At 42.8% G+C, this 538,791-nt stretch overlaps 3 protein-coding genes across 3 annotated transcripts; all 3 read left to right on the top strand.

The window, feature by feature from the left end:
* The first annotated feature begins 150,343 nt into the window (after nucleotides 1-150,343).
* On the top strand, nucleotides 150,344-155,872 carry LOC143988071 (nuclear receptor subfamily 0 group B member 2-like). The gene is made up of 2 exons (XM_077487335.1): nucleotides 150,344-150,981; nucleotides 153,837-155,872. Exons 1-2 carry the CDS (start codon nucleotides 150,357-150,359, stop codon nucleotides 154,118-154,120), a joined length of 909 nt encoding a protein of 302 aa, XP_077343461.1. The 5' UTR covers nucleotides 150,344-150,356; the 3' UTR covers nucleotides 154,121-155,872.
* Nucleotides 155,873-193,854: 37,982 nt separating this feature from the next.
* Nucleotides 193,855-477,057, top strand: BCKDHB (branched chain keto acid dehydrogenase E1 subunit beta). The gene is given in 12 exon segments (XM_077487334.1): nucleotides 193,855-194,021; nucleotides 208,168-208,245; nucleotides 229,983-230,051; nucleotides 285,713-285,846; nucleotides 305,817-305,895; nucleotides 305,898-305,971; nucleotides 312,664-312,772; nucleotides 324,628-324,725; nucleotides 334,195-334,305; nucleotides 394,274-394,360; nucleotides 472,833-472,992; nucleotides 476,831-477,057. Coding segments are annotated over 11 exon segments (1,116 nt in total). The 5' UTR covers nucleotides 193,855-193,885; the 3' UTR covers nucleotides 472,974-472,992; nucleotides 476,831-477,057.
* On the top strand, nucleotides 290,058-294,332 carry LOC143988068 (uncharacterized). The gene is made up of 2 exons (XM_077487333.1): nucleotides 290,058-293,956; nucleotides 294,169-294,332. Exon 1 carries the CDS (start codon nucleotides 291,653-291,655, stop codon nucleotides 293,951-293,953), a length of 2,301 nt encoding a protein of 766 aa, XP_077343459.1. The 5' UTR covers nucleotides 290,058-291,652; the 3' UTR covers nucleotides 293,954-293,956; nucleotides 294,169-294,332.
* Nucleotides 477,058-538,791: the final 61,734 nt, after the last annotated feature.

Genomic DNA, 538,791 nt, shown 5'->3' with positions numbered 1-538,791 from the left:
GGCCTTTTCAGTCCCGAAGTTGCCCAATCCATGTTTACGGTGGTGGGGTCAGCATTACGGCCACAAAATTTGGGTCACAAAATTGTGCAAGGTTGATGTGAGTGCATTTTCAGCTGCAAGGTTTTGCATGTGGCTGTTTAAGGTTGCAACTCCTTCGTTGCTGAGCTCTAGTTGTTATGGGTAGAATTATGTTCTTGCTGTTTCCACCCCCTCCCCCCCCCCCCCACCTCCCTTTTTATTTTTATTTTTTATTTTTTTTAAACACACAGGATGTCCTGAAGGCGATGATATGTCTGTCAATGAACGAAAGAGAAAATAGGACTTTTGTACTCCACTGTAAAAATACTTTTGTCTGAAGTTCATTGACGGACACAGCACCCACCCCTCCTATTTATGTTTGTACTTCTTTTGATGAATTGAGCTGCTGGATGCAGTGTGAGGGGTTATAGCCAGTAGGACCGCCCCTGGGCAGTACTGTGCAGCTTTGCTATTTTTAACATGTTCTGCCTAGTCCTCGCCTAAAAGGGCGATATAACCCTAAGGTCAAGATGAAGATATTGTGTCCGTCAATGAACGAAAGGGATTTTTTTTTTAATGGCATACCACTCCAGAAAAAAAAAATCCATACCAGACACTTATTCAAGTATGCAGCCTGGCAGGAAAGGGAGGGGATGAGACGAGCGAGCAGCACCCCCCTCCTGAACCATAGCAGACCGCATGCCCTCAACATGGGCGGTACTGTGCAGTTTTGCTGTTTTTAAACCTACAGACTGAAGGGGCAGGTATTGGGGGGGGGGGGGGGGAGCCCGCTGACATCTGACTCCTCAGTTAAGGATGCAGCAGCCGGCTTCCTGACCTGCTCGTTCGCAGCCAGCTATCTCCAGTGAATGTAAAAGAGAAGGAAAAAAAAAAAAAAAAAACACAAAATGGCAAAATCGCAGTAGCAAATGCTCAAATGCAATATGCATATAGGGGAATTGAGCATTAGGCTGAGTTTATATTGTTACAACACGAAAGTTGTACAAATGTGGATCCGACTTTGCCCTGCCACCTGTAGTCCGACATCCGTCCATGTGTGTCTGGTATGTATCTTTAGGGGAAACTCCACGGCAAGGTAAAAAAAAAAAAAAAAAACCGGCATGGGTTCCCCCTCCATACCAGGCCTTCAGTCTAGCATGGATTTTAAATTTATACCAGACCCATATCTGAGCACACAGCCTCAGGAAAGGGGGTGGGGGGGATGAGTGACCGCCCCCCCGAACTGTACCAGGTACAATCCAAAACGCCTTGTCCCTATGATGAGCCTTTTCCCGACAACCCTGGCTGTTGGTGTCTGTGGGGAGGGGTTTATCAGATCTGAAAGCCCCCTTTATCAAGAGCCCCCATGTGAATAAATATTGGTACCCATTCACCAAAAAAAGTGTCAAAAATAAAACCGTACACAGGTTTTTAAATGAATACATTAAGGCAGCTCTGTCATTGCTTTCCGATGTCTTCTGCTTCTTCCGGTTCATTTCTACTGATGTCTTCTAGCCCTCTGGGTTTTTCTCCCTCTATCTGCTGTCGGGTCTTCTCCCTCTTTTGCTGGGTCTTCTCCACTCGATCCTTCTAGCTAAAGCGCAATTCTGCAAGAAAAAAAAAATGTATTCAGCAGCTACTGACTTTTAATAATCTGACACTTGCCTGTCCCAGGGTCCAGTAATGCAGGGGGGCAAAGCTCTGCTTGTTTCCCCTTGCTTTGTGGCACCGGCCTTGTGAGGGTTTTCCGTCTGGCTGGGGCTTCACAGCCGGGCACCCACTGCGCATGCGTGAGCCGTGACTGGCTGGGCAATCAGCTGTGACCTGTCCCAGATTATTCTCGGGAGGGGGGAGCTTGAATCCCCCCAAAACATGGCAATGTCAGGGTGGGTCACCTCCCTTAAAGTGGAAGTTCTATTTTTGGGTGGAGCTCTGGTTATGTATTCTTTTCACCTGTGGTGTTAACACACCCAAGGAGCTCTCATACACCATTTTGTGTGACCTATGGCAGCGCTAACCCATTTTGTCAGTGAGGCATTTAATGCGCAGGTGCAGATGTGTGGGCGTATCCCTGATATATTTGACGAAGCGATCGTTGGGACACTATGCACACACGTTCTGCACATGCGCAATTGAATTTTAAACGGCCCTGTATGTCCATTTTTTTTTCTTCTTGCAAGCACTATTACCGTAATTTTTATATATTTGCTTTGCAGATTTTGTACTGCAATGCCTGACTTTTAATGAAATGTCTTAAGAAGACATTCTATACGATAAAAAAATATTATGAGGCGATAGTGATATTACCGATTGGATCCATAATGTTAAGGGGAAGGACTGGGTGGAATTATAATCCAAGTTAAGCAAAAAGAAAATAGGTGAGTTAATATGGATACCGGCAAGATGTAGAGAATTAGGGCCTAATACAAGCATATTAACAAAAAATTCATTTTGGGTTTGGGACACAATAAATAAGAGACACAAATGGGAGCACAATTCACCATTAATTCCGTTATTGGATACTACGTTTTTCACACCAGGGCAAGAGGAATATATATATATTTCAATAGGTGGGCTAAGAAAGAGAATATTAGATTACAGGATGTTATGGAAGGAAATAGATTATGCACATATGAGGAAATTATAGGGAAGTGGGGACACAAGACATTAGATAAATGGAGATATGCACAATTATATTATTTCACCCAGTCTCTACCACAGCCATTACGGAGTAAGGAGCAACTCAGACCCCTGGAAAAGCTACTAGTATGCCGCCAATGCCTGGAAAAAAGGACCTCAAAAATATATAAAATCCTAATAGACGCAGTGGATCTTAATTATCCTGGTTATCTATAGAAGTGGGAAAGAGAAATTGGCCCCTTAGGTAATGATTATCAAAGAGATAGGATTATGAGACGAACCTATTCGGTAGCTATAGACTCACAAACGAGAGATGTCATATAAACTCTTAACAAGGTGGTATATAACCCCACAGCAAGGAAACAAAATGAGTAGAGAGATCCCTCAATTTGTTGGAGAGGTTGCTCGGTATTGGGAACCTTTGCACATGTGTGGTGGGAGTGTCCCAAGATACAGATATTTTGGGAGAAAATAATAGAAGCTATTTTTGAAATAACAGGAGAAAAGATCAGGAGAGACCCATGGATGTGCCTATTTCATGACTCTGAAAAAGGGGAGAGAGAGTATGGGCACTCTCTTACTCCTTGCTTACTGAATTCAGCTAAGGCACTGATCCCGCGAAGATGGAAAAGATAGGAACCTCCCTCAATGAAGGAGTGGGTAGAAAGATTAGAAAGGATACGGTATATTGAAGAGACAATATACAAGTTTAGTGATAAGTGGCGGCAATGGCTTCAATTTGGAAAAACTGAAAGTTATCTGAAGTTGCTTGAATGTTAGTAAGAAATACTACTGGAAGGATCAACTGGGGGGGGGGGGGGGGGGTTAGGGAGAGGGTGGGGCAGATAGGATGCATTTATTACAGAAATTATGATGTATTTATTGCATTTTTTGTAAATGAGTATAATATTGGAAAACTATAAAAAAAAAAAAGAATAAAAAAAAAAAAGACATTCTATAGCAGTGGTTTACGGGACCATAGCTGGTGTTCTGCTGTTGGTACTTTGTTGGATACGAAATATGGTTTAGTATAATACTTTGGGTATTTCACTTCCTGGTTGATACAGCCAGGTTGGAAAACACATAAAAACTTTGTAGCGTATCAAAATAACAATGGCTTAGCTCAAACCCCCCTGCTGTGGTGTGTGATTACAAACTTCAAAGAGACCACTGCTGCCAAGATATCTATGGAAATTTGACACAGGGCTAATAGAGATGATTCATGAAGGATGGGCAGACATTTGAAGAACTACCCCTTTGCTATATCTGTTGGATGGAAGGCAAATGGGGGTGGTTACGAGTAGGCGTGTATGTTTGAATGAAAAGAGCACACCCTCATGTTCACATCATTGGGATTCGAATGGCTGTCCATGGACCTTTATGGAGAGGAATGATGAAGTCTTCCATCGCCGAATCTTGGATTTTACTAATGGCGATGTTTGACATCCCCCCCCATAGAAGTAAGGGAGGTCGCGAGCTTTCTGCTGAGCCTTTTATCTTAATGAGGTGATGGGAAACACGTTGATGAGCAATCAATCCATGTTATATGCTGCACTGTGAAGTCACATATTTAATTTCAGCAATCTATGAACAAATTCTTCTACATTGTTGCATGGGACTGCACTAAATTAAATATTTTTCTCTTATATTCACCAACTGACACAGCTCCTCTCTTAGCCATTGGGTTGTTACGCCACCTTTAGGAGAGGACTAGACATAACATGTTATGAAAAACACTTAATTTTTAGTTCCACCTAAGGGGCGGTCTCTTAGGTAACAACCCTCCAGCCTGCCATGCAGCCTCAGTTTTATTTTGCCTAGTGAAGGAGAAGGACCTAGGAACCCTGCAGGCCCATCAGTCTATATTTTTTCTGCAAAAGCTTTGCTTTTTGTGCAAGATTAAAGATCCTGTGATCTGCTATCAACAGTCGACTGGGTGACAGGCTGGATACCCTTATCCTTGTAGTCTCCAGCCTGGCCAGTGAGCGTGTGTAGACCAGAGCTACGCGCTGGGTCGGCCACAAAGTACCTCCGCTCCAGAGGTGGTCAGTGAGCGTTAATGCTCCGGGGCACAGATCTGACCGGGCTACTGAGCGGTGTGTGTGTCATGTGCTGGGGCTCTCGTCTGGGGGGGGACTGCGCTGGCTGGCTGTGCCCTGATGTGTGTTTTTTCTCTGCCTGGTGGCTGTGGCTGGCGATTGCTGCACCGCCATTTCTCTGTCACCGTCCCTCATGGTATTCAGTGTTCGCCGGCCATCTTAGGTGAGGGCAAGGAGCTGCATGCTCTCCTGTAGCTTGGCGGCCATTTTCCCTGTGTTTTTGTCCTTTATACTGGATGCTCGGTGGCCGTTTTCTTGGAGCCTGAACACATTGTGGATCAGTTTCGGCACCATAAGCGGCAGCTCTGGATGACAGTGTGATCTCCTATACACCTGGGAGCTGACAAGGGAGACTCTTTGGATGAGAAAGGTAAGAGTACTCTACTCCCACAGGCCAGGAAGGCTAATGAGCCACGCCGTAGGCAAGGGCCCTCATTTTCCGCTCACAAACTGCTTTTTCCTCTCTTGGCCGCAAAACAGATTCTTCCCCTTCAGCATACCCATACTCCCGGCTCGCTAGAAGGCCCTTTTGGGGGCGGTAAGGGACCTGCTGAGTCGTGGGGTGATAGTACCTGTTCCGGACTCAGAATGTTTCCAGGGGTTCTACTCAAACCTGTTTTGTAGTCCTCAAGAAGGAAGGGATACGTCCAATCTTGGCTCTAAAAGCCCTCAATTACTTTGTGAAAGTACAGAGGTTCAGAATGGAATCCGTCCGCTCAGTATTCGCTGCACTCCATCAAGGGGACTCCCTGTCATCCTTAGACATCCATGATGCGTACCTGCACATACCCATATGCCTCCTGCATCAGAAGTTTCTGCATGTGAGTCCTGGGACTCATGGTGCCCTTCTTTGAGGCAGTACCGTATACCCAGTTCCACACCAGAGTCCTGCAGAAGGAGATTTTGGCAAAATGGCACAAATCTCCATTGTCCCTGAATCGGAAGATTCAGGTGAGCCAGTTAGTCAGGGATTCCCTGCTCTGGTGGCTAGGGGGTCCCCAGCACTTCTGTCCGGGAAGTCGTTCCTACCTCTGAAATAGGCTGGCGTCTGTTGTGATCACTGTCCATCAGGCTGGGGTGGAGTAATAGTCAGTCGACCCAGGGCCGATCTGCTCGAGCTGAGAGCGATCAGGCTATGCCTCTCAACATGGTCAATGAGACTGCAAGGGCATCCAATCAGGATCCAGTCAGACAATGCCACGGCTGTGGCATACATCAATCACCAAGGAGGAACAAGAAGCTCGGCTGCCGCACGGGAGGTCGCTCACATGCTTCGGTGGGCAGAGCGACATGTACCAGCTCTGTCGGCCATTTACATCCCGTGAGTGGAAAACTGGCAGGCGGACTATCTAAGTCGCCAGATGCTGGACCCAGGAGAATGGACATTGCATCTGGAAGTGTTCAGGCTACTGTGCCTGCGGTCGGGCACACCAGAAGTGGATCTTCTGGCCTCCCATCTCAATCAGAAGGTGCCGAGATTCGTGTCCAGGACAAGAGATCCGTGGGCAGATGCGTCAGACGTGCTGGTGGCTCCGTGGGATCAGTACCAGCTGATCTATGCTTTTCCTCCACTGAAACTGTTATCACGTCTGCTTCGCTGAGGGCATCCCAGTAATACTGATTGCCCCAGATTGGCCTCAGCATCCCTGGTACACAGACCTAGTGCGCCTGGTGGTAGACACTCCTTGGTGACTGCTGTTAAGAGAAGACCTTCTGTCTCAAGGTCCGATTCTCCATCCTGCTTTACCATTTCTGGTTTTAACGGCATGGCTATTGAGAGCCAGGTGTTGAGGAACCGGGGTCTTTCGGACTCAGTCATCCCAATTATGCTGAGGGCACGTAAATCTTCTTCTCGTAAGATATATCATCATACCTGGAAGGCCTACATCTCCATGTGTGAGGAGAAAGGATGGCATCCGCGCTCCTTTTCTATATCCAGGGTCCTGCTGTTTCTTCAGCAAGGAGTAGACCAGAAGTTGGCTTTGAGCACCATCAAAGGACAAATATCAGCTTTGGCTGTCTCTGGCATCTCACTCTCTAGTGAGCACTTTTGTTCAAGAGGTGCGGCATGTAGTTCCTCCGATGCTTCCACCGTTACCCCCGTGGAATCTGAACCTGGTGTTATTGGCGCTGAAAAAATCTCCATTTGAAAATATCAGAGAGATCCCGCTGTTGACTCTTTCCCAGAAAGTGGTCTTTCTAGTGGCCATTACATCGGGCAGGAGGGTTTTGGAACTGGCGGCCTTGTCCTGCAAGTCACCCTACCTGGTTATCCACAAGGATAAGGTGGTGTTGCGTCCACAACCTTCTTTTATGCCAAAGGTGGTTTCGGCATTTCGCATCAATGAAGACATTGTGTTACCATCTCTGTGTCCTAAGCCGACACATCCTAAGGAGGTGGCCCTCCATTCCCTAGATGTGGTTCAGGCTCTGAGGGTGTATTTGTCTGCCACAGCTCCCTTCTGGAAGTCAGACTCCCTGTTTGTTTCGGTGGCTGGTCCGAAGAAAGGCATGGCGGTCTCGTCGGCCACCATTTCCAGGTGGATCAGACAGATTGTAGTCCAAAATAGGAAAAATGTAAACCGCGCTAGGAAAAATAATGTGAAATTAACAAACTAACAAAATAGGCTGCAGCAATAAATGCGATATGGCACCCAACAGTAATAAAGTATATACAAAGCCGCGCCAACCCTCCACTACATATAATATAAAAATAAGATTAAACAAATAAATAAAATAAAATATGAAAATAAATACTGATACAATTATGCAAAAAGACCTCAAATAATGTGTAGATGACCAAAAAAGTCAAACATGGCATTAAAGTGAAAAAAGTCCAATTAAAGAAAAGTTCATAAGTGAATCCAAATGACGGACGTAAGTGTTCTTAAATGACAACACCACAGTGGTTCAACACTTTCCAAGGCGCGTGAGATACCCGTCACCATATGTTGAATGCGCTTACCAGACAATATATGGAATGAAGCATATACAAATGATAAGTGGATGACATCCAGGTTAACCTTCCTCAGCTGGGTCAGCACTTCATCTCTTAGCGGTGTTTCCAAGATAATAGTCTGTTCAGTGGTCTCGATATGAAGCACTCAGAGACCCCCAGAAAAGAAAGGGACTGACATAGCGTAATAACGTAGGAACAGTTTAATAAATAAAAGTAATGCACTTACAAGTACGTAGATAAAATACAGCATATAGAAGCAATGTGAAAAGCTGGCCGGCAAACAGGAGCCCGTCCTCCTCTCCTACAACGTGGTGGCGTTGGCGGTGCTTCTATATGCTGTATTTTATCTACGTATGTATTTTATCTACGTACTTGTAAGTGCATTACTTTTATTTATTAAACTGTTCCTAGGTTATTACGCTATGTCAGTCCCTTTCTTTTCTGGGGGTCTCTGAGTGCTTCATATCAAGACCACTGAACAGACTATTATCTTGGAAACACCGCTAAGAGATGGAGTGCTGACCCAGCTGAGGAAGGTTAACCTGGATGTCATCCACTTACCATTTGTATATGATTCATTCCATATATTTTCTGGTAAGCGCATTCAACATATGGTGACGGGTATCTCACGCGCCTTGGAGATTGTAGTACAAGCCTACACCTTGAAGGGGCAGGTGCCCCCCTTTCTGATCACGGCCCACTCCACAAGGTCAATTGGAATTTCTTGGACCTTCCAACAGCAAGCGTCTGTCACTCAAGTGTGTAAAGTGGCGACCTGGTCGTCTGTTCATACCTTTACAAAATTCTACAAGGTAGATGTCAGTGCATTATTTTGGCCGCAAAGTTTTGCAGGCAGCTGTATAATTGCAATTGCACCTAAAAATGTTTCCTGTTTTTTTGGATAAAAACGCAGTACCTTTAAGTTAATGCACTGTTGCATTTGTTACCGCAGTTTTGGTGCGGTTTGAGGGTAGAGTCTCTCTGTTGAGGAGCACCCTGTTTTTGGTGGTGGTTATTCCACACACTGTCGTTTTTTGTGGGTAATGTTTATACTAGTTCCCACATGCCATGGTGGATGAAGTAGCTATGCTATTTTCCCACCCCTCGTTTTGGCACTGCTTGGGGATGTCCCAATGGCTAAGAGAGGAGCTGTGTCAGTCGGTGAATATAAGAGAAAATAGGATTTTTTTTGTACTCACCGTAAAATCCTTTTCTCTGTAATTCACCGACTGACACAGCACCCGCCCCTCATATTTTTCTTTACGTTATACTGCTTGTTAACGTACTGAGGCTGCATGGTAGGCTAGGGGTTTGTTACCTAAGGGACCGCCCCTTGGGCGGAACTAAAAGTTCTGTTTTTTTCATAACATGTTATGCCTAGTGCTCTCCTAAAGGTGGCGTAACAACCCAATGGCTAAGAGATGATCTGTGTCAGTCGGTGAATTACAGAGAAAAGGATTTTCCTGTCGCATCATGGCAGCATACACTCTGGGTTGTGACTCCGCCCCCACAACCTAATAGGACCACATAGCTATAAGATGATGATACGGCCACCGCCCAGGTTTAGCTTACTTTTCCTCACCTGTTGGACCGCACGGATTATTACCCTCTTACCGCTTCGCCCCAGCCAGGCTCTAGCCTCTCCTGGGTGGAAGTCCTTGCGGGTACAGCCTCTAAAGGAAGCTAAATGGAAGGAACCTCCACTCTGGTGATCTCAGGGGTATTTTTATTTATTTTTTGCTTTTTCTCCACAGCACTTTAAAAGCCTTAATAGGCTCAAGCACTGTTACTGCAGCCGCACAAGTAAGCCTTAAACAGGCTGAAGGCATGTCAGTACCTTAACTTATAAGCCTTAAATAGGCTTGGTTATCTGCAGTGGTCTCTAGCCTTTTTTCGGTATCCCTGTGTTTTTTTCCCTCCTTTCTTGAAAGTTCGTCTGGGCCCTGTAGTCCCACAGCTCTGCCGCCACTTGCCATGCTTCCTGGCACCTCCGCACATGCGCAGTTTGGGCATCTCTCTTCTCTTTTCTCCAGCTTCCAAGATGGCGCTGGCCGTCGCGCGGCACTACTGCGCATGCGCGAGCGGGACGTAATTCTGGCGCTAAATTTAAAGGGGAGAACTGTTTCTTTCCCTGCCACTGCCTTCTCCTGTAGCAGAAACATTAGTTTTTCGCTCCATCCCCAGTTTCAGTTACTCCTGCATTTAGTAAGTGATTGTTCCTTTCTTCTCCTTCATGCTTCGTTTCTTTCCGCCTATTCTCCTCTTACTCTCATATTACCTATCTTTCTTTAGGCTTCCTCTATTCCCTATTCATGGAGATCACTGCCCCAGCAGATCACCATCAGCTTGATAGCTAAGAGGGGAGGATTGACTGGTAAGTAAGAAGATTGAAAAAGAGAGCAGGATACCACTAACGCTACCTAAATGGTTAGCCCCGGCAGGTCCTCAAGATCTTCTAGATCAAGGCGCAGAGAGTCCTCCCGTAGAAGGAGTCATTCTGGTCACAGACGCAGCCACTCACACCACGGAAGGAGTCGTTCAGGCCACAAAGGGAGCCGCAGGAGGAGTTGCTCCAGGTCACGTTCAGGACGTAGCCACTCCCACCACATAAGATCTCCTGCACACAGGCATCATTCGCCAACACAGCACTCCCGTCCATCCGGAAATGCCTGCTGGATATGCGGGGCCTTGGCTCTTCCGGACAAACTGGCTTGTCGCAGGTGCTGTGATGAAGCCACCAGAGAAAAGGAGCAAGAGTCCAGAGAGCTTGTGCATGCTTCTACCCCAGATATCCCTCCTGACACAGTATTGTCACTACCAAGTGCCTCACCTGCTCCCCTGAGTACATCCGGGGAGCAAGATTCCCCGTCGGATGATGAGGATCTGAAAGCATCAGCTGGCTTTGACTTTTCACTAATTGAGCCTTTCGTTAGATCTGTAAAGGAAGCCATAAACTGGGAGGAACCCCAGGAGGCTCAGCAGAAGCGAAGAAAATACTTTACAAATCTCAAGAAGGAACCTGAGGCCTTCCCGTTCATTGAAGAACTGGAAGAGCTAATCAAGGAGGAGTGGCTAAAGCCCGAGAAAAAAAGCAAGCCTAAACAACAGATTGGCCAAGCTTTACCCTCTTAAGGAGCCTAAAGTAAAATCTCAGGTCTCCCCACCAATAGTTGACGCATCCCTTATGCGCCTAGCCAGGCACGTGACGCTCCCTATGGAGGACGTCATGACATTCAAGGACGTCCTTGATACTTGATATGCCGTTTTCAGGTCTGTATCAATCTTCCTATCTAGCGGTAGGAGGCGCTTGCAGGCCAGCCGTAGTGCTCGCAGCAGTGGGCACAGCTATTTCCAGCTGGTCGGCGAACACAGAGAAGCTTGTTTCAGAGGGCGCAGGCCAGGATAGTATAGTTAGAGCCCTGCAGGAGTTAAGCCTTGCGGGGGATTTTGTGGCTGAGGCTTCTGTTGATGCAATTAGATCTGCATCTAGGGCCATGTTGGCTTCCGTTATGGCCAGACGAGCCCCCTGGCTAAAACCCTGGGCAGCAGACCCGGCTTCCAAATCCAACTTGTGTCGCATCCCGTTTGATGGCGAGAACCTTTTTTGGACTAAGTTGGACTCAGCCATATCTAAGGTGACTGGTGGAAAATTGGGGCTTATTCCTTGTGATAGGAAACCGAAACAGCAAAGGCTTCCTACCTTTAAGCGTAATCTCCCAGATAGGTATAGAGATGCTAAGGCCTACAGGCCTGGAAAAGAATATAGGAGATCTTGGAAGAACCCTCAAGCATCCTTCCTAAAGTTTCAGAAGCCTAGGCCCCCGGCTCCCACCGACCATAAGTCTTTTTGAAGGTACGTCTGTCCAACCAGCTATTGTGGGGGCCAGACTCCTAAAGTTTAGGCTAGTATGGGCGGAAATGATCAGGGACCCTTGGACGGTAGCCACCGTCTGATTCGGGCACAGGTGGTCATTCAGGGGATGTCCCCCGGGGGATCATTTTTGCCTTACAAACCTCCCGTCATCCTGGAGAAAGAGGTTATTACTCACCGAGTATGTCCAGGATCTAGAAAGAGGCGGTTGTGGAAGTACTCCTATCTCAAAGAGGCCGGGGGTTTTATTCCCCGCTGTTTCTAGTCAAGAAAAAAAAATCAGGAGACTTTCCCCCCAGTCCTAGACCTAAAAAATCTCAACCACTCTATCCAGGTGGAGTCTTTCAAAATGGAAAGTCTGCAGTCAATCCTCCAGGCTATAAACCTGGGGGATTGGATGCTTTCCATAGATCTCCAGGATGCCTATCTACATATCCCTATCCACGTCTCATTCCAAAAATGTTGGAACACTGTCAGTTCCGAAGTCTTCCGTTTGGGATCTCTACAGCTCCCAGAACATTTACCAAAGTCCTTTTGCTCGTAATCGCGTCCATGAGGGAGAGAGGACTGAGAGTCCACCATTACTTGGACGACATCCTCCTCCTCTGGAGCAGCCAGGAATCCCTTATCCAGCACCGGGAAATCCTAGTCTCCACTGCAAAGGCTGGGGTGGCTAATAAACTGCAGGAAGAGCAATGCTCAGCCCACCCAGAGGATGGTCTTCCTAGGAGCCGAATTGGATGGCCGCCTAAATATAATACAGCTGCCTCCAGAGAAGACTTCCCTGTTAATCCGGAAAATCAGGAGAGCGATTTCAGCAAAACTCCTACCAGCCAGGGTATGCCTCAGCCTCCTAGGCTCTCCATCAGCGACCATCCCGATGGTACAATGGGCACAATGAAACACCAGGCCTTTACAAACCTCTTTCCTTCATCAGTGGGATGTGCTGTCTATGTCCCAACCGATCCAGATCCAAGAGGAGGTCAAGCAATCATAGCGTTGGTGGACCCGCCGCTGCAACTTGAGCACTTGCAAACGTATAGTCACCCCTCCACAGGAGACAGTAACCACAGACGCCAGTCTGAGGGCATGAGGGGCACATTACCAGTCTCATGCAGTGCAGGGACGTTGGCCAAGTACAAGACTGTCTCGAAAGTGCTGGAAATGAGGGCAGCCTTCCATGCCCTCCTGGCCTTCAGCTCTCACTTAAGGGGGAAGCTAGTCCTAATAAAAATGGACAACAGAGTGGCTGTCGCTTACATCAATGGGCGGGGGGACCAGGAGCTCCTCCATGATGCAGGAAGTCCGCCCTGTAATGGAATGGGCGCAATTGAATCTTCTGGACCTAAAGGCAGCTTACATTCTGGATACCGACAACATCCTAGCCCACACTCTGAGCAGAGAATTCATTTCCAACAACGAGTGGTCCCTGAGGCCACAAGCCTTCATCCTCATCTCTCAGACCTGGGGCCCTCCGGACATAGATCTTGCTGCGACTCCAGCGAACTCGAAATGCCAGAGATTCTTGTCAAGAATTACCTTCTACTACAGATGAACACGGCAGACCCACTTCTTCTACCGCTGTCGGCCGACTTGCTCTTCCAGTGTCAGCTACTCCATCCAAATCCGGAGAAACTGCATTTGACGGCCTGGAGACTGAGAGGTCTAGGTATTTAGATCAGGTAGTAGATACATTACTCCAAGCCAGGAAGCCTACCACCAACTGCACCTATCGAAGGGTCTGGGAAAAGTTCAATTCCTTTGCCTTAGAGCAGGGCTGGGATCAATCCTCTCTATCGGCATCACAAATCCTGGAGTTCTTGCAGTCAGGCTTAGACAAAGGCCTCAGATCCAGTACTCTGAAGGTTCAGGTGTCAGCCCTATCCGCCATTACGGGGGTTAAATGGGCTCTTGACCCTCTTGTCATACAATTTCAGAGGGCCTGTCTCAAACTAAGACCTCCCAGGAAACCTTCCTTTCCGGCATGGGACCTATCAGTCGTCTTAGAAGCCCTTCTTTCCGCTTATTTCCCTCTGGGACCTGACGCTTAAGGTCGCATTCTTAGTGGGTATAACATCAGCAAAATGGGTCTCAGAAATGCAAGCCTTACTAATTAAGGAACCATACCTGGTCATTCATCCGGACAGGATAGTTCTAAGACCTTCGGATCGCTTTATCCCCAAAGTAGCATCCTCATTCCACTTTAACCAGGAAATCAACCTGCCAACTCTCGTCACGGACCAAGGCGATCCTCACCCTCTAGATGTCAAAGGCAACATACTGGAATACCTTTCAGTATCCAAATCCATTAGGAAGTCAAAAAAACACTTCATCCTTCCACACGGCTTTAGGAAAGGTCAAGCAGCATCACCTCGCACCATTGCATCATGGCTGGTGAAAACCATTAAGAAAGCCTATTCGTCAAGTGCTTTGCAAATTCCTGAGGACCTGAGGGTGCATTCCACCAGGGCGGTGGCCACCTCTTGGGCAGCCTATTGTAGGGTCTCGGCCGAAACCATCTGCAGGGCAGCCACGTGGTCCTCTAGGAACATCTCACTCATATCTCACTACAAGGTGGACTCAGCACGGCTATCAACTGGAATTTGGAAAATCCGTTATCCAAGCCAATGCTTCTATTCCTTGCTAATAAACCTTTACGTTGCATCTCCCACCTTTCTGTAATTTTCCTTTCCTGTCGCATCTTCATGGCAGCATACAATGTCCCACCCATGGAAGGTGATCATATATACAGAGAATACCTGGGTGGGGGCCGTATCGTCATCTTATAGCTATGTGGTCCTATCAAGTTGTGGGGGTGGAGTCACAACCCAGAGTGTATGCTGCCATGAAGATGCGACAGGAAAGGAAAATTACGGAAAGGGAAGTACCGTATATACTCGAGTATAAGCCGAGATTTTCAGCCTCTTTTTTGAGGCTGAAAGTGCCCCCCTCGGCTTATACTCGAGTCATCGCTGTCTGCCCGCTCGATCAGCGTGTCGAGCAGACAGACAGCGGCCATTCTATAATTCAAAAGCCGCGCCTCCGGCTCCGCCTTCGCCTGTGATAGGCGGAACACTGAATTTCCCAGCAGCCTGTGTTCCGCCTATCACGGGCATCGTCTCATCCTCGTACTACGGACGAGGATGAGACGATGCCCGTGATAGGCGGAACACAGGCTGCTGGGAAATTGAGTGTTCCGCCTATCACGGACATCCGATAGGCGGAACAGCAGTCAGTAGGAAATTGAGTGTTCCGCCTATCACCGACGGAGGCGCGGCTTTTGAATCCTAGAATGGCCGCCGACGAAGAGGAAGGACGGAGGCTCGGCTCGGGACGGGACGGGCCGGGACGGGACGGGCCGGGACGGGACGCAGGCTGGACGGGACGCAGGCTGGACGGGACGCAGGCTGGACGGGACGCAGGCTGGACGGACACAGGCAGGCTGGACACAGGTAGGCTGCACGGACACACACACACACACACACACACACACACACACACGGATGCATGGACACACACACACACACACACACACACACACGGATGCATGGACACACACACACACACACACACGGATGCATGGACACACACACAGGGATGGATGGACCCACAGGGATGGACGGACACACAGGGATGGACAGGCATGTCTCACCCTCGGCTTATACACGAGTCAATAATTTTTTCCAGTTTTTTGGGGGTAAATTGGGGGCCTCGGCTTATATTCGGGTCGGCCTATACTCGAGTATATACGGTATACAGTTTTCTGGTTTACGGTGAGTACAAAAAAAATCCTATTTTGTTGTGTGTATATAATGCAAACCATCACATTTGCACTGTATAGTTGTACTTTATATGAATTTATGCTACTCAAGATTATGGTCACAGTACATATTTATTATTGTGTTATATTTTTGTTTTTTGTGCCCAAACTTAATGTTGCACTTTACAATTTGCATATTGTTGTCACTTTTGTGCATTTTATGCGACTTTATCATCTTGCATTTGTCACATAGGATCGCACTAAAACTAAATATTTTGGTTGCGTATAATACAATTCATCACATGTGCACTGTATAGGTGCACTTTATTTGAATTCATGCTATTTAATGTTTATGGTCATATTGCACTTTAATAATACAGTGATATATTTACTTTCATATATGCTTTTTTGCACAGGATCATCTTGTGTTTATACCTAGCGCTACACTTTATTTTTTTCATTTTTATTTTGTGCCTTATATCTGGGACTACCAATGTCCTGGTCACATTGTGCCATGGCCAGCAGCCACCCCGTACTGCTCGGGAGTGGGTCTGTGATTGGATGTCCCCAGCTCGTCCGGATGGTAAGTACAGCTCTTCCTGCCTCAGCGGGATTGAGCAGCTGGGCATTCCCTGGGAAGTGGATTAGGGGGTCCCTCTCCTCCTCCTCTTCTCTCCCTGTCCCTATTCCCCCCCCCCAGCCCCCCACTTGGGGGATGCTGCATGATGGGCTGCTGAGCGGTGTGTGTACCTGGGTCAGGGGTCCTCTGGGGGGCTCTGACCTTAGATTGGGGGTTGTGCTGGGTGTCTGTGGTCTCCCCGCTGGGTGTCTGGAGGTCTGCATGTGCTGATCGCCAATAGCGCTGTTCTGCCGCCATTATCTCTGTTCATTCACTGTGTACAGTTGTTGGCCATTTTCTGTGTGCCCCAGTGGAAAGCATGGTCATGGGCCCTTTACTTTGTGATTGTCCCTTATACAGGGCGCCCCGCACCCATTTTGTTGTAGCCCAGCGCGGTTTTTATCCTCAGCGCTGGTCCCTGCTGCTCAGAACGGCGCATTTATTTTTCTCAGGACACCTGGGAGCTGATACTGGATGCAGACACCTGTAACTGAACAGCGCAGCACTCGGTCGGGGTGGTGAGTCCTGCGGTGGGAGCCCCTCAGTCTGCAGCAGCTATGAGGGTGGGATTGTGCACCTGTCCTCAAGGGTGGCAGACAGGGTGGGTCAGCATGACTTCAGAAACTGGTGTTTCTTTCCCAAACTCCCTGCAATTGCAACCGGCTCATCTGCAAACAGTGCAGTGCCTTTGGACACTTTGTCGGCGGTCCTTGAAATGTTCGTGTCAGGGTGGAGGCAATTTGTGGGTGCAAAGGTGGTAAAAAGCGGCCCCTTTTGGGGCCGTTCGTTTCGGTAGCTGGTCCGAAGAAAGATATGGCGGTCTAGTCGGTCACCATTTCCAGGTGGATCAGACAGATTGTGGTCCAGGCGTATGCCTTGAAGGGGCAGGTGCTCCCCTTTCCTGTCACGGCCCATTCCACCAGGGCAATTGAAACCTCTTGGGCTTTCCGACACCAAGCGTCAGTCGCTCAAGTGTGTAAGGCAAAGTGGATGTAAGCGCATCTTCAGATGCCTGCTTTGGCTGCAAAGTTTTTGCAGTATTTGAGTATTAATGCACTGTTGCATTTGTTGGCCGTAAGGTCTGATGCGGTTTAAGATGGTGACTCGCCTGTTAGGTAGCACCGTTGGTTGTGGGTGAAGTTTTATTGCTGTTCCCACCCCTCATTATGACACTGCTTGGGGACGTCCCTACGGTCAAGATTACTGGAGCTGTGTCCATAAATGAATGAAAGAGAAAATAGGATTTTTGTACTCACCGTATAATCCTTTTTTCTGAAATTCATTGACGGACACAGCACCCTCCCCTCCCATTGGTTTACATTATACTGCTTGTTGACGTACTGAGCTGCAGGAAGCAGTCTGAGGGGTTATTACCAGAGGGACCACCCCCTGGGCGGAACTGTAAAGTTCTGTTGTTTTCACATGTATTACATGTTCTGCCTAGTCCTCTGCTGAAGGTGGGGTAATAACCCTACAGTCAAGATTACTGGAGCTGTGTCCGTCAATGAACTTCAGAGAAAAGGATTTTACGCTGAGTACAAAAATCCTATTTTTTTTACATAGTTTAATTCATCAATCACTTAGCGCAGATATATAATTTTTATTTCCATAAGATCCCTGAATCGGCAGGCAGGGCACACCTTGAGGTGAAGTTAAAGGGCAGAGCCATGCAGACATTAACACAACACTACCAAAGCCAAATACCAGGCTTTCATTAGGACTGCATGGCGGTGCCCATTATTAATCCCACCGCAACCCAGCCTGGGTGGTGTATGTGGAATGCAGGACTGGTCAGGCCAGGGGAGATGTCTCCCCATCGACCCATTCACTTCCATGCATGACCTGTTCTTTTTTGGGTGGCTGGTCCCAGGGCCCAGGGCTTTTCTTCTCAGAGAATCCTTTTCTCTGGGTTCAGGAGAGTGTAATACACAGACTGCTGGCTTCAGGACTGCCTAATACACAGAGTGCTGGGTTCAGAAGCTGGGTTTCTGTGTTTACAAGTGAAAGAAAAATAGCTGTGACTGTGAAACGGCAGCCTGGTCCCTATATTAAGTTAGGGGCCTGGTGTTGCAGCACCAATAGTCCTACGTCAATCTGTCCCTGGGTAAGGTTCTCAGAGCTAATGAGAATTTGCTCAATTCAATATTTGATTCTTATTTGCATGTCCCAGGTCCTATATACCATTTAACCTGCAAATTACTACCTTTTGGAGATTGGAGTCTTTGTTTTTTAATTTGTGCAGGCTGGAATTTGTTCATCAGCTAAGCTGTACTCTTCATCAGATTTCAATTTTACTTCAAGACAGGTTCACTAAAGGCCTCGAAATACTATTACAGAAGCCAAACTAAGAAATAGGCTGAATTATACAAACCCATAGAAAGGGGTTTCATGTCAAGAGACTAGAATACATATCTACTTTTTGTTTCACTATCACTAGTTACAATCATGCACTTAAGTGAGGATCTACTAAGTTATAGGGAACATCTAGGAATGTTAATTGTGCATAGGCAGTTCTTTGAACGGTCTACCCCCCCCATGCCTAAGCAGCCACTTATACCTACAGCCTTATAACGGAAAATTGAATACTCACCTTTCCGTAATTTTCCTTTCCTGGTGCCTATCCATTGCAGCATACCAATGGTTGATGGCTCCGCCCTCGATCAACCCACAGGACCACGTAACTCTATAAAAAAAAAAGAGTTACTCCCCCCTCAGGCATTCTTTGTAACTAGTCTTCAGAACATTAAGGATTATTGAAGGGAGGGTGTATGCTGCCATGGGTTTGCACCGGGAAAGGAAAATTACGGAAAGGTGAGTATTCAATTTTCCATTTTCCTGGTGCCTCCATGGCAGCATACCAATGGTAAATAACTCGCTTACAGGAGGGTACTGCAATAATGATTTTTACATAATGATAATTCTAAGGTTTTTTTCCCCAAAATCTCGGGAGGTGAGGACTTCCGGATCTAGTCTATAGTGTGGCATGAAGGTGTTGAAGGATGACCAACTAGCCACTCTGAAAATTGTCTCAGGGGAGTCCCGCGCCAAGGCTGCCCAGGAAGAGGCCATTCCCTGCGTCGAATGAGCATTCACCGCAACTGGGACTGGGAGCCCACTAGCCCAATATGGCCTCTGAATTCGTTTTACGATCCAGCTGGCTAAGGTCGTCTTGGAGGCCTCCATTCCTTTCCTTGCACACTTAGGAATAATAAACATATGTTGAACCTCGCTGTGTCAACTCGAAATAATGCTTCAGGGACCTGGCCACATCCAATTCATGTAGTTTTGAAGAGGTTGGATCTTCTCCGAAGGCCGAGAGAACCCATTCTTGATTAAGGTGGTAAACTGATGGTACCTTTGGGACAAACTGATGAATAGGCTGCAGAACCACCCATCTGGAAAAAACGTGACATAGGGTTCTCTAGCTCCCAAAGCTTGAATTTCCGACGCCCTCATGTGATGGCGATCAGAAATGTCGTTTTCCAGGTAATATCTTCCAGTGTACACTCTTCAGTGGGTGCAAAGGGTGGACTGGCTAAGACGTTGAGGACCACTGTCAGATCCCACTTGGGGTAAAGAGAGTTTTTCTAGGAGGAGGCAACCTTAGTACTGCTTTTAGGAAGTGGTCTACGAGGGGCTCCAGTGCCCAGCGTGTGACTGTTAAGGCTGATAAGGCCGAAACCTGAACTTTCAGCATGTTAAGACCTAAGCCTAAGTCCAGGCCCGACTGCAAGAAGAGTAGAACATTATGAACTCCAGGATCCAGCGGATTGAAATGGCTGGATTCTGCCAGCTGGGTGAATTTTTTTCATACCCTGTAGTAGGTGGCATTGGTAGATGACTTCCTTGCTTGCATCAAAGTTTGTACAACTTCACGTGAGCACCCTAGGCTGCCCAGTCTCTTCCGCTAAATTTACAGGTCCTCAAGTCCAGGATCTCCAGATGCGGGTGGAAGAAGTCGCCTTGCGATAGGAGGTTGTCCGAGAGGGGAAGCGTAAGTGGATTGCACAAAGCCATCTTGATTAGAAGCAGAAAACCATGGTCTCCTTGGCCAGTATGGGATGACCACCAGGATAGTGACCTTCTCTGATGTCAGCCGCTGGAGGAACCTCGGTACCAGGGGAACCGGAGGAAATGCATACCCCTTCTGGAAATTCCAGGGCTGGATTAGGGCATCCACCCCGGCTGACCTCGGAGATGGGAACCTTGAAAAACTACAGAGTAGTTTTGGCATTGAGCGGGGAGGCAAAAAGATCTATCTGGGGAGTACCCCACTGTTGGCATATCCAGCGGAAAACTTGTGGACTCAGTGACCACTCGATGTTGAAAGACCTCGAGAGAGACGATCGGCTAGTTGATTCTTGGGGGCTGGGATGTAAGCAGCCCGAAGGTCGATCAAGTTGTTCTCGCCCCAAGATATAATTGGGGTTACCTCGCTGGCTAGGGACCTGCTGCATGTCCCCCCTTGGTTTTGAACATAGGCCACTGCCACTCTGTTGTCCATCTGGAGCAATATGGCCTTGCCCCTGAGCAGTGGAGCCAGATGTAAGATTGCCATCCATGCTGCCCTTAGCTCTAGGATGTTGGAAATCATCCCTTCTGCATTCAATCGCCACCTCCCTTGCACTAGCTGGTTTTGGAAATGTGCCCCCCCAGCCTAGCTGGCTTGCATCCGAAGTAAGGACTGACCATGAGATGGGTCCCAGGGAACGGTGAGCCAGAAGGTTGGGTGATCTTGTCCACCACCAGAGGCTGGACTTCATTGACAATGTGATGACTATTATTTGTCTCAGGTGCTTCCTTCTCCACTGCGCAGAAAGCCTGACTGGAAGTCTTGCAGATGCCACCTGGCCCACTTCACCACTGGTATACAGGGTGAAAGGGACCCCTAGGAGGCTCAGACAACCTGATGCTGGCATGGAGCGGCTCCCTAACGCTTGCTTCACCTTCTGGGTCAATATCGGGATCTTTTCTGGTGGGAGTGACGCGGCTTTCTCTGGGGTAATAAAGCACCCAGGTATGTCATTTTCTGGGTAGGTGTCAATTGACTCTTTGCATAGTTGATAAGCCACCCAAATCTGGTCAAAGTGTTCAGGACTAGCTGCACCTGCACCTCCAGAGTTTCTCTGTGTTAAGGCAGGATTAGTATGTCGTCCAGGTAGTGTAGGACCCTGACCCCTTTTTCCCGGAGGGGAGCTAGGGTGGCCACTAAAACTGGTGAAAGTCCTGGGAGCTGATGAGATTCCGAATGGGAGACATTGGAACTGGAGGCGCAGATTGCCCACTTTGAAACTGAGAAAAGCCTGAAAATGATGGTGGATGGGGATGTGGAGGTACGCATCCTGAAGATCTATAGAGACCATCCTGGCTGTACTGACAGAATTACTGTATTCTGGGATTCCATCTTGAAATGCTCTACCCGTATGTAACAGTTTAGCCTCTTTAGGTCCAGAACAGGCCTCCAACCTCCTGATTTCTTGAGAACTAAAAATATTGGGGAATAGAACCCCGAGTGAACTTCGGAGTCGGGAACTGGCCAAACCGCTTGTTGGTGAAGGAGTAATTGGATATATTGAAAGAGAACTTGTCTCTTTTCTCCAGAGGTCGGAATCTTGGTGGGTTGGAATGAAAAAGGTGGAGGACGGCTTTGAATCTCCAGAAATGTCCTTGCCGGACTGTGGAGACTGCCCATGGATCCGTGCAACTTTCCACCCAAACCTGGGCAAGAGACCTGAGTCTTGCTCCTACTGGACTGGTTTGGGTGGGTAAGAAGTCAAAAAGACTTCTGGCTCTCAACCGTTGAAGCTCACCCTTAGGCTTTCCCAACTTAAGGAAAGTGGCTTGTGAGCCCTTCCAACCTCTTTTGTATTCCTTACCGGGGCGGTATGATCTGGCATCCCTAAATCTTTGCTGGGTGGCTGGTCGCGAAGTGATCCTTCTTTTCCTATTCCTATCCTGAGGGATAAGGCCACTTTTGCCGCCTGTGACTTGGGTAATGGCTGTATCCATCTTTTCGCCGAACAGGGCCTTACCATCGTATGGGATGCGACACCATGACTGCTTTGTAGATGGGTCCGCCGACCATGGCTTTAGCCATAATGCTCTTCTGGCTGTGATAAAGTAAAGCATAGTCCTGGAGGAGCACCTCAGGATAACGATGGCCGCTTCTGCCATAAAATCAGAGGCCAGTTTTAATTCATCCAGAGCTTTGATGATTTTGTTTGGATACAGGCCTCGCCTGAGGTCTGTCTCGATATTGTCCGCCCATACTTTTGTAGCTCTGGAGACCGAAGACAGTGCCACTGCTGGTTTGCAGGCTCCCCCTGCCACCTGATAAACTTTTTTAAGATCTGAGTCGATCCTGGGATCCAGGGGGTCCCTGAAAGAGACTGCATCTTCTAAAGGCAGTGTTGTGTTCCTGGCTAATCGCATGACCGAAGCGTCCACAGTTGGTGCGGAGTCAAAGAGCTGGGCATCTGCCTCTGCCAGCGGGTAAAGCTTGAGAAACCAGTTGTAGGCGACGGGTCTCGCCACTCCTCCGTCACCACTTTCTTAATTTCATCCATTAGAGGGAAATTTGCAACCTTTCTGATCGGGTGAGGAAAGTATTTTTTAGTTTTGGACGGAGGCTTCGGGTTTTCTTCCCACTGAATCGCATCCTTAACTGCGGTAATAAATGGATTCACTAAGTCAAAATCAAACGCTGATGAACTTTCCTCAGCTGTACCTGATTCATCCTCTGAGTTCGCCTCCGAACTGGGTTGCTCTGGGAATTATGCCTGCTTGAGACATGTTGGGGTGATCTCCGACTGCTGCGGGAAGCATGCGCAGAAGATGAGTGCGAATGTCCAGAGCTTCTGTGACCTCTTGACCTATTGGCAGAATCTCTGTGGGAAGATCTGCGAGATGATTCTCAGTGCGGGCTGTGGAAATAAAAGAACAACAAGATATTTCCAAATGCCCCGAAAAAGCTATTTTTTTAAAACTTACCTAAATGTTGCAGCCCTTACCTAGTGAGATGTTGAGGATCTTTTTTATTATGCGGCATGATGATTTCAGGGGCAGCTAGGAATGGGAAGATAAAATAATAATAATAAAAAATAAATATATGTATGCGCACATATATACACACACATATATATATATATATATATATATATATATATATTTACACATACATACACATCAGGACACTACCTTGGCCAGGGTCCATCTAGAGAGAGAAGGTGGATAAGACACTCAGATGCCTTCCCACTGACAGCCTGGCTAAAATGATACTTCAGGCTGTTTAAATAGGAAATTTCAGCTTGGGGGTACCAAGATGGCCACTGCCTGGCTTCAGAAGGCTACTGGGCATGCTCCGAGTGTTCCACTGTAGCCCAACCCCCCCCCCCCCCCCCTGGGGGAAGCAGGAAGAGCATTGTGATGGCTGCTGGCCATCCCAGGGAGCCAGTGATGAGGAGGAAAAAAGCAGCATATTGTCCTGGCTGATTAGAAACAGGTATCTTGTGCTAAAGGCTCCTCCGCCGGGGGAATTCTGTGATAGGCAGCTGGGAGACTGAGGAGAAGACATGCTCCTGGATCTCTCTGCCCCAAAAAGATCCACAGAAAAATGGGCTCCCATACTTATCTGGTGCATTTAGCATCCCAAGTAATGAGACTCCATTCTGCAGGAGAGCATGAACCTGCAATGGTCGCACCATATGACGGTGAGGTAGGGCTGGACTGTGATCCTGCAGGGATGAGGACAGGAAAAAGAATGAGGGGGGAGTAACTCTTTTTTTTATAGAGTTACGTGGTCCTGTGGGTTGATCGAGGGTGGAGCCATCAACCATTGGTATGCTGCCATGGAGTCACCAGGAAAGTTCCATATCTGCAGTGAGAGATCGAAAGCACTGCTGCCTCTGAGTCTCAGAGTTGGTGTGCATTGTACTGTGTTGGTCAATTTTATCCTTGCTAGAGTGTAAGTGGTGCTTTATTACCTGCAGTACAAGGATCTCACTGCTTTTGTTTTATTCTATGGCTAAAAGACCCTATTCAGAGAGTAGCGTTTGATTCATACTCTGCATGGTCTAAGGTCATTAGTGGTGTGGTTTAATGATGATAAAAGTAAAGTTATGCATTTTGGGGGCTAAAGCATAAACATCTTAGGAGTACAACTGGAGGAGTCAGTGTTTGAGGAGGATCTAGGTGTTCTGGTGGATCATATAGTCTTCAATCCCAAGCTTTAGTTTCTGAAGCCAGCACAATTCTTTAACTACTTCAGCTCTGGAATATTTACCCCCCCTTCATGACCAGCCCGTTTTTTCTTATACGGCACTGTTGCTTTAACTGACAATTGCACGGTCATGCGACACGGTATCCAAATAAAATGTGTCCTTTCTTCCTCACAAATTGAGCTTTCTTTTGGTGGTGTTTGATCACCTCGGCAGTTTTAATTTTTTGAGCTATAAACAGCATTTTTAAAAAAAAAAGTATTACTTTCTGCTATAAAAACACAGCCAATAAAACATTTAAAAAAATCAAACTTCTTCATCAATTTAGGCCAATATGTATTCTACTACATATTTTTGGTAATAAAAATCCCAATAAGCATATATTGGTTGGTTTTCACAAAAGTTATAGTGTCTATAACAGAGAGGGCAATCTGTGACAAAGACCTGAAGCGCCAAACTGTATGCTGTCTACCAGGCACTCAGGTTTGGCACATCACAGATCTGGTGGACAGTTTACTGGGAGTGGCTGGAGAAGACCCAGCTGTCGTGGTGCATGTCGACCTAAAGAACAATTTTAGGGATTTAGGAGCTAAATTGAGGAAAAGGACCGCCACAGTAGTATTCTTAGGCATACTACTGGTAACTCGAGCCACACTAGAAAGGCACAGGGAGATTAGGGAAGTAAACAAGTGGCTGAGGAGCTGATGTAGTAAGGAGGGGTTGGGTTCCTGGAGATCTGGGTCGACTTCTCGGTCGGTCACCAGTTATATAGAAGGAACTGACTGCGCCTAAATGAGGAGGGTGCATATGTACTGGGAGTGAAAATGGCTGAAAAGTTAGAGAGGTTTTTAAACTAGGCAACAGAGGTGGGGGGTCCAGAGTTAGAGATAGTCAGCATGAAACATATTCCAGAGGGTAGTATTGGGGGCACTAGTGATAGGTTCACTAAAGCCCATAAACCCGAGGTAAGTATAATAACAACTCCTATTTGCAATCTCAGAACACCTGATAGGATGACAGTATGGGACCAGTCTATACTACATGGCATGTTCACCAATGCCAGTTGCCTGGCAGACAAGATGGGTGAACTAGAGATACTGTTGTACAAGGAGGATTTAGATTTTGTGGGAATTTCAGAGACCTGGTTCCACAGCTTTCATGATTGGCTGGCGGCTATTCAAGGGTATTCCCTTTATTGCAGGGATAGAGAGGGTAAAAAAGGGGGAGGGGTATGCCTACATATCAGGAATAATGAACAAGTGAATGGGAGAGATGACATCAATAAGGGTGCTAGGGAGGAGGTGCAATCTATATGGGTAGAGCTCCAAAGGGATGTATACTGGGAGTATGCTCTAGGCTCCCTAACCTAAGGGAGGAGATCCGTCTCCCCCCTCATTACAATTTGGATTAGCAGCAATGATGGGAAGTGTTATCATAATGGGGGATTTTAATTATTCAGACATAGACTGGGCGGAGTGCACCACACATTCGTCTAAGGCTCGTCAGTTCCTAAATGTCTTGCAGGACAAAAGTCCTGGCTGGCTTAACCCTAATGTAAAAATGCACATAAAAGCAAAGGAGAAGGCCTTCAAAACATACAAGGCTGAGGGATCATCATCGGCATTCAGACTTTACAAGGAATGTAAGGGTACAATTAGGGAGGCTAAGATAGAACACGAAAGACACAGAGCAGTGGAGAGAAGTTCTTTAAGTATATAAACAGTAAAAAAGGGAGGACAGACCATTTTGGCCCCATAAAGAATGAGGAAGGACATTTGGTTAGAAAGGACGAGGAGATAGAAAAGGTATTTCATTTTTTTTTTCTTCTCAGTCTTCACAAGGGAATCTGGGCTTCAGTATCCAAAACTGCAGACCAACCAAAAAAGCAACCTCATGGCTAACATAGGACAGAATTAGAAATAGACTTGGGAAAGCTAACCTTAATAAATCACCGGGACCAGATGGCTTGCACCTGAGGGTACTTGAGGAACTCAGTCAAGTAATTGCCAGACCATTTTACCTATTTTTTTCTTACAGTCTACTGACTGGAATGAGGAAAGAAAAGGATCCTGGAAGGCCGCACACCATAGAAGGCATCTTTATTAATATGAATAAATAAAATCCAAATGCAGTCACCCCATGTACAGGGAGGAAAAATATCTAACACGTTTCACGCCCTATCATGGCGCTTGTTCATAGCTCTACTGATTAGAATGGTACCATCTGATTGTGGAAAAGCCAACATAGCACCAATATTTAAAAAAGAGCCAAAATCCATCCCTGGGAATTACTGACCAGCTAGCCTTACATTAATACTATGCAAGCTCTTGGAGTGCATGATAAGGGACTATATACAGGATTTTAGTAATGAAAACCATATCATTAGCAGTGATCAGCAGGGATTCATGAAGAATCGTTCTTGCCAAACCAATCTATTAACCTTCTATGAGGTGAACTGCCATCTAGATAAAGGAAGGCCTGTAGACGTGGTATATCTGTCAAATGCTTTTGCAAAATCCAGAGTAAACGTTTACTATACAAAGTAAGGTCTGTTGGTGTGGACCATTGGGTAAGTACATGGATTGAAAAAAGACTAGAAAGCCGGGTTCAGAGGGTGGTGATAAAAGGGGAGTACTTGGAATGGTCAGGGGTGGGAAGTAGGGTACCCCAGCGTACAGTGCTGGGACCAATCCTATTTAGATTTTTCGTAAACGAATTGGAGGATGGGGTAAACAGTTCCATTTCTGTATTTGCGGACGGTACTGAGCTAAGCAGGGCAAAAAATTCTCTGCAGAATGTGGAAACCTTGCAAGAAGATCTGAACAAATGATTGGGATGGGCAACTACATGGCAAATGAGGTTTAATGTAGAAAAATGTAAAATAATGCATTTGGGTGGCAAAAATATGAACCAGTGTCCATGTCCCTACTTTGCAGGAACACCGGATTAATGCCTTCCCTACTGACAGAATGGCGGTCTGCCCTTTTTACATAGGGAGATTCTGCCTGGGTCCTGAACAATCGGCGGGTTCCCGGAAGACATCAAGTCTGCGGTACCCACAGTTGGGCTCCCCCTAGTGTGATCACAATGAGAGCGGGCCGCATGCTCCAGACCCGGAAGTGTCAGATCACATATCAGATCTCAGCTATGAGGAAAGATTAGCTAAACCAGCAGTCCCCAACCTTTTTGTCACCAGGGACTGGTTTAGTTGAAGGAGGGGTGGTATTGGAGTCAAACCTGTATTTGCAGCCAATCCCCAGCACTACCATCACCGCTTTAGCTCTACCTCCACCTTAGATCATTAGGCTTTAGATCAGTAGTTCTCAATTCCTGTCCTCAGGACCCACTAACAGGCCAGATTTTAAGTATTACCTTGAGGAGATGCAGACTAGAATGCTGCAATCACTGATCAGCAAATTATATCACCTGTGATGTATTTCAGTTATCTTGCAAACCTGGCCTGTTAGTGGGTCCTGAGGACAGGAGTTGAGAACCACTGTATCATATTCTCATAGGAGTGTACAATCTATTCTAGACCCTGTGTATGGGCAGTTTAGAGCAATGTATCTCAACTCCAGTCCTCAAGTACCCCCAACAGGTCATGTTTTCAAGATTTCCCTCAGATGAAACGGCTGTGGTCATTACTAAGCCAGTGAAACTAATCAAATAATGGAAAGCCTGAAAACATCACCTGTTGGGGGTACTTGAGGACTGGAGTTGAGAAACACTGGTTTAGAGTACGGATTTGTGCTTCTATGCGATTCTAATGCCACTGACAGGAGGTGGAGCTTAGGTGGTAATGCAAATGGCTGTATGTACAGATCAAGCCTCACTTTGCCTACTGCTCACCTCCTGCTGTGTGGCCCGGGGGTTGGGGACCTCTGCACTAAACTGATTAAAAATCATTAAAGGCGATTAATAATAAAAAAATGAAAAATAAAATACAATATTTGTGTAATATTGTGCTGTTTTCTACTCAGCCAGCAGATGGCATTTTATTTTTTTATTTTATTCATATAGTCAGTCCTTCTACCTATGTTGAAAGAAGCTATTGCTTACAGAACTCACGCATCACAGCAGTGTTTAGACAGTTCAGTAGGAGGTAAACCTGACCAAAAACTGTACCAAATACTATAGACAGCAACTATTTTAAGACCAATTATGGTGATTGCAATTATATTTTTTAATAAATGTGCATTAAAATTGAGAAATTACAATGTGTCAGCACACAAATTTTAGTTTATGTAAAAAAGAACAGAGATCTGTATTAATCTTCTAATCAGATCGTGGCATGCCAATGTGAAACCTAATGTTGAAGTAGGTTACTTGAGGGTATGATACAAAGTAACCTTAAGATGAGCCAGTGTGACACTGGATAACCTTTTCATTTCAGGGCTGTGTTTATAGTAAAATAAATTACATGTGACCATGAGAAAACAACACTTTGAAAAAAAACTTCATACACCACACCTACAGTTCCATGTCTGACCTGTAAATTATAACAAATAATTGGCTATTCTTCAAAAAGTGTACTACGCTTAAAGTGTTACTAAACCCACAACAGTAAAATCAGTCTGTATATGTAGTGAAGCATGTTTGGTATACTCACTGTGGAACCTAAGGGGTTAATCCTGTGCATTGTGTAAAAAGGCTGTTTGATCCTGTCTTCTCTGATCCTCCCCTTCTTTCAAAGTCCCCAATCCATCTCCTTATAATACAGAGCCTTGGGGGCACGCTGTACATGCTCAGTTTGATGTGTATTGCTAGAGAGTTGTTTTTTTTGGGAGGGTGCATGTGATCGGCACAGGGCCAATCAGCACTGTGCAGACAGAGGGTCAGGAGTCATGCAGCCTCATAGGACAGTCAGAGGAGAATGAAAACTCCTCCTACAAGCTTTAACCGGACATTGATGGAAGTCACAAGACTGCTATATAGTGCTGATGAGAGAAGGTATTTAGCAGCTTATAATTACTAAAATAATTGCATTTCTGTGTACTGTGGGAGACCAGATATAGTGAATGCAGGCTCCTAGGTTTAGTAACACTTTGAAAAGTAACTGCATAGTCCACAACAGCATGTTCCTTGAAAATGTTTTTATCAATTTATGAAACTCAAAAAGCCCAGAGCATATTATTGATGTGTTCTTGGATGGTTAGAATACGTTTTTTTTTTTTTTTCCACTGGTGATCTTTTTACCTGCAGCCCTAGATGTGATAAGCAGGAGCACCTATTTAGCAAAGAATTATTGTTGTCATAGGCATTAAGGGGTTAGGAGGGTATAGACCAGGATTGTCCATAAAGCACTTTATTCTTTTGGCTGGCCACAGAGACATTATAGGCTGTACTTTATGAATGGCAAAGCACAAAAGGGTGGTGAACGCACAGCACTGGTACTAGTGTACCAGCTTCTGCAGTAGTTAACATGAAAGGAGCAGAGAGCATTTACAATTAAACATAACAAAGGTACACATGAGCTACCAAAATATTAAGCTATCTGAAATATTAAAATATAGCTGCCTTGTGCTAGGCTTTAACATGTTAATGTAATTTCTAAACAAATTTCCAACCATTTTAAATCTGCAACTTTAATTATAAGAATGCCTGGTTATCCTGCCATGAAGGTCCTTGTTAAGGCACTTTCTGCTTTGGGGCAACAACAGTTTCCCAATTTTAATGCTGCATTGTTGCCATCAGTGTTGTTGACAGGGCAAGTCATTTTTTTTTGCTGGTTAGCTGGTAAGTGTGCTGGGAAAACTTTTTTGTTTGTGCTCTGCAAAGCCCACAGGCCCATAGAGGGGCACCTTACTTTAAAAGCTAGGTATAAATTGGGGTGTTTGACCCGTGAGAGCAGAGAGAGCCACTACAGACACGATGGAATGAGTGAGGACTCAAGTAAGTGTAAGGGGGAGGTGAGAGGGCAATACTGTTACTAAACATTTTTACTTTAATGCAGAAAATACATTAACCTCTTTAGGACCACCAGCATTGTACTGTGGATGGGCGGCTCCTACAGGCATAGCGATGTACCTCTATGTCACTGGCCACTTCCGGGTACAGGGCATTTGAGTACAGTCTTGCATGACTGTGCAATTACCAGTTAAAGTACTGCAGTGCTAAATAGCACAAAATGGCCTGGTCATGAATGGGGTAAAACCGTCCGGAGCAGAAGTGGTTAAGGTGAAAAATGTCTAAGCTTTAGAACCACTTTAACATACTTGCTATTATTTTCCTGGGTATGCCCTTACAGTTTTACACTCTTTTGTTTTTGTCTTATATTCACCGACTGACACAGCTCCTCTCTGTAACAAATGGGTTGTTAGCCTTATCACTAGGAGAATACTAGGCAAAGTTTTAACACAACACTCAGTACTCTTAGTTCCGCCCAGGGGGCAGTACCTCAAGCTACAACCCCTCCCATCTGCAGACAGACCTCAGTTTTATTTTGCCTAGTAAAGGAGAAGGACCTAGGAACCCTGCTGGCCCATCGGTCCATACTTTTTTCGCAGAAGCTTGGTTTTTTACACAAGATGAATGATCCTGTGATCAGCTATCAACAGCCGGCTGGGCGACAGGCTGGATACTTTTATCCTGGTAGTCTCCCCAGTCCGGCCATGGAGCGTGTGCAGGTCGCAGCTACGGCTCGGCAGGCCACGACGAAACCTCAGCTCCAGAGGTGGTCGGTGAGCTTTTACGCTCTGGGGCGTACAAATGACCGGCCTACTGATGTCTGCGTCACAGTATGCCATTGCCTGTAGCTACCCTGTACTGATCAGTGAGTAAATCTACAATGGAATGTCTCCCAGCTCTTCAGGACTGCTAAGTACAGCTCTCCCTGTCCTGGCGGGGCTGAGCAGCTGGGCATTCCCTGGGAGGTCGATTTGGGGGTCTCTCACCTCTCTCTCTTCTCTCCCCTGTCCCTATCTTCCCTCCCCTCCCTGGGGGGATGCTGCATGTGGTGCTGAGCAGTGTATGTGTAAGATCCCTGAGGGTTCTCACCTGGGATAGAGGGCTGGCTGGCTGGTGGTGTCCTGGATCCTGGGTGTTAAGCTCCTGGAAGGTGTCTGTGAGGGTCTACTGTGTTTTTCGGTGCAACGCTGTGTCTCTGGCACATTCTGTCTTCTGATACCTCATGGAGCTGGCCATTTTAGGTGTGGGCGAGGGCAGCATGTCCTTCTGGGCTTCGGGCAGCCATTTTCCGAGTGCTTTCCTATTCAGGACACTGGCGGCTATTTTCATGTTTTTCAGTGTTCTCTGGCAGCAGCTTGCATGTGCTCTCACAGCCATTTTCCCTATGTTTCCTGTCTGTTTCATGGACGCTGGGCGGCCATTTTATTGAAGCCTAAGCAAGTTTTTCATTTTCACGGCTGCCACCGACACAGCTTTTGTTGCCACCGACACAGCTTTTGCCACGACACAGCTTTTGTTTCTCTGCACCTGGGAGCACTCAGAATCTACAGGCACTGCTTGTGAACAGCGCAGAACTCCTCAGGGTGGTGAGTCCGGTGGGTTAGAGCCCCTCAGTCAGCGGCAGCAAGGAGGGTGGTACTGTCACTGTCCTAAGTCCCCTTCGGGTGGCAGACAGGGTAGGGTCAGCATGGCTTCAGAAACTGGTGTTTCTTTCCCCGAAATCCAAGCAATTGCAACCGGGTCACCTGCTGACTGTGCAGTACCCATGGACACCCTGACAGCGGCCCTCAATTTGTTTGTTGCCAAGATGGAGGCGGTGCATGGGAAGAAAGGTGCTAAAAAGTGGCCCCTCCCCCCTCCCCCCGTCCTCTGGGGAGAGCTCTGATGCAGACTCGGGTCCTGCTGAGGCTGGTGATCCCTGTTCTGTCTTGTCAGACAACGCTGACCAGGACCGTTCGGACAGTGAGGATGAGTCCGGGTCCGGGCGCGACAAAGCGATTGTTGGAGCACTTATCACAGCTGTGCGTGATACCCTGAAAATTAAGGAGCCTGCGGATCCCTCTGCTGATGTACCGGTCCCTTTTGGGTCCCACAAGCCAGCACGTTCACCTAAGGTGTTCCCGTATCTGACTTATTTTGACAAGTTCATTTACAAGGAATGGGGTCGCCTGCAACTGACCTTTTCAGTCCCCAAATACATGGTGGTGCGTTACCCCTTTGAGGAAAGCCTTCTCAAAAAATGGTTGGCTCCTCCGGTCATGGATCCCCAGTATCCAGGTTAAATAAAGTAACCACAATCCCGGTTGAGGGGACTCCTGCATTTAAGGATCCCATGGACAGGAAGGCCGAGGCAGTGGCTCGCTCCTTGTTTACGGTTGTGGGGTCAGCCATGCGACCTGTACTGGCATCCGCATTTGTGTCGCAGACACTGACTGAGTGGACAAAACTTTTGCACCACAAATTGGAAGAGCAACAGGCTTCCCCTGTCTGCGTGGAACTAGCAGACCAATTAGTGCAAGGCCTTAAGTACGTCTGTGATGCAGCCCTGAATACTCTCCCTCTGCTATCCAGGGCTTCAGTGTCAGCTGTGGGGCTGAGGTGCCTAATTTTGGCTAAAATGCTGGTCTGCTGACCAGACATCCAAAAAAGCCCTTTCTTTGCTTCCTTTCCTTGGCGACCAGCTCTTTGGAGCTTCATTAGATGACATTATTAAAAATGCCACCGGTGGTAAGAGTACCTTACTCCCACAAGCCAGGAAGGCTAAGGAGCCACGCCGTAGGAAAGGGCCCTCTTTTTCCACTCACAAATGGCTTTTTTGTCCGCCCGGAGCTTCGACAAAATGTCCCCAGCCTGACAGGACACCCACGGACGGTTAAAAACGTCCCTGGAACCGCAAGCCTAACAAGCCTGCGAATAAAAGTGCTACCACATGAAGGTTTGCCCCCACCCATGTCTCGGGTGGGGGGTTGCCTTTGGGAGTTTGCAGCCTGGCGGTCCTCCGACCAATAGGTCTGCGATCTGATTTCCACCGGCTACAAGATAGAGTTTCTCGCTTGGCCACAAAACAGATTCTTCCCCTCCAGCATACCCGTATCCCCGGTTCGCTGGGAGGACCTTTTGGGGGCGATGAGGGATTTACTGAATCGCGGGGTGATTGTACCGGTTCCGGAATCGGAATGCTTCCAGGGATTCTACTCAAATCTGTTTGGATGTACCCCTTCCTTCTTGGGAACCACAATCTTGGACTTAAAAGCCCTCAATCACTTTGTAAAAGTGCAGAGGTTAATAATGGAATCAGTTCGCTCAGTAGTCACTGCGCTCCATCAAGGGGACTCCCTGGCATCCTTAGACATCCAGGATGCGTACCTGCACATACCCATATGCCTTTGTCATCAAAAGTTTCTGTGGTTTGCAGTCGGGAAAGCCCACTACCAGTTTGTGGCTCTTCCTTTTTGGTCTGGCTTCAGCCCCCCGAGTCTTTACCAAGGTATAGGCTCCAGTTTTGGCATTGCTACGGCAACGTGGGATCGCGATCGTGGGATACCTAGACGATCTCCTCCTGAGGACACCTTCCGCCTCAGAATTAAAGGATGATGTGGCGATCACCATGCAGACCCTGCAAGATTTTGGGTGGCTGTTGAACCTAAAAAATTCAGTGATCTTACCGACCCAGCGTCTGGAGTACCTAGGCTTGCTGCTGGACTCCAGGGAAGCGAGAGTGTTTCTCCCTTCAGACAAGTTGCAGACTCTGAGATCCGTGGTAAAATGGCTGATGAACAGCAAGTGGTCATCGCTCCGCTTTTGCATGTGAGTACTGGGACTCATGGTAGCCTCCTTCGAGGCAGTACCTTATGCCCAGTTCCACACCAGAGTCCTGCAGCAGGAGATTTTGACAAAATGGGGCAAATCTCAGTTGTCCCTGGATCGACAGATCCAGGTGAGCCAGTCAGTCAGAGACTCTCTGATCTGGTGGTTGAAGTCCCCGGTGATTCAGTCCGGAAAATCATTCCTTCCTCCTAAATGGACGGTGATCACAATGGACACCAGTCTATCCGGCTGGGATGGAGTGATGGGGGTTCAGTCGGCCCAGAGACTCTGGTCGACGGAAGAATCCAAGTTGCCGATCAAGCAGCTCGAATTGAGAGCGATCAGGCTGTGCCTCTCCACATGGTCGATGAGGCTGCAAGGGCGTCCAATCAGGATCCAGTCAGGCAACGCCACGGCAGTGGCCTACGTCAATCACCAAGGGGAAACAAGAAGCTCTGCCACTGCGGGAGGTCGCTCACATACTTCGGTGGGCAGAGCAACACGTACCGGCCCTGTCGGCTGTTTACATCCCTGGAGTGGAGAACTGGCAGGTGGACTATTTGAGTCGACAGATGCTGGACCCAGGAGAATAGGCATTGCATCTGGAGACATTCAGGTTACTGTGCCTGAGGTGGGGCACACCAGATGTGGATCTTCTGGCCTCCTGTATCAATTGGAAGGTGCCAAGATTCGTGTCCAGGACAAGAGATTCATGGGCCGGCGCATCAGATGCACTGGTGGCTCCGTGGAATCAGTACCAGCTGATCTACGCTTTTCCTCCACTGAAACTGTTACCACGTCTGCTTCGCAGAGTAGAAGCCGAGGGTATCCCAGTAATATTGGTTGCCCCAGATTGGCCTCAGCATCCTTGGTATGCAGACCTGATGCGTCTGGTGGCAGACACTCCCTGGCGACTGCCGTTGCAAGAGGAACTTCTGTCTAGAGGTCCGATTCTCCACCCTGCTTTACCATCGCTGGCTTTAACGGCATGGCTATTGAGAGCCAGGTGTTGAAGAACTGGGGTCTGTCAGACTCAGTGATTCCAACCATGAGAGCACGGAAATCTTCTTCACGGAAGATATACCATCGTAAATGGAAGGCCTACAGCTCCATGTGTGAGGAGAAAGGATGGCATCCACGCTCCTTTTCCATATCCAGGATCCTGCATTTTCTCCAGCAAGGAGTTGACCAGAGATTGGCATTAAGTACCATCAAAGGGCAAATTTCAGACTTAGCTGTCTTTTTTCAACGACCCCTTGGCATGGCACTCCTTAGTGAGTACCTTCGTTCGGGGGTACGACATATAGTCCCTCCAGTGCATCCAACGTTACCCCCATGGGATTTGAACCTGGTGTTGTCGGCTCTTCAAAAACCGCCATTTGAAAATACCAGGGAGATTCCCCTGTTGGATCTTCTCATCACTCTCATCACATCGGCCAGGAGGGTTTCGGAATTGGCGGCCTTGTCCTGCAAGACGCCCTATCTGGTTATCCACAAGGATAAGGTGGTGTTGCGTCCACAACAGTCTTTTCTGCCAAAGGTGGTCTTGGCTTTTCAAATCAATGAGGACATTGTATTACCATCTCTGTGTCCTAAACCGAAGCACCCTCGTTCCCCATTGACAACGTCATTTGTGACGAAACGCATCTGGGAAGGCACGCAGTGACACCATCACATTGTACGAAGGGAGGACGGGCTCCTGAATGCCGGCCGGCTTTCTATGTTTTATTTTTCATGCTGTATCTGAATGGATGCCAATGTAAGTGCAATATTTATGTTTTAAAATAAATTTTCCAAACGGTGTTACACTATGTGGGTTTCCTCTTCCTTTTGGAGCCATTGATAGCATTATTTGGGATCGCTGAACGAGACATATATTTATGGGAACGCTGCCTTTCATTGTGGTTAGCTGATCTATGAATACAAGTTCTAAGGAGGAGGATACTGATGATTTGCATACAAGGCTTTGATTAAGCTTCCATCTAGTAAGCGCACTCACTTCTTGGTGACGGGCACCTGTGTGCAGTCTTTGAGTGGAATCACCGTGGTGTTCAGAAATGGATTGCAACTGAGGACTCCTTATGAACTTTGTTTATTCTTTCCTCTTTAGCGGATAAATCACAATTTTTTCATTGAATTTATATGGAATGTGATATTTATTCATAACCTTTCATAATTTTTTATATATTTTTTTGGGATAGTTAGTATATATACTTTTTTGTTGGCGCAGCTTTTGAAATTTTTTCTATTGTTTTTGGGTGTGCGTATCTCACTTATAGCTGCGGCCTTTATTTTAGATTATTGTGTATCTTTATTTTTCACTCAAGCGCGGTTTATTCTTCTTTACCCTAAGGAGGTGGCCCTTCACGCTCTTGATGTGGTTAGGGCTCTGAGGGTGCATTTGTCTGCCAGGGCTGTTTTTCGGAAGTCAGACTCACTGTTTGTTTCGGTGGCTGGTCCAAAGAAAGACATGGCGGACTCGTCGGCCACCATTTCCAAGTGGATCAGACAGATTGTAGTACAAGCCTACACCTTGAAGGGGCAGGTGCCCCCCTTTCCGGTCACGGCCCACTCCACAAGGGCAATCGGAACATCTTGGGCCTTCCAACACCAAGCGGCTGTCGCTCAGGTGTGTAAGGCGGCAACCTGGTCGTCTGTCCATGCGTTTACCAAGTTATACAAGGTAGACGTCAGTGCATCAGCTGATGCCTGTTTCGGCCGCAGTTTTGCAGGCGGCCGTGTAGTTGCAATTGAATATGCAATACATATTTTTCCTGTTTTTTTCGATAAAAACGCAGTAATGTTATGTTAATGCACCGTTGCATTACTTCCGCAGTTTGGTGCGGTCTTGGGTGATTACTCCTGTTGAGGATACCCTGTTTTTTTGTGGTGGTTTTCCACGCACTGCTGTTTTTTGACACAGCACTCGCCCCTCCTTTTTATCTTTACGTTATACTGCTTGTTGACGTACTGAGGTCTGTCTGCAGACGGGAGGGTTTGTAGCCTGAGGGAGCGCCCCCCTGGCCGGAACTAAGAGTTCTGAGTGTTGTGTTACAACTTTGCCTAGTATTCTCCTAGTGATAAGACTAACAACCCATTTGTTACAGAGAGGATCTGTGTCGGTCAGTGAATTACAGAGAAAAGGATTTTCCGTTGAGTACAAAAAATCCTATTTTTTCAACAATGTATCTGACTGGCCTCCTGTTTCCTGTTAACCCTTGGTATCCTCAGGCCTTCTGCCTTCCTGTTTGTTTGTTGCGAATGTTCTGTTCACACCCAGCTACATTTGTATGGTTTGTCCCTTGCACACCCCTGGCTCAGATAACCTTTTCTGCCATGAATACAGCGCTTTGCTTATCAATATGGCCTGGGAGCACCCAATTACAGTAAAAGTGCATACATTTTCTATAAATGATGGAAACTACAGGCACAAGGATTCCGCAGACCCCTTTTCTTGAGTCTTAGTTGAGTATCAGACCTGCCCTTAACCACTTTCAGACCGGACCATTTTGCTGGTAAATGACCAGAGGTCTTTTTACACTTTGGCACTGCGCTGCTTTAACTGGTAATTGCGCGGTCATGCAATGTTGTACCCAAACAAAATTTGCGTCCTTTTCTTCCCACAAATAGAGCTTTCTTTTGATGGTATTTGATTGCCTCTGCGATTTTTATTTTTTGCGATATAAACGTAAAAAGACCGCAAATTTTGAAAAAAAATGATATTTTCTACTTTTTGTTATTAGAAAAATCCAATAAACTCAATTTTAGTCATACATTTAGGCCAAAATGTATTCAGCCACATGTCTTTGGTAAAAAAAAAGTCAATAACTGTATATTTATTGGTTTGCGCAAAAGTTGTCACATCTACAAACTAAGGTACGTTTTCTGGAATTTACGCAGCTTTTAGTTTACGACTGCCTATCTCATTTCTTGAGGTGCTAAAATGGCAGGGCAGTACAAAACCCCCCCAAATGACCCCATTTTGGAAAGTAGACCCCCTAAGGAAATTGATAAGAGGCATGTTGAGCCCATTGAATATTTTATTTTTTTGCCTCAAGCGATTGAATAATGACAAAAAAAAAATTTTTTTTTTTTTTTTACACAAAGTTGTCACTAAATGATATATTGCTCACACATGCTATGGGCGTATGTGAAATGACACCCCAAAATAAATTCTGCTGCTTCTCCTGAGTACGGGGATACCACATATGTGGGACTTTTTGGGAGCCTAGCCGCGTACGGGGCCCCGAAAACCAAGCACCGCCTTCAGGCTTTCTAAGGGCGTAAATTTTTGAGTTCACTTCTCACTACCTATTACAGTTTTGAAGGCCATAAAATGCCAAGATGGCACAAAACCCCCACAAATGACCCCATTTTAGAAAGTAGACACCCCAAGCTATTTGCTGAGAGGCATGTTGAGTTCATGGAATATTTTATATTTTGCCACAAGTTGCGGGAAAATTACAAACTTTTTTTTTTTTTTTTTTTTTTTTCACAAAGTTGTCACTAAATGATATATTGCTCACACATGCCATGGGCATATGTGAAATGACACCCCAAAATAAATTCTGCTGCTTCTCCTGAGTACGGGGATACCACATATGTGGGACTTTTTGGGAGCCTAGCCGCGTACGGGGCCCCGAAAACCAAGCACCGCCTTCAGGCTTTCTAAGGGCGTAAATATTTGACTTCACTCCTCACTACCTATTACAGTTTTGAAGGCCATAAAATGCCAAGATGGCACAAAACCCCCACAAATGACCCCATTTTAGAAAGTAGACACCCCAAGCTATTTGCTGAGAGGCATGTTGAGTCCATGGAATATTTTATATTTTGCCACAAGTTGCGGGAAAATTACAAACTTTTTTTTTTTTTTTTTTTTTTCACAAAGTTGTCACTAAATGATATATTGCTCACGCATGCCATGGGCATATGTGAAATGACACCCCAAAATAAATTCTGCTGCTTCTCCTGAGTACGGGGATACCACATATGTGGGACTTTTTGGGAGCCTAGCCGCGTACGGGGCCCCGAAAACCAAGCACCGCCTTCAGGCTTTCTAAGGGCGTTACAGTTTTGAAGGCCATAAAATGCCAAGATGGCACAAACCCCCCCCAAATGACCCCATTTTGGAAAGTAGACACCCCTAAATTTAGGGGTACACTAGTGAGACTAGGTAATAAATGGCGGGTGCCCTGAAACTATAAAAAAATAACTAACCAACCAGCGTCACCTGTAACAGTTATATGGTGATCACTGGTGAAAGGGTTAACTAGGGGGCAATCAGGGGGCTTTATGCGGTAGTATATGGGGGTCCCTGGCGCTATAAAAAGCTGCGGCGAACCTAAATACCTACCTGCCTAACTAGCGTCACCTGTGACACTAATACAGCGATCAGAAAAACGATCGCTTATTAGGCTGGGTTCACACTGGAGCGATGCGGGAACGCCACGAATGCGCGGCGGGTTCCCGCATCGCATGCCTCCCGGCGGCAGTTCACACTGCCCTATGCGAACTGCTGGGAGTGTCAGTGAAATGTTACTGACACCCCCAGATCAGTTCGCATATCGCAGTGCGATCTGCAAACTCGGATCGCATGGTGTGAACACCCATGCGATCCGATTCTGCTGCGGGCCAAAAAAAGGGTCCCGTGCGAATTTGCGGCGGGTGCGGCGGGTGTGGCGGGTGCGGCGGGTGCGGCGAATGGCTGAACTCGAATCGCACAGAGATCGGATGTGATTTGCACTGCAGTGCGGTGCGAATCACATCCGTTCTCAAACCGCTGCAATCTGAACCCAGCCTTAGTGACACTGGCGACGGGGGGTGATCACGGGGTTAAACCTTTATTGGGGGGGTTAGGGGGGTACCTTAGAACTAAAGGGGGCTAACCCTAACTGCCCTAACAGTTATTAGTCACAAATGACACCCGCCGGGTGATCAGGGGGTTAAACCTTTATTAGGTAATAAATGGCGGGTGCCCTGAAACTATAAAAAAATAACTAACCAACCAGCGTCACCTGTAACAGTTATATGGTGATCACTGGTGAAAGGGTTAACTAGGGGGCAATCAGGGGGCTTTATGCGGTAGTATATGGGGGTCCCTGGCGCTATAAAAAGCTGCGGCGAACCTAAATACCTACCTGCCTAACTAGCGTCACCTGTGACACTAATACGGCGATCAGAAAAATGATCGCTTATTAGGCTGGGTTCACACTGGAGCGATGCGGAAACGCCGCGAATCCGCGGCGGGTTCCCGCATCGCATGCCTCCCGGCGGAAGTTCACACTGCCCTATGCGAACTGCTGGGAGTGTCAGTGAAATGTTACTGACACCCCCAGATCAGTTCGCATATCGCAGTGCGATCTGCAAACTCGGATCGCATGGTGTGAACACCCACGCCATCCGATTCTGCTGCGGGCCAAAAAAAGGGTCCCGTGCGAATTTGCGGCGGGTGCGGCGGGTGTGGCGGGTGCGGCGGGTGCGGCGAATGGCTGAACTCGAATCGCACAGAGATCGGATGTGATTTGCACTGCAGTGCGGTGCGAATCACATTCGTTCTCATAAACCGCTGCAATGTGAACCCAGCCTTAGTGACACTGGCGACGGGGGGTGATCACGGGGTTAAACCTTTATTGGGGGGGTTAGGGGGGTACATTAGAACTAAAGGGGGCTAACTCTAACTGCCCTAACAGTTATTACAGTCACAAATGACACCAATGCAAAAAAAAAAAATGACATTGGTGTCACTGTGACTGGGGGGCAGGGGTAATTGGGGGGGTGATCGGGGGGTAAAGGGGGGGTGTGAGTGTGCCTGGCATGTTCTACTGTGTGTGTAGAGTGTTGGTGCAACTCACCGATCCGCTCTCCTCCGTGTCGGAACGGAAAATACCGACACGGAGGAGAGAATACATCACTTCCTCTCCTGTGTTTACATTACAGGAGAGGAAGTGATGTCACGGGGGATTTCCATTCGTCGAGAGCGATCGTGAGGGGGTGGCCATGAATGAATGGCCGCCCCCTCATCCCGGATCGCTCTCGAAGGAATGCCGACCGCCGCAGGCACCGGGGGGGGGCCCGATCGGGCCCCCCACCCGCGGGCAGGCAGGGACTTATATATACGCCCATATGCCTGCCCGTGCCATTCTGCCGACGTATATCGTCGTGCGGCGGTCGGCAAGTGGTTAACACTCCTGTGTCTATCCCTGTCTAGAGTTGTCCCCCGATATCCACCCTGGCAGCTACTAATTTTCCTTGCTGCCAGACTAGTATACATTAATATTTGACTGTTCCAGTGATGTCCTCCTATGTACGTGTCTTCTGTATTTTTGCTTGTTGTCAATTGCCTGGCTTTTATAAAAGACCAAATTACCCCCTAGAAATTTGACTTTTTTAGGCTCAAAAACTGTACAAATGTATGTAGTATTAAATAGATCCAATGTTTATTAATGTATCAAATAATTGTGCGATTAAAACTTTACATACATGTCAAAGACATATTATAAAAATGGAGAATACAGTTTACCACACGGTACTAACAAGAATAACTTGTGTTATCGTTTACATATACCAGAAGGTAGGTGCTAGTAAGAGTTGTTTTACTAGGTATGTTCAGCACAGGCAAATTTAGGCAGGCCTGCAAGCTACACCTGTCTGTTTTGATTCTGGGGCTGGGAGTGGTTAGAGTAGCAATGGGTGTGACGGGCCTCCTATATATGCTGAGGGCACATGCTTCTGGGGACGAGTAGTCGACTGGGTGACGTGAGGAATGGAGTGCTAGACAGCCCTAGGTTCACACCCCCTTCTGGGGGGGGGGTCGCAGGAATAGGCCCGGGGAAAACTGTGAGGGAACATTGCCTTTACACGGTCGGTGGCAGGGAACTCCTGGAGCAGAGGGGCAGGAGAAGCTGTCGGATCGCATGGTCCGGGAAAGTTCCTCATCAAGGACTCAGGGCTGGAAGGATGGAAGATCAGTGAGTGTTACCACAGTGGATGGCTGGAGGATGCACCAGGGATTCTGTAAGGGAACTCTGCTGCTACACGGCCACTAGCAGAGTCTTCATCATGCACACGGTGGATGGTGAAGAATCCTGGATCAGAGAAGAGACTGTGGGGATGTGTGTGTCAAATCAGTGTGGCCGGGGAACACATGATTTGTAAGTTGGACTGGCTGGGAGCAGTAGTCCTTTTCCTAGAAGATAGACTTTAACCTACTAGGCCTCCAGGGAGAGGTTCTGCAGGCCTCAGGCTTAGTAGCAGCGAGTCACCAGAGCCAGTAGATGGGCTTATTCAGAGTGAGTTCTTCATACCCATTAGAAGAGAATGTGTTATACCCTAATGTAACTACAAGTTGTGCAGGAGGAAACCAAGTGTGCAAGGAGAAGCAAGTTTGGGCAGGTGGTGAAGATAACTAAGACCATTACTTTTACACAGTCAAAAGTGATGTTTCTGTTCCTCACATGGTGATGGGGGGGAGAACTCTTAGTAATAGCAGTCTGCATGGAGATGCAGGGAGCAATAGTCTGCATAGGAGATGCAGAGGGAGTAACAGTCTGCATTGAGCTGCAGGAGAATATTTCTACTTAGTCAAGTGTGCACATTCTATCTTCAGGCTCTGAACAGATCAAAGTTTATTGAATCCTGTAAATACGATGGCAATGATTAATTCTATGAGCATCCCATATCCCAATCCCTATCCAAGTTATACCCCCCCCCCCCCCCCCAAAAAAAAAAAAACAAAGCTAGCAAATGACTGTTCATTGCCTCTGGAAAGGATGCATGAGGTCTGGCAGTGGGGTGATTTGGCGGATTGTTGTCAGCAGTGCTAACACCATGGCTGCACATATTATTAAATGCATCAGCCAATCAGACACGTTTCAGAGTCATTAAACTCCTTCCTCAGGGATAGTTTAACAATTGTTGTAAATGTGGTCTATAAAATGAAGAACATATTAGAACATATATCAACATTTGTGCATAAAGCGCATCAGGGAAAATAGATTGAGGCCTCCTCAAAACAGCAGGATGGCTCGTGCCAGCATGCACTAGGATCACCTAGCATCAGTGGAATGAGACATATAATTAACTGACTGGGTATAGGTGGAGTAATGGTTAATGGCGTCTAGCAGAGTGTCATACAAGGGAAAATGGGCTGCTCTTCCCCAGGTGACACATGTGCACCTGGCCACCCACATGATGCAAAAGAAAATGTAATTCATCAAACTAGGCCATCTGCTTTTGGCTGCGGACACTGGACAGCATGGGCACCCCCTTAATCCATGTATCCAACCCCTAATCTACAAGCAGGGTGCCGGATGCATGTTTTATTACAGATTGTTTTGTTTTTTTAGAAGCACATGACTGGAGCTGGAGGTTTTAATTGGCTTCAAAACTGGTGGTGGAGCCCACCCAGTTGTGTGACGTTAGCGAATGTAATATTGATCAAGCGACAGGGAGAGCGGTGGTAGAATGAACGCGAGGGGTGGGTGGGCAGGGTTTTACTTTATCTCTTTATTAATTTATTTTCAATTTAGACATAACATACAACATTCCCATATAAAACAAGCAGAGACACAATACAGGTTTTATATAATCCTTTTACACCCTTCCGTTCCCCGCATTTACCTCATTTCCCCACTCACACAAACCCACTCCTCACACTATTTCTTGACTAGCAGCCCTTCCACTTTTAAATATAAACACCTTCATTCGTTTTCTCACACCACAACTTCCAAATCTTATCAAATTTTTTAATACCTCCCTGTCTTATGTATGCTACCCTTTCCTTAAGGATAACCCTATTCATATTCTGCACCCACTCTCCACTAGTAGGGGGTGTAGAGGACTGCCATTTCTGGGCTATAAGTTTCCTAGCTTGAAAAAGGCACCTTAGTTTTGCTAATTTACTAGCTTTAGGGTCACTACCTCCCTCGATCCAACCCAGTACACACCCCAGAGGTTCCACTTCTACTACCATCTCGAATACTTGAGTGATTATCGTCACTACCTCCCTCCAGTACCGATATAACTTAAAACATATAAAACATATGTATCATATCTCCTTCTGTCCTTCCACACCTAGGGCAAGCAGCATCACGCCTTCTACCAAACAAAAAGAGCCTCTTGGGAGTATAATATGCTCTGTACAGTAAGAATAAGTGAGAAAGCTTTTGAGGTGGAGAAAGGGACACCCAAGGTGCCAGCTCAAGGATCCTCTCCTACTGATCTTCTGAAATGCTTCCCACATCTGTTTCCCATTTTTTTCTATTTGTTTGCTCCTGCGGGATTGCAAACTGATCCCTTAGCTCTTGGAATTGTTTCAAATTGCCATTCTGGTAAATCTGGTGAATAAACTTTATGTCGCTTCTTTCCCATTCCCTTATTTGTCTTATTTTTTGTATCTCATCCAACTTATTATTAGCCCAAAGGGGGGAGTACTCCGTAAATCCCCTGTATCCCAGTATTCTTTTGGTTGTTTCCCACACCTTTGTCATCAACCCTAGAGTAGGAATACCTTGCATAGAGATCCCTGACTCTAGTGCCACTACCAACGCTCTACCGAGAAGTTGTTCAAGGGGGGTTTTCTTTTTCCGTCCACCATCCTCTAAGCCCTCTCCCGCCAGATGTTGTAACTGAGCCGCTAAAAAATTGTTAAATGGGTGTGGAAGTGCCACTCCCCCTGCATTGCTTGGAAGTTGCAAGGTCTTTAAGCTAATACGTGCTTGGCCCCCTTTCCAAATCAATTCTCTAAATATGGAGTCCTAGAATCATTTCTTATAGATCCATACTGGAGAATTATGTAAAACATAAGAAATATCATTTTAATTAAATTACATCGGCCTGCTGCCGATAAAGGTAATTTCTTCCAGATATTAATTTTATTTTTAAATTTAGATAACAATGGAACCAGGTTATTCACTATGTACTGTTTGGGGTCTTTAGTGATGCATATGCCTAGGTATTTCATTTGGCTCACTATCTGGATATGTGCAGCTTCGCAAGGTAAAGGGCTATCCAGGGGATCAATAGGCAATATACAGGATTTCTCCCAATTTATCTTTAATCCCGCGAGGTGTCCAAAGTTTTTAATTCTATACATTACTTCCAGTGGCGGCTGGTGAAATTTTTGGATGGGGGGGCGCCAGACCCCGCCCATCATTTTGGCCCCTCCCACTTCTCATAAACCACGCCCCTTATGTAATCGGAAAAAAAATTTGGCGTGGGTTCCCCCTCCGAGAGCATACCAGGCCCTTAGGTCTGGTATGGATTCCAAGGGGAACCCCCTACGCCGAAAAAACGGCATGGGGGTCCCCCCCAGATCCACACCAGACCCTTACCCGAGCACGCTACCCGGCCGGCCAGGAAAGGGGGTGGGGACGAGCGGGCGGCCCCCCCCTCCTGAGCCGTACCAGGCCGCGTGCCCTCAACATGGGGGGTGCCTTGGGGGAGGGGGGGCGTGCGGCCCCCCACCCCAAAGCACCTTGTCCCCATGTTGATGAGGACAAGGGCCTCTTCCCGACAACCCTGGCCGTTGGTTGTCGGGGTCTGCGGGCGGGGGGCTTATCGGAATCCGGGAGCCCCCTTTAATAAGGGGGCCCCGGGTACCGGCCCCCCACCCTATGTGAATGAGTATGGGGTACAATGTACCCCTACCCATTCACCTGTGAAAAAAAGTACAAAAAAAACACAACACAGGGTTAAAATATTTTATTGCACAGCTCCGGGGGTCTTCCGTCTTCGGGGGTCTTCTCGCCGGACTCCTCCGCTATCTTCTTGTAGCTCTTTTGCTAGCGGAGGAGTCCTGCTATCTTCCTCGCCGCCGGCCTCTTCTTCCGACTTCGGGGATCTTGTCCCCCTCTTCGGTTCTTCTGCCGGGCCACCGCGCCTTCTTATAGCTCTTTTACAGGCGGTGGCCCGGTCTTCTGTCGCCGCCGCCGCCCGTTCTTCTTCTTCTTCTTCTTCTTCTCCAGGAGATGTTGACTCGACGCTCTCTCCGGCCGGAATTCCAGGGACGCGCTGCGCTGCCACTTATATAGGGACAATGGGGCGGTGTCACATGGGTTGATGTCACATGGGTTGGTCACATGGGTTGATGTCAGCTTTTTTTCCATTCATTCAGCTAAATGCATGAACATTCTCAACAAAGTAGAAACTAGAAAGCCTTTATGCGGTGACTCACCTCTTGCCTCACTGTCTTGCAGCTCCGCTCGGGCTGAGGAACGGAGCTGCCGACGTCACTTCCGGGTTTCGTGAAGCAGCCGAAAGCCGGAAGTGACCTGCCTATCTAAGAATGACAATGCTACCGCCCGTAGAATCACAGTGATTTTACGGGCGGAAGCTAGTCGGCGTTCTGCAGTGCGCCACAAGGCGGGTTTTTAACCCGCAAATGAAGCGCCATGGATGCAATCTTGTGATTGCATTGACGTGGCGCTTCTCATAGTGCACTGTGACCGGCGCCACAGTACACTATGTTAAATTGTTAAATGACATTTTTTTTTTTTTTTTTAATGTCTTAAAGGGCCCGTTTTTTTTTTTTTTTAACTTTTTTTTTTTTTTTTTTTTTTTACACCTAGGGGGAGGTGGGGCGGCGCCCGGGCGCCCCCTATGGGCGGGCCGCCACTGATTACTTCCCCTATAGAAGGCTGTAAATCTCCGAGAAGCAAAAGGAGGTCGTCTGCAAATAATACTATTTTTTCTTCCTCCTCCCCTCTCCTAAATCCCTTTATCCCCATGTTTGATCTAAGGGACACGGCCAAGGGTTCAATCGCCATAGCAAACAAGAGGGGAGACAAAGAACATCCCTGCCTCGTACCTCTCTTCAGTCGAATCCCAGCCGAGCTGTCATTATTTTTCCTTATCCTTGCTTCCGGGGATCTATATAGCATTTTTACCCATTTTTTAAATACCGGACCCACATGGAATTCCTTCAAAACCCTCCACAAATAGCTCCACTCTAGAGTATCAAAGGCCTTGGCGGCATCCAAAGAGAAAACAGCTCTCTGACCATCTCCATCCGCTGGTATTTGAAGATTTAAAAAGACCCGCCTTATGTTTATACTTGTGGATCTGCCAGGAATAAAACCTGATTGATCAGGATGAAGAAGCTTTTCTATCACTCTATTTAATCTAGCCACCAAGACCTTTGCTAGGATCTTTACATCCAGAGATAGGTCTATATGATGAGGGGTTAAGGGGGTCCTTGTTTTCTTTCGGTATCACTATTATAGTTGATTCCATCATTGAAGAAGGAAGCTCCCCTGTTCTTATCGCCCAATTAAAAACTTTTAGCAGTTCCAGTATTAATACCTCGCCAAAATGGCGGTAAACCTCCACTGGGAGGCCATCTGGGCCTGGGGCTTTTTGTCCTGCCATTTCCTGCACAATGCGCTGAATCTCTTCTAGCGTTATAGGGCCATCAAGGGTATCACTATCTTCCTTAGAGAGGCAAGGAGTTGTCAGCTCACTGAAAAATGCATCCATTTCTTCCCCCTTCTCGGCCTGATTAGAATGATATAAATCCTCGTAATAGGCTCTAAATCTCTCTAGTATGTCTAACTTATTTGTGGATATCCTACCCTCTGCCATACTAATCCTTGGTACCATAGATGGTGTTGAATTTGTTTTCACCAAGTGCGCTAGCATCCGACCAACCCTTTCACCTTCCCCAAATGCTAGTTGTTTCTGAAATATATATTTATTTTCAGCTTTCTCTAGCATTATATGACGATATTCCTGCTGCGCTTTTAACCATTGTGCCTGGTTATCAGGTGTTGGGGCATTTATATACTGGATTTCTAAATTTACCACTCTCTTTGAGGCAAGTTCTTCCCTTTCCCCAGACAGTTTTTTAATTTTAGAGATCTGTTGTATCAAGAGACCTCGAAGACAGGCTTTTAATGTATCCCATACAATCCCCGGCGAAGCCGTACCTGTATTCAAATCTACATATTCTCTTAATGCATCTAGTAAGTCTTTTGGTTCTCTCATAAGCTCGAACCATGGGGGACTAAGTCTCCACCCTCGTTGCTGATTTCCCTCCCCTATATCCAAGGAGGCTATCATTGCTGAGTGGTCAGAAAGGCTTCTTGGCATATATTTTATTTTACTTACTAATGCAACTGCCTCGTCATTCCCCAAGATCATGTCTATCCTTGACAAGGTTGAGTGTGTAGTAGAGAGACACGAGAAAGACCGGGATTTTGGGTTCTGAATTCTCCAAAGGTCCTTCAGACCCATTTCTCCCATAAACTGCGATAGACGGCTTTCAGTTATACCTCCTTGTTGTATCCTCCCGTTGGGAAACCTCTCCATTATTTTATCAATAACCATGTTGAAATCCCCCGTTACTATCAACGGGACTCCTGGCTTATCCAGCACAAACTCAACCAGTGCATATAGAATATCCATAGAAAAGGGTGGTGGTATATAAATATTGGCCAAAATCTGAGTTTTTTCCTCTATTTTACCATATAGAAAAATATACCTCCCCTGCTCATCTTAGCCTGGAAACAGTTAAAGGGTGTCCCTACTTTGATCAGAATACTAACCCCCCTAGAAAAGGAGGTGTAAACTGAATGATATTGAATAGGGTACTCCCCCAAACCCAGCTGCAAAATAGAAGCATTTGTGAAGTGTGTCTCCTGTAAGCAAAGGAACGTTACCCCATGTGACCTAGCCATTGACTTAACCGCTGTCCTCTTCCTCGGATCTCCCAAACCTCTAACATTCCAAGAATATAGGGTGAAACTTTTCCCTTTTAACCCTGTAAATTCACTCATTGATAATTATAGTGCCCATACTTATTATAAAATTTGTGTAACCCACCTTTGTTATTCAGTTTTATGTGGCTATCTTTTACCCATTGTTTCATTGTGGTTAAATGTGTTTTATGTAGTGCTCTTCTAATTAGAATGTGCTTCTTCCACTCTTCTCTACATCCTACATACCAGCCAACCCTTATATACCTTTCCCTCCCTTCTCTCCAGTCATACCCACCACCCAACTCACACACTTCTCCCATTGCCTCTCTAGGCACCTCCTGGGGCCTTTTAATGTGACCTTCCCATACACACCTTATTTGTAAAACTTTCCACACCATTCTTCCTTGGGTTAATCCCTTCTTTCGCCCCCTCCACCCTCCACCCCCACCCCAAAAAAACCCCAAACACAAAATATACCCCATACAACAAACGTAGAAGGAGAGCAGCCCGCTAGCCTCCCCATAAAAAGAGGTATAATGCGTGCCATTCCCCCTCCTTCTCTATCTCCCCCTCCCCTCTCCCCCCCACCAGTAATAAAGACAACATCTTACCAATTATCCCCCCTCCCCCCCTCCACTACAACAAGATGAACCCATATTTTTCCCCCTCCCCCCCTCTCCCTCCAAAACAGGGAAAGGAGAGGGAGGGGGGAAAGACCGAAGAAGAGAACAAACATTACTATAGTCTCTGAGAATGGGACTCCAACCACTCCTCAACACCTCTAGGATTATCAAATATTATAGCCCCTTCAGGGGCATTTAACCGTAGTCTTGTTGAGTATAACAGAGCATAAGTCACATTTATCTGATGAAGTTTCCGCTTTACTTCCCCGAATTTAGCTCTCCTTTTTTGAAGATCTGGCGAAAAGTCTGGAAAAATCGATACTCGAGAGCCATTATATACAATCTTGCCCATTTCTCTAGCTTTGCGTGTGATAATCTCTTTGTCTTTATAAAACAATAATTTGGCCAAGAATGGTCTTGGGGGGGGCTCCACTTTGTGGAGGTCTTGCGGGAACTCTATGTGCCCTTTCAATAGCAAAGAGTGGTGAAAAAATATCCTGACCAAACATGTCCCCAAACCATTTCTCTAGAAAAGCTATAGTGTCTAATCCATTCGCAGTATTCTGGCAAACCCACTATCCGGATATTCTTCCTCCTCATCTTGTTCTCCATTTCATCTAATTTATTTTCCTGTTTGGTTAGCTGTTCTTGCATAGACCTGATTTCCCGTATCAGAGGAGCCAGGTTGTCCTCAACCCGACCAACCCGGCCCTCTAAGGCTGTAGTCCTTTCCTGAACTTTTTGAATATCTTGTCTAACATAGGATAGTTCCTCCTGAATGGTGATAAGTTGAGTACTCATTCCTCCTAGGGATTCTCTACATGAATTGACTGCCATCAGAACCTCTTTTAACGTTGGCTCGGGTTCAGATTCCAACACTCCTTGAGGCCCCTCCTCGAGTGGCCCAAGTGCCCCTTCCAAACTTACAGCAGTGGCCTGACCCTGGATGCTTTCCATATCTGCACCTCCCTCCGTTTAACCCGTGGCTTTTCCTAGTGCCCTTAGCACCTGATAGCCTATTAGTTTGATTTTGCTGTCCCTGTTGGATACCCTTCGGGGGGGTCTGGCTAAGCCCCTGACCAGGATTATGGGCATATTTTTCTAATTTTGCAGCTGCTTGGCTTGCTTTATCGCACGATGCGACGGCATAGTGACTTTGCCTTTGTTCAGGAATAGTATTGAAAATAAATATAGACACTTAGTTTCCTTCTCAACCCCGGGTCCGATTGGATAATATGCCAACCGTCCTTCAAACAAAAAAAAAAACGGGGGGGGGGGGAAGGAAAGGGAGAGCATATACGATAAGACAGATATCTTTTCTTCACCTTTATCTTCTCCCAAAGCAAATAGTAATTTATCTATTTGGATTCAGTTTACAAGATATCTCGTGGTAGCTTTAATAGCCTGGTGTGTTGCCCCAGAGTGGATCAAACCCTGGGGGAGGACAATGCCTCAGTAAGTTCAAGTGAGTCCAGTAAAAACAACTCCACCCAATACTATGCGCACAGACAGGCTCTTTAAAACAGGTTAGCAACTCCTCCAGAAAATACAGTTCTTAATGTTATCTCTTAAGCAAAATGCTTAGTTGTCAGGGCTGAGGCAGAGGAAATGCAACAAGCAAGCAGATATATAGGGTGGGAGTTTATAGATCTATTTAGCGTCCTTCCACAACATATAATATCTTAATCACAATTCACAGTTCAGAGTTCACTGGACGATACACACTCACCACCCTGTTTAAGGCAAAGCTATTCCACTTCACTCAGCTTTTTCTCACCACAATCTCTTGAGATCACCTGCATGCCTCTCCTGTTATGTTTCTTTAGCGGTGCATATGCAGAAAGCTCGCTCCTCCCATCGCTTCTCCAGTCTCAGCGTTCAGGTCCCGGGTCTCCTCGGCCCCCAGATCTAGCCACCCAGCAGGAGACAGGGAGAAAGCTGTCCCATCCACAATTCCACCCACTGCCGCCGAATCACGATCTCCGCCGCACAGCGGGATGGCCACACGGGGGGAGAGAGAGAGTGTCCGTTCAGCGTGGTGTCAGTTTCCTAGGCTGCTATCCACCAGTGTGAAGGCTGGGCTAACAGGGGAAGACACCGCTCATTGCGGAGGCATGGAGGGGAGAGCGAGACGCCGGCTCACTCACACACAGGCAGCCTCCTCCTCCTGCATCCGGTCACGCCCCCAATGGGTAAATTACCACTGCGGGTGGGCAGGGTTATGTGGTTGGCTGGCTGATGGGGGGAAATTCTGGCAGCGGGACGCCCCCCCGACAGAAAATTGAGCACCAACCGCCACTGCTATTGGCTAACATATAAAAAATGCAAGTTTTTGTTTTTTGGGATCTTCCTTGTGTTGATAAAGTTCAACTGAAGCAGACCTGTTTTCTGTTGCTTGTGCTAGGGAAAATGCTGCATAAGCTGTTTAGGAAAAGCAAGGCTGCAGAAATTTCTGGTGTGCATGAGGAGATGTGCAACCTGCCTACCTGGGCCAGACAGCCAATGATTGTCTGTTGCAAGCTTGCTAGTTGTGCTTCTCTTTTGAACAAACTTGGGGTGATGGAGTCTCTGATTTTTCCTCACATTTTATTCTTCAAAGTTCTGGATTCAGTAAGGGAGAGATGCAGGCAGTACCTGTGTTTGCTTTGCACTTGCTATATACTGAATCTGAAATGAGGAGAAAGGCAGAGGTGGAAGGAGTCTTGTGGAGAAAGCAGCTTGCAGTGGTGACTGAGTGTTTGCAAGACACTGCCAGCAAAGCATAGGCTATAGAACGTATGGCACTCAGTCAAACCTGCTGTGGCTTGGAAGTGTGTTCAGACCACTGTGAGCAAAGCTAAAGATTTGAATGAGCAGTGTGCTGCCCTCATGAACAAGTCTAATGATGCCCTAACAAAGGACAAATTCCCAAAGCCTGTGAGTAGAAGTAGGACATGTACCACTAACTTTCTAATATTTTCCTACATTATGCTATAAAAAATCAAGAGGTGGACTGTGATGCTATGGCTACTTTAGTGATTTTTATAGCATACTGTACATATATAGAATAGTACATTTGAGTTACCATGCATTGTTTTTGGAGCAAGGATTTTTCTATTCATTGCTAATGAACTTGTTAAACTGGTGCATGAAGTTCATGATAGGAAATTATGTAGGTAGGAAGTAAAGGGAGGGAAAAGGACTGTGCTTGAGACAAAAGAGCAGCACTGGTTGTTTTTGGCAGGACTCTGAGTATCAAGAAGTCGTCTGGAAGAGATCCTTGAAGATAACTCCACTCCATCATAAAGAAACACTGAAAATAGTAATATTGCCTGGGGATGACACTAAATCTGAAACCCAAGCTGTGTAACCTTTAGTGTATCCCTCTTTCATACATTATCCATGCTAATTTGCTGGAAAGCAAAGATAGTTTGTGCATGTGTATATTGTATGCATATTCTGTGATACTTTGAATTTCATAAATAATTTTACCTACAAGTGAGTACATCATTTTTCTTTAGTAAAGCATATTAGTATACAGAGGTGTGTATGCTTTGTTGCTTTTACCACAAATTAACCTTAAAAGACAAAACAAAACACAAGGCAAAGAAGGTCCTGAAAGAATTCATCTTAAAAAACCTAAGTTAGCCAATAAGAGGTATTATTTAAGCTACAAACGCTCAGAATTAATCAACATGGTACAAAACTACAACAGTTTGCCCTTGTGAAATTTTTAGCTGAATATCTGCTATAAGTTTTTAGATTTCTGTTGAAGCCACCACTCATTTTAACATATTCTATGGGCTTTTGGAAATCAAATGAATACATGAGCGAGAAAGACTTATACTTATATCACAAGAGTGAAGCAATCATTATCTAAAGGTCTGTACAATCTTTTTTCTTTTAACAGCTCTATAAAAGTCAGTGAGAGCATTTTAGCGCTAAAAATAGCACCTGCAAAGCACCTCTCCTGTCACTCCAGTAAAGCCCTAGTGCTCTCACGCTGCAGCTGTGCACTTGAGGGATGTAAACAAAAAAATTCCTGCAAGCAGCATCTTTGGGATGCATGGGCAGCACTTCGAGAGTGGCACTTTGCTGGTGCTTTTAACCCCTTGTTAACCCCTTTGGGGGGGGGGTTAAAAGCGCACCGCTAGCAGCGGCAAAGTGGCGCTTAAACAGCAGTAAAGCGTCACTAAAACTAGAGGCGCTTTACCGCTACCGTCCCCACTGCTTCTATGAAAGTGCCTTGAGAGTAAACATTTTTTATTAAATAAAAAACTCAATAGATTTCTTTGACCACTATATGAAGCAGCATATACTTACTAATAACTGTATCACATCCCCAACCTACTGTATACATACTGTAGTAGTGTGCAAGTTTTAGGCAGGTGTGAAGAAATGCTTTAACTTAAGAATGCTTTCAAAATATATATGTTAATTGTTTATTTTTTATCAATTTACAAAATGCAAAGTGAATGAACAGAAGACACATCTAAATCAAATCAATATTTGGTGTGACTACCATTTGGCTTCAAACCAGCATCAATTCTTACACTTGCACACAGTCAGACATTTTGTTATTTGCTTTGCCATATAGACAAATAATGGCAGATGGGATCCCCTCTCATTCTGGGAAGATGTTGCCCCAGTCTCACCGTGCTTGCATGTCAGCAGGGGTTTGCCAGGCAGCAATCACTGGCACGCCGCGTGTCGGGGACACGATCTCTGTAAAGAGCTGATGACATGTAAACACGAAAGTGCCATTTATTGGCTCTTCACACCTCACAGTGACAGAGGAGACCTGTAAAGAATAATCAAGGCACTGATTACCAGTGCCCTGATTATCTGTAAAAAGGTAATAGAAGAGATTGTGCTACGGAATAGTGCTAAATAAACTAATATCAAGGTGATTTATAATATAATTTTTCGGGTAAGAGCTGCCTCTACTTGGTATGCCCCTCCTAAAAATGAGTGGGGCTAGTAAACATGTAAAAAAGAAATCGGGTAGAATTGGCGCTATACCTCTAAATTTACAGTGTTTATCATATACAGCCTCTAATTGTGTTCCAAAGTTAATTGTATTCGTGCAATTATCTACTCAATTGTCATCAGTGTCAGAAAAGTAAAAAAACAAAACACACACGTGACAAAATCAATTATGCTAAAAATGAAAATGGAAGAAACAAATCCAGTCCTATTATCCTATAGGTATAAGTATACAGTGCCAATAAGTCCGTTAGGATATGCCAAACAGTTCATAGCAAATATATAATTTCTAAGTGGTGTCTTGTGCAGATATCCAAAGAAAATCCCCGGTGCGCTTTGGTGTAAATAAATTATAATGCGCTCACCAGATCCTTTGCCCCTACTGGGGGAAACCAGCCTTCACAGTGTTTAGCCCCTGTGTCACTTTCTGGCGTCTCCCCGGGAATCTGGCCATTCATCCACGTTTTAAAGTTTCAATCGTGCATTTGAATAAAAAGAGGAAGAGAGCCCATAGCGTAATATGTCTTTTACAGGATGTTTATTGCAAACAGAAAAACCTACTCACATTTGATCAGAGTTAAAACCGCTGTGTAAAAATCCTCACACCGCTAGCTGCTGTGGTGTATTCAAGAGAGGTCACGTCTCTATAGCCACGCCTACCAGTTTCATCATGCTGACGTCATCAAGAGCGGCCATATTAGTGCTCCTCTCTGTTTATATAGGGTGCAGTGTTCCGCGCATGCGCCAAACCTCCCAGCGCCATCTTTAGCAAGGGAAAATCGCCAATCGTTCTGTCCTATTAGATCTCCCAGGATTTGTATATGTTTACTTTGACAAATTGTAGATGGTGGTATGTATATGTAAACGAGAGGCGCCCCGTATCATAGTACTGAAATATCCCATCCCATACTGCTGGAAGTGTAAATTATGTTTCCGCATCTTAAATGACAGATTTGGAACACTGCATCCATATATACTAAAATGCATAATACCTGTGTCCTCGCAAGGGCTCGGGTTCACATCATTTATTTATTTCATAATAGAAAGCAAAATTGAAATAAAATAGAATAAAAATGAAAATAAAAGGAACACAATCCCATTCCTTATAGATGTTAAGGACATCAACACATATAAAAACGTAAGGATAGTATCCATGTATGGAGAATAAAAATTAAAATAAAATATAAAAATGTAAAATAATAGAAAGTGCAAAAATTTACACTAGGGAATTAAATGCAAAAGGAATTAGATACGAAAGATGTGGACCAAAAATCATTCTCTAAAATTGGAAGAAAGATCATTATCACTTGAGGGGGTGTACAGAGAGAGATACATCTCTCGAGATAATTAAAATTAAAATTATCAGGTATGCGTCTGAGTCTATCTCACACTCCTCATCATGTAATTTTTCTCTGTGTGTGGAGAGTTTTATTCCATTGGGGATCTTGTATGAAAATTAATATAGGGGAAGTAAAAAAATTATACATAAAGTGTCTATGGAAGCATAACATTCAACCCGGTTAATGCCGGCTTTCTGATGTCACTTTATTAAAGGTGTACCAACTATAATCAGAAAAATCTTGTTCTAGTTGCACCTACCCTAATTTATCTTGTACCATCTGTGAAAAGTCCAGATTATATATGCCAAGGGTATGCAATTCTGTACACGCTCACAAGAGTTGGTGAAAAACAATCTAAAGTTATCAGGTATGCCTATGAATCTATCTCACACTCCTCATTGCGATTCTATATATGCCTTCAGGCTTTAGTAGGGAAACAATTTAGATTTAAATCTAAAATTTTTGAATATACATCTGAGTCTATCTCACACTCCTCATCATATAATATTTCTCTATATATGGAAAGTTGTATTCTATTTGAATTTATATAGGGGGAGTAAGACAATTATGCATAAAATGTCTATGAAAGCATCACATTTGACCCGGCTAATGCAGGGTTTCAGATGTCACTTTATTGAAGGAGCAGCAACTATGATAGGGAAATCTTGTTTTGATTGTGCCTACACTAATTCATCATGTACCATCTAAGGAAAACCAGATATTATGTGCCAAGGATATGCAATTCTATACATGCCTTCAAAAGTTGGTAAGGAAACAATTTAGATCTAAATCAATGTTCAGGCCTGCTGGCTGGAGGGTGTCTAGGTTAAATATCCACTTGGTTTCATTTTGTGATACCTTAATTTGTTTGTCTCCGCCCCTCCAATGACCCTTTATTTTGTCGATCCCGTAAAAAATCATGTTTTTAGGGTCCCGATTGTGAAAATCCCTGAAGTGTCTGGAAACACTATGTTTATTAAACACATTTCTGTTATTTGTAATGTGTTCTTTAATTCTAACATGGAGCTCCCGTGTGGTGTGACCCACATATTGTGTTTGACATGGGCATTCAATAACCTAGGTCACATGTGTACTGGTGCAGGTGATCAACTCATTGATTTTGAATTCCTTCCCATTTGTAAAGGAAATTAAACTGGTCTTTTTCTTATGGGTCTTTTTGCTTGACCTGCATGGCAGACATTTGGCAGACATTTGCCACATTTATAGAATCCTTTAAGGCTTTCAGAAATCTTTATCTGCCTTGGTGGGTCCAGTACATTTTTTACCAATCGGTTTCTTAATGTAGGTGCTTTCTTGTAGATAAAGATGGGTTTATTAGGTAGAACAGAGTTTAGTACGTTGTCTGACTGTAAGATGGGCCAATTTTTTTTATTACCCGTTCCAAGATCTTATATTGTCTACTGTATCCCGTAAGGAAGGAAAACTCTACTTTTGAACTTTCTTTTCTTTTCTTTTCTATTGTTCTTTCAATTAGCCTCTTTCTTTCCATCCAAATGATTTTTCCTTTTAGGTTTTGGAGTTCCTTCTCTTTGTACCCCTTCTTTTTGAATCTATCTATGATTACTGCTGACTGTTTTTCAAAATCTTCCTTATTACTACAATTTCTATACAGCCGCATTAGTTGGCCCTTGGGTACATTTCTTATCCATTGAGGATGGTGGCAACTGGTAGTTGGAATATATCCATTACGGTCTGTAGTCTTGAAAAAAGTGTGTGTGCTTAAAGCTCCATTTTGTTTGAATATTTGCAAATCCAGGTAGTCAATGCTGTAGTGATTCCAATTACCAGTGAATGTAATCCCATAGATATTCTGATGGATTTCATCAAAGACGCTTTGCAACTCTTCTTGTGTACCTCCCCAAATCATAATTATATAATCTATATACCTTCGGTAGAGTTTGAGATTCTTCCTGGGGACACTGTATATCTGTTCCTCCTCCCACCTATTTAGAAATAAATTGGCTACACTGGGGGCATATTTAGCCCCCATAGCTACCCCCTTTGTTTGTACATAATTATACATACATAACCATGCCTTACTAAATACCTTGGAATGTCTTCTTTCCAAAAAGGGGTCATTTGAGGGGTATTTGTACTTTTCTGGCATGTTAGAGTCTCAAGAATTGAAATAGGCCATCAGTACTTCAGGTGTGATCAATTTTCAGATATTGGCACCATAGCTTGCGGACTCTATAACTTTCACAAAGACCAAATAATATCCACCAATTTGTACTTATTTTTACCAAAGATATGTAGTAGTATAAATTTTGGCCAAAATTTATGAAGAAAAATTACTAATCTGCTAAATTTTATAACAGAAACAAAGAAAAATTTATTTTTTTACAGAATTTTCTGTCTTTTTTCTTTTATAGCACAAAAAAAAAAAAAAACGAGTGGTGATTAAATACCACCAAGAGAAAGCTCTATTTGTGAGAAAAAAAGGACAAAAATTTCATATAGGTCCAGTGTTACATGACTGAGTAATTGTCATTCAAAATGTGAGAGCACCGAAAGCTCAAAATTGGTCTGGTTATTAAGGGTGTTTAAGTGCCCAGTGGTCAAGTGGTTAATAAAGTGACATCAGAAAGCCGGCATTAACCGGGTCGAATGTTATGCTTCCATAGACACTTTATGTATAATTTTTTACTTCCCCTATATTAATTTTCATACAAGATCCCCAATGGAATAAAACTCTCCACACACAGAGAAAAATTACATGATGAGGAGTGTGAGATAGACTCTGACGCATACCTGATAATTTTAATTTTAATTATCTCGAGAGATGTATCTCTCTCTGTACATCCCCCTCAAGTGATAATGATCTTTCTTCCAATTTTAGAGAATGATTTTTGGTCCACATCTTTCGTATCTAATTCCTTGTGCATTTAATTCCCTAGTGTCAATTTTTGCACTTTCTATTATTTTACATTTTTATATCTTATCTTAATTTTTATTCTTCATACATGGATACTATCCTTTCGTTTTTATATGTGTTGATGTCCTTAACATCTATAAGGAATGGGATTATGTTCCTTTTATTTTCATTTTTATTCTATTTTATTTCAATTTTGCTTTCTATTATGAAATAAATATATGATGTGAACCTGAGCCCTTGCGAGGACACAGGTATTATGCATTTTAGTATATATGGATGCAGTGTTCCAAATCTGTCATTTAAGATGCGGAAACATAATTTACACTTCCAGCAGTATGGGATGGGATATTTCAATACTATGATACGGGGCGCCTCTCGTTTACATATACATACCACCATCTACAATTTGTAAAAGTAAACATATACAAATCCCGGGAGATCTAATAGGACCAAACGATTGGAGATTTCCCTTGCTAAAGATGGCGCTGGGAGGTTTGGCGCATGCGCGGAACAATGCACCCTATATAAACAGAGAGGAGCACTAATATGGCCGCTCTTGATGACGTCAGCATGATGAAACCGGTAGGCGTGGCTATAGAGACGTGACCTCTCTTGAATACACTGCAGCAGCTAGCGGTGTGAGGATTTTTACACAGCGGTTTTAACTCTGATCAAATGTGAGTAGGTTTTTCTGTTTGCAATAAACTTCCTGTAAAATACATATTACGCTATGGGCACTCTTCCTCTTTTTATTCAAATGCACGATTGAAACTTTAAAACGTGGATGAATGGCCAGATTCCCGGGGAGACGCCAGAAAGTGACACAGGAGCTAAACACTGTGGAGGCTGGTTTCCCCCAGTAGGGGCAAAGGATCTGGTGAGCACATTATAATTTATTTACACCAAAGCGCATCGGGGATTTTCTTTGGATATCTGCACAAGACACCACTTGGAAATTATATATTTGCTATGAACTGTTTGGCATATCCTAACGGACTTGTTGGCACTGTATACTTATACCTATAGGATAATAGGACTGGATTTGTTTCTTCCATTTTCATTTTTAGCATAATTGATTTTGTCACGTGTGTGTTTTTTTTTTTTACTGTTCTGACACTGATGACAATTGAGTAGATAATTGCACGAATACAATTAACTTTGGAACACAATTAGAGGCTGTATATGATAAACACTGTAAATTTAGAGGTATAGCGCCAATTCTACCTGATTTCTGATTATCTGTGCAACTCCAACAATTCACAGCAGTGATGCCAAGCAGTGCTTATCAGAAATGCCAGTCAGTGCTGTCTATCAGTGCCACCCGTCAGAGCCGCATATCGGTGCCCATCAGCACTACATATTGCTGCCTCCTCATCAGTGCTGTTTTGTCAGCGAATATCAGTGAAAAGTAAATGTACTTATTTACAAAAGCTTTCTTTTTCAAATTTTTTGGTATTTTTTAGCAAAAAATTAAAAACTCAGTGATAATTACATACTACCAAAAGAAACCAATATTTTTGTTAAAAAAAAATATAAAAATTAAATTTGGGTACAGTGTTGCATGACCATGACATGGCCTGGCAAGGGAGGGGGTAAAAGTGCCCTGTATTGAAACAGTAAATCAATTTTACCAAACAGGTGCTAATGATCATTAATTTCATATGTAGGTTCAAAAACAGTGATTGACTGAAACAGAAACAGCTGTTCAGGAGGCTTAAAACTTGATGAGGAACAGCCAAACTCGGCTACTAATGTGAGGTCATGGAAGACAGTTTTTTAATGTGAAAGGTCATACACCATGGCAAGAGTGAGCACAGCAACAAGACACACTGTAGTTTTACTGCATCTGCAAGGTCTTTTCAAGAATTTCAAAGCAGACTGGGGTTTCAAGATGTGCTGTTCAAGATCTCTTGAAGTAGAACAAAGAAATGGGCAATGTTGAGTACCGTAGATGCAGTAGTCAGCCAAAGAAACTTAATGCAACAGATGAAAGACACATCATGCTTACTTCCCTTGGACATAAGAATTATGTCCAATGGTATCATCATCAACCCAAAACTGGCAGAAACCAGTGGGACCCAGTTATTGTCCAAGGACCTGGCCAGAAGTAGTCTTCGTGGAAGAAATGTGGCAAAAAAGACATATCTCTGACATGGAAACAAGGCTAAGTGAATTAACTATACACAAGAACATAGGAACTGGCTTGTAGAAAAATGGCAGCAGGTGCTCTGGACTGATAAGTCAAAATTTTAAATATTTAGCTGTAGCAGGAGACAGTTTGGGCTGGAGAGCTGGACAATAATAAGCGTTTGCAGGCAACAGTGGGGCATGATGGAGGTTCCCTGCAAGTTTGGGACTGCATTTCTGCAAATTGAGATAGAGATTTGGTCAGAATCAATGGTGTCCCCAGTGCTGAGAAATACAGTGAGATACTTGCCCATCATGCCATACCATCAGGGAGGACTGAGATTGGTCCAAAATTATTATTTATTCTGAAGCAGGACGACCACCCCAAACATACAGCCAATGTCATTAAGAACTATCTTCAGTGTAAAGAAGATCAAGGAGTCCTGGAAGTGATGGTTTGGCCCCGCAGGCCACTAATCTCGACATCATCGAGTCTGTCTGGGGTTACATGAAGAGAGGCAGCCTACATCCACAGATCTGGGGTGAGTTCTCCAAGATGTTTGGGACAACCTCCCTGCTTAGTACCTTCAAAAGCTGCATGCAAGTGTACCTAGAAGAATTAATCTGTTTTGAAGGCACAGGGTGGTCACACCAAATATTGATTTGATTTGGATTTATTTTCTGTTCATTTACTTTCCAGTTTGTTAATTGATAAAAGTAAACTATTAAAATTTCTATTTTTGAAAGCATTCTTAATTTACAGCATTTGTTCACACCTGCCTAAGCCCTTGTACACACGGTCGGAGAATCCGTCGGAATGTGTCCTATCGGATCGTGTCGTCGGATAATCCGACTGTGTGTGGTATGCATCGGACTGATTCTGTCGGAATATCCGTCGGACCCAATTTTCCAACATGTTGGAAATATTTCCCGACCAACTGGGCCGATCGAAAATACTCCGATCATGTGTAGAGAATTTTGATCGGACCAAGTTCCATGCATGCTCAGATCAAATTCCTACATCAAAGCTATTGGCTACTAGCCTGAATGTAGTCCCATCGTAACGAAATTATGTCATCACGTTCTGAAAGATCAGATTTTTTGCCAACTTTGTCCGACCATGTGTATGCAACAGTTTCGGACAAGATCCGACGGACAAAATCCGACGGATTTGGTTGTGGAAATCTCCGACCGTGTGTACAGGGGCTTAGACTTTTGCAGTATGTTTTTGTTCACTGATTATATTTGTAGGAAGAATAAAGTTCTCCTTTAAATGAAAAAAGTTAATCAGGATCTTGTAATCTCAGAAACTTGTAATTAATTGATAGCACAGAAATAGAGTATAGTGCCAATAACAAATGCTATCTGGGGTTACTACAGGTTAAAAAAATAAGACAATTACCTTCTTGCATTGCAGGCCTGTGATTTTATTTTTTTATATACTGAAACAAAAATGAGGAGCAGAAATGTATTATTTCCATCTGTCCTGCATTTTTTAAAATTTAGGCATAGACCATAGTGTTATTGTTAAGAGCAGTGAGCAAAGGATTAATTCAGAATTGTAGAGGGTAAGAGTAACCCATCTCCCAATTCGCAGTATTTGTAGTCTTCCGTTCACATGCCCAAGTTTCGCTCATCAGAGTACCCTCATGACAGAGTTCCCCCATCACATCAGAGCCCCCCATCACCACAGAGACCTTCCCCATCACAGAGTCCTTTCATTCATCTCTGATCCAGGGCAAACTTGATCTCATGCTTCTGGCACCCCAGGAGAAACCAACTTGCACCTGGGGCTGTTGCAGCACCCTGATTGAGAATTATTAGTTTAGCGGACCCAGCGAACTGGGACTGACACTTCCAGAAGTATTATTTTTGGTCTACCTGGTGAAGCAACACTACCAGATGTAGACATCTCTGAAAAGTGTTGTATTTAATAGACATGTGCATTCGTTTTCGTCCGAATGCATTTTCGTCCGAATTTCAGCTATTTTCGTTTTCGTTTTGACAAACGATAACGAAAGCACAAAATCCGAAAAACGAAAGATCCGACATAAATAAATGCTTTATTTTCGTTTTCATTGTTACAACAGTTCGATATAGAATAGGAGATTCGACATGACTCTGACGATAACAATCTGTCTATAGAACCTGTGGTCGAATGTGCTTAACCTTACCTCTATTAGTCCAAGATTATATAGAGAAAATATTCGACAGAGAAAAAAGATTTGACAGAGAGAAAAGATTCTGCAAGTTACTGTCCTAAAAAGTGTTTGGGGACCCGGGTCCTGCCCCAGGGGACATGTATCAATGCAAAAAAAAGTTTTAAAAACGGCCGTTTTTTCGGGAGCAGTGATTTTAATAATGATTAAAGTGAAACAATAAAAGTGTAATATTCCTTTAAATTTCGTAGGGGGGGGGTTGTCTATAGTATGCCTGTGAAGGGGCGCATGTTTCCCGTGCTTAGAATTGTCCCTGCACAAAGTGTCATTTATGCAGGAAAAAAAGTCCTTTAAAATCACTCGCAGCTATAATGAATTGTCGGCTCCCGTAATACAGAGAACACTCATTGAAAGTCATTGATAAAAAAATAAAAAAATAAATAAAAAAAAAAGCGTGGGGGTCCCCCAAATTCAATTTCCAGGCCCTTCAGGTCTGGTATGGATATTAAGGGGAACCCTGCCTCAAATTTAAGAAAAAATTTGACGTGGGGTTCCCCCTAAATATCCATAACCAGACCCTTCAGGTCTGGTATGGATATTAAGGGGAACCCCGCATCAAATTTAAAAAAAATTTGACATGGGGTTCCCCCTAAAAATCCATACCAGACCCTTTATCCGAGCACGCAACCTGGCAGGCCGCAGGAAAAGAGGGGGGGACGAGAGAGCGGCCCCCCCTCCCTCCTGAACCGTACCAGGCCACATGCCCTCAACATTGGGAGGATGCTTTGGGGGTCCGTGACCCCTCAAAGCACCTTGTCCCCATGTTGATGAGGACAAGGGCCTCATCCCCACAACCCTGGCCGGTGGTTGTGGAGGTCTGCGGGCGGGGGGCTTATCAGAATCTGGAAGCCCCCTTTAACAAGGGGACCCCCAGATCCCGGCCCCCCCCCTGTTTGAAATGGTAAGGGGGTACAAAAGTACCCCTACCATTTCACAAAGAAAGTGTAAAAAATGGTTAAATAAAACAAACACACTTTTGAAAAATTCCTTTATTAAAAATAAAAAAAAGATTCCAGCGGCGGTAATCCACTCTTGCTATCCAGCGACGGACGGTCAGCTCTCCATCGATGTCTAATGTCATCCAGCGCAGCGCAGCATCCTTCTTCTGTCTCCGTGGAGGAGACACTACAGACATTCCGGCGGCTTGACGTTTCTTATATAGGGTGGGCGGGGCCACCCGTCACCTGACCCCGCCCCCCTCTGACGCAAGGGGAAACCCGGGGTTCCCTGTGACGTAGGGGTGACCCGCACCCCTCTGATGTAACACAGGCAGGTTTCCGTTACATCAGAGGGGGGCGGGGTCACCCATACGTCACGGGGAACCCCGGGTTTCCCCTTGCGTCAGAGGGGGGCGGGGTCAGGTGACGGGTGGCCCCGCCCTCCGTATATAAGAAACGTCAGCGCCGGAATGCCTCCAGTGTCTCCGTGGAGGAGACAGAAGAAGGATGCTGCGCTGCGCTGGATGACATTAGACATCGATGGAGAGCTGACCGTCCGTCGCTGGATAGCAAGAGTGGATTACCGCCGCTGAAATCTTTTTTTATTTTTAATAAAGGAATTTTTAAAAAGTGTGTTTGTTTTATTTAAAAAATTTTTACACTTTCTTTGTGAAATGGTAGGGGTACTTTTGTACCCCCTTACCATTTCAAACAGGGGGGGGGCCGGGATCTGGGGGTCCCCTTGTTAAAGGGGGCTTCCAGATTCTGATAAGCCCCCCGCCCGCAGACCTCCACAACCACCGGCCAGGGTTGTGGGGATGAGGCCCTTGTCCTCATCAACATGGGGACAAGGTGCTTTGAGGGGTCACGGACCCCCAAAGCATCCTCCCAATGTTGAGGGCATGTGGCCTGGTACGGTTCAGGAGGGAGGGGGGGCCGCTTTCTCGTCCCCCCCTCTTTTCCTGCGGCCTGCCAGGTTGCGTGCTCGGATAAAGGGTCTGGTATGGATTTTTAGGGGGAACCCCACGTCAATTTTTTTTTTAATTTGACGCGGGGTTCCCCTTAATATCCATACCAGACCTGAAGGGTCTGGTTATGGATATTTAGGGGGAACCCCACGTCAAATTTTTTCTTAAATTTGAGGCAGGGTTCTCCTTAATATCCATACCAGACCTGAAGGGCCTGGTAATTGAATTTGGGGGACCCCCACGCTTTTTTTTTAATTTATTTATTTATTTATTTTTTTATCAATGACTTTCAATGAGTGTTCTCTGTATTACGGGAGCCGACAATTCATTATAGCTGCGAGTGATTTTAAAGGACTTTTTTTCCTGCATAAATGACACTTTGTGCAGGGACAATTCTAAGCACGGGAAACATGCGCCCCTTCACAGGCATACTATAGACAACCCCCCCCCTACGAAATTTAAAGGAATATTACACTTTTATTGTTTCACTTTAATCATTATTAAAATCACTGCTCCCGAAAAAACGGCCGTTTTTAAAACTTTTTTTTGCATTGATACATGTCCCCTGGGGCAGGACCCGGGTCCCCAAACACTTTTTAGGACAGTAACTTGCAAATTAGCCTTTAAAATTAGCACTTTAGATTTTGAACGTTGGAGTCCCATAGACTTTAATAGGGTTCTAAAGTATGCTATATAGTTAGCTCCGTCGAATCTTCTTTATACATTCGACAGACACCATAAGCCTTCCAAGACAGATTCGACCGTAATTCATGTGGATTTTCGGACGAATGCAATTTTTGAACGAAAAACGAAATAAATAAAAACGAATTTCGGGAGTAACTAAATAAATTAAGTTTTCAGACGAAAACGAAATTCCGAAACGAAATATTTTACTCTGCACATGTCTAGTATTTAACTGAAAACTGAGTTTCATTATTATAGAACATGCAGTATATAGAACTACACAAACTGAGAACCGGCTCACCTGAAGGCAACCCACTCCTCTTTAAAGGATGTGTCTGCATTAAAACAATTGCAGCCATTCTAATTAATGACCTAATCAGACTACTGCTGCTCCTTCACTATTCAGTCACAAGCTGTGGGGGGTAAAGGTAACCTTGCTATACTTCCTAACTGTAGTAGAGAAATGTCAAATCACCAGTCCTCCTGTACTGACTCTCAAGACTCTAAATCACAAGACTGGATGGATTATCTAGTAATATCTCTGGCACCATCATATGCTGGTCATTTGACCGTCAGTTAGACAAGTTTGAAAATCTAATATTTGTATCCTTCGAGATAAGCTGGCATAGAAGATGTTTCTTCCATGCTCCAGACTCCAGAGCATAAATATACATACACAGGCCAACCATACATACATGTTTATGCTTCAATCATTAGAAAAAGACCTCTAACGATAGATGGATCATGCAAGCGCATACAGCGCATTGGTCATATTGAGTCACCTAAGGCTGAGTATTTCATAATCTGATGGGCCAACGGCAAAATATCTTGGGAAATGCGCAGTAGGTTAAATGTGACATTCCGAAGCTAACCAATACATATACTTTCTCTTTTCCACCAATTGATAGTTTAATTTACATAAAAAGCAACATGTTTTATCACATGTACAATATACACATTTTTTTCTTCCAGTAGTATTTTACCAATATGGCTCAGCAATTTATTCATTCCAAAGTACATTTCTAATAAGTAGAGTGCTGAGGACCTAGAGGATACTGCTCTGGAAAACCTTGCATAAGGAGCTCTTGGCAGTTACTAACATTGTTTCATAATCTTGGTTATGTTAGAGTCTAACAGCCTAGACCCACTCGCTTTTCACTGTGAAGGACTTAGAAGCAAAGTCACCACTTGTATTTGGTTGATTCATCTGCTAATTGTCATCATTATGTCCTAAAAACACTTCATGTATTAACATTACTGCCAAAATTCTGCAGAGACCAGTATAACGAAGTTGCTACATTTTGGTATACTAGGAAAAATCTTTGCATTGGGAGTATGGGTATAGTAGCCCAGCATATACTATATAACAGCTATAAGAAAACACATTAGCCATACAATCTCCCATAAGAAATATAAAGATAAGAGCTGTATTTGTAGGAATACCAAGTACTCTTAGGCCAGTAATTCACGGTTCAAACCGTTAATGGGCAGGCTGAATGTACCAAGTCGATGGATCAATCAACTTGTATAGAACCAGCCTGCCGAATTTTCTTGCGATTGTTGTTAGCAGCTTGCCAATGAATTGAAAAGGTTTGGAACCAAAATAGCAGGTGATGCTTTGGTTGTTGCCACATTTGGTAATCTAGCATAAAAACTCATACGGTCTGTTTTTCCATATGAATGTAATCCGGTCCCCCCCCCACGACTACACCAGTAATAGCTCAGCCAACTGGGCTGCTTAATAGTAGAATTGCAAATGGGGCAGACCAAGGCCACCCTTAGATTTGGGTAAAAACAAAACTTTTTAGAGAAGCTGTACCTTTTAATCACCACCCTCTCGAATGTACCGAACCACTTTCAAATAAAATTTATGTAAATCAGAATAATTAGTCACATTGAGTAGTGATCGTAAATAATAGAGGAGTCTAGAAAGCAGGGTCAATTTAACTGAATATATCTGCCCTATCCAGGATAGATCATAGATCTCCCAACAATGCAGGTCATCCAACAATTTCTTATAAAAAAGGGGATAATTGACTGAGTAGAAATGATCAATCCAGGAAGTTAAATATATACCAAGATACAGAATGTAACGTATTCAGTCCGCAACTCGTACGGGAAGGAATCGCAGACCACATGGGGATACGGAAACATTCAAGGCCACCAATATAGAGGAGTTAACCTTGAGACCTGAAATTTCACCAAACTCTAAACTCAGGCACATAACATTAGGAAGTGAGACCGATGGCAATATGACAAAAAGTACAGATGCCTGGTTTTATTCTACTGTTCTGCTGGAAGGTGAACCTGAGCTGCAGTCTCAGATCGCTTGCAAAACAGAAATAGGTTATTGCAAGAGTTACTTTGTATTTGGCACAGCCAATCTTTACCATGGGAACTGTGTTCTCAGGGCGAATAGCAGCGTTTGCTTTTTTCCATCATACAACATTTTTTGATGAGATCAGAATGTTCAGTTTTAGTTTCATTAGACCAGAAAACCTTTTTTTTACATGTTTGCTACATGGCTTTTGGCTTTCTTCTTGCCACTTTTTTGTAAAATTTAGCTTCTTGGAATGTCCAGGTTGTAGCTGTCACATGGGCATGGCCAGCATCTTCGATCTCTCCAGCTCCTTCACCATTGATTGTTTCTCTGTATAATGACCTCCTTACCCATTTTTGGTGCATTGCATTCTCTAAGTAGACTTGTAGGTGTGTCATTATCTTCCTATATTTTATAAATGGATTTTATGGTGCATCAGATGTTCAGAGATTGGACTTTTCTAATACCTCAACCCTAAGTGGTGCTTCCTCATAAGACACAGATGCATTTTTACACATTTGTGGTCTTTATAATGCTGTTTGTGGATTTATATCCTCTAAAAAAAAACTCTGGAACTTTTTTGTAACTGGCATATGCATTTTGAAAAAATCCCAGTGGAATCCAATGAACTAGAATGAACTAGTTATACTTGACTCCTGATGACAATAGGTCATACCGTAGCTTTTTTAGGCAGTGTACTGTAAGTAATTATTAATACCATCATTACTTTTCAATTTTATTTGAAAATAATTCAGAAAACTATGATGATTTTTCACTTTGACATTGCAAACTATTTTGTCTAAATCAATTACATATAATCCTAATAAAATGGATTGTCATTTTAGGTTGTAACTCTAAAAATTGTAGCAAAGACCAAGGGTAGTGAATACTTCTAAGAGCCCCTGTCAGCCTAAATACTACTTGTAGGACAATTGGCTTCTGTCTAAATTGGTCCTAGTATGTTATTACATACGAGGTAGGGTTCTTAGATAGGAAGCTCTTTGTAGGCATATAAGTTAATAATATGTAAAGTACTACGAATATTGAAGGTGCTATATAAATGCTTAACATAATTATTATTATGATATGTTTGCTGATTTGAGCAAATCCACTTATTGGGCAAGTACCTTCATAGGGATATCTTTGATGCCACCACTGTTGCTGGATGTTTATTCTTGGTCATTAAAGGGGTGTGTGGTTACCTCTGCACTGCCACTAAATAGTAATAAACTGGTCTAGATACAGCACCTGCATGAGCTGCCGTACAGCTACAGCGATTCGCACAGGAGTCCCATACTGTCGGCGTATAAGGCAGGCACTCGGGCGGTCGGGAAGAGGTTAAACAGCACATAGCCTTGAGATGACAACTATCATATGGATATGTTCTATGGGGGCAGCCTACCATTTATTAGGTTAATTGAACAGAATGGGTATGATCTGCTGCATCTGCAAAGGTCAGGGCCAGCCCTACCATGAGTCCCAGTGGGTCCATTGGACCCAGGCAGCACTTTGAGAGGGGCAGCAAATTGAACCACGGCCAGCTCTCCTTCTCTTATATTTACCCATGAAATTGATGACCAAGATTTTTTTTCCAGCAGTTTTGTGTGTCATGATGACAACTGCCCCACCGGCCACTCCATCTACCCCTATACTACCCTAGCCTGTCTATATTCTACCCTAGCCTGCCCCTATAGTGCCTTAGCCTGTCCATATACTACCATAGCCTGTCCATATACTACCCTAGCCTTTCTATATACTACCCTAGCGTGCCCATTTACTACCCTAGCCTGTCCATATACAACCCTAATCTGTCTATATACTACCCCAGCCTGCCCCTATACTACTCTAGCCTACTCCTATGCTACCCTAGCCCACCCCTTGAAATTGAGAATAATTGAATGTCATATCATTTTGCATATAAACAAGGTGCTGTTGCATGTAAATCTGACTTCCTGATAAATTTAATTTTAGTTATAATTATCATGATACTAAATAATGCATGTGGGGCCTTTTGATGGGGGTGTTTTTTGAGGGGGGTTGGAGGGGCAGCATTTCCTTCTTGGACCCAGGCAGCACAATGTCTTGGGTCAGCCCTGGCAATGGTCATTTACTTAATTTCATCTATATTGACATACACTTGCTAGGTTGGCAAAACTGACCTTGCAAGTTTAGGAAAAGCATTCTGCTATTTCCAGAAGATTTGCTGCCCTGAGGCATAGTCCAGCCACTCTCTGTTATCTATAGACATTCATTCAGTATATGTTTCATAGTCATCATAATCTTAGATTTCATAGGGGTTGCAAAACTGCCCATTTCCTTCCAGTGGCAGAGCTATGTGCCAAAGTATAACAATAAATAAACAATGATTCAGTTGTATTATCTTTTATTTGCTGCATAAGTTTTGATAAAGTATCTTTAGTGTTTACTGTGACAGCTGTTGCATATCCCACTGATGATAAAGAGCCAGGCATAGACAGTATTATCTTCTTGTTGTTCCCAGTGACTATGTGTCAGGCTGGCACCGTAAGGTAAATAGCAATAAAAGTTGTTCTTCTTTGTCAAGTACAAGGACAGTTTCCAACTCATAAATTTCTAGTGTTACAGAAATATGAGGTCAGCTGATTATTTTCTTTCCATGCTTTTAGCAGTGTCCATGTGCTAAAGGCACTCAAACGGTGAAAGCTACTCTTATGCTAAATAAAGACTGTTGTGGGCTGCTCTTGTGCTAGATAATGACTAGCAAGGACTGCTATCATGCTAAATAAAGACTGTGGAGGACTGTTCACATAATAACTAAAAAAGAGGACTGTTTGCATACTAACTGAAGAAATTTATGACCTGCTTACAAGCTAAAAAAAAGACTGCCAGGGACTAATTGCTTGTTCATTCATATCATTATTCTCCCATGGCATTGTGCATCATCAGTGTTGAACATGTAAAACATTTATTCCTTATGACTGCCCAGCCACTAGTCTATAGGGTTCAGTGAATGAGCACTATATACAGTGGGTATAAAAAAGAATCACCCGCCTTTAAAATATTCAAATGTTGTTGCTTTGCAGCCTGAAATGAAGACATGCACAGTTTTTGTTTTATTCAGCTGTGTTTACTCAACATATCATAATTTTTTTTTAAATATTCAAGAACCGAAGCACAGTTGTAAAAAGGATCATCCCCTTGTGTCAGTATTTCATTGAACCACCTTTCGCTTTAATCACAGCCTTTAGTCTGTTGGGATATTTCTCTACTAACTTTGCACTTTTAGACTTTGCAACATTTGCCCACTCTACTTTGCAGAACCTGCTCAAGTTCCGTTAAATTTGATGGTGAGCATTTGTGGACTGCAATCTTCAAGTCATTTCACAGATTTTCAATGGGGTTTAAGTCTGGGCTCTGACTAGGACATTCACATTTTCTCCTTCAACGACTGTGTGGTCATTTTTGCTGTGAGCTTTGAGTCGTTGTCATTTGGAAGGTAAACCTTCTTTCCATTGACAACTTTCTGGCTGAGGACAGCAGATTTTTTTACATAATTTGATGGTATTTTTCCCCATCCATTTTGCCTTCTATCCTGACAAGTGCTCTAGTCCCTGCTGCAGAGAAGCACTGTCATAACAAGATATTACCAACTTCATGCTTGGTGTTATTTGGATGGTGAGCTGTATTGGATATTGTTTGGTGTTGAGACCAAATAATTCAATTTTAGTCTCATCTGACCATAACACCTTTTCCGTGTGGCCTCAGAATTTTCAAGGTGAATTTTGGCTCAGTTCAGTCGTGAATGCATTTGGCCTTTCTTAACCACTTCAATCCCAGAAGATTTGGCTGCTCACTGACCAGGCCATTTTTTGCGATACTGCACTGCATCACTTTAACTGACAATTGCGCAGTCCTGCAACACTTTACCCAAACAAAATTGGCGTCCTTTTTTCCCCACAAATAGATCTTTCTTTAGGTGGTATTTGATCATCTCTATGGTTTTTATTTTTTGCGCTATAAACAAAGAAAGAACAAAAATGTTGAAAAAAAACACAATATTTTGTACTTTTTGCTATAATAAATATCCCCATTTTTTTCCTCCGTTTAGGCTGATATGTATTCTGCTACATATTTTTGGTAATAAAAACCACAATAAGTGTACATTGATTGGTTTGCGCTATAGCAAGAAGAAAACTTAGAATCGCGCTAAACCTGTGGTTATAAATAGGAATGAACTATAAATTGTACACACAAAAAAAGTGCAAACCATTCACAATACAATGTGAATAGTCAAAAAATGTGTTAGTAAGCCCTAAATTGCACACAAAAATGTGCAAACCAACCACAATTCAATGTGAATGGCAAATATATGGGAATGAATTCATAAATCATAAACGTTGAGTAAACATATATAAGAATGAAATAGATTATATACAGAACTCAGTCCATATCCAAAGACATGCTATTAGGCTAACTGGCTTCTGTCCAAAATTGGCCCTAGTATATGAATGATGAGATGACTCTTCAACCGCTGATCAACGAGAAGTATGTGCAATCCACCACCACTTTGGAAAGAATCACTTCTTACCAGATAGCCGTGACCCCCCACTACAGAGGATTAGGGAAAGCCTATAATCTAGGCACATCTGTAACTTCAGAGCACATTGAGACTGCTGACTTGCTTGATAGCTACTCTTCAGATCGCCTGAAAATGTTGCTAGATCTCTTTTACTCTTATGAAACTGTATCATGATTATCTGAATAGTTCTTTTATGGCAGCCAAACAATTGCAGATGTCACACAGTCCTCCAAGCCCACTGTTGGGCTTGGAGGACTCTTCATTTCAGGCTCCAAAGCAACAACATTTTAATTATTGATTATTTTAAAGGGGGGTGATTCTTTTTTTATACCCACCGTAGACCACATGTCAGACAAACCACAAGTACAAAAATAAAATGTACCCTGACACCTCAATAAAAATTTGTGTAGGGAAAGTCGAAATCTTGTCTTAGCCCTTGTACACATGGTCGGAGATTCCAACGGAATGTGTCCGAACGGACCAATTTGTCGCATATTCCGACTGTGTATGGTCTACATCGGACTGTTTCCGTTGGAGTATCAGACGGACCAAGTTTTCCAACTTGTTGGTAAAATTTTCCGACAAAATTCTCCGATCGGACATACTCCGATCATGTGTAGAGAATTCCGATCGGACAAAGTGCCACGCATGCTCAGATCAAATTCCTACACCAAAGCTATTGGCTACTAGCGTGAACGTAGTCCTGTCGTAATGAAATAACGTCATCACGTCGGATTTTCCGACAACTTTGTCCGACCGTGTGTATGCAACAGTTTCGGACAAAATCCTTCGGACAAAATTCGACGGATTTGGTTGTCGGAATCTCCGACCGTGTGTACAAGGGCTTAGAGAATTCTGTATCCATTGTACACATACATTGCTCATCAGTGTGGGATAAACTCTAGTTAGACAGCAAACAGCAGTATCAATGTATTGACACTTTTACATAATCTTTTTTTTGGTTTCTATACGTGATCAGATAGCACAGTTATACCAACACTGACCACTCTGTGTACCAATTACATCCCCCATAGGAGGATTTAGATAAAAAGCAGTCCATAAAGTTTAATCCAATCTTTTCATTTAAATAAATTTGTAGTACTTACCCCCGCTGGTGATGATGGGTCCTTTGTTCTGCCATGACTTTCTCAACTGCTTAATCCCCTATGACAAACTTGGTCGTAGACTAAAAGCCATTTACAGCTGTGTGATTTAAGAGGTAGTAGGCTACCACTCTTTAATAATGCACAGGAATTAAGCCACAAGCAACTTGGTGGTAGATTAATTTAATGTATTATGACAGTGCAATGAAACAAGGCATACATCAATAAACAGCTATTTACAGACACTTAAGGGTACTATAACTGATGTCTCTAGAATGCACACTATGTATATAACCCCAGCAGCGGGTGAGAATGTGTTTCTGGTGTAAGGGGTACCCCTTTAAGGTGGTTGAAAGTAGCTGGCCCCTGATAGTTAACATTGGCCGGCTTTTGGTGGAGCTCTTCTTTAGGTGGTGGCCATAAACTGCCTCTTTAGGTGTGTAGGTAAGTAATGGCAGATTGGCTGCTAAATAGAAGCAGTCTCTATCTGAATTGACAGTGTGCATTAGGTGTTTCAGACGTATGGGTCAGCCCACCACACCTGGCAGCCAGCAGGTCTGGCGGTTAGTTCCCCCTGAATTCCCAGACCTCACCATCTGTTCCCTGCTGGCTCATCCAGGTTGTGGGCACACTTTTAAAAGAGTCCCTCTCAGACAAAAAAGTTAACAAACAAAAAAAAATGCCAGATTTGATGGCCCACTCAGCTCTTTTTCTGCCGTCACTTTTCTTTGTTTTTATGTTTTTCCCGCTTTGGGTTCCATGCGGCCGACTAACTCTCAGTGACTTAATCACATAGTGCCTCGGTACACTCTTCAATTGCCTCTCACTAAGGGAGGCCTGGCTTTCCCTAAACTCCAGTTGTACTATTGGGTGGCTGTACTTGTTACGATGCATTGGTGGTTCAGCCAGCCTAGTCAAAACCTGGTGGTTCAGTTGGAGGCTGACTAATTTAGTCTGTTGCAGTCCTAGGGCCCACCCACTGGTTACTGGTCCTATGCATACAACGATTAGAGTTTGGGTGCACACTAGGGGTATTTATGGGAAAGATGCTACCTACTCGTCTCATGTACCTCTCTCGGGTAACCCACAACTACAACACCTAGCTCAGATTCAGGATCCCCAATTATGGGCGGCTAAGGGAGTTGTGGCCCTGAAGCATGTTGTCTCAGATGGGAAAATTTCTTCCTTTGCTGAATTACGGGAGAGGTTTTCCTTGCCTCAGTCTATGTCTTTTCCTTATTATCACTTGAGACATGCTCTCCGAGCCCAACTCCAGGAGCCAATTAATCTGGAACCTGACAGTGTAGAGGAACTAGAAAAAGAAGGGAAACCAAGAAGATTCCCAAAGCAATTCTTCAAAAAGGAACCAGCAAATTAATAAGAAAAATATTATAAAGTATTTATTACAAAAATTTGCTTAACACTAATCAAAAATCGAAAATGCCTCCACCAATTTCACTAAAATTAGACAACGTTGCCTAAAGACACAGATGGCCACCACACTCAGACATACACCCCTCATTAATCTCATACTAGATTAGTTCATTCACTGTTAATTCCTCTGTTGGTATAAATAATAATGTTGTCAAGGCAATGTGCTTATATTAAATGAATACCAAACACAGAATGGAGATCACATCCATAAGTCTATTAAATCAAAGCAGTATGCAATAATGGGAGCAGTTGGCTCCAGTAACATTGAGTATACAGTTTCTCGTTTAATGACAAAAAAGAAAGAGGAAGTCACTGGAGATGCAGTTTGGAAGGTAGCCTGGAGATGGTTATTAACAATTCCTTCACTGAGCTTATGTATCTAGTGGCAATTCAGGCTATAAGCAACATATGCAGGCAGGTTAGTAAATCTCTAGGGGGCAGGTGAGTATATGTGTGTATAGACTCCTCCCAGCCGGGAGTTGAAAAACAGTACAGCTCACTGCTCTCCCGATCACCACCTCAGCCAAGGCAATAGTGTAAAGCCAGTTTTCCGCTTGCCACTAGCTCAGGAAATAACCTCCGTCTGTCCCTCCAGATAACTTGGGTATGGCTGGTATCGATGGAAGTCCTATTAGGTATTAGGAACCTGCACTCACCCCGGACACTCTTTCAGATCTCCCGCAAATTACCGAGGAGAGTCAGCTGGTGGGTGGATCTGAGTCCTCGCTACAGGGAGCGTGATGGCGTCATGCTGACACGTTTCACTCGTGACCCAAATTTCTTCAGAGCATGCGCAGACATCTGGTAAGTATCCTTAAATAGCCCATGCGCAGTGCAATAATTGACATCTGCGCTGGGACAAGCAGGCGTCCACTTCCAAATTAACAGCCATTCACGTGGGGAAACAACAACAATAATATAGCTGGCTGGTCAGGGGGTGCAGAGTGTCCCTTCAGCCACAGCCACTTGTGGCTAAGGTACATTGATGACGTGTTGATGATTTGGGGTGGCAAACACCAGGAATTGATTCAGTTCATTAATGAGCTGAACCAAAATAATATGAATATCAAACTTACCTTTTCCTTTCATCAACAAACCCTACCCTTTCTGGATTTAACCATAGGAGTAAAAAAGGCCAGGAACTAAAACTTATCGTAAGCAAACAGCGGCTAATACGCTGCTACAATCTACCAGCCATAATCCTCGATCACTCATTCAAGAAATACCCATAGGTCAGTTCCTCAGAACTAAATGGAACTGCTCACAGGAAGAGGATTTTGGGTCTGCGGCAAGGAAACTATATGGTAGGTTCAGGGAAAGGGGGTACTCGCACTAATGCATCATAAAGGCAAAAAAAGAGCAACGCAGGCTGACAGAGGAGCCCTCCTTGATGATAAAACTCAAAGTTCACAATGTCAGACTCGATTACAGGCACCTATTATGATTATCACCAAAATATGGGGCCCAGTGGGACCAGGTAAAAAATATACTTGGCCACCACTAGCATATCCTGGCAAGTTCGCCTATTCTTGGCAAGATTGTCAGAGACCATCCATTATTGACTGCCTGGCAATCACGGAACCTAAGGGATAGCCTTACTCACTCTGAGTATCAAAGATCAGTTACATCCAATTGGCTGTCTGATCTGCCACCAATAAAAGGTATGCACCCCTGTGGCAGGTGTACAGTCTGCAAGTATGTGGACAGGATGGATGTGTTCACCAACCCTGATGGTAAAAAGAAATTCAAAACCAATAATTGCAATACCACCCGGGTGGCCTACATGCCCATGTGGTAAGAACTATGTGGGCAAAACTAAAAGGCAGCTGAAAATCAGAGTTGGTGAACACATCCACAGCATCGTCAAAAAAGACAATGAACGTCCACTTGCTTTACATTTCATCAACTTTCATGACAGTGACCCCAGCGGACTCTCTTTCAAGGGTATTTATAGACTTAATTTACCCCTGAGAAGGGGTGACTTTGACAGGATTTTATGTCAGAAAGAAAAAATTTTGATTTTTAACCTAAATAGTATGCAGCCCCTGGGGCTCAATAATGAATGCAATCTTTCTGTGTTTGTTACATCTTGAGTCCTTAAGTTGAATGAATCCACTTATAATTTTCTCCAAATTGTTTGGAGGTACTTGTTACAGCCTTAACATATGCTAGGGGCCATTCTGTATTACATTATACTCTTTTTGTGAGATTTAATATAATATGTGTGACTGGTTGCAGATTGGTATGCTTCCTCTGTCCTTCCTAACCCACGTCCATCTTATTGACATCCATTTCCATCGTTTTGATTTAGATTTTTCATCGGTGTTGGTTTAATTGTTAGTTTTTTTTTATTCTTGTCTTCTTTTTTGCTTGTGTGTCCTTTACTGTGATTGCTGGGACACTCTGCACTCCCTGACCGGCCAGCTATAGTATTGTTGTTGTTTCCCCGCGTGAATGGCTGTTAATTAAAAAGTGGACACCTGCTTGTCCCAGCGTAGATGTCAATTATTGCACTGCACATGGGCTATTTAAGGATACTTACTAGACTCCTGCGCATGCTCTGAAGAAACTCTAGTCAGGAGTGAAAGCATCAGCATGACACCATCATGCTCCCTGTAGCAAAGACTCAGATCCACCCACCAGCAGATTAACTTCCCTCGGTAATTCACGGGAGATCTGAAAGAGCCGCTGGAGTGTCTGGGCCGAGTGCTGGCTCCTAATACCTAATAGGACTTCCATCGATACCAGCCATACCCAAGTGATCTGGAGGGACAGACGGAGGTTATTTTCTGAGCTAATGGCAAGCGGAACATTGGCTTTATAATTGCCTTGGCTGAGCTGGTGATCGGGAGAGCGGTGAGCTGTACTGTTTTTCACCTCCCGGCTGGGAGGAGTCTATACACACATATAATCACCTGCCCCCTAGAGATTTACTAACCCGCCTCCATATGTTGCTTATAGCCTGAATTGCCACTAGATACATAAGCTCAGTGAAGGAATTAATAACCATCTCCAGGCTTCCTTCCAAGCTACATCTCCAGTGGCTTCCTCTTTCTTTTTTTTCATTAAACCAGGAACTGTATACTCAACGTTACTGGAGCCAATTGCTCCCATTATTGCATACTACTTTGGTTTAATAGACTTATGGATGTGATCTCCATTCTGTGTTTGGTATTCATTTAATATAAGCACATTGCCTTGACAACATTATTATCTTTACCAACAGAGGAATTAACAGTGAATTAACTAATCTAGGATGATATATATTTAGGAGCTGGGTGACATGAGATCAGGTGTTGGTACCGCATCACAATTATACATAAAAGAAGAAAAGAGAGGGGCAGGCGGGACTTTTAAGGTACCACGGATTGAAATAAACAATCAATTTAGAAAAAAATATACATTTTATTTAAACAATTTCTTTAAAATTGCAATCAAAATTTCCACGAATCTCGTATTCTTTCTTTTAGCATGAACAACCACTTCTTATTCTACATTTTTCGCTCAGACAAGCTTCCCCAGGAGTTTTTTGGAAGTGTCGCATGAAGTAAAAATATACTATAAGAGAAACAACAATTATAAATGATTATGCTTGAAAATTGCCACAATTAAAATCGATAAAACATGCCTATAAGCATAATATGGTAGTCAAGTATTACACAAAATTACACTTTTCATAACATAATGATGAACTAAGAATGGGTGCCTACCAGATGCTTGTATTCATGAAGTATTGATTGTAATTCACGCTGTAAAGCCAGAATTTATAAAATAAGAAGACCTTTTGTAATCAAAGAGAGAAGATAAAATGATTTAGATATGTTAATGGTGATCAACATGATAGTATGGGAAGTAGGGTTATGTAGAAGGCAAAACATTTACCTCAATTCCAACTTTAGAAAACAGTAGAACCAATTTGATCTTTCATCCCTACATTAAAAGAATGATTTTTAGGAGAAAGGTAGAAAAACTGAAGGGCCGGTCAAGAAAGATAGCACTATTTGCTTTTGTCTTTGGAACACTCAGAGACACAACCGTGGTATGTCAACTGGATTTTTTTGCAGTTAAAGACAAAAAATCTGAATTCCTCCTATTAAATGAAAAAAAAAAACATTTACTTTATTTGGTTATTCATATTGAATATATAGCGCTTACATAGGCTCCCAAATTCATAGCCATAGTGGGTGGAACACATTTTAAAAGGTACTTACTAAAATAGAAGAGGTCTCAAATCATATTGACTGAAGTGGGATAAGGAGAGAGAAACAGCAATGTAGTCTTGCTCCAGCTCGTGGTGCTTCCCTGTCAGTGTGGGGTGTGCAAGTGACACCATTTATGCCCCTCTCCTTCCTGCCGGTGCCTGATGTAACCGGCGGGGCGTGAATGAATTTGCGGCGCCATTGCGCATGTCCATAGTACACACAGCAGAATTGTCCCAAACAAATGGATCCTCATGCATGCACAGGAACTTTTCCCTGCGGCAAATGCAATTTTTGCAGGTTCACTCGGGGGGCCAGTGAGATCACACTGCCTGATGGATCTGTTTATAGACCATGATTCCTCACCACTTGTCAATTTGTGGGAGTGGTCTATATCATGCTCTGTGAGTGTGGGGCCTACTACATAGGGAAGACTAAAGTCCACGACCGGACTTTCCGTAGAAATTAACTCTGATGGACTTTTCAACGGTGTTCCGCTGAAACTGACTTGCCTACACACGATCACACCAAATTCCAATTGTTTAAAGCGATGACGTACGACGGGACTAGAAAAAGGAAGTTCAATAGCCAGTAGCCAATAGCTGCCCTTGCGTTGTTGTTGGTCCGTTGGACCTGCATACAGACGAGCGGTTTTCTCGATAGGAACTGGTTCCGGTGGAAAGATTTGAAACATGTTCTATTTCTAAAGTCCGTCAGATTTTTTGACAGAAAAGGTCAGATGAAGCCCACACACGATCAAATTGTCCGTTGGATTCGTTCTGTCGGAACTTTGCTGTCGAAAAGTCCGGTCGTGTGTATACAGCATAAGAGACCATTCTTCCACCGGATTCAAAATCATGTTAGGCTGGTTTCCTAATCAAAAATGGAAACCCCAATCAGCCGTCCTATGGGCCTCTTCCATGCCTTTGACTTATCAAAAATTTGATTTTTTTTGCATTAGAATATTTACCAGGAAATGAGAGAGGAGGTGACAATGACAAGTTGTTGCTCCAGCGAAAGGCACGCTGGATTCACAATTTGTCGGCTCTCAAGCCACCTGGACTGAACAATGCTTTCCGTTTCAAATCTTTCCTGTAAAACACACTAATGTGTGTATAGTGTGGGTGGCATCCTGTATTCTTTTTTCCCCTTTCCAGCTTCCCTTTTTTCTCAGTTTACTTCATGATCATTACTCATTCTAAATTTTCCAACAAAATGATAAAGGTAAAGCGATAATGGTGCCACTTTCATTTAATTTTATACTTCTAATGTGATTTTTTTTCAAAATTGACAGTGTACGTGACGTACCATTTATTCTATCTGGGTGTTTGTCTTTCAATATATTTGTACTGTATGTATTTGTTATGGTAACTTTCACTTTTTGACAAGGATGCACTTTTCAGTCTATTTAATGAACTAACTATGGATGCCTCCCGTTTAGATGCTGCGTAATAGAACAATTTATTTGCTCCTTCTTTAATTTTATTTTTCTATTTTAATAAATGAATTTGCCAGGTATGGGGAAAGACCCAGTAATCTTATGGATGCCCCGGGCACTTGTGCCAACGGTGCTTAAACCAATATGCTTGATATGCACTCGGGTCCCATAGAAGCTGTCCTTTGAGCTTGTCCTCCTCCCCACTTTCCATTGTTCTGACTGTGGGGCCTATTAGCCCTGGTGTCACGTCAAGGGTGAGACGATCCGACTGCTGTACTGGCTGATAGGTGGGATTTTTACCCACTGCTCTTGCTGTCGGGCGGATGTGGAGTACTTAAGATTGTGGATAGTGAACCGACACACTATGTGTGTGAGGTCACTTCCGCCGTGTGTACTATAGACATGTGCAATGGCACCCCAAATGCGTCCACTCCCCCGCTGGCTTGGGGATTATTTTTTGCAGAACTCTGGGGGATTTTCTGCCATCTGATCCGCCGGTGGTTCTGTGTAATTTTGTGTAATACTTGACTAACATATTACAACAATGTTTATAGGCATGTTTTAGCGACATGCCTTGCGATTTTATTAGCGGTGATTTTCAAGCATAATCATTTCCAATTGTTGTTTCCTTTATAGTATATTTTTACTTCATGCGACACTTCCAAAAAACTCCTGAGGAAGCTCGTCTGAGCGAAACATGTAGAGTAAAAAGTGGTTGTACATGCTAAAAGAAATGATATGAGATTCTTGCAAATGTTTATTGTGATTTTAAAGAAATTGTTAAAAAATTTTTTTATATTTTTCCTAAATTGATTGTTTATTTCAATCCATGGTACCTTAAAAGTCCCGCCTGCCACCATCTTTTCTTCTTTAATCTAGAATAATATTAATGAGGGGTGTATGTCTGAGTGTGGTGGCCATCTGTGTCTTTAGGCAACGTTGTCTAATTTTAGTGAAATTGGTGGAGGTATTTTCTATTTCTGATTAGTATTAAGCAAATTTTTGTAATAAATACTTAATACTTAATAATATTTTTCTGATTAATTTTCCGGTTCCTTTTTGAAGAATTGCTTTGGGAATCTTCTTGGTTTCCCTTCTTTTTCTGTATGCTCAGTTAATTCAGAGGGACACACCTCAGACTTCTCTTGAAGATATTTTCTGCGGTGAGGGCTTATGGGAACCACTGTGAGGAATTATTATTATCATTATAATCTTTTCCTTGTGGCCCCAATCACTAATGAATAGAGGTTGAGCCCTTGAGCCATTTTTATCTCCCTTTTGTAGTGTAGAGCAACTGTTGACATCTAGACTTCTTGATAAACAGCTATCTTCTCTTTACCTTTGGTTATCAGTGTCCTATGGTTGTACCTCTAAGCCCTTGTACACACGGTCGGACATTCCGACAACCAAATCCGTCAGATAAATTCCGATGGATTTAGACCGGAAGTGGTCCGGAAGTGGTTTTGCATACACACGGTCGGACTAAGCTATCGGAATTTCGTGTTGCCAAGAAGGCAGTGACGTAAGCCGCATATGACGGGACTAGAAAAGGGAAGTTCAGCACCACATCCGGCACCCTTTGGGCTCCTTCTGCTGATCTTGTGTTTATCGCGTGTTATGCCACGTACACACGTAGCCGACTATCCGGCGGACTTCCCACTGGACTGTCTGTCTGACTTTCCGAACGGGCTACTTGCCCACACACGGCACTTTTTCAGCGGACTAAGACTAATAGTACTTTTTAAATGAACAGACTCGCCCACACACGCGGAGGAAAGTCCGCTCATTTTGAGCGCGTCTCCAGGTAGGCTGGGCCCACGAAGGAGACGTCGCTGGCCCCGCCACCTGGTATGGACTTAAAGGGGAACCCCAACGCCGAAAGAAATCGGCGTGGGGGTCCCCCCCAGGTCCACATCAGACCCTTGTCCGAGCACGCTACCCGGCCGGCCAGGAAAGGGGGGGACGAGCGAGCGCCCCCCCTCCTGAGCCGTACCAAGCTGCATGCCCTCAACATGGGGGGTGCCTTGGGGAAGGGGGGGCCGTGCGGCCCCCCCACCCCAAAGCACCTTGTCCCCATGTTGATGAGGATAAGGGCCTCTTCCCGACAACCCTGGCCGTTGGTTGTCGGGGTCTGTGGGCGGGGGGCTTATCGGAATCCGGGAGCCCCCTTTAATAAGGGGGCCCCCGGATACCGGCCCCCCACCCTATGTGAATGAGTATGGGGTACAATGTACCCCTACCCATTCACCTGTAAAATAAAGTACCAAAAAACACAACACACAAGGGTTAAAATAGTTTATTGCACAGCTCCGGGGGTCTTCCGTCTTCGGGGGTCTTCTCGCCGGACTCCTCCGCTATCTTCTTCTAGCTCTTTTACTAGCGGAGGAGCCCGGCTTTCTTCCTCACCGCCGCCCTCTTCTTCCGACTTCGGGGGTCTTGAACCCCTCTTCGGTTCTTCTGCTGGGCCACCGCGCCTTCTTCTAGCTCTTTTACAGGCGGGGGCCCGGTCTTCTGTCGCCGCTGTCGTCGCCGCCTTCTGTTCTTCTCTTCTTCTCTTCAGATGTTGCCTCGTCGCATCCTCCGCTCATAATGGCTCCGACGCGACGCGCGGCAACTTATATAGGGACATCGCCGGATGATGTCCCCGCCTATTATGATGTCACAGTCCCAGCATCCTCTGGGACTGTGACACCATAATGGGCGGGGACATCATCCGGCGATGTCCCTATATAAGTCCCCGCGCGTTGCGTCGGAACCATTGTGAGCAGAGGATGCGACGAGGCAACATCTGAAGAGAAGAAGAGAAGAACAGAAGGCGGCGACAGAAGACCGGGCAGAAGAACCGAAGAGGGGTTCAAGACCCCCGAAGTCGGAAGAAGAGGGCGGCGGCGAGGAATAAAGCCGGGCTCCTCCGCTAGTAAAAGAGCTAGAAGAAGATAGCGGAGGAGTCTGGCGAGAAGACCCCCAAAGACAGAAGACCCCCGGAGCTGTGCAATAAACTATTTTAACCCTTGTGTGTTGTGTTTTTTGGTACTTTATTTTACAGGTGAATGGGTAGGGGTACATTGTACCCCATACTCATTCACATAGGGTGGGGGGCCGGTATCCGGGAGCCCCCTTATTAAAGGGGGCTCCCGGATTCCCATAAGCCCCCCGCCCGCAGACCCCGAAAACCAACGGCCAGGGTTGTCGGGAAGAGGCCCTTGTCCTCATTAACATGGGGACAAGGTGCTTTGGGGTGGGGGGGCTGCGCGGCCCCCCCTTTGCCAAGGCACCCCCCATGTTGAGGGCATGCGGCCTGGTACGGCTCAGGAGGGGGGGGGGGGCGCTCGCTCGTCCCCCCCTTTCCTGGCCGGCCGGGTAGCGTGCTCGGACAAGGGTCTGATGTGGACCTGGGGGGGACCCCCATGCTGATTTTTTCAGCGTTGGGGTTCCCCTTTAAGTCCATACCAGGTGGCGGGGCCAGTGACGCATCCTTCGCGGGCCCCACCTACCTGGAAACATTCTCAAAATGAGCGGACTTTTCTCCGGGCGGGAAAAGTCCGTTCATTTCAAAAGTACGGCAGACTGGCATACGAACGGCCGGATTGTCCCCCGAAATGCAAGTCCGGCGGGAAGATTGGAGTGCAAAACTACTTTCTAAGTCCGTCGTACTTTCGGGTCAAAAAAGTCCGCCAGAGGCTACACACGGGGGGATTGTCCGGCGGACTTGAGTTTGCCGGACTTTTCCACCCGATTGTTTGATCGTGTGTACGCGGCATTAGTAGAAGTTTGGTTAGAGACGATTCGCGCTTTTCAGATTTGTGCTTCAGATCGTTACTGCTCTTCAGTTTGTGCTTGTCGGTGCGTATCTGCTTATCAGTGCGTGTAGTCAGTTAGCATTTGTTGCTCATTGTGGGCTATATCTTGGTATAGTAAGCTTTGATTTTCATTGCTTATTGTCTGCTCGTGTCTTGTTTTCAGTTCGTTCTTTCAGGCCTTGCTGTTTATCGGTGCTTTCTGTTGTCCGTTTTCAAACCATGTTTCGTCTACGTACTCGTCGTAGAGTTTGTGCTGTGCAGGGGCTTCGTTTTGAGGTTCTTACTTTGACACAAGCCCGGTCCATGAACAGGGAGGGGAGGCGTTTTTGGACCAAGAATTGGTTGCGCCAGCGTGACCAGTTCTCGCACATGCCTTTGCTCCGTGAGATCCGGGAGAATAATCCTGATGATTTCAGGAATTATCTCCAGATGACAGACCCCGTTTTTCACCGTCTGCTGGCTTTGCTGACCCCTTATATCACCAGGCAGGATACCTGCATGCGGCAAGCCATCACTCTGGAGCAGAGGCTCATCGCCACGTTGCGCTACTTGGCGACAGGGAGAAGTCTTCAGGACAGGCATCTCCCCCCAGGCTCTGGGAATCATTATTCCAGAGACCTGTTCTGCCATCATTCAGGTCCTGCAGAAGGACTATATGAAGGTAAGTTTTCTCCTTTAACATCACATTCTATGTATTTAATGTTTGCTAATGTCTTGTATTTCTTTCCTCATTCCCTAATTACCATGATTGCAATATGCTCTAATTGATATGATGTGCCCCTTTGTCCTCATGCATGCTGGAAGCTTTTCAAGTTCCTTTTTTGTCCTTCATGCATATTTGCCTTCACTAAATTCCCCAGCATGCTCTTCTGGGGCCATAAACTTATAGTCTAGTCACTTAGCAATGTATTTTGTCAGCTCCATAGTGTTGCTTTCCCCTAAACACCCCCTAAAACGTGTACAAATGTTATGTGTGTGCTTAAATTCATGCAGAGTGCTCAAATTTTTTTTTGGCTGGGCCAAACTCATTAGGAACCCCCTCCCCCCAACTGCTAGGTCAACTGATAGCAATCCTCTATCTGCTGACTTTGGCAAACCCAATACGCACTATACCTACCTTTTTTCTGGTCAGATTTATGGATGAATTCACCAAAGCATGTAGTGCAAGGGCCTGCCTCAATACTTTCAAATGCTACAGTTTAAAGTTTTTTTTCCTCCTATTATTATCTTGATAGGTAATAGCAGAATGTCAAAATGTGCTTCCATTTGTTCCTTTTTTTTTGTATTATGACACTTCTTACCTGTCCAGTGGGCTGCCAATAGTGTAAGTAAGGAGGGGCTGGCCAAAGTATCACACATTATTTATGCATTCAGCTCTCAATGAAGTGGAGAGGGTTACCTGATAAGGGGACCTTATGAATCTGATAAGGGGACCTTATACTTTAGGCTTTAAATAATAATTTCCCAAAATGTTATACTGATATTGTCAAAAAATGTTTGTGTCTAATCTGCTTGCAATGTTGATGTGCAAAATTACAAAAAAAAAATCTTGTTTCACTCCAGTTTCCTTCAACGCCACAGGAATGGCAGACTGTGGCCTCCCACTTTGCCAGCCGTTAGGACTTTCCCAATTGTGGAGGTGCAATTGATGGGAAACACGTCCGCATCGGCCCACCCCCCAACTCGGGGTCCTACTATTATAATTACAAGGGGTTTAATAGTATCGTGATGTTGGCGGTGGTGTCAGCGACCTATGACTTCCTATATGTGAACGTGGGGCAAAATGGTCGGATGTCGGATGGTGGAGTGTTCGCACGGACGGAATTCTACTGGCGTCTCCAGAGTGGCAGTCTGGGCTTGCCACCTCCAGAGGAGAATGTAGAAGGACTCCCCTTCGTTTTCGTTGCGGATGAGGCTTTTGCTCTGGCAAACAATCTGATGCGGCCTTTCCCGATGAGGACACTCACCCCGGATCAGGGGATCTTTAATGTGCGGCTGGCCAGAGCCAGAAGAGTCGTGGAGAACACTTTCTGGATAATGGCCAGCCGGTTCCGCCTATTTTTGACGCCAATCCACATGGTGGAATATAAACTAAATCACATAGTGCTTGCCTGCTGCGTTCTGCACAATTTTTTGAAAAAAACATTCATCAAACTATGTGGCCTCAGTTGGCTCTGATGCAGACATGCCGAAAAATGTGAACCTCACGGCCCTTGAAGCTGCTCGTCCTGGCTTGCCCCCTCAAAGCACCCGCGAGGTCAGAAACCAATACATGGAGTATTTTGTGGGTAGGAGGGCCATTGATATGCCAGACAATGTCTGAGAGGCATTTTTTTAATACATTTTTCTTTGAAACTACAATAATCTTTGTTTTCATTTACTGCTTGGCTGTGTTTTAGGTGTCTCCTAGGTATTTTTGCTGTTTTTTGGGCCTTTTTCTACAACAGTGCAAACCCAAGTTCAGAGCAAGATGAGGTGACAGTCTCTTCTTCAGATAATAATATTATTATGTTGTGGGTCTGCTACACACACACCTTGTTTTTGTTGATAATGTATGTAGTGCATTACTGACAAAAATATTGCTCATTTTCAGCACCATGGCAGAAATATGTGGGGTCATGAAAATGGCGTGATTGGCGAAATTTAAACAAAGGCAAATCTACTATGCACTACAAGTGCACTGCAAAAGTGCACCTGAAACTGCACTTGGAGTGCAAAGTGGATTTGCCTTTAGTAAATAACACCCATTGCCACAGAAAATAACAACTTTACTCTAAATACTGCTTTTGCACATTGAAAAAGGAAGCCACACATTGTTGATAATTTCACTTTTTACTCAAAGCACATTCACATGTGCATTTAGAAATGGGTTTTAAAACAAACCAACATATTTGGTGTATATAACATTATTTTGGGGAACATTTTTATAACGTGGCGTTTTTGTGTAAACAGGCATGTATCAAAGCATAACATACAGAACACAGGAACTTACAAAGTTCAACTTTGAAAAATGAAGACAATATCAGACATGAGTATGTACAAACTGTGCTGATATTGCCTTCATCAGATGGGGTGCCTAATGTCAACATGTGCTATCTCCCATCATGGGGTATCAATGTACATGTTTTGGGGGTGCAACCCCTTCATCTCAGCCACTTTAGTAGCAAGGAAGGGGTTGCACCCACAAAACACGTACATTGATCCCCCATGATGGGAGATACTACATGTTGACACACTGTGTGCATCTTCCAAAGTTGGCTTTTTAAAAATTATAAAAGTGTTTTTGAAAATGTAAAAACTATGCTAGCTAGTTTGGGGTGTTTCAGACTCTCCCCAAAACATCAATGATGTTCTTCATTTTTTGTTGAACATCATTGATGTTTTTCTGTATATTCTCTAAATCGCGATTGCACCCCATTATCTCCCCAATGAGGATCTGGGCACTTTCACTGGTAAAATGTGATTCTTCTTCCACATCACCTAAAAAAAACAAAAAAAAAACACACCATGTATTATAAATATGCAGACATACATTGATTAGCTTACCAGAAGCTGTGGTCTCTGACACTCACCTGTTGTGGTGAAAATTTTGCCAATTTCAACAATCTCTCCTTCCTCCTCCTCCTCTGCTTCTGGTATTGGTATTTCCCCTTCTTTGGGAGGTGTGGGGTCCCTGGTGTCCTCAGACGTCCCGAGTCTTCTCTCCCCTATGAGAATGTAAAAAAGGAATACTTTGCATACAGAGGGCAGAAATAGGAATATGAAACATTGCTTGGAAGTGTCGTAGAAAGGTGAGAACATTATTTTTGACACTTTCTAAAGCTGGAATACTTACCTGTAGTGTGAACAAATGTAGTCAAGTGCAAGTTGGCATAACATCGTTTTGGGAGTGGGCTAACGAACGATGTTTATTACAAATGATTGAACCCATGACCATGAAAAGTGGCCATTTTAAACTGTACAACATTAAATCAAAGCACATGAGGCAGTATGCAAGCAATAATAATCATATGAACACACGACAACTACTTACTTTTTTGAAGAACTCGCTTGATCCTTCTGTACTGATCGTGCTCCCTCAGTTTCAGGTCTGACCAGCATTTTCTCAGTTGATCCTTGGATCGTCGTACCCCAAAATTCTTCTGAAGACTCTTCACAACTTTAGTCATGATCTTGGCCTTTCTGATATTTGGGTTTGGGTAAGGTCCATACTTCCCATCATAGTCGTTCCTCTTCAATATGCCCGCCATCTCCAACATCTCTCCAAAAGACATATTGGAGGCCTTAAATCTTCTCCTCTGGAATCTGGACGTTTCAGGCTCCGGGCTTTCCTCGTCCTCCTCCTCGTTAGTGGAATTAGCATGCCCCTGCTGTGTCTCCGCCATGTGCTCTCCCCACTGCGCCGAAAGAGAAGGGGCGGGGAATAGTCTAGAAAGAACTTTAGAGGTGGGCGGAGTTTCACGCATTAGCACTGTTTATATAACGCAACGCGCGTGTGTCGTACGTACGATCTCTGAACAGAGTGACAAGCTGACGCGCCGATGGTGCAAACTTTTTCCTACAATTTTTAACTTTGTACATCACTAGCATATACTGCTTCTAGATTGAGGCCTGCATTGGGACAGGATTTAGTCAAGTTTAGCCTGACATTAGGGTTTGTCTTGTGTCTTGCAGAGAATATGGATGGATTTAATGACCATAGTTTCCTCCCTCTGTTCATCGATAAGTACAGGGAGCTGCCCAGTCTGTGGCAAGCTACGCATCCACACTAGAGTAACAAATTAAAAAGGCAGGCAGCGATGAAGAAACTGGTTGAGTTTGTGAAGCCGGTGGTCCCCAGGGCAGACATCAACTATTTAAGAACGAAAATTGGTGGCCTCAGGAGTACATATCTGAGGGAGCGCAAGAAGGTGCTGAAGTCCATGCAAACTGGAGCTGCAGAAGATGACGTTTATGTCCCCAAGCTGTGGTATTATGACATGCTGCATATTCTGTCAGACCAGGCTGATGTCAGGGAATCCCTCTCTACCCTTCCTTCCACACGTCCTTCTACGCTACATTCCACCCCTGCTGAGTCTTCCGACGCCAAACCTGAGCCGTCCACTCAGGAAGAACTGGAGGAGCCCAGCTTGAGCCAGGTATAGTATTGTTCTACATATTTTGGGAGTAAAAATTAATGATGTTATCTTGATTTTTGCTAATTAATTGATGATTTGAGAAAGTGTTTCACATATCAATAGACAGTAGTGGCCAAAACCTTTGGGCCAAGAATGAAAAATGCTGGGCTCAGAATGATAGTCTTTTCTATTTGTTAACAATTTGCAACAGTCTTGAGCTGAAAATTGTGTGTTTGATGAACCAAAAACGAAAACTATGTCCCTTTTTCATACACAGGAAGACATCAGCCAGGAGGAGGGAGGCGGTGGCTGTGGAAAGTGGCAGCCAGGAGGAGGCAGGTGTAAGCGGCAGCCAAGCAGAGGACGGGTGGAGGAGCCTGACTGAATCCCAGGTCCCTCCCCTCCGCCTTCCACACAAAAGGGCCAGAAAGGGGAGGAATGCTGAGGAGTCTGGCTCTGAAGCTCATCGGGGAGGCTTCAGCGGCCCTCAAAGCTACCCCCACATATCAAGAGGCCTTTGCCGCCTTGGCTGCCTGCAAACTCCAGCAAATGGAGGAGGGGCAACAGATCTTGTGTGAGGAGCTCATCATACACACCCTCAACAAGGGGTTGTTGGGCCAAATCACACAAGCAACACACTTGTGTGATTTGGACCATGCCCCTCCTCCTCCTCCTCCTTCTGCCACACCTCCAGCACCACAGCCACAGCCTAAAAGGAAGCATGGAAGGAAGACCAGAGAGTGATAATCTGGGTTCAGTCTGGTCTGACAGAAGATGCAGCCTCTTGTAGTTAAGCCTGGGAACATAGATGTCATCTGCTGCTGTTTTGGGTTTCTTGGACTTCAGGACCAGACTGTTCTCCTTCAGGTATGTACTCCTCAGGCCACCAATTAATGCTTTTAAATAGTTGATAGGTGCCATGGGGGCCAAAGGCTTAGCTAATCTCCCCAGTTTCTCCAGCGCTTTATTTGTTACTGACACCTAAATAAAGTTTTTTTTGGTTGAAGAAATACTTGCTTATGTGTTTTACTTCAAAAGGGACAGTTTATTTGTGAGTAGGCAGGTACATTTCAAAAATACAAAGTCAAATGAATAACAAGGGGCACCAACACCAAACAACCTCCTCTAGATTAAAAAAAGAAAACAATAAAATAAAAAGATAATAATGGTGTTGTGGTATGTTGACACACAAAACACACCAAAACAATTGCAAAGATGAGCAAACTGTCAAAAAAGGAGATCTTGATTAAAAAAACCAACCACCAAATTTAAAAACAAAAAACAAAAAAATGATTAGGGAGATGTGACGAATTAAAATATTGTATTCATGAAATGAGGAAAAAGAATAAAGAAATAAGTTTGGGACAAGTGTGTGTGTGAATATGAGCAGCAAAACAACTTAATTCTTGTAGCATTATAAAGAAAAAGAGAATGCGCTGCATTAAAGAATTTTTAACATTGCAGCGTGACGAATGTGCTATATCGATTACGAGTGGTAGTTTTACCTGACCGAGCGCTTCCGTCTCAGAATTTTATTGTGAGCATGCGTGGCACCTTATCTGTCGGACTAGACTACACACGATCGAAACTAACACGATCGGATCATGTCGGAAAGTTTTATAGCCAAGCTCTCAAACTTGGTCCGTCGGATGTTCCGACGGAAACAGTCCGATGGAGCCCACACACTGTCGGATTATCCAACAACACGGTCCGATCAGACATTTTCCATCGGATTGTCCGACCACGTGTACAAGGGCTAACAGAGAGTTTAATAAATGTTTAGCTGACTTTCCAGAAACTCTCTACTGATTACTGTGAGGAATGCACGGGCTCTTATATTACCGACATGATTTTGGCTAAGCATCGCGTTATTCAGTTGAAATTCCTCCACAGAGTTTACTATACCCCTCAAAGATTAGCAGCCATCTACCCGCAGGTTAGTCCTATCTGTACCTGATGTCTTTCCTCTACTGGAACCTTTTTTCATATGGTTTGTCAGTGTCCGGCTATCCACCCTTACTGGGAGTTGGTCCTGGACACCCTAAATGGCCCGAGGGACTGGTTTCTCCAGCCTGATCGAAGCATGCTGCTTTTGGGTATTATGGATGAAATTGTGGCCCCTAGGCATATAAAGCTACTTATGTTATATGCACTTTATTATGCACGGAGAGAGATCCTACTATGATGGAAGCAGCCCTCTCTGCCCACCTGGGCTACTTGGGTCTCTGTGGTAATGCGGTTTTGCCACTGTATAAATTAACCTATGTGATTATAAACTGTCCAAAGACATTTGACCAAGTATCATCCACTTGGATTGCTCATGGTCCTGTTGTAATGTAAGAATATTACTCCTTTATTTTGGTTTTCCACCCCCCCATATCTCCCTTGTCTTGTTTCCCCAGCTCCCTGATCCTGTTTGTTCCCTACCCCCCTCCATTGTTCTCCCCTTCCCCCCTCCATTGTTCTCCCCTTCCCCCCATCCTTACTTCCCCCCACCTAGTGCCTCCTCTTCATGCTACTGGGGTCTTGGCAGGCAAGAATACCCCCTGAGGTGAAATCAAAGGGAAATTATGTTAATATTAGTATAAGAGTACTTTGTGCTTCATAATGTTGTCCATACCTGTTCAATTTCTTATTTATATACCTTTGTAAATCTGCATTGCATTTGTGCATTATTTGAATAAATTTATATTTGTTTAAAAAAAAAAATAACACTACTGGCCACTAGTGACTATGCAAGTCCCAACCTTTTACTTTTTATTCTCAATGAGAAGGGATGGAGATGCCCAGCCTCAATGTAGGAGGTACCTAATTTAAAGTAAAAAAAAAACCCTCTTCCTTGGTTATACAAGCAGATGATTTGCTTGTTTCATGCTATGGCTTTGCTGTGCAAAGCCCCCCTACAAAACTTTGCTGCTTTGCCGAGTAAAAGTGCAGGGTAACTTTTCCTGGGTTTCCCTGTCTCTTGCATGGTTTACCGCTGCCAATGTCAGTTAAGCATGTCCCCATTACATTAGGTAATATATAGTATAACAAATCTGGTATTTTTTTTTTATACCATACCCATGCAGGGAAAAGCAACAGGTTCCACTTGATGCAGTACTCCACAGATACATACGGCATACTTACCATTATTTCTGTCTCAGGGTGGCTTTATACTGCCCTGCTGCACCATGATTTTTTGTGTCAGTTAGCTCGGCTTTCCCATAGATTTCTATTATGTTCTGTATTTTTGGTGCACTTTCAGACTATGCTATGCTTCTGCTTGATCCCTACCTGCTACATCTGCTCCTTGTGGGGCAATACTGAGGACAGCAATCTGATACTTGCATGCAGTAAAACCAGTTTCTAACATCAGGAGCTCTGAGCTCTGTGTGTCGGGTGAGCCTGCATCACCCGCCAGGGGGACTTGCTCGTGTACTTAGCCTGCTGGTTTCTGTGGAAGCCATTCCACTGCTAATGCTGCTGGCCTTGAAGCTTGACTCATGACCGTGACAGCCTACTTTTGTGCATTGTGGAAACACTGCTTACTTATCCAGTTTAGTCATGACTGATGCAGATACTTATATCAGAAAAACTGCTACAATGCATGCATGCACTGAACCTGCAAACCTTCTCAGCTATAAAAATGTTTAGCCTTTCCTTCATATGTTTCCAAGAAAAAGTATAAGTGACAAGGTTAGTGTTAACCTTAAAGGTAATAAACCACAAGACCTTGAGTTAAAGGGAAATGTAATACCGCTTAATCATGCACTGTCATTTGGCTGTTTATGGCCTGAAGATAATGAAGTAGTGTGACAATGGGAAACAGATATAACAGCAATAAATATCTTCTGACTTTCAGTCATCGTGCAAAGCCAGTTATTATGGAGAATACATAGTAACCATATTTAGCCACTTAGGATATCATGCTCCTGTATAGTGATGGCCGAACGGTTCGCCCGGCGGTCGTTTTGGCGGCAAATTTCGTCTGTTCGCGGTCCGCCCGTTCGGCGGACTATTGGTGCCGCTCGCCTGGCGGACTTCCGTGTTTTCTGTGAAAAAGAACTTTGACCTATGATGACACATCCATCATGGGGTACAGGACAGCCAATTGAGACATTACAGCACATGGACACTTGGACATTCCCCCTAACTTATAAATACACCCGATCCGGCGGCCATTTTACATTCTTTCTTCTGTCACTATAGGGAGAGGTTGCTGTGTGGAGCAGGGAGAGATTACAGTGACCCAAATCGCTAGCTATTTGGTACACAAAAGTTATTTTCAGGACTGGTATAGGTGTTAGGTGTAGTTCAGGATAGGCAGTGCTGTGCTAGTGATTGTTGCAGCAGCCTGAGTGTCTTTTGTCAGTTTAGAGAAAGGGACAGGACTGTGTGTCTGCTGTAGGGGCAGCCAGTTTAGTCATTAGCTGTTACTATCAGGTCCACAAAAGTGCTATTTCAATTATTGTTCCAGTAGCCTCTGTTTTGTCAGTTTATATAGGGACAGGCAGGAAGCAGTGTGTGAGGCAGTGAGGGTCAGTTTAATCAGTAGCTGTTACTATTAGTTCCACAAAGGTTCTTTTCAGGACTGGTATCAGTGGTATGGTAATAGGCTTGTACACGTATAATATTCTTTCTTCCAAATATAGAAAGAATATTATACTTGACTGCTGCCCTTCTGCTGCAGTCTGCTAATCATTCACAACCCACTTGTTCCACAAAGCTCCTTATAAGGACTGGTAACTTTTTTCTGTCTAGGGTGCTACAGTATATAGGGTTGAGTGAGGTACAGTCTGCCATTCTATAAGGACTAGTATAGGTCCACAAAACATAGGGTTGAGGTGCACTACTGCTGACCGCTGCCCTATACTGCAGCAGTCCTTCATCGGTATAGGGACTGTCGTACAGTCTGCTAATCACTCACACACAACCTACTTGGTCCACAAAGGTCCTTATAAGGACTGGTAAGGTATAGGGTACTACAGTACATAGGGTTGAGTGAGGTACAGTCTGCCATTCTATAAGGACTGGTATCGGTCCACAATACATAGGGTTGAGGTGCACTACTGCTGACCGCTGCCCTATACTGCAGCAGTCCTTCATCGGTATAGGGACTGAGAGTTTTGTCACAGGGTCATTTAAAAAATGACAGGCAGAGGAAAAGGCAGGCCCTTCCACAGGGGTGGTAGGGGTAGGGCAGGAGCAACAGGCTTGAGCCAAAGTGGGAAGTTGCAGAAGGTGCGTTCAATTACTTTAAAGGAGGCACCAGACTTGGTTGAGTGGCTCGCTCAGCCTTACACTTCTGCACCCTCCTCATCCTCTCGATCTGCACCCTCTTCTTCACTCTCTGCTATGTGCACCCCCAAAGACACTACCACCAACAACACCACCACCACCACCATATACCTTCCGCTTGAGTCACAGGAACTATTTTCCGATCCATATCAAGACATTTCTGATGCGCAGCCACTCTTGGTATTGGATCAGAAAGAGGAGGCAGCAACAACCGCTACTCAGCAGTCTGACGACAGTACCCAGATCAGCCCAAGGAGGAGGTTGGTCCCCAGTGTTGCTGCCTACTCCGAGATCTCTACTTATAGCGGTGGGGAAGGTGACGTTGATGATGACGTTTCTAGTGATGTCACGTGGGTGCCCACAAGAGATGAAGAGGAGGGGAGTTCAGAGGGAGATATGGACCAGCAGATAGGGAGGAGAAGCTGGAATAACTTACATTGCACAGGAGGGACAAAGCAGACTGCAAATGTATCAGGAGTGAGTCAACGACCATGTACGGTCACATCTGGCGCTCCCAGGACACCGGCACATGGCTCTGCAGTGTGGGCTTTTTTTAACGTATCCGCTGCTGACAATAGCGTTGCCATCTGCAATCTTTGCAGTCAACGCATTCGTCGCGGTAAGCCCAACACTCACCTAGGGATGACCGCCTTAAGAAGGCACATGAGCAGCCATCACCGAGCCGAGTGGGAGCAACGGAACACACAAAGCCACACTGCAGGCTCTCACCGTCCAGCCTCGTCTTCTACTTCTCCTTCTCCTCTCTCCTCACAATTGTCCTCCACTCCACCTTCCATCACGCCAAGCTCACTTTTTTCTGCAAAAAGGCAGGCTTCCGTGGGCCTAATGTTCGAGCGTGAAAAAATGATGACGCCGGATAACCCTCTTGCCCAACGGTTGACGGCTGGCTTGTCAGAACTCATAGCCCACCAACTACTGCCGTATAAACTGGTGGACTCGGAGGCCTTTCGCAAATTTGTGGCCATTTGAACACCACAATGGAAGGTCCCAGGAAGGAAGTATTTCTCAGAGAAGGGCACCCCAGAGCTATATGGCCATGTTCAGCGGCAAGTGAATGTATCTCTGGCACACAGTGTCGGTGCCAAGATACATCTGACCACAGACACGTGGTCTAGCAAACACGGGCAGGGAAGGTATATCACTTTTACTGCCCACTGGGTGAACCTTCTGACGGCCGTCAAGCATGTAACCCGTGGCACCCGTGTAGATTTGGTTTTACCGCCATGGATTGCATGCAGGGCTGACTCTTCTTCTCCTCCTCCTCCTACTCCATCCTCCTCCCTCTCCTCCTCAGCTGACTCCTCCTTTTACGCTTCTAGCGTCTCTTCCGCTGCGCCGCCCAAGCTCCCCAGAACCTATTCGACATGCCAGGTGAGACGTTGCCATGCCGTGCTGCATCTGTTGTGCCTGGAAGCCAAGAGCCACACTGGCCCGGCACTCCTTTCAGCTTTGCGTTCACAGGCAGATCAGTGGCTAACACCGCTCAATTTGACAGTTGGTAAAGTGGTGTGTGACAACGGTGCCAATCTGCTTAGCGCATTGAAACAGGGCAAAATCACGCACGTGCCATGCATGGCACACGTCTTAAACTTGGTCGTGCAGCGATTCCTTGTCAAATACCCTGGGGTTCAGGACATCTTGCGGCGGGCAAGGAAAATCTCGGCCCATTTCAGAAGATCTTACACGCCCATGGCTCGCCTTGCTGACATTCAGCGGCGACACAATCTGCCGGTCAGACGTCTTATTTGCGATTGCCCGACGCAATGGAACTCAACCTTCTATATGCTTGATAGGCTGCTCCAGCAGAAATGTGCAGTTAACGTCTACCTGTATGAACTCTGCGGCAGAACCGGTTCTGGGGAGCTGGGTTTTTTTTCACCGCGCCAGTGGCTGCTCATGCGCGATGCATGCAGACTTCTGCGCCCATTTGAGGACATCACCAAACTGGTCAGTCACAGCCATGGCGCCATCAGTGACATGGTACCTTATGCCTTCTTTATGGAGCGTGCATTGCGTCGTGTCATTGATCAAGCTGTGGAGGAGCAGGAGCGGGAAGATGAGGAAGTCGCAATGCTGGATGAATTCCCAGGGGGGGCTACTCTATTTGAGACAAGTGAACAACAGGAGTCTGAAGAGGAGTCAGAGGAGGATGGTGCCGGGGCGGATGAGGAGGAGCAAGAAGAGCATGCTTTAAACCTTTCTGGGATCCCTGTTGTGCGTGGATGGGGAGAGGAGAATGAAGAGGACGACATTATCCTGGATGATGAGCAGGAGCCAGGCCACCACACCGCTTCCACTTTAGTGCAAATGGGGGCCTTCATGCTCCAGTGTTTTAATAGGGACCCCCGTATAAAAAGCATAATGGTCAAGGACCAGTACTGGGTGGCAACGTACTTAGACCCCCGGTACAAACACAAAATGGTGGAAATGTTACCGCCGTCACAGAGGGCTGTCAGAATGGAGCACTTCCAGGCCTTGCTTCGAGAAATGCTGCATTCTGCTTTTGCGTGCGCTGGCAGAGGAGCAATTCCCACTCCCAGAGAAGGAGTTGCGGGTACCAATCCAACAGTGCCTGCAAGAAGAGACCGGTTTGAAGATGTGTTGGTGACTTCGGATATGAAGTCATTCTTTCAGCCGACCCATCGACAGGTGTCATCCCGATCCAGCATCAGGGAATGCCTAGACCGTCAGGTGTCCGACTACATCGGGTTAACGGCCGATGTGGACGCTCTGAGGAGTGATGAACCCCTGGACTACTGGGTGGGCAGGCTTGACCTCTGGCCAGAGCTTGCTCAATTTGTAATCAAACTGTTGGCTTGCCCCTCATCCAGTGTCCTGTCCGAAAGGACGTTCAGCGCAGCAGGGGGGATCATGACCGATAAGCGTACTCGCCTAGCTCACGACAGTTTTAACTACCTCACATTTCTAAAAATGAATGAGGCATGGATCTCGGAGGAATTCAACACATGTGACCAGTAGACCATGTATATGTCTATAAACAATTTTTTTAATCAAGCACAGAGACCTTCTTTCTTCATTTGGCTCACTTCCTTGTCCAAAAAAAGCACACCGTACTATATGCCCGTACCCTCCTCTTTGAAGAGGTTGAGCGGTGTCATATTTCTACTGGGGCTGCTTATTATGAGGGGCTCCCACCATCCCTGTGCTGTGCTGCCATCCTCCCGGGGCTGTACCTCTGCTGTGCATATTATGAGGGGCTCCCACCATCCCTGTGCTGTGCTGACTTCCTCCTGGGGCTGTACCTCTGCTGTGCATATTTTGAGGTACTCCCACCATCCCTGTGCTATGCTCATTATGAGGGGCTCCCACCATCCCTGTGCTGTGCTGACTTACTCCTGGGGCTGCTTATTATGAGGGGCTCCCACCATCCCTGTGCTATGCTGACATCCTCCTGGGGCTGCTTATTATGAGGGGCTCCCACCATCCCTGTGCTATGCTGACATTCTCCTGGGGCTGCTTATTATGAGGGGCTCCCACCATCCCTGTGCTATGCTGACATCCTCCTGGGGCTGCTTATTATGAGGGGCTCCCACCATCCTTGTGCTATGGTCATTATGAGGGGCTCCCACCATCCCTGTGCTATGCTGACTTCCTCCTGGGGCTGCTTACGGTGCAGGTGTCAGTGCTGTATATCACGGTGCTGATGTCAGTGCTCTCTGTCACGGTGCTGCTGTCAGTGCTGTATATCACGGTGCTGGTGTGAGTGCTTTATGTCACGCTGCTGATGTCAGTGCTCTCTATCACGGTGCTGCTGTCAGTGCTGTATATCACGGTGCTGGTGTGAGTGCTTTATGTCACGCTGCTGATATCAGTGCTCTCTATCACGGTGCTGCTGTCAGTGCTGTATATCACGGTGCTGATGTGAGTGCTTTATGTCACGCTGCTGATGTCAGTGCTCTCTATCACGGTGCTGTTGTCAGATCACTCTATCACGGTGCAGGTGTCATTGCTGTATGTCACGCTGCTGATGTCAGTGCTCTCTATCACGGTGCTGCTGTCAGATGACTCTATCACGGTGCAGGTGTCATTGCTGTATGTCACGCTGCTGGTGATCATCTCCTGCACCCTCTTCTTTGCCTACCCTGGTCCCTGACCTTCCCTCTCCTCCATTGCCTTCATGCGCTCCACAGTCCTGAATTGTCACAACAATTTCCCATATAAAAAAAGAATGCTTGTAGTTGTCGATCCCAGATTCACCTCATACATGTGTTATGTCATTGGCCATGTGGTGGGACTATGTTTGCACAGCTATTAATTATTTTGTGGCTGCAAATTTGACCTGTAGGTTTGCGAAGTTCGCCTCCCATTGAAGTCAATGGGGCCCGCCACGAACGTTCCGGTTTGCGAACTATCGGCCGCGTTCGCGGTCCGCGTTCGCAAAACGTCCCGTCGGAAGTTCGTCCATCACTACTCCTGTATATCTCCACTAGAATACTCCCTTCCCCAATCCCACCACTAAAGGTAACCATAGACCAACCAGTGTGTAGTGCTAGTATTTTCAATAGCAATGCTAGCATTTTTCTAAATTTAAGTTTGTCTGAAACTGCAGTTTGGTTCAGACTAATTGTGCTAAGGTTCTGGCTTCTGTACCAGTTTGACTGATTTGTGCTAATTTCCACTTGACCGTGGGTGTCGCTGTCACCACCGGTAAGTGTTGGAAATGCAATGTGTTAAATGTATTGGGTACCCCTTTTTACTCAGATGTGCATTCTGGGTAAGGGTACTTAAGGTACTGACGCCATTTTTCGGGGTCTCTTTTTGGGGTTCGTTTTCCCCAACCTCGTGGCCCTCCTGGCCTGAGGCTCCGCAAATGAAGGGTAGGCCCAGAGACTCTGGAGCCTACTGATCCAGAGATGATCCTGTGCTGTCTTGCCTGCGGGAGAAGTCGATCAACTGGAGGATCTGAGGAGGACCGAGCAATAAGGCTGGTGCCTCACAGAGAAGCCTGGAGACTCAGTTGGAGGATGCATCCTGAGTTGCTTACCATACAGTATCACTGGGTCTGCTGAAAGAATCAGGTACTGTGGGGAAACTCTTTAATCTTTGCAACCAGAAGCTTATTGTGCCTTCCTGTGACAGAGGATTGCATGGCAAGATCGCTAAACTTATCAAGTCTGTGGCAATTAATACCCTTTTTCTCGCCCCAATCCATATCTCTCAATATCTCTCAGTTCATCAAAGTTTCTATTGTTCCAGTGAGGAGCATGTTCTGATATTTCCCTGTATCCCAATACAATCTTTGTTAATTGCTACACCTTACTGATTAGTTTTATGGTCGGACATGTGTAAATAAAAGAGTCTGCCTCTAAAACCACTATCAAAGTACTGTGCGGGGCCCCGAGCAACATCATCTTAATGCTGGAGTTCCCCCCTCCAGGGGCTCCACAACCTGCCAAATTCTGTAGCTGGGATGCCAAAAAGTAAGTCCTCGGATGTGGAACCGCCATACCCCCTTCTTTAACCACTTCCCGACCGCCGCACGACGATGTACGTCGACAGAATGGCACGGGCAGGCATGAGGGCTTACATGTACGTCCTTGCCTGCCCGCGGGTCGGGGGCCCGATCGGGCCCCCGCCCGGTGCCTGCGGCGGTCGGTATTCGTTCGGGAGCGATCCCGGACGAGGGGACGGCCATTCATTCATGGCCACCCCCTCGCGATCGCTCCCGACGAATGAAAATGCTCCGTGACATCACTTCCTCTCCTGTAATGTAAACACAGGAGAGGAAGTGATGTAATCTCTCCTCCGTGTCGGTATTTTTCGTTCCGACACCGAGGAGAGAGGATCGGTGAGTTGCACCAACACGACACTACACAGTAGAACATGCCAGGCACACTCACACCCCCCCGATCACCCCCCCAATTACCCCTGCCCCCCAGTCACAGTGACACCAATGTCATTTTTTATTTTTTTTTGCATTGGTGTCATTTGTGACTGTAATAACTGTTAGGGCAGTTAGGGTTAGCCCCCTTTAGTTCTAAGGTACCCCCCTAACCCCCCCAATAAAGGTTTAACCCCGTGATCACCCCCCGTCGCCAGTGTCACTAAGGCTGGGTTCACATTGCAGCGGTTTATGAGAACGGATGTGATTCGCACCGCACTGCAGTGCAAATCACATCCGATCTCTGTGCGATTCGAGTTCAGCCATACAGATAGTATGGCTGAATTCGTGTCGCACCCGCCGCACCCGCCGCAAATTCGCACGGGACCCTTTTTTTGGCCCGCAGCAGAATCGGATCGCATGGGTGTTCACACCATGCGATCCGAGTTTTCAGATCGCACTGCGATATGCGAACTGATCTGGGGGTGTCATTAACATTTCACTGACACTCCCAGCAGTTCGCATAGGGCAGTGTGAACTGCCGCCGGGAGGCATGCGATGCGGGAACCCGCCGCGGATTCGTGGCGTTCCCGCATCGCTCCAGTGTGAACCCAGCCTAATAAGCGATCGTTTTTCTGATCGCTGTATTAGTGTCACAGGTGACGCTAGTTAGGCAGGTAGGTATTTAGGTTCCCCGCAGCTTTTTATAGCGCCAGGGACCCCCATATACTACCGCATAAAGCCCCCTGATTGCCCCCTAGTTAACCCTTTCACCAGTGATCACCATATAACTGTTACAGGTGACGCTGGTTGGTTAGTTATTTTTTTATAGTTTCAGGGCACCCGCCATTTATTACCTAATAAAGGTTTAACCCCCTGATCACCCGGCGGGTGTCATTTGTGACTGTAATAACTGTTAGGGCAGTTAGGGTTAGCCCCCTTTAGTTCTAAGGTACCCCCCTAACCCCCCCAATAAAGGTTTAACCCCATGATCACCCCCCGTCGCCAGTGTCACTAAGGCTGGGTTCACATTGCAGCGGTTTATGAGAACGGATGTGATTCGCACCGCACTGCAGTGCAAATCACATCCGATCTCTGTGCGATTCGAGTTCAGCCATACAGATAGTATGGCTGAATTCGTGTCGCACCCGCCGCACCCGCCGCAAATTCGCACGGGACCCTTTTTTTGGCCCGCAGCAGAATCGGATCGCATGGGTGTTCACACCATGCGATCCGAGTTTGCAGATCGCACTGCGATATGCGAACTGATCTGGGGGTGTCATTAACATTTCACTGACACTCCCAGCAGTTCGCATAGGGCAGTGTGAACTGCCGCCGGGAGGCATGCGATGCGGGAACCCGCCGCGGATTCGTGGCGTTCCCGCATCGCTCCAGTGTGAACCCAGCCTAATAAGCGATCATTTTTCTGATCGCTGTATTAGTGTCACAGGTGACGCTAGTTAGGCAGGTAGGTATTTAGGTTCGCCGCAGCTTTTTATAGCGCCAGGGACCCCCATATACTACCGCATAAAGCCCCCTGATTGCCCCCTAGTTAACCCTTTCACCAGTGATCACCATATAACTGTTACAGATGACGCTGGTTGGTTAGTTATTTTTTTATAGTTTCAGGGCACCCGCCATTTATTACCTAGTCTCACTAGTGTACCCCTAAATTTAGGGGTGTCTACTTTCCAAAATGGGGTCATTTGGGGGGGGGGTTGTGCCATCTTGGCATTTTATGGCCTTCAAAACTGTAACGCCCTTAGAAAGCCTGAAGGCGGTGCTTGGTTTTCGGGGCCCCGTACGCGGCTAGGCTCCCAAAAAGTCCCACATATGTGGTATCCCCGTACTCAGGAGAAGCAGCAGAATTTATTTTGGGGTGTCATTTCACATATGCCCATGGCATGCGTGAGCAATATATCATTTAGTGACAACTTTGTGAAAAAAAAAAAAAGTTTGTAATTTTCCAGCAACTTTTGGCAAAATATAAAATATTGCATGGACTCAACATGCCTCTCAGCAAATAGCTTGGGGTGTCTACTTTCTAAAATGGGGTCATTTGTGGGGGTTTTGTGCCATCTTGGCATTTTATGGCCTTCAAAACTGTAATAGGTAGTGAGGAGTGAAGTCAAATATTTACGCCCTTAGAAAACCTGAAGGCGGTTCTTGGCTTTCGGGGCCCCGTACGCGGCTAGGCTCCCAAAAAGTCCCACATATGTGGTATCCCCGTACTCAGGAGAAGCAGCAGAATTTATTTTGGGGTGTCATTTCACATATGCCCATGGCATGTGTGAGCAATATATCATTTAGTGACAACTTTGTGAAAAAAAAATAAAAAAAAATTAAAGTTTGTAATTTTCCCGCAACTTGTGGCAAAATATAAAATATTCCATGGACTCAAAATGCCTCTCAGCAAATAGCTTGGGGTGTCTACTTTCTAAAATGGGGTCATTTGTGGGGGTTTTGTGCCATCTTGGCATTTTATGGCCTTCAAAACTGTAATAGGTAGTGAGAAGTGAAATCAAAAATTTACGCCCTTAGAAAGCCTGAAGGCGGTGCTTGGTTTTCAGGGCCCCGTACGCGGCTAGGCTCCCAAAAAGTCCCACATATGTGGTATCCCCGTACTCAGGAGAAGCAGAAGAATTTATTTTGGGGTGTCATTTCACATATGCCCATAGCATGTGTGAGCAATATATCATTTAGTGATAACTTTGTGTAAAAAAAAAAAAAAAATTATTTTTTTGTCATTATTCAATCGCTTGAGGCAAAAAAAACAAAATATTCAATGGGCTCAACATGCCACTTATCAATTTCCTTAGGGTGTCTACTTTCCAAAATGGGGTCATTTGGGGGGGTTTTGTACTGCCCTGCCATTTTAGCACCTCAAGAAATGAGATAGGCAGTCGTAAACTAAAAGCTGCGTAAATTCCAGAAAACGTACCTTAGTTTGTAGATGTGACAACTTTTGCGCAAACCAATAAATATACAATTATTGACTTTTTTTTACCAAAGACATGTGGCTGAATACATTTTGGCCTAAATGTATGACTAAAATTGAGTTTATTGGATTTTTCTAATAACAAAAATTAGAAAATATCATTTTTTTTCAAAATTTTCGGTCTTTTTACGTTTATATCGCAAAAAATAAAAATCGCAGAGGCAATCAAATACCATCAAAAGAAAGCTCTATTTGTGGGAAGAAAAGGACGCAAATTTTGTTTGGGTACAACATTGCATGACCGCGCAATTACCAGTTAAAGCAGCGCAGTGCCAAATTGTAAAAAGACCTCTGGTCATTTACCAGCAAAATGGTCCGGTCTGAAAGTGGTTAAGCAGCAACTGCATTGTTTGCAAGCTAATTCTGGGTTGACCCTTTTTCCAAATTAAATCCCTAAACAGATAATCTATTCTTCTGAACCACTTTTGGCCTATCCAAACCAGAGAGTTGTGGAGAAAGTACAATACCTGGGGCAACCATATCATCTTGACCAAATTACAACGCCCCGCCACAGACAGAGGGAGTCGACACCAGATATCTCCCAGTTTGAGCAATAGAGGGGCTAGATTGTCATTGAGATAGTTTAATCTGTCCACAAATCTCAGATCAGGAATACCCGACGGTATCTGGCTACCAAGAGGTTCAACCGGAAGCAAAGCCGATTTGTCCCAGTTGATAACCAGGCCAGAGAATCGTTCAAACTTTCCAACCATTTGGATCACTTTTTAATGATACTTGAACCTCTCCAAGAAAAAAAAGAACATCGTCTGCAAACAATGCTATCCTGTCCTCTTCTGTCCGCCTCTGAAATCCCTGCTTATGCAAATTAGATCTAGTCATAATAGCTAGGGGCTCCATTGCAAGAGCAAATAATAAAGGAGACAGGGGACAACCCTAGCAAAAACAAATTGTTCTTGGGTCATTATAGAGTATTTTCACCCAATTGATGAAAGATGGACCGAACCCAAATCTCTCAAGCACCTTGAGTAGGTAATCCCACTCTAGGCTATCAAAAGACTTGGCTGCATCTGGGGCAAAAATGGCCCTGGAGCCACTTTTTGTCGGTTGGAATCTGCATGTTCAGCAGAACTCTGCGAATATTGATACTAGCTGACCTATTCGGGATAAATCTTGACTAGTCAGAATGGATGAGATTCTGGATACATCTATTTAGGCGGATTGCCAGTATGTTAGCCAGGATTTTTACATCCGTGCATAACAATGATATTGGGCGATAAGAAGAAGCTACCAAGGGGTCTTTCCTCTCTTTGAGTATAACAGCAATAGTGACCTCTGACATCGAGGTGGGCAATCTCCCATTGGTTAGTGCCCATCTCAAGGTCTTCAGCAACTCAGGAAGCAAAACTTCGTCATACTGTTTATATATTTCTACTGGCAACCCCACAGGTCTTGGTGACTTTTGGTTTGGCATCCCAGCTAATGCTCTCTGCACTTCATCCAAGGTTACAGTTGCATTCATAGCCATTTTATCCCTCTCTGAGAGGGACGGGATTTTTATTGTCCGAAGAAAATCCTCCAATTCTTCCCTCCCCATATCCTTATGAGACCTATAGAGAGAACTATTGTATTATCTAAAGGTGTGCATGATAGCAGTAGGATTGGGGGAGATTACTCCACAAGGGGTCCTAACTGCCAAAACCATTGAGGGGGGGGAACTTTCTCTCCTCCAAATTGGCACTGTCTCTGGAATATATCTTTCTCATAATAGTCATTTTATAGACTTGTTTTTTTTTTTTTTTAGCCATTCACTCTGTCTACCTGTTGGATCATCAACAAATTGCCTCTCATGGCTAACATTTGTAGAAAAGATGTAAACACCTATTTTCAGGCTGTCCAGTCATGTTATCCCCTATGTGAGCCATTGGTGTATGCAGGAGAGAGGAGGGAGCGCTAACAACAGATGGGACATACTGTAGGTACCTGTGCATGATGTCACCACTCCAGGCTTTACCAGTCATTGTAAAGCAGGCTCTCCTCTCCCCTACAGCCACCACTGTCTCGCTCAGGGGATCATGTGACCAGACTGGAGCTAGCTGAAAATAGGTAAGTCTGTGTTAAGAGGCCCAAATTAACTGCCTCACCCCTGGGCGCTGACAAACCACGCTATGCCACTGGAGCCACTCATATACAAAAGTTCTGGAAAGCATAAGCATTTGACTACTGCATTGCAATTTTAGCATTTTTTTAAACACATTTTTGTGTGGTTTTATAGCGTGGTTTTGGAATGGCACCATTCATTTGAACGGCCTGCCCCTCCGCTCCAAAAACACACTAAAGACGCTCATTTATCAAATTTTGGACAGGAGCCAAGGGCGTTTTGCATCTGCTACCTGCGTTTGGGGTGCCAGTAAGAAACAATTGCATTGCACATTTTGGAGCATTTTTTGTGCATTCGTAGAAATGCAGTTGAAAACGCTTAATTCTGCCCGTGTTTCTGCTATGCCCAGGTTTGAAAAGGACTTAATGCTAACAATTTATGTTCATCTAGACTGCCTTGCTTATCAAACATTGTGATATTTACAGTACTTTCTAGACCTGCTGTGACAAAAAGTAACTAGAAAAAAAGGAAACGTTTGCACATTTTAGAGCATTTTTTGCGCATCTGTAGAAATGCAGTTGGAAACGCTTAATTCTGCCCGTGTTTCTGCCATGCCCAAGTTTGAAAAGGGCTTAATGCTAACAATTTATGTTCATCTAGACTGCCTTGCCTATCAAACATTGTGATACTTACAGTACTTTCTAGACCTGCTGTGAGCTAAGACAAAAAATAACTAGAAAAAGTGGAAATTTTAAATCCTCCAATATTATGTGATCACATTTTACATTGCAAACCATTTTGTGTTAAAATCAGAATTGCCACTGGGTAGATTTTCGGTCTGGAATTTGAGTCATTAAGAATATCAGATAATTTCTCATTCATACAAAATTATTGATATTGACCTCTTTAAAATGCAATGTTTTTATTCTAGGCCTTAACAATAGTTTGCCTGTTGGTTAGGAAAAGCTCACTGGCAAGCTTTTGCTAATTGGAGGTCAGGCTGCCTATATTCTGATGGAGAATAGTTATCCGGGTATTCTTGTGCACTGTTTGATAAAAGAGTGTTCTTGGAAGGCCAAAGATCCTGGATGAAATGAGGTGTACTTGGGACCGAACCACCAGATATGTATTACGCCCCCTCTGTGTTTAAAACATTTATCACTGTAATAATAAATGGTTGTAAAGTCAGTTTTTTTTTAATCTATTTATTCTATGCATTAAGATAAAAAGCCTTCTGTGTGCAGCAGCCCCCCTCTGCCCCCCTAATACTTGCCTGAGCCCCATCTCTGTCCAGTGATGATCACAAGTGTCTCAGCCTTCTGAGACTCTCCCTCCTGATTGGCTGAGACACAGCAGCGGCCCCATTGGCTCCATGTCTGAATAGACACGGAGCTGTGATTCTGCTCGGGAGCACAGAAGAGGGACCCAAGAAGAGGAGGATCTGGACTGCTCTGTGCAAATCCACTGCACAGGGCAGGTAAGTATAATATATTTGTGATTTTTTAGAGAAAAAAAAGCAAGACTTTACAATCATTTTAATTGTCTGCTGCTACCCAAAACAATTTCATTAGAGCTTTAAGTGGACCCCATTAAAATATTCTATGCTGAACACCATGCCCAGATAATTTCTCACCGATTTTTTGTGAAAATAGGCCCTGTTCTAATCTCTTCACATATGGGTGAGTGGTAGGTAAAGGGCATGAACAATAACACTGAAAATTGTTGAACCTGGAAGTATCTGATTGGCTTAGGGGATGTGGAAGAATTTTTTTTTACCTGCTGGAACAAATTGAACCATTCTTTGTAAGGATTTTTGCCTTCCTCTGGATCCGCTGTGGTTTTAGGGTTCTGTAGCTGCCATCTTTAATAATTTTTGTCTGTTGAACTCAGTGGACATGTATCTTTTTTTCAAACTGGCTTGCTATGTAACTACAGGGGGTGATTTGCGAAAGCCAAGCACCATCAGTAGAGGCGCACGGTGAGACGCAAAACACACATTTCCATATTTACGAAATGTTGCGCTGGTAACAGAGCGTGAATCCCCCATTTACTATAGCGATCTCGGTGCATGGGAGAATGCAATCTGTGCGCCACTATTAAAACGGCGCACTGCATCTCTAATTCAATATTGACAGAAGATGGAGGTGGCAATATTATGGGGTGATTTGATAAAGTTTAGTAACAACTGCCCAAGTAACAAATATGCCCAAAATAGAATGCGAAAGTAACTTTTTCAGAGAAAGCCTGCTGTGCCTGCAAATAGGTTTAGAACTGCGGGAGATCAAGGTAAGCCATGCGCACGCACAAGCGGCTCTTGCGCACGTTCAAATGGAGATTGTTCACTGCACGGCCAAAATCTTAATAAATGTTAAGCAACGTACATGCAATTGCATAGGTTGAACAGGCGCACCTCTAAACTTGACAATTTTTTTTTTTTTACGCTGGTTCACCTTTATGTATCTTTTTAAGGAGCTTTGCACACAGGTCACGTTAGCATGTTACGTTGCCAGCATGTGACATGCACCTTGTTAAAATTATGTAAAAAGACTCTCGCTCCTCTAGCTCCTCCTAAAAGGGCATTTAAACTTCCCCCTCTAATGCATATGATTTCCTTGGGCTAACGTTTGCTTTTAAAGGGGAAATCCACACTCCATTCTCCAATGCTCTTGTCTGCCCCCTCTAACCCCTTGGATTTCTATGGGCTAACTTTTGCTTTTAAAGGGGGATTCCACACTCCACTCCATTCTCAAAACCTTCACCAATCTAGACCACATAGTTTTTCAGAGCATACACAGGGCCAGCTAGGAAAGGGGCAAGAAGAGCGATCGCCCAACCCCCTCCTGAACCATATTAGGCCACATGCACTCAACACAGCTGGCTGCCTTTTGGGCATGTTGGCCTCATCCCAATACCAACACAAAGCACCTTGTGCCCAAAAGGGGCTTTCCACATTCCGTAAAGCCCCCTGTCTGCAGCCCTCCACAACCCTAGCCCAGGGTTGTGTGGAAGAGGTCCTTGTCCCCCCGAATATGGGAACAAGATGGTTGACTTTTGACTTTTGGGGTGCCCTAGCCTCTTCTGCCCCTTTCATGGGCTGGCTTGCTGTGTGTTTGGCTAGGGGTTTATTAGTGTGTGGGAGGGGAACATTTTTTTTCTGTTTGGGGTGGTATTTTTCACATGGGGGTTGTCATTTTAAGCCTCAACAGACCCAAATGGCCTTGTATGTAATGGGGGGGGGGGTCCTCTAAAGCTGTACATCTTTGAAGCAGAATTTTGGATACATGCTACAGATGCACCACTTTACAGCCAGAGTATGCCCCCCCGCCCCCCCAAGTTACTAGCTTTTAAGCAATTTTGCATTTTTAAAGGCACCTCTCCTTGTTTCGTTTTTGGGGTTGTCCAAATTGGTGACATTGATATATGTCCCTCAGGGTGGGACCTGGGCCCCCATACCCATTTTAAGACCAATAACTGAAGTGACAACACTGAAGAAACTTTGTTACAATGTAAATTAGAGAGTGTACAATTTGCTGTCCCCTCAGAATAACTCAACACACAGTCATTAATGTCTAAACCGCTGGCAACAAAAGGGAGTACACCCCTAAGTGAAAATGTCCAAATTGGGCCCAATTTTTCCCTCCCAGTGTGATGTGACTCATTACTGTTACAAGGTCTCAGGTATGAATGGGGAGCAGGTGTGTTAAATTTGGTGTTATCGCTCTAACTCTCTCATACTGGTCATTGGAAGTTCTACATGGCACCTCATGGCAGAGAACTCTCTGGGGATCTGAAAAAAAAATGGTTGCTCTACATAAAGATGGCCTAGGCTATAAGAAGATTGCCAAGACCCTGAACCTGAGCTGCAGCACGGTGGCCAAGACCATACATTGGCTTAACAGGACAGATTCCACTCAGAACAGGCCTCGCCATGGTCAACCAAAGACGTTGCGTACACGTGGTCAGCATCATATCCAGAGGTTGTCTTTGGGAAATAGATGAATGAGTGCTGCCAGCATTGCTGCAGAGGTATACAGGGACCTACCTAGAGAACCTGAATCCCGGGTATAGTCACCAAGATATAGTGAAGTGGACTGGCAGATTCTCAGAACTGTAGGGGCTGAGAGAGCCCACAGCCAAAGTGGTGACAATGGCGGGATGGCATCATGCGTCAGTCACCCGCCGACATGCAAGCAAGGGTGCAATGTTGCCAAGCAACCACCAGGAGGGGGGAAGCCACAGCTGGTGAAGGGCATGGGACTGACAGACTGATAGCCTGCCCTCATCTGGAAAGACTGGCGCATGCATAGAAGACGCGTAGACACAGCTTCATGTGTTGCCTAACAACGACTGGAAGGGGGAAGTTGGGCTGGCAGAACTCATGGGCTTAAAGCCCACCCCTACCAGGTAGGATGGGCACGATACATAAGTCGAATGGTTAGCCATCTAAAAAGCGGAAAGGGGACATCCACCATCCCAGGACTGCAGGCTGAATGGCCCACGTGTGCCGGGCGTGCACATTCACAAGTCCTCTCCAGGTGGCCCTAGAGATGGTGAAGTGTAAAGAGGAAACAAGAAGAAAAAAAAAGAGAAGGGCAGCATCTGTACAGCCAGGCTGGCGAGGAGAGAGCTTTCTTACTGAAGTTTCAGGAGTGGAACATCACAGCTGATTTATATCATAACAAGCGTGTGAGATGCCAATCATCTGGGATCCATTACATCTGGTAAGAGGCGCATAATTCCCTGTATGTTGGAGAGAGCACAGTTTTAAGCACATATGTGTATGAACTTCTTTTTGCTGAGCTTTCTGGCACTGTCATATTATTATTATTATTATTATTATTATTAATAATAATAATAATAATAATAATCCTTTCATGACTAAGCCTATTTTTGACATTTGGTGTTTACAAGTTAAAATCCGTATTTTTTGCTAGAAAATTACTTAGAACCCCCAAACATTATATATATATTTTTAGCAGAGAATCTAGAGAATAAAATGGCGATTGTTGCAATATTTTATGTCACACTGTATTTGTGCAGCTGTGTTTTAAACGCAACTTTTTGGGAAAAGGGACACTTTCATGAATTAAAAAAAAACGAAACAGTAAAATTAGCCCAATTTTTTTGTATAATGTGAAAGATGATGTTACGCCAAGTAAATAGATAACAAACATGTCACGCTTTATAATTGCACGCACTCGTGGAATGACGACAAACTACAGTACCTAAAAATCTCCATAGGCGACGCTTTCAACTTTTTTTTACAGTTGTCAGGTTAGAGTTACAGAGGAAATCTAGTGCTAGAATTATTGCTCTCTCTCTGATGATCGCAGTGATACCTCACATGTGTGATTTGAACACTGTTTACATATGCAGGCGCAACTTTCGTATGCGTTTTCTTTGTTGCGTGAACTCGTGGGGACGGGGGCGCTTTAAAAAAAATTATTTTCTTCTTATTTATTTTATTTATTTTAAAATGAATAAATTGTTTTAATAAAAAAAAAATGTTGATCGCTTTTATTTCTGTCACAAGGAATGTAAACATCCCTTGTGACAGTAATAGGTGGTGACAGGTACTCTTTATGGAGGGATCGGGGGTCTAAAAGACCCCCGATCCCTCCTTTGCACTTCAAAGTATTCAGATCGGCATTTTTGACTATTCTGAATACTGTATATTTTTTTAAAACCGGCGCCATTGGCAGCCGAGTAAATGGGAAGTGACGTCATGACGTTGCTTCCGTGTTTACAATTAGGAGGCTGGAATGAAGCCGCTTACGGCAGTATCGGGATGATGCCTGCAGCTGCAGGCATCATCTCGGTATAACCTCTGAAACCCGAGTACGCACCTCTGTGTACGCGCGGCTGGAAGGGGTTAATAATAGGTTGCGCACTTACTTGTTATGTATACAATTAATGTTAAACTCACTGGCCTGTAACTGCCCTACTTGTGAAGCACAAGATAATACTATTAAAATCATGTAGACAGGGAGTTTTGGGACTTTAATTGAAGCACCTGGATAGTGGAGGTGAGTTTTGACCATATTTAGATGTTTATTAATTGTTTGTTCAGTGGAAGACCATAAATTTTAGACATAAAACATATTCATAATATATATCAGCATAAATGTAATAAAAACACAATGTATAGTATCCACATCACAATGTTTCACAATAATAAATACAAAAAATAATAAATGAATGAAGTGGCATGGTATTGCCCAAGACTGCCAGCCCGGCATTGACAAGTATGCTCACATGGTAGATATGCATCCACTAAAAACAGTTATTGTTTGGTTAAGTATACAATCTATAATAAAATGAATATAATTCCGTAAAAAATATAGCTGGAACATCAAAATCAAAAGCTCGACGCGTTTCGTGGGTAACTTCCCACTCATCAGGAGCTGATGCTACCACAAAATTCCTATGAGATAAAAAATGTATAAATAATATAATACTTGTATTAGTGGAAATTTCATAGTTGTGTATATATATGGTTTAAGCCAAGCAAGCTCACCGGTCAGGACGGCAAGTGCAGTGCATGGCGGTGGATGCTGAGCAGACCAGGGACAAGTTCCCTCCATGGGAACTGAGGCGACATAAAGATGAATGCGATGTCAGGCAAACCTGAAAAATACACCAGCGTGGGAAAGTGTACCATAAAGTGGGAAGTGTAATGATTGTTGAGAAAAGGATGTCAGAGGACAAAATGTGGAGAGTAGGTGTGCTGTGAGAGATTGTGTAGTGACAAAAAGATTGAGAGTTGAGCCCCAAAGAATCCATAAAAATAAGTGAGCAAAAAGTAAAAAATACTAAATAGTGAGTGTGGAAAAATAAATTAAACCTGGTGTGGTATGCAATTGAGGAGAGAAAGTTATGATCATGACTATGTCTATGAAAGTATAAGTGCATCGGTTAAGGTAGGTGAAAGAGATTGAGAAAGTGCTGTGTGTGTGTGTGATAGTGAAAGATAGAGAGAGTGGTGAGATGCTAAAGGAACAGTGAGATGAATCAGAGAAGAAGAGGGGAGAGTATGTTTACCAGCATATCGCCTAAGGGACAGCACCAGCAGACCAGAGGGCTGGTGTGTATGTATCCCATGCAGAGACCAGCCGTGACTTACCGCTGGCTCCGAATGGGGTTTAAGTATGCCGCCAACGCCACGCACGTGAGACACAGGGGGAGGGACCACACCTGGCCTGGTTTAACAATCAGAGACAGGCGTGCCGTGCCCTCCCTATGGAGACACGGAGAAGGAAAATACCTAGTCGTCGGCGCAATGACGCCGGTATGACGTCATGCGCACGACGCAGGAGGCGTGGCGCCGATGCACCAAGGGGAATCCTCCCAAACCTCCCAGTAACATGTAAAGGGGGAGGAGGGGAGGGACCACTAGCGCATCGCAGTTCCCTGGGGGAAAGCAAAAGAGCCCAGCAGTGCCCAAACACCCAGTCGACCACCACAGAACAACACCGGCTGGCCAGTGAGCTAGCAATAGGCCTAGGTAGCAGAGCATCCATGTGGGGCACCCGTACAGTGACGGAGAAATACTGGCAGTCTACAAGATTAAATAAAAACTGTTGAAAATATAAAAGCATAGAGAAAGAAAAATAGAATTACAAGAAATATCAGCAGTGAATGTTAAGATAAACCTCACACTGGGGAGGTAGGGGAACACTACCAGCCCAAATATCCAAATGCTTCCATCCCGATATATATGCCAGTGGAGTAGAGGGGGGTTTTTTGGGACTTTACATGAAGCATGGATATGTGCCTCCATCCCGTAATTAAATTCAAGTAGACAGGGAGTTTTGGGACTTTAATTGAAGCACCTGGATAGTGGAGGTGAGTTTTGACCATATTTAGATGTTTATTAATTGTTTGTTCAGTGGAAGACCATAAATTTTAGACATAAAACATATTCATAATATATATCAGCATAAATGTAATAAAAACACAATGTATAGTATCCACATCACAATGTTTCACAATAATAAATACAAAAAATAATAAATGAATGAAGTGGCATGGTATTGCCCAAGACTGCCAGCCCGGCATTGACAAGTATGCTCACATGGTAGATATGCATCCACTAAAAACAGTTATTGTTTGGTTAAGTATACAATCTATAATAAAATGAATATAATTCCGTAAAAAATATAGCTGGAACATCAAAATCAAAAGCTCGACGCGTTTCGTGGGTAACTTCCCACTCATCAGGAGCTGATGCTACCACAAAATTCCTATGAGATAAAAAATGTATAAATAATATAATACTTGTATTAGTGGAAATTTCATAGTTGTGTATATATATGGTTTAAGCCAAGCAAGCTCACCGGTCAGGACGGCAAGTGCAGTGCATGGCGGTGGATGCTGAGCAGACCAGGGACAAGTTCCCTCCATGGGAACTGAGGCGACATAAAGATGAATGCGATGTCAGGCAAACCTGAAAAATACACCAGCGTGGGAAAGTGTACCATAAAGTGGGAAGTGTAATGATTGTTGAGAAAAGGATGTCAGAGGACAAAATGTGGAGAGTAGGTGTGCTGTGAGAGATTGTGTAGTGACAAAAAGATTGAGAGTTGAGCCCCAAAGAATCCATAAAAATAAGTGAGCAAAAAGTAAAAAATACTAAATAGTGAGTGTGGAAAAATAAATTAAACCTGGTGTGGTATGCAATTGAGGAGAGAAAGTTATGATCATGACTATGTCTATGAAAGTATAAGTGCATCGGTTAAGGTAGGTGAAAGAGATTGAGAAAGTGCTGTGTGTGTGTGTGATAGTGAAAGATAGAGAGAGTGGTGAGATGCTAAAGGAACAGTGAGATGAATCAGAGAAGAAGAGGGGAGAGTATGTTTACCAGCATATCGCCTAAGGGACAGCACCAGCAGACCAGAGGGCTGGTGTGTATGTATCCCATGCAGAGACCAGCCGTGACTTACCGCTGGCTCCGAATGGGGTTTAAGTATGCCGCCAACGCCACGCACGTGAGACACAGGGGGAGGGACCACACCTGGCCTGGTTTAACAATCAGAGACAGGCGTGCCGTGCCCTCCCTATGGAGACACGGAGAAGGAAAATACCTAGTCGTCGGCGCAATGACGCCGGTATGACGTCATGCGCACGACGCAGGAGGCGTGGCGCCGATGCACCAAGGGGAATCCTCCCAAACCTCCCAGTAACATGTAAAGGGGGAGGAGGGGAGGGACCACTAGCGCATCGCAGTTCCCTGGGGGAAAGCAAAAGAGCCCAGCAGTGCCCAAACACCCAGTCGACCACCACAGAACAACACCGGCTGGCCAGTGAGCTAGCAATAGGCCTAGGTAGCAGAGCATCCATGTGGGGCACCCGTACAGTGACGGAGAAATACTGGCAGTCTACAAGATTAAATAAAAACTGTTGAAGATATAAAAGCATAGAGAAAGAAAAATAGAATTACAAGAAATATCAGCAGTGAATGTTAAGATAAACCTCACACTGGGGAGGTAGGGGAACACTACCAGCCCAAATATCCAAATGCTTCCATCCCGATATATATGCCAGTGGAGTAGAGGGGGGTTTTTTGGGACTTTACATGAAGCATGGATATGTGCCTCCATCCCGTAATTAAATTCAAGTAGACAGGGAGTTTTGGGACTTTAATTGAAGCACCTGGATAGTGGAGGTGAGTTTTGACCATATTTAGATGTTTATTAATTGTTTGTTCAGTGGAAGACCATAAATTTTAGACATAAAACATATTCATAATATATATCAGCATAAATGTAATAAAAACACAATGTATAGTATCCACATCACAATGTTTCACAATAATAAATACAAAAAATAATAAATGAATGAAGTGGCATGGTATTGCCCAAGACTGCCAGCCCGGCATTGACAAGTATGCTCACATGGTAGATATGCATCCACTAAAAACAGTTATTGTTTGGTTAAGTATACAATCTATAATAAAATGAATATAATTCCGTAAAAAATATAGCTGGAACATCAAAATCAAAAGCTCGACGCGTTTCGTGGGTAACTTCCCACTCATCAGGAGCTGATGCTACCACAAAATTCCTATGAGATAAAAAATGTATAAATAATATAATACTTGTATTAGTGGAAATTTCATAGTTGTGTATATATATGGTTTAAGCCAAGCAAGCTCACCGGTCAGGACGGCAAGTGCAGTGCATGGCGGTGGATGCTGAGCAGACCAGGGACAAGTTCCCTCCATGGGAACTGAGGCGACATAAAGATGAATGCGATGTCAGGCAAACCTGAAAAATACACCAGCGTGGGAAAGTGTACCATAAAGTGGGAAGTGTAATGATTGTTGAGAAAAGGATGTCAGAGGACAAAATGTGGAGAGTAGGTGTGCTGTGAGAGATTGTGTAGTGACAAAAAGATTGAGAGTTGAGCCCCAAAGAATCCATAAAAATAAGTGAGCAAAAAGTAAAAAATACTAAATAGTGAGTGTGGAAAAATAAATTAAACCTGGTGTGGTATGCAATTGAGGAGAGAAAGTTATGATCATGACTATGTCTATGAAAGTATAAGTGCATCGGTTAAGGTAGGTGAAAGAGATTGAGAAAGTGCTGTGTGTGTGTGTGATAGTGAAAGATAGAGAGAGTGGTGAGATGCTAAAGGAACAGTGAGATGAATCAGAGAAGAAGAGGGGAGAGTATGTTTACCAGCATATCGCCTAAGGGACAGCACCAGCAGACCAGAGGGCTGGTGTGTATGTATCCCATGCAGAGACCAGCCGTGACTTACCGCTGGCTCCGAATGGGGTTTAAGTATGCCGCCAACGCCACGCACGTGAGACACAGGGGGAGGGACCACACCTGGCCTGGTTTAACAATCAGAGACAGGCGTGCCGTGCCCTCCCTATGGAGACACGGAGAAGGAAAATACCTAGTCGTCGGCGCAATGACGCCGGTATGACGTCATGCGCACGACGCAGGAGGCGTGGCGCCGATGCACCAAGGGGAATCCTCCCAAACCTCCCAGTAACATGTAAAGGGGGAGGAGGGGAGGGACCACTAGCGCATCGCAGTTCCCTGGGGGAAAGCAAAAGAGCCCAGCAGTGCCCAAACACCCAGTCGACCACCACAGAACAACACCGGCTGGCCAGTGAGCTAGCAATAGGCCTAGGTAGCAGAGCATCCATGTGGGGCACCCGTACAGTGACGGAGAAATACTGGCAGTCTACAAGATTAAATAAAAACTGTTGAAGATATAAAAGCATAGAGAAAGAAAAATAGAATTACAAGAAATATCAGCAGTGAATGTTAAGATAAACCTCACACTGGGGAGGTAGGGGAACACTACCAGCCCAAATATCCAAATGCTTCCATCCCGATATATATGCCAGTGGAGTAGAGGGGGGTTTTTTGGGACTTTACATGAAGCATGGATATGTGCCTCCATCCCGTAATTAAATTCAAGTAGACAGGGAGTTTTGGGACTTTAATTGAAGCACCTGGATAGTGGAGGTGAGTTTTGACCATATTTAGATGTTTATTAATTGTTTGTTCAGTGGAAGACCATAAATTTTAGACATAAAACATATTCATAATATATATCAGCATAAATGTAATAAAAACACAATGTATAGTATCCACATCACAATGTTTCACAATAATAAATACAAAAAATAATAAATGAATGAAGTGGCATGGTATTGCCCAAGACTGCCAGCCCGGCATTGACAAGTATGCTCACATGGTAGATATGCATCCACTAAAAACAGTTATTGTTTGGTTAAGTATACAATCTATAATAAAATGAATATAATTCCGTAAAAAATATAGCTGGAACATCAAAATCAAAAGCTCGACGCGTTTCGTGGGTAACTTCCCACTCATCAGGAGCTGATGCTACCACAAAATTCCTATGAGATAAAAAATGTATAAATAATATAATACTTGTATTAGTGGAAATTTCATAGTTGTGTATATATATGGTTTAAGCCAAGCAAGCTCATCGGTCAGGACGGCAAGTGCAGTGCATGGCGGTGGATGCTGAGCAGACCAGGGACAAGTTCCCTCCATGGGAACTGAGGCGACATAAAGATGAATGCGATGTCAGGCAAACCTGAAAAATACACCAGCGTGGGAAAGTGTACCATAAAGTGGGAAGTGTAATGATTGTTGAGAAAAGGATGTCAGAGGACAAAATGTGGAGAGTAGGTGTGCTGTGAGAGATTGTGTAGTGACAAAAAGATTGAGAGTTGAGCCCCAAAGAATCCATAAAAATAAGTGAGCAAAAAGTAAAAAATACTAAATAGTGAGTGTGGAAAAATAAATTAAACCTGGTGTGGTATGCAATTGAGGAGAGAAAGTTATGATCATGACTATGTCTATGAAAGTATAAGTGCATCGGTTAAGGTAGGTGAAAGAGATTGAGAAAGTGCTGTGTGTGTGTGTGATAGTGAAAGATAGAGAGAGTGGTGAGATGCTAAAGGAACAGTGAGATGAATCAGAGAAGAAGAGGGGAGAGTATGTTTACCAGCATATCGCCTAAGGGACAGCACCAGCAGACCAGAGGGCTGGTGTGTATGTATCCCATGCAGAGACCAGCCGTGACTTACCGCTGGCTCCGAATGGGGTTTAAGTATGCCGCCAACGCCACGCACGTGAGACACAGGGGGAGGGACCACACCTGGCCTGGTTTAACAATCAGAGACAGGCGTGCCGTGCCCTCCCTATGGAGACACGGAGAAGGAAAATACCTAGTCGTCGGCGCAATGACGCCGGTATGACGTCATGCGCACGACGCAGGAGGCGTGGCGCCGATGCACCAAGGGGAATCCTCCCAAACCTCCCAGTAACATGTAAAGGGGGAGGAGGGGAGGGACCACTAGCGCATCGCAGTTCCCTGGGGGAAAGCAAAAGAGCCCAGCAGTGCCCAAACACCCAGTCGACCACCACAGAACAACACCGGCTGGCCAGTGAGCTAGCAATAGGCCTAGGTAGCAGAGCATCCATGTGGGGCACCCGTACAGTGACGGAGAAATACTGGCAGTCTACAAGATTAAATAAAAACTGTTGAAGATATAAAAGCATAGAGAAAGAAAAATAGAATTACAAGAAATATCAGCAGTGAATGTTAAGATAAACCTCACACTGGGGAGGTAGGGGAACACTACCAGCCCAAATATCCAAATGCTTCCATCCCGATATATATGCCAGTGGAGTAGAGGGGGGTTTTTTGGGACTTTACATGAAGCATGGATATGTGCCTCCATCCCGTAATTAAATTCAAGTAGACAGGGAGTTTTGGGACTTTAATTGAAGCACCTGGATAGTGGAGGTGAGTTTTGACCATATTTAGATGTTTATTAATTGTTTGTTCAGTGGAAGACCATAAATTTTAGACATAAAACATATTCATAATATATATCAGCATAAATGTAATAAAAACACAATGTATAGTATCCACATCACAATGTTTCACAATAATAAATACAAAAAATAATAAATGAATGAAGTGGCATGGTATTGCCCAAGACTGCCAGCCCGGCATTGACAAGTATGCTCACATGGTAGATATGCATCCACTAAAAACAGTTATTGTTTGGTTAAGTATACAATCTATAATAAAATGAATATAATTCCGTAAAAAATATAGCTGGAACATCAAAATCAAAAGCTCGACGCGTTTCGTGGGTAACTTCCCACTCATCAGGAGCTGATGCTACCACAAAATTCCTATGAGATAAAAAATGTATAAATAATATAATACTTGTATTAGTGGAAATTTCATAGTTGTGTATATATATGGTTTAAGCCAAGCAAGCTCACCGGTCAGGACGGCAAGTGCAGTGCATGGCGGTGGATGCTGAGCAGACCAGGGACAAGTTCCCTCCATGGGAACTGAGGCGACATAAAGATGAATGCGATGTCAGGCAAACCTGAAAAATACACCAGCGTGGGAAAGTGTACCATAAAGTGGGAAGTGTAATGATTGTTGAGAAAAGGATGTCAGAGGACAAAATGTGGAGAGTAGGTGTGCTGTGAGAGATTGTGTAGTGACAAAAAGATTGAGAGTTGAGCCCCAAAGAATCCATAAAAATAAGTGAGCAAAAAGTAAAAAATACTAAATAGTGAGTGTGGAAAAATAAATTAAACCTGGTGTGGTATGCAATTGAGGAGAGAAAGTTATGATCATGACTATGTCTATGAAAGTATAAGTGCATCGGTTAAGGTAGGTGAAAGAGATTGAGAAAGTGCTGTGTGTGTGTGTGATAGTGAAAGATAGAGAGAGTGGTGAGATGCTAAAGGAACAGTGAGATGAATCAGAGAAGAAGAGGGGAGAGTATGTTTACCAGCATATCGCCTAAGGGACAGCACCAGCAGACCAGAGGGCTGGTGTGTATGTATCCCATGCAGAGACCAGCCGTGACTTACCGCTGGCTCCGAATGGGGTTTAAGTATGCCGCCAACGCCACGCACGTGAGACACAGGGGGAGGGACCACACCTGGCCTGGTTTAACAATCAGAGACAGGCGTGCCGTGCCCTCCCTATGGAGACACGGAGAAGGAAAATACCTAGTCGTCGGCGCAATGACGCCGGTATGACGTCATGCGCACGACGCAGGAGGCGTGGCGCCGATGCACCAAGGGGAATCCTCCCAAACCTCCCAGTAACATGTAAAGGGGGAGGAGGGGAGGGACCACTAGCGCATCGCAGTTCCCTGGGGGAAAGCAAAAGAGCCCAGCAGTGCCCAAACACCCAGTCGACCACCACAGAACAACACCGGCTGGCCAGTGAGCTAGCAATAGGCCTAGGTAGCAGAGCATCCATGTGGGGCACCCGTACAGTGACGGAGAAATACTGGCAGTCTACAAGATTAAATAAAAACTGTTGAAGATATAAAAGCATAGAGAAAGAAAAATAGAATTACAAGAAATATCAGCAGTGAATGTTAAGATAAACCTCACACTGGGGAGGTAGGGGAACACTACCAGCCCAAATATCCAAATGCTTCCATCCCGATATATATGCCAGTGGAGTAGAGGGGGGTTTTTTGGGACTTTACATGAAGCATGGATATGTGCCTCCATCCCGTAATTAAATTCAAGTAGACAGGGAGTTTTGGGACTTTAATTGAAGCACCTGGATAGTGGAGGTGAGTTTTGACCATATTTGGATGTTTATTAATTGTTTGTTCAGTGGAAGACCATAAATTTTAGACATAAAACATATTCATAATATATATCAGCATAAATGTAATAAAAACACAATGTATAGTATCCACATCACAATGTTTCACAATAATAAATACAAAAAATAATAAATGAATGAAGTGGCATGGTATTGCCCAAGACTGCCAGCCCGGCATTGACAAGTATGCTCACATGGTAGATATGCATCCACTAAAAACAGTTATTGTTTGGTTAAGTATACAATCTATAATAAAATGAATATAATTCCGTAAAAAATATAGCTGGAACATCAAAATCAAAAGCTCGACGCGTTTCGTGGGTAACTTCCCACTCATCAGGAGCTGATGCTACCACAAAATTCCTATGAGATAAAAAATGTATAAATAATATAATACTTGTATTAGTGGAAATTTCATAGTTGTGTATATATATGGTTTAAGCCAAGCAAGCTCACCGGTCAGGACGGCAAGTGCAGTGCATGGCGGTGGATGCTGAGCAGACCAGGGACAAGTTCCCTCCATGGGAACTGAGGCGACATAAAGATGAATGCGATGTCAGGCAAACCTGAAAAATACACCAGCGTGGGAAAGTGTACCATAAAGTGGGAAGTGTAATGATTGTTGAGAAAAGGATGTCAGAGGACAAAATGTGGAGAGTAGGTGTGCTGTGAGAGATTGTGTAGTGACAAAAAGATTGAGAGTTGAGCCCCAAAGAATCCATAAAAATAAGTGAGCAAAAAGTAAAAAATACTAAATAGTGAGTGTGGAAAAATAAATTAAACCTGGTGTGGTATGCAATTGAGGAGAGAAAGTTATGATCATGACTATGTCTATGAAAGTATAAGTGCATCGGTTAAGGTAGGTGAAAGAGATTGAGAAAGTGCTGTGTGTGTGTGTGATAGTGAAAGATAGAGAGAGTGGTGAGATGCTAAAGGAACAGTGAGATGAATCAGAGAAGAAGAGGGGAGAGTATGTTTACCAGCATATCGCCTAAGGGACAGCACCAGCAGACCAGAGGGCTGGTGTGTATGTATCCCATGCAGAGACCAGCCGTGACTTACCGCTGGCTCCGAATGGGGTTTAAGTATGCCGCCAACGCCACGCACGTGAGACACAGGGGGAGGGACCACACCTGGCCTGGTTTAACAATCAGAGACAGGCGTGCCGTGCCCTCCCTATGGAGACACGGAGAAGGAAAATACCTAGTCGTCGGCGCAATGACGCCGGTATGACGTCATGCGCACGACGCAGGAGGCGTGGCGCCGATGCACCAAGGGGAATCCTCCCAAACCTCCCAGTAACATGTAAAGGGGGAGGAGGGGAGGGACCACTAGCGCATCGCAGTTCCCTGGGGGAAAGCAAAAGAGCCCAGCAGTGCCCAAACACCCAGTCGACCACCACAGAACAACACCGGCTGGCCAGTGAGCTAGCAATAGGCCTAGGTAGCAGAGCATCCATGTGGGGCACCCGTACAGTGACGGAGAAATACTGGCAGTCTACAAGATTAAATAAAAACTGTTGAAGATATAAAAGCATAGAGAAAGAAAAATAGAATTACAAGAAATATCAGCAGTGAATGTTAAGATAAACCTCACACTGGGGAGGTAGGGGAACACTACCAGCCCAAATATCCAAATGCTTCCATCCCGATATATATGCCAGTGGAGTAGAGGGGGGTTTTTTGGGACTTTACATGAAGCATGGATATGTGCCTCCATCCCGTAATTAAATTCAAGTAGACAGGGAGTTTTGGGACTTTAATTGAAGCACCTGGATAGTGGAGGTGAGTTTTGACCATATTTAGATGTTTATTAATTGTTTGTTCAGTGGAAGACCATAAATTTTAGACATAAAACATATTCATAATATATATCAGCACACTTTATGGTACACTTTCCCACGCTGGTGTATTTTTCAGGTTTGCCTGACATCGCATTCATCTTTATGTCGCCTCAGTTCCCATGGAGGGAACTTGTCCCTGGTCTGCTCAGCATCCACCGCCATGCACTGCACTTGCCGTCCTGACCGGTGAGCTTGCTTGGCTTAAACCATATATATACACAACTATGAAATTTCCACTAATACAAGTATTATATTATTTATACATTTTTTATCTCATAGGAATTTTGTGGTAGCATCAGCTCCTGATGAGTGGGAAGTTACCCACGAAACGCGTCGAGCTTTTGATTTTGATGTTCCAGCTATATTTTTTACGGAATTATATTCATTTTATTATAGATTGTATACTTAACCAAACAATAACTGTTTTTAGTGGATGCATATCTACCATGTGAGCATACTTGTCAATGCCGGGCTGGCAGTCTTGGGCAATACCATGCCACTTCATTCATTTATTATTTTTTGTATTTATTATTGTGAAACATTGTGATGTGGATACTATACATTGTGTTTTTATTACATTTATGCTGATATATATTATGAATATGTTTTATGTCTAAAATTTATGGTCTTCCACTGAACAAACAATTAATAAACATCTAAATATGGTCAAAACTCACCTCCACTATCCAGGTGCTTCAATTAAAGTCCCAAAACTCCCTGTCTACTTGAATTTAATTACGGGATGGAGGCACATATCCATGCTTCATGTAAAGTCCCAAAAAACCCCCCTCTACTCCACTGGCATATATATCGGGATGGAAGCATTTGGATATTTGGGCTGGTAGTGTTCCCCTACCTCCCCAGTGTGAGGTTTATCTTAACATTCACTGCTGATATTTCTTGTAATTCTATTTTTCTTTCTCTATGCTTTTATATCTTCAACAGTTTTTATTTAATCTTGTAGACTGCCAGTATTTCTCCGTCACTGTACGGGTGCCCCACATGGATGCTCTGCTACCTAGGCCTATTGCTAGCTCACTGGCCAGCCGGTGTTGTTCTGTGGTGGTCGACTGGGTGTTTGGGCACTGCTGGGCTCTTTTGCTTTCCCCCAGGGAACTGCGATGCGCTAGTGGTCCCTCCCCTCCTCCCCCTTTACATGTTACTGGGAGGTTTGGGAGGATTCCCCTTGGTGCATCGGCGCCACGCCTCCTGCGTCGTGCGCATGACGTCATACCGGCGTCATTGCGCCGACGACTAGGTATTTTCCTTCTCCGTGTCTCCATAGGGAGGGCACGGCACGCCTGTCTCTGATTGTTAAACCAGGCCAGGTGTGGTCCCTCCCCCTGTGTCTCACGTGCGTGGCGTTGGCGGCATACTTAAACCCCATTCGGAGCCAGCGGTAAGTCACGGCTGGTCTCTGCATGGGATACATACACACCAGCCCTCTGGTCTGCTGGTGCTGTCCCTTAGGCGATATGCTGGTAAACATACTCTCCCCTCTTCTTCTCTGATTCATCTCACTGTTCCTTTAGCATCTCACCACTCTCTCTATCTTTCACTATCACACACACACACAGCACTTTCTCAATCTCTTTCACCTACCTTAACCGATGCACTTATACTTTCATAGACATAGTCATGATCATAACTTTCTCTCCTCAATTGCATACCACACCAGGTTTAATTTATTTTTCCACACTCACTATTTAGTATTTTTTACTTTTTGCTCACTTATTTTTATGGATTCTTTGGGGCTCAACTCTCAATCTTTTTGTCACTACACAATCTCTCACAGCACACCTACTCTCCACATTTTGTCCTCTGACATCCTTTTCTCAACAATCATTACACTTCCCACTTTATGGTACACTTTCCCACGCTGGTGTATTTTTCAGGTTTGCCTGACATCGCATTCATCTTTATGTCGCCTCAGTTCCCATGGAGGGAACTTGTCCCTGGTCTGCTCAGCATCCACCGCCATGCACTGCACTTGCCGTCCTGACCGGTGAGCTTGCTTGGCTTAAACCATATATATACACAACTATGAAATTTACACTAATACAAGTATTATATTATTTATACATTTTTTATCTCATAGGAATTTTGTGGTAGCATCAGCTCCTGATGAGTGGGAAGTTACCCACGAAACGCGTCGAGCTTTTGATTTTGATGTTCCAGCTATATTTTTTACGGAATTATATTCATTTTATTATAGATTGTATACTTAACCAAACAATAACTGTTTTTAGTGGATGCATATCTACCATGTGAGCATACTTGTCAATGCCGGGCTGGCAGTCTTGGGCAATACCATGCCACTTCATTCATTTATTATTTTTTGTATTTATTATTGTGAAACATTGTGATGTGGATACTATACATTGTGTTTTTATTACATTTATGCTGATATATATTATGAATATGTTTTATGTCTAAAATTTATGGTCTTCCACTGAACAAACAATTAATAAACATCTAAATATGGTCAAAACTCACCTCCACTATCCAGGTGCTTCAATTAAAGTCCCAAAACTCCCTGTCTACTTGAATTTAATTACGGGATGGAGGCACATATCCATGCTTCATGTAAAGTCCCAAAAAACCCCCCTCTACTCCACTGGCATATATATCGGGATGGAAGCATTTGGATATTTGGGCTGGTAGTGTTCCCCTACCTCCCCAGTGTGAGGTTTATCTTAACATTCACTGCTGATATTTCTTGTAATTCTATTTTTCTTTCTCTATGCTTTTATATCTTCAACAGTTTTTATTTAATCTTGTAGACTGCCAGTATTTCTCCGTCACTGTACGGGTGCCCCACATGGATGCTCTGCTACCTAGGCCTATTGCTAGCTCACTGGCCAGCCGGTGTTGTTCTGTGGTGGTCGACTGGGTGTTTGGGCACTGCTGGGCTCTTTTGCTTTCCCCCAGGGAACTGCGATGCGCTAGTGGTCCCTCCCCTCCTCCCCCTTTACATGTTACTGGGAGGTTTGGGAGGATTCCCCTTGGTGCATCGGCGCCACGCCTCCTGCGTCGTGCGCATGACGTCATACCGGCGTCATTGCGCCGACGACTAGGTATTTTCCTTCTCCGTGTCTCCATAGGGAGGGCACGGCACGCCTGTCTCTGATTGTTAAACCAGGCCAGGTGTGGTCCCTCCCCCTGTGTCTCACGTGCGTGGCGTTGGCGGCATACTTAAACCCCATTCGGAGCCAGCGGTAAGTCACGGCTGGTCTCTGCATGGGATACATACACACCAGCCCTCTGGTCTGCTGGTGCTGTCCCTTAGGCGATATGCTGGTAAACATACTCTCCCCTCTTCTTCTCTGATTCATCTCACTGTTCCTTTAGCATCTCACCACTCTCTCTATCTTTCACTATCACACACACACACAGCACTTTCTCAATCTCTTTCACCTACCTTAACCGATGCACTTATACTTTCATAGACATAGTCATGATCATAACTTTCTCTCCTCAATTGCATACCACACCAGGTTTAATTTATTTTTCCACACTCACTATTTAGTATTTTTTACTTTTTGCTCACTTATTTTTATGGATTCTTTGGGGCTCAACTCTCAATCTTTTTGTCACTACACAATCTCTCACAGCACACCTACTCTCCACATTTTGTCCTCTGACATCCTTTTCTCAACAATCATTACACTTCCCACTTTATGGTACACTTTCCCACGCTGGTGTATTTTTCAGGTTTGCCTGACATCGCATTCATCTTTATGTCGCCTCAGTTCCCATGGAGGGAACTTGTCCCTGGTCTGCTCAGCATCCACCGCCATGCACTGCACTTGCCGTCCTGACCGGTGAGCTTGCTTGGCTTAAACCATATATATACACAACTATGAAATTTCCACTAATACAAGTATTATATTATTTATACATTTTTTATCTCATAGGAATTTTGTGGTAGCATCAGCTCCTGATGAGTGGGAAGTTACCCACGAAACGCGTCGAGCTTTTGATTTTGATGTTCCAGCTATATTTTTTACGGAATTATATTCATTTTATTATAGATTGTATACTTAACCAAACAATAACTGTTTTTAGTGGATGCATATCTACCATGTGAGCATACTTGTCAATGCCGGGCTGGCAGTCTTGGGCAATACCATGCCACTTCATTCATTTATTATTTTTTGTATTTATTATTGTGAAACATTGTGATGTGGATACTATACATTGTGTTTTTATTACATTTATGCTGATATATATTATGAATATGTTTTATGTCTAAAATTTATGGTCTTCCACTGAACAAACAATTAATAAACATCTAAATATGGTCAAAACTCACCTCCACTATCCAGGTGCTTCAATTAAAGTCCCAAAACTCCCTGTCTACTTGAATTTAATTACGGGATGGAGGCACATATCCATGCTTCATGTAAAGTCCCAAAAAACCCCCCTCTACTCCACTGGCATATATATCGGGATGGAAGCATTTGGATATTTGGGCTGGTAGTGTTCCCCTACCTCCCCAGTGTGAGGTTTATCTTAACATTCACTGCTGATATTTCTTGTAATTCTATTTTTCTTTCTCTATGCTTTTATATCTTCAACAGTTTTTATTTAATCTTGTAGACTGCCAGTATTTCTCCGTCACTGTACGGGTGCCCCACATGGATGCTCTGCTACCTAGGCCTATTGCTAGCTCACTGGCCAGCCGGTGTTGTTCTGTGGTGGTCGACTGGGTGTTTGGGCACTGCTGGGCTCTTTTGCTTTCCCCCAGGGAACTGCGATGCGCTAGTGGTCCCTCCCCTCCTCCCCCTTTACATGTTACTGGGAGGTTTGGGAGGATTCCCCTTGGTGCATCGGCGCCACGCCTCCTGCGTCGTGCGCATGACGTCATACCGGCGTCATTGCGCCGACGACTAGGTATTTTCCTTCTCCGTGTCTCCATAGGGAGGGCACGGCACGCCTGTCTCTGATTGTTAAACCAGGCCAGGTGTGGTCCCTCCCCCTGTGTCTCACGTGCGTGGCGTTGGCGGCATACTTAAACCCCATTCGGAGCCAGCGGTAAGTCACGGCTGGTCTCTGCATGGGATACATACACACCAGCCCTCTGGTCTGCTGGTGCTGTCCCTTAGGCGATATGCTGGTAAACATACTCTCCCCTCTTCTTCTCTGATTCATCTCACTGTTCCTTTAGCATCTCACCACTCTCTCTATCTTTCACTATCACACACACACACAGCACTTTCTCAATCTCTTTCACCTACCTTAACCGATGCACTTATACTTTCATAGACATAGTCATGATCATAACTTTCTCTCCTCAATTGCATACCACACCAGGTTTAATTTATTTTTCCACACTCACTATTTAGTATTTTTTACTTTTTGCTCACTTATTTTTATGGATTCTTTGGGGCTCAACTCTCAATCTTTTTGTCACTACACAATCTCTCACAGCACACCTACTCTCCACATTTTGTCCTCTGACATCCTTTTCTCAACAATCATTACACTTCCCACTTTATGGTACACTTTCCCACGCTGGTGTATTTTTCAGGTTTGCCTGACATCGCATTCATCTTTATGTCGCCTCAGTTCCCATGGAGGGAACTTGTCCCTGGTCTGCTCAGCATCCACCGCCATGCACTGCACTTGCCGTCCTGACCAGTGAGCTTGCTTGGCTTAAACCATATATATACACAACTATGAAATTTCCACTAATACAAGTATTATATTATTTATACATTTTTTATCTCATAGGAATTTTGTGGTAGCATCAGCTCCTGATGAGTGGGAAGTTACCCACGAAACGCGTCGAGCTTTTGATTTTGATGTTCCAGCTATATTTTTTACGGAATTATATTCATTTTATTATAGATTGTATACTTAACCAAACAATAACTGTTTTTAGTGGATGCATATCTACCATGTGAGCATACTTGTCAATGCCGGGCTGGCAGTCTTGGGCAATACCATGCCACTTCATTCATTTATTATTTTTTGTATTTATTATTGTGAAACATTGTGATGTGGATACTATACATTGTGTTTTTATTACATTTATGCTGATATATATTATGAATATGTTTTATGTCTAAAATTTATGGTCTTCCACTGAACAAACAATTAATAAACATCTAAATATGGTCAAAACTCACCTCCACTATCCAGGTGCTTCAATTAAAGTCCCAAAACTCCCTGTCTACTTGAATTTAATTACGGGATGGAGGCACATATCCATGCTTCATGTAAAGTCCCAAAAAACCCCCCTCTACTCCACTGGCATATATATCGGGATGGAAGCATTTGGATATTTGGGCTGGTAGTGTTCCCCTACCTCCCCAGTGTGAGGTTTATCTTAACATTCACTGCTGATATTTCTTGTAATTCTATTTTTCTTTCTCTATGCTTTTATATCTTCAACAGTTTTTATTTAATCTTGTAGACTGCCAGTATTTCTCCGTCACTGTACGGGTGCCCCACATGGATGCTCTGCTACCTAGGCCTATTGCTAGCTCACTGGCCAGCCGGTGTTGTTCTGTGGTGGTCGACTGGGTGTTTGGGCACTGCTGGGCTCTTTTGCTTTCCCCCAGGGAACTGCGATGCGCTAGTGGTCCCTCCCCTCCTCCCCCTTTACATGTTACTGGGAGGTTTGGGAGGATTCCCCTTGGTGCATCGGCGCCACGCCTCCTGCGTCGTGCGCATGACGTCATACCGGCGTCATTGCGCCGACGACTAGGTATTTTCCTTCTCCGTGTCTCCATAGGGAGGGCACGGCACGCCTGTCTCTGATTGTTAAACCAGGCCAGGTGTGGTCCCTCCCCCTGTGTCTCACGTGCGTGGCGTTGGCGGCATACTTAAACCCCATTCGGAGCCAGCGGTAAGTCACGGCTGGTCTCTGCATGGGATACATACACACCAGCCCTCTGGTCTGCTGGTGCTGTCCCTTAGGCGATATGCTGGTAAACATACTCTCCCCTCTTCTTCTCTGATTCATCTCACTGTTCCTTTAGCATCTCACCACTCTCTCTATCTTTCACTATCACACACACACACAGCACTTTCTCAATCTCTTTCACCTACCTTAACCGATGCACTTATACTTTCATAGACATAGTCATGATCATAACTTTCTCTCCTCAATTGCATACCACACCAGGTTTAATTTATTTTTCCACACTCACTATTTAGTATTTTTTACTTTTTGCTCACTTATTTTTATGGATTCTTTGGGGCTCAACTCTCAATCTTTTTGTCACTACACAATCTCTCACAGCACACCTACTCTCCACATTTTGTCCTCTGACATCCTTTTCTCAACAATCATTACACTTCCCACTTTATGGTACACTTTCCCACGCTGGTGTATTTTTCAGGTTTGCCTGACATCGCATTCATCTTTATGTCGCCTCAGTTCCCATGGAGGGAACTTGTCCCTGGTCTGCTCAGCATCCACCGCCATGCACTGCACTTGCCGTCCTGACCAGTGAGCTTGCTTGGCTTAAACCATATATATACACAACTATGAAATTTCCACTAATACAAGTATTATATTATTTATACATTTTTTATCTCATAGGAATTTTGTGGTAGCATCAGCTCCTGATGAGTGGGAAGTTACCCACGAAACGCGTCGAGCTTTTGATTTTGATGTTCCAGCTATATTTTTTACGGAATTATATTCATTTTATTATAGATTGTATACTTAACCAAACAATAACTGTTTTTAGTGGATGCATATCTACCATGTGAGCATACTTGTCAATGCCGGGCTGGCAGTCTTGGGCAATACCATGCCACTTCATTCATTTATTATTTTTTGTATTTATTATTGTGAAACATTGTGATGTGGATACTATACATTGTGTTTTTATTACATTTATGCTGATATATATTATGAATATGTTTTATGTCTAAAATTTATGGTCTTCCACTGAACAAACAATTAATAAACATCTAAATATGGTCAAAACTCACCTCCACTATCCAGGTGCTTCAATTAAAGTCCCAAAACTCCCTGTCTACTTGAATTTAATTACGGGATGGAGGCACATATCCATGCTTCATGTAAAGTCCCAAAAAACCCCCCTCTACTCCACTGGCATATATATCGGGATGGAAGCATTTGGATATTTGGGCTGGTAGTGTTCCCCTACCTCCCCAGTGTGAGGTTTATCTTAACATTCACTGCTGATATTTCTTGTAATTCTATTTTTCTTTCTCTATGCTTTTATATCTTCAACAGTTTTTATTTAATCTTGTAGACTGCCAGTATTTCTCCGTCACTGTACGGGTGCCCCACATGGATGCTCTGCTACCTAGGCCTATTGCTAGCTCACTGGCCAGCCGGTGTTGTTCTGTGGTGGTCGACTGGGTGTTTGGGCACTGCTGGGCTCTTTTGCTTTCCCCCAGGGAACTGCGATGCGCTAGTGGTCCCTCCCCTCCTCCCCCTTTACATGTTACTGGGAGGTTTGGGAGGATTCCCCTTGGTGCATCGGCGCCACGCCTCCTGCGTCGTGCGCATGACGTCATACCGGCGTCATTGCGCCGACGACTAGGTATTTTCCTTCTCCGTGTCTCCATAGGGAGGGCACGGCACGCCTGTCTCTGATTGTTAAACCAGGCCAGGTGTGGTCCCTCCCCCTGTGTCTCACGTGCGTGGCGTTGGCGGCATACTTAAACCCCATTCGGAGCCAGCGGTAAGTCACGGCTGGTCTCTGCATGGGATACATACACACCAGCCCTCTGGTCTGCTGGTGCTGTCCCTTAGGCGATATGCTGGTAAACATACTCTCCCCTCTTCTTCTCTGATTCATCTCACTGTTCCTTTAGCATCTCACCACTCTCTCTATCTTTCACTATCACACACACACACAGCACTTTCTCAATCTCTTTCACCTACCTTAACCGATGCACTTATACTTTCATAGACATAGTCATGATCATAACTTTCTCTCCTCAATTGCATACCACACCAGGTTTAATTTATTTTTCCACACTCACTATTTAGTATTTTTTACTTTTTGCTCACTTATTTTTATGGATTCTTTGGGGCTCAACTCTCAATCTTTTTGTCACTACACAATCTCTCACAGCACACCTACTCTCCACATTTTGTCCTCTGACATCCTTTTCTCAACAATCATTACACTTCCCACTTTATGGTACACTTTCCCACGCTGGTGTATTTTTCAGGTTTGCCTGACATCGCATTCATCTTTATGTCGCCTCAGTTCCCATGGAGGGAACTTGTCCCTGGTCTGCTCAGCATCCACCGCCATGCACTGCACTTGCCGTCCTGACCGGTGAGCTTGCTTGGCTTAAACCATATATATACACAACTATGAAATTTCCACTAATACAAGTATTATATTATTTATACATTTTTTATCTCATAGGAATTTTGTGGTAGCATCAGCTCCTGATGAGTGGGAAGTTACCCACGAAACGCGTCGAGCTTTTGATTTTGATGTTCCAGCTATATTTTTTACGGAATTATATTCATTTTATTATAGATTGTATACTTAACCAAACAATAACTGTTTTTAGTGGATGCATATCTACCATGTGAGCATACTTGTCAATGCCGGGCTGGCAGTCTTGGGCAATACCATGCCACTTCATTCATTTATTATTTTTTGTATTTATTATTGTGAAACATTGTGATGTGGATACTATACATTGTGTTTTTATTACATTTATGCTGATATATATTATGAATATGTTTTATGTCTAAAATTTATGGTCTTCCACTGAACAAACAATTAATAAACATCTAAATATGGTCAAAACTCACCTCCACTATCCAGGTGCTTCAATTAAAGTCCCAAAACTCCCTGTCTACTTGAATTTAATTACGGGATGGAGGCACATATCCATGCTTCATGTAAAGTCCCAAAAAACCCCCCTCTACTCCACTGGCATATATATCGGGATGGAAGCATTTGGATATTTGGGCTGGTAGTGTTCCCCTACCTCCCCAGTGTGAGGTTTATCTTAACATTCACTGCTGATATTTCTTGTAATTCTATTTTTCTTTCTCTATGCTTTTATATCTTCAACAGTTTTTATTTAATCTTGTAGACTGCCAGTATTTCTCCGTCACTGTACGGGTGCCCCACATGGATGCTCTGCTACCTAGGCCTATTGCTAGCTCACTGGCCAGCCGGTGTTGTTCTGTGGTGGTCGACTGGGTGTTTGGGCACTGCTGGGCTCTTTTGCTTTCCCCCAGGGAACTGCGATGCGCTAGTGGTCCCTCCCCTCCTCCCCCTTTACATGTTACTGGGAGGTTTGGGAGGATTCCCCTTGGTGCATCGGCGCCACGCCTCCTGCGTCGTGCGCATGACGTCATACCGGCGTCATTGCGCCGACGACTAGGTATTTTCCTTCTCCGTGTCTCCATAGGGAGGGCACGGCACGCCTGTCTCTGATTGTTAAACCAGGCCAGGTGTGGTCCCTCCCCCTGTGTCTCACGTGCGTGGCGTTGGCGGCATACTTAAACCCCATTCGGAGCCAGCGGTAAGTCACGGCTGGTCTCTGCATGGGATACATACACACCAGCCCTCTGGTCTGCTGGTGCTGTCCCTTAGGCGATATGCTGGTAAACATACTCTCCCCTCTTCTTCTCTGATTCATCTCACTGTTCCTTTAGCATCTCACCACTCTCTCTATCTTTCACTATCACACACACACACAGCACTTTCTCAATCTCTTTCACCTACCTTAACCGATGCACTTATACTTTCATAGACATAGTCATGATCATAACTTTCTCTCCTCAATTGCATACCACACCAGGTTTAATTTATTTTTCCACACTCACTATTTAGTATTTTTTACTTTTTGCTCACTTATTTTTATGGATTCTTTGGGGCTCAACTCTCAATCTTTTTGTCACTACACAATCTCTCACAGCACACCTACTCTCCACATTTTGTCCTCTGACATCCTTTTCTCAACAATCATTACACTTCCCACTTTATGGTACACTTTCCCACGCTGGTGTATTTTTCAGGTTTGCCTGACATCGCATTCATCTTTATGTCGCCTCAGTTCCCATGGAGGGAACTTGTCCCTGGTCTGCTCAGCATCCACCGCCATGCACTGCACTTGCCGTCCTGACCGGTGAGCTTGCTTGGCTTAAACCATATATATACACAACTATGAAATTTCCACTAATACAAGTATTATATTATTTATACATTTTTTATCTCATAGGAATTTTGTGGTAGCATCAGCTCCTGATGAGTGGGAAGTTACCCACGAAACGCGTCGAGCTTTTGATTTTGATGTTCCAGCTATATTTTTTACGGAATTATATTCATTTTATTATAGATTGTATACTTAACCAAACAATAACTGTTTTTAGTGGATGCATATCTACCATGTGAGCATACTTGTCAATGCCGGGCTGGCAGTCTTGGGCAATACCATGCCACTTCATTCATTTATTATTTTTTGTATTTATTATTGTGAAACATTGTGATGTGGATACTATACATTGTGTTTTTATTACATTTATGCTGATATATATTATGAATATGTTTTATGTCTAAAATTTATGGTCTTCCACTGAACAAACAATTAATAAACATCTAAATATGGTCAAAACTCACCTCCACTATCCAGGTGCTTCAATTAAAGTCCCAAAACTCCCTGTCTACTTGAATTTAATTACGGGATGGAGGCACATATCCATGCTTCATGTAAAGTCCCAAAAAACCCCCCTCTACTCCACTGGCATATATATCGGGATGGAAGCATTTGGATATTTGGGCTGGTAGTGTTCCCCTACCTCCCCAGTGTGAGGTTTATCTTAACATTCACTGCTGATATTTCTTGTAATTCTATTTTTCTTTCTCTATGCTTTTATATCTTCAACAGTTTTTATTTAATCTTGTAGACTGCCAGTATTTCTCCGTCACTGTACGGGTGCCCCACATGGATGCTCTGCTACCTAGGCCTATTGCTAGCTCACTGGCCAGCCGGTGTTGTTCTGTGGTGGTCGACTGGGTGTTTGGGCACTGCTGGGCTCTTTTGCTTTCCCCCAGGGAACTGCGATGCGCTAGTGGTCCCTCCCCTCCTCCCCCTTTACATGTTACTGGGAGGTTTGGGAGGATTCCCCTTGGTGCATCGGCGCCACGCCTCCTGCGTCGTGCGCATGACGTCATACCGGCGTCATTGCGCCGACGACTAGGTATTTTCCTTCTCCGTGTCTCCATAGGGAGGGCACGGCACGCCTGTCTCTGATTGTTAAACCAGGCCAGGTGTGGTCCCTCCCCCTGTGTCTCACGTGCGTGGCGTTGGCGGCATACTTAAACCCCATTCGGAGCCAGCGGTAAGTCACGGCTGGTCTCTGCATGGGATACATACACACCAGCCCTCTGGTCTGCTGGTGCTGTCCCTTAGGCGATATGCTGGTAAACATACTCTCCCCTCTTCTTCTCTGATTCATCTCACTGTTCCTTTAGCATCTCACCACTCTCTCTATCTTTCACTATCACACACACACACAGCACTTTCTCAATCTCTTTCACCTACCTTAACCGATGCACTTATACTTTCATAGACATAGTCATGATCATAACTTTCTCTCCTCAATTGCATACCACACCAGGTTTAATTTATTTTTCCACACTCACTATTTAGTATTTTTTACTTTTTGCTCACTTATTTTTATGGATTCTTTGGGGCTCAACTCTCAATCTTTTTGTCACTACACAATCTCTCACAGCACACCTACTCTCCACATTTTGTCCTCTGACATCCTTTTCTCAACAATCATTACACTTCCCACTTTATGGTACACTTTCCCACGCTGGTGTATTTTTCAGGTTTGCCTGACATCGCATTCATCTTTATGTCGCCTCAGTTCCCATGGAGGGAACTTGTCCCTGGTCTGCTCAGCATCCACCGCCATGCACTGCACTTGCCGTCCTGACCGGTGAGCTTGCTTGGCTTAAACCATATATATACACAACTATGAAATTTCCACTAATACAAGTATTATATTATTTATACATTTTTTATCTCATAGGAATTTTGTGGTAGCATCAGCTCCTGATGAGTGGGAAGTTATCCACGAAACGCGTCGAGCTTTTGATTTTGATGTTCCAGCTATATTTTTTACGGAATTATATTCATTTTATTATAGATTGTATACTTAACCAAACAATAACTGTTTTTAGTGGATGCATATCTACCATGTGAGCATACTTGTCAATGCCGGGCTGGCAGTCTTGGGCAATACCATGCCACTTCATTCATTTATTATTTTTTGTATTTATTATTGTGAAACATTGTGATGTGGATACTATACATTGTGTTTTTATTACATTTATGCTGATATATATTATGAATATGTTTTATGTCTAAAATTTATGGTCTTCCACTGAACAAACAATTAATAAACATCTAAATATGGTCAAAACTCACCTCCACTATCCAGGTGCTTCAATTAAAGTCCCAAAACTCCCTGTCTACTTGAATTTAATTACGGGATGGAGGCACATATCCATGCTTCATGTAAAGTCCCAAAAAACCCCCCTCTACTCCACTGGCATATATATCGGGATGGAAGCATTTGGATATTTGGGCTGGTAGTGTTCCCCTACCTCCCCAGTGTGAGGTTTATCTTAACATTCACTGCTGATATTTCTTGTAATTCTATTTTTCTTTCTCTATGCTTTTATATCTTCAACAGTTTTTATTTAATCTTGTAGACTGCCAGTATTTCTCCGTCACTGTACGGGTGCCCCACATGGATGCTCTGCTACCTAGGCCTATTGCTAGCTCACTGGCCAGCCGGTGTTGTTCTGTGGTGGTCGACTGGGTGTTTGGGCACTGCTGGGCTCTTTTGCTTTCCCCCAGGGAACTGCGATGCGCTAGTGGTCCCTCCCCTCCTCCCCCTTTACATGTTACTGGGAGGTTTGGGAGGATTCCCCTTGGTGCATCGGCGCCACGCCTCCTGCGTCGTGCGCATGACGTCATACCGGCGTCATTGCGCCGACGACTAGGTATTTTCCTTCTCCGTGTCTCCATAGGGAGGGCACGGCACGCCTGTCTCTGATTGTTAAACCAGGCCAGGTGTGGTCCCTCCCCCTGTGTCTCACGTGCGTGGCGTTGGCGGCATACTTAAACCCCATTCGGAGCCAGCGGTAAGTCACGGCTGGTCTCTGCATGGGATACATACACACCAGCCCTCTGGTCTGCTGGTGCTGTCCCTTAGGCGATATGCTGGTAAACATACTCTCCCCTCTTCTTCTCTGATTCATCTCACTGTTCCTTTAGCATCTCACCACTCTCTCTATCTTTCACTATCACACACACACACAGCACTTTCTCAATCTCTTTCACCTACCTTAACCGATGCACTTATACTTTCATAGACATAGTCATGATCATAACTTTCTCTCCTCAATTGCATACCACACCAGGTTTAATTTATTTTTCCACACTCACTATTTAGTATTTTTTACTTTTTGCTCACTTATTTTTATGGATTCTTTGGGGCTCAACTCTCAATCTTTTTGTCACTACACAATCTCTCACAGCACACCTACTCTCCACATTTTGTCCTCTGACATCCTTTTCTCAACAATCATTACACTTCCCACTTTATGGTACACTTTCCCACGCTGGTGTATTTTTCAGGTTTGCCTGACATCGCATTCATCTTTATGTCGCCTCAGTTCCCATGGAGGGAACTTGTCCCTGGTCTGCTCAGCATCCACCGCCATGCACTGCACTTGCCGTCCTGACCGGTGAGCTTGCTTGGCTTAAACCATATATATACACAACTATGAAATTTCCACTAATACAAGTATTATATTATTTATACATTTTTTATCTCATAGGAATTTTGTGGTAGCATCAGCTCCTGATGAGTGGGAAGTTACCCACGAAACGCGTCGAGCTTTTGATTTTGATGTTCCAGCTATATTTTTTACGGAATTATATTCATTTTATTATAGATTGTATACTTAACCAAACAATAACTGTTTTTAGTGGATGCATATCTACCATGTGAGCATACTTGTCAATGCCGGGCTGGCAGTCTTGGGCAATACCATGCCACTTCATTCATTTATTATTTTTTGTATTTATTATTGTGAAACATTGTGATGTGGATACTATACATTGTGTTTTTATTACATTTATGCTGATATATATTATGAATATGTTTTATGTCTAAAATTTATGGTCTTCCACTGAACAAACAATTAATAAACATCTAAATATGGTCAAAACTCACCTCCACTATCCAGGTGCTTCAATTAAAGTCCCAAAACTCCCTGTCTACTTGAATTTAATTACGGGATGGAGGCACATATCCATGCTTCATGTAAAGTCCCAAAAAACCCCCCTCTACTCCACTGACTATTAAAATCATATCTCTTATCTGTCATTGTCAGTCACGAAAGATCCCACTTTGTCTTCTCTCACTTGACGCGGAAAAGGCATTTGATCGTCTAGACTGGGTATTCCAGAAAGCAACATTGGAACAAATTGGTCTACCCTCGGATTTCATACATAAAATAATGGCTATGTATTCCTGCCCAACAGCTCATATTAGGATAAATTATCTACTTTTGGATCCGGTCCATATATCCAATGGGACCAGACAAGGATGTCCTCTTTCACCGCTTTTGTACACACTAGCAATGGGACACTTGGAAATAGCTCTGCTTTCAATAATTAAAAAAAAAAAATGGTGTGGACATTGCTGGCAAGCAGTATAAGATTAGCTTATTTGCAGATAACCTCTTAGGCCGCGTTCACACGGGCGGACTGTCTGGCCAACTAAGTCCGTCAGACAGTCCGCCCGTGTGTACGCGGCCTTACTTCATATTACCAGCCTGCTAATAGCATTCACCTCACTATGAAAGGAATTGGAACTATGCGGCACCTTATGTAATTTTCAAAATTAATGTGGCAAAATATTGTTTAGATATATCACTTCCTGCAGCATCCAAGATTCCAACACAGATAAATTTCCATTTCTCTTTTGTTCATTGACGAACACAGCATCTTCATCTTGACCTTAGGGTTATATCGCCCCTTTAGGAGAGGACTAGGCAGAAAGTGTTAAAAACAGCAACACTTGTACAGTACCGCCCAGGCGGCGGTCCTATTGGCTATAATTCCTCACACTATATCCAGCAGCTCAGTTTTTTTCTGCCTAGTGTAGGAGAAGGACCTGGCTCCAGGTGGGCCATTGGTCCTGGGAATTTTTTTCTTTTTTCTGCATTTTTGATTCCTGTGATCTACAATCAAAAGCCGGGCTGGGTGAAAGACTGGATAATATAGATCCTTGTAGTCTCCCCAGCCTGCCCATCGAGCATGAGCAGGCCCTAGCTACGCATTGGGTCGGCCACGACATGCCCCGTCTGATCTGGTGAGTTGCGGGTGCAGCATTCTATCAAATACCTAGGAGTACAAATACCTTCTCAACTGCATTAATTGTATGAGTTAAATAACTGCCCGCTCCTGTCCAACATTTTGCTATGTGGTGTTTATAGCACTTTATTCTTTGAGCACTTATGATTTATTTGTTGCACCCTGGACGAAGCTTTATTTTTGAGTGAAACATGTAGGGTATATTGAGTTCACAGGGTAAGTTTTGGTGCACGATCACTTCAACATGGAATATATTTGGTGGGAAGTGGTTTTGATCAGTCTGGCTAATCTCCTAGATCAGGAATAGGAGTGATTAGTATACTGCAGCATAGGGCAGTTTTTTGTGGAAAATGATAAATGATAAAATGAAAATGATACATTTTTTACAAATAAATATGTGAAAAGTGTGATCTGCATTTGTATTCAGCCCCCTTTACTCTAATATCCCTAACTAGAATCTAGTGGAACCAATTGCTTCAGAAGTCACCTCATTTGTAAATAGAGTCCACCTGTGTAATTTAATCTCAGTATAAATACAGTTGTTCTGTGAAGCCCTCAGAGGTTTGGTAGAGAACCTCAGTGAACAAATCATGAAGGCCAGTGAACTGTCAGGGCTGGGCTCAGCCCTTCCTTCTCCGCTCAGCTGTCGGTTAATTGCCAGCTCCTATCTCTCCACAGTGACTCCCCTTTTGATGATTTCCTGCTCGTCAGTCCTGCTTACTTAAGCCGTCCAGCCCAGATGATCTCTGCCTTCGCTTGGTCAACATCACAGAGACTATTTCCTGCGTTCCTGTTAAAGACTTGCTTGGCTGAGGTTCCTTCTGGCTCCAGATCCTGCTTGCTGTTCCACTACACTGATTCCTGGCTTCCTGACTTTCTGGCTTGTCTGACTTTTCGTTCTGGTTACCAAACTTTGGCTATGTTTTGAGTATCTTTGTTCTATTTACTTTTATTAAACAAGTGTGATTTAACTGTACTTCTGTCTAGTCTATGTGCTGATGTAGCCGCCTTCGTAGCCACTTGTTCCGTGTGTGCTCAGACTAAGACTCAATGACACCTTCTAGTAGGTCTCCTACAACCCATACCCAATGGAGAGAGGCCTTGGACCCATCTGTGTATGGATTTCATTGTGGAGTTACCCAACTCCCAGGGCAACACAGTTATCCTTATGGTGCTTGATTGGTTCTTGAAAATGTCTCATTGTTTTGCCCACATTTAAGCAACTGGCTTCCATTTTTGCTTGGGAGATCTTTTGCTTACATGGGCTACCCAAGGTGATTGTCTCGCACAAGGGTAATCAATTTGTGTCCTGGTTCTGGTGAGCCTTTTGTGCTCAGTTGGGAATTCAGCTTGCCTTCTCCTCTGCGTATCACCTGCAGTCTAAGGGGGCAGCAGAACAAGCCTACCAGTCTTTGCAGCAGTTTCCTACATTGCTATATTTCTGATCATAAGAACTGGTCAGACCTCTTATCTTGAGCAGAGTTTACTCACAATAGTGCCTTGAATTCTGCTTCCCAATTGTCCAGGTTTATGGCAAACTATGGTTTCCAACCTTCCATGTTGCTTGACTCATTTGTTCCTCAGAGCATTCCTGTGTTGGAGGAACATCTCTGTGGTCTTCGTTCCACTTGGGCACAAGTCCAGGAGGATTTGCAACATGCCAATGATAGGTAAAGACTCCATGCTGACTGTAGATGCCTGTCTGCGCCTGCCTACCAGGTTGGGGACAGGGTCTGGCTGTCATCTTGCAACCTCCAACTCCGTGTTCCCTCTCTGAAGTTGACACCTCAGTTTGAGGCCTTTCCGTATTCTCAGCAGGATTAACCCAGTGGCTTATGCTTTAGACCTTCCTTCTAATATGTGTATCTCAAATGTATTCCATGTCTCATTAAAACCTCTGGTCTGCAACCACTTTACCACCTTGGTGCCACGTCCTCACCCTGTACAGGTTGAGAACCATGAGGAGTATGAAGTACAGTCCATTGTTGAATCCCGCAGGTTTAGTGGGTGTATTGAAAAGGGTACGGTCCAGAGGAACGCTCTTGGGTCTCGTCCTCGGACGTTCATGCACCTGTTCTCCTCTGTGATTTCCATAGATGTTTTCCCCTTATCTCCCGCGTTTCTGTTAAAGACTTGCTTGGCTGATGTTCCTTCTGGCTCCAGATCCTGCTTGCTGTTCCACTACGCTGATTCCTGGCTTCCTGACTTTCTGGCTTGTTAGACTATCCATTTCGCTTACCAAACTTTGGCTATGTTTTGACTACGTTTGTTCTATTTACTTTTATTATTAAACAAGTGTGATTTACTGTACTTCTGTCTCGGTATGATTCATGGTTTCTGACAGGAACAAACCAGACAGGTCAGGGATAAAGTTGTGGAGAAGTTTAAAGCAGGGTTAGGTTATAGAAAATATCCCAACATTTGAACATCTCACGGAGCACTGTTCAATCCATCATTCGAAAATGGAAAGAGTATGGTACAACTGCAAACCTACCAGGACATGGCCGTCCACCTAAACTGACACCATGCTCAGTGCCCTGTACCATGTTGTGTGCCCTGTACCAGGTTGTTGGCCCTGCTGTGTGCCCAGCACCATGTTGTGTACCCTGCTGTGTGCCCTGTACCCTATGTGTCCTGCTGTGTGCCCTGTACCATACTATGTGCTCTGTACCTTGCCCTGTACCATGTTGTGTGCCCTGCACCATGTTGTTTGCCCTGCACCATGTTGTGTGCCCATTACCATGTTTTTGGCTCTGCTGTGCTCCCTGTTTCATGCTGTGTGCTCTGTACTGTGTTGTGTACCCTTCTGTGTGTCCTGTACCCTTCTATGTACCCTGTACCATGTTGTGTGCCATGTACCTTGCTGTGTGCCCTATGTTATTCCCCAAGTCCTGCTGTGTGCCCTATGATGTGCCTCATGTTCTGCTGTGTGCCTCACTGTTCCCCCTGTATTGTGTTTGGACCACCTGTGCTCTGCCCTACTGTACCATGTACACTGCTTATCTCAAGTTAAACCCAGAATTGAGCATCTGTTCAGAAGAAAAACAGCAAACGTTTCACATAAAATAGGTAAGTTCTAACATTTAGTTCTATTATTTAATGCTATTTCTTAATATGTTGCGTGAGCTGTAGATCTGAACAAATTTTTAGGGGTTCCCTGAGATCTCAAACCTTATGCCAGGGGTTCCTCGGCGGTAAAAATGTTCAGAAACACTGGTTGCGATCAAAGCATATTCAGCTGTTAGAATGGCCCAGTCAAAGTTCAGACCTAAATCCAATTGAGAATCTTTGGCAAGACTTGAAAATTGCTGTTCACAGACGTTCTCTATCCAATCTGACAGAGCATGAGCTATTTTGTAAAGAAGAATGGGCAAACATGTCACTTTCTACATATGCAAAGCTGGTAGAGACACAGAGTCTCCTTCTCTTCTATAAACCTGGAAGCCTGACTTAGCCATTTTCCCTTCATTGGATGCCTCCTACCCTCTTTTTCTTTTTTTCTGTCTTTTTCTTACTTTTATTTAGATCCCCCCCGACCCCCTAATATGTTGGAAAAGATGGCCCTGACAGTAAAGACGGCACTATTTCATTCTATATTGATAGCTTTTGCGTGATTTGATGACATTTTGAAATTTTTATCCTTGGTGGTTAGTCCTTAGCAGAGTAAATAATAATAAATAGAATGCTATCGCCATAGTGCCACATTCTTCAATGATAAAAATATATTAAGAAAAAAAAATATGCATTATTATTTCTAACACAGGACCCTGCAAAGCATTACACCAGCAATCAGTGGGTCGCAGGTACAATATCAGGCTCCTGCACATTTCCTACAGATCTCTGCCTGTACTTCTGTAAGGGTGTTACTGGGCTGCAGGAAGTGTCAATGGACTACAAGGGTGCTCATCGGCACACTGGTAGTCCCTTGAAAACTTCAAGTTTGTTTGTCACAGTGAAAGATGGGACTTGTAGTCTATTCATTTACAAATCTCTGTAAATGAATTACATGCCTGTGATGGGGGGGGGGGGGGGGGGGGGGAGTGGGCTGGTGCATAGCAATATATTACATCCCGCATATGGGTGTAGCATGAACCATGTTGCTAAAGGTGAACCTAGCTTTTAATTTTCATTAAAAAAAGAGTTAACACTTATTGAAGTAGCATGGGATGCACAAAATTTTTATAAATATTTTAATCTGTTTTACCTGTCAAAAGGTTTGTAATTCTGCCCAGTGTTCTGTCAAGTTAGCCAACTCGTCAGAAAGTCCAACCACCTCACTTCCGGTTTCTTTAAACCATCAGTAATTGGACAATTTTGACAAATTGCTGTTTGGACACAACACCAGCAACCGAACACAGTCAGGTACAGGAAGATTTTACGGTTCTGACACCAGCGGCTAATGAGGAAAAACTTGTTGTTGCCTCAGAGGGGGCCATTTTGTTGGTTAGATCAGAGTGAGTAACAATCTCCGCTCAAAATATCATGCAGCGGACTGTAAACGGTTGCCGGTGTTGTGTCTGAACAGCAATTCATCTAAATCTCCAATTACTGAGGGTTTAAAGAAAACGGAAGTAAGGTGGTTGGAGTTTCTGACGATTTGGGGAATTTGACAGAACACCTGCATTCCTGCCACACCTATAGTGAGGTTGGTGACCTCCTTTTTCCACCGCAGTTAAGCAATACAGCTTGGTGACCAACACACCCCAGCCTGCTGACTGTGCACAGTGGTAAAACGTCATAATAATGAGCCAACAATAGGGGGTTCCGGTCATGTTTAAACTCTGAGGGCAGGGTAAAAAATGTTTGGGGTGCGGCTTTGCTGGAGCCCGGGCTGAGACTGTCATTTCACATATCCACAGGGTTGTGCAATGATGTGCAGCTCATAGAACCTTTTCTGTCTCTTGTATCATAATAATGAAGTCACCATTCTTTCCTCTTTTTTTTATTTTTTTTTTTAATCTTTATTTAAATTTTTCATTTAAGTTGCGTACAAAACATAATCAAGTATTAAAAGAAAACCATAGGACCAAAATACATTCATGCCCTTCAATTTTTCACATTATCCTGGTTTTCTTTCTTTACTTCTCGAGTTCTTCTAAAATATCTCCCTCCCTCCCACCCCTCTCCCCACCCCTACCGACCCATTACCTCGTTAAAAATCATAGATTGTCTAAAGATTTTCCAGTATTTCCATTTCGCATGGAATCTCTTTCTTTCTCTTTCTTCCTCCATTCCCAGCCCTTCAATACTATACATTTCCTCAACTTTTCCTAACCATTCCTTTACTTTGGGTGCTTCTATTTCTTTCCATTTTTTCGGAATCAGACTTTTTGCCACGTTTATTAATGAGCTTGTAAGGGAATTCCTATACTCCTTAATTGGGGTATCTACTGCATGGAATAGGCATAACCATGGGTTCTCAGGTAACTGTATTTTAGCTATTACTTCTATATATCTTATTATTTCTCTCCAATATTCTTTAATCTTGGGACAGTCCCACCATATATGGGCCAACCTTCCCGTTTGTCCACAATTCCTCCAACATTTCCCAGATTGTCCCTCCTGGTACTTTGCCATTATATCTGGGGTCCTATACCATCTTCTTAAAATTTTATAATTTGTTTCTATCATCTTACTATTTTCCGTGGATCTGTGCATCATCTTTAATATTTTTTCTATATTTTGGTTTTCACCCCGTGCTCCTATCTCTTCTTCCCATTTTTTAATGAAAGTTGGTATCTCCGCTTCACATTCCCGTCTCAAGACCTTATAAAACTGGGCAATACCTGCCCTTGGGGTTTTCCCCTCACATATCCGCTCCAAGGCAGTCAAATTTTCTCCATCTCTAAGCGGTTGTGGTAGTCTTGAGACGAAATGTCTAAGCTACAGGTATCGCCACTCGTTCAAATCCATCCAATCATTTTCTTTCTGTAATATTGCTAGTGTTTTCAATTTCCCCTCTTTAATTATGTGTCGTAATTGCATATTATCTTGTTTTATCCATTTCCCTCCTATTGTACTTTTACCAGGTGCAAAAAAAATCATTATCTTTTAAATAAATTAAAGGGGAATTATATTTCCACTTGTTATGTTTGTGTATTCCCTCCCATACTCTAAACACATTTTTTGTGACCAAAGGTGTTGTCTTCCCTAGTGATCTATATTTTAAAGGAGTCCAGATTTCTGTACCTAGATTTGTGCCTGATAAACTGTGTTCTATTTTTCCCCATCTTTTTTTACTTTCTAATTTTGCCCATTTCACCACCCGTGTTAACACTGCTGCTTCGTAATATTTTCTAAAGTCTGGGACATTCAGACCCCCCTCGTCTTTTCCCTTTTGCAAAGTCTTTAGTGGGGTTCTAGGTTTCTTGTTGTTCCAGATAAATTTAGAAATTAAAGAATTTATCATTTTAAAATATAGAGGGGGGATGTATATTGGTAATAGCTGAAATTTATAAAGGATTTTAGGTTGAATAATCATTTTTAAGGCATTAATTCTTCCCAACCATGACAGGGGCTTTGTTCTCATTCTCCTTATTTCTTCTCTCAATTCTTCTAGAAGGGGGATATAGTTTATTTGATATATTTTTTCTATTGATGCAGTCAGTTTAATCCCTAAATATTTAATTTCTTTTTGCCATAGAAATGGGAATTCTCTCTTAATGTCAAGTTCTTCTCTCGAATTTATATTTACGTTTAGGATTTCTGACTTGCTTGGGTTAATTTTAAAGTTAGATAATTCCCCGTACTCCTGTAAAGCCTTTAACAAGTTTGGCATGGAGATTCATGGGCTAGATACATAAAACAGAATATCATCCGCGAATGCGGCTGTCTTATGTATTTCCCCCTCTATTTCAACCCCCTTTATATCTGGGTTTCTCCTTATCGTCTCCAGGAGTGGCTCCAATGTCACAACGAACAATAGGGGGGACAGCGGACACCCCTGTCTAGTCCCATTGTTCATTCTGAAGGCTGTTGATAGTACCCCATTAACTCTTACCACTGCCTTGGGGCTGTTATATAGTGCCTTTATCCACTTCAAAATTTTGGGTCCAAACCCCATTCCCCTTAGGGTACCCATCATGAATCCCCAGTCTACTCGATCAAAAGCTTTCTCAGCATCTATTGATAGGAGTAGACTGGGGATTCTACTCTCCTTCATCCTCTGAAGCAGTAATATTGACCTTACTCCATTATCTTTTCCTTCTCGCCCCTCAATGAATCCCACCTATTCTGCATGGACTAAGCTAGGCATTAACTTCTTTATTCTAGCGGCCAATATTTTTGCAAACAATTTAACGTCCGTATTGAGTAGTGAGATCGGTCTATAGTTTGAGCATATTGTATTCTCTTTTCCCTCTTTCAATATCGTGGAGATTGTCGCAGTGGAGGCCTCCTCGCTCAGTCCATATTTTGTACCTAGTCCATTATAATATGCACATAAAATTGGGGCTAGTATGTCTCCAAACTTTTTTAGATATTCTATTATATAGCCATCAGGCCCTGGACTCTTTCCTCCTTTGGTCTCTTTTATTGCCTGTATTACTTCTTGGACTGAGATTGGATTCTCCAATTCCTGCGCCAATTCCCCCGGTATTTTAGGGATATTTGCTTGAAATATATAGTCTTTGATTTTTCCCCTTCTCTTCATCTCTTGTTTTTCTGTCTCTTTTTTTCTCATGGAATATAACTGCCCATAATGTTCTCTAAAAACTTCTGCTATTTCCTTAGTTTTATAGACCGACTCTCACCTCTTTATTTAATATTTTCTCTATATAATTCTTCGATCTTTTTTTCCTCAATATCTTTGCTAAGATCTTACTATTTTTAATGCCGCTATAATATCTCTCTTTAGTAATCCTATTATATATCGTCCTCATTTCCTGTTCCATGAATTCCCCAAGTTCCTCTCTTTTCATAGCCAGTTTATGTAATAGGTCCACTACCTGTCCACTTTCCCTGCCATTTGCCTTTTTATGTTCTTGCTCTAATCCATGGATTTCCTCCCTCAACTCCCTACTCTTTTTAATACCTTCTCTCTTCCTATTTGTACCTAGTGAAATATATATCCCTCTTATATAAGCTTTATGTGTCTCCCAAATAATATTTTCCATATTCTCTTCATTTAAATTAGTGGTAAAAAAAACTCCAATTCCTTTCTAATTATTTCCTCTCCCTTCTCGTCCAACAGTTCCCTATTCAATTTCCAGGAAAAAGGAGATTTCTGAAATCCTGGGATTTTGATCTTCAGGCATATTGGAGAATGATCAGACAATGTTCTAATTCCTATATCTGTGGATATCACCTTGTCCAGAACCCTATGTTCCACTAACCAGTAGTCGATCCTTGTGTACGTCCCGTGTACAGGGGAATAGAACGAGTAGTCTCGTATCCTTGGGTGCATTGTTCTCCACGCATCCATTAGCTGATACTGATATAGCCTATGTTTTATTATTCTCCTCTGCTCCTTCCCAATCCCCTGCACACGGGACGAACTATCCATTTGCGGATTCATACAAAAGTTCATATCTCCAGCTATAATTACTCTTCCTCTTTTAAAATCCCATAATTTCTCCAATATTCCTTTCAGAAAAACCGTTGGACTTCTATTTGGGCAGTATATGTTAGCGAGGGTATAGTCTACTCCCCATAGTTTCCCCTTCAGAAAGAGGAATCTACCCTCCGGGTCGACTAATCTTTCTTCTATTTTATAGTATACCTCCCGCCCTATACCGATAGCTACCCCTTTTGAGTTCCTTGAGTAAGAATCTCCATAAAACCACACCGGGAACCTAGGGGAATATATTCTAATCTTGCTTTCGTATGATAGATGGGTTTCCTGTAAGAACACTATACCCGCTTCATATTGTTCTATTTCTTTCAAAATTTTAAACCGCTTTGCTGATTCATTTAGCCCCCTTACGTTATATGACAAACAATTAACTATAGACATAGATTTTAGACAAGCTGGTTTTTTCTCTTTTCTCACTTAGCGAGGTTCTCTGCTGTCGGGTCTTCTTTGTCCCCCCACCCCTCCCACCCCCCCTCCCAACCTCCTCCCAACCCTCCCAGACCCCTCTTTGGTCATTGTACCTATATCCAGAATATATCCCCATCCTGGAATATGTACCTCACCCCTTGGGGTGAAGCTCCAAGCCCGGCATTCTGTGTCCCTCCCCCCCCCCGGCCATGAAGGCCCAGTAGACATAGGGGGGGGGAGAGGAGGGAGCAGATAGTCCAGGGAGGCTCTTCCCGTTTCCACCCATACCCACATTAACTTTTATTTACTTTACCTCTCCCATCTCGTTTCTTTTGTAATAAATTACACCAGCCCCCCCTCCCCCCTCTCCCCCCACCCCCCCCCTACATTAAGCTCTCTGCCCTATTCCCTCTTCAATTAGTCTTTCTTCTCTTTCCGATCGTTTAGGTATACTAATGGTTGGAATCTGTAACTCTGTACAAAAGTCCTGTACTTCTTCCAGAAATTTCAATCTAACCGTCTTTCCGTCCCTATGTACTATCAATGCTGCAGGGAACCCCCAACTATATTTAATATTAGCTTGTCTTAAATGTTCTAGTAATGGTTTTAATTGTCTTCTTCTGGATAATGTTTCACTTGACAAGTCCGCAAATACTTGCAAAGTTGTTTGCTCGTATTGCAACGGGTGTCTCTCTCTGAGGTTCCTCCATATTTTCTCCTTCTCTGTATACCGATGGAATTTAACAATGACATCTTGTGGGGTTTCCTCCTTCATTCCTAGAGGCTTTCTGATTCTATGTACTCTATCGATCTTTAACTCCTCGTCCTCTTCTCGTCCTAGTAGGGGGTTAAATATTTTCCTTATTTTTTCTTCCAGTTTCTCTCCGTTTTGCTCTGGGAGGGCTCTTATCCTTAGATTTTGGCGTCTATTTTGATTTTCCTGTGCTTCCATTTTATAAAAGGTATTTCTTTGGTTTATTTGCAGTGCTTTCACTTGCGATTTTAATTCTGCGATTTCTTGTGTTTGTTTCTCAGTTCTCTCCTCAGCCTCTTCTACTCTCCGCAGAAAATGGCCCAGATCCATCCGGACATTTGTAATCTCACTCTTAATTAAACTTTCCATCCTTTCAAACATTGCCATCATCTCGATCTTTGTGCGCATTTGAGCTATACTTCGCTGTTCTTCCCCTTCCCCCTCGTTAGTTTCCATCTCTCTCTCTGTTTGTGTATCTTCTCTTGTTTTATCTCCTTGGGCTCCTTTTAACTTAGCCATTTCCTTTTTTGCGTTTTTGGTTGGCAAGGATGTTTTTTTTCCTACATCTGGGCTTTTTTGGTTACTCTCTTTAGTTGTCAAATATTTTTGTATTGAACTTGCAGTTACACTAGTATTTAAACTCTCCCTCTGGGTTTTAGGTTCTGTTGTTTTATGTGATCTTCCCCTCATCATGTATCTTGTTCATTTATCTTGTTTGACAAATTACTTGTCCTGTATAGAGGGGAGTACCTCTCGGTTCCAATCTTTGCTTTTATTGAATATCCTGCCGTTTCACCTCTCAGGCTCCCTAGTTTAGATGGGATACTTCTCTTCACTTTTGCTTTAAGAATTGAAAATTCTGCGACTTGGTGGATTTTTTTTTTTTTACTTATTTTACTAGGGCACCTGTAAAGATCCTGTAAAGGACCTATAAAAAACGTACCATTCGTCCCTTTTTCCCGGTCTCTATATAGCGTAAGAGGGGCGGAAGGACACGCAGAGAGGGAGGAAAAAAAAAACGCATAGGGAAAAAAAAAAAAAAAGGGAATGTCCTTATACTTTTGCAGCTCTATTTCAGCTTGACCCAATTGTCTAATCAGCTGTTATCCACCACAGAATGGAAAGTTACTCTCCAGTAGATATCGCTCCGAGCTTATCGCTTAGTTTCCTCTTTTTTAATGGCAAGTTATGCATGTGTCTGGGTACCTTTTAGCACTACTTTAGTGCACTTAGTATACGTTATCCGTTACCCAATTTACACTGAGAAATATTTCAAAATGAAGTGCTCCTCTATGTGTACTGAACATTTAATAAATAAAAAGCTAAATTAAACCATGTCTAAGGAGATTATAAATGAACTCTTTGGCCTGACAGTTGCTCTATTAAGGTTATTTTATAATGTCATTCTTAGATTGGTAAGAAACCTTTTAGAGTTGGCAGCTCAGTAGGTGTCCTTGATATCATGGCACAGCTTTCCACCATATCTTAGTGACAGAGGACACACCATTTCTTATTGTTCCATGGCTATCTGCGATCAGTTCCCTCATACAGATAACTGTCATTATTCAATACTGTGCAGCTGAAAATCATGCCTTCCTGGATTGTGAATGAAAACACACTAGTAAGAATAAAGTTCAAGGCAATTATGACACACCACAAGGTCACGTTACTGCTGAACGTCTATAAAATCACATCACCTACTAATCTAGCAGGAAGAAGGTTTGCCTCATGTATGACACAGTTTACAATAACCTGAGTGCTCCATTTAAAGACACGTATAGCACAGCAATGGCTTGTAAGTCTGAAAGGCCTAGTGCCTGTCAATGTAACAGAGATCCAGTCAATAGCATTCTGTTCCGAATGCTTAATTCAGAAGTCACATCAGGAGCTAACAGTCAGCAAGGGTATCATCAATACAGCTGTAATTCTACTGGAGGATGTCCTTGTGAGGGCAACAAGAAGGTAGTGCTAAAGAACTCTGAAGTTATCTGCAAAAAAGCATCTGAAGTTTTATTAAAGACAGTGGCTTTCATTAAAAATGTTCCATCCTTCTACCAGCTGCCACAGGAAGATCAGATCCTTCTCATACATAAGTGCTGGGCTCCACTTTTTGTTTTAGGACTGGCTCAAGAAAGAGTGGATTTTGAATGGAAAGAACTTTCTGTCCCCAGCCTCTTGAAAAAGATTCTTCTTAATCAGTCTTCTAATGTCGGTGATACCACAGTGAGGCCTGATGCTGGAGTTCCTTTTAGAGATGTCCAACGCATGAGGATGCTTCTCCATAAACTGTGGAGCTTGGACATTTGCACAAAAGAGTATGCGTATCTTAAAGGGATGGTATTGTTTAATCCAGGTACATATTTGTTTAATCTAATAACTTCACTTAACACTAGCTGTATATAAACTGTCTATTTAACATACCGCTAATGCAAGCTCACAAGAGCAATAACTTTTATTTTCAAGGAAAATAATGTATGTAAGAATTAAACAAAAACTCAGAAACTTGACTTCAAAAACTAAAATTTTTGAGGACTGACATTCAGTTACAAGTCTGTCAAGCATTACTGAATTTGTTTTAACTATGTAAATACATAAAGTATGAGCAGGTGCTTACTAGCTTGATAGGCGAATCCTCAAAGGATATAATTCAGTTAGAAATTTTTCCTTTCTTTCTTTTTTCTATTCTCGTAATATTTCAATAAATATGATGGTAGAAATGGATTGAGAATGACATCTCCTTTTCAGGTACTGGGCTTCTTTCCCTTTGTAAGTAACCGTGGTTTATTAGTGATAACTGGTATTTGGTTATATTTAGCAAGTAGAAGTAGCTCTTCTTTTTAAAACAAGCTTTTTATTTTCATGAAATTTATCTTAAATTTTTATAAAATTCCAGTGGGAAATAATAATTTTTTGCTAGCTGTCAATCTGCCAAAATTTAAATGTTGTTTTTGTGATCTGAATGTTTCTTTGTGTGCAATACATATCTTATAGACAAAATCATCAATTTTATTTATATACTGTATAAATATAAAGACATTGTGTTTCCGAGAGATATATTCTACCAATTTCAGTTCAATGTGCTGTTATTTTTATGTTAACTAACTTTATAACATCAGATTTTGCTATAGTTCTTAAAAAAGAAAGGCTTGAAAATGACCTAATTACACCATCACGTGCAATCACCTGAAATCGGTAGCTTTTTCTGAATACATATCCTGCTTTTAACTAAGCCCTCTATATCATTTTATTTACATAAAATATAAAGAAATATATTGCCTAACCAAGGAATTAAATATTAGTTCTACAAACACAGTGCTACAAATGTTCTTATTCTTTCCAACCCTGAGTGCTGTTAATGACCCAACATTTACTACATAACATACTGCAAATTATATTGAGGGCAATAATACAAATTAACTAATACTAACCTAACTTAGGTTTAAGCAATCCTTGAACTTCTGCTTATAAAACATAAACTATGTATGCTTTAAGGTAGTTGAAGGAAGGGTTATCACATTACCCACAAACAAGATGGGTGGGTTGTCTACGTGCAGTTATATTCCCCTAGGGCAAACCTCAGGTGAGAGAGACTGGTACAGCCAGGAGCTTTTATGTTATCGTAGTTCACCCAGGACACAGTCATAAATTATATTTTGTCTATGATACAATATTCCTATCAAGCGTACTGATCTTGACTCATGTATTGCACAACTGCTATAGTACTGTATAACAGCTACTGGATATGTGGGTAAAAGGATGAAGGCAGCAACAATTAAAATTATTAATGAAAAATTATTTAATTCAAACATTACAGCCCAGCCAAATGTTTTTCTTTTACTTTTGTTTTACATAGAGATGGGCAGGGTTAATGTCTCTTTTTATTACCAACTGTGTCTCTATTGTGAGATTTAAGGACAGAAATTATGAGAAATCTCTCCAACTGTGACCCAGATAAATATAAAATTGTAGTTTTAGTAGAGTGGGCACAAGAATTAGAGTTAAGAGTTTTTATTGCTGCCCATGCCTTCCTGTTTCAGAGGCAACTACGACCCCCCCCCCCCCCCCCCGCCATTCATTGTATAGCTGACACATGGATGTGAGGTTAAGGAAAATCTCTGCATTTGGGTCACAGGCAAATATAAAAACCTGATAAAACAAAACAAAAAAAGACGCTCGTCCTTACTCTATCCAACATTTAAAAAAATGGCTGAAGTTTGGCTTTGTTCAGTAATTATAGTTAGATGAAGAAAGATATGCCTTGAAGGGGTTGTATAGGCAGAAGGTTTTTTTTATCTTAATGCACTCTATGCATTAAGATAAAAACCTGCTGTGTAACAGCCTCCCCAGCACCCCCTAGTTACTTATCTGACACCTACACCCCCTTCTCTCTCCAGTGATGTCCATGAGTGTCTTAGCCATCCGGGGCACTCCTCTTGATTGGCTGAGACACAGCAGTAGTGCCATTGGCTCCCGTGGCTGTCAAACAAAGTCAGTCAGCCAATCAAGATAAAGGGGGCATGGCCAGGTCAGGGCTCCGTGTCTGAATGGATACACAGAGCTCTGACTCAGCTTGGTTGTCTCCATAGAGAGCTTCTGGCTGAGGGGGCACTCAACAGGAGGGAGGGGCCAGGAGCAGCAAAAAGGGACCCGAGAAGAGGAGGCGGGTGCTCTGTGCAAAACCAACTGCACAGAAGAGGTAAGTATAACATGTTTGTTATTTATTTTTTATTTTTTTTATTTTTTTTAAACAAGACTTTACAATCACTTTAAGAAATGCATTAAAAACTTGTTTTACTTTTCAAAACATTGTGGGGTTAGCACATGAATACAATCCTCCCCCTTGCGCATAAAAAAACAATGCATTATATAAAGAGAGGATTAGAGGAGGTGCAAGACACTTTTCTCATCTTTGGTTGTATGCAGTAACATAAGTCAGCCTAGGTAACATGCATTCAAAATCAGTATGAAAGCAAAGGAACTGCAAATAAATAATACCTTTCTGTCCTCTATCAATATGCTTAAATGATTATTTTCATTTTACTGTGTCTATCTGAAATAGACAAGAACCTGTTTTAAAGCAATGAATATTTTAATCCATTGTGTGCTTATTCACAAAAATAATTCCCATTGATAAACCTTTATTTGTTAAAACCAATTGAAAAATATTTAATTCTAATTTGTTTCTGTTCACTTTGCTTGATCCCCTAGGTATTAGTGGTATTAGGTACCCGCAGTATGTTCAGACCCTGCAGCTGGAAGCACAGCAAACACTAATGGAGTTTACATCAATGACACACAGCAGGAGTCACACTCGCTTCACGTGGATGCTAGAAGCTGTGGACATTGTCAAGGCTATCGACTCCAAAATGATCACAGAACTTTTCTTTAGACCGGTCTCTGGAGTAATTAATCTGGAAAAGGTGTTGCTTGAAACTTTGTTTATCAACCACAGTGAATCCAGAACATTTCCCAGATGCTTTGAACAAAATTAAACCTCTTGAATTGAATGGGCCTTCATAGGTGTAAGCTGATTTACAGCTTTGGTCAAATATTTTCTTATATTGCACCAGTGCATATACTGAAAGATAGAGAACAGATAAAACCCATACTAAGAGATAACGCAAAGCTCCATAAAGAAGTACAATATGTGCTGTAGTCATTAACTATTTTAACTCCAGTTTGTGCATGTATGAAAATTTAAGCGCTATAGTCCCTGATACAGTGTTGGCTACTGGAAATACATACCATAATAATTTTTATACCTAGTGACTATTAAGCTTTTTTCCTGTTTACAGTCACAGAAAAATGTCAGAATAGACATAATGGGAGCCGACACTGCCAACATGTTTTTGAAGTTATCAAGAATCAAGAATGTTATCCTTATTCTTCATTCACAACTTTGATGGTCAGTAAACTAGAAAATGTATGGGCATAACTGGTGTACTGACACTTCACTGACTGCTGGATCAGTAGTGGATAAAGATAAGCATGGTAATGCAAGAGCTTTCACCATCAAATACAGGTTAGAAGTGGCCGCTCCTATATTTCCATCCTGAGAAGTCACCCAAATGATTAACTAAAATATCCTACTAAAAGTAATGACTTTAAGGTGAAGTACACAAGAAAGCTACATGCTTTTAGCTCCCTAACAAAAAAATGTAAAGTCAGCAGCTACAAATACTGTAGCTGCTGACTTTTAATATCAGGACACTTACCTCTCCAGGGTTGCCACAATGTCAGCACCGCAGCCGATTGTCAGATCGGTTCTCGCGTGCTGCTGCCACCGCCATTCATGGTAAAGCAGTTGTATACCCACATCTAAAAAGAAAAAAAAAAACCCTGTAAGGCAAAGGCATAATGAGCTAGTATGCACCGTATGTGTTTTGACCTCATGTTCAAAGATTAAAAAACAAATGTAATAATAATATATGTGGGGTAAGGGTGCCCAAAATACATAAAATTAGGGTGAGATTTGGAAAGGTATTTCTCTGACAAGTGTAAAGTCTAAACATGTTTGACTGCTGTCATGGGCAGTAAACCCTGTAGTTTAAGAGGATTTAATATCTTTGCTGGGGTCCTTAAGCATTTTACCAAGCGGGTGGGTATGCGACTGTATAGAACCCACTAAATTCTGTGTAGTTTTCAGGAATTCAAAGAATGACCTGCAACTAACACTGGACTCTGCTCTTATTTCTTTTAACACATAAATACTCGCACAAGATAATCAACATTGCTCCAAGTCAACAAATTGTAGAAAGTACACTTAAATTATGTATATTTACCAGTTATCCTGATAGAAGAACAATGTTTTCTGTTTAAAATGTTTTCCTGCATACACAGGAATAAGTATGCACTTAAAAAGCAAGTTGACATTATAAAGTTTAAATAAGAGTTAGTTGCCACTGCACTAGGCAAAGCAAAGTTTACAGCTTTTAATTTACTGTATCTATCTGTATTAATGTATTAATCTCGGCATTTTGTGTATTATTTTTCTATTTTTATTTAAAATGGTTTCATATATTGGTCTGTTAAATTTGTTATGACTCATCCTATCTGGGATATTCTGCTGATCTCTTATATTTTCTGTTTACATGATCCCTGAAAAGCTGCAATTTTATGTTTTATGTTGCACGAAAAAAAAAAAACCCTGTAAGCCAAAGGCATAAATTATAATTTATAAACTTTATTTATTATTGAAGTAAGAACATTTCACACCAAAATAAATGAAAATATTTTACTAATAACATTTGCATATTATTATTAATATTATATTGGATTCATATAGCACCAACAGTTTGCAAGTGCTTTTTAATATGTATTGTATTCTATTTTTTCACTCTTTTGCCTGTTTTCCACTGTTAAAGTGATTCTAAAGTCTTAAGGGTTTTACCTTAATGCATTCTATACTTTAAGGTAAAAACCTTCTGTGCCAGAGGATCCTGCCTCAGCCTTCCCTTATACTTAACTGAGCCCAATCTCCACTCAGCATTGTGCACAGGAGCAGCGTCTCTCTTCCCCCTCTCTGGGCAAATTGGTAGCAGCGGGAAACATTGGCATTATCATTGCCGTCATTCAAAATCTGTGACAAGCGAGTAGAGAGGGTGGGTTGAGCCGCATTGCCTATGTTTATAGATGTTCGTGAGTGAGCCTACATAAGTGCCTTCATAGAGAACGTTTTTCTATGGGGGGCACTTGTCGAAGAGTAGGTGCCAGAAGCGCTGTTGGGGAACATAAGAAGTAGAGGATCAGAGCTGCTCTGTGCAAAACTATTGCACAGAGCAGGTCAGTATGAAAGGTTTATTTATAATAAAAGATGAAACATTGCAATCACTATAACTCTAAAATAAACTCTTAACTGTAAAAATAAACAAAATTGCTAGGGGGTAGGGATTTTTGCAGAAGAGACATAATTTCTTTGCTGCCAAAAATCTCTTCCCCCTAGTAGGTCACTGGTCCCCTCATTATTGGAGGACAGTACAGAAAGATGCAAGTGTGTACACTTGATGAAGCATGACACTTGTGCTGGTAGACAAATATGATTAATCTACTATTGCTAGTTATGTCACATTTCCAGTAAAGAATGTGCTGGCATTTTAGAGAGGAAACCTTATGAAGGCTTACACAGAATGTATTTATTCCATACGAATAAAGAATGAGGCACCAGAAGAATCGCAGTACTGTATGCAAAAACCTGGGGTTTCAGGAGGGATTTCTTAATCAAGTATTCAATGCTTTTTCCCTAATATCTAAAAACAAACAAAGAGCTCCAACTTTCTCTAAAACCTTCCTTTGAGTATTTACATGCTAACAGATTACATATTGCAGGTCTGGGCAGAGAGGATACAAGAACTTTTGGTCAGATGAAAAAGAAAGGGGGAGTGGTGCACCTATTCAATATAATGTATCGTTTACGCAAAACTCAAAATAAAATAAAGCGTGAAAAAAGTCCAGGTAAAGACAAATGGTAGGAATCAGTTCATTATATAAAAATTAAAAGATTGGCCACTCACCTCCAACAATGACCCAAAGGCCAAACAAGGCTCATCAAATAGCAAATGGGAAATCCTGCTGGTGGATCTGCGGAGACAGTCCGGTCTCAAGCAAAGACGAAATGCTACATGGAATCTTAGCGTCCTTGATTGGACGTAGACAGTAAAACTGCAATGACACAAACACATGACCTTCAGACTGATAGACTGGGTAGCAACTGCTATTCCAATTATGGAGATTTCCCTTGAAGGCACAGGAAGTAAGATGAAATCTCTCAAAAGCAGTGCCATCCACACAAGAAGCAGTAGTTTTTTTGGAGTGCGGTTTTCTCTATTTATGGAAATATATAGTGGTGAACGCAGGATATGTTGTTGCTAAGATTCCATGCAGCATTTGGTCTTGGGACCGGACTGTCTCCACAGATCCACCAGCAGGATTTCCCATTTGCTATCTGATGAGCCTTGTTTGACCTTTGGGTCATTGTTGGAGGTAAGTGGCCAATCTATAAAATTTACAATCGATGTTGAACTGATGCTTTGTTTTTTCTTCTATCAAGTTACTGTTTTTTGAGACATCTATTTATAAACTGATTCCTACCATTTCGTTTTTCTTGGACTTTTTTTGCACTTTATTTTATTTTGTGTTTTGTGTTAACGGCACATTATATTGAATAAGCGCACCACTCCCCCTTTCTTTTTCATTTGTTTATGTAGTGATTCTGAGTACACTCCTAATGCTGCGTACACACAATCAGACTATCCGGCGGACAACCCGCCGGACTTTGCAGCGGAGGTCGGCCGAACTTTCCAAATGAGCAGACCCGCACACACATGCCCACACACGACCAAACTTTTCCGGCGGACTAGGTCCCCCCAAAGTCCATAGCAGACCCTTATCCGAGCATGCAGGAAAGGGGGTGGGGGCGAGCGAGCACCCCCCTCCTGAGCCATACCAGGCCACGTGCCCTCAACATGGGGGGGTGCTTTGGGGAAGGGGGGCCCTGCGGCCCCCCCACCCCAAAGAAATTGTCCCCATGTTAATGAGGACAAGGGCCTCTTCCCGACAACCCTCACCGTTGGTTGTCGGGGTCTGCGGGTGGGGGGCTTATCAGAATCCGGGACCCCCCTTCCCTATGTTAATGAGTATGGGGTATGATGTACCCCTACTCATTCACATGGGGAAAAAAGTGTACATAAAAAAAACATGCTTTTAAAATACTTTATTAGACAGCTCCGGTGGTCTTCTTCTGGGGGTCTTCTCACCAGACTCCTCCTCCGCTATCTTCTACTCTTTTGCTATCTCTTTTACTAGCGGAGAAGCCCGGCTTTCTCCTTTGTCGACGCTGCCGTCTGGGGGTCTTCTTCCGACTTCAGGGGTCTTGTTCCACTCTTCGGGGGTCTTGTCCCGCTCTTTGGTTCTTCTTGCTGGGCCTCCACTTTCTTCTTCCAGCTGTTTTACTAGCATTGGCCCGGTCTTCTGTCGCTGTCGCCGCTGCCTTATGCTTCTTCTGCAGAAGAATTTTGCACATGGCTCCAGGTAGACGGAACTAGCGAAGGAAGTGAATGTCGCCGCCTCCATCGGCAAAATTGACACCTCGCTAGCCCTGTCAACTGGTATGGATTTAAAGGGGAACCCCTACACTGAAAAAACAGTGTGGGGGTCTCCCCAAAGTCCACAGATGGGTGAATTTTGAGTCAAGACTTCTTTCTAAGTCTGCTGGACTTTTGGGAACAAAAAGTCAGTTGGAGCCCACACGGGCGGATAATCCGATCGTGTGTACGAGGCATTAGTGGTTGCAGCTGTTCACCTTAATTATTTTTTTTTGTTTATTTTGAGTGTCTATTTCACTACATTCATTGAAGTTTGATGTTCTATTTCACTTTAAATTATACATAGTAGCACGCAAGTTTCCTCCCTATAACACTTTTGGTCAGATGTTTTCTGCCGACTATTTTGTTCTTAGGAAGATTCCTCTACCACAGGAAGTTGGATTTACCCCTTCTACACATACACTTGTTGATTAGAATTCAATTGTACTAGTCCCAGAATCAGTGCCATAAGGCCCCTTTCACACGGGACAGCACCGTAATGATCCGCCCCGTGATGATCCGCTTGCTCAGTGGAGATTGCTCTGTTTATCCCCGCTGAGCGCCCTGTCAGATCTCCGCTCTTCTCTATGGGGGATCGGATGAACACGATAGAAAAATAGGACTTTCCTCCGTCTGCAGAATCGGACCATTGTGGAGATGGACGATATCGGGTGTCTGCGGATGAACATCCGCAGACATCCGCTATCCCATAGGAATGCATGTATGTCCGTATTTCATCCGCAAACGGATGGATGAAATACGGACATACGGTCCGCATGTGTGAAAGGGGCCTTAATCACAAAGAATAAAACAGGCTGACACCAAGTTCTTCTCCTCTGTTCTACTAAAGTTTTTGAGATAAAAGAATTCAAGATGGTATCTATACATGTAGTTGATTTGTCAGTAAAGTTTATATTTCAAGTTTAAAGCGGGATTCCACCCTAAAGTGGAACCTCCGCTGATCGGAACCCCCCCCCCCCTCCGGTGTCACAATTGACACCTTTCAGGGGGGAGGGGGGTGGAGATACCTGTCAAAGACAGGTATTTTCACCCACTTCCGGGCATAGACTCCCACGGGAGTCTACGCCATTTCCTGCCCTGCCGCGCTGTCTGCTGGGACACACACGGGTGCAAGTGACAGCGCGGAGATTTCCTATTGCGCGGCGCAGCTCGCGCATGCGCAGTAGGGAACCGGGAAGTGAAGCCGATTCGCTTTACTTCCTGATTCCCTCACCTCGAATGGCGGCGGCAGCACCCGAGGCCCGAGCGGTCGATCTGCCTCGGCTGCCGGCATCGCTGGAACCCGGGACAGGTGAGTGTCCATTTATTAAAAGTCAGCAGCTGTAGTATTTATAGCTGCTGGCTTTTAATATTTTTTTTGGGCGGAATCCCTCTTTAAAGTCTAAAAACAAAAATGACTATCAACATATTCCTGTATTATCATAACATCATAATTGTTTTGCATTTAGTTAAGAACGACATTTCATGCACACGAGACGCAGATGCAAACGCTGCTGGACACATGTTGAAACCGGCGTTTAGAAACGCGCGTTTTGCCGCGATTTTTACCGCGATTTAGCGGCGTTTTACCGCGTTTTACCGCGTTTGCGTCTAGAAGCGTTTAGTTAAGCTAACATCATAGACCCTCCCCAGCTCAAAAATTAACTATTTCAGCAATTTTGTGAGACCAGAGTGAGTAGCAGCAGCTGTGAGAGCTGCAGTGTACTTGTATTTAGCGTGTCACTTGCCACGGCACCTGCCACAAGTTGTGGATTGTCCACTTGCCACGTGACTTGCCACATCACCTGCCACGTCACTTGCCATGTCATCTGCCACAAGTTGTGGATTGTCCAACTGCCACGTCACCTGCCACAAGTTGTGGATTGTCCACTTGCCACGTGACTTGCCACATCACCTGCCACGTCACTTGCCATGTCACCTGCCACAAGTTTTGGATTGTCCACTTGCCACGTCACTTGCCATGTCACTTGCCACAAGTTGAGGATTGTCCACTTGCCACATCACCTGCCACGTCACCTGTCACAAGTTGTGGATTGTCCACTTGCCACATCACTTGCCACCTGCCATGTCACTTGCCACAAGCTGTGGATTGTCCACTTGCCACGTCACTTGCCACGTCACCTGCCACATCACTTGCCACGTCACCTGCCACAAGTTTTGGATTGTCCACTTGCCACGTCACTTGCCACGTCAGCTGCCACGTCACTTGCCACAAGATGTGGATTGTCCACTTGTCACATCACCTGCCACATCACTTGCCACATCACCTGCCACGTCACCTGTCACAAGTTGTGGATTGTCCACTTGCCACATCACTTGCCACATCACCTGCCACGTCACTTGCCACGAGATGTGGATTGTCCACTTGCCACGTCACTTGCCACGTCACCTGCCACGTCACTTGCCACGTCACCTGCCACAAGTTTTGGATTGTCCACTTTCCACGTCACTTGCCACGTCAGCTGCCACGTCACTTGCCACAAGATGTGGATTGTCCACTTGTCACATCACCTGCCACATCACTTGCCACATCACCTGCCACGTCACCTGCCACAAGTTGTGGATTGTCCACTTGCCACGTCACTTGCCACATCACCTGCCACATCACTTACCACGAGATGTGGATTGTCCACTTGCCACGTCACTTGCCACGTCACCTGCCACGTCACTTGCCACGTCACCTGCCACATAACTTGCCACGTCACCTGCCACAAGTTTTGGATTGTCCACTTGCCACGTCACTTGCCACGTCAGCTGCCACATCACTTGCCACAAGATGTGGATTGTCCACTTGTCACATCACCTGCCACATCACTTGCCACATCACCTGCCACGTCACCTGCCCCAAGTTGTGGATTGTCCACTTGCCACATCACCTGCCACATCACTTGCCACAAGATGTGGATTGTCCACTTGTCACATCACCTGCCACATCACTTGCCACATCACCTGCCACGTCACCTGCCACAAGTTGTGGATTGCCCACTTGCCACATCACCTGCCACGTCACTTGCCACGAGATGTGGATTATCCACTTGCCACGTCACTTGCCACGTCACCTGCCACGTCACTTGCCACGTCACCTGCCACGTCACTTGCCACGTCACCTGCCACAAGTTTTGGATTGTCCACTTGCCACGTCACTTGCCACGTCAGCTGCCACATCACTTGCCACAAGATGTGGATTGTCCACTTGTCACATCACTTGCCACATCACCTGCCACGTCACCTGCCACAAGTTGTGGATTGTCCTCTTGCCACGTCACTTGCCACATCACCTGCCACGTCACTTGCCACAAGATGTGGATTGTCCACTTTCCACGTCACCTGCCATGCCACCTGCCACAAGTTGTGGATTGTCCACTTGCCACATCACCTGCCACGTCACTTGCCACAAGATGTGGATTGTCCACTTGTCACATCACCTGCCACATCACTTGCCACATCACCTGCCACGTCACCTGCCACAAGTTGTGGATTGTCCACTTGCCACATCACCTGCCACGTCACTTGCCACGAGATGTGGATTATCCACTTGCCACGTCACTTGCCACGTCACCTGCCACGTCACTTGCCACGTCACCTGCCACGTCACTTGCCACGTCACCTGCCACAAGTTTTGGATTGTCCACTTGCCACGTCACTTGCCACGTCAGCTGCCACATCACTTGCCACAAGATGTGGATTGTCCACTTGTCACATCACTTGCCACATCACCTGCCACGTCACCTGCCACAAGTTGTGGATTGTCCTCTTGCCACGTCACTTGCCACATCACCTGCCACGTCACTTGCCACAAGATGTGGATTGTCCACTTTCCACGTCACCTGCCATGCCACCTGCCACAAGTTGTGGATTGTCCACTTGCCACATCACCAGCCACATCACCTGCCACAAGTTGTGGATTGTCCACTTGCCACACCACTTTCCACGTCACCTGCCACGTCACCTGCCACAAGATGTGGATTGTCCACTTGCCACATCACTTTCCACGTCACCTGCCACGTCACCTGCCACAAGTTGTGGATTGTCCACTTGCCACGTCCCTTGCCACGTCCCCTGCCACGTCACCTGCCACAAGTGGATTGTCCACTTGCCACATCACTTGCCACATCACCTGCCACAAGTTGTGGATTGTCCACTTGCCACGTCACCTGACACAAGTTGTGGATTGTCCCCTGGCCACGTCACTTGCCACATCCCCCGCCACAAGTGGATTGTCCACTTGCCACATCACTTGCCACGTCCCCTGCCACAAGTGGATTGTCCACTTGCCACGTCACTTGCCACGTCACCTGCCACAAGTTATGGATTGTCTACTTGCCACGTCACATGCCAGTCACCTGCCACAAGTTGTTGATTTTCCACTTGCCACGTCACCTGCCAGGTCACTTGCCACGTCACCTGCCACAAGTTGTGGATTGTCCACTTTCCACGTCACTTGCCACTTCACCTGCCACGTCACTTGCCACAAGTTGTGGATTGTCCACTTGCCACATCACTTGCCACCTGCCATGTCACTTGCCACAAGTTGTGGATTGTCCACTTGCCACGTCACTTGCCACCTGCCATGTCACTTGCCACAAGTTGTGGATTGTCCACTTGCAATTGCAATTGTTTAAAATATTTTTCTAATGGTTTTTCATCATTTGCAATCATTTTTGAGATTTTTAATGTAAAAAAAAGGTCACCTTTAAAAACGCATATAAACGCAAACGCGGCAAAACGCGGTAGCGGCGTTTTGCCGCGTTTTGCCGCGTTTTGCGTCTGAAACGTGGAAATTTTTGCTTCTGAACGCATTTTTTTGCTTCTGGAAAAACGAGATTAAACGCAACTGCATAAAAACGGAAAAAAACGAGACTGTGTGCATGGACACATAGGATAACATTGAATGAGTTCAGGGGCAGTTGAAAAAACTGTCCAACTGCATCTGAACGCGCGTTTAACTGCGTCTCGTGTGCATGAGGCCTTAGTTTACCTGTCTATTTTTTTGGATATAGATGATAGTCATTACCTTCTCGAAGACACTTCTGGCAGTTGTCACGTATCTCAGAAAAAAATAAATAAGCAGTGACTCAGAGATTTATTGCATGCAATAATTCTGAGCCTTGTGAACTGCCTTGCTGGAATTTAAGACCCTCTGTAACATAATCAGAGAGACATTTTTATTTGAATGGACTATAGCTCTGCATCTTGTGACATACTGTACAAAATCAAGGGGACTCCCACAGGTTCCTTCTTCTATGAAAGTTGGAGCCTCTGATGTGCTGGGTGGAAAATAATCGTTTAGGCATTTACCTTCTACATGTCAAAAAAATCTAAATTACAAACAAACTTTGACAACTAATGCTGTCCAGAGATTTTTTTGGACAGCACAATCATCATCATCTGGTAGACATTCAGTGGACCACTTATCCTCCACGATGAACAGCAAATACCCATTACCGTATTCTTTCCAGGTTTCCATTCAAAGAATTAGCTGGCATAGATGTTGTCAACTAGTTCTAATTGAACAGCACCTTCAAGGCAATCCTTCTTATACTTCAAATCCTTAACAGGCTCAAATCAGAAAGAAACTGATGGTGATCATATTGGCCAAGGAGGTCATAGCTCTTGCCCTATTCCAAGTCAGTATTTGCAGTCCTCAACCTGCTGCATCTACCAAATTTTCCTCAAATACCGAAGAACAAAAAAATATAAAAAAAATATAAATAAATGCACACATTTTTGCAGGAAAACATGTGCATTTATTTATTTCACAAGCATTGGATTCACCATCAGTGTATCATGGGTGCAATGTCAGGGTTGCCGTAGCGCTTTGGGGGGGGGGGGGGTTCGCTTAGCAACATGTTACAATCTAAATACGGGTGTAACATGTTGCTAAGGGTGAAGTTAGCCTTTAACTCTTAACTACCAAGGTTTCAATAATTCCTCTTTTCATGCAATCCAGCCTGGAAAATGGATAATAACCTTCTAATGCCACAGTGGGAGACTACAGTATGTACTGCACTTGGTGTCTCTCACTCTGGGCTTCCTTCATTGAGGTATCTGTGGAAATGGTATGCAGGAAGCTAGGCATTCTTTACATTGCAAAGCTATAGAAAGATTGTCCATCAAGTTTTCCATAAAATAAAAAGCAGGACTACTCCTAGTTGGTGCAAAAGGTGTAAAAACAAAGTCTTATAAAACATGGCCCAACTTATTTTAAAATGTGATTCCTGATTCCAAAAAGAAGATATCTTACTGCATTAAAGGAAAAAATATATATTTTTCTCCAATAGCAAGGGATACCATTATGTGTTTTGTGGTCCACTGTTTTTTTATTTTTTCATATTAGTAATTTATATAATTATGCAATCCTATTTTCCGTTATTAAGGGAATACATTAAAGTGTACCTTAAGCCTTTTTTTTTTTCGTTTTTGATGTAGTGATGAGGCTCATAGAATATGATTACCATCCCATTGTGAAGGACAGTCACAATTTTGAGGGGATCTGTCCCCAGCAAACAACTGTCCTCAGTCATATAGATATAGAGCTTACTATGCAGATGCCACCTCAATTTCCCCGGTAATGTAGTTGTATTACAGTGCGCAGGCGCAACACACCAATGTCCCAGGTCATTAGTCATTAAGCTGCACAGGCACAACCCCAATATGACGCTGCAATCTGAGCAGGCTGGAAAAGGAAAGTAAGCCCCCCAACTGCCACTAATGCTAAACTGGCTCAAGCAGCAGCATACTGCGGTGGTGCCTGCACACTGCGATGGCTACATTAGTCATCGCAATGTGCAAGTGCAACCCCTGTATTGTATTAATAGAGTCAGTTGTTCTTACGCAACAACTGGGCATTGATTGGATGGGATAAATGCCCAAGAAAGGGAGAGGGGTGGACAAGTATTATATACAGACATCATGCTGGGGAAGCATGGCAGCAGACACCATTTTAATTCAGTAGGAGCCTTCTGCTTTTCAGGACCTCCTGGCTGAACATACATAGCCCAGTGACCACTCTGCACAAGTGACACAGAACTTTTTTTTGGGAGAAAAAGCAGTTTACAACTGTCTTGGATTACATAAAGTAAGTGTTGTGTATTTTGTTCCATACTGGTCTACCTTGTAATACTTCCAAAGAGGTTATTTCTGTGCATGCCTGCCACACTGGGCCCTGGGTTAGGGGTTATTACTGCACAAACCTGCCACATGGTGGGGTAATTATTAGGCAAGTCTGCGAAGCTGTGAAGATTAGTAGTACAGAAGGGCACATGGTGTTTTTGCATTACCGGCCCACCTGCAGATAATTATTGCACTAGCTCACCAACAATTTTTGGGGGATATTGTAGCCCACAAGAGATTTGGGGATATACTCATCATGGACGTGTTTATAATATTGATCTTCATCACAGGGACAGATCGGGTTGATTTAGTAAAACTGGACAGTGCAAAATCTGGTGCAGCTGTGCATGGTATCCAATCAGCTTCTAACTTCAGCTTGTTCAACTAAACTCAGACCTGGATTGATTTCTGTGCAGAGCTGTACCAGATTTTGCACTCTCCAGTTTTATTAAATCAATCCCAGTGTGTACTGTATAACCTTATTTTCAAATTAGTACTTTAGTTGAACTAGCATTACTGGCTGCTGAAAGAGTTCCCGTTCCCAGGCAATTAATATAAAAAACAATCCTATCCGTAACATATTTTATGAATTTAGATCTGAGACTGCTGCTGGGTGCAGCCATAATATATGGGATTTCAGCAGCCCCAGAGCTACAAACACCACTTTATAGTATTTCCTTTTACTTCTTTCCTTGCAGTTATATATACTTTTATGTAGGGTGGCAAGAGGTGGAGGAGCTTGGAGCCAATCAGCTTCTAACTTCAGCTTGTTCAAATAAGCTTTGACAAAAAAACCTGGACGCTGATTTGTTTTTTTTTTGCAGCACTGCACCAGATTTTGCACTCTCCAGTTCTAGTAAATCAACCCCATTGTTTATGTGAGGTTCACTGCTTCCCACCTGGCTTACTGTCAAATAACAGGCGATCAGGAGCTCTCTCATCCTGGGTGGATGTCATATGATGTCCGAAGATCAGGCCGTGCTGCAGAGCAATCTGTCACCTGGGCCAGTGCCCTTACCATGTGATCGTTGTGACCAATCACAGCGGTCACATGACAGTTGTACACAATGAATGGCTTTCATTCATAGCCAATCATTGTGCACTATTGTGTTGTTCTCTGTGATTGGTGAATGGTACTGACAACGCCAATCACAGTGCATCTGTACCATGCAATAGCTGTTTGCGATCACTGCTTTAGATTAGTACACAATGAATGAATGCCATGCAGAAAAACGATTGCTTGTAACAGTGATCATCACTGTTATAGGCAAGCATAGTATGTAAAAAAGAAAAAAATCCTGACCGCTTCCCCAGAGTAATACAGCATAACTATGGTAACACTGTACTGCTCTGGCCCCAGTATGTAAAGACAAAATAAATAATAATAATAGAAATGACCAGTCATTGTCCCTGATCACCACCACACCAGTCATTTATGACGATGTACTGCTCTGATGACAGTATGCACAAAAAAACACCCACATTTTATTTAATTTATTCATTTTCCAAAAAGATTGCAACAAAAAATTACAACTTGAAAAAACTCACCATGCCTCTTACTAAATACCTTAAACTGTCTACTTTCCAAAAGGGGTAATTTGGGGGATATTTGTACTGTCTTGGCATTTTTAGGGCCTCAAGAAATGCGATAGGCTGTCAGTACAACAGGACTGATGGATTTTCAAATATATATATCAAATATATATATATATATATATATATATATATATATATATATATATATATCATAGTTTATGGACCCTTTAACTTTCCTACAGCCTAAATAATATACACTGATTTGGGTTATTTTTGCCAAAGAAATGTAGCAAAATACATTTTGGCCTAAATGTATGAATTTATAAATGTATTTGCAAAATTTTACAACAGAAATGATAAATAATGCAAATCTAAATTTTCAGCCTTTTTTATTTAGCAAAAAATAAATAACCCAGTGGTGATTAAATACCAGTAAAAGACAGCTTCATCTGTATTAAAAAAAAACATTTTGTTTGGGTACAGTGTTGCATGACTGAGTTATTGTCATTCAAAGTGTGACAGTGCTGAAAATTGAAAATTGGCCTGGGGAGGAATGGGGAGAAAGTGTCCAATATTGAGGTAGTTAATCTCCATAGGATCCCACAACAAAAACAGAAAACAGGGTTAGCAGACCTTACCGCTTATATTGGCACTGTAGTCTTCACTGGCACTAAGTAACCGTCCTTAAGGGACACAGTCTTGGCCCTTAACTTTGGTTGATGTTGGTTGAGGGCCAAATGCCCGCACTTTCTGGTAAAGTATATAAAAACTGTTTAAAAAAAATGAAAAAAAAAAGACAAGGAGATCCAAAATCTGTTCCTTGATCTTGTGTGTTGGTTTATTCATATTTAGGAGCAGCTTATCCAGATGTGTTTGGGCTTCATGCAGTTTACTGTATCACTGCCATGGTAACAATGGAAATATGATGGAAATGTCTACAAGTTGTCAACACCTAAACTTAGCTTCCTTTCTAGCATCACAACTGGTGCTATTTGCAAATACTTTGGGAGTTGTATGCCTTTTCAGTCAGGTTTGAGACCAGACATATCCCCTACTTGCCTTGTTGCCAATTCCTGGCATTAGCCACACACTCATACATATTGAAGTAGGATTTATTATCATCCTCTGCAATAACATTTTGGTATTTTATTGTCTCCCACCACTTGAAGTTCCACTGGTTGTGAAATTGTTTCTGTCTATAATTAATGTTTAAATTGGAGGTTTCAAACCCGCATTTCTTGGCGAGTTCGGGAGCGATTTGAAAGACATCTGTGTGGGTTCATGCATAGATGTCTATTGAAATTGCCCCCAAAGTCACCAAAAGTAGTTCAGGAAATACTTTTGGAAATCGTCACGGTGCCACAAAGTCAGCATCGCAAAGATTTGGACGATGCTGTTGTCGGCAATAGGTCCAAATGGGAACGGGGGATTAAGCAGAGACCCCATTCATTTTTTAATGTTGCTTTTCATATATAGCCTGATGTTGGCAACTTTGATCATGTCACCTTTATTCCAGATCAAGGCAGAGCTCTCTCGTAAGAAAGACCGTTTTCCTACTGTTATTTTCTTTTGTACTTTATCTCCTTTCCAGGTGAAGTCAGCATAAAGCTTCATCATAGTATCTGGTGGTTCAGAAGGGGTAGGCTTTTTCTCCAGGTTGGCAGTTCAGGAAAGAAGTTTAGGCATCATCAGGTGGCCCAGACAATTGATAGGAAGTAGAGCTACAGCCTCATCTAGCTTATGTTCCCTCAGCATTGTTCCTTGCTTCCCAATATCCTTATATGTCTCTAGCAGTATTTGTTTTTGTACTTACAAAGTTATGAGAGATCCATCAAAAGATGTTACTTTTCCTTCCAGATGCTTTGTTAATACAGTAGCTGAAGTTGAAAACCTTTTTTGGTAGTCAGTCATCTTTGGGGTAGGGGCTTCATTATATTTCAATATCTTTGCTTTAATTCTGGCCCCCATGGCTGCCTATATACCTTTTCTACTTCCATTTCTTAATTCACATGTTAAGCGATGAGGAGTCCTGAATTTTAACCTGGATCTTAACCTGGATCTTAAAACAGGGCCTCTCCAAAGATGATAGCGTTAGGTGCATGAACAGCTAATTGCCAAGCATCAGCACTGTCTAGTCAAGGTTCAAACTACAGATAACAGAATAGAACAATGGTCTCGAAGGAAAGAGAAATGTAGTTTTATTCTGTACAAAATGTAGAGTGAGAACGCAGCTGGTCTAAAGAAATCCCCCCCCCCCCACCCCATTGGCTTTTCATGGTTGTGCCTCCTATATTCTGAACCCCCTGTTTAGCCCAAACCCAAAATAACTTAGCCGTTATTCCCTTCCAAGCAAAGCTGTTGTCATTTAAAAAGACAGCTCAGGTACTGCCATCTAGTGGAATATAAGAAACATTAATACATTTTACAGTACATAGAGTCACACAAGCCCCTGCCAGCAAAGGAGCTTACTTACAGTCCCTACCACACTTATACAAGAACACACATGCACACACTAGGACCAATCAGAGAGGTCAGGTAACATGCTAGTATGGTTTTGGTAAGAAAGTGGATTGAATAAAGGAAACCTATACAAAGGGTAAACATGTAATCGAGTGTTAAATAACAGGTGCAAAATGGGAGGCAACCCACAGTAGCAAAAGAGTTAAAATCTGCTTCATCTAAGAGCCCTTTCACACTGAGCAGCGCCGGGCATCGGCGGTAAAACACAGCCTTTTTAACGGCGCTTCACCGTTGCTTTTGCGGCGCTATTCGGCCACTAGCGGGGAGCTTTTAACCCCCGCTAGTGCCCAAAAAAGGGTCAAAACCACCCGCAAAGCGCTACTACAGCGGCGCTTTGCCGGCGGTTCGGCGGCACTGCCCATTGATTGCAATAGGCAGGGGCGCTTTAGGATCAGTGATTCACCACTCCTAATGTGCTCCAAAGAAGCTGCTGGCAGGACTTTCTCTGACGCACTGCCAGTGCACCGCTCCAGTGTAAAAACCCTCAGGTTTCACACTGGAGTAAATGGAGCCACTGTTTCAGGGAGCTTTGCAGGCGCTATTTTTAACGCTATAGCGCCTGCATAGCGCCTCAGTATGAAAGGGGTCTTAATGTTTGGGGAAATTACCTTAAAAAATAAGGCAAAATGCTAATATATACAATGGGGTTAATTTACTAAAACTAGAAAGTGCAAAATCTGATGCAGCTGTGCATGGTAGCCAATCAACTTCTAATTTCAGCTTGTTCAATTAAGCTTTGACAAAAAAAACTGGAAACAGATTGAGTTCTGTGCAGAGCTGTACCAGTTTTTATACTCTCCAGTTTTAGTAAATCAGCCCCAAAATACTGTATAACCTTATTTTCAAATTAGTAGTCTAGTTGAACTGGCATTACTGGCTGCTGAAAGAGTTCCTGTTTCCAGGCAATTCATCTAAAAACAGACATTAATGGCTGTGTGTTGAGTTATTTTGAGGGGACAGCAAATTTGCACTGTTATACAAGCTGTACACCCACTACTTTACATTGTAGCAAAGTGTAATTTCTTCAGTGTTGTCACATGAAAAGATAGAATAAAATATTTACAAAAATGCGAGGGGTGTACTCACTTTTGTGAGATACTGTAAGTGGTCCATATAGTGAACTTGGTTTTGCATTATTCACATTAAGGTCATCACAGAGGACAAGGGGCACTCTTTACATCTGGAGGAAAGGAGATTTAATCTCCAAATAGATAAAAGGTTTCCTCACAGTAAGAAGAGCTGGGATAGACTCTTTCAAGAGCTGGTTCTGTCCAGCTCAGTAGATTGCTTTAAGGTCTGGATTCTTTCCAAAATGTAACTGGATACTAACAAATTGGATTATGTTTTGCTGATGTTTTTTTTTGCCTTCCTCTGGATCAACTGTGGGCACAGGATTGTAGGATTGTGTATATGTGATTCTATAATATTTGTCCACTTTTATTTGGTTGAACTAGATAGACTTGTCTTTTTTCAACCAGACTATGTAACAAGTAATAATGCTCAGGTGCCGGGATGATAAATATGAAAGCTATGATGAATGTGAACTGTCCACAAATAATGCTCCTTATTGAGTGCAATAATGAGGGAAAATGTTAGTAAATATTTTATCAAGACATGATTATTCATTGTTTACTGCAGACAGGAATAAGTAGTAACTGATCTAAAGTGTCCTCTAATTGGTTGAGTGAAAAATAATCTGGGACTGGTGTAAATGTGTCAAATGACACAAGGATCATATGACTGGTCTTGCGAGTGTTTAGCAAATCTCTCTCTGGCATATCTTGTATTGTAATTAGCCTCCATTTAACACAATTACAATATTAAACCTATTGATGTTTAGCAACAGAAAAATTCTTCATGGCGTTTCTTTTCCAGGGATGCCTTGTGTATTTACATATCTGTAGAAGGGTAGCCGTACATGGATTGAAATTTCAGTAGGAATCAACCAAATTTTGATCCATGTATGGGCAGGCTGGTTGTACAGAAGCTGCTCTACCGATCAGCTTATATACAACCAGCTTGCTGTGTTTTTCTCGAACGATCAGTGCTGTCAGCTATAGCCGGCAGAGCTGATCAGTGTATTCTGATGGCAGGGAAGTCTGCCTGATGTCAGAATACAAATGATACAGTGGGAAGGATCCCCCGAATGTGTGGGAGGGGGAATTTAGTCATTTTTTTTCATTAACGCTGGTTCAGCGTTAATGTGAAACTTATAAGTGAAGTGATGTGATGTGTAAAAACTGCAGCAGACTCTCAGGAAAAATGGGTCTTATAGCATCACCAGACCTTATTATTGTACCTGGATGACACCAGCATACATTTTTTTGTAATTGCATTGGAGCTCTTATGTGATTTGTACTTTTGTTGTGCAAGTCTTCGATGCCATTTATTGCCTTACACCACAATACATGTAAATCCACTTATGCCAAGCACATCCTGCTTACAGATCATACTAGCAGGCTTTCCAGGTTATATGCCACAACCTTCACACATGCTATGATGTTATCGGCCTAACAAAGAACAGAAACAAGTTTAATTACTTCCTGTCCGCGCTATAGCTGAAAGACAGCTACAGCGCGGGCTTAGTGTGCCGGGAGGGCGTCCGTGGACATCTTCCCATAATCGCACTGCCCGCGTGCCCCCCTGCAGCAAGCAGGTAGCATACTGTTTGATTGCAGAGCCCTTCGGAATCGGCTGATCACAGATCGAGGTAAAGGGCCAATCACAGCAGCCCTTTACCACATGATCAGCTGTCAGCCCTCCCGCTAATGCCCTGTACACACGGTCAGATTTTCCGATGGAAAATGTTCGATGGGAGCTTGTTGTCGGAAATTCCGACCGTGTGTAGGCTCCATTGCACATTTTCCCTCGGAATTTCCGACACACAAAATTTGAGATCTGGATTTCAAATTTTCCGACAACAAAATCTGTTGTCGGAAATTTCCCATCGTGTGTACACAATTCCGAAGCACAAAGTTCCATGCATGCTCGGAATCAAGCAGAACAGCCGCACTGGCTATTGAACTTCAATTTTCTCGGCTCGTCATATGTCACCACGTTCTTGATGTTTGAAATTTCCGACAACATTGTGTGACTGTGTGCATGCAAGACAAGTTTGAGCCAACATCCGTCGGAAAAAATTCCATGGATTTTGTTGTCGGAATGTGCGATCGTGTGTACGGGGCATAACAGTGTGAGGAGAGAAGAAGGAAGCCGATAAACAGCTTATGTTAAAGGGACATCAACACTCATAATCAGGGGACTGATTATCAGTGCAGTCCTCCCAGTGCTGCCAATCAGTGCCCATCAGTGCAGCCTCATCAGTTCCACCTGTCAGTGGCCATCAGTGCCGCCTGTCAGTGCCCATTTGTGCAGCCTGTCAGTGCAGCCTCATCAGCGCACATTAGTACAGGAGAAAAATTACCTGTTTGCAAATTTTTTTAACAAACTACAAAAAATGTTTTTTTTTTCAAAATTTGATAGCTTTTCAGTCCAGGGGTCGTTCAGGCTAGAATGCTGGTCAGGGATGGCAATTCACACCAGGATCCAATGAAGATCTCCCGAAGATATATCGGTCATGTGTGGATGGTTTTACCAAAAAAAAAAAAGGGAGACTAATGGTAAACTACAGTTTAACAAGGCTTTAATGCGCAAACTAGGATAGGTACTTACAGAATGAAAGATTATATTGAGCATGGATTAGCAAGGAAATGCAATAGGAAACATTGTATCCAGTGTGTGTTTCACTGACAACCATAAGTGAAGCTGATTGGACTCAAAATCAGAAATTACATCAATGCGTTTCACCCTCCTGAGCATTCTAGCCTGAACGACCCCTAGACTGAAAAGCTAGGAGTCCATTCCATTCGGTGAGTGGGGACACAGGAGGGGTGTGTAGTGCACCTCGAAGATTGGAGCAGATTGTTCACTATTATATAGACGTTTTTACTTTTTTTTACTCAATTGATTGTTTTGTAATATTACTAATATAAAACTTTTGGCCACGACTGTACTAGTGGCCACCAATTCACCAAATAGTAGTTTGGCACTAGTACCGGCACTCTAACACTAGACCTCCTATGTAACTCTAAATTGGTAACCTGCAAATGCTTTTAAAGCATTGCCTATGGAGATTAAGTACTATAGTTTGTCATCATTCCACAAGCATGCACAATTTTAAAGACTGACATGTTAGGTAATGTTAGGTAACTATTTACTCAGCATAACATCATCTTTTATATTTTACCAAACAATTTGGTATTCGGTTTATATATTGTATTTTTGTGCATTAAAAAATTAATTGAAGTGTACTTTTTCCAAAAAATTGTGTTTGAAAAATTGCTGGGAAAATACTGCATGAGATTAAAAAAATGCAACACCCACCATGTTTTTCTCTACGGCCTCTGCTTAACAAAAAAATAAAAAATCCAACAAAAAAAAAGCTTCTTTTTACATTTGTGTAATAAGTGTGAGAATAGGCTTGGAAGCAAGTAGTTAAACTAAGTAGATATTCATTTACACTAGGTCATTATTAACTCTATGTCCCTAGGTTATTTCCATTTCAACATCAGCACAGCATATCATAAGTAAATAGTAGGCTAATTTGTCATTTGTTTTATTGGAGCACCCCACTAAAAAATACATTACAAACAAACTAGCCTGAGGGAATTTGTCCTGCCTCAAAGTTTTGGGAAAAGGTCTGTGTGTTGAGGGCTGAGAAACCAGTCAGTGCACTCAGGATATGTTGTCTAGAATTCACACATGATTTGAACATTAAATGGAGTGGTAGTGGTTGTAGTTGCAAAAGCAGTGTTTCCTGTTTCTGGCTGGCCTCAAAGCAATGAGGGGGGCAGTGTGAACAGAGCCTAACAGTTTCAAGTTGGGCATCAAATGTGAACACCTTCATGTGGGCATAATCAAGGAACTTTTGTGGGAATTCCTTCAATTTATGGTAAAGAGTATGCATGCAATACCAGTGCAACACCTTCCTCTTTTTTCTGCTTGGCCAGTGTTTCTTGGGAAACCCCTTAAAGAAAATTTCAGATCTACAGCTCACGGGACATTGGATTTGATCAGTGAGCTGTAGATATAACAGGAATTAATAAAACAGTATCAAATAATAGAGTACATATTGAAAAAAACAACTTACCTCTTTAATGGGAAACTTGGGGTTGCTTTTTTCTGCCCAGATGCTCAATTCTGGGTCGAACTTGAAATAAGCACCCATGAATTTCATCTCCAACTAAACAAAACTAATTTTGATCCTTGCTCTTGATGCTTCCTAAAACCGTAAAAACCTTGCTCAGACATGTAGGAAGTAGAAAACTGCAGCAAGACATTCAATGCCTTTCTGTAAATGGCAGGATACTCTTATTTGACTGAAATCCAGACTTTGTCCAAGCATAGAGCATTAAACCTCATCCTGAGGGTTTCTGTTGTCTTTTAAACTAGTTTTCTCTGACTGAACAGATGGCTTATACCGCGTACATACGACTGGACTTTTTGACGGACTAGGTCCGAAAGAACGAATCCGCCGGACAATTCGATCGTGTGTGGGCTTCATCGGACCTTTGCTGTCTAAAAATCAGATGGACTTTAGATTTAAAACATGTTTCAAATCTTTCCAACGGACTCGAGTCCGGTCGAAAAATACGTTTGTCTGTATGCTAGTCCGACGGACGAAAACCAACGCTAGGGCAGCTATTGGCTACTGGCTATGAACTTAATTATTCTAGTCCGGTCGAACTTTGGTGCGCTTGTGTGTGGCCAAGTCGGTTCGTTTGGAAAGTCCGTCAGAACTCTGCCAAAAATCCATCGGGAAGACCATTGGACCTAGTGCGTCGAAAAGTCCGGTCATGTGTACGCAGCATTAGAGAAAGGGCTCCTCATCCAATAATTTGTGTTGAAAAAAAAGGAAAAGAATATTCAATTTTGCTCTGCAATACATCCAGGTGGCTTTCAATTAGACTTGAAACCTGTTGGTACCCTTCCTGACTTCCAAGGCCAAGCAACAGGGGGAACCTCTTCAGATTTCCTTTAAAAAAAAAAAACATGGCTTTTCCAAAGATTCAATTTCATTTTGAATCCAAATATCTTATTGCCTGAAGTCAGGATATTTTCTCCAAAACCTTGCAGAGATGTGTTTAGCAGGTTCATGTGAATAACAATGTCAGCTAAGTATGCCAGTTTCTGCAGCCAATCTTCAAAAACACTCAGCAAAATTTGACCTACCAATTTCTTGAAAGTACACCTTTAGTTCTTCTTTCAGTTCAAACACTCTGGAGAACTTGTCCTCTGCTAAGCTTTTACAAAGTTTTTGAAACATTCTTGAGTGAACTTGTCTTAACTGGATAGGATACACCAAATATGTTAGACCCCTCTAGAACTCTGTTGATAGTTTCACTTGCGGATTACCCTGCAATGTCTAAGATATAGAACAGGGACTTCCGGATCTAACATTGCCCCACAGATGATTCTGAAACTCTGGACAGAATTGAAAAGTAGACTGGGTATAGACGGCTTTATGGAGTCTACTCCTGTTTGGAATAACCAATCCTACCCCGAAACCTCACAATCATGTTGTGTGGAGAAAAGCCAGAGTCAAATACCTTGTACACATATATGATGGGTTAGAATTGAAATCTTTTGATCAACTACGGGAAGAATTCCCCCATTGCATAACATATACTTTATGTTCTTACAACTGCTACATGCTATTGGAGCACAGAATAGGGGTTCAACCCTGTGACTGGATGACTTGGATTTTTTAAAATCTATACCACAGATAAGAAAGGATTATCTCCCGCATCTACGCCTGTTTACTTACCCATATCTAAGCTCCTGACCTATTGCCCTGTAGAGAAAAAAATGGGAAGCTGATATAGGTCCAATAGATGGGGATAGGTGGGACCAAATATTGATAGCAGGCCCCTTGGTGTCTGTGTCAGCTGCCCAAATGCTAACACATTTGTTTATTCTTCATCGCTCTTATAAGACACCATTGCAGTTACATAAGTGGGGTAGAAGGGACTCTCCTTTGTGTGCAAAATGCCAGTTAGACCAAGGAACTCTAATTCATATGTTGTGGAAATGTCCCAAACTAGTATGATATTGGCAGGAGGTGCTGGGAATTGTTAATCATACACAGCTGCAACTTGTCCCACTCACTTGTCTACTTGGCTGATTTGAGGAAGATTTATATTCTCCTACTACATACATAGTGATACTGAAGCTGTTATATTCAAGCAGTGAATGAATTGCAAGATATATATATATTTTTTTAAATTCTTTTTATTGAAGTTTACATTTAAGGCAAACAAAAAACGAAAAACAAAAAACCACAAAAAAAAAAGGACCACGCAGGGTCCAGTCATTCCTGACTAACATTAATAGCTCCTACCTACCACCCAGAACACCCCCCCCCCCACCCCACCCTCCCCAAACCCCCTCCCATATTGTCACAGCTCACAGTGGATCGCAGAGACCCAGGTCAATAACAGAATGTCCCCATTAAATACCTTCATTTATTGCCATTCACATATATGTCCTCAGCCGCTATAGGGCTCTCCCCTCACATATCTACAACCCAAATTCTCCCCCTTCCATACACCATACCATGTCCAGTTGTATTGCAGGGGTCATTGTGCACACAATAAATCAGTATCATCATCCCCAGGGGACCATCACCCCACAGTGTCATCAGCCTCATACCACCCCCTCCACACTCTATCAAACTTTTTAAGACACCCCCTGGCTATATATGTAGCCTTGTAATATGGCAGCATACCATTAACCAAGCTTTTCCAAAAGTTAAGATCTGGAGCACTAGCAGATTTCCATTTAAGTAATATTGCCTTTTTCCCATAATACAAAAGGATAGTGAGTAGGGTTCGCAAGGCCCTCGTAGGCACTACCTCCTCTACCAACCCCAGCAGGCAAACCTTCACAGTTAGTGGAATGTGCACCATCAAGAGATCTGAAATACATATCGTGACCTCCTTCCAAAAATCTTGTACGTGTGAACATAGCCAAAAAATGTGCCTGGCATCAGCTGGGGTGACCGAACATCTCCAGCATTCTGCCCGATCATGGCCGTAAATCGTCGCCAGTCTTGCTGGCGTGTAATAGCTCCTGTGAAGAAATTTAAATTGGATTAGCCTATCCCTGGCAGATATCAGGTGTTTAAAGGGTTGGGACCACAAATCATTCCAATCTTCCCCTTGGATGGAATTGCAAGATATTAAATCTCCCCCTTGCCCCTGCATCCCACCAGTGGATTCAATAAGTTAAGCACAGAAAAGTACCTAGCAAATTTACGAAAATATGGCAGAAGTGGCTGGAGACCCCGAGGGTTACTCCCTCACAACTTGTCCTTGACAGATTGTTGGTGGCATAGCGTAACAAAGGGGGTTATGTCAATGTATGGTCTGGGGGCCTGCTGGGATCAATAGTACTTTTGAGTGTGATACATTGAGAAAGATATATATATATATATATATATATATATATATATGGAATATCTGTTCTGTTTGTTTGGGAGGAAAGTTGTAATGCTCATTTAGATTAATTGTTGTTTGTTCTATTCAGTTTTTTTTTCTTTCTACTTAAGTCCTCCTTGAAGGGTACTTGAGCTACATTCAACAGTATAATACACAAGTTTGGGGACATGTGTTATGTATTGTAACTTGTAATACTTCTTGTACAGTATCTCACAAAAGTGAGTACACCCCTCACATTTTTGTAAATATTTCATTATATTTTTTCAAGTGACAACACTGAAGAAATTACACTTTGCTACAATGTAAAGTAGTGAGTGTACAGCTTGTATAACAGTGTAAATTTGCTGTACCCTCAAAATAACTCAACACACAACCATTAATGTCTAAACTGCTGGCAACAAAGTCAGTACACTCCTAAGTGAAAATGTCCAAATTGGGACCAATTAGCAATTTTCCCTCCCTGGTGCCATGTGACTCATTAGTGTTACAAGGTCTCAGGTGTGAATGGGGAGAAGGTGTGTTAAATTTGGTGTTATCGCTCTCACTCTCTCTCATATTGGTTACTGGAAGTTCAACATGGCACCTCATGGCAACAAACTCACTGAGGATCTGAAAAGAATTGTTGCTCTACATCAAGTTGGCCTAGGCTATAAGAAGATTGTCAAGGCCCTGAAACTGAGCTGCAGCACGGTGGCCAAGACCATGCAGCAGTTTAACAGGACAGGTTCCACTCAGAACAGGCCTTGCCATGGTCGACCAAAGAAGTTGAGTGCACGTGCTCAGGGTCATATCCAGTGGTTGTCTTTGGGAACAAGACATATGAGTGCTGCCAGCATTGGTGCAGAGGTTAAAAGGGTGGGTGGTCAGCCTGTCAGTGTTCAGACCATATGCCGCACACTGCATCAAATTGGTCTGCATGGCTGTCATCCCAGAAAGAAGCCTCTTCTAAAGATGATGCACAAGAAAGCCCGCAGACAGTTTGGTGAAGACAAACTTTGTGCGTTGGAAAACCCGACAGAAAAAGTCAGATGGAGCCCACACACGATCGGATTTTCCGACATCATCCGATCGCACATTTTCCGTCTGAAAATCCGACCATGTGTATGGGGCATAACACATTTATTATTTAAATAAAATAAAAACTTTTACAATCACTTTAAACAATATAGCCAGTGTATAAAAACAAACATGTCACATATTTCCATGTGCAGCCAGTCTGATTAGCCTCAATGTTATATTGGGATATCACATACTGGTATCCTGCAAAGAGAGTGTGACCAGATATGTTGAAATGCCCAAAGAAGACTGGACTGTAGTGTAATTATAACAAGAATCGTTACGAACATGGCACCTAGCTAACCAAATAATGCCATAATAGCTAGTACAGAGAGGCCTTGTGGAACTGGATGGAAACAATCCCATATCTCCCAACTTTTGAACTTCAGAATGAGAGACACTTGAGGAAGGAAGTAACTTTACAAAAAAATAAAACAAATTCCCCCACCAGCGGGATTTTTAGGCAGCAATAAACAATAAGCGTAGCATACTATATAAAAAAGATTATTTTATTGTATGGTAAAAACATGAGCTTCACCCAGGTATTTAAAATAAAAAATATAGATAGAACCAAGCTTGTATATACAAAAATTACAATGACATCAATGGGCATACACTAAGCAGACCTAACTATAAATATACTGTATAAAATTAGTAACAGCAAAAAGGAATTTTTTATAGTTCTAACGCGTTTTTTTTTTTTTTTTTTTTTTGTCACCTCTCACTAGTCCAACATTAGCATTCCATGTAATTTTATTTTTATTTTTATTTTTATCCGTCACTAGCACCCCAATGCACTCTTCCCATTGTCACCCTGATTTCCTAATATGTCATCCCTTAAATTCTTTTCATCACACCAACACCCACACCTTTCACCTCATTATTGTTTATTGCTGCCTAAAAATCCCGCTGGTGGGGGAATTTGTTTTATTTTTCTGATTTATAGGGGTGAGCAGCACCCTTCTTGCTCTTGTCAGCAGTGTGTTCTTTCCAATATTATCCAAACTAGGTGGTTAAACACCCTTTTTCTTCTCTCGTCTTCTCTTCTCTCTTCTCCATTTCTTTTTTTCTCTTATTCATTCTTTTTTATATACTCCTTTTTCTTTTCTCGATCTTCCCTCCCCCGCAATTGAACACTCAAGGGTTTAAACATGAGCTTGACTTAGTAGTATTTTGATGTGATTGAGGTGTATATATATATATACTCTGTTTATGTACACAATATGTCCACAGTGAATATGAATATGTTTCAAGGTCATGAATGGGACACTTTGATGTTAGGGTATGAAACTGAGTTTGAGAAGAACGATCGAGCTGACACAGAGATTACCACTCTCACTTTTAAATTGATGAAATTACTTGAGAAAAAATCAGCACTGTTTTGGCACATAAAATCTTTTGATAGATATAACAAGGAGAAAATTAACCCTTTGGGCCTTCGGGTCCAAATCTTCCCTAATGTAGATTCAATTAGTAGTGAATGTAAAACGGAATGGGAGGCAAACTTGAATGCTTGCTCACAGCAAATGATGGTTATCCTCACCAAAGAGTATACCAGGCAAATTGCACTCCTAGACAAGGAGATTTGTATCCTAGAAAAGGCCTTACAACCGTTTGCCTCTCATGCCCTACTTGTAGAATCCCGGACTAAACTCCGTGCCGATTTATCTTTCCACAATAAGAGCATTTTGGGCAAGAAGGAGGCCAAATATTGGAGGGACAAATTTGCCTTCTCAGAAGGACGAGCATACAAATGGAACACGAATATACCATCTCATAATAATGCTAGTGGGAAATTGCATCCCGCTACAAGAAATACCACTAAATTTAAAGCCATGCCCAACTCCAATGAAGGAGCTAAATCTATGCAGAAACCTCGGGGCAAATTTAAAAGAAATAGAAGCAATAAGGACTCCCCGGAAGGGAATAGTAAAAAACGTATCACTGACAACATCCCAACAGAAAGTTCAAATACATACAAGGAATTGCAGGCTACATCACATGCCGTGTTGGCATTGCAAGACCCCTCGCACACATATTTTGATGAGATGGCCGACCCCGTCCGCAGCAATGGGACATGTAATGAGAGAGGAAGGGAAACCATGCTATCACCTATGGAAGTTAGCCAGAAGGCTGACGTCACCAACACTAATGGGACAAGCAGTGGCAAGAATAGGGAAAACCATGTATCCGATTTGGAAACTGGTCAGAACTCTTTAAACCCGAAGCGGGGATTTCCCTCACCCCGACTAAACAAGGGAGTAGGAAACTTGGACGCATTTGTTACACGGATCCAAGCGAATCCTTCAGTGTGATCAACCTTTCGTCCTATGCGCTATCACCAGTGGAAACTGCGGTTCTGGCGCGTGGTTTAACATTTTGCCCACAAGAAAACTTTGATCCCTTTGGGACCATCACAGATATACAACTTTTTGCACGCAGGCTTTTGCTAAAGAGCCTGCACACTAGGAATGCCACTGATATCAATGCTATTGATTACCCCAAACTCAGTATGAGAGAACTTAAGGCCCTGAGAGATTTGACACTTCTATACGAAGAAAACAATACTCTGGACCTCATAGACCAGATAGATCTGGATATGCTATTGGACACAACGAATGAACCCCCCAACACCCCTGGGTCGATGGTCAAAAAACCCTCAGGTAAATTTCCACCTCTAAGTCTAAACTCAAATATTGATACATTTGTCAAACAAGTATCGAGGGATATCCGTAAATTGCCATCTAGGAAATCTCACCCTAACAACTTAAATGCAGAAGAAATAAAAGCTCTTCACATGCTGACAAACAATGTCAACATCACAATAAAACCCTCCGACAAGGGGGGTAATGTTGTCCTTATGGACAACTCAAACTATGTACGCATGTGCCAAGAGATTCTAGACAACAAAGAATGGTATAGGACTATCCCGAGTACATTAATACAGACTTTTTACAATAAATTTTACAAGCTAATAGATGCAGCCCTGGCTCAGGGTGGCATCACAAAGGACCAACATGCCTTTATTGGAATTAAATATCCTAAGGCCGCCACCTTCTATAGTTTACCAAAGATCCATAAATGCCAAACAAGACCTCCTGGCCGGCCGATCGTTTCAGGGAAAGGGGGAATAACTGAAAATCTTAGCAAAGTCATTGATTCATTTCTACAGCCATTTGTTTTGAGTATGCCCTCATATGTGAAGGATACAACGCATCTACTACAAACCATTGAGAACCATACCTTAACTGCTAATTCCATCTTAGTGGCAATTGATGTGGAGGCACTGTATAGCTCGATCCCACATGAGAAGGGGATCAAGGCTATACAAAATCTACTTCAACTAAGTGGGAGATATAAATTTGAAGTTAACGAATTCATAGTGGACGGACTTGATTACATCCTACACCACAACTTCTTCCTATTCAATGACTCCCACTACCTCCAGGTGCAGGGCGTGGCCATGGGCACTTGTTGTGCCCCGGCCTACGCCAATCTGTACCTGGGGGAGTGGGAGAAGTCCCTCCTGGATGACGGGGACCTCCTCGAATACACGCGCCACATTGCTATGTGGCGGCGGTATATCGATGACGTCCTCGTCATCTGGGAGGGATCGGAGGCTGCCCTGTTGGAATTCATGTCCTGCATGAATATAAACACATATAATCTCAAGTTTACTGTGACATATGACACTCAGAGCATTACGTTCTTAGATGTCACTATAGGACGCACCCCAGATAACTCCATTTTCACCTCTCTATACCGAAAAAGCACTGCGGGCAACACGGTATTGCATGCAGATAGCTTTCACCCTGTGGCCTTAAAACGGTCTATACCCTACGGCCAATATCTCCGCCTCCGCAGAAACTGTTCTAATGACAGTCTCTTTAAAGAAGAGGCACAGAAACTTCAGACTAGATTCCTTGCGCGAGGATATAGTCGTTCTTGCCTTCGCAGGGCCTACAACAAAGTTGCAGTGTTACCACGCAGGGACCTCTTGTTCTCTAAAAAGGAACGCAGTGACCCTACAGTGGATCCACTGAGGATCATTATGCGCTTCAGCAAACAACACAATATCATTTTGGATATTATCCAAAAACACTGGTCGATCCTAAAAGACGATCCTAAGATCGGCTGTCTGGTACCAGTACGCCCCTCTATCTCTTTCAAAAGGGCCTCTTCACTATACGATAAACTGGTGCAGAGCGAATATAGGAATGAGAACAAAAGGTCCAAACACTGCTCAGTTCTTGGCTCCTTCCCTTGCAATCACTGCTCGTGTTGTAAATACATTAGACGTGATAAAACCTTCTGTCTACCAAACGGTGCCAACTTTCGACCCACACACTTCGTAAATTGTCAGACACGAGGTGTGGTTTACTTCTTGGAATGCGAGTGTGGGGCGTACTATGTGGGCAAAACAAAACAGGAATTCCATCGCCGAATGTCCAAACATGTGTATAGCATGGAAATAGGCAACTATTACCTGCCGATTGGACGTCATGTCGTGCAAATACACAACTATAGAATGCCTAAGTTTACATTCACTGCCCTAGACCGTATACACATACCCGTTCGGGGGGGCGACTGGAATAAGACCTTATTACAACGGGAACAGAGGTGGATACATAAATTGGACGCCACCTCTTTCCCAGGCCTGAACGAATCGGTCTCTTTTGCTCCCTTCCTAAAGGGGTTCTCCTCAGGGAGGACACAGTAGAGACCGGGTGTACCTGCCCCCTTACCCTGTGAGCCCGTTCTCCTTTATGCTCCCTCTTTTTCTCTTCACTAACTCTTTAGTAAGTGTCTAGGAACATCCCCTGACCATGCCCCTCCTACAAATTGTTGATAGTCTCTAATTACTATGATTACAACTAAACAGGGTACCATGGTACAGTGTTCGCAACAGAACACCATATTCTTCTGTGATTGATTGTATAATTATGTTATCACTTCATTTTTGCTGTTTTTATATATTCACTTAGCTATATATTTACTTTGTCTGTCCTTGAATAAAGACGTGCGTTTGCACGTCGGGACATGCATGCTATATGTGTATATGTAATAATCTGAAAAAGATTTTATTTTATTCTTCTCTTTGGTTAAGCAAACGGCTTTCTTAGCTAATGGTGTGTTGGGATCGGTCGCCTGTCCCTTCCCCCCCCCCCCCCCCCCTTTTTTCTCCTTTTTTTTTTTTTTTCCCCTCCCGTCTTTTACCCACACACCCTTACCCCATCCCTGCTCTGGGGGTTAGGGGAGGTATTGGACAGTAGCGGCATATCCCCACATTGACCTGATCCGGGTCTATGCTTGTCCCCCACATTTACGGTCCCTCTGCACATTGCCTCCAATGCCCTTCCGCTTTCATGTGGAGGAGGTGGTGTGTGGGGGGTTGTTTGCCTCTTTTGCGCGACTCCCCGACAAGGGCAGGAGGGACCCCTGTCTGTGCACATGCAGGGCTCTCTCCACAGATGTCTCCCTATATGACTGGTGCGGGCTGGTCCCGCCCAGCCATTGGAGACACGTATTTCCTTGTCGGCGGCGTCCCTGAACACTTCCGGACGTGCCTCACGTTCGTCTGACCCTTCGTACGGACGGACGTGACGCAATCGCGTCGTGCATTTGCGTCGGAAGTGACGTCGTTTCGGGGTCGCTTTACGACCTTCCGGGACGCCGGGGCGGTCACACGTGGTCGACCTGTTTAGGCGGCCAAGCAATAATAGGCAGTACCAGCCAATGGGTGGGCGGCCATTGCCTGTGATGTAATCCCGGGGCACTATATAACACAGTACACTTGGCAGTAAACGTCAGTTCCTGTACACAAACAAGGACTCTCGTATCTCTGAATCCCTGGTTGGTAAGTTTGACTATTTGCTAGCCTGGCTGACATGCCCCCATTTTATTTAAATAATTTTCTCAAACTAGCTTTTTTAACAGCTAGCTCGCCTTATCATTCTATTCATTTTTAGATGGGGGTGCCCCTATGGACTAGGGGTCATTGACCGTATCTGGCACTCTTCCCGGGATAGTTTCCCAGCTACTGTCTCTCCTTTTCCACTTTGGGAATTTTTTGTCCAGCCTAGCTATCCAGGTAACTGTTATTACCCTCAGTATAAACATGGTTTACCACATCTGAACAGTTATTGTAATCTTTTTTTTTTTTTTTTTTTGTCACCTCTCACTAGTCCAACATTAGCATTCCATGTAATTTTATTTTTATTTTTATTTTTATCCGTCACTAGCACCCCAATGCACTCTTCCCATTGTCACCCTGATTTCCTAATATGTCATCCCTTAAATTCTTTTCATCACACCAACACCCACACCTTTCACCTCACTACTCACTTCCCCTGTACACCATTCACTCACTCACTCACTCTAGTCACCCAATATCGGGTTGTCATCACACACACTATCTCTACCACATGTCATTTCACGCTTGTCTTCTTTTGATTTGAGTTACGTTTGTTGTTTTGTTCCTCCTTTTTAGTGTGTGTTTGGTTTTTGAGTTTTGTTTTTCTTTCCCCCCCTTCCCCTCCCTTTTTTTTTTTTTTTTTTTTTTTTTTTTAAGATGTGAATACAGATATCTGGGGATATTCCCTTTATATGCACACAAATCATATACATGATATCTTCATACCACACATGTGGGCCTATATATAAAATATAGAATATAAAAAACAAATATAAAAATATATATGTCTAATTCCGATTATGTTGGGATTTCCATCACAGGCGTGGCGTACCATACAGGCAGGCTGCCTACGTTTGCACCTACTTCCTACAACCTCTGTGGGGCATAGGGTCTTTGTCGTGTGACCGCTCGTGAGCCGCGCCTCTGGGCTTCCGACCCTCACCCCACTGCTGGATTCTGTGGCGAGATGTATGGACCATATACCTTCTTTAATTTGTGAGGGACGTCTAAGCATGAACCTGGGTAAACTCCACCATTAAGCACTATAATTTATATGAACCTCTCGGCAATACTATACTGGGTAACTACACTAACAAATTTAGAATATGTTTAATATTAATACTATTCGATAGATTTATTAAGTTGTATCTTGTCTCTCTATCAACAGACTATCTCTGAAGAAGACCCTAGTGGTTGAAACGCGTTAGAACTATAAAAAAATTCCTTTTTGCTGTTACTAATTTTATACAGTATATTTATAGTTAGGTCTGCTTAGTGTATGCCCATTGATGTCATTGTAATTTTTGTATATACAAGCTTGGTTCTATCTATATTTTTTATTTTAAATACCTGGGTGAAGCTCATGTTTTTACCATACAATAAAATAATCTTTTTTATATAGTATGCTACGCTTATTGTTTATTGCTGCCTAAAAATCCCGCTGGTGGGGGAATTTGTTTTATTTTTCTGATTTATAGGGGTGAGCAGCACCCTTCTTGCTCTTGTCAGCAGTGTGTTCTTTCCAATAGTAACTTTACATAGCATGCCGTGGCAAATATGGGTGTGCTCAAACTCTTGACAGTGGGAGGTGCTTAATGGGCGTCATTAAACAAAATGTGGGCTTCCTTGTACCTACAAAATATGATTTTATTATTGTTCCACAAGCAAGAGTCTCATGGATACATACAAACCCCAGCACATTCATAAAAAAAAAAAAAAAAAAACGATAAACGGGTTTTGGATTGCATTACATACAGAGCGCAGGATACTGGGGTGATCTCCATACAGAGTGCAGGGTTTTGGGGTGAGCTGCATACAGAGTGCAGGGTTCTGGGGTGAGCTAGGTACAGAGTGCAGGGTTCTATTATGAGCTATGTACAGAGTGCAGGGTTCTAGGACAAGCTAAGTACAGGATGCCGGGTTCTGGGGTGAGCTATATACAGGGTACAGGGTTCTGGGATGAGCTATGTACACGATGCAGGGTTCTGGGATAAGCTATGTACATGGTGCAGGGTTTTGGGATGAGCTATGTACAGGGTTCTGGGATGAGCTATGTATAGGGTGCAGGATTCAGAGGTGAGCTGCGTACAGAGTGCAGGGTTGTGGGGTAAGCTGCGCACAGAGTGCAGGGTTCTGGGGTAAGCTGAGTTCAGAGTGCAGGGTTCCGGGGTGAGCTGTGTACAGAGTGCAGGGTTCTGGGGTGAGCTGCATACAGAGTGCAGGGTTCTGGGGTGAGCTAGGTACAGAGTGCAGGGTTCTATTATGAGCTATGTACAGAGTGCAGGGTTCTAGGATGAGCTAAGTACAGGATTGCAGGTTCTGGGGTGAGCTATATACAGGGTGCAGGGTTCTAGGATGAGCTATGTACATGATGCAGGGTTCTGGGATGAGCTATGTACAGGGTTCTGGGATGAGCTATGTATAGGGTGCAGGATTCTGAGGTGAGCTGTGTACAGAGTGCAGGGTTCTGGGGTGAGCTGTGTACAGAGTGCAGGGTTCTGGGGTGAGCTGTGTACAGAGTGCAGGGTTCTGGGGTGAGCTGCATACAGAGTGCAGGGTTCTGGGGTGAGCTAGGTACAGAGTGCAGGGTTCTATTATGAGCTATGTACAGAGTGCAGGGTTCTAGGATGAGCTAAGTACAGGATGCCAGGTTCTGGGGTGATCTATATACAGGGTGCAGGGTTCTAGGATGAGCTATGTACATGATGCAGGGTTTTGGGATGAGCTATGGACATGGTGCAGGGTTTTGGGATGAGCTATGTACAGGGTTCTGGGATGAGCTATGTATAGGGTGCAGGATTCTGAGGTGAGCTGCGCACAGAGTGCAGGGTTGTGGGGTAAGCTGCGCACAGAGTGCAGGGTTCTGGGGTAAGCTCCATACAGAGTGCAAGGTTCTGGGGTAAGCTGAGTACAGAGTGCAGGGTTCTGGGGTAAACTGAGTACAGGGTTTAGGGTTCTGTGGTAAGCTGAGTACAGAGTGCAGGGTTCTGGGTTAAGCTGCGTATAGAGTGCAGGGTTCTGGGTTAAGCTGCGTATAGAGTGCAGGGTTCTGGGGTAGGCTGTGTAGAGTGCAGGGTTCTGGGTTAAGCTGCCTACAAAGTGCAGGGTTCTGAAGGGGATAAATCTTCTGGAGGTCAAGAGGTTAACATGCTTCATAGAACCACACCCAATTTAACCACTTGCTTACTGGGCACTTATACCCCCTTCGTGCCCAGGCCAATTTTGCAGCGCTCTCACACTTTGAATGACAATTGCCTGCTCATGAAACACTGTACCCAAATGAAATTATTATAATTTCTCACACAAATTGAGCTTTCTTTTGGTGGTATTTAATCATCACTGGGTTTATTTTTTGAAATGCCCAAAGAAGACTGGACTGTAGTGTAATTATAACAAGAATCGTTACGAACATGGCACCTAGCTAACCAAATAATGCCATAATAGCTAGTACAGAAGGGCCTTGTGGAACTGGATGGAAACAATCCCATATCTCCCAACTTTTGAACTTCAGAATGAGAGACACTTGAGGAAGGAAGTAACTTTACATAGCATGCCGTGGCAAATATGGGTGTGCTCAAACTCTTGACAGTGGGAGGTGCTTAATGGGCGTCATTAAACAAAATGTGGGCTTCCTTGTACCTACAAAATATGATTTTATTATTGTTCCACAAGCAAGAGTCTCATGGATACATACAAACCCCAGCACATTCATAAAAAAAAAAAAAAAAAACGATAAACGGGTTTTGGATTGCATTACATACAGAGCGCAGGATACTGGGGTGATCTCCATACAGAGTGCAGGGTTTTGGGGTGAGCTGCATACAGAGTGCAGGGTTCTGGGGTGAGCTAGGTACAGAGTGCAGGGTTCTATTATGAGCTATGTACAGAGTGCAGGGTTCTAGGACAAGCTAAGTACAGGATGCCGGGTTCTGGGGTGAGCTATATACAGGGTACAGGGTTCTGGGATGAGCTATGTACACGATGCAGGGTTCTGGGATAAGCTATGTACATGGTGCAGGGTTTTGGGATGAGCTATGTACAGGGTTCTGGGATGAGCTATGTATAGGGTGCAGGATTCAGAGGTGAGCTGCGTACAGAGTGCAGGGTTGTGGGGTAAGCTGCGCACAGAGTGCAGGGTTCTGGGGTAAGCTGAGTACAGAGTGCAGGGTTCCGGGGGGAGCTGTGTACAGAGTGCAGGGTTCTGGGGTGAGCTGCATACAGAGTGCAGGGTTCTGGGGTGAGCTAGGTACAGAGTGCAGGGTTCTATTATGAGCTATGTACAGAGTGCAGGGTTCTAGGATGAGCTAAGTACAGGATTGCAGGTTCTGGGGTGAGCTATATACAGGGTGCAGGGTTCTAGGATGAGCTATGTACATGATGCAGGGTTCTGGGATGAGCTATGTACAGGGTTCTGGGATGAGCTATGTATAGGGTGCAGGATTCTGAGGTGAGCTGCGTACAGAGTGCAGGGTTCTGGGGTGAGCTGTGTACAGAGTGCAGGGTTCTGGGGTGAGCTGTGTACAGAGTGCAGGGTTCTGGGGTGAGCTGCATACAGAGTGCAGGGTTCTGGGGTGAGCTAGGTACAGAGTGCAGGGTTCTATTATGAGCTATGTACAGAGTGCAGGGTTCTAGGATGAGCTAAGTACAGGATGCCAGGTTCTGGGGTGATCTATATACAGGGTGCAGGGTTCTAGGATGAGCTATGTACATGATGCAGGGTTTTGGGATGAGCTATGGACATGGTGCAGGGTTTTGGGATGAGCTATGTACAGGGTTCTGGGATGAGCTATGTATAGGGTGCAGGATTCTGAGGTGAGCTGCGCACAGAGTGCAGGGTTGTGGGGTAAGCTGCGCACAGAGTGCAGGGTTCTGGGGTAAGCTCCATACAGAGTGCAAGGTTCTGGGGTAAGCTGAGTACAGAGTGCAGGGTTCTGGGGTAAACTGAGTACAGGGTTTAGGGTTCTGTGGTAAGCTGAGTACAGAGTGCAGGGTTCTGGGGTAAGCTGTGCACAGAGTGCAGGGTTCTGGGTTAAGCTGCGTATAGAGTGCAGGGTTCTGGGGTAGGCTGTGTAGAGTGCAGGGTTCTGGGTTAAGCTGCCTACAAAGTGCAGGGTTCTGAAGGGGATAAATCTTCTGGAGGTCAAGAGGTTAACATGCTTCATAGAACCACACCCAATTTAACCACTTGCTTACTGGGCACTTATACCCCCTTCGTGCCCAGGCCAATTTTGCAGCGCTCTCACACTTTGAATGACAATTGCCTGCTCATGAAACACTGTACCCAAATGAAATTATTATAATTTCTCACACAAATTGAGCTTTCTTTTGGTGGTATTTAATCATCACTGGGTTTATTTTTTGCAAAACAAACACAAAAACAACAAAAATTTGCTGAAGGCCGCTATCAAAGCAACCTGGGTTTAAATAACACCTCAGCAGTGCCACAGGCTGATCGCCTTCATGCCACGCTGCATTGATGCAGTAATTGATACAAAAGGAGCCCCGACCAAATATTGAGTGTATATTATACTGCATATGGACATACTTCACAGCAAGCCTACATTTCTGTATTAAAAATCCTTTTTTTACATTGGTCCTAGGTAATATTCAAATTTTCTGAGATACTGGATTTTGGGTTATCACTAGCTGTAAGCCATAATCATCAAAATTAAAAGAAAGAAATGCTTGAAATATATCACTCTGTGTGTAATGAATCTATATAAAATATATGAGTTTCACTTTTTTAACTGAATTACTTTGAATTTTTTTATTACCTTTTTAAAGATATCCTAATTTTATGAGATGCTCCTGTAGGTGTAGGCCATTTACATGCCTTATGAAGCCTGACCGGAATACTCCCAGGATTTTGCTAAGTGAGGCCTAGTCATCCTCCACTATCACAGGAGCGAGATCTCAAATACTGAGCTCAGAGTTACTGTGTCAGGGGAGAGAAAGAACATATGAGGGGGTAAGCTCACTCCTGTGATGGTGGAGCTGAGCAGTAACAACTAGGCCTCACTTGGCAACATCCTGGGAGCACTTAGTAATAGGTGTCAACCGATTGTCGGGGGGGGGGGGGGCGATATTCAAATTTTTCAAAGAATTGGCATCAGCCAGAAACATACTGATATTACTTCAAGTTGTTGTTTTGAATACTCTGAAGTGCAGAGGAGGGGTTGGGGTCTTATAGACCCCTGATTCCTCTATAAAGAGTACTTGTCACCGCCTATTACTGTCACAAAAGATGTTACATTCCTTGTGATAGCGATAAAAGTGATACTTTTTTTTTTAAAGGACAGTGTAAAAATCAAAAAATTTAAATGTACAGAATATTGGCACCTAAAATCGTCCATCCAAGCAGCTGAAAAAATTGGTATCCGTCCTGAAGAAACTATATCGCTTGACCCCCTACTCGGAAATGTCCTAGGAGTATTCCAGTCAGGCTTCATAAAGTATGCAATGCTGACTGTATGTAAACACTGAAGAAAGGGCACTATTGCTCCCTTTCTTCAGCAGCGTGCCATGACTGTCGGCTCTCACACGCATGCACGGGAGTGACGTTACGTGACTTTGGCCAGTCACAGAGCCGGAGTCCACAGCTCCGGAAGGAAGAGGGGTGAAGATGGATGCGGCCACCAGTGTGGGGACATTGCGGCCTTTGTTTGCAGGTAAGTGGCAGATAATGGGCTAGTATGTGATGCACACTAGCCCATTATTATTTTACTTTGCAGGGAACAAAAGAGGAAGTAAAACCCATCAGTGTTACTTCCTCTTTAAAGTGGTGCTCCCATTATTACCTGTCCAAGTGTCCAGCTATGCGGGGGATCTGGAGCCCCTCCGCTCGGTGGCGCCAGCATTTTAACTGTGGGTGCCCGCCTACACCGCTGGGCACCCACTGCGCATGTGCAAGCTGTGCCGTGATTGGCCGTGCAATCATCTGAGACCTGTCACATGTCCCAGATTGACAGAGGGAGGGGAAAGAGGCAATCTCAATTCCTGCGCTGAGAGAAGTGACGTCAGGAGCCCAGGCACTGGAGGAGGCAGATTTCGAGGGACCACATAGCAACAGGGAAAAAAAAGTAAGCAAAAAAAAAAAAAAGTACAATTTTTTTTTTAACCACTTCCCGACCAGCGCACGACGATGTACGTTGACAGAATGGCACGGGCAGGCATATTGGCGTACAGGTACGTCCAATATTCAATGCCGCCCTGCCATCGTGAGCGCAGCGCTGGTCGGGACCCCCGTGAGTTCGGTCGCGGGACCCGCGGACTCGATCGCCGCGGGCATCCCCGCGATCGTCTCACGGAGCGGCCGAATGGAGGAAATGCTGAGTAAACAGCATTTCTCCATTCTGCCTAGCAACTAGTGATGCTGATCTCTGCTCCATGTGATTGGAGCAGAGATCAGTGTACACTAAATAAAAGCCCAACCCCCCCACAGTTAGTAACACACCCCTAGGAACACTTAACCCCTACACTGCCACCCACTGGTTAACCCCTTCACTGCCAGTGTCATTTACACAGGAATCACTGCATTTATATAGCAGTGATTACTGTATAAATGACAATGGTCCCAAAAATGTGTCAAAATGTGTCCCCCACAATGTCGCAGTCACAATAAAAATCGCTGATCGCCGCCATTACTAGTAAAAAAAAAAAATAATAAAAAATTATTAATAAAAATGCTATAAAACTATCCCTATTTTGTAAACACTATAACTTTTGCGCAAACCAATCAATAATCGCTTATTGCGATTTTTTTTACCAAAAATATGTAGAAGAATACGTATCGGCCTAAACTGAGGGAAAAAAATGTTTTTTTATATATTTTTGGGGGATATTTATTATAACAAAAAGTAAAAAATAATGCGTTTTTTTCAAAATTGTCGCTCTATTTTCGTTTATAGCGCAAAAAATAAAAACCGCAGGGGTGATCAAATACCACCAAAAGAAAGCTCTATTTGTGGGAAAAAAAGGACGTCAATTTTGTTTGGGAGCCACGTTGCACGACCGCGCAATTGTCAGTTAAAGCGAAGCAGTGCCGAATCGCAAAAAGTGGTCTGGTCTTTGACCAGCAAATTGGTCCGGTCTGAAAGTGGTTACATTTCCAAGTACATTATTGACATTTTGTTTTTTTGGGGTGGAACACCACTTTAAACAATGGACAGCTAAAAAATAAAAAAATCCTTACTGGAAAGTTCTTTGAAATCTTTGCAACTAAGCTATGTGGGCAATAAAACCCTAGAAAAGGTGAGCTGTACTGTAGAGTATGTCTACCAGCCACCAACCCACAGCATCAGTTTTGGATATAGTTTTGACCATATCAGCACAGCTCCTTCTACCTGAAGGCAGGAATGCAGTCCAGCCGGTCATATCACGTGTGAGCGAACACAGACAACACTAGCTGATAGGCTGAGCTTGCTCTACCCCTTGTGTGCCTGCCCCCCGTCAGCGACCAATCACATTCCCTGTGTCCTATCCCCGCCCTGTGCGCGTTGTTTAGTGTGTGTGAGTGGAAACATGGCGGCGATCAGAGCAGTGGCAGGGAACCGGCTCGCTCGTTGTGTGCTCAGCTGGGCTCGTACTAACCTACGATGTTCTGTGAGATCAGTAGCGCACTTCACCTTCCACCCGGATCCCGAGCCCAGCGAATATGGTGAGACGTTGTCAGGGTGACATTGTGTACTAGGCGAACAGCAAGTGTGTACCCTCTAAGGTGACTTTATAGAGCCATGGTGGTGACCCCCAGCACAGACATTGGGGTGTGTGCACATCACATCCTGTGCATAGAGCTCATTCACACCTGGGATCTCTAACACAATGCTTGGTTTTGTACCTGCAGTAAGCGTGTTAACCTCTTACTGCCTGTGTAACACATAGGTGTGGTGGGCTTTAACACTCCCAGGCTACACGTATGGGCCAGCTCTTTTTTTACTTTTTGCTACGATAAACATCCCCCCCCCCCCCCCCCAAAAAAAATGCACAAAAAAAAAACGAATTTCTTTATCAGTTTAGACCAATATGTATTCTATATGTTTTTGATAAAAAGAATCGCAATAAAGTGTATATTGATTGGTTTGCGCAAAAGTTATATAGCATCTTCAAAATAGAGGATAGATTTATGGTGGTATTATTATTATTATAATATATCGTTTTTATTTGCTAGTAATGGCAGCGATCAGCAATTTTTAGCAGGACTGCAACATTACAGTCGACCGCACACTATTTTGGAAGCAGTGACATTTAGACCCCTTCGTACTGCCCCGCCCATAGCGTCGGAGGCAAAACGCTGCTATTTTTAGTGGTGTTTTACCGTCGGATTTGCTGCACATTTCGGCCACTAGCGGGGGCGCTTTTACCCTCCGCTAGCTGCCGAGAGGGTTAAAACTGCCTGAAGTACGCCACAATAGCAGCGTTTTGCTGGCAGTAATGCTGCGCTGCCCCATTGATTTTAATGGGGAGCATAAGTGGAGGAGCAGTAAACACATCACTCCTTCACCGCTCCAAAGAAGCTGCTGGCAGAACTATTCCTGACGTCCTGCCAGCGCACCGCTCCGCTTTCACACTGGAATGAATGGAGCCGCAGTTTGAGGGCGGATTGCAGGTGCTATTTCTAACGCTATGGCGCCTGCAAAATGTCCTTGTGTGAAAGGGGTCTTATACAGCAATCAGTGCTATAAAAAATGCACCGATTACTGTATAAATGACACTGGCAGGGAAGGGGTTAACACTGGGGGCGATCAAGGGGTTAGGTGTGTCCTAGGGAGGTGTTTCTAACTGTGGGAGGAGTGGACTGACTGGGAGTACTGAGAGATCGCTGTTCCTAATTGCTAGGAACAGACGATCACACTGTATTCCCCTGACAGAACAGTATCTGCTTTTGTTTACATTGACAGATCCCCGTTCTGCCTCTCTGTGGAGCGATCGAAGATGGCGGCCACGTGCATCGGCTCCAAGGCTGCGCGCTGTATCTATGACACGAAGCGCCGTACCAGTACGGCAATTCGTGCAACGGCGGCTTCTGGTCGGCAAGTGCTTAAAGCATTTTTTAATTTATTATTTTTTTTAAATTTATTATTATTTATTATTTTAAATGCATTTGCATAAGGAGCATTTAGCAGTCAGCTGGATAGAGCTGCCAAAAATGACCTGCAGCTGCCAACATCGCCCTGGTACCGTTTTTTTTAGAGCCGATTAACTGAGCTAAGCAACAGCTCGGCTGTTATTACAAGCAGCAGGAGGAGACCCCTGCCACCTTCTGCCACTCACCTGGGCTCTCCCGTCCCATCAGGAGGCCTGAGTAACCAGAGACTCAAAGCCAGAGTCAGCTTTGATCAGATCTCAAATATGGTAACCCCGAAGCAACGACATGCCGTCGCTTCCGGTTTACTGGAATCTTAAATCCGGTTTTTAAAAATCTAAAGCATTCAAAATCCTCGATCTTGCCATTTTGAATACTTTCAAGTGTAGAGGAGGGATTTGGTGTCTTAACGACCACAGAGCCCTCCATAAAGAGTACCTGTCATGTGCCTATTGCTGTCACAAGGGATGTTTACCCTCCCTAGCGGTGGGATTTTTATTTTTTTTTACATTTAACCCCCCCCCCCCCCCCCCAAAAAAACCTGCTTTTAAAAAACACTGCGCAAATACCGCATGGCACAAAAAATTGCCAAGCCCTCTGCTTTAATAAACATATATAATGTTTGGAGGTTCTAACTAATGTTCCAGCAAAAAAAATTCACAGGCCTGGTCTTCAACTAGTTAAAAACTCGCATATGAGTTTTTATGCATTGCCATAGACTTCTATAAGGCTCAGTTCACACCAGACGCGGCACGACTTGCCGCGCCGCGACCTGACAAGTCGCCCCCGTTCTGTACTACAGAACCGTTCTAATAGGAGCGACTCGAGTCGCTCCGACTTAGAAAAAAGGTTCCTGTACTACTTTTGCGGCGTCCTCGGGCGACTTGCATTGACTTCTATACAGAAGTCGTTTTGCAAGTCGCCGCTGAGGTCGTGGCGCGGCAACTCGTGCCGCGTCTGGTGTGAGCCGAGCCTAAATCTCACAATGTTGTAGAATAGAAAATGGTATACATTAAGGGCCGGTTCACACTGCGGCGCGAGGCGAGGCGACACGGCTCGCCTCGCCTCGCTCCCGCAAGTCGTCCCCATTGAGTACAATGGAACCGTTCTGAGAGGAGCGACTCGAGTCGCTCCGACTCAGAAAAAAGGTTCCTGTACTACTTCGGGGCGACTTGCATTGACTTCTATGCAGAAGTCCTCTGCAAGTCGCCGCTGACCCCCCCTGCAAGTCGCGGCGAGGAAGTCGGAGACGCCTCGCTGCGGCTCGCAGTGTGAACCGGCCCTTACACAGGTGTGACCACCACTTATTTATAAACATTAGATCTATGTGCACATGGGTTGTAGCTGCACGCGTTGCTGCCGTACGCTGTAGACGGGCCTGTGTCTGCTGCGAGACACGGGCCGGGCCCATGGAAAACTACAAGGTCCAGCTGACTTTGCAGTTGTCGGTTTGTAGTTTTCAATTACCACGGTGCTGTGAGCGCTCATCAAGTCTTCCTGTCAGAATGTATATGCTTCCTCATATGAGGTAAGAGCAAGCCTATACACTGACAGATCTGCAGGAGACCTGCATGGAACCAGTGATCTGTTGGTTGTAGGTGCAATGCTTTACAGGCTCCTACAACAAAAAACAATAAATCCTGCATTTATTATATATATATATATATTTTTTTAAAGGCTCCATTCACACATAGCTCCCTTCCAGGGAAATCTCATTTCTAAATTACAAAATCTCATGAGATTTTGGGAAAACCCTCCTTTTATTTATTTATTTATTTATTTATTTTATTTTTTCATCCACAAATGATGTTTATTTCCACATTAAAGAAGGAACACACGATTTTGTTAATTTTATTCATAGATGTTTTTATGCCTTCTAATTCTAAACAATAGATCGTGTACAGTGCATACACAAGGTCTGGTACAGACCTTGGTGGGTTGGCACAGGGGGGAAAAAAAAGAAAATAAGCCAGCCCTGATGGGTTTTATTTATTTTTATTTTTTTAATTTATAAAAGGCAGTGTGGGAAATGGAGCATGGGCAAGACAGAGCAGTGGCTGTGTACAAAAGAGGACGCCTGCTACTATAATATTCTTTTACTATGGTGTTTTATTTATTTTTTATTTTGTGCTGGTGGCATTTTAAGGATGGTGGTACTTAAAGAGGAACTGCAGTCTGCTCACATAAATTTGTAATAAAAACATCTTTGCCATTCTGAAGCTTCCCTCCAACCACCTTGCATATTGTTTTATATATTCTGTACTTGCCAAATATGCTGCAAAAATCTCCCTCCACTGAGTCTGGCTGCAACCATTTTTAACTGGGCAGCTGAAGCTGTTGCCTGTTCACTTCCTGGATTTACACACACACACACACCTCCCAGTTCTACAGCTCTCATTGGCCCTCTTATGACTCATTCCCCCTCCCCCTTCCTGGCAAACTCTCATGAGAGAGCTGTGTATGATGTCATAAGCCTAGGCTTTTTACCAGACAAGAAACAGGAAGTGGGCTATATAAGGTATTTACTGGCAGAAAAAAAGTTTTACTACCCAAAGTCAAAACAACAAGGGGCGAGGATTTAATAGATGGGGAAAAATTACCAAAGTTCCACTTTAATCACCTCAATACCGGGCACTTTTACCCCTTTCCAGCCCAGGCCAATTTTCAGCTTTCAGTGCTGTTGCACTTTGAATGACAATTGTGCCGTCATACAACACCCATATGAATTTTTTAATTTTTTTTGCGACAGAGCTTTCTTTTAGTGATATATTTAATCACCACTGGGTTTTTTTGGGTTAAAAAAACTAAATCGGACCCTTTTGAAAAAAACTAAACAAAATGTTTTCTTGGTTTCCGTTATAAAATTTTGCAAATAAATAATGCTTCATTAATGTGCACTGATGAGGCTGCACAGATGGGCACTGGTAGGCTGCACTGATGGGCACTAACTATCAGTGCCCTGTTTACCAGTGTAAATGTCCCCTGTCACAGGAAGGCTGGTTATCGAGTTTCCTTTCCTCACAGTGACAGCTCTGAGGAAAGGAAATGCCAATAGCTGTCATTTGGTTACATGTAGCACATTGTGAAGAACCAACGTTATTGGCTCTTTACCCTGATTGGTGATGCGCTGTGTCCGAGGGACACAGCTCACCACCAATAGCAAGAGTGGGACAACGTCATATGATGTTCTCCCAGAGCAAGAACAGTCTCTCTCAGCCATCATTGTACAATGGGCTGGACGGGGTACCGGTTGGAGTGTCACCAAAGCCACATCATAAACTCTGGTGTATTGCACGTTCTTCATACCTACTCAGTCAATATGAGATTCATTTTTTTCTATTCTGCAAAAAACCTGGTTGATCCTGCTGTTCTCTATCTCCACCTTCTGTTCATGACCCCAATTCAGCTAGGGATTTTGCATCTATGATGGCAATTCTGCATATGCTCAGTTTTCGCTGAGTTTCTATGCTGAGCATTTCCTCCCTATCACATCTGAGCAGCCCATGTGACTATAGTCACATGTGGGTGTATATACAGTGGTAAATGACAGACCACTCCCTCCTTCCATGCCCACTAACCAGCTAAGGACAATGGTGGTGGCATATTAAATGTGTAGATTAATGGAGGCTTTGCCTCCCTCTTATTCAAATACACTGGCTGGAGGAGCATGACACAGCCTGTGACTGGCAGAATTCCTTCCATGCTATGTTATTTCCACAAAATAATTAGGATTTTCAAATATATGCTTGTATGACAATTTATTACAGTTTGATATTTTTTTATTTTTACTCTGTATTTCAAAGGCTGTTTTATTTTCTTCCATCAGGGGACACATCTATAGTAATTACTATGTGGGTTATATCGGACCGACGGTTGCTGGACACTGGCACACCCCTAAAGGCGTGTACTCCCCCATATAACCCCTCCCATTACTGGGAGTCCTCAGTTTTTTCACCAGTGTCTAAGGTTTTCGTCACAAGTAAAGATGTGCTGTGCTGAGCTCCATGGGCAGTAATCCTTGATGAGGGCTAGCCATGCTGACCGGATCCATTCTGATGTCTTTTCATGGGCTAAATGAATGGTACCCGGGCCTCATGTCTGAAGAAATTAGGTTTTGCTTGCGAACACTTCTCTTTAGAGAGCTGGGCCCTGGGATCCAGTACTTTTTGGTAGTGAGGCCATAAAGTTTTTACTGGCAGGGTGATGTCGCAGGTCCAGGATTGTGGGATAACCTGAAAGTTCCCTGGTTTCTGAAGGTTTCCTATAAGGTCTCAGAGCCTTCGCTCTCCTCCACCTGAAACAGACCCTCTGGTAACAAAAGGGGGTCTGTTCTCTTCTTGTGCCCCCAGATGGCTTTATTCCCCTTTGGGGCACATGCCAGAACAGTTGTCTCTTTTCATTTGGGGAAAAAAAAATAGTTTTTTTTTTTTCAAAGGGCAGACCGCGGCCACCTGTGGTGGTGGGGGGTAAATCCTCTGCCGCTTACAGGTCCACAGGATGCCACTAGGGAAAAGGCCTTCCTTCAAAGGAAGGGGGGGGGGGCTGTAATTTGCGGGGGCGTGGCTAACGGGGCCAGATGCCGGCCACACACGGAGGAAGCTGGTCTCAGCGCTGTATGTGTGAAAGCTGCTGCTGGCTGTGGAGGGACAGAGCAGGTGGATGGCTTGGTCTGTTTAGTGAACACAGGCTTACTCTTTTGGCACATTATACTTTACTGAAGCTAGGGTCAATAGCAGCTAATGGTGCTGAACTATAGCCTAGCAATGTGCATTCTTTTGCATAGTGCCCCTGCTTTATGCTTCAGGTTATGAATGGTAATGGGACCAGGAACTTCTCCAAAAGGTCATTTGTTTTCACTGTAAGCTAAATGTTTTTCCAAAAGAATGTCATCCTCTGAGAGGGATACGGCTAGTCGGATTGAGCCATCAGGGGTAGAACATATCAGTCCCTGTATATATCATACAAATGGGTTTGTTTCTTCTACCATTTAAAAGTTTTAAAAGAAGATTAATGCTATGTCTCTCCATAGTAGGACTAAACATAGCAGATTCACATCTAGTCCTCAGGACCCTTTGGGGATCAGGCAGATCTTCCCAAAATATTGGAAGATACTTATTCTCTTAGGAGGATCCTAAGATGTTAGGAGTAGCATCACAAGTCAGGTGTTTGTGTACTCCCTTACTTAACCCTTTTGTTGCCTGCAGTACAGGCTCGTGAGGTATCTACCTCTAATTGGGTTCATTAGAACCTCCCCCACCTGGGGTGATTTTTCCTATTCATGCATAGCTTGTGTATTCTGAATGGGAACATTTCTATGAAGAAAATGGGTTCCAGCAATTGATGCTGCAATCACCTCCAGTGAGTAGAGTCTCACATGTCCGGTGGATAATGCACTGATGTTAAAGGATCCAGCAAATTAAAATTGGAACTTCCTTTTAAAGACAAGATGTCTTTTGCAGTTCAGTAGCGCAGCTGGTTCTTGCTGCAATTTGGTGTATCTCAGTCCACTAACCCTTTAACATCTGCTCCACCATTTTTGGTGGAACACATTTTGAGTCACGCCAACTCATTGAAAAATGTGGACACCAAAGGAAAGTGCAATTTTTTTTTTTTTTTTTTTTTTTTTTTCGGTAGAGCATCAGACTTTTGGTCTGAGTCCCTGTTTGGGTGCTGCCTGTGGGGTCCTTGGGCTGCTGATGGGGCAGTCTTTTATGCAAGAGTTTCCGTCTCCTCGGAGAATGTTCCTAAGGATCCACAACAAAAAAAGTCTCTCCTTCTGACCTTTGGATCAGCTGTTATCCCAGTCGGTGATATCAGAGGTTTCCTTGGTGGAACAGGGGGTTTTGGCTCAAACCTTTTAAGGTTCCAGAACCAAGCAGAGGTAAGACCCATTCTAGATCTCGAAGATCTGAATCGGCACTTAAACATCCGATCCTTTCATAATTTGATTGGCTGTGTCCATCCTGCAAGGAGGGGAGTTGCATATCTCCATGTGCCAAATTTTCCCACTTACCAGAAATTTCTGTGGTTTGAAATATAAAATGTATCTTTTAAGTTGTGGTCCTGCCATTCGGCTTGGCCACAGCACCACGAGTGTTCTGAAAGATTCTGGCACCTCCTTTAGCCAGATTAAGGGCTCAAGGCATAGCGGTCCTAGCCTATTAGAAGATCTACTTTTAATAGATCATTCGGTCTCAGGTCTAAAACCGGAGTCTGATCTCATATCTGAAGTCTCTAGGTTGGATACTGAACCTAGGAAGATTCTCCTTTAAAACCATCAAGGAGATTACAGTACTTGGGGGGGGGGGGGGGGGGCTGGTTATAGATGCCATACAGAAGAAGATATTCTTCCCCAGAGAAGAATCGGTTCCATTGTAGGACTAATTCAATCTACCAAAACAAAGGAAAATTCCTTCATTTGGCTGTGCAGGAGATTTTTAGGGGAAATTGTGGCCTCCTTTTAGGCCGTCCCTTGCGCACAGTTTTTACTCAAAAGCTACTTCACGACACCATCCTGTCGGTCTGAAATAAAAAAGATTCAGGCCTTGTTTGTTTCCAATACGCTTGGCTCCCGACATAAGTCAGGGCCTAAATTGGTGGTTGTTATCCAGCAAAAGGGAAAATCTTTATCCTGGAGGGTGTTAACAGATGCCAGCCTTCTAGGCTGGGGAACAGCCCTAGAAGAGGATTCTGTCCAGGGGAGATTGTCCAGGTTGGAGGACCTTGACTATCCACTTTTGTAGAAGTTTTTGGGCCGTACGTCTGGCCCTAGAATCTCTTGGACGGTCAGACTGAATCCTTACAGGACAGTCCCATAAAGGCCATGGCAGTGGTTTACCTCAATCACCATGGGGGCATGAGAGGTTGCGCAGCCCAAAAAGAGGTGAATAATGTTCTAGCTTGGGCAGAATACAACATTCCTTGCCTATCGGCAATTTTCATTTTTTCAGGCGTACTACTTGAGTAGCTAACAATTTATTTCTGGGAGAATGATCTCTTCATCCCGACATCTTCCTAGCGATGTGTCACATGGACCTTTTTCGCGTCCAGATTCATCAACAAGGTCGACAACTTTGAGAACAAGGGGTCCGCTAGGAAGCGGAACAGACACATTAGTCTGCCCATGAGATCAGTTTTCACTGATCTATGCATTTCCTCCAGTTCTGCTACTTCCGTGCCTTCTCCGCAGGAACAAGAGGAGGTAATTCTGGTGGGTCCCAGAAGATCTTGATTTACCAAGATCATAAAGATGGCAGTAGGCATCCTTCGGACCTACCTTACGGATGAAAAAGTTAACAGGTTTGACTGTTGAATCCCACTTTATAAAAGATTGTGGGTGATCTCCTTCGGCAGTGTTTATTACGATTTAATGCCAGGAAGCCGACTTCCTGGCATTAAAATCACTCACTTTAGAGTCTGGAAGTCATATGTTTCTTGGTGTGGATCCAGGGGTTGGCACCCCAGGAAGTATGTATGTGAAATGAAGCTGGCCTTGACTTCTATCAGGAGCCAGATCCTGGCCTTGTCAGTGTTTTTCCTAGGGCCTCTTACTTCCCACTCTTGGTGCATAGCTTTTTCAGGGGGTAACACGGTTTATTTCCCCCTATCAAGGCACCTCTAAATCCTTGGGATTTAAAGTTGGTCTTATCGGCTTTGCTGAATCAGCCGTTTGAACCTTTTTATGAGAAATTTCCTTTGGTTCTTTTGACAAGAAAGATAATATTTTCTGGTTGCCATTTCTTCTAGAAGAGTATCGGAGCTAGTGGCTCTGTCTTGTAAGAGCCATATTGCATAAGGATGAGGTGTTTTTATGTCCTCATCCTGAATTTCTACCAATAGTGGTAACAGGATTTCATTTAAACCAAGGTATTCTTCCTCCTTTCTCCCCAGAGCCTTAATCTGGGGAAGAGATGGCACTACATTCTCTTGATTTAGTAAGAGTGGTCAGAGCCTATTTATTTAAGGGCGACTGCTCAGGTTCGCAAAACACAGATTTTGTTTGTACTGCCAAAGGGTCCAAGATGTGGACAGGCAGCGACAAGATCCACTATTTTCCAAATGGATTTGTCAAGTGATTATTAAAGCTTCAGCTTAAAGAAGAAAATTATTCCTTCTCATGTTAAAGCACACTCATCCAGGGCGATTAGTGCCTCTTGGGTGGTGCATCATCAGGCCTCTACGGCTCAGATCTATAAGGCCGTAACCCGGTCTTCGGTTCATACGTTTTGTCAGATTTTATCAATCGATATTTAAAGGTCATGAGGATATTGCCTTTGGACGCAGTATACTGCAGGCTGCAGTATGAGTCCTCTAGCCTCCTGTCTTTTGTTACGTCAATGGTTGGTTGTTTGTGTGTTGTTTTTTTTTTTTTTATTTTTTTTATATTGCACATGTAACAATTAGCAGAGGACTAGAAGCTCCTCCTGCTTATGTTTCCCTGCAGACAGGCTGGGAAAGATCTTGGTCATTATTATTATTTTTTTTTTTTTTTTATATTAAAATAATTAGTGTTATCCACATACAAAAATAGCAGGGATGATGTAAATGTAACCGCTTGCCAACTGCCTCGCACCAATATTCGTCAGCAGAAGGTCTCATACAGGCAGAATCGCGTACCTGCGGCAAGCTCTGTGAGGACTCTATCTCCACAGGGATACCCGTGATCGCCTCACTGGGAGAAAGAACGGGGAGATGCTAATATAGACAAGCTCCCTGAGATCAGGAGCAGAGATCAGTGACGTGTCACATGTAGCCACGCCCCAGGAAACAACCCCTAGTAGTTAACCCCATTACTGCCAGTGTCATTTACACAGGAATCAGTGCATTTGTATAGCACCGATTGCTGTATAAATGACAATGGTCCCAAAAATGTGTCAAATGTCCGACGTGTCCGCCATAATGTTGCAGTCATGATAGAAATCGCTGATCGCCGCCATTACTAGTAAAAAATTTTTATAAAAAATGCCATAAAACTATCCCCTATTTTGTAAACGCTATAACTTTTGTGCAAACCAATCAATAAACGGTTACATTTTTAAAATGGATTTTTAACAAAAATATGTAGAAGAATACGTATTGGCCTAAACTGAAGAATTTAATTTTTTTTAAATATATTTCTGGGGGATATTCTAGCAATGTAAAGAATGCATTTTTTTATTTTTTTTATTTTTTTTCAAAATTGTGCCTTTTTTAAAATTTCTTTATATTTTTTTGTTTTATAGCACAAAAAATAAAAACCGCAGGGGTGATCAAATACCACCAAAAGAAATCCTGTGTGTGTGTGTGTGTGTGTGTGTGTGTGTGTAAGAACGTCAATTTTGTTTGGGGGCCATGTCACGCGACTGCGCAATTCAGTCAGTTAAAGCAACACAGTGCCGAATCGCAAAAAGTGCCCCAAAGCACCCACTCCCCATGTTGAGGGCATGCGACCTGGTACGGTTCAGTGGGGGGCGCTAGCTCATCCTGACCGGCCAGGCTGCGTGCTCGGGTAAGGGTCTGCCATGGATTTTGGGGGGACCTCCACGCTGTTTTTTTTTTTTATTTTTTGGCATGGGGGTTCCCCTTAAAATCCACACCAGACTGAAGGGCCTGGAATGCTCTTGGAGGGGGAACCCATGCTGGTTTTTTTTTTTTTTTTATTTAAAATTTGGTGTGGAGTTCCCCCTCAAGATCATCAGAGCACAAGTCAATTGCGAAAGTCGGATCAGGCAAGACGGCGATCCGATTTCAATGATATTTAATGGGCTGAAGTAGGATCGAAGTCAGACTGACTTGTGTTGAACCAGTCAAGACGGCTCCCATAGGGAAACCTTGATTTTTTCACACGTCATGCGACATGAGCTCCCAATGTCTGAGTGTTTGTCGCACCAGTGTAAACCCGGCCTCATAGTCCAAAGTTTAATTGAACAAGCTGAAGTTAGAAGCTGACTAACATGCACAGCTGCATCAAATTTTGCACTCTCCAGTTTTATTAAATCAACCCCATAGTGTTGATAGGACAGGGCTGAAGGTATTTCTCCCCAATGAGCACATATGGAAAAAAGAATGGTGGGGGGTTTTGGTACTCCATCAAGATAAAAAAAAAAAAAAAAAAAAAAAAAAAAGTGTTGGCTTTAGATATCTTGGCTATGCTATTAATATTGCAGGTCTTGTATATTATAGAATAAATAAAATGATAATATATAAGACCTGCAATATTAATAGTATAGCCAAGATATCTAAAGCCAACACTTTTTTTTTTTTTTTTTTTTTTTGTATTGGAGAAATCAATTGAATGCTTAGAACCTGATTATGTTTATTGGCTAATATTGATTCTGGTTGGAGCTCTTCTTTATTGATTCAGGTATTGCACCTACTATCTGTAACCACTTATCCATGAAAAAAATAATTGTAATAACTGAGAAGATTATGTAGAAATAAAATCATTATTTGAGTTTCCTATAATGACCACTCTCCTCCCCTCCCTTCTCTCCATTAAACATTGATAAATGTATTGTGGCAACTTTGGAAGATCTACACTTAATTTTATATTGTGCCTAAACTTTCAATATCTGCTCTTTTGAAAATGCTGTGTGCTAGGCTCTCCAGTTGGTAAATCTTACTGTATCTATTCCTTATCCGTAATTTTCACGCTTGGCAAGTTAAAACGTATAAAAAAAAAAAGTGTTTCCCATTCTGTGTACCAGTTTACAGGTGGTAACAGACTTTCTTGATAAGACGCACCACTAATTCACCAACTGCAAAACTAAGCAAGTATTGAAGGATATGACAGCATAGGAGTGCAAATTGACTTGCCTATTTTTTTTGCAAAATATAAAAATCCAGTTCTTGGTATACATCTATTTTTTTCTTTTTATGCATGGTAGTTGTTCATTTCAGCCATGCACATATAGTACCTGCAGACTAGAGCATCCAGCAGCGTAGTGAAGGTAACAAGGCCTGGTAATTTTCTGTGTCGCAGTGACATGCATTGGATACGTTAAACTGCTTTTATTAGGAACCAGGTTGCTAAGACCTTGTTCTGTCAAGTTTCTGAGTCAGTGATAAGCAGCTGGGACATTAACAGTAGTTCTGAATGTTTAAACATTTGGAATGCCATCAACTGCATATGTGGGGGCAAAACGAATTTTCACACACTGGTCTGAGTATTCTATTTTATAGATTGTAATAGCTGTTTTATTACATTAATATTGTTTTTGCTCCTGAAAGTTGCAAGAACAATTTAGCTGACCTTGTAAGGTCTGCTTAAAAAAAAAAAATATATAAAAATAAATTATAGACACAGGTTTCTGACGAGATCCTAGATATGCTGAAGACCCCAAATTTCATGAGAAGATGCTTCTGCATTGTGTTGGGATACCCCTCTCTGAGACATCGGGGCAAGACAAGAGAGGATGGTTATCATTAGGGCAGACAGATGCATATTCTTAAGGGGGGGTTATTCTGGTCGCACATTTTGCACAGCAGATTGCACTGTTAGATCTTGGGTGCATTAAAGGGATATTAAGAGCTCACTTTTTCTTTCAACAATAGACATGCTCTGATCAGTGGTTTAACACATAGCATCCACACACAGAGCAAGCTCCATAAGACACAGAGCGTGGCTCAGCACAGTGGCTACCACTTCTGTGTCTCTGCCAATGAGGATGGAGCGACCCAGGAGAGCAACTGCTCTTATTTATGCACATTTCTGGATCCAGATGAGGCTAAGGGTAAGCTTTTTGCCCCCCCCCCCCTTTTTTTTGGGGCACACAGCAGAATGTTTTAAATGTTGTTATATCTGAATTCAAGAACAGCAATTTAATATATTGCATGTTGCCATCAGTCTTTGTGTAGTGGTTGTAATAGTTTTCTTATTTGAGGCTTTTCCTATGTGGTTTTACCTGGGGTTCCTGTCAGTAACATGCTTCCTGTCCTAGGGTGACCACGCCTACTTACTGTAATGGATCTATGGCGGCGCAATGTTGTCTCCCTGGGACATGAAGTATTTTAGGGCTACAGACCACCTTCTCATCTCCATATAAAGAAGGTGATGTTCTGAGGACCACAGAGTTGGGACTAAGCAGGACTGATGACACTGGCTGGAATGTTAGTGCTGCACAGGAAATAATGAGCACACTGGATTTCTAAGAAAATCATTGGGAATTTTCTGTACTTTTTAGTGTGTTTTGGAAAAAGGCAAAACGGAAGAAATGTGCACTTCTTCTTGCAGAGATGTACCATGAATGTTTGTTTCTCCCTGAGATACCTTTTGAGGATGTGACTATTGTACATGTCCTGAAGGAGTCTTAAAGTCTATCCAAATGCAAGAACAAAATGCAACAATGCAGTTTATCAGTCCCGTTCCCCCCCCCCCCCCTTTTTTTTTATTTATTTTCGGCCGAGTACTTTTACAGTACAGAAAATGCCCACTGCTTTTTGCTGGAAATCCAGCATTCTTGTACAGAATTCTTTTACAAAATTATCAGCCTTCCTATCTATCTCTTATGGATTAAACAAACCCCTTCTATTTAAAGGCGAAGAGGAGCAAGGGAAGTGTTTGTAGTCCAAATAAGCAGAGCAGCCTGCTTCTATGGTGCATTTTAATACTACGTTTTAGCTTTACAAGAGTTGTCCCCTCATCTGGACAAAGCATATTAGTCACTCTCCAATATCAGCCTGTTTGGTGATATTCTGAGTAGCATTGTTTCTCAGCTAATGTTTTTTTTTTTTTTTCTTACAGGTCCAACACAAAAAATGAATCTCTTCCAGTCTGTGCAAAGTGCGTTGGACAATACCCTATCCGGAGATCCAACAGCAGGTACATTGTGTTTCAAGATGTGCAACATATCGGTCTACCAATGAGCCAAGTTTATGGTTTACTATCAACACTGTTCAACCGTTGGGGGATTCTTTCCCCACACTCGCTGTCAGATTTCAAAAACCGCATGCATCATTTAATCATAGAAATATGTGAATGAATTAACTACACATCCCCTCTTCCACATTGGCGGGCGGCTTCTAACCTCAATGAACTCCAAGGAAGATTGTGAGTGCACTTGTAGTTCATTAATGCTTTCAGACTGAACGTTTCCAGATGGCTAAGGACAGCCCAAATATATATAGGTTATTACATTATACATATATTATTTTCCCTAACTGTCTTTCAGGACAGCCACCTGAGACCTTGGCTCCTCCCCTCTGTAGGAAACACTGTGCCAGCCCTCTTTAAATTTCCTCCTCCCCTGCTGGCTCCTCAGTTATTTTTGTTTTCTCCAGAGGGGGGACACCACCTGGAACCAAGCTAGGGAGGCTCAGACAAAGTCCTGAAAGGGGGCAGAATCTCTTTGTACAGGCCAGGTAAAACTTAGCTGGTGAAGATCGTTGGGGACGGGGGGGACAGGGGCTCTGGTTTCACTACCAAGTGTGGTAGGTGGAGGTGTGGGCCCAGTCAGCGATTCCGGACCTGCAGCAGCAACGGGGTAAGCATAGCAGTGCAGAGGACCCCCCCCCCGAACGGAAGCCAGTTGACGTCATGTCTGGCACTTCGTTGACCCGCGGCTTCTGATGTGGGATGCTGAAAAATAGCCAGGCATGGGCCGGAGAGGGGCTGCAATTGCTGTGGAAATAGGCACTCCGGTGTCAGAGGCAAGTTCATGGGGCCCCTGGTGAGGAAAGCCCATGTGAAAAATGTTGCACACCTGCAGTTTACGCGGGGGTGGGATGTATGTAAAGTAATTTAATTATTTAATACCTGTGGGTTTTTTTATTTTATTTTTTTACACTTGGGGACTCCTGGGGCAAAACTCTGTAGAGAATGTATTAACAAATTAGTGCAGGAACATAACACTGAGCAGGGCAGTGAGCTGGCGGCATCAGTAAAGGAATTTTCTAGTATGTTTGAATCCTTTAAAACCTTATTTGAAGGGTTTCAGATCCCACAGCTTCAGACTGCTCTTTCAGCACAGCAAGTAATGTTACCAAAAAACACAAGTATTAACATCCACTAGTGCAGGCCCTCCAGTGGTCTCCAGTAGGGATGCACCGAATGGGTTTTTTGGTGCCGAAACCGATACCGAAAATGAAAAATACACTAGGCCGAAAACCGATACCGAAAATGACTGTTTTCAAAAAATATTTTTATACAGGAGGTGGTCAGAGGCTGGGGACACGGTACAGGAGGTGGTCAGAGGCTGGGGACACGGTACAGGAGGTGGTCAGAGGCTGGGGACACGGTACAGGAGGTGGTCAGAGGCTGGGGACACGGTACAGGAGGTGGTCAGAGGCTGGGGACACGGTACAGGAGGTGGTCAGAGGCTGGGGACACGGTACAGGAGATAAGTGCAGCCAGCGTTGCCCCCAGTGGCGCAGCCAGCGTTGCCCCCAGTGGCGCCCCTCTGCAGTGAAAAGAGCCGTCTGCTTGAATAGAGCGCCGGGAACATCACAGCTTTAATTTCAATAGCTGTGTGTTCCCCGTCGCGCGCCGTCACACACAGCCCCTCCCCCTTGTCCAGGCACTTTGATAGACAGATCACTCGTCCAATCTGAACAGGTGATCTGTCTATCAAAGTAACCCCGGACAAGGGGGAGGGGCTGTGTGTGACGGCGCGCGACGGGGAACACACAGCTATTGAAATTAAAGCTGTGATGTTCCCGGCGCTCTATTCAAGCAGACGGCTCTCTTCACTGCAGAGGGGCATTGCTGGCTGCATCAGTCCTGCGCTATTCACCCCCATCATGGGAGGCACCAGGGGCGGGGGCGGAGTTCCGCCCCAGGCCCAGCCCCATTTTCGGCTCAATTATCGGCCGTTTTTTTCCTTTCGGCAAATTGCCGAAAAGGGCATTTTCGGCCGATATGTTTCGGCGGCCGATATGTTTCGGCGGCCGAAATTTCGGTGCATCCCTAGTCTCCAGGGAAGAGGCTGAGGAGGAGCCAGCGCAGCCTCCGGCTCCCAAGAATCTGAGGGAGAAGCTCTGGAAGTGGATTCCAGAAAACCAGCCCGGTACAAACTGTCACTGGAAGAGGTGGAAAATCTCTTTGGGGGTGCCATTTATACCACACTGAGTATGCAAACAGAAACAAAACTCTTATCTCTACATGACCAAATGTATGAGGGCTTAGGACGGTGATGGCGAACCTTGGCACCCCAGATGTTTTGGAAATACATTTCCCATGATTCTCATGCACGCTGCAGTGTAGTTGAGCATCATGGGAAATGTAGTTCCTAAACATCTGGGGTGCCAAGGTTCACCGTCGCTGGCCTAGGAGAACAAGGAAATCCTGTCTGACGCAATGGACAAGAGGATGGACTCCCTCTTAAAGAAGTTGTGGGACTCCTAAACCAGCTATGACAGTAACTGTAGTGGCCTGGAACGTAGAGTTTTGGCTGACTCAAATACAGGCCCACACTGAGGCGGCAACTGCAAAAGAGCCGATTCTATCATCTTTCCCCATGCTCCTTTGAGGCATCGCTTATATCGCAGATGCTTCAGCGGAATTGGTATGGATGGCAGCCAGATCCTCCGCCTTATCCAACTCTGCAAGAAGAGCCCTGTTGCTAAAGACATGGCAGGGGGACTGCGCAATCTAAAGCCAAACTTTGCGGGGTCCCATTTACAGGGGACTTGGTGTTTGGACCAGGGTTGAAGAAAATGCTGGATCGCGCAGAGGACAAGAAAAAGGCATTTCCGCTGAAGTGCAAACCAGCCTGGGGACAGCCACAGCAAAATAGAGGCAGAGGGAAGACACAAAATCCTACTTTAGAGCACCCAAGGCCGAAAACCAAAAAAGACCTTGAGTACAGAGAGGGAGGGGCAATTTTTCATCCTCCTGAACAAGCCCACAACAAGCAATGACAAACTGGTCACGGTAGGAGGGAAAACTGGGGGCCTTCCTCTCATGATGGAAAAAGATACCCTCCAATCAGGTACGACAGGACTAGAAGGAATTCAATCTCGCCGCTTCCATCGGCGAGATTGACACCTTGCGAGCCCCATTGCCTGGTATGGGTTTTGAGGGTAACCCCATTACCGAAAAAACGGTGTGGGGGGCCCCCCCCAAAGTCCATATCAGACCCTTATCCGAGCACGCAGCCCGGCCGGTCAGGAAAGGGGGTCGGGACAAGCGAGCGCCCCCCCCCCCCGAACCGTACCAGGCCGCATGCCCTTAACATGGGGGGGCGTGGGTGCTTTGGGGAAGGGGGGCGCCCTGCACCCCCCCCACCCCAAAGCACCTTTTTCCCATGTTGATGAGGACAAGGGCTTCTTCCTGACAACCCTGGCCCTTGGTTGTCAGGGTGGGCGGGCGGGGGCTTATCGGAATCGGGGGGGGGGGGGGGGGGCCCTTATTATGTGAATGAGTATGGGTTACATCGTACCCCTACCCATTCACCTGAGGGAAAAAGTGTCAATAAAAAAAACACGCAAAGGTTTTTAAAGTAGTTTATTAGGCAATTTCGGGGGTCTTCTTCCGACTTCTCCGCGCTTTCCGTCTCTTCTCGCCAGGCTCCTCTGCTATCTTCTGCTCTTTTACTAGTGGAGGAGCCCGGCTTTCTCCTTTGCCGTCTTCTTTCTTCTGATGTTGACACGACGCTCTCTCCCGCTGTAATGGCGTGGACACGGTGCGGCGCGACTTGTATGTGACATCACTCAGTGACCCCGCCCCTTATGCCTAATATAAGTCGCCGTCCACCGTGTCCACGGCATTACAGTGGGTGAGAGCGCCATGTCAACATCGGAAGAACAGAAGGAGGAAGGCGACGGCGATGATGGCTAAGTAATCCCCAAAGCACCCAACCCCCCCATGTTGAGGGCATGCAGACTGGTACGGTTTGGAGTGGGGGGGGGGGGGGGGGGTCGCTTGCTCATCCCCACCCCCTTTCCTGACTGACCGGGCTGCATGCTTGGATAAGGGTCTGGTGTGGACTTTGGGGGGACCCAGCAGCGTTTTTACCATCAATGCCTGCCCACTCCAGTGTGTAAGCAGCCTTAAGTGATACAGAAAATTTCTTGCATTTAAACATTTATTAAACAAAACAAACCTCCAATCATTTTACTTGTATGTATAATTTAAATAAGAAACTATGTTTCAATATTACACAAAAAAAGGGGCTAATGTGTGTCTCTCCCACTCACTCCCTTGCATTGACTTCTTACAGAAGTCATTTGCAAGTCGCGCTGAAGTTATAATCTGCATTTTTTTTTATCGGCACAATCGGCCGATTAAAAAAAACACCAAATATTGGTTGACCTCTACTCAAGATCACCCCAAAACAGATTTTACATCACCAAAAAACAAAGAAAAGGCCAGAGGATTATTTATAACCCATAAAAGAACTGGGGGGGGGGGGGGGAAGAGACAAAGTCCATAACCAAAGTACCAATAGAAGAAAGAGGTCAGGGCTTCGACTCCCATATATTTGGAATGGTCAGGCAAATGCTCAAACCTCAATCTAGCTATAATCTGCAAAAGATTCAGGATAAACCCCATATATTTAGTAAAGGCTCTACTACCTCCAAACTGTTATATGGCTTCCCTGGATCTAAAGGATGTGTACTTGCACATCCCGATGGTTTAGAGTTACCAAACTTTTCTAAGATTAGCAATAAGAGCAAAGAAGAACCATGCACCTACACTTTCAGGCTCTATTCTTCAGCCTGTCTGTCCTCTTCGCCCCGAATTTTTCTAAAAATTGTCGGAAGCCCTGGCGACACTTTGAGTCAAGGGTATCTCGGTCATCGACTATCTAGATCTCCTCTCTTGCAAACTCTCCTGTGCAATTTACTAGAGTACACACAGGCATTCCTAGAAAATCTAGGTTGGTTGGTGAACATAGAAAAATCCAACCCAAACCCCCCCCCACTCAGCAAATAACCTACTTTTGGGTACGTACTAGACTCGGCTCAAGAGTTTTTCTACCCAAAAAAATAGCTTTAGATTGACTTTAAAGGAAATACAGTTGCTGCTGCCATTGACCTCCTAACAACCATAGTTGCCTCTCTGCTTTTCCCTTTTAAAAAAATAAAATAAAATGTCTCAGCCTTTAACATGGAGCGTTAAACAAGTTAATGTTCCTGTGTGCTCTAATGACGATCAAGTATGGCTGCTCGACAGTAAAGTCTACACTGAACAGAGATTGCCTGTCTTGGGAATATAGTTGCACATGCAACTATTTAGTCGTATTAATTTGAGAGTGGATTTTATGTACTAAGTGTTTCTAATGTAATTATAAGGCATGTACCTATTTCTTCTGAGCTCCATTTAATTTTAAATGCAATGCCAGTTTGTATAACAATAACAGATGTATGTTATTCTCACCAAGGAGATCCATCTTGACAGGGCTTTCTTCACTTCTAATTAACTTCACATATTTGTGGCTGTCAAACGCATAACACAGAACATGAAAATGATGCTGTCAGATTCTTTTAAGATGCCATTTTCTGAAATGTCTCACGCACGGCTCTGTCGCAGTCAGCACAGCCTGTGAAAACACTAAAATAAAAAAAATCTGGTGTGGGGTTGTTTTTTTTATTTTTTTTTTTATCTGCTCTTGCTTGATCTTCAAGACAGCCATGTGATCAAGCCCAGCAGTGAACATGCAGAGCTGCTGTTGAGCTGTGACCGTAAAAAAAAAAAAAAAGTGTGTGTATGTGTATATGTATGTATATATGTGTGTGTGTGTGTGTGTGTGTGTGTGTGTGTGTGTGTGTGTGTGTGTGTGTAATTTTGTTTTAAGCAACATTTGATTTAATTCATTCAGGAATCTGTGAATGAAAGAACTAAAAGTCCTGTCTCTACCACAGCAGATGAACTTGTTCTCAATGGAACACCAATGATAACCGCAGTAGCCCATTGACACTGCTTCCAGCATCTCCAACTGAAAGCCCATACAGGGGTACAGGTGAGGAGCTGGAGGAAGAGTTTTTGGGAGCCTAATATTGCTTCTGCTATCCGCTAATAACAGGAGCAATGTATTGCAGGCTCTTTTGGGGGAAAAAATTGCCTTTAGCAGGTATAGCTATGTAAAACATTAAGTGTTCATACAGCAGGGCTCAAAATTTCAAGTTCTGAGCTACTAGTCAAGCCTCAAGGGTTACTTGCCACCAGTTGCCCCACCCCTATACACACCCTCATAAATTTTCATGAAATGATGCTTAAAGTTTTTATATAGAATTAAATTATAAAAATATTAACAACTTTATCTTTGTCCGTCAATGCAGCCTGCCTGTGCAGGGGAGGAGAGTAATTGCCGGCCAGATCAGAGCGCCGAGGAACATCACAGCTTTCATTTCAATTTCGGTATGTGCTCGCCGTCATACAGCCCCACCTCCTGGCCTGGGAACTTTGATAAACAGATCACCCGTCTAATCCCAGGATGTGACGTAGATCAAAGTTCCCAGGCCAGGAGGTGGGGCTGTATGTGGCTGGGAACGCACAGCAATTGAAATTAAAGCTGTGATGTTCCTTGGCGCTCTGATCATCCGGCCGCCTCTCTCTTCAACTCCACTGGGAGAACAGCTCACGTAAACCCCATCTGCTGGCGGTTCTCTTCTTGTCCCTGATTTACCCCCCCCCCCCAGGCTCCCAGGCAGCCATAGCTCGCCAGCCCTCAAATTCCACTCGCAAAATGTGAGCAGGTGAGTAGGTTTGAGGGCTGCTATACGTTACTGTTTAAAATCCAGTAATACAGAGTTTCATCCTGCTCGGCACACATTCAGTTGCTCTCTATTTTTAGGCGCTGCTGAGTTTGTAGAGGCCGATCTGCTGAAAGCCCTAAAGTGGAATTAAACCCTCCTATCCTTTACAGCGAAGGATGCGGCTTCTGTTTAATCTGCAACTGCCATGGTGCAGCACATGGTATCATTTGACTCCAGCCATTTCATGGTTTGGCTGAGGACATAAGTAAAAGTGACAGCATAGAAATCCTGCCATTCCAGCAATGTAACTTCTTTTAAACTGTTCAATCCATGGGTTTAGTTTGCTTTATGATTTACTGGTGTTCAGGGACTCTGGGATTCAGGCAGCCTCCAGCAAGAAGAAACGGGAAGCATGCTGAAAGATAGATTATATATATATATATATATATATATATATATATATATATATATATATATATATATATATATATATATATATATATATATATATATATATATATATATTTTTGCCAAAAAATTGCATTTGCAAGAACGCTGCACAAATGCAGCGTGACATAAAATATCGAAACAACTGCCATATTATTCTCTAGGGTCTCTGCTAAAACAAATATATATATATATATATATATATATATATATTATATTATATTATATTATTTGGAGGTCCTAAGTAATTTTCTAGCAGAAAATAATGATTTTAACTTGTAAGCAACAAGTTGCTGTGTGGCGTGGTGGGTTTTTTTTTTTATTTTATTTTTTTATATATTGTATATCAAGTTGCTATAGGTATACTTCCGCTTTTAAGTAGGCCTAATGGGGAACTAATATCTCAGTTCCTCATCAGGTTCCACAGTCCCATGGGCATTGCCATATTTGGGTAATGACATCATCCCTAGGCAATTTGTTGTAGCTTTGGGCTGGGGAATCTTCTGTCCAACAGCTTATTGGCACTGGGGGTATAGCACTGTGTATGTGTTTGTGTGAAAGCTGTCACATACAGTATCTCGCAAAAGTGAGTACACCCCTCACATTTTTGTACATAAAATAAAATATCTTTTTATGTGACAACACTGAAGAAATTACACTATGTAGAGTGGTGAGTGTACAGCTTGTATAACCGTATAAATTTGCTGTCCCCTCAAAATAACAACACACAGCCATTAATGTCTAAACTGCTGGCAACAAAAGTGAGTAAACCCCTAAGTAAAAATGTCCAAATTGGGCCCAATTAGCCATTTTCCCTCCCCAGTGTCATGTGACTCGTTGGTGTTACAAGGTCTCAGGTGTGCATGGGGAGCAGTTGTGTTTAAATTTGGTGTTTTATCGCGCTCACTCTCTCAAACTGGTCACTGGAAGTTCAACATGGCATCTCATGACAAAGAACGCCTGAGGATCTGAAAAAAATAATTGTTGCTCTATATAAAGATACGCTATAAGAAGATTGCCAAGACGCTGAAACTGAGCTGCAGCACGGTAGCCAAGACCATACAGCGGTTTAACAGGACAGGTTCCACACTGGTCGAGCAAAGAAGTTGAGGGTGTCATATCGAGAGGTTGTCTTTGGAAAATGGACGTATTAGTGCTGCAAGCATTGCTACAGGGGTTTAAGGGGGGGGGGTCAGCCTGTCAACTCAGAGCATATGCCTCACACTGCATCAAATTGGTTTGCATGGCTGTCATCCCAGAAGGAACCCTCTTCTAAAGATGATGTACAAGAGCCCGCAAACATTTTGGTGAAGACAAGCAGACTAAGGACATGGATTACTGGAACCATGTCCTGTGGTCTGATGAGACCAAGATAAACTTATTTGGTTCAGATGGTGTAAAGCATGCCTGGTTGCAACCAGGTGAGGAGTACAAGCATGGTGGTGGGAGTGTCATGACCTTGGGCTGCATGAGTGCGGCCAGCACTGGGGAGCTACAGTTCATTGAGGGAACCATTTATAACAACGTGTACTGTAACATACTGAAGCAGAGCATGATCACCCCCCTCTTCGGAGACTGGGCTGCAGCGCAGTATTCCAACATAGCGACCCCAAACACACTTCAAGATGACCACTACCTTGCTGAAGAAGTTGAGGGTAAAGGTGCTGGACTGGCCAAGCATGTCTTCAGACCTAAACCCTATTGAGCATCTGTGGGGCATCCTCAAACAGAAGGTGGAGCGCAAGGTGTCTAACATCCACCAGCTCTATGATGTTGTCATGAAGGAGTGGAGGAGGACTCCAGTGGCAACCTGTGAAGCTCTGGTGAACTCCATGCCCAAGAGGTTTAGGGCAGTGCTGGAAAATAATGGTGTACTCCTTTTTGTTGCCAGCGGTTTAGAAATTAATTCTAAATTTTGAGGGGACAGCAAATTCACACTGTTATACAAGCTGTACACTCACTACTTTACATTGTAGCAAAGTGTCATCTCTTCAGTGTTGTCACATGAAAAGATATAATAAAATATTTACAAAAAATGTGAGTGATGTACTCACTATTGTGAGATACTGTACATGACCGCTCTCTAGCGCAGAAATACCTCACTCCGAATACTGGTGCATCTCTTTATGCCAGCTCAAAGCTAGCCAAAGTAATTGCTAGATTCCTAATCTGAGGACTGGTAGTAACTCTTTTTAAGGGGAGCAAAAATAAGTTATTTCCTATAGAGACCAGTAGGGTTTTATCTTTTATTTGTGAAAATGAAACCAGGAATCTGCTTTTGTCACTTTTGGGCAATTATATAATATCATTTTTCTTCCATTTTGAATAATAGGACTGTTCTAATTTTTGTCCTCGTAATTTGACATTTCACCCTATGAAATCTGACAGTGATTATGAATAATAGAGGCAATGGCTTCTGACTTGGTGATGTGACACCATTGTTTGTTCTTCTTTTCCCTATGCCTCCAAAAGGCTTATTCAACTATTTCTTTATCCTTGCTTTCTCATCCTTTTGTTTTTGAACCATTTGCTACCTGTTGTTCCTTTTTGGTTTTTCTTTCCACTTATTTCTTACTAATGTTACTCCTCAAAATCATTTCTTGTGTATCTTTTCTTAACTTCTAACTTGAAAACTGAAACCCAAATTTTTTTTTTTTTTTTTTTTTTTTTTTATATCATGACCTACATTTTGTGCTAATTAGGATAGCTAAATTTTGTAGTGCCATGGTGCAAACACACAACGGGGGTTATTTACATAAGGCAAATCCATATTGCACTTTCAAGTGCAGTTGCTGTAGATTTGAGGGGGACATGCAAGAACAGCATTTTTGCATGATTGATGGTAAAATCGGCAGAGCTTCCCCTCAGATCTACAGAGACTGTACTTACAAGTGTACTTGCAGTGCAGAGTGGATTTACCTTTTAGTAAATCAATCCCAATGTCCACTGGTGGTTGGGAATGCTGGCTTTTACTAACCTGTGTTGGAATGAGCCAATATATTTTCCATTTGCAAATAACTTTTTTGTGCTTTGTTCTGTTTTGAAATGATGGCAGAATGTTTCTGGTACAAATGCATTTTTTTTTTTGTTTTTTTTATCTATTTTCTATTTATAATGAAACTATTAAAAAAAAAAAAAAAAACTAAAAACAAACTAATACTGGTCAAAACGGGGGGAGTTTTGGTAACTGATATTTCAGTTCATATCATTAGTAAGTCCCATGCCAACATTTATCAGCTATAGTATCTTGTTCTTTCTGCTTCAGTTAAAAACATCTAAAGTTGTATCCTATTTTATCTAATTTAAAAGGCAATGCCAGGTAGACCGTAGTAGATTCCCATTTCAGATATAGATTTTTTCTCATTTTTAACCACTTAAATTCCCAGTCCAACTTTCAGATTTCAGTGCTACCACATTTTTAATGACAATTGCGCTGTCATGCGACTATGTACCCAAACAAAATTTTTATCAACCCCCCCCCCCACACAAACACACAAACACACACACACACACACACACACACACACACACACACACACACACACAAATTGAGCTTTCTTTTGGTGGTTTTTGTTTTTTGAGCTACAAATTAAAAAAAAAAAAAAAGACAGATTTTTTTTTTTTTTTTTTTTTTTTTTTTTTTTTTTACAAAAAACAACTTAAAGTGGAGTGCCCCAAAAAAAAGTCAGCAGCTACAAATACTGCAGCTGCTGATATTTAATAATCGGACACTTACCTGTCCCAGGGTCCAGCGATGCAGGGGAACGAAGCCCCCCCCCCTTGTTCTCCGGTCGCGGCGCCGTCATTCATACTATGGGCACCCGGCTGTGGCTTCACAGCCGGGCACCCACTAAGCAGGGCGCCGTGATGCGTGACAGGTCCCAGATGACTGTGCGGCGCGAGGGGAAGTGATGTCACCAGCCCGGGCAAGGAAGAAGGCAGACTACGAGGGACCCCCTAGCAACAGGTATTAAGAATTTTTTTTTTTTTTTTTTCTCCAATTATTTTTTTTTTTAAAGATTTTTAAACACTTTTTTTTTTTTTTTTGGTGGCAACACCACTTTAAGTAATTGTTCTCTGGGCACTGATGAGGCTGCACTGGCGAGGCAGTACTGATTGGCACTGATCATGAGGCATGGCAGGCATCACTGATGGGCACAGATTGCCATCCCTAATGGGCACTGATTGACATCCCTGGTGGTCATGGGTGGACAGCCTTGAGGGGGCTGCACTGATAATCAATGCGCTGACCCCTGTCAGTGCGAGTAGTGGAAAAGCCGATGCACAACTTTTCCTGTTTACGCTGTGATCAGCGTCATAGGCTCTTTACCTAGATCGGAAATGCGGTGTGTCAGACTGACCTCGTGTAGGGGTGTTGCATACATATGATGTTCCCAACTGTCTCTGATTTAGAACAGTCCCTTATTTTGGTCTGATCTACATAGTATGTAAAATGCACTTTTTTTTTTTTTCTTTTTTTTTTCTTTCAAAAAGTCGTCAGGATAACAGAACCACTTTCCTGCCTTCATTTTGCTATATGGCAGTCAGGAAGTGGTTAATTGTTGGGGTTTTATTTATTTTTTAATATAAAATGTGGGGGAGGATTGTAATATTTAGTTGCTTTTTATGAAGGATAAAAATCTAGACCCTTTTGGTTTACATAGTCTGGAATATAGTGAAATCATTTGCATTAATTCAGTTTAAAAGTCCTCTAGTTCCCTCTACTGGTGCGCTAGTAATGTTTAACCACTTGCTTACTGGGCACTTAAACCCCCCTCAGTCCCAGACCAATTTTCAGCTTTCAGCGCTGATGCACTTTGAGTGACAATTACGCGGTCATACAACACTGTACCCAAATGAATTTTTTATCATTTTTTTCCCACAAATAGAGCTTTCTTTTGGTGGTATTTAGTTACAGCTCGGAGTTTTATTTTTTGCTAAACAAACAAAAAAAGATGCAAAAAAAAAAAAAAAAAAAAATCATGTTTTAATAGTTTGTTATAAAATTTTGCAAACGGGTCATTTTTCTCCTTCATTGAAGTGCGCTGATTAGGCGGCACTGATAGGCTGCATTGGTGGGCACTGATGGGCTGCATTGGTGGGCACTGATGGGCTGCATTGGTGGGCACTGATGGGCTGCATTGGTGGGCACTGATGGGCTGCATTGGTGGGCACTGATGGGCTGCATTGGTGGGCACTGATGGGCTGCATTGGTGGGCACTGATGGGCTGCATTGGTGGGCACTGATGGGCTGCATTGGTGGGCACTGATGGGCTGCATTGGTGGGCACTGATGGGCTGCATTGGTGGGCACTGATGGGCTGCATTGGTGGGCACTGATGGGCTGCATTGGTGGGCACTGATGGGCTGCATTGGTGGGCACTGATGGGCTGCATTGGTGGGCACTGATGGGCTGCATTGGTGGGCACTGATGGGCTGCATTGGTGGGCACTGATGGGCTGCATTGGTGGGCACTGATGGGCTGCATTGGTGGGCACTGATGGGCTGCATTGGTGGGCACTGATGGGCTGCATTGGTGGGCACTGATGGGCTGCATTGGTGGGCACTGATGGGCTGCATTGGTGGGCACTGATGGGCTGCATTGGTGGGCACTGATGGGCTGCATTGGTGGGCACTGATGGGCTGCATTGGTGGGCACTGATGGGCTGCATTGGTGGGCACTGATGGGCTGCATTGGTGGGCACTGATAGGCATAGTTAAGGCGGCACTAATAGGCACAGATAAGGCGGCACTGATGGGCAAAGATGGGCACAGATAAGATGGCACGGATGGGTGGCACGGATAAGTGGCACGGATGGGTGGCACGGATGGGCACTGATAGGTACCACAGATAGATGGGACTGATGGGCACTGATAGGTGGCACTGATAGGTGGCACTGCTGGGCACTGATGGGCGGCACTGCTGGGCACTGATGGGCGGCACTGCTGGGCACTGATGGGCGGCACTGGGGTGCAGCACCTGAGGCAGATTTTGGGTGGCACTGTGGGTGGCACTGTGGGTGGCACTGCTGGGTGGCACTGTGGGCACTGCTGGGTGGCACTGTGGGCACTGCTGGGTGGCACTGTGGGCACTATGGGCACTGCTGGGTGGCACTGACAGGGGGGCACTTACTTTATTTCAGGATGGCACTGCGGGTGGCAGGTGGGCACTGGCAGGGGGCAGGTGTCCTTTTAAATTGCTGGCCGTGATCGGGACTGATGTCCCGAACACGGCCGCCGGCGATCGGCTTTTTTTTTTTCTCCTCGCGCTGTCAGCGCGAGGAGGAATACTAGCCGATTACCGGCTCCGTTTTATCACATGATCAGCTGTCATTGGCTGACAGCTGATCACGTGATAAGGGGTCGGGATCGACCCCTTACACGGATCGGTGATCAGGCGAGTCTCACGGACTCGCCGATCACAGAGCGCGCCGCGCGCGCCCCTCAGGGGGCGCGCAGGCCGCTCGTAACCGGGACTACGTCAATAGACGTAGTCCCGAAAATGTGGGTCCGCGCTATTGCCGTCATTTTGCAATAGCGCGGATCCCAAGTGGTTAAGGAAAAGATAAGGCTTTAATTGCTTTTTCTGCTTTTTATTTTTTTTTTTTTTTTTTTTTTTTTTTTTAAATGCTTGGTGGTTAATCTATTTTATACTGTTCCACAAGGTTACCTACTATGAGAGCTGGATGTGGCAAATCTCAATTAAGAAACGTATACATTCAAAACTATTGTTAAAAAAATGATATTCTGCCAGGATACATACGTACATACATACACTTTTTTTTTTATTTTTTTTTTATTTATTTTTTTTATTCCACACACCTGTGCTCATATATTTACATACCCTGGCAGAAAGAACAAAAAACAATTTTCTTTCACTCATGGTGATTAATAATGGCTTCAACCAAACACTAAGTCGACTGTTTTACGTTTACTTTTTTGATGACACTGCATTCATCTTGCCATCAATTTTAACCAAATTTCCTTTCCTTTTTTTGTAGCTCGCACATCCCCAAAACATTAGCGACCCACCTCCACGTTTGAAAGTAGGAATGGTGTACCTTTTTCATCATAGGCCTTGTTGACTCCTCTCCAAAGGTAGCATTTATGGTTGTGGCCAAAACGCTACATTTCTCCAGTCATCTTCCAGGACGGCACACCTGAGAGATGACTGGTCTCACCTGGCAGGAAACCCAATCAACAGAGTTTAAAAAGCCCCACCCCTCCCTCTGACCCTCAGTTATTGATTTGTTTCCCACACTGAGGCCGCGAAACCGTTTGTGTGTGTGTGTGTGTGTGGTGGATTTTATTTTTTTTTTTTTTATTTTTTTTTTTTTTTTGGAGAGACCTAAGGTCTGGGACCATAGTCGCCCCCACCTTGGAGCAGGCTCAGAGCAGTCAGTGGTGTCCGTAAGTGGCTCAGTTTTTTTTTTTTTTTTTTCTCTCTAGGGGGTTCCCTTAAACTGTCAGGTGGAAAGATGGTCTCCCCTGAATGTTTTCTGGGGCACTAGGATAGGTGAGGTGTCCATAACCCCAGGGGCCACGTGTGCTCACTCTCCCCCCCCCCCCCCACCTGAGAGTGGCTGATGGCTGGGAGGGCCGCTTGTCATCCCCTGGAGACCGGGGAAGCTGTGTGCAGGCTGACCGCTGTGAGTTGCCCCCCAGGAAGAGAGCTGTGCCTTTCCGTGTGTCCGCTTGGTGCGAGCGGCATGTCCGGAAGCCGCCGCGACATTTCCGGCGGTTCCGAACTTCGCCAAAATACCGGTGAGCGCTGATAGAAGAGGCAGCAAGCGGGAAAGAGCGAGGGGCCAGAGATCCACTATCCCTCAGAGGCCTGAGCGCCTGCATATACTTCCACAGATAAAGCTGTAAGGATAGAAAAGGAGGGAGGATCAGAGCTCGCAGCGCCAGAGGTTGCCACAGGGGGTGAGTAACTTTGCTGGAGCTGGGAGGGGTGGGGGGTGACAATTGGGGTGGCTCTATTTCCCCCTTCTCCAAAAAGGATACTTGGTGACAGTGGCTAATGGGATAACTTTTTTTTGTTTACAGAGACAGAATGCCCTGCCCAGGGGATGGTCAGCAGGTCTAAAACTAAAGCCACGTTAAAGTCTAAGCGCTGTGGTTACTGTAATGATAAAATTGCACAGGACCACAATAAGCCTTTCTGTTACAAATGCTTCTACATGCTGGCAGGCAAGGAGAAGTTGGCTCAAGTTGATGGACCATGTCTCGCCAAAAGAGTCCAAGGAGGTGGTAGACTCCCTGGAAGTCATTGGGAGGGCAATGGCTTACCTAGCAGACGCTGCGGGGGAGATAGTAAGAATGACTGTTAAGTCAGTGGCATTACTGAACTCAGCCAGGAGGGCCCTTTGGGTCAAAACTTGGGATGGAGATTTTACCTCTAAGTCCCGACTGTATGGTATCCCCTTTGAAGGCTCCCTGCTCTTTAGTTCGGGACTGGAACAGGTTATTTCCCGATCCACGGAAAAGGGTAAAAAATTCCCTACAAAGCCCAAGAGGTAGAAAGGGAAGAAGTTTTTTCGTGGCCCCTCTGCAAAGAGCCACTTTAAGAGCAAGAGTGATCAGAGGAAGGAGATGGGGCTTAGGAAGGGCTAGGAAAAAAGTGGAATTCTTTTTTGCGGGTCTGGACCTTCCAGTAAGGATACCAAATGACGCCAACATAAAAGTTGGCGCAAGGCTCTGAGTTTCTCCCTTGGTGGGAAAAGATCTCGGAGTCCTTGCATCCTAAATCTAATAAGAGAAGGATGCAAGTTGGGAGAGACCGGAATTCCCCCTCAAAAGTATCTCGTTGTTCATCTTCCCAAGGACCTACTGAAAGCGAGAGGCCTTTCAGGCAGTGTCTGCAAACTCATGGAACAGGAGGCGATTATCCCTATTCCAGTGAGTCGGATGACTCTAGGCTTCTACTCCCACATTTTTGTGATTCCAAAGCCATCAGGCAAGTTTCGGCTGATTATAAATTTGCGGAAGCTAAACCATTACTTGCTGTACAAAAGATTCAGGATGGAAAGAATCTACACATTCAGGAAACACCTTCAGAAAGGAGTTTTCATGATCACGTTAGATCTGAAGGATACTTATTTGCATGTACCCATTGCCTCAGAACATCAAAAGTACCTGCGGTTCGCTGTACGCACGGAGCAGGGGGTACAGAATTGGCAGTTCAGGGCACTCCTCTTCGGCCTTGCGGTCAGTACAAGAATTTTCACCAAGGTTCTCGCCGAGGTGGTATCATTTTTACACCTGCAGGGGGTAGCATTGATACCATACCTAGACGATCTCTTGATTTACGGTCCATCCCGAGAACAGCTCCAGAGGGACCGGGATTTAGTCTTGTTCACTCTGAAGTCGCTGGGTTGGATGATCAGTCACAAGAAGTCCTCCCTGGTCCCACCGCAGTCCAAAGTGTACTTGGGGTACCAGCTAGACTCTGTAGCCCAGAACATTTTTCTTCCTCTGGAAAAGATCTTGAAAATTCAGGGGGCAGGGACAGTTCTCGAAACCGGAGAGGGAGGTCTCATTGAGCATTATGAGTGCTGGGGCTTATGGCCTCCTGCATCCCAGCTGTTCCTTGGGCTCAACTCCACTCCCGGGGGCTCCAGGGCTTCCTTCTCTCCTCCTTTGGATGGGAGAAGAGAATCCCTGAAGAGGAAAATGCCTCTAATAGAGGAGGTAAGAAACTCCCTAGAGTGGTTCAACCTAGCGGGAGGTCGGACATGGACACAGCTAGATCCGATAAGCATAACAGACGTGAGTTCCGGGGACTGGGGTGCTGATTTGGGAGATCACTACACCCAGGGTCACTGGGACCGGAGTCAGAGCAGAGCTTCCTCCAACTTCAGGGAGCTTCTGGCAGTCGGGAAGGCGTTTGAGCTTTTTCCGGGACCAGGTCCGAGGGAGAGAAGTACAAAACTGAGGACAATTGGGTAGCGGTGTCTCACTTGAACCACCGAGGAGCAACAAAGTCAGACAGATTGAGGGCTCTAGCTCTAGAGCTCCTAAGGGAGGCAGAGAAGAATATTCCTCGCTCTCGGCAGTTCATATAAAGGGGTCTCTCAATCTACAGGCAGCCCATTCGACAGGGAGAGTGGGAGCTGAACAAGGAGACTTTCGCTCTGGTAAGCTGTCATTTTGGCAGACCAGAGATTAGTTTTATTTGCCTGTCAGAAGAACACCATGGTTCAGAGTTTCTTCTCCCTCACCAGAGAACAGGGGTTGGTGGGGGGGGGGGGGGGGGCTGGGTGGGGTGTACGCCCTCGCTCAAAATTGGGGTTTCAGTCTGGCGTATGCCGTCTCTACCCCCCCCCCCCCCCTGTGCTCATTCCCCGGGTGTTGCACAAACTATCCCAGTCAAGCAGAGATCTTATTCTGATGGCCGAAGCAGGCCTGGTTCCCCACCATGCAGAGATGATCGATTGCTCCTCCATTACATCTCCCGGTCCGGTGAGATCTCCTTTGCCAGGGCCCAGTCATTCATCCCGACCCTGGGTTTCTATGCCTGATGTCCTGGCTTTGAGAGGCAGATCCTCACGAATAGGGGATGTTCAGGGATGGTAATACACTCCTCCTTAGTAGGAAGAAGGTCACCAGGCATATATATGCCAAGGTCTGGAAAGTCTTCTCCCGCTTGGTTCAGTCTAAGGACGGAGCTCTCCAAATGGTTGCGACCGTTTTAGATTTTCTCCAGGATGGGGTAGACCAGGGGTTAGCGCTAAGCACCCTTAGGGTTCAGGTTGGGTGCCCTGTCGGTATTCTTTGACAGTAGTCTAGCTCAGGACCCCCTTGTGAAAAGATTTTTGTCTGCCAGGGAAAGGTTAACCCCTGTAAGGACAATCGGGTTCCCACCATGGGATTTGTCTCGGGTCTTGGATGCCCTAACGAAAGGGCCTTTTGAACCAGTGGCTCAAATTTCATTTAAGTTCCTTTCCATTAAGATGACTTTCCTTTTGGCCATTACCACAGCCAGAAGGATCGGTGACTTACAAGTGCTGACTATTAAAGAGCCTTTTTTGTTAATCCTGGAGGATAGGATAGTCCTCAGACAGGATCCACTTTATTTACCAAAGGTGACCTCTGGGTTCCATAGGTCACAGATTATTCTTCCATCATTTTGTCAGAACCCTAAAAAATTTGAAGGAAGAAAGATTGCACCTCCTAGATGTTCGACATTATATGTTCGAGATTATATGTTCGACATTATATGTTCGACTATTTAGAATTTAGGAGATCGAACCATCTTCTAATTACGTTGTGGCCAAAGAAAGGGTCTTCAGGCCTCCAAGCCAACAATAGCCAGGTGGATAAAACAGGCGATGGCTTATAAGCAATCGGGTAAGCTGGTCCCAGCCCACCTTAAGGCTCACTCGACTAGACTTCCCTACCCTTAATTGTGGATGTTTTTTCTCATTCTTCACAGAATGTACCCTCTGGCACTGGTGTAGGCCTATACTTTGTCATAACTGAGGGTCAGAGGGAGGGGTGGGGCTTTTTAAACTCTATTGTTAATTGTGTTTCCTGCCAGGTGAGACCAGTCTAGGGCTGAAACGATTAATCGATATTAACGATAATAATCGATAATGAAAATTGTCAACCATTGTCATTATCGATTAGTTGGTCCACACCATGCGATCCACGGAGCGGGCTGTGGCCTTAGGAAAGGCCGCGGCTTCGGCCTAGCTCCGGAGCTGGCAGCCATCTTGGTACACACAGCGGTGGCGAGCTGCACGCTGACGTCACCCCAGCGCGTTGTTCAGCCTGTGTCAGCCCAAGTGAAGGAATTCTGCAGGAGTCACGCTGGATGCCTTGCCTGCCCTCATTCAAAACTTCTTTTATGCAGGTACCACTACATTTATTACCTAATCTAACCTAATAACTAACATCTATTAGATAGTTATTATCTAATATCCTAACTACTATCTAAGCCTTTCCACTTGCTCGGCACAGCCACATTGTGGATTTAAATAAAAGGTACAACACTATCTCTCTCTCTCTCCCCCCCCCCCCCCAATAAAATGCAGCTTATTACAAGCATAAAAACATAGCACATCACTGACGATTTGCGCCAATAGGCATCCTGGGACTCGTCACGGCGGTCTGTTTGGAGGAACTTTGATCGGTGGGGAGCTTGGCGCAAATCATCAGTGATATGCTATGTTTTTATGCTTGTAATAAGCTGCATTTTTTTGGGGGGGAGATAGTGTAATACCTTTTATTTAAATAATGTGGCTGTGGGGGGCAGGGATAGCGTTATTTTTTATTTTTTTTTACTGATCCGAAAATTGATCCCATCCATGACTCTGATCTGAGGAACCATCCGTGAGTCTTTTTTGATCCGTTGCACCCCTAGTCCGCACCTTCCCACCTGCCGGTCTGTTAGAATCCTGTGTATCCTCCCGTGTCCTATGCATGCACTACGTCCAGCACGCAGCTACGTCTGCTTGCATTCTCCACCCAGCTGACGTCCCGCCAGCAACGCGCCTGCGCTGCTTTCGGCTCCTCCTCCTCCCCCCTCTACCCAGCAGCCTTCCTGTAGAGCCGCCACAGAGCGCAGGCGCGGCAAGCCCTCGCCGGGCCGCTTTCCAGCTCTGCCGTGATTGGAGGTTGTGCTTTGCACATGCGTGCATCCATCTCCCGGCTTTGGGGTGCCGTTCGCTCCATTCGGAAGAGTCGGCCGAGTCCCGTGTGGTGGGTCCGGACTGAGACTCTGCCCCACACCACCCTGGCACACCGAGGTGGAGCCGCTGTCACCATGAAGGGGTGAGAGAACCCGAGATACGGGGGGGGGGGGGGGAGGTGGGCCATTGACACCATGTGAGAGGGGAGGAATGTGTCGGGACGTGTATATGTGTGTGTGTGTGTGTATATAATAAATAAATATATCTCTATCTCCCCTTTTTTTCGATTAATCGATTATGAAAATAATCGTTAGTTGCAGCCCTAGACCAGTCATCTCTCAGGTGTGCCATCCTGGAAGATTTCCCAGAAAACCCGTTACCGGTAAGTGTAACTGGTAATTTTTGGTCTGATCACTGCAAATTACTTTGTGCCAAAAGGTTTAAGGCTTGTCTCTGTGCTGTTTGGCATATTATAAGTGGGATATTTTGTGGCATTTGCATAGTAACGGCTTTCTTCTGGCAACTGAAGCCCATCTTTCTTCAAGTGCGTCCTTATTGTGCATCTTCAAACAGCCACACCACATGATTTCAGAGAGTCCTGTATTTCACCTGAAGTTATTTGTGTTTTTTTTTTTTTCTTTGCATCCTGAACAATTTTCCTGGCAGTTGTGGCTGAAATTTTAGTTGGTCTACTTGACTGGTTTGGTTTTAACAGAAGCTCTAATTTTCCACTTCTTGATTAGAGTTTGAACACTGCTGATTGGCATTCTCAATTCCTTGGATATCTTTTTATATCCATTTTCCTGTTTTTATACAGTTCAACTACCTTTTCCTGCAGATCCTTTGACAATTCTTTTGCTTTCCCCATAACTCAGAATCCACAAACGTCAGTGCAGCACTGGATCAAAAAATGCAATTGTCTGTCTGAGTCCAGAAACTCATTGACACACACACTAATTACAAGCAAACAGATCCCAGGTGAGGATGGTTACCTTTTTTAATAGCCCTTTGTGTCAACTTGTGTGCCTGTTATGCCAAAATCACAAGAGTATGTAAAAATTTGATCAGGGTCATTTGGGTAATTTCTGTTGCCATTATGATTTAAAGAGGAAGTAAACCCTGATGAGTTTACTTCCTCTTTCATTCCCTGCAAAGGCAAAGCATAATGGACTACTATGCATCACATAGTAGTCCATTATGTGTCACTTACCTGACACAGGAGCCAGCAAAGTCACCGCTGTCCCCTGTAGTCCGCCGCATCCATCTTGTTGGTGGCGTCTCGCAGCTCCGCCGCTGTCATTCGGCGAAGCCGCCACTCCCGCGCATGCGCACGGGAGTCGACACGCGCGGCAGCTCCATTCTTGGAAATGCCGCGCTCAGTGCGCCTGCGCTCCGCTGTCTACGGCGCATGCGCCGTAGACAGCGGTGCCCGTTTTCGGGCAAATATCTCCTAAACCATATAGGTTTAGGAGATATTTCTTGGACCTACAGGTAAGCCTTGATCTAGGCTTACCTGTAGGTCAAAGTGGTTTGTAAGGGTTTACAACCACTTTAAAGAGTAAACGCAGTTGATTGATAATAAAGGGCTTCAGCCAAACGCTAACCATGAGCGAAAAAGTTTGTGTTCTCATGCCTATTCTCAGAAAAATGGCCAAGAAATCGTACATTTTGCCAGGGTATGTAAACAAGTGTGTGTGTGTGTGTGTGTATATGTGTAATATATATTATGTGTGTATGTATATGAGATTTTATTTTCTCTATTGTGCACAAAACTTCATCAGATTTGCCCAGCCAACACTGTAATCCATTTTTAATATATTTTGCGTATTTTCTTTTTGCAGTAATATTTGGTGAGGATGTAGCTTTTGGAGGTGTCTTCCGATGTACTGTTGGCCTGAGAGACAAGTATGGTAAGATATGTTACTTTAGTAATGGCAGATGATAAAAACTGATAAGTGACTTTGTTTTTCTGTAAAACGTACAAAGAATAAAAAAACAAAACAAATCACCTTATATTAATGATTTTTTAACGGATACAGCTTGGATTGCCTCCAGATGCAACAATTGCATCTGGAGGCAAGCATTAAAGTGTTACTAAACCCACAACTGTAAAAGCAGTCAGTATTATGCAGTAATGTCCTCACTGTGGAATCTAAGGGGGTAAATCCGCAATGTGTTAAAAAAATAATAATAAATATATTTATTTGATCCTCCCCTTCTACTGTCCCTAAACCATCTCCTTTATAGTACTGAGCCTTAGGAGGCACAGTCTCAGGTGTGTGTGTATATATATATATATATATATATATATATATATATATATATATATATATATATATATATATATATTAATTTTTTTTTTTTTTTTGTGGAGTGTGCATGTGATCAGCAAAGGCTCAATTAGCGCTCTCCAGACAGTCAGGGGTCATGCAGCCTCATAGGACAGTCCAAAGAGAATGAAAACTCCTACAAGCTTTAAGCAGTGCTTAGACGGACACTGATGCGTTTAGTAACACTTAAAGTCCAGTACACATGACTCTTTGCTCTGCATATTTGCGATCTGTTCAACAGATGTTGTTTTTTCCTGGAAAACCAGCATATGATCAGCATTTTCAGCCATTGGCTGCATGTGCTGATCAGTGTATTTTGGTGTTTGGGGAGCTCCCCCCAATCAGACTGTCTTGGCGGGAGAGATCCTTGCAACACCATTGTTTGTGTTGATGCAGGGATCTGTCAGGGTTTATTTTATTTTTTTCCTCCCAAAGGTGCCTGTAAAGTGTGCCTGAAAACCTGCCTCTCATGCCTCCCCAGTGTGAAAGCCAGAGTGCTTTCACACTGGGGTGGTGTAGGAGCACTGTATACAATACTCCTATTCCACCCCTGCCCATTGGAATGAATGGGCAGCACTTCCAAATCGCCGCAACACTAGTGTTTTAACCCCTTCGGCCGCTAGTGGGGGTTAAAAGCTCCCTGCTAGTGCTGAAAAGTGCTGCTTAAACAGCAGCTAACAGACTGACCACCCCAGTGTGAAAGCAGCCTTACAGATGTCCCATCCCCACCCTGAGACAGAATAGTGAAAGGAGAATTGGTAGATGTATGTCTCTCCCCCTCTCAGCATGCTCCTTGCGCTGCTTCTCTTCTCCTTACCTTCTTGCATAGCAGAGTGCAGACTATCGCCAAGTCAAACTGGAGTTTAATGAGGTTTTAAAAAGCTATAGAACTGTAATAATTTTGTCTTTTTATATTTGCCTGGAGTTAAGTTGTAAATATGGATCAAGTGGAATAGTTATAAATATGCATGTGATAGTCTTGTGAGCTAACCAAAAGCGACTACAGTATATATGTACTACCCTGTTTCCCCTAAAATAAGACCTAGTGTGATTGTCGGTGATAGCTGCAATAAAAGCCCTACCCCCCCAAATAAGCCCTAGTTAAAGTCCTTGTAGGTCTTATTTTCAGGGTAGGGCTTAGTTTTGAGGAAATAGGGTAGGGCTTATTTAGGTGGTAGGGCTTATATTGCAGCCAACACCGACAATCAGGCTAGGTCTTATTTTAGGGGAAACAGGGTAGAAACTGTGTGTGTGTGTGTGTGTGTGTGTGTGTGTGTGTGTTCAAAAGACCAGCTGCTAGAACTGATCACATCCCCATATGCATGCGCACAAAAATCAATATATAAGTGCAGTGCTGAATGATATCTAAACAAATATAGAAAAAAAAATCATTGAATAAAACGACATATAAAGTGCATAATTTAAATGTCCTTACAATAAGGTGCAAAAAAGTTTGTTTATTTTTCACGATTCAGCGCTGCACTTTTATATATTGAGGGTTATAGATATTGCTGACAAAGAAGATGACTTAAACAGATTGTTTCTCTGTAATATTTCTAGATCATTAGAATCATATTTATGCTTCCATTTTTGCATGGAATTGCTTTGTTGCTCATCTGACAAACCCAGATGTTGCCCTCCCAAGTATCCTATATCTTTTGTTTATACCCATTTTATGCCGCTCCCCCTTCATACATACATACATATATATATATATATATATATATATATATATATATATATATATATATATATATATATATATATATATATATATATATATATATATATATATATATATATATATATATATATTGCATTATGCCTTTTTTTTTTTTTTTTTTTTAAAGGCGTGCGACTGTGCATGTAGTAATTGCATATGCATTTCATTCAAAACAGATTGACTAAATTTAGAAAATGTTGTGAGGCTGCACAACAGATGTCTGCCACATGAAACATGCAGGTACATTGTGTAAAGACTTCTAAGAACTAGAAATGAAGACGACGTGATATGAGTGGCAAGAGGGCAGGGGAAAAAAAAAAAAATTATATATATATATTTTTTTTTATTTTTATTTTTTTTTCAGCGGGAACGTGGAGGAATGCAGTTCTGGCATCTCCTTCACTGAATGTATGTAATGACAAAGGGTGCTGGGGTGGGCTGGGAGATCTATTGTTGGCTGCTGAGGGATCTACTGATGAGAGAGGGGTTTATTGCTGCTGAGAGATCTGTTGGTGCTGGGGTGGATCTTTTGTTACTGGAGGGTATTTTTGTTGCGGGGGGGGGGGGGGGTCTAATGTTGAAAGGGAGGATCTATGGTTTAAATAAGGGTGTTTATCTTAATGCTTATTAATAAAATCTATACAAATTACTTAGCACCACAAAATGATACATGGTTCTGTATTCTCTATAAAGGGCTGTACAGGATGGAACCCAGGGGCAGCCCCCAGAGTTGGATAGGGGGCAAAGACGGATGTGATGCAGAAGGGTCGATTTACTAAAGGCAAATAGACTGTGTACTTTGCAAAGTGCAGTTGCACCAGAGCTTAGTAAATGAGGTAAAGATTCACTTTGCAAAGAATACCCAATCACGTGCATGGGGAAAAAAAATAAATAAAAAACAGCATTTTTGCTTGCACATGATTGGCTGATGGAAGTCAGCAAAGCTTCTCCTCATTTACTAAGCTCTGGAGCAACCGCTTTTGCAGAGTGCAACTGCACTTTGCAAAGTGCACAGTCTATTTGCCTGTAGTAAATTCACCCCATAGTGCTGCCAGTGTAACGGTCAATACACCACAATATACACCCCCAGATTGATTTTTCCATCATGATGCTAGCAATGGCAAGAGCGACCTAGTGACTGCACTGACTATTAAGAAGCTCTTCTGGAGCGCTTACCAGAAGAAGCCTTAGATGTGCTTCTTAGTGGTCATATGGCTGTGCTGCCCGATGAGTACTTGCCATTGCGAGCATTATGAGGGGTTCTCAATTCGGGGCTGTGATTTTCCGTGCATGGGCCGATATTTAATATTCCTTCTATGAACTTTTTAGTGATGGTAAATATTTTTTATAAATGTTCTACTTGCCTGCTCTGTACAATAATATTCAACAACCAGGTACCTTATCACCTCTTTTTCACCCCCACCAGCTCTGCCCCTCTTTCCTCTGGGTGTCCCCTCAGCAAGCTAGGTGCTGAAGGGGCACACTCTATATAGATGCACACAGCACCAGTAAACCACGCCCCAACTTCCTCTTCACAGGAGTTTGACTGACAGCAGTGGGAGCCTATGGCTCCTTCTCCTTGGTGTCTCCTGTGAAAGCATGAAGTGAGTGAGAGGCGGTGCTGGATCAGTGAGAAGTCAGGTAGATTTGGTAGTGGAAAGTTTGTGTGTGTGTCTTTTTAACCTTAACACAGTATTAAACCCAAAACCATAAATGTGTTTGTTTTCACCTGGTGACCTGTCCAGTAACACACCACCTGTATTGTTGAGACACAATTCAGAATGAATTAGAACAGGAGGCACAGCAGCATTGTTAGTCCTGTGGGGAGGGAACATTAAATGGATTAGAAGATTTGGAATCACTTAACAAATTGAAGCCAAACTCCAGCTCACACTTTATAATCAGTTACAGCAAACATTTTTTATTTTTTTTATTTCTGATAAAGGTTTTGCGTGAATAAAAGCTGATTGTTTTAATCACCCGTCATTGTTTTTTTTTATTTTTTTTTATTTTTTTTCTCATCCATGTAAACTGATACATTCTGCTGGAGAATTTGTGCTGTGAAAAACCAAATGAAAATGCAAGAAAGAAGGCCTAAAAAAAGGAAACTGATATAGCCATTATCTCTAAAGCCCCATACACACTATCAGAATTTCTGCAGATTTTTTCCTTGATTTACCAAAACCATATAATATGAGGTCAGGTCCTTGCACTACATGGTTTTGGTAAATCTGAAGACAAAAATCAGCAGAAAATCTGATGGTGTGTATGGGGCTTAAGGCTGGATTCACACCTATGCATTTTGCAGATTTGCACTACAGAACGTGTTCCATAGGGAACCATGTTCAATGTTCTGTTGCGCAAATATGCAAAAAGCACTAAAACTGCATAGGTGTGAATCCAGCCTCAGAATTGGTAAGCTGAAATCTGCTTGCTTTTGGGTTTAATACCCTTTAATGCAGATAATGCTTTAAGTTAAAAAACACTAGAAACCACTTTAGGCCCCCCAGACCTAGGAGTTAAATATATGTGCATGAAAGGCACATTTTAAATAGTACTATAGTACTTTTTTGTATGGTGGCACCTGTACTAAATCATTGTACTCTACATGTAGTCAAGTGTTCCTTTATAAATATTGGATTTGCATGTGATGCATGTTCATCTAATGAACTACCTGTTTTTCCTCTGTATTTGGTGTGGTTTTTTTTTTTTTTTTTTTTTTTTCTTGTATGGTCAGCAGATGGCGATCTAACTTTATTTTTCTATCGTGACTGATACTGGAACGCTATCTTGATGAAAAGTTAAATGCTTCCTGCTCCACTAATCAACATTTCGAATGTGATGGGTACTGATTTGTACCATTTTTTTTAAATATTTCTATAGAATCTATATAAAAACTTTTATTATTTTTTATAATAAGTTTTTTTTTTATATGTTACTAATCATATTGGGTTATTTTTTTGCTCTCTATGTCCCATTGGGGAGGTTTCTATTTTAACTCTCCCAAAATCTCCCCCAAATGAGTGGAATTTCCATTTTGGAGAGCTCTCAAAGGGATAGGTGCCACTATTAATAAATTTATCCCCACCTCTTGTTCTGGTGACCTCAAAGTTTGAGTTAACAGGCCAGAGGAGTGAATCTTGCCAGTGTGGATAGAGAAGACAATAAAACCTGACGGAGTCTTCAACCCCACTCTAGTTTTTCCTTTATATACGCTTTCAAGTGATTGTAAACCACTAACATGAAAAATGAACAAAGCATATGTTTCAATGAGAAGCACTAGCCTCAATCCAAAGCACTGCATGTAATGTTTCTCTCTGCTGCCTCTTCCCTCTGCTATAGTCTAAGCCCACCCCACAGCATACCTGGTGATGGCCTCCCCATGCACACTGCAGCTGACTTTTAATCCTCAGCTTTGTACATTTTCAGCTGTCCGTGACTCTCCCTCCTTGTTGGCTGAGACAGCAGCGAAGTGCCAATGGCTCCTGTCAGTCAGTGAGTCACTGAGGAGTGAGAGAGGGTGTGGGGCCAGGCCACGGCTCCATGTCCAAATGAATATAGTGGCTCAGGTGCCCCCATAGCAAGCCACTGTGGGTGCACTCAACAGGAGGTAGGTGCCAGGAGTTCCAAAGAGGGACAACAGGAGGTAGGTGCCAGGAGTTCCAAAGAGGGACCCAAGAAGAGGAGGATATGGGCTGCTGTGTGTAAATCCACTGCACAGAGCAGGTAAGTATAACATGTTTGTTATATTTAACAAAAAAAACAAAACATGACTTTAGCATCACTAAGTGTTTTGTGATCAACCAATGCGGGGTAGAGGAAGTAGATGTCCACATCACTACCTGACATGGACAATTTTCATTTCCAGTTGGCAAGGGGCTTCTTGGGATCCAGACAACTGCTGACATCAGACTGGGAGTACTAAAGAGGACCAGACTGTGAAGGTCAGGGCTGGGACAAGGGGTGGGTAGGAAGGGAGGCTGCCCCTGGCGCAATGGTTTATTGCAGGGGTAGGGGGCACCCTAACCCTAAGGGAAAGGGGGGCAGAGTTTGGCATCTTTGCCCTGGGCGCTGGATGACCTTGTCCCGGCACTGGCGAAGGTTATCGTATTGTGATGGTCTGGTAGTCCCCACAGAAAGAAAAGGTGTAAGTGAGGGGCCTGGGATAGGGGTGACTCAGGTGTGTATATCTGACTTCACCATATAAGGTAAATAGAACAGCGGGCAGGTTGGGTTAGAGGGGGGGGGGTGGGTAAATAATTGATTTTGCCTGAAGTTGGGCTTTAAGTTATTTATGTCTATAGGGGGACTTGTATGTGTTTTTACAATGTCTTGAGTGTCAGGGCAAAGTTCCTTTCGAAACATTTACTCTTTGAATAGCATCTGACATAGTGGAAGTAGTGACTTGTCATGCTTCTGTGTTGATCATATTGTGTCATAGCTGGATCTAAGTCTGTAGTAGCTTTGTCCATTTATTCGTTACAAGTGTCTGACATTAATGGAAAAGTGAGCTGTGAATGGTTTAGTATTCATCCTGAGCGTTTTTTTTATTTTGTCCCAGTATGTCTTAAAACGGTGGTGGTCAACTTGAAAATTTATAAAGGGCCTTAAATGTGACACCTCCCAGAGGGCTGCACAATGGCAGCATGTTTTTGTGCATTAACCACTTCAGCCCCGAAGTATTTACCCCCCCTTAATGACCAGGCCATTTTTTTGCGATACGGCACTGAGTCGCTTTACCTGACAATTGCGCGGTTGTGCGATGCTGTACCCAAACAAAATTGATGTCCATTTTTCCCCACAATATGTGTGTGTGTATATGTGTGTGTATATGTGTGTGTGTGTGTGTGTGTGTGTGTGTGTGTGTGTGTATATATATATAATATAATATAATATAATATAATATAATATAATATAATATAATATATAATATTATTTTTTTTTTTTTATTCTCAAATCTATTCATCAGCTTAGGCCAATATATATTCATATTTTTGGTAAAAATCGCAATAAGCGTATATTGTTTGGTTTATACAAGAGTTATAGCGTCTACAAAATAGGGGATAGATTTATCCCGTGGGTGGCCAGTGGACATCAAAACCGCTGGTCGCGCACCCACACTACCACATGCACAGACCAACTTGCAGGTACTATCTCATAAAAGTGAGTACACCCCTCACGTTATTGTAAATATTTTATTACAATAACCACAGCATTGGTGTCGGTGAGAGCAATGCTACCTCCTGGCACTGGTGTTAGTTGATGCAATAACAACCCCCAGCATTGATATCAGTGAGTGCAGTAATAACCCTTAATATTGTTGTCAGTGGATGCAATATTGACCCCCATTGTTAGCCATGACACCTTTGTTTATATTAGTACTGTGAACCCCCCCCCCCCCCCCCCCCAAATCTCTCTGCCTTGGTGGTTAGTGGCAGTGGAATTTTAACCCAAACTCCCATTCCCCCTATATTGGTGGTCAGTAGCGGTGAACATAGCAGTGAAAATGTATTGCCACCCCCCAATGGAGATCACTTACCTACCTAATCACCCTCTCCAGATCTGCTCTCTTCCCAAGCCAGGATTTTATTTGTACTGTGGGTGCAGACTTTTTCAGTGCTGGGTGTTGGAACACAGAGTGCTCCAGCGTCCGGAATCCCACTGCCACACTAACTGGTGCCCAGTAGCGCACGGTCTGCACGCAGAAGGGAGGCGGTGGCTCTGTTTTAGGCACTAGGGCCTTAGGTGGTGGAGCGCTAAGACTCCTACTGCAGAGGGTGCAGATTTGACTTTTAGATTTCTTCGGACTTCTGGGAAAGTCAGTGAGCTAATCACACAAACGGGAGATAATGATGTTTCTGGGGAGGTTATGCCTCAGTTACCAAAATGCATTGAAATTTATAGAGAATTACAGCTGATGCAGTTTGAATAGGAAAGGTGTGTGTGTGTGTGTGTGTGTGTGTGTGTGTGTGTGTGTGTTTTTTTTTTTTTTAAATCTGAACTCCCAGGAATTCCAGACACTTTTTAAAATGTACTGGCATAAGTGATCACTATACGCCCAGCACCCTGATGTGGCTTTCTCATACACAGCAGCTCTATCCACCCCTCCACTATCCAGTTATAGAAGGCTTTAGATTTTGTGAATGGGTTCAGTTAAAATGAAGCATTCTGTAAATAAATGGGCAGAAGGTAGGAAGGAGCAGGCAGAGGAGCTGCATACGTTGCATATACTATATATTTTCTGCAAAGTAGAGTTGTATAAGAACCATACATGTCTCTCATCCAAAGGATGGATCCTATTCTAACATAAAACAAAAAAAAAAAACGTGCATCTCATAAAAGCCACACTGTCTATTACTGAAAGCGAAAATTCCAGATGCACTTAGCCAAAATGGACAGGTTTTTTTTTTGTTTTACTTTTTACTAATGCATCTGTCTATTTTTGCATCGGCTGATAATTTTCGGCACTTCCTTACTGTCTGTCCCCACAAGTGTGTGTGTGTGTGTGTGTGTGTGTCCCACACGAGTGCCCCTAAAGAAAGCGGCTTTTTATAGGGATAATTGCTGTCGGAAGGAGCCAGCAGGGGACCCCAGAAGAACAGGATCAGGGGTGCTCTGCAAAACTATTAACCAGTATAACATGTTAAAGCTTCAGTTTTTTTAATAAAATATTTAATATCACTTAAACATAAAATCTGTAGAGCATCTGCTGGCTGAAATGAGAAAATATGAAATATGGGTATGCGATAGTTTAATTACAAGACTAAAATGTTTTAATTAGGCCTGAATATAATATACAAGAACCCCTGAATTTTGACAGATACCCATAATTTGACTAAGACTAGCTGCCAGCATTTTAAAATGTTTTAGTGTTTTTTGTGTAGTTTTCTTTAAATTACCGTATATACTCGAGTATAAGCCGAGATTTTCAGCCTCTTTTTTGAGGCTGAAAGTGCCCCCCTCGGCTTATACTCGAGTCATCGCTGTCTGCCCGCTCGATCAGCGTGTCGAGCAGACAGACAGCGGCCATTCTGATTCAAAAGCCGCGCCTCCGGCTCCGCCTTCGCCTGTGATAGGCGGAACACTGAATTTCCCAGCAGCCTGTGTTCCGCCTATCACGGACGTCGTATCATCCTCGTACTACGGACGAGGATGATACGACGTCTGTGATAGGCGGAACACAGGCTGCTGGGAAATTCAGTGTTCCGCCTATCACAGGCGAAGGAGGAGGCGCGGCTTTTGAATTTTACAATGGCCGCCGACGAAGAGGGCACGGGACGGAGGCAAGGCAAGGCAAGGCACGGGACGGGACGAAGGCAAGGCACGGGACGGAGGCTCGGGACAAAGGCTCGGGACACAGGTAGGCTGGACACACACACACACACACACACACACACACACACACACACACACACACACACACACACACACACACACACACACACACACACACACACACACACACACACACACACACACACATGGATGGATGGAGACACACACACACAGGGATGGATGGATGGATGGAGACACACACACACAGGGATGGATGGATGGATGGAGACACACAGGGATGGATGGACGGACACACAGGGACGGACGGACACACACACAGGGATGGACAGGCATGTCTCACCCTCGGCTTATACACGAGTCAATACGTTTGCCAGTTTTTTTGGGGGTAAATTGGGGGCCTCGGCTTATATTCGGGTCGGCCTATACTCGAGTATATACGGTATAAGAAAATCGGCACAATTGGTCTGCGTTCAGTACAGCCTAAACTGGCATATTTTTTTGTGCCTGGGTATTTCTGAATAGTTGGAGGCAGCAGAACATGGCTGTGCAACGCCACTTGCATAAAGTGGGGCATGCACCCAGACCCTAGTTTTTGAAAGCACCCAGTCTGGGTTTGGGAACTTGTGTCTGTGAGCATTTATCGCTGTATACAAGTAGTGGTGCATAGCTACAGTATATACAAATGCAAAATATATATACAATTTCATATGTATTGGACTAAAATCATTTTTTAAATGGTTTCTTTTTTTGTGTGTGTGTGTGTGTGTTTTTAAATTTTTTTTTTTAAGCCTCGACTCTAATAAAGGGAAATGTGTGCAAAACCCCTTAGGCCCCTTTCACACTTGTGCAACGTCCTGCAACTTAGGATTGCAAAGTCACATGACAAGCCATACTCCATGATTTACAATGAGAACTCTTCATATCTGGAAACTTTGCGTTGCATCGGTTTCGTAGTAGTGCCTGCACTACTGTGGTCTGACTTTGATGCGACTTGAGATTCATAGACCAAGATTACATGGGCATTGCTTCAAGTCGTGTCAGTCGTACAACTTCCAGGTCCTACAAATGCGAAAGTGGGCATAACGCTCATTAACTGTAAATCCTTGTCTAAAGATGGCTGTATGCAGAACCAGGCGCTCCCAAGTACAAAAATATATGCTAGTTTGTTTAATCCATACTGGAGAATGGGACCGAGTCCTTACCATACTTTATCCGTATCCTCTGCTTCTTAAAATGTACTAAGTACAGATAATCCACGTTTAATGGGCACTTGGACTTATGACCAGCTCTTCCACCCGTACGACCTGCTATATAAATCATTATATTGTACGGTACAGAATTTTCATCTGTGTGCTGTACTTATGCAAATTAAAACAACGTTGAGCTGGAGTTTTTTGTTTTTGGACCTTTTTTTTACAGTAGTTAAGAATGCTTAAAATGTATTACTTGTGACTCCTCCATTTAACTACCTGGTTGTTGGAATGGAACCTGGTCGTTAAGTGAGGAGTACCTGTACACAAATGCCATATGATGCAGCTATGTTTTGCTTGAGGTTTTTTTTTTTTTTTTTTTTTTCTTTGATTCAGGTTTTAATTAAGAGGGATCATTTATTTTTGTTGTTGGAAAGAAATTCAGTAGATGAACTGGATTAAAGAAAAAATCATCTTCCATTCCAGTGTGACTTCATCTAATCTAATTGTATATTCAATCCAGATATTGCAGAAGTAATTATGATCTTGGAATACTTTTGTGGAGTGAAGTTAAGTTCAAGTTTAACTCTATGCATTACAGATTGGAGAACTTAGATGATGGTGGTGATGGCTTTATGAAGCTTTACTAAGAACTCTTGTGGAGTGCTACTGGCTTCTGCAGCCACTGAAAAATACAGATAGAATAGGTTTATATTTAATGAAGATCAGCCCAATTTCAAACAGTGTGGTGTTTGGTCACGTGGCTATCTGCTTCCGGTAAACAAACTACTTTGTTTGGGGCCTGTCAACCAAGGACAGTTTGTTCACATGTTTTCAAGAAAAGGAAAATGCTTCACTTGGCTCTATATCATAGCGCAGCAGGACTGGGAAAAGAGCCCTGTGTTAGCGCCACACTGACTTCTTGAAGCTTACATGTGGCTATGGATTCTTTCCCTGGATCCATGTGACATTTTTAGGCCATTCGTGATGGCTTAAGAGCCGGTTCACACAGGGGCGACTCAGATCCGACTTCAGGTCGCCTCAGGTCGGACAACATGTAAAAATCAATGTAAGTGAATGAGAGCCGTCTTAATGCACACTACTGAAGTCGCTTCGTCTTCAGAAAAGGTTCCTGTACTACTTCAATCTGACTTGTAGGCGACTGGTACCCGTTGATGTCAATGGAGGTCGCCTCCAAGTCGGATCTCCGTCTATACGGAGGCGACTCACGGAATTATCAGCTCTCGAGGGAACTCCACGCCAATTTTTTTTCATAAATTTGGCGTGGAGTTCCCTCTTGAGAGCTGAGAGGCCCTTAGGTCTGGTATGGATTCTAAGGGGAACCCCCTTCACCGAAAAAACGGCGTGGGGGTCCCCCACAGATCCATACTAGACCCTTATCCGAACACGCTACCCGGCTGGCCAGGAAAGGGGGTGGAGACTAGCGCCCCCCCCCCCCCCCCAAGCCGTACCACCCCAAAGCACCTTGTCCCCATGTTGATGAGGACAATGGCCTCTTCCCGACAACCCTGGCCGTTGGTTGTCGGGTCTGCGGGGGGCTTATCGGAATCCGGGAGCCCCTTTAATAAGGGGGCCCCCAGATCCCGGCCCCCCACCCTATGTGAATGAGTATGGGGTACAATATACCCCTTCCCATTCACCTGTGAAAAAAAAAAAATATACAATAAAAAAACACACAAGGGTTAAAATAGTTTGTTGCACAGCTCCGGGGGTCTTCCGTCTTCTGGGGTCTTCTCGCCGGACTCCTCTGCTATCTTCTGCTCTTTTGCTAGCTCTTTCACTAGCAGAGGAGCCCGGCTTTCTTCTTCGCTGCCGCCCTCTTCTTCCGACTTCGGGGGTCTTGTCCCCCTCTTCGGTTCTTCTTGCCGGGCCACTGCGCCTTCTTCTAGCTCTTTTACAAGCGGTGGCCCGGTCTTCTTCTGTCGCCGCTGTCTTCTGTTCTTCTCTTCAGGAGATGTTGCCTCGTCGCTGTCTATGCTCACAATGACAGGGACACGGCGTGCGGCGACTTATATAGGGACATCCCGGTTGATGTCCCCGCCCATTATGTCAGAGGATGCTGGGACTGTGACATCATAATGGGCGGGGACATCATCTGTTGATGTCCCTATATAAGACGCCGCGTGTTCGGTCATAGTGAGCGGAGACAGCGACGAGGCAACATCTCCTGAACAGAAGAACGGGCCACCGCTTGTAAAAGAGCTAGAAGAAGGCGCAGTGGCCCGGCAAGAAGAACCCAAGAGGGACAAGACCCCCGAAGTCGGAAGAAGAGGGCAGCGGCGAAGAAGAAAGCCGGGCTCCTCCGCTAGTGAAAGAGCTAGCAAAAGAGCAGAAGATAGCGGAGGAGTCCGGCGAGAAGACCCCCGGAGCTGTGCAATAAACTATTTTAACCCTTGTGTGTTTTTTTTTTTTTTTATTGTATATATTTTTTTTTCACAGGTGAATGGGAAGGGGTATATTGTACCCCATACTCATTCACATAGGGTGGGGGGGCCGGGATCTGGGGGCCCCCTTATTAAAGGGGCTCCCGGATTCCGATAAGCCCCCCCGCCCACAGACCCCGACAACCAACTGCCAGGGTTTTCGGGAAGAGGCCCTTGTCCTCATCAACATGGGGACAAGGTTCTTTGGGGTGGGGGGGCCGCGCGGCCCCCCTTCCCCAAGGCACCCCCCCCATGTTGAGGGCACGCGGCCTGGTATGGCTCAGGAGGTGGGGCACTCGTCCCCACCCCCTTTCCTGGCCGGCCGGGTAGCGCGCTCGGATAAGGGTTTGGTGTGGATCTGGGGGGACCCCCACGCCGTTTTTTCGGCAAAGGGGGTTCCCCTTAGAATTCATACCAGACCTAAGCCCCTGGTATGCTCTCGGAGGGGGTAACCCACGCCAAATTTTTTTCATAAATTTGGCGTGGAGTTCCCCCTTGAGAGCTCATTCTCTGATTGGCCACGGCAAAAGTCGCCTGGCCTGGGGCGACTTAGTCGTGTTGTAAGTCGCCCCAGGTCATGTCCTGAAAGTCCTGTTGCCCCTGTGTGAACCGGCTCTAACTAGAACCTTCAGGGCCATGGTGCAAGCAACCATGAAGGGTCCCCCCCTGACCACCGGGGCTCTTTATTTGCATCACAGGGCCCTTTTAAAAGCCCCAGTTCACAAAGGGGATGATTTACTAAACCTGCAGAGTGCAACATTTGGTGTAGCTTTGCTTGGAAACCCATCAGCTTCCAGGTTGTGTTTTTGTCTTTTTGTCAAAGCTTGATTAGCTACCTTGCACATCTGCACCAGATTTTGCACTCTCCAGTTTTAATAAGTCAGCCCCAGTATTCTTGGCTGATGTAGCTTTGTAGGTCAGTACAGACTGGAGGCACAGGAGGTGGGACACATAGGTTCATTTCCCCCATCTTGTACAGGGTGCTTGTTTGTGTTTTTTTTTTTTTTTTTTTTTCTCTTTCCACTAAAGTTTCGTTGGACAATCGGCATGCTTTATGCACAGAGCCAGGGGTCTCCAGGCCACTCTGATTGAAACTGGTTTTATCCTGTAGAAAAAAAAATTATATTTAAAAAAAAAAAAAAAAAAAAAAAGCATAGGACAAAGCGGTCATTCATCGTGAAAGTGAAATAATACTTTTAACACTTTCAGTGCTTGGCTTTTCCTCCAGGGCGCTGGGATACTCCTGAAGAAGACTCCCTAGTGTTACATACTGTAAGTTCTGATGCACCAGCATATCCTTACTAAGAACACATCCTTTGCTCCATGGCATTTGTAGAACTACTGACACAACCCTTAGCTAAATCTGCCTAAAACTTAACTCCATTTTTGTTGAGAAAAAAAATAACCCCTCTGGGTGATCTGTGTGCATTGCAAGGTTTTTAAAGTGGAAGTAAACTCCCCTATCGTTTTCAGCCAAGGAAGCTGCCATCTTTGCCTCTGTTTAATCTTCAACTGCTATGGTGCTGCACATGTGATTCGTTATGACACCAGCCATTGGATGGTTTGATAGTTTGGCTGAGAGCACAGCCAATGTGCAGTTAGCATTCCCGGCATGCCTTTTTTTTTTTTTAACTGTTTAAATCGATGGGTTTACTTTCACTTTAAGCTGTGTTGCAGATTCCTACCTTTTTGTTCTGAGGAAATGGTAGTTTCTTTGTGCAAAGTTAACGGGAGGGATTTCATACTTTATCAATCAGCTGCTGCACTTGGGGAAGATGGCAGGGTCTGCATCCCTCAAGATGTGATTTACCTTTTGGGTGTATCATCAAAAATTACATTTTTGTTGCAGGGTATGTCCAAAATCTGACTTCATTAGTGCAGACTTCTGGCAAAACCGTTAAGCCAATTACATTTCTCAGGGTAGTTCTGTATAGTACACTATCTGTGTACAAAACTCCTTCCTTCAGGTTGCCATAATGCATTTTTCAGAAAGATACAGTGGCTGCAGATTGAAAAGGAAAGGCAATTTTTTTTTTTATATTTAATTACAATATGACTTTTGTGTTGTAATTGCATATGCTATCATTTTTTTTATTTGCTTTTTTTTCCCCCCCCCACAAAAGTGGAGTTACTCTTTTAACCACTTCCCGACCAGCGCACGACGATGTACGTCGACAGAATGGCACGGGCAGGCATATTGGCGTACATGTACGTCCAATATTTGTTGCCGCCGTGCCATCAGGAGCGCGCCGCCGGCGGCGCGCTCCCGCGCTGGTCGGGACCCCCGTGAGTCCGGTCGCGGGACCCGCGGACTCGATCGCCGCGGGCATACCCGCGATCGTCTCACGGAGCGGCCGAATGGAGGAAATGCTGTATAAACAAAATTTTTCCATTCTGCCTAGCAACTAGTGACGCTGATCTCTGCTCCATGTGATTGGAGCAGAGATCAGTGTACACTAAATGAAAGCCCAACCCCCCCCACAGTTAGTAACACTCCCCTAGGAACACTTAACCCCTACACTGCCACCCACTGGTTAACCCTTTCACTGCCAGTGTCATTTACACAGGAATCACTGCATTTATATAGCAGTGATTACTGTATAAATGACAATGGTCCCAAAAATGTGTCAAAAATGTCCGATGGGTCCCCCACAATGTCGCAGTCACAATAAAAATCGCAGATCGCCGCCATTACTAGTAAAAAAAAAAATAATAAAAAATTATTAATAAAAATGCTATAAAACTATCCCTATTTTGTAAACGCTATAACTTTTGCGCAAACCAATCAATAATCGCTTTTTTTTTTTTTTTTTTTACCAAAAATATGTAGAAGAATACGTATCGGCCTAAACTGAGGGAAAATTTTTTTTTTTTTATATATTTTTGGGGGATATTTATTATAACAAAAAGTAAAAAATAATGAGTTTTTTTCAAAATTATCGCTCTATTTTTGTTTATAGCGCAAAAAATAAAAACCGCAGGGGTGATCAAATGCCACCAAAAGAAAGCTCTATTTGTGGGAAAAAAAGGACGTTAATTTTGTTTGGGAGCCACGTCGCACGACCGCGCAATTGTCAGTCAAAGCGACGCAGTGCCGAATCGCAAAAAGTGGTCTGGTCTTTGACCAGCAAATTGGTCCGGTCTGAAAGTGGTTAAGGTGTGGCGATGTGTTGATGTGCTGTAAAAGGAAACAGAGTAGTTCTGTCATTCTTTTTTTTTTTTCCACCAATCTCTGACTCTTCTCCACTGCTGATTGAGCCAAGACTCTGAACTGATATTGTGTGACCAGAGCCGTTAGTAATGTTAAGTTCAGACCAGCAAAAAGGCCTACTGTATAAAACATCAAGGACAAATAAAACTCTCAACGTGGAATAGCATGGAGCACATACAGATATTGATGGTGTCTCTTCATAGTGCATCAGTGAGGACTTTGATGCCATTTTTTAGGTTTTAGCATTCATCTTAATATAATCCATCATGGGCTGAGAGATTGACAAGACCTGAAAGTATTATGCTGGGTACACACTGTCTGAAAATTGGCTGGTTTAGCAGTGTGTGCAGCAGTCTGTCCAACAGAAGCCCATTGGATGATCAGCTTTGCTTGAAGGGACATGTTGGAAAGCCAGCATCCGATCAGCATTCACAGCCAATGGCTGCAAATGCTGACCGGTGTATTCTTGTGGTGTGGGGGGGTGGGATGTCGGAATACAATAGCACAGCAGGGCAGATCGCCATACCTACAATGCTTGTCGAGACTGTTGAATGAAATAAACTTGGTGGTGTACCAGGCTGTACTAAATGGCACCAGAGAAAATTAAAGGCTTCTGTCCTGCCAAAGAGGGCAGTGCTGGGTGGGAGAGCTACCGTATATACTCGAGTATAAGCCGAGATTTTCAGCCTCTTTTTTGAGGCTGAAAGTGCCCCCTCGGCTTATACTCGAGTCACCGCTGTCTGACTGCTCGATCAGCGTATCGAGCAGACAGACGGCGGACATTAAAATTTAAAAGCCGCGCCTCCTTCTCCGCCTCCGCCTGTGATAGGCGGAACACTGAATTTCCCAGCAGTCAGTGTTCCACCTATCACGGACATCCGCTCATTCTCATACTACGGACGAGTATGAGAGGATGTCCGTGATAGGCGGAACACAGGCTGCTGGGAAATTGAGTGTTCCGCCTATCACAGGCGGAGGCGGAATTTTGAATTGTAGAATGGCCGCCGAGAAGAGCGGCGATCCATCGGCACGGCACGGGACGGAGGAGGCACGGGACGGAGGAGGCACGGCACGGGAAGGAGGAGGCACGGCACGGGAAGGAGGAGGCACGGCACGGGACGGAGGAGGCACGGCACGGGTCGGAGGAGGCTCGGGACGACGGCGGCTCGGGACGGAGGCTTGGGACACAGGTAGGCTGGACACACACACAAGGCTGCACGGACACACACACACACACAAGGCTGCACGGACACACACACACACACACACACACACACACACACACACACACACACACACACACACACAGGGATGGATGGATGGATACACACACACACACACACAGGGATGGATGGATGGATGAATACACACACACACACACACACACACACACACACACACACACACACACACACACACACACACACACACACACACACACACAGGGATGGATGGATGGATGGATACACACACAGGGATGGATGGACGGACACACACACAGGGATGGATGGACACACAGGGATGGACGGACACACACACAGGGATGGACAGCCATGTCTCACCCTCGGCTTATACACGAGTCAATAAGTTTTCCAGTTTTTTGGGGGTAAATTGGGGGCCTCGGCTTATATTCGGGTCGGCCTATACTCGAGTATATACGGTATATTAAATCTTTTAATAAGATTAACCGAGATGCAAAGGCTTTTCTTTGTAAAAACATCTCGGATATATGTATTTCATCTGCATTAAAGCCTATGTGTATCTACAGTAAAATACAAAAAATCCGTGCAAGGGGCATAACTTAGGATGTGCCCCCCCTTTCACCTCAATGCTGCAATCTTCCAGTGTGGCGGGCTTAATAAAACTGGGAATGGTGGGAACAGACCTATCAATCATCTGCCTATTCTTCATTCATAGTTCCTGGTTTAAGTAGTTGTAGTATGGTTTCTATGAATCGAACGGCTGTGTGGAATGGATGGGCATAAACAGGCTCTCTGTGATAGCCCCTTAGTTCTATTACCCCCGCTGCAACACATGATTAGAGAATGGCAGAGGAATCCACACAAAGGGACACATCCTACCCACTGTTATGTCCCTTCTGCTGATGTTTGTTTGCTTTAGCTACATTTTACACAGGGTTTAAGCTGTACGAAGCTCAGCCTTAACATTTCATACAGTTCTTGGGGGGTGGGCTGAAAAAAAAAAACTATCATATGTGTGTGTATATATTTGTCCCCTATAATGTTGACGTCGTGCTAAAGATTTCAGTTTATTTTTCAACTGAGTTGTACAGTTTTTTATAGGTCACATTAAAGGTGGAAAAAGTCCTAAAATGATTTATCTGTGTCTTTTACATCACAGAAACCTGACATTTTAATAGGGGTGTGTAGACTGTGTATGTAATGTATGTATGTATGTATGTATGTATGTATGTATGTATGTATGTATTTTTTGCTTCTAGTTTTGAGTTCTATGTAACGACAATAGACCTGTGACACTGTTCTTTAGTATGGTCATGCAACTCCGTGACCTCCTATTGTCCCTTGATATTTGACAGTGTGGTACATTAGCTTGACATATACACGCAAAAATGTACATCCAGCAAGCTACTGCAAGTGTAACTTAAGGAAATGCCTTTTTTTTTTTTTTCACATATACTTGCATGACCTAACTTGTGGGAGAATATTCAGACTGTGTAAATTCATGAAAAGGCAATTATTGTACAAGAAGCCATTGAAAACTCCTATATATATTTTTTTTTTCTTAACACCTATCTGAAATGAACATTTCTAGGTTAAAGGTGATTTTGCTGCTGTCTGGCATAGACCTGCAAAGATCATGGACTCATGTAAGAGTCTACTGTTTTGCGGATTATTTTTCTTTTTTTTTCTTTCATTAGACAGTCTTCTTGTAGTGTAAAGGTAACACATATGATTAGTAATTTGTAAGTAATATATGGCAGCAGAGGGCATTAAAGGGCACCTGTTAGAAAAGTTTTAAAGTAGAATTCCAAGGAACTATATAAATTATGCAATTGTCCTAATAATTTATTGTAAGTTTAACTGTTGGCAGAATCTGGTGTCAACATGTAGCCGTCATCCCACTGTAGAACACAATGAATACCCTCTAAATATAACGGGGGACTATTATAGGCTCTCTAACTCAAAGAAGCAATAATCTAAAAAGAAAAGACCCTATTATACAAATAAGTAAAAACAAATGTGGCTGGAGTGTAGTAAATTGCACATATAGTTCATAGCCATGGTAACATAGTCATGATTGTGTTGGAGCAACACAAGGGCAACTGACGTGTTTTGAAGTCCACTATTTCTTCAGAGGTGCTACAAGCAAATTGATAGAGTAAACTAAAGGTGCGCTAAGAATATACATATGCAGCCGCTGAATAAAAAGTATATTAAAACCAAGGTTGATGACATTCCATGGATTCATGCATAGAAGGATCAGAACCTGAATGAGGGTTCCAGTGTCAAGTCAATAGGTACAGGCTAGGGTTGTGTTTTACTAAAGTGACAAGGAAGCATCCAATCCTGTTTAGGTGAATTTTCGTATAAGAACTTCTCTTGCAAATGACTGGCTATTTTGAAGCACAGGTCCTTTTCACTTCAATTTGATAAATGACCTCCTAAATGTTCAGGCAGCTTACAGAAGGGGGAACAGGACAGAGGCGACCGCCAACGGGGTAATGTGGATTCCTTACACCAGCGGTGCCAAACTTGATTTTACCGTGGGCCGCCTCAGCGGTATGGCTGCCCTCAAGGGGAAGCTTGTATCTGGGATGAGCTACATATGGAGTTCAGGATTAAGCTGTATAGAGTGCAGAGTTCAGGAGTGCGCTATGTACAGAATTTAGGGTTTATGATCGCACTACATACAGAGTGCAGGGTTTGGGGGGTGCTACGTGCAGAGTTTGGGGGTGCGATATGTACATAGTTATTTTGGGCACACTCTGTACTATGTAAAGTGCATATCTGGAATGGCACAATTGATGCTGAAAGATCTTTCCAGGTTTTGGAGCAGCATATGCTCACATACATAGCATTTTTCTTTCTTTCACGGAATGCCTTCCATATGTCAGGACTGCTAAACCGTATACTAAATCTATGACAACAGCATGGCTTTATAGTAGAGTAGAGGTGCTTAACTGGCTTGCCTGCAGTCCAGATCTTTCACCAATTGATATTTGGCACATCTTGAAAAACAAAAAAATATGACAGATGACCCAGGCAGTTAGAATACTCTATCAGTCAGGAATGGGACAACATTCCTCTCCCAAAACGCAGTTCCCAGACATGTTGTTAAAAAGATGGAATGGTATACCTGGCCTGGTGTCCCAACTTTTTTTTGAGACGTGTTGCTGACATTCATTTCAAAATTACCTTTTTTTTTTTTTTTTCTTAAAATGCTATATTTTCTTATTTTCTCAGTTTAACCACTTCCTGCCCGCATGATGTCGCAGACTTTGAGTAGCGATATCTAAATGATGCCTGCAATTTTATGCATCAATCAGATATCATCTTTTACAGCCGGCAATTCCTTGCATTGTAAAAACAATCCTATTGGCTGTTCAACCGCTTGATTGTTTGTTTGTACAGGTGGCAGAATGTGACAACCACCCCGCTGCCCTCCGCTGCTTCTACCGGCTCGCTCGTGCGATCGGCAAGCTGGAGAAGGAATCGGTTGGTGCCAGAAGTTCACCATAAAGAATACTGTAGGTCAGATGGTCCCCGGCAGTTCCTGTGACCTTTTGGAGATTGTAAACACTGCTGTTGCCTCTGCTGGGAAGCCAACATTGGGTGTGTGTGTGTGTGTGTGTGTGTGTGTGTGTGTGTGTGTGTGTGTGTTTTTTTTTTTTTCAGGCTTCCCAGCCTAGAGCTGAGATCTGGGACCTATAGACCAGATCTTGCTGTAAAGAGGACCTGTTGTGTCCTATTTCTTTAAGAAGTGATGTTTACATTCCTTGTAATAGGTATAAAAGTGATCAAAGAAATGTAAAAGAGTGTCGAAATGGAAAAAAATAAATGAATAAAAAATGTAAAGCGCCCCCGCGTGCTCACACCCACATATGTAAACAGTGTTCAAACCACTTGTGTGAGATATTGCTGCGATCATTAGTGGGAGCAATAATTCTAGCACTAGACCTCCTCCACTCTAAACTAGTAACCTGTAAAAAATGTTAAAGCGTTGCCTATGGGGATTTTTAAGTACAGAAGTTTAGCGCTATTCCACGAGTGTGCACAATTTTTAAGCGTGACATGTTGCATATCTATTTACTTGGCGTAACATCGTTCACATTGTACAAAAAAATTGGGCTCTCGCTCGAGTAAGTTTCTAGCGAAACTATGATTTTTACATGGAGAGAAGTGCCAGAGTTGGCCTAGGTGGCAAGTGGTTAAACATGTTGATATGTTTTTTCTATTGTGATTTGGGTTTATGAGAATTTCAAATCCTTGCATTACATTTTTATGTACATTTCAGTGCCCCAATTTCTTGGATATTGGGGTTCTATGTTTACTTATATAAATTCCATCTTTATTTTACAAATCCTTTTTTTCAAAGCATCATGGGGTGGGTAATGATTCAGCAAAGCAGGCTGCCCTTTAGCTCAACACTTTTAGTAAAAGCCTGGCTGAGGTCTGGTAGAAACTTTGGAGTTCTAATGAGTCACTGCTGAGATGATTCATTGAGTTTTGTAAATAAGGGACTTTTTTTTTTTTTTTTATTTTTTTTTTTTGGCACAGCTGAATTTAATGTAGATGCAGCAAAGTGTCTGATAGGTGTACGGTGGCAAAAAAAGCAGGAGAAGATTAACAAATCTGTTGTAATCGCGTTATTAACCGCTTGCTGAGCAGCCTCTGCAGTTTTACTGCAGCAGAATGGCACAGCTGGGCAAAACAACATTATCTAACTAATTGGCTGCTTATAGGGCGTTGTATTTGAATAGCGCAGTTTTCTTTTACCAACATTATCGAACGTCGTTTCGCCCTGTGACCACTAAGGGTGCCGTCTATCTCCCCTGCAGCCGATGCGAGTGCCCGGCGGTCGGCTCCCGCTCCCGATGTGTAAACACAGTTTCCGGTTCTCTGAGGGGAGAAGAGACTGATCGTCTGTTTATACTTTTATGGCTTTTCTGGACAAGAAATAGCAAGTGTTTGCGGTCAAACCAGCTGCTGTATGCCTGTTTTACACACTGCACAAAATGGTTTGCATCTCTAGGTCCTTCTTCCTTCTTTTTTTTTTTTTTTTTTTTTTCCCCTGTCTGGAACATTCTTTTGGTATTTAAAAAGTACTCTTATTTGGAACAATTACGTCGTTATTGATTAAATTAACTGTGTGGGAAATTTTGATTCTGATAGATGGCAGAATCCTTACTGGATCGAAGAGCATGCTTAATTTAGCACATATTTTTGGCTTTTTAGCGGTTAATAAATTGCATCTGTACACTCTGGTGCTGGTCTCTTGTTTTGGTTTGCGCTCTTCAACATTTTCTAGTTTTGTTCCTGGCATATTGTACAAGGGCTTGCAGGGAATTGCAAGATCATTGGCCTGTTGGTTGAATTCCCTATCTGCCACAAGGCAGCCTGGTTTATTATTTTACATTAAGACAAAATTAGTTCAATAATGTTGCCAGAAAAGAAACCCAGACAATTAAAATTGTACCCCCCCCCCCCCTTTGATCAGTGGAAAATGGCTGCCTGAATTGGTGGTCAGCTGAGAAAAAAACCTGTGGAAGACCGTCGTAACCAACTCCCCCCTCTGGCTTTTTAGATTGGTTGCCAGTGTAATGAGCCTTTTCCCCTAAACTGATGGTGGCCAAGGCCCACCGTGGCTTAGTGGTTAGGGAAAAATACTAATCTAAATCCCCCCCCCCCCCTTTCTAAAATCTATGCTAACTACTCTGAATAATAATGTGTATATCCTTAAGTATTCTCAGGGTGGTCCATGCAGGAATTAGCTCTTCTTTCAGCCAGCTGTGGCTTCAGGGGAGAGGGAGTGGTGACAATAGATGGCCCATAGTAAGCCATGTGGGTAATGTCACTGTTTAGGCATTTCAGCCGTTGCCAGAGTGCTCTCTTATGTTTCCTGTAGCTTGCTCTGGCTGACACAAAGGGAGATCACATGACCAGACCGGAGTGCCCAGAGAATAGGTAAGTATATGCAGGCTTTTCTTCAGTTATCTTCAATGTTGGTGTCAAAGCTATGAAGGCATCTAGGGGAAGATCACTATGCCATTCCCCCCTCTTCAAGGAACTCTAAGCAAGCTCTGGGGAACACTGGTTGGGAAAGACTGGACTAGAGAAAATGATATGGTTGCTAATGAGATGGCACCTAAAGGTATTTGTGGTGTTTTGCTGATGACATCAAATATTTAGCATTATTAAAGCTTGACAGGACAGTTAACATACTGTCGTAAAATTTAATGGTACCCATGACTGTTAAATGGCAAATAAAATAGCATAAAATTTAGGGAAGATTGGTCTGAAAAAGAGAATGGGTATTTTGGTTAATTGTAAGCTAAGCAGCTCCATTCCCTGCCAAGTGACAGATGGGGGAAAAGTGTGGTGCGAGAGTAATCTTTCCCCAAGTATGTCACTTGTGTGGTCCATTTCAATTATGGAATACAATTGTGGGTACTATACTGAGGGGGACATAGTTCCCTTTGAGTGGTATAAAGGTGAGTAACCAAATTTGTATGTAAAAAAAATTATTGGACTTATTCCATCTAGAAACCATTGAAACAAAGTGCTTCCTCCTTTCTGACCTAACCTACCCAACCCCATCTACAGGTACATATTTTCCTCAATCTGGTGGCCACAGTTGCACTGTTTGTTTATATTTAGCTCCACACCCATTCACTGCCTTGGCCATGCCTGCACATTACAACCTCTGTAGACTTCTATAGGAATGATTGTTCCAGCTTTGGGACTCAAAGATCAACAGTAGATCAGTTCTGTTTAGATTAAAGATGGGTTTGCCATCCATATAGAAGAGATTAAAATTGAATATGTTGAAAACAATACATAAACAAGTTTTCTTCATTAAAAAGTGCATTTTACAATATTCGGGTAATCTAGAGACTGGCAGCTCAAATATGTAGATTTTCATTTTATATTTTTTTTCTTTTTGTAAAGTTAAAGTTCTAAACACTAAAAAATGTTTTTTTTTTCTGCATTAAGTTGGAAAAGCCTTGCACTGCCTGTCTACGCACAGTGCAGCTCGGAAGCGAGCCTGCATATTATTATAACAAGTGGCTTGCTATAGGGGCAAGATCAGAAGAGGTGCAATGCAGTACCCAAATGTCCCTTTTTTTTTTTTTTTTTTTTTTTTTTTTCTTCTCCCCACAAATAGAGCTTTCTTTTGGTGGTATTTGATCACCTCCTGTGGTTTTTATTTGTGCTATAATTGAAAAAATAACGATTTTTTTTTCTACTTTTTTGTTATTAAAAAAAAAAAAAAAAAAAAATACAATAAACTCATAGTCCTACATTTAGGCCAAAATGCATTCAGCCACATGTCTCGGGTAAAAAAAAAAAAATCAGTAAGCATATATAGATAGATGGCTAGATTTGGTTTACGCAACAATTATAGCGGATGAGGCAATTATGCCTCATCTGTGCAGGCTAGTACCCCCTGCCAATGCCACCTGCCAGTGCCACCTATCAATTCCCACAAGTGGTGTCAATCAGTGGCCATCACTGCCACCTATTGGTGCCCACTAGTGCCGCCTCGTCAGCGTACATCAATGAAGGAGAAAAATTACCTGTTTTTAAAATTTTATAAAAAAAAAAAAAAAGTAACTTTTTTTAACAAAAAATAAAAACCATAGAGGTGATGAAATGCAAACGAGCTCTATTTTTGGTAAAAAAATGATAAAATTGTAATTTGGGTACAGTGTTGTATGACCGAGCAATTGGTCTGGACAGGAGGGGGGTTTAAGTGTCCAGTAAGCAAGTAGTTAAAGCAAAACTCCAGCCAAAATTAACAAGATAAAAATGAATAGCCCATTAAAAAAAATATATAATTTTTATAACTGCTTACCTGTAAAATCCTTTTCTTTGAAGTACATCACTGGACACAGAGCCATAGAAATTACTATGTGGGTTATAGGCCACCTTCAGGTGATGGACACTGGCACCCCCCTAAGACAGCAAGTCCACTCCCTATATAACCCCTCCCACTACTGGGAGTACCTCACCTTTTTGTAGCAAAGCAGGAGGAAGGGAGGGACCTCTGTCCTGTGATGTGCTTCAAAGAAAATGATTTTTACAGGTAAGCTGTCATAAAAATCCTATTTTCTTAATCGTACATAATGGGACAAAGAGCCATAGTAATTACTATGTGGGATTTCCCAGAGCAATGCTAACTGAAGGAAGGAAGACACAACAAAATTAGGGCACCATGAGATTAGAGGACTTATACTGCAACTTGCAGCACACTGCACCCAAAGGAAATATCCTCATTATTTTTTTTACATCTACCTCATAGAATCTGGTAAATGTATGGACTGAAGAAGTTGCGGCCTTGCAGATTTGGGCCACGGAGACTTGATGATGCACTGCACACAAAGCGCTAACAGCCCTTGTGGAGTGCGCTTTTATTTGAAAAGGTGGAAGCTTCCTCTTTAAACCATAAGCTTGAACAATTGTCGAATCCATTTAGAAATAGTAGTTTTCGATGCTCATTTAGGACCTTCAGGCAATACAAACAAAACATCATTTTTTTTTTAATCTGAGCAGTCGCCTTCAAGTAGACTTTGACTGCTCTCCCCACATCAAGAGAATGTAGTGATTTCTCTTCCGTAGAATCAGGTTCTGGAAAAAATGGAGAACAATATCCTGATTTAAATGAAAACTTGACACTACCTTTGGTAGAAAGTTAGGATGAGGATGCAATACTACCTTATCCTTATGAATAATTTAATTAAATATGGCTCTTTACAGGAAAGAGCAGCCAACTCTGATACCCTTCTTGCAGAAGATATGGCTACCAGAAAATCTAGTTTCCTTGTCAAAAGGACCAAGGGTATAATGTCGTATTTGGCTCAAAAGGCTGTTTCTGTAATGCTGACAGAACTAAATTCAAGTCCCAAGGGTTCAGGGGTCACCTACCCGCAAGATTAGGCCCCGTTACCCCCTGAATAAAGCTTCAAACCAAAGAATGCAAAACCAGTGGTTGCTGAAATAATACCGATAAGGCCAAGATCTGGCCCTTGATAGTACTCAAGGCCAGCTTAATTTCTAACCCATTTGCTTAAAGTTAAGGATTCTACCTTTGCCATACTTCCTGGGGTGCCAACCCATGGTTTCACACCAGGAGACATATATGACTTCCAGACTCTCTAATGTAGGATTCTGGAGGCCGGCTTCCTTGCGTTGAACAAGGTACATACCACTGAACCTGACAGCCCACGCTTCTTCAGAATGTGGGTCTCAATAGCCAAACTGTTAAATTTAGTGTTTGTTTCAAATTTCTCTTTATTTTATATTTTAAAACTTACATTCAACATTTATCCCAAAAAAAAAAACACCAACATATATCAAATCCATCCCATCCATCATAAATGTAGTGTTTGTAAGGTAGGATGGAATACCAGACCTTGTGAGGAGATCTGGACGTGGTGGTAGGGTCCATGAGTCCCCTACCACCATCTTCATGTCTGCAATCCAAGATCTCCTGGGCCTCAAGAATCACTGACTTCCCTTCCTGCTTGATTCTACAAAGAAGTTGTAAAAGCAGCACAGGAGGGAATGCATAAATCAGTGAAAACTGATTCCACAGGAATACCAAGACATCTGTTCCGCAAGCTAGTGGATCTTTTGTTCTTGACACAAAGTTGTTGATCTTTTTGTTGAACCTGGACGCAAATAGATTCATGTCCCAACTCCCCCATCTTTGACATATTGTCCGGAAGATATCGGGGTGAAGAGACCATTTTTCCGGAAACAACTGCTGGAGACTCAAGTAGTCAGTAGTTAGGATATGATTCACCTCTCTGGGCCGCACGACTTCTCGTGCCCCCTTGGTGATTGATATAGGCTACTGCTGTGGCATTGTCGGATTGGATCCGGACAGGACAATTCCATAATCTGACATCCAGGCCCTCAGGGATAAGCGCGCTGCCCAAATCTCTAGAATATTGATGGGCAAGGTCATTTCTGGCCTGGACCATTTCCCCTGGACAATCGCCTCTTCCAGGACTACTCCCCAACCCGGAAGGCTGGCATCTGTTGTTGCCACCTTCTAAGGTAACTGGTAGGAAGGTTTTTCCTTTCTGCAGATTCTTGGTTATCAACCACCAACTGAGGCTCTGGCGAACCTTTGGAGACAAGCACATTGGGAAATCTAGAGCTTGGACCTTCTTGTTCCAAGCCGATAGGATACTGTTTTTTAGCAGTCTCGAATGAAACTGGGCATAAGGAGCGGCCTCAAATGAAGCCATGACCACCTCATGCAACGTCGAATAGAAGGATTCTTCTTTGCCTTGACTACCTGATTCAGCTCGCTTTATGGCACTGATTTTCGCCTGGGGTAACTATACCTTCTTCTGGGTTGTATCTATGATCAGACCCAAGTATTCCAATCTCCTTAATGGTTTTAAGGAAGATTTCTCTAGGTTGAGAGTCCAACCTAGGTATTCCAGTTGGTTGACTGTGGTGACCATACTTTGGTCTAAGCGGGCTACCGACTGGTCTATCAAGAGCAGATTGTCTAGGTACACTAAATTGTTATACCTCGAGCCCTTAATCTGGCTAGAGGAGGGGCCAGAACCTTTGTGAATACTTGATTAGCAGTAGCTAGTCCGAAAGGCAGAGTTGCAAACTGAAAATTAAGATTTTCTATTTCAAACCATAGATATTTCTGCTGAGCGGGGAAAATCGGCACATGGAGGTATACATTCTTGATGTCGACTGACACCAGAAGTTCTCCACCTTGTAGGATGGAGACTACTGATCAGATAGACTCCATGCGAAAAGAGCGGTTATTCAAAAACCGGCTTAGATCGTTGAGATCTCAAATGGGTCTGACATCTCCATTTTTGGTTTGGGTACCGTGAAAAGGTTTGAATAAAACCCCAATCCCTGCTCTTCAATGGGGACCACCAATACCCCCTTTTGAGACAAAAGATGGTCCAATGCTTAAGAGACTTTTTTTCTCTGGATCCCTAGAACCATTTGATCTGAGAAAACGAAGAGACGGGGACTCTCCGAACTCTAGTTTGTACCCTAGAGTAATTGAGGAAGCCCCTTCTGACCATAGCCTGATGCACAAATGCAGAGGTACTACCAGACCAAATCGCATTCACTGCTTGAGCAATAGTCCAGCAACTACCGCTGCTATTAACGCTCAGCCTGATGCTTTTAGTAAATTTGTCAAGGGAATGCCTATGTCACCTACCTCTTACATGCCCTTTTTGCTCTTGCGTCCCTCTGACAGCTGTATAATTGAGCTTTTAAAACCTACTCTTGCGCGGGGCGTTGCCGCATGCCAAAGCCGCGCTAAGCCCTGCCCCTCCGTCACATCGCACCCCCCTCTTTTAAAAAGTGTTTTTCCCGTTGCCTCCGGCATGTGTGTGCATGCGTGTAGGGGATGGCGAGTAGGAGATCTGGTAATCCAATCACCGTGCAGGGGTGGTAAAAACACAGAGCGGCATCACCGACCATTCTGGCCTATCGAGGGAGAGATTTTCCCACGTGGGGGATGTTTTTGTAAGAAAACCTCTACACACCCCCCCCCCCCCCCCCCCCAACCTGAAGGTGGCCTAAAACCTACGTAGTAATTACCTTGGCCCGGTGTCCTGTGATGTACGATTAAGAAATGAACCTTTAAATCCTTTGTTCTCTTCAGCAGTACGATTCCACCTCAAGATGCCATCAGTCCAATAACCAGCATCATTCAACCCATTATCTCACGAGTCCAGACTTTCCTGGACCTGCTCTTGCCTGTGGCTGGACCATGAAAGCAGAAGCAACTCTATTAGGAGCTCATCACTGTCTCCTCCTCTCAGCATGCTCCTTGTGTGCACATGAACTTATTGACTCCTCCTTCTGCTACTTCCTCTCATGCTCCAGCCCTGCTTAGCAGAAGGCTAATACCTTGTTAAATTCATTGATTACAGCATTACATGAATTTGTTTCTATTCTATGTGGCTAGAATTCTGCTTCAGTATAGAAATTATTTCAGGCTGTATTGTTATCGGACTAAAAACAAACATTTGAGTCCTGAAATTGCAGACTGTTCTTGATAGATTTAGTGCAGACCAATAAAGTGTTGCTAAACCCACAGCAGTAAAATCGGTCTGTACAGGCAGCATAGCATGCTTGTTATATTCCCTGTGGAATCTAAGGGGTTAATCCTTCACTTTGTGTTTAAAAGGCTGCTAGATCCTGTCCTCTCTGAGCCTCTCCTCCTTTTACTGTCCCCTAGCCATCTGCTTATAGTACAGAGCCTTGTAGGCACTGAACATGCTCAGTGTGTGTGTGTGTGTGTGTGTGTGTGTGTTTGTTTTATTTTTTTTATTTTTTTTGTTGTTGTGTGTTTTTTTTTTTTTTTGGAGGGTGCATATGATCAGCACTGTTCAGACAGAAGGTCAGGGTTCATGCAGTCTCATAGGATAGCCAAAGCAGAATTAAAACTCCTCCTATAAGCTTTAACAAGCGCTTGGCTGGACACTGATGGAAGTCACAAGACTGCTATATTTCTACATACCGTTGGACCATGCAGAATGAACCTCACCACCCTCTACCAGAAAGTTAGATCACAGCAGCAGAAAAAAGGAATTTGGAGAGTCAGAGGAGGCTGGGAGCAATAAAAGGTACTTTTTCGAGTTACATATTTGAATAGAAAATCAACCAAAGTTTAGCGTCCCCTTACCAGGACAGCAGCTTCCTGTTATGTAAATATCGTAATAGTCTAGACCTGCAATAAGTGAATATCTGCCTTGTTCTCAGTCCTGGTCTTGGGCATATTGCACGCTAACCAGGGACGTTGATAGGTCTGTACAGCTAGCCCTCCTGTACTGGGCCCACGCCCCATCAGTTCAAAAGGGGGGGCCCATGCACCTGCTGAGCAAGAGGGCTGGCTGTACGGTCTTATTGCAGACACCAATTCTCTTCTACTTCCCCTTGCATTGCTGCCAGCTTCTCCTCCTCTATCTCCCTCAGGCTTCACTGCAGGGGGATTGATTCTAGCACATGCATCCCTTCCTTCTGCTGTCTGGGCCCTCCTGTGTGCCCCTTTCCCCCGCAGTGCTGCCGGCTTACCTCATGCTGACAGCTGCTGCAGGCACATAGAGGGATGTTTCAGGATGGAGAGCAGGGAACGGGGCCGGTAAATGTATAATTTATTGGCCCCTTCCTTTCCTGAATGAACAGTGAGTGATCTGTACCAATCGCTTCTGTGTCTATTAATCACTGAAGCATAGTAAATTGTGTTTACTATGGGGGGGGGGGGCTCTGTCGGGTAGGCTGTATGGGGCCCCGTGATTTCTACCAGCAGCCCTGACTCTAACTGTGCAGTGCAGACTGCATAGAGCCTCAATGTAAATAAGGCAGCGTTTGTACTGGTCTGGGTCTAGAAAACTTGGAAGTAAAAGGCAGAGATTATTTATTTTTTTGCAAAGTTGCTTCCTGAATATTTTAAAGGGTTATGTTTTAGTTGTACAATTATCGGGTCATAAAAAACGTGTAAAGCCACAAGTTCAGAATGACAACCAGAAGAATTTTCAGAAGAAAGAATTGTAAGTTTTATATATTCTCTCATGACTGGTTTGCTTTAAAAGCCTACAGTAGATGTTGATTAGTTTAATTACCATGTTCCATTGTAGTTCTTTAATTTAGGTTAACGATGGTGCAGTTGCTCCACATGCCTTTGGCTAACCATCCTTCTACATATTGTACATGAGTTATCTAGCTCCTTTATTTTTCTGTCCGTTGCTGAGAGCATGCCGGCTATTTTCAGTTGTTTGATCTCCGACAATTTATACAAACAGGTTAATTGAAATGGACAGCATCACAATGTTTTCCCTTGTTAGTGACGCAGATGTTTTTGTGTAACCTAAATAGTGCTTTCACCTATAGTCAGCACACAGTCTGGAAAATGTGTACCCTTGGTTTCAGCTGAACCATTGACGCAAGCAGATGTACAGTGTCCTTTAGCCAAATAGATCTTATTAGCATGCAGCTGCAGAAGTATTCACATCTTGCAACCCATGACTTATTCAACAATGACATTTCTTACAGCAAAAAAATGTCCTTTATTTACAGTTAACCAGTTAAGGCTTATAGAATACACTAGGAATTCATGATTTATATTTATTATGAACTGTTTATACATCTTGGTAAGCTTCTTTTTTTTTTTTCCCCGCATACAAACCTTTTATATTCATTCTCCAGTATTTCTTAAAGGGTCAGTCCATCCAAATATAATAGTTTTCTAGCAGCCCGAGATCCCCCTCTGGCAGAAGAGGAGAGCCGTGGGGGATCAGCTGAGCGCCGCTCGGTGCTTCCATGGCCCGCCGGAGCTCGTTTCCCTGCTCCGAGCACTGCTGGGGGGGGGGGGGGGGCTGAGATCCCTCACTGACAGCTGGCAGAAGAGGGGGAGGAGGAGGAGGAGGAGGAGAGCAGCAGGGGATCCACCGAGCGGCGCTGTACGGAAGGTATTTAAAACGCATAGATTACAGCAACATACACAGTTTACTTTATAAAATATTGTAATACAGTGCATTTTAGGCTTTAACAACAAACTAGGGCTTATTTTTCGTGGTAGGGCTTATATTGCAACCCTCCCTGAAAATCACAGTAGGGCTTATTTCCAGGGAAACACTGTATAACCTGCTTTAAGACCTGTAGACACGTCCAACTACTGTGCGTTTCTGTTGAACCGGCCAACATTTGGCCCGTCTGTATGGCAGCTTGTCTGACAGAAGCCAGCCATACATCCGGCTTTTGTCGAAGGGGCATGCCCGAAAAAGATCTGCCGAATGGCATCTGATCAGCGCTCTTATCTAATGCTGTGGTCTGGCAGGGGGTGTTAATGTGTCACTACACAATAGCTTACAAAGAAAATTATCTCTCCTAAGGTGGACTTTAAAGGCACATACAAATGTAGTTAAGAGTGTGTAGAATATTTGTAGTACAAAAATATTTATTAATATTTAAACCTGATCACTAAAAATGGTACATATACAAATATAGAGCAATGGAATGTTTAACCTGTTGCCACCCGCCCACAGTCATATGACGGCGGAGCGCTGCGGCTCTTGTTCTAGGTCGCCATCATATGATGGCTGATTCACAAAGGGCATGCGCGCGATCGCGGGCACTCAGCCATGCTCTGTGCGTTGCACCGAGTTCCCAAGATGCAGCGCGTCGCGACAGGGGTGAACAGCCATTGGACATGCGATTACGTCACGGCCGATCACAAATGGGTATTCCCTGCTTTAGACCGTGCATGCGTGCCATCGGGAGCATGCAGTGTGGTCACGTTGGTGGCGGCGTGTGTTCCCAGGAACACTGCTCGTCACCGACAAGGGTAAACAGCCAATGGCTGGAAGCTGTTTACCACGTGATCGGCTGTGATCCATTCAGAGGCGATCACTAAATGTAAACAAAGCCCGGTTACTAGCTGTTACCGGCTCTTCTCTTCTCACACACCGTCTCCAGTTTGAGGAGAGACGAGCCAGGAGACAGTGAGTTACCGATCTGTGTTTGTCCTGTGGTTTACTGCACCAACACAAAAATAACTTTTCACGTAGCGCCCCCCCCCCCCCATTACAGCTGTCACCCAACAGTCACATCAGTGCTTATAAAAGTGCACCTGTCTCCCATCGGTGCCCACTGTCAGCGGTGCACCTGTCTCCCATCGGTGCCCACTGTCAGCGGTGCACCTGTCCACCCATCAGTGACCCTTATCTGTCACCTATCGGTCCCATAAAGTGCACCAGTTACCATCAGATTGCCATCAGTGACGATCACCTGTCACCCAACAGTGACCATTGCATGTCATCTGCTACCCACCAATGACTGTCATTTGTCACCCATGACCTGTTGCCCATCAGCGACTGTCATTTGTCACCTGTCGCACAGCCCATCAGAAAAAATGTCCAAAAGATTCTGTACAAGCGAGGAGGCGTTACAGAGCCTCTTCATGACAGATGCGAGCAGCAGGGAGTTCTTATCAGATTCAAATGCCAATTCCGATTGTGAATCAAATTCAGAATTTCAGCCGATCGATGGTAGTAGATTGGCGAATGGATCCCTCCTACAAGAGCACGGCGCTCTGGAAACCAGGCAGCCACCAGCAATATACCCCAGGTTCAAATTCCCAGGCCCAGTACCAGTGCTGCTGCCAGCGATAGACCCCGAAACCAAAGGCCCAGTACCAGAGCTGCCACCAGCGAAAGGCCACAGATGCCGAGGCCCAGTACCAGCACTGCCACAGCATTACACCCAAATGCCAGCACAGGAACGCCATGCCCCCCCCAAGAGCCAGGGCCGCTATACATTTCCCAGATGGTCTTGCCAATCCAACATGTCTGCCTTCCGACTCAGGAGCAGCAAGAATTCCCCCTTTTGCCGCACAGCCAGTTGTGCAGGCCAATACCCCAAATTTTTCTGAAATTGATTGTTTTCATTTATTTTTGCCCAACACTTTGCTGCAACTCATCATGGACCAAACCAATTTATATGCCCAGCAGCATATTGCCAACAACCCCCTATCTTCGTACGCCCCTCCATTTGAGTTGAAGGATTTTACTCTGGAGGAGTTCAAAGTGTGTATGGGGCTTACAAAAAAAATGAAGGACATGCCTATTGGTCCACCCACTCCATCCACCACATGCCCATTTATTCTTCTGTAATGTCCAGGTCCAGATACGAGATAATGTGCCTTCTTCATTTCAGTGCCCTCCCCGTAATCATCCAAATTACAATAAATTATATAAAATTTGCCCACTCATTCAATTTACTTTCCCAATGATTTGCAAAACTCTGTCCCCAATTAGCATATATGTGTAGATGAGTCCCTGGTACCCTTTTTAGGCCAGCTAGGAATAAAAGGATACATTCCTAGCAAAAGGGGCAAATACGGAAAGTGAAATTTTATAAGCTTTGCGAGAGTGTCACGGGATATCTGTATGCGTTCCATATATACGAAGGAAAGATTCCCAGCTCCGGCCTACATGGGCACAACTGGTAAAATTGTATGAGACCTGGCATACCCACTGCCGAAGAAAGGTTACCACATATACCTGGATAACTTCTACACCAACCTGTCCCTTTTCAAACACCTATACCTCGCACAAAGCCTGGCATGTGGAACCTCCAGAAAGAATAGGAAGGGCTTCCCACAAGCTATAGTAAATAAGACATTTCGAAGGGGAGAGAGCAACTTTGAGCTGTAACGAAGTGCTGACCTTGAGGTGGAAAGATACCAGGAATGTGTACATGATGTCCACCATCCATGACAACACTACAGTTTAAGTTCAGAGAAGACGAGGTCCCATTGTAAAGCCAAAATGTGTACAAGATTACAATCTGTACATGGGAAGGGGGATTTCAACGACTAAATGCTTCAGCCCTATTTAGCAATAAGGAGGTCCTGTTTTCTGGTACAAGAAAGTAGCACTCTATTTAATTAATTTGGCCATTTAAATTATAATGCCTACATACTTTACACCAAATCCACCAAAAGCTCTGCCCACTTCCTAAAATACATAGTTGTTGTCATGTCCCTCATCTACCATCAAAGACCCCCTCCAGAAAACCTTCACTCTGCTGCTGTTAGCCGACTTCATGAACGCCACTTCCCGGACCACATTCCACCATCTGAAGCAGGCCGAAGATGCCAAAAAAGATGTAGAGTGCAATAAAGGATTTTGCAGCAATAAAGGATTTTGAAGAGATATCAGCTGCCATTGTTCCCAGTGTCCCTCCGAACCCGGCCTTTGCATTGGTGAATGCTTCAGACTATATCCCTAAAATATTAGCCCATATTCTTAACCATTTCCCCATTTTCATCATCTGTGCTGACCATTTCCCATGTTTCCTCAAATAACCATGCCACTGCCTTCTATGTGAACTGACCCTGGCCTTTTTTTTTTTGACTATGCCTCTGCCTACTGCTTGGACTGTTTCCATGTGAACTGACCATGGCCTGTTTTTATCAACTACACGTCTGCTTACCGCTTGGACTGCTTGCACGTCATCTGACCCTGGCCTGTTTTATGGACTATGCTTTTGCCTACTGCTTGGACTGATCTGTTGCCCTGCTACTATAGGACACAGGTGTTTCACATGTGAGGGGCTCCAGAAATGTTTTTCCGGATGGAGAAAACTTTTTTTTTTTTTTTCTCTGGTTTCGTAATTTCTGGATTGGGGTCTGGAGTCTAGAGGCTTCATAGAGATTTGGGTGAGTCGAAGCCTCTACCCCTGTGCACAGGTCTTACCTGATTGCGGCCCTCAGCCTGCTGCTGACTTACTGCCACCATCCCCCTACCTGCAGCATAAACTGACCACACCTCTGCCTGCTACCTGGACAATGGAAATAATTAGCGGTAGCAAGAAGCGCAGTATGTTTATGAAGGGCTGGAGAGTGGTGCAATGAGTACAGGGAGGTAATCATGTACCAGGACTAATGTTATGGCTGTGCTGGCTGTCTCTGCCTGGAGAATTTCTATGGACAAATGATTTGGCTGTGCTGACGATATCCTTCTGCTGCCTTTTTGTTTTTTTTTTTTGTTTTTTTTACCCTTTCCTAAATAGAATTTTATTTTGGAGTGTAATTTTTTGTTATGTAAATGCTATGTGTTAGAAATATAAGGGCCTTCAAAAATAGGTTGTCAGGAAATTAGATGTGTAATTTTATGCTTGTAGAACCCCTGAAGGTTCTGCTTCAATGGTGGGCCGCTGTATATGGTCAGGCTATGTAAAATTCTCACATATGTGGTATCGTCATACTCAGGAGTAGCAGAATGTATTTTGGGGTGTCATTTGTGCTATGTGTTGAAAATATCTTAAAAATTTACAACTTTTGTAGAAAAAAAAAAATACGGTTTCATTTTTTTCCCCCACATTTTCCAAAAACTTCTGGACAAAAAAATGAACCGTTCAAAAGACTCATTATCCCTGGGGTCATTTTTGTGCACGTTTCTGTTGTCCTGGGGCTCCAGGGCCTTCGAAAGTGTAATAGGGGATTGAGAAATTAGATGTGTAATTTATGCTTGTAGAACGCCTGAATGTGCTACTTCACTGGCGGGCCTCTGTATGTGGCCAGGCTGTGCAAAAGTCTCACACATGTGGTATCTCCATACTCGGGAGGAGTAGCAGAATGTATTTTGGGGTGGTCATTTGCTATGTACATGCTATGTGTTGGAAATATCTTAAAAATTGACAACTTTGTGCGTTTTTTTTTTTTTTTTTTTTTTTTCCCTCATTTTCCAAAAACGTCTGTGGAAAAAAATTAACAGTTCAAAAGACTCATTTGCCTCATAGAAAACCGCCATGGATGTAATATCCAGGCGACTTAGTGTGCCGGGCAATCCCGGTGGTCAATCTTCAAAACGGGGAGAGAAATAATAATTATGATTAGCTGTTGCAGTAATTGAGTGTCTCATATAGAAAATATATATTTGTATATAATTACAGCATTGGAGAAATACTTACCAGACAATAATAATATATTTATAAAAGACATACATAAATATTTATTTATGCAGGCAGATTATATTGGTGTTAAAAATTTGGTTACTGTATGACATATATGGTAAAGAGTTCATATCCTCAGTTTTTTTTTATTTTATTTTTTTATTTTTTTTCCTTCAGCCCGCCGGGTTGAACAGAAAAAAATAAAACTGATCTTGATTACCTAGCATTAGGGCCTGTCCTCCAAATCCACACGGATGGTGACCCTATTTTCATCTGCCTGGTGGATGGGATCGGACAGGTGGTCTGTTTTTCATCCGATCTCCCCATAGACGGGAGCGGGACTCTTACCGGTCCATCTCAGCACAGTGAGTGGACACGGACCTGTCATCCACCTGGTCAGCGGATCGATCCCCTGCTGAGCAAGCTGTATCCGTCAAACGAACAAGCCCATGTGAAAGGACCCTTAGGCTGGCTATTTAACTATGGCTTGAAGGAAAGAAAATCACTTGATTTCCCCCCCATCAATACAGTCAGTGTTAATAGGGGAATCACTCTCGCTTTAGAATACCATGGCTGCTGCCAAGTCAACAGCCGTGATTGTATGGAAAAAAACTGGCTTTTTGTACTGAACTTGATTGAGCAGAGTGTATTCCTGATGATTTTGAAGTGTTTACTTTTTCAGTTGCACTACCGGTGTTTTTGCACGCGTGTACTTCAAGAGTTTGTTTCCTGGGCTCTGCAAGGAGAGGAGAGCAATTCAGTAAGAGGAAAGGAATTCTTCAAGCGTGAAAATACATGTTTTTCACATTCACAGTTGATCTCATTGAAGTCTATAGGATCAAAAACGCCTGAATATACAAAAAAAACCCTTGTGTGATTTTTGGAGTGACTGTGCACAGACACAATTAGAAGGAAAAGGATTTTGTGTAGTCAGGTTTAGGGAAACGAGTAGGAAACCGCCCAAGTGTGTATGGGGGCTAATTGTATACTTTTAGTAATATAGCATAATTTAGCATTATAGTAAGTAATATAGCATAATAATTTGTTATATGCATATATTCATTTATAAAGCAAGCATACAAATGGAGAATGTATAAATAAGGGCAATGCATTGTACATCAAATGCCCTTCACTTCACTTATATGTGGCTTTAAAAATGGGAGACATGAACTTTATTAAAAAAAAAAAAAAAAAGTTCTTCAGATGAGTAATATTGGAACTTTTTCACTTTTAATTAAGTCCATGTGTTCTATTATGATTCTGTAAAGGAGCTAGCAATTGCCAAAGACAATAGGAAGCAATATGGTAAGTTGAAATTTCCATTCTTGCGAACTGTGAAAACTGTATTTGGAGTTGGAAAGAAGACCTAATACGAAGTTGACTTGTATTACAAAAATATTGCATATTTAAGAATCTGTATTGTGCACACAGGTACAGATCAAAAAAAGTGTGTGTTCCATAAGGGTTTTTATGCGTTAGTGTATGAAACGGATTTTCATTTAAGTTTATCTAAACCCAAAAATTTACACTTTACATGTTCGTTTGGGCCAAGCTGGCCTAAACTAAGTCCCTCACTAACGTGATGCTGCTGGATGTGCAGTATTAGCTGTATGTAGCTGAGGCTACATACTGTATAGCATACCGCACTGTGTGTTCGAGGGTTCAAGCCGAGACCTTCCTGTCTCATACCCGGAACACAGTGGAGTCTATCTGATGGGCACTCGGCCATTCAGAGAAAGCAATGTATTTTAGGAATAAATGCAAAGCTTCCTCTGATTGGCCGAGTCAGAGGCAGGCTGATGTCACAATCTGACTCCTAGTGCCAGTCAGACTCTTGTGTTCCAGCTATGAGACTAAAGGGTCTTGTATCGAACCCGGAATATAGTGTTATCCTCAGCTACATATAGTTTATACAGAACATCCAGTGGCCACACATGTAAAATGTAAAGTGTAACAAAAGCTGGAGATCAGCTTTAACCCTTTCACTGCCAGGTCCATACACTGTATGGACCTCATTTCTCCCTCTCCTATAAGCTCATGGTCACTTCAATGACCATAAACGTATAGCAGAATTGTTCAGTAGACTCTGCTAAAACAAGTCTATAACTCTTATCAGCGGATTACAATCTGCTGATCAGAGTTATTAACTTCAAATGTGGAGGGCAATGCCAAGCAAACCTCCCCGGTTCACCTGCTGAGTAGGACAGGTCTGCGTCCGCTGATGCAGAGTGGATATGGACACAGCCCGCTGTTCTCTAGGGGGCGGGGGGGGGGATTTGTCTTATAGCAGAGTAAAAAAATACTGTTTTTGAAGGGGGGGGGGGAATAAAAAAATAAAATAAAAAAATTGTTGCTTTTTTTTTTTTTCTAAAAAAAAAATTGCAGAAGTGATCAGATGCCACCAGAAAGCTTTTTGTGGGGGAAAAAAAAGACATCCATTTTGGTTGGGTACAGTGTCGCACGGCCGTGCAATTGTCAGTTAAAACAACGCAGTGCCGTATTGCGAAAAATAGAGGGTAGAACTTGCTGGTGCTGAAGTGGTTAAAGGCTTTGTTCACCTTTAGGAACATGTTACACCCTAAAAATAGATGTAACATGTTATTGGACAGCACCCTTGCTCACCACCTGATCCTCTATTGTGAAAGTGGGTAGCGTTTTTTTCTCCTTGTACTCGCTGTCATTTAAAACAGCCTGGCTATGTAGGGCTCCACCTGCACAGCTGCATAATTTATTCACAGGAATCCTGTGAATGAATAAACCATCAGTAACATCTGCCACCACAACAGACAAACTTGTGGTATCAATAAACGTCAGGCACGCTAATCAGCACACTGCCTACAACCCAGAAACTGTCTGTCCATACAGAGGTATGGGCAGAGACCTCTAGGCAGTGTGTGCGAGAGACCGACATTGCATCTGTGGTTTACTGATTGATCTACTGATTGCGGATGTAATGCTTTTTGGGCTCCTAGGAAAAAAAATAATAATGCAGAGGGTTAATTTGGACTTTAAATATGAAGGCTGCATTCGGTTTTTTAGGCCTCTTTTCCCTTTATTTTACTGTTGATCTGGCCAGTAAGTCTGTTGCTTTTCAACTTCCTTTAATCATATGCTTGTATTTTTACTGTGGATGGCATGGCCAGGTTCAGCAATGTAAATATACGTTGCCTGGCACATCCGCACTGGCGTGCCGCACCCATAGCCACTGTGTCCATGAGATTGCGGTTTCTGGTACCTGGCTGTGTTGAGCGCCTGGGGGATCATGTAATCGCTATGTGATCACATGATTGCAATGTCAACAAATCTGTTATGAATGGATTTCCTGTAGTGGTGCTGTGATTGGCCCACAGCTATCACTTGGTACCTGGGCTAATCATAGCACCCTGTACCATTTGATTAGCTGTAGCCAATCCCAGCATGTCAACAAAAAGCACAGTTGTTAGGCATGGAATCGATTTGTGACAGTTCAAATGATTGTTTAAAGAATTTCATTAAATTCTTTAAAATGTATTTTTATTTAAATTTTTTACATACTGTCACCAGTCAGTATCTCTGATCACTGACACACCAGTCATATGACGAAGCTGTACTGCACTGGTGGCCGTATGTGTTAAAAAATGTAATAAAATTGTTTGTTTTTCCCAAAAAAATTTAAATTGTATTTTATTTTTCAAAAACTTGCCATGCCTCTTACTAAATGCAGTGATCTGTCTACTTTCCAAAAAGGGTGGGTGTGTGGGTATTTGTACTATCATGGCAGTTTAGGGCCTCAAAATATTAGATTAGGCAGTTAGTACATCAGGACTGGTCAATTTTCAGATATACTGTATATACCATAGTTTGTGGACTCTATAACTTTTACACAGACTAAATATACACTGATTTGGGTTATTTTTTTTTTACCAAAGAAATGAAGCAGAATACATTTTGGCATAAATTTGTGAAGAACCATTATTTATTTGAAAATTTTTATAACCCAAACTAAAGTGTGTGTGTGTGTGTGTGTGTGTGTGTGTGTGTGTTTGTTTTTTTTTCTTTCTTTTTCAAAATGTTTATTTCGTTTTTTGTTTTTATATAGCAAAAAATATAACCAATATAAAGCTCTATTTGTGTGAAAAGTTTCTGAAGGTAAAGTGGTTAATACCAAATTGTCCAGCAAAAGTGACAATTAGTGCTGAGACAAGCAATTTACCACAGACAGAGGTGCTTTTACAATGGTCAGTTTGTTTAAAAAAAACAAAAAAAAACCTGCTGTAACTGCTTAAAAAGTGTTAGCTGAAGTCCAACTTTATTTGTTAGTCAAGTCCATCTTAATCTACTAGTGCATCTTATGTCGTGTACACATGACCGAACTTTCCGACAGAAAAGGTCAGACGGAATCATTCCGTCGGATATTACGATCGTGTTTGAATTTTTTAAAGAAAAAAAGTCAGATGAAGCCCAGACGGACCTGGAAATAGAACATGTTTCAAATCTGTCCGATGTAATCAATTTCTGTCATCTGTATGCTGGTCTGGCGGACCAAAGACGATGCAAGGGCAGCTACTGGCTATTGAACTTCCTTTTCTAGTCCCGTCGTACGTCATCACGTTCAAAACGAACGGTGTTTGGTCCATTCGTGTATGGGCAAGTCCGTTCGTAACTTCGTCGGGAAGACCGTCTGACCTTTTCTGTCAGAAAGTACAGTCGTGTCTACACAGCATAACACTACTCTCGCCCTAACATTGACAATGCTGCTGCCCAAGGGTGTCTCCGATGCTGCTCTATAGAGTGGAGACACCCCAAAGCAGGAAGCGTGTTACTGGTTGGATCATCAGGTGAAAAAGGGTAAAAAAAAAACTGAAAAAACGAATGCAACCGTCGCATTTAAGGATTGATGCTATATATACCGTGTATAGCACGCACCTCAATTTCAGGGAAGTTTAAGGGGGAAAAAATGTCATTTTAAATGGAGAACTTTGAAGCAAATTGGGGTCACAGCTCATCAAGGTGCCCATCTGCAGCCTCTAAATTGCCCATCAATGCACCCTGCTCAGTGCCCACCTGCAGCCTTACCTTTCCCATCATTGCAGCCTCACTAGTGTTGGCTTATCCCTGCTGTCTCCAAGGGAAGAGGAGGAGCTAGCACCAATGAATTGCAGATCTGCGATCTCCTGTGTACCCGGCGCTCCATCGCTCAGTCACGCCTCCTGGCCCTGCTCATGTGAGAGACAGAACAGTGGCCCAAATGCGGGGCCAGGAGGCGTGGCTGTTAGTGACGGAGAGCTGGGTACACATGAGATTGGTGTATAACACGCACTCAGGATTTTCCCCTGATTTTAAGGGGGAAAACGTACGTGTTCTATGCCGTAAATATTATTTTTGGTTTAGATAGTCTTTAAGGTTAAGCAAAGTTATTGATGGAAAAAGCTTATTTTTAAAGATTATACCTTAACAAGAAGTGTAACTATTGACCAGACCGGCACAAAGCTTAGGAGATATAAAAGGCATTTTCATTCCTTTCTTTGTATTTCAGAAAAGACACTTCAGTTATGCATATTATTTGGGTGTTTTTTCTTAAAAGGCTCCACAACATTTTCATAGGATTGAAGTTCGTGCTTAGACTTTGGCAGGATCCTTGTCATGTAACATAGTCTGACATTTTGGTAACACAGTTACTGCAAATTGTCAAGCCTTGAAGCAGCAACACAATGCCATGCCATTATGATACAATGGATCGTAGCTGCGACAAGGCTTTACTGATGGTATTTAGACATCAAAATTCAGATGAAGTTTTTCGCAATTTGGATATTCAGATGTCTCTGAATTTCCGAATCACAATAGTAATTCATTTTAATGAATCTGAAATAAATTCTAATGAAACAAATTTATTCTAATTTGAAAATGTGTATTCGAATTAGAAATGAAAACCTATTGCAATAAATACAGTAAGGTATAAAAGTAAAATAAGAGGACAATTCCTACTTGGGCTGCTTAATAAAAAATAGAATAGAAAATTAAATGTATAGAAAAAAAATTGAATATAACTCAAATTTTTAATAGTATAAAATAGAATTTAGCCATCTTACAAAGGAAAAGAAGGCAAGAAGCAAAAAGCAAGGTGGCACTTTATATGAGGCGGTGACCTGGTAAAGTCTTGTGCCTCCATCCATATCTAGTTAAAAGGGGAGGGGACGGTAATGTGGGACTTTAAATGAAGCACTTGGGTATAAAAATATAGATTTATTAGTGTATATAGATAATATGATGCATAATGGTGATCATGTCATATAGTTAATGTAAATACATATGTACATACAATGGAGGCAAGGAGCCACATGATTACACAAAGTTAATCACACAATACTGAGCATAGTCTGATAAAACATAATATGGATTAAGACATGGCATATAACAGTCCTACGTGTTTCGTAGATCTACTCTTCAGGAGCATGCACGTGAATGGAGTCTGGGATGTACTGATGAACTGAATTTTTGTGAGGTCTGACCCTGTCAAGAAAAAGGGGGAGTTAATATTTTTTTTTTTTTTTTTTTTTTTAAGATAGAGATTAAGCTAGTATAACCCCCCCCACTCTCTGAGATACTCACAGATGTACCTAGAATATATATATATATATATGTGTGTGTGTGTGTGTGTGTGTGTGTGTGTGTGTGTGTGTATGTGTATGTATGTATGTGTGTATGTATGTATGATCTGGTCACGAGAGCCTCTGGCTCCCATCTCTTCCGTGAGCTGGGCTGCAGACTTTCCTCCTCCCCTCCCACCTTTTGTGGGTGGATTCCCTTGCACCACACATCGTTGCGTCCCTTGTGCTGGAGGTGCGGCGTCACTACGGTGCCGCCTCTCCAACATCATCTTCACATCTAGCGGCTAATGGGAGGAAGTTTTGGCGCAAATCTCAAGTGACTTGCCCACCCAGTTGGTGGAGCCTCCCCCCTCCTATGCTCGCTTACATGGCGGTGGGCAGGGGTGGCGGCTGTGCCCTTTTAGGCTTCATTCTTGGACGGCTCATCTACCTTGGTGGTCCCATCTGTTGTTTTTGACTTTTTTTCACAATTCTAGATTCTAGGTCTCTATTCTAGCACCAGACAATTTGGTAATCTAGCTCTCATTATTCTTTTTATTGGCACCTTTCAGGTGTGAATTCTTACCTACTCTCTTGGTCCAACCTGCCCTGTCCAAGTATAGGATATATTGCACATTATATTTATGCCTTTTTTACACAGTCCCTCTCGATGTTTTGCCACTTATGGTCACTTATGACCAGTCTCACTTCCTGGACACTTGCCCTCCACGGATGCTGTCCTTGTTGATCCGCAGGCCGCCCACACCACCTCAGCTCCCAGCGGTGATGCCCTTGGGGGATCTTGAATTTTTGAAATTCAAATAGAATATAGCTTTCTTCCGAAATTCAAATTTTAAATAGAAAAATATTGAAAGAATATTGAAAGAATATAGCGGTCTTCTGAAATTCGAATTTTCGAATGGAATAGGACAAAATTGAAAGAATATAGCCATCTTTCAGATTTGTAATTCTTAAACTCAAATTTTTAATAGAATGGCATAAACTAGAAAGAATATTGCTATCTTCCAAAATTTGAACTTCAAATAGAAAAAAATTGAAAGAATATAGCCATCTTCTAAAATTTGAAAGGTGCCACCATCTAAGTGTATCAGTTTATTAAAAACCATTTAAAAAAGGGTTAAAAATTCACTCACAAGAGTTAAAGGAAGGATAGGTGTGTGTGTGTGTGTGTGTGTGTGTGTGTGTGTGTGTGTACACCGCTCTAGGCCAGTCTCCCATTTCAACCTTCAGTAACACACAGACCAGGTGCTGGCCCCATCCATCTTTCCAATAAGTAAGAAGAGCAATTTTGGACAATGTTTTTATGGACTTGCTGAAATAAAGGTGATTTATACTGGAAATGCGGCCGAACAGAATTATTTTTGCTCGTTAAAAAGACAGTCTTTAGTCACTAGCATGGAAAGTGGGCAAAATGCTGGCAGATGGAACCAGGAAGCAACTGTTGTGCGGGAGACAAACAGGTAAGGCGAGATATAAGGCTTGAACAGCATCCACCAGCGAGGGCCATATTCACGCTGCAATAGAATCGAAAGGGACGTCGGACATGATGGCATCAGTAGAAGCTCTACAACGTTCCTTTCTCAAACTATAAGGGGAAACGGGAGGGCTGTGTAGGTGTGTGTATAGATGTGTGTGTGTGTGTGTGTGTGTGTGTATGTATATGTGTGTGAGCAGCCATCCTACAAGTGATTCTCCTTGGGACTTTATTATTATTTTTTGCGCTATTCAGTTTTTCTTTTATCTTCTGAAAATTGAATATATGAAACAAATTAAACTTTTGTGCAGTCTTTCTATAGAATATTTATCTAGGAGGGCTCTTGAATATCCAAGTGTTCCTCAGCAAACTTAAGGGGGTCAGCAATTTCTGTATCTTTTTATATGTACAGGACACAGACTTGATACCTCCAGATAAAAAAACAAAAAACAGACATGTAGTTTTCCTTATGGAAACTTCCCCTGGGTCCCACATTTGTTCAGAGTTTTTCTTATGGTAGACTCAAGAACACAGACGCAGTACAGTAAAGGCCTTGATATCCTTTGCTGGTGCTGCAAAAAATGTTTTCTCCCGTTGCAGGTTTATATTACTTACCTTTGCACTGATGTTATAGGAGGTCAACTTCTTGTAAAGGTAGCAATGGCAGCATATTTCTTTATTTGTAAACTGCCTACCTTATTGTGGACTGATGGAAGTCTAAGCTTTTGGAAGCACTTGGTGACACGTGTGGCTTTACATTGCAAATTGCAGATGGATCAAATACTTTTTTATGGCACTTTTTAGTTAAAGCACATCTAGGCAAAGCATAACTGATATATAGGTGATACTCGAAAAATTTGATTATCGTGCAAAAGTTCATTTATTTCACTAATGCAACTTAAAATGTGAGATACTCATTACATGCAAAGCAAAATAGTTGAAGCTGTGAATTGTCATAATTGTGGTGATTATGGCTTACAGCTCATGAAAACCCCAAATCCACAATCAGAAAATTTGACTATTGTGGAAAGGTGCAATATTCTAGGCTCAAAACGTTCCACTCTAATCAGCTAATTAAAAACTTCAGCCCAGACCATTTTGCTGGCCAAAGACCAGACCACTTTTTGCGATTCGGCACTGCGTCACTTTAACTGACAATTGCATGGTCACGCGACGTGGCTCCCAAACAAAATTGACATCCTTTTTTTTTCCCCCACAAATAGTGCTTTCTTTTGGTGGTATTTGATCACCCCTGCGGTTTTTATTTTTTGCGCTATAAACAAAAATAGACCGACAATTTTTTAAAAAACGCATTATTTTTTAATTTTTGTTATAATGAACTTCCCCCAAAAATATATATAAAAAACTATTTTTTTCCCTCAGTTTAGGCCGATACATATTCTTCTACATATTTTTGGTAAAAAAATCGCAATAAGCGATTGGTTTGTGCTAAAGTTATAGCGTTTACAAAATAGGGGATAGTTTTATGGCATTTTTATTAATGTGGTTTTTTTTTTTACTAGTAATGGTGGCAATCAGCAATTTTTATTGTGACTGCGACATTATGACGGACATTTTTGACACATTTTTGGGACCATTGTCGTTTATACAGCAATCACTGCTATATAAATGCAGTGATTCCTGTGTAAATGACACTGGCAGTGAAGGGGTTAACCAGTGGGTGGCAGTGTAGGGGTTAAGTGTTCCTAGGGGAGTGTTACTAACTGTTGGGGGCTGGGCTTAAATTTAGTGAACACTGATCTCTGCACCAATCACATGGAGCAGAGATCAGCGTCACTAGTTGCTAGGCAGAACGGGAAGATGCTGTTTACAACGGCATCTCTCTGTCCAGCCGCCCCGTGAGACGATCATGGGTATGCCCGTGGCGATCGAGTCTGCGCGACCCGCGACCGGACTCGCGGGGGTCCTGACCAGCACATGCCGGCGGTGCGATGGCAGGGCGGCAAATTTAAAGGGACGTACAGGTACGCCCATTTGCCTGCCCCGTGGTATTCTGCCGACGTACATCGGCGTGCGCTGGTCGGGAACTGGTTAAGCCATAACGCCTGCAAAGGGATCCTGAGGCTTTAAATGGTCTCTGTCTTGTTCAGTAGGAATCACTATCATGGGAAAGACTGATGACCTGACAGTTATGCAGAAAACCATTATTGACACCCTCCATAAGGAGGGAAAACCTCAAAAGATAATTGCAAAAGAACTTGGATGTTCCCAAAGTGCTGTATCAAAGCAGATTAATATAAAGTTATGTGAAAGGAAAAGTGTGGAAGAAAAGGGTGCACAAGCAGCAAGGATGACCACAGCCTGGAGAGGATTGTCAGAAAAAGGCCATTCAAAAGCGTTGGGGACTTTCACAAGAAGTGAACTGAGGCTGGAGTCGGTGCATCAAGAGCCACCATACACAGACAGATCCTGGACATGGCCTTCAGATGTCGTAATTCCTCTTGTCAAGCCACTCCTGAACAACAAACATCAGAAGCGTCTTACCTGGGCTAAAGAAAAACATACCTGGTTTGTTGCTCAGTGGTCCAAAGTCCTTTTTTCTGATGAGAGCAAATTTTGCATCTCATTTGGAAACCAATGACTCAGAGTATGGAGGAAGAATGGAGAGGCACACACTGCAAGATGCTTTAGGTCCAGTGTGAAGTTTCCACAGTGTTTGATTTGGGGAGCCAAATGCTGGTGTTGGTCCACTTTGCTTTAAGTCCAGGGTCAATGCAGCTGTCTAGCAGGAGAATTTGGAGCACTTCATGCTTCCTTCCACAGACAAGCTCTATGGGGAAGCTGACTTAATTTTCCAGCAGGACTTGGCACCTGCCCACACTGCCAAAAGCACCAAAACCTGGTTCAATAACCGTGGGATTACAGTGCTTTATTGGCCAGCAAACTCGCCTGACCTAAACCCCATAGAGAATCTATGGGGCATTGCCAAGAGAAAGATGAGGCATGAGACCGAACAATGCAGAAAAGCTGAAAGCTGCTATTAAAGCATCCTGGTCTTCCATAACACCTCAGCAGTGCCACAGGCTGATGGCTTCCATGCCATGCTGCATTGAAGTAGTAATTGCTGCAAAAGGGGCCCAAACCAAGTACTTAGTACATATGCATGCTTGTACTTTTCAGAGGTCCGATATTGTTCTATGTACAATCCTTGTTTTTTTGATTTGCATGTAATATTCAAATTTTATGAGATTGTGGATTTGGGGTTTTCATGAGATGTAAGCTATAATCTTCACAATTATGACAAATCACGGCTTGAACTATCTTGTTTTGCATGTAATGAGTCCTATATTAGATTATATTATATCTCACTATTATATTATTATATCTCCTATATTAGTTTCACCTTTTAAGTTGCATTAGTGAAATGAACTTTTGCATAATATTCAAATTTTTCGAGTATCGCCTGTATTGTTTGTTGGCTTCCACCAGGAACAGAACAGTCTCCAGTCACTTTGGATAAAGTTATGTATGTAGCTATGTCTGTGTTTTGCCAATTTAGAGATATTAGCGTTTACCCTAAAGCCCTATTCATTTCATTAATATACAGCCAGAAAGCTCATTACAGCTTTATGGATAATGCAGACAATTCACATTGGTCTTACCTTCAACTAAGCTTGACGTCCCTCCCACATTTATAAATACAAGCAAACAACCATTTAGGCAGTATGTTGCCATATAGTTTGGACTACAATTACCATTCGTGTGCCTAACGTATTTATTGTAGGAGAAAGCAGATTACCTCTGCACGCTTTTTTGCTTTTTAGAATGTAAATTACTTATGCAATAGTTGGCTTTTTGCCTAACCACTTCAATACAGGACACTTATACACCTTCCTGCCCAGACCAATTTTCAGCTTTCAGAGCTCACATTTTGAATGAAAATTGGGCGGTCATGTGGTGCTGTACCCAAACAAATTTTTTTTTTTTCCCCCCCACAAATAGAGCTCTCTTTTGGTGGTATTTGATCACAACTGAGGGTATTTTTTTTGTGCTACAAATAAAAAAAAAATTTTTTCATTGGTTTCTGTTACAAAACTTTGTAAATAAGTACGTTTTCTGTTTCACTGATGGGCGCTGATGAGACAGCATTGATGGGCGGCACTGATGGGCACTGATAGGTAGCACTCATAGGTGGCACTGGTGGGCGGCACTGATAAGAGGCACTGGCAGGCATCTCTGATGGGCACAGAGTGCCATCCCTAATGGGCAATGATTGGCATCCCTGGTGGCCATGGGAGGGCATCCCTGATGGTCCTGGGTGGGCATCCTCCAGAGGGGCTGCACTGATAATCAGTGCAAACCCCCCTGTCAGGGGAGCAGCCTCTGCATCTGTCAGCGCGAGTAGAGAAAAGGCTGATGCATGACTTTTGCTGTTTACTCTGTGATTGGACACAGCTGATCAAGTGGTAAAGAGCCTCCGTCGGAGGCTCTTTACCTAGATCAGAGATACGTTGTGTCAGACTGACACACCATACCACCGACTGCTTATTGTGCTGGACACCATACGACGCCCAGTCAGGATAACTGAACCACTTTCCAGCCATTCTGCTATTAGCTGGGCGGGAAGTGGTTAAAGTGGTATTGCAGCTTACTAATGCTTGGATGTGGTAGCTGCATTATTTGTGGTGGGTTTTTATTTTTTTAGGCTTACAATGTTCTGACACCTTTATTCCAAAAGGAACAAAAACTGTTGTTCTAACTGCTTTTAAAGTGTGAACTGGAATTTGGCTTCAGTTTAACGTATCTAAATCTGGTAGCACTTCTAACGTTCCCCTTCCCCAGACTGACAATGCTGCTGTCCAAAGGTGTCCCCTGTACTCCTTCATCCAGAGTGGAGGCACTCTAATACAAGAGGTGTGTTACTGGCTAGATCACCAGGTTAAAATAGAAGGAAAAAGCCAAAAAAATGAATGCAGCCACTACATCTAATTGGTAAGCTGCAATATATATAAAATGTTTGGTTTTAGGTCTAATGCTGCTTTAAATTCATGTAATGTTTTCTTAATAGTGATTTTAATTAGTTGTGAATGCAAAGTTATTTTGTAACATGAGAGCAAGGTGACTTTTTAGTAATGTACTAAAAGAACAAATACGGCAATCAAGCCTCCTACATGTTCTGCTTTTAGAATATTGGGAAGGATAACAGTTGACGCTAGGAAATTCTTACAAGCCTCCAGTATAATAATGTGCTTTCATTTGGAGCTGCCTGTAAATCATGTAAGCAGGAAAAACTTAATAAGGGTCAGCCTTTCACAAGTTTGTCTTTTTTTTTTTTTTTTTTCTGGTAAATAAGGTGGGAGTGTGTTTTTAATTTTCATTTATCGAAGTACAAGAAGTCGTCTTGATGCTGGGTTCCAGAAAATGAAACCTTGAGGTGTGGGCACGTAAACTACCACAGCATTTCCTTGTCATGACTCAGCAGTATGGTGAGCTTATTCTGATCTTGTGGCAGTTTCTTTAACTCCTCAGTATGTTGCTGCCACGTTGGATTTTTATTCTTAAAGAAAAATATGAAATGACATGTGGGCTAGTTGGTGAGATTCTTGGGGATAATGAAAACTACTTTTAAAGAAGATACTATTAAAGTTTTCCTATCACCCCCTGAGATGAAGGATGTCCATTTTACCTAAACCATACATCTGTGGCTTGTGGAAACCTTCTTTCCCCTTGCCATGATTGGGCAGTGGAACTACATAAACTTCTATAGGGTGGTTCCTTTTGTCTCTTCTATACTGACAGATGGCCTCAGAGGACTGGAAATGGTCTATGGCGGCATAACCAAGGGAAAAAAGATTTAGACTACGATTTAAGGCTATTGCTGAAACGCATCAGCATTGTTTTATTGTCACTCTAATGTACCAGTAAATGACACCTCAAGTTTAGACATGTCGGCTCTTCTTACTATTGAAGAATATTTCAGCTAGAGAACGTGAAGAGAGCTGCGGACTGGCTGATTTAGGCACGTATACATCTGGTCTAGAGATGTGGTTCCCTTTGGCTTTGATGGGGTGGGATAGCTTTGAAGAAATTTCCTCAGCTTGTACAGTCGAGCTTTAAACAAACCTGTGTGTGTTAGTGTGCAGACTCTTACCTTTACTCGAAACTTACAATTGTTTTATTATTATTATACAGGATTTATATAGCGCCAACAGTTTGCACAGCACTTTACAACTTTGGGAAAGACGCTACAATTATAATAAAATTCAATACAAGAAGGATCGGAGGGCCCTGCTCGTTGGAGCTTACAATCTAGAAGGAATGGTCAAGTGGAACAAAGAGTAGTAGCTGTGGGGGATGATTAGATGGACAAAATAAAAATACAGTTGTTAGATGTGGGTAGGATAAGGCTTCTCTGAAGAGGAGGGTTTTATATGTTTGGTCACAGCATACACTTTCATTTTAATAGCTCACCGTTGAAATAACAGTACAAACAATAGTTATGTTTGTCAGTCCAATATAAGCTTACTTGGAAATTTTCCTTTCATGTTGTGAGTCCTGCCCACCTGCTAGTCATCTCTTTCCACAACTTCCTGAATTCCCCGCATGTTTTGCAGCTTCTCCGCTGTTTAATTTTTAAGGACTACATAACCCATGGTACCATGCTGCCTGCAAGGAGTCATGGTGTAGTGCTTCTGCCTCCTGAAACAACTCCTCCTCCATTTCTCTGTAGTTCAGGGCAGGCTCTGAAATGTGACACATGCAGTGCATACAAATACACGCATTTGCCAGCATGCCAGATCTTGAAATGTTGTCCAAAGGTTTTTATTGAGGAAAGATCACATCGGAAGAGAGGTGGCAATGTTTCAAAAGCCTCATAGGACTCCTGAGGAAAGGGTCCTGCGAGGCTCCAAAACGCTGCACTTTATCTTGATGTGATCTTTCTGCAATAAAAATCTTTGGAAGAAATTTCAAGATCCCGGCGTGCTGGCAGATATGTGCATTTAACTGTGATGTTTCCAGTAACCAGCTGGTAGTTGCGGCAGCACCCACTAATGTGCCCTGTTTTCAGGAACATGTGCAAGGGGAATATAAACAAGACATGCAGTGCATATTCTTGGGGCATAGTGAATACATGTCACAGAATTCAAGAAAGTAAATGTGTGGAGATATTCACGAAGTGAGTTTACAAACTTCAAGATTATTCAGACTAATAGGAGTTGGCTTTAAGTAATTGAAATACAATATGAAAATTAATATATTAACTTTGACCATGGAAGCACTCTTTTAATTTTTTTTTTTTTAACTATGCTTTTATATAATGAACAGTAGACCGTGACTGAAAAGGCTTGACCCCTACTTTTTAGAGGTCCCTGTAGCTTACGTATTGTAGTATAAGCCTGACTTTTTTTTTTTTCTCCAGAATACAAGGCATTTAAAGACAGGCATTTCATGCTGAATACCTTTTTTAGAGCAACATATCTAAGAGAATACTTGGCTTTCCAAAAAAAAAAAACAAGCCTTTATACTTTCCTAGGTGGATGCGGCACCAATCCAATGCTGTATCTGTCCCCCGCCAGCTCTGTAGTGAGAATTGAGCAATCAGACAACCCACTGATCACTCAGTTACTCCCCTCCACTCTGAGCAGAGAGCCGTGATGGTATCGGCTTTTTGCTTTCACCTCCAGTGCTCACTGGAGCCCTGGACTGTGGAAGGGGCAGGAGTGCTAGCGCAGGCTCTCAGGGGGATCGCTGAGAGGCTAAGCCAGGTGCCGATCAAGGATTCTGGGTGGATCCTGACCATATGGATCTTTTCAGAGCCTAGAGCAGCTCTGTGATCTCAGAGCAGTGTTACTTACCCAATCCTTTGACCCTCCGGGCTCTAAGACTGTTCCCAGCAGCCTTTTCTCCCTGTGTTTCAGTGGTCAGATGCCTTCTGATGTCATTAAGACCAGTGTAGAGCTTGTAGCCCTGCAATGGGTTTGAAGGTTTTGAAGGGCTTCTGAAGCGTTGTGTATATGTGCTCCTGTGTTTGTGCTGGAAGTGTGCTCCATAGCCCACTCCCAGCATGGAGAATGAGTTGTCATTGACAAGTCAGGGTCTCAAACGAATGATTGTCTATCACAGTAATTATTTTGTAAGACTTGCCCCAGTACCTTTTTTATTTATATATTTTTTTTTCTCTACTCTGAATGGAGAAAAAGTTACAATGGGGGAAATAACATTGCATAATGCTTGTGCCATTTTTACACACATAAAATGAAGCAGATGCTGTTCCTAATGAGCAAAAGGGGTATCCCCTTGTTAACCACTTCAATACAGGGCACTATACCCTCTTCCGGGCCAGACTAATTTCAGATTTCAGCGCTCTCACACTTTGACAATTACTCAGACATGCAACACTGTACATTTTTATTGGCTCTTTACCCTCATCCGGCATGGGCTGCGTCCCGAGTGACACACCTCTTTACCACGCTGCAGGCCCCCAGGGCCTGCAGGAGTGACTAGAATCAAAGGACGTCATATGACGTCCACCTGGAGGGAGGAGATGTTTCTGCTTGCATCCTATTACTATGGCCTGGTATGGAAGTGGTTAAAAAGAAGCCATCAGTTCTCATTTTTGATGCGTCTGTGACAGAGCACAAGAAGAGGGAGACCTGGAGCTGCAATCCATACATACAAAGAAACCAAAACAAATGCGTACATAATCCTTGGTTGGTAATGAACGCTTTAAGACGCCTCCTGTATGTATGTTTTTTTTATATATATATATATATATATATATGTAATATATATTGGTGTATATGTAAAATCTTTTGCTGCATCTTGCAGTTTCCCATGGCCGGGGCGGTCAAAATGTTCCTATCCTGAACTCCATTGTTCTGTGCTCAGGAGAGGGAGGTTGAAGCTCACCTTAACTCTGCAAAAAGCCTGTGTACTCAAGTTTAGGAGCTGCTATTGTACATGAGGCCTATAGGGATTACAGTGGTTCTAAAGGCAAAAGGTTTTTTATCCTAATGCATTCTGTGCATTAAAGCTGAACTTCACGTTCTCACTCAACATTGACTATTTTTTAATCCTTATGTTGCTAGCATTAGTAATGAGATAGGAAAGTATATCTTATTTACTTGTGTTTAAACTTGTTTTTTTTTTTTTTTTTTTTTTCTTTTGCTTTTTAGTTACTTCCTGGTTTCAATGCCTAGGAAAATTGTTATACATCCCAGGAGTCTTCAGTAGGGGATTTCTCAGCTAAGCACACCCTCTCCTGTTCTTAAGTGGTTTAAAGAAAAGGTGATATATATCCAAAAGATGATGGAAAAGATTGTTGAATGAATTAAGTCTAAAGAGAGCAAGCAGGAAAATTCAAATGGGTACATCACATATGTGCATAAATCTGAATTCATTGCTGAAATGCCAAAGACAAGAACAATGTTCTTATGCATAGTCCAAGGGAGGGGAATGAAGTCCCAATGTCGGCAACAATGATCTCGTGTGAAAAAGATCCACCAGCAGTATGGTAGAGACTTATGAGAACTAGTGGACTCCATAAGGCTTACACCCAAATGAGTCAACCGGGCAGGAGGTGTAACCACAGCAAAAAGGGGAGCTTCCACACCACTCTTTCCTGACCACAATGGAAGATGATCCCTTGATTTTTGTTGCGGCTATGTCTTGAGATGACATGTTTGTTTCAACAATGGTAAACCAAAGAGGCAAGCTGTATCTCTCAATGAGAAGCGATGTATCAAAAAGGAACACAGAAACTCCTCATAGTGTAAATCAGCAAGTTCTAGGATTTATTATAAAATGATTTAAACGTTTGTATGTCCAAGAATAAAAAAGCGCTTATTTAACCACTTAAGGACAGGAAGATTTGCCCCCTTAATGACCAGGCCATTTTTTGCAATACAGCACTGCGTTGCTTTATCTGACAATTGCCTGTGCACAGTTCCAAAAAAGAAAAAAAAATTCTCTGCATAGCTTTGCACTAGATCTGGCCATTGATATCAGAAGTTGGTTGGATGTATAGACAAAATACAAAAATCTTTAGATATCTGCAGGGCTAACTTTTTGCATGGACAGGGGTGCACAGCTTATCCAAGCATTTATATTTCATTTTTGGAAAATGTTTCTTCATTAAGATTAGTGTTATCTTCCTTCATTCACTGCAGGAGCAAGAAGTGGTGGTGGTTATGTTTGTTTTTTCAATTTTAGTTTTGTCTTTTTTTTTTTTTTTTTTTTTTTTTTTTTTTTTTTTTTTGCGTAAATTTTCCCATTGCTGGTAAAAGGTGAATTTATTGTGACTGTATACTGTATATGCTGTTTCGCTCAGACTTTGGTACTGAAAGATGGCACATACAGTTTAGCTTTGAGGATTTCCGCTTGGTTGTGTGTCTGGGTTTATGAAATACTAAGCATACCAGACCTGTTTGGCTTATGGGACTAATAACCTGCTTTCCTGATACAAAGAGCTGCAAAGTCCTGCATAATAGAATGTGGCAGTCTGCCCCAGCACTTCACTATTTACAAAGCCTGGTAATAACTGACACATTCTTTCTCCTCTTAATTCTTTGTGTACTCTGTCAAAGTTAGGTTTCCTTCTGCCGGCAGTGATTCATGTTTGAGTTCAATTCTAAATAGATTGTATAACAGATCACTTTAACAAGCAGTATGTCAGTTACTGAATTTGTTTTCCAGGTAAAGACAGAGTTTTCAACACTCCCTTGTGTGAACAGGGAATTGTTGGATTTGGCATCGGAGTTGCAGTTTCTGGCGCTACCTCCATTGCTGAGATCCAGTTTGCAGACTACATATTTCCAGCATTCGATCAGGTTTGTTCATCTAGTTTATAAAGTACAAAACTGGTATGTCTTATTGAATACACAAAGTCAAAAAGGAAAACCCAAATTTTTACTAATCTAAATTCCATTGTTTCATGCATTTATGATGATAGATTTGTGTACTATAGTAAACCTGTGAGAAAGGGAGTAGGATTCCAAAATGCTGTTCGAAACTGCCCCTCTAAATATTTGGGGAGCTTTTCTTTAACATAAACTGAGTCTATATTTTTATATCTTGTGTTTTTTTTTTTTTCCCATTTCTAAATATAGGTTAAAAAAATAAATAGATTACATATATATAATATAAAATGTTGTTCATTTTTATTTTTTATTTTTTTCATCTGATCTCATTCATAATGTATTTATACCCCTTTCACTTTTTTCTAATTTTGTTATGTTGCAGCCTGATACTGCAGTTGTTTAAATTAAATACATTTTTGTCCTCATTATTCTACATTCAGTACCCCATAATGAAAAAGTGAAAACAGAATTTTAGAAATGTCTGTAAATTTATTAAAAATTAAAACTGAAATATCACACGTACTTGGGTAATCAGACTCTGTACTCTGTTGAAGCACCTTTTGGCAGCAATTAAGGCCCTGAGTCTTTTTGGGTGTGACCCGACAAGCTTTGCACACCTGGATTGGGGGATTTTCTGTCATTCTTGTTTGTGAATCCTCTCAAACTTGGTTAGGTTGGATGGACTGTCGGTGGACAGCCATTTTCAGGTCTCTCCAGAGATGTTTAAGCCAGGGCTCTGGCTTGGCCACTCTAGGACATTCACAGAGTTGTCCTTAAGCCACTTCTGTATTGTCTTGGCTGTTTGCTTATGATAGTTGTCATGTTGAAAGGCCAATGTCCAGTCTGAGGTCCAGAGTGTTGTGGAAAAGGTTTTCATTGTGGATATCTCAACCCAGGCCAGTCTCCCAGTCCCTGCTGCTGAAAAACAGTGCCTGGTTTTCTCCAGACATAATGTTAAAAATTGGGGCCAAACCGTTCAACCTTGGTTTCATCATACCAGAGAATCTTGTTCCTCAGTCTGAGAGTCCTTCAGGCACTTTTTGCAAACTATACGTGGGCTTTCATGTGTTTTGCAGAGAGAGGCTTCCATCTGCCATAAAGCCCAGATCCATGGAGGGCTACAGTGATGGTTGTTTTTTTGGAACTTTGTCCCATCTCCACAGAGGATCTCATGAGCTCAGAATAACCATGGGGTTCTCACCTCTTACTAAGGCCCTTCTCTCACGATTGCTCAGTTTGATCTGGTGACCACCTTTTTGAGGAGTCCTGGTTTTGCCTAACTTCTCCTTGAGAGTTATGGAGGCCATTGTGCTCTTGGGAACCTTCAGTGCAGCATCTTCTCCTTCTACTTCTACTTCTCCTTCTTCTCCTTCTCCTTCTCCTCCTTCTCCTTCTCCTACTTCTACTTCTCCTTCTCCTTCTCCTACTTCTACTTCTACTTCTACTTCTTTTTCTTTCTTTTTTGGGTAGTCTTCCCCATATCTGTGCTTTGCAATAATAATCCAAACTCTGAGCTCTGCAGGCAGTTCCTTTTTACCTCCATGGCTTTTCCTCTTATATAGTTTGCATTGTCGGCTGTGAGGCCTTTTTTATAAAAAGGCGTGTCTTTCCAAATTATGGCCAATCAATTTAATTTATCACAGATGGACTCCAGCCAAGGTGTAGAAACTTCTCTGCAACAATCAAGAGAAATGGGAGGCATCTGAGCTAACTTTCAAATTTTTGTTGCAAAGGGTCTAAATACTTATGCCAATGTGATATTTCAGTTTTTCCTTTTTTTTTTCATGCATTTGCAAACATTTCTAAAATTTAATTTTCACTTCATCATAATGCGCACTGAGTGTAGATTAGATAAATGAATTTAAACTCTATTATCAGAGTGTAACATAACACAATAAAAAAAAGAAAAGTGAAGGTGGTCTGAATACTTTATGAATGCATTGTGTGTGTATTTATATATGTATTTTTAATTCATGTACTATTCTGCTGTTGTTCATCCAGTTGTGTGTACATTTTTTTACCTTGATTATTAGGGCCCATATACACCAGCTCAGAGTTTAACACATACCTCAACACATGTTGCATTAAAGCATGTGTTTTGGCTATCAATACAGCCCAACAGACCAAAATCACACCTACAGCATGTTTGGGCAGTACAGTGCACCGGTACATTGGGGTGATATTTATAGTGAATAGCACTGCAGCAAAGCATGTAACCTGTACTACCATAGCAAATTGGTGTGATTGAACCCCTTAACATCTGTCAATAATGGCCTTTTTGTGAGAAGGCAATGAAAAGATCTTAGAGCTCCACATCATGGCTTTATTAAAGCGGTAGTAAACTGCAGCTTAAAAGAAAGCAAAAATAAAAAATTCCCCTGCAAGGCAATGTCATAATACTAGCACATTATGCGAGACTTGCCCTAAAACTAAGCCCTCCAGCAGCCCGCTGTTACCGCTGACAGGGCTTCCATCTTCACCCAGTCTTCTGGGTTCGTGGCATCCAGCTACATGAGTGAGATTACTAAAGCAGCTTCCTTGGCTGTAAAGTATAGGAGGGTTTTATTCCGCTTTAGGGCTGTCGGTAAGATCGACCTTTACAAATTTGATAGTGCCTAAAAGTGGAGAGCAACTGAGCATGTGCAGATCAGGCTGAGACAGTGTAGTATTGTATATACAATTATTTCTAATGTTTTACATAATTTCAGGCTGGCTTCTTTTGCAGGTATAGCTATCGTGCAGGAATGTTCTAATTAAAGTTCAACTTTAAAGCCATAGTCATGTAACACTGCAGTTTGAGTCTTCTCATACCTATTGTTTACATGAGGTATGGTCCTTCTTTGGGTGCGCATGTCATTAATGGCCTGCTTGACAAAGACTACACTTTGCCCAGAAAGGGACTTTAAAGTACATATGACATTTTGGTATTTTGTTCAGACTTTCATTATTTTGTGTTTCCCTAATCGTCTTTCAGGACAGCCACTATGAGAGATAGACTCCTCCTCTTCCTCTGGAAACACTGCGCCAGCCCATAAATTCTTACTTCCCCTGCCGGACCTCAGTTATTAGTGTTTCCTCCGGCGGGGAGACACTGTGCAAGGAACTAGGCCGATCAGTCGGGGAGGCTGTGGCCATTTTGACGTTAAAGAGCCCGGTGGATAGAAGCAGGGGCTTCGTTTTTAAAAAAGCCGGGTTCAAACCGTTCACAACCAACGTCCGCGTGTCGGACGGGACGAACGGTTTACTTACCTTCACCAGGTACTGCCACCCCTTCCGAGTCGAGCGCGGCTTCAGGTCGTGGGGGACTCCTATCGCGTCTACAGGGACGCAGCTGGCAAGCCGTTCGGATGATTTCCCTGTACGGGGGTACAGTCCGCCTCCTTTTTTGAACCGAGCGGGCCGAACGACGGGCGACGTCGTATCCGGCGGAAAACGAAGGCTTGACCTCGATCGACTTCCGGTTCCGGGTCGTGGAGCTGATAGGAGGGCCGGGCACCAGCTGGAGATGAGTTCAGAACGCGCGCAGGCAGCGTGGAACTCGGTGTTAAGCAGCCACCTGCAGTCATGTCGGAAGCCGAGGCTCAAACGACCGACTGTCTCCAGCATTCCTAAGGTAAGAGCGCCCTGGGGAGGGGTTCTCTCTATCTAGGATCCCCCCACCCCAATGTATGGTTCTATCATGGGTGGGGGGGCAGACCCCCTGGGTGGCCAGGGGGGAGGGGAGGCGCAGATCCCTTCGTTTTATAAAAAGGGTCTAGTGCACTCCCAGGGTTGTATCCAGAGCTTTTGATTGACTCTGTTTTTTCTGTTTTTTCTTTTTCCTTTCTTTTAGAAAGCTGCGGAAAAGACTAGGTCTACGCATAGCTCTAGAAGGAAGTGTGCCTCCTGTAGGGACATTTTAGGGGAATCTTGGACCAAGGTGTTGTGCAAAGGCTGTATTGACTCCCTTGTTAGGGAAAGGGAATCTGAACAGGAGTCGGGACTAGCAGCTTCAGTTAAAGAGCTCTCGTCCACCTTCTCTTCTTTTAGGTTCCTTTTTGAAAAATTCCAGCTTCCCACGGGTCCATCTCCCCAGGATACAACCCCACCTCTAGCACAGAGTTCTGCCCCGGTCCAACCCCCTAGTGTAGGGGGGACAGAGGTTGCAGGCCCTTCAGGGACAGATGGGGAACTTCCAGACAGTTCCTCTTCTGATTCCGAGGAGGGTTCCGAGGGGGACCAGGATGGGTCCAGGAAAGCCTCCAGATATAAGTTATCCCTTGATGAGGTAGAGGACCTCTTAAAGGCAATTTATACAACCCTCGGTATCCAGACGGATAAAAAGCCCCTTACCCTGCATGACCAAATGTATTCTGGTTTGGGGGAGCCAAAGAGAAGGGTGTTTCCAGTACACGATGTGTTAATGGAAACAGTTAAAAAGGAGTGGCAGGATCCGGAGAGAAAACCCTTTTTATCCAGATCCCTCAAAAGAAGGTTCCCATTTTCAGAGGACCCGGCATGCCTTTGGAATAAAAGTCCCAAGTTGGATGCCGCTTTCTCCCAGGTCTCCAGACACACAGACTTGGCGTTTGAAGACATGGGGGCGTTGGCAGATGTCATGGATAAAAGGATTGACTCTCTGCTTAAAAAGACGTGGGACTCGGCCATTGGCAATCTTAAGCCTGAAATGGCAGTTACAGTTGTGGCTCGCAATTTAGAGCACTGGCTCTCACAGATCCAACAACATATTGAGGCAGGTACAGATAAGGAAACCATTCTGTCTTCCTTCCCTACTATGCTGCGAGGGATCTCTTACATAGCAGATGCCTCTGCTGAGTCCGTCCGCATGTCGGGCAGAACGGCGGCTCTAGCCAATTCGGCCAGAAGGGCCCTCTGGCTAAAAACATGGCCAGGGGATAATGCCTCCAAGATAAAACTTTGTGGGATTCCCCTCACGGGGGACCTCCTTTTTGGCCCAGGGCTAGAGACGGTTCTAGACCGGACAGCGGACAGGAAAAAGTCCTTTCCTCTCAAACGAAAAATCCCTGTACCAACAAAGAAGGGGTTTCGTCCGCAGGGGCGTAGGGAAACCTCTAAACCAGAGACAAAAAAGAAAACCTGGCCCCAAAAAGGCAGGGGCAGAGGAGGGGCGATTTTTCGCCCTCCTATCCAGCCCAGTAAAACCCAGTGACAGTCCAACTACAGTGGGAGGAAGACTGGGGGCCTTTCTTCCACAGTGGGAAGCAATATCCCCCAATCAATTTATTTTAGGGGTAATAAGAAGGGGGTACCTCTTAGAATTCCTAAGACCACCCCCTCAAAGGCTCCTTGTCACGCATCTACCCAGGTGCATGGTAAAGGCCGAGGCCTTGCTGGAAGCTCTGAGGGAGTTAGAGAATCAGGATGTTATTCGCAAGGTCCCGAGAGCAGAAGAGGGAAGGGGGTTTTATTCTCACGTCTTCATAGTAAAAAAACCCTCAGGGAAGTTCAGGCTGATTCTGAACTTAAAGCCTCTAAACGCTTCAGTGACATACAAGAGATTCCGCATGGAATCGATCTTTTCAGTAAAAGCGCTCCTGCCCCACAACTGTTTCATGGTGTCTCTGGACCTAAGGGACGCGTATTTGCACATCCCTATAGCGGAGGCCTCGCAGAAGTTTCTACGCCTTGCCATAGATCTGGGCGGGGAAACAATACATTTTCAGTTTCAGGCCCTGCCATTCGGGCTATCCTCTGCACCCTGCATTTTTACCAAGGTCCTGGCAGAAGCCATGGCCTTTCTTCGGCTCCAGGGGGTATGTGTAATTGCCTACCTGGACGACCTGCTTCTGTTTGCAGCATCCCCAGCTCAGTTGGTCAAGGATCTCAATCTAACCAAAAGGGTCCTTACAGACCTGGGGTGGCTTCTGAACTTGGAAAAATCCAGCCTGATCCCCTCACAACAGATCTCCTATCTAGGTTTTCTGTTGGACTCAACACTGTTGAGAGTTTTTCTGCCAAAAGAAAAGGTACAAAAACTGGACAGTGCGGTGGCCTCTCTTCAAAACAACCAGCTGGTTTCCATAAGGGTTCTGATGTCAGTACTAGGTCTCCTTACATCCACCCTTCCAGCAGTACAGTGGGCAGGGCTACACTTTCGTCCCCTACAAACCTTCATCCTAGGGGTGTGGGACCACAGTCAGGAGGCCCTAGACACCCTGGTACATATTCCCCTCCAGGTAAAAAGATCCCTCTGGTGGTGGAGGAAAGTGACAAATCTGTCGCAGGGTCGTCTGTGGCTCATCCCGGTTTCTCGGGTAGTAACCACAGATGCAAGTGGAAAAGGTTGGGGGGCACATCTGGGTTCCCGTCTAGCCCAGGGCACTTGGGAAGACGACGAGTTGACTCGATCGTCCAATTGGAAAGAATTGAGGGCAGTGGGACTAGCCCTCAGATTCTTCAAAAAGGAGCTTCAGGGTCACCACATTCAGGTGAGGTCGGACAATTCGTCCGTAGTGGCCTATCTGAACAAACAGGGTGGCACCAGAAGCGGAACCCTGTTGTCTTTAGCAACAGAGATTCTGTCCTGGGCCGAGACCTACACCCTTTCGCTCTCAGCCGTTTTCCTGAGGGGAGAGAAAAACGTAGTAGCAGATTTTCTCAGCCGAAAGAAGCTGAGGGAGGGCGATTGGGTTCTCAACCAGGAGGTCTTCAATCTCATAGTAAAGAGATTGGGGTCTCCGGAGGTGGACCTGTTCGCGTCCAAAGACAATGCAAAAACCCCCTGTTTTTTCTCCCTAAAAAGGGGAGAGGGAGCTCTAGGGGTGGATGCCTTGAGCCAGGATTGGCATTTCGGAACTTGCTATGCCTTCCCACCTCCAGTGTTGTTGCCAGCAGTTCTGAGGAAGTTTCAGATGGAAAACACATCTCTGATTCTGGTGGCTCCACATTGGCCAAAGAGAGCATGGTTCTCAGTACTAAAACGGTTGGCGATAGAACCTCCCCTGCTCTTGCCACTTCGGGACGATCTCCTCTCTCAGGGGCCAGTCCTATGCCCACAGGTACACCAGTGGAAGTTAGCGGCCTGGCTACTGAGGAGGGTTTGTTAAGATCTAAAGGATTCTCAGAGAAACTAGTTTCTACCCTTCTGGACAGTAGGAAGAAGGAAACTCGCCAGATCTATGAAAGGGTCTGGTTACGTTTCAACAAGTGGTGCGCAGAGAGCTCTTTCTCTGTACGAAGCTCCTCCGCAGTGTTGGAATTTTTACAACGTGGGGCAGATAAGGGGTTATCCATCAGTACCCTTAGAGGTCAAGTATCAGCCCTTAGTGTTTTTCTGGAGGATCATTTGGCTACCAATCCATGGGTAGTCAGATTCTTTAGGGCCCTGTCCAGACAGAGACCGGTCCAGGGTCTGTCTTTTCCCAGATGGGATTTATCTTTAGTTTTGCAGAGTTTAACTGGACCCCCCTTCGAACCTTTGAAGGAGTGTTTTCTGAGAGAGCTTACTCTGAAGACAGTATTCCTGGTAGCAGTAACAACGGCCAGGAGGGTCAGTGAGATGGAGGCCTTATCAGTCAGGGCTCCTTTTTGTGTTATTCTTCCGGATCGGATAGTTTTAAAGACCGATCCAGCCTTTTTGCCGAAAGTGGCATCCAGCTTTCATAGAAGCCAGGAAATTGTTTTGCCCTCTTTTTGTCCCAATCCCTCCGGTGAGAAGGAATTAAGATTTCATTATTTAGATGTTAGGAGATGTATCCTACACTATCTGGAACTGACCAAGGCATTCAGAAGGTCAGATTCCTTATTTGTGTTGTTTTCCGGGGCCAGGAAAGGTTGTAAAGCGTCCCGGCGCACTATTGCTAGGTGGCTCAGAGTAGCCATTGAGCAGGCTTATTCAGCAGCAGGGAAAGAAATCCCAGTGGGTATTAAAGCACACTCCACTAGAGCTATGGCAGCCTCCCAAGCAGAAAGAGCAGGAGCTACGCCAGAACAGATCTGCAAAGCAGCAACATGGTCCAGCTATTCCACCTTTGTTAAACACTACAGAGTGGATCTGGTGTCGGCAGGTGAGCAAACCTTCGGGCGGAAGGTTTTGCAAGCTGTAGTCCCACCCTAACTGGTAAGTGCTCGCTTATCCTCTCATAGTGGCTGTCCTGAAAGACGATTAGGGAAAATTAGAGTTACGCTTACCGGTAACGTCTTTTCCAGTAGTCTTTCAGGACAGCCCTAGTTCCCACCCGAAAATTGGGGGGGAGTCTTACAAAGACCAGAGCGCAGCAAGATAATAGTACTTGATAAATATGTTATTAATGTGTTCTTGTGTCTCCCCAGCTGGCCGGAGGTATTCTCGATATAACTGAGGTCCGGCAGGGGAAGTAAGAATTTATGGGCTGGCGCAGTGTTTCCAGAGGAAGAGGAGGAGTCTATCTCTCATAGTGGCTGTCCTGAAAGACTACTGGAAAAGACGTTACCGGTAAGCGTAACTCTAATTTTTCTGCTTATTACAGCGATCTATTATATAATTTTCTCTAATGCTTACATTATATTTTCTTTTCTAATTATGATCAGACATATGGTTAATAAAAGCAAAAATCATTCCCCTCAAGGCTCAAAATGATTCATGAGTAGAGCATTAACATAAAAAAAAAAACATGCTTATTAAGCCAATTCAAAGTAGTGTGGAGGTTTTTTTTTTTTCATGCAAATTGCCATGAATGCATTGCTCATAGTTATCAAGCTGGGCAGACATAACTGGGGTTTCTCTAGTTCAAGACCAGCTGGTTCAACAAGACCCAGCTACACTAAAAACAAAGTCTTCTGCTGCTGGCTATTGTATTCTGACAGGTGACGGCTGCTCCTGACAGAATATGTAAGCAGGAAGTGCTGCCAATTGGCTCCAGTCACTGCTAAGCCCACCATTTTCTGTCCAGTGCCAGCAAAGGAACCCACAGCGAATGCATGGAGTGGTGGTGTATCAGTCCATGGCTTCCACTTAGTGGAGGGAATGCCCACAGTAGCTGAGATGCCCAGACCAGTTGGACAGCCCCCCGTGATGGGGGATGTTTGCTTTTGAATGGCCAGGAGCAGACAGTGAACACGTCCCTTAAAGTGGAGGGCCACCCTGAAAAAAGAAAATACATTAAAAATTAGAAAAAAATCATGAAAAAAAATGAATTTTTTTTTTATTTTTTTTTACTTACCAGAAATGCCTGTTGCTAGGCACATCATCCTAATCTGCCTCTTCCTCCTCCGTGGAGATCTTCTATCTTCTCTCCTCCGTGCTGCGTCTTCTGGGTAATGGGTCGCGCTGTGTTCTGGGAACTGTGTGTCCCAGAACACAGCGCGCCCCATTCACAAAGCGCTGCGCGACTCGCGCATGCGCAGTAGGAAACGGGCAGTGAAGCCGCAAGGCTCCACTGCCTGTTTCCCTTACGCAAAATGGCGGCGCCGGGACCCGAGACCAAGGGATGGGTCAGCCTTGGGCGGCCGACATCGCGGCTGCCCTGGACAGTTAAGTGTGCCTATTAAAAGTCAGCAGCTACAGTGTTTGCAGCTGCTGACTTTTAAAATTTTATTTTTTCAAAACCGGCCCTCCTCTTTAAGCTAGCTACACATGTTTAGATGGGACCTCATATTGGTTTTGGTAAAGCTGACAGAAAATTGTACAAGAAAATTGTATAACGTGTAACCAGCTCAGCCAGGGTATATTGGGAGAGATCCAATAACAGGGTCAGCTGTGAACTATCAAAGTTGTTCCTTTGCTTGTGCTTTTGTAGAAAGTTTCTTTCCAAAAAAACTTTCAGGACAGCCACCCGAGAGATCATGGCTCCACCTCCCACAGGAAACACCTCCTCCATCAGAGCTTTTTAAGAGAAGTCTCCACTCAGCCTCCTCAGTTTCTTGGGTTTCCTCCAGCCTGGAGGAACACCTCTGGTGGGAGCCATGATCTCTAGGCTGGTCCTGGAGGTCATGGGGCCTCTCACCTGAAGATTGTTTCTTTGTTGCAGGAGCTGGTCCTCCCATTTGCCTCCCAGCGTGGACGGCGGCATGAGCTCTCTCTCCTCCTTCCCTGCTCGGGGAGAGCCAGTACTCCGGGGGTTTTCTTCTGTCCCCTTGTCAGAGTGGCAGCCGCGTTTTGAATCTCCCGCGTGCAGCACGCGAGAGTGACCGCTCGTTCGGGCGGCCGAGAGGGCTCGGCCGCGTCCTTCGGGAGTGGGGGCGGGACTTCCGGCAGTGTTTCGCGTCATTTCCTGGCGTTGGAACGCAGGAAGAGAGAGGAGGACCAACTGGCTCCTTATTCCCGTTGGGCGCATCTGCGTGTTTGAATCCGGGATCGGCGGCGGTGTTTGTTCTACGCGATGGAGAGCGATACGGACAAGGGGGCAAGCCAAGGCGCCAGCAAGGTGAAGGTAGGAGCAGTGCTCTGATGTGCTGGATCCTAAGCTCCTGTGTGAGAGGGGGAGTTGTTTACCCTTTCTTTCCCCCTCACTCCCCACACCCCCCCTCCTTCCTTTCCCTCCCTTGCTAGGTGTTTTGCAATGGTGGAAGTTTCTGGGGGTGTCGACTTGCGAGGGCACTGGGGAATGGTTTGTTTTCTCCCTTAGTTGCACCTGGGTGATTTTGCATCTTTTCTTTTTTGCAAAAAAAAAAAAGTTTTGGGTTTGTTTTTCTTGTCTTTCAGTTAGGTGAAGAGCTCTGCCCAACCTGTTAAGAGAAGATGTCCTGTCTGCAAGGAAAAACTTAGCGAAACCTGGGCCAAGACGCTGCGACTTGTATCGCAAGCCTAGTCAGGTAGGAGTCCCCGTCATTATGTGGTGACTTAGTATCGTCCATTAAGGATGAGCTTAAAGCAACTTTTCAGGCTTTCAGATCTAGGCTGTTAGAGGAGCCTGGAACATCAGTCTAGAGCCCAGAAGTCTCCCCTGTAATCGGGAGGTTCTCAGTTGCTAACGGGGGGAGGTTTGTCCCAGGACACCTCACAGGATTCCTTTTCACTGGCCCTAGAGGAGTCTGACTCTGAGGTAGAAGAGGACACAGCTTCCAAGTACAAGTTGTCGTTGGAATAAGTGGGGGGCCTCCTTAACATCCCTGGCGGTATGATTCAGTCTGGAAATAGGTGCTGAAAGCGGTACAATTATTTTGCATGGAAATCTGGCTTTTATTTTGTAGTCCTGTAATTCTTAGGAATAACGCTCTTAAATCTCTTCAAACCAGAGTCTAGCAGACCCCTCGGGTATGATAAAGTTTATAATATAATAAAGAATAATAAAAATTATTCAATAATGTAATCAAATCCTAAAACACTGAAAAAGGTGCACTTTTTGGTTGGACAATCTCCAAATTCCAGGCAGAAAAAAACAGTATTAATAATATAAAAGTGCATGCAGGGCATTGCACAGACCACTAGGGACAAAGGGGGTGTGTAATTTTTTTTTATACAGTACTGTAATCTGTAAGATTACAGTGCTGTGTGTGTTTTGTGTTTTTTTTACTTTTTTGAATTTAGCGCCGTTCTCCGCTCCCGTGCACCGTAACGTCGCAGGGAACGGAGCTCGGTGGCATTCGGCACTGTGAATTGAGCGGAGGACAGCTCGATCACACAGCGCGGGGGACATCGCTGGATCCAGGGGACAAGGTAAGTAACTCTCACTGTGTCCTCCCCTGCATCCAGCGATGCGATCCCGAGTCTGGCTCAGGGTTACCGTTCCTGCTAGAAAATTCCCAACCCGAGCCAGACTCGGGATTACCGCTAGGGAGGTTAAAGTGATTTATGCCACTTTGGGTATTGAAGAGGAAAAGATGGAGCTTTCCTTACATGATCGAATGTATGCGGGCTTAGGAGATTACAGATCTCGCAACTTTCCAGTGCATTCCCTGGTGTCCGACATGATTAAGAGAGAATGGTTGGAGCCGGAGAAAAAACGTTTTTTTCCATATCACACAGGAGGAGGTTTCCTTTTTTAAAGACAGCCCAGACCTAGTGGGAAACAAGGTTCCAAAGCTGGTTACAGCCTTTTCCCAGGTATCAAAATCAACGGATCTAGTTTTTGAGGATATGGACACTTTAAAGGAACCTATGGATAAGAAGATGGATCTGCTTCTGAAAAGGGCCTGGCAGTCAGTGATGATGAACTTGAAACCAGCCATGGCACCGACCTGTGCTGCACGGAATCTGGACCATTGGGTTCACCAATTAAAATCCCACATTGTGGCTGATTCCCCCAAGCAAGAGATCCTGGATTCCTTTGCTACTCTGTCCGCGGCTATTGCCTACACTGGCGGAATCTGTCCGTATGTTAGCCAGGTCAGCTGGTTAGGCCTTGTGGCTGAAGACTTGGCAAGGGGACGTGGCCTCGAAAAATAGGTTATGTGCCATACCTTTTTCGGGGGACCTACTGTTTGGTTCAGAGTTACTCTATTTTGGACCGAACGGCGGATAGGAAGAAGTCCTTTCCCGTAAAGTAAAAGATGGCGCAAGCACGTAAACGGTATGAGAGGTTTCCGGATGGATTCTATTTTTTCAGCAAGAAACCTCCTATCCCCGGGATGCTATATGGCATCCATGGATTTACAGGATGTGTACCTTCATGTCCCAATTTCGAGCGGGTCTCAGCGGTATCTGAGGTTGGCACTGAGGGAAGGGAACAAGGTCATAAATCTACAATTCAGGGCCCTTCCTTTTTGGTCTGTCGTCATCCTTGAGGGTATTCACCAAAATTATGGCAGAAGTGTTAGCTCCCCTTCGCCTGGAGGGAATCTTGGTGATTCCTTATCTGGACGATTTATTATTTTTTGCCCAGACCAAGGAGGGACTGCAGAGAGATCTCGACAGAGCTTGTGTCCACCTAAGGAAATTAGGTTGGATCATAAATCTTCAGAAGTCAAATCTGGTGCCCGCTCAGAAAGTGATATTCCTGGGGTTTTGAATCGGCTCCATAGACCGAAAGATCTTCCTGCCGGAAGAAAAGGATAAGCTGATCCAGGGGGTAGCTCAGTTACAATGCAACCAGCCCCGACCCATCAGGAAGATTATGTCGGTATTAGGGACATTGACGTCCTCCATTCCAGCGGTCCAATGGGCAAGGCATCACTTCAGGCCTCTTCAGGCTTTCCTGCTAGAGGTTTGGGATCATCGTCAGAGTTCTCTGGACGATCTGGTGAGGATCCCCACCTCGGTAAGAAGAGGTCTGTGGTGGTGGAGAGACCCAGAGCTGTTTTCATAGGGCCTGTTGTGGTCCTTCCCGGTCCAGGTGTGGCTAACAACTGACGCCAGCTCCTGGGGTTGGGGGGCCCATGTGGACGCCCAGTGGGTCCAGGGTTCATGGTCCGTAGAAGAGACGCAGAGGTCCTCAAATTGGAGGGAACTGAAGGCAGTGGAAAAGGCAATGTGGGCCTTCACAGATGTAGTTCTGGAGCAACACGTCCAGATCCTGTCTGACAATGCCACGGTGGTGGCATATGTGAACAGACAGGGAGGAACCAGAAGCAGGGCACTGCAGGTTCTAGCAAAAGGTATCCTGGGCTGGGCAGAGCGGTTTACTCGGTCCTTATCAGCAATCGACCTAAAAGGGTCCCTGAACAAAAAGGCAGACTTTCTCAGCAGGAACCAGGTCCTAGAGGCAGAGTGGCGTTTGAATCCAGAAGTCTTCAGACTGATTGGAAAGAGATGGGGTCAGCCAGAGGTAGATCTCTTTGCCACTCAGGAAAATGCCCAGGTCCCTCTATTTTTCTCCCTGAACAGGCACGAGAGGTCATTGGGAGTGGACGCCTTGGCACACAGCTGGAATTTTCGTCTAGGCTATGCCTTTCCCCCGTTTCAATTGATTCCCCGGGTGTTAGGGAAGATCACGGAAGAGGAAGCAGGGGTAATTCTTATCACCCCCTTTTGGCCCAAACGACCATGGTTCTCGGCCCTTCTTCAGATGCAACAAAGACTGTTCTGGCATCTCTCTCTAAGACAAGATCTCCTCCAGCAGGGCCCTCTCGTCCATCAAGACCTAGAAAAACTAGGTCTCATGGCTTGGTTTCTGAAGAGCAGCTCTTGAAAAAGGGGTTCTCAGACAGACTGGTTGTCCAGTAGGAAGAAAGTTACCAGGGCAATATATTTTAAATACTGGAAGGTCTTTAACTCCTGGTGCAGGACTTCAGCTAGGTCACCGAGGGGAATTGCTTTGGTTCTGGAATTCCTACAGGAAGGGGCAGATAATAAGTTGGCAATCAACACCCTAAAGGTGCAGGTGGCCGCTTTAGGGGTCTTTCTGGAGAAACCTTTGGCATCAGATCCTTTAATAACCAGGTTCTTTAGAGCTCTTTCTCGCTCTAGGCCTGTAGTATCTAAAAACTGCCCGGGCTGGGACCTGTCTACTTTCCTGCAGGCCCTTACTAGGGGTCCATTCGAACCTATCATTTCAGCTTCCCTGAGATGGGTTACGTTGAAAACTTTTTTTTTTTTAGTAGCCATTACCTCAGCTTGCAGAGTCAGTGAGTTGTAGGCATTATCAATCAGGGAGCCGTTCTTTTTTGTTTTTCCAGACAATTGGTCCTTAAAACAGATCCTAATATTTTGCCCAAGGTGGCATCATTTCAAAATCGTTCCCAGGAGATAATTCTCCCGGCATTCTGCTCTAATCCATCGGGTAGGAAAGAAGAAGATTTCCACACCTTGGATGTTAAGAGGGCAGTTCTAAGTTATTTAGAAGCCACTAAAGACTTTAGACAATCGGATGCTCTTTTTGTTTCATTTTCCGGCACTAAAAAGGGAAAGCGGGCATCAAAAGGGACCATAGCCAGATGGCTGAGAATGGCAATTTCGGAAGCATATTCCTGTGCTGGGCAGAGGAGTCCAGTGAACGTCCGGACTCATTCCACAAGGGCTACAGCGGTGAGTTGGGCAGAGAAGGCTGGCACCACCCCCAAACTGATATGTAAGGCTTCTACCTGGTCAAGTCTAACGACATTTGCCTGCCATTATAGGTTAGGCCTTTTTATCAGCTGGGGATCAGGCTTGTGGAAGGAAAGTCTTACAGGCTGTTGTCCCACCCTGAATGGAGTAAGTGTCGGTAATCCTCTCGGGTGGCTGTCCTGAAAGTCGTTTTGGAAAATTCAAGTTAGACTTACCGATAACTTGTTTTCCAGTAGACTTTCAGGACAGCAGTAACCCGCCCTGTGGTGTATGTGATTTGCTGTAATACTATGTTATAACGATCACTTATGTGTTGCAGCAAGGGTTGGAGAGTCTCTACAAACTGTTGAGGCTGAGTGGAGACTTTCCTTAAAAAGCTCTGATGGAGGAGGTGTTTCCTGTGGGAGGTGGAGCCATGATCTCTCAGGTGGCTGTCCTGAAAGTCTACTGGAAAACAAGTTACCGGTAAGTCTAACTTGAATTTTCAAGCTAAAATAGTGCAAAAGATTTGTATAGCTAAGGGTTGTTGGATTGCCTAACGCATTTTTTTCTGTGCTTTTGATATGTTCTGTTACCTGTCTGACCAGAAGAGAATTCAATAATTCTTAGACCATAGCCTTAACTTCACTCCTGTTGCCTCAGGGGGCCTGCATTCCCTATCTGATCTGGGCAACCTCACAGCTCCTGTGAGTATTTTCTCCATTGAGATGGTGCCATGGCCTAATCACCGCTGCAGTCACTCGCCAAACTTCCTCAATAAGACGACTGTCAGCCTTCGCCCCCCAGCCATTGAGGGAACGTTAGTCATCCCACAGAGTTGCAAGTCCTTGAGCATAGTTACATAGTTAGTCAGGTTGAAAAAAGACACAAGTCCATCCAGTTCAACCAAAAAAAAAAAAAAAATACATATACTATACACACACACACACACACACACACACACACACACACACACACACACACACACACACACACACACACACACACACACACACACACACACACACACACACACACACACACACACACACGGAATGGAATATGCTTTACTGTGCTCTTCTCATGTTCCATTACTGCTGTCTCAAATTATATTCCCTTCTCTCCCGCTTGCACTCATTCGCCGAGGATGTACAGGGAGTGGATGTAGTCTGTGTGTTCAGACTTCCCCAGTCTTGAGAGGGCAGCAAGGTGTGTCATGTCCCATGACAGCCCAGACGTGAACACAGAAATGAGACATTACTATCTCTGGGAACCAATCTCAAGCACAGGAGACAGTGTACTTGTCTGCTAGAGGATGTAGTCTTGCTGGGAGGTCATTATAGATTGCAGTTTCTCTACCACAATGGTTAAAGAGATGTTTTAATTCTACCCACTGTCTGGGAAGGTCCACCTCATCCATCTTCTGGTCAGAATCATGGGACTGTAAGTTCTTTTGTATGTGTGGAATGTAATGATTTGGGAGAAGATGCTGCATGCTTCTCTTGACCAGGGGCCATTTTGTCTGCACAAAGCATGCATGAGGAGTCCCCAGCTCTGTTAAAAAGCCTTATTTATTCCCAAGGTAGTGCATGTTTCTTGTGTGTGGGAACTTCTTCACAATGGAGTACATACTCCCATTTGGAGGCGCATAATTGTTCCATTATCAAGGTTCCCTTGAGTAGAAATAAAGCATCAATCTAAAATGCAGCAATGCAACACATTGGTCTGAACAGGTTCTTTTAAAAAAACATTTTTTTCTCTCCATTCCTGGACCTTTTAAAAAGAATCTAAATCCAGTTTGTTACAACAAATTTTATTTACACTCACATTCCTCCAGTCTGTATAAAGCTTTGTGGCCAACTCTTGCCATGCTTGACTCCCACTTTCCTTCACTGAATATTCCCAAATGCGAAATACTAAACCCCCGAAGGCACCATGCTTGAGAGATATATTATACAACTCCTAGAAAGTGGCAATGTAGCAAGTGGCAGTACAAGAAGTAAATCCTTAAGGATAACAGAAATACGGCACATACCGTACATTTCAACTCTAAATAAATGGCTACAAAAATGCAAATGGTGTAAAAAAACAAAAACAAAAAAAAAACACACGACATGCTTTTCTGCAGCGCCTCCATTGAGGTCTGTTGAACCAGAAATGCACAGTTTTGCGTTTTTAAAGTCACTGACCTTTTCCAAAAATGCAACGGCTGAAAAAAGCATAGATGGGAAATTGTCCCATAGGAAACCATGTTAAATGGACTGTAATGAGTTTCTGCAAAAACCACCACAAAATGTAGAAGTGTGAGCCAGACCTTAAAGTAAAAAAACTTATGTGCAGCTGCCTGTCCTTTCTATTAAAATTTGTGTTTTGAATTAATTAAAAAGAACAGGCACATATCATCAAGTAAATAACTGTAGACACCAGCTTCAGGAGTGTACTCTTTGACTATTGAAGGAAAATATCAAGAAGCTCTGGGATGATACAACACGCTAGTGTCTGCTGAAAAGTTAATTATCTTTCAGTGGCACTTTTCTCTGTATTTGACTGAATGTATTTTAGGTCCGTTATGTAATTGTTTAAATTCTTTTGAACCTTGGCCATTTCCTTGAAAAAAGATCTTTAAATTACAGTAGCAAAGTTGCTTAGGAAATTGAATTCTGATTGTAAATGTCGTGGTTTGCCATTAGCTTAACACAAAACAGCTGTTAAAACTAATTAGGAAATGATTCTTATTTTATCAATGTCTTCTTTATCTGGGATATCTTTCAGCAACAGCACATAACTGCATTTAGAATTTTTTGCTTCTAGATGTCAAAGTGCTGAGTCTGAAAACCAGAATTCCTTATTTAGCATATTTCTACAGTGGGTTTCCCTAGTGATTTTACAGATTTTAATGTAAAATGCCGGTTTTTGTTCATATATATGTAAACCCCATCACTAAAATATATAAGCCTTTAGCAAAATTTATTTTCTGTATTTTTAAGGTCTATCGTCGCATCATAAACCATTTTAACATCAGCATTGTAATAACATTACAAACATTTATTTTTGACAATCCAATATAAGCTTAAATGAAAAATCCTCTTTCATGTTGTGAGTGCTGCCTTGTCTGCTGGTCAACTCTTTCACCAACTTTCTGAATTCTGTGCATGCTTTGCAGCTTTTTCTCATTTTAAATTTTGACCATAGATGCACTTCAAGCATTACCTTTCTATTTTAGTCTGCAGACTGTTCAGACCAGTTCACACCAGATGCATTTCCGTTCAGTTCTGCTTGCTTTTTTTTCTGCACAAAAAAATGCATGCACAGTGTTTGTTTTCCATGTATTCCAATGGCTCTGGTTCACACCATGCAGTCAGTTTCCGGTCAGTTTCTGGTGCTAAAACTGACCAGAACTGACTGTATTGGTGCAGAAAAAACAGATCTGCATCTGGTGTGAACTGGCCCTAAGAGTTTAATACTGCATGAGCATTGGCATTAAAATAAATCATGCAGTATTTATCTCAAGGCACACAATTAACAAAAAAATGCATGTTAAATACAGCATGCATTCACATTCTTTTTAATTTTTTTATTTTGTAGTATTTAGTAAATTTCTTTTTTTTTTACACTTTATTTTATGGCAGACTAGTCGTACCACTGCTAAAGGTGACCGTTCCAACTCAGAGATGCTGGTTGTCAGGGTGCCAGCAACTGCTGGCATCCTAACAACGTTACTAACCCCTGCTCTGCTTGGCTGTCAACTGGGGATTCTTGGCTGACAGGTGAATGTAAACAAAAAAGCCAGGACAGGTAAAAAAAAATAAAAAAAAAATTGCCCCACAATCCACAGCAGACTCTTCGTCAGCAAGTAAAAAAAATGAAATGAAGACACCTGTTCAAAAGTTTGCACACCCTTTTTCCTCAGTTGAAGTGTCCTTATTTCCCACCCCTGCTTTGGATAGAATAGTATAAGCGAGGTAAACTAGGGGACTACTTTCTGTAACATATACAGTCCTTGTAGATACGTTTTTATCGATGTTTCCTATCTGTTCCAAGGCCGGGTAGGAACAGGATATCGACCTCATCTCTGAGGAGGTTTGGGAAGAGATCCTCCGGGTTCCTCCCTCTTGCCTCTCGCTCTCCATCGCATAGATTGACCCAGATCTTTATTCTATGCAGGGTATATAGAACGCCCACATTTTTGCATTCTATAGGCCAGAGAATCTGACCCAGCGTGTGCCAGATCTGGTAATCCAGGTATACATCTTCTGTGGTGGTGCCCCAAATGCCATAGATATTAGGAGGAGGTGGCTGGCACACTTAATTGGTTCTTGGATGTAAATATTTCTGTTGAACTACTTGCATGCCTATTGGGCTACCTTGACTCCTCTTTATACCCCCCATGTTGAATACTATCTTGTGTGCTCTTTGTGGCCTGCAGATAAATTGACCTTAAAGCAGTTGTATGCCCACAAAAAAACAACCAGTAAGGCAAAGGCATAATGAGCCTCTTTCCGGCAAGGAGCTCTGATTTTCTGCAGCATCCGTCGGACCTTCAGAGCGCATGCGCCGCTGATGTCAGTGGCTGCATGCAAGGTGAATATCAGGTTTGGGAGATATTCATTTTACCTACAGGTAAGCCTATAATAAGTGAGCGTAGGTAAAAAAAACAAAAAAAAACGCGAAAGCGTGGTATAGAACTGCTTTAAGTGGGCTCTCCATATCATCCTATTTTATCCGATTTTGTTTTTTTGACCTTAATAGGCTCATTTCTTTTAAAAAAAACGCAAACTTTTTTTAAATGATATATAAAAACCGTAAAATTCAGTTAATAAATATTTTTGTAAAAACCTTTTTTTTTTTCACATTTTCCACAATTGTTTTCCTATAAATAATGGCTAAAGGTATTTGTTAAAACCATGTACCAATAAAACTTTTATATGTTCCTAAACGAAGTAAAATGTTTTTGTTAGACAAATGTCAGTTATTGTCATGTTAACCTATGCATAATGATGCTGCTACATTTGTTGTGGTGATTTTGTTTCATGTGGCTTTTTTGTTAGTGATTTTATTTGTCTGACTACTGACATAATTTTTTATTTTTTTTGTGCAGATTGTAAATGAAGCTGCAAAGTATCGATACAGATCTGGTAACCTTTTTAATTGTGGGAGCTTGACGATAAGAGCACCATGGGCTGTGTGGGACATGGTGCACTCTATCATTCCCAAAGTCCAGAAGCTTTTTTTGCTCATGTTCCTGGCATTAAGGTAAGATATATTGTGTTTCTTGTTTGGTTTTTTAAAATTCGGAAAATAGCTGCACACTAACGGTGTACATCACTAAAACCTTTGAGCTTATTTAATAGTTGGACAAATCCTTGCAAGGTAGGACTGGCAATGAAGGAATGTTTACTGCAGAACACCAACCTGTTACACAGGGCAGATTCAGACCACAAACCCCTACAGGCTAACTTACACGATTACACAGTGTGCAATGGGCCCTGTGTTGTACCTGGCCCTGACCGCTAACCTGCTTTTATATACCTGAGCAGGCAGATGAGATGATTAATGCCGAGTACACACGAGCGGACTTCTCGTCAGACTGAACTCCGAAGGACTTTTCGACGGCGTTCCACCGGAACTGACTTGCCTACACACAATCACACCAAAGTCTGATTGTTCAGAACGCGATGACATATATGATGGGAATCGCCAGTAGCCAATAGTTGCCCTTGCGTTGTTTTTGGTCCGTGGGACTAGCATACAGACGAGCGGTTTTCTCTATAGGAACTGGTTCCGGCGGAAAGATTTGAAACCTGTTCTATTTCTAGGTCCATCAGAATTTTAGAAAGAAAAGTCAGATGAAGACCACACACGATCGGCATGTCCGACAGAATGATTCAGTCTGACCTTTTCTGCCGGAAAGTCTGGTCGTGTATACAGGGCATTAGGCGCAAGATTCTTTACCCCTTGTTTAATAATACTTATTCTACTGCACCATACTTCTTTACACAATGGCGTTGTGTGTGTGTGTGTGGGGGCGGCACAGCCCCAGTGAACTAGAAAATTGTCTATCATATACTCTGTCTAGTTCACGATTTGTCTAATGGGTTGAAAATATCTGCCCCACAAAGCAATTCTTGGTATGTGTTATATTGAACAGTTGATTAGGTGACATTGCATATAATAATCATTTAGCTCTTGTAGAAACTATGGTCACATCTGTTTTGTCTACTTTCACATTTGTGTTCTGTTTTCCGTTATGTCCTGCTTGGCAAATTAGAACATTCCGCTGCCATACCATATGCTTGGGGTTGTGCCAGCACTGACATATTCTACCAGCACTGACATAGTCTGTCTAAAGTGTGACCATGCTTGACCACATAAGCTCCTACACTTGCACACTCCTATGGGCATTTTTACATTTCTGCTATGTGCATATTGATTTATTTATACTAATGAAAACAAACTAATACACAAAAAAAATGCAGATGGAAACTCATCTCAGCCCTTTTGATCTGCAAATGAACAAAACGTATCTTTTGATATCCTTTGTACTTTGATAATGTTTTTTTTTCAATGTATGCAGTACACGCGGTCCACAACTGGTTAAAAGGAAACCTCTCTCTCTCTCTCTCTCTCTCTCTCTCTCTCTCTCTCTCTCTCTCTCTCTCTCTCCTCTCTCTCTCTCTTCTCTCTCTCTCTCTCTCTCTCTCTCTCTCTCTCTCTCTCTCTCTCTCTCTCTCTCTCTCTCTCTCTCTCTCTCTCTCTCTCTCTCTCTCTCTCTCTCTCTCTCTCTCTTCTCTCTCTCTCTCTCTCTCTCTCTCATCCTTGTGTTGCTAGCATTAGTAAATGGATAGGAAGGTTTATTATATTTACTGGCTATAATTTTTTTTTTTTTCCCTATTTAGTTACTTGACAATTGCGTGGTCATGCAATGATGTACCCAAATTACATTATTATAATTTTTTTTCACACGGATAGGCGCTTTCTTTTGGTGGTATGTAATCACCACTGGGTTTTTGATTAGAAATAAATAAATTAAAAAAGCCAATATTTTCAAAGGGAAAAAAAAAGTTGGTCAGAAAACTTTGTACTTGGTTTCCAGGGTTAGACAGATGATGCCATATATCCCAGAAATCTTCAAGAGGGGAGGAGTTTTTTTTTTTTTTTCAGCTAAGCTCTCTTGCCTGCCTCCATCTGTATATTTGTTCCAAAGGTGCAGCGCTCAGTTATAAAATGAATACACCTAACACACTGTTCTTTGTACCAAGTGCATCATAACCTCCTTCCATGAACACTTTTTTTTTTTGAAAACATAAATTAATAAAATTCTTTAAGTGTCTTAATTTTGTCACAATTTATAAACATGTAAACTATCTAAAGTGGTTCTAATACAGTGTACATCTGTTGTGCCACAGTTCATACACAAAACCATATGAATCTTCCTGTGCAAACTCAGTGCTTTCAGCAAAGCCAAATGATTTAGAATTCTAAGTGCCACTCAACAAAACCCCTTGTGAACTACACTCACCGAATTTTATGTGGCCCCTAAAGTCTAAGTTCACCTTATAAAAAAAAAAAAAAAAAAAAAACCTGATAAATGCACATTTTTACACAAAAAAAAAAATGCTTTTGTTTCTTATAAGGAGGCTGCCGAACAATGCAGGTGCAGTGTCCAGCTCCTGCACACGCTCATGGTAGCGATCTGCTTGTACCTCAATACCGGCTGGCAGTTACCTGAGAGAAGGAAAATTGGAGAACTATGAGAATGCCCATTAGCGCACTTGTAGGTCATTGAGGGCTACAAGCAGTAGCAATGGTTACTGGTACTTGTAGTCTATTAAATCACAGGAAGCTGGTGGAGCTGGAGCATATGTCGGAGTATTTAAAGGGGTTTTGTAAACCCTCATGGTTTATCACCTTAATGCATTCTATACATTAAAGTGAAAACTTTTTTTTTAGTGCTGCAGCCCCCCATTTTACTTACCTGGACGCTGTCATCCTCTGTCCGGAAATGAGCACACCATCTGTAGCTGGTGTCTCGTGTCCTGATTGGATAGCTTGATAGCAGTGCAGCCATTGACTTCCATTGCTGTCAATCAAATCCAATGACACGGCGCTGGTGGCGTGGCCGAGTCCTGCATTCTGTGTGAATGCACATCAGTGCTGCCGTAGGGCCACTCTGTGCAAAACGAACTGAACAGTGGAGGCAAGTATATAGTGAGACATATGTGGGGGACATGTGTTTTTTTATTTGGGGACATGTGTGGTGATGTGTGTTTACACTAGACTGGTGATCAGTTAGTAAAAAGCTGTAAAAACAGCTCATACTCACTGATCACCAGCCGGCTGCAGCGATATGCTATGCTCTCCTCTCCTCAGCGATGACTTCTGTGTGAGGAGAGGGGGAGATGATTGCCTAGCAACCGGCTGTTTGTTTACATCACATGACGGCCGTGATTGGACACGACCGTCATGTGATCAGGAGGGCCAATCACAGAGCCCTCCTGCCGATCCGAGATGCGCCGTGTCCGGGTGACACAAGCACATCGGCATTGCGCCGCTGCACGGGCACGCGTGCGCGCGATCTCCCTCCTACTGAAGGACGTTCCTGAACGTCCTATCAGAAGTAGAGAGCTTCCACCCGGACGTATATGTACATTGGCCAGGTGGGAAGTGGTTAAAGTGTCGCTCATGGGGATTTTTAGGTAGCATAGTCTCTAGCCATTACTCGTTGCGTATCCGTTTACTTGACGTAACATAATTTTTTTATATTTTACCAAACCATTGTGTATTATTTTGAGTTTATGTGCATTAAATTGATTCAAAGTGTATTTTTTCCTGAAAATGTGCATTTGATAAACCGCCATGAAAATATTGTGCGACATAAAATAAAACTGCAACAACCACCATTTTTTTTCTCCAGGTCCTTTGCTTTCATACTGTATATAATAATTGGGGGTTCTAAGTAATTATCTAGAAAAATGCATATTTTTACGTGTATATGAAAAGTGCCAGAATTTCCTTAAAGCGTAGTTCCACCCAAAACTGCTGTCCCGGTCCCGTCCCCCCTTGGGTCACATTTGCCACCTTTCAGGGGGGAGGAGGAAGCAGATAACTGTCTAATAGAGGTATTTTGCTCCCACTTCTGGGCATAGTTACCTGGGCCACCTGCGGGTATCTACACCAACTCTGGCACCTTCTCCCACCCCCGGCTGTCTTCTGGGAGACACACAGGTCCCTGAAGACAGCAAGGACCAGTGGGATAGCGCAGCGCGAGTCGCGCATGTGCAGTGGGGAACCAGGAAGTGAAGCTGCATGGCTTCACTTCTTGATTCCCTTACCGAAGATGGCGGAGGCATCAACTGACAGCCAAGGGATAGATCGGCTTTGGAAGCTGACATCGCGGGTGGCCTGGACAGGTAAGTGTCCTTATTTTAAAAGTCAGCAGCAGAAACAATTAGAAATCAGTGGACTTCGCTTTAAGTTGCCTTAAGAAGTGGTTAAAGATGGTGAACTACCAGTAATCCTGAACGGGCATCTAGAAATTCTTGCATCTATGCTCAGCTTGCAGTTTTCCTTAGAAACCTCCAATCCCAAACGCTCCCTTAGGCAGATGTTGGCTTTAAGAAAACCTTCAGTGAGAAATATGATTGCTATTACTAACCTTTGCTTCTGAAAATGCTTGTTCCCTGACTGTCATCAACAGTCTTCAACTGCCTGGAACCCCCGAAATTGGTCAGTGAAGCTCCTCATTGGACTTTGTACCAATAGTAGGGTAAGGGGAATGAGCAGGTTTAATCATCACCTAAGGCTCTGAAGACTGAGAAGGCTTTTTACCGCTGCCAGCATATGCACTCATTTAACGCTTCAGCCCTGGAAGATTTTACCCCCTTCCTGACCAGAGCACTTTTTGCGATTTTACCACTGCGTCGCTTTAACTGACAATTGCAAGATTGTGCGACGTGGCTCCCAAACAACATTGATGTCCCCCCCCCCACAAATAGAGCTTTCTTTTTGGTCGTATTTGATCACCTCTGCGGTTGTTATATTTTGTGCTATAAACAAAGAGTGACAATTGTGAAAAAAAGCAATATTTTTTACTTTTTGCTATATCCCCCAAAAATATATTAATAAACACATTTTTTTCCCTCAGTTTAGGCTGATATGTAGTATTCTACATATTTTTGGTTAAAAAAAAAAATTGCAATAAGCGTATATTGATTGGTTTGCGCAAAAGTTCTAGTGTTGACAAAATAGGAGATAGTTTTATTTCTTTTACTAGTAATGATGGCGATCGGCGATTTGTATTATGACTGCTAGATTATGGCGGACACTTTTGACACTATTTTGGGACTATTGTCATTTTATACAGCGATCAGTGCTATAAAAATGCACTGATTACTGTGTAAATGACACTTGCAGGGAAGGGGTTAAACACTAGGGGGCGATCAATGGATTAAGTGTGTCGTAGGGAGTGATTTTAACTATGGGGGGTGGGCTTCAACTCGCATGACAGCGATCACTGATCACTGCTCCCGGTCATCGGGATCTCCGTTGTGTCACAAGGCAGAACTGGGAAATGCCTTGTTTACATAAGCATCTCCCCATTCTGCGGCTCCGTGATACAATCGCAGAGAGACCAGAGGACGTAATCCGCCGGTCCCGCAAGCATGGTCACACGGTACGCGGCGGGCGTGCGCCCGCTAGCCCCACCAATTAAAGGGGACGTACGAGTACGCCCAATTACCCACTGCTGCCATTGTGCCGACGTATATCAGCGTGCAGCAGTCGGCAAGTGGTTAAACATATTGCAGTTTACCAATGCCTTAGATGTGGTGACTACATAAATTTTTCCTTTTTTAGATTAGATTTAAATTAAATATTTGACATGTTTGGTCTCTATTTATTTCCTTGGCACAGCCCCATCTTTTTTTATGTTGCCAAAAATGGGAATTTTTCTTTTTAGTGCACACAAAAAAAAAAAAAAAAAACAACAACTTTTAATCCGTTTTTTTTTTTTAGGTTAATGGGGAAAGTAAACCCACAGCTCAACCACCTATAGTTAATGATCTCAAACCACAAATGTGCAGGAGCCCTTAAAGCATATCTAAGCCCCAAAACAAAAATGTTATATATTGTGACATTCGGATCGTTGGATGTGGTAGCTGTTTAAGTGTTTTTTTTTTTTTTCAAACTTTAAATTATTTACGATCGCCCATTAACACCCCTCCTGTCTTAGGGTGGCTACATTCACTCCTCCACTGTATCTTTTGGAGGAGCAACGTAGCCCCCTCCCCTTTGAGACAGCAGCATTGTCAATTACTAGAGAGGGTAGTTTAAGATCGATTTTACAAAAGTGACTAATAATTTAAAGCTGAGCTCCAGTAGCACTTATTATGCGGTAACAACTGGGGATACAAGCGTTAAGTTAATGAATAAAAACTGATCGTTGTAAACCCCCCTGTCAGTGTTAAATTGTTTCTCAGTCCTCTAACTGCTACATTTGGTGGACAACTTGGTCTGTGAAATGAAATTAGAAAAAATAAATACTGACTCACCAGGTTAAAATAAAAGAAAATGCCTAAAAAAGAAAACAAATGCAGCCACCACATCTGAGGACTAGTAAACTGCAATATATACATTTTTTTTTTATTTTTTTTGGTATTTTTGGTTTAATACACTTTGTTGCGGAGGTCCCTGGGAGCCCAAAAGCAAGAAACGTTGCAACCTAATTGAGTGTATTTGCCAGCACCTCCGTATTTCTGTGCCTCAGTCTTGCTGGTAGTTTCCCAACTTTAAATGGCACACATGTTCGCTTAAAGTCTCAGAACATCAAGTTATTAAAACGGCATGTGTAGCTTACATCAAGTCTGAACAAATGTTGTCAATTTATTATATTGGCCTCTACACTATTTGGCATATGTATTGATGTAATACTGTTCTGTATACTGCAGGTGGTCATACCCAGAAGTCCAATCCAAGCAAAAGGCTTGCTACTTTCCTGCATTGAGGATAAAGACCCATGTATTTTCTTTGAACCTAAGATACTGTATAGAGCAGCAGGTAATGTTTGCCCATACAGGCTTCCGTGTGTAATAATCTTGCCAAATTCTTTTATTAGTACTGTATAATAAAATCTTTGGCTATAACCTTTTGCGATACATGATTGACAGCAAGTGTGTGTGCAACTGTTTTAAATTAAAGCGGAATTGTGTGCTTTGGCTATTGGCTGTTGCCTGACTTATTCCTATTTTCCTTGGCTGTGTCTTTTCAGATTTAGTCATTTTGACTTTTGCTTTAAATTTGGTTTTAATTTTTCTTTTTTTAAAATGCACATAAGAATTTTTTTATTTTTTGTTTGAGTATGAGCTTGTACAGTAAAGGTCAAGTAAGTCGTGTTTTTTTTTTTTTTCTTCAAAGTAGTTTAGGCTTTTTTTCTGATACGATTGCTGTCCTCTATGGTAATCTTTGTAAATTACAATACCTTGTACTGGTTATTCATGTGCTTGATTTAAGCACACTGGCATTCATTTTGGCCTATGTCTCGTGCTGACAGTGCTTTGGTGCTTGCACAAATGTTTGTCTGACAAGGTCCTGTTTTGTATTTGGACTTTAGCCCAGAAGGCTAAGCTGGATCCCTTTAACTACTTTTTCACTGCGGAGAGGGATCTCCTGGAAAAAAAAAAGCTTGCCTTACAGTACTGAGCAAAGTACTAAATAAATTTTTAAATCCATTTTAAACCCATGTATAAGGTAAGGCCAATGTTCTCTTTTTAAGGCCTCTTGCACACTGCAGCTTGAAAATGCTCAGTACAGCTTTTTATTTTTTTTACTCAGCTAAGATACAGCCCATTCATTGTAATGTGCACACAGGCGTATAAACAAGCATTGTGTATTCAGTAACAAAAAAGTAAAAATCTGCATTTTTAGTCCGTAAATTACGACGCATGCATTCACGCATGTTTGCGTGCAAATTCACAGAGATTTGGACATTTGACATTATTGCTGCAAAAAACAAGCTTCTACGCATGCGCTGAAATGTGCTTGAAAAATTATGCAAATGCAAGAAAATTCACAAAGATGCATATAAAAAAGAAACGTCTGAAAAAGTAGATGCTCAAACAGAAGTATCATGTGCAAGAGGCCTTATAGTTTCCTGGATGCTAAATTACAATAAAATAAAAAGTCCAGCTCTAGCATCGAGTAAAAAGTATAATCGAACTCAAAAGAAGAAGAAATTTAGCCGATTAATTGGTAAATCTTAGCTGTTTTAATGAAGACTAGTAAAAAAAAAAAAAAAAACAGATGTGCAAACTGAGTGAATCATTATAATTGTGTCTGTATAGCCAAAGGAGTTGCTATATTAGTAGCTCGCCATACAGCTACTATGGGAACCAGAGCAAAATGGGCTTGCAAGCATCTGGTTCTGTAATGGTTTATCCACTTACTAATATTCAGTAATGAATCTTTAGTGAAAGCTCATCCATTAGGTTACCATGAGAGCAGAGTGTAGGAAGAAATATTGGTTAGTGTATTACGGTGCTACAGGTGAGATTGAAGAAGGAAAAAGGGATATAAAAACCTGACTGCGTTCAACCTCAAATGTACACACTAAGTGCTGTATCCATAAGTAATTGTGAAGGACCCCAGTGATCTGACACATAGAAATATAGAAAATGGCTTTATTTAACGCAATTATCTAAACAATACAAAACCCACTATTTCTCATAAAATCATATTTGGACAATTGTTAAACACACAACCATGGCAGCTGCAGGGAAGTTGTAAAAAACACTTTTTCTCCCAAAAGAAAAAAAAAATTAAGAAAAACGAGAGTATTGACACATGTTCATGAATGTATGGCCCACAGTGGGGGGGGGGGGGGGGGGGGCTGTACAATCTGTATCAACTAAATTAAAACGCATATAACATTCCCTCCTCCATATTGTAAAGTGATATTATATAGCTCATGGCTGAATATTATTGAAGATTCCTTTAAAGGAGGATTCTTTTGCTAAGGTATGTTCTAGGACTGGTTTAAAATTGTATCCGTTGTTCAAAGTCTATTAAGAGATCTTCTCATGGATATGCAAAAGCCCAGACCACACGTGGACAGTGTTGGCCCTGTGTGGCCGACAATGTGATAGATTCTTTAGGCTGTGATGTAAAATCAACCCAGCCAAGGGTGATATAATAGGCCACTACTTGTGGTTAGTAACCTGTAAAGGCCATAAGGGTATCCCATGTAGGAGCAGTCCTTAAATGTACCGCTTGGAATGAGTGAAATGGTGGCTTGTATAATGAACATCAGATACAACTGGGAAAACTCCCTGGGAGGGATGTCCTTATCTTCACATATAGTACTCTTGTTTATAGCAAGGCATAAACGGTTAATCACTTTATTGGCAAATGAATGACTTAGGTCATTGGCCGGTGTGGGAGCCATCAGTGTAGTTTTGAAGAGAAAATTTAACACAAGTAGCAATTGTGCTTAGCCATCCATGTGGATCTTGAAGCGTTCCAATTGTATTGGTAGCAATAGCTGTATAGAAGCCTATATCCAAGGAGAATGTCAGTCCCTTAAAATAATGGAGGAGGTATCCCAGAGGCTGGCTGCATGGGACCAAGCTGAAAGCCTGACTGGTTGTGCCGGGCACACCGTCTGCTTCAGTGGCAACTGTCACCCTTCCATGTGTGTCTACATATTTAAAACCATGAAATTTTGGTCAATTGGCTTTGACATTTTGAATTGAGAACCAGCTAAGAAAATCTGAAAATTAGTCATTTTGTGAACAAGAACAGCATTTGATAAGGGCAATTTACTCCCAGGTGTTGTCCATATTTTGAATAAATGTGTTTGGCAGGTTTTGATAACCTATAAAGATTAGGTCTGGCCACTGTAAATTAGCAGCAAGCAGTCTTTCTGTTTAGAAACAGATGTTGGCAGCATATCCATTTCCATATCAAACAACGATTTGAGCATTTTTTTTATTTTGACATCTCTTGGAGGCAATGCATGATGAGCATTGCTGAAGGTGATATAATAATCTATTGTTTTGTGATGGCTCTTTTGATATTGCTGTCTCGTTTTGACAGAAAACTGAGATAATGCTAAAAAATTATAGAGGATTACAAGCTGCTAATCTTCTAAGTCTTTAAATGATGACCCATGTTTACTATATTCATATCTTTTGAACATGGTACAAATGACTCATCATTTATACAACTTAAACATAGTTCCTTAATTACCCCCTTTGTTACAGGGAATCAGCCTGGTGCCCAGGTGCTACCCCTGTCACTTTCAGTAGATGTAGTGCCCGTGGAATGTGATCTATTCATTTTAATGTGCTGTTCTGCAAGTTACCTACAACCTCATGGAGTGCATGTGGTTGCAGAGTGCTAATGCAGGAATCAAGGGGTTAAAGCAGGTTGTGAAGAGGCAATGCAACACCTCCTCATCACCTGTCAAATGCTGTCTGAAGAGTGATCTGAGCACAGATTGCTGGTCAGAGACCAAAGCTAGTATATGTATAGTATATGTATACTTATGAGCCCTTACGGATTTTAGCCTTTTATAGATGAGCAACTGGTGTTGAGACCAACCAAGAGTTTAAAACAAAACTCTAAATATTAAATTCTGTTCAAAACCTCCGGAAACAATGTTGCTTCTGAGGGTTTTCTTGTTTGAGTCAATTATAATACAGCAGCTTTTTAAAGATCGGTATTTTTAAATGTGAGGACCAGCAAAGACATCCACAAACTATTTTCAAAAGTTAGAGGACAGCCAAAAGTGGTCTTGAACTGAATCCTGGATGGCAGTCTCTACCATAGATGTTTACCACACTGGTCTCCTTGGTATACTCTGCTTTTTTTTTTTTTGTTCCACTGAAGGTTCTAGCACATTAGCATGGTAAATAAATAAATAAATTTGAGTACTAAAAATAGCCCTTCTGACTCCTCGTCTCCGGCGAGTGCTCTCGTAGAAAGCCGCTTTCGACGGGGCTCTCATTGGGGGGGTTCGCTTCCACGGTACTCTGTCCACGTCATTTAACCCAGACAGTTCGACTCGGCTTCACCTCCCCTCTCCCATATCAGAGTTTGACACCAGATGGATCCAATGACCCCTGTTACTTTTAGCCTTTACAACCAATTTAATGGGCGAGTTTGACAGGCGGTGTTGCCTACCATACTCTGCACCTTGGGTTTAAAAATAAAAATAAAAAAATGCTGCAAAGAAAAGCATTGTGGCATGTGTACAGCCCTGTCTGGCTGTATTGTTACAATTCAGATGGGTGGGCAAAACCACAGCTCTGCCTGTTTTACTGTCGTCCGTCTAAAAAAAGCCCATAGTATCCAGTAACTGTTTTGGTGTGCAACAAGATACGGGTTATAAATGGCTGTTCATTATATGGTAGTTTTTCTTTTAGGTTTAGCAAAAAATTACATTGTGCCTGAAATAAATATGTTGGTAATAATATTACTCCATGTCTATCTATAATCTGGCACTGTGCTCCTCCTATGGCAGTGTTTAACTTCCAGATCCTTGTCCCAGTGTCAGGCTTCCACTTTCTGCCCAACTGAGATAAAAGCTTTGCTATGTTCACTTCTGTTTCATATTGAAGTTCCTTGGTCATTGGTGCCCTATGCTATGTGAATGCCTGACATTTTGAGTTCAGAAACTGGGCCAGAGTAAAGAAAACAGGTATGTCAGAGTCAGGAAAGGTGATATCGCAGGGTGGAGAATCATGGAGCCAGAGTATCTCTATATTATATTACCAATGTTTATTTCTTGGGAACAATGTAATTTCATGCAAAGCTCTTTGACAAAAGCTCCTATCTCTAACAGAAAATTGATGCATTCACCACCAAGCACAAAATGGCAATGTAATCAGTCGCTTTCTGCGTCATTGCTTCATAATTAATATTTAGTACATGTAAACTTCATTTGCTGCAACACAGCCTTCATTTTATTACATTGCTTTTAAACAAGTCGTGCAAGCTCTTTATCTGGAATAAGTATGGAAGGTCACTGTCATTAGTTCTAATGAAAAATTGTTGGAAGTAATTTATGGGTAGTACTGTCATCTATACTCTTCAATCAATATGTTAAAATGGTATTTAGCAACTCCCGAGAGAGAATGTGTAATTTTAAATTGAAAATTTGTTTTTTAGAAAGCCATCTATTGTGGGTTGATGCAAAACAAATGAGTTTATGCAGTTTCTGCCAGTGTCAGGGGATCATTGAATATTTACTAATATATATTGTCTTTTATAAGTATTAAATAGTACTTGTACTGTAGTTACTGTATTAATATAATGTGATGATGGAGAAGCTAAGGGCTAAAAGTGACCACTGCTGCTTTGTTAAAAAGTGGGTAGCGAGTCTTAGAGCTCTGTACAACACTGCTTTTGATGCTTCCACTGTATTGTAATAATGTAATTGATAGAAAGAGGAACCATAGCAGCCAGTGAGGGACACAATGTCAAACCCACCCAGAAATGTTGGGAAGCAGTGGTAGCAGAGTTCCTCAAAAGGGTAATGATTTACCTTCACGCCTATCGAAAAGAAAAGTGTTCTTTAACTGGGCATGCTGATTTAACTTTTCTTGCCTTGAAGCTGGGACAATAAAATAAAAAAACTCACAAGTAAAAATTACCGCCAAAAATTAAAGCGGAAGTAAACCCATCCATAAAACCGTTTCATTTCCGACACGTGCCGGAAATGTATCACTACCATTGCTTGTGCTCTCAACAAAACTGTCAAACCATCCAATGGATGGTGTCATAACGGATCACATATGCAGCATCATGGCAGTTGTAGATTAAACAGAGGTAAAGATGGCAGCTTTGGGGCAAATATGTGGGCACGCTCCTGAGCATTCCTAGACACACACAGCGACTCACCCCCCCACCGTCGCAGGATTTGACTGAAAGCAGTAGGAGCCAACGGCTTCTGCTGCTGCTTGAGTTTCCTGTGAGACTCGGACAAGGGGACAGAAGAGATGCAGACAAGCAAAATGCTGGTTTGAGAGTGGACTCTGGAAGTTTTGAGGAGTAGGGGCACAGCAAGTGATACGTTTTTTTTTTTTTTTTTTTTTTTTTTTTTTTTTTTAACCTTAATTCAGGAAATGCATGGGAATCCCTGCATCCCCTGATCCCACCCTTCCTGTGACAGTGGGCTGACACATTTTGAAAGTGGAATGGGTATGTGGGGCTCAGCCTGCACAACTGACCCATTCACAGGAAGCAGGTGGCTTACAGTTCTCACAGAACTCCAAGGGTACATGCACCCTTGTAGTCCACTGCCATGTCTTCCGGCTTTCTAACAGCCCGTAAATGGGTATGGGCAAGAAAGCTAGTGGATATGTCTGCAGTAGCCCGTGTGCTACTGTGACTGAAAAAAAATACACATTTTTCCTTTCAAAAATATGTGCCTTTATTTTTGCAGAAAGGGGAACATTGTCTTTTAAGCTGCCTGTATTGCTGCATCTGTATTCATTTTGACATGTGGTTACTGCTGCTAATGCATTTTTAATCCTGCTCAGTTTGGACTGCCCAGGTTTATGTATAACTTCAATTCCAAAAAGAAGTTGGGATGCCTACATTAAAACATAATGCAATAATTTGCAAATCTCATAAACCCATATGATGATCACAATAGAAAATAGATTTCCCGTTAAGAGATGTATGGGAATGCAAAAAAAACGCCATACTCCCCTAGATGGCTGCAGCATTAATTCAGTGCTACGGCTCTTGCTGGCTCTGCACCAAGAACTGAACAATCAAAGACCACTGATCACTCAGTTCTCTGCTCTCTCTCCAGCACTCACTGGAGTGCCAGACTGTGAAGGGGGTAGGAGCGGCTGGCTCAATCTTTCACTGGCATGTTGAGAGGCTGAGCTGGCTGGCTCAGTGGTCTTTTAGCCCACTGTCGGCTGAATATACAGTAAATTATAGGCGTGTGGAACTAGGTGCATAGAAGTATAACCAAAAGAGCTTTGGCTAGAATTCTCAATTTAAAGAATGAGAAATCCAAATTTGGGCCAAATTCCAGAAAATATGGCTTGATAGAAGAAGTGCTTTCTTGCTACTGTGAATGGCCTAATTTAATCAAGAGCGCAGAGCAGGCCCATATCCTCAACTCCTCATAGCAGTTTTCGTTTTTTTTCCCCATTCTAATTGGTGATAAGTACCCGTATGACCATAGTTTAAATTTGGACTCTCTAGAGCAGTGATGGCGAACCTTGGCACTCCAGATGTTTTGGAACTAAATTTCCCATGATGCTCCACCACACTGCAGAGTCCTTGAGCATCATGGGAAATGTAGTTCCAAAACATCAGGGGTGCCGAGGTTCGCCATCACTGCTCTAGAGCAATTATTATTCCAGATCTTGCGTAATAATTAAAACACTAGTTGTTTCTCTCTCCTTCTAAAAGAGGCTATGGTGACATTTGTTTTGGGTTTAGAATTGTATATTTAATCAACCATCATTACATCATACCAAAACTCTGGACATTTCTTTCTACTTTTGGATAAATTGGCAAAGGGTTAGAACCATTGTTGTATTTGGTCTGTGCTCCAATTGGTTATTCCCCCCTAACTTCCTATCCTGGTGGGTACCATTACTGGGAAAGAGAAGGAAGCAAACCATTGCAAGCAGACAATAACGGCTGACAAAAGGTTCTAATCCTTCCAAGCACCACTAAAAACCTGTTTTTACTACTATTTGTGTACCATATTCTGTGCCAGTGACTGTGCTGTCCAACTGCATTACATGGAATTTCTGGATGGCCACGGCTCTGCATTAAGCTCTATCGCGCAACCCTATTGGACGTGACTTACAGAACCTGTCCCCAAGAAAACTGGTGTAAATGTGAAGCTGATCTTAACCGTATTTATTTATTTTTATTTTTTAACGTCAAATATGGTTCATGTAAAGCTACTTCAGTTGTCTTTGCTGAAGTGTTAACGTAGCTGGATTAGTCACATTCCTTTTTTTTTTTTTCTTATAATGATAATCTTCTCATGATCCTCTACAATATAAAAGCAGCTCAGGTTTGTATTGCTTGTTGTCAATACGGATGTAATGATAAAGCATCACATGGAGTGATGAGTCACCTTGACATTCTGCGGCTCTGACGTGTAATGGAGAGCTGTGTGTGATGTCTTTTGACCTTTTCTTTATAGTTTATTGTATTCACATGTGACATGTAGCCAGTGAGGTGGGAATGAATAAAGATTTGCATCAGTGGTTACTATGGTAAGAATGAAGGTGGGGGGCCCCTGAAGACTAAACTTGTTTGTTTTTTAATTTAACAAATTGTTTGTTTCTTTCCAGACTTGTGTATATTCACATGTAACTAAAGGGAAGGTTCAAGTCCATTTTATTTCAGGATATTGTGCGTTTGTGTCCTACTCTAAATAACTAGCACAAACGTCCATAAGAAGCTGCTACCATGGTTACTTGCTGCTTTTATACTGATGGTAGTGTGTAATGTTAGAAATATGAATTGTTCATATTGTACAGTTGTGCTCATAAGTTTACATACCCTGGCAGAATTTGATTTCTTGGCCATTTTTCTGAGAATATGAATAACAAACTTTTCTTTCACTCGCGGTTAATGTTTGGCTGAAGCCATATATTATCAATCAACTCTGCTTACTCTTTTTAAATCATAATGGCAACAGACTACCCAAATAACCCTGATCAAAAGTTTACATACCCTGGTAATTTTGGCCCACTAACATGCACACAAGTTGACACACAAAGGGGTTTGAATGGCTATTAAAGGTAACCATCCTCACCTGTGATCTGTTTGCTTGTAATTAGTGTGTGTGTGTGTGTGTGTGTATAAAAGCTCTGTGAGTTTCTGGACTCCTGACAGACCCTTACATCTTTCATCCAGTGCTGCACTGATGTTTCTGGATTCTGAGTCATGGGGAAAGCAAAAGAATTGTTAAAGGATCTGCGGGAAAAGGTAGTTGAATTGTATAAACCAGGAAAGGGATATAAAAAGATATCCAAGGAATTGAGAATGCCAATCAGCATTGTTCAAACTCTAATTAAGAAGTGGAAAATGAGGGGTTCTGTTGAAACCAAACCATGGTGAGATAGACCAACTAAAATTTCAGCCACAACTGCCAGGAAAATTTTTCAGGATGCAAAGAAAAACCTAGAAATAACTTCAGGTGGCATGCATGACTCTCTGAAAACATGTGATGTGACTGTTTCAAGATGCGCAATAAGGAGGCACTTGAAGAAGGACGGGCTGCATCGTTGATCCGCCAGAAGAAAACCATTACTATGCAGATGCCTCAAAGTATCCCACTTACAATATGGAAAACAGCACATAGACAAGCCTCAAACCTTCTGGCACAAAGTCATTTGGAGTGATGAGACCAAAATTGAGCTTTTTGGCCACAACCATAAACTCTACATTTGGAGAGGCATCAACTAGGCCTATGATGAAAGGGTCACCATTCCTACTGTGAAATATGGAGGTGGATCGCTGATGTTTTGGGGATGTGTGAGCTACAAAGGCACAGGAAATTTGGTCAAAATTGTTGGCAAGATAAATGTACTATGTTATAAGAAAAAAATGACAGAGGAACATTTGCATTCATCAGCCAGGACATGGGACGTACTTGGACATTCCAACATGACAATGATCCAAAACACAAGGCCAAGTCGACCTGTCATTGGCTACAGCAGAACAAAGTGATGGTTCTAGAGTGGCCGTCTCAGTCTCCTGACCTCAATATCCTTAAGCCACTCTGGGGAGATCTCAAATTTTCATGCAAGACAGCCCAATAATTTATGGGAACTGGAGGCTTTTTGCCAAGAGGAATGGGCAGCTTTACCATCTGAGAAGGTAAAGAGCCTCATCTACAAATGCCACAAAAAACTTCAAGCTGTCATTGATGTTAAAGGGGGGCAATATACGGTATTACGGGGGTATGTAAACTTTTGCTCAGGGTCATTTGGGTAGTTTCTGTTGCCATTATGATTTAAAAAGAGTAAACACAGTTGATTGCTAATAAATGGCTACAGCCAAACACTGACCATGAGTGAAATTTCTTTTGTTATTCATATTCTCTGAAAAATTTCCAAGAATTCATAAATTCTGCCAGGTTATGTAAACTTGTGCACGCAACTATATGTTTATTTCCATTCAACTGTCTAAATGGTGTCATGACCCCTAGTTTTTTTAATACACCAAAAAGGTTTTAATTTCCGCATATTAGTTCAAAACGTAATCTCAAAAGCTGTGCAAATTAAAAGAACTAGCTCCTTTTGCCCCCGTTCACACCTATGCGAATTAGATGCAGCTTACACCGCATCCAATTCACAGGACATTTTAAAATACATTCATTTGAATGCATCTGGTTCACATATGTGCGTTGCATTCGCACTGCGCATTGCACAAAAAACTTGTGCGTTTTCTGGGCATTGCATTACAACCCATTATCTTCTATGGAAACGCATCTGTTTCGCAGATGCATTCCGTTCTGAACATGAATTCTCTCCTTCTCCTCACTACACCTCCCCCTCCCTGCTCACTGATCCGCAGCTAAAACGCGAGGAACCTCTGAACAACTGATTTTTATCTTCGCAGTGAAACCGGAGCTTCAATTCACAACGCACATGTGTGAACCCGGGCTTAAATTAAAAGGCCAATTTTAAGGACTGGTTTAGTTGCATATTTTTACCAGGAAAACAAAATAATTTTATTAAAAAGAAACCATTATTTAAAAAATTTGAACGTGCATTAATCTCCAATTACACAAGCATATTATTGCCAAAATCAGTCTGAATTAATAATAGCCTTATAGTTGGTGCTTTCTGAATGCTTTAGTGTTGAGTAACTCTTGGTACCTGCCTGACAGACATGTCTAGCTGCTTCTTAACATAAGAAAGGCTAAAAGTAAATGAGATTTGAAAAAAGACCAAACCAACTGCGCTTCCATTGTATTATTACGCCGCAATGGAAAAATTTATATAAATTAACCAAATCCCTTATATGGGACAGGTTAACTTAAAACTTACAGGAGCAAACCAAATATGCAGCTGGTAGAGATTGAGATGAGGGTAGCCTCTTGCACACCCAGTCCAGGAAACCCTGGGAGTGGTGACAGTGGATGCTTGGGGCATTGGCACATGGCTTAGCAGAATTGTGGTCTGAGCAAAGGCTATGTCAAAATCGGATCATCTCTGGAGAATATAGAAGTAGCTGGATGAGCCAAAATAGACCAGGATCAGCAACAGGCAGAAAATATTGGTGCAGAATCAATAGGCACAGTCAGAATTGCAAACTTGGTAGGAATCAGAAGATGATTTAAAGTGGAAGTAAAGGTTAATATAACTTGGGTTTAAATGTTTACCTGGGTAAAAGTGGTCATGTGACTGCGGTGAGGTAGATTTAGGCTCGGTTCACACAGGGGGCGACACGAGGCGACACGACTTGCCGTGCCGCGACCTGACAAGTCGCCCCCGTTCTGTACTATGGAATCGTTCTAAGAGGAGCGACTCGAGTCGCTCCGACTTAGAAAAAAGGTTCCTGTACTACTTTTGGGCGACCTCGGGCGACTTGCATTGACTTCTATACAGAAGTCATTTGCAAGTCGCTGCTGAGGTCGCGGCAGGTCGCGGCGCGGCAAGTCGTGTCGCCCCCTGTGTGAACCGAGCCTAATAAAAAAATAAAAAAAAGGTACTTACACTGAGCTATTTTACAAACAACATGCAGCATATTTATGGCAGAGGCGGAAGGCAACAGTGTTATATTAACCGTTTAAAAGGTTTTTCACAATATAGACATTGTATTTTTCTTTTTTCTTTCTTCATCTGGTTCAGTAAGAAATACTGTGTATTTTCTACTAGTATGCACTAATCATAAAAAAAAATTCCATTATATTCTAGTTGAACAAGTGCCTGTGGAACCATTCTACTTACCTTTGTCTCAAGCTGAGGTAATACAAGAAGGAAGTGATGTCACTCTTCTCGCTTGGGGTACTCAGGTTAGTATCACATTTTTTGTGTGTGTGTGTTACTAAAATATATATATATATATATATATAATTTCTCAAATATTTTACAAAGTAGGTGTTCATTAGGTTGGAAGTTCACTAATAAAAAGGTATAAGCATTCATTCCAAAAATAAGTACAGCCAGTTTTTAGAATGCCTCTTCTTTGATGAGCATGTTTAGCTGCTGTTTGTGAATATATATATATATATATATATATATATATATATATATATATATATATATATATATATATATATATATATATATATATATATATGTGTGTGTGTTTATTTGATGGTGATTGGTTTGACCCATCCCCCAACAGGACACAGCCCAACTGCTGGAGAATGACACGATTGACATTAAAAATCTTTTAACAAAAGAGAACTCTGATTAGCAACAAAAAAAAATTAAAAAAATGCTCAGGTTTAATAGAAAACAAGAGAAGAAAAGACTTGGACTTTAAGTTGAATACCTCAGTTCAGAGATGTAAAAGCAGCCAAATGGGATCAAACCGCCAATAAAATATTGAGAGATGCAGTTCTGGAGGCGATAAGAGTGTCAAATCACCCTTAAACATTCATGGGGTGTTCACATGCTGCCTAATGACATGTATCACACAAAAAGCATAGAAGCTGTTTGCTCATCCCTCACTGATGTCACTTCCATGCCTGCTGGTTTCTACTTCCTCTTGCTTTGGAACACAATGTTGCCGTCTTGACGGGGTACAGAGGTACCCTAAAGTTGTTGAAGTTGGTGCTAGCACAAAGCACTTTCAAATGTGAGTGGGCATTGTTTCTCTAACCTGCATCAGCTCCTGCTATTAAGCTTTGCTACTGTATGCTTGTTCCTTTGTTGTGTCTCTTATGTTTTTCCTTGAGCATGATTGCTTGAAGTTGAACAAAGAATAAGGAATTATAACCTGTATCGCTGCTCTACCAACCTTGAGTTTTTTTTTTTTTTACATAAATTGCTGGTGAGTGTGACCCCCCCCCACGTATGTTTTAGGGTCATTTGGCACTCTTATCACCTTTTAGAACGGCATCTCTCGCAATATTTTTGGACTCTCACGTTTTATCACAGTTTTTGATTTTATATTATTCCTTTGAAGCTAAATTGTTAATCATATTTTAGTTATATTCTATATATAATCAGCGGTATTAGATTTCTAATTTTGATTTTAGTAGAGCATTATATGTATCTTTTAGATTTTTTTTTTTTTTTGGAGGTAGTGTCACACCCTTTTTACATAGCCTTATCCACTTGAGTGTTATTTCACTTTTAAAGGGGGCGCTTCACTCATTTATACATTGATAGTTTGGCGCCATTTCTTGTCACTTTATCAATGCAATTATCATAAAACCCGTAGACAAAGGGGGTACTATAGTCCTAATGAATGCCAGTGACTATATACAAGAACTGCATAGGCAACTATAATACTGGTACCAAATTTTTATATTTTAACCTCGTTAATTTTCATATAAGAGTGAAACCTGTATTTTTTGCATGAAATTGATATTTTGAAAACAGAAAAGCTCTGCCTTAATATTTTAAAACCACTTTTAATAGTTCAAATTATCTGATAAAGGGTATCGCTTAAATTACAAACTTTCTGCAGTAGTCGATAACCAACGCATTATAAACTCTTCTATTCCTTCTCTTCTAATTCATGAGAGCTTTTCAGCTTTCAAATTTTCCATTTTGTGTAAACACAGATTTTACATTTATGAGAATTTAAAGCGCCCTTCAAAAACAATTTGTTAAAGTAGCTCCTGAACCTTGATTTATTGGCCCAAATGCGTTCAAATTTACCGAACTCATGCTCGACATACTTTTCAGTTGTAAAACTACTGCTGTGGCATTCCAGAATCCACTAGAAAACACACTTTTGCACCCAGCAAATGAACGTTTTGCTATGGGTTTTGCTGCTGGCCTTCTAATGATGGGCATAGCTACAAGAACAAGAAACAAATGGCAGGCTCTCTATACTGTATACCCTGAGCCCTCCTGGAATGTGTGACGTGATTATCCCAGGAAGCTGCAGGCAACTGAGTAAATCGTTTTTACATAGATCATAATCCAGCAAGTGGGGAGGGGGTCCCCAAAAATGACAAAAAATATAAATTAATGTTCGATTTTGAGAGAAGGGGATTGAAATAAAATGACAGGTAGTGGGTGGAGAGAGTGAAGGTCCTCTTTAGATCTATGCATCTGAATCATAGAGCAGCAGAAATATTTGTCAATTCAAGACTGTTGATGGTCTCTGTTACTTTATATTAGAAATTTGTAGGAAGACTGACCAGAGGTAAAAATTTGTCAATGAACTTTTTTAGTCATGTACTGCTATCGGCCGTCAGAATTCTTCCTTTCTCATTCATTCATTGACACACAGCCGCCTTTATTCAGAACTATATGGTTATATCACCTCCTACAGGAATAGGACACATTCCTACGTGATATATACCCCGCTCTCTGCTATAGACCTTCAGGTTTTGTTTTGTTTTTTTGTACTGCCTAGTCAGGAGTAAGGACCTAGTTCCCTGCTGGTATCTCTTGTCCTGGCAATTTTTTTTTTTAGTTTAATGTTATTTTCCTGGATTTTTCTGGTGAGATCTACAATCAACTGCCGGTCTGGGCGACGGGCTGGACATTCGATCCAGTGGTCACCCCAGTCTGGCCAGCGAGTGTGTGCAGAACACAGCTACGCACTAGGTCGGCCGCGACAGCCCCACTGGACGAGGGCTGGCCCTGCGAGTTAAACAGCTTGCGAGGTCGCTTACGGCCGGGTCTCAGCTTCTTGGGGTTTTTTTTGTGGTGGACGCGGCCCCTCCCCGGGTCGGTCCTGCAGGTCCCCTCTGTCCCTGCTCCCTCTTGTCCTGGCCCTGGAGGTCCCTTGATAACCCCCCTTTCCCCTCCCTCTCCATATGAGGTAGTGTGCCTGTGGTGGCTCCTGGGGGACAGGGTAGGTGCTGTGCTTACTGGGCAGGGTAGGCACTGAGTCTGGTGCCTGGATCCTCTTTCTCTCTCCCTCTCTCTCTCGTTCTCTCTCTCTCGTTCTCTCTCTCTCGTTCTCTCTCTCTCGTTCTCTCTCTCTCGTTCTCTCTCTCTCGTTCTCTCTCTCTCGTTCTCTCTCTCTCGTTCTCTCTCGTTCTCGTTCTCTCTCGTTCTCGTTCTCTCTCGTTCTCGTTCTCTCTCGTTCTCGTTCTCTCTCGTTCTCTCTCGTTCTCGTTCTCTCTCGTTCTCGTTCTCTCTCGTTCTCGTTCTCTCTCGTTCTCGTTCGCTCTCGTTCTCGTTCGCTCTCTCTCTCTCGTTCGCTCTCTCTCTCTCGTTCGCTTTCTCATTCTCTCTCTCGTTCTCGTTCTCTCGTTCTCATTCTCATTCTCTCTCTCGTTCTCGTTCTCTCGTTCTCATTCTCATTCTCTCGTTCTCGTTCTCTCGTTCTCGTTCTCGTTCTCGTTCTCGTTCTCGTTCTCTCTCGTTCTCGTTCTCGTTCTCGTTCTCTCTTTCTCGTTCTCGTTCGCGTTCTCTCTCTCGTTCGCGTTCTCTCTCTCGTTCTCGTTCTCTCTCTCGTTCTCGTTCTCTCTCTCGTTCTCGTTCTCTCTCTCGTTCTCGTTCTCTCTCTCGTTCTCGTTCTCTCTCTCGTTCTCGTTCTCTCTCTCGTTCTCGTTCTCTCCTGGGAGGCTACAAGGGTTCTCCTGCGTTTTTGGTAGTCTCACTAGCATGGCCGGTGGCCAGTTTTCCATAGCCAGCGTCCTTTTCCCTAGTGCCTGATGACTTCCTATGGCCGGCGGCCATTATATGCTGGATTTTGGCTCAGGCAACGGCGACCATTACTGTGTAGCCCAGGGCAGAGTTTTTTGGCAGGCGGAAGCTCCTCCTTTTTAACCAGGGGCCTACTCCTGTGTTTTCCACTCCTGATCTCATTAAGAGTGTCATGGGGGCAAAGAGTACTTTTCTTCCACAGTCAAAGAAGGGCAAGGAGCCAAGTCACAAGCGTGGCCCTTCCTTCTCGGCACACAGTGTTTTCGTCCCTCAGGGTCCAATGACAAAGGCTCAACGTTTTTCAAACCCCCCGTCGGGCAAACCGAGAGCGGGCTTCTCCAGACCCCCAGATAAGGCTCCTTTGGCATGAAGAGGCGCCCTCACCCGCAGTCTGGGTGGGGGGGGGGGGTGGTCTTTGCTGGTTTCCGGGCCCGGGGACCTCTTTTGATAAATTACATGTGGGTCCACAAAGTGATCGTGTCTGGTCACAAAATCAAGTCCCCGAGCAGATTTTTTCCATCCAATCTGCATCGGTCTCCGAACCGCTTGTTAATCCTCCAGTATGCGGTGCAAGGCCTGTTGCTCCAAGGGGGCATTGTCCCGGTTCTGGTGATGGAACATTTCCAGGGGTTTTATTCAAACCTATTTACAATCTCCAAAAAAGAGGCTACGGTACATCCGATTCTGGATCTCAAGGCCCTGAACTGCTATGTGTGGGTGCAGAAGTTCAGAATGGAGTCCATTTGCTCCTTCGTGGCATTTTTTCATCAGGGGGACTTTCTGGCCTCCATCGACATCAAAGATGCACATTCCCATTTGTGCACAGCACCAGCGGGGAATTGTTGTTCTGGGCTACCTGGACGACCTGCTGCAAACAGTCCTCAGCGGCCCTGAGAGGCAACGTGGAGATCACTCTTCAGACTCTGGCAGATTTTGGGTGGCTGATAAATTACCAAATGTTTGCATTGATTCCAATTCAGAAATTGGTTTATCTGGGTCTGACTCTGGATTCCGCTCTGGCCAGAGTGGTCCTTCTGCTGGATAAACTCCAGAAATTACAGGCGGCAGCCCGCTTGCTTCTGTCCAGCAGGTGGGTCTACCTGCAACCTTGCATGCGGGTACTGGGCCTGATGGTGTCTACGTGCGAGTTCATGTTCGCTCAGTTCCATACGAGACCCCTGCAAAGGGAGATCTTGTTTAAGATGGGACAAATTTTCCGAGTCTCTAGACAGTCAGATTCAGTCAGATTTGGCTGAGTCAGGGAACCAAAGGCTCCCTGATCTGGTGGCTTAGTTCTCCAACTCTTTGGCAGGGGAAATCTTTCTCCCGGTGTACTGGACGGTGGTCACAACTGATGTCGGTCTGTCCGGGTGGGGAGGGGTCCTGGGCCTGAGCTTGACTCAGGGTCACTGGACGCTGGAGGAATCCAGGCTGGCTATTAACATATTGGAGCTCTGGGCGATCAGACTCTGTCTGGATCATTTGGACAGATCGACTTCAGGGGCTCTCGATACGGATCCAGTCGGACAATGTCACGGCAGTGGCCTATGTCGACCACCAGGGAGGAACAAGGAGTGTGTTTGCCAGTCCTGAAAGTAGCCGGCATTCTACAATGAGCAGAGCGTTTTGCACCGGCCATCTCCACCACTCACATTCCAGGGGTAGACAACTGGCAGACAGATTACCTCAGTCGTCAAGTATTGGACCAAGGGCAGTGGTCCCTCCACCAGGAGGTATTTCAACAGATCTGTCTACTGGGGGATTTCCAGAAGTAGATCTGCTGGCACCTCAAATCAACAGGAAGGTGCAGAGTCTTGTGGTCGAGTCAAGGGGCCCTCCGACAGATGCCTCAGACCCTCTGGTCACTCCACAGCACCAGTATTGTCTGATCTGCACCTTTCCTCTCAAGCTTCTGCTGAGGCTGTTGCGCAGGATCGAGGCCGAAGGAATTCTGTTCATTCTAGTGGCCCCGGACTGGCCTTGTCTGCCCTGGTATGCCAACCTGGTGCATCTGGTCAGACGCCCCCTGGCAGCTGCCTCTCAGGGGAGGATCTGCTATGCCAAGGGCTGACCTTCCACCCTGCTTTAATAGCCTGGATATTGAAAGCCAGGTGTTGAAGGAGAGGGGCTTATCTGCGTTGGTGATTCCAACGCTGCTCAAAGCTAGGAAGTCTACTTTCAGGAAGGTATAATATCAGAGGTAGAAAGCAAACATTTCATGGTGTGAATCAGTGGGCTTCACCCACGTTCCTTTTTGGTGACTCAGATTTTGACCTTTTTTCAGAGGGGCGTTGAATTTGGTCTTGAGTACTGTCAAGGGCCAGGGCTGGCCTTAACTGTTTTCTTTCAACGTTTCTTGGCTTTGCCTTCTCTGGTGCGTACCTTCATTCATGACATGCAACATGTGGTTCCACCGGTGCGATCTCCCTTGCCACCGTGGGACTTGAATCTTGTACTTTCCAGAAATTCCCGATCGCAGAAGGTGGCCTTCTTGGTGGCTATTACTTCTGCTCGCAGGGTGTCAGAGTTGGCGGCACTATCCTGTCGTACGCCCTACTTGGTGATTCATAGGGACAAGGTGGTGCTTCGTCCTTGTCCTCCTTTCCTTCCAAAGGTTGTCTGCTTTCCATTTAAATGAAGACATTGTGTTGCCTTCTGTGTCCCAGGCCGCAACATCTTTTTGAAGGTTAGACTCCCTGTTCGTGATCACGGACGGACCAAAGAAGGGACTATCTGCTTCCTCGGCGACCATTTCTAGATGGATCAGCAGACTGTGACTCAGGCCTTTTTTATCAAGTGTTGGGTTCCTCCCTTCCCGGTGAAGGCACACTCGACTCGGGCGCTGAGTGCCTCCTGGGCCTTTCGTCATCAGATGTCTGTAACGCAAGTTTGCAAGGTGGCCACCTGCACACTTTCACAAAATTTTACAAGGTGGCTGTGCTGGCATCTGCGGATGCTTTTTGGCCACAAAGTTCTGCAGGTTGTGGTCGAGAGAGTTTTTCCCCTCGTGAAGGGGTTTTCTTACTGTTCAGGTTGGGCTCCCAATTATTTTCGCTGATCTCCAGGTTGTCTAGTTAGCCTGTGTTGTGTGTTTTTTTTGTTTTTTTTTTGTTTGTTTTTTGGCTGCCCCACCCCTCATGTTTGCCACTGCTTTGGGACATACCTATGGTTTTGAATAAAGACTGCCAATGAACAAATTAGAAAATATATTTTTTGTCTTACCGTAAAATCTGTTTGAGATCATTGACGGACAAGGCACCCGACCCTCTCTGCAGTATTAATACTTCGGATACTGCTTGTTATATAACTGAAGGCCTATAGCAGACAGGGGGTGGGGTGTATATCACCTAGAACTGCCCATGGGCATAGCCAAGTCTTTTTTTTCTGCCATGTGTCCTACTCCTGTAGGGGGCGATATAACCCTACCGTCCTGAATAAAGAAGGCTGTGTCTATCAATGAACTCAGAGAAACTGATTTTACGGTAAGTCAAATATCCTAATTTTTTTTCTATGCGACAATGGTTTCATCAAGCAGGACATGAGGGAAAATCTTCAACAGCGACACTGAAAAAAATGAAACATGGGTTTTTTTTGTACAGCAGGGAGGTTTTGAACCTGTGTTTTTTTTGTTTTGTTTTTGGGCTGCATTTGCCCCTTTTTTGCAATTCTTGTTAACTTCCAGTATGGTAAAAACCATTGTCCCTTTGAACGAAAATGAGTGAAAACTGATATAGCAAAGTCCTGGTTAGCAGTTGGTTTTACTAAACCCAGTAATATGAAAATAGTTAATCTGCCCTCCTACAGTGCCCACGGCGTTAAATCTTTTTAAATTTAAAATATTGCTACTATATACCTTTTTTTTTTTTTTTTTTTTTTTTTTTTTTTTTATCTGTATACTACGGTCAGTGATAAACTGCACAGTTTCTCCAGTGCTGAGAATTCAGGTAGGAGGAGATTTCCACTTCAGCCTGTATACACGCCCACATGTGTGATGCCAAGATCATGGTGACCTGGCTAGGTCTGAGAAGTAATTATTCTCTACAGCATAAGACACAACTGAACATGTGCAGGTCGGCTACACTGCCTGTGTTAGCTGGGATTCCCCAGATGTGCAGGGAGAAAAGGATCTGTGCATACAGGATTAACCCCTTAAATTCCACAGTGAGTATAACAAGCATGCTATGCTGCATATACACACTGATTTTACTGTTGTGGGGTTAGTAACACTTTAACACATGACAGGGGTTCCTACTCCTTCCGCATTCAATCCCAAAATATAAAAAATTTGGCTAGACCCACCTTTTACACAAGCATTTCTATAGGTTTTTTTGTGTTCATCAGTTGAAAATAATCCAAATGTTGCGCAGGATCAAGGCCGAAGGAATTCTGTTCATTCTAGTGGCCCCGGACTGGCCTTGTCTGCCCTGGTATGCCGACCTGGTGCATCTGGATGGAGGATAAACAGAACAATGTTTTACCCTCCATAGGACTGGACATCTCGGAAAGATCACAGCAAACACAAAATTAGCAATTCTAAAAGAGGTGAAAAAAGCAAAAAAATAAATAAAAATAAATACCTGTAGAAATATTTGGTACTGGCCCAAATCTCTGTACGTTTGTGCTTTTGGACACACAATATGTTGTATATAGAACACCATTGCTACATTTCACAGTTTGAAAAAGAAATATACCTTGCTGTCCCCATTGTTCCTGCTGTTCCTCTTTAATGCATGCATAACAGCACTGTGCTTGTGCTGTATAATTTGGCCCCTGTATCACCTGAAATACCTGGCTGATCCTCCTGGTCCTGCCCTCCCCCTGTAAACTGACCACAGTTTATCATGGCTGCGGAGCCCTAACACTGTGGTCGGTTTACGTGCCTCCAGCATCCGCTCTTCTCTGTCCACCCCCCCCCCCCCCCCCCCCGCCTGTCTGCTTGTGACACTGTTCACCCCTCCCCTCCTGCTGCTGAAATTCCTTTTACATTTTCATATAATCCTCTCTGGTTAATAGTCCCAATGTCTGTTTTTTTATTAAAAAAAAAAAAAATGCCGTTCTAGACCTGATTTTAGAGCGGCGCTCACATGACCTGCCTCCCTCCTCTCCCCTCCTCTCCCCTCCTCTCCCCTCCTCTCCCCTCCTCTCCCCTCCTCTCCCCTCCTCTCCCCTCCTCTCCCCTCCTCTCCACTCCTCTCCACTCCTCTCCACTCCTCTCCACTCCTCTCCACTCCTCTCCCGTAGCAACAAATAATCATCGGAAAAGCTGTGTTTAAAAGGACATGTAATCTGGTTTGGTAGACACTTTCCTGACTGTCCTAATCTGTTCAGAAATGAACACCCGGCTACAGTGCCTAGTCTGTGAAAACATCTATCTTGTACTGTCAAAAACTCTTTCCGAATGCCGGAATTTTGTCTAGTTTATTTGAGAAGCTTTAATATTTTCTTTGGATGAGGTGGTGATCTTTATTTTGAGTTTAACACTACTTTTAGCTTTTGGATTTAAGTTTGTAATTTGTTTACACACATGGGCAAGTCAATGTTGTTCAATGCTGACAAGAGGAAAAAGTTGGCAGTTACTTACCTTCCGCTCTCTTGGAATGCATTTACTTCTACGTTGAAGACATTTTGGCATTAGGGAACCATTTATTATTCGACAATTGCTTGTTTTTGCTGACAAGTTACATATCTATCTTCTAGGTTCATGTTCTTCGTGAAGTTGCATCTATGGCCCAAGAAAAACTTGGCCTGTCCTGTGAAGTGATTGACTTAAGAACTATTCTGCCATGGGATATTGAAACAGTCTGCAAGGTAAGCAATACGACATCATGGGAACATTGGCTTAAACAGGTATTTGGAAATGAATTGAAAGGATTTATCATCATGTATTAAATAAGTATGCTCTGATAGCGGTTCAAACTGGAAAATATATCCCCATGTTCTGTATGTTTCACACAAGGGAAGAACTCTAGGCAAAACGCACATTCAAATTATTTCTATGTGAACTGTTACCCGCCAAAGGATTTATTTAGCCAGTTTCTTGATTCACTTATCTCTGCCAGACTGTATAGCCAGGAATGTGTTCACTGTTTCCTAGTTCAGCTTAACAATTTAATCTATCGCCCGCCCTTAAAGCGTTATTAAACCCCAAAATTGGTACCTTTCCCTCTATGGATCACTAAGGTTTCAATTGTGAGACTAGATCTCCCATGTTTGCAACATAGACATAATGTTTTTCTTTATCTGCAGACATGTTTGCTTTCTGTTACTATTACTTTGATGTTTACCCATCTATGGGAATTCTATATCTCACACACAGAATTTTCTTACACATATTATCTTCTAAATGATTTTGTAAATAAAGAATTAAACGGGTTATAAACCCTTGCTGTTTTTCACCTTAATGCATTCTATGCATTAACCTTTACTTTGTAAGATTCCGGCAAATCCAGATATTCAGGGAGTCAAGGTAGATAGAATTCAATATAAGATCTCGACCTATGCAGATCATATGCTTTTTTTCCCTCTAACAAACCTGATGATATCCCTCCCTAACCTTTTTCAGGAAAATAGACCTAGATCCTTATCATACTTTAAAATGAACTTTTCCAAGTCGGGTGCCATGGGAATAGTTGTCCCCAACAGTTTTGATAAAGTCATCAAAAATCTAGCTATATATTTAAATGGATGGATCAAGCTCTGAAGTATTTGGGAACTATGATTCCAGTAGACCTTTCACGCACATTTGAATTTAACTTCCCATCACTTTTATGTAAGGTGCGGACACTTCTGGAGAAATGGCAAAAGGATTCCATTCCTGGTTTGGGAGGTGTAGCATTATTAAAATGAATACTCTACCAAAGTTTCTGTACCTGTTACAAGCCCTACCCATTAATATACCTATACAGTACTTTAACCACTTCCTGCCAGGCCTATAGCAGAATAACGGCCGCGCAGTGGTTCTGTCATCCTGACTGGGCGTCATGATTTCCAGCAGGATAACATGCCGGCATGCACATGGTATGGAGCCTCTGACTGGGGCTCCTTACCACAGGATCAGCTGTGACCAATTACAGCTGATCAGCGTGTGAACTAGGCAGTGTCGGTAAACGGCACTCCTCGGTTTGCACTGACAGGGAGAGCCAACTGGCAGCTTGCCCTGTTGGGTGGAGGGGATAATCAGCACGTTGATTATCCCCACAGCCCCATCAGATGTCCCACCACCGCTGCCAAAAAGGTGCCCATCAGCTGCCAGTCAGTGCCCCATCAGAAACAGATGTAGGTTCCTGTCAGAGTGCCAATCGGTGCCCAGCAGTAACACCTGTCAGTAACTCGTCAGTGGCTATCACAGCCACCTGTCAGAGCCTATCACAGCCGCCTGTCAGTGCTGCCTATCGTACCCATGAGTGCTGCATATCAGTACCGCCTATTGGTGCCCATAAATTCTACATATCAGTACCGCCTAATCGTGCTCGTCGACGAAGGAGAAAACAATTTTATAACCGAAACAAACGTGTTTTTTTTTAATTTTATTTCAGCCTTTTTTTAGTTTAGCAAAAAATAAAAACCCCAGATGTGGTCAAATACCACCAAAGGAAATCTCTATTTGTAGGAAGAAAATTATAAAAATTTAGTTTGGGTGCTGTGTTGCATGACCACACAATTGTCATTTAAAGTGCGACAGCACTGAAAGCTGAAAATTGTCCTGGGCAGGAAGAGGGTGAAAGTGCCCTGTATTGAAGTGGTTAAGCGGATCCCTGCACTATTTACCAAGTTTATTTGGGCATATAAACAACTGAGGATTAATAGATACCTGTTGACCCTGCCCAAACAGTATGGTGGACGTACCAGACATGTATGAGTATCATCAGGCAGCCCATTTAGGATGTTTGATCAATTGGTGCAAACATGGAGACTTAAAAATATGGGTGCGCCTGCAGCACGTATAGAGCAATGTTTTCTTACATAAAGCACTTTGGTGTTATGGGGAGCTTTCACCCTATATCAAGAAACATCCACGGATTGGGACCACATTGCGTCAGTGTTTCCGGGTTTTTTTCAAGGGCAAACCTTCATCAATAGAATCTCCATTATTCCCCATATTGGGGAATCCACAATTTGCCCCGGGTTTAAGGTGGGGAACCTTTGAAGCTCTGATGGAACAGGGGGTATATCGGGCATCTAATTTTATGGTATCAGGAGAATGGCCCACATTCCAGGTGCTGACATCTGAAAATGGTCCCTTCCAACTGTATTTCTGGCGGGTAATCCAACTAAGACATTTCTTATACACTTTAAATATCATGCGTTTTAAGCGTAATATACTTCCATTGGAAGAAAACTGTATTGAGAGAGGACCACACTCTCATATAATCTCAAAGATGTATGTATGCCTTGCTTGCTGTTCCTCAGGAGGATTTCCAGCTGCTGTTTTTTCAAAAATAGGAGCTGGACTTGGACAGAACTTTTTCTGAAGAACAGCGTAACAATAAAGTAAATTTTATTTTTGAATCCTCAGTCTGTACGAAAATACAGGAAACCATCTTTAAAATTTTCTCTCAATGGTATTGAACTCCCAAACCCTTCATAGATATTTCCCAGGTACCTTGGATACATGTATGCAATGTCAGGAGGCATGTGGGACGCTATTACATATTTTTTGGTCATGCCACAGAATTAGGGGCTATCCTCAGGACCCAACCTTTTTTTTTCTGTTGCATGACTTAAAGGAGAAGTCCAACCTGAGCTTTTTTGGCTGGGCTTTGCCTATGGGTCACAGGAGTGCATCTCGTTTTTCACTCCTGTGACCCGTTTTCAGCGGGGAGCGGTCTGAAGTCCAGGCAGCGCATCATCCCGATTTAAGAAGTCTGGATCCACCAGGTGCCTTGACTGACTGGTGGCAGTCAAGACATACAAAAAACATTGCACATCACCAAAATAACATCATACCCACAGTGAAGCATGGTGGTGGCAGCATCATGCTTTGGGGATGTTTTTCTTCAACTGGAACAGGGGCTTTAGTCAAGGTAGAGGGAATTGTGAACAGTTTCAAATACCAGTCAAAATTGGCACAAAACCTTCAGGCTTCTGCTAGAAAACTGAACATGAAGAGGAACTTCATCTTTCAGCATGACCACGACCCAAAGCATACATCCAAATCAACAAAGGAATGGTTTCATCAGAAGAAGATTAAAGTTTTGGAAAGGCCCAGTTAGAGCCCAGACCTGAATCAGATTGAAAATCTGTGGGGTGATCTGAAGAGGGCTTTGCTCCGGAGATGCCCTCACAATAACCAAAAAGGCGGAATGCTGTAATAATAATCAAAAGGTGCTTCAACAAAGTATTTAAAGTGGGAAAAGTGGAGTTCCACCCCAGCAAAATAAAAATTATTAATGTGCTTAAAAAAATAAAAAAATTAATTTGGAGAATTTTCCCCAATCGTCTTTCAGGACAGCCACCTTTGAGAGACACTGGCTCCTCCCCTCTTAGGAAACACCGCCTTCATTTTCATGATTTAAGCCTCTTCCTCCCTTCGTTCCTCAGTTATGGTGTTTCCTCCGGTGGGGAGACATCGCTAAGGAACCTTAGCTGAATTCGGTTGGTGAGACTGAAGCTATCCGAGCGGAGCCCCGGCCCCACTCGGTTACCCGACCGTCTATCGGTCGGCCCTTGACAGTCGGATCAGCGGGGAGCTGAAGCGTTCGTACTGTCTATACACCCTAAACTTCGCTTGGGGAAAGCAGGAAGTTTTACAGGGTCGTCCGTCCGTTCACCCGCGGGTGTTTTAACGGAACAGGCAGTCCGGTCGGCTGGGGAAGCTGAAACTTTTGACTGACCTTTTTCTATATACGCACTCCAATCTTCGCTTGGGGAAAGCAGGAAGTTTTTGGGGAGGTTCATCCCTGCGTTTCGCCCAGTGGGGCGCTGCAATGAGGACGTCCAAGGCCCCCCTGTGTATCCAGTCGGCTGGGAGCCAGAGGCCGGACCGGTTGGCGGGCGACGTCAATTCCGGTGGGGGCGGACCTCTTCGTTGGATCCGCGTCTTCCGGTTCCGGACGCGGCACGTGGAGGGGAACCTAGCGTTCGGCTGGTGCAGCCTCTCTTTCTACAGTTGCACAGGTAGCTGTTGGAGGCACGTTCGTACCACTCTTCCTCAACAGGAGAATGTCCAAAGCAGTGGCTTCGGGAGCTCCAGGAGTAACGGCACCAGCCACTCAAAGGTAAAAGCCCTGGCGAGGGGTTCCCTTACCTTACAACCAGTAGCTCCACTGGTGTTTTTTCCCCCTAGGTGGTCGGGGGGAAGGGCAGTGCGTCTGGGATCCAGATGGAGATTGATCCTAGGGGAGGGCACTCCCGGTGGTCCTCTTAAGTAGTGCTGGTGTTTCTTTTTTTTTAGAATTTTATGCTGCTCTTTTATCTCTAGGTCTCTGAAGGACATGAGCAAGTCTCCCCTTGGTTCTAGGAGGGAGCGTCCTTCATATAGAGCCTCTTTGGGGAATCCCTGGTTCAAAGGCACTTGGTAAAGAGTGTATTGAAGCACCGGATAGCTCAGTCAGACCTTTAACCTAAGGTTCCAGTGGCCTCAGAGGGTTCAGGTCCCTGTTTGAGCGCCATCAGGAAACAGGCAGCAGAGCACGGTGCATATCTGGCGGCTTCTGGGAAGGTTCCAGTGGCCTCAGCTCCAGAGCACTCTTTCACCAGCACAGCAGAGTGTTCCACCTAACCCGATGGATGTTCCTCCTGCAGGTTAAGGGAGAGTCTAGAGGGTTCCAGAGAGGAAGTTGAGGAAGAAGTTGACAGTGCCGTCTCAGACTCCCAAGGGAATCTGATAAAGGTGAGGGCTTGGGTGGGGAACCCAAAAGAACCCCTCGATATAAACTTCCCCCTGGATGAAGTGGATAAGCTCTTGAGAGCTATTCATACCACTTTAGGAAGAAGGCATTGTCACCCCACGATCAGATGTACTAGGACCTGGGGGAAGCGGGTGTTCCCGGTTCATGCTGTCTTGATCGATGCCATCAGGAATGGCGGGGTCCCGAAGGAAAACCTTTCTTTTCTGGTGCATTAAAGCAAAGGTTTTTTCTTGGGCGGAAGAGGAAGCTCTTGTCTGGCCCAGGTTAGAGACTACCTTTCTTCAGACGTCCAGGCATACTGACCTGTCCTCAGGGACATGGGAATGCTTTCAGACCCTATGTTTGAAATGATGGACTCACTTCTGAAGGATGCATGGGCTTTTTCTCTTAAGAAAATATCTAAGCCTGCCATAGCGGCCACAGTGGTGGCTCATAATATGAAGTGTCGGCTTAGCCAGATTAATGCATGAAGCAATGACGGCAGAGGAGACTTTCTATCCTCCTTTCCCATGCTGCTTAAGGTGTTGGCATACGCTGCTTCGATTCAATCCAGGCGAATGTATGCAAGATCTTCGGCTCTGACCAACTCAGCCTGGAGGGCCTCAAAGCTGAAGACATGGCAGGGGGTCAAGGTGGCAGGGGGACAAGGCGTCCAAAGCAAAGCTCTGGAATCCTTTTTACAGGAGGCTGCTGTTACTGCTACTGTTTACTGCAGTTTGGGCCAGGTCTTGAAGCAGGGCTAGATCGCACGGCTGATAAGAAAAAGGCCTTTCCCCTTAAGAAGAAATATGGGGAGCAGTAAAAAAGAGGCCTTCCTCCCCCAGTGGGAGATGATCACCTCCAATCAGTTTGTGTTGGGGATCATCGTAAGAGGTTACCGTTTGGAGTTTTCAGAACTCTCCTCTTTTGAGACTCCTTGTCACTGAGCTGCCAAAATGTGCCCTTCTTTCCTCTTCAGGAGTTAGAGGAACAGGAAGTGGTAATATAGGTCCCAGCAGGATATATAGAAAGGGCTCCTATTCTCACATTTTTGTGGTTCACAAGCCTTTGGGGAAAAAAGTTCAGGCTCATCCTGAACCTGAAATGTCTGTGTGTCTTAGTCACCTACAGATGGCTATCGTTGGTTTTGGTCACTGGGTGAGGGCACCTCTTCCACCAAAACTGTTTCAGGGCATGGATAGTATGGATGCATACCTGCATATTCCCATTGCAGAGAACCACCAGCGTTTCCTTAGGCTGGCAGTGATAACTTCTGTAGGGGTGCTACACATTCAGTTCAAAGCACTTCCCTTTTGGGCTATCCCTTTCCTCCTCCTATCTTCACCAAAGTGATGGTAGATGTTCTGGCATTCCTGCGTCTCAGGGGAGTCTCGGTGATCGTGTGTCCTGAAGATCTTCTCCGGTTTGTACCTTCTCTGACGCAGTCGATTTGGGAGCAACAGGTAACAAAAGACCTGTTAGTGAGCCTGGGTTGGCCTCTGAACCTAGAGAAACCCAACTTAAATTCCTTACCAGGGGGTCACCTTCCTGGGGTAGGTGCTGGGCTCAACAGAACAAAAGGTCTTCCCTCCTTGGAGAAGATCCAGAAGATAGACAGAGCACTGTTGTTTCTCCAGGGCAACCGTCAAAAACTCAGTTAGGCAGGTTGAGTTTACTGACAGCCACGCTCCTAGCAGTTCAGTGGACGGGGTCATGTTACCGTCCTCTGTAAACTATTCATCTTGAAGCTTTGGGACCACAGTCAGGGGTCTTGGGACTCTTTGGTTCCAACTCAGGTAAAGAGGTCCCTTTGGGAAAGGGAGCACGTTTGTTACAAGACCTAGAATGGAGTTTCCCAGTATCCAGGGTGGTTACGATACCGATACGAACGGCTTAGGTTGGGGTACACACCTAGACTCCTGTTTGGTACAGGAAGGAATCTAAGAGATCCTCAAATTGGAGGGAGTTGAGAACAGTAGATCTGGTTCTCAGGACCTCTCAGAGTTCTCTGGAGACTTCATGTAAGAGTCGTGGAAACAATCCCTTGGCAGTGGCTTGCGTCGACAGGACGGGGACTCCTGGAGCGGATCCTTATGGGTCCTAGCGAAGGCCATCCTCAGATGGGCCGAATATTAAAATCCTGTCTTTTCAGTGATCTGTCTTGAAGGAGAGCAAATCCTGATATTAGATTTCCTCAGAGCAACCAGGTTCTCAAGCAGGAGGTTCTTCGAATGGATCACCCAGAGTTGGGGGATTCCTTGGATAGACCTCTCTTTTTCTCAAGGGAAAACGCAAAGGAAGCCATCTCCTGTTCCATGAACAGGGGAGATGGGAGGTCGGGAGCAGACACACTAAAGCACAGAGTTAGGGTTTCTCTAAGTGCTATGCTTTCTCCCCTCCCGTTCTGATTCCTGCAGGGTCAGGGAAGTTTTCAGGTGGAGATTACTACCTATTTTCTAATCACACCTCTTGGGCCCAGGAGGCCGTGGTTCTCCATTCTGAAGGGCCTGTCAGTAGAACCCCCCCCCCGGGTTTTCCCGGTCTAGGAGTGTCCCTTCTCCCAGGGTCCAGTCTGCGGTCCCCAGGTGGATTCTTGCAGCTTGGCTACTGAGAAGGAATTGCTGAAGGGCAAAGAGGTCTCAGACTGTTTAATAGCCACTCTTCTGAATTGCAGGTAAATAGAAACTCAGACCATTTTCTTGAAGGTATGGAGACGGTTCAACAGCTGATGCTCAGAGAACTCCTTCAATGTGCACAGCCTCGTAGCCGTTCTAGAGTTCCTGCAGTCAGGGGCAGATAAAGGTTTAGCCCCATAAACATTGAAGAGTCAGGTTTTCGCTTTTAGCGTATTCCTGGAAGGGCATCTAACATCAGACCTTGGTATAGTAAGGTTCCTAGAGCCTTAAGTAGGCAAAGACCAAGCCTTTGGTCGCCCCCTTCCCAGTCGGGGTCACTCATTAGTTTTACAGGTTCCCACAAAGGAACCTTTTTCAGCAATTGGAATCTGGCTGGTTATGGTTGATCACTCTCAAAACTGTGTTTTTTGTGGCGATCACTGCGGCAAGGAAAGTGAGTAAACTCGAAACCCTTTCTGTTAAGGCACTCCCTTTCCAGACCATTCAGTTTTTAAGATCATTCTGGCCTTTTTACCTAATGGTAGTCTCTAATCCTCAGAGAGTCCGAGAGATTATGCTGCCTATTTTTCGTTCAAAACCAGTGAGCGAACAGGAACACATCTTCTTGGACGTGTCCTTCATTATTTTGGTTACACAAAGCCAGTTCAGGAAGTCTGATTTACCTTTGGTGTTACTTCCAGGGGCTAGGAAGGGTTCCAAAGCCTTTAGACGTACGCTAACCAGATGATTAAGGTCAGCCATTGGGCAGACTTGCGCGGTTGGGGTATTAAAGCCTCCAGTTAGAATTAAAGCACACTCAGCCAGGACAGCGGCAACTCCGCAGACAATGTGGGCTGGTGTGTCTCCTGAACAGATCTGTAGAGCCGCAACGTGGTTCAAGTTTTCTACGTTCGTGAAGCGCTATAGATTGGATCTTCTCTCAGCCAAAGACCAAGCCCTTTGGTCACAAGGTGCTGCAAGCAGTAGGTCCCACCCTAAGACAGGGTACTCGCTTATCCTCTCAAAGGTGGCTGTCCTGAAAGACGATTGGGGAAAAATGGAATTACGTACCGGTAATGTCCTTTTCCAGGAGTCTTTCAGGACAGCACCGGTTCCCACCCAAGTTTTTTGCAGATCATCGGGAACTCATTACATGAGGCCGTCAGGTAAGACTTAAAGGTTTGTTTATTTGACGTGTTCTTGTGTCTCCCCAGTTGGCCGGAGGTACTCTGGAAGAACTGAGGAACGAAGGGAGGAAGAGGCTTAAATCATGAAAATGAAGGCGGTGTTTCCTAAGAGGGGAGGAGCCAGTGTCTCTCAAAGGTGGCTGTCCTGAAAGACTCCTGGAAAAGGACATTACCGGTACGTAATTCCATTTTTTTTTTTCACTCACCTCTAAATGCCTGTTGCTCGTCCCTTTTGAAATCTGCATCCTTCAGGGGCCTGGGCTCCTGACGTCACTTCACTCAGCGCAGGAAGGGAGATCGCCTCTCTCCCCCTCCCTCTGGTCAATCACCTGGGACACGTGACAGGTCCCAGATGATTGCGCGGCCAGTCACTGCACGCGGCTCACGCATGCGCAGTAGTTGCCCGGCTGTGGGTGCCCACAGTTAAAATACCAGCGCCGCTGAGCAGAGGGGGGGGGGGGGGACGAGCGGGACTTCAATCCCCCACTTCGCTGGACCCTTGGACAGGTAATTGTCCGATTTATTAAGTTAGCTGCAGTATTTGTAGCTGCTGACTTTTATCTATTTTTATTTTTTAAGCGGAACATCGCTTTAAGGGTGTGCACACTTATGCGACCATATTTTATTTTATTTTTTAATTTTTTTTTCCCTCCACCTAAAATATTTCAGTTTGTTATTCATCAAACAGTTGTACAGTCACATTAAATGTAGAAAAAGTTGGGTCACCCACATGTGGACATACACTCAGGGGTACCTCCGCATCTGCATTGTGTACACAGAAATGCCATATCAGGAGTGCGAGTTGACCCACATCCATTTTACTAAGACTACGTGATAAATGCATGTATAATTACACTTGTGTTATTACTATTCTGTCTGTATTGTTGTGGTCTTTGTTGACCGGCTTCTTGATTATAAATAAAAAAAAAGATAATAATTTAGAAAAAGTACTGAAATTGATTATCTTTGTCATATTTTTTACATCACAGAAACCTGACATTTTAACAGGGGTGTGTTGACTTTTTATATCTACTTTATGTATATGGATATACATACATCTACACGCTATTGCACTCAAACTCGTAAAATACATGCATAAATGTTTGTTCCCATTGAAAATAATGGGAGTTTACATTTTCTATCCTTACACCATATCTGAGACATTTTTGTTCTATTTTTATCTGCTGTTTAAACTGTTTTTAATTGATTTGCCAGTTGTTGTTAATGCTTGTCAGGGGATAAATAATGAAACGGGAATGTGAAACTGATGGAAAGTGGTTTAAAGCCAGTGTGCACAGGGTTCCTTCAGTGACAGATGACTTAAAGAGTCTGTATTGCCTTCGGTGATCATTTTTTTTGCTTCAATTGAAGATAGCAGGGTCGAGCTTAATAGCCGCTTTACTTTGTTAGAATTAGTGTACAGTTATTACTGTATGTGTGTAAATCTTTATACACTGGGCGGAGTCTGGGTGACTTCATCACGCGCATGACCAAAAAAAGTAACTAACAGTTGTATGTATCAGACCAGCTATAGATGAGTCATTAATGACACTACAAACTGTGCTTTCACTTGTGTGTACTGGGAACTGCACAAAAGAATGTAAATAAGCTTTTTATTTAACTAGTTTTTAATGTGATTTTAAGACGAGCACAATGTAATGTTTGAGCTATGGTGGAGATTGCCTAGTACCTCCGAACCCCAGAAAAGGGAAAACTCTTTGACTACTTATATTCAGGTCATATATTCAAGGTGAGCACTCATTTTGATTGCTGCTGCTTCACTGCTGGTAGAGGAAGCGTAGACTTGATGTACAGTGAATCTAATGGCACAAGGCACACAGGAAATTGTTCACACAAGCCTTTTTGAAAGAGGTTGAATGTTTATATATTTTTAAGCTGAACTGTAGGAATTCGGCAACTTTGTAAAAGGTGCAGGCATATGTTGGGTTAAGTCCAGTGCCTGCCACCTCATGGACCTCTCTCTGTTATTTACATCTGACAGGTTTATTGTGCACCAGGAAAATGGGTTCCGCATCTCTGACACTGGACGCGCACTGGTCTCTGCTCCTTCAAATGTAAAGTTGATGCCGCTGCTATTCCCGCCCCTCTCCTTCTCCTGCCCAATCATAGAAGCCTGTGTATTATGTAAACATATTTACAAAATACAAAGGCTTCTGTGAATAGGCAGCGGGGTGGGGGGGCGCATGTGCGGCCTAGCTACTGTGTGTGTGCTTCTTCCCTCTCACAGTCCAGAGTGTATTCTCCTGGAGAGCAATAAAACTGCCAAATGTAAATAATAGAGATGCGTGCAGGAGGTGGCATGCACTTCATTAGACTCCTCTCATATTGTGCATGCTTTTTTTTTTTTTTCTTTTTTTTTTTTTTTGTTTTTTTACAAAATTGCTGAATTCCTGAAATTTAGCTTTTATAGTTAATACAATTGACAAACTGCATTGTATGTGTAAGATTTTTATTTTGCCCATAGATCCACTTTTACTTGAATTCTTAACCAGGTAGTGTTGGCCCTGCCTACTTCATTTAGGATGGGTTACAAAGAACAGACCTCGCCTATTCTCTTCCTTCCCTCCCCCGTCTCCAAATCCCTTCTTTTTGTGTACATGCAGAGAGCACAGAAAGTTATTAGCTCACTTGACTTCTATCAAAATGAACATGTGTCTTAGCTATGAAACTGTTATAACAAAAACACTTTCCATTGTATGTTTGGCAGACCCAAAAGGAGTTAAAGAGAAATTCATTGTTTGGGTTTAATTACATTTTAAGTTCTTGAATATGGTTTTACTCAGGTAAATGTGTTAATGTCATAGTTCGGTATATATTTTGGTGCACACATATAACAAGATATATAAAATTTCACTTGATCTATTAATATAGGTACATTATCCATCAAATATCCTTCTGATTTATTAGTAGTTACATCATCTATCAAATATCGTTCATGCAAGCATAATATTAAATGCAATGGGTTATGACAGTTAAGACTTGTTCACATGGGGTGAATGAATTTCTACCCCACGTGAGGTTTGTGCACCCACACCGAAATCACATTTGGGAGCGGTGACTGTCCGTGCAGCTGCTGCATCCCAATTGACAGCGATGGGGCTGCCTGCACATAAATGCACGGAACGCCTTTGCATCCCTGTGTGGGTTAACACAGCCCTGATATAGAGTATGGATTGCTATGCCCCGCGTGAATGAGGCCTCAGCTCCATTTTTCTGTTTTGGGGATAACCTTTTACCAAACTTGAATACGGGGAAAATCAGGAACGGACAACAATAAAAAGCTTTACTTACTGTAGTTGGAACAAGTCTTTTACCAGGCTGAAGGAATCTCTTCACCAGGGACTCCAAAGGCAGTAAAACGAAGAGTTCAAGTTCTTTCCATCTCTTTCCAAAATAAGAACAATAACAAAAACTCTATAGATATACTTTAAAGTGGTTGTATGGTAAATTTTTTAACTTTTACCTACAGGAAAGCCTATAATAAGGCTTACCTGTAGGTAAAAAAAATATCTCCTAAACCTGTACGGTTTAGGAGATATTCCCCTCGGTATGCGCCGCTGACTGCAGCGGCGCATGCGCACAAGGGGGTTCTCTCCGTGAAAATCCGGCAGCGCTCGTGCGGCCGGACTGAAATCTCCCGCACGCATGCGCGGGAGTGACGATATCGCGGCTCCGGCCACTCACAGCGCCGGAGCCGCGATACCCGGAAGAGACGCCGAGGGAGCATGTCGGCTGCCTCGGCGTGGATCGGGCCAGATGTCGGGGCCTCGTTCTAAGGTAAGTATTTCATAATGAGCTAGTATGCGGTGCATACTAGCTCATTATGCCTTTTGCTTTGCAGGTTTAAAAAAAAAATAAAAAAATTGCGGGTTTATTACCGCTTTAATGAAATGGCTTATCCAAAAAGTAAATACTGGGATGAGATAAAATCTAGCGTACAGATTCACTAGCTGCTAAATTTCTTAAAGTCCAACTGAAATGGTATTAGGAACTTATCCTACATGAAACATGGAAGCATTCATCCACAATTGATCATGTCATTTTCTAAAATTGTAAGTAACTTTTGTCATTGCGCACAAACTGAGGCAGTGCATAAAACATTTTTCTGCTGCAGTGACGAGGAATGGGTTTATGAAATGAGTGCATATGTTTTCACTACCCTATCTGAAAACTTATAAACCATGCATTGAAAAGCAGGAACATTTCACATATGTTATTTATTTCTGTGGTTACTTTTTCTTTTTGGTTGCTTTGATTGTTCCGCTCCTGTGGACACCCATCTGGAAAGTTTTTTTGACAAAGGCATAAAACACTGGCTGCTACTTGTTTATGTTGGGTATACACTAACTTGTTTTTTTTCTGTCTCGGTTGAGTTTCATTGATTATTTTATTGCTCTTTCATAGCCAATATCCACAAACTTACTATTGTACTCTAGGTTTTCCGTCTTTCCTGAGCTCATGTTTTCCATTTGCTCCAATCTAATATGCTTCTAAATATCTTTTAGCTCCCAACATCTTTTCTACATTACACATTGTAATAAAAAATGACTAGTTATGTTAGTATTTTGCTTCTTTGTTCCATGGTATATTGTACAGAAACAATACAGTCAACCTATTTATTTAAAATGTACTAACAACTAGTTTATTTAGTTCTTCTTTTTAGCGTCAGTGTGATTATGAGATGGAAGAGTGAGCAGATTTGATACGAATATGACAGGGCACTATAAATACTTTGTAAATGCAAATGTAGCAACGTGACCTGATGGGACTAAATGTCAACAGTACAAATTAACCAGTCAGTATGAATGCAGTATACTGCCCAGCAAAAGAGTTCACATACAACATACTTGGCTGTGACGTGTGTTTGAGATCCATTATTATATATGGATAGATCCTAAAAAGCTCAGCTATGAGGAAAGATTAGCTGAACTGAATGTATTCTCTCTTGAGAAGATTAAAGGGGCATATTATGAATACATAAGTGGTCTATATAGTGATCTTGGTGTAGTTATTTACTTCAACTACCTCCCGCCCGCTGTATAGAAAAATGATGGTGGACGGGTGCTCTCATGTTCTGGTGACGTCGCCCCAGTCTCACTGCGCCTGTGGCGATCATGGGCGTGCTGTGTTCCCGGGACACAGCTCTTTACCAAGGTCGGGGTTGCGCCGATGACGGGTCTCTTTACCAATGTGATCAGCTGTGTTCACTCACAGCTGATCATGTGTAAACAAGGAAATTCCACATTTTATGTTACAGCCTTATTCCAAAATGGATTAAATTTATTTTCCTCAAAATTCGACAAATACCGCCCATAATGACGTGGAAGAAGTTTGTTTGAAATCTTTGAAAATTTATTAAAAATATAAAAAACGGGAAAAAAAAAATCACATGTACATAAATATTCACAGCCTTTGCCATGACACTCAAAATTGAGCTCAGGTGCATCCTGTTTTCACTGATCATCCTTGAGATGTTTCTACAACTTGATTGGAGTCCACCTGTGGTAAATTCAGTTGATTGGACATGATTTGGAAAGGCACACACCTATCTATACGAGTTTCCACAGTTAACAGTGCATGTCAGAGCACAAACCAAGCCATGAAGTCCAAGGAATTGTCTGTAGACCTCTGAGACAGGATTGTATCAACTCCTGCTGTAAGCCGCTCCATGCTGCGATGTGAACCCAGCCTTAATGTTGCAATTTATTCCTCCCATGATACCTCAAGAGTTGTAAGCCATTAACCTTTTTGTATTACATTTGCAGTGGTCACATCTACCATATTTGGTGATCCTCCTTCTGTAATCAAATGGGAGTCAACATTCTCCATATTTAAGTTTTTGCACGAGTATGTCACGGATAGATCTAGCCCTTATATAAATTAACTTTGGTGTGACCAAGTAATACATGTCCATTATTGGCTCATTAAAGCCCCACCCCAACTCACCTCAAAATCTTATTTAGGATCTTTTTCTTTGTTTCGGTTGTCTGTCTCTTTCCGTGATTCTGCGGTTTTTCAGGAACCTTTAATAAGGCACAATTCTATCTATTAAAGTGCATGTTTTTTGTTATATTTGTGTACAAAAATCCTGGGAGAAATTTTTTAGCTAAAAGAAAAATTTGTTTTTAAACCTGGAGATTGCAGCACAAGATACCACATTTTCTGGCATCATCCTAAATTTTTTGTGGTATGCATTAATTCTGTATATAGGATTGTTTATGTGGAGGTTTTCCGTTTTTTTGTTTGTTCTTTTTTTTTTTATATTGGTTCAACTAGATGGACATTGAACTGGATTTGGTTGAACTAGATGTCTTTTTCATCCAGTGTAACTATCGACTATAGATGTGTATGGTATAAGGTGGACTTGCATACCACAGCAATTTCTTACATCATGAGGGATCTACAAACATAAGTGGAATATTATAGATACCTTTACAGATTAAGGCTACATACACACTGGCAATTTAGGTCGGTGTGAATTGTAGCAGCAGGAATCTTCTGATTAGTGCTACAGCTCTGGGTGGCTAGGTGTGACCACCCACCCTGTTCATTATAAGGACAGGTCACCAGTGGCCACAGCTATTCGTGACTGTGTAGCCAGCAATTTCCTGCAGTGATTGCTGCTGGATGGTGTGAAAATAGTCTACAGGTAGTTTTCTACATTATTATAGTTGAATCATTCATTCAAATAATTGGTCATTGTCAAGACTCTACCTGTTCACATAGAAGTTTTTCAAAGGGCTTCCTCAAGGGCATCAATTTCTCCTTTTGCAGTTTTCAGTCAAGACAACTATAATGATCAAAGTAAGGCAGTAGTGACATTTCAAGTACATCATCGCTTTTATATGGTAAACTGCTATGTGGCATTTGGGTGGGAAAAGAAAGTATGATTGATTTTCTGTCATATCCAATAACTTCTCGTAGCGCATGTCTTTCAAGCTGCGGTGGACACTGTAATTTGCCACTTTTCCTCTTCAGCTCAGAAGAGTTTAATTGTAGATGTACAGTAAGGAGATGAAACTAATATGTAACTGAATCCTGCATCTCCAATGTAGTTAATAAGCGTTATGGTTTTGATTTGTATGTGGCTACAGTACGTTTCTGCAGCTCAGAACATGCACTAATTGAACCCAGTATATTGAAAGCAGAAGGCATTATGGAAAAAAGTGCAGTATACTAGTAGGAAAGTAAATAAAGGAAAGCGTGTTGAAAGCGACAGAAAAACAAGTTATCTAACCTTTTAATGCCGTGTACACATGACTGGACTTTTCGACGGACTAGGTCTGACTGTCTTCTTGATGGACTTTCGGCAGAGTTCCGACAGACTTTCCAAACGACCGGACTTGGCCACACACAAGCATACCAGTCCGACTGATTCGATGTGATGACGTAGGACTGGACTAGAATAAGGAAGTCCATAGCCAGTCCAGTAGCCAATAGCTGCCCTAGAGTCGGTTTTTGTCCGTCGGACTAGCATACAGACGAACTGATTTTTCGACCGGACTCGAGTCCGTCGGAAATATGTGAAACGTTTTTTTTTTTTTTTTTTTTTTTTTTTTTCTAGGTCCGTCGGACTTTTGGGGAAAAAAAAGTCCACTGGAGCCCATACACGATCGTAATATCCAACGGATTTATTCCATCGGACCTAGTCCATCAAAGTCCGGTCGTGTGTACGTGGCATTATAATTAAAAATTATTTCTTGTTGTAGTGGTTGAGTAAGATTGTCGTGATTTTGGTACAATTACTGATTTTGCAGTCAGAATAAATATTCCCAGATTGGAAACACAAGTTCACTCCTTGATCAAGATCCACTTTTTTTGTGTATTAAAAAAAAATGAAATATTGTGGCTAATGGCAGAAAAACAGCTTCCCTATTGCTCAGGAGTCATTTAATGCCCATTATCTTATTTACTCCTTGGATGTAGAAGTGATTGTTGCACATTATTACAAATCCTTCAGTGGTGAAACTACCACTATTACAACTTATACTATTACTTATATTATACAGTAGATATTGGTAGTACCATTATTTCACAGTAAATATGAACAAATTAAAGCTGAACTTGTCCCAGTAGCCTCGGAGAGGATAAGGAGCCCCTGCTGCCAGGGAATCAAAGAATGAGGAAGGTAATGCATATTTACTGTTGCTGTTCCCTCTAAATAAAACAAGCATTTAACCCTTGGAACCCTACTACATTTTTATTTTTCAATTTTGGGCATTTGCCATGAGCTCAAGAAGTGATTAAGAACCCCCAGCAGCATTCAGCATTATCCCTGATAGGCTGGTGGTTTTAGCTGGTGCCAGTTTTTTCATAATTGCCTAATACAAATGAAGTACGTTTCACCTTTGACTATACCAGTGACTGACCGTGCCAGTGTGCATTATGCTGCAGTTGTTTCCTGACCATAGTATGAGAAATACAGGTATAAAATCAAAAAAAATATTCTGATGCCTTTTAGTTACATACTGAAAAAATCTATAAAAATGTGGACTTTCATAATACCAAATTACCTGTAATGTACCCCCAGATACATAGTAAAGACTGTTCAAGAAAAATGCTTGTAGTATTCAATACCTGAAAAGCTATAGTTTATGAAACCCAGCCAACCTTAATATATATGGTAAGCAAAATATATATTGTATTCACTGCGCTATTAAAAAAACCTCAGTCATCCAATGGAACTATCAATTTTCTTCAGTAATTAAATGTTAACATATAGTAACCAATCACTTTTTATATGGTGTTCTTTGTAAAAAAGCAAGATGAGTCTTCAGACTACCAAGCAATCAGTTTTGTTTGGGCAGACATGTCTATTATTCCAGCATATCTCTACAATTGACAAGCAAGAAGTGACAGATTCAGCAGATATATTCGCCAACTGAAATTTTAGTAGTGCAGTGTATACGATTTTTATGGTATAAAACCTGTAGTTTTTCTGAAATTATCTTTCAGTTATATTGCTTTGTTGGAGTACATAAAGATAGCGTTTAGAAAAGTTCTTTGATATGTCAGTGACTTTAGAATAATCTACCCATTTATTTAATGTCTGTTTTTTTTCCTAACATTTTTAAAGTGATTGTTATTTTAGAAAAATAAAATTTTTAGAAATTAAAAAAAAATAATCTTTTACTATCGTGTCATTCTTACCTGCTCTGTGCAATGGTTTTTGCACAGAGTGGACCCCAACCACTTCTTCTGGGGTCCCCTGCCAGTGCTCTTGACCCCTTCTCTTCGTGCCCCCATAGCAAATCGGTTTGCTATGGGGGCATACATGAGGGCTCGATTCCAAGCCACGCTGTGTGCGTCTATTGCCACACGCAGCTCAACCCCAGTCCTCTGTTCTCTACTCTATAGTATTTGAGTGAAAACAGCAGATGCCAATGTCTCCCACTGCTGCCAAGCCTCCTGTGAGAGAGGGAAAGAGCAGTGCTGCTGCATAGGGGCACAACACTGGATAGAGATCTGGTAAGAGATCTGGTAATGGTATTTAAGGGGGTACTGGGGAGGCGCTGAAATTGAATGTTTGGTTTTTTGTTTGTTTTTTTTTTTTTTCCCCCCAATGCCGATTATGGATTAATGTTTAAAACAAAACAAAAAAACGTTTACAACCCGTTTAAACCAAATTAGAAAAAAAATTGTACATATACCGATAACCTTAGTAATTTATTTTCAATGTAATATTTCACCTTGCTTTGTATTTATGTATACTCGCTGCTCCAACCCCATAGGTGTGCTGCTATCACTGAACTGAAAGAAGTGGCAGTGGTGTCGTCTAGCAGCAGTAAGCGCAGGGCATAGACAAGACAGGAACAAAAGTGTGTAGAAATTTTGTATAAAAGGAAATCCATGGCTGTTTACTCAGCAATGGAAGGGGCAGGGACAGACCTAGTTCTCTTATGTTACAATCATTGTCATTGATTTAAATGTTTAAGATATCTAGATGCACATATTTCCACACCTGGTGGGTATGCCCTAAAGCACAAACTTTTTGGACGGTAATATTCAATATGGCATCTAAATTGTTTAAAAAGGAAATCCCTATTGATCGTGTAATGGCTCTCCTTAATTTAAAAACGGATTACTTAACACATTACCAATTTAACCTGCTTGTTCAACTTTTCACAGCAGCCAAACACTGGCAAAAGCCTGGAGAACTCTGGACTTGGTGACTATCGAAGCTGTGAATAGAATGAACAATATTATGTCTCATGCTAAATGAATAGCTCTTGAGTTGAACACGATTCCTAAATTTGAAAAAATATGGCAGCCATGGATAGATAACTTTTTATCTCCATCATTTGACTTGAAAGTGCTTTTGCCATGGTAGTTGATTGAGAAGATATCATCTTTAATACATTCATTTCAGAAATAGCAGTGGCTCTCGGCCCAATTCTGCGGATTCCTTCCCTTCCCCTCTTTCTTTTCTTCCTTTCCTTTTTTCTCTTTTCATTTCTCTCTCATCTTTTCTTTTACTATACTCATGCTTACATATCATTATAAAAATATGCATACAAGTTGTTTCTAACTTATTATAGTTCCGAGGATTGCATCTAATTTTGCCATGTCCTTGATTTACAAATTAATGATATTATTGTTAAATGGTAAATTTGTTAATAAATCCTTATGTCTTTAAATGAATGCAGATAATAATACTTTTGGATCTGTGTGAGTAAACTTCATTACCTTGATCGTATAATCATTATTGTATCTAATATGTATGTCATTTGTACATGCAATATTATTCAATAAATATAAAATATTTTAACAAGGAAAAAAAAAAAAGAGATCATCTAGATATAAATTGTGAATAGGTAATGTTTAGAAATGTAAACAAATCTGCCATTACAAACTAGATAAATGTTTAAAAATAAAGGTTCCCTATAAATAGGAGTTTGTAATCTGGATCAGAAGACAGCAGGACATAAAGGACTCAAATGGAAATGGGGATTGTAGAACAAGCTATAAGGTGACGCAAGAAAAATTTGTGAAACCGGAGAATACAAAATAAGGAGCTATCATTTTTTTTGTAAATGGTGCCCTAAGGGCTACAATTGTATTTACATGTTGAGCTGTTCTGTGCTCCAGAAACATAGAATCTGCAAGACTCTTAAAACCATTGGTATGTATTACATTAAAAATAATGACGAAATACAAAACGTACCCATAGTGATTCGGTGCCAAAATTGACATTCATAAATTCAATATTTCATGATCAATCGGTCCCAAAAAACAAAGGTGACAGTCCAGATATTCATATGCATAAAGTGACAATGTGCAATCCTTCCGTGAAACCTTCACTATCCCCTTTAAGCATTCTCTCTCCTTTTGAGGTTAGACCCTCCCTACATAGGTCTCAAAAGGCCTCTTTAAATTTATGTTCAGGTGTAAGCAATTCCTAGTGGATTCAGTCGGGCAAATACCAGGCAGATAGGCTCAGAAAGACAAAGGAAAATGCGTAGTGATTGCTGTGGAAAACCTATCGCAAAAGTAGATGTAAAACACTCACATGAAGACTAGGTAAAATGTATCCTAAAGTGCAAAGCATAAGGGAAAGAAGCAGCACTACCTCTTTCTCACTCTGGTATGTGGTGATTGTGCCAAACTCGTTGGGTTATAGCCCACTCTAAAGTTTTTGGGTTCATTACAATTTTTAGTCCTGGTGCTTGTAATCTTGTAAGTCTGTTGGCTAGCCCTGGTAATATATCAGATAGGGGGTTATTTACGAAAAGGTAAATCCACTTTGCACTGCAAGTGCCCTTGAAAATGCAGTCGCTCTAAATCTAAGGGGTAGATCTGAAATGAGCGGAAGCTCTGCTGATTTTATCATCCAATCACGTGCAATCATGTGCTGTTTTTTTATTTTCCTTGCATGTCTCCCTCGGATCTACAGTGACTTTAATTCCAAGTGCACTTGCAGTGGATTTGCCTTTAGTAAATAACCCCCATAGTGTAATTGTCTTATCAGTTCTCTTTGATTTTCTATTATCACAGTGACATTTTATTCAGCACCATGGATCCTGCCCCCATGTTTTCTTCCTTTTAGGTTTCACAAATCTGTAGTTTTTTTCTGAAAGCTGTCTAATCTCGTTTTGGATGTTCATTTTTATTTAAATTTTTATATGATTACAGAAAAGATCAGTTTACCATTACTGAATGGAGAAAAAAACTTTAGGCTGTTTCTTACAGCATAAAAGTACGTTAAAAGAGAAGTATGGAAGATTTTTTTTTTTTTGTGGAATCGTACCTAGGTGTATGCAGAATCAGTCCCACCTGCTCTAAGGCTGAGAACCGAGCAATTAAATACTGCCTATCGCTTGGTTCTCCGAGCTTACTCGGCAGAGATTTGGTGATGGTCAGTTTCTCTGCTCCCTCCCCCCCCACCACTCACTGGTTTGCTCGGCTGTGGAGGGGGTAGGTAGGAGCAGCTGGCTCAGGCTCTTAGCTGCTTGCTGAAAGGCTGAGCTGGGTGCTGGTCCAGGTAGGAACGTGGACAGATCCCGACCATATAGTCGCAACCTTTCCTGAGCCTGTACTGGCTTCAGCCTGCTGTCTGCTGAAAATGGTTCACAGGACTGCACTTCTGTGATCCACAGGAGAAGTTACAGCTAAACGAGCTTTGGCTATACTTCTCGAAGTATGGCGACTGTCATTAACTCTCTTCTCTGTCTGGAAATACTACTTCAATGGCTGTGATGCTGAAAAGTGTTTTGAGTCTCTGACTTAGAACAAATCTGTGGGTTGTTAAGATTTTAGTTATGCTTGGTCATGCTTTATACTTCAGGATGTTGTTTTATAAGGGAGAGGTGTGTGGACGTTGCAGGAATGTGTACTGAAGCCTGATGATTTACAACTTCTTTGCTGAATTGCTGCAGTTTATAAATAGGACAGATTTCAGAACTTGCTGCCAGTTGAGTTAACAGGACCTTTTCCATGGCACCTGTTGTGAGAAAATCTATAGCAGTCCCCCCTCCCCCTTTTTTAAAATAGACGTTTGATTATGAATAGAATCATGCCAAGATATGGTATAACATGTATTGGTCTGAGTAAGTGAAAACATTTTTGGCAAGCGCAAGATACTCTCTAAATCACAGCGTCTTTTCTCCAGAGTACAGCTTTGCTATGCATGGATTCAGTTGCGTTTGTTCTTACAACTTTTTTTGGTATCCTCCTTATTCCAGAACGGATATATTTGCTGTTTTCATTAAAGATTGCAGATCCTTGCCAATAAAGTCATTTCACTAGGATGTGCTGCCTGGAAAATTTCTGTAGCTAAGCTTCCATATAGGAAGACTAGATTACTATAACCCATCATAATAGTAAGCATTCATTTAATACCAAAATGCTTTTATGGAATTTGTATTAATTAGGAATACATCGAAACAGTATAAGCTTTGCATGGAATACGTTTGCTTTATATATAATGGTGATCACACAACAGACATATTACTGCAAACGCCAAAGCGAGAGCAATAATTCTAGCACCAGACCTCCTGTGTAGCTCTAAACTGGTAACCTCTAAAGGCTTTTAAAGCACCACCAATGGAGATTAAGTGCTGTAGTTTGTCGCCATTCCACGGGTTCCGGCAGTTTTAAAGCGTAACATGTTGGGTGTCTATTTACTTGGAATAACATCATCTTTTATATTTTAGCAAACAAGAAGGTAGCATTTTATGTTTGTGTGCACTAATAGATTTTTTTGGTAAAAATGCAGTTTTGAAAAACTTTACACTTCATACCCACAGGTACAATCATTACTTCCCTCTTTCAATGCCACAACTACAGACAAGGTCGCTAAACTACTTGCTAATGTCCACCTTACCACCTGCCCTCTGGATCCTGTTACCTCACAAATGCTACGTTCACCCTCTGGCTCTATGCTACACTTGCTAACCCACATCTTCAATCTCTCCCTGTCTTCTGGCATCTTCCCCAACTCTCTAAAACATGCACTTGTCAGACCCATACTTAAAAAGCCCCCACTGGACCCATCCAGTCTTAACCTACGCCCCATCTCCTTGCTCCCTTTATTAACTCCTTGAATGTCTGCTCTACAACCGACTGAGCATCCACCTTGCTGGTAATAGCTTTCTTGATCCCCTTTAGTCTGGATTTCGTTTTCAACACTCCACAGAAACTGCTCTCCTAAAACTAACAAACCATCTACTAACAGCCAAAAGCAATCGACACTATTCTGTAGTCCTGTACTCCTACACGCCTTGGGTCTCTGTGACTGTGCTCTTCACTGGTTCTCTTCCTACTTATCCAACCCCACCTTTAGCATTTCTTACAACTCTACTTCCTCTTCTCTTCCTTTCTTGGTTGGGGTCCCCCAGGTTTTGTTCTTGGACCTCTCCTATGTGCAATCTACACCTCCTCCTTGGGTCAGCTGATAGCCTCCCATGGCTTCCAATACCACCTCTACGCTGACGATACCCAAATCTATTTCTCTATCCCTGGGCTCACTCTGTCTCCTCAGGTATCACTAATTTATTATCAGATATCAGTCTGGATGCCACACCACTGCCTCAAACTCAATCTATCCAAAACCAAACTTATAATTTTTCCTCCCCCAAATGCCTCTTCCCCTGATCTGTCAATCGATGGCACAACTATATGTCCCACATGCCAAGGTTCTAGGTGTGGTCCTGGACTCTGAACTTTCCTTTAACTGCTTCAGCCCTGGAAGATTTTACCCCCTTCCTGACCAGAGCACTTTTTGCGATTCAGCCCTGCGTTGCTTTAACTGACAATTGTGCGGTTGTATGACGTTGCACCCAAACAAAATTGACGTACTTTTTTTCTCATAAATACAGCTTTCTTTTTGTGTTATTTGAGCACCTCTGCAGTTTTTATTTTTTGCGCTATAAACAAAAAAGTGACCATTTTGAAAAAACATTATTCTTTACTTTTTTGCTATAATAAACATCCCCCAAAAATATATATAAAAAAAATGTTTCCCTCAGTTTAGGCCGATACATATTCTTCTACATATTTTTGGTAAAGCGTATATATTGATTGGTTTGCACAAAAGTTATAGCATCTACAAAATAAGGGATCGTTTTATGGCATTTTTATTAAAAAAATTATTATTTTTTAATTCGTAATGGCGGTGTGTGTGTGTGTGTGTGTGTGTGTGTGTGTGTGTTTTTTTTTTTTTTTTTTAATTTAAATCAGGACTGCCACATTATGGTGGACACTTTTGATGCTATTTTGGGACCATTGTCATTCATACAGCGATCAGTGCTATAAAAATGCACTGATTTACTGTGTAAAGGACACTGGTAGTGAAGGGATTAACCACTAGGGGGCGATGAAGGGGTTAAGTGTGTCCTAGGGAGTGATTCTAACTTGGGGGTGGGGGGGGGGGTGGGCTTCAAGTTGCATGACAGCGATCACCGCTCCCGATGACAGGGAGTGATAATCTGTCATGACACGAGCCAGAAAAGGGAAATTCCTTGTTTACATAGTCACGTCCTCATTCTGAGGCTCTGTGATACGATCACTGGGAGAATGGTGGACATAGTCTGCCGGTCACGGTCACGCTATACGTGGCGCATGCCTGCTATCCCTGGCTCTTAAAGGGGACGTAGAGGTATGCCCATTTGCCCACTGCTGTCATTGTGCCAATGTATATCTGTGTGCAGCGGTCAGCAAGTGGTTAAGCACCACATCCAATCACTGTCCAAATCCTGCCACTTCAACCTCCGCAACATCTCCAAAATACACCCCTTTCTAACCAATGACACAACAAAGCTCTTCACTTGCTGGTCATCTCCCGACTCGACTACTGCAACTCCCTTCTCATTGGCTTACCTCTACATAGTCTCCTCACCTTCTTAATCCATCATGAATGGTGCTGCCAGACTCATCCACCTTACCAATCGCTCTGTCTGCTACCCCTCTGTGAATCACTCCACTGGCTTCTGCTCGGCCAAAGAATTCAATTTCAAATACTAACAACTACGTACAAAGCCATCCACAATTTAGCTCCCAGCTACATCACTAGCCTAGTCTCTAAATACCAACCTACTCATTCTCTTCGTTCCTCTCAAGACCTCCTGCTCTCTAGCTCCCTCATCACCTCCTCCATGCTTGCCTCCAAGACTTTTCCAAAGCCTCTCCAATCCTATGGAATGTCTTACCCCAATCTGTCTGCTTATCTCCTACTCTGTTTGCTTTTAAACGATCCCTGGAAACACTTCTCTTCAGAGAAGCCTACGCTACCCACACCTAACAAATGTATTTTCATTTTCTCCATTAGCTCACCCCCACAGTTATTCCCTTTTTGTTTCCACTCTAGATTGTAAGCTCTAACGAGCAGGGCCCTCTGATCCCTCCTGTATTGATTTGTATTGTAAGTGTATTGTCTGCCCTCATGTGTTAAAGCGCTGCGCAAAGTGTTGGCTTGTATAATAATACTACTACTATGAACATTTCAGTATCATATTCTGTTAGTGCTATTGATATGATGTAATTATTTTTTTTTTTTTTTACTTGGATAGTCATGCTACATCCACCATAAAATAATTTTTAGAAAGAATTAAAGCAGTATTTAACTACATTTATTATATTGCAGTTTTCTGGTTCTTGGATGTGATGGCCACATTCGTTTTCTTTTTATAGGCTTTCTTTCTCTAATTTTTAACTGTGATCCAGGCATTAAAGTGGGCCTTACACCAACATAGGCTATTTTAATTCCTTATGCTGCTAGCATTAGTAAGTAGATCATATTTACTTGTTTTAAACCTTTTTTTGTACTTTTCTTCAGTCACTTCCTGGTTTCCATACCTAGACAAATGACGTCATACATCCCAGGAGTCTTCAGGAGAGGAGTAGGGGTTTTTCTCAGCTAAACACTCTCTCCTGCCTGCATGACTGAACTAAGGGCAGAGGGATTCCATTAAGTTAATTGCTACATGAATCGGCTACAAAATAAAGCATGGAGACATGGGTGAAATCACGCTTTTGGTTTGTGGTGTTTAGATACAGTGTAGTTCCACTTTGTTTGATCTGCAAAAGAGCTTGTTCTTTTGACAGTTACAGGGATGGGATTAAACAAACCATTTAAAACTGGCAGGAGTGTTTACAATGATCAGCTTTTATTCATAAAAAAAAAACTTTTATCCCAAAAGGAAATCCTGCTGTAACTGCTTATAAAGTATTAGCTTGAGTTCAGCTTCAGTTTGTTGATGTATCTGCTACACTCCCCTCCTAGCCTGAAAATGCTGCTGTCCAAATGTGCCCATTCATCCAGAGTGCGGGCACTCTAATACAAGAGGGGTGTTACTGGGCAAATCACCAGGTAAAAGGAGAGAAGGGCCTTAAAAAAATGAATCCAGCCTCCACACATGATTGGTAAGCTCCAATATATTGCATTTTTGGTCTTTAGATTATTACCACTTTAATAGGTGCAAGAATACTGCATGCCCATTTTAGTTTTCATACATATTTTTTTATATATATTCAGACCAGATATGTATTTACAGTTGGTGTTTGCTGACTCTTTAAAGATCTGTGTGAATTCTACTAGAAAAGGGGAAATGTCAGATGTAAGAATGCCTTAAAATGAAAATCACTTGAAATGTTAACACAGCAATAGCCTATGTCATCTTATGCCTGTTTTATTTTATTAGTGTAGACATTTTGTGATTTTATAATTCTGACTTTATTTATTTGATTTTTTATTATCTTGCAAAACACCAGCAAATACCAAGTCAAATGTAAACTCTATTCTGCCCTATGAGTTGAAATTAAAAACTTGTTATGGAGTTATGAGTTGATATGCACTATGTAACTCTGATCTATACAGTCCGTATGCAGCTATAGATGCCTAGAGGACTAAAGTGATATGTAGTACAAGAGCAGACTGGTAGTGTGATTTATAAATACTGTTTAATGATTAATGCATCAAAGGATTTTTTTTTATGTTAAAGTGGTTGTAAACTCTTATACCCAGTGAAGTGACTGGCCTCAGGTGATAGAGATGAAACAATTTCTCCTACATAAGTTGTATTTTTCTACCTGCAGCCTTCTCTTCTCTACATCCAATCAAACTCCAGAATATAGAAGCTTGCCTGAACTGTCAGGGATAAAAAGGGCAGAGAGCTGAAGTTGCACTCTGCAGAGCTCAGCTAGGAGAACTCTGAGAGCTGATTGGAGGGAAGGGACACACCCCCTTCACACAGGAACAGAGCTGAGCCTGTCAATTGGCTGGAGTACCTTCTCCTGTCTCCATTTTTAATTTTTTTTTTTCTTGGTGTCAGGAAAACTTTTCAGAAGTGAGTCATGCTGATAGAGGAATGAAGCAGCAGAGAAAAAAAATATACTGGGCGCTTTTTCTCGTTCAAAAGATTTATTAATTTTAGAAATAATAAATAACAAATACAGAATATTTGACAAAACAAAAATATTAAAATATAACATTAAAGTACAAATATTATAAAAAAAAAAATAATTAAATACATATAAAAAAAAAAAAAAAAAAAAATGCAAATAAGTAAAAATAAACCCACTAAAATAAGAGAGGGGTGCTCCATCATATACAACCTATGAAGATGCATGCAAATTATAACTACAGATATCTAAGTAAAAAGGGAATAAAATACCAAGGAGGAATAATAAACATTCCAAAAAAATAAATAGAAAAAGTGTGGTTATTATATAATCTAGAGAAGACTAGAGTATACAATTATTTATATCTGAAATGTCAGGAGCTCAATAAACTAGAAAAGACAGAAATATATCAATTTTACATATTTGAGCAAAACGAAATCCTGACCTTAGGTATACTTCAATATAGATAACAAATACTGTAGTATAATTAAAGGTTTTTTGAAGAAGTATGGAAGAGAAAATGGTAAAAGGAGATGGGGACAGAAAGGAGGGGGAGAGACAATTATTTAACTCCAGGTATAAATTATAGTTTATATAGCTAAATATTATACCAGAAAGAGAGAGAGAGAAAGAAAATATATACATATACATATAAATTACCATGACAAGAGCGTTCGATTATCAAAATTATCTGACATATAGTATCTAATCCATGGTCTCCATATGTTATTGAATTTTGACAGACGATTCTTATCTAAAGCATCCATTTTGGCATGTATAAAAGATTGGTTCATTCTAGTTTTGGTTTCTGAAATATTCACAACAGATGTTTTCCAAGCATTGGCTACTGTCTGTTTTGCGGCTATCAGGAACGTGAGGAATAGTTTGAATTGGTTCTGTGTGAGGGAATCTAGTTTTAGATTAAAAAGAGCTAGCATTGGGTCTGGTGAAATAGAACAATCGAATAGTTTCGAGATAATCAGAAAGACATTTTTCCAAAATGAGTACACAATAGGACAATGCCACCAGATGTGCATATAAGTACCCTGTTCCGGACAGCCGCGAAAACAGAGGCCTGAATTATCAATTGTGAATTTGGCTAATCTGGCAGGAACCAAATACCATCTTGTAAGCACCTTATAAGATGTCTCAATTGCCAAAATGTTTGTGGAAGAAGATTTAGTATTAGACCAGATATGAGACCAAGTTTTGGGATCAATCGTGCGCTCAAGATCTTTTTCCCAAGTGGATGTATATGTAGGTATTATTGTGTTAGATTTAGTAATCAATTGAGTGTAAATTGTAGAGATACAACCCTTGGCGTGAGGTTCTTTGAGGCAGATTTTTTCAAATTGGGAAATAGATTGTAGATTTTCACTAGAGTTAAGGAAAGGAGTATAAAATTTTTTAATTTGTAGGTATCTAAATAGTTCAGATTGGGGTAACCCCGAAGTATCACATAGTTCTGGGAAAGGCCGTATCGAGGACAATGTTGCCAAATCATGTAGGCAAGTAATGCCAGCTTTAGACCAGGCTTTAAAAGTTTTAGGATATATCCAGGCTGGGTAGAAGGATGGATTTTTATGGAAGGAAAGAAGTGGGTTATGCAGTGATTGTAAGCCATGTGAAGTCCTATGTTTATCCCACAAAGATAGGGAATGCCTAGTGATTGGATTTTTTAAAGTCTTGCGAACTGCAGGTTGTAACCATAGTAAATTATTGACAATAAAAGGGTCGCAGTCAATAGCCTCAATGGATACCCATATAGGGATCTCCGTTGTCGAGTGATATTTTGTTAATTGTGCCAACTGAGCTGCTTTATAATATAATGTAAAATCTGGGAATCCCAGACCACCCATACATTTAGGGAGAACTAAGGTATTCTTATGTAGTCGGGGTTTCATTTTACCCCACGTGAATTGTATCGCCTTTTGCTGAATCAATCTGAGAAAATAAGCAGGAATATGAATAGGCAGCGTTCTAAATAAATATAAGAATTTGGGAAGTATGGTCATTTTTATAATGTTAATTTTTCCAAACCATGAGATCGGTAGGGATGACCAGTTTGATAATAGACTGGTGATGTGTTTCAGTAAAGTTGGATAATTTGCTGCAAATAAATCAGAAGGATCAGGAGTGAGTTGGACACCCAAATATGGAAGACTATGAACTACCCATTTAAAGGGTAGAGAGTCTTGTAAAGTTTGTTTAACTTTTTCGTTAAGTGAGATATTAAGCGCCAGTGATTTTTGGACATTAACTTTAAGGCCTGAGATAAGCGAAAAATCCTGTAATATAATCATAAGGTTTGGGGCAGAAGTTTGTGGTGAGGATAAAAATAGCAGGATGTCATCCGCAAATAAGCATATTTTATGATGGCATCCACCTAAATCTATACCTGTGATTGTAGGTTCCATTCTTATTCTTTCTGCTAGTGGTTCAATTAGCAATGCAAATAATAATGGAGAGAGTGGACAACCTTGACGTGTCCCTCTCTGTATATTAAATTCATCTGATTTGTACCCTGCATATTTAATGTAGGCTTTGGGATTTTGATATAATGCGGAAATCCATTGTAAAAAGTGTGAACCAAAGCCCCATTTATTAAGGGTAAATTGCATGTAGGACCATGATACAGTGTCGAATGCTTTCTTAATATCTAAGGAAAGAAAGCAGGTTGGGATTCGGCGTGCCTTAGCGGCATGTGACAGAAGTGCTGCACGTCTGATATTATCGCCAGCCTGTCGGATAGGTATGAAGCCTACTTGGTCCCGATGTATGAGGCTTACTGGGCGCTTTTTAAGTGAGACAAATTCACACTATAGAAGGATATACTTTGTTTCTATTTCACTACCCCCTGCCCTGGGCAGCAAGCGGTTAAGCAGATGTACAATCTGTAGTTTTTAACCTAAATCCAATTCCTCCTTGTGCATCTATGCTGTTTTATGACATCCTTCCTCCTAATTGGTAGCTATTCTGTGGTTACTCAACAATGCGTAGATTTATGAAACCAGTAAATGAACTGTATACCCACACAGTAAATTTATGCTAGTTTTTATTTCATTCAGACACTTGGAAAGTATATACAGTCAGGTTATACTGTCAAAGGATGATTGAATACTGATCAGAAAGTATAGGCTAGCCCAGGTAATACATCCTGCTCCCAGAATGCATCAGGATTTTTTTTATTGTTGTGGTTTTTTTTTTTTCATTTTAGGAGCCATGTTTTCTTCAGTTCTGCTGAAAAAGTGACTTTTTTACAATTTTTTTTTAATTTTTTTATTGGGTTTCCAATAAATCACTGCTTAAGCTGGTCTCTACAAAGCCTCTCCAATCCTATGGAATGCCTTACCCCAATCTGTCCGCTTATCTCCTACTAGCTTTTAGATAATCCCTGAAAACCCTTCTCTTCAGAGAATCCTACCTTACCCACACCTAACTGCCTTTTCATTTTCTCCATCAGCTCACCCCCCACAGTTATTAGATTTTTTTGTTTCCACTTGACCCTCCCTTCTAGATTGTAAGCTCTAATGAGCAGGGCCCTCTGATCCCTCCTGTATTGATTTGTATTGTAAGTGTACTGTCTGCCCCCATGTTGTAAAGCGCTGAGCAAACTGTTGGCTCTATATAAATCCTGTATAATAATGGCAGCTCCCTGGACTGGCCTTTCCTCACTTTGCTGGACTGGTGAGGACTGCGGGTGTTTCAGGCACTGGGTTCCAAATGTGGCACAGCCCTAGCATTGCCTCTGTGTTTGCCCTGTCTCTAAACACACTCTAGTAGGCAGTTCAAGCTGACCATTGGGAATGACTGTGCTATTTTCACCATTGATTGGCTTAAAATGTCCCACTTTTAGTCAGTTATACTACAGAAAGGGTTAATGCTGATTAGTTAGGTGTTGATGGCGTTTTTTGAGTGGGGTGGTGTGCACGTGCACTCTTCCAGCGATCCAGTGTTGTGGGAACACCTTCCTGCTGCGGCTCCTGTTTGCAAGAGCCACGTCAAACTATGTTCCTTGGTCTCTTAATACTGCCTGCCTACAATGACTCGGTCACCTTTGGCGGTCTGATCCTATACCTGCTTCCAAATAGCTGGGTTTGTACCAACAAGCTTGTTACCCGGAAGTGTTGATAGTTTCAAAAAGTCTTGGGCATCTTAGCAAGCACAATATATTGAAATATGGGAAATGGTATTAACAAACACATCCACACCCACAAATGTAGAACTGGATGGACTGATGTTTTTTTCAACCTTACCAACTATGTAACTGTGTTCTGACAATTATGCCCTACACACATGGTCGGACATTCTGACCACAAAATCCGTCAGGTTTTTTTCCAACAGATATTGACCCCTCCAGGACTGAATGTCAATATCAACTTTATTGCATTAGTATCTGAATTTTCTATTACGTTTTAAAAAATGTTAGGACTCTAATGTTTTTTAATAGCTACTGTATTATAAGTAGCTAGAGTGCTGCTGTCATTTACAATTTACTAGCATTGAACAGTTTTTAGATCACATTTCCTTATGTGTCTTTTTGTATTTGATATTTTTACATGTATTTCTACTGTTTATGTGATTTGGTTTATGATTTATACTGTTTACTGTGGAATGTTTTTTAGATGATATTTTATTGGGCTGTGGTCCTTGGCAACTATATTTTAATAGTAATATTAGAAATTAATTATAAGATGCATCTTGCCTGCTGGTGGCTACAATACGATACAGTGATTGACATTTGTTTTATTTGTATCTGTATGGTATATGAAGGACATCCTCATTGAAAATATGGTTTATAATGCTAAAGGTGTCAAAATAAAACTTTATTTTATTTCTTTTTTACTGTATTTAGGTAAAAAATATAAACAAACTTGGAGCTGGCATTTCATGTCGGTATGACAGCTTCCCATGTCAGACTTTGATCAAGTGGAGGAAAACAAGGCAGGGTTCCACAGTACAACAGGGAAATATGCCGCAAATTAGAAAGCCATTACTTGCTGAATTTTATGAATCGGCCTTTAAACCGAATGCTGTCTTGACCATGTATTTTTTTTTTTTTTAATCGCTCCTAAAATATTGATAGTATGAATTTATGCACTGCTTTCTCTGTGTAGTTAGTAATGTTAGCTTCATCTGAGCAGGGGGCAGTCATTGGCTTTTTAACCACTTTACTTGGAAAGTTTACATATACTGGCTCATTGGCTGTTCCATTTTTAGCATTTTCCCCATTCTCTTTACCAAGATACATAAAGCCGAACTCGGCTCTCAGATTGTTTTTTTTTTTTTTGTGGCTGGCATAGTCTGCAAATGCTAAAACAAACTTGTGAAATTACTACTTGAAGAAAAATTGCTCTGTTTATTCTTTTTCGCGCATTCTACAAAAATACAACAGAGGCTGATGTTTTTATGATGTAGTGAATGACGATCAAAGCTGTGTGTTTTTTTTTTTTTTTTTTTTTTTTTTTTTTGTTTTTGTTTTTTGTTTTTTGCTATTGGGCTCCCCGTGTGCCCCTTCATAAGCAGTGCTGCTTGCTTCCCTTCTGCTGACTGCTGTGGACACACAGAGGGATTGCTTTTAGGATGGATAGTGGGGGGGGGGGGGGGGGGCGGCGGCTAATATGCCATATTTACTGTCCCTTTCCTTTCCTAAATGACCACAGTAAGTAATCAGTACTAATGGCTCCTGTGTACATTCATCACTGAAGTATAGTAAACAGTGCTTTGGTTTGTAAATGAACAGGAAGCTGCTCAGCAAAGAGCACTTCTCATTCATTCATTGTCCAGAGCTGAGGCTGCAGAAAAAAGGACTAATTAATCTCTTCCCTCAGTCCCTTTCTTTGTCTCAAATATGAGACATTAGGGGCCTGTAAAGCCCCCTGATATTTCATCAAAGGCCCACAAGAGGGCTGTTTGTTTGTTTGTTTTTTGTTTTTGTTTTTATAAAAAAGTGACAAATTCTTAAAAAAATAAAAGATTTCTAGAAAGAAAAAAAAAATGACTTGTTTAATCTAAGGACTTATTCAAAACATTGTTTACTTTCTACTATAAAATATCCAATAAAAAATAAAATTTACTAAAATTTCTTAAATTTCATAAATGTAGGCCAATATGTATTCCGCTATATATATTTGGTAAATTTTTTTTTTTTATGCTAGCAATGGCGGCGATCAGCAACTTTTATAGTGGGACTGTGATAGTATGGTGGGCAGTCTGACCCTAACCGCAGGAACCAGTGACACTGATACAGTGATCAGTGCTAAAAATAGGCACGGTTACTGTACTAATGAATAGAAGGGGTTAACATCTAGGGTGAATTAAGGGTTAAATGTGTGCCTAATCGGTGTACTGTGTGCTGCTTTTACTAAAGGCTCGTACACACTAAAAGAAAACCGAAAGAATTTTCATATGATTTTCATATAGTGTATACACAACTTTCGACAGCTGATTCCAAACTTTTGTATGAAAATTCCTGAACGGACAAACGACAATTTTTTGCTCTCGTAGTGGGAACAAAACAAACGATTTTCATTTTAATATGTACCGTTTTCGTACAAGAAAAATCGGAACAGAAAGACTGCGCATGATCAAAAATCGTAAACCACAAAAAAAGCCTTTGACAAACGAGAAATTTTTGTACAAATTTTCGTTCATTGGTTTCAATTTTCTGTGATCGTGTCCTGATTTTCTTATAGTGTGTACCCCACTTAAGGGATGTAACGGTGTTTATTCCCTTTTGGAAATTGGGAAACAAAAGCTGCCACATCCCCACTAGCAGGACAGATGTCTATTGCTTACATACAGACAGGGCTCTGTCCTGTTTTTTCTTCCTCATCGATCAGCGGGCGCCAGCGTTCATCAAACTGATGTTGCAACATGGAGGTGACTATAAAGGTTTTTTTTCATATATATAGACTCCAAACTCCTTTAACAAAATAAATTGCAATCCTTTTCAAGACAGTATAAAATGGCACTCCTTGAAATGTCTCTGCTGATTACACTGCAGTACAGCAATACATTATAGGACCCACCCTAACAGGATAAATAATTTGATACAGATGGCAATAAAATTAAGTCTTTATCGACTGGAAAAAAAGGCTTCCTGACAAAATAAGTGTAGAGTAAATTGCCCATTTGGTACAAAAAATGATTCCACACCTAAATATTTCTGTTTGCAAACTGAACGTTTATAGTAGAAAATAAAGATGAGATAAAATATCAGAGTTTAAATTACTCTCCAATCTTAGTGAATCAAACTTATTGTCGGTGGTGGCAGTTTGCTGATGCATTTTTTTTTAAAAGCATCTTATGCACAAAAACTGTGATGCTAACTAGGAATGGACATCTAGTACCCAAGGCCCAACTCCAGCCAAAGCTTCTACTTCAGGATTTGATATAATGGAAAAAGTTAGAACCTTGGTTATGCTTTTATTGCTGGGTGTGGGAGGACAAAAGCACCAAAAACCATGTATAAAGTCCAGATTTAATGAAAAATGTTCTCATGAGAAGGCAATGCATGTTGGGTGTTAAAAAAGAATTTGGACTAATCATATTAAAGCAGAGGTCTTGCTGAATTTTTTAAAATATGGACACTTACCTGTCCAGGGCTCCCCCGATGTCGGCACCCAAACCGATCTGTCCCCCGGCTCTCAGGTGGAGGTGCCACCATCTTCGGTAAGGGAATCAGAAAGTGAAGCCCTGCGGCGTCTCAGCCTGGTTCCCTACTGCACATGCGCGAGTTGTGCTGCGTGATCCTACAGGTCCATGTTGACTTTTGGGATCTGTATGTCTCCCGGAAGACAGCGGGGGAGGTGCCGAATATGGCATAGAGATCCATGGATCTCTATGCCTGGAAGTGGGAGCAAATGCCTGAATTAAACTGGTATCTGCTCTCCCGTGCCCCCTAAAAGGTGTGAAATGTGACACCGGAAGGGGGGGGGGGATTCCGAAAAGTGGAAAGTTCAATTTTTGGGTGGAACTTCGCTTTAATTACTCTTCTTCTGGTTTAATCAGGCTTCGACACACTTAGTTCAATGGAACAAGCCCTGATGGAACCTTTGATTCCCCAAAAAGTGTTGTTTTTTTTTTTTGATAGATCTGGACTTTATATGTTCTGTTTTTGGTGCTTTCCTGCTTTTGCACACCCAGTCTCTACTTGAGCAAAAAGCTGTCCTTTTGGCTACCACTTCTGATAGAGCAGCCTGTCTAATTGTTCCCTCTACATTGCTGAGAACTGCTGCTGGTTTAGGAGATCCAGGGCCTCGCACTTTTTTTTTTTTTTCCATCTATCTGTTTTTATCTTCATTTATTAGCCCTTTCACACCATGACAAGAAATGCAAGGGAAAGACTGTCACTGAGACAAGAAGGTACATATAGCCAAAAAAGTTTTTGTTGCTGGGGAGATATCTTATCGCATTTGGACTGCTCATCAACTTGTGACCCAAAAAATGCAATTCATTATAGTTTACCAGTTTTTAGATAAGGTGGCTACAGGTTTTTTTACCCCCCCCCCCCCCATTTCCCCTGGTGATCCTGTGAATAACACACTTGTCCTGTCCCTGACCCAGGCTGGACCTCAAGCATGTCTGCCTTTTTTTCATCTTCATTACATGCTGGGTGATGGAATTGGTAATTTACAAAAAAGACATTTGTTTTGCTATCCATACAGCTCACAGGAAGTGGCAAGTGCACTGCATTTCTGGCAGGATCATGTATGTTCTGTACTTACTGAAAATTTTGTTGGCCAAAAAATTAAAACTAATGTAGCCACCACATTTAAGGACTGTTAAAGAGGAAGTAAACCCTGATGAGTTTACTTCCTCTTTCATTCCCTGCAAAGCATAATGGACTACTATGCATCGCATAGTAGTCCATTATGTGTCACTTACCTGACTTACCGATTGTGCTGATAAAAAGCCGATTTAGAACTGCAGCGGGACTTTGAAATGACTTCTGTATAGAAGTCAGTGTAAGTTGCCATAGTAACGTCTTCCTCCTCTCTGGGCAGGCTGCCAAGAAAAGAACAGAATGATACAATGTTTACACTTGAATGAAGTCATCTCAGTGTGTAGAAGTTCTCAGTTTAACCATTTAAAGACTAAATCTTTTCTGACACTTGTTGCTTACAAGTAAAAATCCTGTATTTTCTGCCAGAAAATCACTTAGAACCCCCAAAAATTATATATATATTTTTTAGCAGAGATCCTAGGGAATAAAATAGCGGTTGTTGCAATATTTTATGCCACACGGCATTTGCACAGAGGTCTTTCAAATGCATTTTTTTGGGAAAAAAATGCACTATTTAAAAAATAAAAATAAAATAAAAACAGTAAAGTTAGCCCACTTTTTTTTTTTTTTTTTTGTCCAAAAGTTTTGACTACCTGTCTTTATTTAATATATAGGTTTTTTTGGTTTTTTTTAATCTAAATCATACATACAAGTAAACTGATTGGAGGTTTTGTTTTGTTTAATGTTTAAATGTAAGAAATTTTCTGTATCACTTATGAAGGTTGCTTTCACACTGGAGCGTGCAGGCGTTGATGGTAAAACGCAAGTTTTAGCCGCTCTTTACCATCATTTTAGCGGTGCTATTTGGCTGCTAGTGGGGCACATATAACCCAGCTAGCGGCCAAGGAAGAGGTTAAATGCGCCCATGAAGCACTGCTGCCAAATCGCATTGCATGCGCTTCGGCAGTGGTGCCCATTCATATCAATGGGCAGGAGTGGTGGAGGCGCGGTATACACCGCTCCAAACGTGCTGCTTGCAGGACTTTTTTTTTTTTTTTAAGATCCTGCCAGCGCATCGCCTCAGTGTGAAAGCACTCTGTCTTTCACACAGACTGCAGAGGAGCCATTTTGCAGGCACTTTACAGGCGCTATTTTTAGCCCAAAAGCGCCTGAAAAACACCCCAGTGGGAAAGGTGTGTTAGATCAAGGGGGATTAAAAAAAATAATATAATAAAAAAGGAAAAAATAAATAAAATCGGCCTAACATATCGGCCCAAAAAAACGGCATCATATATCGGCTATCGGCCGCCATGATTTCTAAATATCGGCATCGGCCAGAGAAAAACCCATATCGGTCGACCTCTACACAGGAGCCAGCGAAGTCACCGCTGTCCCCTGTAGTCCGGCGCATCCATCTTCTTGGTGGGGTCTCGCATCTCCACCTCTGTCATTCGGCGAAGCCGCGATGACGTCACTCCCGCGCATGCGCACGGGAGCTGACACGCGCGGCAGCTCCGTCGTTGAGAATGCCGCGCTCAGTGCGCATGCGCGCCGCTGTCTACGGCGCATGCGCCGTAAACAGCGGTGCCTGTGTTCGGGCAAATATCTCCTAAACCAAATAGGTTTAGGATATATTTCTTGGACCTACAGATAAGCCTTAATCTAGGCTTACCTGTAGGTCAAAGTGATTTGTAAGGGTTTACAACCACTTTAAGCAGCTATATATTTGTGTTTTGGGTTGTTTTGGATGTACATTAAACAGAATACTTGCTCTCTACAAGCTAACAACGTTGCCTGTTAATTATCGAAGATTGATGAGGGAATGAGAGTTTGGTAATCTGGTAAGATGTGTTTGGCTTTGGGGTACAAGCACTGGTAGGATGCTACCAGTTTTGATTTGTACCCATATCCCGTAGGCCCCTTTCACACAGGGGCGGGAGTGGCGTCGGAGGTAAACTGTTGCTATTTTTAACACTGCTTTACCGACGGTATTCAGCCGCTAGTGGGACAGTTTTACCCCCCTGCTAGCGGCTGAGAAAGGGTTAAAACCACCACAAAGCACTGCTGCAGCAGCGCTTTGCTGGTGGTATAGCTGCGCGGCCCCATTGATTTCAATGGGCAGGAGCGGTGTGTATACAGCGCTCCAAAGATGCTGCTAGCAGGACTTTTTTTTTTTTTTTTTTTTACCGTCCTGCCAGTGCACCGCTCCAGTGTGAGACACAGCAGTGGCTCTTTCAGGGCGCTTTGTAGGCGCTATTTTTAGTGTTGTAGAGCCTGCAAAGTGCCCCAGTGTGAAAGGGGTCTTATAGTTGGTACCAAACATCTAGTTGCATATTCAGAAGCCAATTTATTTTTATGTCATGATTGAGGTCACTGGCACATTTTCCTTTTTAACCTGCAGCTTTACTGCTTTTGTTTTTTTGTATTTTGTTTTTTTATTCTCTGTCCAAAAATCCTCAATTATATTTTTGGGTTTGGACTTGGTAGTCAAAGCATACAAAAGGAAAATTGGCAATCAAATATTAGAAGTCAGTTGTATAAAAGACTGTAATAGATCTGGGCTGAAAGCAACAAGCGTGATGAAAGAATGTATGATGTGTGGTTTCTAATTTAAAACCACAATACTAATGTTGAAATTAAGGAAGAAAAATCGAGAGAGAGGTCTATATATCGTTTTATGTGATGATATATTTTCAAGTGGAGATGGCTGAAGTTTGTTTACAACTTTGGCAGTTCACATTGATTCTAAATAGCACGGGAGCTGTGATATTGGAGGCTTATGTGCTGATGTTCCTACACATGCATGTTGAGAGCCTTTGTTTTTCTTTAGCATGGGAAGGCTTCCAATTTATCCTTGTGTGTCCTGGGGCCACTATAAAAATCCACTTTTTTCTTCCAGTTTAATTGGCATTTTGAAAACCCAGGAGAGGAGGCTCAGGAGCTATAGATTATAATTATAAGGGTAATGTCATAAGAGACAAGAGTATTGGTTGGTTGGCTCAGCAGTCCTTCGTATGAGCTACAGCATTGGTTATAAATGTGCTTTCCCTTGCAGGACACTGGTGTGTAGTATTGGAATGTGGGTTATGGGCCCATTCATGGCTAAGGGAACTCTGAACGTTGTGCACTGGTAAGCCGTGGTTGAGTCAGCGAAGACTGTCATCAGAGCCTCCAAAAGAATTTAAAGAGAGATAACTAAACGCTTTGTCAAGGTGTAGTGTCAGGCACATGCATCAGAAACAATAAATATAACATTTATCAGCTTAGACTAGACACTAGATTTATGCAAATAATTTATTTTATTCCTACTTAAAAGGTAAGATAGTTTTCACAGTTACAACTAGCTATGATCAGATCAAATAATGCAAGCAAATAATAAATTTGCAAATTACTGGGAATAGCTGGGCTCCACGGCAGTATATTTCCCACACCTTGCATAATTTTTAGTCACACCAGAAAACACACAAGGCCAAAATAACAGAGAAATCCAATACAGAGTGCAGAGATGTAAGAGCCTTTATAAACGTGGCATTAACATAGATAAGGAAAGTGAACGGCCCGCCTCGCAAGAGAAGGAAGGTGCCCATGGAACCATTGAATCTGAAACTCTGCCTTTACTACAATAAACAATGCTCTCCAGGTCATCAGAACACATTGCGAGAATGTTATGGCTCGTTCATTCTAATCTACACAGAAAAATGCAATGCTTTCTTCTGGAGGTTGGGGTCCATTCTGTACGGGCAATGGCAGACTTTGCCTTGTGGTTTTACCAACTTTTTTCTCTTAATTGAAAAGCCCACAAAAAAGGACAGTTCATTAATTTCTATGTACCTCAGTTACATTGCATAGAAAAGCACAGACTGGAGGACACTTAGCAGAGCTCATGGAAAAAATGCGAATAGGGCATATAGAAAACTGCACTTTAAAAGCACAGGTCTCTTAGTAAATATAGCATACTTTCACTTGTTCCTGCTGTGTAGATACTGACGCCTGAGATCCAGTCCTCTTCTAAGTTCACATTGGGAGGATCTGCCTGCTGTAATTGCTTGAGTCCCAGTGCTGTACAAAGAGAAACACTGCTGGCAAATGGAGTAAGGAAATCACACAGGCATGAATTATTTATCTGAATAAGAAGCAACATTCTACAGTTTTTTGGCAGTTTTAAAGATGATACATTACAAAATCTCATATAACAGTATATATGTTTTTCAATTTTTATTGCAAGTAGAAGTTTTCCTTCTTTTTTTTTTTTTGCAATTCTCTCTCATGGTTGGGGTCTGGGTATTTTTGGTTAAGATCGATTTCAGCATAAACATGTCATCACTTGATTAAGAGCAATATTAGCAGAAGTGGGGAAGCCGTCGTTAGAAGGCACGGTGCTGACTGTACAGGCCTCCTTTATTACTTTTGGTATTGTACATTATAACATTGTATTTTGGATGGGGGGGGGGGGGGGGTAAATTTCTTATCTTTGTTTTGTTGGGCCTTCAAAGCAGAAGGGGAGGTCATTATGCATGTACAAGCACCAGCTCCATCTCTGGCAAGCATAAAGTGAGGTCACTATGCATATACAAGTACAATGCAGGACTTAGTCCCACATGGCTCTTGTGTGAAGGGGGCACCCTGTGGTCTGTTTCCGTTGTTCATGGGTCATTAACTCCTTGTCAAAGAAAGTATGTTTATAAACTGCCTGGTGAACAGGGGGCTTTAACAAGATCATGGCTGCTAAAGCCATAAAATTGAAATCTTCCTCTACCACCGGTGATGGGCTTTATGGTAAGAGATCCAGCTGGCTGTAGTTGCAGAATCACTTTTACAGGGCTCCAAACTTAGCTAGTTACCTTCGGTTAAAGAGAGCTTTCTCCTACTGTGATTGAACCCTTGAATATGTGTAGACAAATGGCTTTAATTTTTAATTTTAGCTTTCTGTTAAAAGCTTCACATTTTTGCTGTCACATGGCTGCCAGCACTTATGCACGCGCACCTTGGTCAAAGTGCTGGACTGTGAGATTCTTGTAAAAGAAGCATTTGTTCTCTATGGTCTACAAAGGTCAATGTCTCTTCTGGACAATTCTAGAACCTTTTATTTAGGACTTTACCAGCACCCACACCTACCTCAGAGAAAGTAGTCTAAACTGGAAATTCTTCTCCTGCTCTGCTGAAAAAAAAAAAAAAAAAAAATCCTTTTCATTTATTCACTTTTTCATTGAGACCTTGTTCCTTGTCCACCCACAAGGTTTGGGTCTGCCAAATCCTCAGACCATTTTCTTCGGGCCTGCAGGTGCCAACCCCACTTTTCCAAGCAGGACATTTGAACAACTTGCATCTTAAACTCTTGGGTGCAAAAGATGGTTTCCTATGGTTACAAACTGGAATTTTACTCAATGTCCCTTCTTAGGTTTTCTCACCTCCAAGCTTCCTGTGTCATCACAAAGAGCAGATCTCCATCAAGCACTTTGTCAATAATTCTACCCTTTTACAAAACACTAATTTGGCCTCTTGAATAATGCAGCTCAGTTTTGGTCACCACTCCTCAGGAAAAATATTGTTGATTTAGAGTTCAGTGGAGGGCAGTGAAGTTAATGAAGGGGTTAAACAACCTCAACTAGGATTGATTACATTCTTTTCTGTTACTTGTCAAATCAATTCTTTTTGGAATCACTAATAAAGCTTGGTACACTTTGAGGCTGTTGTGCGCTTTATTTTTTTTTCTTTTCCTAAATTATTACAATATACAAATGTCAAAAATGAATTCACTACTTAATAACTCTAAGGTCCCTGAAGAGGGCATGTGACAACATTATTGACACCTCTTCCTTTTTTTCAGTGCACCACTAATATACATTACCCTTAACCCCTTCACTGCCAGACCCTGTGCTCCAAATTCAGGTGGCCAGACTCATTTGGCAATTTTTCAACCATACATTTTATGAAAACAAAGGATTGGTAGAATAAACAGAAGGGGCTGCTGATTCTTCAGCAAAAATGCACTAAAAGTATTGGCGGTAAAAAACAAAATGCCTGTTAAATTCCTATTAAATCTAAAAGCTAAAACTGAAATGAATTATTAAAAAAACACATATTTGTAAAAAAACATTTTTCCTTTTTGTTCAATGATGAAAATCAAAGGCATACAAAACAAGCTGGAGGTTGGCTTTCACCCATGCATTTTGCCAATGCCCTATTGCAGTGCCATATGTGCTTCATTGCCATATGTTGTGATAAAATGACGCAGGCATACATTTTATTGTAGTGTTGTTAGGCCTCATTCTCATGACCACAAAGAGCTGTACATAAGGAGCTTATTTGTGTGCCCAGGAGTCAGAGTTGTTTGTGGGCAGCAGCCTGTGCAAATCAATGAATGGCTGACGGGCATCATGGCTTTACACCTGTAACCACACATCTGCGTGGTTAGATGCATATAGGGGCGTATGAGCAGCCCAATTTGCATCCAGAATGGGAGATTACTTGCATGCATACATACATCCGAAGTATCTGCCTGTTCTGTCTACTGCCTATGGCTGTACACAAACACCTGTGACTCCTGGGATCAGAAATGCTGTGTGTGTGTGAATGAGGTCTTGGGGCCCATTTACATGTGTGTTGTGATCTGTGCAACATTATGAACAGTTTGTTTATGCTGCCTTTGGTACTTTAGGGACATGCAGGGGCTATACAAACAGATGCAGGTCCTCATTTCACAAGGTTGTGGGTGAATGTATGGCCCAGAACACACCATTTGCGGTTGGGGTAGCTCACCCTCACCTGTCAAATTAAGACCTACGGCTGTGTTTATACAATGGCTGTTTTCCCATGGGGGGGCCTTTGCTCTAGGATGGGACTCAGGGTGGCGGAGAGCTTCGGGGGGGGGGGGGGGTGTTTGCTGCAGTGGTGGAAGAAGGGAAAATAAACACACGAGCAGCAGCTGGGGGGGGGGGGCTCATATTAGATGAGTAGCTATAATCTGGTGATCAAGGCTATTCATTTTTGTTCAGCAGAGCCTGCTGAACCCTTGTGCTATACGTTCATGGTCATTGGAGTGACCGTGCGTTTTATAGCAAAGTGGGAAATGCAGCCAACATAAGGCATATTGACCTGGCCAGCTGGAAACTGTTCTGTGTTGCCTTATGCCTTAAAAGAGAAGCAAAGGATTTCCCCCACCCCCAATTATACTTACCTAGGGGAATGCAACATCGGCTGCATCTGTCCCCCGATGCCTCCTACACTGAGAACTGAGCGATGGAACACAGCCGGTCAATTGGTTCTGACAGTTCCTGAGCAGAGAGCTGCTCTGCTTCCTGCGCGCTCATTGGAACGCTGAGCTGTGGAGGGGCGGGGAGCGGCCAGCTCAGACTCTGAGGCTCGCTGAGAGGCTGAGCAGGGTGTCAGTCTGGACTGATTTCTGTGGCATCAGCAGAGAGCAGACAGCCCGCTCACTGCTGAAAACGGGTCACAGGAGTGCAAAATGAATTGCACTCCTGTGACCCATAGGAGAAGTACAGCCAAACCAGCTGAGGCTGGACTTCTCCTTTTTTATTCCATGACATCAAAAGATTTGAATTAGAATCCAGGTAAGAACCTAGATACTCAAAAAAAAAATCACTCCTCTCCTCTTCTAACGCATATTCTAACTAACATGTATAAGAGATCTGTATACTTCCCTATTTTCAGACCTCTCCACGCCAGTCTCATCACGTTATCTCCTGTTTCAGGCAGTGGATGTTGCAGGACAATGAAGAAAGCAGTCGGCAATCGGTGGCAATCCCTAGGAGTGGCAATGCTACTCATAGGCTTTATTTTAGTAGATTTTGACTAGAATTCTACTGTAAGGATTGGAGACGAATCCTGTGTATGGCCTGTCATTTTAGACCACTATTAAATTTGGAATGAAAGTTAAATTAAACTTGTGAGAGATGTTTTTGCACTTTTTTTTTTATATACATTTTCAATTCAGGTTTTTTTTTTCTTATTCACTTTTTAATCTCTTGTGATTACTGTGCACTATTGTCCCATATTAACACGGTTAATATAAAGGATTCAGTCACCATCTAGATCACTGGTCATCAACCTATAAGCTAAAGGGGGTTTCCAATGCAGCCCCTGACATCACTAAAGGGCCACACAATATGTTCAATATGTAATGCTTGAGGTGACTGTCAGAAACTGCATGCCTAAGGAAGAAAATGAAGATCAAAGGGTATGGGCATGCTACATTTTTTACTGAGCATATGCTGCAATAGACAATCTGAAACTGGGAACTTGTTATATGTGGCTGGTAGAGATCCATGTTATTGGCCTAATCAATTTTCCTACTAAAGACTGCGGAAGTCTGAGGGCCACACATCATATACCAAAGGGCTGCAAGTTGGGCACCGGGGTTCTAGATTTAAAAGCGTAGCAGAAAAGCACACATTTTTGTTGCAATTGTTATGTTTATCTCTCCTTCAGCTTTTTATTTTTCTTGTTAAAAATGTTCTAAAACCTTTTGAATCCCAAGTAAATTCAAAAACGTTACAAAATACTTATATTGAAAAAATAAAACCGATGCATAATCAAACAGCAGTCAAGGCTCTGAGGAAGAAATGCATCCTCTTTTGAGTGTCTTCCCCACGCTTGGATTTGCACAGTGGACCAGGTGATGTGCGACACTGGATATCGATTAGCTTGAAAATAATGCTGTTTGTGAGTATTCATCTGATTTATTTCTGGTACGAAATCAATCCAGGCATTGTAATATTGCCATATTCGAGTAGCAGAATGTGTTTTGGGTTGTAATTCTTCCATCCTTTTATGTGAGAAATATCTTATTAAATTGACAACTTTGTGTGAAAAAGAATTTTCAGTTTCATTCCACATTTCCTGAAAACATGTGGCAAAAAATGGAAGTCTTCAAAAGCCTCCCCGTGCCTCTTAGATTGGTTTGCTTTCCAAAATGTGGTCACTTTGTGGGAGTTTCTACTGCCCTGGTGCTCCAGGGCCTCCAGAAATGTGATTGGTAGTCAGGAAATTAGACGCATTAATTAGTGTCACTAAACCAATATCATAAACTATCAAAAAATGCTGTATTGCATGCTGCTGTTCATATTCGGTCACTATGAGATTAGTTCTCTGTATTCTTAATTAAAACCTGGCTGATCCTGCTATTCTCTAACTCATCCTTCAGTCCAAGTCCCCAATGCAACTAGAGATTTTGCATAGCAGTTTTGGCAGCTCTGCACATGCTCAGTTTTCAGTGAGTTTTTTTGCATATCATTTCCTCCCTTTCACATCTAAACAGCCCATGCAAATAGTCCCACGTGGGCATGTACACAGTGGTATAAATGACAGCTCATTACCTCCCTTCTCCTCTATCCCACTAACCAGCAAAACACAATAGGGAAGGGTTGGGTTACATGTAGATTGATGGAGGTGTCACCTCTCCCACATTCTAACACACAGGTTAGAGTGGTGTGACACAGCCTATGACTGGCAAAAATCCACCCACACCATGTTATTGCCACAAAATAGATATTTCAAATATACAGTATATTTGTATGACAATTTAAAACAGAAGATCCTCCTGCTTTTGTTTCCCTGCAGCCAGGCTGGAAAAGAGCTGGGTCATGTGTTGTCATTTAAAAAAAAAAAAAAAAAAAAAAAAGCTACAGTGCTGTCATCCATACTTAGAAATAAAAGGGTCATTATTTGTGTTTAGTATTACTGTAAGGCCCCTAGAAAGCCTAAAGGTGCTCCTTGGATTGTAGGCCCTTCTGTCGGACTTAACTATAAAATTCTCACAGATGGGCTATCCCCATGCTTGGAAGGAGTAGCAGAATTTATTTAGGGGTGTAATTCTAAGTATGACTATGTGTTATGATACGAGTTAGAAATGTCTTCTTAACATATATCTTTTCCATTAACATTGATGAACTAAGAAAAAGCAGGTAATTTACCCAATAATAAAGCATCAGGACCAGATGGTCTTCCAGGGGAAATATATCAAAAATATGGAGACACACTATTACCAAAATTGCTTGATGTTTTTAACTATGCCATGGAGGTGGGCTCACTACCCCCTCTATGAATGAAGCAGTAATCATTGTTCTATTGAAACCCGATATGAATCAGGGTTACTTGGGTCCCTATTGCCCAATATCTTTGCTAATTTCAGACATTAGGTTGCTGGCAAAGGTATTGGCGACTAGATTATCAAGATATATCCCCAACTTAATCCATCGTGATCAGCCTTTATACCAAATAGATCTACAGCTAATAATATTAGACCGTTATTCTTAAATCTACAACTGCCAACAGATAGGGGAAATAGAGCTATAATGTCACTCGATGTGGCTAAAGCATTTGATAGTATAGAGGGGGTCTTTATGTGGAATTGCTTAAAACGATATAGGTTCGGTCCCAGATTTATTAAATGGATACAGCTTTTATGACTCCCCAAGAGCAAGTGTACGATTGAATGGTTGTGTATGAACCCCTTTCTCGTTGACCAGAGGGACAAGGCAGGTATGTCCCTTGTCCCCGCTTCTCTTTGCTATGGCCATTGAACCATTTGTTGAGGCTATTCACTTGTCTGTGGGTATTGTGGGATTCCGCAGATCTACAGGTGAATATAAGATGGCACTCTATGCGGATGATGCTCTTGTGTTCCTGGGAGATGTGGGTCCATCCATGTCTGCAGTTATCTCCTTGATAAACTTATATGGATCCTTTTCAGGATTTAATATTAACTAGGACAAATCCGTAATAATGCTTGTGGATCCTGAGTGTATGGGACATCTGTGCCAGACTCATCGGATAGCCCTGGTTACATCATTTAAATACTTGGGAGTGGTAATGACACTGAATGTTATAGATTATACAGTTTGGAATATACTCCCTCTTATTAAATAACTGATTAAAACATGGAGTAAATTCCCATTGTCTATGGTGGGGAGGGAAAATCTGGTCAAGATGGTGTGGATGCCATAGATGTTATATGTATTGCATAATTGTCCCATATGGCTGACATTATGATTAGAGGTCGACCGATATATTGGCCGATATTTGCCGTTTTTTAATTAATCGGCATTGGCCGATTGAGCTGATAAAACGGCCGATTTAGAACAGCGGGACTTGGAAATGACTTCTGTAATAGAAATCAGTGTAAGTTGCCTGAGTCGTCATAGAAACGTCTTTCCTCCTCTCTGGGCAATCTGCCAAGAAAAGAACAAAATGATACAATGTTTACACTTGAATGAATGAACTCATCTCTGTGTGTAGAAGTTCTCAGTTTAACCATTTAAAGACTAAATCTTTTCTGACACTTGTTGCTTACAAGTAAAAGTCCTGTATTTTCTGCCAGAAAATCACTTGGACCCCCCAAAAAGTATATATATTTTTTTAGCAGAGATCCTAGGGAATAAAATAGCGGTTGTTGTAACATTTTATGTCACACGGCATTTGCGCAGAGGTCTTTCAAATGCATTTTTTTGGGGGAAAAAAAATACACGAAATGATTTAAAAAAAAAAAAAACTAAAACAGTAAAGTTAGTCCATTTTTTTTTTTTTTTTTTTTTTTTTTCGTCCAAAAGTTTTGAGTACTTGTTTTTATTTTATAGGCTGCTTGCACACTGGAGCGGGCAGGCGTTGATGGTAAAATGTTGCTAGTTTTAGCAGCGCTTTACCATAATTTTTTTTTTTAACATCCTGCCAGTGCATCGCCTCAGTGTGAAAGCACTCTGTCTTTCACACAGACTGCAGGGGAGCTGTTTTGCAGGCACTTTACAGGCGCTATTTTTAGCCCAAAAGCACCTGAAAAACGCCCCAGTGGGAAAGGTGTCTGTTAGGTTTTATGAGATGAAGGGGGATAAAAAAAAAAAAATCGGCCTAACATATCGGCCCAAAAAAATCGGCATTATATATCGGCCATCGGCCGCCATGATTTCTAAATATCGGCATCGGCCAGAGAAAAACCCATATCGGTCGACCTCTAATTATGATTATTTAGGACCATCGATTCAGTCTTTAGAGACTGTGTGTGGAGGGGAGGAAAACCTAGAATTTAGATTTGAAATCTTACAGCAACCCATTGATAAAGGGGGGGGGGGGGGGGGATCGTGATACCTAATGCAAGATTATACTTTATTGCCTCACAATTAATACATTGGCATGGCTGAGAGGTAATGGACATGGAGGACCCCACACAAAAGATAATAGCATCTCAATTCAAAAACTACCCTTTAGTTCAATTAATAGTAGCACACCATTTTATAATAAAAAAAGGTTCTCTACTTTTCACTTTATTCACAGAGTATGGGAAGCAGTAAGAAATATTACTCAACATAAGGGATATACGAAACAGATGCCCATATGGGATAATTACTGCCTTTATGAATTAAACTCTCAGAATATTTAAACTGGAAAAAGGCAGTCATAATATTTCTGTATCTGTTATATGAAGAGGATGTCTTGCTTTTAATATATTGAAAGACCGGTATAAGTTAACAAACAAAAACTTTTATCAATACCTTCAAATACATCATGCATTACAAATCCAAAGCTCAAAAAATCAACTACAGTATGAACACTCTAAAATATTAACAAATGCAACCTCGGGTGCCTGTATGAAATGAGGATTAATAGGAGATCTTTACGCTAATTTAGAAATAAAGGAGAACACTGAAAAACACTAAAATTGTTTTGCCCGATGTCAGGGAGAGATATAGGTTTAGAGGAGGACTGGACACGTGCCTTGGTAACCCTTCCTAGGACATCCCTCGCGCCCTCTCAAATGCTATCTCAGCTTTTTATTCTACATAGGGCTCATTATACTTCACAAAAACGTTATGCTTGGAAAATATTTAACACCATTATGCCTGCGATGCTCTCTATTCAATGGCTCACTTTTTCATATACTCTGGTGATGTCCAAAGCTCCATTGTTATTGGGGAAAAAAGTATTAACTTTCAAATTATGCTCAACTGAGATGAGGACGGAAGAGTAGAGAGCGTAAAAGAAAGAGAACTTGCTGCTCGGCGGAAATGGCTATAGTTTGATGTTTGGGGGAGTCCAAGCAGATGTGCAGAATGTATTCATAATTCTAGTATGTTTTATTCATTAATATGTTAAGTTAGATTAGCCGAGAGGTGCAAGTGGTGTATGTGTTTTTATTTTTATTTTTGTTTTGTTTTTTTATATTTTACGGACCATTTTCCTATATTTGTTTATATGTTTTGCAACAAAAAAATAAACGATTTGATTGAAAAAAAAAAAATATCTTCTTAACCACTTAAGCCCCGGACCATTTTGCTGGCTTAAGACCAGACCACTTTTTGCGATTCGGCACTGCGTGGATTTAAGTGACAATTGCGTGGTTGTGCGATATGGCTCCCAAACAAAATTGATGTCTTTTTTTTCCCCATAAATAGAGCTATCTTTTGGTGGTATTTGATCGCCCCTGTGGCTTTTATCTATTGCGCTATAAACAAAAATAGAGCGACAATTTTGAAAAAAATGCATTTTTTTACTTTTTGTTATAATAATTATCCCCAAAAAATCTATATAAAAAATAAATTTCCCTCAGTTTAGGCTGATACGTATTCTTCTACATATTTTTGATTCACAAAATCGCAATAAGCGATTGGTTCGCCCAAGCGTTTACAAAATAGGGGATAGTTTTATGGCATTTTTAGTAATAATTTTTTTTTTTTACTAGTAATGGCGGCGATCAGCGATTTTTATTGTGACTGCGACATTATGGCGGACACATCGGACATTTTTGGGACCATTGTCATTTATACAGCAATCACTGCTACACAAATGCAGTGATTCCTGTGTAAATAACACTGGCAGTGTAGGGGTTAAGTGTTCCTAGGTGCGTGTTACTAACTGTTGGGGGCTGGGCTTTCTTTTAGTGAACACTGATCTCTGCTCCAATCACATGGAGCAGAGATCAGCATCACTTGTTGCTAGGCAGAACTGGGAGATGCGGTTTACAACAGCATCTCCTAGTTCAGCCGCCCCGCAGGTATGCTCGCGACGATCGAGTCCGCGGGACCCGTGACCGGACTCACGGGGGTCCCGACCGGCACGTGCCGCCGGCGGCCCACTCGCGATGGCAGGGCGGCAAATTTAAAGGGACGTACAGGTACGTCCATTTGCCTGTCCGCGCCATTCTGTCGACGTACATCGGCATGCGATGGAAGGGGTTAATTGACAACTTTATTTAAAATAAGTATATATATATTTAATTTTCTTTCCTGTATTTTCCAAAAACCTAATGGCAAAAAATTACATTTTCGTAGACTCATTATGCCTCTTAGAGAATAGCTTAGAGTGTTTGCTTTCCAAAATGGGGTAATTTTTATGGGTGTTTCAATTGTCCTGTTGCTCTAGGGCAGGGGTGCTCAACCTGTGGCTCTCCAGCTGTTGCAAAACTACAAGTCCCATCATGCCTCTGCCTCTGGGTGTCATGCTTGTGGCTGTCGGAGTCTTGCTATGCCTCATGGGACTTGTAGTTCCGCAACAGCTGGAGAGCCACAGGTTGAGCACCCCTGCTCTAGGGCCTCCAAAAATGTCAAGTAGTTAGGAAATTAGATACATAATTTTACGTGTCATTTCTGCTCCTTGAAAGCCCAAAGGTGCTCCTTAAATTTTTAGCCCTTTTTTATGTGGCTAGGCTGCTAAAAAAAGTCTTGTATGTATCCCCATACTTGGAAGACATAGCAGAATGTGTTTGAAAAAAATTACAACTTGGAAAACAACACCATGGGGGTTATTTACGAAAGGCAAATCCACTTTGCCCTACAAGTGCACTTGAAATTGCACTAAAAGTACACTTGGAAGTGCAGTCGCTGTAAATCTGAGAGGTAGATCTGAAATGAGGGGAAGCTCTGCTGATTTTATTCAATCATGTACAAGCTAAAATGCTGTTTTTTATTTTCCTTGCATGTCCCCCTCGAATCTACAGTGGCTTTACTTCCAAGTGCACTTTAAAATTATTTAGTAAATAACCCCCCATGTCTCTTACCAAATACCTTGGACTCGCTACAGCAACGTGAACAAGAAATTGCTCAAATGTGATTGTCAGTACATCAGGACTGATACATTTTGAAATATATATACAATACAGTAGTTTGTATACTCTAACTTTCACATTGACTAAATATACACGTTTTTAGTATTTTTTTTTTTTTTTTTTTAACCATAGAAATATAGCAGAATACATTCTGTCCTACATTTATGAAGAAAAATTTTCAACAAAGAAAAACATATTTGTTTTTATATAGCAAAAAAACAGTGGGGATTAAATGCCGCCAAAAGCTCGATCTATCACAAAAAATGCTAATTTCATTTGGGAATAGTGTTGCATGACTGAATCCTAAGCCCTGCTACCCAAATTGCCTGGACAGGAAGGAGGTGGAAGTGTTTAGTATTGGGGCAGTTAAAGGAACTTTCAATTTGTCTGAGGTCCAACTTTCTTTTTAAATGTTTTATCATGAATGTTGCCTTTTTGAAGTGTTAACCTTTTGAATTGAACCTAAAAGCAAACATTTACTGTATTATATTGCTTTTTTCATATTCTTGGATGTATTATATTGCTTTTTTTTTTTTCATATTCTTAGATGAGATACTGCATTTGTTTTTTGTTTTTTTAGGCTTTCTTTTATTTTAACCTGGTCATCCAGCCAGTAAGTCTGTTTTTCAACAGAACAAGCTGTCCACAAGTAGAAGTTAGGGGTTTGAGGCAAACCATTTAACACCGACAAGGGTGCTTACAATGATCAGGTTTTATTTACAGTATTTGGGTAAAATCTTTATCATAAAATGGGGGGAAAAAAATGTTACTGTAACTGCTTACCGTATATACTCGAGTATAGGCCGACCCGAATATAAGCCGAGGCCCCCAATTTACCCCCAAAAAAACTGGCAAACTTATTGACTCGTGTATAAGCCGAGGGTGAGACATGCCTGTCCATCCCTGTGTGTGTGTCCGTCCATCCCTGTGTGTGTGTCCGTCCATCCCTGTGTGTGTGTCCGTCCATCCCTGTGTGTCCGTCCATCCCTGTGTGTCCGTCCATCCATCCCTGTGTGTGTGTGTGTGTCCATCCATCCATCCATCCCTGTGTGTGTGTGTCTCCATCCATCCATCCATCCATCCCTGTGTGTGTGTGTCTCCATCCATCCATCCATCCATCCCTGTGTGTGTGTGTCTCCATCCATCCATCCATCCATCCCTGTGTGTGTGTGTGTCTCCATCCATCCATCCATCCGTGTGTGTGTGTCTCCATCCGTGTGTGTGTGTGTGTGTGTGTGTGTGTGTGTGTGTGTGTGTGTGTCCAGCCTACCTGTGTCCCGAGCCTTTGTCCCGAGCCTCCGTCCCGTGTCGTGCCTTCGTCCCGTCCCGTCCCGTGCCGTGCCTTGCCTTGCCTCCGTCCCGTGCCCTCTTCGTCGGCGGCCATTGTAAAATTCAAAAGCCGCGCCTCCTCCTTCGCCTGTGATAGGCGGAACACTGAATTTCCCAGCAGCCTGTGTTCCGCCTATCACGGACGTCGTATCATCCTCGTCCGTAGTACGAGGATGAGCGGATGCCCGTGATAGGCGGAACACAGGCTGCTGGGAAATTCAGTGTTCCGCCTATCACAGGCGAAGGCGGAGCCGGAGGCGCGGCTTTTGAATCATAGAATGGCCGCTGTCTGTCTGCTCGACACGCTGATCGAGCGGGCAGACAGCGATGACTCGAGTATAAGCCGAGGGGGGCACTTTCAGCCTCAAAAAAGAGGCTGAAAATCTCGGCTTATACTCGAGTATATACGGTATAATGTATTGGCTGGGGCTTGGCTCCAATTTAAGCTAATTTTTATTTTTTTTTTATTTTTTTAACGAAATACTACTGTTAAGCAATAAAAGTGGATTCTTAGATGAAATGTGTTTGCTACAATATATGTTTTATGAATAACTGGATAAGCACAGGCAACAGGTTTGTTTTATTCAGACCTTATTTATTTGCTGTGGTCATAAAGATAATACTTTTAAGTAGATGTTAATGCTGTAAAAAAAAAATTTATTAACTCAGCGGTCCAAGTAGTTCCAGAAACAGTCATAGAGGCTACAAGCCTGACATATAAAAATGCAGAACGGAGCTCAGGTGTCTTAGGGGCTCTTATTGTTGACTGTTGCTTCTTGGTGCATACGTTGCCTGAGATTCCCAGCTGTGTTTCATGGAAACCGTTTGTGTTCACATAACTCATGATGCTGCAAAGGATTTATAGTTGTTGACATGAGAAATGTGTCTGGTCCAAATTTTTCCATCACGTTATTTTGGATAGACACTCCAATGTGTAGTTGTGCACTGCTGAAAAGACATAAAACACAAAGTACATTCTGAAATGTTATCAGATGGTATTTGATGTGTTTACATTTCCGCTCAACAATTTTTTTTTTTATTTTTTTTTTTTATACCAAAGATCAATGCTGATAATTTGACAGTCTGTTCTATGATGTTCATACAATGATACTGGCGCATGGTCTGATGACATTTAGGAAATAGAAGATGTTTAACCTGGAAGGCAACAAGTGCTTCGTGGAGCAGGTGGAAATTGTGATTTCAGATTGCTCTTTGCTCATCCCATATAATCAGCCAATCATTTTAATCTTCTCTTAGCTTCTGTTTTTTGCTTTGGCAAATGAGTTTTGTAAGGCATAGCAGCACAGTACATTGGGCTTGTAAATAGTATTTTATGTAAAAAGTAACATCTTGAAGTATGTTATATTCTGCTTTTATGTTCAAATATTTTGTTACCTTAGATGTAGGGTAGATACATGTGAATTATGGTGGCAGTCTGCAGACAGATGAAATTTTTTTTTTTTTTTTTAAGGTACCCTATGGTAGCAATGATTGCAAAGCTGAACTCTTGGAAAACCATCAAATACATATAATAGAGAGATGGGGAGAGAGGGAGAGATATCTATCGTTGCTCCTTTTTTTTTTTTTTTTTTTTTTTATGACCAAGGATTTTTATTACTGTCCATCCAGTTCTGAGAATTACACTGCACAGCTGAGTGCATTGAACCTGTTACAATTAATGTTGCAATGATGCCCTCTCTCTACCCCAATTTTATAGATGGGGCAGTGGCTCACTTTTTGTATGCTTGATGTATAGGTTAGGTAACACACTGACACCTTTGCGGCACGGTGCTATCTGCTGGATGTTCCGTGTGTCCCTGTACCTTTTTAAGGAGGGGTGGGCTCCCTCCAGTCCATCTGCCCTTTATCTATTCCATTAGAATGCATGTGCTCTCCCTGTTGCGCCTCTAAGTTAGAGGTAGGAACTACAAGTAACAGGGTGCCTTGCCGGGGGCCTGTAGCTTACACATGTATTTGCAAATGTGTGCAGACTAAACCACTGTTTTTAACGCATACTGTTAGACAGGTTAATTTGGTTGGTTGCAAGCTGGTCGGTAAGTAGAGCTCGGAATTTTCCTTGGCTGTTTTTTCTCATTTGTTGCCCTCCAATGCTGCTTGCTGTATAGGCCAAGTATAGATAGGGGCAGTGGCTCACTTTTTTTGTATCCTCTCTACCCCAAGCCTGTTGACTTGACAGCAAAAAGAAGCAGCACATCCTTGTCAGTAAATGTACATACACATGGTATTTATGTGAGCCACTCAGGCTGCTAGGAAATAGTCGTGTAGTAGTAGTAGTAGTCCTGTGCCTGCTGCTGTAAGTAAGTGCTGGCTGGGAAGGAGCCCACCCATGCTCCAATGCGTAAGCTCCCATGGGCAGAGTGAAACGTTTTGGATGTGGCCTGGCATGGGTTCAGGCTGAGACTGCCATTTGTCTGCACACACACAGCAGGTCTTGTTCTGATGTGCAGCTCCTGAGATCGTCTGCTCAAATATGCATACAGCTCACTTCACTCTCAACTCAGAACTTGCATAAACACGGCAGGACTTTTTCAGCCAACTTTCACCAAATCATGTGTTTTTTCTGCTCTTTACCGCCACCTTTGGTTAACTTCTGTATTGTCTGATCTTTTGCATTGGTTCTGAGCATGCGTGTTTATACTTTGTACAAAAGTCCTATGGTTTTCTGTACACACGATCAGACTTTGCTCCATCGGACTTTTGTTGCCAGAACGTTTGTCCGTTCGCACAGCCAACAAAAGTCAGATGAAAACCGAAAAAGTTTGTCCGATGGAGCATACACACGGTAGGATGTTGCTCCAAAACAGCCAATTTAAATGTTGTCAAAAAGTCTGATCGTGTGTATGGGCCTTTAGTGTTGCTTTATAGGGAATTGCAAGAGACGGATACAAATATTCATTCTTAACAAATACAAAGCTGCATTCTTCTCATTCATGTCTACCTTAAGTTCAGCTTTCAGCGTAAAGCTGGGTGTACACACTTTTTTTTTTTTTTTTTTTTTTTTTACCAACCAGCAGGTTGAATGGAAAAAAAAAAAGCCTGATTGATCCTGCATCAACATAAGCAATAAGAAGCTGACAGGGGGACTCCCTCACACCAGAATACACTGATCAACACTTGCAGCCATTGGCGTTCTTTAGACCAGCCTCTGTTAAACAGACAGTTGTTCACAAGTTGGCTGGTTCCTGCTCAACCAGCCAGCTTTCGGCCTGTATATACCGGGCTTTAAAAAGTAAGGTGACTGTTATTACATTTGTTAGCCATCATCTGTACATTTTTATAAGTTTTTGGAACCTATGTATCTCTGTTGTTAAAACTTTAAATCTCCTAAAATACAGCACACAAAAATGTATATCTTTGAACTAATGGAGACGGCAATATGAAATGAGATTACAACTGAAGGTGACCCTTTTTGTTGTTTAATTGCAAGAATTAAAGTGGTAGTAAACTCTACTTAACGACTCAGTTTCATGTAAAGCAGTAAAATATGACTTAGTAGTGTTTGCTTTTAAAAGTATTTTGAGGTGTGTCATTTAGGAAATATCACTCTCTCCTCTTTCAATGACATCACTCGCACTTGCCTTTTGTAACCCCAACTGGCGATACGCTGAGTGTGCCGTCAGCCTATACAGCCATGTGCCACGTAACTCAACATTTCTCTGCAGCATTATAATCCCGCGAGAGTACTGAACATTCATCGGTTCTTGAAAAAACCCATGTGACTAGGTATGTTACAGGGGAGGTTTACAAACTGATTGCTAAGGCCAAATTAAACCAAGACTTGGTTTAATCTCATTGAGCATGTGCAAGATTTCTACATGGATGTTTGGGTGGAGAAGGGAGCAGGAGCATTCCACAAAGATGGCAGGGGCTTTGGACGAAACAGGCTACAATAATTTTAAGCTACATAAATCGTAAGAACAATTAGATGGTGCTCTAGAATAGATCCGTATGTGGAGGACGGTGCTTGCTTTGATTTGTTTGGAATATATCCTGATTATCAATATAAATGTGTGTTTTTTTTTTTTTTTTTTTTTTTATGGAAGATATACTGTATGTATGTGTGTGTGTGTGTGTGTGTGTGTATATATATATATATATATATATATATATATATATATATATATATATATATATATATATATATAATATTGTGTGTGTATTATACTTTTTTTTTTATTTTTTTTTTTTTCTCGACCATCAAAAAAAATGTGCATTTTGTACACAATAAAAGAAAACATGTGCTTTATCTTTTCATCTGTGCCAAGAAGCTATTGGCTAGCAGACCATTGTAATGTATTTCCTAAAAGTTGATCTCCAGCCAAAACCTTTTTTTCTGTTTTTGGATAAGAATTTTATTGCTGATGTGTTCCTCCAGGCAGATTTTACTTAACATCCTGTCCTGGAATAGCACAGGAAGTGAGGGGAAACCTTCCTATTGGGGCTATAAAGATTAATAAATCTGTTTGATATTTTAGCTCTTCTTGCTACCAGTGCTTTTATGTTTATTTCTGTTGGCGTGCTTTCTCTTTTCCCTGGCCTAGTGCCCACTCAGAAAATAAGGGGAAATCTTTTCAACTGGGGTACACCACATTAAAAATGCATGTTTCATTTTAGCTCAACTCTTGTTAATTGTATTATGTTTGACAAATGCGTATTAAGGTGCTAGAAATCTAGTACACTTTCAGCTCTCTTGCTTTAATGAGTTATTGCTCGCTGCAAGGCATAAGGTGGTTTGACAGGTAGCACATGTTCGAAATAACAAATCTCTACTTTGATAACTAGTAAACATCACCGCATTCCTGCGAACATATGCCTCTTTGGTGAATCGCTTGAAAATCTGAGGTTCATATTGCCTACACATTTGTGACTTTTACACAGAAGATGACAGTGATGCCTATTAATCTAAATAGAAGAAATTTAATCTTGGTACTTAATTTAACATATATATCATGAATGCAGAAGATTAATGTGATTCTGATTGGGGAAGGGAAGACCTTAATCTTCAGGGACATTTGGAACATATTTTATGGATATTAAAATATATTCCTGTCTGACTTGGATTTGAACTTTGCATTTTTAGGCACTTCGTTAAGTTTCCAGTTGGGTGCCTTGCCACATCTGGATATAATATTTGGAAAGTTAACCTATACTTTTGCAAACGGAAGATATGGGACAACTTGTGGTCATGTACAATATAATCAGACATCTTTAAAATAAATCATTCATTTCATTGGTAGTAGTCTGTGCTTGGTGCTTTGGGTAACTTTATATCCTTTGCTGTGTTTTTAGCAGAGAAGCTATCATTAGCAACTGATTTATCTCCCCTCTTGACATGGGTTCAGTTGCAGGAATCCTTTATATTTTGACTTACCACAAGGGTCTGTGCCTCCAAATTGCCCCCTTTCTGACTTGGGGTTTGTAAAATCAAATTTAGTAGCTTTCATAGTGATCTGTCTTATTGTTTTACACTATATTACAGTTGTAACCTCCGCTATCATCACATTATTTTTTTTATTTTTTTAATGCGCTAGGGGAATGAGTGCAGGAAATCCATTATTCCATAAGTAGAACAGCTGCACATAAAATTGATTTAAAAGTAGTTGGGCTTATATCACTAATGTCTGAGAAAGCAAACTACAATTGGGTGTTGGACAAGATATTCTTTATTACATACATTGGAATGCATGTCTTCTATGCAGTGCATTTTAAAGTGTTTGTTCATTTTGTTGTTTATTAATATAATAAACATGTTTTATATGGTACTAACCTGCTTTGTGCAATGATATTGAACAGAGCGGCCCCGATCCTCCTCTTATTGGGTCCCCCTGTAGCACTCTGGGCTCCTCCTTTTGTCTCTGAGTTTCCTTTGGGCACGACCTTGCAGGCTCGTTTCGAGGTGGGCTGTATGCATCTATTGAAACACACTGCACAACTTAGCCTGTTCCTGCTCTCTGCTCACAGCATTTGATTTCTTTTTTAAAACTTTTTTACTTTAGTACTCCAAACACAAGTTATGTGTTTTTGCATGTGTTTTAGCTGGACCCTTGTAACTATGTATAAAACATGCATGTTGTGAATATCCGTGTGTGTAAATTTTATTTTATTTTTTATCTTTAACATGCAGATTATATCAAATTTTACACTTAGTACTATCACCGCTTGATAAGTCAGAACCATTAACACTAAAAGGGCACTGTGTCCTGATGTCCTTGTATATATAACTATGCATGCTCCCATCCATTTCTGGAACTTAATCCAGTAATACCTGCTTGGAATTAATACTGCCTATGGGGGACTTGGCAGTTACCGATACCAGAACTGAATTAGAGCTTCAGTTGTAGCTTGCGTTCTACCTTAAATTAGCATATTTGCTACAACTCTATTCCCTTAAAGGAAGTTAGTCAGGATGATAGTAGGCATAGGCTGCAGCTTTTGGAACTAGGTGGGTAATCTAATCTGAATGTATAGGTAGTCGGCTGTTAATTTGTAATCATTGGTTCTTGAGTGTCGTTCCTCCTCCCCCCCCCCCCCCCCCCCCCCCATGTCCTTTTTTCTATATTTCGGCACTATGAAGGAGCTTCAGCCCCGGAAGCCACTGCGTCGCTTTAACTGACAATTGCGTGGTTGTGCGCTGCACCCAAACAAAATTGACGCCCTTTTTTGCCCACAAATAGAGATTTCTTTTGGTGTTATTTGATCACCTCTATGGTTTTTATTTTTTGCACTCTAAATAAAAAAGCAACAATTTTGATGAAAAAAAAAAATTGGGGCATAACTTTTTTAAAAAAATAAATAAAAATAATTTCTCAGTTCAGGTCGATATGCATTCTTCTACATATTTTTGTTAAGAAAAATTGCAATAAGCATATATTGATTGGTTTGCACAAAAGTTATAGTGTCTACAAAATAGGGGATAGATTTGTAGCATTATTAATATTATTATTATTTTTACTAGTAATGGTGGCGATCTGCAATTTTTATCAGGACTGTGACATTATGGTGGACACATCGGACATTTTTGACACATTTTTGGGACCATTAGCATTTATATAGCCATCAGTGCTATAAAAATGCACTGATTACTGTAAAGCTGTCACTGGCAGGGAAGGGATTAACACTAGGGCGCGATCAAGGAGTTAACTGTGTTCCCTGTGTGCGTTTCTAACTGTAGGGGGAGGGGACTGACCTAAAGGAAATAACAGATTGTGGCTCCTAGCTATTACGAACTCACAATCTGTCACTCCTCATAGAACAGAACTGGAACTTGTATGTTTACACACACACACACACACACACACACGTCCCTGTTCTGCCTCTCTTGCCCACGATCGCTCCTGGCCGGCAGTCATCGCAACCGATGGCCACAAGCATCAGCACCCCCGCAGTGCAGCGTGCATGCGCTTCCAGTGGCATGCATGCATGCCTGCTATCCCGATCCCGGGAGCCGACATGTAGCAACGACGGCTGTGAGATGGTGTCGACCTGCCGCAGTATGACAGCGGCTGGGAAGCAAGCGGTTTAAACAAGAGTTGCCTTTTTTGCAGTCTCTCTCGTGCTTTCCTCATGTGGATTTGCTTATTTCAGGTTTTGTGACTGAAAAAATTATATATTGTATTTCCATTAAAAAATAGTCTGACATTTATTTTTCTGTTTTCTAGTCCGTGGCAAAGACTGGCCGGTTATTAATCAGTCATGAAGCTCCAGTAACAGGAGGTTTTGCATCAGAAATAAGTTCAACAGTACAAGTAAGTCTGTCAGTATATTCAAATGCTTTGTGGTCCAAATTTGAAGTTATCTTTGTGCAAAACATCAGTACTTGATGAAATATCAAATTCAGATTATTTTAAAGTTGTTAAGGGGGTGTGAGGTTCTGTCAATCAGCTTGCAAGTACAGCCGAAGTCTTTGTAAGGGTCACACCCAGCTGGAGCACCAACACTCTCTCAAATTCACCTGTGACTTAAATACTATTCATAAAAGTTCTAGAATTTGTTGGAGAACCTTTAGGCTACTTTCACACTGTGGTACTTTACAGGCGCTACAGCGCTAAAAATGGAGCCTCTCCTGTGTCTCCGCATCTTTGCAGCGGTGTATTCGCCACTCCTAAAGAGCCCCTTCCCATTGAAAACAATGGGGCAGCGCCGCTAAACCACTATGCCAGCAGTTTTAACCCTTTTTTAGGTTAATACCGCTAGTGGCCGAATAGCGCCTCTTTACTGCCGACACCCACAACGCCCCAGTCTGAAAGTAGCCTTATAGAGAAACGTTCATAAATGAGAGCATAGCATTATGTTCTATTACAATAGCGTTTCTTTGCATACATTTTTTAAATTTTATTTTCATCCAGCACAATATCCTATTTTGAATAATTGTAGATTTTTTTTTTTTTTTTCCTTTCTTGCCTAACTCCTATGCAAAATGTTACCCTGCACTGCATAGAACTGCAGAGCTAAATTATTTCTGCACTAGTTGGCCACAAATACTCCAAATCCGGTGTGCTAATGGATTGCTTATTAGGTGGGATTTTTAATATATTTGTTTCATTGATCCACATATACAAATTTTAGTCACTTTATGCAGTCCATGTCAAAAATTATAATTTTTCTAAAATTTACATTTGTGTATTACTTGCACATGGTGGAAGAGTAGCCTTAAAGTGAACATGTGGCTGTGTATATTCCAAGTATTTACTTAACAAGCAATAAATCTTCGCAGCAGAAGCACTGAAGTGGTCCAAGAGCGCTCCTTCAGCAAAAACTCTTCTCTGTGTTCTCGTGCTTTGTGTTTACATTAAAAAGCACTGCTGGGAGAGTAGAGTGATCTAAGCTGCATAAAGACATTAATTTAGTGTTTTTACTTTAAAATTTGAGCATTTTATTGCACAGTGCCTATAGCTATAGCTGTATATTGCAGTATAAAAAAAAATTGTTAAAATTGCACAACCTTTGAGAAGCATGGGGGGGGGGGGGAGAAAACTTGTTTTTAACGCCCTTACTCTAATATTATTCATTTGAACCCTGATAATGTAATTTGTTGATAGCCTTTTCGACTTGTATTTAGAGTTTTGCGTATTGTGTCTCTGTAGATTATAACTCTGCCTCCTTTTTCTGTGTCCTAGAGGTCTTTAAAATAATTATCCATGTTTTTGTACCTGATTTATACTGTCACAAGGTATTTAAACAATTTCCCTTTTGTATAACCCCCTTTTTATGCTCCGTAAAAATAATTAACAAAATACATTGCAAACTAAGTTACTCACCCATTTATTTGCCTCTCTATTTGTGGAAAGGCAACTGCGCTCTATGTATAAATCCATCAGATGTCAAAATCCACCTCTTTAAACCTCTTTACGTATCTTCTGGCCATACATATATAATCAACATTTGATCTGAAATAAAGCAATCACACATAGCGTAAAATACAATAAACGTAATATGCACAAAAAAAACTTCAACCTTACAGTGTTGGTGCATACAGTATTCCAGTTTTAGCACAGCATGGATAAACATATGAGTGCCCTTCTTTCCCTGCTCCCTTTCTGTAGCTTGCCTATAGATCATTGCATGCTGCAATAGTGATGCCACTCAAGGCTGGGGGTCTCCACTTGCCATTTCAGGTGTATGTGAAATGCATTGGATTTTACACTATGCGTGAGTCCTCTAATTGTTATCATAGGATACGGGGTAAAGCCAGAAGATATGTATAGAGGAGTGGTGAAGTAAAAAAAAGAAAGGAATAATAATAAAAAAAATAAAATAGGGGGTTATTTACGAAAGGTAGATCCACCTTGCAGTGCAAGTGCACTTGGAAGTGCAGTCGCTCTAAATCTAAGGGGTAGCTCTGAAATAAGTGGAAGCTCTGCTGATTTTATCATCCAATCATGCACAAGCTAAAATGCTGTTTTTTATTTTCTTTGCATATTCCCCTCGGATCTACAGCGACTTTTCTTCCAAGTGCACTTTCGTGTGTACTTGCATTGCAAAGTGGAATCTCCTTTAGTAAATAACCCCCATAATGTCTTTATGGACCTTGCTTTGTGCACTGGTCCAAATCATTTGGTGAAGGGGGGGATTATGGTGTGGGGTTGTTTTTCAGGGTTTGACCTTGGCACCTTAGTTCCAGTGAAGGGAACTCTTAAGGAGTCAGCATACCGAGAAATGTTGGATAGTTTCATGCTCCCAACTTTGTGGGAACAGTTTGCACAAAGCAAGATCCATAAAAACTTGGATGAGTGAGCTGGTGGGGGGGGGGGGGGGGGGGGACTTGACTGGCCTGCACAGAGTCCTGGCCTCAACCCAATAGAACACCTTTGGGATGAATTAGAGTGGAGACCTGTGAGCCAGGCCTTTTGTCCACATCAGTGACTGAGCTCACAAATGCGCTTCTGGAAGAATGGTCAAACATTCCCATAGGCACACTGCTAAACCTTGTGGACAGCCTTCCCAGAAGAGTTGAAGCTGTTATAGCTGCAAAGGGTAGGCCAACTAAAAATTGAATCCTACGGACTATGACTGGGATGGCATTAAAGTTCATGTGCGTGTAAAGACATGTGTCCCAATACTTTTGGCAATATAGTGTGTATGTGTGTGTATATATATATATATATATATATATATATATATATATATATATATATATATATATATATATATATATATATATATATATATATATATATATATATATATATATATATATATATATATATATATATATATATATGTATGTATGTGTATGTATATATATAATTATAGGAGAAAAATCGTCTCTTACAGTTGACCCAGAATGTTCTTGCTTTTGTCCCTGTACCTTTAGCATACAACTAAATAATAGGAAAGAACAATCAAGAGCAAGCTGCAACATCTCATGACAATACAGGATGTGCTTTGGTGTGTAGTGTAGTAATGCAATTACGTTTTTGCAAATACATTTACAGATGCACATTTTCTAAGAGCTTAAGTTAATCCTCCTCTTGAGTAATTGTAATTGAAAAAGCATTAGCTTAAACAAACAGTGTGTGCCATATTTAAGCACTGCAAAGCATAATCTCTAAGACAATGTAAATATTTTATTTAAAAATTGCATTAGTGTGCAGATTGTCATATACAGCAAGATATCTAGTACAAATGTGCTGTAAGAAAAAAAAATAAAAAATTTCTTGCTGGATTAAGTGGATAATTGTTGAGCCAAAACTGTTAGAGAATGTGGTAGATATTTCTTCTCATACATGTGGAAATAATAAGGTTTCAATAAGGAGTCCAGTTGGAGTGCACGGTTATTTTCCAGATTTTTGTTCCATCCATACAGTGAGATCCTTTTGCCCAAAATAGGCATATGCAGTTCCCTTCTAATTGTGTATGGCTCAGAACCTTCATGTCAAGGTTTAGTTTATTAAAACAAATATAATTAATCTGACAGCACAGTTGGTATGTGTTCAGATATTTTTTAACATTTAAAGCCCAACTCCAGCAAAGCTTTAAAAAAAAAAACAACAAACAAAAAAAACAACCCATCAAACTCAGAACCTTCATTCACTATAATCTGGTCTCCCACTGTACACAGAACATGGAAATAAATTATTTTAATAAATATAAAAGTATAGATACTTTCTCATCAGCAGTATATAGCAGTCCTGTGACTTCTATTAGTTCCTAGTAAAGCTTGTAGGAGGAGTTTTCATTCACCCCTGATCCTCTGTCTGGACAGTGCTCATCACATGCACCCTCCCAAGAAAAAAAAAACTATCCTGCAATACACACCAAACTGAGCATGTGCAGCTCATCCCCTGGCTCTGTAAATATCAGGTTCTTTTTTGGAGACAGTGGAAGAAGAGAAGGATCAAATCCCCTTCATTTACAATGCAATTGATTAACCCCTTAGGTTCCACAGTGAGTATACCGAGCATGCTTTACTGTATATACAGACTGATTTTACTGTTGTGGATTTAGTAATAATTTAAATAAAGCTCAGCTCAGGATGCAATACTCTCTCCTTCTTTGATACCATCCCTCACAGTAATTCTTTTCACCACAAAACCTTTGACAGGGCTCATACGCACTGCCAGTAAACTCGTTGTCAGTATATCTTTTAAGCCAAGCCTAATTGCGCTTGTAACCCCCTATTAAAACGTAGTTATCTAATGAAGTTAGATCATAAAATGCCTGACTGCTATGATTACACTAACGTATCGGGGAATAACAATCTGTGTGATACCAGATTTGTCTCTATCATAATGTACAGCAGGCGAAATGGACACGTTGCCTTTCTTGGGCGTTCATGTTTGTTCTCTATCAAATCATGATACCATTCTGTGTATATTGGTTGTAAAATAGTCATTTGGAAATATCGATGCATTTAAAAAGTCTGGTCTTGAGGTAGTCTCCACTGAAATCTCAAACAATGGTGAGAGCCATTCAGGAAATCAAGCGACACTGAAACGCTAGATCTGACTACAGTAAACCTAATTGCACTCTGCACATGAACCAAGACAGGAGAATTTTGTGAGTACTTTTAATTTTAAATTTTTTAATCTAATTTATTTCACTATTACTATTGTCTTTTCTTTTAATAATCTTTCTCTGTAAACATATTTTTCTTACAGTTTTTCATTTTGTTTAAGGCTACTTTCACACTGGGGCCACGCGATCGTTAGAGCTAAAGTGCCACTCGTCTTAGTGGCACTTTAGTGCTGTTTCAGTGGAGCTTTTTGGCCACTAGCGGGGGGGTTTAACCCCCCGCTAGTGGCCGAAGAAGGGGTTAAAAGAGCTCATGTTGCTTTTCAGGCGCTTCAGAAGTTCAGAAGCGCTGCCTATTCATTTCAATGGGCAGGGCGTTTTGTATACATGGCTGACTTGACTAAGCCATGATTAAGGACTAACGTCAGAAATGCGCAAGTATTTTTACAGCTCTCTGTACATGTATTTAATAAAGGAATACTATTTTGGATGTCATCCTGAGTGCCGACCATCCCTTTCCTTATTCGCATATATGCATTCGGCCTGTGTGAAGAGATTAAGAATCCATTCTGCTGCAGTAAATAGAAGTCCTTCAAAAACATTGCTAGAGAATATTTTTACATGCACGTGTAAGGATTCCTGTCTGTGCTTTACGGTTATATAGCTTTGTATTTGTGTCACTAGACACTTTCTTCTTACAGAGCTGCAGGACATTTAGAAATGTTGTAACCATTATCATAAAAAGTGGGTAAATTGTTATTTCTAGAAGTAGCAAGAGGTCTTTTTGTTTTGTTTGTTTTTTTTACTGTTGCGCATATTTCTCTTGTACCATTGGGACCCTTAACAGTAGTTTTATAGAACAAAAATAACTACAAACTGAAAACAGCTGAATCTTCAATAGACAGTCTTGCCCTGTAGATCCATGTGTAGTACTGTCTGCCCTTCTATGATTTTGGTCTTGACGTGTTGATTAGTGAAAATAAAGGATGAGTATATGTCCCTTTTTGTTATGGATTTAAAATTCTTTTTCTGTCTAAACTTGCATTGGTATTATTAGTTACTATTTCCCAACAGTTTGGCAGTTGCATGTGATGGGCGGACCAACACAATTCATTTACCATCATGCTGGGTGAAAAATCTTAAAAAAAAAAAATTTTTATTGAGCTTTGTTAGTTACTTAGTTTTACTGAAAAAGTTCTTCTTTTTAAGTAAAAATTTTATAGCACTACTATTGCCTTTTTTATCTTTATTTAACCACTTGCTTACTGGGCACTTAAACCCCCCTCCTGCCCAGACCAATTTTCAGCTTTCAGCGCTGATGCACTTTGAAAGACAATTGCGCGGTCATACAACACCATACCCAAATGAAATTTTTATCATTTTTTTCCCACAAATAGAGCTTTCTTTTGGTGGTATTTAATTACAGCTGAGAGTTTTATTTTTTGCTAAACAAACAAAAAAAGATGCAAAATAAAAAATCATGTTTAATAGTTTGTTATAAAATTTTGCAAGCAGGTCATTTTTCTCCTTCATTGAAAGGAGTGGTGCACTGGTGGGCACTGATAGGCTGCACTGGTGGGCACGGATAGGGTGGCTCGAATAGGGTGGCTTGGATGGGCACTGGTAGATGACACTGGGCACTGGTAGATGACACTGATGGGCACTGGTAGATGACACTGATGGGCACGGATATGTGGCATATGAGGTGCAGCATTGTTGAGGCAGATTGTGGGCACTTATGGGTGGCACTGATGGGTAGCACTTTTACTATATGTATGTTGCACTGGCAGGGGGCAGGTGGGCACTGATGACTTGGTCGTGATCGGGACTGAAGTCCCTCTCACGGCTGCCGGTGATCGGCTTTTTTTTTCTCCTCGTGCTGACAGCGCGAGGAGGAAAATAGCCGATTACCGGCTCTGTTGTGATCACATGATCAGCTGTCATTGGCTGACAGCTGATCACGTGGTAAGGGGTCGGGATCGACCCTTGCTTCGATCCGTGATCAGGCGAGTCTCATAGACTCGCTGATCACAGGGCGCGCAGGGCGCTCGTGCACGGGACGACGTCAACAGACGTCGTCCTGGCAAAGCAGGTCCGTGCTGTAGCCATCATTCGGCTATAGCGCGGATCTCAAGCGGTTACTTAAACATGCTTTGGACATTTAGCTTTGTTGTGTGGTGACAGATTGTTTACCAGTGCACTGGGGCTGGTATTTTTAACTTCACTCAATGAAGCAGTAATCCCTTAAGTTATTGAATCGTTTGCAATGGAAATTTAAATGTTTTCAAATCTTCTACACCTAACTTGAGGATTAAAAAAGAATACGGATCACTTGTCTAGGTGAAAAATGTATTGCATCACTAAAACGTAAAAGATGCAAACCCTCCCCTAGTGTATACACAAGAAGAAAAGTTTTGACTGGAGTTAATGCAGTCCTTATTGGAAACTGACTAAGAGGATTCTGACACATTTGGGAGAAAAGTTTTCAGTATTTTATTTTTTATTTTTTTCTCAGCAGGAGAAACTGAGTAGCTAGTTAGACCTAAGCATTTACTATTGCAGTCTTCTAAATCTTAGTACTGATGAGTTGTGTGAATTCATCCAAAGTGGTCTAAACAGTGACAATTCACCTGTGACGTGATCAAATATCACGATTTCCACCTCCTCTCCTAATAAAAACATCAGGGGTAGCAGCACCCGCAACATCTTGCTTATCGGCATCATCAAGAACACACCACAGGTTGAAGAAAATAAAATTGCTCTAATCCCCTATCAACACAGTCAGTGTTGCTGGTGGAATCCCTTCCGCTGGTATTGTATTCTGACAGCTAGAGGTTTCCCAGCCGTCGGAATACAATGATCACTGCTGGCAGTGATCACACACACAAAAAAAGACAGGCTGGTTAAAGTTGATTGATGGATTGACTTTAGTACAACCAGCTTACCCACAGATAGATCGAAATTCGGACAGTTCCTGCTGAACCAGCCAAATGTTGATCCATCTATGGCTAGCCTTAGGTCTGAGTGCCACCTAACAAACTAGTCACATATTCTAACACAACGCAGCTATAATCGTCCAACAAAAGAGCATTTAATTTATGAATCCACAGATTGACACCTATCTTGTACTCCATGAGCAGCACAAAGCTGTATATCAGACGTACCAGAAAATGATCACATGAAAATCGCATACACAGTATTTGATCACTAAGATCTCTTTCACACTGAAGACCACCCTGCTCTAGCGGTAAAGCGCCACTTGATTTATCTGCGATTTACTGGTGCTGTGCGGGTGGGAGCGGGACGCTTTTAACGGCAGGCTCTAAACAGGGCCGCCGATTGGAAATCAATGGACAGCCCTGCTGAAGCACCTGCAAATGGCAGGGGGGGTTTAGTAGCGGTGTATACAGTGCTCCCGCACCGTCCTAAAGACGCTACTTGCAAGCGCCCTGCTCCAGTGCGAAAGCACTCAGGCTTTCACACTGTGGGGGGTGGCTTGTGAGGCAGTTTACAGGCAATATTTTTAGCGCTAAAGCGCCTTCAGTGTGAAAGAGGTCTAAGTATGATAAGCATGTGTTGCCAAATATAAGAATGATGACCAAAGGTACAGAGCTCAAGTATTACCCAGTCCTCAAAATGTTTGTGTGTGTGTATCTCGGTGTATCATACTGTTACAGAAAAGGAAAGGTGAAGGAAAATCCAACATTGGGGTCAGGACTCTGTGCAGGCCAGTCAAGCTCCTCCACCCCAAACGCACTCATCCATGTCTTTATGGACCTTGCTTTGTGCACTGGTTTTTCCTTTAGAAATTTAATTTTAATGCGGTACAGCTGATATCCGACCCGCTAAAACCAGACGGATGGCTTCACGTTTACATCCGTCCCTGGCAAATCGGATAAGTTACAATTGTACCATTAGAATGGATGGCTAAAACTTGCATTGGACTATAATAGCACTGATTTTCAGTCCCAAAAAATGCTCTTTAACATAGTGCTTATTCTGGTATTTAGTATAGCTCCCTGTAAAAAAGACATTGGAGTTAAAATGAGAGCAAAAACAGGGAATTTATCTCTTCTCAGACTTTTAAAGATCTTTCAGTGTAGAAATTACTTTTTCACACAATTTAAAAACAGATTATCCTTAAAGCGGGAGTCCACCGGGACTCCGCGTTTTTTTTTTTTTTTTTTTTAAAAGCCAGCAGCTACAAATACTGCAGCTGCTGACTTTTAAAATAGTGACACTTACCTGTCCAGCGCGCCCGCGATGTCGGCACCCGAAGCCGATCGCTAGGTCGTCTGTCGGGTCCTGCCGCCGCCATCTTGGGTATGGGAATCGGGAAATGGAGTCTTTCGGCTTCATTTCCCGGTTCCCTACTGCGCATGCGCGAGCCCCGCGGCGCAATCCGGACGGTCCCCGCTGCCTCTGGGAACTGTGTGTTTCCCAGCAGGCAGCGGGGCACTTGCGCAAAGGGGCGGAAAGGGGCGTAATCTACGCCCCTTTCCGCAGACAGCTATCCCGGAAGTGGGTGCAGTTACCTGGATTATCCAGGTAACTGCACCCCCCTCCCCCCTGAAAGGTGCAAATTGTGGCGCCGGAGGGGGGGGGGATTCCGATGAGCGGAGGTCCATTTTAGGGTGGACCTCCGCTTTAAATAGTATACCGCATATTTCAGTACCACTTAGGCAAGTATATCATGCGCTAAACATTATTTCAATGTGCACTACTTCAGGTTTTAGCAGAATAAGGGTTTGGTCGCTATTTGTTTTCGGGGAACTATAGTCAATTTGATTTTAGGAGTATTTTTTTTTTTTTTTTTTTTTTTTTTTTTTTTACCAGTGCTATAGTGAATATCGTATTAGTGCTATGGCGCTATAGTAAAGGGCCCCCCTATACGTTTCAAGGTAATTGTACTCTTCCGGGCCCACACATACCGCACGGGCTTGGGTCCACACATGGGGGTTGTCATTAAGGGATGCGCCCTGATTGCCCTAAAGGCTAGGTTACTCCATGCCACATATCAGCGTCCGAACGGCTTTAGACTTGAATGTAGAAGATATATCAGAACATATGTAAATTCACTTAGCAGAAGTAGAAAGCCAAAGGTGAAACAATAGATTATGAACTTACAGCAGCCAAAGGCATATCTGACCACACAATTATTTATTGTGCATATGTGAAAAAAAAAAACACATTTATCAGACCCTGTAGTTGTGGAAAGCATAAGAGAGCAGGACATTACAGATTTGGCAGATGCAGTGCTTGAACAAGGCGTATGCGATAAGTTGTGGAGGCATATCTGAACATGGATTAGGTTAGTTACATTCAGAATGGGCCTCACACTTGTGCCTCTCACCACCCTTTATAATTTACTCTAACCATGTCTGTTCGGTCACCTGGTTGCTGACATACAAACTTGATGCCAAACTTTTTCTTAGGAATAGTGGAATGTATTTGTAGGCCTCATTTTTGCTGACCAGGTGCTAATCCTGCTTCAGTCATTTTTTTGCAGGCTTTGATCTTTGTAAAGCAGTTTTATGTGTTTTCTATTGATGCACCTCTTCCCTTTTCTCCACTCGATTACCTTTTAGAAGACTTGAGTGCAATGTTTTGGTAACACAATAACATACATTTTACTTCACCAGGTAAGGATACAGGTTTTTAGTGTTTCATTAATTAGTCAGTTTATAACATTTATTATAGGCTTTTCCCGTTCACTTATGGAAGAAGACTACAAAATTACCACAAAACCTAGCATCATCAGTCCACAAGTACACTTCCACCCCCCAAATCAATCACACCATTCTTACAATGCCCTGGTATACAGTTTATTCTTTTTTTTTTTTTTTGGCGGTCAGTTTATAAAATTAGTTTAGGCTTTTCTGTTTCACTTTTCTAAAATGATTGCTAGCTGCCCCACCTTGTCTCTTCTCTTCCTTCCTTGATACCTATCCCACGCAATCAGCCAAATCATCAGCCCATTCTCCTGCAGCTCCCATGGCGCACCCATGCTAGCTGCTTTTTCTTTGCACTGATGATGAGAGAAGTGGGTTGGGTGGTCCTTCATCGGTCTTTTGTTGCTGCCAAGCAATGCAGGTACATGCAATGCAAAAGATGAAGGGTGATTGCAGCCAAGCGGTAGCTGTCTAAAGAAGTTGCTGTGCACGGTAACGGGTGATGGGAAGGATCAGGCAGGAGGCCCTGGGGTAGAAATGATTGACCCAGAGAGGCAGACAAGTCATTGAAGGGTAAAATAGGCAAGTACAACCATTCATGCCTATGAGCAGCTGTTCGCAGCACCTGGGCTTCTCGGATAGGAGAAATACGCCCAGATATACATTGCATAGGCTTCTTTAAAGTCTTTGGCACATTTTTTTTTTTTTTTTAAATAAGAAATAAGTCATCGCAGACCCTTGTGGTGTTTTTGAAACCCTCAATGGGATTTTGTCAGCAGACAAACCAAAAAGAATTGTTAAAAAATTATTAAATACATAACCATTATGTAAAAAAACACATAGGGCCATATTCTGACCTGAATACCATTATACATTTGTATACAAAGTTGATACTTTTACAATATCGCATATCTTTTTGTGGGATTTTGATATTCATCAGCTTGCTTGGCCATGGTACATCCAATGCATTTCTAGATTTATCAATGAATCTCTTCCTCAGGGATAATCAGATTTCTCTTTGAAATATCAAAGAAGGCTTGCAATAATAGCTATGCAATATCCTCAATGTATTCAAAACAGTTACATCACAATATACTTACAATTATAGCGAGATATAGTACCACTTCTTATAATGTCCGCTTATATCAACCACCACTTGCTTGTGAACAGTGGTGATCTCATGCAAGGATCATAAATCTCCCATGTCATGGATTGGGGCTTAGCATAAATGAACCCAGAATGAAAAAAGTGGATCTCATTGATGAGAAATATAAAAACGGCAGCAGCCCAAGAAAAATATCAAACATTTTTCACACTTCAAATGCTGAAGCAGTCACACAGAGTGAAAACTATGACCGGCTGCAGAGAGGGGATAAAAAAAACACTCCTTTGCATTATTATATTTAAAACCTAGAAATGTCATAATCATTCACCTATAAATTTTCATTTAAAAGGGAATGTTGAGGAAATCCAACTGTATTTCAGTATATTGCTGTGTGGGTAAGAGTTATCAGCTGTTTCCTGTCCTTTGGCTGCTCTCTTGAATCAGGCGTGTCAAGGTAGCTGTTTAGTAACTCATATTCTAGTTTAGTTAGACTTGATGGCTCATCGGATTTGTAAAAATATAATTAATATTTTTTTAAATGAATGATAGTTGCAGAATCGGAGCTAAAGATTTTGCACATGTATTATGTTGTTTTTGGTAACATGGTTTCACACTGTTAGCACAACCTTCACATGCATCGGCGCCACGCATCGTGTCATACGTGACGTAACGGTGTAGGCACGTTCATCTCCATCTTAGCTGACACAGCTGGAGCATATGGGCATCGATCTTGTGCAGTGTGCCCCGCCCCACACATGCTATGCTGGTGTGAGCCTGCGTGCATGCTGGACGTATTTATTAGCACCTCCCCAAACAGTCTCTCTTGCCTTTCACTCTGAGATGCTACTTGTCACTGGAGCGGTTGCTCCTATGTTTATATTCAAGGTAACTACTATGTTATCCTACCCCATTGTTTAGCCAATCACTCTCTTGGTCAAATGCTTCTTGGCAATCTGGTACTACCCTGGATGGTTCTGCATATATCTTCTCTTTATTTAACTTACGCTTTCATATTTTGTTGTTTGGTTCACTATCACCACTTCACTCAGGTATCTCATCCCTTTTTTTTTTTTTTTTTTTTTTTTTTTTTTTAATTCTCACTTGGCTACTTTTATTCACTTGCTCACTGAGCCTATCCAATTCATGGATATTACTTTTATCCAGACAGACTCCTCAGCAGTCATCACTTGCATCTACCATTTCCGTTTTTACCATGAAGATCGTCAATCTTTGCAATACAAAAATACAAATACAAATACAAATCTTTGTTCTGGGGTGCTTTGTGTGCGCCTTGCTTGTACGCTGCTTCAGTACACCTCAGCTCCCGGGAGAGACTACTCTCTAGTCCTGGTCCCACATCTACCAAATACCATTGCATCCACTTTATGTAATCGGGATTAGCAACTGCTTTTTCCTGTTATGCCTAGTGCCCCATTAGATTAAATATATTTTCTTTTATTGTAGATTACCTTTTAGCATCCGCCCCTGAGGAAGTGTTTACATACACGAAACGTGCCGGGCTTTCAGAATTTATTCTCATACCTGTTAATAGGAACGTATCTCGATTCATCATCTACAACCAAAAATAATCATACAGTTTTCTTTACTATTTACCACACTGCATAGTGCTGGTTAGATGGTGTGTGTGTGTGTGAGATATATCTATCCAATCCTATGGAATGCTCTACCCCAATCTGTCCGCCTATCTCCTACTTTATTAGCTTTTAGACGATCTCTGAAAACACTTCTCTTCAAAGAAGCCTACCCTACCCACACCTAACTGTATTTTCATTTTCTCCATCAGCTCATCCCCCCACAGTTATTACCTTTTGTTTCAACTTGACCCTCCCTTCTAGATTGTAAGCTCTAACGAGCAGGGCCTTCTGATCCCTCCTGTATTGATTTGTATTGTAAGTGTACCGTCTGCCCTCATATTGTAAAGCGCTGCGCAAACTGTTGGCACTATATAAATCCTGAATAATTATATATAAAAAATATATTTTAAAGTCCTACTTTTCCTTTCTCCCAACCTTCACATGCTGGAAATGGTCATTGCCAATTACTGATAGAACATGTACAGGAATCAAAAACATTCTTATAATTTTGTATGTTTCCTCCAATTCTAAATTTAGGGTTTTCATGTAACGCTAATTGAATGTTTTATGACATGTATAATTCTTTGCAGCCTAATGTTTTGACAGTCATTAAAAAGTAATTTATTACAATGAAATAAAATGCAAATGTATGGCATGTCTGACCTTGTTTCACGCACGAAAAAAAAAAATGATGCCTAAACCTAGTCATAAGGCTCAATTCTCCTCTGAAGGGTCTTGGCTATGCTACTGTAATTTTTGAATCTCATTAAAAGCTGAATGTTACTGGTACTGTTTTTTAAAACCAGGATCCCTATCCTGGTGTTAGCTTTCTATGATTTATCATTTTACAGGATTTATATAGTGCCAACTATTTGTGCAGAGCTATACAAAGTTATGGCATACAGTACAGTTTCAATACATGAAGAATCAGAGGGCTCTGCTCTTTAGCACTTACTATCTAACCAATCTTCCGAAGAGATGTTGCTTAAAGCTTAACGCTAGATTTCATTTCACAACCTAGATGCATATATGGGCTCAAAATCCAAGGAATAAGGTCATCTCATTTCCTGAATACCGATTATGTTTTTGGAGGCCCTGGAGTATCGGGACAGCAAAGACACCCATAAAATGACCAGATTTTGGAAAGCAAGCACCCCAAGGCATTTTTTGAGAGGCATAGTGAGTCCTTTGAAGACTTTACTTTTTGCCACAAGTTTTTGGAAAATGCAGAATGAAATTTTGTTTTGGCTTTTTTTACACAAACTCAACAGTTTTAAAAAGATATTCAGGGGATATTGCTAAGTGTAGCATTACCTATATCAGTCCCTGTTCCTGTAAGCCAAGCAAGCCTAGCCTACTGGTATGTGGCTTCCCCTAGGAATGCCATGGTCAGCAAACAGGCAAAGGATCAGTCCAACGTAGCAGTTAGAAATGTGGTCAAACAGGCAAATCATGAACACTAATTCTAGTTACACTGGTCTGGTGAAACAGCGGCTGGTGTGGTGGAGTTCTGAGAACTGTGACTGGCTGCACTATTAGGGCTCATTCCCACATGAGGTTGGGGGTAGTAAAACAATGTGGTTTTACAAACCCTCAACTGCTATCCCCTTTAGCCGCAAAGGCAGTGGAAGGGGGTGTACATTTGATGTTGCCTCGAGGCTTTGCTTCGCAGCTGTGGAAGGAATTCTACCCCCGTATGCTTGCTGCTCATGACCCATTCAATTGAGTAGTGTTGATTGTGTGGAGTCCAAGGGGTTAAATCAGGTGTTTAGGAGGCGATACAGTGTCTCCTCGCTGCCTGTGAAATGCTGTCTGGAGAGTGATCTGAACATGGATTGCCCTCGTGTGTAAAAATCCCTGTGATAACACTATGGCTGCTGTGGCGGTGATTAGGGACACCATAACTGGTGTGACGGTGATAAGGGACATTGTAACTGGTGTGGTGATAATCAGGAATGCAGTTGCTTTCTTACACTGGTCTGGCGTCACTGTGACTGATGTGGGTAGTGATTAGCAACATTGTTGATGGCTTACATTGGGCTGCTGACACCTACACTGGTGTGGCAGTGATCAGAAACACTGTTGGTGGCTGACATTGGTCTGATAGTGATCAGGAATGTTGTTCCTGGTGTACACTGGTCTTGTGGTGATCAGAAACACTAGTGATCAGGTACATTTGCTGGTGTATGTTGGTCTGGTGTCACTGACACTGCCATGGCAGCAATCAGAAACGCTGTTGCTGGTGTACACTGATCTGGCAACACTGTGACTAATGTCACATACACTGTTTTGGCATCACTGACACTGGTCTGGCGACGATCAGAAACCTTTTGCAGGCTTACACTAATCTGGGGATACTGAAGTGGCTAGTGTTTAACAACACTGTTGCTCACTTACACTTGGCTTATAACACCTACACTAGTGTGGTGACAATCAAAAACACTGCTGCTGGCTCACAGTAGTCTGGCAGTGATCGGAAACACTGTTGCTGGTGATCAGGAACCTGATTTGGCTGTGATCGGTTGCTGTTGGTAAACACTAGTCTGGTATGACATCAATCAAGGATGTTTGGTGCACTGATCTTGCGATACTGACTGGTGTTTTCTACTAATCAGGTACGCCGTTTCTGACTGCACTGGTTTAGAGACACCTGGAACTGCTGTGGCTGCTGCATTTTGGTGACTGGTGTTGCTATCAATAATGTACACTGTGGCTGGCTCCACTGGTTTAGTGACCTTGAGACTGGTGTGGCTTGTGATCAGGGACACAGTAGTAAGTCTCACAGGTAGTTTGTAACAGCTCTGCTTCCTCCCTCTGGCACTGGTGTGTGACAGGAAGCGGAACCAATGCCCATCCCTTTACTTTTGTGATTGGTCTGTGGGTGCTCATAGGAACAGGAGGACATTATATTATGCCCTCCTAAAGCCAGACAGCCACCGCCTGCCCGTTTTTGTAAAGCAGCCAGATGCCAAGTAGTTGTAGCTCATTTTGGCTATGTGATGGCAAGTACTTGTAGCTCATTTGGGCTACGTGATGGCAAGTAGTTGTAGCTTTTTAGTCCTGTGTTCTAGCAATGGTATTGGGACTTCCCATTCTGTTCCCAGAACATAATTGAGTTGGGCTGAGAGGTGCTGTGCCATTTACAAGACGCTGAGGGGAGAGTGACAATATCCACCCACCTCTACCTCCGCCTCAGCCAGTCAAAGGAAGCCTTAGTATTCATAAATATCCAAAGTTAATGGCTAAGCAGCGCTTAGCCCAATGGGAAGTTCTTGTATGGCTCCTGGAACAGAGCTGTATGCTGACAGTGTATTTTTTTTTCTAAGTAATGGAAATAGTTGGCCCAAATTAACTAATTAAAGGGGAATGAAATATGGGATAAAGCTTTAAGGTAAGGCTTTGACATTGTTTACATTTTGACCTATGGAGAGGAAGAGGGGAGACTAGGTTTTCTATCCAGAATGCCTATGTGTATTGGTTTCCTTAAAATTTTAGTCCCAGCACGCCGCTGGGACCGCACTCGGTGCATATGCTGTAAAGCACATTCCCATCTACTATACCTGCAAGGGGTGTGTTTACATTGGTAAAGCTGACTGACAGCTTTTATATGATATGAGCTGCTCTGCAACCATCAATTCCTTTCACAGCCAATGCAATATGCCACCATGTGTAGCGGGTCCGCTACCACATCTGCTGACCCGGTGAGGTCATGATGCGTTTCACTAGAAAGGGAAACGATGACTCTAAACACTACTGTAAATATGAGTAAAATAGCGGTCTGTCACAAGTTATGCATAAGGCTTCATTTAGACATGTGGATAAGGGTTGGCGGTTGGAAAAAGCATGGCTCAACCTTGCTTTTTTTCCACCTGCCAACCAATCCCCCTTAAGCTGCAATAGGCAGCAGACAGGGGTGTTTACATGCCATGGGCGCAATGCTTTACTTCACGCGCTTGCCAAAGTTTACCCAACATTAAGTAATCAGCAGGTGGCAAGCCCGATGAACACTACACACTGAAGCAAATGAGGAAGTGCCACAACGCATGCAGTTGAGGCACATTTATAGGTAAAAATGGGGTTAAGACAGGCGGTGAGGAGGCATCACATCGCTTCCTCACAGCCTGTCTGTAGATTCTAGAGCCCAATTTGAATGCAGATTGGGCTTCAGAGGAAATGGAAATTTAAATACATGTAAGGAGGTGATTCTGCAGAGCAGAAAGTTAAACAGTCTATCACAGCACAGCAATACCTGCAGCAGGTATGATTCTAAAAACAGTCCTTGCAATCTTACAAGTGAATTCAGTACTCAGAAATCTCCCATGCATACACAGATTTTCAAACTGCAAATATTTGCTCTTAGGCTGGGTTCACACCGCTGCGGCAGCGAGAACCGGATGTGATTCGCACCGCAGTGCAAATCACATCCGATCTCTGTGCGATGCGAGTTCAGCCATACAAATAGTATGGCTGAATTAGCATCAGACCCGCCGCAAACTCGCACGGGACCCTTTCTTTGGTCCGCAGCAGAATCGGATCGCATGGGTGTTCACACCATGCGATCCGATTCCTGTCAGAGTTTGCAAATCGCACTGCGATATGCGAACTGATCTGGGGGTGTCATTAACATTTTACTGACACTCCCAGCAGTCCGCATAGGGCAGTGTGAACTGCCGGCGGGAGGCATGCGATGCGGGAAAACGCCGCGGATTCGCGGCATTCCCGCATAGCTTCAGTGTGAACCCAGCCTTAGAGAGTAAAAACTGAATTTTGTAGAAGGCTGTAATCTGATCCACAGCTGCAGCTCTGAATCTGTAATGCAGCATGTGCTCAGTGTGGACAAAAACCATGAGCTTATAGTGAGGGGAAAAAAGTATTTGATCCCCTCCTGTGCATTTGCCCACTGACCAAGAAATGATCAGTCTATAATTTTAATGGTAGGTTTATTTGAACACTGAGAGACCAAATCACAACAACAATATCCAGAAAAACACTTTTCAAAATAGGTCTAAATGGATTTGCATTTTAATGAGTGAAATAAGTATTCAGTCAGCAAGCTTTCTGGCTCCCAGGTGTCTGCTATACAGGTAACGAGCTGAGCTTAGGAGCACTCTCTATTCACATCTATGCATGTTGCTTCTGAGCGTTTCTGCAGTGCTTTTTGCGATGCGATGCCACTTTTGTGGACATGCGTTTTTTTCTTTTTCACACTGTACGTGGCTGGTTGCTAAGAAGGGGCTGGGAGGCCACTGTATCCTTAACAACCGATGAGTCATCAGCTATCAGCGGGCTTCCCACTGAATGTAAAAAATAATTGCCTGCTAAAAAAAGAAATTTGGAAATAAAACGGCATGGGGTACCCCCATGTCCATAACAGGCCCTTGGGTCTAGTATGGATTTGGGGGGACCCCCATGCCCATCCCCCCCCCCAAATCCATACCAGACCCTTATCTGAGCATGTAGGCCAGGAAAGGGAGGGGACGAGCGAGCGCCACCCCCTCCTGAATCATACCATACCACATGCCCTCAACGTGGGGGGAGTGGGTGCTTTGGCGCAGGGGCGCTCTGCACCCCCACCCCAAAGCACCTTGCCCTCATGTTGATGGGGACAAGGGCCTCATCCCGACAACCTTTGCCCAGTGGTTGACGATGTCTGAGGGTGCCTTATTGGAATGTGGAAGCCATCTTTAACAAGGGGCCCCCAGATCCTGGCCTCTTCCCCCCCCCCCATGTGAATGAGTATGGGGTACATACCACTACCCATTCACCAAAAAAAGTAGTGTAGTGGTAAAAAAATACAGTAGGCAGTTTTTGACGAGTCTTTTATTAAAAATTACTTCTTCCCTGCTTCTTCCTCCGATCTTCCTCCATCTTCTCCTGCATCTTCATCCTCCGGTCTTCTTCTCCTGCTGCTTCCGATCTTCTTCTTTCTTCTGTCTTCTTTGTCCGGTGTCATTCTTTCTCTGCCGCCACTCCCGCTGACGACCCTCCTCCGATGCTGCGTCCCACTGATCTGTTCACGCCGATGTCAAGCATTTCTTGGATTATGATGCAGTCGTGGCAATCAGATTACATCATGCGGAGGCCCAGCCCCAGTGACGTCACAAGGGGGTGGGGCCTCCGGATGACATAATCCAATGGCCACGCCCCATCTTTATCCAAGAAATGCTTAATGTCGGTGTGGACAGATCAGCGGTACTCTGCATCGGAGGAGGATTGGCGTAGGCAGAGGAAGAAGAACATTGGACAAAGATTTCAGAAGAAAGAAGCAGCAGGAGAAGACCGGAGGATGAAGATGTCTACTGTGGTTTTTTTTTTTTTTTTTTTTTTTTAACACTACACTACCACTATTTTTTTTAATGGGTAGGAGTAAAATGTACCCCATACACATTCACATAAGGGGGGAGGCCGGGATCTGGGGGGGCCCTTGTTAAAGGGGGCTTGCAGATTCCAATGAGCCCCCCCACCCACAGACCCAGACAACCACCGGGCAAAGGTTGTCGGGATGAGGCCCTTGTCCCCTTCAACATGAGGGCAAGGTTCTTTGGGGTTGGGGTGCAGAGCCCCCCTGCCCCAAATCACTCATCCCCCCCCCCATGTTGAGGGCATGCGACCTGGTATGGTTGAGGGGGGAGGCGCTCGCTCGTCCCCTCCCTTTTCCTGGCCTGCCAGGCTGCATGCTCAGATAAGGGTCTGGTATGGATTTGGGCGGGCACGCCTCTTTACATATTGGTGTGGGCGGTCCCTTCCGAATCCATACTAGACCCAAGGGCCTGGGGGGATCCCACAATGTGTTTTTTTCCTGCAATTTTATTTATTTTTTGTACGTTCAGTGGGGAAGATGATTCATCGGTTGTTAAGGACGCGGCGGCTGGCTTCCCGTCCCCTCCTTAGCAACCAGATATATACAGTGTAAAAAAAAATGCAAAATCAATGTAAAAATGCGGTACTTGTGTTTTTGGGTGCAAGTCCATTGAAGTCTATTACGTGCAAAACATTGAGTTTTGTGGGAAAAAAAGTCCCCCATGCTTAAAAAAAATAAATAAAAAATTCCCTGCATTTCTTCAAATTGCATCAAAAAATACATTAGTGTGAATAGAGACTTAAAAGGAGTCAACAGAAGCAATCGATCAATCAGATTCCAGTCTCTCCATCAAGGCCAAGATCAAAGAGCTGTCCAAGAATATCGGGGAAAAGATTGTAGACCTACACAAGGCTGGAATGGGCTACAACACCATCGCCAAGCAGCTTGGTGAGAGGTTTATAACAGTTGGTGTGATTATTCGCAAATTAAAGAAACACAAAATAACTGTCAATCTCCCTCAGTTTGGGGCTCTATGCAAGATCTCGCCTTGTGGAATTTCATTGATTATTAAAATTGTGCGGAATCAGCCCAGAACTACAAAGGAGAATCTTGTCCATGATCTCAAGGCAGCTGGGACCATAGTCACCAAGAAAACCATTGGCAATGCCCTACGCCATGAAGGACTGAAATTCTGCAGTACCCACAAGGCCCCCCCCCCCTGCTCAAGAAATCGCGTGTACAGGCCCATCTACAAACTTGCTAATGAACATCTGAATGATTCAGAGAAGAACTGTTGAGTGAAAGTGTTGTGATCAGATGAGACCAAAATCGAGCTCTTTGGTATAAACTCAACTCTTCGTGTTTGGAGGAGGAGGAATGCTGTATTTGACCCCAACAACACCATTCCCACTGTCAAACATGGAGGTGGAAAACTTATGCTTTGAGGGTGTTCTGCTAAGGCGATTGAATAACTTCACTGCATCAAAAGGGATGATTGGAAGGGCCATGTCCCCTCAAATTTTGGGTGAGCACCACCTTCCCTCGGCCAGGGCATTGAAAATGGGTTGTGGATGGGTATTCCAGCATGACAATGACTCAAAACACACAGCCAAGGCAACAAAGGAGTGGCTCAAGAAGAAGCACATTAAGGGCCTGGAGAGGCTTAGCCAGTCTCCAGACCTTAATCCCATAGAAAATAGGTGGAGGGAGCTGAGGGTTCAAGTTACAAACATCAGCCTCTGAACTTTAATGACTTGGAGAGGATCTGCAAAGGAGTGGGACAAAATCCCTTCTGAGATGTTTGCAAACCTGGTGGCAAACTACAAGAAATGTCTGACCTCTGTGATTGCCAACAAGAGTTTTGCCACCGAGTACTGTCAAGTCATGTTTTGCAAAGGGGTCAAATTCTTATTTCACTCATTAAAATGCAAATCAATTTATAACTTTTTTGAAATGCATTTTTCTGGATTTGTTCTGTCTCCCACTATTAAAATAGACTTAACATTAAAATTATAGACTGATCATTTCTTTTCCAGTGGGCAAATGTACAAAATCTGCAGGGGATCAAATACTTTTCCCTCACTGCACAAGAACTTGGCAATAGATGCAGCAGAGTATAAAGGTTTTAGAAATCTGTTATCTTACTGTTTTTTTTTTTTTTTTTCAAATGCCACTATATACATTGACATACCTCCTTAGACCTAGTCTGTTTGGACCGAATGGCCACCTACTGAATTGGTACCATCCACAGGCAATGACTTTCCTAAGCCCTGTCTCTGCAAAGAACTAACAAAGGAGGGGTAAAGACCCATAAAGTTCAGATACAGGGGGAATAAGGCAGACGGTGGTTGTCACCTATGAGTGAAAATTCCTTCAATGCTTAAACATGATATTCAAAAATACATAAAGATGATGGGCAGAAGATATAAAATTAAACAACTCGAAGACCAAAATGACCACAGGTGTGCACACCCACAGGACAGCAATAAACCCAATTTTTCCATTTTATTGCCTCAAGTGTCATGACAATTGAGACACAAAAAAGAGGCTCCATTGGCAGGATCAAGGAAAAGATTCACAAAGTGTCTTCTTAAGGTGTCAACTGATCAGATAATGCAGACACCCTGCAGACTTTGTTTGCTCAAAGCCCTGCCATGAAGAAGTTCACAAACCAAGTGAACAAAACGCGTCAGTTTAATAGCCACAGGACTCCCCCAGACATCTGCCACATACCCTTCTGGTACCCCTCAGGGACCCCTTTTACCTCTGGATACATGGATACAGTTTAGACCACTGAAGGCGTTCCCAAACGAAATTTAACACTGCTGTATATCTGCTGCTCTAATGCTGTGTAAGTAACGTGCACTCATACCCCCCCCCCCCAAGACTTAGTGGGGACCAGAGCTGACTCTAAATGTTGCAAACATTTTGAGGTAGCCTCACACTGCACGAGGCTCCCACGCTAAACAAGATCACCAAGAACTTGTGATTAACCCGCGAATCGCGGACATCCCGGAGATAACCTTGTACCTCTCGAGGCTCACAAAGTTCGTGGTGGCATTTAGTGAAGCCCCTATGCCTTACAAATGTGGCACAATTCACTACAGCCATACTGAGACTTCTCCCAGCTCGCAGGACCACCACCTTGATCAATCTGGAAAAGGTCTTTAACCTCCAATGGACACCCTTTAATCTTACCCTGCAATAGAGCCGAGCTCTCTTGGATCACTTTATTGTGAGTAATTCACATTAACTTAAACTTGGAGGAATTACTACAATAAAGCCATTGTTCGGAATATTATAATATTGAGGTTGGATTATCAGTTACCTTGTGATCTTTGTTACAAGCTGGCCAGCACACATCTGCACCATATATGGTTATTTCGGCGGCTTGGGACTCGCCTTTTGGTCCACTGACATTACCAGAGGGGGCTTTTTCTAAGTGGACTTCTCACAATACCAACCTTATTTGATCTTGGACAATGCACTACATGATACCTACCTCTGTTCTTCTCCTTGATCCCTTGCATGTATGTCTCGGTTTAATTTTTGAATAGTTGTGATTTATATCTATATTTGATTAATGTACCAGGTACCACCATTTGGATGCCCTTGGGCTTTGAGCAAATGAAGTCTGCAGGGTGTCTGCATTATCTAATCATCAGTTGACACCTCAATAAGACACTTCATGAATCTTTCCCTTGATCCTGCCAATGGAGCCTCTTTTTTGTGTCTCAATTGTCATAAGACCGGAGGCAATATAAATGGAAAAAATGCTGTCCTGTGGGTGTGCACACCTGTGGTCCTTTTTTGCTTTTAACGTTTTTTTTTTATTTATTTTATATCTGCCATCATCTTTATGTATTTTTGAATATCATGTTTAAGCATTCAACGAATTTTCACTTATCGGGGGCGACCACAATCTGCCTTATCCCTTTGAATTTTATGAGTCTTTACTTCTCCTTTTTGTTTTTTGCACTAGCTTACTGAGTTCAGGACAAACGGAAAAGTCACCACCCACACAGGGTGAGCCGGTATCCCTATATTGCAAATGTACTGAATACTGATGTTATTCAACACACTGGTCTTTCGACTTGATCTGATAAATCTCCTTCCTTTTTCTGCAAAGAACGAACACTGACACGCACTAAAGGAAAATGGAAGAGATGGGGTGGGTCCAATTAGGGCTGAACTAACTAGCACTAAACAAGAAGGGAGGACAGAGTTGGATATCAAATCGCATAAGTAAACAAGCTTTAGTGGCCCTAAACTTCTACTAGATGTCGGTATACATCTAAGGCAACCCGATACGGTTCAATACAACATAGTGAGACTGATACTGTTTTTTAACATTTGTTATTGAAACTGAGGTTGGTATTAAGAGTTCAATTTCAGTGTTTGGTGATACCAAATTGTGCAGGGAAATTCAGCACAGGATGTACAATAGCAATGTTAGAGTTAGACTTTGATACAATTGTGGAATCGGCAGCTACACAGTAGATACATTTTGATATTGAAATAATACTCATGCAGATTATTCTGTGTTGGAAAAAAAAAGTTGCAGTGATTGTAGATCACAATCTTGCCAATAGCAAGCTACTTTCAACAAAGCTTAGAGTACTCTCATGCATTAAAAAGTTCTAATTCAAGAAAATAAATCAAGTATTCTATACCTTTGCAAACACTGGTTTGTCCTAATCTTGAATATGCAGTTTAGTTTTTGTCACCAGTCCTTGGAGAGGATATCATTGAACTCCACATAATTCAGCAAAGGGCAACAAAATCAGTAATGGGGCTGGAGGACCTTGGCTATTAGGAACTGTTTATAGAGCTTACACTTACTCATTCTGGGGAATAGTTGCTGAAGAGGGAATTTGTTCACAATGTACGAATTTATACCATTATAGTAACATTTAATAAACAGTTTTCTCTAAGGTCCCTGAAGAACACGCTCAGCCACAATTTCAGATGGATGAAAGGAGGTTTAATCTTAATTACATAGGAGTTTCTTTGCTATTAGAGCAGTAAAAATGAGTTCTTCCCCAAGTAGTGGTATTAACTAAGTCTTTATGAATGAAAACTATTGGATTTCTTCTTCTGTGAGCATAATATACTGGAGATATGGGAATTGTTAGACACGCGCACACGCTGCACTGGATGGGCCTGCCTTTCAATCTTATCAGTTATGTAACTATGAACATATGTGGAAAGCTGAAGCATGCAGTCTGAGGGCTTGTTCCCACCAGCCACCGCGGTCTGGCAGGTTTGCTGCAGTGCTGATTCTTTGATCTCCGTGCAATCTGCTTTTTAAAAAATGTCAGTGCAATTTCACTAAGTTCAATTACCAGCCAAGCAGATTGCCTTGCGCTGCTCAGTACTTTTTTCAGCTCACACTGCTTGCAGACCATCATGATGCAGTGGTGTGAATAAGCACATAATGTAAACTAGGCATTTTGCCTGGTCCATGTAGTGGCACTGCGCTGGAATAGCCACCCAACTCGGTGCCACTGTATTTGATGTAAATGTAGCCCGGAGAAGACAAACTTCAAATCTGAGACAGCTGTAGCAGTTTGCTCCAGAAGAGTGGGCTACACTAGCTACTGGAAGGTGCTGAAGAAGCAATCGGAGCTCCAAAAATTGCTTATTTACAGTGATTATCCCTTAAGATAAAATAAAATATTCAGTTAAGCGTCCCATCATTTTAGTCTGCCATTTTTCTTTTTAAATATATATAATCCATTGAATAAAAAAAAACAAAAGCAACATCTGAGCTGTATTAAATGTGTAATAAACGATAGATGGCAATGTTTTGTTTCACATTATATACAAAGAAAATGTGTTGGGTTCTTTATAGAAGGGTATCAACATATTGTCCTCAGCTGTATACAGGCCAGTGTTACATAGGTTATATTTTCTTCTCTTGACTAGAGTTCTGCTTTAAGTTGGGTTTATTTGGTAACATGAAAGCTAGTGCAAATATAGTATGACTGCTGTTTATTATCCAGGTTATAGTAGATATCATAAATGTGTTGGTTGCAATCGTGTCTAGCAGGTGAATTTTTATGGCGATCTGATGGTGACAATTGAAAAGTTGTTGTACAATGCTACATGATGTATGTCCATGTAGCAACAGATCCTGCTACGATGTCAATATGCACATAGCTTTACAGTGCAGTTTAGTAGTACACCTTTGACAACGACCCATTTTCAACATGCTGATTAGAAAATAAAGATAGCACTGGAATTGTATCTCCACTGCCGAAAATTCACAAAGTCAGGGCTCATGCACACTGCTCCAAGAAGCGGCTCCTACAGGCTTTTGAGCTTTTTTTAGTGCTCATTTTTCTGGACACTATGGCTTTTTCAGGAATTTACAGGCATTTGCAACTGCTTATGGGGAAAAAAAAAACCCCTCCCCAAACGCACGTTTGAGAGGAGCTTTCAAGCAGAAAAGACGCCCAAAAAAGTGCAAAGGAGCATGAAGAAGCTCAAACATAAAAAAAGGAAAAAAAAAAACCTGAGGAGGGTTTGTGGTAAAAAAAAAAAAGCTCATGCTCAAAAAAGCCCAATAAACGTGCAGAAAAGCTCAAAGTACAAGCTGCTTCAAGCTGCAATAAAAACTCAAATGCCTGTAAATGCGTTTTATTTTTTGTTGTTGTTTGTTTTTGTTTTTTTTGTTTGTTTTTTCTGAAGTGTGCACAAGCCCTTAGAGTGATGAAAGATGAAGAAAGAAATGTAGAAATTTGTTAACAATTATTTGGTGTTCAGTGCTCAGATATCTTGCAAGGCTTGATATTGATGCAAAGTAACATTTTTTAGTGTTTTGTAAACCAAGTAGTCTAAAAATAAACCTGTTCCATACATTTCCTGGTACTCGCGGGATCCCACATTGTTCCCTATTATTTGCAATTTACATAATTGCCAGGAAAGGTCTCACATTTTCTCTGCCTTCCAGATTTCTACACTGACGTGAAAAGGTTGTTATGTGTCGGTAATTGCAGAAATGGTAATGGAATTGTTTAGCATTTACCTAAGCTGGGGCTATCATGCTTTGCTGTGAAAAATGTGCAATATCCTAACACTTGTTGCAGACACAACCTTCCCATCTGGCTTTTTGTTAGGCATTAATTATTAAGCAGAAATGTCAGAGGTTTAGATACAGCAGATATCACCTTCACTACCAAGGTAAGTTGTGTGGGAGGACAAGATATGTTACAGAGCTTAGAAAAACAATATTTCTCTGTTCTAAATCAAATTCCTCTAAAGCAGAACTCCAGCCAAAAATAACAAAAAATTAATAACCGGTAAAAGATACAATAACCTAAAGCACATTTTGTTGCAATGTTCAGCTGAAATCCAGAGATTTCTTCCATATTTTTTTTTTTTTTTTACAGCTTTTAGATGGCCAGAACCATTTAATCCACTTCCTCTGAGTTCAAATCATCCTGTACCCACCCAAGCCTGACTGGACAGTGAAAGGAGAATCAGCGGTGATGAGCTCATCTATGTCACTTAGCTTTCTGCTACTGTAGACATGCTTCTCAACACATTAACCTATTTGCCTACTTTTACTACACGCTCTCACTCCAACTCCTCTATACAAGGCTACTGGGTCAAATTTAGGTACTTGCATTTAAAAAATAAGTTTAGGGACCTATTAATGAATACATTGCTGAATTCAATTGTGTATTTTATAGCTGGCCTAGAGTTCAGCTTTAAAGAAGAGTTCCAGAACTTGGCCCTGGGAGGGACTTAAACTGACCATACATGGCTCAGTTTTTTGTTTTTCATTCAGCTGCGTGGCTGCCACAGAAAACTGAGAACATTTTTCCCATCCACACATTCAAGGTGGATGGGGGTGAATTCTTCCCTGCTGTGTCTTTGTATTCTGACAGCAGGACTCCCCCACCATCAGAATACACTGACCAGTACTGCAGGCCATTGGCTGCATGTGTGATCAGACTGTTGGTTTATCAGCAGGACTGTTCAAAGAACACAGAGGGCTAAACTTGAATCGTAATTCATCTGGTTTCTGTTTAAATGGCCAAAATTCGATCTATGTATGCCCAGCTTTACATTTACCTCTTTGTTAGCTATCCTGCTATGAAAATCTCTATAATCATAATCTCCCAAAAGTGAGTACACCCCTCTCCCACTGAAGAAATTACACTTGACATTCTAGCAAAGTAGTGAGTATGCAGCTTGTATAACACTACATTTGCTGTCCCCTCAAAATAACAAACAACCGTTAATGTCTAAACCGCCAGCCACAAAAGTGGGTACACCCCTAAGTTAAAAATGTCAGCGTTGGGCCCAATTAACCATTTCCCACCCCGGTGTCATGTGACTCGTTAGTGTCTCATTAGGTCTCTAGTGTGAATGGGGAGCAGGTGTGTTAAATTTGGCATTATTGCCCTCACTCTCTTACTGGTCACTGGAAGTTCAACAGGGCATCTCATAGCAAATCTCTGTGGATCTGAAAAAAAGAATTGTTGCTATACATAAAGATGTCCTAGGCTAGTGATGGCAAACCTTGGCACCCCAGGTGTTTTGGAACTACATTTCTCATGCTCAAGTACACTGCAGAGTGCATGAGCATCATTGGAAATGTAGTTCCAAAACATCTAGGGTGCCAAGGTTCGCCATTACTGTCCTAGGCTATAAGAAGATTGCCAAGACCCTGAAACTGAGCTGCAGCACAGTGGCCAAGACCATACAGCAGTTTCAGGACAGGTTCCACCCAGAGCAGGAAATAATTGGAAAGAAACTGCACTACATGATTTTATCTATAAGGGATCTTGTGAAGATCTAATGGAAGCCACAATTCTACTTTGTACCAAAAAATACAAAAAACAGACAAGAAAAGACTTGTCCACCGAGAGCAGGCCTCACCATGGTCAACCAAAGAGATTGAGTGCACATGCATCCAGTGGCTGTCTTTGTGTAATAGACATATGAGTGCTGCCAGCATTGTTGCAGAGGTTGAACGGGGGGGGGGGGGGGTGGTCAGCGTGGCAGTGCTCAGACTATACGCTGCACACTGCATCAAATTGGCCTGCATGGCTGTCGTCCCAGAAGGAAGCCTCTTCTAAAGATGATGCACAAGAAAGCCGCAAACAGTTTGCTGAAGACAAGCAGACTAAGGACATGGATTACAGGAACATGGTTACACAAGCTGCATACTCACTACTTTTACATTGTAGCAAAGTGTAATTTCTTCAGTGTTGTCACATGAAAAGATATAATAAAATTACAAAAATGTGAGGGGTTTCCTCACTTTTGTAAAATACTGTATGTGTGTGTGTGTGTGTGTGTGTGTATATGTGTGTATATATATATATATATATATATATGTGTGTATGTGTGTATAATATATATATATATATATATATATATATATATATATATATATATGTGTGTGTGTGTATATATTCTCTATCTCATTTGTCACACCAATCATTTTGTACTTTTTGAGGAATTGTGGATCTATTATCCATATTTTACCTTGGAGTGCTTCATTTTTATTATTTTGAGTTTTATTTTGTAAAAGCGTGGTGCTTGCATTGTACGCACTGGCAGCAGCTCTTTATTTTTTCAGTGTATTTTTATCACAGATACAAGTTATTGCACCTAATTAGCACGGGATTGTTTTATAAATTTAGTATATTTTGTTTTGTATAACACAGCCTGAATATTGATCAACCCTGAGTTATAGTTTGGAACCTTCCGGTGATTGAACACCCCTGGAGTACCTCCCCTATAAACCTAGCACACAACGCAAGTCCTCTGTTTTTTGTCCTAAGGTGATGCCTTAGAGAAATCACGCTCAACTCGTTTCCTGAGCATACTGACCCAAATATGAGGCCCTGCTTTGTAAGGCCACCACCTGGTCCCCTTTCCTTACCGTTTTATCCAATCTTTTGAGGATGCAGCTTTCAGCCTCAAGGTTCCTGCAGCAGCACTCTGAAGTTGTGTCTGTTGACCTATGTTGGGCCTGTTTGCACAGTTCTATTTGCCTAGTTGTTTGCCCACCCTTTTCATTCATTGCTTGGAGATGTCCCACAGTCTATGAATACTAAGCCTGTGCTGTATTAAGTTTAGACAAATTTTGACATACCTGTAAATTCCATATCTTGGAGTACAGTACAGGGGACACTCTTCTATTCCTTGATTGCTTTGCATTGTTTGCTACAAAACTGGGCTACTAATTTTGTGGCTTAGGGTACTAGGGGTGGTGTCTAGGGGCATGGTTTGCCTATATAGAATCACCTGAAGGTATGTTCCTGTAATCCAGGATCTATAAATACTCTATCTGTCTCCAAGATGTGGAATTTACAGGAAAGTCAAAATCCCTCTTTTCTGTATTTGTACATCTTGGGCCAAAGAGCCCAAGTAATAACCTAATGGGTATATAGGCACCTTCAGGTGCTAGACACTGGTATACCCAATACAGGATGTTCACTCCCCTATATAACCCATCCTCCTTCCAGGAGTACCTCAGTTTTTTCGCCAGTGTCTAAGGTGTTGGTCACGAGTAAGTGTTGGTCACGAGTGAAGCTCTGAAGAGCTCCAAGCTGGATCCCATGCTGGATTTATACAGCCTCCATAAAACAGATCCATCCAAAGTGCCACTGCGGCCAAGGTGGATGGTACCCGGGCCTCGTATACAAAGGTACAAGGTTTTGCCTGTAACGCCTCTTTGCAGGGCTGGACCCCAGGACCCAGGAGTTTTTTGGTCATGCTAGCTATAGTTTGTCTGATGGGTGCTATACAGGTCCAAGGCAGTGGACCTCCTATAATAGGGACCCGGCCCTTGAAGGTTTTCTAACGCAGCCCGCCGTGATGGGTGAAGTTTGGATCTGTCTGTTACAGCAGTATCCTGCAGCAAGGATAAGGTAAGGGAAAAACCTAGGAACTGTAAAAAGTCTACCATCGTTGGATGGTGTCCTGCCATCGGTTTCTCCAAAACCATGTTTCATGGAAGAAAATTCACTACATTGTCTTGATGTGGCGAGAGCAGTGAAAGTCTATTTAAAGACAACTGCTCAGTTTGGAAAAACTAACATCTTATTTACTCTGCCAGAGGGTCCTAAGAAAGGACAGGCAGCATCGAAATGCACTGTTGCTAAGTGGATTCGGCGAGTTATAATTCAAACTTATGATTTAAGGGGTAAAAGCCCCCCTTTTCAAATCAAAGTGGACTCTACCAGGTTGGTTAGTGCTTTTTGGGCAGCGCGTCACCAGGCCTCCATGACTCAGATCTGCAAGACCGCAACTTGGTCTTCAGTACATTCACCAAATTTTATCAGGTACATTTAAGGAGGTATGAGTATAGCCTTCAGGCGCAGTGTGCTTCAGGCAGCAGTATAGGTCCTCAAGTCTGATGGTACTCTGCTGGTTGGCTCTAGCGCCCCTCAAATAGCATTGTTATGGGATGTCCCATTAAGTTATTAGGCCCTGTGCACCATGATGTAAGATAAAGAAAATAGGCTTTTTAGAACAGCTTACCTGTAAAATTATTTTCTTGGAGTACATCATGGGACACAGAGGTCCCTCCCCTCTTTTGGGGTTTAGATATATTGCTTTGCTACAAAAACTGATGTTCTCCTGGAAGGAGGAGGGGTTATATAGGGGAGTGAATTTCCTGTATTGGATATACCAGTGTCCATCACCTGAAGGTGCCTATATACCTATTAAGTTATTACTTAGACTTTGTATCCCATGATGTACTCCAAGAAAAGAATTTTACAGGTAAGCTGTTATAAAAATCCTATTTTCTTTTTTGTTTAGTAAAAAATAATAATAATCTGTTAAACTCCATAAAAAGAATTTATATAAATATTAATTTGGTCAGTGTTGCATTAATAAGTAATGGCCAAAATGTCACAGCAGTGAAAATGTACCTGCTGATGAAGGGGCATTTAGAAGCTGGCACTCAAGTGGTTAAATTATCATTTAAGTTTGCATACTTCCAAAGAAAATGTTGTTATTGTCTGCATCATTTGACAAATTAAACACATTTGCTTAAGTTCTAACAATGACATTTTTTTTCACAGCAGACAACTCTAGACTTTGGCTATTAATAAAGGATTGTATGCCAGAATTGGTGTATTATGTAAATAGCCAAGTCATGTAATTTTAAAACTTTAGGATTAAAAAAATTATAGATTTTAAAACTAATGTGCCATAGTTTATTAGCAGATCATAATAGATTTAAGCTGTCTTCTTTCAAAAGTGTTTCCAAAATCAGACAAGCGTTCTGAGTAAATGTAATTTTTATTTGTAATAATTTTCTCTCATTGGGGGCTCAATTCACAAATGTTTATTTTACGCTTAATATCTGAGCTAAAATAATTCAAATAATGCAGTTCACAAAAAAGTACTAATATAAAACATGAGTTATTTCATCAAAATGTAAGGTATTTTACTTATGAAACCATGTGGTGTTTTATCTCATAACATGATGGGATGATGCCATGGAGAAGGATTAGAACCTCCTTAATTTTTTAGTGCTAATAAGTAAAATGGTTTAAACGATAGAAATATGCCAACTCACAAGTCCGTGCAGCATACATATTAACATAAGAGAAAAAGACCCGAATACCAGTCAAAGGGATGCTGCTTTCACAGGACACACGTGGTGCATAAAAAAAGTTAAATTAAATAAATGCAAAATATATTTATAAATGTCAATTATTGAATAAAAACAGCAAAAATTACATAAAAAATTACACGTCCATATAGTTTTTCCACCTATTAAAAGATAGCATTGTCATTGGAGATTTGCCTTCACTTCTGTCCATAACAGGAAGTGAAAGCTATTCCCTGCAAATTAAAAGAATCCCTTGGGGACCCCAGGTCACCAGAACTAGTGTCCCTATTAGAAGCCTTCCCCTCTATTACTTTTCTGGGGACAACACATAATTTGAGATTTTCTGTCACTTTCAATGATCATGGTAAACAAGACAAATAGAAAGGGGGAGATCTGGGGCACAGACAGCAATAAAAACCTGACAGGGATGCCAATCCATCTCCACTTTATCCAAAACTTAAAAAAAATAACTTTTGCCTTATACTTTAACCACTTACTGCCTGCGCTATTGCCGAAAGACTGCTACAGCATGGGTCTAATTTGAGGGGAGGGCGTACATGGACGTCCTCCTGTGATCGCGCTGTCCTCAGGAGTCGGCTGATCACAGATTGTGGTTAAGGGCCAATCGCAGCGGCCCTTTACCACTTGATCAGCTGTGTCTAATTACAGCTGATCACGGAAGTAAACACAACCAGGTTATCGGATTTGACAGCATGAGGAGAGAAGAGGAGCGGCAATAGCCGGCTTGTGTTAAAGGGACACCAACACTGATAATTAGGGCACTGATTATCGGTGCAGTCCCAACAGTGCCCACTAGTGCCACCTATCGGTGCAGCCTCATCAGTGAAGGAGAAAAATTACCTGTTTGCAAAATTTTATAACAGACTATAAAAAATGTTAGTTTTTTTTTTCCCAAAATGTTCGGTCTTTTTTTGTTTAGCAAAAAAATCAAAAACCCAGTGGTGATTAAATGACACCAAAAGAAGGCTCTATTGGTGTGAAAACAAAGTGCTAAAAACTTGATACGGGTACCGTGTTGCATGACCACGCAACTGTCATTCAATTTGCGATAGCGGTGAAATTGGCCTGGGCAGGAAGGAATAAAGGTGCCCAGTAGGCGGGTGGTTAAGTAAATCAGCCCCCATGATTTTGTGTATTTTTTACCTCATGTTTTTGGTTTGTGAGGTAAATAACTCATGAGGTGTTACATAGTAAGCGAGGTTGAATAAAGACACCAGTCCATCCTGAGTGAGTGTCTACAATTGTCCCTATCCCTGTACATTGCACACTCACATCGGTCCCTACCCTCACGGAGCCCACAATCCAAGGTCCCCATGCATATACTAGGGCCAATTTTGGACAGAAGCCAGTTAACCTACCTGCATGTCTTTGAAGTGTGGGAGGAAACCGGAGTTCCCGGAGGAAACCCACGCAGGCAGAGGGAGAAACATGCAAACTGCAGGTAGTGTCGTGGTTGGGATTTGAACCAGCGACCCTTCTTCCTGTTAGGCGAGAGTGCTAACCACTACACCACTTTCAGTACCCCATGAGATAATTGGAGAAAATGTGTCATCTGATTCAATTATCTCATCATATGTTTTAGTTGATTAAGCCCTACGAAAAGAGGGATGGTACAAATTTGCCACACTCTACCCGAGCACAGGGCTAACTGCTTTTGGTTTTGGAATGTTTGAAACATCAAGTAAGTATCTTCACTGGGGTGCTCAGTACAAGGACAAGAGATTTTGGACAATTATCCATGGAAAGTGTATGGAAATGAGCTTTTCCTAATGAAGTATTGGCAATGTTACTTTGTGTTTATTTTTTTCCTCCAGGAGGCATGTTATTAAATCTAGTGTTTGGCACTAAAGAAAAGTCATTTTTTTCTGTTTTTTATTTTATTTTTATTTTTTTTTGCACACTGCCTTAAACCATACACCCCTATGCCAAGAGAGCTCAGTTGGCACAAGAGTCATTTCTTGGGTTTCTGAACTTAAGCACAACATTAAAACACAGAGGGTGGGCTATTCCTTTACAGGCTTGCCAGGTAAAAATGGCATTTATCCTGAAGTCCTTTCTCTTTATATTTGTAGAATTCTAGTAATTTTTTTGCCTAAAGTCTTCTTACTTGTAGTTAGTACTTTGAAAGTGTATTCTGTAATGAATTTTAATGCAGCTGGTTGTGTGCCCTCCTAACTTAGATTGTCTGTTCAAGCAGGAAAGATTTGTAATTGAATGCTCAAAGCATACCTTCAATGAAAAAGGAAACGTTTGCTGTCCCAATAGCCTCGTACCACCCAAAGAACTTTTGCTGGGAATATATATATAATATATTGTGTGTATGTCTCCTGTCTTCCGGTGTTTTTAGGAGCCGTGGGCGGGGCAGGACTTACCATTGGGCTTGACTGGGCTCGATATACAGTGTACTCTGCTCTGACCCACTCAGTCACGCCCAGTCCCCCCCTATGATGGACATAACACAGGGACTGGGTATGACCTTGAGCCAAGCAGAGAGGACCCGAGAGCTGCCGAGATACACAGGACTCTGTATCCCGGCGGTGCCATTTTTAAACTTCAAGACTGCAATGACAAGCCTGCAAATGACACTGGGGCAAGACTGCAAATGACAAGGCTGCAATGACAATGTATAAGGCTGCAGATGGATGGGCAAGGCTGCAGATGGACACTGATAAGGCTCCATTGATAGGCATTTAAATGTAATTTTTTTTCCTTAAACTTCCCTCCTAAAAGTTTTTTGCCTTAAAATTCCCTCCTAAACTTGGGGTGCGTGTTATACGCCGATAAATATGATGATGTATAGAAGGTAGGGCCCAAAAGTGACTCAAGCTCAGGGGCCCCCACCACCCTAAGTCCTGCCCTGGCCGTGGGAGACATCACAACTCACTGCTGCTTTGAGGGATAGCTGGCCATTCAAAATTCTACTTGTGAATATATCCCAAGCTGATTTCAGGAGTGCATTATTGGGTGATTTTAATTGCCTTCGAGGCAGCAGTTGGTTTAAACGGCTGGAGACCAGCAGAAAGTTGGACCTTTTATTGTGCTTGGAAGGTTTTCTGTAAGAAAATATTGGTGTTCACAGGCAAGTCTGGTTAGCACTGTGGCCTTGAAGCTCAGGGGTCATTTTTGGGTTATGACCTGGGCACTAGCTACATGAAAATTGTATGCTCTAAATGTCTAGGTTCTTTTAGGTACTCTAGTCTTCCCCTGTAATAAAGGATTTTTTTGTGTTTGTTTAAATTTGCACTGGAAATATGACATTGTTTATAGTAGCTTGAGCTGATAAAACCTGAACATTGGATCGAGTTCCTTTTTTGAAAGGGCAGTTCACCTTTTACAGAAACGGTCCTGTGCAGACAAGGGGCCCCCAGTATTATTAAATGCATTCTGCTGGCTGTTAAGGTGCAGATGCCATACCAAAAGGCCTTTTCTCTAGCCTGTGCAGCCTGGACCAAATATTTAATTGCTAACATGCTTACATCCTGTGTTTATTGCAGCCTTCAACGGTGTTCACCCCTAACACAATTGGAGTGAGGTTGCTTCCTGTATCAAATCTGCGCCTGCGCCTGCGCAGTGCACACTGTCACTCTGCTTATGTCAGCAGTGGCTAAGCTCAGCGTCTGCATGAGACAGTTTCTGTAAAAGGTAAACTTGGTCTTTAAGCTGCTTTGTTCACTGTAGCAATGAGTCTTTAGGAGCCTAATTCCAATTTAAATCCAAAAATGTTTTTTTTACTTTTGTATAGGATAGGGAATGATTGGAACCACAATTTACTGCTATCTGTGCCTTTGCTAGGAAAATGTATCCACTCTATTATGACTATTATCACTGAGACAGTAAGTGATGGGAAATTCAAATTTTTACATGTCACCAGAAAAGGAGGTGAGGCAAATTCTTCCAATACAGTCATGTTCCTGTGACAATTGGATGGAGAAATTCACTAAGTTTCTTTTCACTTTCTTTTGTGTCTCTGGGACAGGAAGTGTAATAAAAAAATCTCTCCAATAGGGTACAGATAGCAAAAAAGACAGGATTTAACTATTTCCTTCTTTTTCGATGGCTAAAAGAAAGTTTTGGCTATATATACACTTTAGGACTATGGATATTGTTTGTCACTCCATTGATCCTGGGACCAATCCTATTTAATTTATTCATAAACAACCTGGAGGATGGGATAAACAGCTCAATTTCTGTATTTGCAGAGGATACTAAGCTAAGCAGGCCAATAACTTCTCTGCAGGATGTAGAAACCTTGCAAGAAGATCTGAAAAAAAGATGGTGTGGGCAACTACATGAAAAATTAGGTTTAATATAGAAAAATGGAAAATAATGCATTTGGGTGGCAAAAATATGAATGCAATCTACTCATTGGGGGGAGATCCTCTGGGGGAATCTAGGATGGAAAAGGACCTGGGGGTCCTAGTAGATGACAGGCTCAGTAATGGCATGCAATGCCAAGCTGCTGCAAGCAACTCAATCAGAATATTGGCATGCATTAAAACAGGGATAAAATAAATAATTCTCCCACTCTACAAGACTCTGGTCGAGCCACACCTGGAGTATGCTGTCCAGTTCCGGGCACCAGTCCTCAGGAAGGATGTGCTGCAACTGGAGAGAGTCCAGAGAAGGGCAACAAAACTAATAAAGGGACTGGAGGGCCTTAGTTATGAGGATAGGTTACGAGCACTGAACTTGTTCTCTCTGGAGAGGAGACTCTTGAGAGGGGATGTGATTTCAATGTACAAATACCATACTGATGACCCCAAAATAGGGCTAAAACTTTTCCATGATTGTGAATTTAATAAGACACGTGGCCATTCACTAAAATTATAAGAAAAGTGGTTTAACCTTAAACTGTGTACAGGGTTCTTTACTGTAAAAGCGATTAGCATGTGGAATTCTCTTCCACAGGCAGTGGTTTCAGCTGGGAGCATTGATAATTTCCAAAAAACTATTAGATAAGCACCTGAACGACCACAACATACAGGGATATATAATGTAATACTGACATAAAATCACAGGTTGGATTTGATCGACTTTTGTATTTTTTTTTACCTCGCCTACTGTGTATTGATGAGAAATGCCATCTCGTCTCTCTTTGAGTTTGGAAAGATGAGATTGTTGGTGGCTTTTGAGACTTGCCAGTTTCGGGCACCATGGGCGGACAATATTTACATGGATTTAACGGCTTGCTGGGCAAATTAATATTTTCACATAGATTGGAACCCCAAAACATTATATATTTTTTGAAAGCAGATACCTTTGAGAATAAAATGTTGACTGCTGCAATTTTTGGGCAGCCATTTATAAAATGCTAATTTTCAGGGAAAAAATGCAATTGTAATTTATGCGCAAACAATATAATGAACTATTTTGGGTAATTTTATGATTTAAATTGCGCATGCCCATAAAATGGTGACAAACTATGGTACCTAAATTTTCCATAGGAGATGGATTAAAACCCTTTACAGGTTATTTTTGAGTTGAATGTAAGTTATGGCACTAGAATTATTACTTTCACTCTAATGTTCACTATGATGCCTCATGTGTGGTGCGATTACTGTTTACTAATGTGCATGGCATTTACATTTGTGTGCGAGGGATGGGGGTGCTTTAAAATGTGTTTATTTCTATTTATTTAAATCTTTTTTTCACTTAACTTTTTTACTATCAAAAGGAGTGAACAAAAGCCCTCTTTTGATAGCTTTGGGCAGGTGACAGGTACTCTTTGAGACATCAGGGGTCTATTAGACCCCTGGTGTCTCCTTTGGCGTTCAAAGCATCTGCTAAAGCACAGATCGGTTTGTTCAGATTCTTCCCTTGTTGTACCTGCCAGGGTAATGCAGCTCTGAAACCAGTGGTGAATTCCTTGATCTCTCCAGCTTCTATAGTCACAGAGGAGATGTGGGAACTGATGTTCTACATCTCCTCTGTGTACAGCCAACTCAGTATTGGTGGGTGGGGTGCCTGTCCAAATGCTGTGAAGCAACTCTGTTCACTTTTGCTAGAAAGCTGAGCTGCACCTGCACCCATGATCCTAGTATAACAGCTTATGTCTGAGGCATTGTATATATGGTCTCTGGGCAAAGAGTGATTAAAAATGGTCACTGACACTTTTTAAAAATTCAGCCACTGTTAACCTGACCATACTGTGTCAAAGATTTTAATACTATACACACTTAGGTGTTTGCCAGTGTCTGCACCCCACAGCACTGTTTTGAATGTTGCTTTCCTTCCATGTTAATTGCTTCCTCTAGCATGGTCACTTTGCTGCAAGAGTATTCACAGCACAAGAAAATTCAGGCTGACAAACACTAGCACTGGATACATGTGAGCTTAGACAAACACAGAAAAGTAGGTTTTGGCAAGGTTTAGTTTTAAATTCCACATAATGCTATGTTATATTTTTCAAGTATGCTAGATGCACACGTCCTCTAATTTTTCTAATAGACATTTTCACTTTTTTATTAAGATTATTATTTTTGTTGTTCAAGCCCTAGTTGGCGATCCATAATGTTGGTTAATGTGGATGTTCTTATTGTATCTGTTAAAAATGTAATGTTGGCCTTAAAAATTTAAATAAAGATGATTATATGCAGTATGCTCAAATGTGGTTTAAAAAAATAGGTCTCTACTATGAATATAGGTGTCTAGCAAACAGAAAAAAAACCTAAAAGAATAATAGCCAGACTGCAATTATGGTCCCATAATTGTATTCCACATTTTCTATTATTTCTGTGCCTTATCTATTATTTATCTTGAACATTTCAACAAAATGTAAAAATACAGTTGCCACGTGTTTAGAAAATCTGGTACGTTTTTAGTTTTGCCTTTGTCCTGGAACCTTGTATTTTGTAATACTTTTAAAAACTAAATCTATAGCAAGACTTAAAGCTGAAGGCTATGTTCAGACAAAAACCAAACAAAGCTACGGTTACTTTATGTAATTAGAAAGTAGACAAAAATACCAGTGCTCTAGGGTACTAAAGTATAACTGTAGCAAAAAAAAGAAGCTAAAGCCCCATACACACTATTAGAATTTCTGCAGATTTCTTTTTCATACATCATGGGACACAGAGTTAGGCTAATAATCATTACCTACTGGGTTATACGCCATCTCAAGGTGAATGGACACTGGTAGACGCAGTCTGAGACAGGAAGTGATCCCCTATATAACCCCTTCCATACAGGAAGTACATCATCAGTTTATTACTAGTGTCTGCAAGGTAAATGGGCACGCTTGTTTGAGCTCTATGAGCTCCAGGTCTCTAGTCCCACAAAATTAAATGAATCAAGGGATTGACCGATCAGATCCATTTGACACAGGCTCTATATGCTTAGATAAATGGTACCTGGGCCTCACAAAGAAGACACAAGATCCTGCGAGATTTTGCCTGTAATGCAAGCTCTGGGTGCTGGACCCTGCAAATTGGAATCCTCGTCACGACCGCGCTAAGGCATTCCTGCAGGGTGCTGTACAGGTCCAAAGGTGTGGACCCTAAAAATGAAAAAGGGTACCCAGTCCTTGAAGGTCCTCAAGTGACAGGAACCCGCCGTGATAGGTGAAGATGGGGCTCTTAATTTCTGCGCCTGGATGGGTAAGTGAAACCCCCTTATTTATTGTGGGGTGCCCCAGTGATTGTAACATTCAATCAAGCTAGCTAGAGGCTGAACACCTGTGTGCGGTGACCATACAGGGGAGTTTTGGGCTAGCTGTGGGTGCTTGCAAAGTGTACCTTTTTTGCTTGTCTGGCTGTTTTTTACCTGTATAATGGCACACGACGGTGCACCATTTCGCCTTGGTTCGCCATTGCTCACATGCATTCGCAAGAGCGCTGCTGACGGCCATAGCCTAATCTGGGCACACAAAGATTTGCGTCATATGCGAATATAGCCGCGCCTGTTTGCAGGGACCATGCACGTGCGCACACATGCGCAGAATGTCTCAGCGCACAGCCAGCTTATTTAAGTTGTGTATGCCAAGCATGTGGTGCTTCCAGAAGCCAGCTGTGGGACACAGAGCAGGCTCTAAACCAGGCATTTGCAGCAGTTAGTTACCTGGGTCACGTGAGTCACCAGGTGTTGCTTGGCAGGCTAAGGTGCTTGGCAGGATTGTTGCATAGGGGCTTGGTGAGCCCTATCAAAGGGTCTCACTTCTGAGGTGTGTTAATACTATACCCAGGTACTCCTTCTTCTTTTTTTTTTTTTTTTTTTGTGGCTTGTAAATGTCTTCAAAAAAGAGGAGCGGGACTAACACTACAGGGAAAGAGCACACCTATGTCGTCGGTAGCTCCTGATGGACCTAGTCATATCCCTAGTGCCTACAGTCAATGCTGCTGCTTCACCATTTATCACCAAGGATAAACTGTCCTCAGCTTTAGCCGGGTTAGAGCGCAAGATTGTTGGCCTGATTGCCTCAATCCCACAGGGTGGCAAGAATCGTGACAGACCCCCCTCCCTTGAGTCTCCTATTTTGGAGCAGAAATGGGTCGAGGATGGGGAAGAGTAAAAAACTCGGGATTTTGTGGAGGGCCTAGGGGGTGAGTCTGCTTCTGAGTAATCTGGACAGGAAGATGGTGTCTGCCTCTCAGTCACAGAGGCTTTTGATCCAGACTCTTACGAGATGGTTCGTTCCGCCTTTAAGTTGCCTCTTTGGGGTCCCTGAGGCCTCTTCAGGCTGCACAGGCTTTCCCCTTACATACATTGTTGGAACAGGCAGTGTATGCTGATTGGGAACATCCTGACGGTATTTTTGTTCCTCCTAAGAGGTCTTCCCTTTTATATCCCATGGATAAAAAGTTCATTAAGAAATGGAGCATGCCAGCTATAGATGCATTAATCTCTTCCTTAAACAAGAACGTATCTTGCCCGGTGGATAATGCACAGGACTTGAAAGACCCTGTTGACCAGAAACTGAAGTCATTATTAAAGGCTTCCTTTTCTTTGGGCAGTTCAGCTATTCAGCCAGCTGTTGAAGCAATTGATATCTGCTAGTCTGTAAAGGATCAGGTCAGACAGCCTAACCAGGAGGATGACTTTTGTAGCTTAAGAACTGGTCAGCCGAGCCTCCTTGTAAGAAATTGGCAGGTTTCCCCTTTCATGGGGAATGGTTTGGTGAGGATTTGGACAAATATAGCCAAAAGATTTCCAGAGAAAAGAGCCCTCTACTTCCTGTACAGAGAAGTACCAGGTGTCCCCCAATTAAAACTTCAGGGATGGCTTCCTCAGGTGTCTCAGTGCCAAGGCAGTTCCGCCGCCAACAGGGCGCTAGAGCCAGGGGCAAGGCCAGGGTCAGAAAAAGCCCTGGGTCCTAAGCTCTTCTAAACCCGGCACCAAGCCCTCATTTTGATGGGGCGCCCCCACTTTATCGGGTGGGGAGCAAGGCTGCTGCACTATTTGGAGACTAGTGATTCAGGATGAGTGGGTCACCTACACCAGTGTTTCTCAACTCCAGTCCTCAAGGCGCCCCAACAGGTCATGTTTTCAGGATTTACATTATTTTGCACAGGTGATTTGATCAGTTTCACTTCCTTAGTAATTACCAAAGCCGTTTCATCTGAGGGAAATCCTGAAAACATGACCTGTTGGGGCGCCTTGAGGACTGGAGTTGAGAAACACTGACCTACACTATATCCCGCGGTTACAAGCTAAAGTTACCGGGGGGTTCCCCCTCAGAGGTCTCTAAGATCCAGCGAAGATCCTCCAAAAAGAAACTTAATGTTTTAAGGCACTACATAATTTAGTGCATCAAGGAGTGATTGTACAGGTTCCTGTGTCCGAAAGGGACGAGGGGTTTTATTCAAACATGTGTATGGTCCAAAAACCAAACGGGACATGACCCATTTTGGATCTAAGATCCCTGAACCCATATCTACTAATCCATTCCTATCGGATGGAGTCTGTCTGCTCAGTTGTAGCCTCGCTCCAGATGGGAGACTTTTAAGCCTCCATCGATATAAAGGATGCATATTTACACGTACCTATCTTTCAGCCTCATCAGAGGTTCCTTTCATTTGCAGTAGAGTAACTTCATTTTCAGTTTATGGCTCTACCCTTTGGGCTTGCCACAGCTCCCTGGGTGTTCACAAAGGTCCTAGCACCAGTACTGGGTCTTTTAAGGGCCCAAGGGATCTTGGTGCTCTGGTATCTGGATCACCTCCTGCTCAGAGATCACTCACTACAGGCTCTAGAACAGAGCATAACCTGCACAGTGCGGTATTTGGAAAGCTTAGGCTGGGTCATAAATACAGAAAAGTCAGTCTTGAGACCAGCTCAAAGTCTGTATTTAGGTCTGATTCTAGATAAGGTCCCAGCAAGGGTATTTTTGCCACCCTGAAGGATCAGGTGCATCAGTTAAGGCGCACCAGACAACCCTCCATTTTGGCTCTGTATGAGACTTCTAGGAAGGATGGTGCCCTATGCCCAGTTCCATTCCAGGCCTATACAACAAGACATCTTGTTGACTTTGAACAGGAGAGAACAAGCCCTGGATTATCCAATGTTCTTATCTCCTTGGGCACGCTTAAGCCTAAACTGGTGGTTGCAGGATCAGAACCTAATTCACCTCCTTCAGCTCTGAAGGAGGTGAACCACATCCTAGCCAGGGCAGAGAGACATGTGCCGATTCTATCTGCAGTCCATATCCAAGGAGTAGAGCACTGGAAGGCAGATTACCTCAGCTGCCAGTAGATCTGCCTGGGGGAATGCTCCCTACACCCAGGGGTGTTCCATGTAATTTTCCAGCGTTTGGGATGGCCAGAGGCCGACCTATTGGCATCCAGATTCAACAACAAGCTACAGCAGTTTGTGTCCCGAACAAAGGATCCTCTGGCAATCGGAGCAGATGCTATGGTAATTCAATGGATCCAGTACTCCCTGGTTTATGCTTTACCCCCGATCCCTCTCCTTCCACGTTTGTTGCGCAGGATTCGTATAGGAGGTTCCAGTCATTCTGGAAGGCCCTGGTTCCCGGAGATTGTGAGACTGACAATAGACAGACCATGGATGCTTCCACATAGTCCCGATTTACTGTGTCAAGGTTCTATATTCCACCCTAATTTACAGTCTATAAATTTGATGGCATTGCTGTTGAAGCCAGGGTGTTAAAAGACCGTGGCATCTTATGACAAGTGGTGTCTACCCTAGCGAATGCTAGAAAAGCTGTCACTAGGAAGATCATAAGGTCTGGAAGACTTGTATTGCTTGGTGTGAAGCCAGAAAATGGCATCCTCAGAAACACATGATTGGGAGAATTCTCTTTTTCTACAGTCAGCTGTGGAAATCGGATTGACTTTGAGTAAAATCAGAGGTCAGATTTTGGCCCTGTCATTATTCTTTCAAAGGCCTTTTATCCTCCCATTTGCTGGTCCGATCAGTTATGCAGGGTGCAACTCGTTTGCTTCCCCCCATTAGGTCACCAATGTGTCTTTGGGACTTAAACTTGGTGCTGTCTGTGTTACAGAAACAATCATTTGAGCCTATCAAAGAAAGTCCATTAGACTTGCTTTTACGCAAGCTAGCCTTCCTGATGGCCATCACCTCGGCTAGGAGGGTGTCAGGGTTGGCGGCCCTTTCGTGCAGGCAACTATACTTGATCCTTCACCACGACAGGGTTGTGTTATGACCTGTTTCATCCTTTTTGCCAAAAGTGGTGTCGGCCTTTCATGTGAATCAGGACATTATTTTACCTAATTTTTTTTCTCTCATCCTCATTTGGCAGAAGAGGTGGCTGCATTCCTTGGACGTTGTCGAGGCAGTCAAGGTTTATTTGTCTAGATCTGTGGAGATCCGAGGAACATACTTTTTTTTTTTTTTTTTTTTTTTTTTTGTTCTACCAAAAGGACCCAAGAAGGGGCAGGGAGCTTCCATTGCCGATTGGGTCCGTCAATTGGTTATTTAGGCCTATGGTCTGAAACGTAAAGCTCCTCCCTTTAGGATGAGAGCTCATTCTACCAGGGGTGTAGGATACTTCCTGGGCTTTTCGCCATCAGGTATCTGGCTCAGATTTGTAAGGCTGCTACTTGATCTTCAGTGCATACGTTCACAAAATTTTATCAAGTGGATGTTCGAGCAGCCGACGATTCGGGCTTTCGGCTGCAGTGTACTGCAGGCTGCCGTATAACGTCTGGCTATTGTTTGGCAGGGTGTCTCCCTCCCCTCAAGGCTATTGCTCTGGGACATCCCAGTAAGTAATGAATAATTCTATCCATTACTCATAATTCTATCCAAACTCTTTCCCATGATGTATGAAAGAAAATATGATTTTTTTTTCTTACCTGTAAAATCCTTTTCTTTGAGTACATCATGGGACACAGTGATCCCTCACCTCTTTTTTGAGGATTCAGTGCTTGCTACAAAACTGATGTACTTCCTGTATGGGAGGGGTTATATATATATATATATATATATATATATATATATATATATATATATATATATATATATATATATATATATATCTCACTTCCTGTCTAAGACTGTCTACCAGTGTCCATTCACCAAGAGATGGCGTATAACCCAGTAAGTAATGAATATTGGCCTCTGTGTCCAATGATGTACTAAAAGGGATTTTACAGACAAGTATGATGAAAAAAAAATCATATTTTTTGTCTTCAAATTTACCAAAACCATATAATATGAGGTCAAACCTTAAGAGTTTCAGTATGCATGCGATCAGGCAGGCCCTTGCACTACATGGTTTTGGTAAATCTGAAGACTAAAATCTTCAGAAAATCTAATAGTGTGTATGGGCTTATCTATGTATATCCTATTATGCAATAATAAAACCAGTTTCTGCTGCAATTTTCCCTGCAGTATTTTTTTCCTGCCATTAAATGCCAGTATCCTTCAACCCCCTTCCCCAGCCTATGACTGGAGAGTAGGAGTAGTACAGTGATGAGCTCATCTGTTTTTTGTTCCTATCTGCATACAGTATTTCTTGCACATAAATCAATTTACTCCTTGTACTGCTTCTTCTTACACTCTAGTCCTGCTTATCGGTGTTCCTCACTGTACTGATTCTTCCCCCCCCCTCCATCAGTTTTCCTCACTGTCTGTACTGATTCTTCCCCCCCCCCGTCTGCTTGTCTTCAGTAAACTGTTTGCTGGCTTTCTTGTGCATCATCTTTTGAGGAGGCTTCCTTCTGGGACAACAGCCATGCAGACCAGTTTGATGCAGTGTGCAGCATATGGTCTGAGCACTGGCAGGCTGAACTGTTGGCACAATATAAATCCTGAGTAATAATAATTGGGCCCGATTTGGACATTTTCACTTGTGGGTGCACTCGCTTTTGTTGCCAGCGGTTTAGACATTAACCACTTAATAACCGCCCTATAGCCGAATGACGGCTTTAGGGCGGTTTCTTAACTGTGGGAGGCCGTCATATGACGTCCTCCCAGAATTCCGCTCTCGCGCGCCCCCTGGGGCGCGCACTCGAGAGCATCCGTGACCGCCGGGTCCACAGGACCCGGCGCATCACGGATCACGGTAAACGGCCGCTCGTCGCGGCCGTTTACCACGTGATCGCTCCGTCAAATGACGGAGTGATCACTTGTAAACAAACCGGCGTCATGTTATGACGCCGGTTCCTCCCTCCCCCTCTCTGTACCGATCGGAACAGCGGAGGGGGAGGAGATCGGTGTCAGCAGCGATGTGGGCTGCATCTGCAGTGCCCACATCGCTGCTCACCGAAAATTAACCCCTCAATTCCCTGCAAAAACTCTGCAATACCCTGCCATTACTCTGCATTACTCTGCATTACCCTGCATTACCCTGCATTACCCTGCAATACCCTGCATTACCCTGCATTACCCTGCATTACCCTGCATTACCCTGCATTACCCTGCATTAGTCTGCATTACACTGCAATACTCTGCAATGCCCTGCAACACTCTGCAACACTCTGCAATGCCCTGCAACACTCTGCAATGCTCTGCAACACCCACCAATACCCTGCAACACTCTGCAATGCTCTGCAACACCCGCCAATACCGTGCAACACTCTGCAATGCTCTGCAACACCCTCCAATATCCTGCAATGCTCTGCAACGCTCTGCAACACCCGCCAATACCCTGCAACACTCTGCAATGCTCTGCAACACTCTGCAATGCTCTGCAACACCCACCAATACCCTGCAACACTCTGCAATGCTCTGCAACACCCGCCAATACCGTGCAACACTCTGCAATGCTCTGCAACACCCTCCAATATCCTGCAATGCTCTGCAACGCAATACTCTGCAACGCCATACTCTGAGATACCCAGCCATACTCTGATATACCCAGCCATAGTCGGTGATACCCTGCAATACCCAGCCATAGACACCCCCCCCCCCCTCCCGCCGCCCTCCGGTGCTTCTACAGACTCGCCAATACTATCAAATCCAGAATCTTTTTTTTTTTTCAGGCTTCCCAGCTTAGAGGTGAGATGCGGGGTCTTATTGACCCCACATCTCACTGTAAAGAGGACCTGTCATGCCATATTCCTATTACAAGGGATGTTTACATTCCTTGTAATAGGAATAAAAGTGATCAAAAAATTTATTTTTGGGGAAAAAAATGTCAAACTAAAATAAATAAAGTAAAATGAACAATAAATTTTTTTTTTTTTTTTTTAAAGCGCCCCTGTCCCCATGTGCTAGCATGCAGAAGCGAACGCATACGCAAGTCCCGCCCACATATGAAAACGGTGTTCAAACCACACATGTGAGGTATCGCTGCGTACGTTGGAGCGAGAGCAATAATTCTAGCCCTAGACCTCCTCTGTAACTCAAAACATATAACCAGTAAAAAAAAAAATTAAATCGTCGCCTATGGGGATTTTTAAGTAGCGACGTTTGGCGCCATTCCACGAGCCTGTGCAATTTTGAAGAGTGACATGTTAGGTATCGGTTTACTCGGTGTAACTTCATCTTTCACATTATGCAAAAATTGGGCTAACTTTACTGTGTTTTTTTTTTTTTTTTAAGCACAAAACAGTTTTTTTTCCAAAAAAAAGCATTCGAAAAATTGCTGCGCAAATACCGTGCGAGATAAAAAGTTGCAACGACCACCATTGTATTCTCCAGGGTGTTTGCTAAAAAAACATATATAATGTTTTGGGATTCGATGTAATTTTCTAGCAAATAAATGATGATTTTTACATGTAGGAGAGAAATGTCAGAATTGTCCTGGGTGCTCCAGAACGCCTGATAGCGCTCCCTGCATGTTGGGCCTCTGTATGTGGCCGCACTGTGTAAAAGTCTCACACATGTGGTATCGCCGTACACGGGAGTAATAGCAGAATGTGTTTTGGGGTGTAATTTGTGGTATGCATATGCTGTGTGAGAAATAAACTGATAATATGACAATTTTGTGAAAAAAAAAAAAAATGTAAAAAAAAATCTTGATTTTTGCAAAGAATTGTGGGAAAAAATGACAACTTCAAAAAACTCATCATGCCTCTTACTAAATACCTTGGAATGTCTTCTTTCCAAAAAGGGGTCATTTGGGGGGTATTTGTACTTTTCTGGCATGTTAGGGTCTCAAGAATTGAAATAGGCCGTCAGTACTTCAGGTGTGATCAATTTTCAGATATTGGCACCATAGCTTGTGGACTCTATAACTTTCACAAAGACCAAATAATATCCACCAATTTGTACTTATTTTTACCAAAGATATGTAGTGGTATAAATTTTGGCCAAAATGTATGAAGAAAAAATTACTAATCTGCTAAATTTTATAACAGAAATGAAGAAAAATTCATTTTTTTACAGAATTTTCTGTATTTTTTCTTTTATAGCACAAAAAATAAAAAAACCCAGCGGTGATTAAATACCACCAAAAGAAAGCTCCATTTGTGTGAAAAAAAGGACAAAAAATTCATATAGGTCCAGTGTTGCATGACTGAGTAATTGTCATTCAAAATGTGAGAGCACCGAAAGCTGAAAATTGGTCTGGTTATTAAGGGTGTTTAAGTGCCCAGTGGTCAAGTGGTTAATGGCTGTGTTGAATTATTTTGAGGGGACAGCAAATTTACACTGTTACACAACAAGCGGTACACTCACAACTTTACAAAGTGTAATTTCTTCAGTGTTGTCACATGAAAAGATTTACTAAAATATTTACAAAAATGTGAGGGGTGTACTTATGAGATACTGTATATATTTATTTCAAATCACCAGTCTTTTCACCTTCCCACGATTCTCGTCTTCTTTCTTAAGCATGTTCTTATCATTCATCTTTAATAAGTAAAGAGCTTTTATTGTGTTTCTTAAATCTGTCACTCAAGGATCTTTTTCTTAATTTACATCTCCAATTTTTTTCTAACTTTGCTTTTTAGATCCAAAGATCTGTTGTAGTTTAAAGTAATGAATATTTTCAAATGTACCCCCTGTCCAAATCATTTTTCTTGTCGTATTTCAAATCAAAACATTATTTCTATATTGCCTCAGGTTGGTTAAATTATAATTTTCTTCCTTTATGAATATGATTACTTTCTTATTCTTGGTTAAATTGATTTTGAAAAAAGGTAAGGAAAAATTGAGAAAATTATTTAAGCCCCAAATTGCTAACAGATTTTTGGGATTGAACTGCCCAGTAACTGAGCCTTACAAAGAAGTCTGAATGCTTTATTTCTCTACAAGTTGCTTGGTATTACTGTCTGTATTTATTAAAATGATTTAACATTAGTGGCAAATGTACTACTGGGAACCAGTTAAAATTAAATGGCAAATGTAAGTTATGTCAAATATCTAAGCATGAAAATATTATATCATGGTAGGTTGCTTTCTATCCAAACATCCTCTTGTATGGGTGTTTGTATGACTTTGTATGCAATGTGGCATACATTAGTGGTATAAGAATGAGTAAACAATTTTTCTTAGAAATGTTTTTCCTCCTGTTAACTAGTTCCCTCAAAATGGACATACCAAAATGTCTTTGGAATGAAGTGGTTATACTGGGGCCATAGCTGCAGCTGCAGTCATGACCCCTGCATCAATTTTTTTTGGCTGGCCATGTAAAACATTTGAGCGTCTAAATAGCCATTGCATCACTTATACATGCAGTGGAAGGGCTGGGGACTTAAGTCGGTAGTTCTGCTGGCTTACCATAGCAATTACCAAGGACTGCATCTCTGTGGTCTGAGAAACCAGAAGTGACAAGTATTTTGCTACTTCTGGTTTCAGTCTAATGTAAACGGGTCGTTACCAGCCTATGAAAGCATTTAATCAACCTATCTCAGAGGAGAGATCTGGGGGCTAATCTGGAGAGCGCGCTCCCCTCCCCTTTCTGACCTGCCGGGCTGCATGCTCAGATAAGGGTCTGGTAGAGATTTTGGGCGGGACCCCACAATGGTTTTGAATTTTTTCAAAATGGAGTTCCCCTTAAAATCCATACCAGACCCTTAGGGCCTGGTATGCATTGGGGGGGGGGGGGGAGCCCAATGCATTTTTTTTATTTCATTTTTAATTGCCACCATGTTTTCTTTACATTCAGTTGATAAGCCATCCGTTAAGGATGAGATGACTGGCTTCCCGGCCCACTACTTAGCAACAAACTATTGGGGTGGATCCCCCACGTGGCTTCAAACAAAATACCCCATGTAATACCGCCAGCAAAACCCTGGTGATAAATATCACATGGTGTTTTGTTTTTTACTCTGTTCCGTTTGTAAATTGTACTTTTTATTTTTTTCCTTTTATTTTGCACATACTGGCACATTTTTCATTTTACGGTAAATACCACATAATCATTTTTTGTTTGTTTTTATGTGAATTGGACATTTCTTTTTACCGCATGTGATAATTTATGCGGTAAACTTTTGTGTCCTTGAACATTTGTGATTCCTCTTTACTTTTTAAGGCAGTTGAAGCATTTTATTATATCTCTTAACATTTTGTTGTTTTAGTAGTATAGAATATGTTTACTTACAAAAGAGCTATTTTCAGGATAATAAATCACTAGCAGTAGTCCCATATTCCAAGTTTATAGATTACAACTTGGCTTTCTGCATCTTGAGGGAAGTTATTACTAGTAAAAAATGTTTTTATAAAAATGCCATAAAACTATCCCCTATTTTTATTCGCTATAACTTTTGCGCAAACCAATCAATAATTGCGATTTTTTTTTTTACCAAAAATATGTAGAAGAATACATATCGGCCTAAACTGAGGGAAAAAATGTTTTTTATATATTTTTGGGGGGTATTTATTATAAGAAAAAGTAAAAAAAAAAGTGTTTTTAAAAAAAAATTGTCGCTCTATTTTTGTTTATAGCGCAAAAAAATAAAAACCGCAGGGGTGATCAAATACCACCAAAAGAAAGCTCTATTTGTGGGGAAAAAAGGACATCAATTTTGTTTGGGAGCCACATCGCATGACCGCACAATTGTCAGTTAAAGCGACGCAGTGCCGAATCGCAAAAAGTGGTCTGGTCTTTGGCCAGCAAAATGGTTAAGATTAAGATCATCATCCCAATTGTTTGTGTAGGTTGGCAGGGAAGATATTGAATGTGATAGAAGCTGAGCATATAAGTCCACATCTGTGGGGATCAGTTTTACAAGCGCGTTCAAAGGTAGAAAATCCTGTGGTTGTAGGATCGGGTGGTGCAAAGTGGGCCAGAAAATGTTTGATTTAAAGGTAGCGATAGTTTCAAGAAACTATTCGATAAGATTTACAAAGTAACTACAGACCAGTTAGTAACTTCTATAGTTGTAAAAACACTAAAGAGTTTAACCACCTCAATACAGTGCTCTTACACCCCCTTCCTGTCCATACCAATTTCCAGCTTTCAGCGCTCTCACAGTTTGAATGACAATTACTCAGTCATGCAACACTGTACGCATATGAAACTTCCGTCCTTTTTTCCCATACAAATAGAGCTTTTTTTTTTAGTGGTATTTAATCGCTAGTGGGTTTTCTATTTTTTTTTTTTTGTGCTATAAAATTAAGAAAAAAACTAAATTTTATGAAAAAAATGCCTTTTTCTTTCTGTCATAAAATTTTGCTAATTAGTCATTTTTCTTCATAATTTTTTTCCAAAATTTATACTGCTACATATCTTTGGTAAAAAATAACCCTCATTAGTGTATACTATTTGGTCTTTGTGAAAGTTATAGAGTCTACAAACTATGGTGCCAATCACTGAAAATTGATCACATCTGGTCAGGCCTTCAGTAAATCAGGTGTATCTCATTTCTTGAGACACTAACAAGTCAGGAAAGTATAAATACCCCCCAAACGACCCCTTTTTAGAAAGTAGACATTCCAAGGTATTAAGTAGCATGGTGAGTTTTTTTAAAGTTGCCATTTTTTCCCACAATTCTATGCAAAATTAAGATTTTTTTTTTGATTTTTTTTATATAATTGTCATATCAGGTTTTCTCACACACAGCATGTGCATACAACAAATTACACCCCAAAATACATTCTGCTACTCTTCCCGAGTATGGCGATACCACATGTGTGAGACTTTTAAACAGCCTGACCACATACAGAGGCCGAACTTTGAGGTTGTACCGTCAGGCGTTCTACGAGCATTAATTACATTCATTTCATTCCTACCTATCGCACTTTTGAAGGTCCTTGAGCACTAGGACAGTGGAATTACCCACAAAATGACCCCATTTTGGAAAGCATACACCCCAACGTATATTCTATGAGGCATGGGCTGCAAATAGGTACTCTTTTACGCTTATGGGCTGCAGATAGGTAACCGGCTATTCTGATGGGCTGGTGACAGGTACTCGGCTACTCTGATGGGCTGGTGACAGGTACTCGGCTACTCTGATGGGCTGGTGACAGGTACTCGGCTACTCTGATGGGCTGGTGACAGGTACTCGGCTACTCTGATGGGCTGGTGACAGGTACTCGGACTGTGAGTGATGGGTACTGTGATGGGTGGCGACAGGTCCTCTTTATTGGGGGGCAGTCGGTGTGATTGGTGTGTACTGTAAGCGGTACGATCGGTGTGTGAGGAGAACCCCGTAACATCTCGTTACCGCGGTCTGTTTACATTTAGTGATCGGCTGTGAAAAGGATCACAGCCGATCACATGGGTAAACAGCCGGCCAATCGCTATTTACTAGCGTCAGTGACAAGCAGTGTTCCCGACTTCATTGCGGCTGATCATGTGGTAAACAGCCATACCCAATGGCTGTTAACCCCCCCTCAGTGGCGAGCGTTATCTCCGTGACACGCTGCCACAAGAGCCGCGCCGTCTGGCCGTCATTTGACACTCGGCGGTCGGCAAGCAGTTAAAGGAGTAGTATGGCCAAAGCTTTTTTGGTCGCTATCTGCCCAGAAACCTGGAACGGCACCTCTCAGCAATCCAGAGCCCCTCCTGCCCCCTCCACAGCCCATCGCTCCAGTGAGCGCTGGAGAGGAGAGTAGAGATCCGGTGTCTGACAGTCCCTGCTCAGAGCAGAGGGAATAAGGCCCCTTTCACACATGTGGATGGTATGTCCGTATTTCATCCATCCGTTTGCGGATAAAATACAGGCATACATTCATCCCTATGGGATAGCGGGTGTCTGCGGACGAGCATCCGCAGACACCCGCTATTGTCCGCCTCCGCAACTGTCCGATTCTGCAGACGGAGGAAAATCCTATTTTTCTGTCCGTCTGCAGAGCGGATCGGATGAACATGGACAGATGGGCCGTGCTCATCCGATCCCCATAGAGGAGAGCGGAGAGCTGACAGGGCGGTCCCTGCACAGTGTGCGGAGACCGCCTTGTCCACCGCCGGCTCAGCGGGGACAACAGAGCGATCCCCGCTGAGCGAGCGGATCATCACGGGGCGGATCATTACTGATCCGCCCCGTGTGAAAGAGGCCTAACTGAGTGATCAGTGGTGTTTGCTCAGTTCTCACTACAGAAGCTGCAGGGGACAGATGCAACATCAACCTAGGTGAGTATAAATGTTATTTTAAACTAACCATCGACTTCTCTTTTAACCACTTCCCGACCGCGGCACGACGATGTACGTCGACAGAATGGCACGGGCAGGCATAAGGGCTTACATGTACGTCCTTGCCTGCCCGCCGGTCGGGGGCCCGATCGGGCCCCCACCCGGTGCCTGCGGCGGTCGGTATTCGTTCGGGAGTGATCCCGGACGAGGGGACGGCCATTCATTCATGGCCACCCCCTCGCGATCGCTCCCGACGAATGAAAATGTCCCGTGACATCATTTCCTCTCCTGTAATGTCAACACAGGAGAGGAAGTGATGTATTCTCTCCTCCGTGTCGGTATTTTTCGTTCCGGCACCGAGGAGAGAGGTTCGGTGAGTTGCACCAACACACCACACATACAGTAGAACATGCCAGGCACACTCACACCCCCCCGATCACCCCCCAATTACCCCTGCCCCCCCAGTCACAGTGACACCAATTGCTTTTTTTTTTTTTTTTTGCATTGGTGTCATTTGTGACTGTAATAACTGTTAGGGCAGTTAGGGTTAGCCCCCTTTAGTTCTAATGTGCCCCCCTAACCCCCCCAATAAAGGTTTAACCCCGTGATCACCCCCCGTCGCCAGTGTCACTAAGGCTGGGTTCACATTGCAGCGGTTTGAGAACGAATGTGATTCGCACTGCAGTGCAAATCACATCCGATCTCTGTGCGATTCGAGTTCAGCCATACAGATAGTATGGCTGAATTCGTGTCGCACCCGCCGCAAACTCGCACGGGACCCCTTTTTTGATCCGCAGCAGAATCGGATCGCATGGGTGTTCACACCATGCGATCCGAGTTTGCAGATCGCACTGCGATATGCGAACTGATCTGGGGGTGTCATTAACATTTCACTGACACTCCCAGCAGTTCGCATAGGGCAGTGTGAACTGCCGCCGGGAGGCATGTGATGCGGGAACCCGCCGCGGATTCGTGGCGTTCCCGCATCGCTCCAGTGTGAACCCAGCCTAATAAGCGATCGTTTTTCTGATCACTGTATTAGTGTCACAGGTGACGCTAGTTAGGCAGGTAGGTATTTAGGTTCGCCGCAGCTTTTTATAGCGCCAGGGACCCCCATATACTACCGCATAAAGCCCCGATTGCCCCCTAGTTAACCCTTTCACCAGTGATCACCATATAACTGTTACAGGTGACGCTGGTTGGTTAGTTATTTTTTTTATAGTTTCAGGGCACCCGCCATTTATTACCTAGTCTCACTAGTGTACCCCTAAATTTAGGGGTGTCTACTTTCCAAAATGGGGTCATTTGGGGGGGGGGTTTGTGCCATCTTGGCATTTTATGGCCTTCAAAACTGTAACGCCCTTAGAAAGCCTGAAGGCGGTGCTTGCTTTTCGGGGCCCCGTACGTGGCTAGGCTCCCAAAAAGTCCCACATATGTGGTATGCCCGTACTCAGGAGAAGCAGCAGAATTTATTTTGGGGTGTCATTTCACATATGCCCATGGCATGCGTGAGCAATATATCATTTAGTGACAACTTTGTGAAAAAAAAAAAAAAAAGTTTGTAATTTTCCCGCAACTTGTGGCAAAATATAAAATATTCCATGGACTCAAAATGCCTCTCAGCAAATAGCTTGGGGTGTCTACTTTCTAAAATGGGGTCATTTGTGGGGGTTTTGTGCCATCTTGGCATTTTTTGGCCTTCAAAACTGTAATAGGTAGTGAGAAGTGAAATCAAAAATTTACGCCCTTAGAAAGCCTGAAGGCGGTGCTTGGTTTTCGGGGCCCCGTACGCGGCTAGGCTCCCAAAAAGTCCCACATATGTGGTATCCCCGTACTCAGGAGAAGCAGCAGAATTTATTTTGGGGTGTCATTTCACATATGCCCATAGCATGTGTGAGCAATATATCATTTAGTGACGACTTTGTGTAAAAAAAAAAAAAAAATTTTTTTTGTCATTATTCAATCGCTTGAGGCAAAAAAATAAAATATTCAATGGGCTCAACATGCCACTTATCAATTTCCTTAGGGTGTCTACTTTCCAAAATGGGGTCATTTGGGGGGGTTTTGTACTGCCCTGCCATTTTAGCACCTCAAGAAATGAGATAGGCAGTCGTAAACTAAAAGCTGCGTAAATTCCAGAAAACGTACCTTAGTTTGTAGATGTGACAACTTTTGCGCAAACCAATAAATATACAATTATTGACTTTTTTTTACCAAAGACATGTGGCTGAATACATTTTGGCCTAAATGTATGACTAAAATTGAGTTTATTGGATTTTTCTAATAACAAAAAGTAGAAAATATCATTTTTTTTCAAAATTTGCGGTCTTTTTACGTTTATATCGCAAAAAATAAAAATCGCAGAGGCAGTCAAATACCATCAAAAGAAAGCTCTATTTTTGTGGGAAGAAAAGGACGCAAATTTTGTTTGGGTACAACATTGCATGACCGCGCAATTACCAGTTAAAGCAGCGCAGTGCCAAATTGTAAAAAGACCTCTGGTCATTTACCAGCAAAATGGTCCGGTCTGAAGGTGGTTAATTAAAGATCACATGATGAGTTTTTACTAGAAAACGATTTTAAGCAATAGGCTACTTTAAAAAACTGAATTTTGATTTGATCCAGCCTTTTACTCAACAACTAAAAGGTCTCATTAAAACACTACCTGACAACCCACCTATGTCTAGAACCTACCAGTGTGATTCTGGATAATCCATTGTAGATCTTGCTTTCCAAGATCTACAAGCCCAAAAATCCAGGGAGACCCATCATAACAGGCATAAACACTTAGGCTGCTTTCACACTGGGGCGGTATTCAGGCGTTACAGCGCTAAAAATAGCGCCTGTGTAACGCCTGAAAAAAACCGGCCCCTTTAACTCCAGTGTGAAAGCCGGAGGGCTTTCACACTGGAGCGATGCGCTGGCAGGACGGTGAAAAAAGTCCTGCTAGCCGCATCTTTGCAGCGGTGAAGGAGCGGTGTATTCACCGCTCCTAAACCGCTCCTACCCATTGAAATCAATGGGACACCGCGGCAATACCGCCGGCAAAGCGCCGCTGCAGCGGCGCTTTGCGGGCGGGTTTAACCCCTTTTCGGCCGCTAGCGGGGGTTAAAACCACCCCGCTAGCGCCCGCACACCGCCGCTAAAACGACGGTAAAGCGCCACTAAAAATAGCGGCACTTTACCGCCGACACCGCTCCCGCTGCAGTGTGAAAGCAGCCTTACTGAACACATTTCAGGCCTTGTAGAAAGTGTTAAAGCTAATACTCATATTTCTAATTTCCCTAAAGATTCAACTGATTTTCTGAACATGATCAACAAAATACAGCAATTACCACCAAACACACTTCTATTCACTATGGATGTAGACTCTCTGTACAGTACTATCCCTCACAAGGATGGGATTGCTTTATATCAGATTTTTTTCCTCCTCCCCAAACCACAAATACAGCACAGAGGATGTTACACTGCCCACTGAATTCACTCTTGCACACAACTACTTTACTTTCAATAATTAGATTTATCTTCAGCGTATGAGTATTGCTATGGGAAGCCAAATGCTACTCCAATGTGCAAACTTATTTATGGCTGACCTGGTGGACAAATTCCTTGACCACACGCAACAAAAGCAATACAGATACTAGTCTATATTGATCTTTTTATCCTATGGACAGAAGGTGAAGAAAATCTAAAAAAATAAAAATTGATCAACATGTTTTGCACATTAACCACTTTTAGGCCGGCTCAGATACATTTACGGCGGCAGGTTGCCTCCCCTGCTTGAATCGCCATACCTGTACGTCCGCTTCGTTAAGAGCCATAGAAGGCACGCGCTGCATGGCGGGGGACCCGATGCACGTGGCCGGCGGGTGCGATGTCCACCCGCGATCACGGGCACGAGGGCCAGAATAGGGATTTGTGTATATAAACACACAAATCTCTGTTCTGACAGAGGAGAGACAGCTGGTCTGTTCCTACTAATTAGGAACAGCGATCTGTCACTACACTTCCCCACAGTTGGCAACACACAGGAGGGAACATGTTTAACCCCCTAGTGTTAACCCTTTCCCTGCCAGTGACATTTACACCGTAATCGGTGCATTTTTATAGCACTGATCGCTGTATTAATGTCAGTGGTCACAAAAGTGTCCGATCTGTACGCCGCACTGTCACAGTCCCACTAAAAATCCCAGATCACTGCCATTACTAGTGAAAAAAATAATAATAAAAATGCCATAAATCATAAATCTTTCCCCTATTTTGTAGATGCTATAACTTTTGCGCAAACCAACCAATAAATGCTTATTGCATTTGTTTATTTTAGCAAAAATATGTGAAAGAATCCTTATCGGACTAAAAATTGTTGCTTTTTTTTTTTTTTTTTTTTTTACAAAATACCCCCAAAAGAAAGCTCTATTTGTGGGAAAAAAATGACGTCTATTTTGTTTGGGTACAGTGTAGAGCTGCACTGGCCAAAATGAGAATCATGATTTTTGCTTAAACTAAAAAGATCACGATTCTCGCGGCATAATATCTTTCACATTATACAAAAAAAATTGGGCTAACTTTGCTGGTTAGTTTTTTATTTTTATTTATTTATTTTTTTTCATTAAAGTGTAATTTTTTTTTCCAAAAAATTGCATTTGAACTGCTGCACAAATACGGTGCAACATAAAATATTGCAACAACCACCATTTTATTCTCTAGGGTCTCTACTATAAAAAAAAATAAAAAATAGATTTTAAATTGAAACCAACAAATGTCAGAAAAAGGTTTAGTGTTTAAGTGGTTAAACTTCCCTCATTTACACACCAAAGTGTATTCCTTTGATCTAAGGGCACTTTCACACTGCCAGCACCCGGGCGTCGGTGGTAAAGCACCACTCTTTTTTAGCGGCACTTAACCATAGTTTTTGCAGCTCTTATTGACCACTAGCGGGGCACTCTTAACGCCCGCTAGCAGCCAAAAAAGGGTTAAAACCACCTGAAAAGTGCCAATATACGCTTATTGCGATTTATTTTTTTACCAAAAATATGTCGGAGAATACATATCTGCCTAAACTGAGGAAAGAAATTTTTTATATCTATATTTTTTTTGGGTGATATAGCAAAAAGTAAAAAATAATGCGTTTTTTTTTTTTTTTTTTTTCAAAATAGTTTTTTTTTATTTATAGCGCAAAAAAAAAAAACGCAGAGGTGATCAAATACCACCAAAAGAAAACTTTGTGGGGAAAAAAGAAAATGTTTTGTTTTGGTGCGCCGTCGCACAACCGCGCAATTGTGAGTTAAAGCGACGCAGTGCCAAATCCCAAAAAGTGCTCTGGTCAGGAAGGGGGTAAAGTCTTCCGGGGCTGAAGCAGTTAATTTTGAAGCTTTCATTAAAATACTTGGTAATACAATGTTTTTGTACTCCGTGTTATGGTAAGCTATGGCATCTGTAAGGACATTTCGCCAACAGTTGCTCCTGTGTCTTTACCCTGTCACGTGCACTCCAATGGACACTACAAACTGTCATGCCAACACATTTCAGAAGCATGATTCACCATTCAGGAAGCCAGTCCAAAATAATCATGGTCAGCTGACACAGGTGTCCATGTAGACAGGAATAACTGAAAGAGACTGTAGAAAATCAACAGTACTGAAAGTAAAAAACAAATGAAAATGGTAAAAACTGTATTTTTTAGAAGAAAAGAGGTATTGATTATGGTGCACCATGCTTAGAGCTTCTGTTTGGATTTACATTTACTTTGTGCTGTGTTTTTATATTTTTGTTTAATTTCTTGGGTTAATGTACCTAGGTGGAACAGGATCTTTTACCAGGTTACTTAATTTAATCTGAATTTAGATTCTAAAATTTGAGCCATCAACTGTAAGCTCCCATAAAAGGAGAAAATGTCAGAATATGGCAATATTGGAGGAATCCGAAAGGAATAAGAGAAACGGCTTTTGTATGCAACGGTCCAAAGGCAGCCAGCCTGGTGTTCAGAACATTGGACATTATAATGAGAAAACTTCATGCTTTTGTTGGAAAGCTGGAATGATTGAATCTAGAAGTATTTGAAGATTGGCTGCTGCTAAAATACAGCCAAACCTTCATTGCTCAGTATTGACACAGAATAATACTAGCTATCTGCAAGCCTAAGTTAATTAAATCTTGGAAGGCCCTTTGGGTAGCTAGCACTGCCTGGTGTAGTGTTTAGAAGAGATTCATATGTGTCACACACAGATGAAAAATGCACATAGAGATATATCACATGAACTTTCGAGTCATTTTCCAAACTGTTTTTATTTCTACAGAAACATAAAAAGCAACATTTCAATGCAAGAATCAAGGCAATGCAGTGCTGATAAATTTGTTTTGCTATTGATATTTTTCATGTCATCTACACATTTTAAAAAACAAATTTCTCTTCAGAATTTACCATACAACACACTGAATAAACTAGCAATATTATATTTCAAATAACTTTGACATCTGTCACAGCTAATGTATAGCTGTAATGTGTGTGTGTGTGTGTGTGTGTGTATATAATATATACCTCACATATATATATGTGTGTGTGTGTATATATGTGTGTGTGTGTGTGTGTGTGTGTGTATATATATATATATATATATATATATATATATATATATATATATATATATTAGAGGTCGACCGATATGGGTTTTTCTCTGGCCGATGCCGATATTTAGAAATCATGGCGGCCGATAGCCGATATATGATGCCGATTTTTTTGGGCCGATACGTTAGGCCGATTTTATTTTATTTATTTATTTTTAATCCCCCTTGATCTAACACACCTTTCCCACTGGGGCGTTTTTTAAGGCGCTTTTGGGCTAAAAATAGCGCCTGTAAAGTGCCTGCAAAATGGCTCCCCTGCAGTCTGTGTGAAAGACAGAGTGCTTTCACACTGAGGCGATGCGCTGGCAGGATCTTAAAAAAAAAAAGTCCTGCAAGCAGCACGTTTGGAGTGGTGTATACCGCTCCTCCACCACTCCTGCCCATTGATATGAATGGGCACCACTGCCGAAGCGCATGCAATGCGCTTTGGCAGCGGTGCTTCATGGGCGCATTTAACCTCTTCCTTGGCCGCTAGCTGGGTTATATGTGCCCCACTAGCAGCCAAATAGCACCGCTAAAATGATGGTAAAGAGCCGCTAAAACTTGCGTTTTACCATCAACGTCTGCCCGCTCCAGTGTGAAAGCAGCCTTCATAAGTGATACAGAAAATTTCTTACACTTAAAGCGGAGGTCCACCCTAAAATGGACCTTCCGCTCATCAGATTCCTCCCCCCCCTCCGGCGCCACAATTGGCACCTTTCAGGGGGGAGGGGGGTGCAGTTACCTGGATAATTTAGCTTTTAATTTATGACTGCCGATCTCACTTCTTGAGGTGCTAAAATGGCAGGGCAGTACAAATCCCCCCCAAATGACCCCATTTTGGAAAGTAGACACCCCAAGGAAATTGCTGATGGGTATGTTGAGCCCATTGAATATTTATTTTTTTTGTCCTAAGGGATTGAATAATGACAAAAAAAAAAATTTTTTTTTACAAAAAGTTGTCACTAAATGATATATTGCTCACACATGCCATGGTTATATGTGGAATTGCACCCCAAAATATATTCCGCTACTTCTCCCGAGTATGGGGATACCACATGTGTGGGACTTTTTGGGAGTCTAGTCGCGCACGGCACCCCGAAAACCAATCACCACCTTCAGGATTTCTAAGGATGCAAATTTTTGATTTAACTCCTCACTACCTATCACAGTTTCGAAGGCCATAAAATGCCAAAATAGCACAAAACCCCCCCAAATGACCCCATTTTGGAAAGTAGACACCCCAAGCTATTTACTGAGAGGCATGTTGAGTCCATGGAATATTTTATATTTTGCCACAAGTTGCGGGAATATTACAAACTTTTTTTTTTTTGCACCAAGTTGTCACTAAATGATATATTGCTCACACATGCTATGGGCAGAAGTCAAATTACACCCCAAAATAAATTCTGCTGCTTCTCCCGAGTACGGGGATACCACATGTGGGGGACTTTTTGGGAGCCTAGCCACGTACGGGACCCCGAAAACCAAGCACTGCCTTCCGGATTTGAATATAAAATGCTACCAAAAAACCTGTTAGCGATGGCAGGGATCAGGCCTGACTCTGCGATCGCTGCAGTTATGTGTTTAGTGTTTTGTAAGTGACAGTGATCGATCGATACTGCACTTGGGTGGGCTGGGCAGAGGGGCAAAACGCAGGTGCTAGCAGGTATTTGGGCTGATCCCGCTAACAATGCGTTTTTTTGGAACCCTAAACTGCTGGGGACGCTAGTATAGATCTGATCAGATCAGATATTGATCTGTTCAGATTCTATACCACTTCGGGAGGTGTATGCTTTGTGTGTGGGTGTTAGCGGTACTGGCACTAACCTAGCGCTGCCTGGGGCGACGCAGACCCTGACCCTAAAACCTAATTGATATCACCCGCCGGGTGATCAGGGGGTTAAACCTTTATTGGGTAATAAATGGTGGGTGCCCTGATGCTATAAAAAACAAACTAACCAGAGTCACCCGTAACACTTATACGGTGATCAGTGGTGAAAGGGTTAACTAGGGGCAATCAGGGGGTTCAAATTTTTATTAGGTAGTATATGGGGGTCCCTGGCGCTATATAAAAACCTGACGGGGAACCTAAATAACTAACTGGCTAACCAGCGTCACCAGTGACACTTATACTGTGATCGCTGGTGAAAGGGGGTGAAAGGGTTAACTAGCAGCAATCAGGGGGTTAAAACCATTATTGGGTAGTATATTGGGGTACCTAGCGCTATAAAAACCTGGCGGTGAACCTAAAAAAATAACTAGCTACCTAGCGACACATGCAGCGATCAGAAAAATGATCGCTTAGTGACACTGGCAAAAGGGGGTGAAAGGGTTAACTCTAGGGGCAATCAGGGGGTTAAATCTTTATTGGGGGGTGATAGGGGGCTACCCTGGACCTAACACTAACTGTCCTGACAGTTTTTACTGTCACAACTGACACTGAATGCATTGATCAGTAAAGAAATGATCAATGCAATCAGTGACACTGTGACTGGGGGGGGAGGGGGGGCGGGGGGCGATCGGGGGGGGGGGGGGGGATCGGGGGGGGGTTTGTGTGCCTGTGTGTACCTACATGTCAGTGTAGTGTTGGTGCACACTTACTATTAGTCTTCTCCTCGTAGTCCGGTCAAAAAGACCGCCCCGAGGAGAATGACATCACTTCCTCCTTCCTGTGTAAACAATACACAGTGGGAGGAAGCTTCTCATTGGCCAGGAGCGATCCAGAGGGGGTGGCCGAAAACGAACGGCCATCCCCTCATCACGGAGCGCTCCTGGAGCGAACCGGACTGCCGTAACCAGCGGGAGGGGGTCCGATCGGACCCCCCACCCGCTGGAAGGCAATCACGTACATCTACGTGATTGTGCCTGCCTGTGCCATTGTGTTGACGTACATTGGCAATACGGCGGTCCTGAAGTGGTTAAACACAAGCAGGAGGGTGGTTTGCATTTTGTTTTCAAATACCATATATTTTAACAAATTTTGTTTTTGGATGAAACCATTGTGCACACATTTCTAGGATTGGATCATGCAGAAATCGCAAGGTTATTGGTTTATAAGATAACATGCAAAAAAAAAATCAACTATGCCATTGTGGAAGTTTGCAAAAACATACTTTTCGTTAGTTTAGGTCTGTCCTTATGGTCCATGTAGGCTAAATTGGTGACCTACTGTGTAATTGTACAGGTTTTCACTATACTGCATGTTATTGCCATCAGTATTCTGCAACCTGCAGTTCTTTCCAGTTGCTAATGAATTAATAGCACTGTGAGCTGCCTGCTGATGGCTATATGCATGTAGAGTACACACACAAAAATGTGCATTGGGACTATTATTTTAACAGTGTTGGATTGCCATAAAGGATGTTTTGTTATGGAGTATTTTTTTGTTTTTCCCGATGAATATTCTGTACATTTTTAGACTCTGCTGTTATGCCTACATTAGGAAATTTATTAGGCATAAGATGGTTTGTTCTATCGATTTATGTATTCTGCTTTCCACATGGTTGTGTTTTTTTGTTAGGTGCATCATTACATTTTTCTGCTATAGTTTTCCGACTCAAGGAAAGCATTACTATTTCTTAAAGCTTTTTTTTTTTTTTTTTGCTAAGTCTTTCCTTTATTTTTCAATATGTAGTATAAAAAGCAGAGACCCTATTCTTCCTGTGAACATTATTCATTATATTACACTGATTTGTTATAGTTAAAATTCTTTAGTTTCTGGGCATACTGTGCTTTTCTTCAGAGGTATGATTCACCGATTCATAAAATGCTCTTTCAAATTAAGCTAAGAGTGTGTCATTTGTCTCTGTTTGAACAATATTAAATCCAGATGTATACTGACAAAAAATATATTATTCCTCTCAAATTGTAGCTTTAAAATATTTTTCCTCCTTGTGAAAAGATTAAGTGTCACAATATTTTGTGATGTACCAACTAAAGATTTCCTGTACTAAAGTTATAGAACATTTTAAACTGCTGGTTGATAAAACTACTGTTCTCAAAATGTTGATGCCTTCATAGATTCACAAACACTTTTTGCCTTTATAAAATGTAAATAGCTGTGTAATTTTACAAGTGTAAGTTATTGCATTATATTATGTAATATGTTTATTAAAAACTATTTTAGAAATCTGCATTTTCATAATATGTAGGTATTCTTTGTTTCCAATACTTTCCACAACTTTTCTTCCTTTTTTCCTAAAGAAAACATAAATTATATATGTAAAAATTTTTTTTTATTTTGCTGTGATGTTAGCGGATATGAACACTGAAATCTGTACAGGTCATTTAAATGCTATATAAATAATTCAAATGACCCATGTACATTTAAAAAGCAGAACACTATAATTTTAAAATGCTTTAAGTGTGCTCACATTTATACATGTAACTATAGTACTCTTTTCGGATGTGAAGATTTTATGTAATTGATCTGCTTATTCAGATTTACTATTGTTTTTAAACAAAATGGATGGATGGATACTGCCGTATCTTAGAATTCCTAGCCGAATATTGCAGCTTTTTATTTTATCTGTAATTTAGTTTTTATCAGGACTTCATGTAGCATACTTGTTTTATTTTTATATATACCTGAACAGATTTAGAAGAGGCGACGGGTTGAAATTGTTATATAATTCTGTACTAGTTTCTAAACACCTTTTACATTAATGGTTTCAAATGGTGTTATATCTGTAGGGGAGAAATTGAAGACTGTGTAATGCACTTGGGCAAGGAATGATTTGGATGGTTGATTGATATGCAGCGTTTCAGAACAGATCCGCAGTTTTATTAAAAATGGATAATAAAAAAAATGCAGGTTATACATAGTATATTGTGGTCTTATAATATCAGTGGAGCTCTTACCAAGATCTACAATTTGTAAATAAATGAAACCTAATCATCTTTGTTGTAACCCACTCAACTGTAGTTGGGCTATGGGACATTTGGATATTTGTATATACTTCACAAACCGTAAGTGAGCCTAAAAACAAGTCCTCGCAGACCTCTGTAGTTCCAGGCACTATGGAGCAATTCATCCCCCAATTTTTTTTTAGCAGAAGCACTCTTTCTGCTCTGCCTTCTTAGCAGAGACTTGGAAGCCTACCAGCCTTCTACTATTAACAACCTTCTCTTGTGAGATTTAGCCCTGGTTCACAGTGGAGCGTTTTGACATGTTTGTGTCAATAGCACTGCATCGCACTGTTTTCAAAAAGTAGTTTTTGTACTACTGATTTGTGATTTTGGGCTGTGATTTACATTGAGATCTGTGCAGAAACCTGCACAGATGTCTCTGAAATCGTGGCCGAAATCGTGGCCGACATGTGGGAGTGAAATCGTGCGAGTTCAGCTGAACTCGCACTGCTTCATTCCTGCAGATCAATGTGAACCTGGGCTCAATTGTGAATTGCTGCACAGCTACAGGGGCCATTGAGGGGTTGTTTTAAAGCTTGTTTACTGCATATCAAGAATATGTAAATGATTGTCCATATTCCGGCTACTTCACTTTCATAAGAATTTAATGTCTCTTTTTTTTTTTTTTTTTATAAAATAAATCAGGACTAACATTTATGATTATCTACCTAGCAGGTGGTTAATAATGTATAAACATGTACTGGGGTATAGTGCATTTAAATACACTAAACAGAAAGCAGGCCCATGAGGATGAATCCTGATCAGGGGATAGCTATGGCTCAGTAGCATGTTGGTCATGGACCTTTACTATGGTCTGCATCTTTCTTCTCTTATCCCTGTTTCCCACCAATATTTTTTTTTTGTTTTGTTATTTTTTTTGTTCATAAAGGCCCAGTTAGCTATAGTGTGTCCTTGATGCAGCTTCTTACAAACCTTGTCAACTGCTACCTGGTTTTCTCTGCAGGAATGTCCCATTTGCATTAAAAGCCATCTTTTTTTTTTTTTTTTTTAACATGTTACATCTGTATTTAGGGTGCACAGTTTTGCTAAGCACAGCCTCCCTCTGTGACCAGGGGTGGGGATTCCACTTCCAAACAACCGCTGTCAATTTTGAAACTAGTGGGGCTCTGACTGCGCTGCTGCATCATTCATTCACAGAGATCTGAGAATGCATAAATTGTAAGTCCCATCTGCCACCATGGTAGGTGGACTTGTAGTTCTCAAAAGAATAATTGGCCTATGACAATTCCTGCAGCTCAGTAACTAAAAGCCCATACAGAGGTATGGGTAAATATCTGTAGGAAGTATCACCAGGAGCCTGGCATATCACCTACGATGCACTGATTTTGGGCGCAATACTTTTTAGGTTTCTGTGTAAAAATAAAAAATAAAACGTGTTTTTTTTTCTTTTTCTTTTTTTTTTTTTTTACCTGCAAAAGCATGATCATTTATTGTTTTTCTGAACTTGGCTTTTAATCACTATTAGTATAACCAGCGTTCTCATCCACTTTTTATCTTTTATTGATTGCTTTTAGCTAGCAATATACTTATATATAAATACATAAATTGCAGCACTGCACAGTCCACCATCCTGTTTATTTTATCTACTTGATGCTATTGAGTCAAGTAATCCTTGTAATGGGCCATAGAAGTGGATGGCTGTAGTTAAGCAAACTGCAATCATTTGTGGGGAAACAGAAGGGTAATTTCATATGTTTAAAAATTACCTTTGCAAATTAAGCCCAGTATTTCAGAATCTGGGTAAAACCACAGTATTCAGTTTATGGCAGTTCATACACCAGATTCTTACCAGTCTGTGATCACTTCATTGAGCATGAAAATGACGTGTTTTCTGATGAATCTTGTGGGTTTTTTTTAATCCCCAAATATATTTATCAAAACTTTTTGCTGTGTATTCATGTCAATGATTACTTTTCTTTTGAAGGTTGTTCTAATGCTTATAAAATTACTTTTTCTGGGCTAGAGCTGATTCTAGTATATTTGTTTATAACTGCTTAATGTAGTCTGCTGCACCTGTTATCCAACATTTTGGCCCAGGCTCGGTTGCTTAGCATGAAATCTGTCTGTTTCTCATTACGTGAAAGAAAGATTGACAGAGGTTGATTGTTGTTAACTACACAGAGCTTTACTGGCAGAAATTTAAGAAGCTAGAAAAGTTGGATTACAGCTTGCTTCATATTTTTTTTTTTTTCTCTGAAGCATGCTCAAAGCATACATAATCCAATCGTCACATCTACACACATTAATCAAAACCTTTTTTTTGTGTGTTTGTACAAAAGCGGAACAAGAAATGTTTCCATTAGGATTTTCTTGTATTAAAGATCATACATTTTATAACATTTCCATCCTATCGATATTGGGTTAGATGCCAACACAAATCCGAACTAAGGAAACAAAGGTAATTAAAAGAAAATGTACTCTGCCTTCATTCACATTAGACCTCTTATGGCAGAAAGTGAAGGGTTCTTGCACAGAAACAGATCAGTCAAATTGTCACTGGTTATACAGTTAATTTCTATAGTAATGTTTGCAGCAGTTTTTCTGATAAATGACATTGGCAAATGTATTACAAGGGGGGTGTGGCTTGGCACACAGCTTGGGGATGACAGCACATCGATGGAGCTCCGACACTCACACAGCCTTATTGCCTGACACCTGACTTTCCACCCACAAATGCTTGGCAAACAGCTATACAACACCCCGCACTCTCATTCGCGGAGAGGCGGCCTCAGCAGCATGGAACATCCCGGATTTGTTTAAATCCCGACTTGCGGCCCACAACAGAGCAGCCAGCACAAAGATGGCGCTGACTCACCACGAGGAGGACTTCAGTGGAGAATCAGAATCGGCGCCAGAGGACACAAGTACGGGATCATCCTGCTCTGACGAGCCCCTGACTTATGCTGACATGTCAGGCTTTACAGCAGACATTAAGTCCATTTTCAGCTGTCAACACGGACCTGAAAACAAACCTCATGGTGCTCACTGAGAAGTTGGCATCTGTAGAGAATGCAGGGAAAGAGAGACATGGCTATTCACAGGCTGGAGAAGGGTCTCTGTCACAATCGCAGCACTTCATTGGCATGAATAGGCATCTGGAGGACCTTGACAACCGAGCCAGGAGGAACAACATTAGAGTGAGGGGAATACCAGAAACTGATCAAATTGTTCCAGCTTTACAACACGTTTTCAATAGCCTGTTAGAGAAACAGGAGGATATGGAGATAGAATTTGTTCAGGCCCACAGGGTTTTAAGGCCGCAGGGATCAGACTCTGCCCCTCCAAGAGATATAATCTGCTGTTTACAGAACTTTGCTCTCAAAGACATAATGCGCAAAGCAAGGAGAAATTAACGTATCATATTTAATGGAGAGACTATCGTGCTGTTTCAAGACCACTCTCCAATCACAAAAAATTGCAGGGCGCTGCGACCTTTACTGGACAAGCTGAGAGAAAAGGATCTGAAATACCTGGAGATTTCCATTTGCCCTTGCTGTTACGACGAATGGCCATCAACATGCTCTGCACACTCCGGCAGACCTGCCAGATTTCTGCAAGGTACTGAGTCTGGGCCTAGTGGATCTCACAGATTGGTACTCAGAATTTGCACTACTCCCTATGGGCAGAAGTCCACCTTGGTCTCCATTTGCCTCACCAGAAAAGAGGATCTACAAGATAATGAAACATAATCACAACAGAACCCCTAAAGCTGGTACCCCCAACTCAAGATCTGTGACGGTCCGAGATCAGGAAGAGGAGTAAGAGAATGGTATTGGACTTCCAAGTTTGCTTTCATTATATTTTTTGTTTCATCTTTGGAAGTTTCTTCAGTTTTTACCCTGCAGCATTGAACCACGGTCTGACTGACACACTAACATTCATGATCCCACATTCTACCCTTTCACTAGGGCCCTATTGAGCTTTGTGGGATCCCTTGCTTTAGCCTAGAACTTCATCTATCTCCATCAGATGTTCCTACTTTGTTACAGGTAGTGTAGGCATGATCCACGTATTCATTGGAACTAAGTTTTTATGGTCTGGTTTCGTTCTCTTTCTGCAACGGTCATTTAACTGCTGCAGGAGTTTAATATGACAATGCCTTACTGCTGGCCCTCCACATGACATATTCAGAAGACAGACTGGCCCATTCCCCTGTCTCTGGTGTGTGGCAATCATGGCTCCACATCCTTCAGGTGCGGGTCAGGGTTGGTGGCTGTTGGACTACCTGCAGTAGGCATGTCGTTTTTGCCCCTTTGCTAATTTTTTGAGTAATTCTACAACTCGTCGGGTTGATTTAGTAACACCTGATTAATGTTGCCCTTAAGGCTGTGTGTGTTAGTGTGGCTTAATGCTATAGGATTATTTTTCAATACAAGACTGAATTCTGTTGGTATTCACATACTCACAAAGTTGCCACCTCCCATCTCCCCCACATTGGATCCGGACCCAAATCATGCTGTCTGATTCGGGGTACACTAACTAGAGTTCTATCTAGAGGTGAATCTCTAGCTCTCCTTCACTGATTTGCATCTTTCTAACCTATTTGTATCTTTTGACCACAGTGTTCTTATACCAGTTCTTATTGCTTTTTCTTTTTTTTTTTTTTTGCACTTTAACTAGCGAATATTAGTTTTACTGCATCTGCATTGGTACTTTCCTCCTGAGTTTCCCGGATGGCATACTCATCCTTAGAGCGTGGCCCTGCGGTCCTCTCACACAATGTAAGAAGTTTGAATGTCCCCCTGAGAAGTGATCTACACTCCTTAGGGAACTTAAAGGTCACATTTTGTGTTCCTACAAGAAACCCATTTAAAAACCCACCATGTGCCCAGCCTTATCGATTCATTATTTACCAGAGCATTTTATGTAACTAATGATCATTCTAAATCGAAAGGGGTGTCGATTCTGGTAAGTGGCGATGCTACCTTTGGAACTGTCAGAACAATTGGTAGACCCAGGCGGTTGATTTGTGTTCTTGAAGTGAACATATGGCGGCGCTCCAGTGACATTGGCGAATGTATACTTCCCAAACATAGCACACTTGACGTTCTGTAGGAGTGTTGTCCAGAAATTACAGGGGTTTGCATCAGCATGCATTATACTGGGAGGGGTTTTTAACATCCCCCTAAACCCCCTGATCAATACCTCCAATAGTAAGACCTGCATCTCATATCAAGTTCTCAAACTCAAATCCCGCCTACAATCCCTCCATTTGATAGACTTGTGGCGTTTTCACAGTCCAGACGGTCAGGATTTCATGTTCTATTCAAACCCACATGAACGGTATACATGCCTAGACTACCTCTATCACACAGTGTAACCTACCTGTACTCATAGATGCACACACATGGTATTTAATCAATCTTAGATCATTCGTCAATCTCAACACTTGACTTAGTGAATACTCCCCCTAGATGCCGGACGTGGAGACCGAACTCTGCCTTACTAACTGACCCTACCCTGTTGCCCAAATTCACCATCTCACTTACGGAATTTTTTTTAACCATAACACACCAGACGTGCACCCCTTGGCGATATGGGAAGCACATACATGCACCCTTAGGAGTGAACTGATTAGGATGGGTGCCCAGCGCAAAAGGGAGAGAGAGGCAAATTACATTTCTCGTTGACCACATCAAGAGGGTAGAAACATTGCATAATCCTTGTCTGTTCAAACCGCTAGAGAGCACTTGGAAACTAGGAAGACGCTGCAACAGATTATGGACATTAGAATATAACAATTCCTGCTCTTTAAAAGGAAAGTTTTTATTATGAATCTGGTGATGAAACGGGTAGACTCCTAGCTAGGGCCATGAGGGGACATACCTCAAACAAGAACATCATGGGCATAAAACAGCCTAATGGCACCATAGATGTCACCACTGAAGTGATTGCTAACCATTTCCATAGCTTTTACACAAACCTTTACAATTTACTGCCACAGCATAGAAATCCAGACATGAATGATGAGAGGACACAGATTATCCAAGACCATAGCTGCACCATTCATTGCAATGGGCAGGTGCATTTTGGGAGCGATGTATACAGCACTCCCAAACTGCACTAAAGGTGCTGCTTGCAGGACTTTTCCAAATGTCCCGCAAGTGCACCACCAGGGTATGAAAGCACCCATTGTAATGAATGGGAGGCAGTATTCAGGCGCTTTACAGACGCTATTTCTATTGCTGAAACGCCTGAAAACTGCTTGTGTAAAAGGGGTCTTAGTAAGGAAAAAAAGATGCAATGTATCTTCAAGAGAAAACATTGGCATTGACTGTACAGTGACTGATCACTGGAGGAGGATTTGGATTTTGTGGGAATTTCAGAGACCTAGTTCAACAGCTCTCATGATTGGCAACCATTCAAGGGTATTCTCTTTTATCACAGGGATAGAGAGTAAAGGGGGAGGGTTATGCCTATATATCAAGAATAATGTACAAGTGAATGTGAGAGATGACAGCAATAAGGGAGCTAGGGAGGAGGTGGAATCCTTATGGGTAGAGCTCCAAATGAATGAATTTAAGGGGAAAATAATACTGGGAGTATGTTATAGGCCCCCTAACCTGAGGGAGGAGGGGAAGACGGACCTCTTATCACAATTTGGATTAGCAGCAAGGATGAGAAGTGTTATTGAAATTTTATTTATCCAGACAGACTTGGCGAAGGAAACCATGCATTCGTCTATGGCTCGCCAGTTCCTAAATGTCTTGCAGGACAATCTCATGAGTCAGATGGTAGACACACCAACTAGAAACAAGGCGTTACTAGATCTACTGATTACCAACAATACAAACCTGATCACAGATGTGAATATACGGGGCAATTTAGGAAACGGCGATCACAGGTCAATTGGCTTCACTATAAATCACACAAGTAGGAAACACAAGGGCAATACAAAGACTCTGAATTTCAAGGGTACTTGGGGAACTCAGTCAAGTAATTGCGAGACCATTGTCCCTAATTTTTGCTGACAGCCTACTGACTGGAATGGTACCAGCTGATTGGAGAAAAGCCAATGTAGCACCAATATTTAAAAAAGGGACAAAATACATCCCTGGGAATTAGACCAGTTAGCCTAACATCAATAGTATGCAAGCACTTGGAGCACTATACAGTATAAAAGATTTTATTAATTAAAACTGTATCATTAGCAGTAATCAGCATGGATTCATGAAGAATCGTTCTTGCCAAACCAATCTTCTAACCTATGAGGAGGTGAGCTGCCATCTAGATAAAGGAAGGCTCGTGGATGTGTTGTATCTGGATTTTGCAAAAGCATTTGACACAGTTCCCCATAAACGTTCACTGTACAAAATAAGGTCCGTTGGCATGGACCATAGGTTGAGTACATGGATTGAAAGTTGGCTACAAGAACAAGTTCAGAGGTTGGTGGTAAAGGTTCAGGGGTGGAAAGTGGGGGTCCACCAGGGTTCAGTCCTGGGACCAATCCTGTTTGTTCATAAATGACCTGGGGGATTGTTGTGGAAATTCCACTATACTCTATATGTAATCAATCTCACCTGCACTAATACGTGCCCTCTCAGTCTAATGGTATAATGTATCTTTAAATTACCCATGTCTCCCACATTTCCCCAGTAAACAGACATAATCACCATCTTGGCTCCATCGTTCCTTTATCTGCCCTCCTGGGCAGAGGCTCTTGTTTTTTTATTAACACACAAACAGGCACAAATATGAAGCCCTGGCCTCAACAGTCAATTGCTTCCTCCTTAAGATATGACCAACACAAGAAATCCTTTCAAGCAAGATGAATTTATACAACAACCACCAATGAGTGATGACTAGGGGAGTCTTATGGGTGTGTCTGGGCGGGGGCAGCATGTACGATCTCCAGCCCCCTGTCTCTGTATCATAGGAAGCCTGAGATTATGAATGTTGCTCCCAACCACGATTCAAAGGCTCCCATTTTTACAGTTTGTTCGTGAATCCTTGTCCTGCTTTGTTCAGAGAACAAAACATACCTGGACTATATTACTGTCTCTGTAGATAATCTGCAGGTATAAGCCATGGCCCCCCCAGTTTATTGGTCAGGCATACAGGGGTGACACAAGCGCACATCCGCTAAACTGATAATGTCTTCACAGAGTGAACACATCCCCCCCCCCCCCCCCCAGACCATCGTTCTGTGCATCACACAGGGGCCCTTTGCCAGCGGACATATCCCCACTCTGCAAACACTTCTCTACACCCCCAAGGAGCTTTCCACTACCAAATGAATCTCAACCAGCGTCAGTCTGCCCCAGTCAGCTGTGGGAGTACTAACACTGGGAGACACTATGACAATACATATTAAAATACATCTTCATAAAATTTGCACAATAAGGATGGGGTAAAGAGTTCAACCTTTGTATTCGTGGACAACACTAAGCCAAGCAGGACAATAACTTCTCCGCAGGATGTGGAAACCTTGCAAGAAGATGTGAACAAATGAGTGGGGTGGGCAACTACATGGCAAGAGGTTAATGTAGAAAAATGTAAAATAATGCATTTGAGTGGCAAAAATATGATGATAGGCTCAGCAATGGCATGCAATGTCAAGCTGCTGCTAACAAAGCAAACAGAATATTGCCATGCATTAAAAAGGGGATTAACTCCAGGGATAAAGCGATAATTCTCCCTCTCTACAAGACTTTAGTCCAGCCTCACCTGGAGTATGCTGTCCAGTTCTGGGCACCAGTCCTAAGAAATTATGTGCTGGAAATGGAGGGAGTACAGAGAAGGGCAACATAAAGCCCTGCTAATAAAGGGTCTGGAGGATAGTAGTTATGAAGAAAGGTTGCGAGCACTGAACGTATTCTCTCTGGAGAAAAGATGCTTGAGAGGGGATATGATTTCAATGTACAAATCTTATACTGGTGACCCCACAATAGGGATTAAACTTTTTTTTGCTTAAGGGAGTTTAATAAGACACGTGACCATTCCAAAATTAGAAGAAAAGAGGGTTTAACCTTAAACTGTGTAGAGACTTCTTTACTGTAAGAAAGGCAAGGATGTGGAATTCCCTTCCACAGGTGGTTGTTTCAGCGGGAGGCATCAATAGTTTAAAAAAACTATTGAATAAGCACCTAAACGACCACAACATACAGGTATATACAATGTATTACTGACATTTATAATCGCACACATATGATGCTATTTTTTCAACCTCACCTATGTAACTCCTGAATGTTAGATCACAGAAGTATTAGTATAAACTAGATTAATACAAACCAGTTTGTCCAACATATGTGAGCAGTGTAAATTCCATTAGAATGCTTTCTCCATGCACATGGTCAAATGACAAATTAATAAACAATTTGGAAACCAGATTGGGCTGAAATACAATGTTTATATGCCTTTTGGTGCCAAGTATTTAATCCAGAAACTGTTGAACAGATGACTTATTTATTAACACATTTGAAAATATATTGAACCCTTATGAAAGCAACTCCCCGCATGCATTCTAAATTCTTCATTTTTTTTCTGCAAGCCCTCATTTGTGTCATCTGTCAGATGCTTGGCCAACTATCCTACTAGAATATGGTAACGTGGGGTCACAAGTTCATACCACAAGCGATCTTTAAATCCAACCATATGTTAACTTAAATGTAAGGACATTTTAGTTCTCAGCAGTCAAGCTTTAAGTCTTTCATGTGTGTAAAGACCATACTGAAGAGAGAGATATCCAAATATTGGGATTTAGTTGGTTAAAACATGTACAGCAGTAGATGCATATACTATAATTAAGGTTTACCTCTGGCTATTGAAAAGAAATGGCATTTCCTCCAACTCCACCTGCCTCTAGCCAATCGCACCTTTTTTATTTAAAAAAAACTAAAGTAAGATAACTGAGGCCAATTCTCTTCTCTTGTAGGGTAGGGGTGGATCATTTGTGGAGTGCTTGCATCTGTGTGGGCACCGCCTATAGGCAGTTGGCTAAAAACTGGGTTTACAGAGTCCTTTTAGTTTTAACGGAACAGCAATGTGATGTCATGCGGGAGCTATGACAAGACTGGTCAGGAGAATAGCAGAAAACACTGAAGATGCTCATATGAATGCAGATTCTGGTAAATAGGATGTAAAAGCATCTTTTTGATTAGCTGGTTGGCAGGAGGCCTGAGAAATAAGTTTGGAGGAGATTTCAGAATTCCTGCCCCCTCCTTTATAGTCTTCTCCCTACATTTTCCATTAACCTCCCTGGCGGTGATCCTGAGTCTGGCTCAGGTTGGGATTTTAGTATCATAAGCGGTAACCCCGAGCCAGACTCGGGATCGCATCGCTGGATACAGGGAGGACACAGGGAGAAGTTACTTACCTTGTCCCCTGGATCCAGCGATGTCCTCCGCGCTGTGTGATCGAGCTGTCCTTCGCTCGATTTACAGTGCCCAAATGCCGCCGATCTCCATTCCCTGCGACGTTACGGCGCACGGGCGCGGAGATCGGCGGAAAATTCAGAAAAGTAAAAACACACAAAACACACACAGTACTGTAATCTTACAGATTACAGTACTGTATAAAAAAAAATTACACACCCCCTTTGTCCCTAGTGGTCTGTGCAGTGCCCTGCATGCACTTTTATATTATAAATGCAGTTTTTTTCTGCCTGGAATTTGGAGATTGTCCATAGCAACCAAAAAGTGCCCCTTTATGTCAAAAGTGATTTTAGACCAACAAGAAAACAGCGATTATAATTACTTGCAGAATTGAGTGACAGCGATTTGTGGGGAAATTCATAATCGAACACTAAATCTAATGACAGCGACAATTCTGTAAATGAGCAAATTTCTATGTTTTTGGATTTGATTACATTATTGAATAATTTTTATTATTTATTATATTATAAACTTTATCATACCCGGGATGTCTGCTAGACCTGGTTTTGAACAGATTTAAGAGAGTTATTCCTAAGATTTACAGAACTACAATATAAAACGCCAAATTTCCATGCAAAATAATTGTACCGCTTTCAGCACCTAAAACCAGAACTAATCATACCGCCAGGGAGGTTAAGCAAACTAAATGTAATATAAAATTGGGGAAGTGAGACCCCAGTGTAATTTCAATGTATTCTCTAAATCAGATAAGTGAACCTGGGATTGTTTTGCTGGAGTCTGCGCTAAAGAGTGATTAAACTACTGGTATCTTTGATGTATCTGTTAAAATGGCATTACTTTATTGGCACCCTCGTCCACTTTCTAATGTTGGCTTTATTTCATGCAACTCGCAAACAAAAAATTAATCAAAGTTTTATCCTTGGGGAAATGATCATGAACACTATCTGTTTCAAGCTCTTGGTTCCTTCAAAATCAAAGGCAGTGTCTCAGTGACTGTTGCAGTTGGACCAGAGCTGTTCTGTAATTGTAGAAATTTTCTTTTGTTATATGGCATATACTGGTTTAGACTTTCAATATCATTTATATTTCATTATGAGTTGAAATAGTAGAGGTTAACAATCAAACAAAAAAACTGAAAATTTGAGGGCTGCAAACCTAATAATATGCTAGTGTATATAATAATTTAAAATCTTTTTTTAAAGCCAGTGTTGCTTTAATTTTACTTGATAGGCTGTTGCAGTGGGTTTGGATTATTTCTATTTTTTTATCCGTGCAATTTTAAGGGTGTATTTTACATTTGTTCTGCTATTTTATATACAAGTATACAGACTTTCAATAACTGAAACTCCATAGAGCCGTACTGAAAAGCGAAACTGAAAAGAGCAGATGGGGATAGGATGTATCACCCCTGCCTCATTCTGTTGTATATGTGCATAAGTGTTGCTATTGAGCTCAAATTTTTTTTAATTTTTTTTAATGAGCAGGTAAGAATAGGAAGGTAAACATAGCTGCAGAAGCCTATGGCCCCCTAGCTGGCTGGAAATGTGAATATGAAACATTCCATATTTGTCAGGCTATCCGAAAATGAATTAGGAAAAATATATGAAAACGCTCTAGGTAGTAAAGTTGACAGCCCTCGGCCATGCATATAAAATAGATCAATTAAAAAAATATATTGTATTTCTCTCCTATCATGTCCCTATCTAGGTGAAAATCTAAACGGTGTCTCTTTCCCTAAACTGGATGTGTTAATATAAGGGGTGAAGAGCATGAGCGATAAAGAGAACTCTTCTCTTTGGAAGCCAACACATCTGAAAGTGTTGAACTCTTGTGTCACCTTTTAATTTCAGGTGTTTGTCGCTGACCCCTGCATCACTAACAGGACCTAGTAGTGATGTAATGACTTGTGGGAGGAACCACTGAGTTCAGGGGGTACACAAGATCGACACTCTTCAAGCAGAAGTGTATTTTATAGGGCAGGCATTTTCTTTACAGGGGACTATTTTATTAAATTTTTTAGTTTGACAGGGTTGCCTTTACAATTACGCATTGTTTTGTGGTTCCTTTTGTGGTAATTAATGGTCCATCATCTACCCCAGTGACAAGAGAAATACAGAGGGAGGGGGAATGTCTCAAGCTGTCAAGCTCTGCAATTCTCTAGCTGTATGTCTATGGAAAGTGTTCACAGCCAAGACAAGTTGCACTTGTGAATCAGCCATCTTCTTCAAATCTGTTGTCATATTGACCACAGCACAAGGGTAAGGGGGCACATCAGACCTGATAACCATGGCTAGAAAGCACTTGGTAACGTGGGACAAAGTAATGCATGTTCTTTGTCCCATAGGGGACAGGACTGTAAAAATAGGATAGATCTTGGAGTTTTAGATTTACAAGTTAAAGGAGCAAGATGAGGTCTTAATTTTGAAAAGCATTTGTTTTTTTTCTTAAAGTTTTAGTTTGAAACAACAAAGCTTTTACAATAGCCATATATAAACATGTTGACAATGTAAGTAGCATTTAGGCTGACAATACACAGCTTGAATTCTGGGCATTTCCTGCTGAATCCGTACTGTGCATGGCCCTCTCGGCCAAATAGTGACTGCATTCTATAAGATGCAGTCAGCGTCTATGCATTCAAGCAAAACCAGGGTGCTAAGGCTGCTTAACTACAATAGCCAGCAGCCTAGATTATTCCATTCATGCTGTTTAATGTAGGTGAACTAATCTGAAGGAAAGAAGACTAGCCATGTATGACTATCATTAGACTTAAGGACACATTCACTTTTCAGAGCATGTTACACGGTACACCTATAATTTGGTGTGACATGCTCCAGATCTGCTCCCTGCATCCCGGATTCCCCTCCTCCCTGTGACAGTAGACAGTGTATCCTCTCCCCACAACCGTTGTCATGTTTAAAAAAAATAGTGTTGCCATGTTGGGCTCCACCACATCATTAGAAATGATTCTGTGAATAAAAGAACATAATATACTGTCATTCATTATAGTTCTTATAAGGCGAGAGCTCTAATGAATGCTCTTAGTTCATTCACAAGCCCTGCAGCTTGTAAACAGGCTGAAAGCTGCAGTGCTTGTCTGCAGGATCCTGACATTGCAGGTGCAAAGCTTTTCAGACTCCTGCAGGAAAAAATAATTCATTTTTTTTTTCCTGCAAAAATATATGCTCTCTTTCCCAAAAGGACAACTTGGACTTTAAGAGGTTGCACTCTAATATGATTAGCTAATGAATCCTAAAAAAAAAAAATATACAGTCCGAATGAAACTGTCTCAAAATGCTGGAACATTTAGCCAATACAGCTAGCTGTCTTGGTTCATATGAAAGATAACCCTTGATTGGTTGCAGTGGGTAAGTATGTCAATTAGTTTCTATTTCTCCAAATAACATTTTCAAAATTTGGTTTTGCAGATGTTAATACATAAATATGTTTTAGAATTCAGTTCTGGCTTATGTTTGCCCTTTAAGTTAAAGCTTGTGAGCCTTCACAACTTCATGGAAAACAGTAATTAACTTACAACATGTTTTTATCTTGTATAAATGGTCAGTTTATTAAACTGCTAATTTAATGTTGTTCAGACGTCTTTCCAGCTGTGCATATTTTTGAAAACGGATATTATCAGTGACATTTTGGCAATCTGAAAACCTCATAGCGTGAACCCAACTAATATTTGTCAATACTCACTCTGTGCCTTTTCAACTCATTTACAGGAGGAGTGTTTCTTGAATCTTGAAGCTCCTATAGCCAGAGTATGTGGATATGACACTCCATTTCCTCACATCTTTGAACCTTTCTATATACCTGATAAATGGAAATGCTTTGACGCACTACGAAAAATGATTAACTTCTGAACTAAGCAATACCATTTCAGTAAGTATTTTGTTATAATGACAAAGTATAATATATTATTTTGAGCACTGCAATTCTTAATTTGTTTTCACTTTTGCCTTAAAAGATTTATAAGGAGAATTATTATTTTTTTTCTTTAGAGCCAGTTCACATCAGAATGCAGTGCAGGAAAAGCACATTCTGTATGCATTTCCTGCACCGGTCTTAAAATGCACTGCCTTTACAATCTGATGTGGATGCCAATGTAACATTTGCAGCACCCCAAATACAGATCACAAATACAGTGCATTTGTGGGCACCAAATTGCATGATACTGCAGTACCATGTGATTTGGTGTGACACATTTCCTAACATTTAGTACATGCACTACTTTCTCTGCATACTGGTGCAATTTCAGCCCATTCAAATGAATGGGCTGCAAAATCATGCCATACGGGGACCATGAAGAATAGTATAGGAACATGTGCCACGTTCCTGTGTGAGCTGGCCCTTCATTGTGCAAAAAAAGATTGTTTTTTTTTTTTATATATTTTTTATATTTTTTTTTTAATATTTTTTAATGAAAGGCTTGCATGGTGTACAGATAAAGCAGACATTGGGTAACAATGACAGACATTCATGTGTCCACTTACAGTCTACATCATAATAATAGAATTGTACACGGCAACCCTCTAAACACCAGAGGCAAAAAATAATTTTTGACTTTTAAAACCCTTTTCTTGGCGTATATTACAGGACATGGGATCTCCGTTTTAGACTATGGGTTATGCAGCTACATTAGGGTTATTGGACATCGGCAAACAAAGCTCTACACACAGCCCAACATAACCCCTCCCACTCTCAGCAAGCCTCATTTTTTTTTTTTTAGCATGCAATAAGGAGTAAATCAGGATGAGGCTAATAACCTTACCGTAAAGGCTCTAGGAGTGAGCGTACAGAAAACATTATCTAGATTGGGCATATTTTTTAAAACCTAGGTTGGTGACTGACATAGGTTCTTCCAGGGAAAGACCTGTGCAACTGCATCAATAAGGATAGAAATTGTATTCTTAGGCTTGGGAGGAATATCAGCAGACTGGTCCTCCTCCTATGCTGAATTATCAGAACTAGGTAAGAGGACTTCCGCCTTCTCTTCAGAAGCCACAGAAGCTATAAGAGCGTAAATGGAGATGGACTATGGAGGAAAGAGGGGGGGGGGGGGAGAGAGAATAAGTGAAGGCTAATAGAATTGAGACCTTTTGGGGAGATGCTACAGACCCCCTTAACTGTTAACTGAGTGTGAGCTGGCAAGCCCTGCTGTCCTTTTCATGACCTCTACCACAGAGCAGGAAGGGTTAAGCCTTCTGTAACTAGTCCTTTTAGGCAGCAGGAGTGTGGAATGTCCAAGAATCACTGGGCTGTGTAAAGGCGGTGAGCCAGGGATCAGAGAAACCAAACTGCTGCACACTTGAGTAGACAAAATCGTGTGTGCATGCAAAGTGGATCTCTGAGAAGAAGCTTATTGCAGATTCAGGAGCATGGGATAAGCAATAAGTCAAATGGACAAACCAGCCAGCCCCACCCATTGAATGTTTAACACAAGGTGTGATAGGTATAATGTAATATATCCAGACATTTAAAGTGTGTGTTTGGGGGGTATAAATGGTTTAGAGCTTTTTTTCTTGCACGTAGGACAGCAATATACATTTTCTTTCCTTCCCTTCTGAAATTACTTTCCTGCCAATCTGAAAGTGGAAAAAACATTGGGCCAGAATCTCTCATTTTTATAAAGACAGGCTATTGTTCTGGTGTGTGGTGTATGCATCTACAACTTTGAGCGATTCTGTAGTAACATGCATCCTGCAGTTTTACAAAATAAATTCTGTGTCCCAGTGGCCACACAGTCAGAGAAAATCTCTCCAAAGATCAAACCGGGCAGAAGTTGTAGTCTTCCTATTTGTAAGATTTGTCTCATATCGTTTCCTGTTGACTGCACAGAACGTAAAGTGAGATCTCGCTAAAAGGGATGCAACAATAAAAATCTGACCTTTCTAACCAAAATTTTTAAAACAAAAAAAATGAAATGTGGCTAGAGTCAAACTATGTACCAAAAGAAATTAGATAAATGTTGGATTAAAAAAATCACGACATTAAGTAATAGGAAATCTATCTCGCCACAAGTACCAATAGACTTATATCAAGCAGGGATGGCCACACCAATTGTAAGTTGGCTGATTCATGCTGAACTGGCCACATTTTTAAGAGTATATAGCCCAGTGATTCTCCACTAGGGTTCCTCCAAAGGTTGCTAGGGGTACCTTCAGCATTGGGCAACTTCTGCCTCAGTTAAGTTCCCACTGACTCCATTGATCTTTTTAGCTATCTGTAAGGAGGTAATTCTTCCCACTGACCATCACACTAATGTATCGTGAGTTGTAGATTTCTAATTTTTAGCAGGGGTTCCCCGAGACCAGAGAACTATTTCAAGGATTCCTTTGTGTTGAAAAGCTTGAGAAAGGCTGATATAGCCCCTAGGGATGAGCTCAGGTGTGTTCACATGGAACACGTGCAGAGCCCGCCAGGAAGTCAGCAGGGCGCTGCGCTAATCACAGGCAGTGAGACATTGCCCCGATGTGCGGCTGCAGAGATCGGGCAATGTCTCATTGCCTGTGATTAGCGCAGCGCTGTGCCGACTTCCTGGCGGGCTCTGCACGTGTTCCATGCGAACACGCCTGAGCTCATCCCTAATAGCCAGCTTAAAGTAGCTTGCATAGAGACGTAATTTGTTTGAATAAACCATCTGATAAATTATCGATGAGCCAATGCTGATGAGGCGTGAACAGACTTCTTTTATCAAATAGCAAACAGAGAGCCTAAAGCTGGCCAGAAAAGGAATAGATTTTTTTTAAAAAGCTTAGGAAAGTTCTCAGAACTTTCTTAGAACATTCAAATGTTTGAAAGATTTCATTCGGTTGTAACATTTTATTCTAGAATGAATGGGCTTTACCGAACAAAAAACGCGTAGACTGTTAGAAATTGGGTAGCTTGAGAAACATTTTTCATCCTGCTCCTTCAAATTTTCTCCCCACTGTGGCCAAAATCAAACACCAATTTGACTCACTAATGATTAGAAAATTTAACAAACTTTCTTAGAATGTTCATTTCCTAAGAATTTTTGTTCAAAATTCTTCCCATCTATGACCAGCTTTAAGCTGGTGAAAAGCATCAATGCTGCACATTTTGAATTAAAATCTGAAAGAAAAATCTTCTGCTACATTTCATATTTACCTGACAAAATGTAGGTCGTCGTCTTAGATCTGACCATGACAAAGATTTTAGTAGAAAACCCTACATATTGGATACCCTTTAATGAGGAACTGAGCTGTGCAGACTGTGCACAGAAAGGTAGTCGGAGGACAAAGACCTAGTCAACAGTGTTGCTTACATCTATCTGTAAGTGATCTTTTCCCAATCACTGGCAAACTGTGCTGCCTTCTGCACTCTGGCTCTGACATTAAGACACAAACACCTGCCATTACCTAGATGGCAGACCCCCACAAAGACTGCAGCAAAGAGAACAGTGAGCAGCACAGTAGTGATATTACCAAATCTACTGAAATTAGCTGTCCGAGGCAACAGTTCCTTAATCTCTCACTGCAGATATACAGATATGGGGCTATAGACACAGCAGTGACACGTACCAGAAAGTGCACTACTTTTTTTCAGGCGAAATTGCCGGTAAAGGGTGCATTTTTCAAAATCATCTTGGGTACAGTTAATATTTCTAAATGATCCTTGTAACAGCAGATTTTCTAATTTGTACATGCATCACAATAACCGCTATTTTGTGTGATCAGATATTATAATTTTTGTTTTACAGAGCTTTTCTGGATTACAAGACTGTATGTGTATCAACTGTGTAAATGGTTTTACTGGATAAGGTTTTGAGGTCAACACTACTAAGAATCCGTAATAAAAAGTATAGAGTTTTTGAGTAAAGCAAAATGAATTGACCATTCCCTGGAAGGATTTTTCTATTCTACTCTATTAAATCACATATAGAACAAAATACAAAACCGAATAAATGATTATTTAATAAACAACAAATTGTAATGGTGTTTTTTTTTTTTCATACTTTACAAAACATCCTATAAGTCTATCCATTAAACCTTGTTAAATAGCTGAAAATATTAATTTAATGAGGATGTGTTTTAGTTTTACTATTTTGTGTATTTAGTTCAAATCCATGAACATCCTACAGACGAATACCCTCATCTATACCGATGGTGGAAACCAGGTGAAAGAGAGCCATAGCAAAAGCTTAGACAACATTTGCTTTGCTGAAAGCTCGCCCTCAATCTGGTAGTGACAAGACTCCCTTTGCACGGGAACAGGACCCAATTTTAACACCAGTCTCTACATATGGTTCTAGCTCAGCCACACAATTGGCCTACTGGACTAAGACTGACTTTTCTGAAAGTGTGTAACAATTCACCAGACAAATGCCTTTAATAGAACCATCTCTGTCCAAGGCTTAAAAGCACCATGCTCCTTCTCCAGCTCCTCTGTTTCCAGATAGGCCGACCTTAGAGAATGAAGAAGACCTGAAGCCTGTATTTGAAGAGGCCATGGAAGATTTCTCACCCCCAGGCCTCCTATGCACCTGATGCTATGGTTGTATGCACTATGCTTGCCAATGTATTTATACTTCTGCTGTGTGCAAAAACCTGGGCATTGTCATATTTGAATCACCCTCTGTCGTTTCATGCCCCTTTTGGGTACCTGCTAAATCAAAAACATTCCCTATTCATGAATATATAGAATGGTAAATTTATGACAATTGGGTCACTCTAAGCCCTTGTACACACGGTCGGAGATTCCGACAGAATGTGTCCTATCGGACCGTTTTGTCGGATATTCCGACTGTGTGTGGTCTCCATCGGACTGTTTGTCGGAATATCCGACGGACCAACTTTTCCAACTTGCCGGTAAAATTTTCCAACAAAATGCTCCGATCGGACATACTCCGATCATGTGTAGCCTACTCCGACGGACAAAGTGCCACGCATGCTCAGATCAAATTCCTAGACCAAAGCTATTGGCTACTAGCCTGAACGTAGTCCCGTCGTAACCAAATAACGTCATCGCGTATCAGATTTTCCGACAACTTAGTCTGACCGTGTGTATGCAACATCACTTCCGGACCTCTTCCGGAATTAATCCGTCGGATTTGGTTGTCGGAATCTCCGACCGTGTGTACAAGGGCTTAAAGATTTTAACCCTTCTGAAAATCATTGCTGAGCTCTATTCAGTGGAAAGGAGTTCACACAGTGGTTTTTTCCATAGTAGACCCTGCCTTCTCAGTCTCACACAAACATCTCACTGTATAAATGGAGGATGTGCCTTCATTCAAAGATTCTAAATAGAGCAAATTTGAGCTGCTCAGGATTAGGCAATGAACAACTAACAGCATCCTGTTTTCCAGGACCATACTTTTACTGAGCAATTACTTTGTCGTGCTGTTGTGTGGATGCCCTAGAACAGTGGTTCTCAACTCCTTTCTTCAGGACCCACTAACAGGCCAGATTTTAAGTATTACCTTGGGGAGATGCAGACTGGAATACTGAAATCACTGAGGAACAGATTATATCACCTGATCTATTTTAGTTATCTTGTAAACCTGGCCTGTTAGTGAGTCCTGAGGACAGGAGTTGAGAACTACTGCCCTAGAACAAGTCATGACACAAATTTCCAGAATGTCTGATTTTCATTCAAATGAACAGAATCCTGTGGCTCAAAGCCTGGTCAACTTTAAGCTCCTGGCAAGACACCTCTTGTACTATGCCCTTTGATGGAATATGTCTCTCAGATGAGGCACTTGACAAATTCATTAAAGGTGCAAGCCAGAACAATTGTAACCACTAGTACTTTTAACATGCAATTAATATGCTTAGTATAAGAGCTGGCAGCATACCATAAGATATTTTTGCCATAAAAAAATGTGAATTGCCAAAACAGTCTAGTTGGGTGCTTTAAGTTTACGCTCTCTCTGAGCCCGTCCAGTGGAAGTGTCACTCTTGCTGTGCTTTCTGAGAGAGGGTACTTAAGATGCGGATGTCACGTGGTTCAGGCTAGCCCGAGGCAAGGAAACTAAAGAGGGATTCCAAGGTGGTCCGGTGCAGTCTTCGATGGTTGGAGAGGCCCAGAAACTTTGTAGCTATCCAGGGGAGGACTCAGAAGAAGGCCACGTATGGGTTGGCTTCTTATCAAGAGCCTGGAGGGGCTGAAGTATCTAAGCGAATCCAGTCTCGTGGGTATCGCCAAGCTGGCTGAAAGATCCAGGTATCACACAAGTGTTCCACAAGTTTTCGTTTCCTTAAGTTCTACAACACCATCTGTCGCAGAGACGTATTCCTGTAAGTTCTACAACGACGTCTGTGGCAGAAACTTGTTCCTGAGTAAAGCACCTTGTTGGCTGCTAGGCCTTGAGAGACCGGGACTATCCAACCTGAGTGAACATCCAGTTGTGAATGGCTATTCTCTGGATTTAGTCAAAGCAAGAAAGTCCTTCATTATTGACTTTGACACTAAGAGTACCTGAATTTCCTTCCTAACCCTCTGATCCTATTGTAATAGACTGTTCGTTGTCTGTTTCTTTGCAATAAAAATCCCTTTATGCGGATCTGTCAGTCTCTAGAGTTACTGGGCATCCATGCTTCAACCCCTAAGCCTTAATTCAGCCCTTCCTTTTGGTACAAGACTTGACCCACAAAGCCAACCATGTCTTTCTCAAAGCCCACTTCCCTTATAAGGGGCACTCTCACTCCTAAGAATAGGGGGGGGGGGGTGTCTGTTACAGTTTGCTTATCTCTGGTTTACATATCCCAAGCCTGTGGGGTCAATCAGTTTTCTAAGGGGTGCAAAACTTTACCTCACTGCTACTTTTCTCAAATTAGCCAAAATCTGCTCAAGAACAGTGTGATTTTCAGAATGGCAAAACCTCTCTTGTCCCATGGGGTAGTGGCGACAGTACCTCTACAGGTTCAAAGGATTCTATTCTGAACTGTTCACGGTACCAAAGCCCAGTGGGGGTGTTCTGCCTATCCTGGATCTAAAATCCATAAAGAAATATCTTCAAATCCCAGAATTTCATTTCAAATTTACAAAGGTCAGTTTTCTCTCTGAGACGAGAATACTTGGCATTTGTAGACATCCAGGATGCTTACCTGCATATTCAGATTTATCATCCACCTCAACATTTTCTGTGCTTTGCAGTTGACGATGAGCATATACAGTTTATTGCACTGTAATTTGGCCTATCATTTGCTTCTAGAGTATTCCCAAAGAGCCCTTGCTCTCCTTCTTGCTAGTCTAAAAACTCTGGCCATTGAGGCTACAGGTTACTCCTTCATAGGATTCATTTCCCATTCAGATATCTGCAAATGTCCATAAGAAAATTTAATGCTTCAGGCTTTTGGGTCTGCTCTCCTACTCTCCATCGGAAATACATGGGCCTGACTCTAGACACAGCCCATGCAAATGTCTTCCATCCAGAGAAAAAACAGCTTTTTTTCAAATCTCACACTCGGGACTTAAGTTCAAAGAGGTGTTCTCTGTGAGATTCTCCATGGGAGTTCTAGGTTTCTTGGCAGCCTCCTTTTAAGGCTTTTCTTTTCACACAGCTTCATTTAAGACCTCTCAACATCTTGTTGGCATGAAACAAACATGCTCTTTCTCTCGACCTACCATGCTCCTTGCCAGCCAAGCAAGGACTTACTTGGTGTATCTCCAGTCCATCCTTAACAATAAAGTTGTTCTTTGCATATCACTGCAAAGTGATAACAGATCCTACTCTCTCAGGCTGGAAGGGGTGTTCCAAATCCCACAATTAAGGGAGCATGGTCTTCAGTGAAAGCCAAGCTCCCTATCAACATCTTGGAGCTCAGAGTGATAACAATGGAACTGCAACCCTGGTCCTTTCTGCAAGGACACCTAGTCAGGGTGCTCCCCCCCCCTTTACACAAATCACAGAGGGAGGGGGGGCACCAGATTCATGTAGCCTTTAAGGAAGCAAGCCAGAGCATCTCATGGAAAGAGAAACACTTGTTCACACTCCAGGTGACTGATTACCTCAGCTGTCACTGCCTGAACCAGGGGCAATGGGCATTTCAACCTGATGTGTCAGAGATGGGAGACTTTAGACATGGCTATTCTGGCCTTCAGAGTCATCAATAAGGTAACTCTGTTCGTAGCCAGATCAAGGATTCTTTAGCACTTGCATAGTATTCTTTTAGAATTCCCCAGTCTCAGTTCAGGCTCATCTGTGTCTTCCCTCCAGTGTAAATTCTCTCACATCTGTTCCACGAAATTATGCCAGAAAAGGAACTGGTAATTCTCATTGAACCAATATAGTGTATCGCTAACCTCAATATACATAAACAATAGTCTATTTAACACATCTAATAATACAAAATATTTGTCCCAAAAAATATAACAGTGCTTTTGTGTACCCCCCCCCAACAGGGCTGATGATCATACATAGAATTAATCTGGCCCTCCCTCTTTGCTTGATCCCATATTCTGCTCAAATATAACATACACTATATTACCAAAAGTACTGGGACGCCTGCCTTTACACACATGTGAACTTTAAGGGCATCCCTGTCTTAGTCCATATGGTTCAGTATTGAGTTGGCCCACTCTTTTGCAGCTATAACAGCTTCAACGCTTCTGAGAAGGCTGTCCACAAGGTTTAGGAGTGTTTCTATAGGAATGTTTGCCCATTCTTCCAGAAGCACATTTGTGAGATGTGGGTGAGAAGGCCTGGCTTGCGGTCTTCGCTCTAATTCATCTCAAAGGGGTTGTGTCAGGTTGAGGTCAGTCAAGTTCCTCCACCCCATACTCTCTCATCCATGTCTTTATGGACCTTGCTTTGTGCACTGGTCCAAATAATTTGGAGGGGGGGGGGTTTGATGTGGGGTTGTTTTCCAGGGGTTGGGCTTGGGCCCCTTAGTTCCAGTGACGGGAACAATTTTATGCTCCCAACTTTGTGGGAACAGTTTGGGGAGGGCCCCTCCCTGGTCCAACATGACTGCCAGAAGAGTTGAAGCTGTTATAGCTGCAGAGGGTGAGCCAACTCAATATTGAACCCTACGGACTAAGACTTGGATGCCATTAAAGTTCATGTGCATATAAAGGCAGGTGTCCCAATGGGCTGACTGCATTTGTTCTAGTGGACGTATGATAAAAAAAAAACTGGTCCAAATGAACTATTTACTGCTCTAAGTGCTGTAAGAACTGTATATAGCTGAAGCTACATACAGTACACAGTGCTGGGTTCTGACTGTGAGGTGGACATATTCTGGTGAAACAGACGGGATGTCTCTCACTCCGGCGTGTTTGAAAGTCCCCGTGCCTGCCAGGAAGCTGACACTCAGCAGTGCTAATCACAGGCAGTGAGACATTTCCTGAGCTGTGCAGCTGCTAATCGGGAAATGTCTCACTGCCTGTGATTTAGTGCTGAGGAGTGTCAGCTTCCTGGCGGGCATAGGCACATGGTCTTGTGAACACGCCTGAGCTCATCCTTAATACAGTTCATACAGCAATTAGAGCCAATGCAGCACTTATTGAAGAAAATAGTTTGGTTTGTTTAACCGCTTCAGCCCCAAAATATTTTACCCCCTTCCTGACCAGAGCATTTTTTGATTCGGCACTGCATTGCTTTAACTGACAATTGCATGGTCGTGCAACTTTACACCAAAACAAAATTGACGTACTTTTTTTTCCCCCCTACAAATAGAGCTTTCTTTTGGTGGTATTTGATCACCTCTGTGGTTATTTTTTGCGCTATAAACAAAAAAGAGTGCATTTTTTTTATTTTTTTATTTTTAAAAGCTATACTTTTTACTTTTTGCTATAATATCCCCCAAAAATATATAAAAAAAATAGTTTTCCTCAGTTTAGGCCGATATGTATTCTTCTACATATTTTTGGTAAAAAAAAATTGGAATAAGCGTATATTGATTGGTTTGCGCAAAAGTTATAGCATCTACAAAATAGAGGATAGATTTATGGCATTTTTATTATTAATTTTTTTATTAGTAATGGCGGCGATCTGCGATATTTATCGTGACTGCATCATGACTTTGTGTGTGATTAGTGGTTGGGCACAAAAATTACATACAGGCTAACTTCGTGTGTATAGGTGCGTTTTTGCCGCATTGGCCTCTTCCCCCATCCACACATTCTAGGTGAATGGGAGAATCCTTGCTGCTACGCCATTATAGTCTTACAGCAGAGAAGTGTCCCCCTCTATCAGAATACAGAGATCAACACTTCAGCCCCTAATCAAGCAGCTCTTGTCCGAAATGGTGGTTGAATTGATATATTGACTTCTGTTCAACTGCAGTAGCAACACTTGGGTTGAAATTTGGCAAGTACACATGGAACTGGCAGAATTTTGATCCATCTACAGTATGTCACCTGTACAGGTATATTCCTACTATGAACCAGGGCTTTTTTTTCAGCCGGAGCTCACAAACTATCTTCCGGAACCTCTGGCAGCCTTCTTCTCTCCTCTCCAGCCTGTCATTTAATACTGAAGCTAGTAGAGGAAGTTTTCTGCACAGCACACTTCCTCTACCGTTGTGAAAATTGGTGTAAACTCTGTGCTAAATAATTACTAAACTTAAATTGCTATATAATTATTAAAATTAATATGGTGCTGCTCCCCTTCAAAGAATAATAAACTCCTAATTTCTGAATAAATAATATATAGGGGGTGCTATTACGAAAATTAACGTGATTTGAATGCTCTATTACTACCAATCAATAATAATTTTTACCACTATTCAACAAATAAAAATTGTACAGTGATCCATGCGTGACTCCATTGTGATAATTAAATATTCATATTTCAAAAACGAAACAAAATGCAAAACACCCTGGTGACACCAGATATTACAAAGTAAAAATAAAGTCCCATGTATTACAAAGTGTCCCAATATATAAATTGTTTAGACATAATTGTGATTCCAACACACAAAACGACTATAGATCTTTTTAATAGAAGAATGACTCCAACACGTTCCACGTGATCCTTTACCACAGCCTACGTAATCAACACCCAAACGTGACTGTAATATAGTTCTGCTTATCAGATGTTATTGACTACTTTACTGAAAAAGTCAATAATCACTTATGCAGGATTGTGCCTGCTCACATAAGATGACCTGGAAATGGTTAAGCCCTTCCTCCTCACAGACAAATATGGGATATGAAAAACAGAGAGCCTCCATAGCGTAAGACAGTTTTATTAAAAATGATAAATATTGTTAAGCCAAATGGCCCCTTACTTCTAAAAGTGCCTTTTCCCCGGCACTGGGGCTGCTGGCATTTCTGTGATGGCAATGTTTCCGTACTTTCCTCCACAGATGGCGTGCATTCCACACGCTCACGCCGCTAACCAGGGGAACCGGATATCGTACGTACTAACGTGACCAGGCACTGCTTCCGATGTATGTTTCATTGGTTACTGTCTTCAGGGGGGCGTGTCCCAACCTTCTGCTGCTGCTGCAGTGATTCCAGAGGAAGCTTCCATCCCTGCCTGCCGCCACTGCTCAGCCTTTGTAGCATGGAGCAGAGGAAGCCTGAAACGCCTTCTCAGCTCTGTGCTACAGTAGGGGGAGCGCTCCAGTCCACTGCACTGTGCAGAAAAAAAAACCTGCACATACCATGGAGAGCAGTGAGGGATCTGTCCCTGTGAAAATGAGGGAGAGCTTTGCAGAGACCCGAGTTCATTCAGAGAGGAGTACACTGTGGAAATGTGTGGGGGAGGGGGAATATGTGGAGAGAGGTAAAGTTTGTGTGTGTTTAGCAGAGGGGAGAGCATTGTACACAGAGGAGAGCTGGGGGAAACTTGTGATGAGAGGGAAGCTGAGAAAGTATGTGTGTGGAGGAGGGGGAGGTCAGCAGAGATGAGAGCTGGGGGGATTTGCGATGAGTAGAGCTGGGGTGATTTGTGATGAGAAGAGAACTAGGAGGGGATTTGTGATGTGAGGAGAGCTGGGGGGGTTTCGGGGAACTTTCCTTATGTGATACACAGTTCTAAGCCTTAACTTATTACAATTTTTTTGCCCCGCTGTAAATCTCTCCTCTAAGGAAGGTGTGGTTGCAGTGGAGTTTAGGCGTGGTTGGGGTGGAGAGAGGGTGAGTTCATGCACATTTTCTCTGAGAGAAAAAGCCCTACTATGAACTATGGTACTACACTGGCCTATGGTGCCCTAATTATTGAAGGTCATTGTTTCTTCCTACTAATTGATTTGGTTTGTGAGTGACCCTTGGGGTAATGTCCAGCTGAATGCAGCTGGTACAGCGGCATATGGTCATATATGGCCAGTAAATTTCCTGATCTACAGTGGTTTGTGAGTAATGTTTGTTGTTGATGTCTGTTTTTCAGTGCTGCAGCCACCGTCTGTCATTAACCCCCCATTGCCCTGTAATAGGCATCAACTTTGGTGCCTCTGTTCCCAGTTGACGCCTATTATGGGGAAATGCATTGGGTGGAGCCACATCTATGATGTCATCATGCACGAGTCGGCTGGCAAAGACCGCGGCTGTTTCTGTATTCGCCAATTGTAAGCTTCAAATGTCTAAGTGCAATATGTGCTTTTAATAAACATTTGGTTTTAACTTGTTACACTGTGAAGTTTCTTCCTCTTTCCACACATGCATGAGAGTTACTGTGAGTCGGCACACACATGCTTCATAGAGTATCGGCTGATATCCTTGGATGACAACCTTATTGAGATTGGATCTGGAGAAGCTTCTTTCTATCTGCTGAGCCTAATGGAAATGTAGCAAGTGAGATCTCTATAATCTGAGAACATATACGGTGCATCCGGAAAGTATTCACCGCGCTTCACTTTTTCCACATATTGTTAGGTTAGTTGTATTCCAAAAGGGATTCAATTCATAATTTTCCTCAAAATTCTACAAACAATATCCCATAATGACAATGGGAAAGAAGTTTGTTGTCTTTGCAAATTTATTAAAAATAAAAAACAAAAAAAGTCACAAGTGCATAAGTATTCACAGCCTTTGACATGACACTCAAAATTGAGGTGCATCCTGTTTTCACTGATCATCCCTGAGATGTTTCTACAACTTGATTGGAGTCCACCTGTGGTAAATTCAGTTGATTGAATGAAATACTTGTATAGAGCACAATGCGAACTGAATCGCCTCTAGGCGCTGTGGCGAGCTTTGATCATCTGCTAAGAGAGGAAGGTCTTGAGTTTTTTCCTAAAAGCCAGGTGATTTTCTTCCAATTGATTGGACATGATTTGGAAAGGCACACACCTGTCTATAGAAGGTCCCACAGTTAACAATGCATGTCAGAGCACAAACCAAGCCATGAAGTCCAAAGAATTGTCTATAGACGTCCGAGACAGGATTGTATCGAGGCACAGATCTGGGGAAGGGTACAGAAACATTTCTGCAGCATTGGAGGTCCCAATGAGCACAGTGGTAAATGGATGATGTTTGGAACCACCAGGACTCTTCCTAGAGCTGGCTAAACTGAGTGGTTGTGGGAGTAGGGCCTTAGGGTGGTGACCAAGAACCCGATGGTCACTCTGTCAGAGCTTCAGCGTTTCCCTGTGGAGAGAGAACTGTCCAGAAGAACAACCATATCGGCAGCACTCCACCAATCGGTTCTGTATGGTAGAGTGGTCAGACAGAAGCCATCCCTCAGTAAAAGGCACAAGACCGCCTGCATCATGCTGTGGGATGTTTTTCAGCGGCAGGAACCCGGAGTTTAGTCGGGATCAAGGGAAAGATGAATGCAACAATGTACAGAGACATCCTTGATGAAAACCTGCTCCAAAGCGCTCTGGACCTCAGACTTGGGCAAAGGTTCATCTTCCAACAGGACAATGACCCTAAGCATGCATCCAAGATTACAAAGGTTTGGCTACGAGACAACACTGTGAATGTAAGTGAGTGGCCCAGCCTGGAGCTTGAGAGTTCCTGCAAAAAAGAATGGGAGAAACTGCCCAAAAATAGGTGTGCCAAGCTTGTAGCATCATACTCCAAAGTCTTGAGGTTGTAATTGGTGCCAAAGGTGCGTCAACAAAGTATTGAGCAAAGGCTGTGAATACTGAAGTACATGTGATTTTTTATTTTTTTTTATAACTTTGTAAGGATTTCAAGCAAGCTTCTTTCACACTATCGTTATGGGGTATTATTTGTAGAATTTTCAGAAAAATAATTAGTTTAATCCATTTTGCAATAAGGCTGTAACATAACAAAATGTGGAAAAAGTGAATACTTGTGAAAGTACAGTGGATACACTGTACTTTTAGTAAGAGTCTATGTGGAGATGGCACCTTCATGAGCACTTTTTCATGCTGTGTCTGTCGATCTGAATATGGATAAGTCACATATTTACACATGTAGCAATTTATATGCAGTGCCATTTTGACTTATTTTTGGTGGTGTGTTCACTTAGAGAAGCGCACTGTTTTTTTTTTTTTTTGTTTGTTTTTTTTTTTTTCTGTTCAGGCTTACTGGGTTGCGGCTCTCACAAATTTTATTGTAATTACATTTCTTATTTTCACTTTTTTTGTGTGTAGTTTTTTTGGTAGGATAAGAGCAGGATTTGTTTTGGTTATATATTGGCATGAAGAAATTCTGTAAAGTAGGAATTCTTTCAAAAATATTGATTTTAATTGTTTTTTTTTTTTTATCAATTTACAAAATGCAATGTGAGTGAACAGAGGAAAAATCTAAATCAAATTAATATTTGATGTGACTATCCTTTGGCTTCAAATCGGCATCAATTCTTCTAGGCACACTTGCACATAGTTTTTAACTACTTCCCACCCGGCCAATGTACATATACGGCCGGGTGGGAGCTCTCTACTTCTGTTGAGGAACGATCTTCAGAAGGAGGGGGATCGCGCGCGTGCATCGGCGCGATCCCGATGTGCTTGTGTCACCCGGACACGGTGCATCTCGGATCTGCAGGAGGGCTCTGTGATTGGCCCTCCTGATCACATGACAGCCGTGTCCAATCACGGTCGTCATGTGATGTAAACAAACAGCTGGTTGCTAGGCAATCGGCTCCTCCTCTCCTCACACAGAAGTCATCGCTGAGGAGAGGAGAGCAGATCGCTGCAGCCGGCTGGTGATCAGTGAGTATGAGCTGTTTTTACAGCTTTTTACTAATTGATCACCAGTCTAGTGTAATACACACATCACCACACAGTGTAAACACACATGTCACCACAATACACATGTCACCACACATGTCCCGAAAACACACATGTCCCCAAATAATAAAAAGACATGTCCCCCACATATGTCCCACTAAAATCACATGTTCCAATGATTATCTGCACACATATGTACGTGATCACCTGCACACATCTGTACATGATCATTTGCGTATATATGTCCGTGATCACAAAAACCAATTATTATACACTTAACGGAATTTTTTATACCGATACAATACATTTTGGCTTTAATTTATGCCAAAATTTGATTTTATGGGATTTCTTTTAAAATAGAAAAAAGAAAATATTGGTTTTTTTTTTTTCCAAATTTTTTTTTCCAAATTTCCGCTTTTTTTGCGCTTATCGCAAAAATTTTTAAAACGGAGTCGTGAATAAATACCACCAAAATAAAGCTCTATTTGTGCGAACAAAATAATAAAAATTTAATTTGAGTACAGTGTAGCATGACCGCGCAATTGTCATTGAAAGCTGAAAATTGGGCTGGGAAGGAAGGGGGCGAAAGTGCCCTGTATTGTAGTGGTTAAAGAAACTTGGCAGGTAGGTTCTTCCATACACCTTGGAGAACAAACCACAGATATTCTGCGGATGTAGGGTGCCTCAGCTCTTCCTCTCTCTTCATATAATCCCAAACAGACTTGATGATCATGAGATCAGGGCTCTGCGGGGGCCAAACTTTCACTTCCAGGACTCCTTGTTGTTGTTTACATTTAAGATAGTTCTTAACATTAGTTAGTTATATAACATTGACTGTATGTGTGGGGTCTTTGCCCTGCTGGAGAATACATTTGGGGCCAATCTCACACCTCCCTGATGGTATGACATGATGGATAAGTAATTGCCTGTATTTCTCAGCATTGAGGACAGCATTGATTGGACAATATTGAGATGTATAGATAGATGTAGTGGTCGGCCAAGGAAACTTATCACAGCAGATGAGACACACCATGTTTACTTCCCTTTGGCATTGGAAGATGTTCAGCAGTGTTATCAGAACAGAATTGGTGGAAACCAGTGGCACCAAAAAGCCAAACCACCAATGTGGAAACAAGGCTAAGTGGCTCAACTACAGCATGTACAAAAACATAGGAACTGGAGTGCAAAAAATGGCAGCAGATACTTTAAACTGATGAGTCAAGATTTGACATATTTGGCTGAAGCAGGAGGCAGTTTGTTCACCGAAGGGCTGGAGAGAGGTACAATGAGTGTCTGCTGGCAACCGTGAAGCAACATTATGCCATACCATCAGGGAGGTGTGTGTGTGGCTCCAAATTACTCTGCAACAGGTCAATGACCCCACACATACAGCCAATATCATTAAGAACTATCTTCAGCATAAAGAAGAACAAGGAGTCCTAGAAGTGATGGTTTGGCCCCCACGGAGCCCTGACTTCAACATAATTGAGCCTGTCTGGAATTACATAAAGAGATAGAAAGTTATGGCAGCCTACATCCACAGTACTTCAATATGTTTGGAACAACCTACCAGCTGTGTTCCTTCAAAAACTGTGTGCAAGTGTACCTAGAAGAATTGATGCTGTTTTAAGTCAAAGGGTGACATCAAATATTGATTTGTTTTGGATTTCTCTTCTGTTCATTGTTTCCATTTTCTTAATTGATCAAAAAAAAAAACACTTTATGAAAGCATTCTTAACCACTTTCAGACCGGACCATTTTGCTGGTAAATGACCAGAGGTCTTTTTACACTTTGGCACTGCGCTGCTTTAACTGGTAATTGCGCGGTCATGCAATGTTGTACCCAAACAAAATTTGCGTCCTTTTCTTCCCACAAATAGAGCTTTCTTTTGATGGTATTTGATTGCCTCTGCGATTTTTATTTTTTGCGATATAAACGTAAAAAGACCGCAAATTTTGAAAAAAAATGATATTTTCTACTTTTTGTTATTAGAAAAATCCAATAAACTCAATTTTAGTCATACATTTAGGCCAAAATGTATTCAGCCACATGTCTTTGGTAAAAAAAAAGTCAATAATTGTATATTTATTGGTTTGCGCAAAAGTTGTCACATCTACAAACTAAGGTACGTTTTCTGGAATTTACGCAGCTTTTAGTTTACGACTGCCTATCTCATTTCTTGAGGTGCTAAAATGACAGGGCAGTACAAAACCCCCCCAAATGACCCCATTTTGGAAAGTAGACCCCCTAAGGAAATTGATAAGAGGCATGTTGAGCCCATTGAATATTTTATTTTTTTGCCTCAAGCGATTGAATAATGACAAAAAAAAAATTTTTTTTTTTTTTTTACACAAAGTTGTCACTAAATGATATATTGCTCACACATGCTATGGGCGTATGTGAAATGACACCCCAAAATAAATTCTGCTGCTTCTCCTGAGTACGGGGATACCACATATGTGGGACTTTTTGGGAGCCTAGCCGCGTACAGGGCCCCGAAAACCAAGCACCGCCTTCAGGCTTTCTAAGGGCGTAAATTTTTGATTTCACGCCTCACTACCTATTACAGTTTTGAAGGCCATAAAATGCCAAGATGGCACAAAACCCCCACAAATGACCCCATTTTAGAAAGTAGACACCCCAAGCTATTTGCTGAGAGGCATGTTGAGTCCATGGAATATTTTATATTTTGCCACAAGTTGCGGGAAAATTACAAACTTTTTTTTTTTTTTTTTTTTTTTCACAAAGTTGTCACTAAATGATATATTGCTCATGCATGCCATGGGCATATGTGAAATGACACCCCAAAATAAATTCTGCTGCTTCTCCTGAGTACGGGGATACCACATATGTGGGACTTTTTGGGAGCCTAGCCGCGTACGGGGCCCCGAAAACCAAGCACCGCCTTCAGGCTTTCTAAGGGCGTAATTTTTTGAGTTCACTTCTCACTACCTATTACAGTTTTGAAGGCCATAAAATGCCAAGATGGCACAAAACCCCCACAAATGACCCCATTTTAGAAAGTAGACACCCCAAGCTATTTGCTGAGAGGCATGTTGAGTCCATGGAATATTTTATATTTTGCCACAAGTTGCGGGAAAATTACAAACTTTTTTTTTTTTTCACAAAGTTGTCACTAAATGATATATTGCTCATGCATGCCATGGGCATATGTGAAATGACACCCCAAAATAAATTCTGCTGCTTCTCCTGAGTACGGGGATACCACATATGTGGGACTTTTTGGGAGCCTAGCCGCGTACGGGGCCCCGAAAACCAAGCACCGCCTTCAGGCTTTCTAAGGGCGTAATTTTTTGAGTTCACTTCTCACTACCTATTACAGTTTTGAAGGCCATAAAATGCCAAGATGGCACAAAACCCCCACAAATGACCCCATTTTAGAAAGTAGACACCCCAAGCTATTTGCTGAGAGGCATGTTGAGTCCATGGAATATTTTATATTTTGCCACAAGTTGCGGGAAAATTACAAACTTTTTTTTTTTTTCACAAAGTTGTCACTAAATGATATATTGCTCACGCATGCCATGGGCATATGTGAAATGACACCCCAAAATAAATTCTGCTGCTTCTCCTGAGTACGGGGATACCACATATGTGGGACTTTTTGGGAGCCTAGCCGCGTACGGGGCCCCAAAAACCAAGCACCGCCTTCAGGCTTTCTAAGGGCGTTACAGTTTTGAAGGCCATAAAATGCCAAGATGGCACAAACCCCCCCCCCCAAATGACCCCATTTTAGAAAGTAGACACCCCTAAATTTAGGGGTACACTAGTGAGACTAGGTAATAAATGGCGGGTGCCCTGAAACTATAAAAAAATAACTAACCAACCAGCGTCACCTGTAACAGTTATATGGTGATCACTGGTGAAAGGGTTAACTAGGGGGCAATCAGGGGGCTTTATGCGGTAGTATATGGGGGTCCCTGGCGCTATAAAAAGCTGCGGCGAACCTAAATACCTACCTGCCTAACTAGCGTCACCTGTGACACTAATACAGCGATCAGAAAAACGATCGCTTATTAGGCTGGGTTCACACTGGAGCGATGCGGGAACGCCACGAATGCGCGGCGGGTTCCCGCATCGCATGCCTCCCGGCGGCAGTTCACACTGCCCTATGCGAACTGCTGGGAGTGTCAGTGAAATGTTAATGACACCCCCAGATCAGTTCGCATATCGCAGTGCGATCTGCAAACTTGGATCGCATGGTGTGAACACCCATGCGATCCGATTCTGCTGCGGACCAAAAAAAGGGTCCCGTGCGAGTTTGCGGCGGGTGCGGCGGGTGCGACACGAATTCAGCCATACTATCTGTATAGCTGAACTCGAATCGCACAGAGATCGGATGTGATTTGCACTGCAGTGCGGTGCGAATCACATCCGTTCTCATAAACCGCTGCAATGTGAACCCAGCCTTAGTGACACTGGCGACGGGGGGTGATCACGGGGTTAAACCTTTATTGGGGGGGTTAGGGGGGTACCTTAGAACTAAAGGGGGCTAACCCTAACTGCCCTAACAGTTATTAGTCACAAATGACACCTGCCGGGTGATCAGGGGGTTAAACCTTTATTAGGTAATAAATGGCGGGTGCCCTGAAACTATAAAAAAATAACTAACCAACCAGCGTCACCTGTAACAGTTATATGGTGATCACTGGTGAAAGGGTTAACTAGGGGGCAATCAGGGGGCTTTATGCGGTAGTATATGGGGGTCCCTAGCGCTATAAAAAGCTGCGGCGAACCTAAATACCTACCTGCCTAACTAGCGTCACCTGTGACACTAATACGGCGATCAGAAAAATGATCGCTTATTAGGCTGGGTTCACACTGGAGCGATGCGGAAACGCCGCGAATCCGCGGCGGGTTCCCGCATCGCATGCCTCCCGGCGGCAGTTCACACTGCCCTATGCGAACTGCTGGGAGTGTCAGTGAAATGTTACTGACACCCCCAGATCAGTTCGCATATCGCAGTGCGATCTGCAAACTCGGATCGCATGGTGTGAACACCCATGCGATCCGATTCTGCTGCGGGCCAAAAAAAGGGTCCCGTGCGAATTTGCGGCGGGTGCGGCGGGTGTGGCGGGTGCGGCGGGTGCGGCGAATGGCTGAACTCGAATCGCACAGAGATCGGATGTGATTTGCACTGCAGTGCGGTGCGAATCACATTCGTTCTCATAAACCGCTGCAATGTGAACCCAGCCTTAGTGACACTGGCGACGGGGGGTGATCACGGGGTTAAACCTTTATTGGGGGGGTTAGGGGGGTACATTAGAACTAAAGGGGGCTAACCCTAACTGCCCTAACAGTTATTACAGTCACAAATGACACCAATGCAAAAAAAAAAAAAAAAAAAAAAAAAAATGACATTGGTGTCACTGTGACTGGGGGGGCAGGGGTAATTGGGGGGGTGATCGGGGGGTAAAGGGGGGGTGTGAGTGTGCCTGGCATGTTCTACTGTGTGTGGGATGTGTTGGTGCAACTCACTGATCCGCTCTCCTCCGTGTCGGAACGAAAAATACCGACACGGAGGAGAGAATACATCACTTCCTCTCCTGTGTTTACATTACAGGAGAGGAAGTGATGTCACCGGGGATTTCCATTCGTCGGGAGCGATCGCGAGGGGGTGGCCATGAATGAATGGCCGTCCCCTCGTCCGGGATCGCTCCCGAACGAAAACCGACCGCCGCAGGCACCGGGCGGGGGCCCGATCGGGCCCCCGACCCGCGGGAGGCAAATCACGTACATGTACGTGCTTATGCCTGCCCGTGCCATTCTGCCGACGTACATCGGCGTGAGGCGGTCGGCAAGTGGTTAATATACAGCTTTTTCCCCTCACATACTGTATGCCTAAAGCTTTTGCACAGTATTTTATATACATACATATATAATGTATATGCAGTGTATAGTTTTTCCAAGAGCCATCACACTCCAAGTGTCTTGCTTGTATCACCAGTTTCTTTATTGTCATTACAGGTATTTTCACAAAACACAACAGTTTCAAGCCTCGCACCTCTTCATCAGGTGAAATGCTAATTACACTGCACAAGACTGCCTTTTTAAATACTACTGCAGAATGAAAAACACACATTTAAGCAGCACAGGCACTGTCTGTAGTTAGTATCCCATAGCAACCAAACCAGTATAATAAAGGGAAAATTTTCTAGCAGAAGACCTCTCTCCTCTCGAGAATATGGATTCTTTGTATGAAAACATAATCACAATGATGTTGCATTGTATCAACCTGAATATCCTACTTTAGTTAACAATGAAACATCCAAAAATGTAAGCATCATATTTCAGGAATTAGTCTAAATCCACTGAATGACTTTCTCCAAGAAAGCACACAAGAGAAAATCAGCTGTCACAAAACTAAATGTAAGTCATAATCCATATTTAGACCACCTGGATGTGGAGCGCTGAATCATTTTATTTACCACACCTTTTTTTTTCAACATAAAAATATGATCACCTGGAATACTAGAGGCCCCCCTTCTTCCCTTTCCTACATGTCAGGCTGAGATCAATATGGAGCTAGAAAATTGGAGTAAATGTTCATTCAACACCTCTATCTTAGTGGAAACTGCTTATAAAGTATTCTCTGTTGGTATTGGGTCTCTGTCTAGATCATTTGAGCCAACCAGAACTACCCTGACAGATGTTTCAGAGGTTGCGGGTTATGTGGGGGCACAATCTGTACTTGGCGACCCTGCTTTAAACCCATAGCCATTTAGGCCAGAATTGTTGGGCTACTCCAAACTCTATTTCACCTACTTGTTCTCAAGGATGCACACACAGCCCTTCTCGATTGACCAATTCTGGGTTTTTTCTCTTATCAACAGAAATTAGCAACTTATCTGTTTTCGTTGCAAAACAAATGATATCCAAGGCATGGAAAACGTCTTCAGTCCCCTTTCAATAGGTTAAAGATTACATGAACTTGATGCTGGTGAATGAAAAAATGTCCATTATCCTTCACGAATTCACAGTCTAAATTTCTCAACGTTTGAGATCCATGGCTACCATGAACCATGACCTATAATTTAGTTCTAAACCCATTGCCTGAGTCTATGGTGGGTGAATTCTATCCCCCTCTTCTTTTGTGTTCCATCCCATTCTTTCTTTGCATTTCACTTCTGACTGTTCGTTCTTTTCTTTTTTTTTCTTTTTATTACTTTCCTTCTTTGGCATTGCTGGGTCCCTGTACTGAATCATAAATTATTTGTTTTTTATACTATGGAATGCACATAATTTAGTGTCTTTAAAAGCTCTTTAGGACATGGCCTCAGTATATGTCCTTGTACCTTGTTATTAATTTATTGTAGCTGCTCTGTGGGTGATTTAGTTGTTATTTCTTGCCTTAAAATGAAAGGGTAACTTATGGAAAAAAATGCAAATAAAAAAAATAAAACTATTGCATATACAATTGCAACTCAAGTCATATTGAATGTTATTAAAAAGGACCCTTCCTTTTCAATCTGCAGCTCTGATGTTTTCTGTAAAATGCAATGCAATATGGCTACCTGGAAGTGTTCTGTACACAGAATGTGTACAGTGTGCCCCAGAAACAGAATTTCCTGCTTATGTAATTGGCTTTCTGGTTTTCCCAGAAGTCTGCACTAAGCTACAAGTCAGGTATCGGGCCTCCCCTGCAACAGAAATTACATTTGTTGGTGAGATACTCCCAATAGGAAATCACATCTAAAGGGATGCAGACTCTCCAATTTCCTCATTAGACTCCTGCAGGTGCTGCAGCTGGATGATAATTATGAAACCACTACCATTACATTCACTTTGAACATGGACACAAACAAACACACAGGGATTTCTTCAGAATAACAAAAGGTAGGAATCTGCAACAACATTTGTTAAAATACATGCAATGTACATAGAGCATGCAAAGGGGAATGCTTTTTTCTCAACAAAATTGGACTTACTCTTTAATAAAAAAAAATATTGAATGTGAAAAATACAATTGCCTCCTCTTCTTGCCTAGAAATGGGTAAGGCTGAATTTTCAAGGATAGTCTCTATACCATGTTACATGGGCCACATACATTACAAAGGAACATGAATGTGTAATGTTATTAATCTGGCATATGATCCCTTTTATTGGATGCCTAAAATTGATTTCCCTTCAAAATTAGGAGACACTGCATACAAGATAAACAGGGAAATAATTCTCCTACCCCCTGGTGTAGAGGTCCGAAAGTCACATTGAATCGACATGTCCCTCTGTACATGGTTCCTTTTGAAAGCCTGAAACAGACATCTGCAATTCAGGAATATCCGGATGGGCCTGTGCCAATGGGGACTGATATTTTTTAATAGAGGTAAAAGTTATTGCGCTAGTACAGGGTGACATTTCATTAAGAGAGCAAGATCCTTTTGGATATATTGTGTCTGGATTCCTATAGCATTAAACCTAATAGTTTATGCAATTAATAATCTAAGGATAGGATATAGTCTCTACTGAAATAGAACTGTCATCTGTTGCAACTGTACTTCCAATTAACTTTGGTCACTAACAGTACCTTTGTATACCTTAATAATTGGCTGTGAACCAAAAAACACATATGGAGGATGATAATTGTCATATTTTAATAACTGTTCTTGATCAGTGGGGTTAGTACACTATAGATATCCATGTGCAATTGACCCTACTCCACACAGACAAAAATTAGCAAGAATGACATTTTTTGTCATCTTATTGAGATGTTGAACTGAATTTTTTTAACTCTATATCAGTGTTGCATGGAGTTGCTATTGGGTGTCACTGTCACTCCACCACAAAACAAAGAATTCATAAATAAACCTGATATATATCACACCGATTAGACCATGTAATCTTTTCAAAAAGGTTTTTGTAATTTTAATGTATACTTTTGTTTCTTAATCTAGTGGGGGTGTAAATGAGGCCTATATCACCAATTACCTTATTGTCATTATGGACATCTTCATGAAACACAGCTTCCATCCTCATCAGGTGCAAGACTAAATATATTGCTCAGGCATCCTCATTAAATACTACTATAAAACAGAAATTATCTACAGGTAGCACAGACATCGCGGGTCGCGGGGAAAATCGCGGGGGTGTGTTATACGCCGATCCCCCGCTGTTGTGAGCCTCTGGGCGGCTTTCAGCCGCCTTCGGCTCTTCTCGGCTGCTTTCGGCCACCTTCGGCTCTTCTTGGCGGCTTTCAGCCACCTTCAGCCGTTCTCGGGGGCTGAAAGGTGCAGAGAACGGCCGAAGGCGACCAAAATCTTCAGAGAATGGCTGAAGGCGGCCGAAAGCCACCGAGAACTACAGAGTGCCGCCGAGATACACAGGACATCTGGCTCTGTATCTCGGCAGTGCCATTTTTAAAAGGAAAAGCTGCAAAAAAAACTGACAAGGCTGAAAATGACACTGACAAGGGTGCAACGATGGACAAGGCTGCATGATAATGCTGCAAATGATGGACAAGGCTGCATATGACACTGACAAGGCTGCAAATGATGGGCAAGGCTGCATGACAAGGCTGCAAATGACGCTGACAAGGGTGCATTGATGGACACTGATAAGGCTGCATTGATGGGCATTTAAATGTAAGTTTTTTTCCTTAAACTTCCCTCCTAAAAGTTTTTTTTCTTTAAAATTCCCTCCTAAACTTGGGGTGTGTGTTATACGCCAATAAATATGGTAACTTGAATGCAAATGTTTAGATCTCAAGTGCATTACTTAATATTTTTCATTATTAACCCTCATCTGCCATATAGCTGGCCACCCCTCAATTATAGCTAGGCTTTCTTGTAAAGTTATGTCTTGTGAAGTTATTGTCATGCTAGGCCCCTGACACTGTGTGAAAGTAGACATAAATTGACACATGGATCTCATGAATGCAGAGTATCTATAATGAGTAGAGAAAACTAGGAATTCAGTTTTCCCCAGGCATTTTAATCTTGCACCGTCTGGAGTCTTGAAGGCTTCATAGAATCTTGAGTGTGTAGGTGTGCACACTTGTTACAAGCAAGGCCTGGCCAAAACTCAGTGTTCCCTTCAGTAGACAGGTATGTGCTTCTATCAGGAGTCCGGCATACTGCCATTAGCTCTACTCAAGAAATAGCACTCCATTTTGGATGACATATTTACCCACAGGACTGAGTGTCAGGACAGCTAAGCGAGTCTGGACTCGGAGAGCTGAGGTGATTAGTAAAGTCCAAGAGATTGGGGGAGTCTAAGTCTCGGAGGAGAAGGCGCTCGGGTGACTGAAGATCCCCTTCTGAGAGGCTAGGCAGTGGGTCGGGAGGGCCTGTAACTACAGGTCTTTTGGCATTGATGATGTTGTATGTACCTGGGTAGCTGGGGCACGTCCAGAGAGTAATGAATAATTGCATATTTTCTGAATGGTCTGGGGTTGTGGGCGGGGGAACCCCTGGGCTCTGTTTTAGGGACAAATCTGTTTAACATGTTGATATAGATTTTGTAATAGTTCAATTTGCTAATGATATAAAGCTAAATAGGGTAATAGCTTCACAACAAGATATAGCAATTCCATAAGAAGACCTAATTCAAATTTGTGGGCAGCTATATGGCAAATGAGGTTTAATAATGAAAAATGTAATGCAGCTGGGAGCTAAAAAAAATGTTCACAAGTTATTTAAGTTGTTAGGGTTTACAGATTCCGCAATAGCATGTGATGCCAAGCTGCAGCAAGTGAGTCTAGCGGACTGTTAGCATGCATCAAAAAGGGTAATTACTCAAGAGATGAAATCATAATTCTACCACTTTACAAAATCCTGGTTTGGCCTCATCTGGACTATGTGGTCTAATTTTCGTCACCACACCAATACTGAGGAAGAAAGTCCTTATACTGGAAATCTTAAAACTGCAAACACAAGCCAACAAGTGGAAGAAAGCTTCAGGCCAAATGAACTTAAAATTTGGCAAGCATGTCAACATAATTGCGTATTCTTCTCTGTAAAGCAGTGGCAGCCTCCTTTATTTGCTCTAGATCAATCAATGACTGCATCATATCTGCACTCATATGGCCAGTTGTGCATTTTGGAAGTTCGTGTCCCTTTAAGAAGAGAAAAAAGTATTAAGGGAACGATGGTCAATTGGGTGAGGCCCTACATGTGAATTATGGTAAAGCTACTAGTAAAATTGGGGAAATACTTACCTTCCCAGTCTATTGTTGGATGAAATCTTCTTTCCCTTCAGCCACCTACACTACCAAGAATGTACACACTGCAACTACTCTGTAATCTTGGCCCTGGTGCCTGGGTCTACAAAACTCGGGTACCTAGCAACACTGCCATCTCTTCCACCTTTTTCTTCTCCATGTTAATGTTAAGGCACTACATACTTTGCTAATGTGTGGAATGGGTGTTTCTTTTGTATATTTAAACATTTGACATGTATACACATTTGAAGCCAGATTCAAAGAATACTTACTTGTCCAAACAAGAGGCTCACAAATAGTTTTTTCCACTTCTGGGTCTCTTTGGCCCTCTGTTTGACTTGTGTCAGTGGATGTTACATCCACAAGAGGAAGGTCTGTGCTGGGTCCAGGTGTCATATCCCACGCCTCCAAACCAACATCCTGGTTCAGCTGAACACACTCACTTTCCTCTAAAGAGAAATAATACACCATTCATTAATCGCCCCCCCCCCCCCCCAAATTCACATATGTTTCTAGCATCCATTTTGCTGCATTAGTTGACCAACCTTGCACTGAGGACAATGTTTGCTCATGACTAGTGGACTACACCATGCTGCATTGTGTTTTTTTTTGCCTTAAAAATGCATTGAAAAGGGAAGGAGATATCATTTTACAGAGGGCAAACACTGGTCAAGTGGCAATATGGAAAAACTCATGCAGTTGCCCCCCACACCTCTTGTCTCCTATGAGATAGTGGATATATGAGGCTTATTCTAGCAGGCATGACTCTGTGTGACTGTGATCCCCGGGGCCTCTCCTCCACCCATGTCTACCCTGGCAAGGCTGCATTAATGGGCACTGATGAACCAGACAGCAACCAGAAAGTGTTCTTTACCCATAAGTTCCGCCCTAAACCCAGGGCCTTTGGCCCATCTAGAATAACCCCTAACAATGGCTAAATGGGTGTTTGAAGTTGTCACTTAAGATTTAAGGGGGGAGATGGCCTTGTTGTCTCCCCTGTTGGGGCCTGGATGAGGGTAGCCTTCCTTTGTCTCCTCTGGTGGCTTGTCTGTAGCCTCCTTTTTTGTGCTTCCCTGTTGAAAGAAGAGTAAAAAAAAACAAAAAATGGCAAAATAAAAATGTAAATGTTCATATCTGCTTTATATTTAACTTCATGTTAAAAAAAAAAAAAAACGAATTCTGAAAAAGATTAGAGAAAACATTATCTAGAATTTTCAAAAAACCTTCTTGGAGAAAGCACATATACAGACAGCTAATTTGCACATACACATATTGGTTAGATACAAATATTGCTTACTTTTTTTGATTATGTGATGGATGGACTCCATCTGCTTTTGCTCACGGGGCCTTAAATCAGACAGTCTCTTTTGGATTTGGTCCTTTGTTCGTTTCACCGAAAATTCAACCTCCAAAACGTGGAGAACCTTCTCCAAAATGAGGTCCTTTCGGGTGTTGGGCCTTTCATAGTTCCACCGCGGACCTGCCTTGAATTGTCGGAATCCGTCATGCTTTCACACTCCCAAATTTTCCACCATGTGTGTCGCATGCAGCAGAGAAATTGTCACACTCCAGCGTCATGACGCACTGAGGGCGGAGTTTCACGCATGCACAGTGTATATAAAGTCATAACGCGTGGGCGATGTAACGGCCATAGGAACGATCTGGGAGTGGAGGACGAACGATCGCCATTGCCAAAAGTAAAAATAAAACGAAAGTACAATTGTAAGTTGGGGCATCAGTGATTAGTGGCCTATACTGCTTAGATTGAAGCCTATATTGGGACCAGATTATTTATCAGTCAAGCCTGACATTATGGTTTGTCTTGCAGGCATCTGGTAATTTGTTAATTCACAATGGTGGATAAATTCACGGCACCAGAATTTATAGAGCAATACCGGGAGCTGCCATGTCTATGGTAAGTGAAAAGTAGGGATTACTCAAATAAAATCAAGAGGAAGGCAGCAATGGAGAAACTGTTGGAATAGGTGAAGCCTCTGTACCCCACGGCAGACATCAATTATTTGAAGGCCAAAATTGGTAGCCTGCTTAGTACATATGAGGAGTGCAAGAAGATCCTGGAATTCCAGAGATTGGGATCATCAGCAGATGACATATATGTCCCCAGGCTGTGGTAGTAGTTTTTTGTCCAACCAAAGTGAAACCACGCCCATCACTCTCAATGCTTCCTTCCACATTGGCTGAGGCCAAAGCTCCTAAGGTGCACCCTGGTCCTTTTACACAGGAATAAGATGTAGAGGAGCCCAGCTTGACCCAGGTATAGCATTGTTGAACATATTTGTAGACAAAAATAGAATGATGTTAACTAGAGGTAATTGATCCCAAATTTCTGTCTTAACAAAGTGGTTTACATATCAATAGACAGTAGTGGCCAAAAATTATTGGGACAAGAATGAAAAATGCTGGGGTCAGAACGATAGTCTTTTCTATTTGTCTAAATTCAATTTGCAACAGTCATGAGCTCAAAATTGTGTGTGATTGATGACCAAAAAAACGCAAATATGTTTCATTTTCATACACAGGAAAATCTCAGTCAGGACTAGCCCGTGCCCCCAGCAGCAAGACGGAGTTGCAGATTCCTCCCTTACGCCCTTCTACTAAAAGGGCCAGGAAAACCAGGAACCCGGATGAGGCCACAGCTGCCTTCCTCAGCCATTCAACAACAGCAATCAGTATGGCCTCAGATGCACAGGAGGCATTTGGCTGTATAACAGGCAATAAGCTGGAGGAGGAGCAATGGAGTATGTGTGAGGAGCTGATCCCGAAACGCCTTAACAAGGGGGGGAGGGGCCAAATTACACCTAAAACACACGTGTGATTTAGATGACAATCCTCCACCACCTCCACAGACACCACAGCAGCATGGCGGACCGTGGCAAATACAGCCCCAACACCCCCAACAAGCCCGCTGGCCTTGGGATTTTCACCCCTACAATTTCTAATTTTATTTTTATTTTTTAAATTTCGATTTGAGTTGCTATACTTTTTTGTGCAGAGAATGCAGTTTTTATTTAAATTTTTTTTTTATTTCTAGGGCAGATTACATGTATAATTCATTTATTTGATTTGTTAAAGAATGCACAAGAAAAAAAATGGCCTCAGCCGATGTGGAAGGAAGCGTTTTGAGTGATGGCCTGGGTTCAGTCTGGTCTGACAAAAAAACGCAGGCTGTTGTAAGACCACAGCCTGGGGACATATATGTCATCTGCTGCTGCTCCTGATCTCTTGGAGTCCAGGACCGTATTGTGCCCCCTATTAAATGGACTCCTCAGGTTCCCAAATTGGCGCTTCAAATAATTGATGTCTGCCCTGGGGTACAAAGGCTTCATCAATTCCAACAGTTTCTCCAACGCTGACTTCCTCTTGATTTTGATATGACCTTCTTGTGCTCCCTATTAAATAAAAAATAATTATTTTGAAAAATACTTGGCTATGTGTTTTACTTAACCACTTGCTTACTGGGCACTTAAACACCCTTCCTGACCAGACCAATTTTCAGCTTTTGGTGCTCACACTTTGAATGACAATTACTCAGTCATGCAACACTGTACCCAAATGAATTTTGTGTCCTTTTTTTCCCACAAATAGAGCTTTCTTTTGGTGGTATTTGATCACCTCTGGGGTTTTTATTTTTTGCGCTATAAATGAAAAAAGACCGAAAATTTTGAAAAAAAACGCATATTTCTTTGTTTCTGTGATAAAATTTTGCAAATTATAATTTTTTTTTCATAAATTTTGGCCACAATTTATACGGCTACATGTCTTTGGTAAAAATAACCCAAATTACTGGATATTATTTGGTCTTTGTGAAAGTTAGAGAGTCTACAAGCTGTGGTGCGAATCGCACAAAATTGATCACACCTGATGTACTGGTGGCCTATCTCATTTCTTGCGACCCGAACAAGTCAGGAAAGTGCAAATACCCCCCAAATGACCCCTTTTTTGAAAGTAGACATTCCAAGGTATTTACTAAGATGCATGGTGAGGTTTTTGATGTTGTCATCTTTTTCCCACAATTCTTTGCAAAATGAAGATTTTTTTATTTTATTTTTTTTTCTCACAAAATTTTCAATGTAATAGGTTATTTCTCTCACATGGCATGTGTACACCACAAATGACACCCCAAAATACGTTCTGCTACTAGTATTACGATACCAAATGTGTGAGACTTTTACACAGCCTGGCCACATACAGAGGCCCAATATTGAAATAGCACCATCAGGCGTTCTAGGAGCATAAATTACACATTTAATTTCTCAACCACCTATTACATTTTTGAAGGCCCTGGAGCACCAGGACAATGGAAATGCCCACAAAGTGACCCCATTTTGGAAAGCTAACACCCCAACGTATAATCTATGAGGCATAATGAGTCGTTTGAATGGTTCATCTTTTTTCCAGAAGTTTGGGGAAAATGTGGAAAAAAAATGAAAACGCATTTTTTTTACGCAAAGTTGTCCATTTATAAGATATTTCCAACACATAGCATGTACATAGCAAAAATGACACCCCAAAATACGTTCTACTACTCCTCCTGAGTATAACTATACCAAATGTGTGAGACTTTTACACAGCCTGGCCACATACAGAGGCCCAATATTGAAATAGCACCATCAGGCGTTCTAGGAGCATAAATTACACATCTTATTTCTTAACCACCTATTACAGTTTTGAAGGCCCTGGAGCACCAGGACAATGGAAATGCCCACAAAGTGACCCCACGTGGCACTGACGACATGCGGCACTGACAGATGGCACTGGAGGCAGATGGCACTGGAGGCAGATGGGGCTGACAGATGGGGCTGACAGATGTCGCTGGCAGATGGCACTGGGGCTGGCACTGGCAGATGGCACTGGCACTGGCAGATGGTGCTGGCTATTTGCTCTGGCTAATTGCTCTGGCAAATGGGGCTAGAAGATGGCACTGCGGCTGGCAGATGGCACTGGCAGGTGGCACTGGTGCTGGCAGGTGGCACTGGCAGGTGGCACTGGCGCTGACGGCACTGGCGCTGACAGCACTGGGGCTGACGGATGGCACTGGCGCTGGCAGGTGGCACTGGCGCTGGCAGGTGGCACTGGCACTGGCAGGTGGCACTGGCACGTGGGGCTGGCGGCACTGGCACGTGGGGCTGACGGCACTAGGGCTGACGGAAGGCACTGGTGCTGGCAGGTGGCACTGGTGGCACTGGGGCTGACGGCACTGGGGCTAACGGCACTGGCGGCACTGGGGCTGACGGCACTGGGGCTGATGGATGGCACTGGTGCTGGCAGGTGGTGCTGGCAGGTGGCACTGGCGCTGGCAGGTGGCACTGGCGGCACTGGGGCTGACGGCACTGGTGCTGACGGATGGCACTGGCACTGGCAGGTGGCACTGGTGCTGGCAGTTGGCACTGGCAGGTGGCACTGGCGCTGGCAAGTGGCACTGGCGGCACTGGGGCTGACGGCACTGGTGGCACTGGGGCTGACGGATGGCACTGGCGGTGGCACTGGCGCTGGCAGGTGGCACTGGCACTGGCGGCACTGGAGCTGACGGCACTGGGGCTGACGGCACTGGGGCTGACGGCAGGCACTGGCGCTGGCAGGTGGCACTGGCGCTGGCAGGTGGCGCTGGCAGGTGGCACTGGCACTACTGGCAGATGGCACTGGGCTGACAGATGGCACTGGCACTGGGGCTGACAGATGGCACTGGGGCTGACTTACAGATCCTCTCTCTCCTCACACGCTGTCTCTGTGTGAGGAGGGAGAGACACTGCAATGGGAGATGATCTCATATGTTTACATTTGAGATCATCTCCCATTGGCAGCTGCGATCGCGCTGTGAATGGCCGCTTTGATTGGCCGTTCACGGCGATCTGTATTTGCCTGTCTCCGGGAGACACGGCGAATACAAAACTTCCGCGATGCGCGCCCCCGGCGGCGCGCATTGCGGAAGTAAACACAAGGCCGTCAGCTCTACTGCCGTCATTCGGCTATAGGGCGGGCGGGAGGTGGTTAAAAAATGACAGTTTGTGAGTAGGTAGGTACATTTCAAATATACAATGTCAAATAAACAAGGGACACCAACATAGTTGTATCTTAGAGCTTAAAAACTATGAGATAATGGTGTTGTGGTAACTTGACTCAAAAATAAATATTATTCTGGATATCACTAGGGAAAAAAAAGCATTTTGAAATACGTTTGGCAGAACTCTGTCAATATCACCAGCAGCTTCATTATTATTCCACTATAAAGAAGAAGAAAATGTGCACTGCATTGAGAGATTTCATAATTTTACGCATCACGAATATGATATCTCCATTACAAACGCTAGTTTTACAAGACCACCTGCTTCCGGCTTGTCTTTTCTTTCCGAGCATGCGTGTTTGTACTTTGGACTTGTGTCCGACGGACTTGTGTACATGTGCTCGGAAAACCCGACAACAGAAATTTGTCCGTGGAAAATTTTAAAACCTGCTATCCAACATTTGTCCATGGAAAATCTGACAATTGTCCGATGGAGCATCCACACGGCCGGATTTTCCTCCAACAGCCTGTCATCACACATTTCCCGTTGGAAAATCTGATCGTGTGTAGGAGGCTTGAGACTTGCTGGGAGTGGGAGGTATATATATAATACAAAAAGGAACGCAGCGACAAAAAATAAATAAAAAGAATTGTGGTGGTTGGTGCAATAGAAACCCTGTTTGAGAGGTTCTTGCTCCCTGCTTCTCTCTGATATCTCTACAAGAACTGTTGATGTTATTGGAACAGAAAGACACGAGACTGAAATTCTAACCCTTCCCACTCTACTAAAACTGTGTTTTTTTTGTTTTTTTTTGTCCTTGTTAGACAAGAAATAAGTGGAAATCCCCCCAAGGGCTTTTAAAGGAAAACTTTTCTTTTCTAAAAAGAAAACATGATATAATATATATAATTTGTACAGCTGTCTGTAGTTTAATATTAACTTCAGTAGAGATTTACTGCTACTGTTCACCGTCAAGCTTCTGTCTTCTCATAAGTGTATGTACTGTATATGCACTAGGTTAGCCTTCCATTAACCCCCTCCCACACTGATAAAAATTATTCTGTTGTCTTGTAATTCTAACATAAAAATGTTATCATTTTCAACATAAAAATAAATGTTAATTCATTTACTTTGCTATTTTAAGTGTCTTACTTAATTTTCATTAGTTCTTAAAACACATCTTTTACATTTACAAAAATAATGTATAATATTGAGTAATCTAGACAAAATTTTTAAAGGTATGTGCATTTCCATATTCTAATTGAGTTCCATTTACTTAAAAAAATATCTTTTCATTTGACTGAAATTGACGGAAATTGCAACCGTGTGAGTTTTGATGCTGTATATTTTAAAGAGTTTGACGTCTTTTAGAGCATGGAAAGCCTGCACAAGGCCGTTCCCATACATTTGAGGTTCATCAGGGCAAAAGAGCGCCACCAGTGACAAGAATTTTTCCAAGTCACTACAAAGCCATGCAAAGCCATTGAAAGGTAAGAATGAACATTGAACAAATTATCGTTCACATGCTTTAAATGTTGCTTAACATACCAATGAAAATGTTAATTTTATTTGCCGATTAATATATTTATAATAAATGGACATACGTCCATGCCGGTTTGGTTTCAGAGCATTATAGTTGATGAAACCTCTCCCACTTTGCACCACGTGTTGTTACATTTTAAAAACAATTATACAATTTGTTTGTGCTGCATTTTTGCTGATTTGTACCACAAAAAAAATTTGTTCAGCTTTTGAGATATTGGACATTTAACGTTAGATTATGTAACCTAAAGCCCCGCCCCCTTTTTACTATGTTATTACATTTCAAAAACAAATATACCATTTATGCTTAATTGGCAGGAAAAACAAGCATATTGGTATTTTTTTTTTTTCATATAGCAATTTCATTTTGTATCAGAATGATTATGGGACTCTCTTATGCTTTTTAGCCTGAGCTACCCTGAAAACCTAAAATATACCTTTGAAGTTTTTCAGAAGAGGTAGATGTGGGGAATCTATCTTCATAAGTTCACACTTTAACCGTTTGCAGACCAGCCACCGTCATTATACTGTGGCAGGTTGGCTCTCCTGCGCAAACTGCTGCAGGTGTACGTTGGTCTTTGCAGAGGAGATAACTGACATAGCGTGCCACTGAAGCAAGCCCATGGGTCCGGTGGACTCAATGTCAGCTGGTGACCCAAGTTTGTGGTATACAGAGGCAGAACGGGGATCTGCCTATGTAAACAAGGCAATTCCCTGTTTTGCCAGATGACATGTCAGAAATCTTCTGTTTCCAGTGATCGGGAACAGTAATCTCTGTCATGTCACTTGTAGCCCACTCCCCCACAGTTAGAACACACCCAGGGAACACACTTAACCCCCTTGATTGCCCCTAGTGGAAACCCCTTCCCTGCCAGTGTCATTTATACATTGACCATTGCATTTTTATAGCATTTGGGGTCAGATTTATCCGCCGCAATGTTGCAGTCCCACAAAAAATTGCAGATCGCCACCATTTCCAGTAAAAACAATAAAAAAATAAATAAAAGTCCCTAAATCTATCTCATAGTTTGTAGACTATATAACTTTTGCGAAACCAATCAATATACTCCTATTGAAATTTTTTTTACCAAAAAATATGTAGAATATATATTGGCCTAAACTGATAAATTAGTTTTTTTATATATTTTTTGGGATATGTATTATATTAAAAGATAAAATTAGTGCAGTGCAATAAAACACGGTAAGTCCATAAACAAATATAAAAGGACCAATGGATTCCCAGTAGAAGACTAAGACACCTTGTGGGAAGAAAGATTCCAATCCTCTGAATGTTCTGAGTGACAGACCCTCCACCAGCAAGTCAATATTCTTACCAGATATGGTAGACCTCTGAGCTAACAGAAGGTCAAATACGCTTCTATCCACAGTGGGATGGAGACGGTGGGCTGGTGCAGCAATGGAACCGGATCATCCAGGGCGAGTATGTCGATAAAATGAACATGATCTAAGTGTTCTCTGTCAAGTTCATTTATTCAAGTAATCCAAAATATAAAAGCTCTTGTGACAGTCACATAAAATAACGTTACGTGTAGCAATTGGATAACCAGTATGAAAACCACCCCGCGGAATGCCAGAGATGGCAGCGGGTGACATCCGCAAGATAGCTCCTACCCCTGTACATGGTACAAGCTACGGGACTTCGTCTGCAAGAGCCATGAATTATTATATTGTAATACACATATTATAATGTATTATAGCAGAAAGTAAAAAAATAAAAATGTAAAAATTGTCCTTTTTTTTTTTTGTTTATAGCGCAAAAAATAAAAAATGCAGAGGTGATAAAATACCACCAAAAGAAAGCTCTATTTATGGGAAAAAAAAGGACGTCAATTTTCTTTGGATACAGCATCGCACAACCATGCAATTATCAGTTAAAGCGATACAGTGCCCTATCACAAAAAATAGCATAGCATGTACACACCAAAAATGACACCCCAAAATAGATTCTCCTACTCCTCCTGAGTATGGCGACACCACATGTGTGCGACTTCCACAGCCTGGCCACATACAGAGGCCGAGTACAGCAGAGTATGGCTGAGTATGGCTGGGTATGGCTGAGTATGGCTGGGTATTGCAGAGTATGGCTGGGTATGGCAGAGTATTGTAGAGTATGGCAGGGTATTGCAGAGTATTGCAGAGTATGGCAGGGTATGGCTGAGCATGGATGGATGGCTGGAAGTGACTGAAATTGTCACAGAGCAGCGCTGTGGGCACTACAGATCCAGCCCACAGCACTGCTGCCATGTGATCTCTCCTCCTCTCCTCTCACAATGTACCGAAAGGAACCAACATCATGGCATGACACCAGTCTGTTTACAAGGGAAATGCTCCATCATTTGGTGGAGCGATTGCGTGGTAAATGGGCGTTTACCATGATCCGTGATCCTGGACCCGGCAGTCATGGTTGTTCTCGGGTGCGCACTCCAGGGGGCACGTGAGCGGAATTCTGGGAGGAAGCCCTCCCAGAGTTAAGCAACTGCCATGTAGCCATCATTCGGCTATGGGCCGGTTGCTAAGTGGTTAAACCTATGGTCTATAAACTGGAAAAATTTAGTTGGCTTTACTTAAAAATATAGTTCCAGGGGGAGCAGATACCCTCTTTTAAGGGGCATCAAGCTCTCACTTCCTTCCAGGGCTCCGTGGAGCCGGAAGGAAGTTCATCTCTCCCCCCTCCCTCCCCTGCAATCTTCTGGGACACGTCACAGGTCCCGGAAGATTGCCCGGCCAATCACATCGCGCAGCATGGCTAGCGAATGTGCAGTGCGTGCCCGGCTGGGAAGCCACAGCTGGGCGCTCACAGTCACAATGCTGGCGCCGAGGAGTGGAGCGGGGGGCTTCAATCCCCCGCATCGCTGGACACTAGGACAGGTGAGTGTCTGATTATTAAAAGTGAGCAGCTACACTTTTTGTAGCTGCTGACTTTTATATGGGTGGAACTCCGCTTTAAGGTATGTATTCCTAACTTAAAACACTATGGTCTATAAACTGAAAAAAATTGAGTTGGCTTTACTTAAAACAACAAAGTTGAAAACATGAATAGTCTAATGAGTCAGACAAAAATTGGTTTAGTTGACAGTACTTAAAAAGCTCATGCAAATAGTTGCCTCAATTTATTTGAGTAGACTCAGCACAATATGTTTTACAGCGCACCCTTCAGTTGCTTCCAGATATGTGTCCATTGAAATCTACTGATACTGTGTTGCAATCAGGTCTTTACATGAAATGGAATGGGCAAGTGCTGCTACTTCAAAAACTAGGCTAATACTTCATTTAAAATGCCTTAGGGCTTTGCTGTTTTATTATATAATGTGAATCTGTTTTTATGTTTAATAACCTTCTTTGCCCATTTAACCTTAATGCCCCGCTTCTTTCTTTACTGTGTATTCTTTTTTTCTTTAGTGAGAAGTCAAAAGAAGTCACATACACAACCTTAAATAAAACTGAAAAAGTCTGTACAATTCTATATAATTTGACATAATTAAATAGAGCTATTTTATCCTACTACAATTTACTGTTTTACTCTGTATGCCTACAATTTAAATGCTTACAGTGGATTCAGATGGTTTATTTAAGTGAAGTCTAACCCACACATGAAGAAGGCAGATTTAAAATTATCCTTCTGCCAGAAAGAACATGGGGAAAAAAAATCTACAAGTTCAAGTAGTCTAACTAAATAAACTATTGAGAAACTATAGAGCAGAGGTAAACATTTTTGATGATAAAAATGGTGTGTACAGAAATATATTGTGCCTCAGAGAGTTTAAAGTGTGCTATGTGCAGAAATGCAGGATTTTTTTTATTGCATTAAAATTGCTCTGTTATTCAAGATGCTTTAAATACCTGTTGATCCTGCCAGGAAAACGATTTGAAATCTGCTTCCTTTCGTAGATTGAAATCACTAGGATTTGATAGTAAAATAACTTCAGTGATGTCACCTTTCCGTCCGCTCTTCATACTTGGAGCACAGAGATATACAGGAACACAAAATGTGTGAGGTATCACAACTGCTTCTCTGGCTCTTGGCTGTTTGAGTGTCTAACCTCTGCACCACTTAGAAGTGTCCAAGGGAAATAGAATTCTGCAGGAGCTTGTATATAATAGGGAATGATTTATAAAAGCTGATGAATATCTATAATTTGGCACTGTAGGCCCTACTGATGTTCAAGCATGCAGTAGCTTGAAGTCAAGATAAAACAATTGGGAGAAAAAAGGCAAATGATGGGGAGCTAATGGCCAAAAAGAGACATGCTTCTTCACAGGTCCCAGTTTATACATAGAAGCCAGTTTTTTTTAATTATTTCTTTTGTCCCCTCTACCTACCCTTTATTCACCTGTGGAGGACAGGAAACCCCTCACCAGAGACACCTTGAGCCTTTTTACACCTTCTCCCTCCCACTACTTCTTACTTTTCTCCCTGCTGCATACCTCTACTTTAATATAAGCAAGATTACTTTATCCCTGCATAATGATTTTATCCATTTGCTCATTTAACGTACAAAGACTTGATCATCACTAATCATGCCAGCAAGTGATCCCATATTCTATATCATTTACATCAGGAAAGAGTTAATATTGCTGTCTTCTAAGACAGCGGTCATCAACCCTGTCCTCGGGGCCCACTAACAGGCCAGGTTTTATGTATTGCCTTGGGGAGATGTAGACTAGAATACTGCAATTACTGAGCAGCAAATGATATAACCTGTGATTTATTTCAGTTATCTTGAATACCTGGTCTGTTAGTGGGCCCTGAGGACAGGGTTGATGACCACTGTTCTAAGAGACTCATTAAAGTCAGGTAACCACCCATCCTGTGTTAAAAGCGTTTGGTATGGGCGAGCACCTGATGAGGCCATTCCCCCAGAGGACCTTTCCCCCCCCGGAGAGGAGGGTCTTTAACTACCGGCTGGCCAGAGCAAGAAGAGTCGTTGAGAATACCTTTGGGATAATGGCCAGCTGGTTCTGCCTGTTTCTGACAGCAATCCATATGGCGGACTACAAAATCAACCACATCTTATCGTGCTTCATATTGCACAATTTTTTAGGGAAAAATGCCCAAAATGATATTGCCTCAGTTGGGCCAGAGGCTGGACTTCCCGAGAATCCCCTGACGGACCTGGATATTGGCCGTCCTGGCTTGGCACCCCAAAGTGCCCGTGAAGTTCATCAGAAATATGTAAATTATTTTAAGAGTAGGAAGGTCATTGCTATGCCAGACAATGTGTAAATAAAAAAAGATCTGATAAAATCTTGAATTTTCTTTATAGCTTGTGTTTGTTTTTGGCTGTCTCCTAGGTTCTCCCAGTGCACTTGTAGTGTCAAGTGGATTTTCCTTTTATTACTTCAAAAACTGGTATTGAGCATTGAAAGAATAAGCCACACATTGTTGATTAGCAACGTTTTTACTCTGTGCACATTCACATGTGCGTTATAAAATTTTGATGTAAAATTATTTTATTTTTTTCTCAAGTTTTTTACAAATTTTTTTTTGGTATAAACACGCATGTTTATAAACATAACATACAAAACTCTGGAACTTACAAAGTTCAACGTAGAAAAACTGAAGGCAATATCAGACATTATAGTGTAAAAAATGTCTTGATGGGGTGATGTCACCACTGTAAAATCAAAAATCAATGGACGTGTTTTGGGGATGCAACCCCTTCCTACCTACTAGAGTTCCGAGCAAGGGGTTGCACCCACAAAACACGTACATTGATATCCCCTGATGGCAGATAGCACATGTTGACACACTGTGTGCACCTTCAAAATTTGGCTTTTAAAAAGTCAAAAGTTTTTTAAAGTCCAACAAATGTAAAAATGGTGGCATTTGGAAGAAATTCTGATTCTAAACAACAGATCAATCATGTTCTTCATTTGTTGTTCCAATACATTGAGTTTCTTCCTTATGATGTCAATTTCACCATTCCATACTATGATGTCGTTGATTAGCCTTTGTGCACTGTCACTTGTGAAATGATCAGCTTGCTTGACCAGCACATTGCCTAAAAATTTGAGTAAAAACATGTATTATAAATATGCAGGCATACATATATTACCTGAAGCTGTGGTGTCAGACACTCACCTGTTGTGGTGACAATCTCACCGACTTCCTCCAGATCCTCAGGGTGTGTTGTTGTTCTGAGTTCCCCTTTCTTTCTCAGGTGGGGGGTTCCTGGTGTCCTCTGAGTGGTGTCCTCTGAGTCTTTTCTCCCCTATGAGAATGAAACAAAAGGTATACTTAGCACACAGATATTTGAGTCCAGAAATAGGAATATGAAACATTGCTGGGAAGTGGGGTACAATTGTCTGTTTTGGGCAGAGCTCCTAGCTGAAGACATGATTTTTTACCTTACTCTTACCTTTTCTGTCAATTTTCACACATGGAGACACCCCAAGTATCCACTGGAGCACCTGTATGGGACACCTTAAAAAGTTTGTTCTTGTGTCCCACACTAGTGCTCCTGACTCCAGATGTGTAAACTGCTGCTGAGTGTCCTCTCCTTACATTACACTGAATCAAGCTTGCATTTCATTCTAGTTACAAACACATCTAGACATCAATGTACAAAACTTATTTGTAGACAAATAGGCATGACCAAATGTATTTAACCTGTATCTGCCCAAAACATTGTATTTAATGAGCGAACAATGTTTCCTACGACCGATTAATGTGCCCACGAACATGAAAGTCGCCATTTTAAACTGTACAACAGTAACTGAAATCACATGGCGCAGCATGCAAGTATTAATAGTAATTGAAACACACGACAACTACTTACTTTTTAGAAGCACTTTCTTGATCCTTCTATACTGATCCTACTCCCTCAGTTTCAGGTCTGACCAGTGTTTCTTTATTTGCTCCTTTGATCGTCGTACCCCAAAATTTCTGTGCAGACTCTTCACAACTTCATTTCATCATGATTTTGGCCTTTCTCACATTCGGGTTGGTGTATGGTCCATTCTTCCCATCATAGTCGTTCCTCCTCAAGTTGTCCACCATCTCCTCCATCTCTATAAAGGCCTTCTCCTTGGGGATCGGTGGAATTTCCGTCTCCGTGCTTTCCTCCTCCTCGTTGCTGGAATTAACTTGCTCTGTCTGCACCATGTTTTAGTCGACTAAAATATCCAGTACATTTTTGTCGACTAAAACTCATTTTAGTCGTCTGAAATCGAATGGGTGTAATTAAATTGTAATGCATTAGTTAACATTTCTCTACAATTTTCAAACTCATTATATATTGCTTGAGGGAAAAATCTCATATGTTATTAAAAGTATTGAGGTATGAACATGCACTAAAGGCACTTGAAGTCAAATTTAAATTTAGTTTTAGTCTTATGCCCTGTACACACGATCAGACATTGATTGGATATTCTGTCAACAAAATCCATGTGTTTTTTCTGACAGATGTTGGCTCAAACTTGTCTTGCATACACACGGTCACACAAAGTTGTCGGAATTTCCAAACTTCAAGAACGCGGTGACGTACAACATGTACGACGGCACTAGAAAGAGGAAGTTCAATACCAAGTGCGCCACCCTTTGGGCTCCTTCTGCTAATCTCGTGTTAGTAGAAGTTTGGTGACAGAAGATTTGCGCTTTTCAGCCTCCTGCTTTTATGATCATTACTGGTCTTCAGTTTGTGCTTGTGGGTTCATATTTCTATTACGTATTTGATTTTCCGTACGTTCTTGTCCGTTCGTATCTGATTTTCAGCTATGGCTTTTCTGTTTTTCAGTGTTTTCTGTTAGTTCTGACCAGCTGACCATTTTGAAACCATGAGGACAATCACCCCGGACCAGAGGGTTTATAACTACTGTTTGGCCAGAGCCAGAACAGTGGTGAAGAACGCTTTTGGGACAATGGCCATGCGGTTCCGCCTATTCCTTACGCCAATCAACGTGGCGGAATATAAACCTAACTATATAATCCTTGCATGCTGCATTCTACACAACTCTTTAAGGAGAAATTCAATGAACTATGTTGAGTCAGTTGGGCCTGAGGCCAGACTTCAAAAAGAAACCCTGATGCGCTTGAAGCTGGCCGTCCTAGCTTGCCCCCCCAAAACGCCCGCAAAGTAAGACAGAAGTATCCACTTTGCACTCCAAGTGCACTTAAAAGTGCACATGAAACTGCACTTGTAGTGCAAAGTGGATTTGCCCTTAGTAAATAACCCACTGTAAACACCTCTAAACTGTAAACACCAACTTTTACTCCAAAAACTGCATTTGATCATTGAAAGAAGAAGCCACACATTGTTGAGTAGAAAACTTTTTACTCAAAGCACATTCACATGTGCGTTTAGAAAACCGTTTTTGAACAAACCAACATCTTTGGTGTATAACGTTATTTTTTGTCACATTAATTAGAAATAGCCATTTTTGGTTAAACAGGCATGTTTCAAAACATAACATACATAACTCGGGAACTTACAAAGTTCAACTTTGAAAGCAATATCACACATGAGTATGTCCAAACTGTGTTGATATTGCCTTCATTAGATAGGGTGATGTCACCCCTGTAAAAGCTAAATTTTTAAGATGTACACAAATTGGGATTCAAAATGGGGATTTCCTTCCTGATCCCATACCTAATGTCAACACGTGCTAGCTCTCATCATGGGGGATCAATGGACGTGTTTTTGGGATGAAACCTCTCCCTCTCAGCTACTTTAGTAGCGAGGAAGAGGTTGCACCCACAAAACACGTACATTGATATCCCCTGATGGCAGATAGCACATGTTGACACACTGTGTGCATCTTCAAAATTTGGCTTTTAAAATACTTAAAAACATTTTTTTTAAACCAAAAATACACAGAAAAAAGGGTTACATTTTTGTGTGTTTTAGATTCTTCCTAAAACATCAATGATGTTCTTCATTTTTTGTTGAACATCATTGATGCTTTGCTTTAGATTTTCTAAATAACGATTGCATCCCATTCTCTCCACGATGAGGATCTGGGTACTTTCACTGGTGAAATTAGATTCTTCTTCCACAACAGCCACATCACCTATAAAAAACAAAAAAACACATCATGTATTATAAATATGCAGGAAAAGATATCTTACCTGAAGCTGTCTCAGACACTCACCTGTTGTGATAACAATTTTACACACTTCCAAAACCTCTCCCTCCTCATCCTCTGCTTGTGTTTTGGTGACTTCCCCTTCTTTCAGAGGTGGGGGGTCCCTGGTGTCCTCAGACATCCCAAGTTTTTTTTCCCCCTATGTGAATAAAAAAAGGTATACTTAGCACACAGATATTGGAGGGCAGAAATATGAATATGAAATATTGCTTGGAAGTGTCATACAATTGTCTGTTTTGGCAGAGTTCCAAGCTGAAGACGTTTTTATTTAATTGCCAAAGCTGGAATACGTCCCTTTTTTGTACAAGCTTCACACATGGAGACACCCCTAGTACCCACTGGAGCACCTGTGTGGGACACCCTAAAAAGTTTGATTCTGGTGTCCCACTAGTGCTCCTGCACCCAGATGTGTAAACAGTTGCTGAGTGTCCTCTCCTTACACTGAATCAAGTTGCATTTCATTCTAGTTACAAACCCATCTAGACAGCAAACTTATTTTAATACAAATAGGCATGAACTAATGTAGTTAACCTGTATCTGCCTAAAACATCTTATAAGTGGGCAAATGAACGTTGTTTCCTACGACTGATTACTATACCCATGAACATGAAAGTTGCCATTTTAAAATGTACAAGAATAAAGAAAAGCACATGGAGCAGCACAAACATTAAGAAGAATAGGAACACATGACAAAATACTTACTGTTTTTCAGCACTCTCTTGATTCTTCTGTACTGATCCTGCTCCCTCAATTTGAGGTCTGACCATTGTTTCCTCAATTGATCCTTGGTTCGCCGTACCTCAAAATTCCTGTGTAGACTCTTAACAACTTTAGGCATGATCTTGGCCTTTCTCACATTTGGGTTTGGGTAAGGTCCATACTTCCCATCATAATCGGCCCTCTTGAAGATGGCCACCGTCTCCACCATCTCTATAAAGGCCGTAATTGAGGCCTTCAATCTCCTCCGGGAACGGGAGGTTCGGGGCTCCGGCCTTTTCTCTTTGCTGCTCTCCTCTGCATGCAGCTGTTGTCTCTCCACCATGTGCTCTCCCACTGCACCAAAAGAGAAGGGGTGGGGAATAGACTATAAAGAACATTGGGGGCGGGAGACGTTTCACGCATGCGCGGTGTATATAAAACAGAACACACGTGCATGGTACGTACGATCTGTGAGCGGGGGGGTGAAGTAACAGATCATGAAAAAGATCGTTATAACAAAGGTACATTTTTAAGTTGGTGCATCAGTGGCCTATACTGCTTATAGATTGAGGCCTATATTGGGTCAAGATTAGGAGAGTTTCGTCTGACATTAAGGTTTGTCTTGTGTTGTGTCTTGCAGAGAAAATGGATCTATTCAACGATGAAGACTTTATCCCCATATTCAGTGATATGTACAGGGAGTTGCCCTGTCTGTGGCAGGTAAACCACCCCTTTTATAACAATAAACCAAAGAGGAAGGCAGCACTGGATCAATTGCTGAAATTTGTGAAGCCGGTGATCCCCACGGCAGACATTCCCTATTTGAAGGCCCTAATTGGTGGCATGAGGAGCACTTATATTAAGGAGCTCAAGAAGGTCCAGGATTCCCTGAGATCAGGAGCTGCAGCAGATGACATTTATGTACCCAGGCTGTGGTACTATGACAGACTGCATTTTTTGACAGGCCAGACTGAACCCAGGCCAGGACTCTCCTGTCTTCCTTCAAGGCTTCCTTCCCCCAGTTGAGGCTTCCGTTGAATAACCTGGGCCTTCCAGGCAGCCACATGAGGAGGAGCCCAGCTTGAGTCAGGTATAGCATTCTTCAAAATATTTCTGGTTGCCAAATTAATGATGTTAAATATATGTTAGTTTTGATAATTCATTTCTGATTTCCCAAAGTGTTTTACATATCAATAGAGAGTAGTGGCCACAAATGATTGTGATAAGAAGGAAAAATGCTGGGTTCAGAATGATGGTCTTTTCTATTTATTCAAATCAATTTGCAACAGTCATGAGTAGAAAATTGTGTGTGATTGATGAACCAAAAACTAAAACTATGTCCCTTTTTCATACATAGCAAAGCCTCAGCCAGGAGGAGGCCGTGGAAAGTGGCAGCCAGGAGATGGCCAGGCCCAGTAGCCTGCCTGAATCGCAGGTCACTCCCCTCGGCCTTCCACAAAAAAGTGCCAGGAAGAGGAGTAACCTGAAGGAGGCAGCAATTGGCCTATTTCTGAAGGCTATTGCGGCCCTCAGAAACCCCCTCAGTGTTCAAGAGGACTATGGCTACATGACAGCCTGCAAAATGCTGGAAATGTAGGAGAGCCAATGCCTCTTATGGGAGGAAGTGATCTTGCAAGCCCTAAATAAGGGGTTGAGGGGCGAACTCGCAAGCCAAAATCCACATTTGTGAGTTGAACCATGGCCCTCCTCCTCCTCCAGGTCCTCCACCTCCTGCAACACCTCCAACACCAGAGCCATAGCCTAGAAGGAAACGTGTAAGAAAGACCAGAGAGTGATGGCCTGGGTTCAGTCTGGTCTGACAAAAGATGCAGTCTGTTGTATGATCACAGCCTGGGGACAGATATGTCATCTGCTGCTATTCCTGATCTCTTGTAGTCCTGGACCGGATTGTGCTCATTATTAGTGCTCATTATTATATGGACTCCTCAGGCCACCAATTTTGACTGTAAAATAATAGATGTATGCCCTGGGGTACAAAGGCTTCTCAAATTTCAGCAGTTTCTCCAGCGTTGCCTTTCTCTTTATTTTGTTATGACCCAGAATAAATGGATATTTATTTTTCACAAATACTTGCCTATGTGTTTTAGTTCAAAAAGGACAGTTTGTTTGTGAGTAGGCAGGTACATTTCTAAAATACAAGGTCAAATTAACAAGGGACACCAACCAACCTCCTTGATGTAAAAAAAAAATACAAGATAATAATGGTGTTGTGGTAACTTGACACACAAAACGAGAAATAATCTTATGGAAGGCACTAGAAAAAAAATATGCAGATCTTGATAAAAAACTAAAAAAACAAAAAAAGAGGATTATGGAGATGTGATGAAAAAAAATATTATTCATGAGATCACGAAAAATGATAAAAAAAGAAGTTTGTGAGAACTCCATGCTTACTATATAAACTACACAAATTACCCTCTGCACTGTGTTCGCGATGCGGCATGGCTGATGGCACATTCTTTCATTTGATGTGGGAATGCATTCCGATTAGGAAGTTCTGTTCGGAGGTTAGGTGCTTCATGGGCTCCATAGCTCAGATACCGAATATTTGCAATCCTTTGCAATGCTTGCTGGGGTATATTGATGATGGACTATCTAAGAATGTACAAATCTTTATCCGTATAAGACAATGGTGGGTAGAAGGGATGGGTATTATTATGGTGCCAAAACAACTCAAATTAAATGCAGATTAAAGAAAATATATACTTTATTACATCATATCAAAAAACACATATTACATATAAATAATAGTAACGATTAACCACCTCAATACAGTGCACTTTGTGCTATAAATAAAAAAAAGACTCATAAAATTAGTAATTTTTCTTCATAAATTTTGGCCAAAATTTATACTGCTACATATCTTTGATAAAAATAACCCAGATTAGTGTATATAGTTTGGTCTTTGTGAAAGTTATAGAGTCTAAAATCTATGCTGCCAATCACTGAAAATTGATCATATCTGATCAGGCCTTCAGTACATCAGGTGTATCTCATTTCTTGAGACACTAACAAGTCAGGAAAGTACAAATACCCCTCAAATTACCCCTTTTTTTTAGAAAGTAGACATTCCAAAGTATTAAGTAAGTAGCATGGCAAGTTTTTCTTAAATTGTAATTTTTTCCCTCAATCCTTTGCAAAATGAAGATTTTTTTATTTTTATTTTTTTACAAAATTGCCATATCAGGTTATTTCTCACACACAGCATATGCATACAACAAATTACACCCCAAAATACATTCTGCTACTCTTCCCGAGTATGGCGATACCACATGTGATACCAAATGTGTGAGACTTTTACACAGCCTGGCTACATACAAAAGCCCAACATTGAAGTGGCACTTTCAGGTGTTCTCAACCACCTATTACACTTTTGAAGGCCCTGGAGCACCAGGACAATAGAATTGCCCACAAATTACCCCATTTTGGAAAGCAAACACCCCAACTTATAATCTATGAGGCAGAATGAGTCTTTTGAACGGTTAATTTTTTTCAGGAAGTTTTTGAAAAACGTGTAAAAAAAATGAAAATGCATTTTTTTTTTCACAAAGTTTTCAATTTATAAGATATTTCCAACACATAGCATGTATATATAGCAAAAAATGACACCCCAAAACACATTCTGCTACTCTTCCCGAGTATGGCGTCACCACATATGTGAGATTTTTACACAGCTTGGCCACATACAGAGGACCAACATTGAAGTAGTACCTTCAGGCGTTCTAGGAGCATAAATTACACTTACATACTTACACATCTCATTTCATTCCTACCCATCACACTTTTGAAGGTCCTTGAGCACCATCCCAGTGGAATTACCAACAAAATAACCCCATTTTGGAAAGCAAACACCCCAACGTATATTCTATGGGGCATGGGCTGCAAATAGATACTCGGTTATGCTGATGGGCTGCAGATAGGTACTCAGGTACTCTGATGGGCTGGTGACAGGTACTTGGGTACTCTGATGGGCTGCAGACAGGTACTCGGGTACTCTGATGGGCTGCAGACAGGTACTCGGGTACTCTGATGGGCTGCAGACAGGTACTCGGGTACTCTGATGGGCTGCAGACAGGTACTCGGGTAACTTGATGAGCTGCAGACAGGTACTTGGGTACTCTGATGGGCTGGTGACAGGTACTCGGTTACTCTGGGCTGGTGACAGGTACTCGGGTACTCTGATGGGATGGTGACAAGTACTTGGGTACTCTGATGGCCTGGTGACAGGTACTCGGTTACTCTGATGGCCTGGTGATAGGTACTCGGGTACTCTGATGGGCTGGTGACAGGAATTGGTTACTCTGATGGGTGGGTGACAGGTACTCGGGTACTCTGATGGGCTGGTGACAGTTACTTGGGTACTCTGATGGGCTGACAGGTACTCGGGTACTCTGATGACCTGGTGACAGGTACTCGAGTACTCTGATGGCCTGCTGACAGGTACTTGGGTACTCTGATGGGCTGGTGACTGGTATTCGGGTACTATAAAGGGCAGTGACAGGTACTCAGGTACTCGGTACTCATATGGACTGTGACAGGTACTCGAGTACTCTGATGGGCTGTGACAGGTACTCGGGTACTCTGATGGACTGTGACAAGTATTCGGGTACTCAGATGGACTGACAGGTACTTGGGTACTCAGATGGTCTGACAGGTACTTGGGTACTCAGATGGACTGTGACATGTACTCGGGTACTCTAATGGACTGTGACAGGTATTTGGGTATTCTGATGGACTGTGACTGGTACTCGGGTACTCTAATGGACTGTGACAGGTATTTGGGTATTCTGATGGACTGTGACTGGTACTCGGGTACTCTAATGGACTGTGACAGGTATTTGGGTATTCTGATGGACTGGGCCGGGTATTTGGGTACTCTGATGGACTGTGACAGGTACTCGGGTACTCTGATGGACTGTGACAGGTACTTGGGTACTCTGATGGTCTGACAGGTACTTGGGTACTCAGATGGACTGTGACATGTACTCGGGTACTCTAATGGACTGTGACAGGTATTTGGGTATTCTGATGGACTGTGACTGCTACTCGGGTACTCTAATGGACTGTGACAGGTATTTGGGTATTCTGATGGACTGTGACTGGTACTCGGGTACTCTAATGGACTGTGACAGGTATTTGGGTATTCTGATGGACTGTGACGGGTATTTGGGTACTCTGATGGACTGTGACTGGTACTCGGGTACTCTGATGGACTGTGACTGGTACTCGGGTACTCTGATGGACTGTGACAGGTACTTGGGTACTCTGATGGACTGTGACAGGTACTTGGGTACTCAGATGGACTGTGACAGGTACTCGGGTACTCTGATGGACTGTGACAGGTACTTGGGTACTCTGATGGTCTGACAGGTACTTGGGTACTCAGATGGACTGTGACATGTACTCGGGTACTCAGATGGACTGTGACATGTACTCGGGTACTCTAATGGACTGTGACAGGTATTTGGGTATTCTGATGGACTGTGACTGCTACTCGGGTACTCTAATGGACTGTGACAGGTATTTGGGTATTCTGATGGACTGTGACTGGTACTCGGGTACTCTAATGGACTGTGACAGGTATTTGGGTATTCTGATGGACTGTGATGGGTATTTGGGTACTCTGATGGACTGTGACTGGTACTCGGGTACTCTGATGGACTGTGACTGGTACTCGGGTACTCTGATGGACTGTGACAGGTACTTGGGTACTCTGATGGACTGACAGGTACTCAGGTACTCTAATAGACTGTGACAGGTATTTGGGTATTCTGATGGCCTGTGACAGGTATTCGGGTACTCTGATCTACTGTGACAGGTACTTTGATAGGTGGAGACAGGTACTTTGATGGGTGGTGACAGGTCCTCTTTATTGGGGGGCAATCAGTGTGTGTTGGTGTACTAGTACTGATATCACTGAAAAGTATTTAAAAAAATATTCCTCACTGATCCCAGCGCTCAAGACAGGTTGTCAATTTGTAAGCTGCATAAACAAATCGTACAACATATAAATATATGGTATAAAACAATTCCTTAATCCTTCGCAATGTAAGATATACTATATTGACAGCGCTTAATAAAAAATGACTTTGCAGGAAATAGGAAAATAACAGTTCACAATTTCCAAAGATTCCACCAGAGTGTAAAGTCCTAAGTAGTGGATATGAAATATCAACTTAAAGAGGAAGTAAACCCTTCCAAACCACTTGGACCTACAGGTAAGCCTAGATTAAGGCTTACCTGTAGGTCCAAGCAATATCTCCTAAACCTATATGGTTTAGGAGATATTTGCCCGAAAATGGGCACCGCTGTCTACGGCGCATGCGCCGTAGACAGCGGCGCGCAGGCGCACTAAATGCGGCAAATCCAAGAATGGATTTGCCTAATTTGTCGACTCCCGTGCTGGAGTGACTCCCGCGCGGGAGTGACGTCATCGCGGCTTCGCCGCTGTGATTCGTCGGAGCTGCGAGACGCCACCAGCAACATGGATGCGGAGGACTACAGGGGACAGCGGCGACTTCGCTGGCTCCTGTGTCAGGTAAGTGACACATAATGAGCTACTATGCGATGCATAGTAGTCCATTATGCTTTACCTTTGCAGGGGAAAAAAATCAGGGTTTACTTCCTCTTTAAATGTTCATAAAGTGAAAGAAGAGGTCCATATCCAAGCCATCCACCAAAAACACCAGTGTGAATAAACTCCACGCATGGTGATACTCCTTATGGTAATGCACTTACCAAAATTCTAAAAGAGTATAGGCACATCTAATAGTTACTGGCTCCTAGGATTCCTCAACAATACACGTCCAGTTCAACAATTCTCCATCTAGCACAGGTTCACGTATAAGAGATCAGAAACACAATCCATAGTGCAAACTGATTTTAATAGGTAAACTTCTTGCGCGCTCTTTAAAAAACATACGTACACAATCAGGCTATATCATGTCACATATCATGTCACCCGCAGAGGTCAAGGCTTGTTTCACCGCAATCCGGAGTCCTGAGATGGTAAACGGTCTCGGTAATGGCAGCGGGTCCCAGGAAACACAAACCCTCTCTCTGTGGTGACGTACAGCTGCTCGGTCATGCCCATACGCGTTTTGTCATTACGTCTTCATCTGTGGGCGTGGCTGGGCAGCGCAGCTCATATTTTATATATACAGAGCGAGAGACGAGCGGACAGTGGAACACTCCTCCGGCCCGCCCCCTCACCATTCGCAACACTCAAAGACTGGAAGCGTCTGGTAATGCTCAACACATTCCCACTCTGCCGGCATATCATATCGTGCAGAGATTGAGGGACACAAGCATGCCAGGCTTCCCATTCATCCGCCTTCAGCTGAAACGCTCAGCGCCATCAGCACACGGGCTGCACATTCATCCCGGTGCCGAGCATGCAAATGTCCATCCGAGCATATCAAAACACAAAAAGGCAGACGGCTTCCACTTCCCTACCATCTGTCGATACTTAACATACCAACAGACGGCGGCAAGTCTAAACTACATAACACTATTGTTCTACTCTGGTAATTACCAGAATCATGCCGCCGCTCTACGTGCATATTATGTCGCATCACAGACATTAAAAAGAATATTTCACTTAAACTTTCTAAAAATCAATTAAAAAGCAATATGTATGCACTGTTTACAATAGAAAAGATCATACAACAATTAAAACTAAAACTAAATATAAAAATGGAAACAGTAATAATAAATACAGTGGCAATGATATTCCACAATATTTATGTAACAACATTATAAATAATTAACCAAGGATATTGGTGATAGAAGCATTCTTCCCGAACACAGGCATGTAGTTCCTTTTAATTTGTATAGTAAAAACAAAGCTAGGTGTCATTCCAACCCCAATTACCACAAAAAGCGCTCACTCCAGATTAAAAATAGAACCAACCCTTCTATTCCCATTACTATATTAATGCCATTGATGTAGTTATGACTCTGTCCCAAAATCTATTAGTTCAGAATAGACCATATATCATACTACAATGGAAGGATAACTTAAATGTAGCAGGCTCAAAATTAAATACATGTTTGTTTTTGGAGCGCCGACGCACGCCAACGCCTGCTACATATAAGCACTATGTTGCAATAAAAGGATAACCGGAATGGAGCCTGCTCAAACTTAAATATACAATTATTTTGGAGCGCTGCCACGCGCTAACGCCTGCTACATATGGGCACTGTCTTCACGAGAAATGCCTCGTCACCAAGCTGCTGCATATCACAATCCCCATCAAATTAACAAAAAAACAACTAAATAGATGTCCCATATCCTCAAGGGGCACAAAAAGTCCCCTATGTCCACACATTCATAAAGGAAAAGACTCCCATTAATAAACCATCCTGAATGATCATATAAAAATCACACTAAATTTAAAAATAAATTCCCAATATGAAAATTAGATCATAAAAGAGAGGCGGGGGGGGGGGGGGGGGAGTAGGAATCTGAACCGCACCATCGGTAATCACTGATGAAGCAGTTCAAGTCCACCTCTATATTCAAGCCTTGGGGGCTCAAAGTGTTGGTACGAAAAATCCATTCGGTTTCTCATTTCGATATTTCACGGACAAGGTTACTCCCCCTCCAAGAGGGAAATATCCTGCCTATGCCCCAAAACTTTAAACCAGTAGGATCCCTGTTATGTTTAAGTCTAAAATGTAAAGAGACACTATGGTCTCTATAACCTATGGAAATATTGTAGATGTGTTCTGCTACTCTTTTACACAACTTTCTTTTGGTTCGACCAATATACATAAGCCCACATGGGCACTGAAGAGCGTATATGACATGTGTCGTTATGCATGTAATAAACTGCTCTATCTTGAAAGTTTGTCCATTTCCAATAGAGGTAAATTGATCAATACCCCTCAGATGGGTATGTATTGATTTACAGGCCTTACACCTCCGGCAGGCAAAAAAGCCAGCCTGATCCCAAAACATATGTGGTCTGGATGGGGGGTCTAAAACTTTCTTAACAATTTTGTCCCCAAACGAAGGGTTTCGTCTGTATATAAACCTTGGTTTCTGTGGAATAACTTCCTTAAGAGTGAGATCCAATTTTAAAATATCCCAATGTTTCTGGACAATCGCCTCCACCTCCTTATATTGTCCATGTAGGGTGCTAATAAAGCCCCATTCATGGTTCATTCCAACATGCCTCTCCTTAGGTTGTAGACACATCTCTTGAGTTGTCTCCATAACCTGATATAAATTAGACATGTGCGATTCGTTTCGTACGAATCTCAAATTTGTACGAATTTCCCAAAATTCGTACGTTCGGAAGGATCCGAAATACGAATTGCCATGCGTCCTAATTCTGTACGCAATACAAGCTTTTGTTTACGAATTTTGGATCAGTTGTGGTCGCATCGATGACTCAGTCATTATGCTTATTATGAGGGGCTCCCACCATCCCTGTGCTATGCTGACTTCCTCCTGGGGCTGTACCTCTGCTGTGCTCATTATGAGGGGCCCCCACAATCCCTGTGCTATGCTGACTTCCTCCTGGGGCTGCTTATTATGAGGGGCTCCCACCATCCCTGTGCTATGCTGACTTCCTCCTGGGGCTGCTTATTATGAGGGGCTCCCACCATCCCTGTGCTATGCTGACTTCCTCCTGGGGCTGCTTATTATGAGGGGCTCCCACCATCCCTGTGCTATGCTGACTTCCTCCTGGGGCTGTACCTCTGCTGGGCATAATATGAGGGGCTCCCACCATCTCTGTGCTGTGCTGACTTCCTCCTGGGGCTGCTTATTATTAGGGACTTCCACCATCCCTGTGCTGTGCTGACTTCCTCCTGGGGCTGTACCTCTGCTGTGCATATTATGAGGGGCTCCCACCATCCCTGTGCTGTGCTGACTTCCTCCTGGGGCTGTACCTCTGCTGTGCATATTATGAGGGGCTCCCACCATCCCTGTGATGTGCTGACTTCCTCCTGGGGCTGCTTATTATGAGGGGCTCCCACTATCCCTGTGCTGTGCTGACTTCCTCCTGGGGCTGTACCTCTGCTGTGCTCATTATGAGGGGTTTCCACCATTCCTGTGCTATGCTGACTTCTTCCTGGGGCTGTACCTCTGCTGTGCATATTATGAGGGGCTCCCACCATCCCTGTGCTGTGCTGACTTCCTCCTGGGGCTGTACCTCTGCTGTGCTCATTATGAGGGGTTTCCAGCATTCCTGTGCTGTACTGACATACTGAGCACAGCAGGGGTACAGCCCCAGGAGGAAGTCAGCACAGCACAGGGATGGTGGGAGCCCCTCATAATAAGCAGCCCCAGGAGGAAGTCAGCATAGCACAGGGATGGTGGGAGCCCCTCATAATGAGCACAGCAGAGGTATAGCCCCAGGAGGAAGTCAGCATAGTACAGGGATGGTGGGAGACCCACATAATGAGCACAGCAGAAGTATAGCCCCAGGAGGAAGTCAGCATAGCACAGGGATGGTGGGAGCCCCTCATAATAAGCAGCCCCAGGAGGAAGTCAGCATAGCACAGGGATGGTGGAAGCCCCTCATAATAAGCAGCCCCAGGAGGAAGTCAGCACAGCACAGGGATGGTGGGAGCCCCTCATAATGAGCACATGGCTGCCATGCACAGCTGCTCCAGTTTTGATCCCCCGCACTGTACGGGGTCACCGGGGATGTGCGGGGTCACTGGAAATTGTTTGGTGTTACCAAGCATGTGCTCTCCGCACATCCCGGGTGACCCCAAACAGTGTGGGGTGATCAGGAGAAAACTGGACCAGCGATGCATAGCAGACAATCAGCTTCTCTCTTTTATTTTCAAATCTTAACGGAACAAACTGAAGAGAAGCTGATTGGTTGCCATAGGCAACTGCTCCAGATTCTGTTTGCTCCAATTTTGATCAATTTCCCTAAATGTCTTTTTATCTGTTCTAGCAGTCATATGTGTAAATGAGAAGAATGGTGGGGGCACATCAGGGCACATTGGAGCACATCAGGGCATATTGGAGCACATTGGGGCACATCATGGCATATTGGAGCACATTGGGGCACATCAGGGCATATTGGAGCACATTGGGACACATTGGGGAGCATCAGGGCACATTGGGGCACATCAGGGCATATTGGAGCACATCAGGGCACATCGGGGCATATCAGGGCATATTGGAGCACATTGTGGAACATCAGGGCACATTGGGGAACATCAGGGCACAGCGTTTACCAGCCAGCATGCAGAGTAGCGCAGGAAGCGTGTGTAATAAGTTCTCTCTCCGCTCCTCCCTGGTGGCACCTCCTCTCTTCTCGTCCATCCCAGATGTTGTCACAAGCAAATAGGGGTAGATGAGAAGCGAGGGGAGGGATTGTGTGGAGGGACAGGGACCAACTACTAAGACCAAATGGCCATCTCTGCTGCAGACAGTCAGTTCAAGGAATGTTCAGAGTGAGGGAGGGGTACCCCAGCTTTGGCAAATTGATTTTCAAAAATGCTAACTGCTCCATTAGCTGGGGGGACAACTGGGATCTTTGGGGTGACAGGATGTTTCCCGTCACAGAAAACACCCGCTCATTCTGGACACTTGTCGGAGGGCAGGACAGTAGCTCCTTGGCAATATCTGCGAGGGCAGGCCACTCCTCGCTCTTCCCCTGCCAAAAAAACATTGGATCTGTGGTGGGGCTGACAAATAGGACATGACAACCTCCTTTGCTGATATGGGTTTCTTGGGGTGCACTATGCTGGAGGTTCCCATTAGGGTGTCAAGTGCCTCAGCCAAGACAGAAGATGCTCCGCTGGCAGGAGCTCTGCTCACTTCACTAGATGTAGATGATGCATGGGAGAGGGGGTCTTCAATATCTTCTTCCGCCTCTTCCTCTTCTCCCAGACTTACCATCTGCCTTTCCCTCTGACGCACCCTGTCGATTAGTCTGTCCCGCCATGTTGTCAGAGCACTACACTGCACAGCCATTTTGCCCTTGATGCGAGGGTCACACGTGGCAGCCAGCATCAGTTCTGGGCAAGAGGCGGTCAACTCTTGCGTGCGCCTGCCCAACTCCATCAGAAATGTGTTTAGCAGAGCCAACACATCAGGTTGAGGGCCACCACCAGGCAAAGGTTCCTCAGCCGACTTGAACTGCTCCAATTTGCTCTGAAGGTGGTTGAAGAGTGGGAGCACATGACCAATGCTGGCATCCTTGCGGCTTAGGTGTTCTGTGACAGAGAGGAAAGGTTTGAGGACTGCCGCAATCTGCCTGATTATGGCCCAGTCCTCCCTGCCTAAAGGTCTCTCTATGCCAATGTTATGATCACAGGCCATGGCATGGAGAGCCTTCTGTTGCTCAAGGATGCGTTCCAGCATTGCTAGGGTTGAATTCCACCTAGTCCCCACATCCTGTTTTAGGCAGTGTTCTGGAAGGCCTGCCTTCCTCTGTTCCACCCTGAGGAGGTGGCTGTCCCTCACACTCCGATGGAAGTGGCCAGCCATCTTCCGACAAGAGTCCACCACTTTGGACAGCCTTCCATCGCCGCCAGAAATGGTCTCCACCAACCGAAAACTGTCAGTTACCACCTGGGGGAGAAGGTGGGCTGAGCAGCGCACACCCACAAAGCTGCCATCCCTTACAGCCTTGACCATGTTGCTGCCTCCATCAGTGACAACATAGCTAATCCGGTAGTTGCTGTCTGCCTGTCCAAACCACTGCAACAACATTTTCTGCAGGGCTTGCAGGATGTTTTGCGCTGTGTGCTTTTCATCAAGCACCTCAGCGTGCAGGAGGAAGGAATGGTACCCATGTTTGTCAACTGCTGACGAGGATCCAGATGTTTGAACTACATCATGGGACACCTTGGCCTGCCACCAATGTGCCGTCAGGGACAGGAAGGCATGCTGGGCACTACACGCACTCCACGGGTCAGTGGTCAGGTGCACTGCCTGTCCACCTGCCCTTCCAATCTCCTCCTTGAGCACCCCGACACAAGACCTGTAAAAGGCTGGCACCACAGTTTGGCTGAAGGTCTTACGTAATGGCACATGGTACTGTGGTGCAACAGCCTGCATCAATTGCTTGAAGGGCTCACCTTCCACCATGTTGAAAGGTGCTCCTCCAACTGCAATGAGGTGGCCAATCAGGCGTGTTATTTTATGCACCTGCACCGGAGACATACCCTTACTCTGAAAGCCACCAAAATCTTCCAGGGTGGCCTGGCTGGTATGGATTGGATGCGGGATGGTAACAGCATTCTTTTCTGCCTTATACTGGCTGGTGGTGCTGGCACTCATGGTGGCTGTGGCAGTGCCACTATTGATTCCACTTTTGGTGCTTGGAGGAGTGGCCATAATACTTTTCTCCCCTAACAACACTGCATGGTGGTGCACACGCATGTGCTGGTTCGTGCCACTATTACTGAGATGCCCTATGTCTCGACCCCGGCTGACCTCCCTGCCACAGTGATTGCATTTGGCCTTCTGATCGACACCAATTCTTTTAAAATGCTGCCAAATGCTGGAATGGCAGCCACCACCTCGGACACTGCCTGATGGAATACCTTCCACTGCAGTGGTCACACTCTCTTTCTGAGGTTCGGCAGGAGCGGGAGGAAGAGACCTGAAAATCCCAGGTATTTTGGGTTCTGTGATGGATTGAGGTCTAATGGTTGCATTGGCCCATTCTGATGCTGGAGGCTTAGAAAGCACTTGGGCAGGGGTCTTTTCAGGAGAAAAAAGTAGTGGGGACTGAGGGGAGATACTTTCTGGGCTGTCGGTGGTGCCAACCTGGGTAGAGGGCTGGAAATTAAATTTGTCTACAACAATGTCAGGAAAGCCTGCTTTCACCTCTTTCACATTGCCAAGGGAACAGTGATCATTAGAAGCAGTAAACTCTGTCTCCTTGCTGACCACTGCCAAGCTCCCTGTAGTGCTGATGGTGATGGCACTGGCAGCAATGGTGGTGGTGACATCATCATGAGCCTCGGCCTCCTGACATGTTTCCTGCTGCATGGCCAGGATCTCCAGCTTTGGCTGCACAAATGTATGTGCACTGGGAACCCCTTTGGCCTGCCCTCTTCCATAAAAGGTACCAATGGGCAGCATGTTACCAGCAGCAGTGGCAGAGGTGGTAGCGCCACTTTTGCTATGAATTGTGCTGCTGGTTCTAGGAGGTAAATCCTGGAACAGCTGGCGACATGCAAATGTCTGCTGTTTGCCAGGCTCTTTACCACCAGCAGTCTTCACTCCCAGTCGCCTCAGCTTTATGGGAGGTGAGCTGAGCTCAGAGGGTGCAGAGACAGAACGTCCCACTTGATGCTCATGTACACAGCTCATAGCTCTCCCTCTCCCAGCAGCACTCTTACTGCTTTTTTTGCCTTGTTTGCTTCCCATTTTTCCTTTAAAAGTTAGAAAAATGTAGACAAAAAAAATGATTTTGATTGCAGCAAACTAACACCAAAATCACCAAATGTACAAAAAAAATATTATATAAACAGAAAATAACAAAATATTAACTAAATGAAACAAGAAATGAAAAAAAAAAAGATCTCTCAAAACCAACCAAAAAATGAATAAAACCAGAAACTAAACACTAAGAGATGATACACTTGCAAACTACAACAGATATAAACTAAAATGAACAATGAAAAACTAAGGATTGCAAAGATATTCGCTCAGATGCACAGACAAATAATCGTGTGATCTGCTCCACTACCTAACCCACAAAGGGAAGTCACATGATCGGGCCTGCCCTGTAGGCCTCAGCAGCAAAAGAAAACCTCTGATTGGTCAACCAAGTCACATGTTGTTTCCGTAGTAACGAAATTTGGACATATTGTCATATTGAGGTATATATATTTTCCTTTAAATTCATTGTAAAGAACGTTCGTACAAGTTAACGAACCTAATGACAATTCGTATTTCGTACAAATTGAAATTGAATTTCGGACACGAAATACAAAGTACGAATTAATTCTAACACGAACCGGAACGGAACGGAACAAAATAAATTTATTGACGGCGCCCATGTCTAATATAAATCCCGATCAAGGGATTCACAGGAATATCCTTTCTTGAGAAATTTGTCCTTTACCAATGATGCTTGTGACAGGTAATCCTCATCAGAGGTGCAATTCCTGCGAATACGAAGAAACTGTCCCTTAGGGATACCTCGTAGCCATAGGGGATGATGGCCACTCTGGCAATCGGAATATAACTATTCCTGTCTGTTTTTTATTACTGTTTCTATTTTTATTTTTAGTTTTAATTGTTGTATGATCTTTTCTATTGTAAACAGTGCATACATATTGCTTTTTAATTGATTTTTAGAAAGTTTAAGTGAAATATTCTTTTTAATGTCTGTGATGTGACATAATATGCACGTAGAGCGGCGGCATGATTCTGGTAATTACCAGAGTAGAACATTAGTGTTATGTAGTTTAGACTTGCCGCCGTCTGTCGGTATGTTAAGTATCGACAGATGGTAGGGAAGTGGAAGCCGTCTGCCTTTTTGTGTTTTGATATGCTCGGATGGACATTTGCATGCTCGGCACTAGGATAAGGGTGCAGCCTGTGTGCTGATGGTGCTGAGCGTTTCAGCTGAAGGCGGATGACTGGGAAGCCTGTCATGCTTGTGTCCCTCAATCTCTGCACGATATGATATGCCGGCAGAGTGGGAATGTGTTGAGCGTTACCAGACGCTTCCAGTCTTTGAGTGTTGCGAATGGTGAGGGGGCGGGCCGGAGTGTTCCGCTGTCTGCTTGCCTCTCGCTCTGTATATATAAAGTATGAGCTGCGCTGCCCGGCCATGCCCACAGATGAAGACATAGTGACGAAACGCGTATGGGCGTCACTGAGCAGCTATATTTCACCACAGAGAGAGGGTTTGTGCTTCCTGGGACCCGCCGCCATTACAGAGACTGTTTACCATCTCAGGACTCCGGATTGCGGTGAGACAAGCCTTGACCTCTGCGGATGACATATGTGACATGATATAGCCTGATTGTGTACGTATGTTTATTAAAGAGCGCGCAAGAAGTTTACCTATTAAAATCAGTTTGCACTATGGATTGTGTTTCTGATCTCTTTTATATGTGAACCTGTGCTGGGTGGAGAATTGTTGAACTGGAAGTGTATTGTTGAGGAATCCCAGGAGCCAGTAACTATTAGATGTGCCTATACTCTTTTAGAATTTTGGTAAGTGCATTACCATAAGGAGTGTCACCGTGCGTGGAGTTTATTCACACTGGCGTTTTTGGTGAATGGCTTGGATATGGACCTCTTCTTTCACTTTATGAACATTTAAGCTGATATTTCATATCCACTACTTAGGACTTTACACTCTGGTGGACTCTTCGGAAATTGTGAACTGTTATTTTCCTATTTCCTGCAAATCATTTTTTATTAAGCGCTGTCAATATAGTATATATCACATTGCCAAGGATTAAGGAATTGTTTATACTATATATTTATATGTTGTGTGTTGGTGTACACTGTAGGTGGTGACGAGATGTTACCGCAATCTCCTTCTCACACACGATCAGTGTGTGACGAGAACCGGTAGCATCTCAGTACAGCAATTTGTTGACATTTAGTGAAAGGATCACAGCCGATCACGTGGTAAACAGCCACTGGCCAATGGCTGGTTACCACCATCTGTGACGAGCAGTGTTCCCGGGTAACACGCCGCCACTAGCGTGCACATGCAGCGTTCTCCTGATCGCACGTGTGGCTGTTTACCCCTGTTATTGACGAGCGGTGTCTTGGTGACACGCCGCCACTGCCAGTACAGTTCTGCGTGCACACAATTGCGTGCATGTCCTGTTTAAATGGGCGCACATCATATGACATCCACCCAGAACAAGAGCCTTATTGTTCCGCCATTATATGATGGTGGGAGGTAGGCTAGTGGTTAAAAATGTGGAGCACATCAAAATCAATGAAGGGCCAGAATGGTATGGGCCTTGGTACAATGGCGGGTCAGGTCTTCCCTACATATTTCGCCAAAGCATTGGCTTCCTGAGGGGAAAAAGACGTGACCAATAATTGAAAGATAATTCTATAGAGCAAAGAAAAAACACAGTAAAAAACATGACATAATTTGAGTATTCCCGCAAAAGCTAAACAAATAGTAAAGTAACATGCTGCATTGTGTTTAGGGGGGAATGAACCAAACAGATCTGCTTTCAAATTACCACCCCACCCCTAGATGACTAACACCCCATATTCCCATAGATCCCAGTACCTAGCCCAATATGCCCAGCGGTATGGTCAGCGTGGTGTCCGCCCTGGGGGTGGCACCCCAAAACCACCGTAAAGTGGCTGCAGGGGGCAAGAAGCGACCAATAAAACTATAAAGACAAAAAAAGTTATCAAATACAGACAAGTGGCTCATAGGCCAATAATGGAGTGGGCCAACATGGCCTCAATACCTACCCAATCAATATGTAAGGCGAATTTAGGACAGGGGAGCTGGAGGGGACCAATAACGGTTCAATCAGATGGAGAGAAACTTGTTTTTTCCAAAGGTGTGGTTGAAAGTATAGTGACTGGAATAAAAAAAATAAAAAATAAAGAATGAGCCAATAAAGAGATTATTAATTAATAATTATGGATAAGGAGATAACAAAAAATGAAAGATAAAAAATTATAGATAAAATGATGATTATGGCTTACCTAACATAGGAAATGCATATAGCAATAGATCACTAATGGCTCAGATGAATCAAAGCAAGACAGCTTAAAGAAGTGCCTGGACTGAGAGCGACACAATAGTTTAAAGTCCAAACAAGGAAATCCTACAGTAAAAGAAACAACTGAGATTAAAGAAGGGAAAGGCAAGATAATAGAAGGGAAGTGTGGAGCAGAACCTCCCCAACCTATATACTGACCTTCTAATAACAAAACAACCCTTGCAATGCCCCTGTAGAACCAGCTGTCTGGGTCAGCTTTAAACCCCCCAGACATCACTGATCCGGGAGTGGACTAAAGATGGCCACCACACCTGCGCAATATCCATAAACAGGGCCTACAATGCCCAGTGTGCCGTGCGTGACATCAATCACGTCTCACAGCCAGAGCAGCAAAGGGACGTGGGCAGAGACATCGGACTATTCACCAATGGAATAGAATGATGGAATCGCAGGGAAACGGGTGGCACAAGGAAATAAGGGAAAGGAAGTGGGGATAGGTAGAGGGAGGGGGAGAAATAAGATCAGTGGGACAGGCAATTGCATCTGCATGGTTCCAATGCAATCCAATGCAATACATCTACCGAGTTCTACATCTGCCCATTCATACAGATGTCACCACCACCAAACTCCAGCAGCATGTAAAAATAAAAAATAAGACATAAACAAATTTACATAATACTAACAGATGAAATACTATTTAGAATCACATAAATAGCAAAACTAAAGATTACATAGTAAATATATTGCATTTAAAAAATACATATAGATTTGAATATAGTAATTAATACATTTACTGTTGGCAAGGTTCAAATAGGTGATAACAATATAATTACAGACAATGGACCTGATTATTGTATATGTGGACCCAATGATCATATAAGGATCCAAAGCTGAAGAGAGTAGATCACCTAAACAGGGGTATATGGGAGAAGAAGAGGGGGGAGGAGAGGTAAGAAGGTAAGGGAAATCGGCTAAGAAGATAAACTGATGGCCGAAAACTCTCAGACAGCAAATGACGGTGAACTAAGGTACATCCAATTAGTAATTATTTAAACATATATAATTTTTTTTTCAATTATAATACTTAAGCTAGTATGGTATGTACAATGTTTACAAAATTAAAGGAACAATTTAAAACTAATATATTCGTTCAAGCCAGGATATTTAGTGGCATCTAAAGTGTGTATCCACTTAGTTTCTAACTGCAATAGAGTATTGTCAATTTCTCCGCCCGAGCATGACCACTAGGAAGAGTAACCTCTTTAGAATTGGAAATAAAGGAACAAATGCCACATCTTCCACATGGGAATGTGCCTCATGATATAGAGTAGTCAACGTTTCTAGGCATGTAATGACTAGTTACAAGACAGTTCCTCATAGATGGTGACCGTCGATACGTAATCCAAGGGTAAGGTTTGATGTATTTCTTGATAGTGCTATCAGCCGTAAGTAAAGGCCAGTATTTAGTCAAAATGCCTTTCATCTGGGTATGCTGTTGAGGGAATTGAGTGATAACTTGAACCAAATGATTAATGGATGAGGAGCTCTTAGAATGAATAAGATCCTTCCTATTTAATTTCACTGCTTTATTGAATGTCTTTTTCAGGAGAGATCTACTGTATCCTCGTTGGTGTAGTCTAGAATACAGATCTTTAGCAGCAAGATGAAAATCAGCATCCAGAGTACAATTTTGTTTAAGTCATAAAAATTAGACTTAAAGACTTTAGGGAATGCTGTCCAGCAATGACTGTGGATATGCACTGCTGGCGTGCAAAATAGTGTTGCTGGAGGATGGCTTACAGTAAAGTGAATAATGAAGGATCCCCTCATCATCGATGGTGATCTGTAGATCAAGGAAATTAATCCTCGACTGACTACAATCCATTGTAAATTTCAAATTGTAGTTGTTGAATGCCAGTGAGTCCACCAGCTGTGAGAGTTCATCCCTTGTTCCTGTCCAAAAAATTAAAATGTCATCTATATAATGATGCCAAGCTAGGACATGCTGTAATAATTCTGATAGACGATCATTGGCAAATAGTTCCCTCACCCATCCCCCCAGATACAAGTTGGCATATGAGGGGGCACACTTGGTCCCCATAGCCACACCTTGCACCCTAGTGGGAGGGACCGAATACAAATACGTTGTGTGTCAGGATGAACTCCAACAGCTGGAGGACAAACTGGCTATATGAATCAAATGTGGGTCCACGTTATTTTAGTTGGGTTTGGATAACCTGAATTCCCTTTTTATGTGGAATAGAATTGTAAAGAGTCTTTACATCGAGAGCCACCAACCATTTATTTGGAGGGAGTTGTTTGCCATCTATATTTCAAAGCAGATTGATACACATAGGAGATTTTCACATAGGAAAATAAAGATGTCACATGTGGGTATAGATATTTATCCACTAGGGCACAAGCGTTTTCCGTTAAACCCTGGCAACTTGACACAATAGGTCGACCAGGGGGGTAGTTTAATGATTTGTGTACTTTGGGTAAGGAACAAAAAGTGTGTGTTTTTAGGATTTTTTACATTTAAGTAGTTCCAAGTATGTATATCAATGATGCCCTGTTGATAGGCCTTAAAGATTAGATTAGACTATATTTAAATATTTAGAAATGACATTTTCAACTATGGCCTTAGAGATGGGACGATACCATTGTCGGTTGTCAAGGATGTTCAGGCACATGTTTTAATATGCCCGCCGGACATCCATGACAATAATATTGCCCCCTTTTTCAGCCGGCTTGATGACCAAGCCCGGATGGCACTGGAGGTCCTTGAGAGCTTTATGATGTTGAAATGATAACTTATGCAAATATTGGTCATCCAAATCCAGATTTTTTATCTCAGAGATAATTTGTTCAAGGAAAGCCCAAATATTTGGGTGTGCCTGAAGTAAAGGAAATGATCTGGATTTAGGTTTGAATGAAGTGGGGGGAGAGAAGGACACACCGGGGATGGCAACACCCAGCAATTTATGCACTGGCAATTCCTACAGTGTGTCTCTCCTCCCAAAGTGACAAGGTCATCCATGGCCTGAAGTTCCATCTGGGAGAATTCCATCGGTGGAAAATCTGACTGATCCAAGGTGGAGGGTTTATCATAGATAACTTTGAACATGAGCCTTCTAGCGAACAGGTGTATGTCTTTAACAAATTGGAATCTGTCTAGATCAGTAGAGGGACAAAATGTGAGACCCAATTGGAATACATAAACCTGTTCCTTGGTAAGGGGTACCAAGGAAAGGTTTATTACTTCTAAACTTGAAGCTCCCTGATCGAGGGCAATGGCGTTGAACTCAAGATTTGTTCTGGGGTTTTCACTAAAAAGGGCACAATTCTAGGGTCAATTGATTGAGCACTTAAAGGGAACATAATGGTTAGAGTGGGTTCACTTACCCTTCGTGTAGTGGAAGAAGAAAGGGAGGAAGGTGCTAGTACAGTAGTGCCCAGTGCAGAATGTTGATTATGTTGATGTTGATTATTATTATTATATGTGAATGTTGTTAATCCCCATCTGTTCTACCCCTCATTGTCTTAACTAATTTATGGGATGAGGTGCCCTAAAACAGACCCATCTGCCACTTTCTCCAATTTTTCTTTATACGTATAGTATTCTATGCAAAAAAAGCAATAACCATACACTGGAAAGCTCAATCCTCCCCCACCATAGCTTTCTGGCTTATTATAATTAACCAGGCTATACCATTATACAAGCTGACGTATGAAGCCAGAGGGTGTCCAAAAAAATTCTAAAAAATCTGGGACTTTTGGGTCAGCTCCCACAGTACCATATGACCTTCTCCTTGATATACAAATGGAGGCTATAACTCCTAACTAGGTCCCACAAAGAGGTTCCCCCGAATTCCGGGTTTGCTTCAGATGTGAGATAATCAAGTCTGATTTGTATGTAGTCCTGTACTCACTGATTATATGCCAGATACATGTACTTTACTAAGGATTGAGCGATGTTCGCTCCAACTGTATAACTGTATGTTTTACTGTTTTTTGTGTTTTGCCAATTAATTAAAAAAATTACCCTTTAAAAAAAATTAAAAAAAAGGAAACGACCCTATTCTTAGTTAGGACAGTAGACATTAGCCACTGTAAAAATAGAAGATTGATATTTTAATTTGAGAAACACGTACCATCCCTTGGGGTCTATTAGAGAGTCAACTTCCAGGTGGAAGGACTTGTGGAAAGCTATAGATGCCCCTCATGATGTAGCCTGTGGATTAGTGTTATGATAAATCAAGGTGAGTAGAAAATTCTGGACAGCTGCACTCCAAATTAAATTTCTCCTGCCTTTATTAGAACATCAGGATCACAATGCACATGTCACAGCAAAGTAATACAGAACCAAAAAGAGCTGATGCGTTTCACACTAAACATTTAACCTTG

The sequence above is a fragment of the Lithobates pipiens genome, unplaced genomic scaffold (genome assembly GCF_037356315.1).
Source record: "Lithobates pipiens isolate NorthernLeopardFrog02 unplaced genomic scaffold, aLitPip1_a1.2 Scaffold_18, whole genome shotgun sequence".
NCBI classification, from domain to species: Eukaryota; Metazoa; Chordata; class Amphibia; order Anura; family Ranidae; genus Lithobates; species Lithobates pipiens.
The sequence above is the reverse complement of the archived record's forward strand: the minus strand, read 5'-3'. Positions and strand labels throughout refer to the sequence as shown.

What these genes read in the sequence shown, in the direction of transcription:
- LOC143988071 (XM_077487335.1), top strand. Translation starts at nt 150,357, where the DNA reads ATGTATGACACAGTTTACAATAACCTGAGTGCTCCATTTAAAGACACG. An exon ending in GATGGTATTGTTTAATCCAG is followed by an intron (nt 150,982 to 153,836) that starts GTACATATTTGT and finishes TTGATCCCCTAG; the next exon opens with GTATTAGTGGTATTAGGTAC.
- LOC143988068 (XM_077487333.1), top strand. Translation starts at nt 291,653, where the DNA reads ATGTGTAATTGCCTACCTGGACGACCTGCTTCTGTTTGCAGCATCCCC.